At 34.9% G+C, this 459,738-nt stretch overlaps 32 protein-coding genes, 2 long non-coding RNA genes and 1 pseudogene across 59 annotated transcripts; 16 read left to right on the top strand and 19 right to left on the bottom strand.

The window, feature by feature from the left end:
* Positions 1-1,619: 1,619 nt before the first annotated feature.
* On the bottom strand, positions 1,620-27,787 carry bma (SCY1-like protein bma). 9 transcript variants are annotated; one of them, XM_088050817.1, is made up of 16 exons: positions 27,608-27,787; positions 21,774-22,121; positions 18,952-19,072; positions 17,185-17,280; positions 14,881-15,026; positions 14,449-14,579; positions 13,613-13,727; positions 13,156-13,301; positions 12,183-12,336; positions 11,434-11,683; positions 10,242-10,592; positions 9,942-10,192; positions 6,998-7,060; positions 6,747-6,764; positions 6,221-6,361; positions 1,620-1,768 (listed from the first exon to the last, which is right to left on the bottom strand). In XM_088050817.1, exons 1-16 carry the CDS (start codon positions 27,785-27,787, stop codon positions 1,625-1,627), a joined length of 2,655 nt encoding a protein of 884 aa, XP_087906943.1. In that variant the 3' UTR covers positions 1,620-1,624. The 9 variants fall into 9 exon arrangements, with proteins under 9 accessions (XP_087906943.1, XP_087906944.1, XP_087906947.1 ...); XM_088050820.1 differs by having other exon boundaries at positions 1,692-1,768; positions 6,123-6,361; XM_088050824.1 differs by lacking the exon at positions 1,620-1,768 and adding an exon at positions 4,314-4,434.
* A 24-nt stretch (positions 27,788-27,811) lies between these two features.
* On the bottom strand, positions 27,812-39,782 carry LOC148179415 (uncharacterized). The gene is made up of 3 exons (XM_088029536.1): positions 39,633-39,782; positions 39,334-39,582; positions 27,812-27,901 (listed from the first exon to the last, which is right to left on the bottom strand). The coding sequence occupies exons 1-3, from the start codon at positions 39,780-39,782 to the stop codon at positions 27,860-27,862; spliced, it is 441 nt and encodes a 146-aa protein (XP_087885662.1). The 3' UTR covers positions 27,812-27,859.
* A 7,039-nt stretch (positions 39,783-46,821) lies between these two features.
* LOC148179414 (chymotrypsin-1-like) lies at positions 46,822-47,842 on the bottom strand. Its single transcript, XM_088029535.1, has 6 exons — positions 47,720-47,842; positions 47,582-47,673; positions 47,385-47,532; positions 47,226-47,339; positions 47,035-47,178; positions 46,822-46,977 (listed from the first exon to the last, which is right to left on the bottom strand). The coding sequence occupies exons 1-6, from the start codon at positions 47,840-47,842 to the stop codon at positions 46,822-46,824; spliced, it is 777 nt and encodes a 258-aa protein (XP_087885661.1).
* LOC148179413 (chymotrypsin-1-like) lies at positions 47,625-49,372 on the top strand. The gene is made up of 7 exons (XM_088050918.1): positions 47,625-48,380; positions 48,434-48,498; positions 48,547-48,635; positions 48,682-48,829; positions 48,879-48,986; positions 49,032-49,175; positions 49,220-49,372. Exons 1-7 carry the CDS (start codon positions 48,329-48,331, stop codon positions 49,370-49,372), a joined length of 759 nt encoding a protein of 252 aa, XP_087907044.1. The 5' UTR covers positions 47,625-48,328.
* Positions 49,373-49,942: 570 nt separating this feature from the next.
* On the top strand, positions 49,943-50,752 carry LOC148179412 (chymotrypsin-2-like; annotated as a pseudogene).
* A 1,080-nt stretch (positions 50,753-51,832) lies between these two features.
* smid (nuclear valosin-containing protein-like smid) lies at positions 51,833-55,947 on the bottom strand. The gene is made up of 11 exons (XM_088029952.1): positions 55,449-55,947; positions 55,082-55,312; positions 54,525-55,034; positions 54,258-54,477; positions 53,927-54,209; positions 53,321-53,873; positions 53,106-53,273; positions 52,935-53,057; positions 52,681-52,887; positions 52,400-52,627; positions 51,833-52,351 (listed from the first exon to the last, which is right to left on the bottom strand). The coding sequence occupies exons 1-11, from the start codon at positions 55,608-55,610 to the stop codon at positions 52,271-52,273; spliced, it is 2,766 nt and encodes a 921-aa protein (XP_087886078.1). The 5' UTR covers positions 55,611-55,947; the 3' UTR covers positions 51,833-52,270.
* Positions 55,948-57,609: 1,662 nt separating this feature from the next.
* Positions 57,610-67,849, top strand: wnd (Mitogen-activated protein kinase kinase kinase 13 wallenda). Of its 5 annotated transcripts, none has more exons than XM_088029553.1 (10): positions 57,610-57,767; positions 61,505-61,660; positions 64,232-64,464; positions 64,619-64,997; positions 65,047-65,434; positions 65,484-65,897; positions 65,948-66,299; positions 66,344-66,677; positions 67,071-67,103; positions 67,169-67,849. In XM_088029553.1, exons 2-10 carry the CDS (start codon positions 61,509-61,511, stop codon positions 67,449-67,451), a joined length of 2,568 nt encoding a protein of 855 aa, XP_087885679.1. In that variant the 5' UTR covers positions 57,610-57,767; positions 61,505-61,508; the 3' UTR covers positions 67,452-67,849. The 5 variants fall into 5 exon arrangements, with proteins under 5 accessions (XP_087885679.1, XP_087885680.1, XP_087885678.1 ...); XM_088029554.1 differs by lacking the exon at positions 57,610-57,767 and adding an exon at positions 58,271-58,547 and having other exon boundaries at positions 67,074-67,103; XM_088029552.1 differs by lacking the exon at positions 57,610-57,767 and adding an exon at positions 58,271-58,547.
* Positions 67,850-74,598: 6,749 nt separating this feature from the next.
* klu (zinc finger protein klumpfuss) lies at positions 74,599-103,824 on the bottom strand. Its single transcript, XM_088030443.1, has 3 exons — positions 103,536-103,824; positions 91,880-91,913; positions 74,599-77,710 (listed from the first exon to the last, which is right to left on the bottom strand). Exon 3 carries the CDS (start codon positions 77,626-77,628, stop codon positions 76,318-76,320), a length of 1,311 nt encoding a protein of 436 aa, XP_087886569.1. The 5' UTR covers positions 77,629-77,710; positions 91,880-91,913; positions 103,536-103,824; the 3' UTR covers positions 74,599-76,317.
* A 70,358-nt stretch (positions 103,825-174,182) lies between these two features.
* On the top strand, positions 174,183-176,364 carry Syx17 (syntaxin 17). The gene is made up of 4 exons (XM_088029402.1): positions 174,183-174,551; positions 175,088-175,283; positions 175,332-175,638; positions 175,685-176,364. Exons 1-4 carry the CDS (start codon positions 174,420-174,422, stop codon positions 175,923-175,925), a joined length of 876 nt encoding a protein of 291 aa, XP_087885528.1. The 5' UTR covers positions 174,183-174,419; the 3' UTR covers positions 175,926-176,364.
* A 430-nt stretch (positions 176,365-176,794) lies between these two features.
* On the top strand, positions 176,795-180,811 carry LOC148179407 (uncharacterized). The gene is made up of 5 exons (XM_088029401.1): positions 176,795-176,941; positions 176,991-179,052; positions 179,103-179,296; positions 179,350-179,487; positions 179,537-180,811. Exons 1-5 carry the CDS (start codon positions 176,939-176,941, stop codon positions 180,428-180,430), a joined length of 3,291 nt encoding a protein of 1,096 aa, XP_087885527.1. The 5' UTR covers positions 176,795-176,938; the 3' UTR covers positions 180,431-180,811.
* Positions 180,812-181,100: 289 nt separating this feature from the next.
* On the top strand, positions 181,101-223,217 carry alpha-Catr (alpha-catenin related). Of its 5 annotated transcripts, XM_088029807.1 has the most exons (14): positions 181,130-181,221; positions 195,214-195,329; positions 213,820-214,003; positions 217,367-217,527; positions 217,576-217,785; positions 217,900-218,131; positions 218,567-218,736; positions 220,603-220,851; positions 220,901-221,179; positions 221,227-221,379; positions 221,426-221,602; positions 221,650-221,856; positions 222,600-222,647; positions 223,001-223,217. In XM_088029807.1, the coding sequence occupies exons 2-14, from the start codon at positions 195,282-195,284 to the stop codon at positions 223,133-223,135; spliced, it is 2,253 nt and encodes a 750-aa protein (XP_087885933.1). In that variant the 5' UTR covers positions 181,130-181,221; positions 195,214-195,281; the 3' UTR covers positions 223,136-223,217. The 5 variants fall into 5 exon arrangements, with proteins under 5 accessions (XP_087885932.1, XP_087885937.1, XP_087885936.1 ...); XM_088029806.1 differs by lacking the exon at positions 195,214-195,329 and having other exon boundaries at positions 181,101-181,221; XM_088029811.1 differs by lacking the exons at positions 195,214-195,329; positions 222,600-222,647 and adding an exon at positions 221,916-221,981 and having other exon boundaries at positions 181,101-181,221.
* A 1,005-nt stretch (positions 223,218-224,222) lies between these two features.
* LOC148179405 (G2/mitotic-specific cyclin-B-like) lies at positions 224,223-225,694 on the bottom strand. Its single transcript, XM_088030777.1, has 6 exons — positions 225,300-225,694; positions 225,204-225,250; positions 225,036-225,155; positions 224,825-224,986; positions 224,616-224,777; positions 224,223-224,562 (listed from the first exon to the last, which is right to left on the bottom strand). The coding sequence occupies exons 1-6, from the start codon at positions 225,676-225,678 to the stop codon at positions 224,251-224,253; spliced, it is 1,182 nt and encodes a 393-aa protein (XP_087886903.1). The 5' UTR covers positions 225,679-225,694; the 3' UTR covers positions 224,223-224,250.
* Positions 225,695-225,949: 255 nt separating this feature from the next.
* On the bottom strand, positions 225,950-230,219 carry metro (membrane palmitoylated protein 7-like protein metro). 5 transcript variants are annotated; one of them, XM_088030276.1, is made up of 11 exons: positions 230,103-230,219; positions 229,801-229,850; positions 229,393-229,673; positions 229,095-229,226; positions 228,640-228,669; positions 228,366-228,533; positions 228,121-228,317; positions 227,959-228,077; positions 227,539-227,823; positions 227,122-227,465; positions 225,950-227,075 (listed from the first exon to the last, which is right to left on the bottom strand). In XM_088030276.1, exons 2-11 carry the CDS (start codon positions 229,847-229,849, stop codon positions 226,899-226,901), a joined length of 1,782 nt encoding a protein of 593 aa, XP_087886402.1. In that variant the 5' UTR covers position 229,850; positions 230,103-230,219; the 3' UTR covers positions 225,950-226,898. The 5 variants fall into 5 exon arrangements, with proteins under 5 accessions (XP_087886402.1, XP_087886407.1, XP_087886403.1 ...); XM_088030281.1 differs by having other exon boundaries at positions 227,539-227,715; XM_088030277.1 differs by lacking the exon at positions 230,103-230,219 and adding an exon at positions 229,912-229,930.
* A 585-nt stretch (positions 230,220-230,804) lies between these two features.
* Positions 230,805-358,921, bottom strand: LOC148179401 (protein bric-a-brac 1-like). 3 transcript variants are annotated; one of them, XM_088050291.1, is made up of 6 exons: positions 358,832-358,921; positions 339,068-339,844; positions 243,701-243,758; positions 235,224-235,490; positions 234,582-234,739; positions 230,805-234,033 (listed from the first exon to the last, which is right to left on the bottom strand). In XM_088050291.1, exons 2-6 carry the CDS (start codon positions 339,830-339,832, stop codon positions 233,413-233,415), a joined length of 1,869 nt encoding a protein of 622 aa, XP_087906417.1. In that variant the 5' UTR covers positions 339,833-339,844; positions 358,832-358,921; the 3' UTR covers positions 230,805-233,412. The 3 variants fall into 3 exon arrangements, with proteins under 3 accessions (XP_087906417.1, XP_087906419.1, XP_087906418.1); XM_088050293.1 differs by having other exon boundaries at positions 234,582-234,730; XM_088050292.1 differs by having other exon boundaries at positions 235,224-235,487.
* On the top strand, positions 286,151-288,663 carry LOC148179403 (uncharacterized). Its single transcript, XM_088030731.1, has 3 exons — positions 286,151-286,312; positions 286,367-286,458; positions 286,508-288,663. The coding sequence occupies exon 3, from the start codon at positions 286,551-286,553 to the stop codon at positions 288,591-288,593; it is 2,043 nt and encodes a 680-aa protein (XP_087886857.1). The 5' UTR covers positions 286,151-286,312; positions 286,367-286,458; positions 286,508-286,550; the 3' UTR covers positions 288,594-288,663.
* Positions 288,907-290,234, top strand: LOC148179402 (uncharacterized). Its single transcript, XM_088030732.1, has 4 exons — positions 288,907-289,090; positions 289,140-289,521; positions 289,645-289,801; positions 289,850-290,234. Coding segments are annotated over exons 1-4 (669 nt in total). The 5' UTR covers positions 288,907-289,088; the 3' UTR covers positions 289,978-290,234.
* Positions 358,922-358,931: 10 nt separating the features above from the next.
* On the bottom strand, positions 358,932-393,041 carry LOC148179400 (uncharacterized). The gene is made up of 4 exons (XR_015771758.1): positions 392,719-393,041; positions 388,536-388,578; positions 376,275-376,311; positions 358,932-358,942 (listed from the first exon to the last, which is right to left on the bottom strand). It is a non-coding gene; the product is annotated as an uncharacterized LOC148179400 (long non-coding RNA).
* A 336-nt stretch (positions 393,042-393,377) lies between these two features.
* Positions 393,378-394,309, bottom strand: sqh (Myosin regulatory light chain sqh). The gene is made up of 3 exons (XM_088029631.1): positions 394,165-394,309; positions 393,864-394,056; positions 393,378-393,817 (listed from the first exon to the last, which is right to left on the bottom strand). The coding sequence occupies exons 2-3, from the start codon at positions 394,051-394,053 to the stop codon at positions 393,483-393,485; spliced, it is 525 nt and encodes a 174-aa protein (XP_087885757.1). The 5' UTR covers positions 394,054-394,056; positions 394,165-394,309; the 3' UTR covers positions 393,378-393,482.
* Positions 394,310-394,733: 424 nt separating this feature from the next.
* fw (CUB and Sushi multiple domains furrowed) lies at positions 394,734-409,086 on the bottom strand. The gene is made up of 16 exons (XM_088030066.1): positions 408,818-409,086; positions 402,452-402,628; positions 401,689-401,994; positions 400,352-400,474; positions 399,528-399,818; positions 398,537-398,686; positions 397,528-397,704; positions 397,147-397,445; positions 396,865-397,099; positions 396,644-396,817; positions 396,418-396,597; positions 396,129-396,368; positions 395,725-396,078; positions 395,498-395,674; positions 395,343-395,451; positions 394,734-395,285 (listed from the first exon to the last, which is right to left on the bottom strand). Exons 1-16 carry the CDS (start codon positions 408,906-408,908, stop codon positions 395,009-395,011), a joined length of 3,360 nt encoding a protein of 1,119 aa, XP_087886192.1. The 5' UTR covers positions 408,909-409,086; the 3' UTR covers positions 394,734-395,008.
* A 1,322-nt stretch (positions 409,087-410,408) lies between these two features.
* Positions 410,409-414,395, top strand: LOC148179396 (uncharacterized). The gene is made up of 7 exons (XM_088030626.1): positions 410,409-410,566; positions 410,617-410,694; positions 410,748-410,886; positions 410,938-411,841; positions 413,538-413,745; positions 413,804-414,002; positions 414,060-414,395. Exons 2-7 carry the CDS (start codon positions 410,687-410,689, stop codon positions 414,219-414,221), a joined length of 1,620 nt encoding a protein of 539 aa, XP_087886752.1. The 5' UTR covers positions 410,409-410,566; positions 410,617-410,686; the 3' UTR covers positions 414,222-414,395.
* On the bottom strand, positions 412,036-412,835 carry LOC148179397 (uncharacterized). The gene is made up of 3 exons (XM_088030628.1): positions 412,507-412,835; positions 412,360-412,459; positions 412,036-412,313 (listed from the first exon to the last, which is right to left on the bottom strand). The coding sequence occupies exons 1-3, from the start codon at positions 412,830-412,832 to the stop codon at positions 412,137-412,139; spliced, it is 603 nt and encodes a 200-aa protein (XP_087886754.1). The 5' UTR covers positions 412,833-412,835; the 3' UTR covers positions 412,036-412,136.
* An 18-nt stretch (positions 414,396-414,413) lies between the features above and the next one.
* LOC148179395 (protein twisted gastrulation-like) lies at positions 414,414-415,404 on the bottom strand. Its single transcript, XM_088030627.1, has 4 exons — positions 415,088-415,404; positions 414,858-415,040; positions 414,639-414,807; positions 414,414-414,589 (listed from the first exon to the last, which is right to left on the bottom strand). Exons 1-4 carry the CDS (start codon positions 415,347-415,349, stop codon positions 414,541-414,543), a joined length of 663 nt encoding a protein of 220 aa, XP_087886753.1. The 5' UTR covers positions 415,350-415,404; the 3' UTR covers positions 414,414-414,540.
* A 1,267-nt stretch (positions 415,405-416,671) lies between these two features.
* On the bottom strand, positions 416,672-418,545 carry LOC148179394 (protein twisted gastrulation-like). 2 transcript variants are annotated; one of them, XM_088029289.1, is made up of 5 exons: positions 418,393-418,538; positions 417,704-417,931; positions 417,277-417,483; positions 417,021-417,228; positions 416,672-416,968 (listed from the first exon to the last, which is right to left on the bottom strand). In XM_088029289.1, exons 2-5 carry the CDS (start codon positions 417,909-417,911, stop codon positions 416,872-416,874), a joined length of 720 nt encoding a protein of 239 aa, XP_087885415.1. In that variant the 5' UTR covers positions 417,912-417,931; positions 418,393-418,538; the 3' UTR covers positions 416,672-416,871. The 2 variants fall into 2 exon arrangements, with proteins under 2 accessions (XP_087885415.1, XP_087885414.1); XM_088029288.1 differs by having other exon boundaries at positions 417,021-417,483; positions 418,393-418,545.
* Positions 418,546-419,056: 511 nt separating this feature from the next.
* On the bottom strand, positions 419,057-421,853 carry Spg7 (SPG7 matrix AAA peptidase subunit, paraplegin). The gene is made up of 7 exons (XM_088030554.1): positions 421,609-421,853; positions 421,266-421,559; positions 421,081-421,218; positions 420,806-421,033; positions 420,442-420,758; positions 420,168-420,387; positions 419,057-420,126 (listed from the first exon to the last, which is right to left on the bottom strand). Exons 1-7 carry the CDS (start codon positions 421,768-421,770, stop codon positions 419,146-419,148), a joined length of 2,340 nt encoding a protein of 779 aa, XP_087886680.1. The 5' UTR covers positions 421,771-421,853; the 3' UTR covers positions 419,057-419,145.
* Positions 421,854-422,382: 529 nt separating this feature from the next.
* On the top strand, positions 422,383-422,817 carry LOC148179392 (uncharacterized). The gene is made up of 2 exons (XR_015769680.1): positions 422,383-422,480; positions 422,532-422,817. It is a non-coding gene; the product is annotated as an uncharacterized LOC148179392 (long non-coding RNA).
* Positions 422,818-422,974: 157 nt separating this feature from the next.
* Positions 422,975-424,073, top strand: LOC148179391 (pyrimidodiazepine synthase-like). The gene is made up of 3 exons (XM_088029250.1): positions 422,975-423,065; positions 423,122-423,292; positions 423,441-424,073. The coding sequence occupies exons 1-3, from the start codon at positions 423,041-423,043 to the stop codon at positions 423,968-423,970; spliced, it is 726 nt and encodes a 241-aa protein (XP_087885376.1). The 5' UTR covers positions 422,975-423,040; the 3' UTR covers positions 423,971-424,073.
* A 146-nt stretch (positions 424,074-424,219) lies between these two features.
* On the top strand, positions 424,220-425,660 carry LOC148179390 (pyrimidodiazepine synthase-like). Its single transcript, XM_088029249.1, has 3 exons — positions 424,220-424,422; positions 424,476-424,646; positions 424,986-425,660. The coding sequence occupies exons 1-3, from the start codon at positions 424,398-424,400 to the stop codon at positions 425,513-425,515; spliced, it is 726 nt and encodes a 241-aa protein (XP_087885375.1). The 5' UTR covers positions 424,220-424,397; the 3' UTR covers positions 425,516-425,660.
* Positions 425,661-425,727: 67 nt separating this feature from the next.
* Arpc1 (Actin-related protein 2/3 complex, subunit 1A) lies at positions 425,728-427,215 on the bottom strand. Its single transcript, XM_088029248.1, has 3 exons — positions 427,031-427,215; positions 426,908-426,980; positions 425,728-426,855 (listed from the first exon to the last, which is right to left on the bottom strand). The coding sequence occupies exons 2-3, from the start codon at positions 426,978-426,980 to the stop codon at positions 425,801-425,803; spliced, it is 1,128 nt and encodes a 375-aa protein (XP_087885374.1). The 5' UTR covers positions 427,031-427,215; the 3' UTR covers positions 425,728-425,800.
* A 131-nt stretch (positions 427,216-427,346) lies between these two features.
* LOC148179388 (putative ATP-dependent RNA helicase TDRD12) lies at positions 427,347-431,836 on the top strand. Its single transcript, XM_088050763.1, has 11 exons — positions 427,347-427,814; positions 427,859-428,243; positions 428,290-428,659; positions 428,770-428,958; positions 429,009-429,163; positions 429,211-429,336; positions 429,382-429,865; positions 429,912-430,377; positions 430,426-431,051; positions 431,101-431,147; positions 431,193-431,836. The coding sequence occupies exons 1-11, from the start codon at positions 427,459-427,461 to the stop codon at positions 431,775-431,777; spliced, it is 3,789 nt and encodes a 1,262-aa protein (XP_087906889.1). The 5' UTR covers positions 427,347-427,458; the 3' UTR covers positions 431,778-431,836.
* A 51-nt stretch (positions 431,837-431,887) lies between these two features.
* LOC148179387 (uncharacterized) lies at positions 431,888-432,956 on the top strand. Its single transcript, XM_088050765.1, has 3 exons — positions 431,888-432,392; positions 432,438-432,634; positions 432,688-432,956. Exons 1-3 carry the CDS (start codon positions 432,205-432,207, stop codon positions 432,867-432,869), a joined length of 567 nt encoding a protein of 188 aa, XP_087906891.1. The 5' UTR covers positions 431,888-432,204; the 3' UTR covers positions 432,870-432,956.
* LOC148179386 (uncharacterized) lies at positions 432,940-436,106 on the bottom strand. The gene is made up of 5 exons (XM_088050764.1): positions 435,296-436,106; positions 433,837-434,128; positions 433,590-433,785; positions 433,387-433,535; positions 432,940-433,335 (listed from the first exon to the last, which is right to left on the bottom strand). Exons 1-5 carry the CDS (start codon positions 435,950-435,952, stop codon positions 433,187-433,189), a joined length of 1,443 nt encoding a protein of 480 aa, XP_087906890.1. The 5' UTR covers positions 435,953-436,106; the 3' UTR covers positions 432,940-433,186.
* Positions 436,107-438,141: 2,035 nt separating this feature from the next.
* Positions 438,142-439,302, top strand: LOC148179385 (motile sperm domain-containing protein 1-like). 2 transcript variants are annotated; one of them, XM_088030716.1, is made up of 4 exons: positions 438,142-438,383; positions 438,429-438,592; positions 438,639-438,769; positions 438,819-439,302. In XM_088030716.1, the coding sequence occupies exons 1-4, from the start codon at positions 438,251-438,253 to the stop codon at positions 439,009-439,011; spliced, it is 621 nt and encodes a 206-aa protein (XP_087886842.1). In that variant the 5' UTR covers positions 438,142-438,250; the 3' UTR covers positions 439,012-439,302. The 2 variants fall into 2 exon arrangements, with proteins under 2 accessions (XP_087886842.1, XP_087886841.1); XM_088030715.1 differs by having other exon boundaries at positions 438,813-439,302.
* Positions 439,234-440,153, bottom strand: Polr3H (RNA polymerase III subunit H). The gene is made up of 4 exons (XM_088030717.1): positions 439,941-440,153; positions 439,713-439,896; positions 439,412-439,665; positions 439,234-439,365 (listed from the first exon to the last, which is right to left on the bottom strand). The coding sequence occupies exons 1-4, from the start codon at positions 440,049-440,051 to the stop codon at positions 439,315-439,317; spliced, it is 600 nt and encodes a 199-aa protein (XP_087886843.1). The 5' UTR covers positions 440,052-440,153; the 3' UTR covers positions 439,234-439,314.
* A 761-nt stretch (positions 440,154-440,914) lies between these two features.
* Positions 440,915-445,947, top strand: LOC148179383 (glutathione S-transferase-like). Its single transcript, XM_088029213.1, has 5 exons — positions 440,915-441,005; positions 444,288-444,433; positions 445,122-445,289; positions 445,341-445,483; positions 445,678-445,947. The coding sequence occupies exons 2-5, from the start codon at positions 444,298-444,300 to the stop codon at positions 445,843-445,845; spliced, it is 615 nt and encodes a 204-aa protein (XP_087885339.1). The 5' UTR covers positions 440,915-441,005; positions 444,288-444,297; the 3' UTR covers positions 445,846-445,947.
* An 854-nt stretch (positions 445,948-446,801) lies between these two features.
* Positions 446,802-456,376, bottom strand: LOC148179382 (organic cation transporter protein). Of its 2 annotated transcripts, XM_088030683.1 has the most exons (9): positions 455,847-456,374; positions 451,027-451,210; positions 449,741-449,999; positions 448,964-449,156; positions 448,236-448,341; positions 447,857-448,184; positions 447,420-447,595; positions 447,198-447,370; positions 446,804-447,152 (listed from the first exon to the last, which is right to left on the bottom strand). In XM_088030683.1, exons 1-9 carry the CDS (start codon positions 456,200-456,202, stop codon positions 446,993-446,995), a joined length of 1,935 nt encoding a protein of 644 aa, XP_087886809.1. In that variant the 5' UTR covers positions 456,203-456,374; the 3' UTR covers positions 446,804-446,992. The 2 variants fall into 2 exon arrangements, with proteins under 2 accessions (XP_087886806.1, XP_087886809.1); XM_088030680.1 differs by having other exon boundaries at positions 446,802-447,370; positions 455,847-456,376.
* Positions 456,377-459,738: the final 3,362 nt, after the last annotated feature.

Genomic DNA, 459,738 nt, shown 5'->3' with positions numbered 1-459,738 from the left:
AATTGTATGCGGTTGTAAGTATTTAATTAAAATTAAGTAAAATGGGCACTAATAAGCTTGATATTGACCAAAATTTCATTTGTTTTTAATTTATTGAAAAATTGACGTACGAGAAAAATTAGCACAGTTTTGGATTATGCAAGAAATAAGCACCAAAAAGTTTGCTTCACAAATAAGCTAGAATCGACGGAAATATATTTGAATCGGGTTTTATATTTTTTTTAAATTGCATTTTACAATTCGGGATATGTAAGACCAAATTATTATTAGCAACAAAAATGCGAGAAAATCAAAGGCAAAAACAGCATCGTTTTATAAAGTTAGTTTTTGACATAGAAAGATTTTGAGCATAGTTTTGGATTCACGGAGAAAATCTGCGTAAAATGATACTTTGTATTTGCTCTAGGAATAAAATAGCTATTGACACATTTCTCGTCACTTCAAGGAATTTCAGTGATATCTTTTTAGCAAGTTCAACAGTCAAATTAAGGCCTCTGCATCTAACCTGATGGAGCAGATTAAAAGAGCAATTGTTCCAACCCTAGCAATCTCCAGAATTAAATATCGATTTTCCGCAACAAGTAGTCAGTAAAGTCGACAAAGCAAGTCCGCCACGAAATAGTTGAAATAAAACACCGTTTGAAACATATCACATTTTAATAATCTTTCATTCCGATTTCTTTAACATTTCAGAAACGTTACATTATTGAAATATTTAATATGACATGGCAAACAATGTTTCACAAAGAAAATGAAATTTTAATCACAATTTGCTCTTTGTGAGTCATTGGTAACCTTCACAATCCATCAATATTTTTGTACTCTCTTTTTGATTGTTATTTCTCACCTACAAAGTCAACACACATTAGATCTATATCCGAACTATTTACACCGAAAGTAATAAGAAAATGTTCAATATACAAATATGTAATATTTATTAAGTTGATATGAACAGTCGAGAATTGGCATTTCTTATACATTTAGTGTATTGACATTTTATAGCTTAAGAAGGATCTTATAATTGTGCAGTTATACAGATTGTCGAATGATAAACATGAAATATTGATTGGTAAATTCGAAAACGCTATACACTTGACTATTTACATAAAATAAACAAGTTTTGAATATGATTGCGGAGGAACTCGGCCGGTTTTCCCACATAGAGCGTGGTCAAAAAAGCCAAATTCTCCAAGTGACAACATTGAGCAAATGGCACAACCATCGGAGGGATACAACAAGCTAATCCGATAGGGAATCACAGCAGGATTTAAACAATGACAAACAACACGATATAAAGAAAATATGATTTTCATAATGCTACTATCATCGTATTTAGATGGAGAAATATTTTTACGCTATATTTATTATCTATAGGTGTTCCCATTTGTAAAAAAATAAAATTTACTTTATGTACAATTCCATGAAATGACGATGACCTGCTTAAAGTATGGAATGAGAAACAGTCTACCTATTCTATCGGGCACTTACAGTAGCAACATTGCTCCTGGAATGATTGAGGGACGACCTCAGGTGAAGTCATTGGAAAAAATCACATTCATTAAAAATTTCTACTCAGCGATTTTCTCCTGGGACTTTTCCTTTTCGGTCGCAAAAACAAAAATACCTATCGAGCATAAAAAAATTGCTGCACGCCTCTTGGCTCATGTTTTCTCATACTGTATGGCATGACATGGGCGCTTCTGCTGTTGTAAATGCTGTAAATATTTGCAACGGGATCAATGGGCAATTTACCAGTCGAATATTGAACCTGATTTAAAAACAGAGTTTTTGTGTTAGTTCAAACAATCAATTTTCCAAATTATTTCAGGATAGAGACATTTATTAATAGATGAAACAACAATACACAGACCAAATCACATAGAGTTAAAAATGGCTGGACGGGTTAATGGATAGATATCATTTTTCAGAACGATTTATTTATTTAGTTTGGTACGATTGATTGGTAAATTGAATAGTATGTTGGGGCCAACTTTATTCAATTTATTTTCATCTGGTAAATTTGAGATGAGTTTTGCATGCATCGAGGAAATTACTTGAGAAAATTAAATAACGCCCGCGGGGAATTCGCGGAAAATATCGCGAAAATACAGGCGAAATTCATTCACCTAGTCTTCTAAATTCTGCAAAATGCGAAGCGCAGTCTTTAATTCTTAAAGAAATTTGACATTTTAAATACACCCTGTTTGGTTTCTCAACAAGTCTAGAGGATGATAGGGCCGAATGGTGTCCCATAACCGCGTCCTCGACCCATACAAAGTCTGAATCGCATGTTGTATAAATGACAGTGATCAACAGAATTTAGACCGTTTTTCTATGTTTTGTTTCATAAATATTTTAGATTCGTTTTTCAATTGAAATTCTTCATTGACAAGGTAACAATTTGTGAAAATGTTAGTTTGCCCTAGTTTCCTATTTAGACAAAACAAATGTTGGTAAATTAAAATTCAAACTTGCAGTTCCACTGAATGTTTGGATTTAGTTCTAAACAGTTTGTTTTCTAATCCTGCAATATTTATGCTCCCATTGTCCTGTGGCTATTCACTAGAACTAAAGGAGCAACTTTTTTATAGTTTTAAACAGATTACCATACTAAAACAGTCTCTGATTGTTACATCCGATATGTTTTCCAGTCTCCGTGTGAAAAGTCTTTTAAATTTAACCCGATGACATCTTTTTTTAAAATCATTGAAACGTACAATAGTAATAATGCAGCTGTTCCGTTCTAAAGCCTGTCAATTTTCCCACTGAAAATACATCGTTATACGTGTACGTATTTATGTGCTCTTGGAAAATCATTGAATAGAAAAATGGGAAAGATATGTGAAGTTAAAAATAAACTTTTCCGTATTGATTTCTAGAGATTGCAGGCGAGTTATTTTGAAAAGCGACCAAAGGTTGTATATTTTTGTTTTTAAAAGAGTTTAATAAATTGGAGGGTTTGATTTCAAACTAGGGATGGCTGCCACAAACTGCATTATTTATGTACCTATTTGGTTCCGAGATTGATCCACTTGACCTAACGCTCGTGAAATTAGTAGCAAATTAACAAGTAGCTGCAATATAACCGAAACCATCTATTTCGAAAGTGATTTTCCAGCTGAGTTGCTTGAATAATAAATTGCCTAAGATCCAACGAAGAAAGATACATCCGTTAAGATTTAATCCAGATGATAGAATTAATTCGGATATGAATTGCAGCGTAGGAAGCAATTAATCATTGCGTGAATTGAAATTGTAATTATAATGAAGTTTCACTTGTTGGGTAATTAAATATTAATTCGTGGAACGAACACGTTTTTTCTAAAATATTTCTCGATCTAATTTTGCATTGGTGTCACGAGCACTCGCTTACACGAGCTTTTAAAATCACACAAACGTCAATACGATTACATGCACAAACACACAGAGATTTACGAAATATGCATATGAAAAATATGAAATTGTATATATTTTCTAGACGATTGTCGAGGGTAATTTTTACAAGGCTAAAAGGGCACAGAGTCGCAGGCATGCGGAAGGTCGCTTTCCAATGGAACACTGTGCACAGTTACACGCCATCGCCAGATTAATTCAGTCAAATGAACGCAATTTTTATCTTTGGATTACTGAAAGCAAACGTGGATCTTTTGTCGGACAAGAAAACGAATTTTCTTATCCAGCAGTGCTTAAAGGTGGAACGCCAAAGTCGTTTGTCTATATGTATGTCTAGTTTAAGCTTTACAACTTTGGAAAGTTTAAAGGATTTGCCAAGGATGACAGTAGTATGCATTTATCTCATCAACTTTCGTTGTCTGCGCAAAACACTGAATTCCTTTTAAAATAACACGGAAAACGAATTTTTGACTTTGACGTTCCACGTAGAAGCCGCGAATACCAATAGCACGGCTTGGTCCACTCGGTCTTCAAGAGTGCGGTTCCATTTCTTCCATTCGGTTGTTTATTGCTAATCACGAGAGTACAGTACCCTCAATCGTAATGATGAGGAATGACAGCGATTTACAATAGCAAGGAAGAATGATAAGATCGTTCTCTGAAAACACTTATTAAATTCGTTAATTCCCTATCTAAAATATGCAAGTACTGTATAGCACCCTAACTAGTACTGCATCTAGTCTTGGAACACAGTCAGTGTCTTCAGTTCATTTGACTGTATCGACACCTTTATCATTATACATTTCATTGAGATAAATATTGCAGTGAAATTGTTATCGGACGATGGAGAGAGTTAAGAAACACTTCAATGGACACACACAACAATTAAACATGTCTGGAATTTTGTGCGGTCGCCTGTGATTGTCGCTCGGATTGCCACTTCCGATCTTCATTGAAACATCCACAAAAAATATAAAAAATAAAATCGAGCTCGAATCATCAGCGTGGGGATTCTTATTGGCGGCCGGCAAATAGCTGGTACTGGAACATCAGAAAACAATTATGCGGGGGTTATTGCCAAAAGGGCGTTAGATAACTACTCTATCGTAGATACTATCTTAAGATAATTCAAGAATACGAGACACTCCCCCCCTAGGTTCTCGGAGGATCGTTCCGCCACCAAAAACTCAAAGATCAAAAGAAAACTCGCATTCATTCAAAAACATCTCACGCTTTTAATCTTTCGCACTCTGACAACGGAACGATCCGCATTTTTTCGGTAAATGTCTCCACGACGTCCTAAAAGTCCCTTAAACCAAAATACACATATTAATAATTTACAGATCGTGATTGCGTACATTCCTTCGTTGTTTGATTTGAACAGATTGCCTCTGAGTTTGCTATAATCCATAATTCTACATTACTACCTAAATACATGAATTGTGTTAGAGCTACCAGCAGTCTATTACTGAAATTGGATGTACGTAATCACAATTTGTATTAACCTTATCTGAATTATATTTATCAAAACTAAATAATGTGGGTTCGATTTACAACCATCTGCTTCGTTTTTGATCTTGAATGTGACATTAAGAAACGACTTTCATTTACGAGGTTGTTTGGAATTTTCATTTGCGTCTTGTGTCAACAGGTAGCTTATATTGATTGTAGAATAAATTTTCCGAGAATTTGTGTGGAAGTACATAAGTCGAGTTTGCAAGTTTGTTCCTATAATTTGAAATGTAAGACGTCTACATAACGTATTGTAGAAACCTGAGACACATTTCAAATAAAGTAAAATTTTAATTTATAACTTTGTAAGGTTTTGAACGAGCAAACTCGAGCTGCAATTTACAAAGTTGCGCCCGGAAGAAGTACAAAAATATTAGTAAAAATTGACGATGTCAATTTAAGTTAACTCCGACTATTTTTGTTGTTTTAAAATTATAAAAAGAAACGCTTGCGGTAATTTTTCTTTGATACAAATTAGGTTGAATCAGAAAGTTAAACCTTGCTTTATTAAGAAAGCACTTCAGACCAAACTTTCTCTAACAAAGGAACCTTCCTTCCGGATAGTTTTTCAATGGACGTTTGAATCTAATTAAGTTTGTTTATTCTGAAAGTTTTTTTTAAGACTTTTCTTTCAGTATATTGCGGCCTTCAAGTCTCAACTCACATTTTCCTCGATTTTCTTGGAATTATTTCTACATTCAGTGCGGTATTATGAGAGTATGTTGATGAATACTCGTCTGTTCCTGTAATTTTATTTCCGCAGTGAATAATAGAGGTTGAGATAAATTGTGCGAGTTGAATGGAAATAATAGAACCCAAATTATTTGGTTCGGATTTAAATTTGAAGCTTACATTTACTACGAATATTTACATGTTAAGCCCTTATTAGTTATCATCATGGTCCGGTCGGAATGACTTAAATGGGACAACAAATAATTACCTGGTACTTTCCTAGCGGCTTAATCTAAAACAGTCTTAAGTGCTCGTTAGATCATTCCAAGTTAGGCCTTTTAAACATAGACCTTTTCGCCTGGAATGACCTCCTTAGGTGATATACAGGCGGAGGTGGGTTTCGTATCTTGACATTAGCCCCTATCCAGAAGAGAAAAATAGTTTCAATAGCCCCCGCTAGGTGAATGAAATGCACGACAAAGACATATGACTTGTGTGGGAGAAGCAGGAGTGTGAGTGTTAATACGACGGTCATACGTACGTACATTCAGCTAAATGTAATGTTCAGGGAGGGACATTTCCTAACCGAGCTACTAGAGAACGTTCGGCCGTTGATCGGTTGGTGTGAAGAGGTGAGTCTTACCATGCCAGAGCCCAGCTGCTGTAGCAGCCCTGAGCCCTGAGAGCCGCCCAACACTGCTGATGGGCGTCGGGAACGGATGCTCTGCATGCTACTACTGAGCAGGAACGGGACGCTGCTGCTAGTGTTGGGCATCGAGCCTCCCTGTAAGTCAGTTGAAGATCAGCGGGGTGTTACCACCACATGGTCATACCGAAGACTTTTCCAGAACTGTATTGACAGAAATGGACAATGAAAGCACAGAAAGAGAGGTGTAGGCCCCGTTGTAGCAACGCAACGAAAACTAGGACGTCAAAACATGTTCAAACGACGGTTTCTTCGGTATGCCATGTCTTCTGACCTTACCGCTACTGCTGCTACTCTACATTTACGTGACTACTCTACATTGGTGACTGGTGATTACATTGAACGTTGCCAACTGTAAGCTCTCAAGTCTTTAACCGATTTTAATTCATAAGCTTGCAGTCGACAGTGTTATCAAATGGTGGTGGTCGTTGTACGTTTGATGATAACATATACAAATACTCACTATCATGCTCCGTGCAAGCTGAATAGAGACAGAGCGCAATCAACACATTGCACATGATCCAAGCGGTCGGACGGCACAAATGAGAATGAATACATGATTAAACAAAGTGATAATAATGAGTGAGCGTGTAGTGTCGCGCATCATACCATGGGGAGGTTCTTATAGACAAAGTCTGAAGAACCGCACCACGAGTGCACGAACTCATATCGTCGGAACATAACACACCACACGACATACACCGGAGCACTTACATAGGTGGATGGCACCGAAAGGCTCGAGCCCTCACGGGACACAGAGCTGTACCCTATAGCGCCCTGTGCGAACAAGCGCTTCAGCATTTTTGGATTTAGAAGAAACTTCAAGCGAAAGTACTCTTTACGTTGGGGGCGAAGGCGAAACGGAGATATTCGGTTGACCATTTTTTATGTTTTTAGTTTTAAAATTATATTTACTCCAAAGTTTTTTAATTTCCTACAATGTTGCACAATTCTTCTGCTTCTTGTCAATTATCAATAGGCCCATTTTGAGCAAAATCAACAAAGTTCGACATTAATAGAACATGTATAGCTCCGAAGCTTTGTGTATTCCTTGATTTACATATTCACAATTGGGAGAACCTATAAATTTTATTAATAACACAGAGTCAAATTTTTGACATACATGCGAACTGATAATTTACTTTGTTTTTGCTGCGTCTTAATCTTCATGTAGGTGAAAGATAAGGCATTATAATTTTATTTAATTATACGTCCCAACAAAATTTAAGCTTTTTTTCCCATTCAAAGCACAAACAAGAAAGTTTTAGTTAGTTTTTATGCTCCACTGACTACAAAGTCACGTCAAAACGCTTTATCTTTGCAACATTAAACTTCTATGCATTTAATTGAGAGTGAAAATGTCACTAATACCTACTTATTCAAGAAAAATTTAAAGTAACTACTACAAATCTAAAAATAAATAAAAGTATTTGAGCTTTGGATCCGACAGTCTGAGTGCTTTTATACTGCGCTGACGTCAAAGCTTTTTCCACTATTGAAGCGTAAATAAACTTTTGACCATAAGCAATATGCAAGTAAAAGTTGAACAGGTTCATAGGGACGAGCAAGAAGTTCGTTTCCATTCAGTCCAAGTAATTCTTATTTTTCTTCTATATTTTAACGAGCTAAAAATGGTGGATGCGCCAGGCCAAAGTGCTATTTTTGGACTGTCGTTTGAACAGGAGGTTTGTTTATAAAAGGTATAGAAAAAGGTTAAATTTACTGTGAGGTGGTCAATTACAAATTAAAAAGTATCAACTGCCGAGTTTTTTTTTAATTAACGAACCGTTAAAAATTGTAATGTGTTGTTTTCATTTATGAATATGAAAGTAAATTGCGCTTTTTTTTTAAAACATTCATACAAAATTTCAGGTTTTACAGAAACAAAAAAATTAGTTCTTCAATACGGGTATAATTGACCAGTCATAATTACTTAACAAGTGATATAAATAAACTATAGTATATTATCTATTTTGATGAAACCCACTAGACCATTATTTTCCACTTTATTTTAATTTGTGGCGTTGTCATAAAATCGATATCGTTTTAAAACATTGTCGCAACGTAATAACTTGAATGGCGCTGCTGACAAATACTTCTTTCAAGATTACAACAGCTGAATTGTCATATTAAATATTGAACTAGGCAAGAAGTCACTGCAACTTTCAATATTTTTTTTAAACAAGTCTAGAACAAATAGTAGCGGCTTGGCCTAAGGCGGCAAGTACGTATGCCTATTTTGCTTTGTTGCTTTACTGGTGCTGTTTATTTAGGTTTGTTTATCCAGTTTCCCTGTTTAAGAACCGAATAACCGAATGTTTTTTGATTTTTTTGTGAGAACATCTGTTTTGTTTTTTTAAACACCAGTTTGTTTTTTAACAAAAATATTTCCAACCTCCTTTGCAAAGAGTACTTTCTGATTACAGTGTTGTAGATGATTATAAATTTTACCAAAATGTGTATAATGTCGCTAGTTGTGCGATCTACAAGTGCGGGAGTTGGACCAATGTTTATAATGCAAGTGTAAATGTGTACCGACGCTAAAATTTGTAAACATATCAACACTGCAGACAAACAAAATTTATGTAATTTAATTATTTTTCTGGATAAATGGGTTATGAACAACGCTTTCGTTATTTCGAACTGTAATAGTTATTTATTCTACTGAACTGGCGTTATTAAGGGTTGTGTTATGTTATTGGAAATAATATCAATGTTGAAATTTAATTTAATTTAAGTACCACAAAAAGCTGGCACAGTGTCTACATCAATATTATTTTTAGTGACGTTATACATGCGCTTATTTTTACGAAGCGTCTACGAAAGCTTAATACAGGCGGCAATAATAACTAAAATGTGATTTTATACATGAAAAATCGTATTACCGACCGTCGATTTGTTCAATAGCTTATACCCTCTTCAAATCCATGTTAAACGCGCAGAAAAAGAGTTAATAGTTGCTGTTGGAGCGCTATGCAATTTCTTTCTGCTTTATTAAAAGTCGATCCGCGTCTTTGATAACAGTAAAACGCATTCTATGCTCCAGTAGTTTTCGTTTATTGCGTTCTTCGAATTTACGTTGGTTTGAAAATTGACAAATTGCGCCTCGCATCTCCACGTAATAAAACTTATTTTTCCAATTGTTAAAAGTAAAAACTACGAAACCGCCTGTATTAAACTTGAATTCTGCAATAAATAACTATTACTGAAGCTAAATTTTCGATTCTAGGCTGCACTGCGCTGTAACGTAAACGTTCGAAATTCTATTGCATTTAATTCGTGATTGGTGTCGAAAGTTTGGAGTTCACTGAAGAGCTTTCATCTAATTTTCAGCTCATTCTGAATTTTCGTCTGATCTCTCGATTTAACGATGATATAATAAAGTTAGAACTTAAATCTCTAAAACCACCCAGAACTAGATGAGAGGAAAATGTTTCATTACATAAGTTGGAATTATTTTTAATTCAATTGAGAAAGTGGTGCTGTGTTGCTATAAACACAAACAGACTTAATTAACGATTTTGCTACGGAAACTTTATTAGTGCGCGCCAAGACGATATACCGCAAAACCGTCGAAAAATCGAAGAGATTCTCATTAACGTTTACGTTACATTTTACCTGCGAATGGTCAAGAGTGATATTTAAGGGGTAATCCTACCGTTGGTGGCGAAAGATTAACGGTAGATCCTCTCCTTTCTTGAGGCCCGATGCTGGAATGTCTTCTGATGGGAAGCCCTCCACCTGGCGTTCCTCCAGGTGAAGAAGCACAAGACGGGGCAATGCGTATCTTCGGAGTCATTAGAGTGTTATCCGACAGTCTTCTATTCGGAAAGGCATTGGCAACTCTTAGGAAGTTGCTATCAGGAGATGAGGGTGATCCTCCAAACCACCAACCCCCTAAAATTCCACCTAAAAACGAACACAATGAGCTACTGTCTTTTACTGCAATGTTATCAACCTGTGGAGTTTTTTCTCGCCATGTCTTCCGCACTAGAAGTCTTTCTTTGTTCTATCCTTAAATTGGGAATGTTGAAAGGCGGTACGTGCATATTATCGGAACTATACTGGTGTCTTAATGGCCTGTGGCGTTCTGGACTCGGTAGAGAAAGATTATCCAATTTGAGTTTATTACGTTGGTTCCGGTCAATCTGATCCAACATTTCTTGTAAAACTTCCAGGAGGATCGTAAACTGCTCTAAGTTTAAGGAGGGATTTACCGTTTGTGGTAACAAAGAAGGCATTACTTTGGTTGCCATTAAATTTACGGATAATCCGTATCTCTTGTCGCTGAGCATTAACCGGTAGATGTCTGGAAGAAATTTATAAAGCTTTATTTTGGATAAGGTGCTGCGCCAATATTTATGGGCTTAAAAAGTACCAATGCTTTATTTTGTTAAATTGCGACACGTCGAAAGATCGTTTCACACTGCTTTGTCGGGTATATATTTTTCCAAAGTTTGGGGTCAAAATTCATTAAATGGATTGTTGGACATTTTTAATTAAAGTGTTTTGAATCAATAAACTGGTTGAAGCAACAAATTAATTCACAATTTATACCGCAAATATTCGATACAAATAAACGTGTTTATTTTAAGTTTCGAAAATGTTCAGAAACTCGTTATCAATAGTCCTGATGAGTTCATTCAAAATTAATCTGAATATTATTATAAAATAATGGGCTATGTAGAGATAGCTTTATTGACAACAACGCATAAAAATACATCCAATTTGAATAACTTTATAAAAATTATGTAGGTTTAATTTTTAAATAAAATCAATAATTGGAAACCAGATAACAACAATAATATTATTAGTTGAACGCTCAAATAAACTGTGCAGAGGACGCAATTTTGAGCTATTTATGGTTAAGTTGCTTACGTCAGTGTCAGCGTTAAATCCTTGATACACCCACACGAAAATCTCGTATTTTTTCTAGAGAACAAGCTCAACACAATCGTTCATTCTTCCGGGCCATCTTCGAAAATTCTTACGTCGCTGCTACAATAAATTGAATTTTCCGACCGAAAGCAATAGGGAGGAAATACATCTCCGAAAAGTCCCCAGAGAAGCGTTGCCGCCGACAAATCTCAGGAAATTATGTGCATTGCGAAGAATTAACTAGACAAGAAAAATCATTGTTTGTCACTTACTTACGACCCTTAACGTTATTTGCGGATCCGATAACCGTATGTCGTATAAAAGAGGCAACACTTCGTCGATTATCTGACTTTTGTCCAGACGATCCAAAGTTCTTTCCACACAGGATAACACGTTTGACACGATTTTCAAATCGGATTGGTTCTTTTCATAGATGATTTTGGTTTTTGGCAGTATCATTCGTCTGATTGCTGTTTCGTCTAAGTATTCGGATACGTTTGTCACTGCCACAAGGGCGGCACTCTGGAATGAAAACAAAGAGTTATTTTTTCGGTGTGGAGGGGAATGAACCGGTGAAAGTCAAAAGTCATTGGAGAGAAATCGACCTCTAGGGTTACAGGTTGCTGCAGATTTTGATTTTTGTCTAAGAAAAAGAAGTATTTGCATCAAATAATTAAAAATTAATTGAAATGAAGTCACGTTGCCGATACTAGTAGCGTGAGAGACTTAATTAGAGTAGTAATGAAAATTTAGTTGAATTAATTGTATCCACTTGGCACAGCAATTGAAACACATGTATTGCAGGTTATTCAATGTTTGAATCGTGCTCAATTTATGATTCTAGTTTGTTTCAACTTCCCACTTTTGTGGTATCTTTTATATTTCATAAACGCGAGCTGCGTCCACAAAGTGCTGAAATCACATTACACCCACGTTATAAACACAGCAACCTATAACTCCTCCAACCTCCTCGTCTCCAAATAACGATAAAAGCGTATAAACATAACCGCTCTTTCCTTACCTGAACTTGTATCGTAGTGCTTTCGAAGGCATTGTACAACATTGGCAGCACTTCAGTGCGAATATCGTCTCGCGGGGTTTTCTCTAAGATTATGTGCAAATTTTCAAGAAGCGTGACGGTAGCTTGAACTGTTTTAGGAGCCGAGAACACGCTCCTGAAAGAAATGTTATTTTTAGACAAATTTATAATGATCTGTTCAAAGCTATCTTTTTAAAAAGCCATCGTGTTACGCACATGCCGGTTTTCGATTTAGAGCTTGAAAGCGACTGGAAATGAAATTAATCTTGCAAGGATTAAAGAGGAATCCAATTTTAGTCTACCTATGTCAGCAACTTGATAACGGTTATGATCAATAATTAAAGTGTCATTTTTTATTGATGTCTAGAAAGTTTTATGAACGAGACTAAAATACTCCGCGCGGACGCAAGGATGAGAGAGAGGGTGTTTGGGTTCACAGGCAGAATTTCAGTTAGTCCGGATGAATTATAGAGTGGCTGATATGGAGTTCTGGCCTGTCTTAAAGATAAATTGGAATATATGCTAGAGACACAGAATTTATAAAACAAGTCCAGCGAATCAAAGCTAAAATAGGTGGATGCGCCGGATCTCACCTCCTAATTCTCTGTCATAAAACAAAACCGCTCTTTAAATTTATTATAATTCGTTTCACATACACCGTCCATATCTTAAAAATGAGTTAATGAGAATTTATGTTTCTTTAAACCATCATAATAATTCCAGCAACATTCTCTTACGCCAGTAAGTCCGGATTTGAGAGAAAACGACTTCAGCATCTGAGTCTTTACGACTTTTTTATTTGTTTAAGACAATTCTTTTCTTTGCTCAAACTTTTACGGCGTAAAGAGAAAGCGACGTCTTGTGGACACATTTCTGTTTTAGACTAAAAGAAATCCGGATTAAGTTTTAAAGTAAAATAATTACTCGTTACATTTAAAGTAGTGCAAAGTTTTACCTAAAGGACGGAAGAATAATGGACTCGTATTCTTCAATGGTTGACTCTTGAATCAAATATAATACCGGTTGTAGTACTGCAGCTAAGACTTCCTGCGATCGCATTTCCTGCTGGAGTGAAGGCCACACGTGTTGATACCAAAGTTTCTATAAACAATTAAAGTGAATTTATTTAATTCTTTGTTTAACTGTACTTTTTCTCCCATAAATCCTTGAGAGATCTTCTCGCAAGGATTCAGTGTAACACGGAGGGTTTACGGTTGAACCGCTTCATCTGTTGAGACGTTTTTTACTCGAGACCGTACAAAGGAGCGTTTAATGTACGGAAATCTTGCGAAAATTCTTTGTATTTCAATTGACTCTGGTGCGAAAACAATGCAAAGCGGCTCTGCGGAACTTTATTAATCGTTCCCGGATTTGCAAATTAGAAGTTCGGAAAATTGGTGAAGTTTTCTTACCTTGGGCACAAAAGGCAAAGCTTCTTTTAAAGTATTCCTATAAAAATGCGCCTTTTGAGTGGGGTCCTTCATATTTATAACATCCAAAAATTGTAGCGCGTGCACTGCAGGATCACTGAAAGACAAAAGCTTGTTTTGTAAAACAAAGTTAATTGGAGTAAATGAAATGGAAAAATCATTATCGGGGCAATGGGAAAGAATCAACGAAACGCCAACGGCAAGGAAGCCAACTGCTGTGGTGGAAAAAGGTTAAAAATTGGTAACTGATTGGAATTCTGGATGTTGTTTACATAAAAAAGATCACAAGTAGAGTAATTAAGTGTGTCACCGAGTCTTCGTCGTATTATTTTAAACTATTGGATAAAAGTTTCCTGTTCATTTGCTGCAGCACTTTACAACTTCAATTTAGCCTCTGTCAATTTATTTTCTAAATTAGACGGGAATTAGACCGGTGCAGGCATTTCGTAGATAATTCTAAAACAATGTCTAACTTGCAGCTTCAAAAATGACACAAATTTAACTTTTCTCTAGGTAAGCAAAGAAAAATATTTTCAGAGCGTGCAAAAATGCTTTCTTCCAATTTGAAATTATTTCCATTAATTAGTGGACTTTCGTTCAAACGGTTTGCATTTCCTGGAATAGCATGTTCTAGAAAAGTTACTCTATTTTCTACGAAGCTTCAACAGTTTTCCGGACACCCCTTCAATTAATAAAAGTGTGCCCGACTTGTTGCCGCAATTGAAATTGGGTTTAAAATAATCATATCCTTTGTGATAAAATTTTTATGGCAAGAGGCGTTTCGGATTTTACACGAAATAATCCGTGTGAAAGCTCACCTGAAATATTTAATTAAGGTGAGAAGCTGCGCTGTGGGTCGTTGTCTGGTGTCCTTGCTCAACAACCTGACCGTAGCTTCTTGAAGTGGCAATGGGATTCTAGGCATAATATTGTGTACTTGATCTTCCAACTTGAACAAAATTAAACATCGATGAACGGAATAATGCATACAGGCTCGTGTAGGGTTTTTGCACGTCGTAGAAAAACTGTTAGCAAATCAAAGGTAATATGTATTATGGTGTCTTGGGGGAACTTTATTTCGATTACCGTCGGGAGGTTGTAATAAAGCCGTAAAAGCTTTTTGCCTAAGGGATGAAAGTCTAAATACGAGGTTGCGAAAGTCACCCTTGCTGATTAAATTTATTTTATTATTGCACGAGGAGAGGGTCAGCGATTAAGTTGGTCATATCGAAAGGATAGAAAATACTTACCAATTCTAACTGCTTTAGATACGCCGAACTAGAATTGCCAGCCTGAATAAGAGGTCTGCCGTGATTAAATATTGCACATATTACCATTCCTAAAGAGAACATGTCGCTGAGAATGCTGCAAACTGACTGACTTTGAGTTTCGGGAGCTGAAAAATAATAAAATAAAAATTGGTTAATTTATTGTCCCTGTTTTACCGATTTGAGATTATGGATAATAGAAATTTTATCTACAAGTGAGAAAGATATTCCATTTCGCGAGTCGTTAAATCCGGGTCGCAAATAAAATATTCACTTCTGACAAAAGTTGTGATAAAAAAAATTCTAAATTAAGTTTTCATTACTGATGGAACCGAGCCGCTCCAGTGCAAAATTTGGTTAGAAAAGCAACAGCACTAGCCGCGTTATTACTTCTGCAATATTGCCTCGAAATATTAAAATTCGCCTACAGGAAAAACAAGCAAGTTATTGTCGAAGAAACAGACCCCAAGAGAACTAATTACGGAAACGCTTTGTAGACTTTTAACTAAAGAAAGAACTGTCGCTAAAATATTGGAACACAGACGAATTTAACAATAGATCAGCTTCAAAGGATATTGAGCGCTTTGATGTAAAACAAACAAAGAATCTAATGAGTTTTTGACGCTAGTCAGTGAAAGTAGAGGCGTTTAACGAAGTGCATGTAATTTAATCGTTTTATTTTAGCATTTCAAAGAACGGAAAGTTCTTCCTAAAACACTCGCAGGAACAGGGACGTGTGTAAATTTCCAAATGCTGCCACAACTGGAGCTTATTTTTTTACTAAAAGCGGAGTGGACTTGGTTTAGTAAATCATTGCATTGATGACACACATTAGTGGTATGAGCAATGTCGTAATTACAGAATTGTAAATGTAGCGGAAACTAATTTGTGCAGACTAAGACTAGACTTCAAATATTTAGATGTAAATTAAGGCTTGACTATCAGGGCCGGCGTTCATTAACGCTGAATAAAATATCAGAGATTGTTCAGAATGTATCTAATATCGGTAATCAACAACGCAGCATGTTCTGTCTTATTCCAGGCCAAATTCCGTTACTGGACTCGGAAAGTATGTGGTCATGAAGTTGTGCAAGAATTCAGCTTTTGGTAGATCGAGTCTAATTATCTAGGATCTACGAACTTGTAGCTTCTGGATTCTTGCTACGATGCACTGACGGTTTATTTGCAACAAAATCGATCCAAAATTAGATAATGTACAGCCGTTCTCATTGTTTCTGATGCATTTTGATTCTACTGTTAAGCTCAGCCCCACCAAACCTAAAATGACTTGTCAACATCAGTTACACCCACAATTTGCTGGTAAGTTAATTATAGTCACGGCACAGGACATGCCTTCCAACTATGTTTAATTAGTTTGCGTACATCCGGAGCTAACACACGCTCTGACGCAATATTGTCCCATTCGCAAAGATACAATGAAATCACGTTTTATTTCATCGGGTTACTTTCTATCTCAAAGCAAAACGTCACACTTGTATTTCCCTTTCAGGAAAGTGATAAGAAAAGTCCTGTCGGATGTTCCCGTCGTTCTGCCTTTTGTTATTGTTGCAGGAATAATATTCGTTGTTACAGGAATCATTCCAAGACTGAGAGATGGTTTATTAAAAATCTTGTTTTAAAATGTAAGCCAGTGCCAGTTTTGACATTTTTGATATGAACGTCAGGAATTTAAATGTACAGCTTACTGCTCGATATTTGTAAAAGGCTTTTGCGAATGAATAAAACTCGGGACTCTGGAAATAGTACGGTTCGACTGATTTACGCAACAATTCTACTCTTAGTTTGGTAAAAGTAAAGCGCAGTCTTTTGAAAATTGAGTCAAGAGATCTGAGTTCATGCAAATACTTGTGCGAGAGTTGAATCGTAAACGTTAAAGAGACGAGAAAATAGTGGATATGAGTTTTTGTTAACTCCAAACATGTGCTTTCACTTTGTTGAAAATTTCAGAAATTTGCCGCGGGAAAATCGTTTATTGTATAATTTTGTTAAATGAATTTAGCCACTTGTCGAATTTTGTACAATCTTATTTATTCTTACAAGAAAATCGTATTATAATGAATTCTAATTTAATATTCTGTATTGAGATTCCTCAAACAGAAAGAAGCGACGTCTGGATTATTAAGCGAGATTTGAGCACTAAATTAGTCGCTTGGTAGAGATGAGTTTCGTAATCATTTTTAGGTATTTATATTTACAAGTATGGAATAGAATGTGCATTAAATGATGGATTCTTAAAAAAAATTGGTCCAGGAGGTCCCAACTTACCAGTGTAGTCTAGATTAGGTTGTGCCATCTTCGAAAGTCTCGAAGTCCACGGCTGGCAGGGCACCGGTTCGACTCCATCCACGTCATTTACTCTTTCTAAAACCACACAAAAATGTCATCATTACAAATCAAATAAATATTTCAGTGTCTGATTCCAATTTTTAGATGAAATTTAGTACTGAAAATGGAATGCGGGACGTCTCGTCGCTTCCTACACATTATTATCCTCTTGATACCCTGAAATAAATCTCGGCATGGGCGTTTCGGGGTCGAGGCTGTCATCATTTTTGTGACCGGAAAGCATAATTATCCAGAGAAAATGTCAATCTCATTAAAGATAAAAGAACATTTTTAATATCGAGTAAATGGAAACCGTTCAGTGCGCCTTCTGCGCGTGTTGCGCATTGCAAAATCAATAGCAACTGCCCGGAAGATTCTCATTTACCTCTGCAGACAAATTACTGACGATGCCATATTGAACTTTTGTTTTATGCCGGTGGCGGCTGCATATATGCTTCATTGCCCGCCAATTACGAACTCGGGCGAAATTCGGACCAAAGCGTTTCGGACCATTTTATCGATTGGTCTAATGAAATTTTATTTTATAGAGGAAGAACACGTGAGGACACCGGAAAGTCGTTAAGGTAGCGACTAAAAAAACGAAGAGACGGATCAGCAAATTTCGCCGTGATTAGGGCTTCGATAACAAATTATAGTTTAGGATCATCCACGAACATTCTCTTGCGGATAAAAATTGCATCCCTAATAGACTAACGTCTTGTTGGCGATAAACTTCAACTGAAGAGTGGTCGTTTGTGTTTCAAAATGCGACAAACTGACACTAAACTTGTAAAGTAGGAAATAGAAATCTTATTGCATCTGTAAAATGCGGAATTATTAGCGCTGAATATCTGAGAGTTGCTAAATTTACTGTAGACCGTATTACAACACGAATGAATGCAATAAATCAAAGTTATTTTGCAAAAGTTAAACGAAATATGGTCCTTGAAGAAGATAAAGTATCTTTTTGAAACGCTGCACTGTTCCAATTCTCCTTATTTTGTATTCAAACTTCACACTCGTGAAAAATAGTTTTTGGTGGATGCACCGGGATAATTTTCAAATTTAGCCACTTTTAATAAAATTTCAGTGTCTTGTTTAGCAACAAAGCAACAGCTTTACACTTAAAAATAAAAAACTGTTAATGAAAACTCCAATCTTTAAGATCCCAATAAACTCTTTTATTTGCCCTAATTACCTTCTTTTTCACAACCATAAAAAATTCACGACTCTCTTCTGTTTAATTTTTCCGTTTACACCTTAATTTTGTATCTTTGGAGTGCATTTCATTCGTAATAATTCAAATTAAGTATACGAATAACTGAGTGTAAAAAGCAAAAACGGAAGGAGAAAAATTGTTTTTAACGCGAGTTTGTCTCGCTAAACGACTTTGATTTTGTAACGAGTACAAGCTCGAATTCTCCGTCCATTATTGTGTTTCATCAATTTCACAGAAGTCGTTAAAGTAAATCCGTTAATTTAACAAATCGAAAGTTACTAAAACAATTTAATTGAGTTTAAACATAATTACGCGTCACGTTTCGAGTTCTTTAGATGTTTTCAGGTGAAGCAGTGGCAAGTTGTTGAGTTTGGAATTTCAAACTAGGGAGAGATTTATCGTAATTGAGGAAACTTAAAATTTAACTAATTTTTGCCGGGGTGGTTTAATTAAACGTACTTTTTGGTATGGAATTGTCACTAGCTTACCTGTAAATTCAAGCCCTGCTAGTTTCCACGTGCCTTTTTTAGTAACTAAAATGCTGGCTGGACACACATTACGATGTAACACGTGGCCAGAATAATGTAGAAATGATAAAGCTTCCGTTATCTGAAACAAACAGTTAATTAATTTCTGAATATAGAACGGGGCAATCCGTTAATCAGATCAAGTCGATCATATAAACAATGGTGTATTAATGACAATACGGTTTCTATAATCTTATTACAGCAGGAATGTAATTCAAATTTTCCTTAGCTAGAAACAAACAATTTTATAAAAAAGTATGAAGTAAAACTGTTTTATCGACACCTGTGCCATTACTGCGAGATCAAAGAAAACGAGGAGAATGCGTTTCATATTGCTACTACATGCTTCCCTTGAATCTTAAGTGTTTTTATCATAGACTATATAAAAAAACCTAAAGATGGAATATATTTTTATGAATAGTTTTCGTCGAGAAAGAAAAGCGATTTGTTTTTGAGAAAGTGAATTTGAAGAGAAAGAACAGATTTGAACAAATGCTAGAGGTCAAATTCATCGATCGTGGCTGCGATTATCCCTTTTTTTCGCTTTTTATTATGCTTTTTTGCAATGTTCATAAAAATCACTTTAAAATTAAAAAGAAAAAGATAAGTTGCTATTAAATTAGTTATTGGTTTTTAAAAAGTTATTAGGAAGAAAGTACAATAAAATTTGATTTGATCCATCATAGTAAAGACTATCAAGCATTCATTATTTAATTAATTACCGTCCGAGAACTACATAGCTTAATTAAGTTGTTCTACAATGTAATACATGCTTCACATTAATCAACTTGTTGAATTTGACCGATGACTTTAGCTACGTAAGTTTACACGTCTGCAAACTATCTGGAAAATAAACAAAATGTAGAAACTTTTTGTCAAAGACGTTTCATAATTTTTCAAAATGAACAGTGATTTTCATATTATTTACATCTCACTTTAATAAAGAATGTATAACGTTGCTTTAATTTATGCGATTTAATTAAAAATTCATTAGATTCTGCATAATATGAATCACTTAATTAGTATGAGCGGAAAGGACAATGATATTTCATTATTACTGCCGTGCAAATAAATATTCCGGATGCTAATTTCGTTGTAAATTAATAAATAGATAAACATCCAGGCATTGTTTATTTTGTAATTTGCTCTGCTTTTGTTTTGCCTAATCAATAAAAATAAGAAAAATTGTTATTATTGTTGCAGATTACATCACACTTTTATTTATTACATACTAATAATAATTAAAACAGAATCTGTAAACTTTTCCATTTCCTTCAAATAAAAATAATTTGAATTTTGAAATATTGGAAATATTCTCCTGTTTATCGATTTTTTTGTTCTTGGCTGTTTGAGATTGAGATTAATTAAAAAATCAGATTTTTTAAGAATATTAAACCCTTCAGATGCCTGGGATTTTTGAGCTCTTTTGAGTAGGCAATATCAAATTTTTCTGATTTTTTGAATTTTTTTTAGATACTTTTAATCCTCGATTTTTTAAGTTGATTAGATGTTTATTCAGTTTTTAATTGTTTCAGTTGAATTTTCAGAAGTTACTGCATTTGACTAATTTTACAGTTATGACAAGAATTATGTGGATCATTAAAATTAAAATCTCATTAAAATTAAATTAATTGGCCCACAAATTAAAAAATCTCAAGCACTTCTAATTCACATTTGTCCAGGATTTTTATCTCATATTAGCCCGAACAATTAACTCCACTTGGACATCGCTTACTTTTGTGAAGACCGTAAATAGGGAGAGAAAATAATTAATGAGTCGTGGGATAAAACCCGCACTAAATAGTCCAAATTCGTTTTAGCCTCCACAAAATTGAATTACCTTCAACGAGAAGACACGATAAAAGTTAAAGTTTCTATTACAAAAAGATTACAAATGATAGCTTTACGCGTGCTAAAAAACTTTGTTGTAAATAAATACAGATAAAGCATCCTGCAAAATATTTTTCTATGAATTTTTAAAAAGACAGGCGACATAAATGTGAACCGCACACCTCGAGGAATTTTAAACTTGCAACGTTGTTTTACTTTTTTATGGAATTCCTTACTTTTCGTTGTACGACATGCAGGGCTATAAATATTTGTTGTTTCCCAACGTCACAATTGATTTTCTTCTAGCTTCTAATTAAAAACAATGCACGAGAAATTGCAGAAATAATTCTAGTCTGTAAAGATGTAATACAGTTGGCTGGGTTTCATTACTTTTTGACATTCTTCTTCTCATTTATCTTCATTTCCTTTGATGTTTATCGCTTATTAGCATTTCACACGAACTTTGACAATATTAGGAAGTTTGTGAAATGAAATGCATTAACATCGTAATGCTTTGAATTTGAAAGGTTACGTCTAAGTCGATTTTGTGTTGAATGGAAGTTTACGTTTCTTTGACATTTTTAGAATGGTGAGGGTGATAAAATTACTACTTTCATTTAAAGAGGACAAACAGGATCTAGAATTCACTGAACACCAATGCTAATATTGTTTCTTTTTGTTTCCTGTGCAATCAAGAAAGGCGACCTGACCAAATATTTGGGTAACGGAATAGGTTTAGGGACTGAGTACATCATTAAGCACTTGTTGCATTGCTTTATTGATTCGACGCCCCTTAAAAAATTCAGGAATGCTATATTACGACGCACCACAGAAGGCGATCCTAACATAATAAATTCTTTATTGCGTTTTGAGCAAGAGAAAATAAACAACGACGTTGGAAACAGAGGATATAGAAAATAAATAGGGGAGAGCCGGCCAAGACCAAAACTCACCTGTAATATTCCGTATTTATATTCTATATCTAAAAAGTTGTATTCTCTGGCATGTGTCGGTCTCACAGCGGGTTGTTGGGAAGCTCCCGTGGCCGTAATTCCCCCATGATTGCCACTTCCTTCCTGATGTGCCAGTATATTGGCTAAACTTGCAAACACAGGCTCCGATGCAAAAGCAAGAGTTTCGGCACATTCTTCAATCGGATGAAGAACGTGAAGAATTTTTGGATGTCGAAACCTCTCCAGCTGTCTCACCGAACTTCGCAGAATCTCAGTGACTGTTTCTTTACGTTTAGGTTTGTGGAGCTTTTCAGCACAACGCTTCTCGAAGAGAAAAACCGAACACTCCTGAAATGAAAAATTATGATAATATTTATCAGTTTTTTCATTTAATAAAATTAATTAAAAGCGCGAATGTAAACATTCATTTAATGCAACACCGTTAATGAAAATTTACAAACGCATTAAGGAGCGGAAGGCTGATGACTACGTCATTTTAATTAGTGGAAATTTTTAATCATGAATGTTAATCTGAAAGCAGGAATTTTGTTTTATCGACACTCGAATTTGCAACTGAAAATAAAACGTGAGTTGATGTGATTTGTACGAAATGATAAAGCTGTTTGTTTATACAAACTTTCATGAAAACAAGTTGAAAAGTCGGATAGTTCTACGACAATAACAACCCTGAAAAATAGTCGGTGGTTATCAATGCGTAAGTGAATTCTTCTCAGATGGCCACTCTGGAAAACAATTTTCCCAGGGGAATTTATTACAAAAATGTTTTTACAGTAAATTTCATTTTGATCGATTTAAAGTTTTATCTTTTTAGTGGCGAAAATAAATTTGGACATTTAATGGGGGTTTCAGAATAAAATAAATACCTTTTTTTATTGGTACTTCAATATTTGGTTTGTGGTGTTTATTTGAAAAACAATCCACAAACAAAAATAGTGTTTTGATTTCGAGAAACAATTATATGATTCTCCTCGAAAATAAACAAAGGCACCATTTACATAACTAAATATTTTATGCTTACATAAAGCGGTAGGTATACAAAAATATGTTTTCACTAAAAAAAAATTACATTTTAGATTTTACATAGTTTTTGTCTTTTTTACCTACATACTAACATTATATTTAATTTTTGTAAGGTTTTTTATTCCCTTCTTCTTTGCTTATAGAAGAAAGTAAGCCTGTTTAGCGTTATTTTGACTTTAAATTAGAAAGAATAATTATAGTCACATTTAATCAAGTTACGTTTAGTATTTTTGTCGTAATGCGTTTAATTGGCTACTATGTATATCTCACCAATATAATTTTTATGATTCTTTCGTAAAAATTTCCTGAATTAATTTTTTTAGTCTATGCATGCGAAAAATCTGTAGAATCTGTTATGTTAAAATTGGTGGAGGCGCCGGTTTAAAATTTTTTCGCTCGTTGTCAACAACCATTTCAAACCGCTCTTTTTTATATGAACCTGTTTGTTAATTCCGTCGAGCCAATAAAACAATTTCCACAAACCCATTAGATATCCACATAAAATTTATTTTAATGCCCAGCTTAATCGTACTGATTTGGATGTTCACGTGTATTTAACCACCATCCTCACATGTAAACATGCTACTCGATTGTACTCCTGAATAAACACACAACTAAATAAATATTTAATCTGAACGCGGTACTGAATGGTCAGAATATTAAAAAGTTTTATTACACTTCTTCACATTTCGTGTGGGTTGGATGCAAGCACGGTTTTGCGTCAGAGTTGGTCCTAATCCTGCCCACTAAAGCTTCCAGATGAAATAACTTTATAAAACCATTACTAATGATAATCCTTGCAACCCAGTTTCAACATTTGTTTTGATGAATCAATATTTGCCGTGTAGGAAACTGAATTAGAATGCAAACTTCCTAGAACCACAGTGGAATAAAAATAGTGTTAACTTCTTCACGCTGTAATTTTATCGAAATTGCGCGCAACAGTGTGCTCTTTAATTTATTTACAAGATTATTTGCTCTGTTTATTTCTTGACTGTGAATATGTTCTGACAAGCTTTAGAAGGAAGCGAATTAAATCAAATTTTCAACACATGTTATGTCATGTACTTAACATAATGTAGCATTTCCATTAAATGTATTGTCGTAGCTGTATAATAGTCAAGTTTCTGAAATTATTACACAGGTTGCTGTCACCTAGAGCTATTGCATATACCTCTACACAACTCCACAAATTTATTTGTTCATTTCCTGAAACAATATTATTCTAACTAAATTTTCTTTGGTAATCATCTCGTCTAGGTCTCTTATAAATACGTCTAGTTTTCTTGTTCTATTAATGTCGTGTTTGCCGCCATCAGTTTTGTTTTTGATGTGAGACGTGGTTAATATCTTATGTCGCATCGATTTCTTGTCTCGCGATGGCAATTTATTTATTTTTATTGCTCTCGTTTAATTCTAGTTGATACTGAGAAGTGGGAGGATCGAAGTGTTTCTGAAGAAGGAACGCCAATAATTCTTTAATAGCAGTACTTGACACGGAGCTTGCAATTTTACAATTCAATCAGATTATTATTGCACGCGAAAATATTATTTATTTTGTTACAAAGTGGAGCAGTCCTCCCACACGATGCTTACATTTTGTGAAGACTAACATTACACTTTCATGTATGTGAGAAAACTTATGAAAATGCATCCCAGTTATAAAAATAGAAAATTTTTACATTCTGACTTTTGTTAAGGAAGTGTAGCAAAATTAAAGAAATAATGATCTCTATTTTTCCAGACCAAGTCAACTCCAAACTTTCAAGCGGTGGCTAAATTTAAACTGTACAAGCTAATTTAATATTTCTAACTAATACGTAGGCACATTAGTGCAACTTCTTCGCATAAATAGATTATGATTAAATGTGACGTTCTTAACGAGACTATTTAGCTCTTAAATGCAAAACCGTGTTGATTTTAGCACGACTAGATTGATAAAAATGTTGCAAAAAGTATTTAATTTGACGAGGGTACTGTGTGTACTCGAATAACAGATTATGTAAAGTTTGAGTTCAAAATGTATTCAACGCCCTGTCGAAAAAGAAAAATAAAGCCATGACCATGACGACAGGAAAAGAACAGGAAAATTGGACAACACCTCATTAAAAATATTTGTGATGCAACAAAATTCATATTGAATTTATAACATATCGTTAATGGGAATCTATTTTAAATTTTAATGAATTCGTTATCGTGTCCTTTTTGCCGACAAATCAGTAATTAATTTTCTTTACATAACCTTTCAAAAGAATGTTGTAATTTTGATTGATGACATGTAAATACGACGTCGCGACGCTGCGCCTCCACCAAAGGTGACACGGCTGCAGATAAAGCCTCCATTTTGTCGGAACAAACATTTTGGTGTTATGATGGATGTAAAGGTTAAAGTTTTGGGTCGAATACCAAATCCATCAGATGTTAAGTATTTACACGGCAGATGCAACGAATTGCATGTGCATTCGGTCACAGTAGCAGTTTACAGGTTTATAAAGTGGGTCTAGTAAATGCATTTTAAGCGCAGTTATTAACGGGACTGTTTTAAATACATCCCTGAAGTGAGGGTAGCAAAAAATGCATTACTTTAACATGTAGGCGGATTTCTCATTTCTCTTATTAAACTTAAAAGCGAGATATTTTTTCATTTATTAGTCTCCTCGGTAGTTTTTTGTAGATGAGATAACTAACTAGCCGGTCTAATTGGTTGTTAGACTAAATAATTGCCAATAAATGGTTCAGTTCATTTATGCTTGAATAATCGCAGAATAACAAGTCTGTTTGTTCAGAGAATTAAAAATAGTTCAAAATAGACGATCACCACTGCGTTGTAAAAAAATAGTTCAATATTTATGTTTTTATGTAATGTCGTACAAACATATTACAAAAATGTTTCAAAAAGATAATAAATCAATAGGAAAATGATAAGTAATCAGCGGTATAAAAGTTATGATATTCTGCTCGAGAAGACCGTCATTATATTTTTTATTCATGTAGGTAATCAATCTAAAAATTGTCCTAAATAAAAAAAGAAATTTTTTTTCGATTAATGAAATTGAAATGAAAATTGCGTTAAATTGAGTCTGAAATCTAATATGAATATGGCACGAATTTAGATAACTGTACAGCGATATGATTATTATTAGGAAAACTAATGGGAAAAAGTTTATAGAAGCTAAGTGTTATAAAGGATTTAAAATCAGAAAGTAGAAAAAAAATTACAGACGCAATGTAAGATAAAGTTACAAAATATGCAAACGATTTTGTGTTTCCTTTGCACGCTTTAAGGTTTAAAATTTTGCTTTCTTTGAACACCTCAAATTACTTTTTCTGATAAATTGTAGCTGTTAACAAAGAAAGAATTAAATGATTAGGAAGAGCTCTGAAAAATTATTTGTCACTTCTTTTTAAGAGTATACACTCAAAAGTCCGTGCTCAAGCTATCACTTTTAAACACGAACACGACAAACATAAATAAGAGCTGACACTTTTATCCACAATAGCCACGAAGTGACAAACCGCCTTTAAACCGAACAATTGTACTTCTTTTTAACATGAAATAAGTCAACTTCTATCCGATTAACCATTGGAAGTTCAGTAACAAAGAAAACGTTTTAAATTTAAAAACAAAACAATACGACCAATCTCCTTATACAAGTGAGGTGTATTTTAGCAAGTGAAAAGCTTGGCAAGATTGAAAAAGCGTGAACTCAACTTGTAAATGGAACTTTACATCGAAAGCAGAATCAAATAAAAACTTAGAAGGTCTTTGATTGATGACGTTTGATTCCAAGCCAATACGGCTGCGTTTCATTCACTTATCTTTCAATTATTATCCCTTTTAATGTAAATAGCGTCTTCAGAGAAAATTGAACTTGACCTGAAATTGACATATGCTCCCACTTGTGCTAACGACTTTAGCAAGTTGACGTATCCGACGTTGGTTCTGAAATCGACAGTAGGAACTCTCCTAATCTAGGACATTCCGTTGTTGAGACGGAATCTATACCTACCTACCGAGAGTAAATTTGGAATTTCGCTTACAATTCAATTATATAGGGGCCTTTGTTGCGACCAAGTTGAATGAAGCCATTGTCAACTTCGGAATCAATAACTGTTCAATTTTTATAATTTTTTGACGCGGCAGAGAAGTCGTTATTACTGTAAAAGTACGCAAAGCTGAGAGCCGACAATGAAAATTCCACTTTCTCGGGAAAACTATTACATACTAAAAATTTGCGATATCCTATTAGATTTCGCAAAACTCCTTGTTAGAGTTACAAGTTTGTAATCAGAATGTAGCGAGCATCAACTTTAACAAAACAACTCTGTTGAGACTTAGCATTGTAGTTTAACTTCTCCACGTTTAGATACCTGCGAGGAAACATTTTAACAACACCGTAATATAATTAAAACGCAAACAAACATGTGGAGCAATCATAATTAGATTACCTCCTTGTTCATAAAGGAAAATATTGGTTGCTCAAACTTAAGATGTAAAAACCTTTCTTTGAGTAAATTTGTTGCTTCAGCAGCAGGACCACTTTTTTGTTTGATTTTCTGGGAGTCAACAGTTGTAACAAGATTACCCTTGCGATTGTATCGCATCTGAGGATAATTTAACATCGATATTCCTCCCGCATCTAAAAATTGGCCTATCATCATTTTCACTCTCTTGGCTTCTCTTAGATGGAATATTTTCCCAATAAAAGTTTTAACGAAGACCGACTAGAATCTACATTAAATAAAAATGATGACAGATTGGATTGCTCCCTGGGGAATTGGTTTTTACTCACCTTCCCGTCGCTTTTCCTGTACGCGTCATGGATCCTCCATATCAACTCCGGTCCTGCACTCGCCGTCTGCTTTCCAATCTCGAAAAATTGTCCGATGGGGTTGGTTTCCAGCGGACTTTGAGCCCCTCCACCGCTCTTAAATTTTGAAAACATCGTACTGGTAGGCATTGACAACTTCATAGGTACGACCTTTACACAACTAACATTTCTAGAAACGCGAACACGAAGGATAAATTTTACGAAAGCGCGTTTTCAACTTGGGCAATAAATAAAATTTGCATGTTCAGGCGTTTCCTGAAACAAAAATTCTTAAAGTTAGTACAAGGTGGGTAAAATTAGAAATTTATCATAGATTTATGGGCTATTTTATAGACCCAGATCTACAGATATGGGTTTCATTTTATGAATTTATGAAGCTCGCGCTGGTGTTCCGAGTTATGTGTTTTCGTTGGAACAAATTGCAGTTATTATCTCAGAATAGAAATAATGGTTATAAATAGCATAACATGGATGTACTTTGTAATTTCTGATATAAGCAAGAACTAATTTCGACAGGACTAAAATGAGTTTCTTTGAGAGACGTAAATGCAAGATTTGAAAATAATTAAATTAGTAATGCGAGTAAGCAATTTCAATGAGGCATTTATGTCTAAAGTGACATAAGAACTTCCCCAAGTATTTACAACAGCTTTCAGACGTAATTTCAGGCATATTTGAAATGTAAATTGCAGCTATTTAGTATGCGTTTCACTTTCATCATCGTTATTTTCTCCGAAGTTTATATCAAAGTGGTGTGGGGGCTTGTCTTCAAAAAGAAAATTATTTTTCTTTTAATATTGGAGTAAATAGAGAAACAACACTTAATATAATCACAACATAAAGGCAGACCGACACCCAGAGAGAATGTCTCATAAAGAATTCATCCCCTGTGACCTTTGAAGTCACAAGTCTTCGGTTAAAATGTGAACTGAAGTCAGACTTCGAGTGGTTAATCACATGTTTAGCTTTGGTGAAAATATTTTTACATTTATTCCACACAAAGTGGCAATTTAGTTTGGTGGATGTTGAAAGGCATAATCAGCCTATAAAAACATGACACTGCAGTGAAAACTTAAATCCGCTTGTGTCTGGTAGGCAAAAAAACGAAATAAATATGTACCACTATATCCGACTGTCCCTATAAATTCCACTCCCATTTCCCAACAATCATGGCGTTCACGAGCATTCTCTTTAATTTCCGGTTTCTCATTATTAAAATCCAATTTTAAAGAATTTACAATTTCACCAACTTAATCGAAAATAGAAAAAAGATGCCGCGTTCAAAATACGAGAGAGAATAGCTCATGAAATATTAAACCAAATCGCTTGAATCCGACAACCAAATTATAGCAACTGCTGTCACTCAACGCGGCATATGAATACCATCAAATTTTAGGAGTTTCATGCATAATAATGCAAAAGTAACAAACATTAGAACTGGCGCGTGATTAACGAGAAACCCTCTGGTTGCACTTTTTGTCTTAATTTTATTTAAATTAACTACAAACTAGCGGAGTTTTTCTTCAACGCTCACAAAATTAAGATTTATTTTTGTTGGTTAAAAGCGTCTGGGGTAAAACTCAGACGGCAATTAAAGCACTTCTATTCTTCCAAGTCTGGAATGTTAAAAGCGGAGTAGTCTAAAAATTCATCTTTAACGTGTTGCTTGCGAATATCGACGCTTCATTCAACAGGCTACCCAAGATTGCTTTTATTCAAGCAAACTTGAATAATGTCGTAATATTCTGAGCTTGATATCGTTTCAACTAACTGCATTTATTTGTGTCTGGACCAAATATGGGCGAAACTGTGATGTTAATTTTAGTTGAAATTTATATGTAGGTAGTTGGAACTAATTTTACACTATACATCGTGCTTTGTGTTAGCGCTTGGGGATTTTTGTAATACATTTTCATTAAATTTTTTAGAATGTAATACCATATTGTGCGCTAACTGGTTATCATGTTACATGGCCTACGCAAGCATATTAAACAATAATTAGCTTTTAATTTAAACCTACGGTACTACATATTGGTACTACCAATAATACCTGTAATTTTAAATCTTACATTTAGACTCTCTGTTTCTGTAAACTAAACTTAATTTTATTTACATTAAGTTTATTTTACAGTAATTTATTGATGAGAATATAATTTTAGATAACAGTAAAGTAAGCAATCACTATAATAATTACTTCTAATATATAATTAATCTTATTCAAATTTGCTCCACTAATTGCAAGAACTAAAGTAAAAAACTTAACAAACCACCCAGGCAGAATTTCTTAATAATTAGAGCGAAAATCTACGAAATATTATCAAATTTATGCATCCTTGAGTTTCAAAATACACGACCAAGTTATTATTTGATTTTTGCAGACCTGTTTTCTTTAGGTGCGTCACGCTTTTTCACATTTTTACTGAAAATCCATTTGCAGTCTTTACGTTTGGATTAATATCTAAAGCTGGTTAATTGTTTTTTCACTACTAGCTTTAGAACGTCATTATGTCTGTTTCCGAACTGTGAAATTAAATTTCTATCCTACAAGTAGATAAATACAACTGTATTTTGAGTAGCCTCTATTAAGCTAAATACACCGTTCCGTAAAATTAAAAAAAAAATAAATTTTTGAAACCACTTTTTTTTTGTTTTTTAAAATTATAAGAAAAATTAAATTTTTGGATTCTCCTAAAAATTAAAAAAAAATCTGCGAAAATTAAAATCTTAAACTCAAATGATAACTGCGTACTCGTACTTGAATTATTAAATAACTTTGACTTTGACTTTGACTTAAAAATTATAAATAAAGAAAAAAGTAAAGCACAAGCGGTATTACTTACCTACAGGATTCTATTAAATGGTATTTTATTGTTTTGCTGAATACAAAGAAATTAAAAATGATAAATTTCCACAATTGCCCTGCCCCGCAACGAAAAAATATTGATTACCAATAAAATTGATTACGTTTTGAAAACCGTGTTTATTTTGAAATTAAATTTTATGATATATTGTTCCATTGTAATTCTCTGCCGATCAAATTCCCAGCTACGCCCAGAGGCACAAATACATTAAAAATTTAGACGAGACATCCATGTCTTTCTGTCACACACTCTGCTCTTGTTTGTTTTATAAAACAAAAGTAAATTCTATCACGTAAACAAATGTTAGAATTAAGAAGATTCGACATCGTTGTCTTTCAAGAAGGTGAAAACTTTTACCTTGATTAATGGAAGGAGAACATTGCGGTTGAATCGACACCACTGAGCAAGATTAATGAAAAGACTCAAAGACGGCAACATCATCAAATTAAAATTTGATCTCAATTTTTTTAGGAGTTTTGGTGCAAGGGTGGGTTTTGGGCGAGCTTGGGAAACTTTTAGAGGCAGACTCCTCTAATTGCATGCCCTTAAGGGTATTAAAGGAACCTTTGCTCGGTCATCGGTTTTCAAACTGTTATGGAAACGAGAAAGTTGAACTGCAACAGTCAGTAGCGTTGTATGTTATCGTGGTAAAAGATACAACAAAACTGGAGGGTTATTTCGTGGATTATCTAATCGGTGAAGTAGACAATGAGAGAGAAAACAATTTATGTCATTTGTGTGGAGTGAGTTGATAGAATGGTTAATAAAAATTGTAACGTGGGAAAACGAGTAGAATATTTACAGTTTTCTCTCAAAGTGGCGACCAAATTAACTTCAGATAAGATTTCAGAAAATTAAAGGTCAAATATAATTATCCCGGCGCATCCACCATTTTAGGAGTTAAATATTGGGTTCCATGGATAATCCTGACCTTTAGAAAAGTCGGTTGATAAAATTAAACTAATTTGGCGAAAGGCAACTAATGACCTAGAATTAACACCAACTACACAATACCTTTCCAATAAGTCTGTTTTTTGGTCTCTAATTCCAAATTAAAAAAGTAGCCTTTTCCCAAGATTCGCGCATTTAAAAAGAGATTTACCAGTCTGTCGAACCTGCACAAACATCGTTTTCTGAATCATTAAGCTCATCCTTTTCATTGATCTCAAAAGGAGGTTAAAAACTCTTTAAAGACAGGCTTGTTGCACAAACATTTGGGCCGCTTTGTATTGCAGTGGGTCTGCAAGCTCGGCGAAACCCAAGATTGTACTTGTTTGCAATTAATTTAATGGTCTCAATGTTGTAAGGACGTAAGTGAATTGTAAGGACGAAAATGAACGATTTCAAGGAAATTGTGGAAATCCTTTCGAATGTGTGGGTAATTATTATTACTACTAATTCTTTATGATAGTAGCTCAAGGTTTACAACTTTCATGAGGAATTATACTGAATCGATAAGTTCTTCAGAGGCGTACATAAATTCGCGCCGGTTGCTTTTAAACCTTCCAGAACCTTGTTTGCAAGCGCAAAAATCAGGTAATATGCGAGTTTTAGCTAATTATTGATCGTTGATTAAAATGAAACCCCTTGATGAACGTGCTTCTCACAAAATATCACCGTAAAAGCTTTTAAATCGCAATCAGTAACATCATTAATGTACAATTTACAAGATCAGTTGGAACATTTAATGACAATATGCACAACTGGATACGTCTCCAAATTAGTTTGATTTGTGTCTGGATGTGAAATGAAACTCTGCTAATTCTTTTGTAGACATAAAGTTTTTGTTAAAAACAGCAGAAATTACTTTCTCGTACAATTTGGAAGATTTACGAAGCTGTTGTTAGTAAACAAAACGGAATGAATTGGATAAAAAATGTTCAGAGTCAGCGTGTGGGTGGTGGAGGTGGCTAAATTCGAGTATATTTTGATTAAAAGTAACTCAGTACGAGTTGAATTTATTTGGTAAATCAAATGCCAACGGCGTACGCATTTGACAGTTGGTAAACCTTTGCAACGTTTCACACATTAAGGAGTTGTATCATAATAGCAGTTAATACAATAAGCTATTATAACTGTCTGACTGGCACTTTTAGGGTTAAACCACATTGTCTCAATTTATTGTTAACTTTGCTGCAGTTAACAAGACAATAACGTGTGCAAGTAACCTGTTACTCTTACGTTTGGGTACATTTGTTTGCACTATTGTTATGCAAGCTCACAATCAGTATGCAACTAGATATTCCTCAAGCAGATAATTTTCTTAGTTTCCAAACAGCCGCCTCCGTGTTGTCTCTTGCCTCAAGCTGTCGTGTTATACCATCGTAATAGCTCCAAACACATCTGCACACGACAAAATAAACACTACAGTACTAAATTATGTATAAAAGCTATTTGGGCTATAATTGAATAAAGACAAATTTTATCTACAAAAAAATAATTTAAATTCTGTTTTTCAACGATAAAACTTTATTAATTTACGTGTATCACACAATTTTTTTTCTAATTTCGTAAAATTTAAAAAGATAGAGATTTTTGAAAAATTTTTTGGTTGTTTGACTTTAAAAAAGCAGCTAATTTTTTAGGATTTTACTTTGTTTTTTTAAGGTGCAAATACTCTGATCCATAAGTAACATTTTATATTCTACTCGCTGCATTGTGTATTTTATTCCCACAACAGTTGATACACACACGGGTATTTGTGGAGACATTATAAATTGAACAAGTGACAATGAAATGGATAAAAAAATTTATCAAAGGTGAAAAATTGTGACAATGCAGAGAAGTGTGAAAGCATACATGACTAGTGTAGAGAGAATTACCTCTACGCTTTGTTGTTTCTGCTTACTGAACTGCAAATGAAATGCTTGGCGGAGGTGAGGGTTGGAAACGGAACATCGATAGGAAAACTGTCACACTCCATATTATGAGAATATCAAAGTTAGAACGACCGGCGTATTTTTACATTTAGCTTATTATTTTTACCATATATTTCATTAGGAAATTGATATTGAAATGTGACTGGAGACAAAAATAATAACCATTACACAAATTACACAACTGTAAATACCTAAAGTTGGGAAAGTAAACTCTTTGAAATATGATAACCTTTTTTTCGACAAGTTAAATGTTCTTTAAAAGCGTATAATCGGGTCGTTTTACGCAAAAGTTCGAGAGTTTGGCTTTATAAAAATGTTAATCGGTCTCAAAGAGTGCATTATGTTGGTGTTCTACACTTAAGGTATTCACGCGTTTTTGTAACATTTTCGTAAATTATAAAATATTAAATACTTCTTCTGTATTATAAATAATTGTAAAATTCTAAATCAACGCAGATATAATCAATTCAAGTAAGTATTATTATTGTCATTTTTATAGTCTTAAAATAAACCACCGATAGAAGTACACAACATTTCACCTTTTTTTTTAATATTTTATGAAAATTGGACAATTTAACGGTAAAACAGTAAAGTAAATTGACAAATAAATTGATGAATTTTTCATGTTTGCATACCATTTCATTTTTATTCGTTCAAATACATATTTGCCGTGGAGTGGGTCAAATTATAGACTGTCCACTTTTGTTCTAAGCGATAACAGATTTAAATACTCTTAATTTGTATTGATTTCATTTTTAAGCACCTTTGCCAAGGCCCAGCAAAATTTGACAATAATCTTTCATAAACGCAATTTCAAGTGATGTGAAGGAATTTTAATAATTGGCCATAAAAACAACAAGTCAATGATCGATCCAAATAGGTATATAATGACTGTTTTTATAGTCGCAACACTCATTATCACAGCCGGTAAACGATAAAAGCACAAAAAAAAGTTTGCTACCCTTAAATCTTAGCAAGAATTTCCGACAGAACAGTCACTTCAAACCTGCCGTGTCAAGACGGACAGGCTGCCACCAGATTTCAAATCGCAAATCTCGGGTTCGATCATTTTCTGTAGATTATTGCAGCTCATCCTTTTTTCAAACATTTATTTCGCACGCTTGTCCCGCCTAAAAGTCGACACAATATAAACACTCCATAATTTATTTTACTCGTTTGTCGCTTTAAAAATTAACCAAATTTGCGGCTCATGTTTAATTCATGTTCTCCGGTTTCGGATTGATCCTTACCGTGGTATAGCATTCCATCAACCCCAAATCCTTGTTACTATCATCGCCTAATGCGTATATTTTCCACCAACAACCATCTAGCTATGTACACTCAGTAAGGCTTTGCCACTCTAGTGCTAAAAATAACCTGACCGATCCGTCTACGCCTTGAGTTCAAGTTGGCCTTCGACCTCGTCAAACCGTCCAGGATAAAGGAATACAAGATCCAAAATAAAATATGTGCACACAAATACTGCTGAATGTTTTATTTGAGTGGTAAATGCTTTTTTATCATTCCAATACATCGAAGAATATTTGACCATCCCCTTTTATCTGTTCATCTCCAATTTTCACCCATTTGCATTATTGCTTCCCATTTATATGCTTTTTGCAATTCTGTATTGATCCGCTTCGGCTCAATCAGGTCGATTTTTGAAGGGATACGAATTACAATGTTTGGAATAATTTCGTTTGGTTTTGTCTTTTAAGAGGGTGAAACGTGGTTACCTTTCTTCATTGTTTAGAGAAATGTTTTTATTGTGCTTACATTATTTATGACGTCTAGACAGACGAAATGGAATTTAAATAGAAAATTTAGTTTAGAAATGGTTCTGCGAAATGAAGTCAAATCCCTCTAGTAGTTACAGTTTGAGTGAAACGCAAAGACCCTTGCTTTAGTCAAGAAAATTACTTATATTCAAGATTAAATTGATTAAGAAGTGAAACGCGTATTATAAAATATTTATATCTTAAGTATTTAGAGTTTCTGTATGATTGTTCTTTCTTTACGAAACAAAACTTTGAAGCTGTAATAAAGTGTAAATTGGCTCAGCTAGTTTTGTTTGCTTTTCTTCGACTTACCTTCGCATATTATATGGGCATTTTCTTGAAGACTGAAGCAATTTGGTGTTTTTTGTTTTATTATTTTGAAGTGCATCACGTTTTACGCCTGTAAAATTAAAATTAAAACAACAACAGGTGTATAATTTTTAATTATATAAACCAATATTGACAAGATACGTTATTTTATTAAAAACCACACAAGCCATAAAAAGATTACTTTATAAATAATGTGGTGCATTTTTTATAATTATCTTTTGATATAAATTACACTTCACGTGATTTTAGCAGACGTATTACCTCTTACATGTCGGTATAACAATTTGAAAACAATTTAATTCCGCGTAGTATTTGCTTGAACATGTTTATTTTTAATTACCCTGTAATCAGATACCATTCTACCGTCTATCTACATAAAATATGTATTTTGATGAGAAAATTAAACTGAGATCGTCGTTCACAATGACTACAAGAGAGCCATTTTCATTGCTCCATGTTCTAGTTTTTAGCAAACTCATCAAAATTGTTTCATTGTATTTTACTACATTAATATGTTATTTTGTTAAATCCCCTGAGTAATTTGAGTTAAAAACTTTACCACCACGTTTACACTTAATGGTTAGAGTTATTCCAGGTTTCATTATTTGCTTATTTCACATTATGAGCTTACTTAAAGACCAGAGTTCGCTCGGTTCACTTTACATTGTTTCATATTTTAACCGACAGAAACACATATATTGACTAATCTGCACAATACATTTTTACGAGATTATTTCTTTTGCAATAGAAGCTTTTATCAGTAAAAGCTCACAATAAAGACGCATGCTCATAAAGGACTACGAAAATTCTATCGACAGTGACAAATTTCAAGCTTAAAGCAAAAGCTCGCTAAGTACAAAAAAGCATCAACGGCTGAAATACTTCCTACGTGAAAGTTCTGTGTAATTTATACGAAGAAATTGGAATTTTATAAAGAGCATCTCTTCCCCAAAGAACTGCAGTTAAGCAACGAACTGTAAGCTAAAAGCTCAATCGGTTTTATTGTATGTATGCTCATATCTATAAAATGAAAAGTTATTGCCGCTCTATCGATACAGAGAAATTGTGTAATTGTCACGCAAATAGATTTTATTTTACGTACTTCCACTCAATAAAAAACGAATTTTTTACCAAAAACGCTTGATTAGCAGTCTAAAACAACTTTATTAATGCGTTAATATGCGTCAAACACGATACTTAAAATTTTAATAAACCGTGAACCAAATTTTATGATCCCGTGCAATTAAAATTTTCATTAAGTTTCCAGTGCCTTATTGATTATTAAGCGAAAGCAAAGTTACATTTCTGCTAACTCAGCTTCTTTGATTGAGTATTCTAATAAATCTCTTGTAATTGGGTGGTCAGAAGTGCGAAACCGTTGTCTGATATGATTTATATTATCTTGACTCGACATCGAATTTATAAAGTAATGAACTGGGCCAACTTTCTTCTAAGCAAAGTGAAGTCTTCTTTTGTGGTTGAAAGTTATGATACGAAAAAGTTTCAAAGATAAAATCAAACGTGAACTATCGAAAAGTAGATCTAATTTGTGGCCGAAATGATTTTTTTAATGACCATTACGTTTTTATATATTGTGCAAATATCGGAGGGAATATTTTATGTTGATTCTACTTTATGTTCAGCGAGCTTTCGTTTTAAGCTCTAAATTTATTCGTGTCAATACAGTGTGCCTGCAGTCCATTTACTCGTACGAGGTTTGCGAGCTTTTACCGAAAAGGCAAATATACGAAAAGAAAAAGATTTATGAACTTTGAAAAGGAGATAACGACGTGACGGATTTAATACCCAATTCCTGGAATGGAGTTATTGCATTTTATACATTTCTTCCTGATTTCAATAAATTAAATTACCTACTTTCTGGGACTAAACTGTAATGCTAAAGAAAAATTTATAGGACCACCTATTGTTATACAATTCTATACAGAGAGACCGTAATTCAGGAAAATTGGACTCCGTATAAATTACACCATTAATGTTAGCCCTGCTTTAAATAGTTATAACCTTAATTAACTAACTATATTATTTGCAAATAGAGGGTCACCTATCAATTTTAATGCTATAATTATATTAAAGAGTAGCAATTAATCTGAGGATCAATACCACAAGGGCTATAAATTTCTCTACTGGTGTAACTGTGGTTACTGTAGAACACAAAAGCTTTTCTCAGAAGTTTGTTTCATGGCGTGGACCGTTTTGTTTTAATCAATGAACATAGTGAGAACCTTGTGACTGTTTTCATTGATTCTCCAAGATAATTTACACATAATAATAGTTTCTACCTCTTCAGAGGATTCGCATGATTCCACAAACGTCTTATCTAATATTAGACAATGCGTTTGTTCACCCACGCAAAAACGTAAAAGCTTTACATAAAAGCTTTACTCTTTGTTTTGTTCGTAATTTAAATAGATTTATTTATACATGTGGTATTCGGTGATTCGACGAAAAAACAGAAAACATGTTTGCTTTAAGGGTTGAGTGTTAAAATGTGACCAATTAATGCCCCCAGTCCATTTTCAGCAGTGTTTCAGACAGATAAAATGAAAGGAATGTAAAAAATGAGCGAAAATGCGACTATAAAACATAACGAAATTGCGAGAAAAATTCTCAGAGGAAGCACCAGTTCTGTTCAACCAAAAATAGATTTGCTGTAAAATAGGATTTTTGCAGAAACATACTCTATTGTGGAATGTCCTACAAAAATCAATTCCAATTTTGCTCTAATAAATGTCAATCAGTTTTCCAGACGTTCTTGAATCTACTTTCTTTTGAACCTTTCATATTCGAGCGATATTTTAATCAGTGTCATTGAATGAAAGTCTACTACAAAAGAAATAAAACGAAACTACCCACGTCTCAACAGATTATCATTTTTTATATCAATCTTCCTCGGATATTTCCTCTCGTTCGATTGATTCGGCATTCTTCGTATAAACCGCTTCATGCAAAGTTTTCATTCGAGTTTTGTTGCTTTTGTAGAATATTGATAAACAGACATGCTGCGATCAATAAGAGCACTGCTATGTTTATTCTTTATCAGTTTTACATTATATTTAATTATGCCATTCTTCTTCAAAGTATGCGTCGAGAGACTCAAATAGCTAAAATGTTTTCGAAAGTTATTTACAAAATTATTTTATTATAAATTAAATTAGCTAAACCACATAAAACCTTGAAACTTAATAGATCAGGCGCTTTAACGATTGATCGAAGATTTTATTTGTTATAAACCAGAACTGAAGTCAAATAAAAATTATACAAAACATTTTGTGGACGCGCCGTTTGACCCAATTATACAAAAATGTGTTAATTGGAATAGTTCTAAAATAATACACCAGACAAAAGTAAATATAGTTTGCCCGGCGCCTCCACCAAAATTGAAATCAATTTATATTTAAATTAAACCACCAAATATTAATGTACTTATACTTATTATGTTGCAAAATTATTTTTTTCTACAAATAAATTGTCTGCTGAAATAGGATGAAATAAATTTTGTAGTTCATAAAATCTATTGAATGTCTCTGTGAAAAGTCTTCTCTTCAGTTCAACATTTTTTTTATTAAGTATTCTGTTCATTTTCGGGTTATTTAATATGTTTATTGTAATTTAGACCACTTTGACTATATCAACTTTTTAATGTACACAAAAAGTTTCACGTTTTTTGCGCTGAAAAGTTTTATAATACTTAAAATACTCAACCATCTGAGTAATAATTATCAAAAGCTTGCGGTTTAAGAGCCGCTGAGATAGTTAGGCAAACTTTAATAAATTTGTTTTTTAGTTTTGTTTTGTTAAGAACGTTTCATGCCACTTACCACCGTAAAATTTGAAACTTTCAGCGCTTTTTCCAGCAGTGATTTACCACTCGTCAAAGTTTCCTTCGGCGTAAATTCGAGTCGGTATGTGCGAATTGGATAGTGTGAACGTGGTGAATTAGAAGATGTATCGGCGCGCACATGCACTATACAGCACCTGTTGCGAGCGTCTCGACGGCTGCGACGCTTCGCGAACTGGATGAGCTGCGCGGTTATTCTGTTGGCCCGGACGGCTGGCTCCCGGTTGCTCTACCTGCCAAGCCAACGCGCCTGCTCTCCCTCTGTTCCGACGTTTTCACCTGCCTGGGACGAACAACTCCATCCCCTTCGTCGTGAACTAGGTTAGTGGAAGAAGCTATTCGATATAAATCTAGATATAGATGGAAGGAAATAAGAGACGATGCTTTGATATAAAGGTCCGAGCGGAGGGTGCCGGTGGCCTTTGACATAGAGAGATTTCGCGGTTTTTAGAGGAATTTTCAGGTTGCGATAGGAATGTGGGTCAGGGCTGAGCTACCAAAGAATGCAACAGTTGCGTCGGTGTTTAGTAAGAGTGATTCGTGTAGGCAGAGTAATGAGGAGTTTGATTACAGCGAGGGTTCGCTATTTCACGACGTAATTATTAAAGCGCGTTGGAGGAACGCGAAAAAAGGAAATTTAACACTTTTTAGGAAATTAGGCGAATATTCAAGAGCTCCATTCTCTGTGTTTCTCCAGACTTTTAGCTTTTCTTTCGAAGCACAAAATCAACTAACTAAAATAAAGCACATCGTGTTTTCCTATTTCATATGCACGTTTTTGCTATAAAAAACATGCAAAAACACCAAACTTCGCTTTAACTGTGGGGAATAGTATCAATAATAAATTTGAAATTTGAATTCGTGAGATGTAACGCTATCTAAAATTCAAATATTCTCGGGCATAATCAATATTTAATTGAATGCAAAACAATAGGTAAGTAAATAGTTTTATTTACAAGTGCCTCCCAAATTAAAGCAGAAGTAAACTTCAGACGTAAGCCTGTTTTATGACAACTACAGATATTATTCAAAGAAAATTTATTAGATCAATTCTTGGTGTTGACAAATTATTAAAATTACAATTTTTTCTCAAACACCAAATTTTTACAAAAAATGCTAACGCGCGTTTCGATAGCAATGCAATCATCAGAGCGATGATTAAACAGTTGAATATAGCATTTTTTGTAAAAATTTGATGTTTGGGAAAAAATTATAATTTTAATAACAGATATTATTGTATGCAAAAACATAAAATGTAGACAAAATGTGAAGTATTTTGCAGATAAATCAATGAAGCAAAAATATTAATAGATTGACAAATACTATGGCAATAGACAAAGAAATTAAACAGAAAACAAAAAAATTAACTGACTTTAAGAAAAGAATACCTAAAATGCGGAAATGCTGAAGAAAAATCTAACAAGCTAAAACACACAGAAACAAAAAATTAAGGAGAGCACTCTAAATATAAACCAAAACGAAAAACTCCAGTAAAACAAATTTATTTCTATGTTACGATTACCTTAAAACTTCTAAAAGTTAAAATTTGCTGTATGATTTGTCTTCTATGAAATTGTCCAGGTTATTTTTTGTGAAACTGCGCACTTAGAACCTTTGTTTAGACGGGTTTTTTTTCAGACATATATGAGCTTTGGTAAATTAAGCAACAAAGGAATACCTAATGAAATATATTTTTTTTAATTAAAGGCTTGATGTAACAACCAGCTCAACAAGCACATATTGGAATCTGTAAACAAAGAGAAATAATGTAAAACTGCAAAATTCTCAGTTCCTATTTTTTAACAGAGTTAAAAATTGTTTTGTTTTTTGATCCTGATTAAAATTAACACGAACGTAAAAACGTAATTGTGAAATCAATTGCACAGACGCCTCCAGAGCCATGCGTGCATATTTGTGAAGGTGATTTCAACTATGTCTAAGAAATGTAGATTTTGGTCATCATGTTAACCTAGAATGCAAGATGCGCTCTTATTCTGCGGTAACCACATGTGCAATAAATAACTGGTTTTCTTGTCCTAGAAATAAAAATAAAAATAAAACGCCATCGGAGACATAAAATATAAAATGAATCACTTTTCTATATCAGGTACAAATTCTCTTCCGATTGTATTCAAAATTGGTTCACCCTCATTTCATTGCAGGCACTTTTTCAAACCTCATTAAATGTATCGGCGCCCACACAGCAAACATCATTTTCAGCAGAATCTGTTTATTGGTTTCCGGCAGTTGGCAGTAGTGGAGAATTTAGCCACAAATATAGCCAGAAATATAGGTCAGGGTTAAATTATTGTACAATACAATAAATGCAATAAAACTCAATAAACGCAAATCTGAAACTATTTTCCAGGTAATGACTTTTCCGAGGAAAGCCACTCTTGTAAAGCTGCTCTGGAAAGAAATCGTAACAATAAGATCTACTTTCCAAGACAGAGACAAATTAAAATGAGATTTTAAATTTAAATATTTTTTAATGGCTTGTCAGAGTTGATATATGTATAAGGAAACTGCAATTACTTCCTATTTTTATCTTGATGGGAAGAACAGAAAACCTTCTCGTTTAAAGCTATATTTTTTTGTATCGATAAAATATTCATAAAATGGGAATAAATAAAAAATTGCTTGATTCGTGGGAGCTATAAACTCAGAAAATGCATGAATTCGAAATGTTCGAAGAACGAAATAACTCGTTTTTATTACATTGCAAAAAGACGTGTTAAGATAACCTCGACTTTTCGATCACGGAGGCTTTTCAATTAAAATGGAGAAATTCAAGACGAGATACTTTAAATTTGCCAAGATTGAAGGCGTAAAATATCACGAAAAAACTAAATTTTGTCGTTTCAGGGCTGTTGTTTTATTTTTTATGAATATACCCCGTAAAAAGCGACACCAGTCAAAATTCGACAATTAGTTCTAGAGATGAATGGGCGAAAAAAAAACCTATGCTATGTAGGTAGGTGCTTTGAGCAAATAACGCGTAGGAGCGTTGCTTCACTGGTTTATTTGTCTTAATTAACAGAACTTTAAGCCTCGTATTAAGAGAAAATCCAGTATTTTCGAGAATACAGCCAATTCCAAAAACTTGTTTGTTTTAAGGATCAGCGCCTACGACTTGAACTGTTCCAGTTTGGGAAAGATAGGATTAGTCTTGTTTACGTAACAAGATTATTAACAACCCCACATTGTCAATTAATAAAATTAGTTATTCCCAGTTGCAATTACAAGTTTTGGAACGCAGTAACAATGCACAACAGTTTGAAATTATTATCTAATCTAAACGTATTTTCTTTAGAGCGGTTAGAAATTTATCGACAAACGAAGATTGAAAGTTTTCCAGTAACGCGTCCTTTATTGCATTTTCACACCATTGGAGAAACTTCTAATCCTGGCTTAATTAAAATTTCATTTAGACAAAAATTAAGAGTTTTACCGCTCGAAGACGACGTCGTGGTGAGATACCGATACAGTATCCTTCTTTTTTTCAACAGATTAAAAAAGGGAGGCGTTCTCCAATCTTGTTGTTTTAATCCGATTTGTGTCTATGGTTACGATGACGGTGGCCACATCGAAATGTCGAATTCTTGAGACTTTTTTCTGGTTTATTGTAAAACTGAGCTTTCGGGTTCGATGTATTCACGGCTACTTGTTTACAATGATTATAATTTCTCATAACCAAATCTAAATTTATAACATTCATATACCCACGTGGTTTTCCGTGTTTGGAAATTGGAAATAATAGAGCTGTGAATTAATGGCGGCTAAAATCGCAGAGCACAGCTCAAAACGGGTGTTCTGATTTTTTATTCGAACCTGAAACTTGCATTGATAACGGTCCTGACAGAATTTTCAGGGCAATTTAAATCTTATTGGGGCCATCTTTAATATATTCTTCTGGTACATTTGAGTTTATTGAATTCAGAACGAGTTTTATTCAAAATCTATAATTACATGTTCAAAATGACTGTAGATTGAAACTCGGTAAAAAACGTGTATTTCCTATTCTTACATGACCTTTAGAGCCGCGGAATTAGCTTTTATTTTCCGTCCAATTTTTACTGCATGATTGTTACGACTCGACAAGATTTATCTTTTTGTCGCAGTCAACAGGTGCATAATCCTGCCAAATGCCAAGGTAAATTTCCTGCAAATACCGTATTTGACCGCCCGCTTGTCATTAAGTTTAATCGGTTCCGATTTTTCAACGCAGTCTTTTTAGTTCAAGTCGTAATAACAGAATGAGTTCTTTTTCCCTTGTTCCGTCTTCACAAAGAATAACGACTGAAATCTTAATGGAGTTCTGTAACATCATTCTCTATGTTTGTTCTTATTATTACGTCGTTGAATTTAAATTTGAAATAGGAGTGGTGTGAGTTCTATAAATGCTCCACCTGCCACCTGGATTTCAACAAGTTATCGAATCAACCACGATCAAAATTCCAAATGAAATAGAACGAGGGGTAACAGAGGGAGTGTGTAGGCTGCCTAATAATGCGTAAATGGAAATATAGACATCCCTGTTTCAGGGCTGAAAGTAGGTTACCGCTGTCAGGGGCGCTTGCCCTAACCACTTCCAGTTTCCCCTCTCCGAGAGACATTTCCGGGCAACCTAATTCTTGTTTCAGCGGTATTTAATTGGTTATTGAATATAGGGCATGATGGGCTCGTTAGACGAGATGGATTTTTATTACGAATTTGTGCTTTGTTAGCTTTTCACGGCTTATTCCAAAGAATAATCACATTTTCATATTTCAGTTTATCTTTTTCCATTTTGTTGCATATTAGTGCTTTTTATGGCAGACTTCGTCCACGATCGTAATATAGACATTAAACAGCTAAGTGGGAACAATTTACAGTTAATTACACACTTTTATTAAACTCAAATAAGAACTAAGCACCACAATGTAAATAAACGTTTGTGTTGATAGAATGTTCGATTCTTCTAATTTTCTAAAGTTATCGTATAAAACTCACATAAATAACAAAAGGTAAATCACATTATCTAAGCTAAATTTATCTTCCGGACCCTTACCCTTCAGTTGTTTACTTTAGTTTTAATTTAATTTACCTACAATCGATTCATTTTGCGCCTTTTCTAAATATATCCACGTGTGTTGAATTACATTTTACACGTGCTCACTTTAATTTGTTAGTACCAACAAATGTTATTGACATAGATTTGATAAAAGTTAGATACATTTTCATTATCACAGTATAATTTACGTCACAGTACTCGAACTGCGTATTTGTTATCATTTGTTCCTAGGAATTTTAATTTGTCTGAATTTATTTTTTATGCTTTGTTTTTCTTCTAAACATTTTCTGCGTTGAGCTTAAAGCTTTTTAAGAAATTTTATTAAATAAATTAACGTTAAATATGCAATTTTGGAATAGTCAAGAGCATTCTTTGCAATTTATAAAATTGTTCATTCCGGATTCTCATTACCTGCAAGTTGCTTCGTACCTAAAACTAGAAAAAGCTATTCGATGGTTCTTTAGAAAATTGTTAGGAAAATTACCGTTGACTGTTAAACTCAAGAGACAAGAAGTTCCATAGGAATACTTACTTCATTTCTGTAGAAACCGTAACATAAGTCAGTGCCCTATGCACTTTATTCTCGTTGGGATAGGCTCCAGTTTCTAGAGGAACTCAAAATAGAGAAGATACCCATTGCAACTTTTACCATAAGTTTAAAAATGATTCTAAATCCGTTTTTACGCACTTTTTGGATAATTTATCTATACCTAACACATATTTATTATTCGAGACAATAGACAATTTTATAGTACATAATATACTGATTCTTAAGATACCTGAACTAATTAAGTTCTTAATGAAGCGTCGAATACTTTTATTTTTATAAACCAGTCTCTAGAAATTGGTTTTATCATGTTTTGCAGCATTCCATTCCACTAACACTATTTTATTTCTTTAGATTTTCGCTGTAAAAATGTGTAATTTTTTTTAGATTTAATCATAGGTATAAAAAAATCATTAAGATCATCAGTCTTTTTTCACTTTTTTATTGCATATATTTTCCTAGTTGCTCTTAATTTTTATACTTTTTTTAATATTCGTAAATTTGACAACTTATGCAGACTATTTAATTTACTTTTTAGTTTTATTAGATTTTCCAATTTCTTTAGAATATGGTAACTAAAATTTAATTTTTAAAATGGTAATGCTTTTTATTCTATAAATTAAGGCTCTTTGACACGATCACATTTTTTCTCAAATTATTACGAATAAAAAGATCTGTCACAAAATTATTGCAGAAAAATGTTTCCTGTTTGCTAATCTGCAAAATCTGCGGTTTGGAGGTTTATTCTTTTCATTTGGCGCATTGTTACTGCGCAGAATTGTGAAATTATTTGTAAATTTTTAGAACATCTTTTCAAATTTTTGTGCAAATCTTTTCTTAAATTTTGCTGTTTGCCACGAGAATATTTGTTTGAAAATAAATTCTCAAATTTTTATTCGTAAAAATTTTTATTCGTAAAAATTTGAGAAAAAATGTGATCGTGTCAAACCGCCTTTTAGACAGATTTTGTAGATTTTTTAAAAACCATAAATCTAATGGATTTAATAAATCTAATAAACCGTTGAAGCTCTCTTTACAATATTACAAAATTTTAATACACCTTGTAAAAATGCTTTGAAGTTCGATTATAACTTGCAGATATCTAATGTTTAAACAGAAAGTTTCCACAGTGCAAAGCTGCTTCATAATAATAATAATTAATATTATAACTTCAAATTACACAACTTCCAACACGTTTCGTTCCTAAACTCTACAATGATGTTACATGCATAGTTTTGTTCTACTTTGTTTTTTTATTTTAACGGAATAATAAAATAGTTTAATTTATATGCAACTGAAAGTTTTTATCACCTTTCTGATTTAATTTTCCTAAATCCACATATCAAGTAATAAAAAATGAGATATGTAATTGCAAAATAAATATCCACCGAACTTGATTTACAATGTGAATTGAATACATAAAAGTGGACGCTTTTTTGGGCCGAAAACAACGTTTAATATTTGATATACGAAAAAAAATAAAACAATTTTAGATTTTGCGTGAAATAAGCACCAATAATCTAAGTTTGCTTTACAAAAATTGTATTTAAAAAAAAAATGTTTGAATTTAGTATATCGTCGGCTTAAGTCGTTAAGTTGCTAAGTCCATTGTCAATTTTTTTAACGGAGCTCGAGAAATCTTTATTTTTCGCATATTTACCTTCAAATCTAAGATTTGAAAACTTGAGGACTGAAAATAAAATGCTTCTTAATTCTGAAATAATAACACACGCAAGGATCAAACGCAAAACTTTTTTGTTAGCCTTAGCAACTCAACAACTGAAGCAGACGATATGTACGTAATATCGAAATCTTAACTCATAACAAATAAACTTTTATTAAAAAAAAACTAAATATGTATAATAAAATTAATTTGATCCCGCAATTTGGTTTTCAATCCATTTTACGTGCCTCGCAACTTTAGTGAAAACTCCAGGATGCCCTTGGAGAGTACACGGCTTAACAGACCTCGATACAATCCCTATTTGCACCGCATTAACCAACAACGGACCTCCTGAGTCTCCCTGTTACATTACAATTCATAAATTCTTTATCGATTTGTACATACAATAGAAACTCACATTACACTGTCCTTTACCACCTTCTGGAACGCCAGCACAAACATTGAACTCCCGGTTTGTTAGAGTCTGTGTCCGTTCACATTCTTCGTCTGAGTACACAAAAATATCGACTTTCTGTAGGTGAGACATGAGTTGTCCTCCAGACTAAACACAAATAACAATGAAAAAGAAATACAGAATACTCCACGGACTTTATTAAGACCCCATCCTATTAGTACAGCTGGAGAATTTTCCGGGGTTGCGTTAAAGGCGGGAGGTAGTCGCACCGGTTGGATTAAAGATGTGAAAGGAACAGCGGTTTGAAGCTAAAGTAAGATTAATAATGGATAAAATATTAACCACAAACTAACCTTTAAGACGGCGATGTCGTTGTAGAAGATTCCTAAACCGGTGAAATTTTCATGTATTATTACTTTGGAGACATTCATAATGTTTGGAGCATCAGAACCAGATACCATTGTTGTTACTCCGAACTGAACGCTCAAACATGAAGCATCACTAAAATGGAAGCTTTTACAATTAAATAAAGCCAGTGAATTAAACGTACAATTCTACAACACAATGAGCTGCAGTTAAGACAAATTGTTCGTTCAAAAAGGATCCTCCACAGTTGTGATTGTTGTTATATCGCAGCGACACCTAAGAAACATTACGATTATACGTTTGTACTCGTAAACTTGCTTACAATGTAGGGAAATTCGCCAATTTCGGCATCTGTGCCATTAACAATTCGATCGTCAATTGGTGAAGCTTCTGGAAAAAAATCCTCAACGTTCAGTGAGTCGCAGTAGTTTCTTACCCAAAGCATGGAAGGCAATAAAGAAAAGAGTTACACCTTTTATAAACATTTTGAAACCGTTTTGGTTGACTAGCGATATTTTTAAAAAATCTGGCTTATATACCAATTCGACTCAAACACGAGGAAATAAACAGGATCTGAAAAACAGTCTGCAGATAAAAATGTTTTGATTTTTTGCAAATAAAATTGTTAATTTTAAGATAAGATCTGACTTTCAATTTTCAATGTTTATGTGATTTATTTAATGTTTAAAAAATGTCAAATCACGCATTTTTACCTTATCTTTGAAAAAATTATTTTTTATCTCTATATTGTACGATTTGTTGCGCATTACAACTGGAATTTCTATGAATGACTAGACTACGGAGATTATCTATTTTGAATGACAGAACAATATTAAAGAAAATAAACAAACGTTCCTGCCAGACATTTCGTCATTGTTTAAATGGTATATAAACAATCTGTAACTAATTCTGATTATCAAAATCAACAAAAATGTGTTCGAAGTTGTTCGGAATTTTATTACTTTTCTTCGGTACAGCCACCGGTAAACCTAATTTAAACCTATATAATTACATTTTTACTCTTTTTTTTCTGTAGGTTCCCCTCCAAACGGGCGCATTATCAATGGTTACGACTCCAGGCCTGGGGAGATCCCGCAAATCGTTGGTATTTACACTTTAAATTTTTCTTTAATTTTTTTATATTTGCAGGTTTCTTTAAGGGTAGCCAACATTCACAACTGCGGTGCCACTATTTTAACCGAACGCCATCTTCTAACGGCAGCTCATTGCGTTCAATAGTTAGTATTATGCAAATTTAAAAATACAACTTAATTTTTTCCGCAGCAATGTTTCTTACTACACTATCCAGTATGGCGTAACACACATATCTTCCGGAGAAAATGCGCCAAATCTAATCAAAGTTTCCAGAGTTATTCCCCACGAAAATTATACTCCTGGGAATGGATATGTAAATGATATCGCTGTTGTCGAGGTAAGTATTAAGAAAATGCATTTATTGTGAATAAAAATAAAATTTATAGCTCCAAGATCCTCTAACTTTCGGGCCGTTTACTCGACCTATAAAGCTACCCAAGAATACTGAGACTCCTGAATATTCTCTGGCAAAATTGTCAGGATGGGGCTCATCTGTAAGATTTTTTTTTTCAATTTTCTTAATCGCAACTTTTTTTTAGAATGACGATTTTATTACTCCGGATCTTCAAAGCGTTTACATTTACGTGTACAGTGATGGTGAATGTGAAAGGATTCACAATGTCACCAACAGGACTTGTCATATTTGCGCAGGAGTTCCAGAAGGTGGTAAAGGACAATGCACTGTAAGTGGATGCTTTCTTGGAAAAATTTACTATTTTTTCTTTAGGGTGATTCTGGAGGTCCTCTGTTCGTGGAAGGTTTTCAAGTTGGGGTCGTATCCTGGTCTAAAAAACCTTGTACGCTGACAGGGTATCCCGGAGTTTTTACAAAAGTGTCTAATTATATTGAGTGGATACTGGATAAAATAACTTCCGACTGACTTACACAAATTATTATTTATTATTTATTTTATTTAATTTTTAATAAACAATTTTTGAACTCTACTTATTTTTTTTTTCAAATTTTATTTTACATCTCTAACAAACAAAACATTGAAAAAATTCGAACACAATTCACACAATTGAATATAGAATAGTAGGTATGCAAGGAAAACGAAACCAAAGAAAAGTGGAAATCTGAAAAATGAAAAAAAAAGTTTAGGTACCTGTTCTCTTGATCTAGGGCAAAGATAAGAGAGAAGCAAAAAGTAAAATTTGTGCTTATTCACCTATAAAATCACGAGTGTTTGCTTATCCTATCAAACCTCGCAAAAATACCGCCACTCAACAGCAAACAATATTTATTTTGAGCGTCAATAAGTCAAAATAATAGTTTCAAATAATTACTTCACAAATTAAGAGCAATACTTTGATGACTCCATAAACCGACAACAGCCAATAAAACGCAATAATTTCCTCTATCTTAGCTTTATTGAGCCGCAATCTTCAGCAATAACTGTGAAAATCGGTTCTAACCGTTTTATTAGCACCTACTTACGCTACACTTACTAATGAAAATGCCTCCACATTATTACCTTTCGTGGTAAATAAACTAATTAAACTGTTGAAAGCGTCAAATTTCACAAAATTGTAGGTATCTCAATACAACAACAATAAACCGTTTTTAATGAAAAACTCAGCACAACGTAATGTAATTTTGCGATGTGTTTAAACGTTTTTTCAGTTTGATTGGATTAATGGTCCATTTAGCCCACTACTTGGAAAATCCCCGAGAGAAAATTCCGGTAAAATCGATCATTTACAATGAAAATTACAGCCAACTGGAACACGTGTATGACGTTGCTGTGTTGGAGGTGTGTGGGTTTGTTCCTAAGAGTTATTTTCCAAGCTCTGCCTTTTAGCTGGGGACCGAAGTAAATGAACGATTTTACAAACCTGTGAAGTTAGTTTCGAACAATTTCACTTGCAACACGAATTGTGGTGGCATCTTAATTGGATGGGGATTAAAACTAATTTTTAAGGTCAAAAGACTTCATCTAAATCAGGTAAAACGAAACCAAACGAGCTAATAAAAACTGTAATTCACAGCGACTCTTCTTACGAGAGGATTTTAGTATGTGCCTGAAACTGGAAAAGGTTTTTGTCAGGTACTTAGTCTCAATCTCAAAATAAAAAAGTACGATTTCATTTCAGGGTCAATCCGGAAGCCACTTCTAATTGAAGGATTTCAAGCGGGAATTATTTCATTCCGGATTAGTTCCGATTGCGGAATTTCAAGCAGAGGACAGCCTAAAGTTCTAACTAGAATTTCAGAGTACGTAGATTGGATTTGAGAAAATGCTAAATACTCTAATAGCTAAAGCGACGAATTTGCTCGATCTTATTTTCCATTTTTTTTTAGTATAATTTCATCAATAATAATTGTCGCATGTTGGTAATTACAGAACATCTAACTCGTAAATAATAAAAGCGTAATAATAAATTTACGCTTGATACTTATTAATTACGATTGTAAGCTGATAAGCGATAACGTGATATCTTGTATAAAAATCACGCAAAGTGTCAAGGGCAATTAAATTGATCCATAAAAAATTGTATCAATTTTACTAAGATCAATAACAATGGTAGGTAATTACATAATTTTCAATAGCAACTCCTCCAGCACAGTCGATAGTTCCGCATTTGCCCCAGAACTGTTTGACCCGTCAAGCGAATTCAATTATTACTTTATTAACCCACATGGTACGCAGAACCTGTGAAGTGCATTGAGAATAATGTGGTAGTCGCGTCTCTCTAAAAGCACTGTTTCAAACTGAAACGAAACATGGCTGTAAGTGAATAATATAATTATCTATGTTTGTAACAATCTCTGCCTTGTTGTTACTACACAAAATAACATCGGTAAATTCGAAATTTATATCAAACTGTTTCTAAATAAAAAACTCGCCAGCTGGTTAAACTTGTTGAAAGTTGCGGTCAGTTGACAAGAACACTCGTGTTGTGGTTATATTCGATAAAAAGTAGATTTTATGTTATCGAAACAACTTCGAAGTAAAACCAAACTCTAATATTGTACTCGTAAAACTACTGAGGAATTAATAGAAGTTGCATATGTATTATATTTGAGATTCAAAAACTTCAACTTTATTTCATGTATTTTTCATCTTGTTAAGAACACTGGAACCGTAGTTTTCAGCGAGTCGGTTTTACCCGAGAAAATTGGTGACATGTCAGAAAAGTAAGCATCAAGGGGATATAAGTTAGTTTCTGTTCGGGACGAAAAAAAACATTTTCTATATGAGTGAACTATGTGACACCCATCTATGACTTCCATAATCAGACTTATACAAGAAGAGACAACCGATACAAAAAAATGAAACAAAAAGAGAAAGATTCAGGAAACTTATGAAAGGAACGGATTATTACAAAAACTTCAGAAGTAAGAATTACGTTTTACTCAATCTTAAATAACTGCAATCTTTTCCTTATAAATTTTTACATCTATTTGCATAAAATCCTAGTGACACCCTTAGACTACAACATACCAAAAAAACACAATCGTAAGTTTACATCAACATATAAAAATATCATTTGTGTGCAAGATGAAATCTTATCACATCAAAAATATATTGGTACATTCTAAAATTTCACTAAAAATATGCACTAGAATAAAAAGTGAAGAAGCAACCTTAAATAAATTTCCTTTATATTTCCAGTTACAATAGAACAGTTTGCTTAAAACGATAAATAGGTGCCCGGTTGGTCGCTTCCCGTAAAAGACAACTTCGTTCAGGGAATTACGCTGAGGGGGATTTTAAAACTTTATACTTAGTACTAAAGTTAAAAATTCAGTACGTGTAGATGACAAAATACTGCAATTATGAATATTCCATTTCCTCTACATCGCTCTCGGGTACGGCGGCGTACATCTTCCGTAACTTTTCGTAATGTTTTTGATCCTGAAACAAGTCATTAGTGACAAATCAATAACACAGATAATAGACAACCTTCTCAGGCACGGATGGTCGAATTTTCGAAATAGCTCTCTGAAAGTGTTCAGTGTTAACCATGAGAGGCTTCTGAGTGTCCCCAGACAACATAAACTCCTTCAAAGCCACTATCCCGGCTTCTTTAACAAGGGCTGCCAAATCTGCTCCTGTGTATCCCTGACATTGATCAGAAGTTCCGATGGCTTCCAGTTCGACATCGGCAGCCAAGCGCGGTCTTGTACCATTCTAAAAAAATACCACAAAAATAACAATGAAAAATCGTCTAGTAAAATAGTTACTTTAGTAATGGCCCTCAGGATCTCCACCCGATCACTGGCAGTTGGTAATCCCACGAACAAAATCTTATCAAAGCGACCAGGCCGTAATACAGCAGGGTCAATAATATCCGGTCTATTACTAGCAGCCAGAAGGTACACCCCTTGTCTTTCTTGCACGCCGTCCATTTCTGTCAACATTTGATTTACCACACGCATCGTAGCTCCACCCTAAAAAACACCACTTGTGGACAGATTCAAAAGAAGCAAGCACTTACCTCGCGAGAATCCGATCTTTTCGGACAAATCGCGTCCAATTCATCGAAGAAAATTACACAAGGAGAGGAATTTCGAGCTCTCTCAAAACACACCCGAACTGCCCTTTCGCTCTCGCCTACGTACTGAAAGATTTGTTAACATAAGTGGAACGTTAAACTCGACAGTTTTACCATGTTAAGAAGCTCGGGTCCTTTCACTGAAATGAAATTAATACCAGCCTCGTTGGCCAGGGCTTTGGCTATGAGAGTTTTTCCACAACCTGGTGGACCACATAAGAGAATACCGGTTGGTGTATTTAGACCTAATTCTTTGAAATGCTCGATGTGTCTTATAGGTGCCTGAAACAAACTGTTAGCTTGGAGTTTCGTTTCTAAAAAAGAAATACCAAAATCGCCATTTGCAGCTCCTCCCTGACTGAACTCAGCGACCCAACATCATCCCAGCTAACATCAGGAACGGTAGCAAAACCTTCTCTTTTAGCTGAAGGCTGAACACATTTTAAAGCTTCTTTGAAGTCTTCCATTGTAATACACAACGAAGACAACTCGTCACTGGTTAAAGTCGACTTGTCGTGCAACCACTCCAATAAATCTTTCAAAGTACTGTTTTGGTGTTTCACCACGTCTACAGGCATTGGTTCCTCGATGGGTTCAGGCTCGGTTTTTGGTAAATGACCATTGACTGCACCTTCTGAAGTAGTGGTAGCCTCCGCGGGATGTTTAACTTCTTCGTCAATCACCACAATTGGAGGCTCTTTCTGGGGAACTATCGTGACTTCGTCTTTAGAAAGGTCATCGTCGACAATGATCTCCGGATCGCTCTTATTGGAGTCATTTGACTGCTCTTTGGCGGCTTCCTGCTTTTGGTTCTCTTCAAGAACTTTCTGGGCGGTGTGGATTTGGGCCAATTTATGTTGTTCTTTAAGTTTATGCAACATTCTGTGAGAGTAAAAACATGAACAACCCCATCTATTTCAGAATAATTTACAAACCTGTTAACGGCAGACATTGCCGCTTCTCTCGTTAACGACATCAAATCCGCCCCCACATAACCAGGGGTGAACTTGGCTAAAGTTTCGTAATCAAACTCTTCGCTAAGTTTTAGTTTTGATGTCATTACTTTCAAAATTTGAATTCTGGCCTGGACGTCGGGGATTCCAAGGCAAATTTCCCGATCAAATCGGCCCGCTCTTCTTAGAGCTGGATCGATAGCGTCCGGCCGATTAGTAGCACCAATAACAAGAACCCTGTCCCCACATTCATTCTGACTTAAATCTGCATAAAAAAAATTAGATCATTAAAATTTGTAAAACTTAAACGTACCATCAAGGCAACTGAGCAATTGAGCAACAATCCGTCTCTCCATTTCCTTTTGCACGTTTTGTCGATTTGGCGTAATGGCATCAATTTCATCAATAAACAATATACAAGGTGTTGAGAAAACCGCTCGTTCAAACAACTCCCTTATTCGCTCTTCACTTTCACCGGAAACTCCAGCAACGAGTTCTGGAGCCGCCACTTTCAACAGAGGAACGCCGATCTCCTACAATCAGATCGTTATAATTGTTTAAAATAAAGAAATTAACTAACCCCAGCGATGGCGTTCGCAAGTAATGTTTTTCCACACCCTGGAGGACCATGTAAAAGAAATCCCCTTGGAGGTGAAATTCCAATTTGCCTATAAACTTCTGGATGCCGCACATGCATCAACAATTTGCAAACATCTTCCAAAATCTTATCCATTCCTCCAATATCTTTAAAAGACACTGATGGCTCCTGTAAAGTTGCTAAAGACTTCTTCTTTTTAGGAGTGCTTTGAAAGGGGGTGAGCCCTGCCGCGTCACTTTTTCGTTTCCTGCTCATATATTGGTAATTCTTCGCATCTGTCGATTTTTTAGGAGGTACACTATTTTGATAGTTTGTCACTGGCTGAGATTCTTTATTTTGTGATGTGGATGCACCATTTGATTTCTCATTATTATAAGGTTGTACTGTGGTCTCAGAATCATCACTGCTTATATCGATCAGCTCGTTTTCGTCAATTTGTTTAGGCATTTGAGGACGATACAAATTCGCCAACTGATTGTTTAAGGAGTTATTCTAAAAATTACAGTGACTGAAGGTTTAGAGTAAGATTAAGAATTTACGAAAGTAGTGGCTTCTTCAGGAGCACTGTCCACACTGTCGTCTTCATCTTCACTAGAAGAGTTGTCTTGGTCTTCAAGCCCATAGCTCTGTAAAACAATTGAATAGGCTTTTTTGACAGAGGCTCTGAAAGCGTTGCGTTTCAGTCTCGTGTACTCCCGATACGTCCGCTGAAGATCATCTGCCATCACATTTATGTCCACGAAAGTTTTATCGACGTTGGACTCCAAATACTACAAAAAATATCGGGTTTTTTAACAATTTGACACTTCCATAACCCCAAAATTTGGCATGTGTCAATGGTGACATTTTTAAGACATTCAGGGCCGTATTTGTGGAACTTGCATGGGATTAAAGATGGGTTTTTACCTTTTGTACCCTTGGTACTATCGTTGGGTCAGACATGTATGGTAATCTGTCCATCTTCGTGTGTTCACTCGAATTAGCAACTGTTGTATTACGATTATTCCTGTAGTTTACCTCATTCAAGGGGATTATTTCCACTCCACTTTTATTGTTTATTTTTCCCATTATATACAGAAATTATTCATTCCATAACTAGATTATGGAACACACAAGAGCCATAGATACTCTTTTGATTACTAGAAATAATGCTGTATGTATCTCAAACACAAGAAATAAGTTATTGATGTAAAATTAACGCGTACTAGACGGACTACTTTGTGCTTTTATCATCACTTTATTATTGTCGGAAGAAATAGGGCGATATTTATTAATATTTCAAGAATTCTATAAAAGCACGCGCCACACCACGCTACGCACCATAAATTTGTACCACAGCAATTCCTGTAAACAGTAAAATAATCATTGCTTTGGTCTTGTTATTTTTTTAGTTGAAGCGGTGAGCGCAAGTGGCGCTGAAGGATGGCGGGAAATAGAAGTTTGACATACTTTAAATATGGCGGGAAAATTGATATAAAGTGGAGAATTTCATCAATTTTTGGTGGAATAAATGTTGTTTCAATTTATTTAACTAGTACTTCCACCGCAAGTTGTCTTATGTTTTATTAACAAAATTCTTATCAGTTAAAAGAATCATGAATTGCATCTACAAATCAAATTAAAGAGAATTCCACAATTGGCTTCTAGAAGAATTAGTGACAATTTATGACACTTCAGGAAAAAATGTCCCGAACTGTTTTGCAGCGGTCTTTTTCAAAGCTTTTATGACTTCTTACCCATTCTTCACGTATAATTCACCATAAAGACTGTAAACAGATTAGTCCAAAAGTCCAGAAGCTAATTTTTTTTAGTTGTCAGCGCAAGCTGTTTCTATTTATCCCAACTTTTCTGGTCGTAGCATGTCCATATCTATTATTATGATTTTACAATAAACAAATTTTTTTTTGTTATAACAATTATGTAATTTAATGAACTACAATGACCGTCAATTAGGTATTGTAAATCTGCTTATAAATACAAATCCATTAATTGCACACGGTGATATCTAAATCTTTCTTTACGTCACCGACTTGGTAAACTACTGTTATCACTTATTATTTCTTAGATAATTGTGTTAAATTGAATTTTTAATTTAGTACCGCCTTCTGCATTTTCCATTTCTCTGCCTGGAAAGCACGAGTTTTCATCTCTCACGACCGTCTACACCGCTTCTAATTAAATTCAACTTCAACTTATATTGCATTGTTTCATCTAAAGAGTCCAGCAACTCAAACGGCAGCGATAAATAACTTTTATGAACATTTCACGTAAAAATAAAACATTGCCTGTTCGATTTATTTTTGATGTTTTATTTGAAAACCTGCAAAGCACACAAGTGCGGGGATGAGTCATTCTATTTCACCTAGTGTAGGCTTTGGACCTTTTCTTTTGTTGTAAATTCGACCTGTATGCAAACTATTGAAAGCTTGCCCAGTTTGTTTAGAAACCCGAAAAGATTTATTACAAACCTGACTAGTTTATCATCAATGGTCGGCGATAATTTCACGACAGAGACGGTGCAATAGCTTCATCTTACCACCCACCTACACGAAGATAAAAAGGTTGTTAACGGTGTAGTTTACTTGTGTTTGTTAGGGTTTTCATTTCATAAACAAGATATTTTACGGAACACCAAGTGGACGCTTTTTAATTAAAGTCCTTGGAGAAAAAAAAATGAGCTTTTTGTTTAATTTTGATGTCTTAAAGAATTATGGATGGATATGGATTCTTTGTGTAGGATAAAAAGTGGTTGTCTAGAACTCAGATTAACTTTCCAAATGGTTCCTAGAAACATTTTCCGAACCCCGTCAAGAATCGTAAATAATATTGATTTCCCCGCCTCTATTGCCAAGTCTCAGCAACTATTTCATGTTTAATCATTATATCTGATGAATGGATTATACAACAGTAAACATTAACTCGCTAACTCCTTCTTTTCTTTAGCTTTTTTATTGGCGTTTCCGTGGCAATCTTGCCCCTCTTCGAATTCCAAGAAGTTTGCAAACTCCAATTTGTTACGTCAGAAAAGTTGCGTCAGAGAAGGGTGGCAACGAACGCCCCTGGAAAAATCAATTGTCTCCGAACTCTCCGGACATTTTATTTCGCCGATCATAAATGGCGCGTAAATCCTTTACTATAACAATTTGTCCGAGTTCTAATTGCTTTTCAAGTGTTAGATAATGTTCACATAATCATATATCCTGGGAGCAGCAATTCCATATTTGGGTAAGTGGTGCAATTTCTCCCTCCGCCTGCGTATTTTCTTCCGGGGATGTTTTTCCAAGAAATCCCCTATCGATTTTCCTTTATTTTTGTAGCGTGGCGCATCAAACATGACCGAAATAATGGGGTTTCTTGCGTCTTTGTCGGTTTCTAATTCGTTTCCTATACACCTGTGTGTTTCTACCTGCTCCTCGTGAACCTTGCCTGGCCCCTGCCCGAAGAAACACCGTCCAATTCCAGTAGAAAGCAGACAATAATATACCATTAGGCGCCAAACCAAAACCCCATGGTCGAAACTCTACCTGGGTTATCTGGTATGACGTGGATAAACTCGTTACCGAACCAGCCAAGCATCCTTCTATCTTTCTCGCACCTGAGGTGGCTATTATCCTGTTTCGCTCAATTTCCCCTTCACTCTATATAAGTGGAGGGGATTTTTATCAAGAGAATCAAACACCGTCAAGATAACGGGATTTTGTAGTATTCTATATTTTCGCAATGGTGCTACATGCAGAATCTAAGGGCTGTTTTAAAACAGACGTGTTTTAACACCCTTCGCGAATTTCTTTTGTGTTGTGTGGGTGGCCATATTGACGATTTGTACCTGCTCGCTTTACGAATATACTGGTCGAACATGCTTTCATTCGTGGTCCGATGGTCAGTGGCAGTGTAGTTCTATGGTTTGTGTGGTGTCGTGAACCTTTTTCGCAAATAAACAAACGATTTTTGTGGGGTTTTCGTGATAATATGTGATTTTTTTTACCTGTTTAATACTCCCACTAGGTGAGTGTTTGCGCGTGTTGTTATTGATTGTCAAAATTGTTGTCACATTGTTTTTTCCGCTTCTTTGATCTGCTCCAGAGGCGATGAAAGAGTTGCTTCGGTAGTTAGCGTTATTTTACATTTAAGAGAGATTTACGACATGCGGTCGACCTTTTTCTTTTATCGCTAAATAAACCGCATTTTCAGAGTACTGTGTCAATGTCAGACCATCATTTCATTATCTTGGTTGATTTTATCCCGATAATTTGGGAATATTGGCCGCTTTGTTGGATAAAGCTTAACCTAGATTGCTGTTGCGAAATTTATTTCTAAACTAGTTGCAATTATTTTTTTATTCCTAACGCGTTATTTTAATGACTGATAAGATTTCAATTCTCATTATTGATTGTTAATGCCAAGAATATAGGAGTTGATCATTTCCTCTAAGGTCTACATTTTGATGTAATAAACAAGAAATGATTATTAAGTATCGCAAAAATTTGTGTCCACAATTATTAATTTGTCGGAATGTCAACATTATGACTGACAAAATTAAAAACGACCAATTATGTGGATGATTTAATAAATTGCTCATCCTGTGAAAAGCCAAGAATTTATGGCGATAAGAAAAAAATTATCGAACGTGTATCTCTGAACTATCTATGTATAAATCAATTTCCTAAAAGTGGTGTGATATTGTAGTCATTTTCCTATAACGTACAGGTTTAAATCTAAAAGTATTCTCAAAATCAAGAATAATGATTTAACTCTTCTCCTTTGGCCTGTTAAACGAACACAATTATTTTTTGTGGTTTTACTGTATCATATTTCTGGTCATTGTTTAGGCTTCCTGTATTACTCGACGAATGGGAAGTAGAAAAAAGTGTAACAATAAATCATAAGAGGTCAGGCTTCCAATTTGTTAGACGTGGGAAAGTCCTCTATTTAAAAATGAAACTTTTTGCTTTTTTGGAGGAAATAATCTCAAAATCTCTTCTGCCAATTTTGCCGGAAACCTTTGAACTTTAAGAGTATTGATTTGGTGCTGTGGGCGTCATTATGTTTAAATATTCCATCTAAATTTCAATAACAAAGAAGGATAATTATTAATGTAAAAGTTCTTTACATGCACAATCCAATTTAGAAGTTACTTGTTTTGTTCGCTACAATTTAGGTTTTTTGAAAAAGATCTGCAATCATTTTCTAAACGTAATTAATTCTACACAATATTCAAAATTTAAAAGGTGTAAGAACGATAAAAACAACAGAAGCCTCGCCATTTTGTTTTACGCGAGCTCCTATAAAAAAGAATTCATAAACCAAACAACGTGTTTACACTAGCCTGACGGAAATGCCAATTATTATTATTAAAGATAAATAGAATCGGTACATGCTATGATTCGATAAATCATCTTGTACTTTCTATTTTCAAATATAAATAAAAATCTGAAAAATTTCAACGATTTTATTCTATTTGTTTAAAAACGCACATAAAGCAGAAAGTTGATAAACCTATTTATTTAGCCTTGTATCCTGTACCAATATTGGTCACTTTCTATTACTACACAATAATTATACGATTAATGTTAATACATACATAAATCTTTCAACAATTCTTTAATATCTCGACGTGTGCGAATGTCTGAAATTACTCGTTTCTAGCAAATGAGTTTTTAGAGCTACATAACAGAACGAACGCAATATTCCCTCCATTTGCATGAAATATTTTCAAGTTCAGTTAACACAAACCAAGGACTATGCATATTATGTAGGGATTATAGAAATGTTTTCCTCTTTATATGATTTTTGATAATGGAATAAAAATAGCAGCTCGAAACAAAAATGTTTCACAACAGGGCTACAGTAAAACCTGATATGATAACTTATCTGCGTAAACTTAACTAAACATTTTTTAAACACCTTAATATCAGTGGCTGCAATAATAAACATTAAATAAATATCTGTGTGAATTAAGATAGTCTTTTGAAACATCGAAACTACATCAAGTCAACTATATTTCGATATTTTAAGATTAATTAATTAATTAATAATGCGACAGTGAGGTTTGCAAATAAAAGTTTTACTTAATCTAGTCATATCTTAATTAAAGTGATCAAATGTTTCCTGAAAAATAAAGATATATTTTTTTTAATTATTGTAATCTCCAGTGTGACGACATTCAACGTCAAAGCCTAGCTAGAGAGGATTAAGCCTGTAAATTCTAATTCCGATATGGTTTTAAGAGATGTTTCGCCCACCGTGTAAACGTCCTATTGATAAAAATTGTGTGCTTACTTACAGTAGTGTTTCTTACTAGACGTGCCATTCGGACACCCCTAGACTATATCATCCCCCAACTTCCTATTCACCGTCTACACAATCATCGATCGAATCATAAAATTCGTAAATGAATGCAGCTTGCCCTTTACATTAACATACTGCACCCTTCGCCGTCCACCCTCTGACACTAGACACATGCGACGATATTTTTAATACGTAAATTGCCTTCTCTTCCCGTTCTTATCGAAACTAAAATTAGAAGCTGAATTATTCTGTTTACAAAATGGCGGGAAGCGGGAACATGCTTTATTGAAAATAGTCAAAAAAACGTTTTGTTTGTTGTTTATTAAATTCACATGCAATCGAGTAGATAACATTAAATTTATTGCTCTAGTTGCTTGCAAATAATAAATGTTTTTTTGACTGTCTAAGTGAAATATGCCGCGCTATATTTAGAAAAAACTGTAATTTTTCTGGTGAGCATGTTTTTTCGTCTTTTCGACAATTTTTTTCTCTGAACACACAGAAAAACTAAACACTAATTTTATTTTTAATTTTTAAAATCACCAGCAGTCTAGGCGATATTTTTCACGGTCACCTTTTAACATGTTTTAGATAAACGCAACAATTATTTTTATCATCATTTATTCATTCAGGTATTCAAAACATTTCCATAAAATAAACAAGTCATTTTCCAGATAAATGATGCATACCCCTGTTGGCACCCTGGAGAAGGACGCCGTCCCTCCCCCTTATTCGGCAACCATACACGACCAACCCTCTGTCATCGATGTCGATGTAATGTCACGTGTGATATCCTTAAGGAGCAAAGATGAGTGCCACAACATCACCAGGTAACTTCCATTTTCCGTTTTGAAAATAGCGCTTTGTGTTGGCTACCAAGTCCAAAGTCTTCGTCATGTCGGACTTGCGCTAAAATCAAATTCTTATCTATTTTAACGAGCGATACAACTAGTTAACAAATCGATTGCGTCGTGAAAATGCGCTAAAATGAATTATCCAGTGTCGCAATTGAAAAACAAAGTTTTTGAGCTTCTTGCAAATAGTGCTCTTCCGATTAAATGGGGAGATGTGACGCTTCAGCAATGGTAAATATCTTTCTTTGTTTGCTAAGAGAAAACTGGGAGCATGGTACTTGAGTAGGTTGTTTGGGAGGTGTAATTAGCGTGATAATGTTATCTTTTATCTAAATATCGTACGAATAAATTCGTTTTGTTTGGAGAGCTCAATGTCCGCCGAAACTTTTTTTTGTCGTGTACAGATTTTACCTGTCAGAGAATTTTTAATTTCACTAGGTATTACAATTCTTTGTCGGTTTGCGAAAAATATGTAGCCTATATTTCAGTCAATTGAAAATATAAAACAAACATTTTTCTACCTCATAAAATGTTAATTAAATAAAAAGACAGATTAAATAACAAAGAAAGGATAAATAACTGCAGAATACATTTTTTTTAGGAATTTTGGAAATAGTTTATTCTAAATTTTTGGCATAACCTTCACAACCTCTTTGTGTCTTGACGTTATGGTTCCGTAAACAATGTGAAAAATGTCGCCGACTAAAAACGTGTCACCTGATTGTAATGCTGCACTGGTATGCAAAGCTTACATAAGATGACGAAGAATCTCTCTCAAATTTGTACACCTTGAAATTAGTTCGCGACATTCTAAATTCTAGTCTCCCTCAATTTGGGGACTCCCACCTTTCCACGTGTGACTAAAATTCGATAAAGATCACGATAAACCACCCCTTGACTTAAAGTAGCTGAAACTGGTTTTAATTTCCATTACGGCGGTTAACAAAACCTCTAATTACTTTCTATCATTATGTATGTATTTGTAATAAATTTTACCTTCCTTTTTCGGTGTTATCGTGAAGACTTCATTTTATTATAATAAAGCGACCTTCCCTTCAACTGAAGGTTTTAGACAGTTCCGTGCTTTCTTCCAATATAAAAATGTAAAACCAAAGAAATGTTAATTGTTAAATCGTGATTGTAATATAATAAATATCGATGTGCAAGGTTGATACAATCAATTATATATTTCATAGTTTCAAGAAACTCAAAGCAGGTGTTTTACCATCATCTTTCACGCAACGTGCTGGATATTACAGGTTTAATGCCCTCAGATGTTATACCTATGAGTGTGTTGTGTACATAGGAAGGGGAAGTTCAGGTTGTTGCATTATCCCTTTATCGTTCGTGTCGATCCAAATGCAAGAAAGGTTTTATTACACTTGAAGTCGCTTAATTGGTAATATTATAACAAGCCGACTACATTTAGACGAAATATTGACACAATTTTATCTCACAGTGATAAAAAAAATTAGTGAAGCGAAACACAACAAGTACCTACATTATTTGCAGAAAATTTCGAGCGCTCAATTGCACAATATTTATGAACAAACAAATGTTTAAGAAGGATTTGTATAAAGAAAATCTGAAGCGTCATTTATTTTTATCTTTGCACATTTTAAAAGTAATTGCTTTTACATAATACATAATATTATAATTTAAAACATGTTGTAGTTCCGCTAGAAATACAGAAAGTAAATTTACGAGAATACAAAAATTAAATTATCAAAATGCGTTCAAAAGTCTTAATATAGCTATTTTTATACCTAAAAGTACCTAAAATACAGTTTTTTTGGACTAATGATTGGTTTAGGAATAGCTGATGAGTGCGCAACAACTTACTAAATTTTTAAATAAAGCTCCCAAAAACACTCAAATCTCTAAATCCATTATTGATTTATTTATCGAAAATAGTGTGTTGCTGATTTTAGCTACCATGTCATCGTCATTGCAACTTTTTGGGATTGAGTTAGAGAAAGACCCGTTTTCGGGACTTAAATCGAGTCCGGGAAATAGCTATATTTGAGAGCGTATAAATATTTTATATTTTTAATCAATTTTTGATATTTTCTCTATTTCATAAAATGTATTGTCATAATGATCATGTGGCTTAAATTGGATTTGTTTATAACTACCTACCTATTTTCTCTTGCTTTTTATTTATTATGTACTCCTACTATTCAACATTTCCTTGTTAATAATAACAAATATCATGTCATGTTTATGATTATTGATTACTCTAGTGTAATACAAGCAATTAATGACATGACTTTGATATGTTACATTACGGGAAAATTCCCTACCACTTAGCAAAGACACTTCGAACATTTATCAGACAGTCTACATTTCGATCTTCACTCCACCGCTTGTCTTTTCTTTCCTCAAGCCGTAAAACATCTTCCTGTGCGTAATGAATTTAAATGAAGATGTGATTCATTCTTCACAGTAAAAAAAATGTAAGACTACACGTGCACTTTACGAAAATCTGATCTTACTGTATTAATAATGTTCTTGCAAATTTAACATCTAAACGATGATTTTTTTCAGTGTTGTTCGACTCCAAAACGAATTAAACAACTTCAGCCTTCACAAAAGCGTAAGCGAACCAACGATGGTCGCGAGTACCATGCCACCTGCAGTTCAAGACAGCTCACCAGATACTCCTCAACCAGCGTATGATCTCAATAAAGGATGGATCACTGGCATTTTTGGTTGTCTGAGACCAGTGTTATCAATAATTGGAAAAGGCGCCGTAAATGAGATAAAAAGTAGCCATCAAGGTAATTCAACATTACATAACACCTATTTATACCTGTTCAAATGGTGTAAATATCTCATATTATGCTTTTTCTTGGTACTTCACGATAACTTGTTCTGGACTTTAATCAGCGCCTTTGTTATGTTTTGTTATCACTTTGATTATTTGTGTTATAGATGACTGGGAAATTCCCTTCGAACAAATAACAGACTTATCGTACCTGGGATGTGGTGGCCAAGGGATGGTGTTTTCAGGGATGTTAAACAACCAACAAGTTGCTGTGAAAAAAGTCTTTGACATTAAAGAAACCGACAGTCGGAATCTCCGAAAACTCAATCATCCGAATGTTGTGAAATTCAAGGGTGTCTGTACTCAACCTCCTTGTTTCTGCATTGTCATGGAATTTTGTCCATATGGTCCTCTTTCCAACCTACTCAAAAATCAAAAAAAAGTTGTGACAACAAACAGGGTGGTAAAGTGGGCGAAAGAGATTACCGCGGGAATGCATTATTTGCACGCGCAAAAAATTATACACAGAGATTTAAAGAGTCCTAAGTAAGTTGCTTCTGGGCGTTTTGACCCATCTAATTTTGTGTTCTTTCAGTGTTTTAATTGGGGAAAATGAAATCATTAAGATTAGTGATTTTGGTACGTCGAGGACGTGGAATGGTGTCAGTGAGAAGATGAGTTTTGCTGGGACTGTTGCGTGGATGGCGCCGGAAGCTATTAAAGAAGTAGAATGTTCGGAAAAAGTTGACATTTGGTCTTTCGGGGTGGTTCTCTGGGAGTTGCTAACATGTGAAGTGCCGTACGACGGAATGGAACAAAGTGCCATCATGTACATGGTCGGATGTGGCAAACTGCGACCTCCAATCCCCAAGACTTGCCCAGATGGTTTTCGGTTAATCATGGAGATGTGCTGGAAGCTCAACCCGAAGGAGCGACCATCGTTCAAGCTCATCTTGAATCACCTCCAAATTGCATCCGTAGAGGTCTGTTTAACTTCTTCAACAGAACGAATTGTTACAATATTATTTTTAGATTCTCGGCAAGTACGAGGACTCCCAGTTCTTCGAAACTCAAGAGAGTTGGAAGGAAGAAATCAAATCCCAGATTACGCAGTTCAAAGCGCAGCTACAAAAACACCGAATGGAATTTCAACTGAAAGAAGAGCAGCTAATAAAAAAACGAGAAACCGAGATTAAGCACATACGTGATATTAGAGAGCTGTACGATCGAAAACTGGAAAAAGTTAATCAACTGTATTTAGAACTCTCCTCTGTTCTACAGCAAGTGGATCAATACAACCGACAAGGAAACCGGAAAAGGGAAATCCAGAATAAGCGACGCCTCATCTACCCATTTGTACGAAAAATGGAGCGGCGTCGCAGTAATCACAGCACAACACCAACAAGTCCGGAGTGTAGTTTAACGAGCCCGGACAGCCCCCAAACGGTACTTTTGGCGTCAGGAACGTAGAACGTAAAAGTAATGATTGGTTTCAGACTCCGGTGAAAGCGCCACTTTTTGCCAAACTCAACGTGGCTACTAACAACGCGGAATCTGCCACGCAAAGTAATCCAAAGTTCCGAAAAAGGCACTACCGAACAAACTCGGGTTCTCCTCGAAACTCCGCGTCTAAATCGTCCTCATGTAGAAGTTCCTGTGTTGTTGACGCCGAAACTCAAACCGACTCAATGGATCTCAGCGAAACTGAACTTAGCCCCACGTATGACTTGCCATCGCGGAAATTGCCACAAAGGGTCATTCTTCGGGAAGTTAAGCACGAGTCTGACGACGAGGGGTATAACGGAAATTCGATTCAGCTACGATACGTCAACGAGTGCGATGATACAGGTAATAACCGGTCAATTGTAAAAATGTCTAATAGTGTTTTACAGAAATTCAAGTGTTCAATCGAGTGCATTCCGCCGGTCTGATAACTGACCTTTACGATCAAGAGGACACTCTAAACCGGAACGACAATACGAGGAGAGAATCTAGCGATGAAGATCATTTGGAAACTATCGGCAGAAAAGTCTCAGCTTTAAAAAATGGCAACATATTCCCGGATATACAAATCGCGACTGAAAATGGGAACGTCACGACTGACCTCAGCGACGTCCTGCGAAAACGGGATTCTTGCAATGGTCAAGACAGCACAGAAGACGCTTGTAACGACAGTTTTACCGATGAAGAAGGGGAAGTCTACAATAATTCTTTGAGGCGAAGAAGGTAACTAAAATAGTTCTTGCTCGTATTTATAAGCAACTATGGGATAATTTTATTACTGTCTTGAAAAATAATCACATCTGGCAAATGACAAGGAGTTGGCTTCACGTTAATGTCAACAGTTGCGTGCTTGTACCGACATAAGCAAAATATTTTGTGTAAATCGTCGTTTTATTATGCGGAGGCAAACTGTTATACTTTAATAAAGTTGCAGACGTCTTGCAGCATAGTTGGCAATTTGATCAAAGAGACTGGGGGTTGTTCTATCGTAAATTACGCTTTCATTGTTGTTTTGAATCTCGAACTAACTTTAGAAACAAAACTCCGAAACTGACAGTAATATAACTATTGTGTCGATAAATCAAGATCACATTTTAACCAAGCTTTAATGTTTAGCAGTAAGCTCGGAAAAGAGATCTCCAAGTTGAGGTACGATGATAACATTCTGTCTATTAACTCCTGGGGATGCAATATAATTTTTTTATTTATTCCAGTTTGGCGAGGCGCCCCATCTACCCCGGTCGCCGTTCAAGCCGTAACAAATCCAGCTTGAATTTCCACCAAAAGCAAATGTCAGACGAAGGTGACACCTCAGAATACTCACCGTCCAGTAAAAGCTCCACGCTTGAATCGAACCCGGATCGAACGAAAGGGACAGCCCAATCCCTCAAACGTCCCAATGAAAAAATACACTCTTCTGATAGTGAATCAGATCAAAACGTAACGATCATTACACAAGTATCCTACAGTTTAAACAAGTCAGAGAGCGTAGTCTGAAAAGTACATTGTGATTTCTGTATTTATCTTTTTTACATTGTTTAGGTATCCTCTGTGTTTTTTTATCTGTATGTTCTGGAACTGTGCAATTTTATTTACTACTTGTGTTGTGTTTAGACATTTTGTTGATCACTCAACAAATTCTGCCGCTAGTTTTATTAGAGGGTGAATCGTCAGAATGGACTTACATCCATAATGGAGTTATGGAATGAATAGTTCGAGACTACTAACGCACCATTACTAACTTTCTTCTTGGTTCTTTGGTGTGGTTGCCCACTAAATTTCACATTTCCACAACAGTATTGACTGAACTGTAGCGATTATAAAATTGAACAGTACTTAACGGAGTTGGGTCGTCTCCTCTTGCAGCACTTTAACTTTTTGCACTCTTTACTAGAAATACATTCCAAAATACTCATTATAGTGACAACTTTTTTTTTATTTATATTTATTTGCTCAGATGAGTGCTCGTTGACGAACGAGTTGTACAATTAAAATGTAGACTTTAGCATATTTTAAGTAATTCTAATAAATAATGAAATTATTAGATACCAATTTTATTTTAAAACATTCCATGTCGTCCGTCGTTATATTGTGTAATAGTTTTAAGGTTTCTTTGTGAAGACAATGCAATCGAGCTTTCTAAGAAGCATGAAAAAATAAGAATATTTTCTGTATTTGTATTCTTAGTATTAAGAGACTCAGGTGCGGTGACACTATCTATATATTTCTTTCATATGAAATGTTCACGTTTAAACCACTAGAAATGATCTAGATTAAAGTCGTCTACTAAAGCCTTTGAAAATAGAGTTAAAGCAGATAGTAAAATATTGTACTAAATTTAATTAAGTACTATAAGGGCAATAACAATCGAGTTTCATGCTTACGAAACATTTTAAGCGCTACCTGTTATTATACTGAAAAAAAAATGAAAATAGTCACACTTTTAAGTTGGCTATTTTCTTACGCAAAGTACAATATTTAGTCTGTTTGTGGTTTTGAACAGAACTGGTCTTGATACTACTGAATTTTTTGTATAGCGAACTCTATTTTGTAGAGATGTTTTAGTATAAAAGCAGAGATATTTATCGAGAATTAATAGCTAAACTTGTGTAATTTCTTGTTTTTGTTGAAGTTGTTGATGTAACATTTTTACAGTACATCGAGATTATTCCCGCCAAAGCCTTGTTAAAAGTAGTTAAAAAACAAAATATTTAGAGTATTCACGATTTTAAGAGCTCTGGCTATTCTCTACTTACACGAGTTATTAATTTGACTTTTTTTGTCATGTTGTGATAAAAACATTCCTATTGACTTTTTATTTTAGTTGAAAACGTTCACAGATCAAAAGTTATTGTGATATGCTTGATTTAGTTTTTAGTTTTTTCATTGTGCAAAAATTTACATTTTCGCCAGGCAAGGGATGACTTTGTCTTAATTTTTATAAATTGTTTAATTTTAAGTGTATATTGTTGATTGAAGTAAATAAAAGTGTCGACAATTTCTCCAGTTTGTGTTTTTATTTCAGCGTACAGAATGTCACTCCGAGATGAAAATTTAGGATCTTCGGTCCAAGTAACAAGAAAATATTTGTTACATTTACATATAACAAGATGTTGTTTCACTTTTACAGCTTTAACAATAAAAGCACTTCTTTCATTAATCAAACTGTCAGTAAACTAATTACACTACACTATTGTCTGTCAACTCAGTGTGGAAATATAGTCATCATGTCATTAGTTCAAGCTTACTGGTATGGAACAAACTGTCAACATGCTTACCACTAGAAAAGCAATAATACAAAAATTTCTGACGTTTTAATAACCATACTGATAATTCTCCCACTTAAACGATCCAAGCGCAATATCTTACGAATTCAGCCTACTGACAAGACACTTGTATGTCATTACCTAATAGGTTTTCTGATGAATGACTTCTTTGGTCTAGCTTACCTTGCCTTATATGCTAATCTCTATTATGCCTTTGCATGTTTACTAGTTATAACTATCTTTAATGATAATTTATTTCTTGATTATGTGAAAGTCGCGCCCACGTTAATTATTAACTTATTTTTGGAAAATGATCCACACACATCTCCAAACCCGTTTAATTTTAATATCAACAAGTATTTATTTCGTGCAATTTGATATAAAAAACTTTTGCACAAAAGGAAATGATTGGCAATTAACACCCATCAATCATGTTAGACGCTGAAATTCTGTAGCCCGAAGCTTTTCTAAGCTTCCACACGCTGTAATCGTGAAATAATCGCTACTTGAGTTCTGCTCTATCAAACGGTATCTTATTAAAAAAAATCCGACGATTTTAGTTTTCTTCCTTTAATTGCTCGCTGAACAATATGTGTAAAAATATTTTAAGACAGTCGGAGAAAGTCAAGAGTGAAGGCGGGTGTAGTGTAGGCGCAAGACGTGACAGTTGTCGCGCGCCCCCTGAATACCAACGCCGCTCCTGCAATTGTGTGCCCCCGGCCTCGGTCTGATTTTGGTGCCGTACCCTACAACCATATGCGTTGGGAAAATTTGCATAAAATTTTGCCAACTTCCGAGAAACTATTGCAGACTTCAAAAACGAAAAAATCGCGTCCGAACTTGTGGCGCGACCTTTCCACGATTATTAATACTTTACGTTTCTTCAGTTATGTGTGTTAAAAAAATGATAAAAATAAAACTGGAAAATTTATGTGGGGACATTACCGCAGTTCGAGTGGGGCATGGTAGGTAAATAAATTACCAGTATGATGGTACAATGCAGTAAGGGTCAAAGTTCGCCAACAGTATACTAACCTGACACCACGTTTATGGAACCGGCCTTTTGTAATTTAATCCGACTACTGGACCTTTCAACAACTTCATGCACAAAAAGTTTCAAAAATCGGGAGTCATTTTTCAAAGATGAAGTTAAGTAGTCAGTGTACCATTCATCTTCATTAATAAAAAAATAAGAGAAAAAAGTTGCATGAGCCCTTTTCCAACTATCTTACGCAACTGACGAAAATAAAAGGTGATGAAACTTCATTTACGAGTATGAATAATCCAAGTGCAATAATAAATCCGTTCGAAAGTTTGCAGCTATAATTTTAACTAAATAACTTGAAGCAAGTGGACCCAGTCCACGTGCAATAAATTCAACATTTCAGAGACTCAGCTGCAATTATAGTTTTTAGATGCAGGTAATTAGAACTGATGTGGGTAGACTAAACAATCCAAACTGTTCATCTGGACACTTTCTTGGCGAGTGAGAATTTTGAATGCACCTGGTTAACCTTTTCGCTGGAAATAGTTGTTAATTAAGTGGAGCTTTGATCTTGAATGCAGCGACAAAGAGATGAGTAAGAAAATTTATGTAGTTTCGTAATTGGAAAAACAATGATCATTAATTTATTCCGTCTATTTAGAAACAATCATAAAATTTAATTTCTTGAGCAAAGTGCATTAATAACACTCGGATTTTGTAAGCCTCGTGCTCACTGTAATTATAACACAAACAAAATAAAAGTCCCTTTAATTTCATTATAACGTTATGAAGACGAACTGTAGTTTTGGGAGAATTTATTTCAGTAACCGAAATAAATTTTAATTGTCATTTCTATACTTAATTGTTCATTACTACTACTTATAATTAAGCAAAGCCGATATTATATTTTATTGCGGATGTTTTAAAAAGTGATTAAATACCTGTATCATAAACCTGAAGTATCTTCTAAAGTGGTTTTTGTAAAAAAACACATGGTAAAAAATTGAGTTTTATTATTTTTAATATTTTTGGAATGTTTGTCTAAAACCATTGGACTCCGATTCCGCGATCTCAGTATGCACGAATTTTCAGATTACTGTACTTTGAAAATTTTAAATTCTTTGATCTTTTAATTTTTTTAAATTTCTTAATCCAAATCATTCCGATTTTCAATGCATCATATCTTTTAGATACAACATTCAAATCTGTCTTATTTCTCTTCTTTACATTCGTAACATACTGCGTCTTTTCGTCCTCTACGATATTTAGAGTAATATCTACGTATTCTCCAATGTTTCGAGTTTTTGGCTGATAACTGATAACAAACACTGATAAAATTTGCAATAAAAACGGATTATCGATGTACATTTTATTCATTGCAGACTGATAATCTGTAATTCTGATAGTTTTGCCACAAATAGATTTTCCAAATTAAGCTGTTTTTTATTAATTTCAATCTAAAAAAATGCTAATATTTCACTAGTGTCATTTGTATGTAACTTCACGTTCAAGTTTTTACTACGAATTGGTATCATTGCTCAAACCAGTGCTCATTTTACTGCTGTATACATGGTTGCCTGCACTACCAGGCTATTCTCTGCTTTCAGCGCCTGAAATGTGACCTGAAAACTTGTAAAGAAAATGAAAATTATTAAGAAAGTCAACTAAAAGACCAAATAAATTTGTGTTGATAGTGGAACTCAGAAATTTAATTACAAAATTTAATCAAATTAATGGAAAAATTAGAATTATAGGTAATTAATTATTATTTTTGCTACAAAGTTGTGTTTTTTTAGTGCTCGATAAAAACTGAGTAGTGTTATTTATATGTTCAAGGATAAGATTGATTACCATAAGTGTGACTTTTAAAATCATAATCCAAAAGTTCAATTTCGAACTGCGGAAATGCAAATTCAGTAAGTACATAATTTTATACAACAAAATAAATTTTAAGTTTAGTTCAGTAACTGCAATACAAATGGATAATTTTCTACAAAAAAATCTCATTAATTTAGAAAAATGATTTCTATCTTTCACGCTATACAAGGCAAAAATGCCATTACGTTTACACAATTGGTCATTACAATTGGATCGACCAATTCGCAGAACTGAAGATCTAATCTTAGAAAAAATGCATTGAATGCCTATTTTATCTAATTGGCTCGAGCTATAGCACACTTACAAGAACTTCGTCCGTATATAGACCACGGTGACAATAATTCTCCTCTTCTGTGATAAATGACGTACAAAAAATGCTATAACGAACTGCACGATTGAAATTTAGAGCACATGCACAAAAAAGAATTTTAATAAAATTAATGGTTAAAGTGTAACACTTTGTAGTCATAGTAGCGATAATTATTTTATTAGAGTGGACGTTCTTCGCACGAGTCATCACTCTCTCAGCAGGCGATAATTATTCCTTGCTATTTTGTGCGTAATTTGATTAATTTAACCAATTAGAAAGACTGTAGAAGTATGTAGAAGAATAAAATGTTCTGAAATAATTAGAAGGCTCTAGTTGAAAGCGAGTAAAGACTCATGCTGGTTAGCAATTAATTAAAGCTTCCGTATGTCTGTACAGATATTTCAGTTTTCCTCCAGAATGCAAGAACAAGAATATTCGCCCCGCTAAGTGCATCGACAGGTGGTGAGATAATATCCTCTTCAGAAATCCAAGCCGCAAAAGACTTATCAGATTAGTTACTTGATTCCAGACCACGCCGCCTTCAAAGTCCATTGTTCGAAAGCTACCTACCCAAAACCGGAATTTTGTGTAAGATATAACGAATAAATATCCAGTCATTATCTAATTTTTCTGTAATCTTGGAGCTTTCAAAAATAAGAAGCCGCAAAGGCAAGTGAGAAAAAATTTCAGGAATCCACTCTATGTTTCATTTTAAATTTCATTTTCCGGCTCGTTATTACCTTTCTGAAAAATAAAAGAGATAAGATCACTCCATAAAATTAATTCCTCAGACCCTGTAATAGTTAAGACACACAAGAACATTCTTGAATGTAACTAGACACTGGTTAATTGAATATTTTATTGTCGTTGGTGTTGTACGAGAGAAAGCTCGTATGAAAATTATCTTTGTTGGTTGATGACATAACACATCTCTTGATAACGAAGGTTACGACTTTAAAAACAACGGAATTCGCGGAAATAACACCGACCATGATTAACGAGACGATAATAGAAGGGAAATCGTGGCTAGTTCTTTCGGAAATGGTATGGTCAATGAAGTGAATTCGATTGTATTTAAATTAGTTTCCATTAAACGTATTTATGCACTTATTACAACACTTGAAGAAATTTTAATTCGTTGCATGCATTCTTAGGACACCTGGTAGTGGGGAATTCTAAACGACGCCTTGCAACTTTTAGATTCACAATGGAAAAATCATCGCAGAGATTATATTGTAAATGACACTAAGAGATTAATGTGCAATTATGAGCTCCATACGACAAGAATAAACTTAAATTCATTACATTATAACTTGTGTTAACTTGTTTTATGGGTTTCGTTAAAGAGAATGTAGACATTTAGTTTATGAAATGGCCATTAATAGATCGATAAAATTGCAACAAATGTCGGATGTGTCTTTGCTACAATGTTTTTGAAATGGCCTGGAGGGCGGCGGTTAGCCCACTTTGAAAACAGAAGGGATCAAAGTGCATTTATAAACGGAATATGTATATCTCTTCCCTTATGTTGATAGTCAGTTAAATTCGCCCAGAAGTCTTCTTACTTTGGTTACATCATTCAGAAAGTACTTATCTTTAAGCTTTGTTTTAATTTTTGTTTTGTGAGGATGGTAAGTAATATCCAAATAGTCCAACCCACAGTGTAACTTTAATAAAATTTTTACTCTATTAATTGTCTGCATGCTCTGAAAAGTAATTAGAAATCTAAAAAGGAACGCCTTTCGGCCATTACAGTAATTGAAACGGAAACTAAAAATGACCAACATCGGTAGCACTCCAACTGGTAATTAAAGGTTCAAAATTTAGTAGGTAGTCAGTGGTAGTACCAGCGGATATTCTAAATCACTCTGCCCATTAATTATCTGATGATAGTTAACGATAACCTTGAACGTAATCAATTTCACTCCTTCGTAAAATTCGTAGAGGCAGTTAAAAAATTAGTGTATATTCATATTCTCTTTGACTTTGTGGTTTATTCCAGCGGTTAGGCTTGGTCTTTGTCTTTTTTAAAAGAACTAAATAGTTGGTGGTAATTACGAACGGTCAATGATTTTTAATGAACGCTAATTCGTAGACCCCAATTAAAATTGCGCTGCACCTGCAGAAAGTTTTTATTGCTAGTATATTTCGTCATTTATTGTCAGACATCCGTAGCGATAAAGAAAAATGCGATTGTTTCAGAAGGAAGTTTATTTCTTCTTTGACTAATAACAGAAGTCGATTTCAAAAACTGAGATTCACAGAATCTTTAAAAACTTAAATAGGTACATAAAAAAATAACAAATTAAATAATTAAGTAGCCATGTCTTTGTACATGCAATAACATAAAATGACAACACTTTTCTGAAAAGAGAAAAATAAATATACATAAATAAAAGACAGTTTAAAACCGATAGTTTTAAGATTAACAATGTGAATACTTATCTAAACTTACAAGTAAAAATAATTAAACATACGTTTATCGTTTAACATTAACATTACAAAACAAGTGTGGCACAATGATTGTAAAAATTTATACACAGAAAATAGAAAACAGGTAACAATTTAAATTTTTGTGGCACGAAAACTTAATCGCCAAAAATCGTTTTACATTTTTTCTAGACAATGCCCAATGAAAATGATGTTATCGATAATGAAGCTCACTTTAAGACAACATTTTTTCATCATTTAAAATTCGATATCAAAAATATATAACTAATCAAGTTATTACTCTCATTAAAATTAAAGCAGTAATAACGAAATGTACAAATATCACAGTATTCGTATTCTCGTCAAAATCTAAAGTTACGTATCTCCTAAGTAATAAAATTATATTAAAGCATTTTTGTTCAAAACAATAACAATCATTCCATCATTTCGTCTTTAGGCAAGGAAAATTCAACATCTCAACCACTAAAAAGAGAGAACAAACTCACTTATTCTAATCAAGTACAAAGAAACTTTATTACGAAAATTTTTAAGTGCAAGCTTCTAAAAATTCGAAAAGCACTCTCGTTTACAGTTTACAGCCTTCTTTTGAAGTCAGTTCGCCATGTCATTTATTCTAAAAATAGATCATGTCAGAAAGGTGGCTTCAAGCCTATATTATCTAAAAATGATCTCGATTTAAACCTTTGCATTCGGCCATCGAGAAATCTTAATAGCCACCGTCGTCAGGTGTAGCTAGTACAGACCTGCATCGTGTCGTCTCAAAATTTCTGACGGTCAAATTACATACTTACAGATATATCTTAATTAAAAGTCAGCTCACCCGATTGGGAAATGGGCACTAAGTGTGGATGGACAGATTTCGCGGTTGCCGAAGTGTGATATGTCTTAAAGTTTCCAAAAATACACACTATATAGAAAAAGAGAGAATACAACAGTACCGATCAAACTCGTACTAACTAAAATTTTAGACCGTTGCGACTGTTTCGTTTAGATTCAGTATTTTAGTATGAGCTCTTGCTAGCCCTGTTGTTTCCAATTTGTAATTTGCAACTAATACAAGAAGAATCTCATGGGGAGATTCTCACAATACTAATAAGATACACATTAATAAAGGTTAAAACGAAGTGTAAAAAAACAAGTGATATTCTGGCTCCGAGTATTGCCACTGGCCATATTTATTTGGCACAAAATAATCGCTGTTTTGTAAATGAAACTGGCTTGGCAATTGACGCACATTGGAATGAAATGAGATCTTGGACTATCAAGTAGTGACATCAACACATCCGAAGAGTACCGTAAGGCTGACCCATCGACTAGACATTTTGTACGTGTTACTACGAAAAAGTTACTGAACTGATCTGAATGTGCAATTTGCCATCAAAGTCCTTACGGTGGTTGCGGCACTACCGACAACTTATCACTTAATTTCGAAAACAACACTGTGCACTGATGTAAAAGGACGTACTCCAAAAATTAGTGATTTTCAGTCTTGACGGGAAGAGGTTCCGGTTCGTAGCGTGCGTGAGTCCTCATGTGTCTTGTAATCATGTCCCTTCTGCAGGCAGCGTATGGACACTGCGGACACTTGTACGGCTTTTCGCCCGTGTGCGTCCTTTGGTGCGTGGACAAATGATCGGATCTCGAAAATACTTGCCCACAAACGCGGCACGTGTACGGTTTCACCCCAGTGTGGAGGCGCATGTGTCTCGTGAGCATATCGCTGCGAGCAAAGGATCTCTTGCAGACGTCGCACAAGTACGCTTTCGCTGCCGTTTCACCGCTATTTTGGCGACTCTTGTGTCGAGATGCCATGTGCTTTGCGAGACGATCGTGGAGACTGAACATCTGACCACAAACGGGGCAAACGTAAGCCACGTCGGAGCCAGGGGGCATCTCTTCCACCACGGGAGACACCTCCAGATTATATCTGGAAGCGACAGATTCTTTCGTCGTGGGCGAAGCCACATCACCTTTGACCACAGGAACGGAGACGGCGCCGCGAGACGGTATAAACCCAGGCGAATAAAGAGGAAGCGGAGGAGGAAGAGATTCCTTTGTTTTTATAGAAAGATCCAAAGGGGAGTCTTGAGGTGAGTTTGGTTTTGAAGGCGGAAGAGTTAGAGGATGAGGCCAGGAGGCCTTCGCCCTATCGAACCACAAAGGGAGGTCCGAATCGGAGTGGCTGCGTCTTCTAAAAATGTCTGGGAGATACTTGGAGTGAAAGTACCGTTCAAAGTTGCACGGCGAGGCCGGCGACATGGGTGCGGGAAAATATCTGTCGTAAGGGTGCAGAGGCGGTGTGTGGTGACCGACTGTGATACACTGGTAGCAGGGACACGAAGTTCTTTGGAACGGAAGTGGAGGACTACAACTGGCGTCGTCTTCTTTCAGTCGTAAAGGACTAAAACTAATCCTAGGCGACTCTGTCGAACTATGTGGCGACTTATTAGAGCTCGCCGGACTGAAAACGTCCTCGTCTTCGCTCGCGCCGGTCTTGAACCGATTGGTGTCCGACGTATCAAACTTGAAGACGTCTGGCGTAAACTGGCGCTGCTTCGCGTCGCGCTCTTCTTCCTTGATGTTGTTATTGTAAAGGTTAGTCGCGGCGACATCGTCCGCACTGGGAATGTCGATCTGTCCTCCCGTAAGCTTGTCCAGGACTTGGCTCAGCCTCTTCCGCTTTCTCTGCTTGGCAATGGGACGATGGTTGTGATTGACCACCAGAGGATGGTTGTTGTTGACTTTGTCGTTGGAAGACTCGATAGCGGTCTCAGCCATCGTCATTAGCGCGAGGCGGCAGAGGGCCGCGGATCCTTCGATGTGCGTCCGAGAGCCTGGTGCATGCTCCGGGTTCCTCCCGAATTACCTGCAACAAAGAAGAAGCTGGTTTATTACGTTTCGAGCCACTCCTCGTCGGTCGCCGCAGGCCGAAGCCGCAAAAAGTGGTAGTGATAGCGGCACGAACGTGTAGTAGTTACGCGATACCTGCGAGCGGCAAGTACCTGTTATTGTCCGCCGACACCTGATAGCTGACCTCGTTATGAAATATGAATGGAGACATGCCGAGACGCGGACACGCACGCACTATCTCTTGGACTGTGCCTTCTGCTGCTAACTTCGTTCTTTCGTGGTGCAATGCGACGGGGGTGGCAATGCAGCGCGCTCAGACCAACTGCAGTGCATTGCGGGGTTGCTTGGCTCACCACCGCAAGCGACTTTTACAATTGTTGCGGATATCGCGCGATTATTTAGTGCCGACGGCGTGCTACATGCAGCCGACGTGACTAGACTATTTACTATTTATGATGAGCGCAAGAATTTGATTTATGTGTCATTCGCACAATTAACATCACATCTTTATACGCGCTGCACGAATGCCTAAACAATTTTCTTTACAGCTCTCCCGAAAATTCCCTTTTAACCGAAACTAGATTGGATATTATTCCAGCTAAATCTGTTCCAGATCAATTTAATTTGTGACTAGAATACATTCAATTTTCTGTACAAATTAAGCAAGATGGTCCATTGTTACAGCGAGAAAAATTCGGGGTGGTCTGCATTAATCGGTTGCTTCATCTTATACTTGACTTGATAATGATAATAATCTGAAAGCAACACTGATGAGAAGTCTGATGATCCTGATGAACGATGATCGATGCTGTAAATAATATAACACAGGGTTTACCTATACTGAAACGGATACGTGCAACTTTTATTCTTATTTCAGTCCTTTTCGCCTCATTTTATTTGCACAGAGATGACGCTTCGTGTCATACAAACAAGACACGTGTTAAAAATGCTATCAACTAAAAACGTAAAAGAACTTAATTATATCAAGAGGAAAATGTTTATTAAGCTCAATAAATTCGCTGTCCACCTTTTGAATATTCCAAACAAATTTTCCTCGTCCGTCTTGTCGTAGTTAATAAATGCGTCTGTAGATCGCGACGACAAGAGTGATCAATTCTTTTCAAAGCACGGCCACGCTATCGGCATAATTCCCAATAATATTATCATGTACACGATTTTAGCCCATAGAAGTACCATCCGATCCTTTAAAAAACACCCACCTTCAACGCTAGAATATTTTACAAGCTGCTTCGCCTTATACGTATGACAAACTGGACACTGTGTATGTATTTAAAAGGACGCGCCGTATTGAATACAAATCCAATCCGGATATCTTTCCATCTTGCGAAAAGAGTAAAAGTTGTGGGTGAATGGACATGGGACTAAAAGCTTCGTCATGACGAAGATTCAGCGCTTAAATGAAATTTGTAGGGTTAAAATGCCCGGCAGTACTAATATAGTAAGTAGAAGCTATTATCAGGAACCGTTGTCATCTAATGCTAAAATTGGACAATGCTAAGCGAGTGTTTATATTCTGTTCCGTTGAACAAATACTAATAGTCTTATTGTTAGCACCCAAAAGCACCTTTGTTTCCCCATGGCTAATATTTAGCCGCCTCCTACGTCGCGTTGGTTTGTTGTAAAACAGCAAAAATCGCCTCTCTAACGGTGTTGCTTGTCACATGTGTACTCTAGCAAGATAAAGCTTCCTTATTTCTTCTCAAGCGCCCATAACTCGCACCGCCTCTATTGTGTGCAAAGAGTGTGAAGAAGGCGCAGCCGCCGACATTATATTAATTTGTATGTAAAGTACAAATTTGTACAGTATGATTCAGATAAGAATTATCCTCGAGCGCAGATTAATTGAATCGTGTCCGTGTTGTGACTTATTTTCCGTTACCTTCACAAGTACACCTAACGTTGAACGGTGTTAATTAGCTGAGTCGGTATCGCAGTAGGTGTAGGAATTCAACCATTATCATGCTATATTGTACAGCACATGGCAAATAGCCGTAATTATCATGCGATATAACTTTACGCACAAATCATGAATGTGTTTAACATAAATCATTTTATCGTCTGTCTCTGAGCATAATGACGATTGCCAGCTTGATAATATGCTGGAAGAAGGACGTGGGCGGGATTGCGTGACAAAAGTCATTTCTAAAACAGTACAGAAGTTACGTTAATAACATTGCTAGTTCGCTTTATTGTTAACTTAACAAGAGACAGGTGTCAACTACTGTGCCAGAATATTATGATTTATTAACTCATTTACGGGAGAAGAGCTAAATCGACCAGCTCTGTTTCAGTGACCCCATCATTTTAAATTTGGCGCTCAAAGTGGTGCGTATCAATCTCAAACGTGCCGCTTATCCATGTGCACTTCGAGCCACAACTTTTTTCCAATTATCCGAATTGCGTTATTGTGTACGCGAAGAATACCGCCATATTTAATGAGTTTACCTTTTGAATAACCTAATAATAACAACAATAACCATAATCTAATACTATACCGGTAATTATTACGTTGAATACCATGATTCATGGACAAGAGCGCTCAATTAAAATTATCGGCGCGCGATACTAAAAACTGTTTAGATTGAAACAATCAATTATGACACCAACTTTCATTAATAACAAAAACGGAAATTGCATCAATTATTAATAATAATCAATCGTGGTGTATTTTAATTATGATTTTTCTCTGCTAAAGCGGCGGTAGTACACACTCTACTTATTTTATGTATTATCAGATGCTTAATGTTTTGTTATTACTACTTTATTGAAAAGATTGTTAAATCCACTTAACTGTAGCAACAGATGGAACTACTAGAACGTGAAGGTAAAGGTCAGTAGAGTGCCAATTTTTCACTATAAAAACTAGTCAAATTAAGCAAAAATGCTTTGTAACCCAATTATCCAGTGGAATTTATAAAATTTGAAAACTTCAAAAGCGAGCCACTTTGCACAAAAATATCATAATCAAAGGAAAATTGCACATCCAACTCGATTTAATCATTGTGTTTTCCTATTTCTGCCCCATTAATCCTCGTAACCGCTAATTTTACCAACCTTTTAATTCGAAGCTCAAAATTTCCAAACTCGTAGGATCAAGGTTGAAAAACTTAATTATGTTCTAAGTTGTTACACAATTCAATATGTTCTAAACATCTTATTAAATTGTTAAGTCCAAAAATACTACAGCAGCGCTTCTACACGCAACAAAGCATTTAACACGAGTAATTACGAGCATTTCGGTGGAAGCTCGTACCGTAAAATCTAAAGTAAGCCCAAGTCTACATCTTGTTGCCATTAACTTTCGCTTAAAAATTTAATGAAGAATAAGTGGAAATTGTAAATGCGCTTTTAATGCAATTAAGTCTCTATGTTGGCGACTATACCATTAAAAACTCTCATTAAAATCCCTGTTTTAGTCGCTGCCAACATTACTGTCAGCGCTAAAGTATTTCCTCATTTTTTAACACCAGATCTTTGGCAAATTGCAAATGTGACTGTACTGGAGAAGACGACGAAAAAAAATGGATGTGGTAGGCGCAGTTGTTTTTCTGAAATTGTAGTCGAACACGACACAAACTGGTAGCTTCTGTTGCAGGTGCTTGGACTACCAATAGCGATGTTTACTATAATTACACTTTAATAGGAGGCGGTGTACTGTAATGTATACTTGCACGATGCGTTCATCTTTTCAACTCGAAACAACAAATAAACAAAAATTCATCTTCAACAACACGCGAACATGTTACTTTTTCATTTTTTAGAGACGTTAAACGAAAAAAATGACAACGCTCCGGAAAAGTGCTGAAAAGTGATTAGCAAAATTTTTCACATTCCAAATTGAAAACGCGGACACCCGTGAAATAACCTCCACCTAAATTCCTCTGCTAAATAAAACCGTAATTGCGCCAATCAACTTTTCTGCTCGCTAATAATGAGCGGGCGTTTTTTCCCGCCGCAGCAGGTGTCCTGTTAATTCCTTCTTTTTACTGAAACTCCCATTTCTGCTTTACAACGTGTCACATTATCTTGGAAATGTAGGAGGAAGATGAACGGCACGATCTCGCGGTAAAGTCACAATCGACTAGTTCTCAGTACGATTATCATTAAGTCTACTTAAATAATGCTATTAGTCCATCCAACATTGCAGGTTTAAGTACAATGCGATCACGCAACACTCGTGTACACATATTGCCATAAGGACGTCCTAAAAACGTGTTACAAAAATCATAGTTATTACTTTTTTCGTGCAGACGAATGATTGCTATTGGAAATTGGTGAAGGCAGTTTTTTCAGTGGAAAGTACAGCCGAAAATGAGGTTAAGGAAGGAGAAAAATTGGAATAATGGATTTTGTCAGCGAGTAATTACCAGTCTTGCACAATCATTTAACAATAATTATTCTGAACTTTGGACATAGTATGGCATTGTTGTGACATGGATCTCTTTTGTAATTTGCAGAAGAAAACTCCTTGGTATTGTAAATGATTTTTAATTTAATTTTTTACAAGCTATTCGCCTTTCGTAAATAACAATAATTAGATACTCATCTAACATTTAGATATGCATCTTACTCATTTTTCTAAATTAAATGGAAAGGCAACAACCATATCGTCCCTACAACACGAGAACAACAATCAAGCATAGATAACTGATTAGGTTTTAAAACAATACAAGCAATTAAAAAATTGTTTAGACACATTAATTTTCGTGAGCCACAAACAATTATCTCCTCGCGACTGTGTTACCTAAATTGGCTTAATTTTTGGCACCGGCAAAAAATCCCCTGCAATTTCCGTTTGCTTCCCACACGAGATGTCATATTTTCTCAGGATCTGGGGCTTCTAATTTTGTTTTGATCAGGAAAGCAGTTTCCTCTCTAATTAACAAGTGTCCGGCTAACTGTTAACATGACTCATGTAAACGCAAGTTTAACATGCAATATCGTTTGAGATACATGTAAACCATAAAAGGCAAATTTTCGCACCAACAGTGACAATTTATGTTAACAAGATCCTCGATGCAATAAAACTATTTTTACTTTCGTTTTCAAGTGGAAATCCTTCAAAGTCTGTCGACTGGAAGCGATATTTAGGCCCCCGGTGGCGACCTACGCCAACAAACAAATTAATTTCTTTTGTGAGTTCAGACTTTCACTTTAATTATTTGGTATTTTGTGTTGATTGACGCGGCAGGACACCATTAAGTTAAATTTTCCGATACGATTATAGGATTTAGTTCAATGAACGAGTTGTGTTCGCACTTGAATTTTGCATGCTTTGTACGCTAACCATATTGCGATTTCGATAAATTCCAACTATTGTGGAGGTTCGTTGCCTTTGGTAAAAACTCTAATTACGGTAGCAAAAAGAGCAGTTTTGGAAATCCCGATTTTGTGACGTCAATGGAGACTTTCGCCGGATGAAAAGAGGTGACAGAGTAATACTCGTAAGTTTAAACGGTAGTCAAAGCGGAGATCTTCAAAAAGGGATGCAATTATCGGTCTGAGACAAATAATTTATTTAGTGGATATTTTGTCTACTGACACAGAACCTCCATAAATTTTAGATTGTTAACGAGCAGGTAGGCTGATAGTAGCTTAAAGGGACTACCGTCTGAAGTAAATGAGCGAAGAAGCGTGCAATAGAAAAGGAAGTCATTATCGTCGGACCTTCAGGTGCCCCAAATCATTTTCAATAAGTACTGTTCTTACTTACGAAGTGGGCGCCGCGCAGCGAAAGTCTAACCACGATTTAAGAGGGCTATAAATATTCCCCGACAGAAGTACCTGTTATAAAACTTCATAGACTACCGGTGCGAAGTCATCATCATCTTGACCTCTCGAAAAAGATGAAATCGAAAGTAGAAAAAAATTCTTTTGCACTTGCATAGACGTAGTGCGACAGTGTAGACTTAAAGATTAATCAATTGTCCGCATTCCTAACGAATTAGATGTGCATGAGAGCTCGGAAAATAAATGGTTGATAGAGAATGACTATCATAACCATAAAGAAATTTAATTCTAGACGCTGCTCTAACAGATGTGAGTTTGATTAGGTTGTGTCACCGACGGCTATTTTAAATAAAAATGTTATGTGGCAGATTTTTTACGTAACTTCAGATGACATCTCGGTATTCTGAAAAAGCTCGATGGCTATCTTATGACTTTATTTGCATGGTGAACTGGTAAAGAATAGAAGAAATGGAGCTTTCTGAAAGCGGCTCACGTGCCTTGAAAAATTTTAGAAAAATCGCGAGGAATGTTTGCAAGGAAAAGTGTTTCAGCTGTAAAAAACTAAACCAGTGCCTTTGTGGAAAAGTTGGTTTCCTAATTTGCTGAATCGTTATAATTCAGCTTGCCGCTAAAGCCCGTTACGCAAGTGTCGTTCAAATGTCGGGAACCCGTTCCGCCACCTAAGGAGCTCAGCACGTTCAGAAATTCCGCGAAATCGTGCAATAAACCTCCTCAACTGACCACAATATCATAAAGATGTCAGCAACGTCTTCATCTTTGTCAGATCTGGATGAGGTCCGCAGCCGCCGCGTTATTTTTCACCGTCGCATATAATTCGAGATAACGGGCCGATAAGTTCGTTCTCTTTTCTTTCGTAATTACACACACACACTCCTCTTTGTCTCGGACGCATTAATATTCGTCATAATTTTGGCGTAAGCACAAGTAAACATTGATAGCGAACTTAGCATCAGGTGCATTTCTTGGCCAGGTGTTGAGATAGGAGCGGCCAATTAGAACTCGACTTGATGGATCGTAGGTGTAGCTCTGGAATTTCTAGCTTGTTACCTAAAAATCGCTTCCATCGAAAGAATGCCCGATTCGGAAAGATAACAGAACAAATAGCGCGCTACCTCGGTCCGATAACTAATTATAATTAAGGTCGGCCTTCATGACGCGGTTGTGGCGCAACGCTGATTTGTGGGAGTTAATGGGTTCGAGGAATGATTTAACAGCGACAATTCTATGGATTCATAGCAACGCAGGAGGATACGCGTTTCGAAACTCTCCATGGGTAATCTTCATGTGGGGGTGAGACTAGACCTGATTTGCATTTCGGTTCACGAAGAAAGAGGCTTCGTGTTTGGTTTGTGAGTCACGACGCAACGCCCAGGAAAAAATTTGGCTGGACTTGAAGGCACCCACGTACATTTTAGACTCAATTAGGGATTTAATGACCTGTTCACGCTGAAATATCCACAATTTAACAAACTACTTCGCAGGTGAAAAATTAACAACACCGCTAAACTCACTTTAAAGCTTTCAAAGTTTAAATAAATTACAGTGAAACCAAAGCGCTTGTCACACCACCCAGCTTGACGATATGAAAACTCGAGAACTTTCTCGGAATATTAGCTCGACTGAATTGAAACTGACATTTTCATTCGTTTCAGTTTGAGCCTCGTTGTATAAACACGTTACATTATGAAGCATAAAGAGAAGCTACTAACACTCCTTTTTATTTTTACAGTTATTATAATTTATTATCGTTTCTTTCGTGAAGCTTGATGCGAACACACCTTCCTACCGACTGCGAAATGATGCTTCGACCGCTCAATGATCAAAATTTATCTTTATCGGGCGAAAAGATCATGTCATTGTTTTTTTAAATGTAAAGCACACTTTCTTTCCCACAAAAAAGTTAGTGAAAGTCAGTCGAAGCAAAGTTTTTTTTTTATTTCGGTTGCTTCCGATTTTTTACTTTTAGCGAAGATATCTGCGGGTAGGCACATTCCTTCACCCTCATCTACGCCAACGCTACTTCAACTTTTAATTTGACTTAAACAGGAAATGAACCAGAGGGTCGGCGATTTTTATCTCAAACAAAAATTAAAATTTAAGTAATGATACACAATTGAGGTTTAAAAAGTTAAATGTTTTTTAAATTAGTCGTAACTAAAATTTTTATAAAATGGCCATAAATACTTGGCCACTTGGAAAAAAGTACGGACTGATATATTCACACGCAGCAATTATTTTTAAACACACAGGTCCTCCTGTTCATTAAATTTCTACACGTATTTTCTAATCCCGTTATTAAATTTATTTAATTTTTACACAGGCGCGAAATCAATCTCCTTCCAACTACCAATTAAATATCATTATAAGAATGTTGGTACAATGAGAAATTGTAAGAGCATGTTCAAAAAATAACAAAATTGTGGGCTGCTAATTTGCATTACACGACCTGTTAATTTAATTTTCATTCTGTTTTTTGTAGACACTGTTATTATCGGTTATTATTAATATGTTTAATTCCCAAATGGGTGCGAAATTAACAAAATCGTTTCGTCTACCTATTAGCTGGTATCGTTAATAAAAAGCAGCTATAATAAAGTGAAGTTTAATTTAGATTTAAGATCAGTAATTGAGGTGTCGGCAGCCATCGGAAACACTTAAAAGGTTACGTTTTAATTAAATGTAAATTAGAGTGTATAATAGTATTTTAACACTGGCGATTTCCGATCGTTCATTACTTTCCGGTGCGAAAATATCGACTGTAATTGTGTTCGTAATTCAGTGTCATTATGAATCGTTAAATGGAAAGTATTAAAAATACTCGAGAACAAAACTCATAGAGGAAAATGTGGCAAGAATTGTTAATCAGACACTTTTAGTTACCTACGACAGTCTTCCCTAAGGTGCGTCCAGATCTTACTTTACAAGACATGTTTAAATTGTGAGCTTGTAGAGAATAGTGTTTGCTCCGCTTTTTCTTTGTTTGGTTTGTAGGCATGTGCCCGTGCGATTGTTCTGTTTAACACATACGACAATACGAAAGAAAATACATAACAAATTTCGTGTGTTGTTTTGGGAATAGTCGTCTTGTTAAACGTTTCAATTTTACTACGGCCACCTGTACAGAAATCCCGATTTACGGCCGCTCTAATAGCGCAAAAGTCGATGATTTACAATTCGCCTTGGTGTAAATGTTGTGCGGAATTGGTGCAAACGGTCGTTGCGACTTTCATAAATTTCAGCAAGAAACTTAAAAATGATCCGGTTAAAACGGCTCTTTCAAGACATCAATAAACGAGTAGCATTTATCTTTACATAATAGCAGCCTCCAACAGTTTGAATAACAGCAGGATAACGTACAGAGAACGAGCTTTTTGCAAGCGACTAAAGAATTTTGATGAGGTAATACCGATTCTTACTTCTAGTAGAATATTTAATAGTTAACTTATACATACGTACGCTCTCTGAAATGTAGAATGCATTCTTATAGAGACTTGTATAAGTTTAAGTAGCTTGGGATTCTTATCTTTTATCACGAGACTGAATTTACGACTATTATTAAATTCTAGTAATAATTGCTTCTTTTGGAGACGCAGACACTTTTCAGCGCTATGTGTAAAGAATTTAAGCGACTAATTGCGAATCATTAAAATTTGACGTGCAAGGTGTTGTAATAAATCCACCCGAGTTTGAAAAATAAAGTTCATAATGCGGGATCTATAAAAAGGTTTATTGGTCTTTCTGGACTAATGAAATTAATACCAGCATGGTCAGCAGGGTAATTGTCGGTGCAACAACAAAGTGACAGTTCCTATTTTCGGAGCCGATAATTTATAACTTTTTCCTTGATGATGGTGTTAAAAGTATGATAATTAGTGTATCGAGTACAGTTGCGCTTAATTTATGATCGGATTTTTTCATTAATACTGTAAACTATCAGTTAGATCACGCCGATTGTGAAAACCCGTTTCGAATGAGATTCTTTTGCATATTTCTCTGATATGCTGTTCAGAAAAGTCTCCGAAAGAAAATAACCGATGGAATGCAAATCCCGTTACTCTATACATTTTCCAAATTAAAACCCATTAACAGCGAGCGCAAGAAACATAACGAATCCACATGAAAAATGTCGAAATTATCCATTATTTTAAGTGTTAACAATAATTTCACACTTGATCGCTTCCAGTTACCAACTTTCAAATTTCAAATCACCCGAGGAAGAGCTGTGTGCTCCGAGGCAAACGCGTCTGCGGTTTTACGTTATTGTTAAAGCAAGGAATAGAAATTTTCGAGTGGCAAGTGGTGGAGCCTCAGGTGCAACCTGTTACGTCGACTTTTATTGGGTCAAATTTTGTAAAGATGCACGAACGTAGCTTCGAGCAGAGAAATTGAATGATGCGTGTCGCGCCGACAATTGACCTTTTGGTTTTCGCGTAAAAAGAAAAAATTACTGTCCACTCCCACGAAATTGGACGCGGTAGCCGCAGGGCGCCCAAATTAGCGGGTTTGCGGCCGAAGCTTTTATCTGGATAATGGTATTGATTCGTAAAAGGAACTCGTATAATCAAAAAACCTCAATTGTTATAATGTGATACCATTAGTGTCGACCTTAATTCTAACACCGGAACGCTCGGGTGACCAAAATTCTGATCTTGAGGACGCGCGGTGGATGCCCATAGACATCTTGAGTTATTAGAATGACAGTTTGAAGCAGCTTGTCCACTCTCCGAGCCACGGATGCCGTATGCGGACACTTCTTCGCGATTCCGTGAACACTTTCCACCTGACCAGAATGTCGTCATCTCATCTTCACAGAAAAAAACTGCATTATTGGCAAAACCTTTTCTTTGCAATCAGGTTCCAATTAATTCCCCGTTAAGTGTACCAACAATTATTTCGCGTGAGCATAAGGTACTCGAGGCCAAGATCTAACGTTTTGGAACTGTAAACTCCATCATTCATTCAAACCTAGCAATTATTTTGGTCATTACAATTCGCGAATTCGTTCTAACAGAGGGGCAATAATTTGGTGAATCATCTTTGACTTATTACGCCAGATATAATGGGAGGAAGTTAATCTAAACGTCAATTTCGATAATTGATCAGACTCCTTTTCGATCGTTAATTTCGAGCATTTTATTGCGATTTAAACACGGTGTAATATATCCGATTCTTGGAAACGTGATATCTGCGTACGGTATAATAGATTAGATTTAAAGAATTATATATCGTTTTGTTGATAACAATCTTAATTTTATGGAAGTACGCACGAAAAAATCTTCGAGCGCTTCTACAGTTCCCAGACTGAACCTGTGAGAGATTTATAACATGTTTATTTATAACGGCGTAATAGAAATGTCTGCTTCCAATGAAAATGGGAATTGTAATTACCTATCTGGGTTTAAAATAACACAATTAACTGTTACGTTCACGATTTGTGTAAATCGAAATGTGGACTGGAGTACATTTAAATAGCCGCACCCTGCATAATGAAGTGTTTGATTGGGACAATGAGTACTAATGAGTAATATGTAGTAGCTGTGTGGTACTCCGCCTTCGTTAAGAAACCGATAAGAAACAATTATTTAACACACTGGGGATCATTTACTAGTTGTGAGTAATAATTATCTAATTACGGACATACTTCTTCCGAGGTATGTCTCAACTTCCAAAGCTTCATTAGTCACTTAGGAATCGAGAAGATAATCACTCCCTCATTTCCAAACTTAACCAAGTCGGATCTTGCAGTTTGATGTATGAAAAATCGAAATACCAATATTAATCATCAAGAAACATCATATTCAAGACAGTTCGCTGAAACGAGAAAGTGCGTGGGTTGATGCACTAGAACAGCTCATTCATTATATAATGCCCCGAACAAAACGAATAAAGAATTCTCAGATGTTTGGTGATGATTAATCGATCTTCGGCTACTTCACTGAGCAAATTTGCTTTATCTGGTTGGAAGAATTTGCTTTGTAATTTGTTAAATCTCCTCTAAACGTGGGTATATGATCGAAAAATTTTGCAAACTAAAGTGGGTTGAAAAAGAAAGTATTATTTAAGACAGTCGAAAGATAATTATTTATAATATCTGGCAAATTGATATTCCAGAATGGTAAATTTAAGGCGTTCTGAATCGGATCCTGATGAAATCAGAACAAATTATTGAAGCATTTAATGTGCAGATTAATGGTCTTACAAAGATGTTGATCAGATCTAAATGGTCCATGTGGAGAAGACATAAAAACAATATAAACTGGAAATTTGTTCGTTAAAACACATTTATATGATCTTTAACCCCATTTTACGGTATTTCTCATTATTTTGCCACCTGTTGACACACTATAACGTCAGAAACCTGATTATTGGTCAAGATAACAACCATAAAGTTAAAATGGCAATCATATGGTCACCAAACAGTAAAATACGTCGAAGACAACAAACGCGTAAAAATTCCGTCCGAATTTTATCGGCCGAGATAAAGCTCCATGTCCACTGCCTGTAGATGTACTTATCGATATCAAAAATGTGAAGAAGCTGTTTCCGGTGGACGCCAATTTGTTGTTATTTTTTTATGACGTGAAGTGAAGTTCAGTTATCTGTTATCTGTCCGGAATGCAAATACGCAGACTAAAAGGAAACGCTTTCAATTAATGAATAATTAATCCGATGACAAATAACGTCGAGCTTCTTGAATTATCTAGTCCTGGCTATGGAATGTCGGAGTGAAGCAGCGGGGGCGCCTTTAATGAGGTGAAGTCGTCCTAGACGTCATTGTTGCAACGTTTTTACGTTGTGTGGGAGACATTCACTCCTCTATACAGTGTCCACCAGATAAGTTATGCATTGAGTGAGCGATAAATTTGTCTTCTAGTCGGCGGTTACAACTCGATGTGAGGATAGCTCCTTGTTCGAAAAGAGCCGCTGTACCAAGAAACAACCTGTTGCTGCATTATAAAGAAAACGAGAAGAAATAGTTCGGCCTCCTCCGACAACCTGTGTCTATGAGGGGCATTCCGCGTCAAAGTGACCAGGGATTGAAAGACAGACGGCAGTTTTAACGCAGTCTGCTTGCAGCAGAAAAGTGAACGTCTACTGCAACAATTAACCCGAGACCGGCACATTTTTCATGATCACTTAACCCAGATTTATTCAATTCTGCTTCTCCACGGGGTCGTTTTCGGATGGAATGACCATTATCGAAGATGGACCTGCGAGATCTTTGACTTATGACGCGCTAGCCTCGTTGAATATGACCGTTTTTGCTGCATAAAATAACATTCAGGACACAAGAATTACCACTTCTTGCAACCATTCCAGTTTTAGAACCAGTAAATTTTTATTGTTTTCAGACGAAGGAGACGGAGACGAATATAGTGGCAAGTGGCAGCCTTACTACCTTATCTTATATTATTATCGACCCATTTTATAAATAAAACATATAAGGCTTATTAACTGTAATGAACTAGATTACCTACTCAAAAACGAAAATACCGCCGACACTCGTTATTGCGACCGTCATCAAGTTATTAAATTGATGGACGATCGCAGAAAAAATGTGGAGACGTCTTTTCAAAAATGACTTAATTAAAAGTGAATTAATTTCGATATTTTAATGTCATTTCGAAAATATTAGAACCAATCTTTAGACTGGTTTGTATTTTTCTCACGCCACTCCACTTTTCCGAGTACAAATCGCTTTCCTACGACTTTGAAGAAACTAGAATCTCTTCACAGAAACAATCTGAACTTGATTTATTACTCCAATCTACAAAACACGAGTTAGGTAAACGACGCATCTTTTTCCCTCCGTAATCAATTACAACGTTCTCGACTACCACGTGATAAATAATTCTAATGAATTTCTAATAGAGAAGCCCCCGTGGGCACTCTGGTAGCTTAGATAAATACCAGTTTTGCTCGTTCTTCATCGTCGGTAAGAAGGAAGCGCTAATACACTCGTTGCTAGTGTTAAAGAACCCCGAAGACATGTTCAAATGGAAGCCCTACATGAGCAAAGAATTGAGAAAAAAAAATTCAAGCACCAGTGCGCACGTTGTGGTTGCAAAACCACAAACATTTACTCTTGATTGCAGGTTGAACTCACGTAGAGTTAATAGATTTTAGGGTGTAGATTCAGAACAGGATGGAAAGCGAAGTAATTGAGAGAATTCCTCAAGTTCTAGAGGTGATTAAGCTTAGATAACTTTCAATAGACTTCTTAGAAAAGTCAGAAGAAATTGTTTTCGAAGAACTCAAACAAAGCGAGAAAATCAACTTATTTCGGGTTCAACCGCTCGGGATTAAAATTAATAATAATTATTCGGATTTAGTAGAGTGTAAAAAGAATGGTCTATTTTAATTGCCTTAAACGACTTATTTTTACCATGGAAGGAGAGATCTGTTAACTCACCTGATGACGAGTTTTGACGCTAATTAGACAGCACCTGTAAAAAATAAAATGTTAGTAACAAAATCCGGTTCAATTAAATGACATCGATCACAATTCAAAGGCCATGCTCCATTTCTCTAAAGGCATCGCACGATTTTTACCGCCAAATCTACACATCGCTCCCAAATTGCCAACATAAATCAAACATAATTATCATCAACTTTATCCTCCGGGAGGCCAAAATACGAATATAATCGCTCTTCAGAATAAAACCCTCCGGTCACTTCCGATTCGCGACTTGTCGACGCGCCTTTACGTTAGTTTTAATTTTTGAAGTTATGCAGGTATAATAACCTGTAAGAAACCTTCCGCCTACAGAGGTGTGTTCCTTTCTGTATAATTGTCTGCGGTGATTCAGGAAAATCAAGATAGTCCGACTCCCTGAATTTAATTAATTCTCGAACAGAGGTGGATTATATGCCCTCATCGAGGAAATTTATGAAAGGCCAGGTGCTGTTTGTGAACAAAAGTGTGCTGCTGATTCCATTTTTTGAGACAACCTTCAACGGGCTATTTTGAGCCGAGAAATAACGGAATTATTAATAAAATCAATTTTTATTTAAAGGATGTGGGGGAGGAGGCTAAAAATACGGCGGAACAAAAAGAAACCAGTGCAACGGGTCCACGCCACGGAGTTAAACATTTTCTAAAATACAAAGATATCATGAAATGTGGGAATTCGCCAACGTCTCTGCGTTGTTCCTTTTGGAGCTGCTGCTCCCTAATTATCACTAATTATGTGTCGGAGACTTGTCTCCGGGCCACTCCGGTCGCAAACAGGTGGAAGCGCGGAAAATGATCGCCATTATAATACGGGTGAATGCCGCCGTGTGTGTTGGCTGCATCGATCCGGCTGCCGACCGTGCTCTTGGTCTGGGTTGTTGCCGCTCCGGTGTCAAGGTCTCTGGACTGAGTCCCTGTCGACACCCGGCACGTGTCTTTGCTTTGGCGGTCACGGACACCCTCACCTCGGCCATCGAGGAAAACCCCGCTTTCCGAAACGCCGAGATTCCGGAACAACAAAAAGACACACTAGATGAGTTTACCCAATTTATTAATAACTTCAGAAGTCTTTCACAGGCAGGCAATGAAAAAAGTACAGCAGGAATCCCAAGGATTTCCGCAAGGGGGCGGACTGAAAGTGTGAAAGTTCCAATTCGGTCGTAATGATTGTTATTAGACGCCTACGTGTCGTTTTTGAAAATGAAGAGACCGCGACAAAAAAGTGCTTAGAATAGTGAAAAGCCACGCTCCTGCCTTTCTACTTTATTTATTTTTCTTAGTGTATTGTTTATGTTTTTTCGTGTTGAACGAGAAAGTCAGTGAAAAAACTCAAAGAGATCGGCTGGGATGAAGTCAAATGTTGCAGGTGAAACAACATTACGACCGTCGTAAAAACTATTGACTGCAATAATTGGTGGTTCTTTGCGGTTTTGCAGGACTTGTCAACACCATAAATCAGTCGCATCAGATTTCAGAAGTCTTCAAAGCCTACGATTGCAGCATCATTTCTTGATTTTTAGCAAATTTGAATTTGTGGCAAAAAATATAGCAAAAGGTTAAAAATTCGACCTACGTTACCATTAATGAATTTATTTGTGGGCGTATCTTGATGAAGTGAAATTTCTCGAAAATGTTGAATCTGGACATGAGAAATATGATACTTGAAATGCAAATAGAAGCGCGCCTCCTTTCCAGTGGAATTCGCCTCCAATAAATAAAGACATAACAAAGCAAATTTATCGAAGGAACTGAAGAATTCAAAGACTTTGGACCTCAAATATTTGTACCCCTTTCTCGTAATGTTTCAATCCGGCTGGACTAATTTTCTTCTGCAATCCTTCTGTAGAAATAGATGTCAGTGGAATTCAATAACAGTCAGTCATTTGTGGATAAAAATCAGAATCCATTAATTTGCATAAAGTCGTCGTTAAAAACTCTCAGCCTCCATAGCACAATAATTTCCCCGTTTACATTTTTCTCCATTAAACGCCTCCAATTCAAAGTTATCACCACTTGAATCGACAGTTACCTTTTAATTTTCCACGAAAGTTGAAATGAGTGGAAGAAAGAGTGTCTTCCTTGAACTACACAAATATTTTTATGAGCACGATGAGGCTCTTTGAAACGACCACATTAAAAATAACAAACGTTCCTCAGCGGCCAAGAATGGCGAAGGAGCACGGAACAAAGAAAAGTATGTAATAGATTTGTCTTAAACACTAAAATTAGCGTCGGAATGACGTATCCAACTTGAAGCTGAGAACATTGTATGGGCAACGTAACCGGTCGAATCCTTCGCGCCTGGTTTCGTGCAACATTGGGGCGGCTATTCTCGGATTCGCATTGACGACGAAACTTCGTTACTAAGATTAATTAACGACAATAGTTACAGTGACGTACGAAGTCATTATTGTAGCCTAGAATCCTAGATCCTTCTTTTAAAGTACGTCATCACAGACGAACACCGCCCAGGTTTAAAATAAGCGTCACGCTTGGAGGACTGAAAAATATTGTTCGCCGCGATGTTATTCGAATCAAAAAAACAATTTTATTAAGATTAGCGGCCTCGACACAAAATTGTCCCACAAGCCTAGCTCAAATTACAAAGCTCATCTGACGGTGCTAATTAGACTTTTAATGCGGCTTTCTTAACGACAAGCTAAATTAAAAGTGAAGTAAATGAAATTAACATAGAAGTGGTTTCTTTCTAGCGCCCAACCCATCAAAGCTTGACTTTCATAATGAGCTTCGAAGAGAGTCTTTTCAAAACTAACAATTCACGCTATTATGCTATAAATTTGATGAATAATTAATTCGTAACGACGAAGTCGTGTTAATTACGAAAGCGATTCCTCGGGGCGAATGCTACCTCAGATGCTTGAGTGAACTCCCTTCATGTCGTCTCCAGAATGACGTGCGGAGGTGGTAAGCTCATAATTCACGAAGATCAAATCGGGCCATTCTCAAGATGCCAGGTGAAATTTATGACGTACTATCGTAACAACAGATTGCTGCCAACGTGGAATATGAAGGAAAATGCACATGTTAATTTGAAAGAGATGATTAATTAGACCTGACCTAAGCGCAGAAGGACAATGGTGGAAGAGTGCCATGGAGTCGATGACTAATTGCAAAATAGAAACGTAAAGGTAACGCTGTCGTTTCAGGACTTCAACGCGGATTTATGAGAAGCGCGTTTTAGATGAGAATTTATTACTCGGAATCGCCCTTTGTAAAGAAAGAATTTTGTTATAGGAGAGCGTTGAAACGTTTTCGCGTTCATTTTCTCATTAGCGCGGTGTATTTACAAACCACATTTTCCGAGTGAAATTCGATATTCGTTGGCGTGTGCTCCTCATTATGTAGATAATATGACAATAATTGCTGGTAACAACACCTGACTAAGACATATTACACCAAAGGAAAGCTTGCAATAATTTATAGATTCGTGTTACCAAACGCAAACGTATATCGTGGCCTCTTTAATTTAACATCATCGTGGGTATAACACAAATTTCATAAAAATAACAGATGATGATCGGAGCCAGTTTCCAGCTGAAGTGTTTGTATATCAAACTAAAAACACATTTTTAAAATGAGATATTTAAATATTTATCAATCTCGGAATACTTCCGCGCTCGCCATTTACATAACAAAAAATCACAACAAGCCACACGCATTTTTTGGAACATTATTTCTGTCGTTTGATGTATGAAAACATTTTCTTCGCTGGACAGGTATGCAAAACGATCGCCAACCATCAAAAAATGATGATGAATGGCTAAATTAAAGTCAAGAGAGTAGCAGCAGTGATGGGCGTTCCAGTTATTTCGTACAGAAATGCAACTACACATTAGGGCGGTCCAAAATTGACGTACCTAGGTACGCTTTTGCGCCAAAAAAAAGTGATTAAGGATTTTTTACACTTATAGGACAGTAGCTCGAAGTAATTATAAAGCGACCTGATTGATGTAATTTTAGTTAGCTTTCCACCATTAATCTTGATATTTTGACACGTGTCTTGCGGCAAAAAATGGTTTTTATCATTATTTTTAAGAGTGCAACGAATCGATTTGTCGAAAAAAGTGTTTTTGGAGCTATTAAGACGTGCCTATTTTAGGCCGATGCATCAGATAAACCCACGCAGAAATTCGCGTTGGCACTTGGAAGAGAGGAAAAAGATAAAGATGTTAATCTACATAATAGTGGTAATTTATATAAACCAGGTGAGTCAAAACAGAGCTGTCACGTCTAGACACACTTGAAATTTTTCAGATTTTGCACTACGCCTACAAATTACATCTGTCTCGAATGTGGTGCGCGCAACAGCAGAGTTATTGTTTGATGTATGTGACAGATGAACATGGACTAAAACAGTGACGCAAATGTTTTACATAACATGTCACAACTACACCTGGCTATTTGGTGGAATCGCGCCGCATTCTCAATAGATTAAATTTAGTACAGACGTACACGAATAGAAACACTTTGACCGACTGCCACGTGAAAAATAACGCATCAGCTGTGCGCAAGTTGCAGGATTTGCGAAAGCACCGACTGAAAAATTTGCGAAATTACGCATATTTATGATGTGTTGTGACGGAGGAGATTAGCGGGAGACGCACGTGAGACCAAAGCTCCGAGCCAAACTTCCAGAAACAGGGACGGATTCGGGACTCTTACCTAACACAAATTTCCCATAATAAATACAAGACTGGTGCAAATTAGCCACACAAAGGGGTCAAAACTGGGCCAAAGTAAACCGTATCTAATAAAAAAGAGTGATATTTGCGACCAGTAGGAAAAAAAGTTTCTACTTCTTTTACACATTGTGGAAGCAACGAGTAAACGAACTCTCTCGGGTTGACGTCGATGCTTTTCTCTGTATGATTTATTCTTTTAAAAACGATCCTATTACATCTCTGTGAAACGAGTAAATAGAGCCAATGAACAAATACTAAATCAACCGTGGCAAATGGATTCCGGATTCCGCGCCAAAATATACGAAACACTATTATTTGGTATTTTTCAGTGACATCATGTTTGATCAACTTTTATTTATCGTACTTGTGCCAAATAAAGTTGATTAGTAGCAAGCACACCCCTTAATCAATATTAAAGTAAAAAACTAAATTGTATTGTAACGTGGGATGGTTGAACGTATTTCCCTGAAATCAGGAACTTTCATCAAACGCGAAAACATCGTCGGTACATGTTTCGATCTGAGCTGCCTGACCTGGGAGGTTCCTTACGGTTTTCTTAGATAAATGGTTTATTAAGACCACATGTCACTCTCTATGAGACATCGAATGATCTTACAACATCCAATTTTCTTGTAGTTCGTCGTCGAACACAAAAAATCCGAAGAGATTTGTTGCAATCTGCTGAAAGCGTACCTATATATGTATGAGTAAAGAGAGTGCGAACATTGTTCTTCAGTTTCAGTTGAAACCTTTCATAACAGCTGAAGTTTCCTATGTTGAGTGCCAAAATTGTAACATTTTGCCAGCTCGTCTTTCATTGACTTGTCAAAATGAGAAAAAAATCTACGAAGACGAGCAAAAAATATAAACAAGCTGGTACACTTATGTGTCGTTAGCTTTTCGCTGCGTGTCGGTAATTAGTCTCTGTTTATCCATGCGGGTCAAAGTCATCCACATTGACGCAATCCTGAATTACGTGTCCATTTTAGGTGATCCTTTGCTAAGGCCGTTTCATACACCGAATTTCGCCTTAATCGTGTTCGTCTTTGACTGTTAACTCACGTTGCACAATCGTACCACCACTATAAAAGTAAAACAAACCGAATGCATTTACCCAAGTATTTGTCTTAGGTACTACACGGTCAACATGTTCAAACAGCGCGCAACCTTCGGAGGACGAACCGCTAGCACCTAAGCAAACATAACACATAAACATTTATGGTAAGAGCTAGTAACGTTTAGCATGCTAATGACTCGAAGGAGTGAAGTGTGTAAACCGCAGTGTGGGAGGTCATATTTTTATTTCGACACGTTTATAGCTTGTCCTGTTACACCCACTTTTTATATTTTTAATCGATTTAATTTATCGAAGTTTTTTCCTTCGTCGCATATTAATTAAATATTTAGCGCACCGAGCAAATTTCATTAATTAAACTATCAAAGAAAATCACTATCTGAAACGTTACGTAAGTTGTTTTCGATTCACCACGTCTATATTTAAAGGGAAAATGCTGTATTTTCGTCTTGTATTCTATTTAAATCAAGCTATGACACATTTTGTTTTTCATTTCTTTATGTGCAATTTATCTGACGGGGAATTTAAACGGTGATTGGGCTAAAGCTCGTTTCACATAAATTTTCACGCGCAACCAAAAGACCCTGCGACTACTCTTTTTGTGCCATAAAACATTGTTTACGGTCGTTGGAGGTTTCATCGCTTTTCGATTGATTTGATCAGCAAACGAACGGATATTTACGAGCTTTAGTAGCCAACTCTGAGCTTTTTTCTCCAGTTTTTTCATTGCCGTTTGAGAAATCCAACAAATAAAAACTCGAGAATAACCAGTACCTGACTTGTCATTAATTATTGTTGTGTTGAAAGCTTGGAATTTGCAGTTTATTCAAAAGTCTAACGGAAAATTATTTTATTCGTCGCAATAAAAAGGTAATTGAGTGTAAATACCTAACCAGTTTATCACGATTCCACGAAATAAGGGTTAAATAAATTCAAGAAAAAATTAAGACAACCATCCCTAAAACTGTGTTTACCGAACAAAAGACAGATTCCCTTCGATAAAACATCCAATATCCTGCAGTCTACTGAACCATAAACGAATGATGCATCTCTTCCAAGAAGACTTCCTCAAGACTTTGCTGCTCTCCGGAAAATTAGACTTGAAGAAGTTGTAATAGCGTCAAAGCAGCATCGTCATTTCCCCCTTCCAAGAATAAATTTTGATATTTTTATAATCTTCAAAGTAATCGACGCTGTCACGTTTAATAATTGTTGTCATCTATCAAATATGACGTACACAAATAAGAAATTACATTGTGCCTACACTGTTACAGTCAAGATCACAAACTTTCATCCACACCTGACATAAGCAAATTTTACATGTCCTAATATGAAATAAACACATTTGCCGCATTTGCGAGCGTAAACATAATCAGATTTAAAATGTCAAATGCTTTGTCCGTTCGAGCAAAGTAAGAATAAATGAAAAATATTCGGTCTGAGTGCGTAGATATTTTCGGTAATTATTGCCGTGAGCGATTTTGTTAATTAAAGTTAAATGCAAATTTCTAGTCGGACTCCATCCTAAAATTTAATGATCTTAATTATGTTTATATTGTTGGTGTTATTATTTATGGGCGGCAGTGTGTTAATAATGCAAATTAGAGAATTAGATAAATTCTGATTCAGACAGGAGCTACTCCAACATTAGTTTGGGCTGATCCCAAACACATGTACAACCGAAATGTCGCACTAAAAGCGCGCTCATCGTAAATATAAGTCTCCAACAATCCTATTCTTGGCGGAATTTCGAGTGACCTTTTGTTCGGCCGCTCGCAAGATCTGCAGGTGAAATTTTTCCACCGTCTACACCCAGCGAAATACCGAACAGGATAATACGATAAAACGTCGCTTCGACCTAAATTTGCATGCTACTGCACTTTCACTTTTCAAAATCGCTAAAAACGAGAGGATTTTCAAAAGTATGCCAGTGAGCGAACAGAGGGCAGGAATTATCCATTAAATCATGACTGGACCTACCTACAATCCTACTCGAGCAGGATTTCGCATTGCTTTATTTCTGTATTTATTAGTGGTACTAATTAACTGGAAAGTGTAGTACCCGTGTAGGTAGCTGGAGTCGATTTAACACGAAATATTGATTTATTATGATGATCTTAAGATCCGATACGAGTTTCTATCTGGGAAATAATTTGAATCCCGGCTTTGTAGTAGGCTGAAGAATTTATATTTATGACTTCATTTGATAGTTCGTTCAATATCACTTCTCCAGGCAATGAGCAATCAACACGTTTTTATTACCTCCTGAGAAGACATAAACTTTTTCCATTTTTCTAGATTTTCCTGTTAAGCACTCTTTTAATGAAACTTTAAACCTTGATAATAATTAATAAAATGTGTCAAACAACTCGGCATGGGAACGAATGAAAATGTCAATTTGCTTTTGCCGACTCGTTCATCACGTTTTACAAAGCATATAGGAAGAGTTGTTCATACAATTTAGCAAACGATTCTGTCTTCACAGAAAACATTCGTTGCAAAAAATTAAACGCTGTTTGTTTAAATCCTCATTTTACGAAAAAAGTTTATTGTATACAATCTGGCAAGGTTTTCTAATCTGACAAATATTTTTTCGCACAACGCAATCTTTAAAATTGGTAATTAATTAGTCAGACCTTGTATAGCAACTAGCAATGAAATATTTCCTTTGGTATTATCTCTTATGTTTTTTGATTCAAGATCTGATCAGTACTGGAAATGAAAATATTGTTTTAAGATAACGCAACGATTCAATTTAATTTTAAAATAATTTGTGACTTTTGACTTGAGGCGGTGTCACAATCATACAGAATTCACGTTTTTCAGTTTTGCAAATGCATGATTATTTTCCGAAACCAAAAACTCAGGGATTATTTTGAGTTATTTCTATTTTTGGTTCTCTAGTCTAAACATCGATAATACAGTGTGATAACAATAAGGATTTGCGAATTAAAATTTAAACAACAGAGCTATAAAAAGTCCGTATTTTCAGGTTCTAGCGGAAATTAAAAATAAATTCTAATACTAACATGCAACAATGCATTTCCCCTTGAAGCCAGATATTGATTTTTCTTTAATTGTGTAGCTGAAGAGGAATTCGAGTGTTTGCTTACAAATAAATGGATGAAACAAGCATGACATGTAAAAATTACATTTACATTGGAAATTACAGTGACTAGTGACGTTAGATTTAATCTTAGATTATACAAAGGACGTTAGTCTAAACAGGGATGAAAAAAAAGAAAACAGACTTCTAACGGTCTAGACCAGTTAAGAAATATCCATATCCTAATGAATTATGGTAATTAAGTTTTTGCATCAATTTACTTTTCCCAATATTTAAATTAAATTCTATTACAGCTGACACCTTTCGAGACGAGGGTTCAGATCGTGAATAATTTTTACAAAAATCATTATCGATCCGACTTGTCACATGGTTAATTTTCTAGGAGCCATTAGTGGTCAAAAGTACACAAAAACATATCCACTTTATTCAAATAACACACCTTCCTAGGCTAATACTACCGTAAATAGACTTTTCCCAGTCAGGCGTTATCTTCATGAAGCGTGCCACTCAAACTTTAACTTGATTAATATTTATCACGACTTAATTGCCTAATATTTATATTAATATTAATGCTATTTTATTTTTGCATATCAAGTATGTCGTCGACTTTGACTGGCTCAGTTTTTCCACTTGACGAATTCTCACCGGATTGCTTTTCAGGTGGAATTCGAGAACGTTTAGTTAGTTCCATTTTAGAAAAGTATTCCGTTCGTTGGAATTTACAACATTCTAACCATTAGCAAATAATGCTAATCTTCGACTCGAATTCCTTTACCGGTGGGCAATCCTAGCCCTTTGAAAATACCAAAGAAAGTAGGATCATACACATCGGATTTCTATTATTGATACAAATTCACATTAAAATTTACGCTTTAATTCGCAACCCTCGATTGACACGACCCTTGATCCGATGGGATCGATCGCGATTAATAATTTAAATTGAATTGAGCGGAATTTTCTTCCCCAACGAAGACTCTAATTATAAATGGTGTTAAATTTTAAAGATAATGAAATATAGATGACGCGGGATCAAATATTATTCGTGTGGATTTTAGCAAAACGATTCTAGATACATTTATTAGAAAAATGACGAAACATAAAAATCAATTAATAGAAACGTTATGCATGATCATTACGACATAAAATAAATAATCATAGATCATATGTATCACAAGCCAATCTACCATAAATCACAATTATTATAGTATTACAGAAATAATTAATTTTTACATGTCATGCTAGACGTACTGGATACCTGCAGAAGTAATTACGCAAACTTGAAAATAATACAGGATAAATCATATAAATAATTACATTAATTTGTGGCAATTAATACGATTAGTTGTTGCAATACTTTACACGATTACGTAATTAGCTAACCTTAAAAATGGCCTTTTTATGGGTAACGAACTTGAATTTTTTTTAATCTGGCTATTATTATATTATTATTTACATTACAATTACATCGTTACATCATTGTTTTTTACTAATCCGCTTACTGTAACATTAACCACTACTCAGCTTGTAAATTCAATCCTTAATCCTATCGTGTGTCAGAAAAAACTTGTTCATGCATGATTGGCAATAAAAGACGCGTTTCTAATTAATTAGAAAAATTTTACATAACGTTGCAATTTTTATTGGTTTTGTTTTACATAAAAAAGTGAATTTTAAGCCACCACGCTTGAGGTCAAATTAAGATCAAATTTCCACGATTTTGATTTTTTGCAGCAGAAGTCATCTACGTATTTGGTTGAATGCAAAAATATTGAACGAGTTTAAGCAAGTCATGAGTCCAATTCTTCTATTATGGTACAAGACTGTGTCAATGATCTTTTAGAATAGGTGCTGATAGCATCTAGAGCTACCGGTTCTTTTGATTGTTTGTATCTGGAAGTCGTTAAATACTAATAACCTTTTTGTGTCTATATGACACAGTTATCATTAAGTACTAATCACTTTCTGGTAGAGTAATTAAAGAAACTAGACACAGGTGGTCCCAAACTCATTATCGGACAATGAGAGCGAGAAGATGATTTATTGTTTACGATTTGGATTAACTGAGGAAATTTCGAGCATTTGGGACATTATGATGGTTTTTTTGGAGAACGAAATAGGCGTAAAGTGACACCTCTTTCCTGTTCCGGGGGTTCGAGATAAAAGAGTGCTCCCGGTATAAAGAATAAAAAGTAAATCTGAGCTGAAGAATATTATTATTGAAAACAGTTATATCTTTAGATGTTTAAAAATTATTAGCGTTATCATTTGTAGGAGGTAACACTGTCATTAAAAAATTATAAATAATAATAATTTTATGTAGTTATCTAATGATAATTTCGTAATTGTCTTGTACTCGGTGAAAAAAATTATGTAAATGGCTTTTCCCACCCTCACTCCAGAATTAATTTTTTCCGTCTTTGTAATAAATTACGTGAAGAAAAGCAACAACTGTTTAAGCAAAACATAGATAAAATTATTTATATTGACATAAAATTCTATTGTCCACACCTCGGAACCTAATTTTTATCTTACTGGTTTGCAGTCTGTGCTAACATTATAACTTATGTTAAAATGGCGTCATAGATATGTCAACAATTTGTCGAGTTCAATGTTTTTGTCATTGACTCGTTGATTGAAACAGCGGCGAAACGAAAAGGATCCTTGTTGAATAAAAAAATAAATTCCAAGTGGGTGTCTTTATTAGAACATTACGTATACAAAGTGTCTTCCGCAATAAATAAAAAACATTGAAAAGGGTAAAGTACTCACCGGAAAATATGTAAAACCACAAAAAAAGTCAAACGAGTACTCAACAAACAAAAACCCAACGAAATAAAACTAAACAAAACGGATAAATTTTTCACGCACAAATTGTCACATCACTAGTGTTATCACTGAGAATTTCACGATAATTTACGACTTGCTTCAAGTCGAAGAGAAGTAAACGTCCTCACTTCTTCTAATGTCGAGTACCGACTGATGTTCTGACCGACCAAAGCACCCGCTGGTGGAGTGGTGGGTAAACGGCGTTGATTCGTTGTCGCAGATCTGCCTCCGACGGTGTCTTTATTCCCCACCACCCACTTCGGAAGAAAGAAGAGAGGCAATTGCACTCGGTTATCCTGGCGATGAATAAATTCGCTAGTGGTAGAGGCTATGTTCCACCTTTGATTCTGTAACCATCAATAATCCACGGTAGCCGGTGAAAAATGGATGCTCGGAATTTTTAATACGGTTAATCTGTGGTAAATATAGTCATTAATTTCGAGATTCTATCGAGGAAGACCTGTTAGACAATCAATAGAAAGAAGAATGTGCCGCTATTAGGATGCTTAATAAATCGGACGTCGTGGGAAGACTCCGGGGAAATTTCAGACCGGAATTAGAGCGATTTGTCGCCGGGATTGGAAATGATGCGAATTTTTATTGAGAAACGAACAAAAACTGGAAATGAATTTATCGAAGTGTAACTAGAAGAAAATTAAACAAAGCATCTTCAATTTTTATGATTTTCCATTTCGAGCGTGCATGGACTCAATTAGTTGAAAGTGCGAAACAGCAAAAATGTTGTCAATTATTATGTAAGAATTACAGATATAAAAAATTCAGTAAAAATTATTATTAATTGAGCTATTAATTGCTTCAAAGTTTCCGAAATTATTAAAAAGAGGGCAGTAGTAGAGGGTTTGCTCACATGGCGTGCTGAAGGGATTGGTATTTATCATCCTGCACCATAATTTTTAATAAAAGGAAAGTATATTTTATTTTTTTTACAATGTAAGATTTATTTCAAAATTTACAAAATCTTATTTCTTTATGAGCCTAATCTTGTTATGGTATCGTAAGTGTGGATATTTCTATACGATTTTATTCATTGTGAGTCGTAGCTAACCTGCCTTTTCAAAAAGGGACGAAATATTCTTATTTCTTTAAAAAATATATTGTTAACATTTAATAAATATATTCATCAGTTTGTAATTTGTGAAAACAACAAGTTCATCAATTTAATTTAACAATGAAGATAAATTTGTAATTCCCTGTAACTGCTTTCAACCGGCGCTAGACTTAAATTTTGCATAAAACGTATGAACATTTAGTACCTACAACTGAATAATTATATGAAAAAATATTGTTAATTTTAGAATTTTACTTAACTCTTGAAAATTTCTTTAAAACTTCTTAAAACGCAAAAAACTATCTTAGTTAAAAAATTCGAGTGTGGAAGTTCTTTCTTCGGAATGTTTCTGTTATTAGTCAGCAGCAAATACAAAAGATGCCGTGTATTATGCTAACATTAATGGCAAATTCGCATTGTTACTTTGTTCAATAATTCATTCTATTGTATTTGATGTTTCTGAACTTTTTTATTGCAGTAGCCACTTTTCAGAAAACATGTGTTTGTTTTGAAGAAATATTTACTTATTTATTAGTGGCGGCGGGCTTCAAGTCTCCAACTATGATCCAAATGTTGCCGATTTTCAGCTGAAATCCATTGTGCAGAACGTGAGATTTTGCATGTTTTGTTGGGTTGATTTATTTATACGACGTTGTAAAAATTATATTGTCTCTAAATAAATGCATTGTACTCACTTTTCTGCTTTCCTCATTGAATCACCGCTTGGCATTTGTACTGAACATTGTATTTTCCACATTTTGGTTGTAAATAGCAACTCAGTAACTTTAACTTTGTATTAATTTATAGGAGTATTATTTAATTTAATAACGGAAGTACATATAAATAAATATTTGCGAAATTAAATTTTGGTAACTAAGACCGCCACAATGTTTGCATGGTCTATAAATATATGAAAATTGTTTGACGTCAAACTTTATCTGAAACTATGTCAATGTAACATGTGTAATGTAATTTGCGTCTGTCCAGATTTTGCAACGTTACAGAAACGCACAAAAGAGCAATAACGTATCGCCAAACCTACAATTTTTAACACACTTTATGAATCTTATCTAGAGAACATTTCTCCTATGTTAAGTCAACAAGGTCAGCCAATCAGTGCTCCAATATAAGTTAATTTGCGCAAAGTTTTATGATTGGTCGACCTTGATATACAGAATGGTAGTTTTGTTTGTTCTCTACTGTATTTGGCACGATATGTTTTGTTGAATAAACACCAAGATGGCTGTTTGTTTTTAAACCAGACACAAATAAAATTAAAATATATAGAGAGGACGAAAAAAATTGAAACCGATCGCAGGTATGATGGAGAAACCCTCCAGCGAGGGTGATTCAGCGCTTTTACATAATTGAGGGTCTTGAAAGAAATTACAAAATTTTATTATTGGTAAGACCAAAACGCAATTTTATAGTTGTGTACAGAAACCTCTGTCTAAAAAGTAGACGGTTTGACGTGACTATAATTATCACTCTCGTTTCATTAACTTATTATAGGTGGAGGAGGTAATAGCTTTGAGGCTAAGGGCAAAGCTTCTTTTTTAATTGGCCAATAATTTTTTTCGGTGGGTAATTTTGTTATTAGTGGTAAAAGAAATTTTTCTTTTGATATTTCGCTGAAGGGAACCCTAATTAGACCTTCTTGGTGCTGCAAATCTTCCTCTATTAATTTCTTTATAATGTAAATTTCTCTCCAAAGCCTTAAGTGATTCATTAAAATTTCAACCGTTCGCCTATCTCTTAATTATAAATCTGTTAATGAAAAAGTACACGTTAAAAAGAAAACCGATTAATGTTGATTTAATTTATGATAATAAAAAGTCATGATTTGTTTTGTATTTATAATGGCAAATAAACGTGGTGAACTCAATTAATAATTGCAGCGTAAGCGGTAGAGTCATTATCAATTCCTTTGTTATAGCGATCTTGAAATACTGCTGCGTTGCGGCCGCGATTTAAAAGAATATTAACGTGGATTGATTTGTTCAAATGATATCTCAATAAACAAACGGTGAGAGATTTTCCATTAGATCCAAGATAAAGTTTGTAGACACCCACTACCTATTTACATGTGGAAATGATGGATGACTCCTCACTACCACCTTAAAATTAGTTTACATTAAATTTTGGTAAGAAAAAAATTCTCATTATTTTAAATTGAGCACGATTTTCAGACTATGTGAAAGAATTCCGAGCGATCATTTATTGTCAACCATTTGTCAGACTAAATCTACCGTAAATACGTTCAAGTCTTTTGAAACCTGCTTGATCTAATTTGATCGAAATAAATTTAACTAAATAGTAAAATGCGTGTGTTCTGGAAGAACGGTTGCGGGCTCGAGGCACTCATATCAGACAGAGTTTTTTATCCAAGCATCGATATGTCTACACTGTTTATTACGGTAGAACTATACTAGCAGCATTATAATAAGTATAATAATATGATTTATGTATAGCCTCAGCTGAAATCGCAAATTACAAAAGTGATAAATGGAGAAATAGGAAGAAGGAAGCGATCAGCAATTAACAGTTAACTGTTCAAACTAGTGAATTAGTTTGCAAAAGAATTAAATTAGACCAGTATATTCTCCGAGTTAGAAAAACTAACTTTTCGATTCGCATAATCCGCTTAATATGCCGTAGGTGTCCTCAAACAATTTAAATTAGACGAATTAGGCGTGTCTTAATTAAAAGATTAAACATTTTCTTCCAGTCCTTTTGTCGGCTGGGAGATAATTACACTGGCTAAAAACCGAATTATTCTTTCTGCGAACGTAACTGTAATTCCACATTCGATCTTCGCCATGAAGAACCCCGAATAGCAATCTAGTACAAACAGAGAACATATGTTGTTTCGGCCCATAAATTATTTTTTATTCGGTTGGCGCGCGTGCCTACAATCTTTAGAAAATCTACAATGGCTTCAGATAACCTCAGTGTCCTGGAAAAGATCAACGCAAGATGTTGAGCAGAATGAAAGAAACGCAGTCGACCAGATTAAAGGTGAGGAGTTTTTCGGAACAACACGATTCAAAATTCAAGTGGCGATGCAGAAACAAGGACTGTCTTATTTGGTAGGAAATTAGAGGCGGCTGTTGCAAGTTTTTCCGATGACCAGCGGTCAATCGAGTATTTAACACCCTTGTTTGCAAGCCAGCCCCAAATTCGGACAAATGTTTATACTGTGGGAGCTTTTGTCGGAGAATCTTGTGTAATTTGGGCCGTCAGGATAAGTTATTACGCTTAGGACTGAATGTATGATGATGATAATCCTCAGCGAGCTTCTAAACAATTCAATCTTGTTATGAATTTTTTGTAATCTTCCCGTGCTAGGATTTTTCTTGCGGTTTCGCTGGTAACGCGTGAGCTGCGCGATGAGTATCTTCACTTCCAATTACCATGTTAATTGCAACTAAATTGCTTTATTTACGACTAGCTCTGATAATGTCAATACCCAATCGATTACCCGAGTTAATTTCTGTGTCAAAGTATAACATCGTTAATTATTGCTCACTTCTAAAATTCAAATTCAGTTCATGAATAAATCCGAGTCAACGTTTGAAACGGCCCGCTCGCCCCCGATTGTAACGTTTTCCATCGAAAAGAGCTTAAAAGGTGCACAATAACATAATATAATACATAATAAGATAGTCTTGAGGGTACGTCTCCCTCATATCCTATATCCACGTGCCCTATTCTTATGCGGGACCTTTCAATCTTCTCCAGACGTTGTTTGTTCAAGCTCTGTTTTTTAACGGACGATTTTGCCGCGATTTTTACCACAACGGCTTTCGCAGAAGAAAGCTCGCGCAGCTTTTTCTTCGATGTAGGTGTACGCTCTGAATAATTGATGCAATTAAGCGGAATATATTTTAAAAGAGATACAATCGATTTGAATTTTAAATTAGCTTTATATTGTTCCGTTTTATTAATTGTAGGCTTTTTCAGGAGCGAAATTTATATACAGGATGCAGCAACTGCAAGCTCTCGCCTTCGTAAATAGTGTGGGACATGAAGTGTCTATAATAAACTCTTCGCCAATTTACATACTTCGTGGTTATTCATTTCTCATTTAAAGATGTGCCGGGAAAGAAAAAGACGGGGTTAGAGCGATTAATATTTATGGACAGTTTATGCTGATGTAATTTGTAATCTCATACTTTACAATGACTTTAGTGTAGATGCGTTGAGTCACTTCTGAAAGGATAATATATTTCCAAGTCCGCTGATTTGTGCAAAATAATAATAAAAAAGTTTTTCATAAATTCGCTTATTAATGAGTTATTTGCCTAATTTCCGTATTATTTTAAGACAGTAGCGATGGTTTATCTTGTTCCCTATCTAATCGGCAGGCTGAGATCTCAGTTCCGAAACATTTCATGCATAATTACGTTATCAAAAAATTTGGTTCTTCCTTTTTTGATGTACGCTCCGGGCGAGAATTTCAACAACTGTCAATATGTCCAATTACCATATAAATTGCCTTCATTATTAATATTAATAATCCTTAAAATATCTTCACTTGTGCAATCAAACGATCCCCCACATACTCCAATGGAGGTGAAAAAATCTAGAGGTGATCTCAGAACCAGTCCTCCTCAAAAGCGTTCTCCATGAAATAAGGGGTCTGCTCCGGCGCCCGTACTGTTTAACAAAAACTTATGCAAATATTATGTAAATAAGTGGTCATAACTGCACAGATCGACGCCGGCGGCTAGTAGTTGCTTCCAAGGTGACAATTAAAATCCGCCTCACTATGCTCGTAAAGAAGCAACTGTTGGAAAAAGAAGCACGGCGAAGCGCGCACGCGATCTTGGAATTGAAGCACGCGATCCAACGTCAAATAGTAGCTATCGAAAGGAGAAGGTTTAGGTTAAATTAATCGACAAAGTGGTGGTTCGACAGCCTGTTGGAATTATGGATGTTAAAGAGCGGGTTTCTTTCGAAGGATTTGATGCTGAGATAGAAAGCCTCAAGAAATTTTCAATTATAGCACAAATTTTTTTTATCGAGGTAAATTCGGAATTTCAGTTTCTTGGAACAAGCTTGAATTATTCTGATTTTTGTGAATAACGCCTCTAATAAAAGCTGAAATTGTTATTGCTTGTTTGCGCTTTGTTACGATTTTTAGGAAAAGCGTGTTGATTAATTTAAATTAGTATGGTAAATCAATAAAGAGTGGGTTAGGAATGTTGATGAGGCATTTATTTCACTCGTTAATATTTATGAAAATATTAATTATTATACAATATTCATTAGAGTTAACTGGGGAAAAGTTCTCCATAATCGCAGCCTCCGCATGTGTGACCGAATATCTCGTTTATTTCCCAATGTTCGTGCAATGGTCAAATTAAGCGGAAACGGTGTTTATTCAACTTTACATGAAATTTTGGATTCGCAATCTTCTGTCGAACGTAATGGTAGCTTGACATAATAATTTTATTAATTGCCGGCGTAAAATGAATTATTTCCAGTCGTGAGCAGGTGATCCTTATTATAAATTACATATCAAATTATAAGAAAACACATGTTTAAAGTATGTGTGTTTAATACAATAATAAAAGGAAGTTCATCGCTTATGTCGACATCTACAATGACACCTGCGCGCGGTAATATATTTGTGATCGTTCTAGTTTTCATTAAATTCGAATTTTTACCGATGGTAATTGGATGGGAGGATCGCTCCAACCACTAGAGCTTCATTAAGCTGTCAACTAAGCTTTGATTTGAGCGGAAATGAGTCCGATTCTTTATCAGTGGCTTTGGTTAAGCGTCTTAAATCAAAACCTTTGCTATAATGTCGATTCAAACATAATTAACCATCGATGCTTGTCTTAATAGCTTTTCATGTACGTGGCTAGAATAATCGTTTTTGTAAACACTGAAAAAAATTATTTATACCGAGCGGTCTCTGATATATGGGCTTTCAAGCTACCACGAAAATTCGATAAATCAAACTTAAGTTTTATGATAAATGAGGGACGTAATAGAACCCATTTCTTTCTAATAGCAACAAGTGTTGTGTAAATATCGTTCTGTAACGATATGACCATTTGTGTGCCTGAAAATTATTAATACTTATCAATATTATAGTAATTACAACAATTATGAGATGTGAAAGCCACCGAGTGAATGTAATAACCGGAACGAAGCATTTTACAAATGCATTTCAAAGGTTGAAAGTAGATATGTTTCGGTTAATTGTAACCAATTTTTGACGTAGCAAGCAATTTAGTTGATATCAAATTCGCAATGCTTTCTACAACACGTGGTGCAATTTTCAATTTCAATAGCAAAAAATCTTAATTGCGCCAATTTAATAATTAGATTAGATATTTTGGAATTTCACTTTTCAGGGACACCAATTAGACTTAATTTCGTACTATTAAAAAATGTTTAGCAGAGAAGGTCCCACGCAAAATTTGTTTGTGATCATTTGATATGAGCTAACATTAAAAATGACCATGATCTGCATTTATTAAAAGTAGGTATCTAATTTGTGTTATTACCTAATTATAAATGCTTCTCTTCCGATTTTATTTCAATTTGTTCTTGGTAAGAGCTTTCATTTTGGAAAAATAAGTATCCATTATTAGATTAAAATTAATTATCGTTTTCTTTTGATTCGACACGGTATTAATGAGTTTACTCTCACAAATTTGAACTGGAGACTTGAAGCACCGTTAACAGGTAATAACAATGAAATAAAACAATGCTCAAGAATGTCTCATAAAATGAACGTTTGTGTTTATTACACGAATATGCATACTACAATAAAGCCGACTCTGCGCTTAGAAAACGCCCCACTTTTTCTCCATCCAGACTTTCAAGTATAAGTTCATCAATTTTCGATGGTTAAAAAGGTGGAGTAATTAAAATGGTTCACCATAATTAAATACAAGGGATCTAGATGGAAAATTGTTGTCAAGTCACGCTGATTGCTGGCGCCATGCATTTTTTCCATCATACTTGCGAGATTCTAAAATAATAAACACATCATGATGTACAAAATTTAAACAGCTTTCTCATCTGAGCTTTGCATGGTAACACCGAAACTTTCGCATGGTATACCATTAAATTATGGCTGCACCAAAGTGAGTACTTTTCCTTAAAATTTAACGTTTTAATGATAATTTTGATTCGATAAGAAGTGGCGTGTGGCCTTGCGAGTGATAAGACGCTTTGTTTATGTCAATGTGTGTCTTGTCGTTTATAAATGAATAATTAATTATTGTTAAAGACGTAAAGAGAGCTGATAAGAGCGACGTCTAAATATTCGGTGGCATGTTCGAGCTGTTATCGTATGATAATGTTAGATGTGAAATTAACACATCCGAAATTCTTGCAATATTTTCTGAATTTAAGCATAATTGGATGTTATTTCAAATCAGATAACTTAGAATTTCAAATTAAGCGAAAGAATTCGATTTGAAATTATGCATGAATGTGAAAATCGTAATGCTTGTGGCGAATATCAAACGCCCGAAATGAAAGAATTTTGTTGGGAGTGAAGAAATTTTTATCTTGATATCCTCCTAACTTGTTCTTAAGTTTTGGGGCATTTTGTTTGTAGAAATCCGAAGAACTTCAGTAAGAGAAAGAAGTTTCTGGTTTTTGAGTGTTATATTCAAAAATTGATCTAAATTTTCCAAAATAACAAAAATGACACTAATAAGATAATTGTCTTCACGGGAGACTGAACTTGTTTTTTCTAATTGACATGGCATGAAATTTGTCAAGCCAACTGTCTACACAGTTGTTCTTTATTTCACTTTTAATGATTATCTAATTACGTCTTTCTCGCTGTTACATTCTTCTGTATTGTTTCTTCATGTTTTAGCAATATTTTTGTCGTCCAAGTGTCAATTGTAATGTTATAATTTTAATTAATAATGTTCTTGCATCATCAGACAGAGTCAATTTACTTACTGGTTTTGTAATTGTAAATGTACCTTAAACTGTGATAGTTATGACTTTTCTCAGATCTCTTTTGATCGTGTCTACATTAATATCGCAATAAGATACTAAAAAAATAGCCTTCTATAAGTAGAATTTCCGTTTGTAATTAGCATTCTTCTACACCCGTACCACCTCCCAACCTATCCGCAGGAGGCAAATTAAAACATAAATCCGCCTTATGATTACACCAATTAAATCCTTCAATTATGCACTTTCCACCCTATTATTGTCGTATCTCGGAGGCTAACCTTGGCCCGGCTCCACGTGAAATTTATTCAGCGATCATCCGATAGAATTTCGTTCTGTCAGTGTAGGTAGAAGACCTTTCTAAGGTAGCCTGATGAATGGTGCGGGTGTTGACGCGAACCCTCCCAACAGCGCGGCTAAATTCTCTCCAAGGTCTCGATATCCTCCTCCGCTTTAATCGACCCCTGCTGTTAACACGGTCCGCACATCAATCCTTCACCCCATGAGACCGACTCCGTAAACCGAACACCTATTTACATGTTGTTTAGAATGCGAGTACCATCATCATCTACGTGCTCTTTCTTTTAACACTAGTTCTGAAAACCGTAATAATTGTGGGATCCAAACAATGTTGAAACGTTAAAACATGACTTTTTGTGTGGAGATTCATTAATTTATGTCTTGGGTGTTGATGGTACCGAGATAGGAAAGTTGAAATTACTGCCTGTACTCTTTTAAGTGAACGAGGTCGGCTTTCTGGCGTGGTAGGTATTACAAATTTTTAGAGACGGAGGTAAAAGACCAGGTTTTTGTTTAATTGGAGAAGACAATTACTAGTTAATGTTAATGGTAATGGTAATTGAGGTGAGATAATTATCTCTAATAATAAGGTAGACGCATTTACGTGTATTATGTAGATTTTTTCATTTTTACACTACAAGTTGCAAATTATGTTTTGCTTGTGTTGAATTGTCTGTTATGCGCCAACATTTTTTCACAAAACTTGTTTCCTTGCAATTTAGTCACGCATTTGTTGTTGTGCCAGTTTGTACAAAATACAAATTGTGAGAAAAAACAGCTATTAGAGACATTACTAGATGTTGAAAAGTTTAAAGAGTTATGCTATATTATGTCGCTAATCCGAACCTCTATATTTCGAACTTCAAGATCTCTATAAATAGAAAAACCTATCAAAATTTGCTCATTTTAAGATCTGGAAAGTCTTGTTATCTATCAAACACCATAAAAACAAATAAAATTAGTTAAAGACTAAAAAAAGTTCTGAACAGAAAAACCACATAACGTACAACCACGCACAAATATTTCAGTAAGAAATATAAAAATTAGATAATATTTTGAGCGAAAATTTGATCGAAGAACATTTTTGTTATGCATGGAGCAGGAGTCCAACAGTCTGGAAACTGAACTGAACGATCTAAATTATGTAGATTTTTTTTTCAATTTTTTGGAGATTTGCCAATAAACCCCTATTTGCTCTATTTGATTACGTGTTTAAAAAAAATGATTTAAAATAAACCTCAACTGCTAATACGAATACGAAACTTTCAGTTTCAATTTATGACTTTATAAGCTCCATCTAAAAAAGTTTACTAGTTTTTAAATACAAATAACTAAATTATTGTTTTTTTTATAGAATTTAAGCATCGTCAGACGTACGCATTTGAGAGCAGAAATGATGTAAATAAACTATAAATTTCAAATATATGAATAAATATTTGCATTCACACTAAATTGATATCTTTGGCGGACTGATAAAAATAATACATAAATAGCTTTATAAACAAACAAACGTTATGGTGTCTATTGTTAGAAACGATAAACAGAATGCAGAAAAATGCAAAAATCTTACCAATTAGATGCTAATGTTTTCATAGATGTACAGACGATTTAAAAGATGTAAACAGGTACAGCATATCTTTTTGTCTTCTGAGGGTAATAAAAGAATCTAAAAATAACACTTATCAAGCTGATATTACCCAAACAATTTCGTAAAAAATATTCTTGTTTCTTCTGTTGCTATGATAAGTTATATGACAAAACTAGCATTTCACAAATGAGTGTATAAAAAAAGTTTGATAAAATTTCATGTCTATTAAATTTAGCTCCATTTGAAGTGATTAAAAGCACGTAATTAATTTTATCTAACGAAGCCAAGCCGAATTCTTGAAAAATTCTGTCGACTGAGAATGCCGAAGACAGAACGAGAAAGACGTGTGGAACAAAGTAGTGAATGTTACACCTGTTGCATGACTGCGGGGGTCGACTAGTTAAGGATGAAAGCGTTCGACCTTAACGTTAGGTCAATAGAATCACGAATCTCTTCTTCTGAATTTCAATGAATAAGAAAGCAGCAATAGTCGATATAATGTGATGCCATCAATGTAATATCATGTTATTAGAACGTTTATTATTACGCCTACCTGTTGCTTTGTATGTGGGTTCTCGTGTACTTAGTTTGTTCTATCCTCGTAAAGAACTGTTTACTCATTCCTTAGAGAAAGTGACACGTGGTTGTTTTTGTTTGATTTTAAAAATTTCATTCAAGATGTGTGTGCACGAGTAATTTTCACGGTGATATTGTTACGGTGGTCCGACAAGCGGTTGTGCAAACTGTGGATTTAGTAAAAATTTCTCTTACAATGCACGACAATTATCGAGTGGTGCAGCGGGCATGTGTTTACGGAACTCGTTGGTAATTTCTTCATCGTCACTAATTTATAATTTACTGGTCCGAATTCTCGTAATTTATTGCATAATTACCGATATAATCAGCCGTTTTGCACATCCTCAATAAAACCAAATTCTTCAGTTCGATTTTCCAATGGAATTTCTTTATTAGCCGTCCTAAATGACAAAGACCTAAATCTTCTTCGTTATGTTTTTATAATTTTTTTCTGACACTCCAACAATAAATTCATCGTAACGGAACTCCGCAAATCCACCGAGAAACAAAACGGAATAACAGTATACCCAGTACGCAAAATTTTCTGACATGGGAGACCACACAGAAATTTTCTTAAACTTAAAGTTAGCACGTAGTTTGAAGCTTCAAGTTTATAAAAATCGTTGTTGCAATTATCTTTGTGTCATCAGTGTCGTTACTTTTATCAACTTTGTGGTATTTATAATATGCGAAAAGATACCAAACTGCATGAACTCAACTCAAAGTTGCTTTCACGTTTTTTGTGGATTAAATCTTATCTTTGCACACTTTACAGTTTTACCAGCGCTTGTCACAGTTGATCTAACTAAATCCTCCCAACTCCACCTAGATTTACCCACCTGTCCGCCCCATTTTCCAATCCATGACTGGTTGATTGCTAATACGAGTTGCTCTCAATTATTAAAACTTGTTACTTGTCGTATTAAAGCTTAAAAACGAAATCTGAAAATTTCCCCTTTCAAACGAATCATTTCATGACGTCTTTGGACTACGCTGGTAAAGCAAAAAATTAATTACTAGCTAACAAACAAAACTTTATTTTAATGGTTGCATGTTGGACGAAGAAGGTGATAATGATCGTGAATTGTCTAAAAAAGCTCATTTACAAAGGTTTTTGTTTTAAAACGGGTAAAAGACCCTCGATTTGGGGAAGTACACCCGCTGAGTGATTCACGATGGATACCCAGTAATTAAATTGGAAAGGGTGTCGTTGATAAATTTGCTCTGATATGACTTTTTGTTGAGGAGATCAATCTTTACTCACACAAATACGAGCACACTTAAAAACAATAACGAAATTGGTAATTATAATAAATTAGTTATGAAAGTAAATTACAAGTTATATCCTTTTAAAGCATCTCATAATAACTTATTAGCGCTTATCGAATAGTTTATTTTATTTATTGGCCAAAGAAATTAGTTATTACAGAGCAAAAAAAAGTAATGAGCCAATTTGATCTTTTTGTCCCATTTCCAAGTAAAGAGTAGATTTTATAAAATATTCTTGACGCACATAAAAATATAAAAAAAATGCTATATTATTTCTAAACTTAAAATGATCTAATTGAAAATTTTCCAAAATCTAGACAAAATATGAAATAATCTCCAAAGTCCTTAAAGAATTTTTGATAAGCAAATATAATAAATTGTTATAAGATCAACATAAATAATTTCAAGAATTTTAGAAATAGTCAACAAACTCAACAAACCTTAAATTCGAAAAGTGAAGAAGAAACTATTTAGAGAGCTGAAAAAAGAGAGACGAAAAGGTTAAAGAACATTAAATATTTAAAATTTAGGAAATCTAGCATAGAATTGACAACATGGACATTTTAAAAACGCAAAATCGAAAGATTTTCAAATATTTTGATCGCCAAATTTATTTAATATTTTTGCATATTCTGCACAAAACCGCAAAATAACTAACAACATAGCATGTCATTTCCAGAATAAAATGATTAACTCGGAGATATAACGCGAGGAAAATTATGTTATTACAATATTATTTTAACTAACGTAATTCACATAATATGTAAATTTCTTATTATCTGTATACACGGAATTTACGAAGTGTTTACTATCATGTTATCTAGAATAAAAATAAATCAACTTTTTTATTTAACAACGTCCATATACTGTCTAAGCACGGCAGTAGCGTTTAAAAGTAGATCTATTAAAAAGTTATTTTGTTTATTAATTAGCACTTTCATAATTTCCGTCTCCGAGCCATGCAGACCACCAACAAACTATTGCATTGTCTCCTACACTTCCAGTCGACTTCTAATTAATTAAAATTAATTAAAAACGCACTTGTTTACGTTTGAAAGTAGAGCTCGATTAGTTAATATGAATGACAGAAGTGTTTTCTAATCATTCTCTTCAGTATTGTACTTTAGCAATCTAATAAGAGTACAGTTACCGGTAATCGATTTGAGATAACAATCTAAAATGTATGAAATTGTTACCTGATAGATATCTGATTAATAACCCATAAAACATAATGATTTCTCATGCATAACAAGACTAAGACAAACATTTTTTAAATCAGAGCAGTAATAATAAATTACTTTACACTCGCAATTTTATGACCCTGTCTTCACTTGACCTCAAAGATCACCTAATTATCTAAATTAGTATTTATCTTACCTTCTCCACAGAATTAATTGACACTTACACAAATACAGTCTGATTCATTAATTACAAGTATTGAAAATGATAACGCGTAAGCAGTGATCCGTTAACACAATGTTTTCAACGCTTTGGAGTGCAAGTTAAATTGTGCGAATGTGCTGCACCCTCCACCCTCAACCCCAACAGAACAAGCCCACCGAGGGCGTATCTGCACCAAGCGTGCCACACCCCCAAGAGGTTTAAACCTGTTGAATTAATTTAATGCGTGCTTGTAATTAATTCTAAAACAAATTGAACGACAAAGTAATGATTGACCGGTGGTCAGGTTCAAACTATCGGGATTTTGTATTAAGGAAAAAAAGATAAATTTGATTTATTGGACTTCAAGAGATAGAACCTTAGCTGGGGAAGTGAATGTTCTGATAAGATTGTTTCTTATATTAATTAAAATGAAATACAATAAAAATAGTGGTATTAAATGTCTGACATTCTAAAATAAAGTCGTCGTACGGAGCCTGACGTAACCTCCGACTGACATTTTAATTAACCCAGATATAGGCTTAAGACAACAATATATTTATTAATTTAGAGATTGATATCGACTTTTGTTGTTTAAATAAAAACATTGTCATTATCCACTAATCAACACTCAATTTTTTTTTAATTTACCAATGTTTTAAAAGTGTTTCTTCAACAATTGCCAATAGTAGCGAGTTTCTAATGGTAACTTGTGATTTCCTCTTCGTGTTTATCAAATTCGATAAGCAACCATCTTAAAAAAAGTTTCCAGGGCACAAATCAGTTAAATTTTCTTCATACCCAACAGATAAATGTGACAGAAACGTAAATAGTAAAATTTTTGTCTTCGTTTTTTCTCACAGTTGCATTTTAAAAAACCAGTTAATAATTATTTGGCAATAGCAGCCATAAACTAAAGTAATTAAATAGCAGTTATAACAATAGTCATTATACGCCGGCAACTTAATCTTTGATCCTCCGTGTGGGCAGTCATTATTGACGTACCGTCATCTTTTGGAAACTCCCGTAAGCAAATGAAAATTAGTCAAAAATTACCATACTCTCAAAAACAATCTGCAAGAACGGTCATTTCTGCTGCAGGTGAGCAGCTTGAGGCACTCTTCGTTCTGCGCCAATGGACAGAAACAAATCGCACTTTATCCTCGCGTGAATTTTAATTTTGGAGCGCAGAAGGAAATGATTGGAAAGTCCAAATGATTTAAGAGAGTGACCGATATTTGACAATCTCAGGTTACCGATCTCGTCGAATCTGAAGCAACTACCTACCTGCTGTGCGACCAATTTTTACCCATGCCCATCTATGCCCAGGGCGACGAATTCCTTGGCTCCAACTTACATCACTAATTACAAACTATGCAGAACATTTTATAATTGAAAAGCGGGTGGTTTGGGTCGTTAATTTACGTTGTTTAAATGTCAATCACTTGATGATTACAGGAATTTGTTTCGGCCATAGGTCTAAAAGCTTTTCATTTTTATGCATTTCAGATAGGATCAATGACTGATTCGTGGCACCGTGACTAACGGACCCGAATGAATAATTTAAAGGAAAATGGATAAAACTTGTGGGAAGAATGAGATGGAAATTTATTAACAAGGATTCATTACAAAGCGCCAATTTAATTTCATTTTCTTTTAAACTCTGATGTAGTCTCACACCTCTTCTGAAGTGCGCACGTTTTGCAATGTAATTATCTAATTATTACGCAGATCAATTATAATTTACCTTGTGTTTTCGTATAAATAAATAGCATGAACACATAATTGATCATTTTACAACGTTGCGCATTAACTGCAACAAATTACAGTGTTACCGTTTATTTTTACAGACGGTTGTTTATTTACTAAAACACGCATGTTTGTTGTAAATAAGTATTTGTAGAATATACACGCTCATAATTTACATCTTTCGAAAATATTTGTTGGCTGTACGTAAATGTCACAACAGACAAAAATGGTGAATGAATGAAATCTTCTTTTCGTATTGTTCCAGTCATTGTCGCCCAATACATCAATAAATTAAGTGATTATGTCAAAACGAAAACATATTTCTTTATTTTTATTGTAGTACTCAAACTAATAAAGACAAGTTTATCCTATTTTGAGAATCTTGAATGTATACTAAAACAATATAAATAGATACGAAAAGGTCTAGGTTACTAATAAGCGTCATTTTATTAACGCTATAATAAGCTATAAATAATCATGTACAAAGATAACAAATAAACACCCACTAATTTAAGGTCAATAACGACAAACCACACGCTCTTGGCAAATCTTTCGATATCAATTTGTTTACAGACACAATTTTTTAAAACAAAACCCACATGATTGAGATTACGTACAAGATAATTATATTTACGCAAACACGTTTCTTGCAAAAAGCAGAGTCTAACATAAATCAATATTAAATAAACACCCACTTCGTACATTGCAAAACAAGTAAATAGACGTTTAATATGCAAAAATGTAGCGTCTAAATAATGTGAGTAGGCTTTCCAGAACGCTGGGAAATATACATTTAGATTAAGAATTTATACAAATTGTGGGATACATTTTGTAACAATTACTATGATCTCGCTATTTACGAACACTATTTATTTCATCTGTTTAGCTTAATGTTATAAAATCAGGGATTTGGAGCTCGGCGTTATTAGCACGTAATGAAATGGTCTAGAGCTGTTTAAACTTGCACCGGAAGGATTTAATTACAAGATCTCAAAAATTGTGGGTTTTATTTGCAATAGCTGCTTGACACCAAAATTAATTGAGGATTAAAAAGGATAAAGCCAAATTGCTTGTAATTAGCCCGAGTGGTTTAACCAAAAAGAAGTTAAGAAAAAAGTCCTCTATATTTTACATACAGGTTACCAAGGTAGAAGAATCCAAAAAGTCTTAATTTTAAGGTATGCAATAATGAATGCTAAATCTTTATCAAACTGAAAAATCTAAGGGATTCAAAAGATTAAAAAAAACATACCTACTTTCAAAATATAGCTGCTTTTTGAAAAAACGCCTATTCAAAATTAATACCTACAAAGCATTCAAAATAGTGTTCTCGAGCTAATGAAATAGTCTTTAAGAGGCAATTAAATATCAATATCTCTGTTAATTAACCTAAATTATAAACTGTAGAAAATTTATTCGTTTTAAGTAGTCTGTTAAATAGGTTAAATGTAGACATACGAATTCTAGGAAACCAAAACGTCAATTTCAATGTTAAAAAATCTTGTGACTTTCAGCAATAAAAACAAATTTTATACTACCAGTATTACATTTCAAGATTCATTTCAGGTCACACTACAATTAAACTATTTAACTATAATTGATCTAGATTAGAAACTGGATTGAGTTGTAATAAAACATGCGTCTCACAGATTCAATACGAAATATTTTTATTACATTGGTTACATTCTACAGTGCGTTTTTTTAAACGTGTCATAAGCATTACTAGAATCAACTCCATGGCAACTTTTGTTAGGATAAAGCTTCGAGCTTGAATTTTTTTCACAAAATAACTAGTCCTCAAATTCTGACCGAAATTTGTACTGAATAAGTAAAGTGAAATGATCTCCTGATTTCGAAATATATATGTATTTTTAAAAAATATTTTTGTTAAAGTCGTATTGTACAAAAATTTATTTTCTGCAGTTTTTCTTGAAAACTCATGGAATTGCTTGACTCTATATAAAAGAGAGAAACAAGACGGGATAAAAAATTCAACATAAAAATCTCAATGACCACTGTTAAAAAAAACGCACTGTAATTATTATTATTATTACACAACACTGAAGATGACTCCAATATCATCAAAAGATATTTTATTGCCGTGATACGTTAATATTAAACCAATCTGGCATTGTTTTATCAAAATAATTGGGTTAACTGATATATTTTTTGCAGGTTTTGACGTACACTTTATAAAAAGTGACCTTAGAATAATCTTACTAAATGGACATCTAAAATTATGTTTAAGTATGGTCAGTTATCAACAGCAAAATATTATTGTCAAAGTAAGACGTATATTTACTATCTATGCTTACAAAATCGCCAATATTTCTATTTCAAGAAACACAAATCATCGAACATTCTAGAAACAGTTTAATAAAATTTAGCCCAGATTTTATAAGATGTGTTAGCTGCATCTGTCTTTTAGAGTTAGCACACTTAATTTTACAGTTCAAATAGTTTCGACTTGAGAAAAAGTAAAAAAAGTGGAAAACCCTAGCTGTGTTTCATGAACTGTTAAATAAAAATATCGATTTAGCACCAAAGCCTGACTTCCTTTTCATCTTTTTTACTACTCAGTGAAGCGAGGCGAGATTTATTTAAATTTGCACTGTGGTAGCATACGACAATCTATAAATTTCCCGTAATTATTCCTTTTGTGAGTAAATACTTAATGTTAGTCCAGGTCGTACTGAACATTGGGTACTTACATCTCATTTCCTTTACATGTTATGCAAATGGCGGTTTCTCAAATCGCATAATTTGATCTATTTTAAATGTATAACGAGACACTTAACAAATGTCGGCATTTCGGTGACAATGCATTTTCCAAAAGCGTCGCAATTCAAATGAAGAACCTTGTCGATGTAATTTAATCTCGGATTTCTTCCCCAATTGAAATCTAAGCATGAAATTAATTTTCAACAAAGCCAAGTTCAAATGTCACTTTCGTGACGTCAATGATCTGTATTATTGATGCCAAATTGTTTAATAAAAGTCGCGACCAAGTCATTTCTATAAATACATAATAATATGGTGTTTGATTTCGATGAACCTTTTTATGGACGTGGGACCAGAATCTCCCAGTGGGAGGAATCTCCTTATATACTAGTCCATTAATTATTATCATCATACGATTTTGTTATGAATAAACTAATTACTGTCTTATCGTCTCTTCTAAAGTCTCTTCTAAACATCGTTTACGTACACAATGATAAATTCTCTAACAACAACCATTTAGGTAATATTTATGGTGGAAATTGCTCAAGAAAACATAATTAATTTATTATCACCTCTAAATATGCAAATTTTTTTCGGTAAAGTTTTACATCAAAACGTACCGACGTACTATATAAAACTTGAAGTTCTTCCCACGCTCCTCCGTCTTTACGACGTTACGTAACAGGTGTGACTGGATTCACAAAGGTAATGACATTTTCCCCAGGAACTGATTTCATGACTTCCCCTTATAGCGGGTACTGAGAACGTGGGGGACCCGGAACTACCGCCAGGTGTTTAGATGGGACCCTTTGGACTTTAATGGTGAGACTGGATCTTCCGAAGAATTTTAGATTGCGTCATTCGACTTGCATTATCTGATATGAGAGGTACTCATTTAAGTGTATTGTGGCGGAAAGGCATCTGCTGGTAAAGAGGTTTCCACTCTCCTTCCGATATTTATGTGAAAAGTAACGACCCTGAAGTTTTCATAAAGACATAACTAAATCGGTAAATAAAAATTGAGGACGGTTTTATTTTTGGTCAAGTCTATTTGTCAATTGAGGTACTTACATATTTCAATTGGATAATTTAAAGGACAGCAATAATAAATTATTAGAAGTATTTGAACAGCGGCCAACTGAATGTCACCATATACATAGCGGCTATAATTTGGCCCTGGTTTGTAAAATATTATTTTGTTATAGAAAATTTTTATTTGCTTAAATAGTAACACTTAATTATTGTAATTCCACAAACAAATTCCTTCCTTCTTTTCGGTGCCTACGACTTCAAGCGCAACATTCTTCGTCGAGATTTATAGCCTTATTTTAAATTATTCCTAAGATTTCGTCGACAATAATTCACAATCGAAGAAAACATAATAGCATTTTAGTCAGGCACCTGTCTGTCCAATATCAAGTTTCATAGTACCAACTTTTCATCCACCTACCTCCATTATCAAATTATTCTTTATGGTGTAGTTCGCTTCCTATTAATACGTTGTTCGTAGAGATACATCCAACGATACCACAAATACATTAAAAAATAAAATATCTCTTGACTGTCGCCGTAAACTTGTAAAACAGATTATAATCTGACAAATGATTTTGAAATTTATGAGAAATTATTTCTCTAATCATTCCTATCAACAGTGGGGCAACGTAGGTGTTTGCAGGGTTGATCGAAGAAAATTATTCTTGCTCGAGTGCTACCCACAGAAAGTGGCAATTATGTCGAAATTGCAGGCATTTTAAGAGCCAAAATTTCGATAAACACCATAAGTGGCAAATGGTCTGTTGAAACCCTGGTCGAGAATTATTTCAATCTTGACCTTATTGTTATTTCTAAAAATTTCGAGATAATAGTTGGGTTTCACTAATTCGGGACCAATTTTTGCCATTCAAAGCAAAAATTGTTAATAACGTGTTAGGTGATCTTATCAATTTGGCGATTTACCACACGATAGATGATTTAGAAGGTTTTAAATAATTCAGGCAGAGATAAGTCATCTCTGAAAGAAACTGACTCATCAGCTGATTTACAACGACACTGTTAATAAAATACGTCGATGTTTATGGCTATTTTTCAAAAATAATAAATATGACGTGGTGGGTGGACACGCGTCAAAATTATGGTGTTTTCGTACATTTTACTATTTAAAAAGTTTTGATTTATCCGAAAATTTAGACCACAAATATCTGCCTGGGAAACTTCTCCAAATTTATGCTAATTTTAATGCGAAATAACTTAATTTAAATATTAAGCTCCGTTAGTGAAAGTTACATAATAAAATTAAAAAAGACATAAGTTGTCTTTATTATGAACAATAACTATAATTTAAAAAAAATGTTTATGTATAGCACAAAAATTTAAATTTGTGGTAATAATTTCTCAGCCATCTGCTTTTTATTAATTTATTAATTCGTAAATTGACCCCACTGATGGAGTGTGAAGAACCAGGAAGACGAAATCATTATAAAAGCGTCAACTTGAAAATTCATGTAAAATTTTGCATTTTTGGATGACCCCAAAGATTTAGACCGCATTCAGATTTACATACAAGAATGTTGCATGAGCAGTATTATATGCAGGCATTTTGCTTATGACTTAAACATGAAAGCAACCTTAATACATTATAATTTATTTTTGCATCCAGTTAAAATTGCATGCCATAATTTAAGTGTGCATGTGCGATTATTCACTACTCAAAATTCTGAATTCGGCACCGGCGCCGTTCAAGTGTCAAAAAACTCACACAAAGAACAAAACAGTTACTTCCGATGCGTTATGTAAGAACATCGATAAATTATGCGTTTGTTGGTTTTTGTAGATGTAATTAGTAAAGTAGTACATTTTAATCATTAGGATAGTGGGAAGTTGTATGGTGATAATATTATAATAAACTTGTGATCTAACGTATATTGGCTGCAGGTAATTGATATTCTTGTGCAGCATGAAGAAGGAATAATTATCCACTTTAGCGTTAATTAATGGTCTGGCGAATACTTTGCAATTAAATGATTAAAATTGTCGTAGAGATTGTTATACTAACAGATAATAAGTCGTTTTTTCAGTGAGTTGGAAAAAGCTATGTCACGACACTGAAAAAACTCGTTCACTTTTTCAGTTTAATTAAAATTAATTCTGTAAGTTCATCGTAATTGAATGCAGCCTTGTTCTAATTAGCAATTTGGCTTTAAAGTGACCGAAAGCGCTGATCTTCTCTGTACTCCATCACTTCAGAAAATCAACTGGTTCTGCTTATTTAATTGCCTGAAGGCGGCATCAAAAGCCGTTGTCGTTATTTGAGGTAAACTTTATTACACTCGAGATCTTTTACCTTTGTTTTTATAATTAATTCCATGCTTTGCCTCGATAATTGAAATGATATAAAGCTCTCGTGTTTATGACTTTTTTTCTAAATCATCAGCTCCACATGTTCATTAGCCCAACAAAAGAGTACTAAAGTCCAAACGAAATTATGTAAATTGAATGGAAACATTGTTGAAGATTTTACAACTACAGGCTAATTAATAGCCTGTAATTATCTCAACTAATTTTTGCCCGGGCTTGATAATAATCCGCGACTTAATAGATCATCCTCAAATAACCACTACTGGATTTCGGAAATGCTGTTGCTTCATTAGCCCAACTTCTGGTTCACTTTCCTAAATTAAAATGTAAATTAAACGACAACATTAAATGATATTCGTTCTTTTACTCAGTTAAGTGCTTTTATGACTCTGTTAGTGGATGTAACGACTCATTCGACAGTTTTTTGCAGGAATGAAAATGGACCATTTTCCGGTTAGCGCGACTCATTTGTTTTCAACGAATTGTTGACGATTTTAAATACGCAAAAAGGTTAAGACTGTAATGAAATTTTAATTGGACCTAGGTAGCATTTGAACAGTTCTTTGTAGTTTAATTAAACAGTGGAGAAATCCTTGCTCCAATTGCTCTTACGTTCTGTGATCACTGTGATTAGAGTTTACTCTTTTTTGGCACGTTTTATGCGATAGTGACCAGTTGGTATTTCTCGTTTGTTGAGTGGGTTTTCCTGTCAATTATGTTTTTATGAAAAATAAATAAAATAACATGATTTTAAAGCAAATTTAATTTGCTTTTTGTTACCCTAAAGCGACCGTTTTCTAGGCTTTTTCTTTTAAAAATCATGAGAATCTTGCGTGTTAAGATTGCATAATTTGATTTATCGGGTCTTTTAAAATGTCGCGGAAGTAAATAGCTGCTGCGACTTTGAAAATTACCTCTTGCTGTTTATTATCGTAAATAAGCCCTGATAAGTGTAATCTACCTTAACCGTTTCGTGGTCATAAACCTTCTGAAGCATAATAGTGGACGCGAGCCTTAATTAACACATCCACATTTGACACATGATATAACTTGTCTATTGAATGTAAAATCTGTCGACGTAATATTTTACGTCGGGGTGAACACGTGTATTTCGCAATTTAATCGTTCAATCTGACACCTAACGTCTTTGGTTTGCTTGAGTCTGGTTACATAGACTTATCACTTCCCGTAAGACGGACGTTCATAGATCTCGTATGGAAATTGCAGTGTGGGAAGGCAACACCCCTCGCTCATAGACTGTGTCTTCAGATGCCATCGCCAACATTGAGATGTATATGTTGACTGCCAATACATACACATTTTCCACAAGTTATGTTGGTTGAAGAACTTTCGCTAGATAAGTTCACTGAAAAGAGCGTCGATTAACTTTTATTCTGATTACGTAACCTCTAGTATTAATTATTTGATCATTTAAAAGACTCAATTTAAATTAATGGTGCTCACAAGTCAGCTCTACGTTTAGGTAATCCGTGTATCTTAAATATGCCACGAGTGTATCTCCTGTCTTCTCTCTGTCAGTAATGGCAAATTAATAATTCATTAATATCTAATACATTAATTTCAAGTCAAAGTACATCTCAGACACGCAACGATTAATTCTAATTACGTTTAGAATTCAATCGACTTTGAAATTCAGTTTAGAGGGAGCTAGTTGATCCGAATATAAAATAAGCACCTGCTATATATTAGTCAGATGATAATTGAATGGACAGGCAATAAGATAAGATCATAAATATTATAATAAATTTACGAAACCTTTTTTTAGTTAGTGTAGTATACTAAGCTATTTATTATTTTGTTGTGCAAAAGTCAAATTCAGAGTGAAACCAGTTCTACTTTTACCCCTTAGGTCAACTGTGCTAATTATCGACTGGTTAAACATTTTGATGTGTACATTTAGCTACCAGGTATGGGTACTAATTAAACGGATTATATCTAATAATATTCTAACAGTTTTTCCAATTATGGTGATGTGCAAATGAACCTTAGTAGTTTGGAGTCTGTGGTAGGTTTCTGACGGCAATAAATTTAGTAATGGAAACGACTTTGATCTTTTTTTTTAACACTGGCTGTCTAGCACTTATTGGAACTAAATATACAAAGATTGACAGGTTCTTATTTTAAAGTTTTACCAAAACAGTTTATGATTCGAATATAAATTTTTTATTAACTGGTAAAGACCAAGGAAGTACTTCCATATCAGCTAACAAGCGGCAAAACCATATCAGAGTTGGATACTCTTCAGCTCCGATTTATAGCGTCCATTTCCGCGATCATTTAATTAAAAATGTTCTTTTAGGGAGAAGTGCCTTATGAGCCGCTACCCACTTAAATTTAATTGTTTGCAAGAAGCTCTTCTCACTATGGAAAAGAAAAAATCAAGACCGACACCTGCAAGATGCTTGTGCTTCATTATTGGTTTTCGGAATTCTGTAACTTATTTCTAATTATAGAAGCTTCTACGACACCTGCTGATTTTATAGTGGGTAAAGATTAGCATTTGGGAATTAGTTGCGTCAGTGACGGTTTCATATCCACGTCATAGGATGAGATCAATTAAAAATAATTACCACAAACAATATATGGAAATAATGTTAACGTGTCAATTTCCTGAGACGAAATCATTATTAAAATCTATGTAGGAGTGCTTTATTTATGTCTTAACTGTCACAAACCGTGAAGCGTAAACCACTATCTTTTACAATTATTAAGAATTATTAATATTGCTCAGCGATTTAAATCTACAGTTCTTTAGTGGCTTCCCACCTGTCGATCGGAAAACGGCTGCGGAAAAACATGTGGCTTTGCTCGTGTCCGATGTGATTTAATTAGCTATTTATTAAAATGACGTAGCTTTACATAATCCTATTTTAAAATATTATTGCCTCCTTTTATTATCTGAACTTATTACCTGTTCTTGCGTATCGAATGGGTATCTTTATTGTCTCGGGTGTTTTCTTACAATTAAAATGCTAAGTGGCAGCATTTTATATTTTTTAAAAGCCACTTCTAGAACACACCAACATACATATTTCAATAAGGTTTGACCACGCCATTTGTAAGCATTAAATGGCAACTATTAACTGACAGCTGCCAATTATTTGTACATAATTTCTGGTTATAAGTCGTGGCTTATTATGGGTGTTATTATGAATTAATTTTTTATTTAAAAATGGGAAATTGTCATTGTCTTTTTGAATTATTATACTTCCACTTTGGGAGCAGGCAGTATTTTTTTGCATTATAACTTTCCCGTCGATAAAAGCTCCTTCATCCCCCTGTAGGAACACATCTTGCAACTTGCTTTGTATGTATACATACAGGCGGCTTGGGAGTCCTTTGTTTTTCTCCCCTGCTGCAAGTTCTTCCTTCCTTCCTTCCTGAGCGTAACTTCTCAGCTGCTACAAGCAGTCATTCTTATTTTAATCCGCGTTCTCGTTATGGACAGGTGGCCTCGGTTGTGATTTCTTCGTATTTTATCCAAGCTTTTAGAAAATGTACTCATTAATCAGAATTAACGGGAGTATAAATCGACAGCTAATTGATGATTAAAGGCTAATTCAGGCTTATTTGAATACATTGATCGTTTGATGCAGTTGCCGGCGATTTTGTCCTATCAAATTTTCTCCCCGCAGCTTTAATTGAGAACGTATAATAGACAAAGGCAGCTTTCGCATAATTGAAGTGGATTAAGTCGGTCTGTAGTCAAAAGTTGGGGTGGTTGAGACACCACCACCCCAACGATCTCACGCTGTGCACATGGGAATTCAGCTTGCATATCTGTACGTAAATACGCGCAATCTATAAATAGGGGGGGTCACTTGTTCTTACAATTATGCAAGGGGACTACAAGAAGGGGGCCCTAAAACCGTGGGAAATTGCAGGAACTCTGACCCCTTGTAGTATTGTCCTATAAGATAAAGTAAGGAACACTAACCCACCAGGTCGTCTTTTTGATGGGCGTCATCAGGAGCTTTCGATGCGCCGCGGGACGCCTCCAAAGGTGTAATATTATAATACGACTGTTTGGCTTTATTTTGCTTTCTCTTTTGATTATAGATGTTATTGTTCCCAAATATACGACTCGAGTGGAAGTTATTTTCGAAAAGCTATAGGGGGACTAAAATAATACTCTTCGAAAGTAATGAATTTGCATTGTAAGCAACACTAAATTATGTGGTGGTTCTTTCTTCGCATGCAAAATTGTTTAATGGCCGTATTTGTAAAAATGACGTCTATATGAAACGCACAGTTGTTCAACGGAAAACCCACATTGCCATTTCAACTACTTTTAAAACTTTAATTTTACAAGAAGTTTTTATTTTTGAGGTCACTCCTAAAATTCTCAAATCTTTTTCAAATGCCAAACAAATTATACTACTGAGTACATATAGATACTTATACTAAATGTACACATTTATAGATGTGTGATTTTTACGCTCTCAGTGAATGTTTATTCCTGCTAAATTGCTAAATCGAGATTACTAAACACCATAAAGTTTTAACGAGTTATCATGCGTTCTTTTGGTTAATTATAATTTAATCTCTGATGAGTTTACGTAGATCTGGTTTTGGGGGCATTTTGCAGAGCTCAAATCTTTCTAAATACAATAATAAAAAAACGTTGTTGGAGGGTAATTGTGACAATAATCTTGATAAGAACCAAAGGAAACGCTTATTAATTAACTATTAAATTTAAGGAGATAGCTATCTCATCGTAAATTATATGTCTGGAAGGAAAAAGTCGAAAAAAATATAGAAGGCAAATAAAGTGAGTAAATTTTCTTATCGCAACCATTTAGACGCCCACGACAGAATCTTGAAAGGTTTATTTTTCAGAATCGACATAGTTTTTTCAATGCTGATGGAAATAAAGTAATACTCTTGGTCAATTAGAGTGTGGTACTCATTTTATTACATTTACTGTTATTTTATCGCTGCATAATTTGCATTCTAAGTGTATCACACTAATCGAATCCAGTCATACTTACGCATTGACTTAAGAATCATTTTATCGAGCTTTAAACAATAAAACAGTATGGTAATTGTAAAAGCATGGCGGTTATGGTGTAAACTGTCGAGCTGAAAGTGAAATGTTTCATCAACTTGTTGAAATAAACTGCAGCAGTGAATCATTATAATGATTGGTGCACTTGTGGTCTATAACACTCTAATTAGTGCATCGTGCACGTGCTCTCTTGTTTAATAATATGAGGTTTAGAAAATTTCATCAGGTGTAAGGGGTAAAACCTTGAACTGGTGTGGATATGGGAAATAATTCTATCTATAAAACATTGAGAGTTATTGGTGTTAATTATTATAATCGTTAGAATTAGCCACGATTAAAGTTCGATTAATTATAAATGCAAAAGCACGTTGCATTCACAATGCAAACGCGTCCATGACAAATAAGTAGTACCTCCAACAATGGATCAGTATCAGACATCCAAAGGCAATATTTCAACAATGCCACATTAGTCGGATGTCAACATAATTGCGCAAACCGTCCTTTCAATAAATTAATCGGTAAATTAATGCCAACAGCATTATCAGTTCCACTCGATTCAAGATCCGGAGCAGCGAGAAAAATGGAAATGAATAAGAAATCGTTTCGGAGCGCTTTCTATTCGAAACAATTCAGTTGTCCCGGTAGTACTTGTAAAAATAATTTTGAAAATAATATTAATTCATTAATTTATATACAACGTCTGGTAGCCGCGTTAGGCGTCAAAATTTTATTAATGGGGTGCCTCAGGGAATAAGAACGGGACCACGCCTCGCAAAGCTGGAATTTCTATCTATCAAGCAGACCAGATGCATTATCTCAACGCACTGGTGTAGGAGGCAACGGTACAAATACCTAAATAATAGCCGCGTTCAATACAACGGACTGACCATAAAATATGACATGTCAATAAAATACCAACTGAATTATTCATTATTATTAAAATATAGGGCTTATCAATAACCACTTATGCACAGTTAAGTAAGCATTGTAACTCGGTGAAAAATTATGGGGATTAATGCACGCTATTATAACTCACACCACAACATGGACTTGCTTTAAATCAAGATTAGAACAATGTACCATTCTAATACGTTTTCTTGTACAACTACTTACAAAATTTATGTACGTAATAAATAATTGGATACGGAGCTTTTTTTCTTCGTCTCTTATTCGGTTTCTTTTGGATATTCATTTATTTTTTACTGATATGCGGCATTGTGAAACAAGACGGTTACGAAAACTCATGAATCAAAAGTACGGGGACTGGTTCGAGTTTGACAGAACAGATATCATTTCATCAACTGAACAAGAATTATTTCACTCCTAACATAAATAGATTGCTACTGCAAGGAAGTGGGCTATTTTTCAAACCCACGACCAAATTGCATACACCAGTAGCCGTATTCTTTCTGAAGATCGATATTTTGTAAATTATGTATTGAAAGCTTCCATAGAAAATGAATTTATGTTATTCTTGCACTTATACAAATTTTCCTCCAGAAGAAATATCAAAGAATTTATTATAATTCATTAAATATGACAAATTTTTAGAATCTAGAATCTAAATACAGACACATATAACTGAATTCTTTAATTTTCAGATAAAACGTTCGAACTTAATTTTAATAGTAAATCTGAAAAGAGTTTGGAATTGCACAAGTGCCTTAATATTTTCAATACAAAAATCATCTCAAATATATGTATATGTATTATTAAACAATACTATTAAAATTAAGCTCGATTAAGCTCATTTCTAGATTAAAATTCAGATTTGAAAGCTTCAAGAAGGTATATGTTATTAACTCGCAGCTATTTCCCAGAACAATAGAAATTCCAGATCAAGCTATTGTTAAAAGACAAACAGCGTTTACGTCACACTTTATTGACAATATTCTGCTTTTTTTTCTTTGCAATTTAATTTTTATTGAATTCCAGACAAAGCTAGGAAATTTTAACGAAGTCTCAAAGCTCTAAAAATTTAAATATGTAAGTAGAGAAGTTAAGAATTGGAAAGAATCCTACAAAATTCTTCAAATTCCTGTAAAATTTTGTAGCCTTTGCTTTAGAGTCAGAAAGGCATCTAAAGAACTCAAAACTTTATTTTGACATAAATTATAGAATCCAAGAAAATTTAAAAAAATTAAATTCCAGAGATTTCTAGACAATCTTGAAAAACTAAGTATAGGTATGTAGAGAATCATAAAAAACCTAAAAAAACAAAAAACCTGAAGAATATAAAAAAACTTGTGAAGAATTTTTATTCTTTACATTTTTGGACAGTAGACAAAATTTTAATTCCGGAAATTTTGGAAAAGTTTTTTTAAACAAAAGGAAATGTGCAAAAAACTATTATTCTTACATTTTTGTTTTCACCAAGTGATTTCTAAAACGTTTCAATGTTGAATTCAATCTCTTTAATAGATGCTGACGTTTTTAGATTTATATTTTCTACAGTTCGGAAAAATGTAAAAACTTTTTTTCACTACTAGCTTATATCGCTTATATGAAATTAAATTTCTCTTCCACAAGTAAACAAAAAAGCGTATTTTGAGTTGCCTATATTACACGAAATATTTTATGAACATAAAAACAAACGTCATGTATCCGTCAAATGAAAAGTGTTTTATTGGTCTTTGGTTAAAAGTTTTTTAGTCAACAATTGCAAATGACGATATTTATACCTTGAGGTTTCTTTACCACACTTCAAAGTTTTATTCAAAATACACCAGCTGCATCATAAAATCTGCATTAAATAGAGAAACATTGAGGTTAAAACATCTATACATCTATAAAACTTACATATGATAAAGTGTACATTTGTAAACGTAAATGTGCCATGTAGTAGTAAATAAAGTAAATAAATTAACCACGAAAAAGAAAACTTTTCGGGTCTTCGCTTTTTAATTTTTTTCGATCCTTCGGATCTCGGAAAATAATCGCGCTCAAGCCAGAAAATTGTCTTCTCTCCCTTGGTATATAATAATTATTGTTAAACTCAAACATTCCCAGAATATAAAATAGACCGTTCAATAAGAATGTCTTGCTAGAGTCTTTCTAGAGGTGAATTTAGTAGCAGTGGTTAGATTTGTGGTTAGTTATCTACTTACCACATCCATAATCCTGATTGCTACCAAGCAGTTCCCAGACGTGGGACCATAGACTAGTTAGTTGGTGAGGCAAGTGGGAAATAATACGTTCATTTTATACACACTTATAATCTATAGTTTATGCTTCATAATCCAATCCAATAAATAGCCAATCACAATATTGAATATTACATATAACCCTGAGAGAACATAAACACAGCTATGGAATGGTGGAACAGTAACAAGTTGAGTGCACGCTGTTCCAATTAAATAAAATCTACGATCATCGTATTTCTTTGGTCTGTAAGCGGCTCAATGCCAACACTCGTGGAATTACATTTGCAGGCAGTCCGCGTACAAGCTCATTACGAACGCATTGCTCCGGCACCAAGTAAAAATGGATTTATCAAACATAAAATAAGAGTCGGAGCTGTAATGCGCGCTACATACCTATGCAAAGTTGCTAAGTAAATAAATTGAATCGTTCCGATTTTTACAAAGACAGCCTACATAAAATGGGCATGTACAGGATACTAGAACACTATTTTGGTTCTTGTTTTAATAAGCTAGGTGTGGATTTAATGAATATAGGAGACGGAAATTTCTCATTTGAGACTTGTTCGCTACAGAACATGTACTAATGGAGAAAAATTTGGGACTTTTTTTCGAAATTGCCACTCCTGTTTCTTGGTCAACGGCCACGACAGGTTTACGTTCTACGTTGAAAATCTATTTAGAAATTCTCGTTCGGGTTTGCGAGGGAGACAAATGCACATATGCGACTGTTCTGTAATCGTAAAAGCTTAGGAATGTTCCCACGTCGTTCTGTAATTATTATAATTTTATGAATAAATGGACGGAATACCGTGGAAAAACTAAATATGTTACAAAAAAGTTAGACGACTTCTTGCACATCGCACACAAATTTCTTACTGCGACATTCTTCATTTTAACTTTTTATCATTTATACTCACATAGAACCAGAACAGAAGAGTTTCCAAAGACGGTGTTTGTATTTCTTCTTTTTCTGAAAAAGGGGTCATCGTGTCTCTAGTAGGTCTCGAAATCTTCTGGGATTTCCCACCGCAAGTGACGAGCTAACTAGAGCACAACTTTGTGAATTGAATGGGATTTTCAGGATTTGAAATTCCTGAAAGAAACTCTTCTCTGTTTGTAGTATCTGATCAAATTTAGTCTTAAGTGTTGGATTAAACCAGAATTAATTGCCAATTTGTCGGAAAAATATCTGAACAATTCCTCGAAATGAAATAAAAAGAAATAGCAAGCAGCGTTGTGGAACTGACTTCAAAGCCGTTACTTTGTTTTGTCTTTGTAACAGTCTCCTATAAACCAACAGAAAATAAATATAAAATGATAAATTAATAGCAGTAAATAATTCCAACAATTATCCAGTTCGGAACGCGGATTTAATTAGACAGGTATAGTAAGTATAATGTGCGGAACTTTTCGCTTTGTATGAAATTAAACAGGGACAATGGAGTATAACGGATGCACTAACGAAGGTAATATGCCATGAATTTCAATCACACGGAAAATATGCACAAGAATAGTGACGCTGAAAGAGAAGAAATGCACCGACGGAGATCGTGACAGCACTGAATTCTTGGCATTTGTTGCTTATCGATCTACTAAGAGCACAGTTTACAGAGATTGTTGAAAATTGAAACAAACAATGTACGGGTATAATGAATTTCATGACCACCTCCATGCAAGCAACTATATTTAGTAGATTTCATCGCAACATTCCGCCTTCTCCTGAACTCTTACTTGTTTCAATTAGTTACTCGCCTATTTACAACTAAATCAATTTAATAATAGCTTGCTTAAGGAAATCCGACATTGTTCCCAGTGCAACAATTTCAAAACCGACCTTTCGGCGACCTCTGAGACTTTGTTTTTGGACTTTTATAACGACCACCTGCACTAGCAGTAAATTTCGATTTTTTCGCTCACACCTCCTCACAATTATTAATGTTTTAATTAAATCGACGACTTTTATTTTATCGCTTCGATGGTCAGTTGCAGTTTATTTAACATGGCATTATAATAAAGGCCGCTATTGCATTTTCTTCCTCCGCGTTTTAGGATCCACGCCCTAATTTTAACAGAGACGTTAGCCGCAGTGACACTAATTGTCAGTTTTCTCTGTAATTTGTATCGAAACGAAGTAAAATGCTTGTTAAGACGAAATTTTATGTTCATGTAAATTCGGTGTACATTTTTACTATTCGAAATTTGGTAACAATGTGTTAAAATGTGTCCAGTTGATCGTTTTCTTTTTTTACGATTCTCATAAAATCATTGGTAGAGTTTTATAGCCGAAAGAACGAGCGAAATTACTTTATTGTTATAATATATTACTGTAAACTGTAGGTAACTCTTTGTTACCGATTTATTTTTAATATTTGGGATTTTTTATATTCAGATTTATTGTTCTTTATTATCATCAAAACTGGAATTTATTGTCTATAAATTTATCAATGAATGTCTTGGTCTAGAAAGTTACATTCCAAAATTTTATGTTGTTCTTGTAGCTTCTTCAAAGTGGATCATAAAATTTTCAAATTGCGTAACTTAGGTAAACATCTTATAAAACCAATTGAATATTAACACAGAAATCAGAAGGTTGGGTGATTGTGATCTTATCAAATCTTATATAATACAGAAATTTGTAAATTGAAGCAAAGTTTTGGTTTTTGCGTGAAATCACTAGTTTTAACTTTTGAATTTGATCTACAAATAAGCTACATATCGATCAAGACAGATTTACATATTTTTTGTATCTACAATTATTATTAAAAAAAATTGAAATTTTGAGTTTGGAGTATTTTCGGAACGAAAGCACGAGAAAAACGATGGTAAAAACCGTGTGTTTCGGTCTGTCGTAGTTTTGGAGATATGGAGCAAAAACATTTCTCAACTTAAAATTTACTTTTGAGAACTTTGCTTCTAATTCAGTTATTTGTTGACGTAAGAAGAAAATTAGAACAGTTTTCGATTTATCGTGAAATTCTGTGTAAAATGAGTACCAATAACCCAAGTTTGCTTCTCAAATAAGTTGAAATATGCAAATTTCGTAAATGCATTACGATAAAAGTAGGTTTCATCGGTGCCTCTAGCCAAGCATTGTTCCTCGTAAATAAGATGGTACGACTCATACTTAATCACTTATCGTAAATACAAAGGCCAAATTTGCCTACCTTGAGACCGGGTGTTCGTCTAACCTGATTCAATAAACGCTTTAACTCACCCCTAAAAATATGCAAAATAAGAAGTTCCGGTCTTGCCGGTTCTCCTTAATTTTTCTTCGAGGACAAACGCTTTTGATTATTACAGGGTGGGAACGATAATGCAATAGCAGATAAGTGCCAGTGTTTGGTATTTTGTATGGTCGAGCAGAGGTAGTCATCAATATTCTTCACCTGAGGGTATAATTTTAGTGGCACAAGTTCTACAGACTAGTCTAATAAAATTCAACCCACAAGCTTGAATATAATTAAGGGTAAAAACTGTAATTACTTCAAGTGTAGGTGTGCCACTTTGAGTCTTCAGGTTGGTGGCTAGTTTCTGGTAGATCACTTATCTTCCGTCTACTGTGTAAAATTAATTTCGTTTGAAAGCGACTTCCAACGTTATGATTGATGATAATGAAAAATTAAGTAATAAAATTAGTCATACGTATCTGGATGAATTATAAAGATTTTTAATAAAAAGGATCTTCGCCCGGCGAAGATGACATTATGCTTAGAATTGCTTGGTAGCCTCCGAAGTGATTTATAGCGGCGACTTTCAACGCTGTTGGATACAAACAAGGTCGTTAGGTTTATTAGTGTTTGTTGGTTTTTTAACTACAGCATTTTGCTGCTTGTATTTTACGTATGTGTAAGCAATAGCATCCAATTTTGAGATGAGAGATAAAACTGTTCTTTATTCAAATCAAACATCTTTCCATATTTTAGTCGAGAAACATAGAGAAGATAAAAGATACATTGACAAACTTACATGTACCAAAAATGACGTGCGACCACCGTCCGACAATATTTTCAAAGAAACGTTACATAATTACAAAGCTTTTATACATGTGAAACGTATTTTAAATACGGTCATAAATCTGATAGATAGCAACTATAAAAAGAGGACTGGAGCTTTTACCATTAAGAAAAAGAACGGATTATAAAACAGCTGTGGGAGGATCGCAGTTATTGTACATGTGTATTTATGAATTTATATTTTTAATAAGCTCATTAGAGAACTACATTATCTGAAAATTTTATCCTTATTCCTTTTCACTGGTATTCAATGACAGACGATTATCTTTCATGAAAGCAAAAATATTTTACTGAGTTCTATCGCCAATAAAATACGCAGTAAACTATAAACCTTTTAGCATCAATTAACATTTCCAGTGCTATTAATTTATTACCCTGAAATTACGATTACATTTGTAGTGGGTGTCGTTTTTATAAGATATTACCAAGGCGAGAAATATTCCTACACCGATAGAAAATCAATATCTTGTTTATTTTACGACAATACAACTTTATTATATCCATCTTTTATGTAAATGTAAATTTCTAATTGTCGTGTTCTTCCGTAAACGAATGTATAATTTATCATTCTTCGACGTCGCTGCAATTTGAAACTAATAGAAGTCTCTCCGAATTCCTTTTTTTGGTGATTTTTAATTAAGTCATAAAGAAAATGTGATTAAGTTACGTTTGTATGGAAGTTCCAAATGAAACCGTTCACTTTATGTCTCTTGCCAAATCTTTCATGTTTTATGCATGTTTTATTCATTTCTTCCTACATATTTCACACCCGCTAGTTTTACGACATCTCAGATTAAAGCCTGGAAGAACGCGATAAAAAAGTAACATCGTTAAATATTCCAATCCTACGAACATGTCATCACTTACTACTTTCTTATTAATTAAAAAAAAAACAAAGCGTCGTCGTTAGTTTGATGAAAAATTACGGTTTTGAAGCGTCTTGTCACTTCGTGCTAGCGATAAATTTAAATTTACATTAAGTGCTTCTGGATCTCAATACAGCGATAAATTTAGATTGCGCAATAGAGGTGGAGTGATAATATTCAAAGAGATTTTTGAATCTTCAATTCCTGTGGTGGGAATCTTTGAACAGATGTTCTGTGGTAGGCCAAGAGTCCCAGTCAGTTCCGCATATTAAAAGTTGGCATATTTTCTATTTCCCCATATATTTCTTTCCAGGAAAACAGTACTGGAATGTATAAAATGTGAAAGAAAGAATGTATTTCATGTCGTAGTACAAACGAACAAGTCTAATGAGCAATCACTCATTCATAATGAATGTGACGCAATGCACCTTTAAAACGGATATTGGAAATGAATGATAAAATATTACGTTAGTGTACCTAAATGCGTTGTATAAATCATGAAATAATCTGATTAAAGATAGACACCATTAAATCTTAACATTATAGAGTTATAAAGAGCAAATTAATTAACGAAAAAGCTGCCACGCCTCGTAGCTACTGCATTTTAACTATATTTTGTTATGTAACTATGACATATGTTAAGTCCTTAGAAGGTTTTGAAGAGTGTAAGATATTTTCCGCCTATGCACGACCTTCTTCAGCCTTTGCGTGTCTGGATTTCTAGTTATATTTCTAATCATTCGTATTTATTACAATGTTATTCATTAACTGCATTCTCTAAATGCCCATTGCCCCAACCCGGTTGAAATCGGTACCAATCTGTGGTATCGGTCCCAACAACCACAACCGCATTTGCATAACAAACAATGAACTGGAATTTACTCTGAGACAGTGCCAGATAAAAATAACAAATAAATACAGGTGTGGTATTATAACGTCCTTGCATGGTCGCCACGCTCTTACGTAAACACAAACGCGTTTTTTAAGAAATTCAATTGAGAGCTAATTGAGCAACGGACATTGTAAACCTTCAGATTGGAGTGTGGTCTATAACTTAACCAAACAGTAATGTTGGGGAGACGATAATTGCTCTAAATGGTTATTGATTCGTTGATTAAACACGCTTTTAATGTATGGAGAGATAGGATTTGACAAGTGCTGGGTTGTAAGTGTTAAGAGCTGGAGGATAATAATAAAACAGTTACTTTACTATTACCAATAAAAAAATCTGCGTGGTTGGATCGCGGTTTTTAATTGACTTTAGCGTTGATATGGGGCGACGCGATGACAGGTTTATTGTGCTTTTAATCAGACATTAGATGTTGACTGGATAGTTCCAGAACAATTTAATGATTCCAATAGGAAAGATTGAATGTTAATATCCAAAAATACCTCATCTATTCGCTAAACGATAGTCTTCTGAGAAAATCCTTAGATGCATAGATTTAGAGAAGATTATCCTGTCATCTCAAATAGATCACCTTTTCTATTAGCTCTAGCAATTCAACAGAACAAAGTTTTCCTAACAAAAGACTTCATAATGGAGAAGAAGCGGCTACAAATTATTTAGTTGAAAGCACGAATTCCTATGCGGGAGAAAAGACTGCGGTAATGATAACTCAGTGAAAAGAGCAACAGAAACGGATAAAAGCTGCTAATATAAAAAACGATACAATAAAAGTAGATCCAGAAATATTCGGAAATTATGCCACCGGTGCGAATATCGCAAACTCGAATAACTAAAAAAAATTACTAGTTTTTTATCAATTGTAAAAAAACAGTTTTAAAGTATAATTTGAAGATCTGAAAATAATACACGACCTTTAGAAATTAATTAAAAACTGCAAACATATGAAAATTTCCGAAAAAAAAAACCTGTAAATTTAGAGAAATTTAAACGAACTGGCAGAAATTTTGAAAATCAGACAAATTTGAAAAAACCTGTAACAAGATTTTTGAAAATATTCGAGAATTCTTAACAATCGACAGAAGCTTTTTCTGTATAATTTTGAGCTGAATTTGGTCCTTTTGGATCTCATGCTAGTTGTTTTTTCTTTCAAGTGTCAGTTTTTTGCAGGTTTGTATTATAACCTACGTGTAATACTCTATTAATCTAGTTTTAGCTCTTTCATCTCGCCATTCATCACTAGGATTAAGCGGATTAAGACTACAAAAATCTTTATAAAGTCACTTCACTTCATTACTCTAAAGAGAAATTAATGTCTACTCTTTCTACTCCAATAAATTCCTTGTTGAAATCATTAGGTACTTAATTAATTTGTACGTCAACAGTTTTTCGTATTTCAAAATTTGTGCGAAAGTTTTGCCTTTTTAAATGTCCTCGGTGTATTTTGGGTTGCGTATTTATTGCTGTAAAAACTGGAGTTTTTCAGAAACGGTATCAAATTAATGGATATTTTGAAAACCGTGGACATACTAATTTAAGTTTCCTTCCAAGAATTTTTGTAATTTATAACTCAGATTAGTATTCTTCAAGCAGCATCAACAGCAGTTGCTAATTATACGGTTAGTTGAAGCGAAATAAGGAAGTTCCTGACAAATCTGAAAACGTGAACTTTACACAATCGAATCCTATCTAAAAGGACAAAACTACACCTTCTCAACTGGCTAAAGACGATTATCAAGAATACCTTTGTAGCATTTCATTAAAAGCTCTGGCATAAAGCCACTTGTCTTTGACTTTTTTGTTAGTTTAAGAAATGTAATTAATCAAGCGTTGCCAACAGTTCATTGCGACAAAAACGGCTATGTTGACAGTGCACGTATCCACACTATTAAATTTCCATGCTTCACCCAACAGACTGAATTCGTCAAAAACATTTTTTATTTTCCAGCCGGAACGTATGTATAAAGCGTATAACCTTACGAGCATCGTACTTAGAATTGTGCAAAAATGGCAGTACTCTCAATACAAATATGGTATCCATCAGATGGACTTTTTCACTTGATAACGTCTTCGTAAATAGCCTCAGTTACCAGGAAAAGTAAAGAAGTAATGACTTCAATCAGCGATTACAGGGATCGTCTTCTTCGATTTATTATCCCACTATTTTACCGATCTAGCTCACTTAACCTGAGAAACACCATCTACGGTTATGATAATCTTGACATTGTTATGTAATTACGCCCATATCCTTTTTTTTCTCCCATAATAACAACTTTCTTATTGATGATTGTCAAACCACAAAAACTTTAATCGCCGCATTTTTGAAGGTGAGACCGATGTTGGGATTGCACGACAACTTAAATTAAAAGCCATTTACTTAATAATAATATTTATTTTTAAACTCGGCGTGGAAAAAAACATTTTAAATTTTTCTCTTCGTGTTGAAAACGATTTTAGTCTCAAACACGCAAAAGCAGATTAGAGCGGGGTACTTTTTCTCAAGAGCATGACAAATTTTTTGCGGTGATAAAACCGCTAATCAATTTCCAGCTGGATCGTTATTATGATATACGATGAGAATCGGTGTAATTAATGACAATTTACGACGCACCTGACTTTCAATTTGTTGTGGAGCTTCAATTGACAAGAGTCATTAAAGCTGGTTCGTTTTGTCATTTTTGGGCGCCAAACTAAAAATTCGATCGCACTCCTATAGACGTCAATTAGTTTTTTATTGATTGGACGGAATATAAAATTAGTTGTTAGGTTTGGAGTGATTTGTTAACAGATAAACTTTTAAGTCGATAGCGACCGTAGGCGGATAACTGTTGAGCCTCGGGCGGTTTCGACAGGCGTTAAAAATGTCTTAAAAATCTGTCCAATTTAGCGGCGTAATTTCCATAATTATATATAATTTTCTTTAGAAAAACAACCATTTGTGTTTGTTCTTCCAGTGACATTGGCGTCTAATTGGACAAAGAATTTTTTGCCACATCAACTTTGGTATCAAATTACTGAAGAACGAGTCTTCTTTTCGACCAACTATTTCTATTTGCACTGTCAGCAATAAATAGCAAACCATTTTGCTGCGTCATGTGGGCGGATAATTAATACCAACATCACAAAAAATATAATTATACAAGTCGTCTCATCGTCTATTTGCTATGCCACGCCGAATGATCTATTTGGAAGTGTGCCATCCAGAGAAGAATAAAAGAAAATAGCTATTTTGCGTTCGAACACAAAAGAAATGAAGTTGACACATGTGATTTGTGTTTCATCGTGATATTATCACTTCCGACAGGACTGGCTTTGTCTACTCCAACATGTGTTGAGTTGTAAGACATCTTAATTTAGCATCTACAGCAATTATGGTTTACATAGAAGCCGTAATAGTTTGGTAGTATTTTTTCTTTAATTGACACCTTTAGATCGAGTTTCACAAAACGAGTTGTTAATGGGAAAATTTAATTTATCACCGGGGAAAAACTTATAGGTCGAGACCAAACTTGCTGACATTTGCTAGTCTCCTTGCCAAAAAAATCTAAGCCACAACACACTTTCTTGGATCTGTTTTCCATTGCGCTTCAAATGATAGTATCATCCAATTGCGTACCTTCACATAATTATTTTTAATGATTTATTAAGTGTTGGGAAATCGGTTTCGACACCGACACAATTGATGCATTCGTTTGATAATTTTTTCATTACTATTTCTGATTGTTTTACAACATCGCCAACAATAAATTACTAGAGATCGTTTGTTATAGTTTTAATTGGGCGACTGCCAGATGTTATTTTACATACAAGCATATTTAAAACATATTTTATTGAGAATAAACATTATTTTTATTAAACCACCTGGAATTTTTAAATATTCTTGTATCAATTACTGTGGTAACGTTTTTGCCTATTGTATGCGTGGTTTTATGCTATTTATGCTAAGTAATTGCTTGTTCTAGTGCATGTAAATTCCCTATACAAAAAATTTTAATTTCTGTGACACATTCTGGGTATAATAAGATAATTAGACAGCACAGTACAACGATTTATAGCTTTGCATGTTCCACATTAACAACAAGAAAAGTGATAAGCTTTTCATTACGTAACATTTCCCTAAAACAAGTTATTAAGCTTTATTAAAATTCATAAAATGTTGTCGTGCTTATTTTTGCCTTGTCATTAAGGTTATTAATTCGTCATTGTTTTGTGATCATGTATGAACAGGTAAAGATAATGTTAGATTAAAAGGTACTTGTCCCGGCTTACCAGGCAAGTTTCTTTTTACACAAATAGGTATGGCCTCTTCTGGATTCTTTTGTATTACTAAATGAATTTATCGAGGACGATAATTTTAAAAAACTTATATGGGAACACCCACAGCATTTTTAGGCGTTATTAGCTTCACAGCTTATTTGAGCCGACACTTCCTCCAACACGCATCTTTCAATTTACATTATTTTCAAATCTTGCGATCTCCCTAACGTCCTCTTTGCCCAAACTCGACCATTATTGACTCTGGAAAGTGGGTGTAGAACATGAGGACGTTAATAAAACCTCCCAATTTTTTTCTGTATGGAATTAATAATCTCATCAATTTAATTTTTCCGTCGTGTTTTCGAAGGCCGGTAGCTCGAAGAAACAAGTAGCAATTATTAGTTTGGATGATTTATGCCACAGTGAATCGAGTCTAAGAGTGTTTTCAGTGTAAAATTTTAATCGCTATCTAAGATACGGTGCCTATTGTTGTAAACCACGAAGTCGTGTGTAAGAAGAGATCGCCGCCCAGACTTTACAGATAATCTGCCACAGCACGACTTAATAAAATAGCTGTTATGTCTGACACTTATGATAACAGTCCCGTCACTATTTATTATGTCCTTACGGTCAATTGACCATAATCATCTGTATTGTGGTGTGCGTTTGTGCGGCTGGTATTGAATTCAATGCAAATTAATTGAATGTTGCCATTACTCGAGTTAATTAGATGCTTGGCGATACGAAATTCATTGTCGTTTGTTAACCTGGACAAATTGAGAGCGCCTTCAAGAGAGAACGAGTTTTCAGAATCGCGGAAAGCATAATTTTTCGCTTGGCTCCCGAGCTTGAAAATGAGAATGAAAATTGCAGCTTGCTCAAAGCAACACGATATCGATGAATGAAACTTTCGAAATGAATGAAAACAAAACCGTAACCAAAGAGAATAAACAGCGGCCTATATGAGTGCTCGAAGGGTTACTTTCATTCGTCGAAGAATTACTCAACCGGATGACTGTAAATGCTTCTGAGCTAGTGGCACAGAGGTTGAACCATCACGATCTTCCTCGGGTAATAGGCGGGCGTCATGCAACCAACTTCTGCTTAATGGGATCATTTATAAAACTAACATACCTAGTTTCTTATCGTCAAATAATAACGCAAAGACGACATGTCCACGTCAAGAACTAGACCACAAAAAATCTCGCAGATAAAGAATGCGCTCGAACTAGACCACCGCCTGAAATTACAGGGGATGCAGGACTTGAGGCTAGTACCGGCGCCGAATGTTTTTAACTGCACGCCCCCGCGGTTAAGAATCGAGACTGTTAAAAAACGCTTATTGTTGGCGAAAATCGGGGCCCACGCAAGCTTGCCACGAATTTGGAGAAGGTTCAGTTTGTATAAAATTTTCATAATTGAATTAAGAGAGAAGTGGCGGGTGTTAGTGGAGGCGTCGCCGGTGCACTTATTTGTTAGTTAACATTTATTTATGCAAATGATGAAGTATTTATTTGTTGCAATATCAATTATTTATTTAAATTTATGTCTACTGTGCTGTGTTGTGTAAAGTCTGTTGCTGTATGGTAAGCGTTTACGTGTAATAGCATGCACGCATTTTTAATGTCACGCTTTACGTTTTTTTTATCAAAATTACAGCATGTTTTAAGTTCAAAATGTAAAACTGACTGGCAAAAAAGCGATTATCATAATATTTTCGCTTGATTAGACTCATAAATCGTTATTAATTATAATTATCGTTCAGTGCAGAATATTTAATAGCCAAACTCGGTGTATTCCGCTACTGAAATTTAGCGGTCTTATTATTGTTAATTTCCATCTACACTAAACTCGCCTCATTTACGTCTTTTTTATTTAGTTACCTCCTTGTCCAAATTAGTAAACAGTTATAATGCTTGTAGTAGAGCGACTTTAGTCTTGATTTATGTGAGAAAGTGTCAAAATAGTATTTTTAATACCTCACGTATTTAACAGTCTTCAGTTGACCAAGCAAATATTTCTTATTAATACTGTCGCATCTTCATAATCTCGTTGTGGTCATCTCCATCAAATTCCCTCATAATTTATTTGCAAGGAAAATATTTATGCTGCCGATGGGAATAAGTTATGTTAATGACTTGTCGTTCTTTGATATACGAGGAAATTTTTATTCCATATCGAAATTAAATTCTATGTCGGTGCTATGATAAAATAATTTCGTTATTAATGATGAGACCAACACGAATCTGACATCTTCGCTGTTTGGTCATAATTATAGCGTCGATTTTAATTTATGGATTTTTAATAGAAATCATTTATTACGTCCAATTTTCAGACAACCTGTTATTTGTTCTTATCCCAGTAAATTTTTGCGGTTTGATACACCCCGACAGCCCCACCTACTAAATTGGCGATTATTACCTAAACTAAGGGTGGTTTAAGAGTTTTTCTTCAAATTGCCGAGCCTGCAGGTGTTTATTCGATAAGTTTGCAGTACAAAACTTCAAAAGAGCTTCAAGGCTTTCGTGATAATTATGTGTAGCTCAATTTTAGTATTTTATGTGTGCTATGTTGACCACTTTAAAATAAAATAAGAGCGGGAAGTGTACCATTATGGTATTATACTTTTAGACAATTTCGTTACCCCGTATTTTTGGTAATTTATACGCGTTACCTAAGGCCAGTGCGATACCGACAACAGTAAAGTTAGCACGCAGAGGCTGATTATGCCGAAATGCGGAATGCCTGAAAAGTGTGATGAACCTTTTTAATGAACCGCTTTGCAACTTGCTTAATTTGGAAAATTGTAAATTGTAAGCTTTCATTTAAAGAAATATCCAAAAAAAAATCACTTCTTCTCAAGAATAACTTTACATTGCAATTCTCATAAACGAAATATGGATGGAATCCCCTTAAATTTAACCATTTATTCTTTGTTTGGTAAAGTTACAAGCCATTTCAATCGATTCTGTTTTCTCTTGGTACGGTTTCCTGCACATCATCGATCAATCTTTAGCTCTTTCTTTTCTATGTCTATCTATTAGCGTGTTTATTATAAAAAAATTCTGCTGTAGCTTTAAATTTCACCACAGTCTTTCAAAAAATCCCCCACCGCCACTGCATGTTAAAAGATCATATCAGCATCAGCCTCCAACTTATCCGCACATAATATCAGAATGCTCGCTGCTTGCCTGTTCACTGTCGATTACAAATTAACGAGCATTCCTAGGAAAACATCTTGATTACAATAAAGTATGTGAGTAGGTTGATCGCAATTTCTTATTCATAATATTCGATATTTGTGTTTATTGCCGGTCAGCCCCTACTGTAGATGGAAAGACTGCAAAAAGAGACCTCGCCGATGAAGCTGTTGGATTGTCAGGAGGATAAAACGGAAAATAGACAAGTCTTCGACTTTGTGGAGTGGAAGCTGCGATGTGACGTGCAATTAAGTATTCCGGGCGGTCATCGCGTTAAGACTTCGATGGATTGGTCATTCTCTTAGCGAAGTGGAAAATTTACATAAAATCAAAGCTGATAGTGGAAGAGCCGCAAAGACAATTATTGAAATTAAGATTGTTATATTTCGAGGATTTGATGTTCTTGGATTGTTTATGCTTCAATAACAATCGGATTCCAAAGCAGATAGCATCAGCATCACACAAAACTTGCGTAAAATTTTACATGTTTATTTATTTGACAGTGCAGTTCGGTTATTGCAATATAAATTAAATTTTAGTGTTTCTTTCAAAATGAAATTCGTACCACGAAGCACGAAAAATCTGATCTGTCGATAACATTAAAATATCACAGTGGTTTAAAAGTCATTAAGTATAAAATAAAAATAAGCAGCAAAGCTTTATTGCTTTACAGCATCATTAAAAATAATGGTAAAAAAGCTCATTAAAGTCTAATAATAATTATAAAACCATAGAAGGTGGATCGAGCCGAACAAAAATCTCTAGAGTATCATGTCGATGGTGAACTTTCACAATTTAATTACATCATTGCTTTAAGTTGATTATTAGCGTCATTAATGAACAACGAAATTTTCTATCAATTAAAATAAAAGTGCGTTAGTTGAGAAAAAATTATTGTTTATGGTACATCGTAGGAGACGTTAATGCACGGGTCAGGCAAGTTGTTATCTTGACTTCTACGCTCTGAGGCAGGATTCCGGCATAAGATTTAACTTTTCATTGGTATCATCGATTATGCAAGCTGTTAGTATAAAATGAGTACACAGGATGGAAATTTCTGACCGAAGGTGATGCCTTCAGGCACATTTATCGTAACATGAGAAGCAGGCAGAGTAACGAGTTGACACTGTTCTTTTCCGAAGTAACAAGCGTGAAATGTACGGGGAAAGAAATAATACAATTAAAAAAATTACTCATGAAATAGACTTTTAATGACGGTGTACTTACGTACAGATACGTATCATGTACTTAGGATAATAAATTTAAAAGCATGTTTATGACTGATCAATTTCTTGCTAATTTAGAGTCGCTTAGCATTTTCTTTGGGCGAGAATGTTTTATAGCTGGCATTACACTCGCATTTTAATATCGTAATGACAGTTTTAATGCAATGATCTTTTTAAAATTGCCAAGAAAAAAGTACAAAAGTACCATATCATTTTCCTGAAAAAGAAAAGTTGGAGGAGGAGTAATTGAAAAGTAGCGCCGGATATTGCCACTTGGGATTGATTTGATTGATTTTTGACATTCAACCTTAAATCGCTAAGAAGAAAGAGACTTAAGATGACAGGAAGAACTATCAGTACATTTCAAATTCCAAGTCCTTTCTTCGATTGTATGGTATCTCCTTACATGTGGAATATCCAGACAGCTTTGTTGCTGGTTCAAGAGAAAAGATGAGCATAGATTTTGCTTCAAGGACCATGTTCACTTTCCGCTCAGTCCGTCTCTGTAACCGTACTTATCATTATCAGAATCTGTTTTACGTGCAATAAAAATCCTTCCATCCGCCACTGGCATGCATTCATAAAATCGAGTAGCCTGCGATAATATAATCGTTAAAGATTCTTGACCTTGCGTAGGAGGAGCGTGAGAAGAAGCGGCGGCATAGTAAACCGAAGGAAGAGTGAACAAGTGCGCGAATTTAAGGCCGACGTGAACATCGAAGTCGCTGACCCGTGGTGGGCGGTGGCGGACGGGGGTGGCCTCGGGCCTTGGGTTATTGCCGCGATTACCAACACCGGTGGAGATGCTGCCGGACCCATCAACCATAAATATGCCGTCGGCCACTGTATAATGAATGATTTCAGCTGAACTTCGGATGCAACCGAAGCTGCGTGCTGCGCGCTACGTGGATAAACACACTAACAATTACCGAAGATGGCGAGATGGACGCTATCATCTTCTTTTGTCTTTTTCTTCTTCTTTTTGCTTGCGACGAAGATCACTCTCGATTACGACTTGTTTGGAGGAGGAATTGGCTGAGTGCTGCCATCTGTGATGGCTTTACCAGCAGCGGACGCGCCCATGATCCAGATAGTCCAAATTTTTTTGTGCAACCATTAATTTACCAAAAAGACGAAAATGATTTCGTCTCATAGCGTAATTACCTCAGCCCACACAGTGTTCACCTTACTGTCTTCTCGTTACGATATGCTCATTAAAGCTCGACACCTTTATTTAGTGAAAGCCAAAAGTAAAGTTCCAACACTTGGGTCTCCAATCTCTGCTAATTGAAATTATCAGTTTCAAAAGATCAAATTACAGAGACAAATTGGGCGGCTGATAAGTTTGCCCAAGATAGAATAGTGTCTATTAAACTTTCCGTTTTAGGAAAAAGATATAAATTCTATAGATAGGCTTTGACTTAAAGTAAACACAAGACAAACAACTTTCTATATTTAATTGAGTGTATATCACAAAAGCCCACCATTATAAATTAGCTTTTTGTTTTTGAAACAGTTTTAATAATATTCGAAAAGGTACAACGAGTAATAAAAATTTCTATGAGCGATACTTCCCGCGGAACATTTTCAAAGTGCCCAGTGACAAGTCCATAAAACATAATGACTTTTAACTTAGCATAAACGTCAAAAAAAATTTATAGGTATTTTTCCACATTCATAAAACTGTATACACAGAAACAGGTGTCATTAAACACTTATTTATTCACCCCAAAAACTGCATATCTTTTACCTTTTGTAAGAATTTTTCTAATTCCGTTTTAATGCCATCAAATCTCTCAACTTTAAAACGTTAAAAGTCTGAAGCTAAATTTGCTCTAGTTATTTCGAACAAAATTCCATTAGACTCCAATTACTCCCATAAAAACGGTGTGCATCTTTGTGCAGTGTGTCTTTTCAAAGAACGTAGACATCAACAGCTGCCAAATATTTCGTTAACATCGTTGTGAATAAATCCCATTCTACTTAGTTATGCACGAAATGCTTAAATTGTATTAAATATAGGTAACTGCATTGTTTCGTGACTGAGGAATCATCCATTTAGAGTGCCCGAAGTAATGAGTTGGCGGATGTATAATAGTGCTGAATGTTTTAACGACTGCTTCCACAAGACTAATAAATTTAAAAACGGACTAACAAAAATTCAAAAAAGAAAATAGCACAGTTCTATAATAGATTTTCTCCTCCTCAAAAAACGCGCCACATCACAACACATTAATATATTACAGTCATAATTCCGCCGAAGCAACTACTCCTCGGGCGACAATCCCACTAGAAGCGTTACATACCTTACGTTAATTATCCACTCCAGTTTTTTTCTATCTCTCGAAAGCATGCAAATTAAAAGCGTAAAAGTTGTTTCTACTAGCTCTAACAAAATGTTATTTTGCTTCATTCATAAAGATATCTTATCTATGCACTTTAGTGAAAACATCACTGATGAATGGAGAGATAACACGAAACAGCCGACCGTGATCCTTGCGGAGGCGATGATGCAAGAAACTATCTCATTATATTTTCATTTTTATATTACAACCCTTCCTGCCACTAGGTATGTCGATGTCGATTCGAAGCAGTGGAGCGGAGCATTTAACTGTAAATTTCAGGAATAGCGGGAGGCTTTGTTGTCGCAAGCTGCAAACGCAGGATGTTGAAAAGGGCGAGGTATTTATGGAAAGATCCATCGATTTCCCGGATATTTTTTCTTGTTTTTAGACTTGTTTTTGCCTATTATTTGTCCCCGGAAACTCTTTAGTTTTTAAAAATTCCTTTTAGGTTGATGTTTTAGAGAATTACAGAAAATTTCTTTACAAAAAATATTAATACTGCACAAAAATGTGACAAAGAAACGAGTGTCTTAATTGCAAAGGAAGTGTAAAACATTTTGGTTCAAAAAACTGTGTTGCACATGTTGCAAAATAGACGATACTTACAGAAAAAGTACTAGCAGGAACTAATAATTATAGTCAGAATTTTATAACTTTGGTTTAACTCCGCCTACCTTTTATGCCAATAGAATTTTGGATGAAAGTCTGATTCAATCTGCAACATTTTGATAGTTTGTTGATATTTGTCTGAACTCAGGGTGGATCTGTCTACACATTAGAAGATGAAACACCATAAAAATCGACGAAAGTTTCACAATTAATTGAATTTCTGCGCAAATCTTCTTGACAAGTGTGACACGAAAGACGTCAAATTTTTAATTATGTTGCGTAAAGTAGGCTAGCCATTCCTTGATTCGACAAATTCAAATCTTCATTTGTTCATGTGGGCGGGGTTAAACCAAAGTTATAAAATTCTTACTATAGTTTAAAGGGTCGATTTCAAGTGTGACTTGCTTTACTGCAAATCCCATTTGCAACATAGCAACGCCAATCACATTGCTTATACCTTGGCAACGGTTGCAAATTTGCGTTAACGCAGTGACTTGAAATTGACTCGTAAGTGGCACTGATGATAACGATTTTAGTGATTTTGAAATGTAATTAATTAATACACGTCCACAATTACGATTAGTTCCAAGCCAAGTAAGCCACTTAAAAAAATGTTTTTCTATTCATACTAGCGTAAGTTGGCATTTTTGCACAGACTACTTGCCTTGTAAGTGTGTAAGAATTAGGGAGAAGAAATCGCACGGGTAAAACGCACGGCCCGTTTTGAGGAATTTTTTGAGTTGGCAACATAGCAATGACAATATGGCATCTTTCGCCACCTCTGATGTATAATAACATAAGTTTACTCTAAAAAATAAGCCAGATTTCGATATCAAAAATTTGACATAGTTTTAGTCATAAATTTTTGCAAAACTTTTTCTTATGTAAAAAAACGCGAAAAAAAGGATGGCGCAAACCGCATCTCAATATCTCAAATGGTTTCTGAGATATTTAACTTTAAAAATTACGAAAAATGAGGAAAAATGAAAATCAATTTTCCGAAATTTGATCGGCCATGCCTCAGTTATTTGTTGATGGATCTGAATTTAAATCCCAGATTTGGAATCTGGAGAAAATTCTGCGTACACTGATGTATAATAACTTAAGTTAACTCTAAAAAATTAGCGAGATATCGATATCAGAAATTTGCCATAGTTTTAGTCGTGAATTTTTGCGAAAAATTACAAATTTTGACTGTAGAAAAATCAAAGAACTTTTTCTTATGTAAAAAAACGCGAGAAAAACGATGGCTCAAACCGCATCTCAATATCTGAAATAGTTTCCGAGATATCGAGCACGAATGTTTTTGAACCTTCAAAAATTTGGCCCTCTGGCGACAACCCAAAAAATTCAAACGACCATAACTCAGTTACTTGTTAACGAAAATTGAAAATTCTCATGTTTTGGGATTCAACGTGACATTCTGCGTAAAATAAGCCCAGATTTGTTAAGTTTGCTTACTAAATAAACGAGGCATTGGCCAAAAACTGTTTTGAAAACGTCATTTTAGGGTGATTTTTAATCAATGTTTCCAAAATGAAAACGACGTTTAATTGCTTTGAATTATACATCAGTCGAAAGAGAAGCTCGAAATCTATCTACTGGCTAAATTTGAAATCGATCGGACAATTAGTTTACAAGCTATGGCCAAAAATAAAAAAAATGACAAATTTTTATCGTTTGAGTCAGAATTTTTTTCGCGAAAAATTGACTATTAAATTTTGGGCTTTTGAAAACATTTTCTGACGTAAAATGAGCCGAGAAAAAGAATGGCGTAAACCGCATTTCAATACCTCAAATAGTTTCCGAGATATTTAACTTTAAAAATTAGAAAAAATGAGGAAAAATAAAAATTTACTTTTCGAAACTTTGATCGGCCATACCTCAGTTATTTGCTGTCGGATTTGGATTTAAATTTGGCAGCCTTAAGAAATCAAATTAACTATTTTTAATTTTTGTCTAACGATAAATAAAAAGCTGATGAAAATGTCCACTTAAAACAACAAACCATGGATTACTGCTAAGCAATCAAGAGCATATTTTTTAATTTAGTGGCAAATTAGAAATTTTGACCAAATATTCGATAAATTTTATATCGAAAACGAAAAAACTTTCACCTACAATATTTTTTATCAATAATTGTCATCACCAATTACCGTGTTTTGTTTGGAAGTGTATTGCAAAAACACCCTGTATACGGTTACTATTATCGCCATTGTGAAGGACTTTGTTTTGGAAGTAGTTATCAATGGGAAATTAATTCATTCGCCAATATGCTTTAAATTCGGTGCAATTTTACCCCAACAAGAGGAAACGAATACCAACTGCTGTAACTTTCTGTACGCGTAATTCTCCTTGCAATTTCACGTTTTTTGTGAAACTGGTAGTCATTATTTTACACCTTGTATATCGCCGACAAATAAGCTGAAAGAAACACCTTGCAAGCAGGAAATATTTCCTGATAAAATTCAATCATATTAAAGCATGTCTAGCAGGAGGCTGAGCATGAGTGATTATTATAAAATAAAAGAAAAATTAAGACTTACACGCAGCTATTAACCAAATAATTAAGATTCTGCAAGAGATTATTATTCATATTTAAAAAGCAAGAACTAATAATAATTCATAGCAAAAAACTCACATCTGCCAGTCAACTGAAAATAAATGTTTTTCGTTTTAGCACGAGCAATTAGTGCATGGCTCCAATGACGACGGAAAATAAGAATTCGACTGCACTTTGCAATAAAGTCATCATAAATTCGTGTATCTGCCTGGAACCAAATCATTTGGATCTAAAGTCAATAACACACACATAATCCACGTATGACAAGATAATTTCCTCATAAAATAGGAAAATATGTATTTCCCATTAATAACAAACATAAAAATGATAGTTACGCTTCATGAACCGTCCATAAATAATGAGCAAATCGCTATAATATTAAAAAAATCTACGCTGTCAAGTATAATTTAGTTCGAGAGGTTTAATCCCGGTTAGCTGTGTGAGACAATATCATTAATATCTGCGATAGTCAGATGTTACGCACGGGTTGGCAAGTCAACTTTCTACCTTTTCTTATCGGCGGCGAAGTGTCATTGGATGATAGCATCGGCCAAGTGTTAAATGAAGTATACACACAAAGATGTGTATACATGTGTCGCGCTTTTTAGAATCTGTAAAAATAGGTACGAAGAAAAATTTATGGCCACAATGCAATGAGAAGTTTTCCGCATGTACATAATATAATCGTACGTTTTATGAGAGAAATAAAAGAAAATATTTCTGGGCGAAAAAATATCTTCTATAGTAATAAATTCTGTTCTATAGATTATTAACGGACATTGTCAGCGGAGTACGACTGAGAAAGACGTATCAATGTAATCGCGAAGTGGAATATAAAGTTGTCTCTATTATAATCTCTTGCAATACAAATCGATGACAACTCGGTTCCGCTTGTAATATTAAACAAGCACTAAATCGCTTACAAGCTGGAAACTATTTTTGTAAGCTGGTTGATCGCAGACATTTTGCATAAATTCAAAAATACATACATTTTACCGAAAATTCAGCGATTTAGTATAATACCTTTCCTCGACTTCGTTGTTATAAATCAACTCTGAACTTCTTCGTTCTGAAGAATAAATCCCCGCCTTATGACCGAATATTTCAATTCATGCCTCGAAGAAACCTCCCATGTTTCCACGTGTGGTAATCTTTTTGGTTGATTGTTAAAAATTATGAAAAATTAAACACGTTTTAAAAAATCGAAATCATTAATTTAATATGTTGTGTGGCCATAATTTGTTTCTGTAACAACTTGTCATCTGCTCTGCATGCTTTCCATAAAGTTATTAACAAGTTGAGCGCGGTGGGTGTTAGACCAAAATATAAATATAGTAGGAACGTTGAAAAATATCGCTTCTTCAGGAAAAACCGCAATCAATCATACGGTAAAAAATGTTTAAAAAAATCCACGAAATTTCAGCTTCTTATCTGTTAATACAGGTGGTCATTATTAATTACGCAGACCACGTAGAAGCCATTATGGTGAATTGTAGAAGAATTTGAATACCGTTTTTGAGCTTGGAATACGAAATTATGACTTAGTTGATCAATCGCCAACGTAATTAACACTAAAAGGAAGAATTAATATCTGACGGGATAATCCCGTCTTTATTAAAAATTATGTGAGTACATGGAACGCCTGTTTGCGAATTATTTTATGCGATACTACTTAGAGCCGATAAAATCTGTGATTAGTACCGTGGAAATTCGATATTCAAGCCTCATCTGACTTTTGCAATTCTTATTCCTTCCACGTTTCTCTTCTCAGGTCACTGACAGATTGTTTGTGCTCTGTTGGTATGTGGCTGCAATAGTTTTTCTGGTTATCTCTTCTTCTTGTTCCTTACTGGACATCTAATGTGAATTCTATGGGTGCTAACACATTTTGACCATATTCAGTAATCGTAAAAGTACCAACGAAGACAATTAATTCTCATTCCACATTAATCTACAAAAACTCACTCAATGAAAATATGTTTTAACATTCTGTTTGGGTAGAGGCGTTCGAAAAATTTCAGGATTCAGAAGCATCCTAATTATTTTATGAGACAACGAAAAAACTCTTTGGTATTTACTATACCATTTCAAATCATGGTTGTTTATAATGTTATAAATTTTAAATTTCTACATTTATTATTGAAAAACTGGTCGATGGAAAAACGCACGATAAATCATTGCTTTCCGACGATGTCAAATTAAATCAAGGAGGAAGTGAAGCTGATGTCAGCTTCGGGTTTTTGTGCGCGATTTACAGTTTAACATGCTTTTCAACCGTAGATATGTGCATAGATATTTCAAAAGTTTAAATTAACGAAGTTTTGGCTCAAAATTAAGTCCTTTGCCATAATTTTCCTGATTTTTATCGGTCAAAATATTTATGTTTCTGCAGGAGTGGGTACTATCCACTGCCCATTTAAGGCGGTAAGATAAAAATTAATTAAACCATATCTTGTATAAAAGCGACTACTTATTCTCGATTTTAATAATAGGTGTATACATAAATCAAACCTATTATGATCAGTTTGAAACGGAATTAGTGGGCGCTCTGACTGGTGTATTGATTATAATTTTACGTGAGTGTCAAGTTTCAAAATAGTTAATTATAATATTTGGTTGGTTGAAATTAAATGTGATCATTAATAAGTAGCAAAAATTTTTATGGCTATTAGTTATACAGTACAAAGTAGCCGTAAAACGAGTTAAGATTTCCGTTGGCGATGAAATTATACCATATTGATTGCTTTCCCGCTCTACTAACTAATAATATGTCGTATGTTCGAATACAGTGGCGTAACAATTTTTTTCATTCTATTAAATATACGAGTTGACAAATTAAGATAAATTATTACAGATTGAAAGCTGAACTATGTGGCTGCTACTATTTAAAATATTCATACCAATTACTTGTCCATGCATGTACTGAGATTGAAGAAGATAATGCAAACGTTGCGGCTACTTTTATTATTTATTATCACCGCAATATCAAATGTTCTACATAAATTTAATGTTTCTTCAGTCAAGTGTAATAATTTAAATAGTAGTTTCTATTGCTTATCAAATTTGAAAATCTCTCTAGGGTTACGAGTTATATCATAGAGCTACTAGCTGCGTTACCAATTTATAATTCTTTTCAAAAGATAAACGGTAAAATTGAAAACAGCACATTTTTTTTTATTTGTGGACGTACGCTAAAAATTCGCACAGTTTTGGATTCTGCGTGAAGTTCTGTGTAAAAGAATATATGTGTCACATCTGAGGATACACCGCATCTTTCTATTTGTCATATTTCCGGTGATATAAGATTCAAAAATTTTAAAAACAATGAAAAATTCTAGAAAAACGGTTTCGGAAATTGCATGTTTCTATCTTCTTTGCGAAAAAGATTTACACAGTAAATTTAAAAAATTGAATTAACCCAAAATCTGGAAAATTTCACCCCTGCAGAATACTTACACCTACCATTAAAAAAAACTACAAAAATTCCACTTGGTTATCGAGATATTTTGTGGTAATTTTACATTACAGTTCGCATAAGGAAAATACGGCTGGGACTTATAGTTCCTAATCTAATTTTTTAAGCAATCACGTTTTAAGCATTATTATCTCTTCACAGCTAGTCATGTCTTTGCAAAAGTCCGTTACTTATAATTTATTGTGAGTAAGCAACAGCAGTTGAATTTATTTACTGAGTTTAATAGAGAATAAACATCTGGCTGGATCCAACTGGCACTTTAATGAGCTTATAAGTGCCAGTATCGGCTATGTATCCGTGTACTTATTAATTTTCATTTTGGCGGATAATTTACCGGTGATTTTTACTTATAAATGTCTGATCTCTGCTTTCAGGTTGATACTAGATAAATCAAAATAATAAGTGCGTTCTTTATAGAAAAAATGACATTGTTTAGTAGATCTAGAATAAATGGTGGCATGTTATAGAGCATCTGCAGAATAGTGATGTGATGTATGAACAAGTGGTTCGCTAAAGCTATTTTACAACGTACTGAGTAAACTTGTTAGAACTTCTAGAGAGGTAGTAAGAAATGGACTGAGATACATAAAACAAAGAGTATAGAATTTGTTTTTTAGATTTTTTAAAGGCCATCGCACATTTCTAACTTTACATTATCAATTTCAGAATATGCCACCATATTTGACATCTTTGTGTTTGGGAGCTTTCAGAAATGTTTGAGTTTGAATTATGTTATAATTTTTTACTTACTAAAAACGTGGAGATTCTGATTGTGTTGAAAATATAAGAAAATTGTTGTAAATAAGTTTATCTGGATAAATAAAACTTTAAAAACGTTAAAAAGTGAAAACTTGAGGAATAGAAAATCCATATAAAAATATTGGTAATTAGATAAGCTAAAAATTTAGGAAAACAAGTTTGCTTAGCTAGAGAGTAAATTATTGAGAAAGCTGTTAAAAAGAAAAAAAAAACATCACTAACTTTAACTGATATTTTTAAACAACCATCTGCAATCGTAATAAAACAAAATAAACCAAAAAAATGCCAACGGAAGCAAGGCAAAAAATCTCGCCAAAAACCTATTAGAAATACAATAATAGGTTTTTAATAGAAAGGTAGAATTTCGAAGAGCAGCTGGAAAAATACCTAATTTTTCGTTTCTTTTGCAAAGTTTGAGTTTAAACAAAAATCTTACTAGACATAAATGACGAGTAAAAACCTCCGACATTCTCTTTCTAGAATAACTGTATCCTTAATTAAACGAAATATCATGTCTTTTAATTGCAACCGACTTATTTACTATTTGTTTATGTCTTTATTTTTTCCTGCATAAACTGAATGAGTTACAACCTAGGAATCTAGCGTAATAAAGCAGTAAATGAATAATCTACACACAAGTTTTTCACGGATACTTTTTTATCTCATACAAGAAATTGTAATTTATTCCATCAATATTTATCTGCATCTGCATATGTTCATTCCTTTTTTAAAGGTATGAACAAATGTAGAATGTTAGCTTAGTTTTCTCTTTATACGCGACAAATTGTGTGTTCACACATTATACAGTGACAAATATGTTTTATAAGTTAATGTGTGCAGCATCAAATAACGGTTGTAACTGTTCAGTTGCAAATAATCAATTTTAACAGAACCATAAAGTGTTCTTGTAATGGCATGTGCAAAACATTCTTCTGACAAAGGTTAGTAGGTGCTGAAGTGTACAAAAAACCACGACATGTCAAGTTCAACGTCGGCAAGGAATATTATGACGTTATTTTTTACAGAAACAACAGGAATAATAAAATAGCGGGTGTGAAAAATGTAGGCAGACACGGCTAAAATATGTTAAAAAAAGATGCTTTTGGTAATCTGAATATGCAATAAAATACAATGAAAATGGAAACCATTACCATAACAAAAACAAACCGATTGTTGTCCTGGAGATACATCTTCTATTTTATCACTTAATTTGAAAGCTTATAAGCAGTCAACATTGTCTGGATTGGATACTTTTCCGAATAAATTATCTTCAGTTTGCAAAGTTGCATTAACATTTTGAGTCGCGTTATCTTTTATGAGCTGTGTCATTTCGAGATTTATCACAAACTGAAAGGAATTTTAGGTTTTCTCAAATTCTTGGGCTTACTTGTGTGGATGTAGACATTAAGGTTGCCGTTTTATGTAAATTTAAACACTAGCATTATAGTCAGAACAAGAAGAAGAAAGTTGGCGCCTCGTAATATATAAATTATCTATTATCAAGTGATTACAGCTCTCCACAATAGAATAAATAATAATTTCAAGACGTCTTGAAGCTATTAGGGTGCGGCTTCCATGGGGGTTGAAATAAAGACACCACTTTGGATTATATTTCTGATGCTAACAATTTTTCTCTTTGCTAATTGGTACGTCAGATGCATGCATAATATATCATCGTAGCACAATTCCCGTATCAATTTTTTAATGTTTAACAACTTGTCTATGAATGAATCTCACCTACACATTGGATAACGAGTTTGTGATTTTTTTGTACGTGGAGGGCGTCCATGCCCACGGCAGGTATTGTCTTAATGGAACAATGACACTAATATGAATTTATAAACAGAGAAACAACCTTTAGATAATTATATGCTAATGTGAATTTACTTGCACTATCGTAGCTGCCCACATTGCTTATTGTGATAATGTCATCATAAGTTTCTCTGCTTATAAACAAAATTCAATTTTGATCGATGATACTTCTGCTAAAAATGTCAATGCAAAACACAACTTTTTATTGTTATTTACGAGCGATCAAATTTAGAAGACGAAATAAGGCGTTTGGCCCACGGAGACCCCCCTCGCTGAATTTTTATCGCTCTAAAGGTGGCAAGCTCAAATTAATCCTCAAGAAAAATGGTCTAAATAAACCGGTAGAAAAATGCTACAAAATTGATACGTCCTTGCCAATATTCTGACAAACAAGTAGAGGTTCGTGTTCTTTGCACGCATCGAAGTCGAACTCGTGTCTGCTCCAGCACGAGCTAGATATTATCGTTCGGTTCAGTGGCGATTTCTAAATGCAACGCCACATTAATATTAATATACATGTTATTTTACTCTGGCAAACTTTTTCTTGATCACATTAGAAGAGAGAGAATTACTGCACTAGGATTTAATTGCACTATTAATCTCCATTAATTAAGGATAATTACTATATGAAAATGAAACATGTATAAACGTTTTAACTCATCAGTTATTACACCGATAGCGATCAGAGTTATGGTAAGAAAATCACTGTTTGTTTAAACTTTACGAAAAATCTGCGGAAGGAATAAGATCTCCCGAGCGTACGATACTGGAAATTTAAACTTGCTTAGTTTTCTGTGTATTTTGCGTGATTTTCTTTATAGAAAAATAAGAATTTTGACGTGTTGGTACAAGTGAAGGCCATTAAGGCCATATGGACAATGTTCAGCTTTGCATATGCAAATTTTGAAACGTGTTGTTGAAAGTGTAATTGCTTCCAGACATGCTTTCCATTTTTCAAACATTCTAAGATATCATCAGTTGCATCTACAGTAGCAAATTAAAGTTAGAATTCATAAAGTAATTAATGGAGATAGGTGCTTATCCATGGACAATAACGTCTGACTTTATTATCATGTCCATAAAACTAACGGAAAATCTATTATTCTGTGAAATGCTGAGTTTTTACTCAAATAAAAATTGACCCACTCACAAACCCAATTGCAATGCTCATTTTAGTAAAAACCGTAATGGGGTTATTACCTTTACGGCACTATTAAAATAGTATCAAATATTGGACATTAGATCATTTATAGTAATACAAAAGTGAATTTAAGAGTGTTATTACATATTACTTAAGACATTCCATATTTTATGCCTAGTTTACGATCGGGTACTAATAGATATATACCTACCTAATAATAAGTGTATCTGCATGTAGGTACGATTTTCAGCTATTCATAAACTGAAGAAAAATAATTGGTTATTTAATAAAAATGTAGATTAATTAGTAATAATTCAATAATTCAAAAGAACAATTTACGGAACACCATAATGTAAAACTGATTCTTTCTTTTTTTTTTATTCTACAGGGTCCGGCAACACTGGTGTTCACCCCCAAAATCGTCTTTAATTTTAAAGATAAAATTTGAAAATTTGCTCATAAATCACAGAGCTCTAGAAGCTCACGCAAAAAATTATTTTTTATCACGCTTTGTTTGACGTCGCGACGCTTAAGAAGTATAATTTTAGCGATTTTTGAGTTTTTGCGGAAATACTCACGAATTCAAATTTTTTTCAACATGTCTGTGAAACAAATATTTGAGTTTTTATTTTAAATTTACTGCAAATTGTTTTCGATTTCCTCGCACAAATTAAAATTCTAGTCAAATTTGAAACTTCAAAATTGAATTTTTGACATTAGAAACGTCACCTGCATATTTAGTTTCCACTCTCGCCAACTGAATGTTAGAATGTTTTGTTTTCGCCAACCTTAGTAACTTTTATGTTTTAAATTAAATTCAATTCTTTTTTCTAACACTAATATGTTATACTGTTTCTATGGTGCATAAGAACTCACCCTTTGTATTGCTTAAAATACGCTTTTTTATAGTACCTCGTCAATGGCAACGTATCTTATAGAGTTATAAAATACGATTCAAAAATTCACTTTATTTATTTTGCTTACATTTTTCATAAAAGTTAAAAGTACAGTAATTGAAATTTTGACCGACGTTGTTAGAACTACCACATTTCTCCCGTAACATCGTTAATGTGTTTTCAGCTTCTTCTGCAAATATTTCATTCGCAGTTGCTCTTGTAATAGCCGTTTCATTCTTAAACTCTCTTCCAGCATATTCTTCTACTTCGACTACTTCATTCCCAATGACGCTCGTAGTATTAGATGTTCCATTCCCAAAAACTTGTCTAGCTATCTTTAATCTTTCTCCCAGCGACTCTTCAATATAAGATTCTGCTACTTTTGCAGATTCCCATCCTCCATGTCTCTTCAAGGACGTAATATCTCCCCCTACATTGTAAATTTTATTATATGTTCTGAATAATAAACTGACTACTCACCAGTATTAACAAAAAGAGTCGCCGAAGTGCGGCGAAAACAATGCCCAGTGTAACTCGATGGATTTTCTAGTTTAAGATATGTTGCGATTTTCTTAGGAATTGCCCCAAAGGTGTTGATTCCCACACATTGGCAGCTGCACTTTCCCTTATTGTAGTGTAAGAAAAATCTTGCAGGTGATTTTCTTGGGCGCAAAACAATATAACGTCTATACAGGGTCCGGCAACACTTGTGTCCACCCCCAAAATCGTCTTTAATTTTAAAGAGAAAATTTTGAAATTTTGCATACGCTCATAGTTGACAAAACTCTAGAAGCGTACGCAAAAATTTGTTTTTTATCACTGATAGTTTTGACGTCGCGACGCCTAAAAATGTAATTTTTAGTTAATTGTGAGGGTTTGTGATATCAATCCCTAATTTAACTTTTTTTCAATATAAATGTGTTAAAAATATTTCAGTTGTTATTTTAGATTCAATGCAAATTGTCTTCAAATTTTGAAAAAAAAAGCTGTTTTATCAAGTTAGTTTCCAATTTCATTACGTCAAAGTTGGGAACTGCGTTTACACCCATCTGTCAGCATCTTGTGTCACAAATGACATCTATCTTTTGGCTCACTTTAGATTGTAACAAAAAAGTCTTAGTTGGTGAAATTGTCGCTTTGTCGATGTTAATTACCGATTTCTGGTGTCCATAAAGTGCAAAATGCCCGAGTTAATCAAAATTGACCTTCATAAGAGTGAATGAAGTGACTTGTGAAATTTTGGTGTAAACGTAGTTTGCCGATGCGCTGCCAAAATTTTGAAAACTAACTTGATAAAACAACGTTTTTTTCGCAAATTTTAAACACAATTTGCATTTGATTTAAAATAAAAATTCAGATATTTGTATCACAGTTATGTTGAAAAAAAATTGAATTCGCGAATATTTCCGCAAAAACTCAAAAATCGCTAAAAATTATACCTCTTGGGCGTCGCGACGCCAACCAAATCGTGATAAAAAACAAATTTTTGCGTCAGCTTCTAGAGCTTTGTCAACTATGAGCGTATGCAAATTTTCAAAATTGTAACTTTAATATTAAAGACGATTTTAGGGGTGGACACAAGTGTTGCCGGACCCTGTATAATTCGATAGGATTAACCCCAAAACCTTCACTAACAATGGTAAATCGTCATTCTTTATGGGTTTTAGAATCCGGAATAATGACATTTATTGTGTCACCACAATCATGTACGTCACTGCCAATTCGGCTTTTCTACAGGCTCCAGCTCCAGGCTCCTAAATTTCATAAAATTTATGTCTAAGTATAATTTATTCCTTACTTTGACAAATAAATATTCCCTTTCATCCGCTTGTTGTAAAAATGTTCTAATTTCCTCTTGTGTCAAGACCTTGGACTTTTTACTGCGATAACCAACATTTAAATTTTTTAAGAAAGGAATAACAGCATCAAACTTGTCAATTTGTATGTTGTCTTTGGCTTTTAATGTGTTAGTTTTTCAAAAATGTTCCATTTCTATTTACGCACTTACCCTCATATCCAGGAATGTCAAAATGACATCTTCCGTTACTTCCGTGATGCCATTCTTATTTTTCCAGTCATGAAATGAATGATACACTTTCTTGTAGGCGGGTTTTGATTTTGCAGGTAACAAATTGCCCCGTAATTCCTTACCTTTTTCCTTAATTTTTTGAGGAACACTCTCGCACATTTTAACCGATGCAAATTGTTTTTTTCACAATTTGTTTACTGTTATTATAGGAAACCTACCACCGCACCCTTTACCCACCACACTTTGACACATTTTGCTACAACTAAGAATTTTTTAATCAAAGAAGATTTTTCATAAAACAAGCATTAGAAAAAATCTTGAAGACAACTCGTGTTTTATAGTTAAAAAATCTCGTTCTATAAAACACTAGTTGTCTTATCAGATCCATTTCAAAATTTTAAGTGTTTAAAAATTTTAAAACAATATGAAAACAAACAAAAATGGAAACTGGAGATTTGAGAAACAATTTGTTTTCTACGACATTAGGTAGAGTTTTTTTTCCAACTTCTCCTTAAGAAAAAAGCAGAGATGAACGATTTATCAGAAATAATATTAAAATTATGAAGTCACGTATCATTAATTAATATTATAAGAATATTCTACCAATATTCTTATAATATTAAGAAGAATAGAATAATATAATTAATTCTCCGTAAATTTTCCCAGGCAGTAATCTCAATTGTTGGTAATTTTTAAATATACCTAATCCTAGCATATCTAACAAATTTAATTGAAATAAATATTAAAATACGGCTATCGTTGACGTTTTTCACATTATAATTAGACACATTTAAAACGAAATGAACTAATCTTTGTTCTGAAAGCTCGTGCTTGTTGTTTATAGCAACAAAGTCCTTTGACTCAGTCAGTATCTTTACACTATAATAAAAAATCCGTTTGGAATTTACTAATAGCCACGATGCTGTACAAAAAAGACTCCCAAGAAACTCGTATCAAGCGTATAATAAATATTTTGTAAACTGCTTCTATTTTACCTTTGGGGCATTGAATTGTGGCAACAACATTTCTTCGTACCTGTAATCAATTAAGCCATAAAGTAATAAAAGTTCATAAATAGCACCTATAACCTCGCAATGTATTATTACATTTTCAGGCAATTAAAACGGCACTAGAGCGGTATGAAGTTTAAAAAAGTCCACGCCGCCTTGATTTGCACAGTGATGAAGTAAGTGCTCTGCATAAGCTAAGACATTGCATAAATTATCATTAACAAGTGAGAGATGCGGCGCGGTCTTGCTTTATTTCTGAAACTCATGTTATATTATTTAAAAAATGAATTCAACAATCCATGCTTTCATGATTTATGCGACGGCTTGCGTATTTTTAAGCTGCATCGCTTATAAATTATCGCTACTATCATTGAAATCGTAGTTAATATAAAAGTTAAATGTTAAAACTGATTTATGCCGCCGCTATTGAATATTTATTGTGTGCGAGCTCATTCTTTCTGAATATTTTTTCGATAATTGACTCATTATTTTGAAAACTATTAATTATTTAATATGATGCATGAAAGTTAATTTATTTTACGCCGGATCTTGCGTGATGCAATGTCGCATAAATAAAACTTGGGCAGCGTAAGTAGCGGACCGACACTTAATTGTTTTTCCAATAAATCAAATTTTCGAAAACTAAAAGCGGACTTGCACGCGTACAATCACAAACAAGATATGGAACAGAGATATTCCCAGTATTAACATGATTCCAGGAAGCCTATGTTGCTATTACCTACAGATACAGATAACCGCCGATTATTGTCAACTTGTAAATCAACCAACTGCTGTCATAAATCACGAAAAATCCAACAACCAAATTGATTGGCAAAAAGTTTATTAACACGATATCTATCACAATTTTTAACCTCAGAATTGTTATCTCCTTCGATAAATAAACATGTGGAAACACCTGTTGATTTTCTAACTCGTGAGAAATTTAAATGCGAGACGATATCGCCACCAGTAGGCAAACAAATAGGGTTTCTTCAAAAGCTTCTTTGTGCTTTTTACGATTATGTTGTATACAAAAAATCACACAATTGCAGTGGGGGCCAACTCAAAGAAAGCCGGAAAATAGAAAAAAAATCGGTCAATATTAACTTTCAATTTTATTATTAACAAAAATTTATGTTACTATAAATTCGATTTTGTAAGATCATAAATAACCATTTAATAAAATATTCATTCTATGTGTTGCTTCTTACCATGCAGTAATGGGTATTCCATCATCTGCTGATGAGTCTGAGCTCCAACCCGCAGCAGAGCCCATGCAGCGCCATCAATAAAAATATTTAGCCCTAATTAGCCATCATGGAAGAGGAAGTGCCATCATTACGCTAGATACTCCTTACCAAAATTTGCGTTTCTGTCTTAATTTTCTCATGAGTAGGCCTACGCTACTGAAGTGACAAGACACTTTTTCCATGGTTGATAGTAAAATTTGCAAAAACTGGAAAGACGTCCCAGTAAACCCATTAAGAGCACAACTGTTGCAACAAATTATGATAATAGACGATAGATCACGTTTAAACATGTTTTAATGGAATTAAATACAAATGCAGCGGTCTCTTTGTATTTCTAAACACAGTTTTCTGTGACAGATAAATTATGTCATTCAGGGCAGTAATTTGACGGTGACCGTTTAACAAAGAGCACGCTGCTTTCTAAACTTTGGATCCGGATTGCATTCAATATGTAAATACAATAAAAAAAGTTATACAGGATCATGTTGAACATCAATAAGGAAATATACAGAGTGAGTCATTCTCACAATAAGAAAAGTTGTTTCAGTTCCAAGAGTATTGACACCTCCCCGACCACTTTTTCTGCCTCCCTCATCAATTTAAATCAGCACGCTAAAAATTCATCCAATTTAATTTGAATTTCACTTCTGCGTAAGACGTGAAGGTGAGTTATGCTTTGCAGTGTAAGCAATTTAAATGAATGCAATAAAAGGAGAGCAGGAAAGAGCATGACATATAACTTTGTATAATTTAAAGCGTGGCCTTATTTTTTATGCTCCTGATCCTTATATTAATGTCCACCTCATGCTATATACAAATATTATAGTAGGTATGTAAATGTTAATGGGAAGCCCACGGGCATACTTGTGCATGTCGAGCCTTAGCAAATTGTTGCTAAATTATGTGGGGTCAGAAGGGCCCAGGGATGGCGCTGACAGCACTACATGTGGCAATATGTACAACTTCTCAGCCAAAATTTTATTTATTTACTGCCTCAGTGTGAAGAACTTTGGAAATAAATGGAGGTGCCGAAGGCATATTATTACAAATATGCAATTTTTATTTGTACTTACTGGAAGCGGCCAAAACCTTATTTAGCTCGTTTTACTACTACTAGCTTTAGCTAGTTTCTTAGAATTGTTAAACAAAAAACAAACTCAAAATTTTTATTACTTAAATTCTTTCTAACTCAGAGCTTTCAAGCTCATACTGGATTTAAAAGAGATAAGTTAGATACCTGTAATGGACAAATGTATATTTATTTTAATAGATGGCTCCACAAACAACTGACAAATTTTTTAGTAATCGTAAAATATGGTAATAATAACATAAAGTTATAATAAAATATGTACTTGCCAAACTGGAATAAAAATACCAAAAACAAAATTATTGCTGATCCTTCTACAACTTGTTGGCATTTTGACAAATGTGACAGTTCTTGTTTGACATTCCGCAAGAATCGCAGAAGTTTAAAAAAAACAGCATTGGTTAATTCGCTCTGCTGAACGATCAATCACAGAGCAGCATTTTGAAATTGGTGGCCACAAAAAATTCTCTTCAGAAAAAATCAATTTTATGTATTTTCATTGCAAGTAGGAGTCCACAATAGCTATATGACAAAATTACACAATTGTGCTTTAACCATTTCGATCCAGATGAATGACTTTCGTCATTTCGTGTTCCGAATAAAATTGCTGGAAGAAAATGTGGTTTATTTTGTGGTTGTAGTAATATGGTAGAACTTTTGCAGTTTAAACGATAAACATAAAAAATTTTTAGATGATTTTTATTATCGCCAAAACCTTCTTCTTCTGAAATTCCTTCGTTATTTGCAAAAACTTTTTATCAAATTCTCCCCCGAAATCACATTTCTGTATACAAAACACAAAAACCAACTCACGTGTTTACATTCCCACGGATCGATCCCACGCATCTCAAGAATTTTTATCAAAGTAGCTACATATTATCATCAATAACTTATTTACATATTAATGTTTAAACGCCCTCGCCCCAGCTACCGCTGTTCATGTAAGACATGTATTTACTTAAGGATTTATATTTATTCAAAATAGATGAGTAGAGAAAGAATGGACGTCGGAAATCTCAAAATACACTCAACACTATCAGCTTATTTGAATCAAATTGACTGTCGTTCCAGCAACGTCTAAACAATCCATCGTTTTCGCTTCCGGAGCTTGAAAACTGATTAAAGCTCTGTCCGTTTGTATTATTTTTATTTCTGTTTAATTTCAACATTTGCACTAAAGTAATTACAGTTTACTGGTGTAAAATTACTTGCTTAATTGATTTCGCCATGTTGTTTTGAAGGCAGTAATTTAAACTTTTACATGGTGTAAACTCTGTAAATCTAGTTTCTACCACATATCATTAACGGAATTAAATTACTTAGTAAATTGATTGTTTGTCACATGTAAATACCCATCCAGGTCCATTACTGATGGGATTGAAGGAAATTTCATAAGGGATCGATATTGTTTTATCAATTGCATGATATTAGAGAATTACATGGAGTTTACGTTACCTCCCACAGTAATAAGTGAATTTAATACAACAAATGTCTCATACATTCTTAAGTGACAAGAAACTAACATATATGGACATTCATGCAACATTTATACGATCATTAAAAATCTTCTATTGAACTTATTCACGGAGGTCTTTGTAAGAGAACTGCAAAAAATCAATCTTGGCATTCATAATCCAAGATGTCATGTTCTTTCAAAAGTTTTATTATAACTTACACTTTTTTGCGGTCTTTTACTGAGTCTTGAAACAGTAGGACTGCTTATAAATAATTACAAATTATTAGAAATTCAATCCTAATCTTTTAAATAGAGAGTATCATTTAATGAGTCTGTAGAACTTGGGTGTTCCGATTGAAATGCGAGTAAAGCGGCATCGTTGATCGTAGAATTTTTCGAAATATAAACAGTATTCCTATAAATTAAATACTATCTATTTCGATTCCTGCTTTAGCAGTCGGTATTCCAGTTGGCATTAAGAATGATGGGATTGATAGTGTTTATTTCCTTAACCACTTCATATTTTTGTTAAAGAAAACTCTCATGGATTCAACATTGAAAATATGAAAGTGTTAATGAAATTCCTTTTTAGCACAGTTAATAATAGTTGATATTAGGTATTCTTGCCTCTGGAAATGTGTAGATTTAATCGACTTGATATAATTGGTGAGTATTCTGATAATCAATTATAATAACAGATGATTACTGATTAGAATCGCTCTATACTCAGACATAATTAATTCCATTGAATGAAACCAAATCTAAAAATTTTATATGCTGTATTATACGTACACATACAATTAGTGATAAATGTGCACGGCAGGAAATTAAGAAATGGATTATTAAAATGAAAAACAAAAGTTAAAGTGGCTATTATGAAAATTATCTGGATGAAGCACCGTTATATAAAACTATACATTTTAAATTGCAAATGTAAAGCCTACTGGTAGTATAATAAGAATAATAAGTTATGTAGGGGTAGATTAAATTTTAAATATTTAATTTTATTTTGCAATTAAACTGGATCCTTAGCCTAATGATAAGTGAATATTTCACATAAAAATGTCTTGATCTATGTTAATAAATACTTTTATAAAATTATTGTTATTTTGTAGGTGTTTTCTATGTCAAATTATTAATAGTAAAATTGGATTTTAGTAGCTAGAAACAAAATAAATAAGTATAACGCTTTTAAATTGCATAAAAAAAATATTTCTGTTATGAAAGAGAAAATTCAACTCAGCAAGAGAAATGTGCTACAATTTATCAAAAAATAAGGTCCCATGTAGCACGGGGACGTACAATGGATGTACATTTTTAAATCGTGCCTGGATATATAAACATCCAGTGGATGTCCCTTTTCTGACCAAAATTGGTCTTTAAAGTCCATAATCCATCCAGTTTGCGCCAAATTGGATGTCCATTGGATATACACTATTGGACTGTCCTCTTCTGTACTTTTTCTGGATGCCATCTGGACTTCAATTGGATGTAAAAAGACGTCGACGGATGTGTTTTGGATATAGGAATAACATCCAATAAAAGGCCAATGGACGTCCATATTAAGACTGACTTTTTTTGGACGTTTGTTGGACATCGACTGTACATTCAATTTGGACATCGAATGGATGTCCATAGGCAATGACGGATGTTTTTTGGACAATAAATGTACATCCGCTGGTCGTCCAATATTGGATTAACTTTGTCTGTACGTTTTTAGACGCCAGTTGGACCCCAAATTAAGGGGAATGGACATTGCAGGATATTTTCTGGACGTCCACTGGATGTCCATTATTTGAATAACCTTTTCTGGATCTTATCTGGATGCCAGTTTGTGCTCCATTGAACGTTTTTTGGACACAGAATTTACGTACATTGGATGTCCAGTGATTATATTTTATTGTACCAACGTTTTCGGGATGTTCAATGGATGCTAGTCGGATGTAATTAAAAAGAAAAATTAATTGCATAAAAATATAATGGATTTATTACATTCATTAAAATATAAAAAAGTATAGTAAAATAATAATTATATAAAAAGTAATGTAAAACTCATTTCTTTCGGTTATTCACTCTTTCGGTGCAGCGCCTAAGCCATTTCCCTACACATGACTCGATTTCTTTTTCTGTTGATTGCCCAAATTTGCCTGATGTTTTAGTGGATTCTGAAAAATGTTTGTTAGAAAAAATTGTACATGATAAATATTACATTGGTGTTATCAAAATTTCAGTTCAAAAGTCAGTTGTTTTGAATGCTACATATTATAAAAGACCAAAGATATTTGGATTATGCGCTTATAATTAGAAACATTCATCATACCTATAATTAATTGTAAGATTTTTGAATTGCCTAATGACAATTTGTGTCTACGGCCCTTCATATTGTAGTTACTTCCTAACTGGTCGGACTGGTTGTTTTATTAAAATCTTCAGTTGCTTTTCTATAAACAGATCGACTAAATTTAGGCATTTTAAACCAATTTTATAAAAGACTTTTGAGATTTACCTTTTTGTTGTATGTAGAAACTTTTTGCGACAAGAATTTTTAAAAATTATACTCGAAATTATACAACCACACTTATTGAAAACACAAGGTACACCGACCAAGGACAGAAATCAAGTGGTCAGAGGATTTGAGAACGAAGGGCAAAAATGGTGGTAAAACCATAAAAAAGTGGGAGGCTATGAAAAATTGTAAAGTTGAAAATTATACTTACCTAAAATGCTTACTAATTATACACTATATTACACAACACACGATCATTAAAAACACTTTATCTCAAATTGATCATATATCGTATGAATGATTTTCTAAAATTAGATATATAATAAGTAATTTTATTATTCTATTTTTAATAAAATTCAAACTTTTTTTATAAAAAGAAATAAAAAAAAATTGTATCTATTAAAACTTCCGGTAAAATACTTATAATCTACAAGTAATAAAAGTATACTACGATATATTATAACAGATATAACTTAAGGAAAAAATAAACAAAATTTCCATGTAATTTAATTGTCTTAATTATGAATAAAGTCGCTAAACAAGCACACATATTTGTATTCATCAAGTCAAAAGTATTGGTTAATCTTTAACTAATTTAGTGTTTGTTTCTTCTTAGTATTCGTCAATAATAGTGTCTAACACTTGTTCAACATCTGGCACTTGTCGAAGGGCCTTCTCGACCAGATTGGTGCAATAAATTCCTGTCTAAAGTGGCCACCCTTTAGTGCAGTCGAATTTTTAACAATGGTTCCCGATCCAAAAAATTTTTAGGGTTTACGAGCTTACGTCTCTTTTATACTATTTCAAACTTTCTCTTATTGATATTCATTGGAAATTATTTTATATTAACTGTTCTACAAAGAATATGTTGATAAATATAAGTATATATTATACATATGTCTTCATTGTTTTTAGTTGTAATTATTTAGTAGTAACTATTACTTAAAAAGTCTATGCGCTAGATTAAAAACTTAATTTGTTAAACTGAGATAACATCACTACCTGCTTTCCTTTCAAGCGGTGCCGGCAAATCAACAAAACGGAGAAAAAAAAGTTTTGAGACGTCACATGTTTCCAGGGGGTTCCGCCAAAATTTGCAACATTTATTGGTTGCAAAAAGAAATACTCGGCTTAAGAAGTGCGACGATGAAGGTTTATTATTCTAATTGTTTTATTATTAAGTTGAGATGAAGACAGATTTGACCATTTCTTTTATTCAAATAATTGACAACCTTTCTTTAGTAAATAAATGTTCCTAATTTAAAAAAAAAGTGACTGACAAAATATTACTATACGTATAAAGTTCTAAATTGTTAATTTGAGGTAAGATCTCGTACGAACGACACACTAGAGGGACAGATATTTATGAATTCGTACATATTCTAGACAGCTATGTTAAATGTGTGTTTATTGTTAATTCAAAATAATAGATTCATGCATTTATTGAATGGATTATCCAATATAAATCGTCAACCAAACAGCACCATGCTCTATCTCAATTTGAAAAATATGTTTCATTATTACTTCCTATTCTCGGATTGATATCTCACACCATCCTAATTGATAGATTTTGTCATTCGGACTACTAAAAACACCAAACCTTATGCTACAATTTGATAAGAGGCAAATATTGAGAAAATTATTTACTTTACTAAAAAAAGTTTTTTTTGGAGCCGCGTGCAAAAAGTGCATCCAACGAACATCCGTAGGGGTGTATTCAAAGTATATCCAAAATTTTTCATCCAATGGATATCCATTACATGATCATTCAAAAATAGTCCAGAAATGTAGATTCATTGAATATATGTACATAAGTGTACATCCATACATAATTTCAAATTTTACGTTCAATGGACATCCATTATCTGTCTATCCAACTATAGTCCAAAAATATACATTCATTCGACGTCCGAATGTGTACATCCCAAATTAATTAAAAAATGTACATCCAATAAATATCCAATATGTGTCTATCCAGCAATAGTCCAAAAATCCATTGGACATCAAAAAGTGTACATCCCAAATAAATCCAAAAATGTACATCCAATGAATATCCGTTATGTGTCCATCCAACAATAGTCCAAAAATGGATATCCATTGGACGTCAAAAAGTGTACATCCCTAATTAATCCCAAAAGGTACATCCAATAAATATCCAATATGTGTCTATCCAAGAATAGTCCAAAAATGAATATCCATTGGACGTCAAGAAGTGTACATCCCAAATGAATCCCAAAATGTACATCCAATGAGTATCCATTATGTGTCCATCCAAGAATAGTCCAAAACTGGATATCCATTGGACGTCGAAAAATGTACATCCCTAATTAATCCCAAAATATAAATCCAGTGGATATCCATTATGTGTCCATCAAAAAACAGTCCTAAAATGTACATCCATTGTACAGCCAACAAATGTCCATAAACACACCATCCATAGACGGATAAATATGGATCATTTTGGACATGAACTGTACGTCCGATGGGCGTCCGGTGCTACATGGGGTCTGTTATTTAAAAATAAATAAAATAAATCTGTGTATATCAAAATCATAGTAAAAATTACTTAGATTATGTTTCTTTGCAAGTATACATAACAAATATGTAGTTAGTTATTGTATATGTATGTGAATATAAAGACAAATGCACCAAAAAATAAATTTTATAAAAATTAATTTTGATTTTTCTACAAATACTGCAATCGCGGCTTCGTTCAGAACATCTTGTAAGGTTTTTTTTCTGTATTCATCATTTCAAACTAATCTTCAGATTCTAAATCGGCAAATGGAAGATTTTTAGTGTCACATGACAAACCATCCATAGCAAATTTTCTTTTTTTTCTTTGTCCGTGTTGCTGTAAACATTTTATTTATATTTTTGATTAAATTATTGTTTAAATAAGCAAATTTAATTTCTAAAATTTGAATTTTATTAGTAGCAATTAGAAAAAACAAGTTATTTCACATTTATTTTTAAATTTTAATTATGACCGACGCCACTGCATTATTTCCAGTTAACGTCTCGCCATCTGTAGTCAACACCATAATGCAAGTGAATTAGATTCCTCCATTACCGACTTTACACAATGCTTGTCAACAACTGACAACAACAATAACCTATGTAACCTATGTTCGTTCCCTTTTGTCATTTATAAAAAAACAATCTGTCAAAATCCTCTGTGTTGTTGTTGTTAACTTCCCATTGTTTACAAGATAAAAAGTGTGTGCTGTGCGGAGACAACTAATTGGTGTTAGTGATCCATGAAGAGGTTAATTGTTAATGCGTATTAAAATAAATAAAAATGTCTGTTATTAATACGAACATTACAAAACAACCGTTGAAATTAATCGAAGTGCCTTTAAATAAATTTAGCGAAGAAGTCATTCCTCACCATCAGAATATTTATGAGCAGCATAAAACGTTTGTTCTAAAGGTATTTTAATTGTATTTGCTAGGAAGTGCTAGTTTTTATGGATACTGACATATAAACTATTGTTCTTCTGCAAAGGTTTTTTTTGTTTTACTCCTCAAAACACAAAGAATTTCCATTTATGTTGTTCTGGGCGTATATAATTTCATTTACTGTAAAATATCACCAATATCTTCTGTTATACCAGACACTCTTGGGCATGTAATTAAATAATAGTAATTTTGTTTATTGATGGGCGGCAATAGGGTTTTATTAATTATAATAATAATAATCGTAAAATACAATACTTGAATTATCTATTGTTTTCTTCTTTTAACATTTTTTACATAAATTATGTCACACTGAGTAAAACATAAATTATGCATAAAATGTAGAACAAAGCCCTCTGTTATCTAAAATAGATAAAAACGTGTGAGCTGCATTGTTACGAATCAAGGTTGTGTTTTCTTAACAACTCCAATCAAATATTGATGCTTTCTTATTAGGAACACCATCGCCACGAATTTATGAAAATTAGTTTTAATTAATTTTTTTTTCAGCTGCTTTCACAGAGCAATGCCGCATCTGTTCGCCAGGAAGTCAAAAACAAAAAGCGTGTTGTCAAACAACTAAAAGATTTAATGTATGAACTTGACACTCTAAGAGCACAAGTGGAAGATGCAGACCTAGATAAATTCGACACTAAAACCTTATCATTTAGAAAAATCATAATCAACTTAATTTCGGGCTATACTGGTTCGTAATGTCATGTTTCTCTTCCCTGGTTCTACCTATTTTTTCCAGACTTAGAGAAACGCAGCTTGGCTCTCGATGCAAGTCTACGTGAAACGGAAGAATCTCACCCTTTTGAAGGGGCGTCTCAGATACAAATTCAAGGAAGTTTGGACGAAGTAAAGTTAAAACAACGACAAGAGTTGTTACATGACGTGGAAAACGTACAAAGAGAAGCAGAAGATTTAAATGTAATTTTCAATCAGTTGAATCAGATGGTCGACCATCAACGAGAAAATGTAGATAAAATTGAAGAAGTCAATGACGATACGAAAGAAAACGTGCAGTCTGGGCTTAAACAATTAATAAAAGCGCATAAGTATGTTTGTTAAGTTCTTAGATTTTTAAGTAATTTTTTGTTGTAGGCTGAAGACGGCGGCGTATCCAGTAACGGGGGCGGTTTTAGGAACTATGCTTGGGGGACCTATTGGTTTAGTCGCTGGGGTTAAAATTGGAAGTATAGCTGCACTAGGATGTGCCATTGCCGGTTATACTGGGGGCGCTTTTTTCAAAAAGAATCATGCGATTGAAGAAGGGCCTCAGGAACCACAGGAGGTGCCAGGAAATGAGTCGGTTGATGGGACTCATGAAAAAAAGGACATTTGACAGTGTGTTTTTTGCTAAGCAATATTTTGTAAATGGGAAATTAGATAAAGATAAGTATTAAATTGTGTTTCTGAGGACTGTTGGAAACATTCTGAGTTCACGCAGAATTCAATTTTTGGATTTAAATTAATTTATTTATTCGAGTGATTGATAAATTTTATGACTACAAGCTTAGTGGCAAATGTTATTAGAATCACTGCTTTTGTAATTTTAGATAAAGATTATGATAAACTCAAACCACATTGTGTTTACGTTACATCACACAGTAGGAAGAAATCGACCGCTTAACATTCGAGATTTTGTTTTATTGTTCAATTCCTAATAAACACTTTTGTTCTGCAAACTTAATGTGATAAGCTCGTTATTTTATTTATTGCTGTAACACATGTAAATGATCCAATTTTGTCAAATTTTATAGAATATATTGATTTTAATGCAATTTAACATGAGAATTCTGTATCTAAGAGCGAAAACCATCACTTTTCTTTCTTACTTACAGAATTAATTCATTTTACCAGTATGTTCCCTCCTGAATTTGTCGCAGAGTTATAAAATTATAGGAATTATAAGGATGGAATCACGAGGAGTACAGATAAAAACAAAAATAATTGTATTTTGGATCTTTATTAGGTACTTGAATTTTATAAAAAATTTGCCGATTGCGCACGTTTGATTGGCTGAAAAATGGTTACAAGTCACTTTAATACGATATTAAATATTTAATCTAAATCAAAGATTTAAGTTAGTCTACTATAATGACCTGGAAGAAAGAGAAAGAAGATATGAAAATGGGTTGTGGAACAAAGAGAGGTAAAAAGTATTGGACCCGACCAGTTACTTTTGTCTCAACAGTTGGCAACGTAAAAATTATAATATTGGTAATCGGAACCACGTGTGTTATCTGTCAAAATTGTCAAACCCAAAACAACTTTTCTCTTTTTAGTTTAAACGAATTTAGTGAAATAGTTTGGTTTTCGAGGATATTCCGACAATGGTAGTGAGAAAATAAGATCATGGTTCATCCCTCTGCCTAAATTTTTCCTCAATTATGACTTGTTTTTGTAGAATGAGTTGGATCTCGAAGATCTTGAATCACGTCTTTACAGTCAAGTTTATCACGGTGTTAATGAGGAACCTGAACAAGCCATTCCTCCAACAAACTCAGGGACAACCAATCTCTCAAAACCGACGAATGATATGAGAAGATCCGGTGCAAGATATTTCGGCCCGTGGAGCCCCGGAGCCAAGTTTCAAAAGCAAAATAGCGGAAAATCACCTCGCCGAGACGCGAATAAATCTGACAGTTTGTATGGTAAGAATTCCAGTAAACCAAGGAAACCAGAAATTGCGATAAATCAAGTGGTTGTGGTGAGTTCGAAAAGACCAGTGCCATATGGCAATTCAAAGCAAAGGAGTCGTGCAAAGTGGAAAGAAAGAATTAGAGAGAGAATAAATGAGAAGCGGCAGCTAAAAATGCAGAATATTGGTAACAGTATTGGAGAGGGGGGTTCTAAACACGCAAATACTAGTAGGAGTGTAGGACAGGGAAATGTTCAGGCAATAGTAGATGTTATCACTTTATCAGACAGTGAAGATGATAGTTGTGTCTTGTTGGAGAATAACTGGCCTGTAGTTTCTGTTGGGGACTCAGATGATGACGCTAAAAACAACAAACAAGCAACTGAAAATAATGATATTAAAACAGAGGCAGTGGTCAACTTAAATGACAGTCAAAATGATGATGTCATTTTTGTTGAACCTATGGTGGAAACCATTGAAATCATCAACATCGACGAGGAAAGTGAAAATCATGGGAAAAGTTCTACTGAAACTGCTTCATCAACTTCTTCAGACATCAGCATGGGTACTACTGCTGAGAAAAAAGCAGTAGACTTCCATAAAGAGCGTAAAGAGCTTTTAAGTACCCCAGATTCTGCCTCCAATGACTTTATTAGCACATCAGGAGTTGAACTTCATCAGCGAAATTTCAATTTCAGTTTGCACGGCTCTGATTTTAACACTGGCGATTTTGTAAAACCTGCTCCAAAACACAATGAAACTTGCGAAACTGAAAGTAGTTCAAGCACAACTGATGCCAATGGAGTGAACTTGATGAAGACCGTCGTTTTTAATGAAGTCGATTTCCCAAAGGATGATATTTTTGCGGAAAATAATTTGGAGAGTTTTGGTAACTTTATCACTCCTCTGAGAAATAACGCTGCAGTTGTGGCTACACAATCTTCTCCTGTGCGTATAACTGAGACGCAAAACAAAAATGTTTATTCCAGTGACAGTAGTTCAGAAAGTGACTTCGACGAGTCGGAGAAAATGAAAGACGTTCATCAAAAAAATAAACAATTACCTGAGCTCTCACCTATGCAGTCAAATTTGGATCAAGGAAACAAAGATATAACTCCACAAGCGCAGAAGAAAGGCAAAAAATTAAACAGCATGGGCAGCAAATATGACCTGTTAGACTCAAGATCTGAGACACCAACAAAAGATCCAAAGCAAAAGTCAAACAAAAAGAAAAAAAAGAAAAAGAAGAAGAGCGAAAGCAACGAGGAGAGTTCCAGTAACGGTTCTAGAGAATCTCCCATTCCACCAACTGAAAATGAAGGTGATGATGACATCAAGCGAAAAAAGAAGCGAAGATCTAGTTTCTTGGAAGGCGGCGCGAATCAGAAAAAGAAGATTGTTGCAGATGGAGAAATGACTGCAGAAGCAACGACTACTGACGCTGATCAAGAGGAATTTCAAAACAAAGAAAGTGACTCTATTGTTCCTTCAACCTCTGATCTAGTTTCTTCTGATGAAATAAAAAAGGAAACTGAGAAAAAAGAAGTTGAAGTTGAAATTGGTTCTAACAAAACTGATAGTAGGACGACCAGCTCTTTGAAAGAAGAACCTCAAGATTCTAATTTAACTGGACTTGTCGTAATTGACCAAACTGACGACAACGAAATGGTAATATCGTCCGATTCAGATTCTGTTCTTTCGCCTTTACTAGAACACTCGGACATTCAACTGAATTGCGAAGATCTTCTGAAAGATAAAAAGCTGTCGACCTCTGATCCTTTTTTAAGTTGCGATTTTAGTGTCACGGCGCTTCAGCGCAAGATGTCTGGTATTATTTGTAGTTTTTACCACGAGTTTTTTTTTAATTATGACTTTTAGATGATCCACGACTTTGGGAAATACGAAATGTTGATAGGTACCCTAGTGAGAGAAGTCGTGGTCGCAGATGTAACAAGTGCAAGCAGTTTGGTCATAGCGGCATTAGGTGTCAAGCTAGAATAGAGCCGAAGTGTACCTTGTGCGGAGATAAGGGACATTATGAACCGAGGTGTCCCAACAAAGTTTGTACACAGGTAATGAAGCATAAAAGTTTGTTTGGTCTAGAAAATAACGAATTCAATTTCAGTGTGGACACCGCAGTCTGTATTCGACAAATTATTGTACCGCCTGCTTCAAATACCGGAGTTACCGATGCACCCTTTGCTCCATGAAAGGTCACCAATCCGACGTCTGTCCAGATCTTTGGCGGCGATACTACCTTACGGTGCGTACAAAAACCCAAACAATATTAATAAACTCTAATTTTTCTTTAGACCGAAGAGGGCCCTATAGTTAAAAACAACACCCCTCCCGTAAAGGATGCACGCAAAATGTGGTGTTCTGGCTGTGCTCAAAACGGCCACTTGGAACACGAATGTCAGTTCTTCAGATCCGTTTATCCATCAGCTGATCCGTTCATAAAGAGTTTTGAAGAGGAACCTACACGATCTGTAGCGAAAGTTCCATTTTATGAGCCACCAGAGCCGATTCCATCTCACCATAGAGCAAATCAGTTTCAAGAGTATGATCAAAGACATGTAGGTAACAACTATGGCCACATGAATCCTCATTTAATGAATCCTTACATGGATGGGATATTTGTCGCTGGTCAAGAAAATTTTTTTCACCCTATGGACCAAGGCCTGGTCCGCTACCCCCTAAATATATACCCAGGCAATCAAAATCATTTCGATTTTAACAGTGATTTGCCAGAGTTTATTACTTTAGAATCGGAAATTGAGCCACAGGAAACGTCGAGTTTGAAACAACCTTTATCTAAATTTTCAAAACGAAGAAATTCAATGTTTTTTAATTCGTCGGCTCTGCATCTACAACATTTTATTAAAGAAGAGCTGCAGAGGTTGTCAAAATTATCTTTGTTTTCGAATAAAACAGTGAAGGAATTGAAGAAAAATCAGGCGCCGAGAAGAGGCGATCATAATGGGAGAGCCCAGTATTTTGAGATGCTCAATATGGTACTGTTCGGAGTTTTCAATTTAGGTGACGGCAAGAAGCATTTAGAGAGACTAAAACGGTTTAAACGAGATAAATTAAAGTCCAGGTTAGATCAAACTGCAAGAAGTATGTTATTTAAATCTTATATTTATATTTTTGGAAATAGTAAACATAATGGTGTACAGTACCAAGAGTTATTAAGAAAAATTTAATAATGAGGATTCATGTTTTACGATGATTTACTACTAGAAAGGCCCTTAAGGACACAACATTTTTTAAGGCTTTTACTTAATTTTTAAAGATAGCTTTATTTTTTAATTTTAATAAAGAAATTGAACCTATACAATACTTACTTAAATATTTTGAACAACTAATTAATCCATTTAACAAAATATTTAAGTAAGTATTGTGTACGTTTAATTCCTTTATTAAAATTTTGCTCAATAGGTTGATTTCTAGAATTATCTTTAAAAAGAGAGTAAAAGCTTTAAAAAGTGTTGTTTGCTCTTCAGCACTTACTAGTAGTTGGTTTATACCAAAAATTTATATTCTGTTCAGGTATGCATAATTTGTAAATAAATTTATAGTTTGTTCGTGAGATTTTTATTTTTCTCCTTCAATACTGATTAGTGGCTTAAGCATGGAGTTCACGTATTGGTCAATATCAGCAAGTGGTCACGTGATAATACGAATGGACCAATGAAAAACGTTTAGGTATGTAACTCAGTTTTGCAGATTCTAGGTATAGTTTGGAGAACCTGTTCGACAGGTGGCAGCACTGTCTTTGTTTTCAAATTATCCAATCAGCTGATCGTCGATGACATTTATTTCCCAAATGCCTGTTCTTGTTCTTGAAAAAAGACAGATTTATGGACCATCTTCATGTATACAACAAAGACAAACAGTAGTGTAGAAAATGGCAGGAGTAGGTACAACAAATTTTGATTGTTTAGAAATTAAGACACGTAGTGTAGAACAAACCCTTCTCCCTCTTATTAAACAGGTAATTTGGCATTAATTCTTTCATTTCCATGTAACATTCAGTTATTTTTTTATATAGATTTATTCTGCACGTTTAATTTTACGAATTGGGTGTGCACTTTGACAGCTATCAATTATTATGCTATATAGAAATGATTTTTAGGAGGTAGCTAATTCGGTTTGTCTTTAGTGCATTGTGTGGGGCTTTTGTAGCTGTAATTTTGCTTCGAATAGTGTAGTTTTTAAACGTGGAGTTTGAGGTTATGTTTTTTGTTTATTTGAAACATGTGATTGTTTATACGCAAGCGTGTTTAATTTATTATTTAGGGGAAACTCCGTCGTCTACGCGCTTTCCAATTCTTAACAGTTGCTCAAATTAGATTATAATCGAAGTTTGTATTGTTGAAACCCAACTCATTTTGTTTTACTCGTAAAACACAAAAAAAAATATTGGAGTATGTGATAATCTTACTTTGCTTGTCTTTGATTGAGACTATAAATGTCAAAAATTCAAATTTGTAAAGTGGCTGTCATTTATAAACTTTTATTGTTAATAATGGCTATTATCATTGCGGACATTTTAAACTGAACGTGGAAAACCTTGTAAGAATCTTTAGTCCGCTCTAAATAAATATCCATATTCTTGCTGACAGGGCTGTTCCTTTTGTGAAGTTCTAATCTATTCTAAGCAGAACATTTGCAATCAATGCCCAACCTTATAGGCTTCAAAGATCGTAAAGGAACTTTATGTTCGCCTTTTATTGTGTGGAAATTGTGCCTTTAACCACATTTTGCAGCGATCGTTATATTGAGATTGAGAAGTTGATAAATTGGAATTGAAATTGCTGCAGACTTTCTGTTCTTTTATGAAAAACTCCCACATGAATGTAAGTTATACCTCTTATCTGGAAGATGTTTAGTTTTCAATTTATTTGTAATGCCTCCTAGTCACGGTTTTTGCAACATATAATATAACAGTGAAAAAAAATTAAAATAAGGTGTAGGTCTACTGTAACCGTAAAATGACATGCGACCATTGATTGAGACGCATTGACATTTTCATCACAGAAATCTTTGAAGTTCATATATTTTTATCGTCCGAGTTTTTCGAGATTCAGTTTTCTGAAATTACCGATGTGTTGCAACAAATAATGTCTGAGAAAAAAAAACAGATAAACAGCAAGTCGACTTCAATTTCTAGCACTTCACCATAAATATAAAAAACAGGCCACAGGAACACCCCGCTAATCCGTCACGAATATCAAACAACCATTCCCAGACGATAGACGGCAATCAACTAAAGAATTTATTGATAGTTATGTAAATTCTCAAAGCAAAAAACTTATCTGAACAAAGAACTTTTTTTGCACAAAAACGAGCAAAATAAAGTACGAATTTCCTTATCTCTACCAGTTTATTATTTATTAATTAAAATTGAATTAAAATTCACATACAATTCTAACAAATAGTGGACCCGAAAATTGAAAGTGCTTAAATTCGTTTATGATGAGAATGACCGAATATGTTACTAATGTTTTTTATTCGGTTCATCTACACATAACTATACAACTATAGCGAAAGGGGTATGAAGGGGACCATGAAATGTAATTACAGCGGTTACATATTTGTATTGATCAGAAATTCGGTCATATTTATCATTTATTGAAAATTAGGTTTTTCTTCTTTTTTTCCAACAAAATTAGACTTTTCCTCTTATTGGCGCCACTGATTTAATTTTTTTGGTCGAAAGGCTACTTGGATTTTTGTAAAATTCAAAATTGGATTGAACGAATCTAATTGGACAATTTAAAAAGCTTTTTAAGTAAAAATAAAAGTAATTGCGAATTTCATGATAGTTTACCTTTCTTTATTAGCTATTAGTCTTTAGCCGTAATGTTACATCTAAAACTCAAATTTGGTTTATTTGCACCCAACTCCTCCGTCTTTACATCACACTTTCAGCCTTCAGAAATAGCACAACCAACTCCAATAAAAATACTTTATGTTCGATTTTATAGAACGGAAATGTCTTCATGCATTCTTATAAGCTTCCAAGGTATAGCACATAGTATTATTATTCTATAGAAGTTCGAAATGAAATTTTTTGCTAAAGTGCATCTCGACAATCTCATTTCAGAAGTGACAATAGCGGACATTTAAAAACGGTGACATCAGTAGGTAACTCGGTTATTGTTGAAGTTAGTCAACAAAGTTTCTGGGTTTTCTTGATTTTCAGTTTCAATGAATACTAAATAGCCAAGGTAGATGTAGTATTTAGCATACTTGAATAAAACATTAATAACATTAATTTTCCGACACAATCAAGTAGAATGTCTGCTTACTGGTTATTTAATTAAAACCAAAAATTTTCCCCGAGTTCTTGTCGCCTTATCCACTTACCCGTTTAATGGTCCAATGAAACGGAGCTAAGAGCGACTATAAAAGCATAATTCAAGTGATAGTAGATCGTAAAATGGTTTGATCGGGATTTCTTGTTTACATGATCTCAATGTTAGTAGTTTGAGATTATTCGATTTCACCTCATGGGAATTAGGTTGGACGTTCGAACACGTGGCATAGGATTTGATTGGATCATGTTATACTCAGTTTGTTGGCGAAATAAATTGACTGCTGACAGATTCAGGAAATCGAGGTGATAAATCGCGCAAATTCATCTCAGACCTGACGGGTTATTGATTCTCAATTTTGAATGAAAAGCAAATTTGTTCATATTGTAATTACATGACTGTTGAAATTAATAAAGATTTTGCTCGACGTCGATTATCGCGGGATTTCTTCCACATTTCTAATTTATTGATTCTGGCTAGGCGGAAATACTCCCGTCAAAGTTACTAGTTTTACCAGGAAATACATCGTGAAATTGATGTAGGATTTAATTTGCTGTTCAAACTTTCATGATTTTGTTGGACATATAATTTTAGGATTTTATGAAAGTTTCACCTTTATAAAGCTGGGGCATAGTTGTGGTTGAAAACTATTCCTTTGTGGTTCTTAATTGGAAAACTTTGATTACTTCTAAATGGTCGAGTATGAAAGATTAATTCTTAATTCAAGGTGCATCAAGCCATAGAAAGTCTTAAATTTTCTCTAATCCGCGCAAATGTAGGTCTTCGTCGTTTATGTAAAGCAACGTCATAAGTCAAGTTCTACCATGCCAAATACGTAGTTTACTTCTCCTGGAATAACCTATATTCTAAGTTACTTTTTATGTGTCTGTCCTGAATGTTGCCGCCGTCGCTGTCGTCGAACCGCGCTTTGTTCATCTAATTTATGGATCGCCGTTTAAATGTGGGAAAAAATTGGGTTAAGGGCATCATAAATCCCAAAAATCGTTGAGATATTCAACGATATATTTCAGTCATACTGCTCCAGTCTTAATTAAATTTCCCTGCCTTTCTCGCTCGATAATATTTCTTGTATTTTATTTGGTGGTAATGATGGTGCCATTTATCACAACTAAGATCCGCTTGTAACTTTTTTCGTGGAAATAATAAATTGTGGATGCTTTTGTACTTTGAAGTTGACCTCTTAATCACTATCGAACCGCGGTGAATATTTCAATAAAGTTTAGATGAGACGTAGAATATCTCACTGTTTTCACGTCTGCTAGCTTTATGATTATCAATGTGCACTGAGCCGCCACTGTGTAAATTGCACCATCTGGATGAAGGTGATACATGCTGATCTGTACTTTTGGGATTATGGTTGAGCTTCACTTCAATACCAGCGTCTTGTAGGTCGATATGCTCCACCGGTTTCAACAAGAAAACGGGCTAATTTATTGAGTTTATGAAGAAAATAAAGAACAAAATTCATATGAATAAAAGTAAGGAGCTGTTTTACTCCAACCAGAGAAAGATGAGAATTTAGTAGAGCCATGAGAAGTGACAGGCGGAATGAGAGTAGAAGCATTTGCCAAAAATTATTCATACGACCCAATTCTTTAATCATTCTGCTTCTCGTGAAGTGAAGTTTTTGGGCGCGCGGGTAATCTTATTTACTTGCTTTCAATTTCACCTCGGTCTCGTTACAGTATCAGCTCTAAATTTAATTTACTAGTTTTTGTCAATTTGTTGTGACAAATTTTGCAATTAAGTTTGCCGTAAACTATGAAACCGAAGTTCTGTTGTATTAGCGCAGTATGACTATCCCGGCGCATCCACCAAAGTGGTTTCATACTTTACCTCGAAGATTATATTACATGCCATTACACTGCGCGATTTCGATTGGTTGAAACCTCAGATAACTGCTGCGGGCTCTTCATGTGCTAGTGAGCATCTCTTCTTTATATCTATTATTCGTATTTCTCGTCTAACGACAAAAACCGTCACAACAAAACCGTCACAGTAAAGGTCATAATTTCTTTATTTCTCCCTACTTGTTCTCAGATATTTTGTTCTGTACATTTCGTGGCGGCACTATTGTGCGTCAAAACAAAGAGGCGGCAGCGTCGCCTCTGAATGTAAAGAAAATAAAAGATAATCCCGGTAGTGATTTTCTCGCATTTCATAATAAATCAAGTGAAAATAACGGAGGATTGTAGAAATTCATAACCACCTGTTCTATAGTGGGAATAAGAACTGACCAACTTCCTCGAATTCATCACAATGGAAACGGAAGAGGAAATCAAGAAGAACAGAACAAAAGACTGAAAGACTCGCAATTACTAGTTGTCTATACTAAATTTATAGCGATACGTCATTCCGGTTGGTGCTTTTAGTGCGATTTTTCTTGTCCTTATGAACAAAATTGTAGGAACAGGCTCAGGTTTTCCGCGCTTTACGTTACGTACTTCCCTAGCATCGTTTCTTTTTATTTCCCGGACCGGATGTTCCGTAATTATTTTAAATGTTTTGGAGACTGAGTGGTTTGTGTTGTTTCGGAATTTGGAACCGGAGATTTTTCTGTGGTATATTTAATTAAATGTATAAAATTTAATTCAAAGCTTCGATGTGGAGGCGTGCCAGATATTTTCTGAATGCAGTCAGTGTGGAAGCGATTTCGTGCTGGAATGATCAATACACATATCTGAATAAAATTTAAAATCCCTTTCTTTTGAAGACTTTCCGCATGATAAGATGGTTTCGGATTTTCGAGTAAGGATATAATAGAAGATTCCTCGATGAACGAACTGAAAAACTCGAATTCCTTTCAAATTATTCATGGGAGTTCGACAAAAATGCCACTTCTAGGATAATTTGTGACTTGTAGGGAGCGCTCTTGTAATGAAATAGAGGCATTTATGCAAATGGGGCTGCGGAAAATAAGTCAGTGGAGATGAAAATATAACATAATTTGATCTGTCTTCAAGTTTTCAAGAATTTGACGCTTTCTAGAAATTTAGTTGGTTCGGAGAAATTAACAATGTAGTTGGAGTTTCGGGAAAAACTTAATGATTGATTCGTTTAATTTTTATTGTTCTCGCGCAAATTATTTCAAAGAACTTCATTTTACAGTCGTGCCCGCCATAATTAGTAGTCATGTGATTTATTGTGGGTTTACATAGCACTAATGAATTACACCGAATCGTAATCTTATTACCCTTCCCAAAATTTCATTAATCTGCTCGTTACTCAGAAACACGTTAATTATTATACAAGATCTGACCGTTACAAATGGTTCAAATGCCCAAAGGTGTAAATCGTTTGCGGTTGTCGTTAATTAGTGTTTCCGTAATTGCGTTCATTCATTATTTTCCGATTTGTTCGTTTTTACGACAGATTTACATTTGAAAACGTCCCACATGCTTCGAGGCATTTTCATTAATATCAAATGCGAAAATTTTCTACATGTCACACCTGCTGTGGGTCGAGGGTGAGATGAAGGGGAGATCAATCTTCGGAATCGTCGTCTTTTTATCGCGAGTATATTTCATTTTATCGATAAACATATTTCGAAATGGAAAAAAACCGAAAATATAACGTTCAATTTTCTTGAAACACCAAACGGCGCGATATCTGTAGGGGTGTCTTGAGGGTGGTTATTCTAATTTTGAAAATCAAGCTAAACTAATGAGTTGCCTGCGCCTGTGTGTCCATATTTTCTGTTTAAATCTCCGCACTGGAGTTTTCGATTTTTGTTCAGAAATGTGGAGAATTTTCGGCTTTAGAGTCCCTTCCCAATCTCGCACTTTCAATAAACAAAAACTGGTTAGGGTTGTTTGCTCTTCTACTTTGCACCTCGAGGAATTCTATTAAAGGGATCATTTTCCTTCTAGAAAGACAGAAAATAATAAAATCTCTTCGGCGCAAAAAGCGGGAAAGCTTTCAGCTCGGTTTGCTGTTTCTTTCGAGTTTAATCGACTATTCCCAAGCTGACTATAATTCCCTTCTATTATAATATCAAAGCGTCCGTTGTAAATTGAGTGGCTTACCGTAATTGGAGATTATTCGAAACATTTTCATTAGCTTTTCTGTTGGAATTTTAGATTGCTACATGCATTTTGCAACGGAACGGTTTCAGTTAGTCCGGAATTGTAGGTACATTTACCGCTTGTCAGGTTTGTGGAATATGTGGGACAAGTTTTGAATAACAATGGCTGAATTTGTAAGAACAACAAACGTTGGTACGCAGTCAACTTATTCCAGCGGGGAACTTAGCATTGAAACGCGATCTGCGAATTTACTTTGATCTCGAATTTATGCTGTTCTTTGCCATTGTACCATGGAATTCCGTCTAGAAATATATAAAATTTAGTACTGTTTCATGTATCACACGTTTTCATTTAGCGCGCGTACTGGCCGAAAACGACGATTTTTTTCCCCTTAACATTAAAGCACAATATGTTCCCCCAGAAATGGCGCTATAAATCTCTTCAGCCCTAATGAAATGGAAATAATTCGCGTTATCTTCGTCACTCATGTGACGGTGTTTCATTGTTGGCTTTGGTCGCAAATGACAGAATCCTAAGTACTCACGTCATGTCACAATGGCGGAACTGCGGTTATTTATTAGGGTTGTCTCAATCTGCCATAAATTTTATTCTAGACAGTTAGACGCTTGTTTGTATTTCCATCTGAATATTTCCGGGTTTTGAGTCGATATGGCAGTAGATCAACGAATGAATGGATATAATTTCGTAAGAATTTGAACAGTCTGAAATATGTCCGTATCACGAAAGGATTTGCAAATGCAGCTGGGCAAAATAAGTGAAATTCTATGGAAATGACGTCAAGCATCGAGTTGTACCGAAATTGCGGAGAGTTTCAATATCGGTGTGTTTGGAAAACTTTCTTATCGTGCTTCATTTTTATTGTCATCGAACAACCAAACACTGGAAAGTAGAACAATGAGTTTGGTCATTTTTGCCTCAGAACTTGGTGGAAGTGAAAAGTATTGCCAAGGAAAGTTCCGGGATACAATACCACAACACGCAATGCTTGTTTTTCTAATTAACTTTCTGATCAATTAATTTAAAAGCTTTAGATAAGTTTTAATTGAACTCACGATACTACTTCAAAATCGAGATCGAGATTACATCGAGATTTTGTTACAAAAATTGAAACTACTCACCAAGTTTTTAGCTTTAGAAGTTTTTCGTAGTTCTTTAATTAAGCTTAAAAATTGATGGTTTGAATTGGACCTGGCCTCGATCTTAGTTTATCCTTCTATTAAAGTTAAATCGTGAAGTTTTAAAAGATATTAAAGTTGAAGTTTTTAAATTGGATATTAAACAGGTACCAGCCTATCAATGTACGAAAGTTTTGCTGTAAACGCGTTGTCAACAAAGATTTTTCTACCCATATCGTGCTCAGAGAACTCAACTTTAAAGCGTTATGACAGAACAAAAAGTGATTGTGGTTCTAGTAACAGAGATTGCTTGTCGATAAAATTAGATAGACATCGCCGTCGCGGCGTGGAACTCGAGTTGAAAATATTAAAACAAAACAATTCATTTACAATTAATTTTTCTTATTTTGGGGCTGGTACATCTAAATAAGCACGGTTTATTCTAAACGTGCAAAAAATGGAATTTTGTTGGGTGAGATAGTGCCGCTTTGTTTTTAGAGACATTTTAGCTTTAAAGAGATAAAATCAGGAATTTTAAATAGTCACGAAGTAATAAAACTTTTTTGTTCTGAATCCGTGTGAAGTAGCAACTGCTCGACCGCAGTGGCTGCGGCGAACTCCATTTGCTCTAAATCGTTTACAGAAGTTTTTTGATTTCTATAAGCTAAATTATTAATTTCTTTCACGTTTCCATCACTTTATACACTGAATCCTTACTATTGGAGTAGTTTCAAGTGAAGTGGGCCACCCTAAATATTTTTTTTATGCTTTATACATTCCCTGCAAATAATTTACCTTTGTTCTCACAAATTCACAAAATCGAGTGATATACATATTTGTCATTTGGTCGTCATTTTGAAATATGAAGTCTTAAGAAATATTAATAGAGAAGTTTTTACATATTAGGTATATCTAAAAATTTCAAGAATTTGTTTTTCTAGTCATTGCACACGAAATAAGTCAACACTTAGTATACTGAAACTAGAGTAGTCTTCCCTAAATTATTTTCAGGGAGTTTTTGAAGTACCAAAAAAAGTGGTTTGCTTCACCTGGATTTACTAATAGATTTCCTGAATGTGCGGGAAAATAATTATAATTTGACAATAGTTTCATTCTGATAAATTTTACTACTTTATTGTGCCGTTTCCCGTTTAATATTGATTAGCACTAGTTGCGTGATTTATGACGAATATTAAACTTGGTAGCATGTACACATTTTAGTCGTGGTTGATTCTGATAAACTCGTTAAAGCTACGTTGCAGCAAGAACATGCAGAGGAAGGCATCGATTATCGTGAAAAAGTCTACTTCAACGTCGCATTGGTTAATTCTGGGCAGTAATCTGATTATTTTTTCCCTATTTTTTCGAATATAAGGTGACGAATTTTTTATTGCTATAATTGCGTGACAATTTGCTATAAACTTGTCTGGTGCAATTTGAGATTATTTTTGTAAGATATAGTTTCATCGCTTTAATGAGATTATGCGTGTTATTGATGGTCTGCATGCAATCATAAGCACAGTTTTTCCAGGCGCATCCACCATTTTAGGCTACTGAAAAATTGATACATTGAGGGGAGAATAAGCAATTTGAGATTATGATCCTTATCGATCTTGTTCGGTAAAAAGATTCGGGAAGTTCGGGAGCGATTATCTCTGCATTTTTCAAAACAAGGAAACATCAGCGGGAGACCCTACTTTATGAGCGCGTGGAACTGTTTGGGGAATTACACTTGGAGAAAGTTCGGAAAACATTCTTCCATTTATAAGTATTCAGGGACATGGGAAATTTTTTGCTGTATTTTAGGATTCATACCTGAGATATCTTTATTATAGCTTTTATGGGGATTTTCCACGTTATCGTCGCCTTTCAATTAGAAACCGCCTCGAAAGTAATAAATTTTTCCGTCGTGAACATCCGCGTTATCACGACCTTCTTCCAGAAATAACCTCCTAAATTATTTAGACACTACGTTATCCAGCAGAGAATCTTTGTAATTTTTTACTGGTTCATGATACAGAACACTTGTACAAGTTTCCGCAAACTCTCCCGAGATAATTGAGTGGTTTTTCGTGTTCATTGGCGATCCAAATCAGACTTGTGCCGACCTTCCGATAACAAACGTTCCTCGAATTCGCGTGCTTTAATATCGGACGTCGTTTCGGCTGTAATTAGAAGTTTAAGTCAGTTCGAGGTTCTTCCTTCATTTGTAATATGGCGGGTGTTCGTTATTGAAATTTCAATCACGAAATGGTTTTCCGAGCTGAATTTATGCCTCTCGACAAGAATTATAGGCGTTGATGATGGTAGAAAGCCATGTCAGCTCATAGTTTTCCAACTGTATATTCCACTCGACCTCACATAAATCGACGATAAAATTGGGTCTTTTTGTCTTCAGATGGGGTTCTAATTAAATTGGAATAGTTGGGCTGGGCGCGAGTGGTCGATTGTTTGCTCCATTAATAAAGAGACTCGTTTTTCACACGAATCCAAGAAGCTGCCGTTGCTAAGCTTCATGAGATGTCTGGAATCTGGTACCAATTAGAAAAAACTGAATGGTGACTGTGAGCGGAATACCGGAAATGTAAAGTTTAATAAACTCGGAAATTTTATTACCCCGTCGCTTTGATATTAGTTTGAGATTTTAATATTTTCCCGAACCGATCTCAAAAGCGTCTCTTTTGGTGAAAATGTTAATTTGGAATTAATTGTGTTGAACCACTTTCCCAGTTTTTGCTTACTTCTCGCTTTATTTTGTGTTTCCTCGGGGAAGCAGCTACATGTTCCAACACCCTTCAAACACTCCTTGTCCTCCCATTGTTGTTTTTTTGCGAAATTTATGCTCCCCGGGTGCAATTGTTCTTTTCATTAGCCACTATACTGTTAAAATCCCTGTAATAAATAATGCTCCGTACATGAAAACCGCGAATTAGTCTTCCAAATTTAACCTCCCGCGTCATAAATCAAAAGTACATTGTTAATTCCGAGGTAAATGCAGTTAATAAAAACTGAACCTTGGACAAACTCGATACAATCTTACTTGAAGAGGGTTGTGTTTTTTGGTGTCTGAAAACATTATTTTCCATTTCTCAACGTGTCAGTAGTGCTTTACTGGTTTTGGCACTTCTCCAGGGGTCTTTACCTAAAATGCATCACAGTTTTGTCAAATATCATATTTTATCGGAAGTGATGATAAATGTAGAGTTTCTGGAGGAGACGCGAGACAGTTTTAACTTGAATTCGATCGATCTATTTTTCATTTTAAGTGCAATTCCTCGTTTATTTAAGTGTTTTTGTAAGTTGAGCTATTATTTTGATGTCGCGAATGATGTTATTGCTCTATCGATTAGATTAATCTGTGTAATTTTATGTACCGAAATTTCCGGAGCTTCGAAATTTTGCCCTTAGGCCACCACCTGAAATTTCAATCGCGTCGAATTCAGTTATTTGTAGACATCCGGAAATGTTCAGTACAGTGAAATTCTGCGTTAAATGAGTATCATTACCTTAAGTTTGCTCCATTAAATAAGAAATAAATCGACGAAAATACATTTAAGCCCGATTTTTTTTCGAAAAAATAAATTTTTGATTCCGGGATATGTAAGATCGTATTCTTGGCATATCTATTTATCATAGTTTTTTTTTACTTTTTGCTCTTTGGCTACCACCCGAAATTCCAATGTAACTGATCGATCTATTTTTCATTTTAAGTGCAGTTCCTCGTTTATTTAAGTGTTTTTGTAAGTTGAGCTATTATTCTGATGTTGCGAATGACGTTATTGCTCTATCGATTAACCTGTGTAATTTTATGCACGTCAGCAGTTACTAGATGATAACTAGAAATTAGTTCCAGTTGATGAAGTAATTTCCAGGTAATTTTTATAGCGCCATTCAATACTGGAATGAGCTGAATTAACGTTCCTCTGTGTGAGTGCCTTTTGTTCTTTTGAATCTCAATTTCAGTAAATGTATCATTACCGGAAGAAAAATTAATCTCCAGCTGTCACACGGTATGAATATAAACTTGATGGGTCCAAGAAAACGTTCCATAAATCTTGGCTTCAGTCTCTGTGTACAAGACAGTTGCGATTATTTTTCTTGCAAAGTTAATTTGTGATTTTAAAGATAGGCGAATTTCACTCGAAAGTCATTTACTTGTCTGAAAACATTTTTTCTTTGGTGGATAATACGGCTATCCGAAACTTCCGAACTTTGCCCCAGGTTCCACGTAATTATTTCGGTGACAGAGTTTGCAAACTTAAATTATCATTAGAGAATCCGTGGTGAATATTTTATCAAAAGGGACAGATGTTTGCTTCTGGAAAAGTGAATAAAACTGCCACTATAAAATATTGAAAACATTTATAAACAGACCGCTTGGATCGCAAAAATTAACGATTACTTTTGAAAGGAAAAGGCCGAATCGTGGAGATTTATTGAGGTTCTTTATGTTATGTCATGTCTCAGCAGAACTGAGTTTTTTGGTGTCTAACTTACCTCGTTTTTGCTTGAGTGTTTTCGAAGTGAAATAACTCCACTAATTAGAAATGTAGTTTCTTGCAGGCAAAGTCCATTTTTTAAACTCCGAGGATCATAAATCACAGCCATGTAAACATAGTTTAAAAATACAGTACAAAAGGAATCGAGGATATTGATTTAGAAAAGTAGGTCCTATACAATCTACAGAGAATGAAACTTGGTCAACGAGCAAAGAAAACATAAAAAAAGATAATTCAATTTAAGTTCCGCTCAAAGTTAAGTTTGTATTTATTTTGTAAATGTAAGGTAAATGGCAGCCAATCTTGATCGTTTTGACTGGAAATTAAATGTTTCTTTGCATTTTGTAATACAAGTTGAACGAATTTTCTGTGTTGTTTCTTCACAAATATTTTATGCGCGTTTGGTAGGACATAGTCATGCCAACTTTATTGCTCTCTTGGGGCTGCAAAATTTATGTTTCAGAGCGAGAGAAAAAATAAATTACGTTGGAAGGGTAAAAATTAAGCGATTGTTGTTTAGGTCTGATTTAACTAGGCCAACAAAATTGGTAGCGAAGATAGCGATCATGGTGCCGGAAATTCTGGAGTGTCCCAAATAACTCATTGTTCCCTCCTGAAAATTTCGATACGGTCCACAAAACTTTCTCGCAGCTGAATATACATTATCCTCTTGTTGGCGTTTGATAAAATCCCGTAATAACATCTCATTCAATTTATGCGGCAACATTAACGAGATTTAGTGTCCATAACGAAACAAAACGTTTTTTAATAGGTTAGAATGGCAAAATAAACTGGGACTTTACGAGACAGGTGATGAATTATCGTGACAAAGAAAGAAAGTCATCTGTTGCATATTTGGTGATTTTAGGTTGGTAACTTGTAAAAGCTTTGTGGGCAATTTAATTAGCCACCCACGTTGAATCATTCATGGTTGCGTCACGTGTATAACTTATATATAGAGAATATCGAGGGCGCGTCGAACGCCCACAAGTGGTAATTAGAGGAGCCTTGTGTTAGGTAAGTGCTGGTCCTGCTCCGGAGGGATGATGAGCTTGCGCGAGTTCTTGGCGCGAACTCTCCGTGATCAATAGGACTCCGGAGTCCCGGACTCGAGTGCCACTGCAGTTAGTCTTCCCGGAGCCGCCGTGAGCAGCGGTTACTACTCCAACGTTCTTCCAACAACAATCATTCAGTATTCAAAAAGACACCAAATAATCAAAAGTCACTAAACTGATAAAAGACGATTCTGTTAAAACATCATCGCGGAACAGTTGACGTGCTTTCATCAAAATCTAACCAAATTACACTAGTGCTAACAATTTTCCGATTTACATGCAACGGTGACAGTGCGAACTTGACCACATTGAGCTGATTGTGTTTAAAATACCAATTAAAACTAAAAACCCTCACCGTGCGTTAAACACTGCTTGTCTGAGTCACACTAGAAAAAAACGAATTTGCATATAGATAAGCTCATTTTCGCACCACACAAAACTGGAAAAACCATCTGTTGATCTGGAGGAAACTTCGTAATTGGAAATGTGCAGCGAAAGTAGAAAGATGTACAAGTCGAAATGAAATCGACACGACTTTCAGGAGAAAATTCCGTTAGGTTACAATCAGGCGACAAATGTTTTCTCTTGGACGCTTCTGGGACGACCGAATATTCGAAACAAATTTGACTTGTGTGAGATCGTACACACGGACACAAACACTTAATACAATACGTACCTAAAATTTGTGATATTTTTTAAGTTCTAGTTGTAGTTTTCTATTTCGACCCCTAGTTCATAAAAGTAGACATATCAAGACTAGTGCTTCTCTGGTAGAATAGTTTCAAATCTTTACGAATTACTTCTACAATATTTCTACTTCGTAATACAAATGAATGATAATAATTAGTTATAGCTAGTTTGGATGTTTTTGCTAATCTAAGTGTCTTCTTAGCACGGTGTTGTTAATTCTTGCTGTTGTTTATTAATAAGTGATCGCTCCACCGTTGCCAAGGAAGCAATTGTGATTTGGGACATAGTGATATTTTCGAACAGTGACAATGAGTTTATCGCGCTCCTGCTTGTCTAACCGGACAATGAATGGAAAGGTAATTATAGTAGATTTAGAGCACGTGACAAACTATATTCTTGTTTTATATTCCATAAATTTTTATTACGTGTTGCTCTATTTTAGCGGTACTAGCAACAACGTGACGTTAATGCAACTACCGTGTACTTCATTTATTTTGTTCATCTAATTATTGTTTTAAAACATGTTTCTACACGAAACTACTTTTATGTTTACAAATTACTGACGTTTATGGGAGAAATGAGAGCAGTGCTGTTTCAGTGCTAATAATTTTGACTTTCTCATTGTGGTAAAATGGAACGACTTAATACAAAATGATTTATGGAACCAAAGATGAGGATGAGAATTAAACAGGCTTTTTTGGCTAGACCTATCTAAACATCGCTCACCATAATATATCTTAGTTTCAAATGGAAGATTATGTGAGGAAAAATGGTGGATGCGCCGGTTTCAAAATGACTATAATTCCACTAATTAACTCTAGGGTGCTATTAATTACACTAGTAAAATCGCTTTACGATGTCACATTTCAGAAAAATTTAAATTAAAATGGGATTGCCACGTACAGGTCATAAAATTGTAGAAGAGTAGGATATTAAAATAGAACTTTTATAGATATAGGTTTGGTGCATGTGCCCCGAAATGAGAAATTTTCAAGTATTGATTAATCTATAAAACTATTTTTTTAGAAAGAAGAGAAAATAAAATTCAGTTGCTTAATAATTACTAAATACAAATTATTTCACAAATAATAATTAATTTTTTTTATTTTGTTACAATCCATGCATTCAATGGTGTCATTTTTACTAAAATAGTTATTACAAAGATATAAATGTAACCGTATTTTTGTTTAGTAGTTTTTTTTAATTAATTCTTCAAATTGTTAACACAATTGCCACTTTGTCAAGGTTAAAAGAAAACAGATCTGTCAGTAAAATCATCAAAACAAATCAAATTTTACATCAATCAAAACTATTTAAAATGTCTAATTAAAGTCAAAAATAGTACATATTTATATTCTAAAACAAGTTGCAGAATGGTATATATTCTAGCACTAGTTCGAGTGTCTGGAATTGGTCTCTGGGATTACGGTTTTTATTTAGAATTTTTCTTCAAAAGTCGAGCTTGGCACATAATCTTCATTTTAAACGTTTTTTTTTGTGGCTTTTCTTTTTTTTGGTGCCAAAATGAAAGTCTCTAAAATCGTTTAAGGATGAAGCGTGTTCTCGATTCATCGATTTACAATGAAGGAACTTTAGAAATCAGCGGGATTTGAAAGGGCTAAGTTGGATACCTGTAATGAATAAATGTCAAATTTGATTAATAGATGGCTCCACAAACAGTTGTCAAGTTTTTTACTAATCGCAAAATACAATGATGAAAAATATAAAGCTATAATAAAATATCTGCTAGTTTGCACTGAAAAATACCAAACCAATGACATTATTCTAATGCGGTAATATAGAAAAAATATTCCTTTTCTAATTCAGACATGCAATATGCACTTTATATCATTCTATATATCATATATCATTCTAGTTACCTGTCTATTGAATTGTCTAATAATGCAACCTGAATTAATTGAACAAAATCTACATAATTATTTATATTGGGAAAATGCGCCGGCGCTGGTTCAAACAATAATTTTGATTCCGAAATAATTGAATGTATAAATATTTTATTCAAATTGGGACGCTGGATTATAATTCTGAAAATCAATTTGATTTCAATTGCTATCCTGTGGGAGCTTTCGCAGTATTTTATTGCAAAAATATTTTAATCTAGAACATGAAATTAGTTTTTTGAAAATTGATAATTTTTCTACTTTCTTAACAGCATCGTGCGACGTTATACAAAAAATTTAAGTTCATGCTGTTAGTCTAATGGGTTTTATAGAAACTTGCCTGTTTGGCGTGTTCTCATAATTATCTATAAAATTCAATTTGCTCCGGGGCCTTATTTCCTATTGGCATCCCGCTCCTTTGACTAAAATTACCGCTACCAAAACGCAGCACATGAACAACTAATTAATGTCTTCTTTTAATTGAAAAACTGCCAACATGTAAAGCAGACAGACAGCAGCCATTTTTAAAAGTTCAGCGAAAACTTACGTATCATTGAACTTTATTATTCAAAAAGTTGTCTCCATAAAACTGAATTTTTATGATAATCACAGGCGGAAGCAAGGCATAAACGTTAGATAAAACTAGTTTCAAATTCTGTCAACTGACGCGCTTTGTGTGGCTTTGGGGTCATGTTGGAGATACTTGTCAACCATAAAAATCTGGAAGACGTAATTTCCAGTTCCATAACGCCACTCTGGATAACATGACTGCAACGTATTTTAGCCACCAGGCAGTCGAGAAGTGCAATTGAAAACACTGTTCTATTTCTGACACTTGTAAGCGTATCATTTTATTACTCCACAAGTAAAAAATGATGCAGCTGAGATCAGTGATAAATGGTGGAGGCGCCGGCATAATAATGTTACGAGAAGATTCTGGAAGCTTCGAGCGCCAGCGCTGGAACGTTCCGTGTGCTACTAGAGTCGCCGTTTCTAGAAGGTCGCTGAGTCATAGGCGGAACTCCCGAATATTCTCGCAGCGCTCCAGCATTAGGCTAGTGGTAGGGGAATATCTGTATATAGGGGAGTAGTGATAGGATTGTAGATAGTCTAGTATTTGGAAATCCTGAAAAGTGTTGTAATTGTGAAGTACGAGAGTGTTCATAGTGCACAATAAAATTGTTATTGTTACAAGCGAGACTTTTGATTTTTCGGCCAACGTGACAACTGGTGTCAGAAAGTGGGATCCCGTCCAGCATTGTGATCGAGAAAATTCTGGAATTTTCGATCGGAAAATTCGTGACATTACCGGACTGTGACATTGTTACTTGATTGTGGACAATTTTTATGCCTGTTCAAACCAGACAGCAAGCCGCAGAAATGGAGGCGCTGCAAGAATTGATGGCTTCGATGATGGCGAAAATGGACACACAACAAAAATTGATTACGAATTTAGAAGAAAAAAGACAAAGAGAAAAACTGGAAGAAGAAGAACGAAGACAAAATGAAAAACATGAAACAGAAGAAAGAAGACAAAGAGAGAAACTAGAAGAGGAAGAAAGAAGACAAAGAGAGAAACTAGAAGAGGAAGAAAGAAGACAAAGAGAAAAACTAGAAGAGGAAGAAAGAAGACAAAGAGAGAATGCAGAAATCTTGAACCAGCTTAAAGATATGGAACAAAACATGAACGTAACTATTATGGTTAAAGTCGACGAAATTCAAAAAGAGGTAACAGAGCGGTTAGGAGGCGTTGAGGGAGAACTACAAGGCGTCAAAGAGGAAGTGAAAGATTTGGAGCGATTCAAACAGCAGGTGGAAGACGAGTTACTGCGCTTAAGGCGTCAAGTTCCAAATAGGACCGGCCTGACCACAACGAAAGAAATGAAACCCCCGACTTACGATGGGTCGACTTCACTGGATAATTACAAGCTGCAATTCGAAGTGGCGGCCAAACAAAATGGATGGTCGGAAGAAGAAAAATCCTCATTTCTGATAGTTTCCTTGAGAGGGGCGGCTCTGGACTTGCTAGAGACAATTCCAGGTCGAGACAAAGAGCGGTACGACCAGCTGATGGCAGCGTTAGAGGCCAGATTTGGAAACCAACACCTGCAGCAAGTATACGTCTCAGAGCTCAAGACGCGGCGGCAGAGAACTGGAGAGTCTCTGCAGGAATTTGAGGCAAGCGTCAAGCGCCTTGTTTTGCTCGCCTACCCTTCGGCTCCGGCGAATTTTGTGGAACAACTAGCTGTGGATACGTTCCTGCAAGGGATTCGAGATCCAGAAATACAAAGAACGGTCCGACTGGGCAGCTATCACTCCGCAAAAGAAGCTCTGGTGCGCGCTCTAGAGGTGGAAGCCGTTTTCAAGAGCTCTGTGAACGTCCCCGATTACCGACGAATTCGAGGTGTGGGTATTGACGAAGAAGAGGCAACACCTACCGCTTTCGTCACGAAAGCCGAGCTAAACGACATCCTCAAGGAAAACAGGGAGCTACGGATGGCACTGAAGCAGCGAACTAGCCAGACCTGCTATCGTTGCGGAAAACCAGGCCATTTTAAACGTGACTGTAGGGTTGTTCTTAGGAACGACCAGAACGGTCCCCAGTCACGTCCTCAGCAGTCGGAAAACTAAAGCCCAGCAGTGTCAAGGGGCACACACTGGCTGGGGAGAGCACAAGCCCCAAAGTTATTTCCGTTATGCGTTTGAAGAGGAATTTTGAGAGTTTGATAATTGAAGGAAGTGTGAATGGGAGAAAAGTGAAGATGACGGTCGACACCGGAGCCATGGTTTCCCTTGTGAGAAAGGACATGTTGGACAACAGGACATCTCTGGAAACAACGAGTGCTATTTTAAAAACAGTCACGGGAGATGTCGCCACAGTAAGTGCCGAGGCAGAGGTCACGGTCCAGTTGGGAGGTATGAAGTTTCGGCATCGGGTGCTGGTGGCAGGAATTGAGGATGAGATGATCCTGGGAATGGATGTTATTGGACGACATGGGATTTCCTTTAATCACAACGAGAAGATCCTCAAGATTGGAACCGAAAGCTTTGTGTTATCGACCCCAGAAGTAAAAGAAGATGGAGTGAAAGCGTTCGCCTGTGAAAATACTTGTGTGGATGGGAACAGCGAGAAAGTGATAAGTGTGCGTTTAGGAAGTAACTTTGGGAGCTGCGTTGGAATGATTGAACCAACTAGAGACATGACAAAACCAATTCTTGTTGGAAAGACACTAGTAAAAGTGACGAAAGAAATACCTGTGCGGGTGGCGAATATCAACCCTACTCCAGTCACGATCAAGAAGGGCGAACTAGTTGCTGTGTGTGTTCCGATCTCCAGAATAAGTGACGCACAGCCATCAAAGAAAAACGTGAAGACCGTGAAAAAGTTAAAGCTGGAGGTAGACACGAGTGACCTTTCTGAAGAAGAGGCTCTTAAAGCGCAGGCTTTCATCAAGAAGAATAAGGACGTGTTCGCCGTTGAAAATGAACCATTAGGAAGAACGAACATCGTTCAACACAGAATCAATACGGGCGACCATCAACCCATCAGACAGGCACCGAGAAGGTTACCGTGGGCGAAGCAAGAGCAGGCCGAACAGTTGGTAAAATCCATGCAAGAAGAAGGGATTATTGAAGAATCCAACAGTCCTTGGTCTTCGCCGGTTGTGCTCGTAACCAAGAAAGACGGTAGTACAAGATTCTGTGTGGATTACCGAAAACTCAACGATGTTACCAAGAAAGACAGTTTTCCATTACCCCGGATTGACGACACTCTCACAACTCTGTCAGGGTCGACGTGGTTCTCAACCTTAGACCTGAAGAGTGGATATTGGCAAGTGGGACTTCATCCCGAAGACAAGGAAAAGACAGCGTTCTCCACGGGAAGTGGCCTGTACCACTTTACGGTTATGCCTTTTGGGCTTTGCAACGCACCCGCTACATTCGAAAGACTAATGGAATGTGTGTTGCGAGGATTGACGTGGACAACTTGTCTGGTTTATTTAGACGACGTTATGGTCATGGGTAAAAACTTCGATGAACACCTGAAGAACCTTCAAGAAGTGGTAGACCGGTTTAGGGGTGCCAATTTAAAACTTAATCCGAAAAAGTGCCATCTATTTCGGAAGAAAGTGGAGTTTCTGGGGCATACGGTGTCATCTGAAGGAATCAAGACCTGCGAAGATAAGATTCAGGCGATTAAGGAATGGCCCAGACCCAAGGACAAGCACGATGTGAGAAGTTTTATTGGACTTTGCACGTATTATCGGCGGTTTGTAGAAGGTTTCGCCAACATTGCTGCACCTCTGCACAAACTAACGGAAGCAAAGGCATCATTCAACTGGACATCAGACTGCGAAAGCAGTTTCAAGCGGCTGAAGTTAGCTTTGTGCACTAGCCCGATTTTGAGCTACCCCAGGACTCATGGAAAGTTCGTCTTGGACACAGATGCCAGTAACATCGGCATTGGAGCGGTGTTATCGCAGGTGCAGGATGGAGAAGAGAGAGTGATCGAGTATTACAGCAAAGTGTTGAGCAAGCAAGAGAGAAATTACTGCGCTACAAGAAAGGAATTGCTGGCCGTTGTAAAATCCGTAGAGCATTTCCACAAATACTTGTTTGGCCACGAGTTCTTGATAAGGACTGATCATGCTGCCCTCACGTGGTTACTACAGATGAAAGACGCCGAAGGACAAGTGGCTAGGTGGATTGAGCGGCTGCAGCAATACCACTTCAAAATCAAACATCGACCAGGAAAGCAACACAATAACGCTGACGCTCTCTCTAGAAGACCTTGCAAGGATTGCAAGCAGTGCGCGAAGATTGAAGGGCCATTGCCGATAAACAGGATGGTTATCGGTTGTGATGATGACTGGACTACGGAGAATCTTCGGAAGGATCAACAGGCGGACCAGGAAATTGGGCCACTGCTGGAGTGGAAGGAAGCGGATAATGGAAGGCCGCGTTGGGAAGATGTCTCGGAAAAGAGTCCAGGGTTGAAGGCGATGTGGGCGCAGTGGGACTCACTGCGAGTAGAAAATGGGGTACTGAAAAGGGCTTGGGAAAGCGCAGACGGGAAGAAAGTAACCTCCCAGTTACTAGTGCCCAAGAATAGAGTTCCCCAAGTACTCAAGGAGGTCCATGACGGAACATCAGGCGCTCACTTCGGAGTGAACAAAACCTTAAGTAAGATTAGGCAGCGGTATTACTGGGTTGGCTGCCGGGAAGATGTCGAACGATGGTGTAGGAGATGTTCAGTTTGTGGGGCGAGCAAGGGACCTCGAACGCGAACTAAAGGAAGCATGAAACAATACAACGTGGGAGCCCCGTTCGAGAGAATCGCTCTAGATGTGGCCGGGCCATTTCCGAAGACTGACGACGGCAACAAGTACATCTTGGTTGTGCAGGATTATTTCAGTAAATGGCCGGAAGCGTATGCCCTTCCCAACCAAGAAGCCACAACAGTAGCTCGCGTCCTAGTGGATAATTTCTTCAGCAGGTTTGGAGTTCCACTCGAAATGCATTCCGATCAAGGAAGGAATTTTGAGTCTGGCGTTTTTCAAGAGATGTGTAAGCTGCTGGGAATTAGGAAGACTCGAACCACACCCTTGCACCCGCAATCCGACGGCATGGTCGAGAGATTCAACCAGACGATGGAGGAACACCTGTCCAAGGTAGTGGAAGAGCACCAGAGGGATTGGGATCGTCGACTGCCCTTGTTTATGATGGCCTACAGAGCTGCCATTCATGAAACCACGGGAGAAACACCAGCGAGGATTATCTTTGGAAGAGAGCTGCGTCTCCCTTGTGATCTTCTGCTTGGTTCGCCTGGGGCGGAACGAAAGGAAGTACCGCAATTCGTCGACAACCTGAGAGAGACCCTACTGGATACACACCACCTTGTGAGGCAGAGGATCAAAATGGCTAGTGACAGAATGCGGTCCAGATATAATGTGACGGCTAATCATGAAGGATTCAACGAGGGAGACTTGGTGTGGTTATTCAACCCTCGACGAAAGAAGGGCCTATCTCCGAAGTTGACACCTACATGGGAGGGACCGTATAAGGTGATCAAGAGGATCAACGACGTGGTGTATCGGATCCAACGCAGCGCCCGTTCAAAGATGAAAGTGGTTCATCTCAATAGACTTTGTAAATATCACGGAGAATCAGGTGTTTGGTCTGATCGGGACGATCAGAACTAAGAGGGGGGCAGTGTTACGAGAAGATTCTGGAAGCTTCGAGCGCCAGCGCTGGAACGTTCCGTGTGCTACTAGAGTCGCCGTTTCTAGAAGGTCGCTGAGTCATAGGCGGAACTCCCGAATATTCTCGCAGCGCTCCAGCATTAGGCTAGTGGTAGGGGAATATCTGTATATAGGGGAGTAGTGATAGGATTGTAGATAGTCTAGTATTTGGAAATCCTGAAAAGTGTTGTAATTGTGAAGTACGAGAGTGTTCATAGTGCACAATAAAATTGTTATTGTTACAAGCGAGACTTTTGATTTTTCGGCCAACGTGACAATAATTTTGCACGATAAGGTAAATTAGTGCCTAAAAAGTTCACTTCGTTAGTGGCCATTGTGGGTAACTTTTATAATTACTTTAAAGTCCTGAACAAGTGGACACTTTAATGCAGTTAGCGTTTGTTTAGCTTTTCGAGTTTGCTGTATGCACTACTAACAGTGACTAATTTTATTTACATTGCTAGAAAGAAGCTTAGCGTTGGGAAAATCGTGATTTATAAACGGTTTGTGGGCTATAATCCATTTTCAACTCAAATTAAAATCATTCTGTTATCGATTGATTCTATTTTTTGTAAAACATAAGAATTAATAATTTAGAACCCGAAGAATAACGAGTTTTCACATTAAAGGAAGTTCGAGATGCTTCCCAGATAATTTAATTGTACTACCTGATTTAAATTCCCCTTTAAAGGAAAAAACATTTGAATGGTTGATATCAAAGGGTGTTTTACTGTTTGACATTTCACCGTGACGAGCTCTACGACTTTTTCCCCGTTGTTCTTTGGTTGCCTCGTCGTTATCTATCAAGCAACGAAAAATCACAAAATCTTATTTGCAATTCAAGTTAGAACGGACACAAAAACCAACGTACCGGAATATGTTGTGCTTCTAAGTGAAAGTTGTAAACATCTTGCTGACACTGCCGGTCCAATTTATTCGGCTTTTTTCTCGAGCTGTGGTGAATTTCCGGCCACTCTTAAATTTCTCTTCATTTGAAACATTTTGGAAGAAAAGAATGAATACGTAAGAAGTTTCAGGTTTCACAAAGAGCTGGCCAGGGCGCCTTAGCTTTATGTCCGGAAAGTGAAATTCGATTTTAATTTCTACTCGTAAATGACTGCCAATCGGGGCAAGTCGGAGTGACGTGATGCAAATGAATCTCGCTCCTTATTGGTGGCTTTTCGGATAATCGATCAGCGTAAAGCCTCTAATTTGTTAATAAATAGATACGTAAAAAATTTAATTTATTTTATAGACATAGTCGCACCGTGCTAAAAGGAGATCCATTATAGCCATGAAATTAAATTTTCAACGCGATAAATAGTTTGGTAATTTGTTAAAATGCAAAACGATAAGTCAGTAATTTATTGCAAGAGCGTCCGTTCTCGATGCATCCATCACATTGGAAGTTTTTCGTTGTACAGGACGTGCTGACATGGAGTACAAGGATAAATTTTGAAATGGATGAATTATAGATAGCTGAACTATTTTTGAAATTCTGCAGGGGATTAGTTAGATTATTTTGGTTGAAACATTTCGGGGAAATGGCAATATGAAAACGTGATAAATTGATAGATTTAGTTGAATATTTGACGTGACAGGTTTTTTGATAATTCTGACTACGTACCTGCTGCAGACGGTACGATAATCGATTCTGAGTTGTGACGACGGTTATTTAAATACTCATATTAATTTATTATCAATCAAACTGAGTCTGCGATTTTTACATTTCGACTCTGCAAATATCCCTCTTTAAACCGATGGGTTTGGAAAGGACTGGACCTAATAATTTATGGGGGATGCCGGCGAGTCTGTCAAGAAGGTAGTGCTCTCCCAATCCACACTTCTTAACCCGAATTTAGGAAACCGGATGTCTTAAGAGCGATGAGGATGGAACTACAAACTAACAAGAACCGTACAACTTATATTGTCGAAATTCGTTAGTCGTACTCAGAATCACGTTCAGGGATTCTAAGGATTAGATTCAATATTTTGAAAGGCAACATTGGGGGCGTTTCGTGTCTGAGACGGGTGTTAATGACAGTAAATCGAATTTAAGTTGAAAAGGACGCCTCTGTTACATTGGCAAGGTTGGCGGATGCATTTCAAGCTAATGTTCTTCGTAGTATTGTTTCGGTATTCATTCATGCGTGTTTTGTTAACTTGAAGAACCCTTGTTGAAAGGATAAACTGCTAATATCAGCAACAAGTATGGGAGATGTTTTTTGGCTGGAAACTGTTTAAATGGAAACTGATTCTTTTGCTCTGTGATTGTTTTTTTCTTGAACTCTGAAAAGTCTATTTATAGCGCACAACTTCTTTTAGAATACGAAATTAGACTAGATAAACAAATCGAAATTACGTTGAAAGTCTCGTTTTATATTAATCTAATTATAAATTGAAGCTATTGAATACAAACAAGAGAATGCTTTGTCAAGTTTAAATATCGTTGTGTAGGTTTTACTATTATGTTCAGATGAATTAACACACATTCTAATGACGTCAATTTAGGTAGTTATGAATGAAGTAGTGAGGCTATTGAGAAAGATTAATACCTTAGCGAATGATTAACGAGGTAAACCATAATCAATGCATTTTTTAGTGTCGCTAGAAGCTCTGGAACTAGATTTTATTTTCATTAAACGGATCAATAACTTCAGTTTACGTTAAATTTCCAATCTCTCTTGTTTGAATTTGGAAGTTGAGCGCAAAGAAAATATTGAATTAGTTAATAACACGACGAAATCTACGCCGAATTGATTGAATAATAATTCAGATTCACTTATTTTGATTAAAATCTTATTAAACTTCATTATTGTTAGTGCCTTGCTAATAAAATTAAATTTCCGGAACATTTTAATCCATAATTGCGTCGGCGAGGTTCACTGGTAATTCCAGTAAGCGGGGTCCAACTATCACTTTTTTGTGCAATCCTTTCAGTTAATTTATTGAAAGCAAATCCGCCGGTGTGCATTTCCAGTTGCACACAATCTTTTTAAAGTATTAAACTAATGCTATTTACGAGCATATGCACGTTTCCAATTAAGGAAGTGCAGAGCATACGAAGGTACAGAAAGCCAAGTTCAATTAGATTAGAATTAGATCGCTCGTGTTAAAAGCAACGATCTTATGTTCTGGTTAAATCCAAAGTAAATTATTTGAGGAAAAGGAATGTTGGTGTACGCGAGCTTAAAATTGTCTCGTTCCTTTTACTTCGTGCTAAAGGGCCTTCGGCGTTGGCGGCTGTGGCAGTTCTTGTGTCTTCTCAAAAAGAAAATTACCGAGAAGATCGTTCAAGTTCTTTCATTGTAGAATCACCTCACTAATTCTTTGTCGTGTGCGAGTTCTCAATCTTGTTAACGTGCGATAAAAGAAATAACATGCAAGCGGTAAACTTGTTAAAAAATGATACGAGCTTGATGTGGTGCTGGTTTGCCGGGAATTACACGTTTTTGTCACGAAGAAATAATTTTCAAGTCGTGGCTTTTATAAGTTAGCTTTGTAGTCTCCTTTGAGGTCAAAAGTTAATAAAATGAAACATACTCCAAAGTTAACTGCAGGAGAAGTGTGCACGGAATTTTAAGTGGTACTAACAGAGTTGGAATAAGTTAAGTCGTATTGCATCGTTCGAAGAAAATTGCTAGTACCCCCAAATTACTTTTTATCTTTCTCGGAATTAAATGAACTATTATTGAAATAGCGGTACTTTAGCTTAATGTTATTAGCTTTCAAAAGAGAGCTTATTTCATAATGTTTTTTTTTCTACTCACACTAGCGTAAGTAGGCATTTTTGCACAGACTACTTGCCTTGTAAGTGTGTTATTACTTATTAAGCACGCCGTGCATAAGGACTAGGGAGAACAAATCGCACGGGTAAAACGCACGGCCCGTTTAGGGGAATTTTTTGAGTTGGCAACATAGCAATGACAAATTGGCATCTTTTGCCATCTCTGATGTACATATAATAACTTATGTTTACTCCAAAAAATAACCGAGATATCGATATCAGAAGTAGTTTGGCATAGTTTTTTAGTCATGAATTTTCGCGAAAAATTGCAACTTTCGACTGTAGAAAAATCAAAGAACTGTTTCTTATGTAAAAAATCGCGAGAAAACCGCATTTCAATATCTGAAATAGTTTTCGAGATATCGAGCAGGAATTGTTTCGAACTTTGAAGGTTCGAAACAATTCCTGCTCGATATCTCGAAAACTATTCAAACTATTCAAAAAATTCAAACGACCATACCTCAGTTATTTGATAACGAAAATTGAAAATTCTTATGTTTTTGGATTCAGCATGATATTCTGCGTGAAATGAGCTCAAATTTGTTGAGTTTGCTTAATAAATAAACGAGGTATTGGCCAAAAACTGTTTTGGAGAAGTCATTTTGGGGTGATTTTCAATTAATATTTTCAAAATGAACACGACGTTTAATAGCTTTGAATTATACATCAGTCGAAAGAGGAGCTCGAAATCTATCTAGTGGCCAAATTTGAGATTGATCGGACAAATAGTTTACAAGCTATGGCCAAAAATAAAAAAAATGAAAAATTTTCATCGTTTGGGTCGGAATTTTTTTTCGGGAAAAATCGACTATTGAATTTTGGTCTTTTGAGAACATTTTCTAACGTAAAATGAGCCGAGAAAAAGAATGGCGTAAACCGCATCTCAATATCTCAAATAGTTTCCGAGATATTTAACTTTAAAAATTACGAAAAATAAAAATCAACTTTCCGAAACTTTGATCGGCCATACCTTAGTTATTTGTTGTCGAATCTGAATTTAAATCCCAGATTTGGAATCTGCGGAAAATTCTGCGTACACTGATGTATAATAACTTAAGTTTACTCGAAAAAATAAGCGAGTTGTCGATATTTCATTTGAGCGTGAAGCGTAAAACAGTTATGAGTGGATAATTTCTGTTACGTAAAACTATTTCCAAATAAGCCATCTATTTGACTGTAGCCAATTTTTCAATAATAACAATCGCATTTTCCGATAATTTCCCTTCCAGTTCATCAAATTACACGCTTCCGGTCCATTTTTTCCAGAAAAAGTCGAATGTCGGCGTCCGCGCCGAATAAATCACGTATTGGTTTTTATCCCGTGTTTGACCCCGTTTGCATGAACGTAAAATATGGATGTAAATATGTACTGAATAAGGTATAAATTCGAAAACGGGGGCGTGTTTGCTCATTTGTCGGAACATGTTGGCGCAGTGTTCTCGAGCTCGCCGGGCTACTAATCAGTTTTCATTAAATCGCCAATTACAGACACTAAATGAAGAAATTAGAGCCGCTACGGTCTGGTGAAGAAGGGAATCTTTAAATGGAAAAGGGTTCATTTCTCAGTAATTTAGGATTCGGGTATGTGCGGGCGCATTGTTTAAAAGTTAAACCACAACAGATAAATATTTAGGCTGGGAGCGAGATGCTTAGCAAACGCCATTTTCCGTAATGCGTTTAATTTTTACTGGCCCTTTGGGTTGATGAAGATAATTATTTCGTCTAGCATGTCGGTCTATTGCGGAAAGTTAGTGCAGAGAGTTTGTTCTGCTATTTTAAATTAATGCTGCGCGTGGAGCTGGGTTTGCATGACTTTTAGTTAACTTAATCTCCTGGTTAATTTGCTTTGAGAATACAACGGCGTGCAGATTCGCAAATTTCAAAACTTAAAATCTAGCTTTGTCGATTACAGGATAAGAAAGTCTTCAGACATGTATAACGCCGAGATTACATCAATTTTGCAGTCCAACAAATTTGAATTTCTTGCAATAATTGAATCGACTTATCGGTGCTTTGTAAAAGTTTATGCATAATGCATTCTAGCTCCCCAAATCTCTCCATCTGCAGCGGAAACATGGGATTTATGCTTCTTTGATATGAATTTTGAGATATTCTTTTATAATGGATGTCATTATGTAAAACCGGACGAAGAGAAGAAAATTTTTCAAGGATCTCCTGGGGTTAACTAACGTTGCATACAAGAAGCCCTTCCATTCATTGCGTAAATCTGGTGCACTCAAGTTTGAGACAGAAAGGATTTTCTTGCCAGCCGACAAATGGCAAAGTTTCTCTATAGCTAGCCTGCCATCGCTTATCAGTGGTTTTGTTTTGGGAAAATGACAGTAAATTTGAAACAATCAACAATTTTAGTACTTGGCGTTAAAATGGTGGAGGCGCCGGGCCAATCGGAAAATTTTTGCAAACGGCCCTGAAGTTCAACGATTGACCATTCCGCAAAAACGACCAAATGGATTTGTCTCAAATCGAGCGTTTAAACGACATTTCAAACTTATCACGCCCGCCCATCCTGCTAAGTGCAGTTTTTGATGGTTCTAACGACGTCACCGGCAATAACGTTACTCGGAATCACTTCGGCCATCAACTCGGGACGAAAATGATCAAAAAAACAACGTTATCTTCAGAGGTACAATACACTCGTTTCCTGCGTCGTCGTTTGTAATTTTAGGTTGATTGGTGGAGCCCACAAAAATGACAATTACTGTCTGGAGCAGATCCGTTACGCTCATAGATTATGGTTCTTAAGAGAAGATTTCATATCTTTTAGCTAAATTTATATGCTTGGGGAAATACATTTCGAGTTAGTAATCAAGCAGAATTAGGATGAAAAAGTATAAACGACGCGACGGCGACGATGAGAGCGAGTTATTGAAGCGTTAAAGAGAAATTTATGGTTTTTGAAAATTGATTGTGTACTCTAACTTCAAACACTGAAATTTCAGTAGATAACACGAGCTCAATTTTACACTAAACTTGGTCGGGATCAAATTTTTACATAAATGTGTTTTGAGGCCACAGAGGGCGCCCAGTAGTCTGGCACGAAACCTCAGAATCACGTAGAGCCAAAAGAAACAAAGAAAAATTAATAGGACAAGGATCTGCCAAATTGGATTGCCGTGGATGTTTTTCAAAGCTAGAACGCACATTTCTTATAACACGTAATTTATTTCACTTTTCTATTCTAGAGCGGCTCCTTAATTATGAAAAACAGCAACCACTTTCATTTCTGCAGTGGAATTGAACGTAGCACACCCAGTCGAGATAGGGGTGCGGTAGCGAACTTATTAATCGTAAATTCTCCACCTCTTCAATTCGTGCCTACAGGAATTGAACGTTGCCGTCAGCTCAAAATTGTATGTTTGATTTATTCGGCAGGTTCCTGTGGGAATATGAATGCGGTCTCCAGATTGGAAATTTACTGTGATGTAAAGATGAAACTTCTTGTCCAACAAACCGCGCATTTGAAACACTCATCGTGTTGATCTATTACGCGGATATCTACTCAAGCTTGTAATTTTGAGATAAAGATGAAAATCCTTTTCGTTGAAATGGAAAGCGAGAAGGCAAGGATTCGATGGATTTTTAATCGGGTCACGGGCAAAACGAGAAGAGCACTACGACGTCCTTTGTATATCTCTTCTGTTTTCACGGAACGCACTTGAGTGTTTTCCAAGCACAGAGTTGTGTGTAAAACATTATCTATTGATTTCGGGGTGTCGCCTTTTTGAATGAATATTGAATAAACTAAATCAATCATGAAGCTCTCGATCGATCACATTCTGTTATAGAATAATATTTTCTTTGTTCTTTTGGATTGATTTGTGAGGATATTCCCTGAGGATATGATCTGTCAATATCCCATTGGAGCAAAAGATCGCCCGCTGATTTCAAATAAAGATGTTGTTTACCGCCCCGTAGCACATAAAGTAGAAACATTGCACGTAATTTCGTCTGACCCAGTTTCGTTTAATCTTACTTCCACTTTTATTAGACTTATTCCGAAATGTGTATTCTGTTCGAATTCGTGACCGTGAAAGTAGGGATGGTAAAGGAATAAACTCTTAACTATACAGGCAATTGGGAGATATAAAACCTATCAGTTATGTTTGTGTTTTCTTTTTATGATTTTTTCTTCACTCTAATCATTAATCAATATTCGTCAGTTTTGTCTCGCGTAAGCTTTTTCTGCGTATTATGTGGGGGTTATTCAAGACCTAAAAAATCCATTTTCATCCCTTCACAATCCTCGGAGTCTCATTACCGCGGTAAACCCAAGTAAAAAAGTTTCAGCCTTCCCATTCACTTCGAGGCTTTGAATTGTCTTGGGGCTGGGAATAAAACATCTTTGACGGTTTGATTGTAAACAAATTTATGACATACTTTTAATTAATGATGGATTAAATTAAATTTTGAAACTCTTCCACCAAATTGCTTTTCACTCTATCTCGAATGAAGTAAATAGAAACGTCGAGAACAGAGTTCTCTACTTTAAAGTGTTTGTGAAGTTTACTTCTTCATCAATAAAAGAATGAACAGTTGCAGGATGTGGGCAGTCTTGAATTTTCTTCAGCAGAACGTTTACTGTAAATCAATCAGAGTTGTCACATTGGAGAATTTTTGTTTTTTCGGGTTGGTGCCTCAAAACGAGAGAACTTTAAATTGTTTTCCGGTGGCGCGAGGGAGACTTTTGAACTTACTTCAACGTTCATTACGTCTTATTCGGATTTTCTAATGGTATTGTCTGTGGAAGAAGTTTACGAATCATGTTTTATATTAAGCAGAAACTAAATAAATCACATTGTTTTATAAGAGGATTTTTGTTTCTCAAATTTTGCTTGAATAAGTTTGATATTCTCTTTTCAGAGTTTTGTTTATTTATGTTATGATTAATCAATGATTTTGTTGTCTAACATTGTTCCGCATTAAACCATGGTGTGATGCCTGATGTATCTATGTGGTATTTAGTGGTAACCATTTGACGAGCATCGTTATGTATAGTTCAGCCAAGTTGGTCTGAGCCACCATAAAAGCATAAAAATTTGCGGGCTACCGCAACGGGACAGCTTCAAAAGATTCTCAAGTGCACGTAATGAGGGTTTATTTGCTCAAGTTTGCACCCTGCGATAAGAACAGCATCCCTAAACAGGCCAGATGTCTTGTCATAAGTGACAAAATACCGCAAACTGTCCGGGTGCGGTTGCCGTCTAATTTTTATGATTTTATGGTGGCTCAGGCCAACTTGGCTGAACTATACTGTCAACTGCAAACGTTATTCGACAATAAACCATTTATTGACCAACAAATCATCACACCACAATTAGCAGGCACTGTTTGTCACCATTTTGCTTAATTTTGGTGAATTTTTAATTATAAATGTTCAAACAAAAAATTAAGCAGTTTGGAAATGGAAATGATATGAGGCATGAATTTATTGATTACAGTGTAGGTATAATTTTGCAGATTTTTTTGGAATGTTTTGTAAACGTCTGTCAGAGGGAAAATTGATTTTATTAATAAAGAGAGGTAAATGGGATATACAACGAAAATAAATTACTTACACACGGGTCATCAGACATTGAACTTTTATTTAATTTCGTTTTCCTGCTTCATTTTGTCCGGTATTTGTGGGTGGAAGTAATTTGGTTACGTAACGTTTCATTCTCGGTTTTTCAAAATTTATTATTTACAAGTGTATATTTTCTGGTAAAGTTTTATTTTAGAATAAACTCAAAATCCGAAAACTTCTACTTCCATTAAATAAAAAAAATTAAAATTGGCACTTTTACGGATAAAAAACAATGGAATGAAATTAATTTATTTTATTTAGTGTACTAAATTACTTAATTTTAGAACGAGAAGTAGGAGTTTCGTCCAGAGATATAATACTCTATATCCAAACAATCTAAGCTAATTTCTACGGGGAATAATTCTGAATATCTAAAACTTTACTCAGCACATCCAGACCTCAATTTCGTTGTTTGTGCGTTTTTTGTAATCAACATCCAATGAATTCATTCTTTTTTGGCATGACTTTTAATTAGCTTAGAAATGTATCCAATTAACAACAGTTTTGGACGTCCAGCCAATAAATGAAAAGTTACGGTCGAGCTGGTTGTTTGGGTGCGTTTTTTTGTTATAAAAACTACTTTGATAAGAACAATGTGGGCCAATCAATGCATTCTTTGTTGGGTTCTAATTCGAATTCAATCACATTCTCCATTTTGTTGTGAAGAATGGGCGGATCTTCAAATGAAAATGGTTAAAACGTCTCGTTTGCCTTAGAAGTTTGTAATTGGGCACTATTAACTAACCTTCATTACTGTAAATTTTAGTTTCCAAAATTTGTGTTTTTTGCTCTAGAATTTTATAGTTAATTGGATACGGATCTTTTTAATTTTATTTGCAGATATTTAAAAATTGCATAGTGGAAACTTAATTGTAAACTTGCAGAATTAAAAGTTCTATCGTCGGCTTAAAAAGTCATCGTTGCGTTGCGTTTTATCCAAAAATGGACATTCAGTACCTAAATAGAAGAGAATGAAAATTTACTAAATTACAGGATTTTACAATTACAGTGCTGGATCAATGGTGTTCGTTCTATAATTAGAATATATTGAAACTCGTACGCGTTTTTCAAGACAAACTTTATGAAAACTATCACCAACTTCATTACCTATTGTCCTAAATTATTTTCTCAAGCAGCTTAAAGCAACGTGATTTGAATGTCAAACGCCAGTGTTAGCAACTAGTCTTAAGACAACTTTAATAATGTTGATTTAGGCGTCGCGCCATGTTGACTTATTCCGGTGTTTGTGCCCTTAAGATAACACTTGATCATAAAATTAGCATCAAGGTATCAAACTTTGCAAAATGTCCAACTAATTGTGCCGTTTTTCAGATTTCATCCCTTGTAGAACAACATGGTACCGTCGGAGCCTTACGTCCCTCAGCAGTGGCCCGCGTGGGCCAAGCCGTTAACATGGCTGTCGAACGTTTCGTCACCGTCGGTGAAGCGATCGCCGACGATTATCATGAAGTTCGACAAGGCATGTACGAAGCTTGCAAGGAGGCGCGCCAAGCTGGTAAATCTAATTTTTCTTTTTACATTTGCACGTGTCTGTTGACCTGAATCATTCCTTGCCGGTCAACGAGCGACAACGATATTATTTTCCGACTCCCACAGGTTTTCATTCCCGCAGAGTATCGTCCATAAATGAACTGAATCGGGTAATCTAACGACAGAGTTATAACTTATTGGTGGTGGAAATTGCTGATTATTTCAATTTGTTTTTTATTGCGGTAGTGAATTTAAGTGCATTAAAGTTTGATGGGTTTTTGTTTATGCTAGACCGTGATTTCATTTGCTGTTAACGTGGGCAGATATGGGGAAACTACTTTTTAATGGAGGCTAGCAGATTTCAAATATAACAGGCAAATTCTATAGAACAGGACGTGGGATGGAAAGCGAACAAAAGTTAATTGAATGAAACTCACACGAGTTTGTATTTTATTCGTTATACTTAGTTACACTGATAGTGGGATTGTTTGGATAGTGAAGCACTGGCAGTATGCACTCCAAATATTAACAAATTGTAGAAATGAGAAAATGTCACGATTTTCTTTAAACGGTTTATACACGACAGTTTTAAAGAATATTAATTCAAATTGACAGTTTAACAATCTGCATGGAGTTAAAAGGAACGAGCAATTCATATTTTGTCATTGAAATGTCGCGTGACACGACATTTTTCGATTTATTTTATAATTGAGTATACCACTAATGTAATTCGAATTTGCATAGTAATGAACTGATGTCTTATACTTGCCGTGACATTATTGGCTTTGTTACGGTGTCAGCACTAAAAAGGGGAAAATATGTGACAAAATTGACGATTTTTTCTTGCTTTAAACACTCGGATCGAACTTTCCGGTCAAAATTGTTCTCCAGGCAGACCCTGAAGTTTTTCTTAATATGTTATACCTACTTATCCACTAAAATTTTCAGCTTTTTTTTTAGTTTTTTTTCACATTTTTCATTAGAACTTTAGTTTTTCATATATTTTTTTATTAGACTTTTACATTTTATCTTTAAAGATTATTTTAAATTCCACAGTTTTCCCGATCTTCCAAATTGTTCAGGTGGAAATCCTGTAGATCTTTTGAAGAATCCTTTAGATTTATTGATCCTTTAGATATTTAAGAATTAATCTTTCAAATTTCTCTCAAATAATTAATCTTTAAATTCTGCTGGTTTTTCTGATTATAAATCCGCCCTTTGTAAGTAATTATTACCTGCTTACAATTATCTGATTGCCATCGTTAAATTTAATATCTTCTGCAAATTTAATTTCTTGCTGTTTGTTCTGTGTGAGTAAAGAAACAGCTCAGTTTTACTACAAATCGTATTTTAAGTCTGTTCCGCATTAGTGTAAGCAGGTCAACAGTGCTGCAATATAAAGGAGTAACTTCGTGGAGGAAAATGACTATACCATCAACTGAAATAACACTCGCTGTCATCAAATATTACTTACATCGTGTTATTTAGCGCGACATTAGCTTTGTTATTACAAGCAGCACTAAGTTTTTTGAGATTTATGTCTCTGGCGAATTTTTAAACAAAGCGTAACTAGACTTTTAATTATATAAAAATTTCTGAGACGACAAATAAAACGGAAGAAAAACACAAAAACTGTCACCGTTTAAAGTGCCGTCTAGACTCGCTCATGACAGATTATTTCAAGAATCCTCTCTTATCATTATCGTTGAAAACCCTAATTTTTCATGAAATTTTAATCGAGGCCGTGAAACGTCATCTTTATTGAACAAGTTCTGTGCGCTCGTGCAGAGAAAGATGGTATAAAATGTTTGATAAGTTTTTTCCTGAATAAGAAAATTGCTTACTTTGCACCCCTTTTCAAAAGGATAAATGTTTACCTATTGCAAATTTGTTCGGGAGTCACGTTTACCCACCAAAGCTACACCATTGGGGGAGTTTTTGGGTTGAAGTAGGGGGTTTAAATGGATTTTTAGGGGGTGAAATGATGAGTTTTAATTTCCAATGAAGAATTTAAATCGTATTTTATTACAAGGAAGTAAAATATGTGGTCCGTTGTTCAGTAGAGAGAACTTACTGTAATAAGAATTGATTTTAGTAATATGCTGTAATAACTAAGTGGCGTGACTGTATAAAATGTGTTGTCAGCATTTAATAAAAGACCGACCTTTGAAGAAATGATCCGAGTCTATTTAATCGGTTAGTATTTATTACCTTTTCATTTGGATTGATAGCACTATCTTTGGCGTACTGTCATCGATTGTGCTCCCTATTTTACAAATTAATCGGCATTTGAATCTGAAACACGAATATGGAGGCATAACGAGTGAACACACGAACAGTACGAATACTAATCCTGAATAATCGCATTAAAACTTGTCATTTTCATTCGTTGTAGAATTTTTCACCGACATGTTTATGTTCCCATATAATACTTTGGAGCGTCCTTTTTATTTTCTCGATTCTTCTTGTTGACTCGCGATTTATTCGACGTTAAAGCTGCCATTTTTCGTCTTGCATAAAACACTCTCTTTGTAGGAATTAATCCGAAATGAAGTGGGCGTTTTAATTGTAATTTATTCTTTCCTTAACGTAGCATCTTACAACTAAGCTCGCGGAAACGGTTTCGGTCATGAAGGAGGATTAAGTTAAATTTCAGCAATTTCTCCGCGGTCCGCTGAATGCTTCCTCGTCTTTCTCTATTCCACGTCTGTTTTTGTGTGTTCGATTTGCTTGGAGTCTTTTTGTCCTGAGGGTGCCTTTTGAAGTATTTACGTCAGGGTGTCTTCTCAGTGATAAATAACAGTGCAAACTTGTAAATTTCCGGCAACGGGTTTTATAACTTCCACGGCCATTTTGGCAAACAAACGGCCGAGCGGGCGGAATGGAAATTCTGTTTGTTTTCAATTTCTTCAGCGGCATGTTCCATTAAGTTATTGATACTTTCCGAATGTGGAGGTCTTACTTACAATTTATTTCCTTAGCTAAGTGACAAGATCTTCAAACAAATTGGATGGAATGGTTGTTTTTTCTGTCGACTGTTAGCTAAATTGAATGCAAGCAAAATAAATTTTCTTTTCTAAAGCTGTTATTCGATTTCAGAGCTGAATTTGTCTTCTGGGATTTGTTTGTGACTTTTCTGTTACAATTCTAGCGATTTCAATCTTTCAGAAAGAAGGAAGGTCTCGTAGTTTACAAAGACGTCTATAACTTTTCAATTGTGGAGCGCCGACCCAATGTTTTTCAACTTTTTCTGCCGATAACAGCTGGGCGGGAATGCCAAAATCGTGGAAAGTTTTTCTAATTTGAAAGCAAATTAACTTTTTATTTGACATTATAACTTCCATAAAGTTAAAGAATCTGTATATGAGCAGCTTCTTTCATATTGCAGGTGGGGTAATTGAACAAATCTGCGAGGAAACCGACGAAGAGGTCTTGCCAGACCGAGCGACGTTAGTTCGAGCGGCTAGATGTCTACTGGGAGCCATCACTCGTGTTCTTCTTTTAGCTGACATTGTGGTAGTAAAGCAGCTGCTTCTTGCAAAAGATAAGGTTATAAAAATCTTATTTATTTTCCATTACCTAACCGTCATGTCGCAGGTTTCTCATAGCTTGGATCGATTAGAATCAGTCAACAATTTTACCGAGTTCGTAAAAGCGTTCAGTCAATTCGGTGCAGAAATGGTCGAATTAGCCCATTTAACGGGTGACAGGCAGAATGACTTGAAGGATGAGCGCAGGAGGGCACAGATGGCCGCAGCCAGGCAGGTTCTGGAGAGATCGACGATGATGTTGCTCACTTCTAGTAAGGTGAGTGAGATGTCGATTTATTTGAGGATTTCAGGCGGTTTGATTGATTATTCCCGATAACAGAAGTGAAATATGTATCCTTAGCATCGTCCACTGAGTTTATTATGTTTCCAGACGTGTCTGCGCCATCCAGACTGTAGCTCTTCGAGGGAGAATCGTGACACCGTTTTTTGCCAAATGCGAAGAGCAATGGATTTGATACATTTCGTCGTTAAGGATGGGGTTCTGAACTCAAGTGACTCGACTCGGACCACTCATGGAGAGGAATTGGAGAACGACAGAGGGAGTGCTTATGCCTGCATGAAGCATCTGCAACATCTACTGGAGTTAAATAAAGTTACAATGGGTAATAATAGTCTGGGAGAGCAGATTATTGCGCGCTTTGTGCTCTCAAAGATGTCATTTGTGAAATTCTCATAGCAGCTGGAAACACTTTTTTGTGATATATTTTGTAATTTTCCTCAAATTGCAACACATTTCTGGAGCAAACTAGCTGACAATGAAATCGTGCGCGATTAAACGTTTTGTTTGCAACACACGTTGTCGTAATAAACCTCGTCAGAGTCACTGAAATTTGGTAATGTTTTTGTGCGAAAATGAAATAAATACACATTTTCGACGTGACGTGTGCTTTTATTAGCAATGTCGGGTAAAAAAATTAGCAGCCACAAACTTGTTTTAAAATTAGCGTTGCGCCAGACTCCGAGAAACCTTTTAAAAAAATTCTGTAGTTTTAATGCTTTTTTCCCAACGTGCTGCTATATAAATTACCACTTTTCAGATCATTCCTGTCAAGAAACTCTTCCAGCTGCTCTAGAAGCTGTCTTAGAAAGAACTCAGGATTTCACTGATAGTGCCTATACTAGCCATGAACATAGAGAAGCCATTCTAGAAAGTAGTGAAAGATTAAAGGCCGAAGTCGATCATCTCCTAGGGCTTTACGCTAACATTGTAAGTTGATATAATCTCTCTCTTATTTCCCACGTACATCAATGCAGTACCTCTCAATGAATATTTGACTGAGCCCCAGTATCACACTTAAAATATTCCACGCCACGTGCGCCTAAATATTAAAAGCAGCTCTGAAACTTTATACGCCGCGCAGAAAACAGCAAACGACGTCTTTTTTATAATTGAAATTCGAAACGGTGGGATACCTTATTTTAAATTACACAAAAAGACGTGTACCTTGTACGTGTTTTTAATGTAAATTGCGCCGTTGTCTCCTATTTCTGACACCGAAATTCTTGTTTTATGTCGGGAGCGTCCGCAGGTTCAATAAATAACATTGTCCTGCAGATATTTAAAACGAGTTTTTTGTCTTCATCGATCAACTGATCTGGTGCTTTCAGACAAACTTTGAGGAGCAACTCTCTAAGTTAATTTTTGGCGGAATTAGAACATGTCAATCTTCAGTGTCAACCATTCAGTGTTTGTCGCTGCAGTAAACTTCAAACTTTGTTCATAATTAAACGAAATTGCTCTCTCTTTTGAATATTTGATTTGCAGTCAAAACTTGAGTTAAATAACGTGTGAAAACGTTGAAAATAGAGAAATTTAGCTTCCGCAAAAATCCATTATGGGAGTCGTAAAACGCAACTGCGTTGGAGAATGCCAGATCGTAAATTACAGTAGGTGGGAATAGGCGTTCGGAGAATTTATTATTTTGCATAATAACAGATTACTAAATAATTACCAAGGATATGATTTTATCCTTGGAATTATAGTGGAATTAAAATAAAGTACACCCGGCGCCTCCACCATTTGTCGCGAGTCGCGGAGATTTTTTCCTCATTAGCGCGTCATTAGCGACATTTTTATGCACGAAATGGAAATTTGTTAATTAAATCGAGACGACCATTTCACGTAGAAATTGTTGCGCTGGAAAGCTCTCACGAGCGCGGTTTAACGGCGTTTCGGTTTAGTGGAGAATTTGGTTCGCTAGAAACTTTGGGTCTTTCATGAATAATAAAACGAAAGTGTGACAATAAAGGAATAACTCTGATAAAATTGTGACACTTGCTTGGATTGTTTGTGCGGGAATATTAATTATGAATTAACTTAAAGGGCTTAAATTGGGGATTTTCATGCGGGACGACAATTTCAAAGTTCAGTCGGGTGATCGTACGTCACCATTTTCCGCTTCGAATTTCTGGATCATGAAAATAAAGCCGTCGTTTCGACACCCCCAGAGCAATGTATTGGGACAATTTCCGTCGCAACACAATTTATAAACTTAACATTTTTATGGGATCTTAGGATGATGCTTGTAAATGCGACAATTTTCTTTCTGTTGATACTGAAATTGAGCTCGCTACGCTCGCGGTTTCATATAAGTGGTATTTATTGAGCAGTTTAAGATTTATTGGGCGAATTTTTGCAATAAATGTTGATCTCCCACTGGAATAATCCCAACTACTGCGCCAAAACCATTATGGGCGTTGCGGAGGTTTTGTCTCTAGTTCGTTTTTGACATATCGGGTTCTGTGGATCGCCAGAGCAAAGTCAATATTATATCCATTCACAAAAAATGACGTGGAACGCTCTACTTTTTCTTTTTATAAAAGCCTGAAATTACATTGTCTGGAAATTTAGTAGGATTTCGCTACATAAATGATGCACCTTTTGTTGCAATGGCGATTTGCATATCCGGTTGCTTCGCGTGGTTTAACAACGTTACACATCCACACCACTATTTTAACAGAAAATGACGGTTTATCTCAACTTCTATTGGATTGTTTGTAGTTGTCGTAATTCGATACTCCTGGATTTCCGTAATTTCTAAAGCAGATACTAATTCAATTTCCTATCTTTTAGATTGATTTTGAGGGTGCTATTAACTGTCCAGAAGTAGAAAGCTCCGTGTCAGCTTGTATAAATTCAGCTCGCGACTTGTCCCGTCACTTGTCCAACGCAGGGATCCAACAAGCGCAGGAACTTAGCACTGCTACTAAACAGGGACTGGAATTAGTGAGTAGTATTCGTCAACAGGCTTTAATGTCTGACGTCGATAGACTTCACCACACCTCTAATGCCTTTCAAGATTCAATTGACCACATTTTGGAGGTGAGACTTTTTGTACTTTACTGTGACAGTAATAATTTTGCTCCTGCAGGTCTGCAAATTGCTGCGCCACGTTGCAGTGTCAGAAACTCTGCAAGTCTCCGCAAAATTTACAGAAATCAATCTGCGAGTTTACGGGCCACAGGTGATCACCGCTGCCAAGACGCTAGCGGCCTATCCAGGTAGTAAAATTGCTCAAGAAAATTTAGAAGTTTTTGCGGATATGTACCAATGGCTCGTGTCTGACGTTACGACAATCGTTAAAGATGTATTGGAAGCTAGCCAAGCCAAACCGGAAAAACAGGTGTACATGTCTCTTCCACGACCAGGTGTAAGTAAATTAGAGCTTTGACCTTCTGGAATTACAGTATTTTGTAGAAACACGGTACCACATCAAAACCCCTAAAAGCTGTCCGCCTCGATACGGAGGAACAGGAGAAAATCGCAAAGTCGGGCTTGGAGATGAAGCTGATAACGAGCGAAATGGACGCGGAGACTGATAAATGGCAGGAAAGCAACACCCAAGTTGAGGTAGGTTTTTAATACCCTTGCAATGACTTAACAGTTTCGTTTTAAGGAGAACAACGATATTGTGAAAAGGGCTAAAAACATGTCAGCCATGGCGTTTTCGATGTATCAATTCACAAAAGGAGAAGGTGTCTTAAAAACGACGCAAGATCTCTTTACGCAAGCTGAGTACTTCGCTGAAGAGGCCAACAGACTCTATAAAGTTATTAGACAATTTAGTTATCAGGTACCTTCACTTTTCGCAGTTTTCAAGTGTGATGAATACTCTTTTAGGTCCCCGGTGGTGCTAATAAAAAAGAACTTCTCGAAAATTTAGATAAAGTGCCAACATTTGTTCAGCGGCTGCAGTTCACTGTTAAAGATCACACTGTTGGTAAAGCGGCCACTTTTACAAAAGTTGACAATGTTATTCAAGAAACTAAGAATCTTATGAATGTTATCTCCAAGGTGGTGACAACATGCTTCGAATGTGCCACGAAGGTAATATTAAAATTGTTGTTCTTAACTTTAGAGTGCACATCTTCTAAATTTTTTGTCAGTTTTATATAGTAATGCCGCAAAGAATAAGAGTTCCGTACGCAACACTGGAGGGTAGGCAATTACCGGTGGAACTTAAGACGCGAAGTTTTCCTAGGCTGGGCAACTTTAAGAACGCGACGTTGCCTAGATAACGGTGATTTTATTTCGAATTTGCCTAACTGATTAACCAAACTAATCGACTAAACGTTAATTAGATGTGGTAGCTAATTATCTATCGTCTACAAACCAATAATGCCTTCTTTAATGATTGGAAAAATATATATGTATGCAAGCAGTTTTCAAAAAAATGCAAAAGAATACTTTAATCTTTGCAACAAATTTTTATATTCTATAAGTCGAACTTCTAGATTTCCAGTAACTGCAAACTACTTTACCTTTCACATTAATCATTTTTAGAATTTTTAGATTCTCCAGACGTTTCAGATCCATCGAATTTTATGAAGTTTTAGATTCGTTCACATCATTCATTCCTTCTTAGATTAGTCAGATTTATAAGTTTTTTAAGTTCTTCAAAATTCGACTATTTTTTTCAAATTCTTAGAATTTAAGAATTCTTTCAATTTTAACGAATAAATTGATTTTTTTGAGAACATTCATTAGATTATTCGTATTACTGCCGCATTTAATCACATTCACTCATTTATTGTGTCATTTCTATTCTAATACATTTTTTCTATTTGCAGTATTATATAAGTACCGATGATAGGGATCGATTTTCAAATTTTGATCAGGCAGGAGTGTTGACTTTGTAGTTTTTATGTAATTAGTTCAGCTAATAGGCTTGTTTATCCAATAGTTTTTATGCCAAAAAAACGCGAAAAAAGATACAATGTGATATTTTCAAGTCTAGAAGTTATGAAATAGATGAACAGCACCAATAAACGTACAATTTCAAATGTTACATTGTATAGACCGAAACATTTTATAAAAAATTTAGTCGCTTCTATTTTGCGTTCCAAAAATTAGCAGCCCTTTAAATGATGACTTTCCTTTTAAGAAGTGGTAACTCAATTAACCGTAGGCTAAGTAGCCTCCGGTCATCCAAAGTCCCGTTTTATTCTAACACATTCTTTGTCTTTTTTAGTATAAACTGGAGTTTAGAGGATCAGGCAGTGGAACCGGCCGCGGCGCTGGCGGCGACGGCGGTTCTTCCAGTGGGAGTGGTACTGGCGGAGATAACAAAGGTGGTGGTGCTACAGGTCAAGACCAAAGCTTATGACAGATGGGGATGTCCCGGCGCAATAAGGGAGACTCGAGACGCACTCGAGTCTCCTTTTTATTGTTCTAGGACATCAACCGTCTCTTGTTACATTGTTACAAAGCAGAGGCTTCGCTAGTTTGTTCATTATGTCAGAATTTTGAAATGCTCATTGTAAACCATTACCAAAGATTTGTAGCCATTTTCATTTTTATATTTGTTTTGAGTTGAATCTAACAGAAACTGTATAGAATTGTTATATTTGTTATCGACGCATGTGCGTTCAAATATATTGATAATAAAAGAAATGACAAGGAGAGAAACGACTGAGAGGAGTCCGAAATAATTGGCATATTTTTCCTGACTGGCGTGCTGGTTATTTTGGTGGTGAATCGGGGTAAGGAAACAAACAGGGATGGACTCATTAAAACAATCATAAGACGTTGATAATGTAAGTTAAGCCCTACACCAATCATTTCTTATAACTCCAATATACTCATGTAATTGATAGCATTTTTGATGATTTTTTTACGTAGGTTTAAAATATGAATGTGATCTCTTTAAATTTTATTTTTGTAATTGTTGAGTTTGTCGACGTTTTAAAGCTAATATGTGTTTTAAACTAAAAAAATAGAACGAGATGTTTTACTGTGTTTCGATTCTAATTGTCAGCTGATGTGTGACTGTAAACTCAGACTATTTATGAAATACTAAGAATAGGATATACTTAAATTGTTGTGCCTGTAACGTATTCATAAAGAACTCTTCTCGTTACAGTTTAGTTGACATATGTATTCGAACCGTATTTTATATGAAAAGGCCATTTTTATTTTTTTTTAACATAATTATTCCTTTTAAACCAAAGCGATTTATTAGGTTATGATCTAGTTTGTATAGAAGAGAGACCTATAATATTTTCATGACCAGTAGAATTTAGATTTTGTACCTTTTAAATCGTATACTTAACTGTTAACAGTACAGATATTATTGAGCTTGGTGTGCTAACGGAAATTGTTGGTGTTTTGAAAAGTGTTTATTGGAAGGTTGAATAATATCTCTTAAATAAAGCATATAATGTAAATAACTCAGTCTTTCCATTTTCCTCAGTTTATTTTTTATCAGTAAATTACTTTAAATCAATATGATACAAAATTCATGGCGACACGACACTTTTCTTCAGACGAATATTTTTCAAGGATTTCACTACACGTAGTTTTACATTTTAAGACATATTCTGCGCATTCTCCTAGATGATCCGACTTTGCTATAAACTCATCTTTGTTGATTAAATCCTCATTAACAAATTTCAGAAACGATGAATCCCCTAAATTGTATTTGAGCAGAACTTGATGCAGAGCCACCGCGGATAGAGTGGAAGAAGTTAGCGAAGAAAAATCTAAGAGTAGCGTAAAAATTTCCAACAAAAAAGTGGCACTCAATCGAATTTTCTACAATTGAAAATTACTCCCTCAATTTTTTATACATATAATGTTCATCTTACCGAGTTTTTTTCCAATTTTTGTTGCTTAAGATAATAAAATAAAAACGTCAAAGTTTCTGGAAAATGCAGTTCAAAATTCAGTGATTGCAGAATTTGTTTTTCTTCTCTAGCAATATCAGTGACAGTGAAATGGGTACCGGATATTACGGCAAGGTTGACTGGCTAAAATAAACTCGTAATAACTCTTCCTGGAAATTTTTGGTACTCACTTTTATGTTAAACGCGTGATTATCATAGTATTTATTTGCGATCCACATCGAGGTAAGACCCATCAAAGTGTAGCTGCTGGGAGGAATTTTAGAGACTACCAGCACATGATCAAAAATACGAATCGCCTTAAAGAAAGTCTCTTCAGCTAGTGAGAAAGAATGCTAAAAGGATTTAGATAGAATCTAAAATATGCATAAACATGATTTTTACGTGGACATTATTTAACCAGTTGACGACGATTCTTCTGTATTTCTCGTCGACTCGTTCCAGTACAATACCCTGTGGATAGACAAACTTGTGTTCCATGGCCAGCATGTATTCATAATTATCCTGGAAGCATTTAATTGAGCCTGCATTAGATATTAGATACCAACTTACCTCGAAATATTCCTCGTTGTAAAAATGATTGTGGAAGACATCTTCGTCTAAAAAATGAAATTGCACTAAACGAGAGTTTTTTCCTTTCCGACTCACCGCGAACTCTTCTTAAATCCTGAGTTTCTGACTTTCTCTGCTTATTTAATTTTTCAGATTTCTCACGTTTTTCCGGTTTTACATAACGATCAGCACCAATTTCAAATACTGTTTGTTCGGATCTGACTTTTCCATTTTCATCCTCACGTTCGACAATTTTCTGTCTTTTCACTGTATAGTTTACTTTTGTTTCGGTTGCAACGTTTTCCACTTTTTCTGTTGTTGTTTTGATTTTTTTCACAATCACTGTAGACGTTACGGTTTTAGATGAAATCGTAACTTGGTTTTCCAGTGGAATATGACCCAGCGGTTTTCGTTTTGAAGGCCCATTATGTTTATTTTTCCCCTCAAAGGCAGAGGTATAATTTTCTTTGTTCATTGTGGACGAGCTGAAGCAGACTGCAAGTATTCAGATTTTTTGTGGATTCGTTCAGTTTTTGTAGGAGAAAAACAGAATGCTTTGTGGTCAACAAAGAGGCAATGTTGCAAAAATGGAATCATCGAATTTAAAGTTTAATTAACGACGTTTTTGGAATTTACCTGCCGGTGGACATGAAATACAAGTAAAAAAAATTTTCATTCCCGAATCGTAAGTCTATATTGCTTAGAAAATATTGGCTAGAATTTAGTGGGGATAATAAAAAAACAAGTTGTGGAAACTGTGTTTAATTAAGATACTCAATTACCATGTCAATTGATACAATAAAAAATTGAGTTTCACCTAAAAGAAGGAAGAAAATAATGAGCTTAAATATTGTTTAAATGTAAATAAATTGGCACAAAAAAATCTTAATCTTAAGGGTCCCGACATTGATAAAGTATGAGGAATTACAAGGCTCTTAGACTTAATCTCACGACACTATTTTAAATATAAATGACAAAAAGATGAAAATGCGATAACGAACGATTACAAGCGCTGGTACAAAATAAAATGAAGGTATAGTTAGGAGGCACCATTATTTAAAATCCAACTGAGAATCTAACACTCATAAAGAAAATATGGGTATAAAAACGGTCAAAGAAAAAAAGAAGATAAAAACATCGATTTAGAATTCAATTTATGTACGAAATGGCAGTGTTCACATCTAAAATATCGGTAATATTCAAAACAGGATAACGATCAATAATTTTCTAATTATTATCCCTAATTGCTTAAGTATATTAAAGTCAACAATTAGCTTCATTAGCTAAATTTAGTTAGGCGGTTTCATTTATAACTAGAAAAATTTACGCTAAATATCAAAAAGTTGCAGATGCATTTTCAAGTGCTTTACACCAATTTTAAGATTGTCGACAGTGTGTAACACTATCTAATGAGGACGATCCTGCTAAAAATTACGCAGACGTCTTTGAATACTGTAGAGAATACTTAGCGTTTTCATGTAATACCACTCGACAAACCAAACGTGGATGTACGAACTCATAGTGCTACACAAAATCGATAAAAGATCTAATCCTCTGATTTCAATTACGACGTAAATAAAAATAAATCTATTTAACTTACAAATATTAGGTAACAACAGCTTTGGTACTAAAATAAGTTTTTAAATTTAGATACATCAACAGCAACATAACAATGGCTATTCTTATTAAAGCAATTCACTGAACCCAAGAAGCTGGCACCCATAAAGGTTCAGATTCTACCCGATTAGCAGCTGTCAGAACTTGGCTAAAAGCTAATGCTAAATCGTCATTTACAATCACTTCGTCGAAGAAGTGTTCGTAAAGAAACTCGATGCGATTTGCTGATTTTATTATGTCGTTGAATTCTTCTTCCTGGAACAGCGGGAGTTAACTGAGTACTACCAAAAGTCGCACTTACGGTAAAGCCTCTGGAATTATTTACATCGAAAGTGGATCTTGCATGAACGGCGTTTCTAGTTTCCATCAATCTGTCTAAAGGCGGCGGTTTTATGTAGATTATGTATGGTTTAAGTTGGGGAGTTCTTAACATTTTTAGAGCTTGGTAGTGAGGGTTTAGAATACACACGTGTCCGGAGTTCACTATGGCTTTTACACTGTCGGATGACGTTCCATAGAGGTTACCTTTATACTCCCCAAATTCTATGAACTTGCTAGCTTCTATATCTTCTTCCATTTTCTCTCGGGCGACGAAGAAATACTCTTTTCCGTTCACTTCCCCGGGCTTCATTTGACGGCTAGTGACTGGAATTTTACACAAAATTAGTCGTAAAAATGACCTCGATATCAGTAGCTATTATCAGCTACCAACACTAACATGGTGTTGGTGTTCTGTACTTGTCTGGATCAGTGTCAATCAGTCGCCTCTTCAGCTCATTCCTTCCAACTCCTGGCGCTCCAATGAGTACAATCGGTCGATAAATGCCGGGTCTGGGATACAACTTGGCCACTTCCTCGTACGTAGCGATCTGCTCCCGATCGAAATCGTCGTTCTCTGCAGTGTCATACATAATCTTTTTAGTTTTAGGTTTGGATGCACAACGGGGGGATTTCGGGGACTGACTGCAGGTTAACACAGGTAAAGCTGAAACAGAGCAAAGCCCTACGGCCACCAAATGGAATGTTAGTAGGGTATCATCCAAGATGCGTCTAAAATCATAAACTCATACAAAAGTGAATGAAATCGTGAAAGTGACGGCAAGCAAAAGCAGACATCTAAAGGGCTCTGAGTATTTACCATCGTCACCGTCCTTGGCTGCTTGCGTCCTCTCGTGGATAATGCGACGTTCCTGAAGGGCGCGGCTTGGAATGAGACCGGCTCGCATGTTGCGATCGCCTTCACGACGGGCTTGCCACCTAACAAAGACATAAGAAGAAGTCTCGAAATTGTACCACTCACCAATAGGCATCATCTTGCGAAACAATATGCAAAACGTCCCCTTTCACAAAATCAAGGCCTGCTTCCTTGCATGGAATATACGGATCCGTCGTAGCGTTGTAATTGAAATGAGCCCTCACCCTCACTTTACTTTCTCTAGCGCTGAGTTTACTGTCCGCGGGGACTAATTTAAAAGTAATTGTTCCCTCAGAATTTTGCTACAAATTACGATTAAAATCCACTCGCAATCTCAAACTCAAACATACTAAAATGCTAAGAACATCGTTTGGTGTCTTTCCTTCGACGTTAATGTAATTCACTTCAACCACTTCGTCCCCCACATGGATCAGACCTGAGCGATCTGCAGCACCCCCATGCATCACCCTCGCGATGACTATTTTTCCAGTTTCTTCGTCTGTTTTAATTGTTGCTCCCTGAATTAGTAAGAGTCAGTACATGTAGGATTTAAACACAGTTTTGGAAATATGTAGGTATAAGGAGGCTCTAAAGATAAAATTGTTTGTTTTCTTAAATACTTACGACTATTGGTTCAGCACTTTGTGCCCCAGTCTTTGCAAGGAAACAAAAAAAATATGAAAGTGTACATGTCATTTACTTTCAGCAGTGCTAGGTGAAAATGAGTGAAAAGACGTGTGGATGCAAACATTTTTTGGGTAGCCCATTTCACTTGAATTACGGTTTAAGATTTATTGTACGCAACTTTAACTTGTTCTTTAGATAACAAAAAATAAAAAAAAAACACTAATTTCAATGGTAACATGCGCAAAAGAAAAAATTGAATCAAAGTCACCAGTGTAAGAATTCTAGACCACCCAAAAAATACAGAATTACCACTAATGTGGGTATCGGTTTTTGGACCATATTTCAAGTTTCTTTTATATTCTTGATCAATTTTCTGGTTGCTACATAAACGGGTCATTTTGTGTTCAGGAGAATGGGAATATTAATGTTTTTCAGAGAAATGCTGTACTCACCAAGGGCTCATTGCTCTTCACCAACTGTACGATTTTAACAGTTTCTTCCTCTTCATCTGCTTCTTGCGGTATTTCCGGAAGATGGGGATAATAATCCTTCTGAGCTATGGAGTCATGCGAATATAATAATCCCTGTAACAACGCCAGAGCTCAGCAATAGATCTCAAAATGGGCCGCATTATTCTCAACTATTGATTAAGGTTACTTTGTCTATTTATTATTGAAATTTCAATCTCAATTGTTCGAATTGTGATACGTTAGGCGACCAACTTTACATCAATGTTTAACAATAGTATACCTGAACATGCGGTTTTTGCAGCAAATAGAATAACTCTTTGCAATCTTCAGATCCTTGTATTCTCGAAGCCAAAACTTCCAAGACGTCCACCATGACGTGCATCGACGTCGACAACATCGGGAAAAACTTATCGCTAGCGCCATTGCTGATTATCTTATTATGAACATTAACTAAGGCATGAAGTTCCTTGGATTGTAACAGTTCACTTAAAAAACCCAACTCTTCCTCAGTTGAAGGTAATTCTTGGGCTTGTTGGAGAGACGACAATAAACGCGACAAGGCTGAAGAATAAAAAACTATTTGGTCAAGTATAATGAAAAGAAGAAGAAAAAAGACAACTAAAACAAACTAACCAAGAACTTAGGTGCAAAGTAAAAAAACTAAAAATCCAAGGCACTCCCAGCTCACCTGGATCCCACTTTTCTTTAGCTCCATTAGCCATTAGCTCCGTCGTCATTCTACAATTATTGAAAAGTAATTAAAATGATGTGCAACTGAAAACTACGTGACAAGGAATACTTCGCAAGTCGTCGACTTTGGGCTTTTATACATGACTATATTAAACCGTGAAAGTGTTACACGAGTATAATATTTTGCAATTTCAGCACTAGTTCTATTTTTACACGAACAGCAGAAATTGGGAGATAGTTCAAGAAGCATGCGTACATGACCACACTGTGGTCAATATGATTCTAAAGGGACCAAAATACCTTCTAGCTTCCTAATAATTATTGAATTTATCACCAACATTCCATTCCTGATCAATCAAAACCCTAATCTGCAAAATCTGCGATTTTAAACATGGCGTCTGACAGAACAGAAATGTCAACGAGGCAGAATGGCCAACGTTGGGGAAAAGGTGAGGTGATAAAAACCCCAACATGTTTTCAAACTAACCCAGTTTTCAGTTTTTAGTGTTTAGTTTAGTCTTTAATAATGTATTAATTATAGTGTTTTACTAAATTGTGGAGGGAAGACGTTTCTTAAAAATGTTGTGAACTGTACATATGTATAATGAAAAGCTTATTTTTGGGTGGGTACACAATTTTTTTGAAACATATTTATTAATTGTGAATTTTACAGTCATACGTGAATAATGGTGGAGCGTGAGTCCTCTGTTGCATTCTTCGTGAAATTCCGAGTAAGTAGAGACTTTTCATAGCTTAAGAAGTAAAATTAAGCGATTTTTGAACTTCGCATTGAACGAAAATTTTCACGATGAAATATGGTTACATCTATATAGCTAAGAGCTCGCATCAAGATCTATGAGTATTCAAAATTTTAACACAAACGAAAGCGTAGTTTAGAAGATATAAGGGCTTTCTTGAAAACAGCTTTTTTGTTATTTGTGTGTCTAGGCTGTAAACTTGGTCACTTAGGATTTAGGGTGTTTTTTTTTATAAAAGATTGGATCATGTTTGAAATTTTACAATTTATTCTTATTTACCATACAGACATAAAATAAGAGTAATAATAATGTGCATAAATCAATGTAAATAATGAAAAGAAGACTGAAAAACGCAAGTCTTATAAAAATATAAATGAACCGACTGCACATTTAGGTAATGACTTATGATGCATACAATTGGGCCATTGCATGTAAGTTCTTCAGACTGTCTCTACGAGTAGCACAACTTGAATGATAATAATTATTGCATACTGACTAAAGAGGCTATTTATAACTTTAGGTATGCTATGTTATATTTGCACTAACATCGAACTATATTATTTTTTTAATAGTATACATTAAAATAAAGCTTTTACCTGAATTTTGAGTGGTTATACATATCTAAAAAATGCCAATCTCACATCACTTTTGCTTATATATATATAATAATAAAGTTAGGTATATAAATGTAATTTACAGAGATATGAAAAAAACATGCCATTCAGGGTGATACCATACTGAAACACATCAAAATGCATAATTTTGTCAAATTTTTATATCCCGGATGACATAAGTGGTCATAGTTTGGAAGGCACTTACTACTTCATTTTTGAACACATTAAGCCTAGTCAAGAACGCAAAAACTACTACGAACTGAGGAATCGGGAGAGAGACTTTTGCGTGTTTTTCCAAAAATAATGAAAGTTTAAAGGCCACTTTTTGAAAAATATCACTTCACGAGACGCATAAAGTTAAACAAGCGTGGTAGACCCATAAATGGCAGGAAGGCATTTATAATTTCATTTAAATCGTAATAATTTCTTTCTACATTTACAAGTTTTATATAAATTTTGTACATTATTTCATATCCTACATTCTAAACAAATCACAAAAATAATTTTTTGTTGGCTCCGTGACTTCCTAAGACTATCTGAAAGTATAAATGTTTGTTAATTACTCAACATGTGTGCTATCTGGTGGTAAAATGAGTCGCAAATAATCTGTGTTGCAGCACTGAAGTTTTTTGTTCGAGTTGCACTACACTTTGTACATACACAACACCTACATTCACTATTGTTGCTACATTGTAACATATAATACATTTGGCATTGCTACAAGTCAGTAAATTATAGCTTCTTACCAAGTGGAAATGCGCAGACAGATCGACGGCCGTTGTAAGTTGTCGAATTCATTTTGATTAACTGTGAACACGAGGATCTGTCCGTTCATGGAAATACAGAAGCTAAAGGCATAATCAACAAAGCATTACTTTTCTCCATCTTTAATATCTATACATTTGTTTTAATTACAATATGTACTAAATAAATAAAATAATTTAATGAGGAGACCAACTGAATACAAAATACTGATAATAACTGACCATAAACGCCTAGTTCTCGAACTAAAACTATCTAAAACAGGAATTTTCAATATTGCACTGAAAAAATACAGTGGCTGATACGAGCTATTATACACGTACAATCCATTACATTGTCATTTTGTACATGTCGATTAAATCTATGAAGTGACTTTGGTGTATTCTCATAGTTTTTTTTATTTAAAATAATTCTCACATCTTGTTACTTCCATATGCAAATATGAAAAAATAAATATCTAATGCATCTGCACACTTAACTACTAAAAATATACAAAAAACGTCATTAAATTACTAAAATAAATAAATAATCTTTTTACAAAATACAACTATTTTAAGTAGATATTAAATTAAATCCTTAAAAAAAATGTTTATTTCTTTTTATGTTTAACAAACGAGACAAAGTCTAGGTGTTTTTAATAGGTAAATCAATACTTGTTTTCGTGGAATCGTGACATGTTTATTTTTACATTCCGCCAGCAAAAGAAAATACGTAAATAATAGTTCAGAAATGTAGATTACGCTGGCCTAATTGTGTGCTTCACGATAGCGACACTGACTGTCGTAAAAGAGAAAAACAGTTACATTTATAGAAACGTGATATAATTAATAAAATTATGGGCAATTACGCGTTTAATGAGTATACTGAAATTTATTAAACAAGGCATAAATAAAAAATAAACATTTTAATAAGGTCAATTGGGAAAATAATTTTAATGTAAATTTGTATATGTGTACAGGTGCCTGGATAGAAGATCTCTTTAGAATATCATTATTGCATAGCATTCGACTGCATCAGTGTCATTGTCATAGAAAATGATTCGAGATTGTGGTTGGGTTGTCCCGCTTCAAAATATAGTCATAAACTGAAAGTTTAAAACAAATTTGGTGCGGGTTGCGTTGTCAAACATTGGAGATATGAATTTCGTCCGAACAGATTGTCGTAAAGCGAATGTGGGAATGTTGATATAGCTTCCCTTGTAATAATGTGATTTACCTACGAGAAAATATCCACTCTAATTTTGAATTTAGAACAATAGTATACATATACACAACAGTCTTTTATGGAACTGGCCGAAACTTTGGCTTCTAGATAAATTTTATAAAATTGTCCAAAACATGCTACACACTAAAACTTTAAAAATAATTAACAGTTAATCCATAATAAAAAATAAAGCACAGCAGAACTAGACAGTCCTGGCAGCGCGCTAACTGTCTAATAATAATTTATCACATTACATTGTAACAGTGTCTCGTTTCATTCGCCACGACACTCTGCCATCGGCTCCATCTTAATCGTAGCCATAGAGTCTTTAGGACGTGGAGTGGAAGCATGCATCGGTTTAACCAATTCGTCAATATCTTCTTGGAAGAGATTTTCCGGTCTAGGTGACGTGAACGTCCTCGTCGGCTTGTACGTCATTCCCGAGATGCCGACGTCCATGTTATTGCCGATGTTCATGTTGATCGCCGGCTCCATAGAACTGGACACGGTCAGTCCCAACGGCGACGAAATGGGACTCTCCAACGCCGATTCCGCTGGACTTATCCGTAAATCTTGTATGCTGCCGGCGGGACTACTCATGCTGCGCATCGAACTCACGTGGGTCATGCTTATGGGTGCGGCGGCGCCGTTGCTGGACATGGACACGTTGCCGCAATGACCGGCTAATGCGAGGGAGTTTACCAGACTCGCCACTGGATTTGTGTCATGTGCGGAGCTTTGGTGTTGCGCCGCCGCCACCATACTGCACATTTGTTGGCGGAGACCTTGGGCGACGGCCGCGACGGCGGCTGCTGCCGCCGCACCAGGAGACACGTTGGGGTCCGAACCGTTACTACAAGAATTGTTAGGGTAGCTGTGTATGCTGACGCCATCCTGGAAACAAACCAACGACGAAATTTATTAGGGGACTTGCAAGACGAGGGCAACTTTTAAGATAATCAAACAAATTCCTTTAATTAAAATTGTGTTTAACAGAACAGGAGGGTGCTTCGGGGAATCTTCGTTTGTACTTTTATCATGCTAATTTTTAAATTTTATCAGACCAAGAGGTGTCTTAATAACAACCCAATTAGTCACAGCCACTCACGCTTAGACACGACTATTTATCCTACTCTACGGGGGGAGTCAAACAGGAAGCGTCACATTTTGCTAAATAAAGTAAATGAAAAATAAATACAGAAAGAACCGATAAGTAAAGCAAAGAAAGAATGCCCTATAAAGTTAAAACCAATATGTAAAATGAATTGGAAAAACGAACAAGTCTACAAAAGTGAAGAAAATAGTTACGAATGCAGGAAAATGTAACATGGCGCAATAGGACATGAGGTAAAAATGTCTGTAGGAAAATAAATGGAGAAATAAACGACCAAGGACACAACGGGACCTGTTCCAACGACAAATTTGGCATTAAAAATACATACATGTATTCGTGGATATCCAATATGAGGTTCTTCTTTGATTTGATGCGAATCTCTGAACACTACAGCTCGAATAACACCTCGTATGTGCTCATCTGGCCAAACTCCTAAGAGAATCCTTTGAGGTCGACCTCTACCCTTTGGCCGTAAATCTGAAAAAACTTCAACTTATAAATTCAACGATAACTAAATCAATTTATTGAAGCACTTAGAAATAAAGCATAAAATTTTTGATTTTCAGCGCTCCATTGCTATTTTGGGGGGGTTGCATATTTAATAAAACCAAACGTCATAACAATTTCATTTAATCCTGTAAAGTGCAATACAAATAAGTTTTTCGTTTTGCTAACAATAGCTTCAAATTAAATCCGAAATTGGTTCGAACCTAAAAAAGCGTTTTTTATTATAACCGATTCGTTTATTAATTAATATCGGAATGTCGTCAAACGGGGGATAAAAATAAATCAGGGTGTCCATTCTAATAAATTTTTAAATCAACTCTTCCAGGAATAAATCACAGAGTTAAAATTCGTACAACTTTATCATTATAGATTGATTTAATCGCTCAATCGACTTGACAAAATTAGGCTGATCCAAACTTGAATTTACGACTTATCGAAAAAGCGAAATAAAACTGATCTTTACCTGATCCTCCGTCGGCCGAAGGTCCCAACATATTGTGTACTCGATTGGCGTAAAGAACGAACGTAGGATAAGGAATATCGTATTTCCTGGCGGCTTGTGACAACGACAATCCTTCTTTGAGTACCGAGAATATTGCTTCGGCCATAGTTTCGGGTCGCCAAGATTTCAGAGGCCCTCTTTCACGGAAGCGCAAATTGTGAACAAGACTTTGATTCGTATTCCAACATTTTTGCCACATAGATTGCAACTGGTACTGGTAGCTGTCTGCTGGAAGAAAAAGAAAACGATATCGATATTAGTATACGGATAATTCAAGAGACATAAAATAACAAGTAGCTCAAGATTGGACGCTCCTCGGGTCAAATTATATTCATATTAAGGTGTGGAACGTCCAATTTGATGTAAATTCAAAAGTAAATAAAATATAGAAAAAATATTACCAATTTGAAGGGTGCCTGTAACATAAAATTCATTACATGTAGAAGAAAGGGAATAGTTAAATTGCCGGGCTGTCTGTGTCTTACCATTTACCATTAAAATCCGTTTTAAATTTCGCGCCCCGGAATAATTACCAAAATTATCGTAACCTCACTTCTAAGTCTAATTTGACGTTAATTTAACCGCATCGGGGATGATTTTAGTGATTAGGGCGCGAAATTTAAAGTATAGTGTCTGTGTGTGGTCGATATATAAATTAATAACTATGATAAAAATACAAAAGTAATTAAAAACCACATTTAACATACATCCTTGTATGTTGAACTTAGTTTCAATAAACAAGACGATAATTTCACGGTGAAATAAGAGTCTTCATACGGTATCCCTATTAAATTTATTATTAAGCGAGTTAATTGACGACGGACTAGACGTAGAAAATGAATAGAATTTCTGCGTTAAGACATGATTATGACTTATATGGACAAAACATTAGTCAGAACGTGCAAGTCAGTCATTTCATTGTTTTATTATCTTAATTGGATTTTTTATTAAAATTTATCATTTAATTGTAGTAATTGGTAGAGATTAAATAAATTACTTCAATTGCAGTTAATAATTCTTTATTATTGGGAATATAATTCGCAAAAGCAATTGCGTAACATCTTCGTTTTTGGACGAAAAGAAAATGATTCTGTCAAGTAAAAATTATTGCCTAAAGTTAACTAAAACTAATATCATTATCAGATAATTAACAAATAAAAATTAAAAGAAGCTGCCATAACTGAAATGACTCATAACTATGTTGATAATGATTGATGTCAGGCTTAAATACGTGAGAAAATAAGTTATTAATAAAAATAAAATATAACTAAACTAATAATGAAACACAATATCGCATGTTGAATACAATAATATAACACGCATGGTATAATAGCCATGTAATTAGTTGCATAAATATAGCTCACTTGAACGCAAACATCGTATCATTAATAACAAAGTAACGTTAATAAAGGATGCAATATACACAAATAACCTAACAAGTAAAATAATGATAATAATATAGGAATGGAAGGAAGCACATACGAAGCTATAGGGAATGTAGTAGTAGAATTATATAAATTTTAATTTCCTACAATTAACAACTTTACAACCTCCATAAAATATAAAAGTCCATAAACAAACTTGAATTCTAAAGAACAGTAGGAAAAATTCAAAAAACCGTCAACTACCTACAATTGCTTATACGGGATTGCTTTAGATTTCCGTACAATATTGCTATCGAAAAGTCCAACATATTTTAATATCCATTGGCAGCTCAAAATGTGCGTTTTATCACCGTCGTTCACTCAAAGAGTATTATTCATTGACCCGTTATTCTCATAGTAAAGAGAGACAATGTTGTGCTTTTTACAAAACGCCCACCACCACCGGAATCCGGAAAGTCCGGTGAACATGAATTCCGGGTCTCTGGTGCGTCTCAATTTCTCTACGAAACTCAAAACAGACTGTAAAGATTTTTTCGTGCGTCTGTTATACGGCGAAACTGAAACGTCGCAACAAAATTCTAAAACCGCCGCTTCTTCAGATGGTGTTAAACCGGCCTCTTCTAAAACGGCCATCCGCTTCGATTTTCCAAGAATATTATCGTATAAAGTTCCTTTTGGTATACCGTATCTTGCTGAAGCTTGCGTGAATCGCATTTTTTGCTTCACTACGGCTTCGATCGCTTCTTTAAGTTGTTCTTGAGTCCATGTTGGAGTTTTTAGTTTTAGTAACGTTGGATAATCTGAGCAAAAACAAACAAAACGTGCTGGGTTAGAATCATGCAAAACCAAAAGAAAAATAAGGCGCATGTTCATCATTGCTAAATTAGCGAAACACCAAAAACGGGTAATATTCAAGGCTGCCGTGTAATAAAAAGCCGTTTTTAGAAAAGTTCAGCTGAATTTCATTTATATTACGGCATAAAACATAAGTAAATCATGTTTCTGAGCTTGTCATTTACTGCTGTCAAGAAATACATAAAGCATAAGATTTAATACTTGCTATAAAAATGGAACTTGCCACAACACAAGTATTTGTTCAAATTAATATTACTGGTTGAATGTTGTTTTGTTGGTCAAGAACAAAAACGAGACAGCCTTGCATTTTTTACTTGGTGGTAGCACCGTTTTAGCATTTGACATATTTCGCTGAAATTCAGTGGTACCAACACATCAACTCTAAATCACGAGAGAAGGTACCTAGGCCCTCAGTCAAAATCTTTTAGATCAACAAATTCAGACATACTTTTCTCAAATGTCCTTTTCCAGTTCACAACGTCCAGGCATTAATGTATATTTTTCTTAATTCTTAGTTATCGACGTAGGTGCCTTTCTCGTGATTTGAAATTTAAATTTAACTATTTTTTAGTATGGTAGTATGATTAGGTTTTTGAGGAGGCGTTAATAGTATTTTTGCATTGTTATCTTCCTCATTTAACAGTTTAACAGATATAGCTACAGCTACGAGAATTCAGATAAAAATATATTCATTCGGAGTGACCCTCTTCATATTTCATTCATTCAACTTCAGATTGTAGGTTGGTATCTCTGCTTTTCTCGTAGGCATTTGATGATTTGATGCCAACATGTAGAAAATGCAGAGGCCCCTATCTACAATCATCGCAGATAAAGCAGTGGACTCAAGTAATGAAATGTTTTCAAAACTAGAATGAGCTCTCAAAAGTTAAAAGCGCCCCAATATTTCATGGTACAAATCCATAATTTCTGGAGCACCCACGTCTCAGCCAAAATACTTTTAAAAATACGAAGAGGGTCATATATCGAAAATATTACGACGTTATTTATTAGAGAAACTCAGAAACTTTCCGAAAACAGCACAATAAAAACTATTAACAACAGCAGCAAAACACACATAAAGCAAACGAGAAAACTTATCTAATAACTAATTCTTCAATTTTTCAACTTTTAACTGTACGTCGTCTCCTCTTAAGTAGTGTTTCATTTTAAGCGCAGAAAACACAGACTCGACGTTATATCACATCTTCTCTTTAAACGAAAAAGCTCTGCTGCTAACAATTCCCAAAGCACGCGTTTTACGCCACCAAGTCATTACAGGAATTGTAAACTTTTCACGATACTACGGCCACTTTGCAGGATTTTCAAAGCTGAAATTTGACTAAAGTGAGGTGTTTGGAATACCTCGCAGGAATGTACAGAGAAATGCACCAACCTCCTCTATGCCAGACGCAATAAAATAAAATGTTTGTACGTGATTTATTCGCTAATATGCATAATGCCAGGTAATAATTCATTTTGCACACTGAATTAATACCAGACTTGATTTATAAACCCCAGAGATGATTATTTTCATGAAGTTATATCGAACAGAATCAAAATAAACACGACATTTACCGACAATCAGGTTTTTTCGCGCCAAAATCTACATTTCCCAAATTAAGTTGTGAATATTTGGAAACGTCCATCCCCTCGGTTTTATTTGATTTTTTGCCTCTGCTATAAAGACGAGACAATCCATGCAAGCGGATTAACGAGTGACAAGTTAATGGCCGCATCACATTGCCAGTAACAAGAGATCCGACGTGTATATGCAGTTTATATTTAAGTGTTTCACGGTCTACAAAATTGTAACATATGTAACAAATAAATTGTAGCGTGACACGTATCGGTTATAAGGCCCCACACACAGCAATTCCAGCATCTTTTATTGTAACTGCTATAAAATGTGCTTTATATTTTACACCTACACTAGAACTAATGGCAATACTATAACATAATACAATACAGTTGTGTGCTTAATCAAAAACTGCAGATGCATAATAAATACGGAGAATGGGGACACAATAACGGAGATTTATACAAACTTATGCCGCTTGAACACGCTGCATGGAAAAACGTACTTTATTTCTTTGTTGCTGTTGCATTCAGCTGGTTTATGATTGGGTGTGTAATTTACTTCTGAAAGAAAATTAAATAAGAAATGCGTTTTTCTTGAGGTGTTTGCGGAGACGAAAAAATTTTTCTTCACTTGAATAGTCGAACAAACGGCGTCTAAGAAACTTTATATTTTTTGTATGTTGGTTGCTTTGTGATCTGTCGATCTAACATTACAGAGTTACCAACACACTTACAAATTCCCAGATCTTCGTCCAACGTAGAGAACCGGACTGTTATTTCTAAACTAAAATTGACATCTGACTTTTAATAGTCGCCAATCTGTTCGGAAAGTCCGCAAAATCGCATGGACCAATGAAAATTTATTTCCAGAAAATTTCTATATGAATTTCATTCTTTTCAGCCCCAATTTTTGTTTGTAAATGACGGCCCACTTCTCCAGTTTTTTTTTCAGATTGGTAGTATTGTTTTCCTATCGCAGAAGCGTCAAATTAAATGTCAAAATTGCTATTTGACGTTTTAACTTTTGCGTGTTAGTAATTAAGACTGTGCGATCCAAAGCCTGAGCCAATTACAAATTATCTTGATTGCTCGATATTTCTATGGCTGACTCGATTACAAATATTTTTAATCAATCAATGTAACAAATCTAACACGAAATCATCGAAATGCTACATTTCAATACAATGAAATCATTGCTAACCTCAAACTGTCAATAATGCAGAGTTACCAACAGACTCTTAAATTTCGAAACGTAGTAAGTCTGTGTTTTTTTGGAAAAACTTGCTTTTATCGTTCCATTACATAACTGTCTTTTACCTTATACGAAAATGTAAAACAACGAGCGTTTGTTTCAGTACGACCGGTATTCGCTCGTGCACAAATTTGCATATCAAAACATAATAATGAAAGAAAAATGCAAGCTTCAAACCTTGTAATTTCGCGAAAAAAGTAATATCCTCTCAAGTATTTGCGATAAGCTTCTTTCAACCGAAATTAGTTACGTTTACAAGAGATGTTCGCATTCGTGACCTATTTAACTGTGGGAAAATCTCGTCGTTGGAATATTCTAAAGTTTTCTCGCTTCTTAAAAATTCCCTTCCGGAACAATGTTTTATACATTCGTGAATTCGGAAGAGAGATTGTTATCTTTTTAGTTATCAGATTTTCAATACAGTACGAATTAATTAGATATAACGCAATGCAAATTTCTTTTGTAGTCGTCAATGAAACAATGTAATTACAAGAGTTATACCGAAGGAAAAATGTGCCACTTTAAAAACGCTCCATACATGTAACATTATCAGATTAAGTACTTTTTCAGGCTAATAAACACAAAACAAAGCGTGAAATTTCCCTTGTAAAGCAATGCTACATGTACATACATATTCCAACTCAGTCAATAATTTTATAAATTATACATAAAACGCCACAATGAAATTAAACATTTGCACATTAATAGCAACTGTTTCATTAATACAATATTAACTGCAGTAAATAAATTTAATTAAATACATAATTTAATTTCAAAGCCAATGCTATCGACTACTGCTGGAATATTGAGATAGCTGACGGACCTGATGTTAATCTTTAATGATTCCATTACGGCTTGACCTGTAGTGTTGCTAATTTATTTAACTACTTTGTTATTTGAATCTCATTGTTATAAAATAATGAAATTTTTAATTGTTAATTGATTGGCGGGAAGTCGATATAGGAGAATCGACATGATTTTCTCATCCGAGCCTCTATGGAGTTATTCTTTTATTACAGCGATTTATAATTAGCCGTATCGTAATTGAATTGGGATATTTTTTTCATAGTGTTTCTTCCTGCTGGGATGAAATGAGATTCGAATTCGGACGTTCAACCCGAATGGAATGGATTGGAATTGTCATGTTTACAGTTCACATTTTTTTATTTAATTTTATTCTTGTTCTTTTTCGCTGGCCTAACTTTTCGATTCATTGTATACAATTTCTATGAATTAATTTTAATAGGTGTTCAATTTTAGACTGCGGTTTTAGCTGTGGCGATATTAAAGTTTAATATGAATAATGAGCCAATTTTATGAAATAAATATGTGTATTGTGCATGCAAATATTTAATGGTAGACATTTAAAGATAAATGTTTTATTATGTTGCACATGGACTTCAAATTTTGTAAACTAGTTGCATATTCTTCGCGATATAATTCAAACAATATGAAAAGTAGAAACTATTCAAAACATGGAAAACTTTTTATTTTTAAAAAAATTTTAATTGAAAATTTACTTCAAATATTCAGATTAAAAGTTCTTTTCTGTTCATTAATTTTAAAATAACTTAAGTTAGCTGCACAATAAGCTAGATATCAACCGAAATAGATTTCTTTACTTTCAGCTGGAATATTCGAAATCGTCGGCATCGGCATGCATATGCAAGACCGAACTCTTTAAACAAAATGCGAGAAAAACGATGGCGAAAACAGCATCTCTTCATTTGTCGTAGTTTCCCAAATATGGAGGACTGATATTTGCGGACTTTCAAAACTTTAGTCTTCTGGCGACAATCTAATATTTTAATTTGCCATTTGTTGATGTACGGGATTTTGAGCACAGAACGAAAACGACGTTTAATGTCCTTTAGTTATGGGTATATCAATCGAAAGAGCAGTCCAAAGTCTATAATCTGGCCCAATTTCAGATCGGTAGGAGTAGTTTCCGAGAGGCGGTCAAAAAACAAAAAATTCAATTCTTTCCATAGTTGAAGTCTTTTTTTTTCGAAAAAATTTACCTTATCGAATTAGCGAATTAGCTTAGCGAATTCGAAGCAACAAAAGCACCACAAAGATTGCATTTTTTGTAGTTCCGGAGATATTGAGCATGAAAATTTTGAAAATAAAACCCAACTATCCAAAACTTTAATCGGCCATCACACAGTTATTTCTGGATGTTGAGCACGGATCTGGAATCTGTGTGAAATTCTTTCTACATTCGAGATTTTAGATTGTAGTTGTGATTTTTTTTTCGAATACCGGGAAATGTAAGAACCAATTCTTAAAAAACAAAATGCGGGGAAAACTATGGCGAAAACCACAGAAAATGTGAACACGGTTTTGGATTTTGCGTGAAGTTTTGCGAAAAATGAGCACCAAATAACTCAAGATTATTTCTCAGTTTTAACCATTATTTAAAGGATCTGATTTGATTAATTTGATAATGGATAAGTCAAGTACCTGAGAAATAATTAATATAATCTGAAAGACGACAGAAACAGAAAACGCGAAGAACTCGAAGAATTAAGTAATTGAAAAATTCGAAATAATTGATGGATCTGAAGAATCAAGATGATATAAAGAATAGTATGTAAAATTTTCAATTTTTAAAAAAAAACGAAATGCACAGCCAAAGAAAGTGCAAATAGATTGCAGAATAAAAAAAATGAATCCAAGTACAGGCTCTAAAAAATTAATTATTCTTTACAGGTTTGACAATAATAAGTTCTGCATTAGATTCCGCAACTGTCAAACCGACAGTCAATATTGAGCTACTAACACACTTCTAAATTTCAAAGCCTGCTTAGACGGGTAATATTCTTTGAAAACGCGAATGAAAGATCAGTTGAATATGACCCATTTACTTCCGCAATTGACCTCTCATGTCCCACTTGAAATTACCACATATCGACCGAAAATATTTGGATCAATACGTATGATTACCGTTTATAAATTTAATTTTATGTTAAAGCAATGTAAATGTCTAATATTTTGCATTCGATGAAATATAAACATAGAGGAGGATGGTTTTCCTTTATAAAGTGGGGTGTAGTTAAACTAAAAACAAGAGTTTCCTTTAATACCGGCAGTAAATAAAACACAAGTTGTATCAAATGTCACATCGATATTAATTTAAGCATGTAATATTTACGCGGAGTAAATTTATAAGGAGAAAATATTGGATCCCATGTGGAATTGACAATCAAAGCCGATACAAAAAAATCTAAATAATAAACGTGGAAAATCAAAGCATGTTGACAGAGACAGAGGACTGTTGAATTATAAAGGTAGACATAAATGTTACGTTTCATACAAAACAGTTTCCGAGGGCAATATTATTAAATCGAGAAATGTTTGACACTTACCGGCTATAGAAGACGTGGAGGCACCGAGCCAAGCATGGGAAGACTCCAGTAACTTGGCCTGAAACAAGAAACAAACATTAACATAAAGAGAAAAGTCTTTTTTAAATTAAAAGATCTGCAGCTGAACTCGGCGCCACCAATGATTTTCCCAGATAAGTGTAATAGTAATTTAAAATAACAGCGATCCAGTGCTTGATATAAAATTTATGAAGAAAAGTCATTGAATTAAAAATTTCATAGTGGTATTAAAAATTTAGATGGTTGCTGTAAAAGCTTCAAAGCAACCCCTTTTTTGTTCCTGCGCCCCAACGTCACGTAGAATGACGTCACATGCCCTTCTTACTACATTAACAATTTAGGCCCATTAATACTTAATTATATTTGTTCTCCTGAATAATTAACGGGTTCACTAACAATGTTTTTATTATGTATGCTTGTACGTACGTGTATTTATAAGTAATTCATCACCAAGTGGATATTTGTGTACATATCTATCGAGTTAATGTGGTTTAAATGTTTCAGGCTAGTAATTATGATTGTTGGTAACATTATTACAGTTTCAAAATATTTCACTGTTGGCGTCTTATTTTGAAATGCACATTATAATTTAACGGCTTTGGTTGTTGTTAATTTGTCTTGTTGCATCGCAAAACGCAGTACTTGTCTGATGCTAAATCCGATCCTTTGAGGATACACATGGCAGTCAATAAACTGATATTAATATTACTTTTTCCCATCAGAAAGTTTTTATTAAATTAGAGCATTGTGAAATATGGATATTTTAATTCGAGACATTTTGGCAGGTTGATGAAGCCATTAAGGTTTTGGAATTCGAAATTCCCATTTTCGTCTTTAATTGAAACGGTTTATAAGTGAATTTTTTCTTGATTGGGGACCGGAGCTCGCTTCGCTAGCTGAAGATAGATGGCAAAATTAACTCCATCCACCTTGTGCCAGCTCGCGGCCTCTTTGCAAAATTGGACATCAGCATATCCCATCGAAAACGCATCCGGTGCTATTAGTTCTTCAAATCGAACATAGCAATTTATAGCTGTCTATGTCGTGATGAACAGGTGGTAATTTTGCCGACAGAAATGGTTTACATTTTCTGTAATAATTATTGTAATAATCTGTTGGAGACGTAAGTATAGGTGAAGCAATATAGTAGACAAGACCAATATTACGTTTGCTTCAATTTTGCTTCTGTTCCGTTTTATGCGTCGGTGGCCAAAGCTTGACGCCTTGAGCCAAAAAGCGACGGTTAACACAGTAGCCGGTAATTTGTTGCTTTGAAATGGATAGTAAAGTATGTAGTGATACTGCATCTGCCGGTCACTGGCGATACCAATTTTTTTCTTTCATTAATTGAAATCGGAAACGAAGAACCGCAAGTTAAAAAATACATTTTCCTCTGTGACATGTGTCGTTTTTAGAATGCATATCGAAATAATAGCAGTTCGTGAGCAATGCATCATAGTGCATTGTGAAACTGTCTTGTTAAAAAAATATGACGGTAATTACTATTGGTACGAAGCAAAAAAAATGTGGAGCACTTGTTGAATGTTGCATGACTCCTCGATGGTAACTTGGGTGGCTTTGATAAGTTATGACCTTTACGACGTTTTCTCTGTCTATATTACAGCCTCCGGTGAGCAGTTACTACTCTCATAATTCCCTTATCTTTCCTCTAAAGACTTACATCATTAGCTCTGACTTGACGCGTTTCCACGCTTTTTCAAAACTTAATGGACTACAGGAGCGTCTTCGAATTTTCGATCTTAAATCGCAGACTTTCTTTTTTGCTATGTCCGAACGTCTTATTAAAAATACTTTATTGTCGTCCTGTCCGATGCAGTCAAATTTAAACTTGTCTCGATAAATACACAAGCAAAATACGATAAATTACTTGAACGTCTCTTTCATCCGGTTGGCTTCAACCGCAAGCTTTTATTTGCTTTCTCCGAGGTTTATAGAAAAACGAAGTTACCTGCATGTTCCCGTTTCTTGCTAGACCGAAAATAGAGATGACAGTCGCGGAGAAAAACTCGGTACACATGAAATGCAACGATAATTAAAATATCTGCTCCATCAAAATCCAGCTACAGTGTTAAACTTCCACCTTGAATTTGGTCAAAGCAACCCTTTATACCCCATTTTGCACATCCAGCTTTGGCAATTCCCGTCAAAATTATCATCTCGCTCGTGCATGGCCTCGGGGGAGAAACGAAAGTTCCTGCTCACATTGTAGTTGAAAATTTTTCCGAGTCAAGTTCAAGAGCGAACGGGATGTGAACCCGCAGAATAAACACAAACGATTCTGGGCAATGACGTGAATTTAATAAAATCGTCCGAAGAGTCGAAGACATGACAGCCAACTTTATTAATAAAACAAGAAAAGTCGTCAACTATTAATCATTAATGACATCATAAAAGCAGTAGCGCGCGAACACGTTCCGAGATAGGTTCCTCAATTTAGAATGAAACACGTGTCTATGTAATGAGACCGTTTAGAACCAGTAGATGACAAGTGACAAGTTGTCTACGATAAGCGGATGAGGTGATGTCAGAAAAGCTCATATATATGGACACGCTATATATTGTTCTTGCGAGAAACAACCGCAACTTCAAGCTTGCGTGTGTCGTAAAGCTATTAAAATGCCGCAAACACCTTGTCACAATAATTAGTTGCGTTGTTGTAGTACTAATGCATTTTTAGATAAATCGTTACATTTATCTGATCACACGTTATACTTATTTTCTCTTAATCGGTCTGCTTTTTTTGCTAAATTTCATTTCTCGTGTCATTTTTGTGGTTTTAAGTAAGCATTCGCGTGTTAACAACTTGGATTTATGTTGTTCGATTATGCTAATGAGACGTCTCACCAGAAAAATGTATCGTAAAACCACGAATGATGGACCTGTATAAAATAATTAATTATAAAATTGAAATATAATTGGGCGTGATTGGTTCCCTCTCCGCACGGTGACATACGTCCGTTACGATGCGACGTTTGTGTCACATCTCTGGTTTGTCCTTTTTAGAATATCTGAATATTTGTAATGGAAATTCGTGTTTTGGTGATTCGTTGGAAAATTGCTATTTGTTTGACGATTCGTTGGGCAGACTTGCCAAATTATTCAAGAGTAGGACGGACAATACGGAATTTTATACCCGAGGTGTTGGTAGTCCTGTTACAGTGTCACCAACACTTAAGAAAAATAAAACCAGCGTATTTATCATCGGAACGACGACGTTTACACGTCAAAACCGCTTGATAAGTGTGTTAGATCGTAGAAAATTCTTCTGCTCCCTTTTAAACACCGCACCTTAGTACGATTACGGCCGAACCCTAAGAATATGGAAATTACCAGTGTAATTGTTTTCGAATAATGACGGCTCAGTGTTCATTAATTTATAGCGGTGGTAAAATGTTTGACTTTATTACTAATACATAGACACAACGACGTGAATGTGTGCGTAAATACCGCCACCACCTTCGATACCATTTAAACTTGGCCCGACCTGTAAATAAATAACAAATGGACGAATTTGAATTGGAGGGCGATAACAGAAAAACAAATTGCTGGTGGTAATTTATTCAAAAGATATAAGGAAAATTTCGACGTAAAAAGTGGCCGAGTTTAATAAAATTTTATGATGATTAAATAGCAAGTGTTTTCATTATAACGAGAAATAAACATAAAATAATTGTCGAGTTGAAATTCCGGCATGACGTAATAATTCAAATAAGAAAGAATGTATAAGATTAAAATGTAACTGGTATGAGTCACGCTGAAATACAATATGAACGGTATAAAAAAAATTGTCAAGACAGTGCTACCAACACGATTTGAGTCTCGGGGGCCTCAAATAATTATTTCATAAGTTGATTTGAAATTCTCGTTAGAATCGAAATTCAATGGCGCCCCATCAATATTTCTTGTGGTAACTAAACTCCATTTGTGTGTTAATAGTGTCATTCTCATTAATCATATCACTAAAATATTCATCACTTAGCGAGTGAACACAACGGTAGATGGCGGCACAAGCTGTACCATTTTCTATACGCATAACATTCAAAGCCTTAATTACAAATGTCCTGTATTATTTAAATTACAATTACGAACTTCCTGTTATAATTAACTTATTACATTACAAAGACTGAAGCTTTAATGTCGGCAATAATTTCATTAAAAGTTGAAATGGAACACACGTGCATTCAATTATAATAAAACATTTATAAATCTATTTCGTTTTGTACTATTTCCAGACTTTGCATTCGCTATAAATATTCCTCAAGCCAACTTTGTAAAGTGTGATTCATATAGACTCATAATTTCACAAATATATCACTGGTTGACTTGCATTTAAAATTAAATTTTGTTTCTTATTTTCGCGATTTCATTCGTTGCGAAGGCGATAAATAACGCAACGTGATTTTAATAAATAAGCGTATAAAACTTTTGATGTTATAATAAAAAGTCTTTAAATAATCAAAGATAAAACATAATAAAATTTATTGGAACTATTATGTTTTAAAATGTTCGATAAATATTTACATACTCACACAAACGGTATTTATTTAAATTGTTTGTTTATTAAGAGAAATAAAACTTTTATTTTTAGTTGTTTATGTGTTTCACGCGAGTTCCGCTGTCTTCAAGATAAAAGATCACTTTGGACCCAGCTATTTTTGAATTCACAATAGAAAAGTTGTTTTTCGTGCCAACACCTTCCATCATTAAAGCCATAAAAAGTCAATATTGACGAAATATATGCAGATCGACTTGATGTAGCCACATTTTAAAAGCTTCCGTTTCGTGCTTCAAGACTATTAAAGGAAATTTCGGTTCTTCTTCTTTATCCGTGAAATTATCGTTTCATGTTGGTACCTCTGTTTAAAATGTCAAACGTCAAAAATGCGCAAAGCCTGCTCGACCCCATGGCGATAAATCCCCGACCAAATCCGTCTCGTACTTAGTCAAACCATTCGCATTCGGCAAAAATGTTAAATGAAATTCATGCAACATATTATAAAATTAATAAAGCGATATTTATGGTGGCAATTTTTGGGTCGCCGGTGTAAAGCCGGCGTATTTCACGGCGTTTATTCTAGATTAAAACAGTTTATTTTAGATATTTATAATGGGAACGTGGCTCACAATGCAGATCACTTGTCGGCAACAAAAATAATAAAAATACAGAATGTGACGTTGGTGCGAATTTATTGTTTTAATAATGGTAAATAAAGCAGATCGGCTGCGATAACGGGCACAGGCCGATTATTCTACATACACTCTCCCGTTATTGTTGCAGCGAAAATTGGATTTTTATGCTGCGTTCATAAATTACTCTTGCTCGTGTGATACTAGGTATGTATAAATTGGAAATGACACGACACTGTTGAAAATAATACGACGACTACAACAAATTAATGTGTCGGATGATATCTGAATTTTTCATAAAAATTACGGATATTTTGGCACCTAATACATTTTCACAGGCGCCTGACTACGGATTTTGACGGACTCCCGGCGAGCAATCACCGATTTGTTTTCATCAAGCATATCGACATGTAGAAATTTAGAAGTGTGTTGGCAACTCTGACAAAAATCCATCCTCTTTTAATTCTATGGAAGCTTTGCTCTTTCCTACCAATTTGTTCTCTGTTTCAACGTTCATAAAATTTGTAAGTTCATCGCAATTAAATAATTGATGAGTCGTTCTCAACAACTGCTCGTACTACTTTATTAAATTATTACAAATGTATTTTTAAACCGACACAGTTTATTTATTACAAAGGCAATCACGCGGAAACTCGGAGCACTTCAACATAAACTTTCTTTCGAAAATTAAATCGATTAACTCGTTATTGAATTCCGGAGAAGCCGCCGTAATAATAAATTTATTTCTAAATAGGAGTATACATTATGTATACCACGACGAGTAAATATCCACTTACATCATTTCCATCCTACTTATATTTTGATTACATGCATGCACCTAAGAATAAAAATTACTGAATAAATTATTAGCCGCTGAACAACTTTAAAACGGTTTACATTTTTATGGGACTCATCAATTTTAAAATAACTGCCTTTTATGAAGGTTGTGGAAAATAGAAAAACTCCGCCCAAACGTGGAAAAGTTTAATATATATTATGGGAAAAGTTTTAACGTTGTGTACTTCTCCCTTGCCCTACCATCTAGGTATTGCGTCGCGGTTTTAATATGAGCGTTGAATTTTCGACCTCCGAGTGTTTGACGCTTCTGGGGATCCGAAGAGGTAGTTGCAGAACCCGGAAATAAATTACGAGGTAAATTTAATACTGTCATTTCGGTCGAAATTGAAATTTTACATGTAACAAATGCGGCAATTTAACTTAAATCTTCTCATGTCATTGCGGAATTTGATGATATTCCACTAACGATATAGATGAGATGCTGTGCCGCCATTAATTTGTGAATGTCATCCTGTGCACTACAATGTTGTAGCTAAAACAAGCCGTTCTGGCGTTGGAATGCTACGTCAACTTAATAAATGAAAGAGAAAGAGATCAGCGACTGTGGTCTGAGAGAGAAGAAGCATCATGTGGAGGAACTCCGTAGATGGAAGGCAGTGACAGATGAGCGGGGATGTTTAATAATCTGGCTGTACCAGAGCTTAATTCTATTACATTAGAGTTGACTGCAGTGGCTACACCTCCGTTGGTCGGTCGATATCCTACATAATTAACAATGTGATATCGACCTGCAGATCCCCAGTGGCAGACGTCGGGACGCTGTTACGAATAGGTGACCAGATTCATCTGGAAAGAAGAAGGAGCAACAATCTCCGACTGTTTCTCCAGTGTAAATATTAAAACAAGTAATTTAACGAGAACCCAACACAATTTCTTTTATGCTTTTAACTAATTTCCAAGTAAAATAAACGCTGTTTATTGGGTTTATTTTTAAGAACCTTTAACAACACTCGAAGATCAAGCGTTGCGAACAAGATGTGTGGAACAAATATTTGTGAGGGCTGATGGGTGAATATGTTATGTGATGGGGCACACATCCGGCATTTGCTCACATATTGCATTAATGTGCGGAGACGCTTCGTGGTTTAATGTCGCTGACGACGGATTTTACTTATCGCAAGGAATTATTAAGACAAACAGAGAAAGCTGCACAACGAATGGCCAAGATACCATCTAGTTACCTCAATGTGGGAGGCTTCACCACCACATTGGGAGACAAACAGTTTGCAGAATTCACAAAAATCTTGCTTTCCAGGATGTCACAACACAATCTTTCAAAATTATCTTTCAGACTGCTCATTGGGTGGGTGATTGCCTAACCCGAATACAGTCGAACTTCGACAATTTGCTAACCAAAAACTTTCTTGTTATTTATGCCAATTAACTGTATCCATCTCAGTGAGCTCCATTTTCTTCAAGGCACAATTACACGTTGAAATTGTGTCGTTTGATAAGTGACCCGCAAGAATATTGGAATTCATAAATAATTATTATTAGTTCAAACTTCGATTCTATTCTAATTATAAGCACGAAATTCAATTAATTCGAATGAAAACTTTCAATAATATTGAAACGTGGGGAACTGTCTGGTGAAATAGCTTGTTGAACTGGTGGAGATCGAAATTTAATCTATTTAATAAGAGCGCAGTGTTTAATTTTGAAAGAATGTTTTGATATTCGCGGTTACCATAGTCCGAGCTTCACCTGTCATCACAATACATATTAACAAAATTACATACGTATATAATTTTTTAACGGTAACAGCCTATCGGTCGTAATTACAAAATAGCCGGTTTAATAACGCACGAAACGTAAATAAAGAATAATTAACCATTTTGCAGATAATTAAAATCATATATTTTGTTAACTGTGCAAGAAAACACGCAGTGAAAATGAAAACCGCCCCGAAGAGTTGAGAGAGTGTTGTGTTTAAACTAAGTTTGTTGTTTCAAGTTTTATAAGTTTATCGATCGCTTAAATTGAGTATATACAGACTATAAACATTGCAAATATGTTTTAACGGTGTATCTATAATTAAAATTTAATTCTTAATTTCCTAATTGAATAGCGTCATTGGCGGTTAGTTGGCAGTATAATTAACGGATTAAAGAAGGCTTTGAGTAATTCCGCGCGGATCATTTCCACGGGCGCTGAAAGAAGCGCGCACTGCCAAGTTGGCGCTGCAATCACGTGACTCAAACAAGAATTAGTTCCCGTCGACTGACATGCAACGAGAAGTGCCGAAACTTCTTGATCTCAATTTTGTTCGCTCGATTTCAAAACTCTACAGGACACGAGGTTGCGCTTTCTGTTCTTATAGTACGTTTACATGACTTTACAGCGACCGGGCCGAGTGGGACCGATCGAAGAGGAGCCATACAAACGAATTAACGTAACGTTGGCACGGCACACTTTGTTTTTTTTTTCAGGATTGTGCAGAGATCAAAGGATCGAACGTGCAAGGCGACGTTGCAAACGTTGAGTAAACCGTGTAAACGGAGTCACTGGAGAGCGTTTATGGTTACGGCCGATGGCGGAGTGCTAATGTTTAGTAAATTATTCAGAGTGCAGAGCACACGCTACAGACTGAAATGCATTAAAGAGCACTCCGATCCCTAACTGATTGATAGATTAATTAACTTACAACGCCATCGACGCACGGGTTTCTCATTATATAAAAAATTCAATTCGATACGACCGAATTTAATAAATCCGGATGCCACAGACCAAGGAGGAGGTTTGGCTTTTTAGCAACGCTTTGATGTGGCAGGACGAAAATCGAGGAGGTATTTGATGCTGAGAGAGGGGTAGAAAAGAGGGACCTTTGGCCCATTTTTGCACAAGTCGCATCTTTAACGTGTCGAGATGTTCAATCTGCATCTCCATCTGCATCTGGCAAAGTTTTCCATTAGTCGGCTTCCGCTGAACCGTGCATGTAGGGCCGTACAATGCACGTCTTTGAACTCGGCAATACATGAGACAAGTTACTTAAGGCTTACCAATCAAGGAATCTAAATATATTCCTCAACATATCATTATTGTCAATTTAGACATAAATGACCGTTCGTCTGAGTCGGATAGTTGATAAATGTGTATGATTGTAAATAGAAGTCGAGCTGCATGCAGAGAAAGGTACGTGCCACCGTTCTCAACAACCACTTGGTGGGTGGCTTGACTCACGACTCAAATATGGCTTTGTAATAAAATATAAACAAACAAAACGAGTCGCGCTTTGTTTCCAACTTTTCAAATTTTGAATTACCAACGCAAAAATATATGGCATATTTTGACGGGCACTTTTGGTACGAACGAACATTTTCCTTCGCCGTTCTAAAGTCTGTTATGCTCTAAGTATTATTATATTCTATAATAATAATAACAATAATCGTAAACGCCGCGACGAATAACAATAATCATAACAATAACCATTCGTAAGACATGTATACGACTCTTGGGAGTTTCATTAGTTCAATCACGTGCCGTTGGCGCTGGTGTCAAGTTGCCGTCGAGAATATATTTAGCCGAATGTTAATGTAAATGAACTTACTGGGTCGTATTATTATATTGCCCGCGTTTATTAAGAAAACTTTTAATTATTCAAACAGTTGTACGTAGTTCAGATAAGGGCTCTCTTCTGAAGAATATTAATTATCGCCGAGCTACTGTGGTGTTTTCCGTTAATTTCTCCGACTTGATTTCGATTGTGCCGAGGTAAACTTTGAACGAAAAAAAGCGTCTGCAAAGCTCTGCTTCGATCGGAGGGGCGGGCGCTCCTATTTTCACTACAACTGTCTCTTATTCCAGATGGATAAATGCAAGTCATAATCTCCTCATTTCGATCTGAGATCCTTAAAAATTCAAATGTTGAAATACAGTTCGTTTACATCCATCACTCGAATGTATTTTACACTGATCGTTGCTATGACGTGTCGGTATTTCATTCTGATTTGGATAGATTGCTTGGAATTTTATGAATTTATTGTTGTAATATATTCTTAATTAATTCCACACTACATACCTGTACACATATAATATTATTAATACACAACCACTAAATCATTTTAAATAATGTTCGGTATTAATAACGGAGTATAAGCTACCGTTTAATGGGTTTCTGTGCTTATATTATTCCCAAAAATAATATTTCACTGTAATTACACCACGCATATATATTTATGCGCAAAATAAACTTGTTTATGAAATCTGCTCGGCGCCAAGAAGGGTCAAAATACCAATACATTTCCTTCAGAGAAACTCGGCAAATATAAATATCGAAGCCGCATTTACTTCTTGTTGCTGGTTCATATTTTAATTAATATTACCACCCACATGTCGCTCTATTCTGCTCGCTGCAACTCTTTGACTGTCACTATTGTCTACACTTGTGATTTTCACCAGAGGATTAAACAGCAGTTGGCCTCGTTCTAACTATACAATTGCTTCAACATTACCATTCCAAAGGCTAGGAGATACGTGTAAAGTCATACAAAACTTCCAATCGAAGTTTTCAGATGTTTTAAATTTAGCAGAAAATAGAGCACTTCTTTGAGCTTTCCAGAGGAAACGACCTCTGCAGAAATAATTTTGAAAATAAAAAATATAAAGATATAGAAATTGGTGTGCATTCCATCTGAAGAATGTAAAGAGTCCAGACGTGAAACTTGAAAGAATCTATGTTATACTTAAGATAAATATTAGATAAAAGAAGGTCCAAAATAAATAAAATGCAAGATGGTATGAATTCGCGAAATTCAAGAGAACCTAAATCCTAGAAGTCTAAAAAAGATCTAAAAAGCAAGAAGTTATTATTAACTAACTGGAAAATGCAAGCAATTAAAGAATTCAAATCCAAAAGGATTCAACTTAAAAAGTACTAAATGTGTGAAACTTAATAATGGCACTGGTATCGACAAAGAAATCGAAAAAAGGCTTTATACACCTAAAGGGCAGAAATATGAATGGATAATCTACATACTGAAAGAATAAAGTGTAGAAAATAATTATAAAGAACATGAAGAACAATCGGAAAAAATCGAAAAAAGATGGTACAAGGATTTAGAACAGATGAATTCTCAAAAAGCCAGCAGATGTAGAAAACTGAATCACTGAAAAATTAAAAAAAAAAAACTGAATATCACATGGAAATGTGCAATATTTCAATAGTATTAGACTTATAGAAAGAATATGTAGGAGATTAAGAAGAAAAAAAAGTTTAAAACATAAAATTCCAAAGGATCTAGACTAGAGACCAGGAAATCACATACATATACAGGTGATCCCGAACAAAGTGTAAAGATTTCAACTCCAATATCAGACAACACAGATTGACATAATGGCCAAATTTCGCGTTCTGAAACGTCACCGTTTCCAAGAGAAAAATTATTAAAGTTTTTTGCAGTCACTTAATTACTGACGTTCCAATACCAAAGTCAAGTTGTTGTTCGAATTTGGGTTATTTTGAGTTTTTTTTTTTATTCTTTGCCAGTGGTCTCTTGAAAAGTGTCGTGATGAACCTAAGGTTATAAAAAGTGTTTTGTTCACGGGTGAAACTTAATTTCCGCGTGATGAATGACATTATCCAATGGAGGGCATTTGGTCATTTTTCGTAATAACTTCAGGTAACTTTTACATTATTTTGTTTCTAATTAAAATTTCAGTTTGGTCCTCAAAGCGAGTCGCCTTACGAACCAATCGAGATAAAGATTGGCCCTTTTGAGGACCCCATTTATTTTAAACAAATAAATTTTTCGCAATATCTAATTTTTGAAATGTGTCCTGTCTAAAATCAGTAATTAAGTGAAAGTTAAGCAAATCCGGTTAGAGCGAGCGTAAACGTTTTTTGTTTTCTGTTTTTTGTACTGTCCTTGGGAAACAGTGATTAAATTCAGTCCCATAGGCGTCGAATAGGTAATCCGGAGGAGTTTTGCCCCATTCAAATTTGGATTTTTTTTTGCATAATCATCATCTACAGCGGTGTCTGATATTGGGGTTAAAATCTTTGCACTTTATTCGGGTTCACCCTGTATATATGACGCACCCAAAAGAAATTGTTAGAGGAAAAAAATTACAAGAAGACCAAAAGTTTACAATATGTCCCCGGATTGAGTTCACAAGAGAGAAAAAAAGTTTATTTTCCATTTTACAAAAAAATGACAAAGGAATAACATTTTTTGCTTATTTCAAAACAGATAAATCTTCAGTTAAAATTTCAAAATTATTAGTTTGTACTCTTAAAATTAATTTTTTCATTATTTTTTTTATTAAACTTTGTAATCGTATTTAAATAATAGCAGGCTGTGGATTCACAATATCAAATAGTGTGTTAAAGATTAAAGAAAAATTTACCCAATAATGCGTAAGTATTAAAAAATTGGAAAAAAATGCAATTGCATCCTTAACAATAATTGAGAAAAATCGAAAGAGTGTTAAAGAATTACGAGTTAGAATTGAACTATGTGCTTAAACAGGTAATGGGTCAATCAAATAGTGGAAATTGGTTTGAGTTAAGGAACAAATTTCATTCCTTTGACATTTTTTGCAAAATTAAAAATAAAAAAGTTCTTCGTTATTTTTTGTTTTTTTCGATTTTAAGAACACAGCTTTATAATATTAAAGTTTTAATGAAAGATTTATTTATTTTAAATTAAGCAAAAAATATTATTCCTTTGTCATTTTTTTGTAAAATGAAAAATAACGTTTTTTTTCCTCTTGTGAACTCAATCCGGGGACATACTGTATAATCAAGAAAAATATAATAGGTATAATCTAAAAATTTGAGGGTGTGCCGAAAGCTTACAAGCAAGAAAAAAAATAGAGGACCGAATGGTGCGTAGACCAAGGAGCTCTGGGAGTTTCATTACCGAATGTGGTGCTAAAAATTCAAAAAATTTCGAAGAAAACCAATAATATTTTCGAATTTTTGCGAAGATGTTTGGAATATTTGTAACATTCCTGTTCTAGACGACCGCATGTCGATTTTGTAGGTGAAAATTGCATCGCTCCATAGGCACGTATCGCGACCAGGCTTTGTAATTAAACGGCTAATTAATGGTTTTCCGAATTTGCCATTTAAAATGTTTGCAGCGTTTTACCGTGTGGTGGTGTTGCGCCCGCCGCCACCGCCGCCGCTCAGTGTGTGTTTTTCGAGTGCTTTGTGACGCCCATGGTGCGAGAGCCAACTGTGTTGTTGTGTACGCTCTGACACCTGTTATTTTCAATTTTCCGTGTTATTTTGCGCCTCTGATTGCGGGAATGTAAAATTACATGAATGGTTTGATTAATTGTTTTTGTTTATCGCCGTAATTACTCCTCTTTGTAATATTTCGAATTATTTTCGACAATCATTTCAACTATCGATACGTTAAAAACGGCTACCTGATGCTGTGGTAATTGTTTAAAATATCGGATCGACGGTCACAAATCGTCCTGTTCTCGAGGACGTCCGTCAAAAACTCTTGTCTGTTTCAAATCGCGTGCACCGGAATTGAACACCGGAAACGGCATGAAAGAGTCGAGAGAGCTCGTCAAATCAAATAGGCCACGATTTCTACGTAAAAGAGGGAAAACAAAAAAGACTTGTTGTTATCTTGATGCGAAATTAGCAGAACAATGACCAATCGAATGAAGAAAACAGGAAGAGACTACCAACTCTTCTTTTCTTATCTCGGTTGAGATCGTGATATCGTTAAAATATATTTAACTGTACTCAATACCGTATCGTTAGCATAAATTAAATCGCTGAATAATAATAGGTACTCCAAGAGTGGCACACCGGAAGCTATAAAACAATTTAATAACATATTTAAGTGGCAATGCTGAAATCTGAAACAATAGATGTGTTTTGTTTTCAGGCAGATGTCCGCACTGTTTAATATTACTGAATACTCGTGTGTATTACATTCAATGGATTTATTTACTACGTATTGTTCCCCGGAATAATAAATGTGGATAATATTCGAAAGGATGTTGGAATTAATTCAAACGAACGAATTTCATGTCTTCCATTTTACTTTTCTGTCGGTAATTGTAATTATAATCCGCTGTCAGGAAAACAACTTTGGACATCACGTCTGAAAAGCAGCCTCAAGGCCAGAACCAGCGCTCATCCCCGATTACTTAATAATAATTATTATTAAAATGCAAAGGCTTCGTTAATTTCGCGTCACGTTTTATTCTGCAACGGCGTCACTTACTATGTAACTACAACAAAATGAACGATTATTATGAAAAAAACTCGGCGGGAAGTTCGTGATGTCGTCGTCCATAAACGAAAGCACAATGATTGCGGTTGCATGTGGAAAAGCTCGTGTGAATGTAACACTTTCACTGAATGCGACCTCGGGGATCAGCTTAAGCTGTGACAAGGGGGTGCGTCGTCGTGCCAGCAGGATCATAGGACTACAGGTGTTCCGGTAAAAACTCCAGGTGTTGAAAAGGTAGGCGGACCTGTCGCAAAATTAAGATTGATTGCGACTGGGGAATGTTCAAGAAATATGAATCACGTTAAATAAGGGGAGAAAAGACGGGGGTTTAACAAAACACGGTTTCTTTCCACGGGTTTACCGGATGGTTTGTTACAATTAGATGCCGTCAAGATGTTCCCGGAATCGGCGATTCCAACTTTGAAATATTTTTGGTGAGAGAAAATATTCATCGGGTTCCTGGCAGTCCAAGGCGTAAAATTTCAGTATTAAATTTAATAAAGGAGTTAATTTAAAACACCTACAAGAAATGAACTATGAAATAATAAAATAGGATGTGAGTAGGTACAGTCGTAGTCCAAGGTTTTTTCAATCGTCAAAGTGGGTCGTTTTCGCATGGCAAAACCCTTTGCAAGTCGTATTGCATGTGAATAATATTCCAATTATCGTGCAATAAAATATGTAGTCATGATATAATTTGAAAAGTTTTCTAGGAAAATTGATATTAAATATATTATTACGGTGACTTTGGGAAGTTATTGATGATTCACATGTTATATTCATGGAATTTTATTATAAAGGTACTCTCAATACATATTTAATGAAGAGAACTCATGGGCACTGTTAACTTATTACACTAAAATAAAAGCTAATAAATAATGAAAACGGGAGTTGGAACAAGTAGTAATACGTTAAAATACTGTCTAATAATTTATTTAACATACATCTACTCTTCCATATCAGCGTAAATAAATAACAAACCGTGCATATTTACATTTAATTGAATATATATTGTTTAATTAAATTATTATGGGTAGTACGCCGTAGCGAATACAATATAATAATTATATAAATACACACATCATGTCGCCATAACTAATTAACGTCAATATTATATGATTAATGTGTGCTGACCGGGTTTACTCAGACCGGAGAGGTTAAACGAGACCGTTTCCTCGTCGTCTCGTCTCGCTTTAATTACAATGCCCGGATCATATCGTTCCAATGCGAAATACAGTGAGATAGAATATACATTATAGCATGTCTCGTCTTCCGAAATAATGTGATTATTACACATCGTCCATGGATCCAACAGGAATACAGGGATGTCGATAACAGGACAATGTCAACATTTCCGGTGTCAGAGCTATGCTTCCGGGTCCGGCCGACAGACTCCGGGATATCCGCATTGGCATTGTTACCAACGCCACCAATCAAGGTAATTGTTCGTTTTTCTGAAATATACCTATGCCGATCAAGGACACGAAAGCTAGGAAGATTCTCCAATTATGGAAGTATTGGATATTTTTTTTTACTTATTTGGTGTTTTAATAAAGCTATTACCCAACATACCATTTCCACGTGCAATCGGTATGCTAAATGTAAATAAAAAATCTGTAATTTTGGAGACAATGTAAATGTAAATTTGAGGATCTCCGACTTTAAATTGGGCTAAATTATATTCCATATTAGGATTAACAAAAAATTTCCAATCATTTCCAATTGAAACAAAATCTCAAATTTTTTTAAACGTATCATCGTATCAACTGCTAATATACTCTTCTCCCCTCTGAAAATCTGGAAGTGATTTTTTAAATTACTTTTCATTTTTCCCCCTCGATGTGTCTTATATTGTTCCTGAAATATTCAGCATATTTGATATTTAAAATTCTCGTGCATTGTTTTAAAGTCGAGTGTAATATTTTGGTAAATATAAATGTGTCTCAACTAGATATTTTAAACTCAGTAGGTAAGTTTTTTTGTTCAACCGTACATTTCCCTCAAAATAAAAGCAAAACATTCTGAGGCCGCCACCGCGGCGTATGAATATGCAGCCGAAAAGAGACCAGAAACAAAATAATTTATGTTTATTAAAGCAGGCTCTTAAACAAACCAGCAAATTATTAAAGTATGAATAAACAAGTGATCCGCGTAAATTCATACGGAATGCAGGTTTAAAGTGTATTTTACTTTTAAAACAGTAAATAATTCATATTTCACCTTTAAACCAAAATTAGCAGTGTCTACTTTGGACGGGAGTGTTAAAATTAAAATGGTCGCTTCCAGCACTTCAAACGAATGAAAATATGTTCATTTTATAAAGCTTATTTACTAAACGAGTTTTATATGCAGAAACTTAAGTTTACTTTTGTATATTAAATGTATAAAACGTGTTATGTATATTCCGTTTTGCACCTCGAATAATGAGTTTCGTCGGTTTGAAACGGCACAGATATAGATATAGTCTGGCCGTAATGTTTCGTTTCCCGATCGAATGAGAGTGTTTGCTTTTATCTAGAGGTCCCATCAGAAAAAAATCATTTCCTTCGATAATTACTTTTATTCTTCGGTTGTACAGATCGTATCAATTGTATCTATATAATTAAATTTAATTATGGCCGGTAATAGGATGTGAGGAAATCGAGTTACTGTAAAAAAGAACACTACAACACAACGAGAATATATAATTAAATAATACTTACGTATCTAATTTATTATGTTCCATATAATTTGTATCAGTAATTAACTATAATAAATGCGAGGATTTGATCGCTTTAAACACGCCTTTCATATTTCATCTTTGTGAAAACAGAGTGGGCGGTTTCACCCTGGGTTTTTAAATAATCTAGACCAACATTTTTACATTACACTAAGTGCTACCACATTCTACTCAATGAGTTAATTACCACCTTACGACTCTCACTATGCAACGAGAGATTTATTGCTCCATAACGGCGTTAACGTGACTTTTTTTATTCAATGATTATAGACTTTCTCGGGGAGGCCTTATTTGTGAACACTGGGTATAAATGTTACAATTATCCAACCATAACTGGTGCCTATACGTCGATTTCCCTCCAGAGAATTTACCGATTTACAAAGGAGCGATTTTAGAAATTAGCAGGATTTGAAAGGGATAAGTTAGATACCTGTAATGAATATATGCCAATTTTGATTAATAGGTGGCTCCACAAGCAACTGACAAGCACTGTTGCTGAACGACCAATCACAGAGACACAAAGTTCTCTGCACGGAAAATGTTACAACACAAATTTATTGAATTATAACAATTTTCTTTGCGTCTTACGGCTATTTTCAACATCCGCAGTGGTCAAATGACTCAACTACATTTTTTCCTTGCATTCTGGAGCAGTTACATAAACGCATACCTGAAAATGGTAATCTCTTTTTAAGTGCCATGTTTTTTGTGTCGTTGGTATTAGTCAATTTTTGGTAAATTTACATGGAAAGACGTCATCTTTTTAAAGTTAACACCTTATGATATGTCAAATCTACAGTTGGTGAGACTGTCCGGCGCGAGATTTGATTTCGAATCGCCCTTCACGCTTAGAGCGGATCGATTTTTTCGCCCCTTCTTGAAGCAATTTTATAATTCAGTTGTAGGTTATTTGTCTAGTTTCCTTCCAATAAATCTGAATAATCCAGGACCAGCAGTAAATATTTAATTCAGCGTCTGCATTACAAAGTGATTACACGAATCAATTACGGCCGTTTTTCCTCGATTTATCAAATCGTCTAAAGAAAATAGTAGAGTTAATAGTCCACTCGGTAAAATGTTATTCATTGCAAATTGTATAAATTTGTAAGTAATTAAAATACATTAGCTTTAATTGAAGCGACGCTTGTTCTAAGTGTTGTAGAGACAAATTAAAATTAGCAGCGAGTACTAATATAATATAATAAAGTACAAAAAAGTTAATTGAATTCGGAGAAGTGGACGTATGTTCCTACATGTTTTATGTCGCGGTCGTTGCCTTATTGGTTATTAAAAGGGTAATTAAAAATATAAGCACAGGTGTACTGGGAAATATTGCAATCGTAAAATTGATTTTAGCCGGTTGTTACCGATAAACAAATTCCGAAGATATGATCTGCAACGCCATTGAGGGTCAGATTTATGACTGATTTAATCTTTAATGTATAAGGCCTTAAAATTTAATAGTTATTCATTATTTATTCAGACTAAATGACACCAACAGCGCTGCCATTCCTAGAAACGTACCGGGAACGGCTTAATACGTCAACGTCTTTGTAAACCACTTTTTCTGTCTTGTATGACTTGTCTATGGGCATATTATAATCATCTTAGCTCTCCAAAATTAAATTTCTGCCCGTGCCAATGAGCATGATGAAATGTATTGATCAATGTTTCACTTCATAACCAATATGAGCTTAACCCTTTAGTACCAATGCGTACCAACTTAACAAGATTAAATCTCAAACGCTAATAACACATGCTGATATCGTGCCATTATTTAATGAGTTTGACTAATTAAAAAAAATAATCACGGATTACGTCATCGTCAGCGCGGTCGATAAGACTTTTCTCCTGCATTTTCAACTTTTACACTGAAAAATCGGGGGTTTATTATCACAAGACCATTATTAAATTGAAGGATTCCATGAATATTTATTATGTGGGTTGTCAATACATTTCATCGTCGTAAATCATCATTTATTTACTATCAATTTCCAAGAATTTTGATACAGGATCATGATTAAATATTTTATTGCAAGATAATTGAACATTACGTCTACATGCAATGCGATTCGCTCGAGTACCTGCCACCATGCAAATCAAACTTACTTAAAGAATGTCTTTAGGACTGCAATTTTCAAAAGTGTTGGCAGCTCTGCGTGTCTGTTTTTCGGTAAAGTGAAAATGTGATTGTAATTTTATTTTCTTTACATTTTTACTCGTCAGTATCAACAAAAAAAAACAGTCAAAGGGTGTCTGTTAATTTTTAGCTCAATCGCCGCATTTAGGCTCATCTTACGAGGAATTCGTGATTAGAAACCTGAAACCTTTTAACGGCCGAACTTTAATATCGTAATGTTCAGAAACTTTGTAATTAGAATTCATATCAGCGGTTTGGAGGAACTGGAAAGTTATTTTGAAAAAGGTAAGAAAATTAATTTTTAGAGCGAGTTTTTTCAATGTGGATTTCAGAAAATCCTCGCTTATCCAGTTGGAGAAATGAATTAACTGTGCTCTATTACGATTGAAAATAATCCATTGTTGTCTGAAGCTGTAAATAGGAAAAAGTCTAAACTGAAAGATGTATATCCACATTCCGCGATCGAGCTGCCGCCGCCACCGCCGCCGTATTTGTATGACTTTTTGCCGGCGGTAAACGCTAAGTGGATAAATAAATATTTCAACCCTGGTTTGCTTCGTTTTCAAGCAAATGGAAATGCTTGTTTTCACACCTACAGATATATTGTACGCTGTTCTCCCTCTAAATTGAAAAGTTGTTTTTTTAGTAAAAAGAAAATTCATGTATATTTTAAAAATGCAGCGGATGGAAACACGATTTAGTTGGCGTGTGTTTGCTAGATTCAGTGATTTTTCTGATGATATAACAACACAAAGTGGTTTTTCAACATCGATGTACACCTTAGTCGTCCATAATTTGGTTAAAATTTATTTCGTTTTCCATTAAAATTTAACGACATTATTTTATCGACAGTAAAATGCACGTTATAAACAATATACAATGTAAACAAAATGATCTCATAAATTGCAAAATACGAGGAGCAATTTTAGATATCTTCCTTCCGTCCATCTCGGAGCTTGTTTATTACTTTAAACAGCATAAATATTTATAGAATTCGTCGGTATTGACGTTATTTATTTTTATTTATTATCAAATTTGCTTCATGCACTATGCATCGGGCCTTATCACGAATTCATGTATTCAATTATTTAAATTGACGGCCAGGACGCTCGCTAACTCGACGTGTATACGCCAGAATAGAACCAAGGAGAAAGAAAAGATGGTAATTGACGTTGAAATGTATGTTTTTGAATAAAAATACCTACAATTTTGGCTACTTTATATTTTGTTTTCTTTAATAATATGTTAATGGAGGACGTATGCATATTTATTATTCCACTTTTGGTGTACTTTATCACCATCACGAATTCCACAATTTTCAACAACCTTCTATCAAGATAAGGAAATCTAACTGTCACTGTATTCAACTGTGGCAACGTCATGAAAAATGTATGAATCTCTTTTTTTGTTCTGGTCAAGAAATGACACATTTCCTACCGATAAAAACTGAAAGTTAGTGATAGCAAGCCAATTTAAAATTAGTAATGCATTGATTACTAATTGATTGTGAACAAAATAAATCGCTAATTGTAATTGATAAAGTGTCGGAACGTATTTACTAAACTGGAAATACCTCAGCAGCAAGGGAGCATGAGAAGAAACAAAGGCAGTCGACGAAACTTACGTGAAAGAAAAACGTGCATTAGAAACATTGAGAGCTTAAATAACGAAATCTGGCGTACATTGAGTCACCATCGCCCAAAAACAATGTAAAAGTGCTTGAAATTACGGAATTTTGTTGTAATCAAACCGCTTTTACAATTGTCAATTCATGATGGAAAATGTCGGCCCACAGATAAAACGCTCATTCCAAATTCTTTACCAACTTATAAATTAATTGATTCCGATAAACTTATCAGAATATTAAAATTTTGCAATTAAAACTCCGCAGTAAAAATAAATTACGAATACCCATTACGAGCTGAGCATATGAAAATAAAAAACGTATAATTTTAACGGAATCTAATGAGACGTAGGTTTTAAATTAAAATTTAATTTCTATTTATTGATGGCTTTATGAGAAAATACTCTATTAAATTCAACTTATTTGTCTTTCAATAATAATAGCATCAACCTACACATTATTGGTTTACTATTAACCTTATTTTTAATTAAAACTAATAGGAAATAATGTGACCATCCTCTGTTGAATTAAAAAAGCGCCCAAGCTCCACCTAAATGCAAAATAAATTAGTCCGCAAAAGTAACCCTTCCAGCTAAGCGACCGAGATGATATCGCCGCATCGGATCCCTTAATAACTCATCCGGGATCTTAGGGCTTCTGCCGACTACAAGCAAGAAGATACTTCTCCACTTCTCCACATACACACTCCGTCGAAGCCAAGAGCAGCTGCTATCGATCCAGAAACCCGGCCTAGCAAAAGCCCGCTTGGCTACCAAATTATATAGTCTGGAAAATTGATGTCCGCCGATTTCATTTTCAGTCGATTTCACACCCGCATTGAAATGTGTCGGGAATATAATTCCGGGTCGAATAATTGAGTGAAATTCAAATTAAGCCGTGTTCGTCGGACCACACGTGCTGGATTCTCCCTTGTCTACAATGTATAAAAATGTAAGAGGAGGATCTGAGGTGCTAGACGCCGCCGAAGCGAAGGGAGGATGGAGGACGCGGAGTTGGCAGGAAGCCCAAGTTTCCAACGATTTTATGCTTAGTTTGGCTTAATCATCATTATGATGACCATCGTCGGTTTTGCTCAAGTGTGTAAATGCGATGTGGCGGCGGCGGGAAAAGCGCACCGCCGGGATCAAAAATTATTTATTTACTTTTTGTAATCTTAGCGCCATTCTAGAGATTCCGTTCGAGATCTTGTTAAACTCTTTGGATTTTGCAATGTTTTCTTTGACTTCTTGAGATTGCCACCATGAATCTCGGTGTGTTTTTACTAAAAACTTGAAATGACCCTAACAAACGGTCGTTTCTGGCAGAGTCTGGAACGGTAGAAGGTAATAATCGCAAAGCTAATTGATGATATTTTAAAGTTAGACAGCAAACGAGGTCCTAAATCATCCTCGGAGTAAATGTTAAGGTGGCAACATCGGTAAAGTTTGTAAGTGATGTATGCGCATTGTAAATTACTCCGCCATTAAGACCTAAGAGTAAGTAGGTAGTAGAGCTGGAACAATAAGATGCAGCGCTTCGGAATTAGCGGGCGATATGCATTATCTTAGGAATATTCGGAATGTTTTGAAATATTCTCCAACCAGGTTCGAAACTAAAAGTTTGAATTGAAGCCGGATGTAAAATTTAATATAATGCAATATTTAATATATTATATAGAGAAATGTTGGAGCTCTCCGGAGAAATTAATTTCTCCGTAATCCAAGACGGGCAGTAATTAAGTAGGGTGGAGCGCAGTGGCGCTTCCTCTTGGAATCCCAACGATCTATCATTGCGTTTACACCAAACTCCTAAGATCCTCAGTAATTAGAACCAATCGCATTCTTCACTTCTTCATTTATGAAAGAATTTTAATTATTCGAAATGGGCATTCTGCCACCTAAGCAAGGCGACGCGAAGGATAAAAACGAGACGGTTTAATTACATAAGTTAATCCTTGTAAAAGTAGGATTTGGGAATATAATTCGGGACGACGGATTAAGTCCCGGATTGAATTTATGTAATATTCTGGCAAACGACATCAATAGTTATCTGTATGCTGTAAGACACGTTTGAAACGAGTCGTTAAACTCGCAGTTAGAGCCTCGTTAACGTTTTAATTGTTTTGTTGAGTTATCTAAAGTCTGCGCAGATGCTGCACTTTCAGATACTAAGTAAATTTATTTCCAGACCTAGTTAAAGAGGCGCTTTTCTTGCCAGTATTAAAATTAAAGCAATACATATTATATATTGCCGCTCGAAAGTTTCCGTTAATATTTTCAGATATTCTCAAGTTTCACCATAATATGCAAATTTCTCAAATGCTAGTACATCTCGAAACTTTCCAAGATACGTTTTTACATGAAATATGTGCCCTCGTCTGCGTATATATTCTAATTTAAAATATAGAATACAAATTTATACGAAGCGCACCGAACGGAGTTCAATTCCCTGTGGAGACGTTCAATTTGATAAATGTGAAATAAATATTAACCAGAATTTACCTCTCTTACCGACTAACTTTATTCATCCACTTTAATACTTTAATATTCGATAAAAGAATTATTTACTCGTTGATTATTAATTTCTGTTTGCCTTGCTACCAGATTTAATCTTGCATAATTGATTCCCGATTAGCAAATTAAACGCGGAAAAAACCACGTCGAAGGAAAACGCAATTCTATTTACACAGCGAGGAATACTCAAAAGAAAAATTTATATTTAGTCGTTTGAAGTATGTTTTCTTCAATTAAACATTAAAACAACTCCGACTGTTGCCTCGATTTGAAAAAATAAATTCATTTCCGCTGTCGAACATTTTTCAGGATTTCAAAGATGCGTCGTCCCCGACATGTTTGCAGTATCGCGTTTTCGAGTGCATAAATCGTCATCCATCTCGTATAAATATACAAAATACATGTGCATACATATGTAAACGTGGCACTATAGTCAATGGTGATAAAAATAGAGCACATGTCGTTGTGAAAAACTAAAAAATACCGCTTCATTATCAAAGTGTCGAACCGTATTGAACATGTATGATTCATGTTTCCAAACGACAACTTCAATGTAAAAATATGCACTTCTCTTGTCATAAACAGGACATATATTGCACTATACATTATTAATATGCCATGAAAAATGAATCAAAGAGATCCATGCACATGCATTTCTTTGCAGACACTTCTGTTTGTCTTTCGGGGCACTTTTTTAAATGCAACCTGAGACGGAATACAGAGAACTAATTAAAAAAGTAATCTTAAAAATAATAAATAAGGCCTCCGACTGCCATTGTCTTGTGCAAACAATTATTCTCTACTCTTTGATTCCGCTTATTAAAAGCTGTTATTTCTTTCTATTTCATTCCGCTAAATATTTCGCGACAACGCGCGACACTTTTTCCATTTTCTACAGAAGGTGGACATTTCAGAACTGTCAATTAGATCCTCTTGGACGATTTTTTTTCGCTGAAAAGCTGCAACAAATGACGTTCTATCAGCTCTGATTTTCCACAACGAAAAAACAACAAAAAGCAGCTCGGGCTTGCACAGTACAGGCGTTTTTTTTCTAGGAAACTGTGACGTGAAATTTTCCACACAATAAGCCCGAAGTGAAAAAATACGAAAACAATGGAAAAGTTGAATACGATTTTCAATATAAATTTTAAAAAGTAAATTGAATCGAATTGAATAGAAACGTTGAAACTCGCAATTTTTGTGAATATCAAAATAAGCATTATTCGAAAAAATATTACTTCCAGCATCCGTTCACGACAGAAATAAAGCTCAATACAATTGTGCTTTGATGATGGTAAAACTCTGCACAAAACAAAAGCTCGCTTTAAAAATGTATTATTTTTTATTGACACATCGACGTGTTTAAAATACGAGTAACGTTTTTCGTTGCGAAATGTTTTTTCCAGAGCGTCAGAAGTTCGTTGGTTATAAATTCTTCTCTAGAATCTGTCCGACATCAAAGCATAAGAGTTGGAGGTCCTGGGGCGCCGCATCGTTTGTGACGCTAGCGCCGCGACGCGAGGCAGGTCAGTAACAAAGCGACGTCGTGCCGCGTGCCGATGTCTTTATGCTTTACGAGACTTGCACCTTTTCTCATCGGATCGATTTTACGTCGCGTAAAGAAAGAAAGGAAACGCACCGAAATGTTTCTTGAATGTTTTCATTTTACCTCGACGATGAAGAAACGTGAGAACGAGGAAAATCGGCATTCTGCTCTTCTGATTCTCTAACCCCGTCAGCATTCTGCGGTCGACAACACAATTAACAGCTTCCCCAACCCCAACCAACCGAAACCTTCTACAACCTCCACCACGCTAATTAAAACATCTACAAACGAGATTTTTAGGGTCGGCGACATTGCCACCATAGCCGCGAATCTGAGAATTAAAGCAGACATTTAACCACAATGTGGATTTTATTTTATTGCCTTCAACTTTGCCAACATCTTTTATTCCGAAATCGTGCACGCAAATTTTAACTCTCATGACAACGACTTTTTAAACGTGCCGAGATAAATTCGTTGAAATGCTCATATTTACACTTACGGGCGCCTCCACCATTTATTTACAATTTGAAGTAAAATCATTTTAGCGCTTAAACCGCCTTTTTTAAAAGTGTGTTGGTAATTCAAGTATTAATTAACAATGACAAAATATCAGAGCTGCCAACACATGAAAAATGCAAGGGCACGTCTTTGATATTCTCCGAAACTGGAGAAGCTCCGAGTAACCGCCGCCTTCGAAAATTAGAAAGTTACCTTTATTGTGTTCGCTAAATCTTTCATAGGAATATTTTATTGCCCCCGTTATACCCAATAAAAGTTTCGGAGTCGGTCTATCAGTCAACAAAAAAATACATTGTTGGTAGTTTTTACATTTTATAATGTTTCCTGCTGCAATATACAGCCCGAACGGGGCTCATAAAGTCGGATATGGTCTGCAATTCTGATCACCGCCCGTGTAATGGAAACATCCAATAGGCACCGTATAAAAACTTTTCATATAACATAATAAAACTGTGCACTACAACGTTTGTTTATAAATGTGTTCATATTGTAGACTTATACTGCGACATTATGTATACTGGAAACGCATTTAAAACGCCCGCCTTTACTTAATTTCATTCCGCCCGTATTTGAAACAGGTACTTTAGTGCACCATAAAAGTCTCAATAACTAAATTTCAGACGCCCGTATTTATGCGACATTATATTCCGTTCATCAAAGTAAATGTATTTATTATGTTTACATATAAATTTGATCCGCAGCGAAGCAAAGAAGGCACAAAGCTCTTGTCTTTTTTTAAAACTACCAGACCCTGATTTTTTATCGTTCTGTCAAAATAAGATGGCCTATTATAGTTTAAACTTTACGAGTTAATTTGTAGCAATTCGAGCCAAAATATAACACAAAGAAAACAAATGTAATTGGAAATTCCAATTACTTTTGTTTACATTGTGGCACTTTCTTGATAGACAAGTCATAATAGAAAATTTTTGCCATGAAAATAATTGCGACTTACAAATTTAAATTTGTTTTGTGTGAATTTTCGCCGTGGGCAACGATAAATCAAAAAATTGATTGTATCATGATCAAATTTGGAAAGTTGTATGTTTAGGTAACCGCATATTTGTCGTTAAAATTTATTTAATGCGTCGTTTAAGATATATTCCACTTTAATTTCTTGTTTGCAGTCCTGAATTGCCCATAAACGTTGCTTAGTACATTTATAGTAAATTTGTAAATTTTATCTTCAACCGCACACGTTATTTTATTGCTCATATTAGGGACTTAAAAGCGTCAACTGTATATATGCTATATTTCAGCTTTATAATTTGTATTATAATGTGTATAATGTAAATTGTTAATAATCTGGAAACTCTCGAAATTTATTACGTTATTAAATTAAACATATAATGGATATTTCAGCCGCTTCTTCGCGTATAAATTTACAAAATTGAACATGGTGTTGGTCTGCGCAATATACCAGAGTTTCCCTTAATTTATTTATTAATGAGCTCAGGTGAAAGTATCAATGATTTTCTTCATCATAAACCAAACCATTTATATCTTTTATCATTTGGAAGTGCAACTTCTCGACGTGTCTGCGGCTTATAATTTGTAGTCTTCGGAATTAATTAAATGTACGTTTCGAAACGGTGCAACTTTTACGGTCTCCTCGCTATAAAACAGCCATGAATCCGTTTGAATGATTAAAAACTACGTCACTTTTCGGCAACAATTCAATAAATTTGTTCGATTTCAATCAGTCGTAATAGTCCAATAAAACCGGCAATTATAATAAATAATCATATTACAAACCAGAAGCCGTCAAAACGACAAACCACACAACACTACCGTATTAAAATGACATTTTGAACTAAAATAGCGGCGGAAATCAAACAGCGGTCAACACTTTGCGATAGTATTTCATAATTAACGCACAATGATTGCATTATATCGATTGATCGAGCGATTGTGGGTCCGATGATCGCATTACAGTGAGTGCCGGACGGGACCATAATCTCTCCCGGTAAAACAACGATGATTGATGCTGCTACTAAACGAACGAGCTCTATTTGCTACTACTCACACAAGCACTTAGCATCGCAAGGATTATCGTCAAAAAATTGTCGGGGAAAAGGCGGTTTTCAATGCAGTTTTTGGGTGAGGAAAACTCCCGCTTTGATTTTCTAAGTAATTTTTAGAGTCAATTTTAAAATTCTTACATGCCCCAATGGCAAATTTACCATTTCTTAGATCCAATAAGAAAACGAAAATTCAGAATGTCTAAAAATCTCTTAAATATTTTTTCCAGCCTTAAGAATTTTTCTGATTCAGATTCTCCCAGATACTTTAAATTTTTCGAACATTTTAAGATTCTTCGCATTGTTCCTCATGTTTCGATTCTCAAAATCTTTCGAATCCATGAATTTCTTAGATTTTTGAATCCCTTATACATTTTTCAGCTCAGATACGTCCGACTTTTCCAGTTACCTGGATTTTTTTTAGTTTTTTTGTCTTTTCGAAGAGATCCGTAAGAGCCCCACGCTAAATGACTATTGACCCATTGTTTGTAATTCTCGTACACGGATAAGTTCTCAGACTGAAAATTCTCAAATACTGTCAACCTTCACCGTTTAATTTACATTTGTATGCTGAAATCCTGATATATATTTTGTTTAATTTGACGTATTTCTTGCATTTTCAGTTTTTAAATTCTCGAATTTCTAGAAAATCCATAAAAATGCGAAACTACCCTATTTTTCTTATTGTTTACAATTTGAATTTACTGTTGTTCAGTGTTTTTCCTCCGTTCTTTATTTTTAGTAGCAAACCCCAAATCCATTACAAAGTAAGAAATTTCTGCTCCAGACTTTGTATCAGTTGGAAGTGGAGAAATGCGAGAAAAATAGCCAAACGCTGAGCAACTGCACTTTTGCCCGTCGAATTTATTTTCTTATTATTTGTGTTTAAGTTATTGTTTTCGGATAATTTATCGTAGAAATCGGTAATTCCGTACTTTTTGAAGGGTGACTCCTCCAAGTTCGACGAAGAAACTCCACTCCGAAGTGATTTTAGAAAATTTATGGCACCTTTGTTTTGATGAAGTTTGAACTTTTCTGGATACAGTGTCTCCATTTTGATGGGAGTGGATTTATCTTTTTTTAAGTGGGAGATTGTTCCCCTGTCATGTTTTTTAACTAGATCGAGTTTGAAATTATTTTGATTTTTTATCGCTACTGTCGTATAAAAACTCGGGACCCGTGGACCGGAAGGTCGATATGAACCTTAAATTAGATCCATGTAGTCGTAACGACTCGAAATCGGAATCGCAATGTTATCGGGCAAATCCCAGCGCGCGAACGGTTATTGCAGATTAACATCCTGTGCATTGTATTAATGCTGGAAATTATAAACCGTACACATGATAGATAGAGAAAATTTGATTTTAAAACTGTCCTATCTATATTGGATGTTGCTTAATATACGATGCAATCTAGCGTTGTTATTACATGGTGAGCACGGGCCCTACCTGTACTCCAGCACACACACATACATATGCATGGAAACATTGATTGCCAATTTACAGCTCTAATATATTAGTCCCTGATTGAGTTTTGCTGTAAAATAGGAATAATGCTGACGTACAGGCAGTGCACATTATTACGGAGCTTAAACTTTGATTAATTCGCCGGCCGAATTACGACGACGACGCCGCCGACGCCATATCGCCACCACTGCATCCACTTCGTCTTCATTTTACACGTCTACGCAAGACCATTTTGCATTGTAGCGATTTATTTTTTCCTCTTCTTCATTCTCGCGTTTTTCCTAATTCCAGACACGCTCTCAGTTTCAGCTGGAAGCGCGCTATTGATGTTTCTCTGCTTCTAGTTCTTCTACTCGAGATGAGATTTAAACGTGGCATTTCTTTACCTAATTTAAACATTCACTACTAAAACGGATTTTTGCCCATATAAAAATGTCTCTAAACTTTCCTTATATTGTTGACTCGACGCAAACTTTTATAGTTAAACTTGGAGACTTGGCTTTAATAAAAAAAAGTAACGAAATTCATCCTTGTTCCCTGAATAAAAAGAAAATTGTATTCTTTGCCGTTTAATTTTGAGACGGACGCCCAGATAGTCAAGTAGATTTAGAATTTTTGAAATTTGCCGATTAGGTTGCTCTCCCCGTTGAAAGCCCACAAGCGCCTCCGTTGTCCCGGGCGGGTCGCCGGTGGTTTCTAGGCTCGCACTTGAAGCAGGCGGTGGCGGCGGCGGCGGTGGTGTGGCGGAGAGTTATATGGCGGCACATTAATTATAACTTGCGTAAATGTAATATTACATTCCGGCAGTGCCATCCAAATGTTAAATTACATTGGAAGTTGCCTCAGTGGCTCACGTTATCAAGAGTCGTGCCCCAGCGGTAACAGCTCGAATTATATTATAATGAAAATTAACTTTTAATTGACAGTGCAGATAATTTCAGATTCGCAATCCGGGAATAATGCTGGGGCATTTGTAAAGTGTTGCAAATAACCGCATGATAGTTTTCATTGGCGTTAACAAAAACAGGATTAAAAACAGATCAATTATTATTATAGCGGCCCGTCAAACAATGGGGACCGCACGGATGATTCGCGTATTTGCACTTTCCGTGATTTTGCTCTTTTGTTGGGGTGATATCGGTGAAGAGGCAGGTATCTGCGATTAGTGGACAACGTCCACTGCTTTATTATTTAGTGCAGGTTGGAGATTGGATTAATATTTATTTAGTTATATTGCGATGTAATGTTACTCGTGTCACAAGATGTGTACTGCAAATGGAAGCTAATTATTTAACGAGGGGAGGATGGGATCAACAGTTTTCTCACCAAGTACCTATACCCCTGTTTTTCTTATTTCTCATTCTCTTTATTAAATAACTCCTTGTGCATCTGTTTGAACTTTTTTTTTCTTTTTCTACTGGCTAAACATTTTTGATTGAATGGTTAATTTTGAAAAGTCATTTCCCTGATCGTTGATCAAATGAGTTTTAATTAAATAAAGTATTTTCAACGTGATGCAACACGTATCGAAAGGTGCGGCCGTAGAAAAGAGTGATTAATACATTTTATTACAGTCAATAAAATGATGACTTTTAAACGTAATGATCTCGAATGCAAATTAATAAATTGCGCCGCCACATTTCCCGGTAAATGATCTATTTTCTATTTTTGTTTGACACTCGCGAGGTAATAAAACAATTTTGTGTGTGCGTGATTGTTGTAAAAGTTTGCGGGATGAATTAATCCAAATTACGGCGAAAAACAGTATTTGTCATATTTAATGATTTAATAGCAAATAAAATTATGTTCATTCAGTTTTGTTTATCATTTTAATATACATATGTACAATTGCAGTGCAATGCAAATAGCAAAATTGTATTTATTTTTCTCACTGGAAAATCGGAATCGAATAATTACGACAGCGTTTTCACATTTGAATGAATCTCATTACTATGATTATTTTCAAGTGTTCGTGGTACTTGATCTTGGCGCCGCCCCTCGCCATTCGAAAAAGCCCACAAAGTTCATTGATGTAAGAAATTTGAAATTAATTCAAAGCGAGAGTAAAGTAGATAGGGCTTCCTTCCAATAAGAAAATAAAATATAAAATCGAATAATAAAAACGAACCCCTCCTCCCATTCCTTGATAAAATAAAATTTAAAAGAGAAACGACAAAAGAACATTTCCATCCATTTTGGTTATATAAATGTAAAGTCTCGCAAGAAATTCAAATGTGTAAATTAGATTATTTCAGTTCTTTTATCGGAAAGCTGTAACAATATAAAAAGTACAAAAGCTTCTCTGGAAAGAGTTGTAGAGACTGGCTGCAGGGCGTTGGCCGGGGTCGAGAAGAAATATTTACCTTAGAACTTAGCATCGTCGTCTCTACCTAACTTACAAATTCAATAACAATACTTTAGAGACACGAGGCGAAGGAAAAAATCTCACAGTTCCACACGTTATTACCAGAATATTTACAACCCACAAAAGTCAGGTGCACTTTGGTCATTAAACCTACAGACTTCACTCACGTCCACTCTATGCACCGACTCGCTTATTAAATTCATTTCATTAACTTACAATACAACAATGGCTACTTTAAATGTTTATTGTAGAATTTACTGCCTCCATTGTGGGGTCGTTATTATCCGTTAAACGCACGTATTTTACACTATGTTAAATTATCTCTTTGACACCACATATTCCATACTACTTGCTAATTTACCTCTGCTATAAAAAACAACGTCTTCACCACAGATTGAAATGTAAGCGAGCCAATTTCGACTTTCACGCAGGTGTTTTGGCAATGTGTGCGTCAACATCAGGTATTTTTATTTTGACTGTTCGCGTGTCTTCAATTAATGGTTTTTCTTATTGCTTGCAAATTAGGAGCCGAATTCTGTCAGCAGAAGGACCAGCTGCAGTGTGAACAGCGCTTTTACGTCCTTTTTTAGGCCAGTCAAAACATTTTTTACTGCTTTCATCAATTCAAATAGCACAATGTATCGAATTTGAATCAGATCATTCTTATTATATATTTTTTAATCGACATTTTATTCTTCCATTCTGTGTCGCATGGACTGGAAACAAAGATTTATTGTTTGACAATTTTGTTGTTAAGAAATGTTGCAGGAATACGCAAAATCGAGCTGTCGCATATTTGCATGACAATTATTTGTTTAGAAAGTTGAAATATTACCATACCGTGAGTATTTACATATCATTACTAGAGCAATGGGCGTAAGAAAGAAGTCGTAGACGAAAAATACGGATTATAATTTTTTTGTCTGGATTTCTTATAATTGAATAAAAAAAGTTCGTGACCACGAATTTCAAGCTTGTCCTTTGAAGTTATCAATCCCAATAATCTCTTCAGTTTTCCATTAATTTCGTTAGTCGAGCATATTCGTATCATCCAAGTGTGAATCAATTCTAACCGTAGGGATCAGAGATTCCGGTGGCCCGTGCGTGAAACAGGCTCCACTCATGCGTTCTCATGTTATCCACAACACGATTTTATCTATTTACTTGTTCATGTTAATGTTCACACTAGTTTAGGTAATTTGGTTCGTTTATCGCCACCGGCGGTTTATTTTTGATGTGATTTGTTGTGTGCCAGGTCCTTTCGTGATACTAGTTGTTGCCTGTTGTCGCCTGCCTTTTTTTTAATTGCAAAACACATTTTTATGCGTTCCTGCCCGCCTAAGTAATTTGCTCTTGCCTACAAATTAACCTTATACAAAGTCGTTACTTTGTTTTACGTTAACTGTATTTTTAAGCTGATTTGCATCCAGTTTTCATGTTCATTAGCGAACGACTCTTTTCCTTTCATTCGAGGTTGAAAAACGTCCGGAAAGGGTTGGCGTGGCGGCGGTGGAGGGAGTCACTTTCATCAAAGTACACCGGGGACAGCCGAAGATCGAAATTAATCAAAAAGTGTGGATGCTGCGAAGATTTTGCACTAGGACTAGTGGTGCATAAAATTCTAGTTGTTCCAATGCGGATTTTCAAATGAACAAAATGCGTTCCTTCATTGAACGCGCATTTATAATTCAAGCTTGATAACCGGCCGCCATTATCGCAAATCCGCAATACATCAATGATATTTTTTTGTATTCGCGAGTGTACAAGAGATCATAAATTCACAACTTACATTTCTGCGTACGACAGTAAAGCCCCGTTTAATAATGAAGTCAGCGGGTTTACATTCATACAAGTTTTATAACTACGTAGATAGATGTATATATTATACATGGTCGATGTAAACAAGCTGGTACTGTGAGCGGGTCACCGCAGTGAAGAGCCCTCGGCATGAACGCACTTGAAAGTCATAAGCAAAATACCCCTCAAGAAGCAACCACGAGGGCACAGCCATTGCCAACACAACGAAGATGCATAAAACATTCGCCGCAATATTACGAAACGTTGCAAAATATAGAACGTGATTGACCAAGGCGTAATTAGATTAATCATAAATCCATAAATATAAATCACTGCTGTAATTACTGTCCATATTAAGCAACGTCTTTCAACTAGGACGTCCAAAACGAGCCGGACAGTGAATATCGTAATTTGGTTCTCCGACTGCCGGAAAGGTTTCCAAAAAAATGTGAAACGCTAGATCGTAATTAACACTTTCAACCGTCAATTTACGTAAAATCCGAGTAGTCAGCGTATCAATTTGAAGCTATAAAATAAAATTTTGAAAATGTGCTCAACCTCCAGAGTCAACAACACTGCAACGTCTGACGATTAAAAACAGCAATTACTGTATCTCAAGCCTTTAATAATACTTCGTGTAACCGTTTCTCTGAAATCAAAACATAAAAATAGTCAGACTTATAACGAGGTAGAATGATGAAAAGGTATATTTTCAGCATTCATTTGACAGAAGCCGCAATCTGCACTGGTTTCAAGTAAATAATAAACCTTATTATAAATGTTTTATGGGACTATCAAGAGAACCTCGTATTGTATTATACATATCGAATCTCATCTTGTCAAATGCATAGAAACTAGCGCATTCATAAGTTGACATCGCGTATTTATAGTGCGTTTTATGAACGATGTATGTGATTTATTTATTCCAATGAGATTGATTTTCTTTCAAGAATGTTGCTCCACCAGTCTAACATGTACACTTTACGACCTTAATACGAATGCATTTTTGCACTTGCTTGCAATGCAATTGTTTTCTACCAAAGTGCCCTTAATACGAAATATAACCAATCCCGGACCACCTACGTCGCAGCGTTTCGTTCAATTAATTTTACATGAAACTAAAATTAAGCATTGTACTAAAAAAATCAAATGGATTCAAACGGGTCATTTGCTCGACTCATATATTCTCATACTGTTTAATACCATGTCGTCTAATGGACTTTACCTTTTTATACGTGTTGGTAGCTATGACGATTATGAGGATCAAACAGCCAAAACTGCCAAAAGCAAGTGACGAATTTGTGGAAATTATTTTTAGTGTTAACGACACCACAAAGTATGTATTATTTGACGGTCATATTCTCTGGCTTTTTACGATTATGTTCCATGTGTTAATCATCAGAGCTTTTGTGGTCTTCGTAAAACACTTAAATTGGACCAAGACTTATTTGGTTCCGATGCTTTTATGGCAAATACTTAAAGCTTTGGGAAATTATAAGCAGTAAAACTAAAATAATTTTAATTTTCTCGACTGGAATGTTGAAAGACCACGAAAAGATTGGATCTAAAAATAGTAAATGAACTTCAGTGTAAAAAATGAGAGAATTAAATGAGAATCCGAATAGAGAAGTTGGTTTTTGAAAAACCAAAAAGAAAATACCGGAAGAAAAGGGGTACAAAAAATCAGTTAATTAAAATCAAAATTTTTAACATCTCAAATCTGTAAATTTATTCGTAAAAAATTACCATATAAGAACCTGAAAAGCTGGAAAACCAATTCTTAAAGTCATCCATTTACAGCTTAAGAACTAGAGATTTGAAATTTTGAGATTTCAAAACACTGAAAATTCAAACTAGCTATTTCTGAAAGTTTTCGATTTTGTTAACAATTTTTAAAAATATGGAGTTTTAGAGATTGATTTATTACAATTCCAGGTCTTATTAATTGCTTTTATGTTGAAAAATCATAACGAAAATTCTTTGAAGGCATCTTAAGGCAATAGCATTTTTATGGTGGAAATTTTTGGTCGGAAAACTTAAAAATCGTCCTTTCTGAGAATCCCCCGCGGTTTTTCCCTAAAGTCTCTGTAATGGTTCGGCACTCTTTTAAGTGTAAGCAGCCATTCCAGCACCATAAGACGAAAATTACGCTCTAATTCCAAACACTCATTAAAGTCTTTAAGCAAACATCGTGGAACGTTGGGTGGAATCCAACGCGTATTTTTAATAACGAAAATTTCCCAATCCTTGCCGTGATTTTCCGGTGTCCATCTTACTCTCAGTAAGATCCTTGTAAATGAAACGTGATTAAATAATAGTTCGTGCGTTGCTTGTTTCATTCCTGAACGGTTTAAGGGTAGCTCTTTAAAGCAGATGTGATGGTACGACAGGCAGCTTCTTCGCGTTCAGGAAACGCTCTTTACAAGCTCGACTTGACGACCGTAGCCACGCCGTTGCTAGAGTTTTACTTTCAATACTCGTCGCTTTTCCCGGATTACGAAGCTTAAATCGGCGGAAGTGCTATTTGCGTCTTCAGATGTTATTACAACCTCACTCGTCGTGCTCTTGCTGTATACAAGAAGAGTGTATCTGGGTTACGTCCCCTTTCAATGATATCCTTCTTTATTGCGGGGAAAAAGGACTGACGACTTCTACTTCGACGGATTTTGGACTCACTTACCTACTTTCTGTGAGGAGGAAAAGCTTTACGTCGGGTGCAAGAATAATGAACTTGGGGAGGGTAATTAAACAATGTGAGGAGGGAGAACTGCAACGCGCCCTGATGTCTATTTCCTTGCAGTTTGAATGTGAAATGTCTGCATATGAAAGAGTAAATTGGATCGTGTCCTCGTAGAGTAATACCGGTTAAAATTTGAGGAGTCCATGAAGAAAACATACGTAATCGAAAAAAGTGGATTGTTATCAGAACGTTGAAACGAAACCTGTGTGGGGGTCGCGCCAAGCATTATCGAGTGAATAATGTAGAACGTCTTCGATGTCATTGTGTAGTAAAACAAAGCGGAGGGTTGTGAGAGTGCGAGCAAACATAATTTTATACTTTCATCGAAAATAAAACAATAACATTAAATAAACAATAACGAGCTCGCAAGCAGCCGTCGTCTGCGAACGACGAGCTTTCATAGAAAACGTTTTTAGTTTATTTGATATTAGCAAAATTGGAGCAATAAAAAGTTCCGAAAATACCAAGCGGGCGGCGAGTGAAGCTATTAGATGCAATATAAAATGAAAAGATTATAAACTTGTATCTTTAATAGCCAAACTTTATGTGCGGATGTTGAACGATGAATATCGCCTTTCTTATAAAATAAAAATATAGGAAGATAAAACGTTCAAGTCTTTAGCTTTAATATCTTATATTTATTATCCTCCATCCAACGAAATAATTTAATATTCCTCGCAATAAATTTTGGATTAGGGTTTACGGTGCAATAAAAATGATAATTTATAACAAAATATACAAAATTCCATTTCGAAGCATTTCTTTTTTCCAAAATAAATACAATCATTTATTATTTTAATGCACCGTCTTATCTCGTCATTTATCAAATGTATATAATATATTTTCATACCCCCTGCCCAGAACCACACCCTTCGTTATTAATGCGATACCGATCTTTAATAAAAATTATGAAACGTTTCATCCATATTTAATTTGAAACTAATTAGAGAGATGATGCCAATACCATTTACCTTTGTATGGGCATTACCATAATATTTCGTTATCACGAGATCACGATAACGTAATCAACTTTGCAAGAATAAAACCCAACACATTTACTTACCCAAAACGCGATTCCAAGAATCCACAAATTAAAAATTTATATCAACCCTACAGGTCATTGTTACAAGATTGATTTACTTTCCACAAGCTTGCTCAAATAAAAGGATTCGCCCTTTTTTCCGTCAGAACTAGAACGCAATCAATACTTCATAAGAAATTTAATTAAATTGCAGTTTATATTTTATTTTTATGGCAGTGCGGCAATTACATCTAATGAGAAAAAAATCCGGATCGATTGCTGGTATTCTTTAAGATCGCCAACAAGTGTCTCCGGGTCCGGAATTCAAGCGAACAAATCCGGGGGGATGAAAAGTTCGACCCGGAGCGCAAGGTTACGAGGGCGAAAAACCAACAGTGACGGCGCGAATTTCCCGTTCAGGTTAACAGGACCGGATTGAGACCTCCCTGTGGATAAATCGCCTGAAATATGAGCGCGTCAGAGACTTAATTGGGACATGCAGAAAATCTGCGTAAGCTTACACGTTGGCAGGGCTACCAACACACTTCTGAATTTCATCGCCGCTTAGTATGATAATTTCTTCTTACCGAAATGGGATTTTCAATAAGGGCACTCGACTGGACTTACCTAAAAGAAAAACAGACATTAGAAACTTATCAAATATTGTGAAAAGGCCGAGTCTTAATTAGCGCCTGTACATTTTTGTCCCCGTTCGACCGTCTCGCAATAATTGCGTCCAAATTAACAAATTTGTGTACTTCTGAATAATTGAATCACAAATTTATATTTCGAATATGTAATTTTATCGCATGACCAGTCATGACTAAGTTAATTAATTTTCCAGAAACAGCAATTTGTCAGATGAATTAATAATAAATAAGTCATTTTACAAATGTGCAGTGAACGAACGAAGTCGTGGTTTTTTATTTCAAGTCGTCCATAATTACGGAGAAAAACCGAACTGAAATCCGGAAAATATAAAAGTAATTATTCAAACCCGAGCGAGCGGAGTAGAATGCAATAAATTAATATCAACGCATTTCAATTTAGTTTAATTCGTTCGAAATGAAGAAAAAGTATTTACGTGGATAGGTCGACATATTATATTATATTCGGGATGGGGTAAAAGCCGAGCTTCGGGCTTTTGATTTAATTTAATCTGCGGAGAAATATTAGTTTTCTCAGAAAGGTTTTCTCCGTTTGAAGTAATAGCTCGGTAGGTAGATAGAAGCGTGCAATATTTACGGCTCGAACTAAACCATTAGACTTAATATATTTATATTGTTATTTATAGTGGTTTCTTGGAAATTACGGGGAGGAACTGGAGAGAATATGGCGTTTGCGTGCTTTAACCGGACGTTCAAACAACCGCTGAAAACCTTTGGTAATCGGCCAAAGGTAATATATTTAAATGCACACGTACAATGCAAAGTAAGGGTGGCTTCAGACTTTCACGTAATCCTTTTCCATAACAAGAAGAAAATTGTGGTAAGCGTGAAGCCGTCTTAAGAAAATTAGTGGATGATTTCCAGAGAAAAACGACGCCGTCCGTCGCGGCGACCGATGTTCCAGCCAATATATCACGATATACTTAAGCTTTAAAGTCTTCTTTTACATAATTTATAAATAAACATTCATAATGCATATTGTATTCTAGACGGAGAATAATGCCATGCAAATTATAACGGCGGAGAATGAAAATTTAAATTTTAATGTTTTTCCATCTCTTACTTTGTAATAAAGCATAAAATAAGGGAGAGACTCAATGCTATTATGATAATTTGTAAAATAAAATGAGTTTTTTTCTCTCTTCAAATAAATTTCAATTTAGTGGACATGCGATAAAATAAGACTTAATTGATATTCACCGAATGAAAGAAACAAAACACATCGCTATTTCCACCCCTACTTTTGGTTTTTTCCACCCCTTTCATATCGGCTATACCACCGAATTTAAATTCACAATAAATACAACGCAAGAGTTATTTCGTTAACGAGATTTTTAAATTTACGCATGGGCCTGGTTTGATTAATGAGAGACGGAATAATGAAACTCTTCGATCAGGATTTGTGATAACACTTGCACGTCATGAATTGTACGCCAAACAAAAATACAGCTGATAGATCGCGGACCCTAATACCATAATACGTTATTAGGACCAACACCCGTACGTCTGTACTTGATGAAAAACTTAATTTACTAAGTAAACAGTGTTGGCAACACTGACGAATATTTTATAGTCCAAAAATTTCACCGCCATCGAAAGGGATCCATTACAAAATTAGAATAGAAAAAGAATGAAATTTTGTTCCGTAAACAAATTGTCCTAAAGACGTAGAAAACGTTAGCGAGGACAGTCATCGGCGGTAATGAATTTCCTCGTTAAAATTAATCTTTTTTAATAAGTGTTCAAACAGCGTAAATTATTATGTGTGATACGTGAATCCGCGAGTTTCAGAACTGTTTACTGCAGCAAAGTAAGGAGTGGGAAATGCAGAATTTCTAATAAAGTAAATTGATTACGTTTTTGTTCTTTTATCCGCATTACAAAGAAGTTCGCTAAAATTATTTTTAATTAACTTAATTAGAGTTGATTTATAGTCTACGATAAAAATATTAAATTAAATTAAAGACAGCCATAAAAAATGTGCCGGAGCCGTTCATCATTTAAATTGGATTATGGGCGTTAATTATAAAAATTGAAGTTTTTGTTTTCGATTCGCTCGGATATCGATATCGTCTGTGTATCACTTGGTCTGGCTGAAATAAAAAGTGTAATTAATTTTTGAGATGGATATGAAAATATTGGGGTGATGCGATTTTTCCGATTGAAAAATAAATCTAAAAAAATACATTCGCGATTTGTGATATCGGTTTTCACGTAAGGGAGTTTGGAGTGGTCGGATGGAGAGTGGGCGGCAAACCGAGAGAGGGTCGGGGGTGGCAAGCTCGATCGAGAGGGGCGCGGATTGCGCGACACATTAGCCAGCCGCCCCCGGATCAGTTGTCTCCCTGCGTAGCATGCAAATCAAACCTGTCATCTCTGGAGCCGGTTTTACGCCAAAAATTTCAAAGCAAAGCCAACGTAGAAAAATAATTAGGTGGTAAGAGTGTGTTGGGGGCAGAAAGAGGTTAGCGAACGCCGATAGTGGATGTATACTGCGCTCCCGTTGTTCTCGAGGATGGGGTTGAAGGGTTATAATGGAGGTCGGCCCGCACCCCCTGCTTAATCAATATCCCTGCCGTTGGCGCGTCCCCCAAGCACAGTGCTTTGGTGCTCTGCCCCTGGTACTTGTATAGACCCCGCCGCCACCCTGATTGCTAATTTAATAATATGCACACCGCCAACTCTTGTTTAATATGCGGAATCTGATTTGTCTAAGTTGTGTTTTCGTACGGAGAACTTGCGAGGTGCGAAGCGCTTCTTGGCCATATCTAATCAGGACCTCCGCGTTGTTCTCTAGGGGAACGTGCTGCGGAGAATCTCTAAATCTGTCTTTGCTAAATGGAGAAACTACTGGTCAAAAATTTTCGTGTTGATATTCAAATCGAACCAAAAAGTCAACAAAAAAGCAAAAGTTAATGAAGAAGGGGTATGATGTAGAAAAGGGAACATCAGGGAATAAAGAAGAGAGAAAAGGTGTATTTCTTGGCGCTCAAAAGGACTTTAAAATGCAAACATCGTGGAGAATTAATAAATTAGACGCACGGTCAATACGGGCCAGTAATTAAACATGTCTCTTGGAAGACAATACAATTACCTATTGGTTATCGCTCATTACTTATGCAGAAGTGAAAAAAACAACTACTTTTCATTTAAATTAATCCAAGCATACTCAGACAACGTGCACATTTTAACGACCATTTCGAAACGAATCAAACATGCAAATAATAGATCTTTGGTAGAAATTCATGTTTTATTTATGAAAGCAATATTTACTTAACTTGATTATTTTCACAAAAGACGAGGTAAATAAAAAAAATATAACGACACGAAAACACGAACGACGTTCGAAAGATTTCTCCTCCATCTCCACTCCAATAATAAATTAGAACGAAAGGGTGGTTCACGCGGTACAATAATCACTAATTATTAGTTAAATTGCGTGATGTTTGTAATTATTCCCCAAGCCAAAAATCGCAAGGCTTCGTCCGATTACATTTGTCGGACCGTCGTCATGTGGCCATTTCATTTAAACCATTCGTTAAAAGATACATTGCATTATACGAATGACACGATAATGAGTAGAGTGGCACTTTTTTTGATGGTCGTCGAACCAAAATAATAGACCACCAGTTTATTAGTCGACCGCCTCAGTATAAAATAGCAACTTTTCGACATTCATGATGCGCAATGTTTATTTACCTGCCCCCAAATATTCGATAATTATAATCATTACATTCATCATTCCGGAATCGGCTTACTCGGTTGTCGGCAATATCTAGGGGTTTACCCGAATATGAAAAACGGTTAGTTGTTAATATTAACGTCAAACACTTGTCCACGGTCGCCATCGATATAGAATAATCCGGGGCGATGGTTTTCGTCCTTTTGTATGAGCGTTTACCGAGGCGATCAGGACAAAGCGGCAGCCGCTGTCGACAACTGCTCCCGGCTTTCACGGTGTATTTTAGTGCTTAACTCTGTGTACTCTATGTATTTGTACCTACTCTTCTCTCCACCGACATCACCCGCCGATGTAACCCAAGATTTTCTTTCGATTTATTAAAATCGGCCCAAATTGCCAGCATCTGACTCATTTACAACTGGCAGGATTAGGATTAAGAGTCGACAGAAGAAATTTAGAAGGAACCCAAGCAACATTGACCTGTATAATAAACGCATTTTATACGCAAAAATGGTTTAAATTTGGTAGTGGTATAAAAAATTCCGGTTTATGATAAATTCCTTTTAGAAGTTCCATATAAAAAAAATTTAAAAGACGTATATGTAATATGCATTTTGTTTTATCAACGTTTATTATATTTCAGTTATTAGCAGATAATCAACGTTGTTTACAATATCAATAAAACGTTGATAAAAAATAGTTTTTAAATACCCAGTATATTATAAACCATTAAACATATGCAATATGTCAACGAGTATTCTACGATTTTTTTTTATGTGGAAAACCTTTTTTTTTGCAACAATTTGTAACTGCAACAATTTTATACGTACGTGTAATAGATGTTGAATATAAATTGTTATTAAACGTAGAGCTTTTACGTTAAAAGCCTGTATTTTTAATTACTATTTTTAATATATTCGTTTATTAAACATTGAAAAGACAATTATGTAAACCCTTCTCAAATGTGTTTAGTAAATAAACAAAACTTCTTATTTGATACATGTAGCTATGAGTCAGGTAACTTAAGTTTAAATTTAAAACACATTTTTTTATTTTAAGCAGCCGGTATTGTAATCTTAAGAAAATAATTTATTTGTATTATTAATATTATTATGCACAAAGATCGTCATAATTATGTGGACCTGGCCTATCATAAACTTTCCCTCCAAGCTATCGTCTGATAGCTTGGAGGGAAAGTTTATGCATTATTTTGCTTAAAATGATAGGCGGTTTTTTTGTTTCGCTATTATGGTATTTCAAAATAAATTTAAAATCGTATCGCAGCATACCAAATTTTTTTTGTCAGTGTCAGTATAATTAATGCTCGTAATTTTATTATTTATTAAAATAGTCTTGCAACAATGCAAGATTTTTACAACCTTCCTTACCCCATGCTTTCCCGCCATTATGCATGATGGACTATTCCACATGTGCTGTATCGGCTAGTGGTGGTGCAGAATCATCGCATGTGTAACACGTGTTCGGCTATTATTAATTAAAATTGTTGCTAAAATAACGGAACAAAGAAATCAACCTCTGTGAAAGCGAAATAGGTACTCCGCAAAGGTAAGTTTCTCACTTGTTATTACTTTATCTTTTTTTAAATCAATTTTATATTAGGTAGAAGTGTGTTGCACGTGTTTGCTGCCATTGCATTAGTATAAATTCGCAAAACGAAGCAAAGCGAGAAACGGCCTTATTTCGAAACAGAGGTAAGTTTCCCAAATTTTGTTGATTGACCTTTTATCAAATGAATTTTAGAGCACTTCCTAAACAACTACTTGTAAGACGCAGTTATTTAAATATGGCAAATTTGAACAAAAATATTAGTAAAAGACACTTGAGAAGAAAGATTGCAGCAAATGCAAAATTGGCCATTGAAAGTCTGACGTTACAAAGCAATTGCAATTTAACAAATGATCATGCCAAAAAATGTTTTGCAACTACAACCAATATTAATTTAAATGATACACCCTCGGAAAGTGTTCAAAATTTAAATTTACTTGAAAAACATTTAGTAAAAACAAATCACTTTTATAATAAACAAACGTTAACTGAAACTAAGGAACGTAACACTGAAATAAAAGCTACTAATAATTTGTATGAAAAAACCTTTATGCAGGGTTTAAAAACTTGGGCAATTAACAATAATGTTACTCATAAGTGCCTTAATGAGTTAGTTGTTCTAATAGCAGAATGTTACCCTTTTTTGCCTCAAGACGCCAGAACAATCTTAGGGACTCCAAGCTCTACTAGTACAATCAAATTAAATAATGGTGAAATGTTATATCTTGGCTTAGTTAATGGACTTAAAGAAAAATTAAAGCGTGGTTACAAGAATGACAATAGTACTGATAATGATACTGATGATCACTTGGTTATCAATTTGGAAATTAATGTTGATGGTATTCCTGTGTATAACAGTAGTAACTTAGAATTTTGGCCAATTCTTGTCCGTAGTCAAAATTTAAAAGATCAAACGCCTTTTGTTGTGGCAGTATTTTGTGGGAATGGGAAACCTGACACTTTAGAAATATTTTTAGACGATTTTATTACAGAATGTGAACTGGTCTTGAAGAACGGTTTTAATGTTTTTAATAAGCACTATGTCGTCGCAATTAAATTTTTCAGTTGCGATGCTCCCGCTCGAGCTTTTTTAAAACAAATAAAGGGCCATACAAGTATTTTTGGATGCGAGAGATGTCGTATCAAAACCATTTACGCTGATAAAAAAAGATATTATCCCGTTGATGAAGAATTTGAGTTAAGAAAAGACAGTGATTTTGAAGTTGAAACAGAAAATGACACTCATATTAAAAAAAAATCACCACTCACGCGATTAAATATAGGACTTGTCTCAATGTTTGTTTTAGATCCTATGCATCTCATTTTTCTTGGTGTCATGAAAAGGTTATTATTGAGTTGGACTGAAGGAAAACGAAATGTAAAATTTTCAAAATCTACTATTAAAAATATCGACAGTTGTATAAAGAGAAACAGAAAATTCATACCAAATGATTTTAAAAGAAAAATGAGATGTTTGAATTTTTTGAAGAGATGGAAAGCAACAGAGTTTAGATTTTTTTTGTTATACTTTGGGCCTGTACTTTTACGCTTTTCCGTTGCTAATAACGTATACAGGCATTTTTTGTTACTTCATGTGGCTATTTTTATTTTAAGTAGTAAAAAATTGAAAACTAAGTATGTGGCTGAGGCAAAATTATTTCTCATAAAGTTTGTCAAATTGTGTCCTAATATTTATGGAAAATATTTTAATTCATACAATGTTCATTCCTTAATTCACGTTTGTGATGATGTGCAGTTATATGGAGATTTGAATATTTATAGTTGTTTTGCATTTGAAAATTGTCTGGGACACTTGAAACGTTTAATTAGGGGTAAAAATCGTCCTTTACAGCAACTGAACAACAGGTTACATGAAATAAATAATTCAGTAGCAAGTAATAGTTGTAATGACAATATAGTATGTTTAAAACCTGTTCATATTTTTGACAAATCAACAAATTACTTTCAATGCTCAAAGCTACAAGTTGATGATAAATTTTTAATTTCTACATCTATTCCTGATAATATCGTGGCTGTGGAAAACAAATTATATGTTATTAAATCTATAATCTGTGTTGACAGTGTTTATAAATGTATTGGAAAAAAATTTAGATATCAAGAAAATTTTTTTGTTTTTCCATTAGATTCTTCAAAATTAGGTATATATTATGCTTGGAGTGAGGGGGACCAAATTTTTTTTAATGTTTCTAATATTACAACTAAATATCTAGCATTCCCTTATAAAAACGGTTTTTACTGTTCCCCTATTCTTCATATTTAATTTTGGTTTACGTTCATTGTGTTTTCAAAATTTATAAAAATATAAAAATTTTGCTCAGTAACGTTAACTTCCATGCCTTCCAGAAGGAAGATGTATGCTGTGATTGAATTTCAAGGCAAAGAATGCTCAGTGGTGCCTTTCGAGTGGTTGACCGAAGAACAAAAGCAATGTTGGTGGCCAACTAATACAGGAAAGAAAGTTATTGAAGATTTTATACGAAATAAAAAAACACCCATGTCTCATTGGAAAAAATATGAAATTAAAAATGTTTGCTTCATGACCGGTAGGTACTGCTTTGTATAATAATTGATAACATTTGTTTTTATAGCCGACTATGCAGAAGCGGATAATTTTTTAAACACAATCATCGAGCAAAGTACCAGCTCGGATTGTACTTCCAATGAACCCTTGGTGCGGAAACTAACAGAACTAACAAAACAGACTAACAAAAGAAAGACACAAATTGACAATGAGGGGTGTAAGTCCAAAAGACAAATGTTAGTTTGATGAAAGTGTAATGTACAAACACTTATTGTACTTTTTTAGGACACAAGAATCTGAGGAAGAATTTTCTTCCGAAGAGGAAAGCTCGGTAACATCCAAACCAGACGAAAATTCTTGTATTTCCTTTGATACTACCGTGACTTACGTGTCAACACCACGCACACCAATCTCGTCTTTTCACACACCCACTCTAGAATCTCTAGAAACAAATTTTCAGGAAATACTTTTACGACGTTTAGAAAAAATTATTGCTGTTCAAGATCAACACTCTATAGTTCTGGACAATATATTACGTACCCTACAAATGCAAAACAATCATCTCATTGAAAGACCACCTGATTTTCCTAAATTGCCTGTTGCTAACAAATCAGAATACCGAGCAGTGGAGGAATTTTTAAGAAATGAAGACAAATTTGCTTACATGGTAATTCGTTTTGCTTCTCTCTGTTTGAAATGTGTTATGCCTTATCTATTTATTTTTCATAGATTAATAAATTAATGCTTTTAATATATTTTTGTCAAATTAATTAACGAAGTTTGTTTTTAGAAAAAACGTCTGTCTACCATTGGGGGGTCGAATGTGAGGAACACTACTATGAATATGTTAAAGTTTCTCTTGACCAACCAAGTTGGGATGAAATTTAATTGGTCTGGAAAGGATAAAAGACCGTTCAAAAACACAAAAATGTGTACTGTAATAATGGGTAAGTTAATAAGAAACTTCCACAAGTATTTAATAAAAATCACTTTAGAGGCAATTAAGCTAGCATATCTGGATAGCCCTGATGCAAATGAGAAAATTATTAAATCATCTATCCAAGATTGGCTAAAACTATCGAAGGCCAGGTATACGTATACGTTACAGAAAAAAGAAAAATAAAGTTTTATATTAAAGTCAAAATTTCACCAAAAATAGCAAAATATGTGATCGCTAATTGGCGGACTTTTATATAAAAATTTACTCTTGTTAATTTTCATGTCATATGTTATTGTTTCATATAAAATGTTTTTATTTTGTTAGAATGTTTTAGAGAATTACGTTGTATTTGCATTTAAGAACAATAATTTTGTTTTGTTTTTTATATTATGTTTTGATATTATATAGCAGAAAATAAACTACTATTTACTTGTTTAAAATTCGTGCAACAAAAGCATTTTATTTACCTAAAATTAACATCCCTATTAAATGTATATAAAACATCAAAATGAAACGAAATATTAACATCAGATTTATACCAAGAATTAACGTATATAATCTTCTTATTGAAAATGAAGATGAGCTATGTTTTCTAATCGAATAGTGATGTAGTTAAATCAACGTCTAAAATATACGAAAAATAATGGTATGTAGGGCGGACATTTTCCGGTATATTTATACACACAAATATACCGTATTGATACGTATGGTTAATTGTGTTTTTAAACGTTTTTTATACAAGTTCATGTTGCTTGGGAAGATATTACTAAGGCTTTCGAACCAAGCTGCAGAACTGCCAACCGCGCCAGACGAAAAGGCAGACGCTCGCTATTAAATTACACGTGAAATTAGATTGCGTTTATAAACATTTTTGAAGCTCACCTTTGACTGCTCTTTATGAGAATTGACAATCTGTATCGATTTCAGTTACAGTCTACACTAGAATACCAGAATTTTGACCCTATAAAACGATTCTCCCTGGAATTTTCATACCCATTTATAGACACATAAAATTTGAATTGGATCAAAAAATTAAAAGTTTGCCTCGGAGAAAAGCGGTAAGTGGTAGTCTTCGTCCATAACTGATGCTTCTGAAGAATTTTAATGTTGTTAGAATCATCTTTTTTTGGCTCCTGGTGGCAAAATAGATACCATATAATCATGAAATATCTGCGCTCAAAGCGGCTCTACACTGACACGCAATTGTTGACAGTACTAAATCGTCCAAATTGACAGACAACAGTGCTACCAATATTACTGAAAATTGCAAAGCCTCCTAAACAATGACGTATTTTGCAACTCGAAAAGGACAATAGCACGAATGACCCATCCGCGGTGGTTTTAATTCAAGAAACATAATTTCATAGCAACATTATACTAATTGTATAGAGATCTGTACACGGATGCTTCTGATTGCATGCTATGGGGGTCCCATTAAAATATCTATGGTAAAGTCTAATTGATATAAAATTCAACAGTATAAAGATTATAGACGTAGTTCGTAGCAATTATTGGGCCGCAACGTTGTTATTAAAGAACATCATTCATTCTGGTTTATTTTATTATATTCGTTTCCAGACATCGAATACGTTATTTTAGCGTTGCAGATGCAACCGCTTGTCTGAATTTTCTCGATTGAGAAGATGCGTGTTTAAATTCGATAAAATTAATAACTCACGTTTCGTTAATATTATGTAAATTATTTTCGCGAGGTGTGTCGCGTGATAAAATTGACGCGTCTATTTAAAGAGCACTGACATTGAAAATTCGTAAATAGGGTAATGTTGGAAATGTGTAAACCTGATCATCGTCTCTGTGGAATTAAACGTGACACAACAACAACGTTAAATGTAGTGTAACACATGCCACAGTTAGCGTAGTAGATAAAATTTATTAATTATTCACAACTTTATTCAGAAAAAAAATAAGATTTAATTTCATTAAGTGTATTACACGATACGTTATTAATTAAGCATAATTAACGTAGACTAGAAAAGCGTAATGGATGGTAAATAGCTACGAGCAGGTGTGTTATAATTTTTATATTAATGTGCAATTACATTTCGTGAATATTATTAATTAGTGTGTCACAGCTTATTAATATTTGTACAAATTAATTACTCGTGTAATTGTCAATAACGTGATTTCATTGATTATTGTTGGCCATAATTTCAATATTGAATTCTGCGTGTTCCTGTTTTTTTTTTGGTCAGGGTCTAATTGTCGTAACATTTGTATTTGGCGTTTTACATAATAATAAATATAATATTAATTTCACCTTTTCGTGCGGCTCATACACAATCGACTCTGTTCATTTGCTTTGTGATGCGGTTTCCATGTAATCTCAATTAAGTAAATTCGTTCCATTTCCATTTACTTTTAATATTCGTGGAATATAACCAGATTTAAAGTTTGTTCTGTACGAAATATGCAGCTGTTAAAATTAGTTCGTTCGCAGTGCAAATAAGTACCGTCAAACAACAAAGTATGTGCATAAATATCTAATTGTTCGAAGTAGGTACATGTTGTTTAGGTTCGGAATAGAACTTGCCCTTTACATATATAAGATAAATAGCCGGCTCCGTTATTATTGCATGGTATAGGTGCACATTGTTTATATAACAAACGTTAAACTTTGCAAACTTGGGCGTTGTATTGATTGGATAAACTTGGAGAAGCGCGCAAATCGAGGAAACCTACAAACTTATGAACTAATTAAACTATCCTACACTTGCTATCCTATGACAATAGAGATATGTAAATGTAGTTTTGGGCTAGACTTGCTTGAATTCTTGTCTGTTCAATTCAGACGAGGATCGAAATTAATTCGTCGGATTGGACCGACGCGACTACTCTCCGGACAAACGCCCCGTTCGTTGTGTTTGTAATTACTCGGCGTTAGTTTAGATTTGGCGCAATGTGGGGCCTCGCGTGCCTGTTTGTACAACTTGTAATCAATAGTAATGTAGCATGCTCGCAGACTTGACTAATAACTATTAATATGTCTTACTGCCATCACGATATATCAAACACACCCTCGACCCCTCTGTTACCTCATCACCCCGATTCACCAGCTCCGTGTAATGCGAGCTTCAGACACTGACAAGGCACGTCTGCAATTAGAACTGTCACGATTAAAGTTTGAGCTTTATTTTAAGCTAATTAACATCACAGTTTGTGAAAAATACAGACTGGCTTGCTTTCTGGAGGTCTTTAAATTGTTGTTATGTAACGCACGTTTTCACGGAGTTACGCTTACAAGAACGTTACAGATGTTCTCGTTGTTCTAATTCGATTTGCGACACCCAAGGAGAAATGCAAGAAAACTGTGTTTAGTATTTGTTATTTGTTTCACTACTACAAAAAATTTTGTGTTGTTTGTTATTTGAGACGCTGCAACTCTGAAAAACTTAAAAAATTAGTAAAATTTTCAGAAAAATCGGAAGTCATTCCGTCTGAATTATAGCTCCATTTTCCAATCAATGAACTTAGAACATGTATTCATTAAAAAAAATCCTATTTATGGTCCTTCCAAATTAGATTTGGAAAAATGGCACTGAGTTCCAACTTCAAAGAAGTGTGATTTTCAGTAAGTTCCGGGGACCCCGGAACCAAGAAAAATAGGTGGTGCAGTAAACGACTATTTTCGCCAATTTTTGGGGGTTCTTTTGACTTAACCCAGGACCAAGAGCACGATGCTTTTAAATTATTTCCTGACCAACTGAAATTGCTTTTGTTTTGACTGATAGTTCGTAAGAATGATTCATCCAGTATAATTGTGCAATTATTGCACAAAAAAAAATCGATTATGTCGACGTCAATTTAGCCTTATTGAAAGAATGATCCCATCGAGATAAAAGTTCTCCAAGAGCATCATTTATGGAAGAAGGCTACCTCTTTTTACCTCCGCGGCGGTGTACCATTGGTAAAACGCCGACATTGAATTCTTGATGCGTTAGCGGAACATTAAACACAAACCAACATTTTTCAGAAATGAAATGCTGTCATAACTCTTTATTGTGTGTGTGTTGTTACGTGTATTTAATTGTACGGAAAATTTGAATTAAATATTATACCGTAATTAAAATACAAAGCATTCATCAAATATGCAAATTGCATTGAAATTTTCAACGCTTAAAGTTTTTTAATATTCATAATGTCGTGTGTCACATTCCGTCCACTGTTTAAATTTAAATATTGTTCCACGCATGTTAGTAGTATTTACCTATTGTAATATTTATGCGATCACCAAGTTTCGGTGTTTCGTTATTATAAATGATCGCAAATCGTTAACCTATTTATGATTTATTAGATACTAAATTTGTTTTTATTGTTTTTCATCGGCAATTTAACACATCAAACACCGCATTGGTGTTGCAGCAATTAAAAGCGACTTTATTAAATTTAAAATCAAACAACACAGGCGCATGTTTGTTTAATAGAATTCAAATGATACGTTTAAAAATGAGACGCTGTTTTAGAGACATAATGACCGTTGTCCGAGTCAGTAGAAAAGGGGATAATTTGAAACTTTTCTCTGTAATTTGTGCATATTTAAAGTATAATAAGTAAACAACCTCCTACATTGGTGTGCATGATAATATAATGATACAGTGTCCCAGTGTGTGAATATTTTCCACGATTTCATTTTATACGTTTTATATTATTTAAGTGTACCCGTTTTATTACTTTAATAATACGGAAAGTTGATTCTAGGATTGTTTAAGTGGACGAAGTCGAAACAAGAACAAAACTAGAGGGGAATCAGACCACAATTACATGGTAATGAAATTGTGTATAAAATACTACATACGAACTACATAAATAAATTATCAAGTGCAGTTTATGATACCGAATGGATTTTGTCTTCAAGTTGTGGCTCCGATGAAATATTCAATCGGTAATTGAACGTGGTGTCAAGAGGGAGGTCCTGTATTTTTTACACGCCGGTAGTCGTGTTGACAGTCATAGCGCTACCAACTTGTTCAAACTTGTACTCACCTGTAAAAAAAAACATAAATTAGCGACACGTTAGATATTAAAACAAACGGAATGCAACAAAGCCCGAATCTTGTGGGTCTATAAAGAGATAAAGAGAGAAAGTTTATTACGCAGTTTTACGAGTATGTTTTAGTGGTTCCATGATATTATTACTCGTAAGAATGGAAATCCTTTAACCGTGTCTATTTATCTCATTGTTGCATTTCGGAATATAACATTACACGCCTACATTTATCATTAAAATTACTCTCGGTAACATTATGCAGCAATTCCTGTACAATTTATGGTCTCCTTTCTTGCATACATGCATTTGTGCTCATCATTATAACAGCTCTTGACCGCAACACATCATTACAATAGAAAAAAACGAGCGAAGAAATTGTCTTCCAGATCTCATCACTCTATTAATAACATCAACTCAACTCGGAGGAAATTGTCGGATAATAAATTTCGCCAACGTTTTCTAATGCAGAAATAAAAAAGAGATTTTTACGGGAATTGTTTTGAGCGAGAAAAAGGATAAAGTAATCTTCGTTGTAATGACCAAGTTGTGTTTTTAATGAAACCCGTAGGACATGTGTATTTTGTAACCCATCTTACTTCATGTATGTTAATGAACATCCATCCATTCGAAATGTCATCCTCCACTTCATTTAGCTTATTCATTTACATTGAGTCACAGCGAGTATTACAATTGTTTAATATTTAAATTTTCATGCTTGGTTATATATTAAATCGCCGCCAACGGCTACGACCCGTATTTTGAATAATGAAAGGAAACAAAAAATCGCTTGATGTAGGAATGACGTGATGGGAGCAAAGAATTGCGAGGAATTCTTACAGATTTTGAGAAGAAATTTTTGATTTTCTATAGATATCGAAAATTATGATAGTCCTGACGAATTACAAGTTGCCAGGACCTAGAAAAATCTCTACATAATCGTACATGGTATTCTCCCGATTTGACACAAATTTATCATTCTGAGCCTGCGAACCTAAAAATGTAAGAATCTCGATAATTTATACTACAATTTTAAAACGTAGGAATCTAGGACACTAAAACAAAATTGGCTTTAATTCATTATCAATGAACCTGAAACTGAAAAAAAGTGCAAGAAAACCTGAAAAATTTAGCAGCCCTAAACGTTGAGTGAGCCAAATCCGCGAATATCAAAACTGAGAGCCTGAAATCCGAACGCTCTGAAACGGCTAGATCCTCAAAAACTGAAAATTTGAAACCTTAATAAGATTAGGAAAATTTAAAAATCGTAGATGCTGAGAATACCAAAAACTGAATTCTCAGAGAACTGCAAAATCCAAAGATTCAGAAAGCAAAAAGTTAATTTGCAACTCCGTGAGGTCTTCAAACCAGAACCTTCTAAATGTAGAAGTTTTAACCAAATCTGGGATTGAAAAATTCACTTCCTCTCTTTATTAATATAAAACAAAAATAGTAAAATAAAATTGTAAGATCAAAAACTTTCATTTTACGAAGAATTTCACGACGAGGAAGCTGCAGCTCCATTTATCTGTCAATTTGAAAGTGCGATTAAGTATTAGCGTCACTTCTGACAAGTTCGCCATGCCAGGCTTCCCAACACATAAATAAATATGACGGATCACATATTGATGCTTTTTGGTCAATTTTAATTTAATGACAGTCTTGATGTTGGAAACTAGGAAATAGGTTGTTGTATCAACTTTGTCATGGCAGCAAATCGACGCATGCAAATCAATTTTTTGTGTAAAATGTGTTAATTAAACGTAAAAGTAAGTTAGATGTAACATGTCGATGAAACTAAAACCCAGCCAACAACTCCACGTGTATTTTCCACTAATGAGAATAGTATATGAGTGACACCAAAACATCGTCATTAACTGTCCTTTTTCGTCGAGTTTTCAGAGAGAATGGAGTTAATTAGTAACTCTACATTGGAACCGATGGAAAAATGTCAATTTCCGGTTTGTTAACTTTTGATTTTTAAATTTAGCAAAAATGTGACGAGCCAGCGTCCGAATAATAAAACAGAGGCAGCAGCAATCGGTTACGATGATGCAGTCAGTCTCGAGTGCATTCGAGAATTAACGTTTCTTCATTGTTATATGCATATGAAGGGTGCGGATGAAACGCTGGCTCTCAATGTGGGAATACTAATCAAATCCGATTTGTTTGAACGGGCAAAATTTAAAAAGGTTTTTATAATGAAGTGCTTTCTACACGTCCTGTTGGATTTTTGTTCCGCTCTTAGTTGTTTTATGGAATATGGCGTGCAAGTCTCTCGTACTGTTAATCCAATCATCTGTTCAAATTTTGTTATTGTAAACGTTCATTTCATAAAAGCCATTTAGTTGTTTTGTTCCTTTTAAGAGAATAATTTTTCCACGACAATCTTGTTCACAATCAACTTGGGATAATTTTATTTCCACGCTTTTGCTGTTGATTACAATCGCGAAATATTTGTAGTTTTAATAATATGTCATTGAATCAACGTGTATTTAGTTGTCTACCAACAATAACGAAAATCAACCGAATAAACCGTTCGTTTAAAACAAAGGTGTCGACCGAAATTTTTCCTGTAATTATGCAGAGCGTACATAAATTATCGCAACATGTATTCTAACATTAACCTGCAATTAAAAATGTAGACACCGGTGAAAAGAGTATGGAACTGCTGAATTATTATTATGATAATTAAGGTGCCTTGTCTCCGGAAATGCTTTTCATTAGTTTGGACAAATACATAATGCAGTAATAACAACCGAGACGAAATTCTCATGAATTTAGCCGATGCAATTTATTTTATAACTGTACTTCTTAAATGGTCGATAAAAATTCAAGATTATGGTTGAGTTGAATGAAGATTTTAACATCCGTAATGTTTAGTCGTTAGAATGTTAGACAAAGTTGAAACACAATTGTATATTATTTTAAGCGTTTATGTCGCGCCCTGCAGGAATAATAATGTTTATCATGACGGTACAGCTCTGCGGAGGAATCGGAATTCTAATAAGATCTAATTGCAATCATGACATATTCAACACACTTGCATTCACCATATATGAACTATTGTCGTATTAAATTTAGCCGTCGTGATAAGTGAATTATGTTGAGGAAAAGTACATTCGATCAAGCTTTTTTTGAATGTGCCTCGCCTCGCCTCGGGCCCGAAAACTTGCATGTTTCCGAAGGTATTCTTTCAGAGCACCTTTGCTTTTGTTTCCCCCATTCGTCACGCAATAAATTTTTACGATAAGTGATAAGTTCTTTCTCGTACGAACGCGTGAAGATAAATCAAAGAAGAGAAGCGGATAACATATGATAAACCGATATAGATCATAACGTATATTATGCGAGAAAACAACATGAAATTGTCGGGCTATAAATATTGAAGCACTTAAGACGTCATAGATTGTGAAAGGAGGAGGCGCGGTCTCACCGAGATTGCCGATACGTAACAAAATCTGACACCGTAAGTCACTAATTACCCGTGATATATCACAATATAAACAGCGGCTGCGGTCAGGCCAACGCTCAAAGTGTTAAAACACTAAAATATATTAGTTCCTGAGTCGACTTCATTTACATGGCGCTCGCGTAGACGCCCATATTTATAATAGTTATCTAGCAACACATAGGTAAGAATTATTCATGAATTTGCATATAGTTGCCGTATATCATACAGAGCTTTTGTGTCTTTCAGCGCGGTCTAAGCGATTTTTTAATCTTTGTAATTAAAATGAGTTTCCTTCGTTCGCGAGAGAAATGTATGTTGATGGGTTCCTCTTCTCTTTCTTCTTTGTAACTCTAAAAATCCTCAATCGATTCCGAGCTAGTTGCTAGATGTGTTCCGTTATTATTCATACCGACGTCGCGGAAACTCGTGTCAAAAGTAACCGAGAGCGATATTAGTCTACATAAAAGATTAATTTCTTACGTGTTAACGTTTGTATAAATACATTTCTAATCATCGAGATATGTAAAGTGCGAATCTGACCGATACACACAAACGTGAGAGCAAAATTAACAAATCTGATCTAGTACCCATAAGGAAAATTTACAAGTTTTTGAAAATCCCATCTCATCGAATAAAAATGTCTGTTGATAGAGTCGTTATAATTTATCGACTTTGACACTTGCCAACAATGACAGATTTGCATATCAATAGATGTTTGACCTCAAACTGACAATGCCCCATTTCGAGATGACAAGTCCATGATTTACATTTGAAAACTTGCTCAGACGCCATTGAAGAAAAATTCATACACTATCTTTCGGACCAAATTGAGAAGTTGATTAAAAAAGCTTACAGCGAAGCTCCGCAGATGAAAACAAAAAAGAACTTTTGACATTATTTTTGACTTTTGTCAGAATGATACAATCATTTTAATATTGAAGAAAATTGAATTTGTAATGTGTTGAACTTCCAAAAATGGACATTTATAGTTTCAAAATTTTTACCGTTTGACGACTACCCGAAATTTCAATCGCTTCTAATTCGGTTATTCGTTACGTATACGAGAAAAATTAGGACAGTTTTAAGTTATGCGTGAAATTCTACGTAAAATGAGTACCGATTACTTAATTACTTAAGGTTGCCCGACAAATAAGCTAGATATCGACCGAAAAATATTTGAGTCTGAAAAGGGACAGGTAAAAGAGGAGAAATAAAAATTGATGACAGACTGGAATCCAATGAAAAATCAAATCCTGTGACGAACCTACAAGAAAAAGTTTGTTTCTTTGACATTTTGATGCGCTCCTATGACAACATAGCATGTCAAACTCGATAGACACCACACAGAAAAAATGCAACACTAACAAGACGCCTCTTCTTTTCGATCATAAAATGCGTTTGTAAAACTGTCACGGTATAAAAAAAAGTGTCATTGTTTTAGTCGTCTCCGACGAAAGGCTACGATGGATGTGTTTCGTTCGCAATTTTAAAAAATGAATACATTCGCTTGCCGATTTTAACCATACCATTATTCGGAATAAACGTGTGGAATTTATGTCGTTGCTGTGTTACATTGTAATAATAGCGTCGCTTTTTATGACCAGAAGGATATAAAAGTTGTTTAATTAAATTTCGTTTAACGTTGCATAGCCTATATTTTATAGTTTTATGCGAAAGTCGAGATATCCCCGCATGACGCTGGAATTAAATACTAGTCTGAATCCGAGCCATAAACAAAAGCGTTAATTTAATATTAATCGCCATTTGCAACGTTTCGAAATTGCCATTTTTCCAGTACTTTGTATGATAAAATCAGCAAAATTCTTCGATGTTGCAATTGTTGGTTAATATAATCATCATCTATAAATTAGTGAGTCGGTGTTGCTCTAAATTCGAAAATGATACAAGCGATAGAAACATCGCTCCCAGCTCATAGTAGATTATAATGAAATAACACAACATTAATAAACAATCCATTAATAAATACATTAAACGCCACTGAAAATTACTTCTCGACGCCAGCTCAAATAAACAGATACAAACCATGTTTAAAATAACCGCAATATTCAAAGATTATTTACTTACCAATCCTTCGGCGATCCGAGAAATGTGTTAAAATTTGTGTAAATCTAATTTCCTAGAAGATTTATGATAAACGTCGGCCGTATGTTGGCGGGCGTTATTTTTTTCATAAAGTAATCAAATGTCGTCACTTCAAAGGAAACTCGCAACTGTCATTGTCTTAATTCGAACGAACCGGCAGGACCATGAATCATTTTTAATATATTTATTACAGCACGATATACGTATCTAATGTTATAAAATATATTGCATATTATCAACGTAGCCTTCGCAGTTAATTTACGCTTTAATTACAGACGAGCTAATGTCATTTATATAATATAACGATGGCGTCACAAAGCTTTTTGTAGTCATCCCAGGAAAATAATTAATAATTATCCTGCCCATCGTTATTATTCTTGATGATAATTTTTATTTTCATCAAATTACAATGCAGATGCGAATAAAACTTCCTACTTCGGAAGAAGCGCGAATTAAATTAATTCGATTTTCGCAACGTGTCATCGATGGGGTCCGTTTTCTTGGTCGCCTTTGTCGTCGATGTTAATTGGAGGCTTGTCCGATAACAAATGGTCCTAGACCGGTCATGTATCTCGCCTTGTCACTACAGTAATTGTAGTTATTGGTTGCAACTATGCCCATTTGCAATGAAATATGTGCCGCGCTGTTGGCTTGTCATAACAATAATTTAGCTAAATCAATTTAGTTTTTCTTCGTTAAGTTTACGCCATTAAACATAATGATGGAAATTAAAGGATGGGTCATCGGCTGGGTCGGTTTCGAACTAAATCAGCCAATTGTAATTAGTACAATGAACGTTATTGATGTGTCATAGGAATTTAGTAACGACTGATGATTATTGGGGGAAATTCGGGGGCAGCAATGCAGAACGACAGATACACACAACAAAGAAACAATCGGCAAATTAATTAGTTACATTTGTTTGTTGAATTAGCTTAAATTGGTAAAGTGTTGTGGAGGAAAGAGAGAGCGAGTCGGGGGTTGGATTTAGTTCCAGGAAAATCTGAGTAGTGGGTCACTTTGTTCGAGAATTGAATACAATCACCGACTTTTGTTGGAACAGTATTGGATAATCATAATCACGTGTCGTCTGTTTTATTCAAAGTTAATTTCCTTGTTGGAAAAAAGAACGTGGAAATTAATGCAACCGCTCCGGATTCTTTTTTGGATTATTTAATAAAATGAGTGGGTACTTAAAATTTAATTTAAATGGAGATTGGGTAATATTTTATATGGCTGAGAGAGAGAAACTGTGTATAAAACATTTCGATAACAGTTTGCAGACTGACTCCATTTAGACTAGACTGAGATACAATTGAAAAGTTTCATAAATACGGTGTGCTATAAACTAAACAGACCCATTCAATATATTTATTTCAATATCGAGAAATAGATAAATGGCGGCATATATTACATTTACATTTCTAGTGAATATATTTATACAATGCAAAAAGTTATTTCCAATTTAAAATACAAGTTCGATATAAATCTTTGTGTGCACGGTATAGAAAACTTGTAACGAACGGACCCCTATTCATAAAAGTCGAGGTTGTATGTTCAATCTGCACTTATAATACGTTATTGCATTCTTATTATTGACTCGCATTATCACATGAGAAAGTCATTTACAAATCAAAGAAATTCTCGACACAGCATATTGCAATATCACCGTACATCCATACACATATAATCACATAATAATTAATAACGCGTTTCCTGTTGGTATTTCCAACAATGAAAAATATTTTTATTCTTCACAACTTTGCACAATAATATTGTAATTACGGCCCGAAAAACATGCTATTCGGAATTACACGCATCATTTAGTCACTTCGACTTAATCAAGCAAACGGCATTATCCTTGAAATGTGAGTTTAAACTTGTTTATTATCCGAGACTTTGCCCAGCGGCTGAGAATTTCAAATGAAAGAAATACCGCATAAAATGTATATCGTTTTATATTTTATTATTATTTCAAGTTGCAGCTATGTAAGAACGTTGAAAAATTTATTTTATGCAAATTGCCGTTTTGTTCTTCATAAATTATTTAAAACGTCTGTTGTAAAGTGTTCTCACAGAGATACGGATCTTTCAAGTCTTTGTTTTACAATAAAAATACGAGTAATGAACAAATTGCGAGGTTGCAACATTTTATTCGTTTCCGGGACTACAAAGTGCCCACAGAATGGATGACATTTCAAGGAATTTGTTACTTAAAGAGAAAAACTTTCCGAAAAGCTGACAGCCAGCATTTGTCAATTTAGGAATTGTCACCACAAAAGTGCCCAAAGCTTTACATTTTAGAGTTACAAAAATCAAACTGAGAGAATACTAACAATAGAAAAAACAGATATTTTGACATTTTAGCCCATCAAAACTAAAAAATACTGAAACTGAAAACTAAAATCAAAAAAAGAACTAAAAGAATTCGAAGGAGCTAAAAAATCTAAAGAATCCATGCAATCAGAAAAAGAAGAATTACTTAAAAAAATAGAGAATTAATTTTTTGGAGATGTTAAGGATTAAGGAATATATGAAATTAAAAGGAATCAAAAGGTGCTAAACGATTCTGACAACCTAAGAAAATCCAAAGAATACGTCTAAAGAATCCACTGATGTCATGTCAAGAATAACTTTAAAATGTAAAACAGACAGACAGAGCTGCCAACACATTTCTCGATTTTAAGGTACTTTACTTGTCGTCTAAACTTGAAGTAAATAAATACCAACTGAATCTTGGAAGTGTAATTTCTTGTCGTAGATATTTTGATTTTTCGTGTTGTAGCCCTGCTATCACGTGATTGTTTGTAACGTTGCGGTAATGTGTGTTTGGCACATGAAAACAGGGGGTGCCGGTGTCAAAAGCAAAACAACGGGTGAAATTTTATATTTAATCATTTCCGAAGCACGGAAGCAGTGCAGAGTACAATTATCAGCAATTAGCTGATTGGAATTCACATATATAAATATGGCAGCGTGCCCTAATACGATTAAGAAGATGAAATATCGTCCGCGACGTAAGTTTAAACTAAGTTAGAGTGTGAGGAAGCTTATTTCTGCCAACGCCTACATGTCTGTATCGATTGCTTTCGGTTTATATTAAATTAGATCAATTTGTCAAATCCTTTCGGACGTTTCCAAGAGTTTTCGTCCACATCATCGAGTCGTCAAACCACGAAGGCTATGTTGATGAATTTTATATAATGGCACCTCTCTTACTTGAATTATGGCAAATTGGGGAAACGGAGTTGTTGGGCCCTCGCACCGACATTACAACAAGTTATTACAGATATTAACACTGTGAGGTTGTTTATTCTTGGTTACATCTTGTAATCTTTCCCTCCCGTACTCTGCCCTTTTCCTAGCATTAATAACGTCTGATTTGTGTGTATTATCCCGAGAATTTCTCTGTAATTGCTTTATTAAATCCGACTAAGTACGACGTTCTCAGCGGGATGAACATCGTATTACCACCACATAGAGCACGAAAGAGTCCAGGCGCCAGACAAGAAGAATCCAGGCCACGATGCAAATTAAACAAGACTTTCACTACTAAATCTCGACTTCTTGTATTGTTACGTCGATTTATCGTAACTGTGTAACAATGTGTTAAATGCTTCTCCCTGCTTCGCGCAAGAAATACTAGTCCCTTATGATCATATTACCCGAACGTCCCCTACCTGACCTGATTAAGTAAGAAAGTCGCAGAAAAGCTATCTTCTTGGTATTAGCGTAAAATTAATTCACCATAAACTGACGTGGGATCAAACGCATCAATAAATAAGAAAACTTATAATAAGATAACGCCCACATCTCCTTTATTGATGTTGCATATACCTAGTCGGTTATAATTAGAATAACAGCAGTACATAAATCGCGAATGTCTGCTCCTTAAAGTAGTCACAATAATCCAGATCAAATCGAAGCTTTTTCTCTTGTAAATCTGGTCTGTGCTTGACTGTAGATTGAAGCACTCGAGCAAAACGATTGTCTCGAAAGTCCACATCCGGCGCAAATCTTGTGATTCCGGAGGCGAACTGCGCCATTTGCCGTGAAACAACCGCATTAAGGCAATTTGACAATAAATTAATCGAATTACGTACATTAAACACAGGGCACGCGGAGGGATGAGCAAAAAAGCCGCCGTTATGCACAACAGGATATGGATGCATTTCCGTTCTCAAAGGGGTTAGTAATTATGGCCGCTAATGTGATTACTTCGTTTCTGAACATAGTCCATTAGGCTCTTGTGCTGTGCAATAATTCCATATCGCTCATGTCAGATTTACGCTCTGGCTTGTATAACGACGCCAAAACTCTTGCGACACGAATTCCGGAATATTCGTTGTGACGAGCTTTGGCTCCCGGAGAAGGTTTTTACACGAACATCAGCAGAAGACGAGATAAATTAGGGGCGCGATTTCGCTTCTTCAAATTAAGTACTTTTATCATTCATTCATTCATTTGTCGGGATCATTCAGATCTTTCAAATTTTCTGCCCCAATCCGTGGATTTTCTCAGATTTTTGGATTCCTTCATGTTTCTTCTTGAGATTGTTTGCATCTTCGCAGTTCTTTTGCTTTCACAGTTTTTAAGATTTAATTCTTAAGATTCTTCATTTAAATATAGTGACGAAACAATAAAAGCACAATTAGGTGACAGTGTTTTCGCACTTTCAATTTGAAGGCAATGCAAATGTATAGAAAGAAAGTTCTTGACGATTGCGCAGATAATTTCAAATCTCTGTTCGAACGATTAAAGAAAAGCCAACGTGTAATAGACACAAAAGTGCACTTTTACGGACATGCAAGAGTTGTTAGCGAAGGTTTTTGAACTACAATGTCGTGTGAAGCTGCTAATTAACTATCATTACTCTAATAGTTACTACCTAACTGATTTGTTAATAATTATGCTAGTTTCAGATTGGATCTCCTGTATTTTCCAAGAAGCTTGCCTCAATAGAATATCACTTGAAAGGGAAGGACTCCATTAAGAATTTAGTAAAAGAACTTACTGACAGCTTCATAATTTTGATCGACTACTTTTTAGCGCCACTTTTTATCACGTCATGTGTTCTCCACATCAACTTCATAAATTTTGCTAATGACTGATGGCTTCTCGTACATGCAAACTAATGACGATGGATGGTTCGATCAAAGACTTACGTGCCAGTGACAGGACAGGGTGATGTGACTTATAACATAGTTTTAATAACATGTATCAAGCCTTATTGCAACATGCTCCGACATACAATTAACGCATCACGCGATCTATGTAATTTCTCCATTATGACAATGGACTTCACTTCATCATGTATGACATTGGCTTCATTGGTCGTATCCTTTGTGTACCTAAACACACTAATTATTTTACATACGATCGATTGGAGGAAGCGCATCTCACAGTTTTTGGCCCATATTTAACGATTTTCAAAGTGGTATTTTACATGTGAAGTTATTATTCACCAGTTAATGGAACACGCACATATTACTCCAACATAGGTTTTATTGGAAACTCCTCAGCTCTTGTAATTAAATTATTTAATGTTTATCTACTTAACAATTCAGTGTAATTATTGGTAGAAAAACTACGTTTCCATTTAGTTTATTCTAAAAATTATTCATACCGGTTGAGACCGAACGAAAATAGACGAACGTTCTATTAATTCTAAGCGAAATTCTAGTTCTAGAAATCGAAGATGGAATTAATTAATTCCACACTTTCTATCGGGATCCGGTGACGGGAAGGGTAATCAGAATGGCGCGACCGGAATGTCTATCGGTTACGTCGGTGCGGTTGTGGTCGACAGAGGATTTTCATCGACCACCATCCCTTTCCGAGCGGGATAACTGCAAGCTCGGAATGGTTATAGAGAGACGTTCCGTAGATTTCCGAGAACTTTGCAATGAATGAATGCATTTTTAAATGTCCGACAAGAAAACGTTTTTTGTTGCATATGGGACTTCTCGATCGTCCCCAACGATCCGTCGCGCAAAGGGAAACCGTTTTTCCCCAAATTGATTTATTCACTCCTGCGACCGCGGGCCCAATCTTAAGATTCCGACGGCGGTAGTGCGGCGGCGGCGCGCGAAGCTCAATGAACCCGCTCCGTGTTCTCCGTCGACCGCCTCCTTGACATTCACGACCACGCTGCCTTTACTCCCCCTCCGTCCCGATCTAACGTACCGATCAGCTGTTCTTCGGCGAAAATATTGTGAGAGGACGACCTTGCAACGTCGTCGCCGACGTCGTCACAGACTCCACCAACCCGAACACGTACGATGTTCCGTAACCGAATTGCTTTACTCCTCTTCTGTTTCCTCCTCCTATTACGACTTTTATTGCGTGTTCATTCATGGCTTTGAGGACGAGCCGGGCATTAGTCATCGTTCGCTGTGTTTACGATAGGAAACTAGGAAAGGCTGTTGTCCTTACGCTCCGGAATCTGGAAACGGCCATTCCGGGTCTAGGATACTTGACACAGTTTTGCGACGCAGCGGATTTTTACTAATGACTAACAAATGCGTTACTTTTTACTTTTATTGATTATTCGTGGAACTGTAAGCCTGCATGATCATTAAAAATTAATCATTTTGCATAAAAGTTCAACGCATGGGTTGAATAAAATGGGAAACGCAATTTCCAATATATTGAAGGATTTTTAGGGCTTACTATTACTGGTTTTCGGTAAAAGTATCTCTCGAGGGAACGCGAATATTTTTTGTTCCACGATAAAAAGTGATATTTCTGAATTCGCTTTGTTTTTATTTTTCTGCTCTTTCGTGCGTTTTCATCTTTGATTGCTGGAAAAAACATTTCGTTTTTCGGCTCTTTAAGCGAGCACAGCGAGTGAATTTTCGACAGTCAAACTTAGAAGAAGAATAAACAAAAAAACAAAGAAAAAAGAAAGTAAAAAAAATGTGAAGAATAAATGTTTGTGTTTGCTATTGATATTTAGATATCGCCGTGCCCAAACGGTGGCGTTTGAATTGATTTCCCTGCTCATTGGAGGTCCGTGGACTCAAGTGTAAACCGGCCTCTGGTGTTAATCTCGCATCGCTTCTCGCGCTCCGCCGTCTCCGACCCCCGTAATGGTTTTACTATTACCGCATGACCGGATTAAAGGCGAGCGTGGACAATCCAAGGATAAGCAAATCTGATCAAGAACTGCAAGAAAATATCAACAGCTACAGGACTGGCCATCGACGTCATTGCCATTAAACTATGTAATTACGTGTATAGTTTAATTATTCATTGGAGCAAACTAACTATTGTATCCATCGATTGCCTTGCACCAGGGTGGTCCCACTGCACATGCATTCTCCACCGTACAATACCTCTGAGCATGTATTGTGTGCAATGCCATGGATTATACATGGCCGCCAGTTTGTAGATCATTAATTTATGCATTGCGCTCCAGATGGCAGCACTGCGACGAGTTCTCCCCCGAATTCTCCTGCTGGCGCTATGTTCGCCAACCTGAAGCGTTCGAGGTTGTAAAGGTCTACTGTAAATCTAAACTCGCAACAGTCTGCGGAGACCCTTCCTTCGGGGAGCAATAAGTAATGTTAAGGGTTACTGTGATACGCCCCTTTTTTGCATTATAATTCTTTGAAAAAATGCAAGACCAAACAAGTCCGGCAATTACCGCCCCCAAGAAAGCGCAGATTTCGCACGTACATACATAGATTCAATTAGTATAATACATAACAGCACAGAAGCATTAGTTACGTTGCTCCGTTAATTAGTTGATTAATTAAATGATTAATCAATTGATTGGTCTGCCGGGTAGCAGTAATTAGTTTTAATTGAAATCCCGAGTCATTAACATCGGGGCCGGCCCTGATAAGCTATTTTGGCATCACGAGATCGGTATTCATGACGGTCAAGTTGCCCTTCGACTTCAATACATCTAATTAAATTTATATAATTCTAGTTCGTTTCGAATTTATCATCAGTCATGTTTGATTTCAATTATACAGTAAGTTCGTTATGATGGTACAGATACGAACTGTGAGTGAGATACATGTTTCCTGCGTTCATTGATGTCATTAAAGTTTTTTCTTTTTTTGTTCCATATGCTCGAATTCCATCAGAAAAAGTAATTAATTTTTGGAGTTAAACAAAACCATTACAACTCAACCATTCTTTTCATAAATTATTCGTTGAATGGGCGGAATAATGTACAATTTATTATTGGAACAACAGAAAATAATCAATTTTTCATTTATTACCGTTTAATCTTAAATATACTTGGCCAGATATAAATTATTACCAAAGGACTATTATTTATTATAGAGGTGATATTTATTATTCACGGCGGTCATAAACGTACCGGATAATACATATTTAAAATTAATTTTCCTATTAACTGGAGCTCTTTTACTCTTTTGACCTAAAAAGTCTAACAAAGAAAGTCGATTTTACAACAGTATTAGTTAATGTGCCCTTGTTAAGAAAAATTATTCTACAAACACATTTTTGAAAACTAAAATTTAAAAGTAAAAGGAATCCATTCTGTGAGTTTGAAAATATCCATAAATTTCCCATTTCAGAAAAAATATGCATAGGATGTAATCTTCTCCGGACAGAATCCTTCATGCAAACGATTGTTGGCTGTTTAGCGTTTAAAGTCATGAAATCATGAATATATAAAATATCGAATCATGCATAGAAGTTTCGTTCTTTATGAAGAGGAGGTTCTGACCTCTAACCCCACCCTTTCCAACAACCGCTGATTATCCATATGCATGTAATGTCCAGGAATACTCAGAACTCTAACAAACCCGATTCCAATATATTATTTCTTGGTAAAATATAGGTAATCATGTCCGCCTTCGACGCCGATGGTTTGGTGGCAGGAATTGACCCCGTGGCTTCTCCGGTCAGCGTCCATCCTGGCTTAATCCTATGCGGCGTATTTGCGGATTCCAATGTAATGCATATGTGCTGGTCGTACAATTATTACGGGCAATGCAATGTCATATTAGAGAGAACGCCTATGTGTGTGTGTCGATGGCAACTATCCGGAGCTCTTGGGTGCAGCGCCCCAGGCCAAGTCGTGCTCTTAGTAGACGTGGTGGCGCCCGCACGACTTGCATGGTTGTCCGTTCTGGTCATACCTATTTGCATAACACATTCAATACCTATTGATCACGAGCATTTACTCTCTCATGATGCCGTGAATTATGGTCGGCCACTATCTATTTGTTTAGCTGATTAGTTAGTAACATTATTAGATCACTGCGATACCTGCTAATCAATTAATTATTTATGTATGATCCGCCGCCATTGCTGTGGGCAGGACTCGGTTCGTTAATTTCAAGATATTGCAATTGCGCTATGATTAGTTGGACCAACTCCAATTGTGAAAACTTACCGTCTATTCTCTTCCTTTGTCTAATCCATTGGACATCGACGAAAGAAGAGTATCATCGACTTGCCTTGTGATCATGGAAATGCTGGGTCATTACAGGGATGGGATTATTGTGCCAATAAAAACGAACGCCACTCTGTAATTTCTCAATTACGGGGTGGCCGCGAAAGACGGAATATACAAATGAATGTTCATGGGAAAAATGGATTTGAATGCTTAAACTTTACCAATCTGTTACGCCTTCTAAAAGAAAAAATATTTTATGACTCCATCAACTCGTTTCAGCTCACGATTCAACAATATGCTCAGAGCCTGGAGATATCGGAATTACAAGTTTCATAGGCAAAATAGGCTGATTTAACAACAGGCTCAAGGAAAATGCCTACTGAAAAACCGAAATTTGTAAAGACGCTATTAGACCCAAAGCATAGTTCAATTTTAAAGCTAAGAGTAAATGAACTAGAATTCCAATAATATGTCGCAAATTTAAACACAAAATCTACTAAATTTCTGGTCTATTCAAGCCTGGAAGAAACTTTTAATTTTATGGCAAATTAGTACAACAAGAATCCTACGTAAATAGTGTACAACAGAGTCTATAACTTTCTGATAAATTCTTGAAGTTTTTTCGTGGACTATTTAGAGTCCTTTGAATAAAATACGTAGGACTTTTCAATTCTGCCATCGGTTAACAACTCTGAATTTTGAAGTCTTAGATTATGTACCTCAAAATATTTTTAGACAGATTTTCGATATCCTCTCAAATCTTCAATCCATAATCTCCAGCGATTTCTTAAGATGTTGAACTCCTCCATCTCTTTCTTTATTAGATTTTTCGAATTTTTGCACTTTTTCATTATTTAAATCCTTCAGATCCTCTAGGTCCACAAATTCTTACATCTTCTTCAAATTCTTGTGATCTTCCTGAGCCCTACAGATATCTCGGATTCTTCTTCCTTTCTGATTTTTCAAATCTCTCAGATTCTTTAGATCTGCTGATCCTGACAAAACGTTCTTTAAATCTTTCTACTCCTTACATAATTTCTGAGCCCGTGAATTCATGGTTTTATGATTTGTTATTAAAAATGAGGTCATCTTTGTTCGTGCAATAAAAACTACTCTAATAAAAAATAGTACTCCTACTTTATTTAAGTCGATGTGATCGTACTTACATTATTAATTTGTAAGTGGGCAGACACTTTGGATTTTTTGATAGTTTGGACCCACCTTGAACTCTTTTGTTTTCTTAGATGAAACAGATAGAGCCTCAATAGGTGGTCGTTGAAAAATATAATGGTTTTATTTATTTTGTCGCGTATAATAACAATCTCCAATTACTATAGTTATCAGCTCTGTCAAATTTCCTTTGTTGAACATTGTCAACAAGTTCATTGTAAACATGATTATTATTATTATAATAAAATGTTGGTTATTTTCATTACATATCGTTTACGAAATATTAGCACTTGAGCATTGTACAGCAGAGTGTCTAATTATGGTATTTTTTCGTGAATTGCGTCGCTAACCAGTGGTGTCCATGGCAGGCAGTGTATGTGTGTAAAGATAAAAGTTTTGCATCGAAACGACATTTAAAAATCTGCTTCTTTTTGTTGTAAAATCCAATTTTATTTTTGTTATTTTCATATTTTCTGTTTGAAATTGCTTTGCCTGAAACTTATTACGCTGGTGCTATTAAACTGAAATATTTACATCGATTCATTTCCAGACAGAAAAAAAAAGAGGAGGGAAAGAGAAAAACTCGGCAGATCAATCAGGAAACGCAATACATTCGAAAAAAGCAGTGCGTGTAAATAATTTGTGTTTTTTCATAAATATTTCACGATTTATTGCGATTTTTTAGCAGCACTGTACGCGTCACAAACGGTCCAAAAAGTATCCTCCACTCCCGCACGACGCACACAGATTGAATTAACCTCGGTTCCATCTCTCACGCACAGAGCACTCGCTAAAAAATCCCGGCTTTTATAGTGAAATATTGATGGGGACGTTAAAATATTCAGTTGGCTGACCTAACTTTTCATAGCGTCTGACGTTCGACTGATACGTCATTCGATTGACAGAAAAATCATGCAGCGTCCTCTTCTACGAAGAAGCAGGGAGCGCGGTCTTTCGTTTTTTACCGCTGCTCCTGCCGGTTTAGCATAATTAGCAGGACTTTACGGCTTATCTTATTTGTTAATCTCTCTACTTTTTGATCTTTGATAGAGCGAAAGTTCCTAACACGACTGTGAAATATCAGTGCTGCCAACATGCGAGGGAAAAAGACAGCCTCCTACCGTCCTACCAGATAATCCACGTATTTCTCTCATATTTTTATAAGGTCGCAACGCTGTTCTCGAAGAGACAAAATTACGGAAATGGCAAATATGACAAATGAACTCCTACTCTTAATATTTTCAATTGCGGCATGTATTATTCATGTGTCTTACTCATCTAGACACATTTGCACATTACATACATTACGTAACTCCGGCGACATCGTTTATATTATTTAAACCATAAAACACAACATTAAGTAGAAATTTTATCGTCGCCGGTCTCATGGACGTGCATAATACTAATAATAATAATACTAACAATTATCATTACAAGTTTGAATTACATATAATAAAAATAAAAATAAATGATATCCATAACCATAACGAGACGAAGCCTTGGCAAGTGAAGGTTCGGGGAAACGCTACAACTCGTTATTTATTCGAGAAAGTTTTTCACGACAAAATGGAACAAAACACTGCAGTATCAGTCAGAAATCAGAAATTGTGTGTCTGTGTGCAGCAGTGCTTCCCCGGTAATAATATTATACTATCAACGTTCCCTGGCTAATATGCGATGCAGTACATTTATTACATTAATACGTCGTGCCAGTATTGCCCCACATATATGCAGGGGTTTGGTGGTTACAGATAACTCAACAGGGTGGAAAGTACGCTGACTCCCTCGCCGTTCGATGATGATATGGAAATCTTTATTTCATCATGACGAACTGGGGCGGTGAAAATGCTAGTTATTTTATTTTAATCGCGTTTCTGACTGCAAGATTTTTGATCTTCTAGTCGCTTTTTCCAGTTGTAACTGGAACGATTTAATCAAATTTAAATCTGGTTCTTAATCAAATTTTGATTATTCGTGGCTTTAATATGTTTCATATTAAAATTTAATTACAACGGTATAAATCATGTTTTATTTGATTAATCTCAGTTGACTTCCCAATGATTTCGGATTTTTACTTTCAGAAACATTTCAGGATAAAAAAGTAATACAAATTATTTTCTGAAAAAATTTAACATACCTATGGTATAGTAGAGAACGGTGAAACGGTGAAAAAATTTAAAAAAAGAAAAGTGGTTTCAATGTGATCATAATTCATGAATTCTATTTTTTGCAAAAAGTTCTTACATGAACTTTGAAAATGTCTGAATCTAATTCTTAAATTGTAGTCTCTCTAGTTTTGAACTTCAGAACTTTTCTTAGGATTTCAAATGGTTGTCAAACCATCATAATAAGAATTCTTCATCATTCCTTCCTGTTATTCAGACATCGTTAAAATTATGCCTTTGTTCTTCCCTGTTAAATGCTTAATGTTGGTCTTGTGTAGTTAATAACTAAAAGTAGGTAAAAGCATCTAAGGAATAAGGAATAAGAAAGAATCAAGCAAGGATCAGTGGAAATGTATAGATTCTCACCGAACATTCGAGAATCTGCAGGACTTTTCGGTTTCGACAGACGGCAATCTGAAGAAGTCCGAGAAGCATAATTTGAAGAACTTCAAGAATCTGATGAGGTATTCAAAGTATTTGATTTCAGAATCATTGAAATTGCAAAGCGACATTCATTCAAAGACTTTTAACCGCTAAAGAAATGGCATGTGTTCTGGGTTGTGAACTCGGACTTCTTTGAAATATGTACATATTTATGAATGTATATTATGTTATTTGGAAGTTTGCTGGTTTGTTGACACCACAGCTCAATACTTATTCTGAAAAAATTAAGTGTAGAATAGTTTGAAGTTTGTGAAAAAGAAAAACGGCGATGCCACCTTTTTCAGTATTTCAGTTGTTGACTGAACAATAAATGCGTATTAATTAATATAACAGTTATGCTAATTAAGCCCTTGGGTGGTACAGTCTGTTGTGTTTGATTATTTACCTCCCCATGTCTAGGTGTAAATATTGTTCCTTTAGCTTTCCCACTTCCAGGTCAAGTGTTCCATTATGATATTCGCTAAGCCGAATGCAGTTTGTTAAACCGTCGCTGATATCGTTAAAAAAAGCGCTTGTGTAAAATTTTCGGAAAATAAAACGCAAGTTTTTTTTCCATGATGGCGCGTATAATGTATACGTCGCCCCGAATGATGCATTGTAGTTGCCGAATATGTGCAGAATTTACGATTGCAATTAGTAGGTAGGTGCATCTAAAATGTTGATTTTAAAAAAGCTGGTGCGCTGTGAAATAAAAGTGCAGCGTTTTTAAAAATTACAAGAGGGGAAAAATACGAATGATATTTTGCATATTTGATGGGTTCGTTTTGTTTCATTAAATTTAAAAATCACATCGAATTTTTGTCTGCAACTGAAACAATGGCAGTCCGCCGAGAATATAAATATATGATGGTTGGTTCTCGTTCGGACACATTTTTTAAATGAAATATCGGCGATATAGATGTGCCTGCCTACATTTCTCGATATGAAACGCAAAAATAATTAAACATTTTTCAGGCATGCGGAAAAAGTTTGACAGACAAATAAAAATGGCCATTTGAAATATGAGTATAGGAAAATGTGTACTGTTATGTTTTTTCGTTCTCTGTACCCAATGGACGCGGCGACTTTTTAGTTATTTTTGTATGGAATTTCGATGCGTCTGATTGGCGAAACGACTTTACAATGTGCTTATTTTTATATTTTTTGTCCCGTTTTAATGCATAATCGATATATAACATATTGTACAGAAATTCGCTTTGCCAACGCTATATGAAGTCGTTTGCATCGAAACGATTTCGAATAAATACCCGTCTCTCCCGTCGCCTCCGCCCCATTTTTATCATCACTTTTTCCTCGTCTGGCACGTCTCCTTACTTAACAATAATTGTTGCTATTTTGCGTCGGACTTAATTGAAAAATCCCGCAACGAATTGATAAATTCGCGCTGATGGAGGCGGCAATGGTGTGAGGATTGCCCTCGCTTCAGTTTTTCTCTTTTTTGAATTAGTGCAAACTGTGTATAGAAATGAAATTTAATAATAAATTAAACTCGTATGTCATGTTCTGCATGAAATTTTATTCGAGAGAGCCAAAGAAAAAAAACAGACAAGTCGTAATAAATACAAGCAAAAATGTATAGTTCAGCCAACTTGGTCTGAGCTACCATAAAAGCATAAAAATTTGCGGGCTACCGCAACGGGACAGCTTCAAAAAATTCTCAAGTGCACATAATGAGGGTTTATTTGCTCAAGTTTGCACCCTGCGATAAGAACAGCATCCCTAAACAGGCCAGATGTTTCGTCATAAATGACAAAATACCGCAAACTGTCCGGTTGTGGCTGCCGTCTAATTTTTATGATTTTATGGTGGCTCAGACCAACTTGGCTGAACTATAAACGTCACCTCACAATAATTTTTCATTATACACTGATTCAGAATGATAAATAAATGTATTACATGTATGAAAGTATGAGTGGATCAATAGATGGATGTATGCAAAATATAAAAACAACCCTCGTCAGGGGAGAGGTGAGGGGGCGACCACCCTTAACGTTCTCTCTCCGACACTCGGCCGCCCCCTCGCGCCCGCCGCCAGTGACAAACAACTGTCGTTTCACCCTCTCGTCATTCGAACCTTTAGGCGCAAACTTTGATTGTTACCAACGTCGGTCTTCGTTTCTTGCAACGGTTTACGTCTACCTGGCGCTGGTAATTATTTCACGTATTAATACATGCATCGACAGCAAGTTTTCATATTTTCTCAAACTTGCAGACTTGCGACTTCCATACACTGTTGCATGACTCAAACTTCGCGGAAACTTATATGGAGCTAATAAAAGGACAACGAGTTTAGTGCAAAGATATTGTGGATTTACCATTTTGCCGAAACTTTCTCATTAATCAAGGCACTTACAGAAATATAACGTTTATTGAGGTATTGTATAAATTTAAATTTCAGTGCGCTCTGGACCGACAAAGTGATGTCTGAGCTTATGGTAATAAACTGCAACTGTTTTAACAAACGCGACAAGAAAAGTGAACAATCATCACGTTGACGAGGTTACCTATTGTTTAAATAAAATATCAGTTTGCTTTCGAAACACCAAGTCATGTCCGGGCTAATAATCAGAGGTTAAAATACAATAAGAAATTTATTTCTAAGAATCGCCGTACGTTCTTTTCTCCACTGCTTTCCTCTAGAACTTGGACAGCTCCTACCAACACGTCAGAATAATGTAAAGCCGTTGTAGCAACTTTAAAAACGTTAAAGAGGTGTCAATAAATAAAGAAACATTCATTGATTGTTTACGAATGTTTCAGTCCATGTTTGCTTACGTCCCTTTCACCGGCAAATAAAAAATCATTTCCAGTCAGAATAAAATAAGTAAGAATTACTTTATTGTCGGTTATAAAATATAAATTCCCAGGTAGAATTCTCACAACTTCAGATAAAACGTCTATCCTCTATAGTTTACCCAAGAAATAAAACAAATAATGACGTTGTAATAAAATGCAATTTGGAAGAAAGCTTTATGCAGCCGGTTATTAAAATGAAATTATAAGAATAATTAAATAAAACATGGCAATATTATTAATGGATTTTAGATTATACGTATGTAGGAAAGTGACTAGTTTATTTTATATTTCCAAGTCGGAAACCAGTACACGGCACTTTGGAAAATTTTCATAATTTCGGAGCGTTTCTCATCGTATAATAGTTATTAGTTTCGTCGCAACGAGTCTGGATGCTTCATCTCTAGTTATTAAACACTAATCTGCAATAACCGGGACATGTAGGATCGGGGGCGCATAAAGAGTCTGTTGACATCGTACGTTTTCGATAATTGCGAATTTTTAATTTCGTTCCATTTACGTAGCAGCAAACAATATTCACATTGTAGAAAAGATGATCAATATGGATTTAAAAAATACTCAGTACTAAAAATCACGCAATGCCTTAGTTCTAGAACTGGGACTCACCTGAAAAAAAAAAAAAAAAGTTGAAATCTGGCGTCTGGGAAAAATAAAACGCGCGAGTTTCTTGATTTCCTTTTATGTAGTCTTTTGGGGGTTTATCGACAAATCGAAATTGAATGGTCGGGCATTTGGAACCGATATGAACAAGCAATCAAAAGCGCGCGATAACGCTTATTAGCGAACCGTTTTGAATATTTTCGTGGTTAGCAGGTTTATGGTCGGGAAATATCAGCACAATCAGTGTTAGTGATAAAACAACCATCAGCTATCAGTAAACTGATCACCGAGCTGCGAAATCATTCGGTTTTACGGGCACAATTCGCATGTGCACTTTATCGTAAATACACATTTAAACGCAAAACGTATGCCACTTTCGACGTCCCTATTATGCCGATAGTTCGCTGGATGTACTGAGAGAAATAGATGGGTTGGTTAAAATGATATTGGAAGCATGAGCGTATTTCCAGGGAATCCTTCTTGAACTGAAATGATATTTCTTTTTGTAGATTCATAGCTGTGTTGTTTGGGAAAAAGTCGTAATATGTAATAGTATGGAGAAGAATTCGTTTTTAAAGAAGGTTGATCACATTGAAACCACTTTTAAGATATTTTATTAATACAAATTTATTTTCAGTTTGTTATAAATATAATAATCTGATAAGCGGGTGGCGACAAATTTAAAGAGTTAGTTTAAAACAACTACTTAATTATAATCTTTTAAAAATAAACAAAAATTTTAGCGTAGTCTAACATAAAAGTATTAACTGCAGTATAAGCAATGATCACATTGAAACCACTTGAGGAGTCATTAGCTGCTATTTCTGATGATTGTTGGAATTTGACAAACTAAGTAAAATGAATGAAAGCTCAATGAAAAATTACTACGGATGGCAAGCTTTAATTTTGATAAATTTAAAGGAAAAAGAACTGAAAATTTCTCAGTGCTTATAACTTTCTCTGTAGCAAAAGCAAATAATTTCCAAAACGAGTTTAAGAAAAAAAAAATTGACGACATATTTTGATTCATCTAGAAACGACTTGGAAAGGTAGATAATCTGGCGTTGATGATGACATCCTCTTCACACATTAATCAAACGTATATCAATTTTCATCAGTTGATGAAAATTACGTGTTTTCTAAAAAAAGTCACCCGTCGGCAACAATTAAGTGTATGCAGAAATTATCATCCATTGAAGGCAGAGAATGGTCGAGCTGTAATTTATGACGAAAAAAGTGGAAGCCAGACAGAACTCCATTAGCTCTATTTGTTTCTGTTATAACGATTATTACGCCAATTTCCTGTCATATAAAGAAATAAAAATAATAATAAATATAATGTTTATTAACCGTATTTGTTGTTATTTTACTGTTACTGTTATTATACACGTTTGATACATGCATCATGTCTTTCTCGTATTATTATTACAAGTTATTTCAATGAAATATTATTAAAGCTGGCTATTATTGGAAATAATCTTCATTGTCCTGCTCTTTGTATGGATAGGATGCCAGCTAAGGTTTAATGAGCAAATTACAGAGTAATATTACGCACTTAAATACATGCTAAAATAACGTACTTAAGACCGTTTCATCGTATACGACAAACACAAAATACTTTACGCGGCAGAGTGCTACAGTTATATTAATTTCAATTTCATTCAGCAAGATTTAATTCATAATTTTATTGCTTTCAGCGTTTGACAAATTCACATTTATGCACACCATCGCGTTCGTGTGGAAAAATATTTAAATATTAATGTAATGAAAAGCGAAATCACCATTACGATCAGTAAAATTGAATAAACAGAAGCCCAATGTACAATATTTAATAACCTCTAAATTCAGTGAAAACTATTAAATGACGATCAGCCGTGGGAAAGCGATTTATTAATAAGACAATTGAAGTGTCGGTATGATAGATGTCATTGTTGACATTTTTAAATTGTCAAACGGAGCTACCAACAAAAATGAGGTTACTGTTTTCATAATGAAATTGTTGCAACAACTTATTATTTAAATGAGATGCATGAGAACATGGCAGGGTGCCATTAAATGCCGATTATTACACCCTTGAAGAAAAAGTGTAAAACGAGCAGATTACGAACCAATCATCGTCCACGTTTTGAAGATGTAAATCCGTCATTAGAAACGGGATGAGTACAATTACATCATTAAATAAACAGTTATTATTACAAAGTGATTGCATATGCTCTGATCAAAAATTCCTCGATTTAGAAAAGAACGATTGAGAGCCGGCGTCATTTAAAAAGGCAATCACGTCCTGGGAACCTAATTGTAAAAGCATATTTGTGGACGTTCATCAAATAAATGGCGTATATAAATATACACATTATTTCGTCAAGACCGGACAAATATAATAACCGATATATCAAAGTTTTCAGTCCGGTGAGCCCGGAGCAATCTTAGATCAATGATTAATAGATCTATAACTCTTGACCAGGTGAGCAGTCGGGTCCGCTAATAGTCTTCATAATATATTTTGTTGGAATTAATTGTCGAGCAACATTCATCTTGAACGCGTACGTTAATGTCAAAACAAGTTAGGGCCAAGTCCCTGGCAATTACGTCATAAATTGAAGTAGTTTTTATTATTTCCATTTGGTCGGCTGTTATTTCTGAAGGTATTTATTATTGTAGCTAAAACAAAAATAATATAATTGGGATTATTACTTTTCTGATTTATTGTTTTATTCTGATGCATTTATTCTGAAACAGAGAGAGAAAGAAGAAAAAAACATAATTGTACGTGTACGGACGCGGCATAATGTGGTTGTTACACTCTGATTGCATTTTCAATTTTAATCTTTTCTCAAGACTCAGAGAAACCTATATGAATGTTCCGATAAACACGAAGAGTAATCTGTTTAATATTTTTTTTAGAGTTTGATTTCAACCGTTATTTACATACTATGTGTAATCATGCAACCTACTTCGTTGGTGGTAATAATGAAAATAACAAATATCCCCAAAACAATGATTTGCAATTCAAGTTTTCTAATGTGATGAAAGGTGAGGCCACCATAACAGTTTCTAGAATGTAATAATCTAATTTTGCTACATTATTGCCGCCAGCTAATTACACTGATGGCGGATGGAGTCATTTACTCTCTTAAGAATTAAAAATTGAATATACATTACATTACTATATCGATATTAGGTTGCGTGGTGTGTTTCCGGAACAATGCAACGCAACCAAAAAAAAAAAAAAAATAGAAGCAAATTACCAATTAACTGCGAAACTAGGCCATTCGAGATTAATTGAATTTTAATAATACCCATAGCCATAGAATTGCGGATTCTTTTGAAGCTTTTTGATCCGCTCAATTTTTTGGATCTTTTGAGTTTTGGCTATGCTCAACCCCGTTGAATTTTCTGGACTCACTCCTTCAGTTTAGGTTTCTAGAAAGCTCTTTCAATTCAATGGAGTCTTCAGGTCTCATTCGTTAAGATTTTTAAAGATTTAAATGAAGAAAGCCACAAAACCGACAGCAAAATTAATTTCCGATCATACTGAACGTTTCCAATTATCCGTAACTTTTGGCGCCGAGTTTGTTCCCAAGCACCGCGAGTTGAACCATTTCAGCGTTTTAGAGGTTCGCCGTAATAATTGTGAGTAATATTTTTATTATAGAAAAACAAAGAAGTCGCGTCATTGTAATACTTGGCGAATGAAGTCATAATTCTCTCAACTAAATAACAATTCACCCAAAAGAAAGTATATTTGCTACAAAGATTATACAGGGTGAGTCTGTGATACTGTCATTTATTCTATTGTTTGTTTGATTATGAAGGCTCTGGGAAAACGAAGTTACAAGTAGTCATCATCGTAACGGTGGGATCAACGATCTTTTCATGGAATTAAAATCCGTCGTCCTAAATCCAGATCAGAACTCTCATATTATTTTTCTTAATCTGCTCGGATTTACATTTTATTATAATTTACCGATCCATTTCGAGAGCATGGAGCATTAAAAAATTATGTTTATGTTCTCCCGATTTTAATTTATAATGTAAGCTGACATTAGACGAAAAATTTTGATAAATATTTATATATTTTTTTGATGCGAGTGTATAAATTGGTCTTTAATTTTCGGAACGAACTGTAATGTTACAAAATTAGGTAGCAAGTCTTTTAGAATTTTAAGTGTAGATCTGTTTTGTATGATCACTTTTGTAATTGGAAAACAGTGACTTGTAGATCCAACCCGTTCACATTTGTAACAATGGTTTTTCTTAGCATTTAAAAATTGATTCAATTAAGCGATAGAAGAAAAGGTACAGTGAAAGTGGGACGCTTTTCAAGTCCCACCCACGACCGGAATTGTGAAAAATTGCATCATATTAGGTATGTAAATAAAATGAATTTTATATTTGAAAAATGTAAACTGATATTTTTTTACTAAATCAACACGTAAATGCCGTGCGCACTGGCAGATATTAATTATTGAAGAATGCATTTTTACGTTATTATTAAAGTTTGTATTTATTTTTCCCCATCCGTTGATACGGTTTTTGAAAAAAAGCATCCGAATGAAATTGCGTTTTCTGATACAAATTTCAGTCGTGAATACGAAACAAATTCAATAAAATACAACATATTTCTGAACGTAATACACTTGTTTTTTGTTCAATCTAAAATACAATTCTTGTTCGTTTATAAAAACAAAACTTGGACCGACGATAATTTATTTTACTTTTTTATGTTTATTTTATTTGAAAAGCCTTTGTTTGATGAGAGCTCTCGTAAAAATTGGGTTTTATTATCACAAACAACATTTGCGTTCGGAGTTCAATTATATATATTTTTATTTTAAACCATGTGTGTATTTTTTCTCGCAGCACTAATATTTATTCAGCCTTTATTTATTCAGTATCTCGATGAAGTTGCTCAGAGAAATATTGTATTTTTATGTAATATTTTTTGTTCTTATTCTTGTAGCGCACGTTTGTGCGTTTTGGTTTTCTCACGCAACAGCTGTTTTGATTAGATTTTTATTTGGTTGGCAGTTGTGCGTTCGACAATAAACCAATTTGTAATTTTAATGAGGGAGAATTAATACCTACGAGGGCTCGGAGATGCAGAGCAACATTTGTCAATATCAACCTTAAATTGAACATATTCTCTTCGCATTTTATTTACATTTATTTTTATAGTAATAAAAGGTTCCCCATCAGCGAATAATAATGAGATTTTTCAATCGATACACACTAGCGATGATTTATTCACTTCGCACAATCGGTTTAATGCATCTACGTCACTTGAAATGAATTTATAGTTTGCGATCTCTTGATGAGTTATAGTTGTGCTTCGTTTCTTGTTGCAATATCTTCGGACCGAAGAGAACACATTTCTATATAAATATATGTGGATAATGTTTATATTATTCAAAATAAATAACCCGCTCCGAGATAAAACCTGTTCCGGAGAAAAATATCCACAACCCCGGCTTAGGAAAATATTGCCATCTCAAGTATGTTGGTACTATTGTTGCCATTTAAATTTATGACACATAATTTAATATTAATACGTAACGTCCTGCATTTAATTCCAAAATATTAATGCGATACCCTTTTACGTACCGTCTCGTTCCTCTCTCTCTCTTCGCTGTGTTGTAATCACGCTAAATTATGGTAGAATGTCTCCTAATTTAGTTCGTTATAATGTTTTAAACGAGAACAATGTATAATAATTGTGGTTGTAGTTTATAGTTACTTACATGCCTTGAAAATGTATTATTATACAACAATCATCCACAAATGGTCTCGAAATAAAAGTTATAATATTTAATGATAACGACCATGAACCCGTTTTCTTGTCGGGATATTAAAATAATAAAAATAATTACTGAGGCAACGTCTCGACCAGCGGCGCGCCTAAAAATACTTTTATCCACTGGATATTTCTTATTATATTTTGTGCATTCGACGATGTAATTTCCTCGAGACGAATCTAATCAAAAGAATTTACGTCGTTATACAAATAAATATAACCAGATAAATTTTTAATTGAAAACATAAACCCCGGTATCAATGGCATTGAAATAGTAAATTAAACACTGGAAAATGGAATCGTTCTGCATACGATGTGACCCGGTATTATTTTCGATACTATTTCGTCAATATCCATTCATCATAATCAACGAACAGGATGGTTTGGATGACAAGTTGCTCAAAACTGCGCTTTATTAGACTGGTTTTCGTGTGGAAAGGAACATTCTTGATTATTTAAAAACACTTGCAATAAAACTGTTATTTCTTTAATTGTGAAGGGAGATTTGTTTCACAATTCGGGACTATCACAGACAGAGCTGTCAACACAAATTTCAATTTGTTCAACGAGAATCAAAATATCCGCCGTTGAACAGTGTTACCACAAACTTTTTTAAACAAAATAAGAATTCGAATTTTGCAATTTTTTCCGAATGGCTTAATTGATATTTTTTTCGTGTTAACTAAAATGAACAAAAATTCAAAAGTATTGACAAAAAATCTGAACTTTAATCGCAACCAAAAATCTACAGTATTTTGTCTTGTTGGCTGTTCTGAGTTGACTTATTTATGTCTGCAAAAACAGACACGATTGAAACAGAATACCAAAAATTCAGTGTTTTTTGTCCCCTAAAGCATTTCGTTAAAAAATAAAGCTTTCTCAAGCTGGTCAATGAGATCCTTTAGAAAAAAAAAAAACATGAATCAAAAGTTGCTAAACAAATGATAGTATTTGTCAAACTGAAGTCTTCCTGTTCCTAAACGAAAGACGTTGAGACAAAAATTATTGCACATTCTCGTTCCATAAAGGCCCCATACTTCCCAGGTCACGGACTGCCGTTTATTTACGAAACACCTGTATGTACGAATCTAAAGAAATACAAAGAAAAAACAAGGATCCAAAAGGATCTGATAGATAGCCCAACAAAGCTAAACAAAATGTTATTTTAGACTAAAAATTGTAGATTTTCGATATTGAAAAAGTAATTTATTGCGAACGAGATTTTTGTTTTCGCCATGAAAGAGAAACTGCACATTATTATAATTTTTTCCCTGGAGTGTATCTGGGTGTCTGTTCTTCGTTTGTCTTGTCCGCATGTATAAATATATGTTATTACAGACGCGATGCGAGTTTCTTATTTATGGACAGTGTTGACACTTCTCATTTGTTGTCGGCCCACACAGTCCGTCTGTCTTTATGTTTAATTTGTACGCATTCTTAATAAAATAAAGGGTTCACAGAACTCGAAAAATTGATTGTTCACATATTGATAAAGCACGTTGCCTTGTTCGAGTTTGTTTTTTTCATTGGAAAAAATGAGTGTGTGAACGTGGCCGGTTCGACTCGACAAATCAGGATTAATAATTACCGAACACAAGAAAGCTCTTTTAGTTTCAATTTTATAATCTTATGCTGGGTGGATGGCGGCGGTGGCGGCGGTAGTCTAAATACCCTGCATTCATTAATAATAATGGGAGCATTCAATTAATAAATAAATTAGGAGAAAACGAAAACACACGAACTTTATTCCGAGTCTATAAATACCATGTGAACGAAAAAAAAGAGTTACCAAACATGGAAAAAAATGCAGAGCCTACTAGAAACTTTTTCAATTCGCTGTCAATTATCCAAGTTAATTTATTAAACAATCGCACTAGGTATTTGTGTGCAACGGCGGTAAAGCGAATTTATGTCTTTTGCTTATTCGCGCAACTGAATTATAAATGACATTAATATAAATGAATTCTATATTTCAGCATTAACCGACGATAAATTAGCGGTGGCAGGGAGTATGATTATTTTACGAAATGCAGATATATCATGTTATATGTATAAATAAGGCTGCGCAGCTAAATAATGCAGTCGCAGCCAGTCCTGGGTACAATGGATTTCAATATAAATAATTTATATGCACTCTCGAAAAAATATACTTCCTTTTCATATTTTATAGCATCGAATAAAAAATAATAGAATATTATATTAGTTAATGCCCCCGCGCCGCCTCAAGCTCGAACATCACACAGCTTTTATATTTATTCGGAATTACTTATTCATATTAAATTAGTTTTTCTTGGCGTTGAATTTTAAATGAGTCACGCAGATATATGGCTGTTCTAAAATAACTCATTCTCAGAACTGAATTTATATCATAAAGTATTATTATACTACACCGCCGGTGAAGAATTTAGATTTATTTGACATCCTCTGACATCGTATTAATATCTAATTGAACCGCAGATGATTAATGTAACATTGATATATTTTTATAAAAATTTATTATTCCGAGCTTGACAGAACCATTATTAAATTATCGTACATAATAACAGACCACTGGAAAGAAAATGCAATGGAAATATTAACTTGAACGACGACAGTTCAACCAAATACTTGGTCATTTCAATTGCCTCTCACGTTAATATTTTATTATAAAAAATTCCCCGTAACGCGCTCTTTAATATCGTAAAGTCATGCAGGTGTTGCATACTGCAATACTCATTTTATTTTAATACACACACTCTGTTAGATACGAGGCGATAATATTTACACAAAACTATAAAATTACAAAAGGAAGCAGAAAACCATCGTCGGAGAAAAATTATAATCCACGACTAAGTTGAAATAAAAACAAACAATCGAAATATTTACGATTTAAAATTGCAGGTGAAAAGGATAAACATACGTTTTATGTCCATACAATTTATGCCACAAGGTGCTTTTCCAACACAAATATGCAATATTTATGATATTTATTTTATTTTAATGTCGGTTTCTTACTGGTCATAAGGAAACAAATCGTCTAGTTACGACCTTAAAAGCAACATTAAAACCAACTTTAATAACGTAATTAATATTATTTTTAATACAAAAATGCTTCGAGGTTTATTATATTTTTTGTCGTTACGATTACGGATCGATGAAGATGGAATATTTAGAACTTGCGTTGCAATTAACTTACGTGGTGGAGGATCAATGAGACGAGCCTAAAAATATTCAGATTTTTTTCAATTCGATCACATCTTACACGTCATACTTCGGTTTGGTATTTTTCCCATAAATCGCTTAAATATAAACAACAAAGAGCGTGCATCTCTTAGTCGACGATAAATGAAATAATAATTTCAGTGCTTTTACAGTCAAAGAAAAATAGGAGCGACTCATTTAAATCTTCAGATTTGCTTGAATCGAACAACAAAATCAATTCCTCTGGAAACCCAGAAATCGTGTCGACAAAACTGTTATTATTAAGTGAAATCTAATCGATTTATGCGACCCCTGGTTAAAATAAATTCATATCGAAGGGAAAATGAGCCAATTTTAGTTCAAGGGAGTGAACAGAAATATCTTAAATTATTAAGCAGACAAAGGTTCGTGAACTGAATTCTTCGATAAAAAATACGCTAAACGGTCGTTGTGGAAGACATTTTTGGAAAAAAATCAATGTAGGTATGTTGGACACAATGTCCCGTAACGAGTCTATTTAAAAGTCTCATTATTTGATATGAATCTATCTGTATTATTACTTAATCGATTACAGATACACAAGGTGATAGCAAAAATAAAATATACATGCACCGTAATATCTACTAAACAAAATTGCCGTAATTGCCTACATTTAATAGTAATATTTAATTCAATATGCAATTAGTGGTCCCAAGAAAATGATATAATAAATCATATGAAAAGCCAGTTCTTTTAAAAGGAAGACATTAGTTATTTTATAAAATGCAGTAAAATCCTCGACGATAATGGCTTTTCTTTAATAATAACAATAAAAGGTAATTAAGACTGAGGATATTTAAATATAAATTAGTGCATTTAAATATTTAAATAAAACGATAATTTAAATCATTATTTATTCAGCGACGGCAATTTCACGACGGCAATAAAAGAATTATTTATTTTATCACGTTTATTATTTATACTGGAATTATGTATTTCTTTTTATACACTATAAAAATATAAAACATTAATATAGAATTCATATCACAAAAGGTTGATGGTCGTGCTTTGTGAGGGAAACAAATGATGGCAACGCTACGGAAGGGTAGGGATAAAAGTAATAAAATGTTAATCATAAGTTATAAACAGAGGGATTCAAATCCGGCATTCTTTTATATTTCATTTGCGGTTAGCGACGCAATAACGCAAAATATAAATTTTATCATAATCGGCGTTTTTACTCGTCAAACTTAATTAACATTAGATTGTAATAGAGTAATTTAGGCCAGCTCTAGTTCAGATGTGTTGGAACGCCTCTTACCTCGAAGGTGTCGATGAGCTCCATGCTTATATAACCATTACAGAGTGATTAATGACACAAAAAATTATATAAATAATTAATGAACCATGTCTGCTAATTACCCATAAATATCAACTTGTAAAACATTTTAATCGATGTAAATGACCCGATCTCAACCCCATTGAAAACTCGTGGTGCTGCAGATTCGAAATATGTAATTAAATAGAATTTCATGGTGGCCAATTTTATCTATAAATCTATTGACTGATTAAGTTTAACAACATTTGAAACTAGCGCAGACTTCAGCTATGATAGGCGAGGTCGTATTATTTTATACAACAGGATGGGACTTGTTATATTTTATTTATATTAATCTACTGTAGGCGAATTATTACCTCAATTACACGGAACAAATCTAGATGAGTGGAAGAGTGTATTTTTATTTTCAACGCAATTTTCGCTACTTGTTATTATAACTGTACATGCTCGCATTATAAATTTCATAATTAATCACACCACAGCATAATTGCGTCTTCCATGGAAACAAGAAGTAAATAACGACTTAATCGATCGCAGCAATAAACATAGATTCAATTATAATTTATTGAAAAAAAAAAACAGGAAACGGTCGTGGAACAATGGCAATTGCTTTTCATTATATTAATGGTACTGATGAAATAAAATTAAACGAAATACAAAGTTTAATTCGTCTATTGTTAAGATATTGAGGCTTAGTAAAGGGTAACCGTCTTTAAATATTCAACTCGAATGATTAAAATTCCCCAACAATAAAACAAAAGCAAAGGCCGTTCCTGATCTATTATTAACCACTGAGGTTACTAATTAATCAAGATATGCCACTAATCGAATATTTCCAATAAACGTCCCAACTTCATTCATTATTCAATATATTGTTTAGAAGGAGTAGAGATGTGACTTGAAAGCAATAAATATTTTAAACGACATCAAACCGCACTGGCCTAGTTAGTCGGTCTTTTCACGACAAGTTTTGAGGAGCCATCTCAGGTCAGTGTCGTCCGTCTACTCACTGTCTGCTTTTAGTCAATGTTTCCTGTCCTTCGATATTTCCAATTATTTATTATTTTGTTTACTGGTGTGTATTAAAACCGTTCAATCATTGTTTTCATCACGTCAACATCATCAACCTGTTGAAAATAGTTCGAATGTGACGCGTGGTCTGGATATCGTCTGGATGAAACAGCACAATTTTAGAAACAGGCTCAGCTGTAATTGCAGGAACAATCACGACATGATTAGGTTTAATTGTACTCGAAGGTCATCGCTATTTCCCAAAGAAAACTTGGGAAAATTCATGGGGATCGCTGGCGGAATTTGAAGGACATTGGAGCGGGCGGCTACTGGAGGAAAATTTTATGTTGGCAACTCTGACAATTTGGAACTGTCTGAGATTTACCAACTCATTTTGAAGATATTTAAAGAAAAAGACGTACCGTCGTCATATACAGGGTAAGTCAAATAAGATACGATATTTAACACTATGTGGTCTTATTTGTTGCCTTCTGTCATCATGATGAGATCACCTCGTTATTATATAGAACTATGCAATGTGTAATAGTATAAACAACACGCGTCAACAAATTAAAATAAAACATATTCACATTCCAACAACTTCATTAACAAATTTGTTATATCTTATACTTTGTGTTCAAGGCATTTTTTTTTTTATAATTATCCCTGCTCTTTGCGCTATAAATCAAAAAATCTTCTGGGTAGATGGGCTCATTTTACTTTTTTAAATATTCATGAACGGAAATTTTTCAAGGCAAAACAACTTGTGATAGTATCCATTTCATTGTACTTATTCATCTAAAAATATAAACTAAAAATTTAAAAAACAACAAAATAGTGCACAGAATTTAAAAATATTTTAAAAATTATATATTAACAATAAGGAAAAAAGTATGAGAACAGAGGGTCCCTTTAATTAAATATAATTTTTTTTTAAATGTCAAAAACGGACAGAACTAGTACAATTTTTTAAAATTTTTGTTTATAGAAATTGGGAAAAAAATTGAAAATTTGCTAAGCCAAGGCAATTGAATTTTTTGGGTCATTTTTATATAGCTTTTTTCAGGCGAAAATGACATTCAATATCTTAGAGAAGGAATTAAAAAAAAGCAAACATTCAATTTTTTTCATGAATGAATTTTCAAATTCGGCATATCTAAGACCCAATTCTTGGGAATAAAAGAGAAAAAAACGTAGATTCAAAAATATGAAGCAAACAACAGAAACTAAAATTTACTTTTCGCAATTTCAATCGCTTCTAATTCAGTTATTTGTACCGCAAAAACTAACACAATTTTCTGCGTGAAATTCTGCGGAAAATAAGTACCAATAACTTAGATTTGCTCTACAAATAGCGATGCCGAAAATTATTAAGGATTATTGCAATAATGGGGGTGGTAGTGGCACCCTAAATTCTGAGTACAATAACTACAATGAAGCTTGAAAACCTAAAGATCTGACCACACAAGAATTTAAATCTTTAATTGTACATTGTTTGACAATGTTTAGTGTGTGGGAAGTTAGTGTTGTGAACACCAAGAACCGATCCAAGAAATTTCACTAAAAATTTGCCAATTCAAATTACATGGTAAACTAATAAACTAAGCAATTGTAACCGTAATAATGTCCGAAGCTAAAAACATGAAACTTGCGAATTTGAAAAATCAAAAGCACGAAAAGCTTAATTGGTTCAGCCTTCAGGTAATTCTCGTTGATTGACGAGATAGCAGACTTACAAAATTTTTATTAAACGACGCTTTAACAGGGCTAAAATATTAACACGTATTAACGACTATTTCCATGATACATGGCAAAGATACAATCTAACACACTTTCGATGGTATCTCCGCGTTGGTAACGTTAACTAAACAATTCTTGGAAAAAAGCGACGCGACATGTAAAACTCTAAACAGTATTACTATTTAATTGTTAATTAACAAGACAATTTATATACCACCTACGAGATGACACTATTAAAACTTCAAACAATTACATTATTTTGGTTCCAGTTAATGAAGAAAATGGACCTCAATTTAAAAACACAATTTCGTTCTTAATTGAAAAAAAATTAAGAAGTAAATAAATTAATAAATGCTTGGAGCGACGGGCGACGTAATGAATGAATTGATTTTTATTATAATTGCCGACCTACGAAAATCGGCAAGCGTAATAGCATCCTACTTTTACACCCAAAGTTTTGTTACAAAGTAGAAATATTTATACTTCTTTCGCTTCACCTGGTGAAAATCGTAAAAATATTTTCAGGTAATCTAAAATCTAGAGAGAGAATGTGGTTTAAAAACGACAACTTGAAACTTTGGTTGGTTCGTACGAGTAAATAATGGCTTTAATGGCCGTAATTATGAGCAGGTAATAATTTCGTTGAAATAAAAAAAGTTTTTTTATGAAAGCTAGTTAATGCGATAATAAGCCTAAACTCAATTTGTGCTGTTACAAATTTAAATAAATAAAACAATGCGTTATTATGCAAACGGCGAACAATGCAGATTTATTATTTTAGTTTAAAGTTATAGTGGGGTATAACGAGCGTAGTTTTATCGGCATTACCATGTGTTAATATCAGAATTTCGCCATCAGGGCGGCATAAGAAACACTCATAAAATCTAGTAAAAGTTAAAAGACGACAGTTATTGTGGTATAGAGCGTGTAAAGCAGGAGCAGCGGGGGCAGCGTAGAGAGACACGACATAACAAAACAGGGATCGTAAAACCGCTAATCAAACCCACCCTCGAGCTGCAACGTTGTATCCTAAACACTCCACTCTACACCTGCTTTAATGCCCCGACAGAGACAGACAGAGGGTGAAACATTACGATTGAAAAGAGAACTGGTTTTGAATTATTGTGTGGCGGGGGCGGGGAGATTCTGGTGTTTATTGCTGGGGTGCCACATCAGGCACTCACTCGGTAAAGGGGTCCAAATGTTTTGTCAAAACGAAAAGGTTATTTGAGGAATGTGAGACGTTATCATTTAACGACCTTAAAGCATAATTTGTTACAGTCAACACTTGCGATGATTAAGTCATTTGTTCAAAACGTCCACCCAACACGAATTTCGTACACGACGACTTTAAGCAAATTAAAAACAAATTAGTGTACGTCGGTCTTAATGCAAAAGTTGAACAGGTTTGGAAGAAATAATAAAAGAAATCATAGACAATCACTCCATCACGCAAAGTCAAAAATTTGATAATCGTTTGTGGTAAGCTGATGCCGTTCTCGGGCAAAAATGATATTTTATAATGAATCCACCTATTGATTTTTTTTTCACTACTTACTTAAGAACATGTCATTTTGAAGTCTGCTTCCGAACTGTGAAATTTAATTTCTCTCCTACAAATAGATAAAGAAAGACGTTTGTGAAATTTAATTTCTCTCCTACAAATAGGTAAAAAAAAGGTGTTTTTTGGTTGCCTATATTAAGAAAAATATTTAGTGGGGATGAAAACAAATGTCATGTATAAGTCAAAAATAAAGGTGTTTTATTGGCCATAGGTTAGAAATTTTTATTCAACAATTGCAAATTTCGAGATTTCGATATTTCGTCGTCTAAGCGGAAACATCCGCGAACTCAGTTATAAAAATATTTTGTTACTAGTTTTTCTCAGAAAAATTTTTCGCTGGAAACTTACTGGTGGAAATTATTTTTTGTATTTTTCAATAGATCTGTCTATAAGATATGATACCAATTAGTCATTTAAAAAAAAATTCCTTACACTGCCAAAAAAAACAGTTTTTTTGCGCTCCCGTATGACTTTGTAAAAATTGAGATTGCAGTATTTGCCACTTATTAGACGAAGATTTATTCCTTAATGCTTCTCTGCCTCGCCTCAACTTTTTTTTCAAAATATATCAATATCAAATTAATTACTCCTAAGATAAAGTGCTAAATGTAACTTTGCAGATTAGATTTCTATTAGTTTGATAATGAAACTTTTTCACTATAATAAAATGCCAACAACTGAACTTTGAAAAAGCACTACTTCATACTGTAGAGCATCAGTCAACATTTTAAATTCTGTGAATCTCAGGTGGACTGTTGCTAGTAAATTTACCAAATAACAAAAATCTTGAAGTTTTGAAATGGTAAAAGATCGAATTCTTTTAAAACTTCAAATTTCTATTTCCTTATTTTGAAAATCCCAAAAATATTTCTTTGGATCATAAATTTACAGATCAGTAATCCGTTTTATTTGAATTTCTGACAGAATTTCAAACTGTATAACTACATACCTACTTGTCAAATCGAATTGGTTCTGTGTTCTTTGGTTATCAAATCTTGAAGACTTCATTCTGAGGCTTTTGGTTTCTCCAACTTAGGTTCAAATTAAAAATTAGAATTTGAAGCAATGAGCATATTTTCAAATATGGCCACTGGTGATTAGAAAGACATTTGCAATACCCGACACTTGGTAAATTATTCTAAACAAGGAATATATTCAGCTGAATTCATGCATATGTAATTATAACAAATAACTTCCACTTACACCGAAAGCAATTAAGACGAAAAACAACAATTCAATATTCATAGTCACTTTTTATGTTTCTATAATTTAGTTACTTGTTAATTCAAGAGTATGTATAAAGTCAACAGCTTCAACTTAACTGTATTTGTAACCCTGCATAAACTGACAAGCAGAACTGCCAATATATTTTGGAATTTCGCAATCCCTCCCAGAAGACCGTCTAAACTCTCGTGCATTTTTGCGGTAATTTCAGATCATTTACCGCTCTTGTATCATATCATAGCATCTAAACTTAGATTGCGTTAAGGTTAATTTCATAACATCAATATCCATATCCAATTAAAAACAATAGCGCTTTAGATTTCTGCGTGTTTCTAAAAAATTAATGTTTAATTAAATGTGTCGAAATATTAATAAATAAAATTAAATATATTATCGTAACACACCAACATATCATGGTAAGCAGTTTATGAACCATAAGATTTCCGCATTATTATAATTGGGTCAATTCGATTTCGATTTCGCTATCTAAATTAAATACACTCGGGAAAGAATTCTTTTGCGACCTACCCCACGACGCGACTTGTGTCCCCATTCTTTGGTTCTTGACGAGATACGTGTTGCATCTCCATCAGATGATGTTTTTAAGGCTTGGGGTCACGCATCAACCGTTGATTTAAAGCGGCACGCGAGTTGGTGTCAGATTACTTTCGCTGACGTCCGCAGTGGCGCCACACGCTATTATCATATTCCGATTGTTTCAACGAGATTTTATATAATATGGATTACCCAGAGAGATTTAACCGGTTCAACGTTGTTGATACGTTTTGCGGTAATAGTCTGTGTTTGATATTTTAGCACTGTCACTCAGAGCTACCACCACACTTACAAATTCCAAAGCCCACCCACGCCACTGGTAAGTGACAGGAGTTGTCACTATAACCATTAGTTTGTTGAAGCGCAGTTGAACGTTGCACACAATTTACTTTATGTGTGTATTAAACAGTTTTAATGTATTTTGTAACTAAGTTTATATTGCAAAGCGAGGGTGCTAGGAATATTAATGTGTCATTTTTTTGCTGAAACGAGATAATGTTGTATTGTCGAGCTGAAACAATGTAGCAATATTACTGATATACATTGTGACATCTACATGCCTGACAAGTTATTTTATATATAACGAATATATGCAGATAAAAGGAGACTAAATAATGAAAATATTTTTTATCTCGGCTTGTCTGCCTCTGTCAGGGGACGATGTCTACATGCAAAAAGTTCAATTTTCATTTGACGAACAATTTTTCAAACAGACTGTGAATTGATATTCTGAACATCCTGCCCTTGCAGATAATCATTTCCATTACTCTATCTTGAATGTCGAGCCGCACAAAGGACGCATGTGAATCTGGATGCATAATCACTGAAAAATACCGAATTCAGAGAGGTATTCAAATTTAGCGCCTCGACATCGGAAGAAGGCGCCAAATTTAAAAAATGAAATTAACTACGCTATATTATGAAAAACACGGCGATGCCAACAACGCACAATAAAAAACCACATAATAAAGCGTCCTTGAATTTTGTTCTGTTATTAAATTATTCCATAATAAAATACAACAATGCGTTGGTAAAACAATTCTTGAAATTAATATAAGTTGTATACGATAAACAATCTAAGGATAATAATTTCACAACGTGAATAACATACTGCGTCACCAATGCAATAACATATACTTATTTAAACATAAATGTAATAAAATAGCTCGGCAACGAAAGCAAGTTTATTAGAAATTTAAATACATATATTTTAAAAACGGAAAGTATATAATTAATTAAAACTGACGTAGATAATGACTAGTTAACATATTTAAATGGAAAAATAACTTCCACATACTTAAAATATTATTGATGTGACGAATGATTTTCGCTGTAATCTTACTCATAGGAGAAAAAATGTACTGATCTACCTCAAAATTCTATTTTCTGAAACCACCTTGGAACGTTTTCAACAAATTAGTGTGACTGCGAGGACGGGCCACATCTGTGGAAGTCGTTTTCTTGAAGTTGACAGTTCAGATCACCCCCATCTAAGCAGGTTTACCAACCGACATCGATCCGCGTTTATTGTTCGTATAAAGCGATCCATAAATGTGTAATTACTCTTGGAGTATAATTTAAAATAAAATCCTCTGCTAAAAAAATATCGGTTAAATTTAACCAACGAAACACGCCGTAATTTTCTAGAGAGACGACAAATATTTCATTTTCAGCGTCGACAAAATAAAATGAATTTATTCCCAACTTTAATACAATAATTTACAGCAAGGCATGATTAAATATGTACTCTAGGCGAGAAAACCATTTGGAATGTAAATATTTTTACACAACGTTATAACTTCGCTTTCACCAATAAACCTTACTACGAAGATGTAATATACAAATAACAAACTTTCCTTTATTATCTTAAATAAATAACATTATTTGACACTTGTCAACATGACAGATTTTTTAGTAATTGGAAATTCGTGTGAAGCACTCCGGTTAACGGTATTTTGAATTTATTCTCGAAAAGAGTGAAGAAAAAGTAAACACGAAAGATACAGAACTAGAACACCTGTACAATCAATAGATGTTATCTTGAGGAATTTCAAAACACCCATGTATAAATTATTATATCAATATTAATATCTAGCGCTAAAGCTCTCAAATATTTTACATTTAACAAAGACAAACAACAATATCATGTTTAAAGAAATCTCTTGCTGTCACACTTTTATTTTAGCACAGATAAAATAGATAATAAAACAACAAAAAGACGTACAATTGTATTTCTTTTGTAATTTACCGTTGTCGGCGAGGTGCTCAAAAGGAGGTAAACACAACGTGACATATTCAAACTTTACATTCTTTATTTAAAATAAGATTAAAACATTTTAATACTACTTATTACATCTATTTGCATTTTATATTGCCCTGCCTGTGTTCTTATAAATTACGATATTTTTGCATAATGTTTTACATTTTCGTTTTATTTTCACGCAGCAAACACTATAAAGTAGTTGTAAAACACGCCTCAACACTAGAACAAAACAAATACGAATTTCTATGGAACTATTTGCGTTTTACATGATGACGAAAATGCGTGGGACGGTCAAAAATACAAACAAAATTAAAATTACTAATATGGATAAGTTTATTCCATGTTTCAGCGAATTCGAAGCGCGTGGAATTCTCGGGTTTTAGGTTTCCAAATCCTCCTTTCCACGATTTCACCACAGGGGTAATTCTTGCATCAAAATTGACAAGCACCTTCCAAAAATGATCACATTGACACCACCACTTTTTTCAATTTATAATTTATTAAAAATGTTTGTAGGTAATGTTACAAAAAATGATTTCAATCTTCTGTCTTGAATTACAATAAATTTGAAAAATAGCCTTAAAAACTCAATTAAAAATGTTTTTTTTTGTCGCCCAAATATGTTTTGAAAGGCATTAAATCGATAACTTGAGGGCATAGAAGAAAGATAATTGAAAGTATACCTACATTCCAAATATGTAAAGCAACTAAAAAAATAGGATGAGAGCACAACTTTTGAACTGATCGTGAGTGGAAGATAAATCACAATTTTAAATGTACAAAGAGCTAAAAATGAAGGCAGAAATGAAACATCGTGGGTTAAAATAGATCGAGATATTTTGGATCTCAGGACAAATAAATTGAAATAAAGGTGATACGAACTGAATGGATTTAAAAATATTTCCAGAAGTTACTCTCCCCAAATCCTTTTTCTTTTTTCACGCCTGGAAAGTGTCAAATCATGCACTTACTATGTTCCTAAAATTTCCTGCGGCCGCGACCCCATGACTCGTAATTTGCCGTGTAAAAAACACTCGTCAAATTCACAAACCGCTTGAGTTAAAAATACCAAACCAGCAGCCCACAATTAATAACACTCATTGAGAATGCAAAAAACCTTCAAAATATGAAAAAAGACGAACATCTAAAAATATCATCGTCCAACATCTCGGATAAAAATACAAGCTTGTATAAAGCCGTCGAAAGGGAAACTCCTCTGTGGCTTTAGTCGAGAGCATTTCTTGCTGTGATATCCCCCGCTGAACTGCCAGATGTCATCATGTCGGTCGACTCGAGTCTCTTTTGATACGGGCTTAGGTCAGATGCAATCGATAAAATTTAAGTGCAATTCAGTTCAGCTTCCATTGACGTGAATACGGAGATTTTTTTCTACGAGCGCACTGTATTTAATGTGGAAGTTTTGTGACGAAATCTGGTCTTAGCACGACGAAAAAAAAATATAATGAGGCGGTATCCCACTCCGATTATGCCGCGCCCAAGACGTGAACTTACAACACTTTTAGAGACGAGATTACATGATAATAAGTTAATCCAGACAAGTCCAATTTTCATCGAATTTGAAATGTGGACAATGTAAACTAGTCGTCTTCGTGTTTAATTGGTGAGACCTCAGTTGGGTTGGTAATGGTAGGGGTGGTACTGTTACAGTGCCATGACGTATAATTTAAACGGAAATATGCCCTTGTTGGCAGTCAGTTGTTCGCGTTTATTATGGTCTTCTTATCGGGTGATTTTTTCATACACATTTTTGTTTGTACATTGATGATTTATTTCCGTTAAAACCACCCTAATTCAACCATTCATTATTTCGGAAATAACAGTGGGTGACATTAACCCTATTTTAGCACTAGTTTTTTTCAAGTTTGCATATTACAGACAGCTGGGCAATAATGATAATCGGTCGGTTTGACCCGCAATTGCAAGAAACTAACCGAGTTATTTAACCCAAAGATCTTTTGACTCATCATCATTACTGAATAATTTATGAGTTCGTGGGTCGCTTCCTGGACTTCCACTCCAAATTTCACGATTATTTTGAAAATGAAAGGCACTAATATGCGAAGAATCAATGCCCACAAATGGCAATAGATCAGGTTTAACAATACTTGAAATTGCCGGTACTCACGCCCTTGCTATTTCTCAACCCTTCGACCCAGCTGTCATGCAGCTACCCCCGATTCATATATTTCGTATTTCGTGTTATTCATACAACCTCATTTTAAACAAGCACTTGTGAATTATGAACTAGAGTAGATCCTTTTTAAATAGATTTTCGATAAGCAATAGTGGCGACATTTTCAACTTTTTATCACTCAAAAATTTTAGGATGCTATTAACACAACAGGTAGAAAACCCTTTGTTACGTGTAATGTGGCCAATTATAGGGAAACGGGTTAAAATCTTAACGAGGGTCCGCGAAACGTCCGCCTTCTGTTTTCACGGTTTTATATCTCTAGTACTGTAACAAAATTATGACTTCAAATTGGCGACAATGAAAATAATGTCTTGTTAAATGTTCCTTTAAGTATTTTGATCTTGTTCTACACGAATAGACATATTTATTTTATTTTTTCCTCGCTTTCTCGCATTTTCAGAATTAATTCAAATCTCGCGGCTTACACTTTTAGGGAATTGAAGTAAAATCGCGAAAACCATCACTGAAATATAAAAAAATCTTCACAATGCTGGTACTAACTTGTAATTTAAATTTTTGATGCAATTAGTTTTGTAATTTCTTTAGTCAAGAGCTATGAAAAATGTTAAATAGAATTCATCTTCGATGAGCGAACCAAGATATTTTTCCAAGAGTTTATTATCTACAATACATTTAATGTAAAAGATATACTTAATAATAATGGCCGATTTCTCTTTTGATGAATGTACAGAATAAGTCTTTAGTACAATAAATATAGAAAAAAATTCCAGATTAAACGAAAATAAAAAAATTAAAATCGCCACACGTGTGGTAGAAGAAATGTTCTACAAATGTTTAAACATTCTGTAGAATACTTTTAGAATAGGAAAATCTTAATAAACCAAATAACCTAAGAAATTATGAAATTACACACTACACACCTACAATTAGAAAGTTTCTAATTTATTGCATAAAATATAAAATTGTTAATAGCTGCTTATTGATTATTGCTAAAGACTACAAAATTGTAGATAGTTTATGATTTTATCTCTCGTTTTTTAGTTCTATTTTTGTGTCAATGTGCGTTTTTCTGTGATTAAAAAATGCATTTAACCGACGCAGTTTGTAAAAAGAATCGGACAACAATAGAAAACCCATGAGGAAAAGACGCTTTTAAACATTTGACGGACACATTCAAGTTCAACAAAAATTGTAAAATTCTATCTAATCCGAATTCTTCTTCAATTCAAAGCACGTGACGAAAATGTAAATAAACGCTGGTGCGCAGATTCAGCCCATTCCCTCGCCTGTTTTTGTTATCAAAAAAGAACTTACCCGTTCCTCCTCGCGGATCATCTCGGCGATTCCTGGTTTGATTTCCATATCCTCGGAGGTTGCGTGCGATACCTGGGGTTGTTGCTGAAGCGGCAACGTTAACGGCAACGGTTCGCTCGAAACGGAAGTAGGTAGCGGCGTCGCGGACGTCGCCGGTGACATCTCCACGGAAGGTGGAGGGTCAGGAATTTCCGTGCTCGCACTTTCGGACGGGCTACTAAGACTGCTTCGTTCTCCCGAAGGTCGTCTTCTCTTTTTGACCCTTGGCGGACCGTCGCCTTCGGGTCTGTTTTCCCATTCGGAAGCGGTGTTGTTGGGGGTGGACGACGGTTTGAGGAGAGTACGTGCGCTGGTCGTGGTGATTTCTCCGGCTGGAGCCACGATGTCCTGTTCGCCGTTGACGTCGGCTAAGCCGCGGATTTTCAAGCTTTCGGCGACTTTGAGAAGAGGACCGATTTGTTCTTGCGAGACGTTAATTTCGCCTTTGTACATGAATTCGACGGCGGCTTTGAGTTCCGGCCATTTTATGTCTCGCATTATGACAATCGGATGTTGGCAGGGGTTCTCGAAGAAGAGGGATTGGAAATAGGGGCTGCAGGCTGATAAGACCATCTTATGGGCTTTGACGGAATGCCCATCGCAAGCGAGGGTGACGTCCACGAAGGATTCACTCTGAAGAAGCTGGTCGAAGACGTTGGTGAGATTGGACTGGTAGTTGTTCCAACGCAGACAAAACTGCTGGGGTGAGCCCGAAGTATGCTGCATGGCTATTGCGACCTGCAACAAGTCCGACACAGAGTTCACAACACGCACATCTTTGGCGGCGCAAGGGTTCAAGAGTCACTGGCGAGCACGTGTGCACGTGGTTTTTGACGCTGACGAACACGTTCGACGTTCAGACAAATGTTACGAACACGACGACTGCAAGAGCGATACTGACACGATGACGATGGGTTCGGCAGAACCAGGAGGGTCGAGGCCGCCTCCCGCGCACGCCTTACCCCCTCCAGCGGTCGAGACCGCCCTTACCCCACCCATCCACCCACAAGACCGCGTGGCCACCGCGCGGCAATCACCGCCACGGCAGCCTAATTACGCCCGATACATCGACACCTGAACCCTGGGCGCCACCTAAGCCGTCCTCACTTCTAATTCGTGGGATTATCTTTACTACCAGGTGGGAAAAAATTTAAATAACGATACTAGACTGAGATTTCTTTTACTACCCGTCTTCTACACTTGAGGAACGGAATAAAAAATTTATTAAACCCTTTCTTTATTGGGGCTTGCCATCTACAACTTTCTTAACAGCGTCGTCTCTGAAATGGCTCAGATTGACAGATGTCAACAAAGAGTTCAAAGTTAACCTCAATCTGTCAAACCATCAACAGGGGCACCAACTAAAAAAATTTCAAGCCTCCCAGGAATGACTATTGGGTAGCAAAAAGTCTATGTCATACCTTTGTTAATTCTTGTATTGATGACAATAATATAGTCAAATTTAATTCAAAAAATCTAAATTTAAAATGACACTAAATCTCACTTTAAAATTCGCATTGGACGGTAATTGACATAAAGAAGAGCTTTAATGATAGAACGTCCAAGCGTCCTTCCGGCAGGACTTTCTGTCCTGCCGGAAGGACGTGCGTTGGACATCCAAGGTTTTTAAATGGAAGTAGTGCTTCCAGCAGGACGTAACTTATACCAGCAGATTCCTTGAAAAATTCTGAGAAAATTGATACTTGTCTCGACTTGTTATCTTTAATGTGCACAAAGATATTGAAATGTACATTTTTCAGTCAGTTCGTTGCGAGTAGTCAGTGGCGCACACGAGTTTTGTTTTATAAAAATGGCTCATAATAATTGTGTATTGAGATTTAATGTATCCGATAGAGTTAAAACAAAAGCAACGAACTTTGACAAACCCGGAAAAAACAAATGGAGTGCGTTAGTTTTCGGTGAAAAGTATGGGAATGCCATGTGCCATGGGACTATTTTAAAAATTGACGGTACCATTGCCAATGTTTTGTGGGATCTGGATAATAAAGAAATGGCTATCAATGTAGAACAATTGGAAAAGTTGGGTATGTTTTTTTAATTTTAATTTGAACGGTAGATGACATTTCGTTTTATTAATATTAGATAGGACCGAGAAGCTAAAATCTACGACTGCTAGCCTGCCTAAAAAGAGAAAAATAGAGTCCATGGATAATGCAGGCCCATCAACTTCGTCACGTATACAGTATACATTCAGTTCTTCTTCATCATCATCAGACGAAAGTAACGATAACGACGATGATATAGAAGAAAATATGATAGGAGATGAGGCAGCAGATGATGCAGCAGCGGAAATCGTAATAGGACAAGAAGAAGAAGAAGACGAAGTACTTGTTCATGAAACAACATGGAGATTTAACGTAAAAGTAAGAATCAACAATTTTGGAGAAACACAATACAAACCCAGACTACGAGCTCCAAATGTTCATAACATGAACGAACTTGATATGTGGTTATTATTTTTCCCGGCGGAAAATATTCACAATATTTTGGAAGCTTGTAATGCCAATATTGATGAAGGCACAAAAAAAATCAGCAAGAAAGACTTCTACAATGTCATCGGCTTTCTCTATGCTATGAGCACAAATATTTTACACAGTAGAAGAGAGTATTGGTGTACAAAAAATGAAAATACAGTTTTTCCTGCACCATCTTTTGGAAAAAGATTTGGGATGGGGTATCACCGATTCGAATTTATTTTACAAAATTTAGCATTCTCTGTGGAAGACACCAATGCAGCAAATGACAGATGGAAATGTGTTCAAGTGTTAATTGACATGCTTCATCAAAAATGGAACGATGTGATTTCGCCAGGCTATAAAATCTGCGTTGATGAGTCTATGTTTGCTTGGTATGGCCGCGGAAACCATGACTCTGATGGAATGCCATCTGTAATTAAAATTAAGAGAAAACCCAAAGGTGTAGGCTGCGAGGTGAAAACTTTATCTGACGTCCAAAGTAATATCATGTTACGCTTAGAAATTAATGAGGGCAAAAATATCATGAGTACAAAAAAATGGCAACGTGAATTGGGGGCTGGAACAGCCACGCTATTGCGATTGACAGAGCCCTGGCATGGGTCAGGCAGAATTATCATTGCAGATTCTTGGTTTGCTTCAGTAAAAGCTACCCAACAGTTGTATGAACAAGGGTTATATTTTATAGGCATTGTAAAAACTGCCACCAAACAATTCCCCATGAATGAATTAAAAAGACGATGTCCCGAAGAACGAGGTGGAATAGTAGCTGCTCAGACAACTATAGGAGCTACTAATAGAGATTTGAATATTATTAGCTGCGCTTGGCGCGATAAAAAAATACATACTTTCGTGGGATCATGCGGAACGACGTTACAGGGAGTCCCTGCGAAAAAAAATCGAGTAAATGACCAAGGGAATAAATACACTTACGAAGTCAAGAGAAATAAAATGGTAGAAGAATATTTTGATGGAGCCCCATCTATTGATACTCACAATCATTTGCGCCAATCGGGATTAGCCTTAGAGGAAGTCTGGCATACACAGAACTGGAGACACAGAATGTTCGGTTCTATATTTGGAATAATAGAAACAAATGCTTATCTTGCTTTTAAATATTTCAATGAACGCAATAAAATAACTCATGCAAACTTTACAAAAAATTTAGCATATCAATTGCTAACACATGATTGGAATGCAGATGAACCTGCGACTCAAAACAACCGCCCTCAGAATCAGCAGCAACAGCAAAGCCAAGGACAGCAACAACAACAGCAACCACATGTTTTGGAAGCATTAAGCGCCAACTCAGAGAAACAAAGAATTCAAAGAAAATGTGTAGTGTGTTCACGAATTAAAAAAATCCAAAGAAAATCAAGTTATTTTTGCAAGCGATGTAACTATGTTTTGTGTGCCCCAACCACAGGTCGAGATTGCTTTAGTTACCATATTGTCAACACTATACCAAATAAATAGTGAAACCCTTCCTATATAGGCATATTCACTTTATTTGTTGATTTTTCTTAATAAATGTTTTGTGTTGGCATGTATCTCATTTTTTCTCTGATAATTATTTTATGTTTATTATGAATACCTCATATAAAACCGGGGTTCTACGCCTTTGGAAAATATGCGAGTACTGCCGGAAGCCTAATGCGTCCTGCCAGCAGGACCACGCGGTTTGAAAATAAACGTCCTTCCAGCAGGACAAAGCTGTGATGTCCAACGGTCCTTCCGGAAGAGGCTTCCAGCAGGACAAGTGACTGGACGTTCTATCATTAACCACGTCAGTCATAATTAAAATTGAAAAAAATGCCTCATCTTCAAAAACACCGATCTTCAGCGGCAGCACCATAAGTAAGTGAAAAACATGTTGGTCTGGCATATTTATATTTTGCAAAATTTAAATTATGAAACTGATTAAGAAAGTCGTAAAAATATACTTTGCGTAGGTATTTGATTATTTTAATTTAACGCTAGATCGGACGTTTTTGATACCACACGTGGGAAATTATGCTCTTTGATATGAACTGGTGTAATTGTTCAGGGTAATAAAAGTATGTCTGTCAATTTTCACACCTTGGGAGGTTTAAACTTCTCACTCCATTTAACAGGCAGACCTTTTTACATTCAAGTAAATGCAATTTTCTAGGGTTCATTAATGTTGCTGATCGACAGAAAAAAATTACTAGTGCTACTGAAATTTTATTATAGATTGAGCGACTAACTAGTACGCCTGTTGTCTCGTAAATTTGTCTTCCAAATTTGACATTTTAGGACTGCTTCCTGATGAATACTGACAGTGTAATTTTAATTAATGCTTAACCAAAAACGTCAAAAGGAGAACAAACAGAACTACCATCACATTTCAAAGTGTCAAGTCTGCAAATAATAATTATCTACACCAGACCAAAAATGAGGCGTAATCAAGCTTTCGGTTAAAGATGCGTACAACATTTTATCTACAAAATTCTAAAAAAATATTTGTCCAGTGTTTGACAATGTTTGACACCAAAATTAAAATGAACGCAATTCGGTTTGATTTAATAAAGTCCAAACGTTTTCATTATTGTTTTACAGCCAAGTCAAATTTTTAACAACGGTAAGAAGAGTCAATTTGAATAGCGTTCCGTGTCAAGAAACTGAATATTGTTAAACTTCATGTGATCATCTCTGTGAAGGTTTTGACAATCACTTTACATTAACATTTTTACTTTTAGCTTTAGCATTTCAATTTCAGTTGACAGTTGAGTACAAATTATGTGAGGTTTAGAAGAGATTTTTCTAGATCGCCTTAAATCACGCTAAATAACAGAAAGTCCTATTTTCTGCTAAGAAAATGAAAATATTATCCCTTATACGGAGTTTTCAAAACAAGACAATCGTGAACTATTTTCTCCAATAAGGAATTTCCTCAGGATCGTGTAGTATCCAGCAATAAACGTTATGACGATTTATTATACCATTGTTTGAGTCTTCATTAAAAGAATAGGATGAAGTCATAATTATTAAGAGCTTAGTTGACCATAACCGGACCAAATTTCACCATGTAAGGTAAGCGGTCCACTGAGAAATCTTTTTCAGTTTAAAATCAGAGAATTAAAATGTAGGTCGTGCAAACAATGAAAATTTTTTCATTCTGACTCAAAATTTCAGATTAGTATCTCAACAAATTCGTCATAAAATCTCCATAATTAAATAGCGAACACATTTAACAAATTTGTATTCAAACCGGAATAGAGCAATTATTTTACATTTTAAACACTTTTTTATTTAAATGAGGCGAAGTTGGAGGTAGGGAAACACTATACTTTAGTCGTCAACAGTTTTTAAGCGTTGATAATCAAGTTTGGCCTTTGTTGTGTCATCTACATCTTCGGATTGATTGCTTCTGGACGCCTGTATAATTAATTAGTAAGATTAAGGTTGAGAGAAGCTCCGATTTATACGGTTGTAATAATAATTTTCTCATTCTTTACAACGCGAAAGCGATTAAATTTTCAACTCAAGTACCCGGTTGACAAAAATATCATTTATAGACTATTAAAGAAGATTTTTATCTCACATTTTAATTACAAAATATCTTACAACGTAATTTATATGTTAAATAATCGATAAGTTATTAAAATGCGTGCCCACGATCCTGTTTTTCTTTCAGCAAACACACTAAACATAATTTTAATTATAATAATATTTCTCATCGGAAATTTAATGAAGGAGCTATAAAAAATAACCAGTTTTAAGGCAACCGTTAATGAGACACTTTTCAATTAAATTTTGATACATTGGAAGGCGGTAATTAATAAGACTTCTTTGTTGTAGTACATATTTTAAACATGTCGTTTAACAATTACTTCATTCAGACAGATTTTAATTTTCTGTAATTTGTTATTTCAGCCTCGCCTTTAAACGAAAACATGGTAGGTTGAGGTTGAAGACCGGAAACCGGTTTATTTGTTTTATTAAAGATAACAGATTCACTAAAACAAAATCTATAATTTAAGAAGAGGAGATGCGTTCGATGATTCGTTCTACGCATCGTTCGAGCAAGCGGAGCAGTTCTGATGCAGAACGAGTGAATCTAGAGCCGAGAAACTGAGAAGAAAAAAGAAAATGCCTGGTGAAAATGCTCGTTAAAGGTCCACTTTAAGCACCCGAACGAATTCGTGCCCAGCCACTGTAAGAGAACACCTTCAGCACCGATTTAAGTTGGACACGTGTTCAAATAACTATAACGTATTTAGATTGATTACCGTATAACCTCGTAAAATATTGGAAATAAATGTATGAAAATAACTTAACACTGATCGTTATAAAGATTTCATATTTATAATGGTTTAATTGGGCGAGATCTGGACGTATGAGCACGTTTCCAATGTTATATTTGGAATATTCGACTCATGCATATTCCAAAATTCCACCACGTCGTCTTAAATTATATCGATTTGATTAAGTAATTATTTGAATTACCGATTCAATAAAGCAAACAAATAAAATATGTAAAAAACGTTTAAACAACCCCGCTTTTAGGGGCCTCATTAAAAAACAGCATTTATCAATTATGTACATATTTAGTATTTACGCTGTGACGAAAGGTTACAAAACAAATATTCTTTGAAATGATTACAATAACTGAATTTAAACATACGTAACAATATTTGAATAAAATATACAGAATAACAAAATACGACGCGATTGAGTAATAATTGAATGAGTACACACAGAGTACAAAGCAGTGATTTTAACTGTACTATGTTGGTGTAATGTAAGGCGGAATTTTTCGTCGACTCGGTGACTAACCTTTGTCACTTTGATTTTTAAATAAATAGACTAAAGTGGAACAAATCCACATAGCAAAAATTCCAGTTGAAATTGAAAAAGCTACTTTTTCTAAAAAAAGTGTAAGATAATTTTTAACGACCACGTCCGCCTGTCGATCAACAAAACAAACATTTTAACTCGAACGTGAAATCCGAAAGATCGTTAAACAATATACCGCGTGTTATTATCTCCGTAAAAATAATAGCGTTTAATGAAGGTGACAGTGCTGCTTCTAACAAATTGAGTGACTCGCATTTTTAAAACAAGTCAATTAGCATCTCCGCTGGACGAGGCGTTGTTTTAAACTAAAAGTAAATGGTTTTTTAGTCGTTCCGTCGCGTCGTTAAAACAATTTAGGACTTCGGAAGGCTTTGTTTTAGTTTCTTACGAGGCAAAAAATCTAATTTAACAATCGACGGTTGAGACGGAACGAATTTTATCTAAAGTGAAATAAAGTTAAATTATGAGAGATATTTATATGGAAGAGCAGATGTAGAATTAACCGAATCCCGAGATCTGCACAACTAATATGAAATGGTGTAACGCCATCTACAACTAATCTTCAACTAATTGAATTTGCTAGATTGCTTTGCTCGATAAAATATACATTTACCTAGCACTTGGCTCCATGTAATTCCGGGGTTATCTGAACCTACCCTGTGCTCCCAACTTAGTTATAAGATATGTTTTTACTTTTGCATTTACGTTAATTTATTACTGTACTATTTCTCCTATCCCTAGTCAATAATTAAGCCGAGTGGCGTTGTTCCAAAACCAATAAATTTCAGCGTGCACGAAATTGCAAAAATTGCAGAAACGTAACATTACAACTATTTATGCATAAAAGGAGCATTTCATTTTTAAAATACAAACCGAAACAATTTAAGAAAATTATTGCTATTCTAAATATGGACTATTTTAATTGGTTTATTTTTATTTTTTTTATTTTTCGTTAATAAACGGCAATTCGTAAACGGGTCAGTCTAAGGAATGTATAGAACAACGATGTGCAGCAATTTTTGTCCCAACGTCGTTCGTTAAAGAACTAGAAGACCTTTAATCTGACCAATGAGCGAGCAGTAGCGTTCGGGTTGAAAAATAATGAATAAAGTTACTTGGAACTGACAGTTTTTTTAAAACCAGTGTAATTCGTGGAATTTTTGTCACAAATAATACCAAAGTCGAATCAATAATGCCGTTACCATTTAAAATAGTAAATTACACATTTCAAGATTGCCAACATGCTTTTAATTTATGGTGAAGTGCACGAAAATTGTTTAGCAGCAAGCGGAGACATGAAAATTTCCCAATAGACGAATACCGTCTCGCAGGATATTTAGCAAGCTTCTACCAGAAACTTCACCCTTTTGAGACAGTTTGAGGACACATTGTGAACTTGTAAAGCGTTGTTTTTTACTCCATCTTCCGGTGACACTGATTCAATTCTTCAAATTTTAAATATACATGTGTTTTTCATTTTTTTTTGTGATGCATCTCATTGTCGAAGCAATCTCTGATTTCAATGTTATGAGTAGAAAAAAACATTCATATCCATGTTGCCTGTAAAAATGTATTTTGGGTTGCGTTTTCCATTCTTGCAAGCTCATTATTATTGTACGTGAAAATCCCTGACCCTGTCGATTGACAAAATGACAAAATCGAAAGTAAACTATGCTACCATCGTGTCAAACTAAGGCAAGCTTTCCCAGACAGCGCTTTTCTCGACTGGCTAAGATATTCAGAAAGTTTTCCAAGCGAGCTTCATAAATAAATTTAGAGACTTAATTTTTATCTGTACGATCATAAAACTCGCAAGTGAGATACAGAAATCTGTCTTTCTATCGCGTCATTTTGCTTTATGTCTGCTTAATCCCAGTTACAACACGGATTTCTTCGAATTTTCTTGTGCAGGTGTTCAGCTGTGTAGGAGAGACATGAACGTAATGCATTAACAAATTGCTGTAGTCCTTTCGTTAATAGTTAATGGGAGGAATCAAACTCAGCAATAAGACAACACGGGCAATCCTTCCTCAAGAAGAGGATCATAAATATTTCCTTGTGCATTGTAAATAACCCTAAACGCGCAGACTACAAACTTATGAATTATTTCACTTCATTTATGCAATATTAAAGGTGCAATTTGAATAGAACTCGCTCTTCTATGCCAATCCGTTCGGTAAATAATTCAATTGTTTGAGAATGGCCTGAGAAATGGTGCCTTGGATGTATTGTTCAATATTAACATTTCTGTTTAAAGTACATTCTGAAGACGCTAATTTTATATCTTGAACCTTAGAGTTTATACCCGCATTAATGATTTATTTAATAAACTACCACCGACTCTGTTTCTACCATATTGTTCTTTGGGATTTAATTCGCACATACATTAAATATACGGTAAGAAAGTCGAAGGGTTAATTATTCATGAGACAGTTTCTTTGATGTCGGAAAACAAAATTGGTTCACTTGCAACGTGCATGTGATTACTAAAACGTGGGATACTTTCTGTTTATTTTCCTTTTTTTTTAACCTTCTATCGTGACGTAGGCTCTAATTAAACACCCTCGTCTGCAGTCGGCCGTTGTCATTTATTAATTTTGGATGGCTCGTTTACAACTTACTAATTATAGGGTTTCCACGTATCGAAGTCTTAAATTACTTAATTGTCATTTCGACTGAATACAAATCAATGCATGAAGACATCAAGATTTCAGATTTTCAATAACTGAAAGCGGGATTCCCCCCAAATTGTTTCCAGCGTTGACAGGGTCAGGACGAGCTCTAGTGTGGATAGAGATATCATTAGGTGCATCCTACAATATCGCCCGTTCTCAACAGCGCAAACATTTCCCATTCGCTCGAAATGAAGCTTTGATAGTTAGCGCTAATGACGATTTCGCGGTTTAAGCGATTTTAATAATTTTCCATAAGTTTAAACGCGAAATAATAAATTTAGCTTATGATACTTTTAAGTAGATAATATTCATATCGTGGCGTTCGTAGCCACCGCATTTCACAGTCATAACGCAAGAGTTAATCCTCGAAGAGCGAAGATTTTATGCTGGTAAATTACGTGTGTTAAATGAACAAACAAGAGCTTTAAAGTTGAATTTCATGGCTTCTTCCAAGCAGGCAACTTTCATCGTCAACGGCTCAATAAACGAAATCATCGCGAATTCCTTTTTAAGAGTAACCAGAAACGACCAAAATGTGCAACGCGAGCCAGCGTGTGTCGTGTGAAATAAGTGGAAAGTTATGGTACTTATTTAGAACGTCAAAATGACTATCGTAAAAAAATTGCCGCGAAAACGATTACATGTGAGGGTAAGTCGGGTCAATTTGAAATATCGTCGTGGGTGGTCATTTTCTGTAATTATTAAACACAACTCTGGTGTAAAATTAACGTTAACAAGAGAACGCGATTCGATTATTAAACCACCATAACTTTCATAAAACATGCGTATACATGGACTTATTCAATCTCGTAAAAATTCTACTTTATAACTTTGCACAAGTGTTCAAATCAAACATTTATAAGCGACTTATTCACTTTACCAACTACGTAAATTTCCACCACAGCAATTAAGAAGTGCTACCGACTACGCCATCAAGGACAAAAATTCAAACAAACATTATCAGAATCACAATTGCAAATGGAAGTTTTCTTTCTTACCCCAACACAACCTTACTTAAAAAAGCCATTTATATCAATCTATAGCGTGAGTTTAAAAAACAATTATTGTTGAGTTATATAGCATGGATAATTTCAAACTCGTTCATTTAAATAAACCCATAAAACTTTACGACTTACCACAATGTAGCTATTTTTATACTACTAAAACAATCCTGAATTAATTTTACATAAAATATAAAATAAATTTCACGATAAATCAAATATGTTCAACATTGTTGCAAAACGTATTAAACAAAATTATATCTCGCCACCATCGACTAAAATGACCTGTGTTTAAGATAATGCGAACGGTTATTAAGAAAATTTCTTCTTTCGCGGTCTGCCATAATCTTATCTGATCGATTTTTTTAACAGAGGCGTAGTCAAGCGCTAAATCTTCATTAAATTTGATTGGGGATGGCGTCAAACCAAAATAAATAAAGTAAATAAAGACAAAAGAAGAAGTCTTTTAACCAAATTTGTCATTTCGTTAATTTTTCTTAGGATTTTCCATCTAATTGCTAATGACCCCAATTTACCACAAAAAAAATGATAGGATATCGTAAATTCAAAGAAATTTTGAAGAATTGAATAAAGAAATCCAGAAAAAATAAGTTCAAAATTCTGAACACTAAGTTGAAAAATCACTTTAAGTTTCAGTTTTCTAGCTATCAGATTCAGATTTTTGTAATACGTCTAGTTTTGGTAAATTTTAGTTATCTATTTAAATATCTGACATAAAAATTTTAATTAGGCGTGAAAAAGTTTTAAGGGTGCAAATTCTACAATCTGCATTTTTAAAATTTAAAGTTTCTGGCCAAGAAGTTCAATAAGTTAGTCACTAATAAAAAGCTTAAAACAGTTTAAAGAAACTATTTTTATACAGGGTGATGAAAAAAGGCGCCAAGGTTCTTTTCAGTTAAACTATCTCAGAAATCAAAGCACAATTAATTTAAATCCATTCCTTTTCACAATATCCATTTTTTTTCAAAGGAAAAAGTTGGCAATGTTGCTCTCCGTAACTAAGCAACTAATACTAAGAGCTTTACAATGTTGCAACATTACAATTTTTTCTAAAAAGCCAAGAAATGATACTTTTAAAAGTTCAAGAAACTTGGTTTAAAGCACTTTTTGTCATTTTTTGATATGGAATATCATGTGAAATGAAATTGTTATTATAAAAAGTTTAACCAAATAGAATTAAAAAAAGCACAAATTTCGTTTTGGTGTCCAATTTTGGCCTCACGAAAGAATTAACTGCAACATTATAAATAGCATGGCCGCCCTTTTCCACCACTCTGTATTTTTTGAAGAATCTACATAGAGCAGTAATTATAAAATACAATCTATATTTTTTGTTTAACACTTTAAAAATGTTCGTTACCTGTGCAACCATGCAATACAACAGAAGTGATGATGTTAGTTTGAGATTATTTTTTACACAATAATTATAGAAAAATCTGTATAAAGAATCATGTACAGCACTCTCGCGAAAAGCTTATAGCGAAATTAGTTCGAATGCAGCTCTCCGGCTCCGCTCGTTTCGTTATGAAATCATTTCAGCGCTTTTTCTGTAAAATAACTCTAGAAGTAAACTGAGAAACGAACACAAAAAAAATTGAGAGAGCAATTGAAAGCATTTTTCCCATATTTTTACTTGAAGCAGAAGAAAATACAAAACATCCCAAACTTACAGTCACGTACCTACAGATTTTCCAAGTGTAAGGAAGCGTCAATAATGTCTCAATTAAGCAAAACTTATTGTTATTTTAGTACGTGAGACCTCGTTATTTTCCGGCAAATTTTGGATCACCCCGGTACATAGAGCAAATTGCACATCCTGCAATGTCAACTCTCTAACTGATTGTGATGTGCATGCAAACAAAGACTTGACACCTTGAACCCTATCAGAAGATGACTTCTGCAAACCCATTGTGCAGATCTATCCTCTAATTTCCAATTAAACCATTTCGATTAGCCCGGAGCAAACCCATTTTTCTTATCTTTCATATTACCATCCACATATCACACGTTGTCGTGTAGCAATCGTATCAAATGCGGCAATCTTGTCTTTTTAATTAATTAATCTACGTTGACAATTCATTATTTTATTCAAATGATTTGACGCACGCCTGAAATTGATGGTTGTAGGTATCAGAGCGGCACCGTATGTTTGACGCAGAGAAAAATAATAAATGCTTTAAATTAATTAAACATGTAATGAAAAATATTTGCGATCATCAAACTGTATACACAATAACACGGCGCTTATAAATTCCTGCGTTTGTATAAATCCGGGTTTATTCGGAACGTGTGTAATATTTTATTTATAATTACGATTTCTGCCTTCTTTTTTAACTCACTTTTTGATTGTAATTACGTTGTTTTCGTGCATTCTGTATAACCCCATGTACGACCATCTGCAAGTCTAGGGACGTAATTAAATAGAAAGGGAACTCGACGACGTATTTACTTTTCCGTTGTAATTATTCGATTAAATATTCATTTACAAACAAAATTTATAGAAATAATGAGTCACGTGGAAGGGAAACAACAGTGTAATTTCAGAATTGTCGCTCAAACCCTTTTCTTCATATTTTCTTTTGAAAAGTGTGCATTGGTGCATGCATGCAATACTAGCAGAACAAATGTATGCATCGAGGCGCCGATCTTTTCTCCGTCTTTGCATTTGCTTTTTCTTCACCTGTTGTTTCTTATTGTTACGTTTCTTTATCTGCTAGAGAAAGAGAGAGGGCCTGCCGTGATCGCAGTCGCCAATTACTACATCGAATGTTTTCGTGAACACGCACATCTATAGTTTTTAGGGTTGCCTGAAATAAAATATATAATTTCCTCTCAGCTTTTAATTTGGACGTAGATTTGCATTTATGTTTTCGAATTTAAATATTTGATTTTATCGCCAAGTTTTTTTTAGGTTATGTATACACATCCTGTAGAAGTCGTCGAAATTGCGGCTGTAAAGTTTTATTATTGTATTCTAAAATAATTTAACAAGTACTTGGTTGTAGCATAATGTTTATGTAATTAAGTATTGTATTTCTTTGCTAGTTTTGCTCTTATTTACACTTTCTAAATTTAAACGTGCGGCTTTTGATTGTTTTGAAATCGAACGAAAAAAAATCACGGCTCAACTCCATTATTCTGCAATTATAATTATCAATCAAACTTACTTTGTTGCAAATTAATGCCGTCATTACGAGTCGTTTCTCACGAATTATTGTATTGTTGGTAAAATAATTAACTATTATTCCATGTCAACTTTTTTTTGCTAACGCCATCATGAGCAACATTTTTTCTTCTTTTTTTCCTCCAGAAGTAAAAGTAATAAATTGCGAATAAAAGTTGAAAGTTTTTATATATAATAAAAGTTTGCGAAGTAAATTAGACGGCGGAGTGTTGTTAGTTATTTAGAGACCCCCATCCACCAACGCGCGTAACCCCCTGAGCGGGCCTGCTTTTATAAATATTACAATAATTAAATATACAGTGAAACTTGTTAAAATTGCATGCGGGCTGCTTCCATTACACTCACTGGGGTGGGGAAGGGTGGTTGGCTTCCCGCGTTTTGATATGGGGGTTGAGATCGCGCCAACAGATTTAAGTTCTAAGTTGGCTGCTTCTTCGACGCCTTTAAATTAAGCGTGCTTTACACCGATTTACAGCTTAAGGTGGCTTTAAGCCGTATTTTGATCTATCCATGAACACTTAGGGGTCTTAAGGGCCTTCTTAATGAACTGCTTGAAAATTTGTTACGAGTCACCGGTGTAATAGCAACTGATGTTCAAATTCGAAAGGATTAAGAAGGATCATCTAAAAAATCAAAAATTCTAAATGTTGAAAAACTTCTAGAAACTTTGGGGTATAGTCGCATAATCTCCATTAACCTATAAATACATAATGCGCGAAATTGAAAGAGTCAAATAAAGAATTTAGGAGATCTGAAAAAGCGGAAGGAATCCAAAAATTCCAAGAATTTAAAAAAACTAAAGTATTTCAGAGATTTAAATAGTCGAAGAATGTACAGAATTTAAAGCATTTAAAACATAATTCAGGAATTTTAAAGGTCTAAACATAGGGAATTTAGGCAATCAACCTGAGGAATCGGAAGCATCTAAAGAATCTAATTTTCTACTCAACAAAAAAAAATGCATCACACACTACTCTGTACGATCCACAAAATGTAAGAAATTGAAAAATTTCGAAAATTCGAATTGTACAGAATCAGAAGAAGCTAGTGCCCCCAAAAATTCACTAAAAAAAGAACCAAGCGAATAGAGAAATCCAAAATGTACCTACGAAAATTTACAAAGTAAAATACCTTAAATTTACTCTACAAAATTAGCGAGATATCGCATTAAGAAATTTGGCATAGTTTTAGCCAAGAATTTTTGCAAAAATTTGCAAATTTCGACTGTAGAAAAATCAAAGCACTATTTCTTATGTAAAAAATCGCGAGAAAAACGATGGCGTAAACCGCATCTCAGTTTCTGAAATAGTTTCCGAGATATCGAGCACGAATTGTTTCGAACCTTCAAAAATTTGGCCTTATGGCGACAACCCAAAAATTCAAACGACCATAACTCAGTTATTTGTTGACGAAAATTGAAAATTCTCATGTTTTTGGATTCAGCGTGACATTCTGCGTAAAATGAGATCCAAGTTTTTTGAGTTTGCTTAATAAATAAACGAGGCATTGACCAAAAACTGTTTTGAAAACGTCATTTTAGGGTGATTTTCAATCAATGTTTTCAAAATGAAAAGGACGTTTAATAGCTTTGAATTATACATCAGTCGAAAGAGGAGCTCGAAATCTATCTACTGGCCAAATTTGAGATCGATCGGACAAATAGTTTACAAGCTATGGCCAAAAATAAAAAAAATGAAAAATTTTCATCGTTTGAGTCGGAATTTTTTTTCGCGAAAAATCGACTATCGATTTTTGGGCTTTTGACCACATTTTCTAACGTAAAATGAGCCGAGAAAAAGAATGGCGCAAACCGCATCTCAATATCTCAAATAATTTCCGAAATATTTAACTTTAAAAATTCCGAAAAATGAGGAAAAATGAAAATCAACTTTCCGAAACTTTGATCGGCCATAACTCAGTTATTTGTTGTCGGATCTAAATTTAAATCCCAGATTTGGAATCTGCATAAAATTCTGCGTAGACTGATGTACAATACCTTCAGTTTACTTTACAAAATTAGCGAAATATCGATATCAAAAATTTGGCATAGTTTTAGCCAAGAATTTTTGCAAAAATTTGCAAATTTCGACTGTAGAAAAATCAAAGCACTATTTCTTATGTAAAAAATCGCGAGAAAAACGATGGCGTAAACCGCATCTCAGTATCTGAAATAGTTTCCGAGATATCGAGCACGAATTGTTTCGAACCTTCAAAAATTTGGCCCTATGGCGACAACCCAAAAATTCAAACGACCATAACTCAGTTATTTGTTGACGAAAATTGAAAATTCTCATGTTTTTGGATTCAGCGTGACATTCTGCGTAAAATGAGACCCAAGTTTGTTGAGTTTGCTTAATAAATAAACGAGGCATTGACCAAAAACTGTTTTGAAAACGTCATTTTAGGGTGATTTTCAATCAATGTTTTCAAAATGAAAATGACGTTTAATAGCTTTGAATTATACATCAGTCGAAAGAGGAGCTCGAAATCTATCTACTGGCCAAATTTGAGATCGATCGGACAAATAGTTTACAAGCTATGGTCAAAAATTAAAAAAAATGAAAAATTTTCATCGTTTGAGTCGTAATTTTTTTTCGCGAAAAATCGACTATCGAATTTTGGGCTTTTGAGAACATTTTCTAACGTAAAATGAGCCGAAAAAAAGAATAGCGCAAACCGCATCGCAATATCTTAAATAGTTTCCGAAATATTTAACTTTAAAAATTACGAAAAATGGGGAAAAATGAAAATCAACTTTCCGAAACTTTGATCGGTCATAACTCAGTTATTTGTTATCGGATGTGAATTTTAATTCCAGATTTGAAATCTGTGGAAAATTCTGCGTACACTGATTTATAATAAGTTAAGTTTACTCGGAAAAATAAGCGAGATGTCGATATCAGAAGTTTGGTATAATTTTTGTTATGAATTTTCGCAAAAATTGCGTTTTGTATGTAGGTGATATACCTATTTGTCGAACATTTAAATAACCGCGGAAACCGTTCATAAACGCAACAACACTCTGGCGAAGCTCCAACAGACGTCTCACTTTATGAACACACCCCTGCTCTACACAAGAGATAACATCTCTAAACGTCACTTTTAAGCGCGAAACCCAGAAATTGACAGAGTTGCAGCGTTTTAGAGTTGCAGAATTAAAGAGAAATGTACTCACTCAATGAATTCAAAAGTTCAACAGTTTTACATAGTCCAAGGATTTGACCTGAAGGATTCGCATAACTTTGCATAATTGAAAAATCCTATCGCATGTTTCTTAAAAATTTTACGCTCCTTACACTTCAACCACACATTCCGAAACAATTAAATTAGAAATTGAAAAACCACAACAAATGGCACATTTAATAAAAAGTGATGTGTTTTATGTATTTATTATTATCGATAGTTGAATTTGCCCGCGGGTAGTCATGAAGTTTCATCCTGATTTCATTACTTAAATCCGCCTGAAGTAACCACTTTTCAGATTTTTTTCTCATCCATTAAGCTAATTTATTTTTATTCATTAAGAATGACTGTAATAAATTAAAACGGGAACATTAAACGAAATGAAATATGTTTAAGATAGTTTATGGAATAGATCGAGTAGTTATAATTATTCTTAAAATTTATTTAGGTACGTCTGAAGGTTCCACGGTTTTATGATGGTTATTACTTTTTCGAGAAAAACGCTTCCCGCTGGGTTAGCGTCATTTACATGGCAATCAAGTGATATTAAGACGTAAAATTGACCGGAATAAAGACGTTAAAATTGGTTACAAACTGATAAATTAATACATCTGCTACTGCTTTGACGTATCCAATAAATATGCAAATTTAGTAGAAATTATTTTTTAATGGCTTGCCTTACATTACTTTTATTCATACAAATTAATTTTAATCTCTTGCTTATAATTTCAATCGTGGGATAAGTTATGATAACATGATTTGTAATAGCTGCGAGCGCTGAATAAATTTACTTTTACCAATAATTTTATTTTGAATTTAATCGATGATATAAGTTGTAAATTCGAAGCTAGGTGGTCTCTACAATATTAAACTCAATCTACTAGAGTTCTCAATAATTAATTTCTCAACCCCACTGAGCTTTCAGCTCTAGATTACTCTTTAAGAACGCTGTTGGATATTGTTTAGTCATTACTTATTCAAGTAATTTCAACCTGAAACCAAGACACGTGTTTGCATTTCTGTACATTTTTGTGGTGGCACCTCTGTCTATCTGATATTTTTTTATACACGTCAATTCTACAGGACTACCAACATTTCCCAGAGTTTTAACAGACGGCGAGCGCATTGCCTTCGATATCAAATCATGTTTTAAATAATAGATGAATCTGAGGTTTAAAGTTTACACAAGTAATGGAATGGCCTAGGTATCGATCAAGATGTAATAACACTAATCCCGTTTCAAGCTGCACTCTTCATTTCTTATTTATGCCACGACAAAATAACAATTTTCTTTATTTCGCTTCTTGCTCCACAAACGGCTGTTCATCCGTTATATCGGCTCTGAATATACAAAACATACACCGACAACTCAGCATGCCGCTGCATACGTATGAAAAACACGAGTGCATTGCACTTAAAAATTACATTTTATTTTTAGTTTGTCTGGTATTTATTTATAATTAAAATATTTATGGGTCGTCTCATACTTGGCGCGGCTTTAAAAATATTTTAATCGTTTTATATTACGGGCTTATTCCAAATGAAAGATTTGTGTGGTTGGGGAACGGTAAGAAATCAATGAGGCTCTTTATTGTCCTGCAAGGTGCATGCTACGATGGGACTACATAAATATTGCGCTAGGATTTAAATTTCGCGCGGAAAAAAAATTGAAGCCGGGATAACCCGACTTTTAGCGTGGAAACCAACAAATAAAGTCATAAATATTAGAGAGATATTAAACAGAATGTGAACTACATTGTATAATTTAATAGTTGTAATAATAAAACAGTAAACAGAGTCTCTGGAACAAACAATAAGTTAGAAAATTTCCCGCCCGTCATAAAATTAGAAAACTTGACTATTCCGTCCCACTATGTAAGAACTCAAGTTTATAAATTGAAGTTATACAATTGACTTTTTATATAAAAATCGCGAGGTAATTTCCTTGGATTCTGGACTTGACATAGAAAATCTCATGAAAGAAAACAACTGTAAAATCTGAGAGAAAGAAAAAAAACAGTCAAATAACTTTCCTTAATTAAATTAAAACCAAGATATTTCAACGAGTTCTGCAGAGAATTAATTAAAGAAAAACTTAACGTGTTTCCGAGTAATATATTATAATCGTTAATAACAAAAATTAATTTTATCGATCGCTCCTTCTTTATGCTCCAACTTTCGGTGAGAATTTGCTGAAAAGGAACGACTGTTTGAAAGTTTGGTTCCGTGATTTGCATACGAGCCTAACTAGCTTACTGCCAAATGGAATCAGAACGAGTCTTAAATCAAAAATACGCTAATGGAAGATTTGTTTGCATGTCGGGAAAAAATTATCGCCAACTTACCTAAATTAATTAATCCTGGAGATGTGAGTGCAGAACCCTTTTTCCAGACTCTTTTTCTCCGCCACTGCCGCCACCCGACGTCGACGAGGCAAAAATGGGAGGAGGCGTCAACTGGAAAATACAACAAGTAGTAATGTTAATAATTTAAAACACAAATTCGCGTTCGGGATATTTTATAGTTTTCATTAAATTGTTCCGGTTTCTTTTAGGGGCATATATATTTCCCTGCTGAAAAATCTGATGAAAAAACCCATCGCGTTTTCGCAGATATAACCCGTATTTCTATTAAAATTGCATTTTTACGGTTGCAAAGTTCGTTTCTGGTATTTTATCATCATTTCTGAGCGAAAACAATGTAATATTATTACGCTTTTATTACTTTTTACTGTATTGAAATGAAATATTAATTTTCTCGGCGTCGAGGACGAACAAAGCTGCCATTTTTAATTAAAAAAATATATAAATATAAACGCCACTTTAACACAAATATTTTAACCGGCAACACGTGTACGACACGTGAAAATGACAAATTGTAATTAGAAATATAAAAACTTGGATTTCAAATTTCGCGCCTTTGAATTTCAGAAATGCGAGGCGCGAAATTTAAATAGAGCTTGATGAAGATATTTAAAACAGTTTAGTGTTAAGATTGGAGAGGCCGGCGATAATTTACGCGGCTTCTGAGATTTTCCGGTGAAAATTTACGTTGCATGTTTTCTGGAAAACCTCCAGTAACGTTTTCATGCAATTTAGCTGAAAACTCGGAGAGCAATAAACATTTAAAGTTCATTTCAAAAGGGGCGTGAGTAAAAACCGAAACTCGAACTAGTAAAAATATAAATCTGCAAGAGTCAACACGTCTTTACAACAGTCAACATTGTGGCCAACGATAAAAAAGTAAAGTTCCCTCTCGCTAATGGCGAATGTAGCCCGCGTTCTTTATAACTTATCATAAATTTCATAGTGTAATATTGTAAGAAAACGGGAGCCATTTGTTTTTGCTTCGGGTATCCGCGAGTGATGTATATTTTAATTTCAAAACTAATGGCTTTTTCCTTCAATGTAAATAAAAAAATTAAAGTCGGACCCGACGTCGGGAACGTTGCAATATACGGAATGGTGAAATTTACATCCCCAAAACGGTCGAGAAAGAAATTAACGAAACTGTCAGCGATAAAAATTGATTCTTGTGTTGGTTATAAAATGATTAGCGACGGTCGAATTTAATAAAAACGAATTTTGATATATTAAAAATTTCAACCATACTTGAAGTTTGAAACTTTGCTGGAGTAATAAAAGAAGTTATCATTACTAATATACAATATTTTAATGCAATTAAAAAATTCTTTTCCGAGCTTCAGACGGATAACTTTCAAAAGTTTTCAATATTAAATATACGAACTGATTTTAAATATTCTTATATTATATTTTGATTAAAGTTTCCTTCCTTCGCTTTACTTTTAATCAATGTAGCGTCTCAAAACGGCCGAAAATTTTTGAAATGACATTATGTTAATGTTATGCAGAACGACAATATCGATCACGTATACAAGCAAGTAAATTTCGTTTACCCATTATTACCGTGGTCATAACATAGAGAAAATTCATATGAAACTGATAATGGAATGATATTTTGAATTAATTAGTGTTGTGAAATTATTAGATTTCCTCTTTCCCTCCCCAATGCAAACAACAATTTGCATATGTTCCAAACGCAACTGACCATATTTATGTTAGAATCTACATTGGTGTATCTCGTCATCTGGATATTATGTTGTGTTTCATTAAACTACCTTTGACAACGGCTGCTCTTACAATGCCCCTGCTTTATTGATTTGCACAAGCTTGGACAATACTCATATGCGATTTCAAACAAACTTTTTGATGGATTAGAAGAAAACATCAACTTCTAAAGACATTGATCGCCGCAGAAACGTAAAAAGTTTTACAAGTGCGTCTCGCTTTTACAACACATCAATTTTTCATTGTTTTCTCTTTATTTGTTGTTTTTTCATTGTTTTGTGCTTTGTTAAACATTTTTTTCTTCCTATGACGACAAAGTATTTAGCATCTCCTCAACAAGACTAAAGAGATCCAGAAATTGAAAAGTGTGCTTAACATTTTGACTCTTTTTTTTTCGGGCAGAGCCGGACACACGTTTTTCGAGGTGAAGTCACTAAAGCAACACGTTACCAGAATGATTTACACGCGTTCCGGCTAAAATGCGATAAAACTGCAACTGCAACAAGCGATGGTGCATCATTGCATGTTTAAATCGTTAGAGTACAAGCCCCGCGGGTTGTCAGCGGCCAATTCGCGCTGCTTGTCAATTACCGGCCGCAATGTTGACAGAACGATATATCTTGCGATTGACGGTTTTTGTCACAATAATTCACAGACTCGGGAAGGAAGAAGAGTTTGCCATTCACACTTGTGACACAAGAATTATTAACATTTATATGGTTTCAATTAAGATCGTGATTTATCGAGTTTTCTGCTTTATAATACTCGAAGAGAAGAAGATGCGAGAATGACATTTCAATTATTTGGTAATTTCCCGGTTGAGAGAATGTTACAATACGTTACTTGCAGTCAATAAATTTGATTTTTGATTAGGAGAGTTCAAGACGAGAAATGGTGGACAATCGTCCTGCACTGCCACCATTTTTTTTTAATTTGCGAACCGCGTTTTACAATCATCATTGACTTAGTTTCATAAAATTTTTAAAACATAAGAAACCAATAATAATTTTTTTTCACTACTAACACTAACTAAGAAATTAAATTTCTCTCCTACAAGTAGTAAAGAAGAGCGTATTTTGGGTTGCCTATATTAAGCTAATATTTAGTGGGGATTAAAACAAACGTCATGTATTCGTCAAATATGTTTTATTGGTTTAAGGTTGGACATTTTTATTCAACAATTGCAAACGACCATATTTCTGCCTTGAGGGTTCTTTGGTTCTCCCTGTCAAATAAAAACACTCGGGCCAGACAAGTGTCCTTTCTCCTTTGACATATGTGCAGTTAATAATTAATTAAACTTCACTATTAAATTTAAAATTCTGGGAGCTGTAAGAATCTGCCTCCGCTTGACTACCCCAATGCAAATACAAGATATTTTTGTAGATTTTGTTGTGCTTTATTTATGGATAAAGAAAAATATTTTTTCAATTATTCTACTTGAATATTTCTAAAGAAAGACCGTCCTAAGGCTGGATCTTGTGGTAGAAAATCACAAACAAAATTTGTGAAAGAAAAAGCGATTATCATTTTATAAAACTTTGTCATAAAGAACGAAAAGCTGCGAGTTTCTTATTTAATATTCTAATACAATTTATTTTATGCATAAATTTAAGTAAAAAAACCCTAATGGAATAATAAAAGATTTTCAGGAATTTGCATTAAATATGAGAGAATAACTAAAAACAAATTAAAATTTAAGAATAAAATTTACATACATAGTAGGATCCGCTAAATTAAATCCCAGTAAAGCGTAAGTTCCTTTAATACTTTAATCAATATTAAGTGTCGTAAACAATGATTAAAGTTAATGGTTATTGGTCGGGTGTAGCGGTCGATCGATGCATTATAGTTCAATAAATTGCTGATAAATAGCGAAACTCCCACGTTGTGAGGTGGCATTGGGTACTCGATGATGACGTCGAAGACATTCTGAATGGAGTCCCCCATCCCCGACAAGAATGTGCAATCACGAAGCAAGTTTCTGTCATGTGATGTCATAGATCGTAAAGTGTGCTTAAAAACTTCCGTTTCAACTACCAACTCGAACAGGTGTGCATGTGTTGCTTATCTTTATCGCAGTGGGGACAATCGCTCCATCAAATCCAAGATGACCGCTTTGGTGGAAAAAAGGCATTCGTTTGGAAAACACATACATGTCCCGAGACATAAAATTAGATTTGTCGAGGAAAATCGTTTCCATTTTGTATCAAGTGCCGTCTACTAAAATTGCATATTTCAATCAGGATAATTCCATAATATCTAAACTGTGGACATGCACGAGCATAATTCGTTCCAAACTCAAAGAAAACAGAATAAATTGTCATAAAAGCAAATAAACTCGGAGCGGGCAATGTGTGTGTCTCGTCGTGTCCCCTAACTATATAAAAGGACCATAGCGTTGCATTTGATGTTCAGAATTTATTATTCATTTATGTGAATATAACGTTTTGTAAAAGAGCTGGTAAAAGCGTAATATCGGTATGTCTTTAATTATATGACATGCTTATAATTTTTAAATTAACCGTACTGAAACTAAATTCGCCCCAAGGTAAAACGTTTAGTGTAAAAGGGTTTACTCTGTTCTTTATTATTTCGTTTAGATAAAATCTAATTGAATGTGGCGCGAGCGAAAAAGATTTTATACATGGAATTTAATTATGAAGTATACATGCTCACGATGGTGCGGTAAAGTTAAAAGCTAATAAATTTCGTTCAGAGTATGTTTTACGACATTTACCTAAAACAATAAGTACATTATAATTTCATTACGTATTTATGAGGCTAATACCTTCCAAAAACGTCCCAGCCTCATTAGTAATAAGCAAACTTAACAATGTGCGTATAATTGGCAAAAACTTTACGCTTTTATCCTACAATGTAACCAATTTCAAAATCATAATCATAACCGTTCCGTCTATTAGTTCAACATCTTTATTTAGATTTAACTTTTGGGGATTTTCAACAGCATGGCACCACTACACTGTTCTTCAGAAAAACGGTAAATAAAATACAAGTATGTACCTATACATGAACAGATAAGGATCAAGCAAAATTTCTAATGTAGTCACATGTTTTATACCATGTCATGGCGGCACAATAGTTGCTTTACATTTTACAACATTTAGAGAAATGTATCAGCCCGATCACAATTTACATAGAAAAGGTATTTAAATTGAAAATTAGAATAGTAATAAAGTAATAAAATAGCTTTTAAAGTTATTGTACATCCACAAACGTTAAAGTAACTCTATTTACATATTTATATGACGTGTTTTACTATGATATGTCGTCCACACATGAGTGGTGAAGTGTGAAAATACTAAAATGAATACGCTGGTCGACATTTGTATTTACAAATTTACATGAAACAGTTTTGTGTACGTGTTTTCACAAAACGTTCCAAATGCCTTATTTTACATAAAAATTTATCATCATAGATGACGGAGGAAAGTATCATGCAAATGTCTTCGGTCGTAAGCCTAAGTGATATTTGCATCTTTTTGTTTTATTCATTTTTTCTTGTTTATTATTATTATGATTACAGCTATAAGCACGAAGCCTTTTCAATAGGTAGTTATTATTCTTTTATCAAATACAAATCGCACCACAACGAATAATGACATAGCACTTTTGTGGGTGATTTTGATGTTTATTCAACCTTACTTTTCACCAGTCACGTGATATTTTCTCAATTTAAAATATACCATTCTCGGTAAAATATCTGAAATAATAATGTAGTACTAAGTACAAGGATACGCTAGGATTCATTCCAGATATTAAAGTTTAATCAACATTGCCAGCTTGTTAAATCGAAGAGGAAGAAAATATAAAATTTAATTTCGTTACGACAGTAATTTTCTGTTCACGTGCACTTTTATAAGTCGTATTATTGGATAAAATTATATATAAGTGTACTTATATGTTCAATTAGATCTGTTGTAAAGCACTGTAATATAGGACGATAATAACTTCAGAGAATTTGGAGTGAATGAATGAACAATGTCGGGTTCATTACGTAGTCATGTTGTAAAACGGAAAAAACACAAAATCTTCATTTTGTGTTCAATGTACTTTATGTAGGTGATCGGAAATGTTTGTAATAATTAAAAAATGACACTCTATTGAGCACCAACTTCACGTTCCTATCAATAAATGTTTCTCTTTTATTTTCTCTTTCTTTGACCACGAAAATCGGTTCAAACTTCATATTGATTCTATCTCTCCTCGCACTTGGATTCTCATTACTCTTTGCATACTCCACCACTTCCTTCGGATCTTCTCGATTTCTGCTTTATGCATTTTTGGACAGAAGATTCTCCCTCCTTACACTTAACAAATTTTTTCTAGAAAGAATATTTTCAATTCTTTTTTGCTTACATCCTTCATATCCTTTTTAGATGTTTTGGCAGATTTGAAGCTTCGTTGTCCACTTTGAGAAAATTTCTAAAGTTTGCAGATTTTTTAGCTTTCGAATTTTGACTTTTTTATGTTTACACTCTTCAAATCCTTTCGTTCTTCAAATCTTTAAAAAAATTCTTTAACTTAGTATCTCTGTTCTCAACAGGTGGCCCGGAAATTCTCCCTCAAAATCGAAGTTTTTTTTTTCGCACAATGTTTTGGCAGATTTTGAATTTTTAAACATTATAAGTTTGCCAATTTCAATGCATCCAGTTGCCAGATCACCTGCAAACATTTTTCCTTCTATCGCATGCAACTTGGATACTGTGAAACAAAAAACATTCCCGATTTTGATGAACTCCAATTTCTCATTAAAAAGAGATGCGAGCATTCAGGAACAGCCTGTATTTTCGAGAACTGCTTCAAATCTATTATTCTTCTAATTTTAGATGTTTTCTTTGCAATTCTTCATTTTCATTTCATTCAGATTCTTAAGAGTCTTGTCTTTTTTCTATTTTTAATTCAGTTATTTATTACTTCTCGTAGGTGGTACATAATTATTGACTAGACATAATAACCATGGAAAGAAATAACTGATAATAATTTTTGACAAAAATACAAGGAAAGCTCTACATGAAATTTTAATTTTAAGAACGTATACAACGAGAGATGATATAAATTCGTATTTAGCAAGGAACGTCAAAACATTTGTCGCCCTTCATTAACAAGCTTTCGGATTTAAATAGTATCTTGACAATGGCCATAGAATCGTCCCTGTCCAACAAGATCCCCATTTAATAAATCTAATTCTGACATGCACACAACGCATATATTATTTATCAATGCTGGAGCCGGACAATTGGAGTTGACAAACACCGATATGGCCATTATTTGAATATAACATCATGATCCACCTATCGGCTGCATTATTAATTAATACAAAATACACAACATACATGTTTGTGCCGCATAATTGCAACTAAATTTGTGGCACTTTCATAAATTAACTGATATTGATATTGGCTAATATTTTGTTTAAATTTGCAAACATAAATTCACTTTATTGGTGTGTTCAAAATTCTTTGCGAATGACTTATAGCTTGATTTTTCAAAAGACGTGCAATTAGCAGCGAGATTTTATTGCACCTAGACATAAAAATCTATAAAATATTACGGAATAACGACCGAGCCTAACAAAAAATTACGGACTTTAATATTAAATAATTAATTTTAATACAGTGCGCAGGGGTTATAAATTTGTAAGCGCCGTAAATATTTAATGTTGCAAGGCATTGCTGAGACTCCGGCCCAGGAATTTCACGATCCCTTCATAAGTAATAACACTTCGCATGCAATAATCATTTAGTTGCGAAGCAATTTGCACGCTCTACGTAAACAGCTTTATAACAACAAACACATGCTATATGCAAGCTTCATGCTTATTGCTTATAACTGCCAAAACTTTAATAATATTGCGTCGAAAAAATTTTCACGGAATTTCCGTTTTGTTATCACTATTTTCGTTAAAACTCGATTTTAGAGTTGGTACAAGTTTCAATTCAGTTGCGAATAATTGAAATGTTCGTGTATAATGCATGTGGACATTTTAAACGGCGATTGTTCCGTGTTGACGTCACTTTGTATTCGTTGACTTAGGTTGAGAGTTCGTGTGTCGTCATCATTAATGTTTAAGTATCTCACAAAAACATATACTCCACAAAGTATAGTTCTGTTTTTCTTTGATGTTGGATTTGCCTGAATATCAAAAAACATTATTTCTTTTATTTATAAAAGATACACCATGAACTCCCATTTTACTGCAATTCTTAAGAAACAGTTTCCTGCAATTTTAATAGACTTATAAATGCATCATGCAGAAATTGAATTGACTTTGTTTTACAGGGAAGAAACTACGAATCACAATCGTGGCATGTGGAAACCAAATGTGCGCAATTTTAATATGAAAATCATTAATAAAATGTTTCTGTAAAAAATGTACCAAACTTTTCTTTCTGCTCTTCTTCAGTTAGTTTTTTTTCAACTACTCAAAAAACTCAAAAATTAGAAAAAAAAAGTGAAGTGAAGGGCAGCAATATCAAAGAACAAGAAAACAAATTTAGACTTCATGAAGAAGGTAAGCTATAAAAAATATTTAAATAATAAGAAAGAAAAACCAAAACCATCAGTTTAATTGGATAGTAAACACACTATCAAAAATCAACACAATAAAGGTACCTACCTAAAATGCTACCAATCAAGGAAACAAAAAATTCAACAAAATCAACTCATAGTGGTCGAAGTTTGCCATACAAGCGTAAAGCTCAAGAACGAAGAATTCAATACAAAACAAATTGAATAACTTTGCACAATTTTTCATTCACTTGTTGCATATTTTGCAATTACAATATTTTGTAAAGTGTTATGCATTTTTATAACAACAACAACAAACAGAACGAACAACAATCGGTAGAAGACATAAATAAGACGAGTAAATTCGGAAAAGCAGAAGAAGGAAAAGACCGAACGAAGCAGAACTGACAAACCTAATTGATTGCTACTTAGAAAATACATAACTTTGTTCACAGACTTTTTCTTTACAACTTAAGACTAAACTAATGCATGTAAAAATTGAAAAACATTTTTTTTGTCTGCCGGCTTTGAAATTCAGACTCAATTTTACAGTCGTTGCCACCTAGTTATCAGTGAAAATTTCGTTACGCTAAATTCATAAATGTGTTTAATTAGACACATATTTGTAATGCGTAGTTGTTATTTATGTTAATTTATAACATTATTTAGGTATTATTTTGTATTAAATTATAAAGTTGAACAGTGTAGCCATTGTTTGACCACTATGACATTGTGTTTTACCGGGAAATGGAATTCATTTAATTATGATATTAACCTTACAGAATTATTGCATTTCATTCTTTTAATTTGTTGTTATTATCCGACCGCCCGGTAATCAAGGTGATTGTACTTCATTTTGTGGAGTCTGATTTTTTTAAAACTTCCGGTAAAGAATAAAACTACAGGTTGTACCTAATAAAAATAGTACGACTATTTTAACTGGAATATAAACGTGTTAGATTAACCTCTTTATAAGTGGACGTTCAATGAAGTTGTAAAACAAATTGTACTTTTTTAATTTCAAATTATTTCAAGTATTTGTGTACGATGCATGGTTAAAATATTCGCACGCATTTAGATTACACCCTGTATGTCAGAACACCACATTTTACAAACTGCGTTGAGTTAATTGCTTGAGTTACTTCTTTTTGTGTTTCAGTTTACCGTCGCAATTATTGTTTTGTAAAGATATTTCGGCCGTGATTTATGTAAATCTTAATAGCATTTCGTAACGTACAATGTTGAACCTGAAATTGCTGGATCCGATCGGTGAAATTATACACAAATTATTATGTACATGCAGGATAATAATTAGCATATTTTATACTTATTGCATCTTATAATATGCAAGCTACACATGGGTTTTTCTACATAAAAAGCCGTTCAAGTACCTACCTATAATGTTACATTGAACTACTATGTGTTTGAAATTTTATGGCTCATAATTAACGTCTTTGAGGGGATAAAATGTATAAAAGTTTGTCTGCTGCAATAATAACCAACATTTACATAGAGTAGACGTTAAAACTTATTACCTACATTTTATGCAAGTTCTTTTTTACTTTGGCTTGCATACATTTTCGTAATTTACGGTTTTCGGTATTAAATACACAAATTTGTCAGATTTATGAGTTACTATTTCGTTATTAATTTAGCTGAGCTTCATGCTTCTTTCAGGTGTTTATCACGTTTTCGATCCTTTTTTTTCGTCAAATATTCCTCTAGAAAAGTCGATTTTGTCCATCAACCCCAACCAATCAGACGTTACAAGTAAAAAGACCTTTAAAGTCAAAGAAATCACTTTAAATTCGTTTGAAGTAAAAACGAAAATGGAAAGTGTTTTAATGTCCACTTAGAAGTCCGTCATTAACAATATGGAAATGAAATTTTTTAATTACTACTCCGACGAAAGAAATAACTCTTCCCCGTCGTAATAGGACGTCGGCCACTTTTTCCAAACGTAAAAACCTTGTTTATAAATACTTGTATGCAGTTTTTAAGCATCACATATCAGTGAGTTGATCAATATTATCCATAAATCAAAGTCCCGCCTATTCCAAGAGCGCACGACATTCTATCATATTTCAAAAACATCAAGCCATTATTCTAATTACTGTGGAATGAATATAGATGATTTTAATAATATAACAACTCAGCGGGAACTCTTCACTGGTGTAATTACAAAATTTGAATCACAGAAACCAGATTTTCCTAAGCTGTCTATAGGATATGTCATGTCAAAACCAAATATGGTATTACTTGTAGGCAAAAAAATCTAATCTAAATCAGATTAGTAATGCGAGGACAAAGCAGTGTGTGTTGCTAATTAATAATTTTGACACCACTTTAATCATGGCGATTTTCTGGGTTGTTTTTTATCCGTCTATAATTTTCTTAGCCTGCGTAATGGCCCCCACACACTCTTACACATAATTTATTGAGAGTGCTCTTACATGCAACAAATACTGTCAACCCTTAATGTGTTTGTTTTATAATAAACTCATCAATAATATTAACGATGGCGGCGAGTAATTAAAACATTCATGAAAATACATGTTGTTTATGTATACCAGGACATCATGAATATTTGCTAAACCTCATTAATTGCCACTTAGCTGTTTTGTTCGTTTCGAAATAATTACACTCAGTATTCTTTGCCGTTTTCAAAACAACTCTAATATATTAAGGAGGAAAAACTTCCTCGGTCATGTTTTACGGATTCCGAGTGCAGACTTGGTTTCAAAAATATCAAATTCAATTTATTTACCTAACTTTTATTGCACATTGAAGCTGCCATTTCATTTTGGTGCACGAAATAATTTACCAACTTGTTAATTATGAATTTAATTGCCACACATAAAATCGCTGCACTACCATAAACCAAATAAGATAGTATAGTAGTTTCTAATTATAATTACGGACCAAATTTGAATTTTGTGATTTGCAATTAGTAAACAAAGGAAACTGGAGAAAAACGCTGATTAGCAGGTGACTTATTTTGAACATGTTATACCTCTGTTATCTATATCAGTACAATGAGAATCAATTAATGCTCAAACTGTCAAACTAACAAGCAGAGATGCCAACATAATTATAAATATCTCAGTATGAATCGAGTAAATCGGTCAACAACATAAAATCTCTCACACTCCTCGCTCCAAGTCCTGGGGTTTCAATTTTTGTTATTATTGCGTTGGTAAGGTTTAATTACTGTAAACTCGCCGTAGCAGTGCATGCTTTAAATTATTATTAATTACGCCAACGTCCGTCGAATGCAAACTGAAAATCGTCATGATCCCAGCAGATAGATATTAATTTTGCGTTTTTAGATCGGCTCGAATATTTTTAATTGGGGTTACAATATCATTATCATTGGATAATACTGTGATTTAATTTCGTTTCCGACATGGCATTATTTTGTAAACAATTTTGTGAGAATTGTGTAACTAACTGTTATTTCCTAGTCATTGTCCTCCTCATCATTATTACTATGATTCACCAGTAGCTACTTGTCAAATGTCATTCAAATATCTAATATAATTAATATGTTTATTGTAATGCTGTTCTATCATTACTATATAATTTGACGTATATCCATTTGATGCCCGTCGTGCAAAATTACCATTCATTTAAATTTTTCTATTTTATTAACGTCGGACAATATATTTGTTTTAGTAGTTGAATGTGAAACGAAGAAACTGCGATGAAAAGTGGTCGTGAACTGGCATTATAATAGACGATCTATCATATTATAATACGACTTCCTGTTTTCAATGAATAAGCATTTACTTATTGAAAATGGTAAACTTGAATCAACGTCACCCAAGTATAAAAAATCCATGATGCATTTTAATGTGGAATTAATTTTAATACTGTTACCTAAATATTTATATAAACAAGTAGTCATTCAATTTTTGTCGTATTAAATACACTATTGTATGTAAAATTCCTTCTTTGTTGGGGAAGTTGGATTTGGGCTGTGCGACCTTTTCAACGCTCCGTTCCTTTTCTTGTTAACCACGCGAATAATAACGATAAATTATAGTTTATGATCGCACATCTATTTAGATTTTAAATACATATCAAGATTTTTTTTATTAATATTTACGTTTTATGTACCTACGTAATGTTTTTATAACGCGAAACGAAGTTTATTCTTTCATATTTTTGTTTAATTAGGCAACAGTCATAAAAATTTTATTCGCCATAAAGATGTATATTTATCAATTCCAGATATTTATTTGATAACTTTTGAATCAATATACAATCTTATTATAGAGCAATTATTATTGTCACTTTTACGTACATCTGGCAGAGTTGCCGTAAAACGATCTGTAAATCTCCAGTCTCCAGGAAGTCACTGTTAAACCGGTTGCGCTTCTTCAAATTACTTTCAATTTTCTTCAAGAGAATTATGTTTGAAAGATAAGAGTTACATTGAAAACCACTAATTTTGGCCGGCGTAGCTTGACTGACCGTCGCATAAAAATTATAACTCATCGGGCCAAAATGGCCAAAAGAAGTAGAAACAGCAACCCGACTTGCATTTCTACAAGGTTTCTATTTTTCACAGATTTGAAGAACTTGTTGATAGGATTTGGCTCTTCTAAAAAGTATGCAGATATACCATAAATAAGAATAAGGTTTTTCATTTCTTCTAACTTTTGCAAAATTATACAACCATGCAATATAAGAAAATACTAAATTTTGGATATCTGAGAGCGGATTAAAAACAACAAAAGCGCGAGAAAAACGCGCGAAGGCCGCATCTTCTCTCGTTGTTTCGGAGATATGGAGCATTAAAAATTTCGGAACTGAATATTCACAAAGTATCTGAAACATTTATTACTTCTAACTCAGTTCTTTGGTGGATCATAAATTAAATAGCAACATTTTGGATTCTGCTTGAAATTCTGTGAAAAATGAGTATGTTTGCTCCTGTAATAAGCTAACACCTGAAATACACAGCGTGCACATAGTGTTCTACAGACCCCCATTTTTTTAGAAAACTGAAAAACAAATTTTATATTTAATTCAATAAAAAAATTAACAATCCCCTTTAAGCTTTCACTTGTTTAATCTTTTTTGCAATGCCACCTACACTTTCTATTATTGTCTCCTATTCCATGATACCCTTTTTAGTGAAAGGCCCTCGCCTCCAGAGTCTGTTGCAGCTGGCATCCTCTTCGGCCGTAAATTCGCAAATATTCAGGTGCAATCTCCAATCAAATCTTTTACAACAATTACCAAAAAAGAAGCATATTTCAAATGAAACAAAAAATCGCCGACCGCTATAATTCTGAGTTATCTGCAAATGTGGGTAGGGCAGCGCAGATACCACAAGATATATCAATCCATGTGACATTTATAATAATCCAAAAATATATATACGTATGCGTTATCCGGAATACGGTTGACAGTGGGCAACTCGTCACCAGGCCCTCCCTTTGTTGTTTGCAAAAAATACATTCATTATTCATCAAAAGTGGGGGAAGAGTGTAATCAAAACAAATCGCGCTTGCTACAGACCCACTGCCCTAGCGCGAACGGTAATATAACTGCCCTTGCCGGAGGCTCCGGAACGAGCACACGTTTGACTCCGCCGGACTCAAAAAGCGCCAGCACATCCCGGAGGGAGAAAAGAGGTTTTGACAATTCCAATCGAAAATAATTTCAAATCGTATTGGCACAAAGTCGCCCAATCCACATCAACGTTTTAGGTTGGCAACAACTTAAAATCTTTCATCTCATTTACAAATCATTTACGTTGTGTCCCCGTCTCGTCAAACACGTTCGTAATTAATATACATTTTGCATCAAGAAAATCAATGACAAAATTAAAATCCCCAAATTCGGTGTTCAGTTGTGGGGTTTGAGTGATGAGCTCTCGCTCCCCCTCATTCTATACCGACAAACGTATTCGGGAGCGAGTTCTGCTAACGCCAGCTTATGTAATATTGACTCTTTTTTGTTTGAATTATTTATGCATTTTTACAGTTTTGTAAATGAAATTGAATTTTTTATAACCGTACAAAATAAATTTCTCTGAAAAACAAGTCAACGTAAATAAATTTTAAAAATATACGAGCGTTGCTCAACGCTTTTCGTAATTTATTTCGATATTATTGTGGTTTTCGCGGGTTATTTACAGATGGACCATTTTAAACCGAGAATTCACTGAAAGTTTTATCTAGCGCATTAAAAGTCAAACAACGGATAAATTTGAAAACTTTTCTTAATAAAAGACACATTACCACCATTTTAGTTTATAAAACATTGTGATATATCATAAAAGATTTTAAAATGATCCTCGGTAAAGTGGCAGAACATTTTTCTAAAATACGAGTATAAGAAACTACAAAGCTTCAGAGTTGTTTATTACCAGTGAAGCGAGAATTTTCCTACAACACAGTTGCAACATTTTATCATAAGTAGAAAAACAGTTGTTTTAATATTTTTTCTAATTCTTTGTTTCAACATAAAGTAAGTTAATTTTGTTTTAAACACACCGAAATCTAATATAACTTTTTTTCTCACCCAGATGCTTCAGACTTGTTAAATATTTCATATTCAGTTAATTTTTTTAAAGCCTTTAGGTTCTCAGGCCTTGATTGATTCTCAAGGATCTGTAGGTTCTTTGAATTCGAAACGCATTTAGATTTAATAAATTCATATTCTTGAGATAATCGTACTCCTTAGATTCTTCAGGTCTTTCTGTTCCTGTAGGTCCTGCCCAGAAGATTTGTTAAATCCTTCGAATCAAGCAGCTCCTTCAATGTCCTAAGTTGTTGAAATTTTTTGTGTACAAATCCTGTGATCCCTATAATTTCATTGATCTTATCTTTTAGATTTTGATTTTTCGGACCCTTAATACATTGTTTGATCCTTTCAGTTTCATCCAATTTAAAGAATCTTGATTTCAGAAGAACAAGGGGATTTCTAGATTTTCAGATCTTTGCACCTTTTCAATTCTTTAGGATGTAGGTATGTATGTGTAAATATTTCTGTTCTCCTTTAAATATGTACTCCAAAATTTTCAGACTCTTTTTTTTATCCTAAAAATCTTCAGACTCTTTAAATTCCCACAACAGTCTTCTTAATTTATATTTTTCAAATTCATTCAAATTCCTCGAATTTCTTCTTAAAGTTTTAACTTTCATTCTCAAGTTTTTAGATCTATTCCTGTAAATTGTAATCTTTATGTTTCCAATTCTCGACCAACTTTCATTCAAATAAAATCGTAAAAAGTAGAGGACCTGAAAATCTAAGCTGCTAAGACAAGAGAAATGTTCAAATTGTCTTAAAAATCACAGACTTTCGACTTTCTTAATTATTCTTAGATGCATAATTTTTTGAAGCGGGCGTTCATTTGCGATACAATTTGAGATCCGTTCACAGAGATAACAACTTACTTCAAATTTCAACACGCGCCTGATTCATTTTCTAAGTCGCCTTGACTGTGCCGTTTATCAACATGCTTACCACAAGAGCCACAGAAGCAAAAATAAATAATTTTCTAAAAAACAGTCAATTAGCCTCATTAGTCAATACAGCGCTGAACAACCGTGAATAAGCGATCTAATGAAAATGTTTAAAATGTTAATGAAGAGAGTGTATTACAGCCGATTGAAAAGATACATCCCACAACAACGGCGCGAACTAGAAAAAAATCCCTCAGCGAATGTAGAGCACCAGATTTAGCGATAGGAACCGTATTACAAATTAAGAACTTGAGAAAGTTTGAGTTAGTAGTGGTGTAAAACAGAGCCGGCCAAAATTCTGACAGTTGTACAAACAATTCTGTTTTAGTTAGTTAAAATGACAGAAAAATGGCGACAAAAGAACGAAATCGGAATGAATATGCAAAAATTCCTCTACCTACGTACAATTCCAGTCGCAGATTTTCCCAGTTTTTTTCAATACAGCGAAAACTTTCAATATTGCTGTTTTACATTTTGTTTGATAACAAGGCACACATACACACACACACATACGGATACCGCCGCGTATAAAATTGTTCCGCCATTTCGATATTCGTGATGACCAAACAGAACAAAGTAATTGAATAACAGGAACGGGTTCGCAAAAATTCCATGTATTAATAATTTGCATTTTTTTTCTGAATTTAAAAATAAAATCAACGAAATCGCCATCCATTACAATAATTAGAGCGAATTTTGTCCACATGTGATCGGGGTTGACTGAATTACTAATGGGTCAGAGCAGAGGGTAAATTTTTGCGAGCGTAAAAAAACTCATACTCTTTTTTTAAATTTTATGCAGATGTATATGTATATGATACATACATTATATGTGGATGATATACGCGGATGGGGGAGAGGCTTTATGTTCAAAAGGGAAAATTATGGAACAGCTTTTTTTTAATTACAAAAAAAATACACTCCCTCGCATTAACATCTTTATTTCTAATACAACTTACGCAGGTCCCACGATAATGCCGTGATTCAATCAAAACTTTTATCTGGAGCTAAAACGGAGCCAAAGTGATAATTCTTATCATTTATACGATCGTGCATTACCTTGTAATTTTCGTGTTAGCGCATCGACGGAACCGAGTCTCCGCATTGATCTACACGATGGGGTGATCGCAACGACACCCCCCATTCAATCAAGCCCCAGGGAGGACGATTGACAATTTGTATCCATTATATTTATGTATTTTTACTAAGCCAACAGCAGGAGTGGATATTGCAGACCAATTTTTTTTGTTATATTTGGGAATAACGGCTAGCTCCGGGGCTTGATCGAGAGCCTATCCATTCGATATTTGATAACCAAATGTGATATATTTGATTTTTGCTTTGCTGCTTTGCGACCAACGAGTTCTCTCGAAGTATCATGATGAATTGGAATTTTTAAAACGGAATAAAGAGAATGCCAGATTCGAAAATGTAATCAATATCTATACTCTCCCCCATGCCACCCCCAGCTACCACAAACACACACATACATCCACACACGTTAATTTATAAGTTTCAAGATATCGGGGAAAGCAATTTTTGCGATTCGCTTTTTGACACGAAAACTCATAAATATACCAATTTAATTGCTCGATTCTTTAATTGCGGCACTCGTTATTTATATCCGCTAATATATTAATGCTGATGCAAATGCGTCTTAATATTATACTATTTTCAGGAATACTTACCAAACGTTGATAGTGATAAGAACGAGATAGTCTCAAACTGAAACACAGAAAATAATTATTAGAGCGTGTACTACACAGGTAAATTATTGTCAGGGGTGTATAATGGAAAGTAGGGCAGCATGAGCCAATTCTATGTTATATATTCAAAATTAATTACATCTTATTGATCCCTTTGAATTGTTTTATAGATAAGAAGAACTTTTCTTATTATCCGCCGGACGACAATTATTTACACTAAAACTACTGGTTTAATTATAAAAAAAGAAATGTTTTAACTCTCCAACTTCACTTTGTTAGAAAACTCAACAACTACAGAAAAAAGCATCTACATAGACAACGCTCAAATATTTATCCCGTATCGACTTAAAATATGCATCCGCTCTTCGATATGCGGACTAAAATAATTTTACCTCATTCCGAAAACCCAAAGAGTTTAATTCTAGCTTGGACAAATTAAAAAAAATAAAAATAAACTGTACCATAGTAATCACATAAATTGTGTTAAATCAAACTTTAAAAATTGTGTTAAAGTGGATATTGAAATATGATGGAAACAATCTTCGAACCACCGAAGATATAAATCTAAAATTTTCTTTATTTTGTAACATGTGTTTAGCAATAGTTGTAGAGTGTATCCATAAGTTGTTTCGAATGAAAAAGTGCAAAACCGATGAAGCATTTAAAATTCAACGTCGCTGTAGCTTTTATTTTAAGACGTAAAGGGTAAGAGTCGCGCCGAAACGAACCAACGTTTTCCGTATTGGCGAATATTAAAACGTTTTAATATTTAAATATCGCATCGTACATCACATGATGCCATCTTCTCAATGGTTAAGAAGTAAAGTAAGATGAGTCTGAAGCACTTAAGACGTTCCAAGTATGTTTTTAATCAAAAACAAAGAGAAAGACATATTTAATTTCCCATCTACAATCGGAATATATAATAAAAGTGAGTCGTTGAAGAGAAAGATTAACAATTGCATGTCTGAATAAAAGAGTAAGGCAAATAAGACAAGTGGATAATTTCTTTGGCAAATGCTGCAACTGTTGAATAAAGCAAGGAAGGGCTAAAACGAACGTGGATATGGCTATATCACGGAATGCTAGTTTATATTTAAATTTTTATTCTAAGTAACCTATAGTTAGGAGAAGAGAGAGATGATTCGCCAGTAGCTGCCTAGTTAGTTATGCATTTATGTATATATTTGCGGAGAGAGAGTTGGAATACACGACCGGCGGCCATCTTGAATTGATTTCAAATCGATATGTCATTATATTAATTCCGATAAATAACGAATGAATGCTTACCAACCTCTGCCATTATTTCCGATCGTGATTTCGCGTTCTACTTATTTGTGAATTTTAAAAAATGACAGTTTTTATTCCTCTCTGGTCTCACTCCGTTCACCCCCCAACTCGTGGCTTTTACAGCAACTCGTACATATTTATGATTTTCAGAGTGCCCGTGAAACGAGCCTCGATGGACATACTTACTCATTATTTTTTATTGATGGTAATTCGACGTTCTCCAATATATTGAGAAAAATGCAATTTTGAATACTTTATCAGTTCATTTCACCTGTGAAAAAACCTTTTCGAATAACGTCAACCATAAATTATTATTTGTTCCCGTGGGGTCTACTCATTTTATTCATATTTTTCATAGTTTGATCCAGCGACGACCAATGCCCTCACATCTTCACAATTCTAATACATGTCAATGTAATTATATTTTAAAAGAAAGAACTAAGTTTTTAGTTCAAGACTAAAGCTTTAATCTAGATTATATGTACATCAAATCCAAATGCAGAAAAATATTTTTAATTTGGGATTAAATGTAATCCGTGACTAAAATTGACTTCTGAACTAAAGCAAGAACTGAACGAAATTTGGATTGTAGACACGACTTAATCCTGAATTAAACGATATCGTCTGGGACTAAATACACGGTGTTTTGTAGCATCAAAGAAATTTGCCGCTCATTACAAATGTGGATTTCGATTTTTCAACTGACATTTGCAGTAAACTCAAACATGAAACAAAGTAAGTTTTGAGTTCTAGTTGTGGTTTAAAACCTGAAAATCAAAAACTTGGACACAAAACCATAACTGAAACGTGATTGACGTAAGTAACATTATAAATAATTTTCAAGATTCAAGACATTCACTATGCAAACAAAGTGGCAAAATAGGGCACGACAGAAATTCTAGAGTCACCCTTGATGCTAGAAACATTTATAAACACCTTGTATAATCCCACAGGTTTGATGAATAGGACAAACTAAATTGACATTCTAAGTCAAATCTTTTAGCTTACGTGGTTCTGCGTTTTCAGGAATCTGACTACAATGAGTTTATGAGCAAGGTCGTCCCAAATCACGAAGATGTGGGCTCATATTTCTTTTTTTTAAATTAGCACAAAATTTTGTGTGGAAACCATTGACTAAAAGAATAGCATTCCAATTTCAATCTTGAAATTCAATAGCATTTGGGAGTTGTTTAAAAATGGAAAATTTGATAAATTCCCCCGTTCATTACTTTGTTAGGAGTATTTTTTTAACCGATTTCGTTCGTTCTAACGGAGTTTGAACAAGAAAAAAATCCATAGATCATTTTTTGATTAAAGTTTGATGTCATTCTTGATAAGTCGAATTTTCTAAGAAATCACATGAGGTCCAGACACGTCTAGCCCATGCAATAATGTACACTACAAGCTGTTTTGACTCTGTTTTGATTACGTTTCCTAATGCTTCCTAAACGTGTGTTAAAAACATTACATATTAGCGTAAAATATCAGCTAGTTAAATATGTCCAAGCGGATGAGCGGAAAAAAAGACGTAGCAACATAATACGGTGTAGTACCGCTAAACACAGTGCAATTATATAAAACTTTAAAGATGTCCATATATCATACATATTATAACATTTTTTAATAAATACTTCTAAATATAGGCCAAAATTAAATTACAATAACTCGAAGTCTCAATAAATCGAAGTTTTTTTCTGGCAACTGCTACTTCGAGTTATCGAGTTCTCGAGTTTGACTGTATTCTTATAGGACATACTACAATTCGTCACTAATTGCAATTAGAGAGCGGTCTAAAGAAATTTATTTTTGATTTCTTCTAATTAAGACTTTGACATGCTTATTAAGTGTCGGAAAATCCAAAATTATAGATCTACATTTACACTTAGTTTGAAAAAAAATGTCCAAGTGCCACATCTCTTGTGTCTATCCATCCACGACTAAGAAATTTGCTTAGCATCTTAACTCTGGAGTGTAATCCATTTTATAATGCACCAGAAGTAGATAAATCGTATGTTTCTCCATAATGTATTCTTTCGCCCAGCAAAAAACATTGGGTAAGTTTTCATTTTTTATGTCCCCTCATAATTATAGCCCATCGTCCGCCACTGGTTTATTCGATATCGATGTATTTCGACACGATGTCAATAAGGACCGGTCGTGGATACTATTTATAATAATTATTGGCGGTAGTTGTAAATGATGCTGGTATTAATAAGAAAAAGGCACGATCGTAATAAATCTAAACATACAACCATCACCCACGGTAATTTTGTAATAACTTATTTAAATGGACGTACGAAGGTTCAGGTACTTAAATTATAGACCTTCAATAATATATCGACATCAGATACTTTGGAAACGTTTAGCCACATTCCACTGTTGTTATAATAACGGACGAGTATTGTTTACGATTAAAAGAAATAATTTTGCGAAAAATTTAGATTGACGTTTGTCTTTCTAATATCTTCATCGGTTCAATTAATGGAGTAACTGTTCGAGAATTAGTGAGGGACGATAGCGGGTTTAAATAATTAAAACTTGTTAATAGTTCAGCACAATAATTGGGTATTTCTGATAATTATATTCCTAATGAATTTTTGAAAGCCGAAAATCTTAGTAATTACATTATCCCCTAACTATAATTAAAGTTTCCAATTTAATCATATTTAATCAAGAATTTATCATCGCGGCATATTCAAATCTTGTTAATAAAACATTAACATTGTTATTTTATAACACGGTATTGTTTCACGTCATTAATTATCCAAGTGAAAAGTAAAAAATCGAGGGCTCGCGACGTTTAATTTGATTTGATTCATAGTTTGAATATTGCTCAAATATGATTTGTTCTAGAGGACGGTTCTCCCCCATCTAAAATTAAATGTCTGTCTTGAATTTCACAGTAACTTAATATTTAGTTTACGTCTTAATACTTCTCGACGCATTGCCAAAATTTAATCGAATATAACATTCTCAAAGTTATAATTGAGTTCATTAGCGCCGACATAAACTTTAACTAAAACTAGTATTACTTGTGAAGTTTATATCAATATTCTAATGTGTTCTCATCACCAACCTGTCTTCTCTCCACGCCCAACTAAAATATGACCACAATGCAATTTAGCAAAGGGTCTCTTTTACTCTCCTTCGATAAATAATATAATAAATATAATTATAGAAGCTAGCCGGGTCTGCTACAAATTATATTATATTTCATGTTCGCCAAATTTAATTTCGAGTTACCGAACGATATTTCTGAACATCAATACTAAATTATATTAATCTATAACTTTTACTTCCAGATGGCTGGAAGTCACTACAAAATTGGGTTAGCTCCGACATTACCCAGTACTAAATATGTTTATTCAAGATGCACTGAAATTAAAAGACGGACTTCTTAAAATGCGGTAAATGCAACAACAAAACAACTCCCGAAAAACCGCTATAATTTATTTGCAACAGCCTAGTGGTGATTAATTGAAATTTCGTTTTGAAAATAGATTCACACTTGTGATAATAGTTTAAAATTGCTCTATAATAACTGTATATCACTGCGGGTGTTAATGGGAAAATAATAAAAGTTAAAATGCAAATGATTTGTGTGCGTCCCCTTTTGCGTCGCAGTTTATTCGCAAATCAGCACGAGAGCTCTCCGTGGGTTTCCACAGGGTCGGGGCTTATTCAACTGGAAACCAAACTAATTGTGAATTTCTTCATCTGTTTATTATTTTATTATAATAACCGGAGAATAAGAGTCCTCGAGTGTTGCAGCTGCTTTAAAAATAATACAAACTTTGAGCGTGCTAACTATGATTGTCTGATCTGAAAATCATTTTTTCTTATTTTTACAACGTTCCGAATTCTTTTTTTCTTTCAGTAGCTGATTGAAATTGCTCTGGAATTTTAATATTTGCAACTACGTCGAATCGCATGCTCTGAATTAATGACGGTTTCTCGAGTTGTATCTAACATGATGATTTGTTTTTTAAGAAGGCGGCAAGGTGGTAGTATGAAGTTGATCAGAAATAAACGTATAATTTCTATTCAACGTAACCACGTTACAAAACACTGTAATAAATTGGGTATTCGAAAATTCATTTAAATAATGACTGTGGATAAACAAAGAACCAAAATAGAAAACAACAATATAATAAACGTTTGCAAGGTTCAGTGTTGATGCATAATTAGACGACGCTGTGAACAGTAGCATTCAGCCCGAAGCCCAAGAAGGTTTTCGCGAAAAAGTGTATAATAATTGCTTTAATACATCGCAGAATGCAGTAATCATACAGTGATATTTTATGTAGATATCAATCCACAGTCGGACTATCAGAACGCCGTAATCTTTATTTGACTCAAATTACATACAAAATGCCTTCAGCCATCACGGTAATTTTAACTGACCGCCATTGCAGTTTCTTTGGGAGGAAAAGAGAATTACTTAATTGGAAGATACGTCTGATTTTACCAATCCCGTATTCAGTTCAAACAGCGAAACGTGATGCTAGTTTACCAACTGTTTACCAACAATAGAACGAGATAAATTTTTATTTTTTTAATTAAACTGCCAAGTGACCATTAACGTATCATCAGAGTGAAAGATCTACAATTTACTACATAAAATACACGAGAGCTATTTTTCACTGTCGTGTTCTCAACCATTTAATATAATATGCAAATCCAGTCTTGATAAAACGTAAAATTAAAGAGTTGTGAACTCAGTTCCTGATCGTGGATAAATTTCAATTGCAGAACACGATTTAAGTAGATCGGTTTCCCATGATGGCCATTCTTGTGATTAGAAATGTCAAAGGATTGCACGATTTGTAAATACAACATGGAATTAATTCTCAACGGTATTGCATGATTTGTTAATTCAATTAGGGAAAATATGTATTTAAGGCCGTTTAACAATCACCTTATAATGTTATATAAATTTATACCTACCTACCATAGAAAAGATCTCTTTTATACTCTTACTGCCATTGCATAAGCTGCTACCATTGCTTTTGATTTAAACAGAAGCTGGAATGATATATTTTTTTTAAATTAATCATTAATTTTTTAGATTTGTTCCAAAATTGCCGCAGAAAAATTCCAAACACCGTAGTGACAATTTTGGAACATCTTGATTTTATTTTCTGTACCAAATGCTTGAATCTTCAGACCCATGGATTTCTTCAGATGATCTGGATCCCTTCACAAGTTTCTTCTTTAGATTAATATTTTGCAAGTTGACGGTTCTCTAGATTCTTTACTTTAATTCCTCTGAATTCTCCAATCTTTAGAATTTTTCAATATTTTTTTAAACCTTCAAATTATACTTTTTAGACCCACAACTTGTAGTAGTAGAATTTCTTTGGATGTTTTAAACGACTTAGATAATTTTTATCTTTTTAATCCTGCATATTCCTTATATCCCTGAAACGCTTAATAAGATTCTGCTACAATCCTTGCCATCTTTTCCACTCTTCATAGTAAACTCAGTTGACATACACCTAGCAAACATTTTATGGCTTAAGTCAAACCACCCTTAGAAATAAAACTGGGTGTTGTAAACTGCAGCCGTCAAATTTTTAGGTAGAGGGTTGACCGATGGTTGAACAGGCCCGGACTCATTTCGTGATCATTTAAAGAGATTTTTATGGTCCCCAACCGCTAGGATTAGTACTGCCCGGTCCTCTCATAATGTGGCTATAAAATTTACTAGGTGTATGTCATCTGAGTTTACAGTAGATTCTTTTTCATTTCTAGAATCTTCATAAATCCTGGAATTCTCGATGGATAATATTTCATAAATCTTTCTTTACTTTAGCATTAATTTTCTTGCATTGCCATTGTCTAGATTCTGGTCAGTTAAAAATAAAATCATAAATTAAAACTAAGCCACGCAGCAGTAGAAATCAGTAATTTTAAGACATTTAAGAGTAGTTTTACAAAATTTTCAGACAAACTTGAAATATGAAGTTTTTATCTTATTTTTTTTTATATACATACTCCAAGGGACTCTATTTTAACTTGGAGAATGGTATCAAAGACTACCTTTAATTAGCAAATAAATAAATTTTAAAACTTCACGAAGTATTTTCAAAGATGCAAATAATAAATTCTTAGCTTTCACTATATGACCATACAAATACAAATTTTTATAGTTGTGATACAAGGGAGTCACGAATAAGAAAAAACAATTAAGATGTTCTCAGTTAATCTTTAAATTATTGAATGTATAGATTATAAGATTCTTAGAATTAACTGTTACAGAACAGTCTCAACACTATCATGCTCAGGTGACAGTAAGTCACCCAACTTTTCTAGCAGTACTTAATAAAATAAAATTATTTATAAAAGAGGGCACCATATTCTATTACAAACGTGGCAGATGGCAAAGTCAAACTCGATGCCATTGTTTCTGCACGATATGGTGCGAGATTTAAAAAAAAGATAATAATAATGTGTACGTAAAAATGCGTTGACACCAATAATAAATGAATAAATAATTTGGTCGTTGTGTTGTCCCTGAGCTCCACTCCAGCACATGCATCCACAACGTCCCTAATAACAGAGTGCTTCGCCGCAATCTCCACGGGGTTGCCGTCCACAATTATAGATATTACAATATATTGTCTGTCTGCTCAAATTACCTCCAATCACAGACATTACCGGCCGCTCCACTAATTGTTGATAACATTCCGGCCGTGATGAATTATCTTACTTCTTAATCCGGTTTGATTAGGGGTTTGGCCCTCTCTATAGCAAACCATGACGCGATTTGTTGTTGTTTGGCCGTCGTTCATTATATTTATTTTTTTACGTTTTCACGTAGAAAATGGGTGTGCTAGTGCCAAAACTATATAATTTAACTTATTCATTGTCTGGTATAAATGACGGGTTGTTTTTATAAGAGCGCGATTTTTTCCAAGTTTTATGAATCATTCTCTATACGGCCGAAAGGTAGTTGGAATTTTTGAAATGTGCGACAACCTGTTTGAGGTATTTGTAAATGAATATAAAACACAATAATAACGGTATGGGTGGTCTGTAGCACAAATAACCCCGCCTTTATTTGTATTGTATCCACCCAATGTCCATTCATCCCAACCAATTAATATATCAAATATTTAAACTTTTCAAATTTACATTACTAATGTTGCATAATTATTCGATATTTACCCGTTTCCTCGAACAATATTTTTAATTAAAAAAAGGGAAAAGTAATAAAACTTTCAGGGATAGGAATTCACCAGTACGTCGCAATAACGTCAAATTAAAAAATAATTAAATAATTAAAGTTCGCAGAGAACTTTTATACTATATAATTAAAATCGAGTTCAGTAGACAGCCAGGCCTCTAGATTTATATGTAATAATTATGAGATATGAATTCAGTTCCAAGTTTTAATTAATCGTTATTAGACAGAAATGTAGAAAGCCGCTAAAAATTATTCTCAGACGATTCCGATTTTTTTTTACACACAAATTTTTATTTCGTGCGCCATTTCGCAAATGAAACAATAACTTACCGTTTCTGAACGTCTGTTAAATTTCAATTGAATACATTATTTCTCTTCACGAAATTGATGTATATTTTTCATAAATGTAACTCGCTATTGTTTTATTACCTCGAGTATTGAAGGTTGTGCACGATCCATGCTTATTGTCTTATGAATAATTTACAAATAGACGGACAATTGCGAACGATTTTGTACCGTTTTAAAGAAACAATTCGAAAAAGAGAACATGTTATATTTGTTTTTTTGTGTGTCTCGAATAAGCATGCTTTATTATACCGTTATTGTTTTTTACCTCGTTTATAGAATGAGTAATCTAGAAGCATGTAAATGCAGATATAGAGAGTAATACCACTTAATAATAAATTAAATAAATAGCCACGTCGTGTTGAATAAATTACAAGGATTTAAAGTTGCATGAAAATTAAACCTGTTTGACAAAAGTTACTGCTAATTGTTACCGGACATCTAATTTCATACTTTTTACAAGTTAAAATGTGTTGGCAGCTCTGAAGTTTGAGATTTCATTTACTGTCAAAGAAGCCTCCTTATAGACTCCACCAAGTTCCAAAATTACATCGCGGGTGTTTCTGGAAATAGCTCCGATCAAGAGCGAGTTATTAATCCACGTAGCACCCTCAAACCCCATAAAAATTTCATGGGATAGGGTAAAAAACTGATCCCTGTCCAAGCAAAGGTCGAGAGATAGTAAACATCAATGACAATCGTGCCTGACAAAAACCGCCGCCGCTTAAAATAAAGGAAGCCACCTGTAACGTTCGTCGTCACCACCTAGCAATCAATTGCACCCTCGTCTTCCACGCAATCGGGAAGCAACAGCCTGAGGGCCCGATTCGGTCCACAGATGTTTTAGGGGAGAAGAAGTTGTGTCGGGTTCGTGGGCCAATGCGGGTAGCAAAAAGACCCCACGCACAGACTTTTAACCACAGTGGGTGGGCTTTTCATTTGATCAGAGCGTTTAGATTGATATTCGTCGATTGATGATTGACGGTTCGTGGCCTCGTGTCACGTCGCCGCCGCCACCGCCACCGCCGCTGGCGACCCTTCAGACGCCCGTCGCACCTTCCATGCTGACTCCGACGCCGCGTTACTTTCACTCTCGCACCCCTCAATTTAGAGACGTTTTCATGCCGAGGGGCGTCACAGATATAGGAGATAGAGACGACCGCCGCGACGCCCGAAAATATTTAAAACGTAATGCGCGCAGGAAATGGGTGTCAAAATTCTATTTGGACTAATTTGAGGAGCGAAATATAAATTATTGCTTTTTAAATCGGATTTCAACAACGAAAAAACTTAATGCTTGGTAATGACGTTTTCGGACGGGGCGGACGTGAGACCGGTAATTTGCTAAACTGCTGCTAATTAACAGAGAAAATTCACATATAAATCCTCAAAGATCAGAGGAATCTCACCACCAGTTGGATTCAGCGTGACAATAACATGAACTTTGTCAGGTGGTTGAAACGGAATTTTTTACCTTTTATGAACATTTCACAATTTGCGAGAATTAAAATTTCGCGACTGACGATTTGAACAAATCTTTCAAAGGCTTCGAACGGTTGAAACAAAAAGAAATGCTCCAATTAATCGTGCACGTTTCGTTCATCAGTTATCCCAGATACTCCTGTACCAAAATCCAAAAGGTATAATGCGAATTCCGATATGATAATAGTAAACAATATTTTACACCGGCCGCTGCATGTATGCACTTGTCAGGTATATTAAATTAATTATTCAATAAAATGTGGAATACGCAGCGGGTTCTCCATGTTCAGGAATTGATTCATTGTTAACTCCGTTATTGGCATTAAGTCCATGACAGATGTGAATCAGACGTTCGATTTGAACACTTACCACCTATTAATTACCACCTCCCAGGACATTATTCCACCCTCCCTTACGATAAAAAACCCGTCGATACAAAACCGCACGACCTTTCATTTTTAACTCTAACCGAATCAAAATCGAAAAACTGAACCTTTAATGACCTTAAAAGGTTCAATAAAGCTTTTGCTTCCAACGTATTTAGCGCGACACATTAAAAAATAAGCGAGTCTATTTAAGGGCGATTAGTAGAGGCATTGAGCGTCGGAGCGCGACACAGAATCTCAATTCGACATCTGCACAGGTGGCAGCACAGGAGAGAAAAAAGAAGTGGTCAAAGAGTAAAAAGCGGGACCTCTCGCCAAGCATGTTCATCCAGTAAACCGTGCAGTCTGCAGACCTAATCATACGCATGGTCGCCATTTATATATTTAGAAATTAAATTGACCTTATTTAGACACGGAAAGACCAACTGGCCCGATACGTAATGACTTTGCGAGCCATGTTCAGACCCTTTGTGACGAAAGAATATCACGGATTGTTCTAATATGGCCACCTCTGAGTCCAAAGAAGCATGTACCTTTCATTTAGATCATAGAATCAATAGATCCACGCCTCCTCACTCATCTCATACTGACCATATTAAAAGAGCGAGCGCTCACTTCGCTCGCTTCCATGCCATTTCTTCAATTACATTTGTCTTGAAAAGTTTCAGTTTCAGTTGATGAATACTAATGGGCTGAATTCACGTCGATACTATCTCGATGCAACTTCGCTTTGAATTGAACAAAAATTATTCACTTAGCCGTAATACACCGATCTACAATGATTGGGATATGGAACTAATTTGGCAGCTATAGTACCACCAACGTTACCACCACCGAAGCATTATTCGATTTTCTATAATGGAAAAGTATAGGTATAAAAGGCAGATAAAATTCTTTAAATGTGAAAAACCATTAGCTCTTTACACACTAAAAATCATAAACATACAGAAACACTATTAAACGCTATAGTTAATGGGAAAAATGAGAGAACTTAGTTACATTCAATTCCGGACATAAAAATATACTGCACTCATCTAAAATATATTAACCAAATCGAAGACGACATCAAGTGAGTTACGTTCTATTAAAAACGGCACCTTCAGACGTCTCGTTGGTAAAAAAAAAATCACGTCACACGGTTATATTAATGCTTAAAAAAGACACCTGCAACGAAGAATTCAATAATTGATTTTTAATGCATTTTATGGAGAAGTGTACTTCTCTTCATTCTGGCAAATAAAAGACATCATCAGGTCATATTACGGCACAATCTGACGCTATTGGGTTGCTAATGTCTTGGCATCAAATAATACAGACCCTTTCTTATTGATTACTTTCATAACCGATACTGATACACAAATAACGGTGGGGCGGCAGAACAGATAAAATAGATATAAAAGTATTATGTTCATCATAAACAAGTTAATAGCGAATAAGATGTTTAATATTGGTGATATTACACGGTACTACAATGTTGCTGAAAATCGTATTTACGTTTTCCAGCATATCACGTTCATTAATAAACTGCAGTGTGGAAAAGATGGTACATACCAAATCGGTGTTGAATCTACTCAGACTTCTCAATGGAATCCACCTGGAAACAAAAGTGTAAGTTATAGCATACTCAACAACGAATAAAAGAGTAGTTTTGGAGGCTCCAACGACTAACTTCACCCACTTCGGTACACTTGCTTAGCATATCATCTCATATTTTGTTATTATGCATGTATTAACACGCGGCGTTTAGTGGGCGTTGCATATTTTCTCAAGTTGGTAGCAACTGTCATCGTTGTGTATCAATATTTAACCTCAATTGATGTCACCGACAGAGCTACCAAATAATTTCAAATTATAATGCATTCACGATCTTTTTAGACCAGAGTAGGCCATGTTTTTTTTTCTTTTTGTTGGCTACAATGACTGACAGAGGTAGTTTTTTTACTGTCACATCTGACATGTGTCTTTCATGCATGCTAGTTTGCCACTTTTCTGATACCGGAAAAATCTTGTGTTTCCTTTTAATCGTGGAAGTAACAGTTAAAAGGCATTATCTTCAAAATATTGGAATAAAATGCCTAAGGTGATTTCGTTTTCGAACAAATTTTGCCTTTAAAAAGTGCTACTTGCAGTTTCGAAAAGATCGGCCTGATTTCAGACTGGAACAAATGATCTGTGTTACAAATATATTCTTTAAAAGGTACAAACTCCCGTAGATGTTTTTCAAAATATTTTTAGGTGCGGCGACCAACCGTTTCCAAAGTTGTGGACACCAAAGATGAAAACTTTTGGCTGATAAGCGGCAACAATTAGAATTTTATGCCGAGAGAACAACACTTTTCAAAATTATTAAGTCTATGAGTTCCAAACACAGAGAAGTGAACAATCACAAGACTTTATGTAAACAAAAACAATTCAAATTCTAAATTGCTGCACTTTTTAGTTAACGAAATTTGCCAAAGTTTGCTTTTTCTGTGAGATTCCATAACATAAAACCCTGGGTCAAATGCTAATTCGATCAAATTAACTTTTTTAAGGTTTTATGACTAAACTTGGCAGAAGTGCTTCTTGAGAATGGTAAACTTTTTGCCAATGGAATGTACCAGCAGTAATATCTTCCATTATGATTAATATTGCATTTGTTGAAAAATAATTTCAAAATTTTAGATAAAAATTCGATAAAATTCTCAAGTTCTGAATGTTCGGTCCAAACTGGCAACAGAGGAAAGGTTTCAGACACAATTCATAACCAAAAAAAGGTGACAACTCAAATCGACAGAACGAATGTCAATCATTTTCAGGAAACTTTAGCTTGCAAAGGTTGACTACCAACCAAGTTACTAGATTTCCATGGCTTGCCGCGGTCTAAAAAGATCGTGAATGCATTATACAAAGTTTGTTTAGTGACAATGTCGTATTTTTAAAAAAGTGCAACACATCAACAATGACATCATTAGATCAATTATTGTTTAGATAACCTAAATTATCAGAAAGGTTGTGTGCCTGCGATAATTTTAGCTTTATCCAAGGCGCCAAATTTAAACTTTGAACTATTTTAAACAAGTCGTAATTGGAAACTAATTACTAATTAGTAATTACCCTATTTCTCTTTTGAAATTCCAATATTTTGTCACCTCACACTCCTGACGGCAACCATAAACAAAAATTAAAAGAGCCCTGTAAAGTAACCAACGTGAACGCTTCATATTTGCTTTGTTGATTAAAAACTAAAAAAAAATCAATCAACCACTTCCAATAAGTGAATGCAGAGTTAAAACCGAAACCAAAAAAAAATCGTACATCTGAAAAATTGCATCAACTTTTTTACATCGAATCAGTCCTCGCCCGAATAAAAATACGCCTAGACTTAATTGACTCATGCTGAATAAAACATTGAACATACAAAATAAAAAAAGAAGAGAACAGGAAAAAATGTCACCAACTATGCTGTACAATACACAACATAACCGAAAGGCAATTTAATTGAGCCATATAACATTTATATGAAACAAATTCTCGGGAGAATTTCGATTGTAAAAATGCGGACCAGTAATTTCGCTGGGTACATATGAGACTAACATAAAACACAGTTGTAAATTATTGATCTCAACTCCCCTTTATTTATTTTAGCCACCCTAATTTATATTCCTACGAACGGAACTCATCGGACGCGATAGCCTTTATTGTTACGACCGATGACGACGTAAAAATATTGAAGATGTAATTAGTTTACAATTCTAATTGCGTAATTTATTTTATTTTAACATGAAAAGAAATGAAACAAAGAGGGCATGTCAATTCATGATAAAATGTCGCAGAAAGTAATTTTCGTATTATACATATTGTAGAACACGCAAACCCAACAAAATATTTCTCGGAATACATTATTTGCGGGTCAAACTTAAAAAGAAGTCTTATCACTTCAATATCTTGTTGTAATTAGCGGTAAAGAATTTACATACATATGTATGTATAATTTACTTAGTTTGGTGCTGCTAACGCATTATAGCAAAGGTGTTTTCACCGTATTCGGACATTCATCAAAAAATTAATTTCAATTTGCAGGGAATACAAATATTCTAATTGATTACTGAATGATCGTAATCTTGTAAGACAACCAAATTTGCGACAAAGAGGGATTACAATCATTTTTCATATTGGCATATAGCATATAGCTTCCAGACCATAGCGACACTCAAGCCGTTGGCTTAAGTCTTTAAGTTTTTAAGTTCATTTTGAATTTTTTTAACAGAGGTCAACAAATCTTTATTTTTCGCATATTTGTCGTCAAATCTGGGATTTTAAATACTTGGGGACTGAAAATGCAATGCTTCTTAATTCTGAAATAATACATAAAAGGATCAAACGTAAATCGTTTTTGTTTGTCTTTTTACAAAATGGAAAACGCATTTTATCCGAAAATGGACTTAGCAACTTAAATAAACTTAAGAGTCAAAAAGGGGTCTCACATTAGCTGTTTTATTTCAAATTGTTATGATCATTTAGTCTTCTTTTAGTAATAATAATCTCAGACATTACACCGCGCAGTGTCAAGTGGGCGCTACTTTTTTCATCTTTCAATTAATTGAATACAATAAACAGCAACCCAAACATTATTATTAAAAAAACCACAAACCGTCAGTTTAATTTCTTTGTTTAAATTAAAACTACTAACAGCAGCATTGCAAAGAATAACGACAAACATTTTATTTCCGATAAAGAAATACGAAATGCCACTTGTTAACATGTATCAGAATTTTTTGATTTTATCAACTTTAAAGCTTTCTACCCATTGCCAAATGCAATGTTACGTTAACTTACCTCAGTAATTGTTTGAATCATATCGGAATACTTACATATTACCCTGTCTTTTTTAATAATGTAAAAGAAATATAAATACAAAAAACAAAATAAATGCAAGAAAATCAAAAATACAAAACGCAGCGCCATCTGTTCAAGTGTAGCCCAAGCTTTCTCGTAAATGATGCAAAATTCTCACATACTGTAGAAAACATTCCATGATTTTTAATTGCAATTTTTAAATATTCTAATTTTAAATGTAATTAGGAGGCAAACTTTGAATTATAATTGTTTATAACAATCCAATTACAAATTATTCTAAAGTGATACATTGCGTTAAGATTAAATTTATTCAGAATGAACTGCTTCTGTAAGGAGATTTAATAAGTTAGTAAGTAGTATTAGACTGAACTTAACATGAAAGATAAGCAATAGATACATGAAGAAAACACTATTTGATTTAGGCGTTAATTTCAATATTTCCGTTTTGAGAACAAAATTTACGAAAAGAGCATTAAATTTATTTTAGAATTTTTCCAATAAGTGAATGAGTAAATAATGTCTATTGTTTATATTCACAATTAAATAAAAAAACATGAAAAATCAATCATCCCAAAAACTTATTTGAACATGTTTAAACCCCTCCCACTTTTATGAATTATTGTCAATCTCTAAAGAGTTCGTTCTGAGATTAGGGCAAACTAGGGAAGAAAAAACAAACCAACATAACCTAACTTTCATCTCCTAAACACTCCAATGTTGGTTAAAAACGGCAAACATCTCCCTCATTTCACGCCAAAATGAACCTAAACCGCATAAACTCCCTCAAATTAAATGTAAAACTTGGACTTTGTCATGTCAAGACGGGCGTCTTGGGCGTCTCATGACCCCAAACAAAATGTCAAACAAAAATTCAAAAACAAAATAAAAATCTCACCTCAACTAAAGAAAATAAAGAAGCACGTTCACGCACACAACATAAACAACATGAAAAAACTCAAAAAACTAAACAAAAACTGAGATTTTTCCTTTCATTGTAGCAACGTTTTCTTGGTAGGTGTGCTGTGAAAACAGGTGGATGTGGTGGAGGGACGCGTCGTGGCGCGGCCAACGTCGTAAATAGCGGCGCTGTCGTCGCGGCGCCCGCCACTTGTTGATTCAGTTCAAATAGACGCCACATTTCTATGGGAATTTCGCGATTTTAGGACTCAGAAATGGTTACCGGCTTTTAACAAAGCGCTAATTTTTTCATAAAAGTGTTGTGTATACAAGAAGCACGTGGCATTTGACAGATCTAACATGTGTTTATTAAAAGATGTAAACAAACGATCAACATTGTGGGGTTAAGTAGAGACGCAAACCGCACTGCAGGATGTGATGCGCGGATAGATGAGATTACTCTTCTGAAGGATAGATGTCAGAAGATTAATTAACTTGAATAAAATGTTTAAAATTTTGTTGCAAAACGTACTTACATACGTAGATGAAGAGCTAGAACTTGCACTAGATGTACTAGAAGCACATGTGTCTTCTCCAATTTTCATCTTGTCAGGACTTAAAAGGAAAGGATTTTGAGACGGGATACCAAAAACGACAGGCAAAGTAAAATTTTATACAATAGTCCGTTAAATAGTTGGTAGAAAATACTATTCTCATGAATTAATAAAAATTAAAGTAAATAACAGTGTTTAAACCACATTACTATTGCTCATCCTTGTCCTTAGCTCCATGTTTAAGAATGCGCGTGAATTCGACGTAATCAAACAACCCTCCTTTAATAGGGGCTTCTCTGTACATCTCGTCAACTTCATCATCAGTAAACCTATCGCCCATAGAAGTCAACAACTCCCTTAGCCTCTCCTCATTGATTACCCCATTGTTATCCTCATCAAAGCACCCAAAGGCGTTTTTTATTACATCTTCAGGGTCAGTGCCTTGTAGCCGTTCACCAAAAAGGGTGAGAAACATGGTGAAGTTGATGGGGCCAGGGGCTTCATTCATCATACCATCCAAGTAGTCATCAGTGGGGTTTTTACCTATAACCACATATTAATACACTTTTGTAAAAATAATAGCACTGACCTAATGAGGCGAGCATATCATGTAAATCTTCCTTATCAACAAATCCGTCATGGTTCTGGTCAATCATGTTAAAAGCCTCCTTGAACTCGGCAATTTGGGCTTGATCAAACATCGCGAAAACATTGGAAGTGGCTCTTTGGGCACGTTTTTTCGTGGTTCCACGACGGTTTACGGTTTTTCGTGACGACATTTTCTGGAAAGAGAAATGCTTCCGTTATCAAAGTAAACAAGATAGGTTCCGAAAATCTGTGGAAGGCTCACCAAAATCGATTTCTTACACAAATAACGAGCAAATACTCACGAGAAAGCAACTGACTGAAAGCAGACGTTGATGACAATTTAAAAATTTGGTAACTGACAGTTGTTCACAGCCAACTGTTTAGAAATTTGTTGATGAATCAGTCGAAATTCCGTCTCCCCACTTCACCACACCTAATTTTTCAACCAATGGCGTGAAAAGTGACAAGGCGGGAAGTTTAAATTGAGGATAAGGATGGTTGGAATTTTTGTTCCTAAGATAATTTGGGTGGGTTTTTGTCAATATGTGACCTGTTTTGGTGCGTTTTATCGCTTCAAGGTTAATGGGAATAGAATTGGGTAGATGCAGTGGGTATGTGGGATTTTTTTTAGTTCATATGGTGAGATTGGTGGAGAGGAGATGGAAAATGGGTCGTTTTCTTCTTTGCTGCCAAATATGGTGTTGAATTTGATTGTGCAGCGTGTTAGCAAATAAAGCGCAAAAAAGATATGTTTAATGTTTGGTGGTCTCGTAACAAGTAAATATCTGGAACTTTTTATTTACATTTCAATAATCTCTTTATTGACCTTTTTTAAAAACTTCTTTGGAACCGTATAAATGAAAGAAACAGATTAAAACATTAATTATTTATTTATATATTACAATAACACTCTACTAATGAGTATTTACATCACTTTGCACAACTCAAACCCAACATTCATCCCATTCACACTAAACATCCACGGATCACTTTCATAAAAGGACCATAATTTACAAGATAAATAATTTTCAATTTAAACAATATTTTACAATAAATAATTTACATATCAAATACTATTTAAATCGAAAATAAATTCTTGGTCTCTGTATTTTGGTAGTGCATATTGGTTCAGTTCTTTGTTCTATTTCATCTCACAGAAACACCATTAATGGTAACATTATTCCCATTCGGCCTCCCAACAGGTTCTGGCTCATAAGTACCACTATCACGACTTGTCTCTTCATAAGGAGCGTCGTACATGTTCTCATCGTGAATATTTTCATAGATGTTGGGAGGAAGATGCGTGTGTGAATACCCGTTTCGGTCACTCAAAGTGGCGTAGCTCATGACAGCCGCATTTCGGTCTTCTTTACGCTCTGCACTTTCGACGTTTTCGGTGTTTTTCACTGGGATAGGTTTGCGCCTGAAAAAAAACATTTAGGTGTTAGAGTATAGTATAGTATATCAGTACACTACTTACAATTTCAAGTAGATGAGTCCTAAAAGAATGAGAAGGAAGACAACGACTCCGGCACCGATTCCAATACTGGTACCCAAATTTGAAGTCTCTTGTGGTTCTCCGTTTGATACTGCAAAGACTTGATTAGAATCAAAGCGTGTGACTGCAGTACGTACCTTCACATCTCGGTTCCTCGCCTGACCAGTCTCCATTTTCCATGCATTTTCGCAGGTACGGACCTATGCGTTCGTAATTGGGGACACAGTGGTACTCTACTCCTTTATTGTACGTCGTACCATTCATTACAATAACTCTTCCGTTTTCGATATCACCGGGGTACTTACAGTCGACAGCTAAAAACAACATTTTAGGTTGATATTCGGAAAAAAACAATTAGTCATACGAATGCAAGAAGGAGCTTGTCCACTCCACACTCCTTTCTTTAAACAGACTCTTGTGGAATTGCCGAGCATACTGTGTCCTCTAGGGCAAGCATATACGGCAATTCCTCCGACACTGTGGGTGCTGATTTTGAACGACATGTCAGCCAAACTGTCAGGATCCTTGCATTGTATTTCACGACAAGCAGGTTTGTTAGAGCTCCAGGTACCATTTTCAAGACACAGCCGTCTGGAGACGCCATCCAATTCAAAGTTCTTTTCACAAGAGTACAACGCAAGGGCGCTGTAGTATGTTGCGTTTGTTGCAAGAGTTACTTTACCATTGGCGATGTTCTCAGGGTTACCACAGTCTACGTCTGCAAGCGCAAGTTTCTTCAGTGTTCACTGGTTATCTCATGATACTTACAGACACACTGAGGAACATCACCGCTCCATTGTCCCGTGTCTTCGCATGTGCTCAAAGGCTCTCCTATAACTTTGTAGCCTCGTTCACACCGATACTTTACTAGAGCTCCTATTTTGTAAGTCGTAGACGCGACATTAGACGTTTCTTGTGTTCTGATTAGAGTCCGTCCATACATTCGGTCGTTTCCGGTCACTGAGAGGATGCTGTGTTCTGCCAGTACAGGTTCCGGACATCTTATCTCTAAAAAAATGAGTTAATACTAAGAACTTGACTTAGTTAACAGTTGTACCTTCGCATTTCGGAGGCGCATCACTCCACTGCCTGTTCTCCAAGCAGCGCCGCATTGGAACTCCATTCAATCTGTAGTTTTTGGTACAACTGTAGGAGATTTGACTGTCTAAGACAGTACTATCGTTTTTGTACGTTACAGTTCCATACAGTAGCGGTGGAACTTTACCACAGTCGACAACTAAAATTTTTATTGTAATCACGAAGAATTATGTTGCTCAACTTACATTCGCAAGATGGAGTGGTACCGGACCACTCGCCATCTTTTGAGCAGACGTGAACTGGATCGCCTCTGAGAATGTGTCCAACTTCACAGTGGTACTCAATGGAGGAATGGACATTGAAATCGTACCCGACGACGTAGCTTCCAGGTGGTACATCTGGTTCTTCACAGGTGATCACTGGAATAGCTGTGAGAACAGTACTACTACCAAAAAAAACAACTTACACTCGCACGAAGGAGCATCCGCTGACCACTTCCCTTCCTTTGTACATTTCTGTCTTTTCTGTCCATCGAGCCAATAGTCATCACCGCAACTATACTCGACAACACTTTCGACAGTCGTGGTACCATTAACTAAATCGTACCGTCCGTTGTCAATGTTAGGCGGCGCTCCACAATCCACGAATTTGCAAGATGGGGCCTTTCCGGACCATGAACCGCCAAGTTCACAGGATAGTACCTTTAAATTGAGTCAGTAATTCAAGTTGGTACTCTTCAGCGACTTACTCCTTGTCCAAATAGAATGAAACCTGGTTGACACGAATATATGGATGTATCTCCAGCTCTGTGTCCAGATGTCTTCACTATACCACCGTTGATGGCCGGAGGATCCGGGCACCAATCGAAAAGACACTGAGGAGTTGAATTCGTCCAAGTACCATTTTCACCGCAGGTGCGGACTTCGTGACCAATAAGGGTGTAATTTTCGTGACAGCTGTAGAGAGCGCGGGCTCCGAAAGTTGTTCTTTTGTCTTGAAGGGTTACTGTTCCGTGGTCGAGGCCAGGGAGTGTGTCACAGTTGACGTCTAAAAATACCAAAAGTATTAAATTACAACGTAGAATAACAAAACCTACAAGGTAGAATCAAATCTCACGATATTTTCTTACATTTACACGACGGCGCCTTTCCGGACCAGAACCCTTCTTTCCCACAGGACCTTTTTTCTTCTCCCACCAACATAAATCCTTCAGGACATTGGTATTGGATGTTAGAACCTACATTGTAGTTTGTTCCTTTGATGGTAGTATTGATTTGTTTGTCGGGACTACCGCACGACGACGGTGCTGGAAAAAAAGGCAAATCGTGAAATTTTCGAAACGTGCTCGGGCGTGGCCAAGCCTTTGGCTTCTTTTTTACCAGTAAAGTTCACACGTTCTTTACTTTCACTGTATAAATTGTGGTCGGATTAACAAAATCCAATGCAGAATGGAATCAATTTAATCCTGATTAATATGTATGCCAAACTCTGAATTGATTGGGTTATTGACACATGTAATTAGTTTTATTTACTGTTACAAGCTTGTAGACACGCGTGACTATTTAATTTCATAGCAGTTAATGCCTGGCAGAAAATGAGCTGTGGACCATAACGATAATAAAAAATATCGTTTTTGTCCAAACGTTCTTGACACGTATTTTTGTAGTTCTTAAGTCTTTGTCGGTTCCTGTCACTAATTTACCTTTTTTGCCAAAAAGTGTATCCGGGAATTTTGGTTCGTAATTAAGCCTATGAACTTCAGACAGGTTATTGTTCATTAAACAAAAAATTGCCACGCTTCAAGAACTTTTGAATATTCAGATGATGAAGTAACACCGACATCCTTCATAATGTTGTAAAACAATAGATTTTTTTAGTGGTAGCTAGTGTGTGTCATTTAATCATTAATTTAAATTACCCTGTAACTGTAAATCATCAAATGCACGTGAGTTATTCCTACAATGGTCCTAAATAATTGGTTGATAGTTGAATGTGAAAAATCACTTTAAACTAAAATGACATTGTATTTCAGCCTTCGAGTCTGGCTATTGTTTAGAGATTCTTATTCAAGAAGCCAAATGTATGTAAATTGATATTAATTACACAATTATCTAAAAAGTGTTAGGGTTTTTACTTACAGTGTTGGCATATCCATGGTAAATAATCAAGATTGCAACCTACATCATTCCATAACCATCCTCGTCCACCGTCCAAAACCACGCAATTTTGTTCACCGTTATAATTGTTTGGTTGGTCTTTTCCCCACGCTGGGCGCTGGACCAAGTCACCTAAAATAAAAAAGAAACGTGGTGGATAAGATCTTGCAGACATTTTAATTAGAGTAAGATAAACAACAACAATAAATTACGATGTACTCGTGAGCCCACAATTTCAACTTTGTCGGAAAGTTTACTACAGAAAATTTACAAATCCGTCTCTGGATTTAATTGCCAGCCGCCATAGTATCAATATTATCGACTAAAAACCTATAGCAGGACTACCACCATAATTCGAAATTCAAAGCCCGCTAAGCCCGCTGTGAAGCTTTTCCTTTTTTTCAATCTTTCGATTGTAGAAAATGCTATTTCAAAAGTGAAAGCTTCAATCCAAAGACGTCTGGAGATAAAAACTGATAATATGAAAGGATAACAAACTATAAAGTATCGGCAAAAACATTTAATTTGCGGTAAGAGCATCAAGAATTCCCTTCAAGAAAGCGTTGAAATCAAAAAAGAGTCTTGCTATCATTTCTTAGAAAAACTAATTAGTTTTGTTCCATAAAATAGTCTTCGATTGACTATTTCCTACTACATATTTTGTAGCACACTAAAAAGTGCAAAAGTGAAACACCTGCCGATGGGTCAAGTAATTCACTTTCTCGTCGACAACTAAATAAACTAACATTGGTGAAGACACGAAGAAAAATTTAATTATGAGAGAGTTTTCGATCATTTTATTGTAAGATTTCTAACGAGCGAAATCCGCTTTTTCATCATTTACAATATTTTTCATCCCATATAACATTCTTTAAACTGCAACCTTGAAAATCAATGCAATCATGTCATTTTTAAATTCCTTTATTCTCACGACTATAATTATTCTAACGGATCTTTAATGCAAATAACTCACCATTAACCCATTTCCAAACTCTCGAGGTGATTCCTGGTTCTTTTTGCGCCCCAATCCAAACCAACTGAGTCTTCAACATCGGTTTCCTTCGTTCCAACTCAGCGTAGAGGAAAGAAGTCGCTCCTGCGGTCATCCCATGGACCAAATCCCCGTTGTGGCTCTTACAGTAGTTTCTAGCTTCTACAAAAGACCCGCCTCTGGAAACTCCAAACTCGTAGCAAGTTCTTGCAAAAGCAGCCAGTTGAACATCTTCAGGGGCGCCGCGAGGAGCGCATCGATCCACCGAAAATTCTGCAAGCCGGAAAAGTGATAAATTCCTCGGATTGTTCATCCAAGAAGCGGAACGACAGCTTCGAAATTAATTTAAGACAATACTGGGAACTGCTTTAGTAGTTATTGTTGGCTGCTGCAGTAATTAGCCACAAAGGATTTTGATGAGGTGTCTTCGGATCTAATTGGAATGCGTCGAATGTAACGAAAAATGAAAGGGAAAGCTTGGATGAAAGCGAAGTGCAATCAGAATTCAAATTTGGAAGCATGACCGTGGAGACTATGTCAACACGTTTTTAAGACATGGGAAGGAAAAAATGTTCCTAAATGGGTTACAAGACAGTTTTTCCCGGCCTTCGTTTGACCAGTTCCCGCTGCGACGACGTAATATCCTGCCATTACAACGTCTGAGTAAAATTTATCTAATTACCTCACTTCGATTAAATTAAATGTTTTGCACCTTTTCAAGTTATACAATGTGAAATAAATAAAAGATAACATCAGTGTTTAATGAAATCTCTTAAAACCTCCAGCAGCATTGAAAGACAGTTTACCATCAGTGGTGAAGATTTCCACTTCGCAGAGAGATAACGATCCTTCAACTCCCACCAACTGAAGGAAAACGTATTGTCCTGTCAGGACACGGGCACAAGTGAACGTCTTCGTGACTCCTTCATCTGAAAATGTTAACGTTATTGTTCTGAATTTGATGAATAAATATGATGTGGAAGCGGAACAAATTTCGCATTCAGTGGGCAGGCATTTTGCTTTCATAATATTTGTCAAGCGATAAACGGAGGACTTTCGTTTTTATGGCGGAAAATTATTCAATTTTCATAGTTCACGTTCAAGTCAGATCATCTGGAACTCCATAAAAAACAACGCACTATTATTATTAGTGATTATACTTTCATTTTTTGTATAGTACTGTTACTTCTAAGAGCAAAGAAAAAGAGTTTTGTCTATTGTAGTGCATTTTATTACTATTGGGCATTCAAGCGAAAATGTTACAATAGAACGTGATATTTCTAAAATGAAACTGAATTGCAAAATTTTAGAGATATTTTTGTACCGTTTTATCATGGCGATTTGTGAAGATCGTCATAACGAACGTTTGCAACAAAAATAAAATACTTTCATAAGCAGATTTTTAAACTGAATTTTATTTTCCAGTTGCTGGGAAAGAAGTTGAAAGTGTACACAACAGTAAATTTTATTTTAATTTAGTTAATTATCCTTTTTACTTAACTTTACTTTCATGTACCCAACTTTCATAATTGCCATAACAGGATCATAAATTTAAAGGTTAAAAAACTTTACTTTTAATTACTTTGACAAATTGCTTTTTTATGCTGTGTGAATTTTAATTAATAATTAAATACTCGCATTGGTACTAATTTATTGTAGCATCTGGTTGAGTACATTTTTGAACTGTAGACAAAAAATTTTGGTTGGAGCTAGGCTTGAAGCGTCTCTTTGTGTGTTTTTTCCTAATATATGGTATTTCAAATAACTAATTATTGCAGGTTCTTTTATCGATGCTCAGGTAAACTGACCTTTGCTATTCCGTCTGAACTTTCTCTTTCGTTAAACCACCTTCTCCATTATTTTAACATTTAACTCTACTAAACCAAATTCTTTGCAGAAAAATGCTCGTTATTTCACAAGTTACTGTGTGAAACTCAATACCATTGTAAAAACAACTTACAAGCTCCAGCTACAACTTACCACAATTAAATTCCGATTTTCACACGAAAAACGTATGATGGAAAATTAAACATCTATAATAATTTCAAAACATGCCATGCTAATTAGATTTCTAGCAATAACTAGGTTACTCGATGAAGAAATTTCCCATATAATATCAGAAAATGTGGAATCTGATACGAACCTATTGTTCCAGGAAACCACGCACATAAAGGATTTCTTTGCAAATCCGTGCTACTGTTACCGACGCGGATTTCCAAGTCTTGTAAGGGTTGATGTCCACAACAGCCACGTGTGGTGACTCTCACAACTTTGACAGCGTATGGTTGCAAAAGGTCTACTTGCCACCAAGGACTTGCTTCTTTTTGCGTTTCGGAGCATCTTTTTCCGTCGTGATCGGTGCTTTTTTCGCCATCGTTGGCGTTGAGAGCGCTGCCGCCACGAACGGTGGTGGATTGGTTGGCCGGCTTCCTATACGCTATGTTTGTACCTGGAAAAAAGCAATTTTTTATCGAAGGAAGTGATCTTTAGAAAATAATTTTAATTGGGAGTGGTGATGTCCTTCGAGTGATAACGAGCAGGATTCAGCCACCAATTAAATTTATATCCTTAATTGATTGGTATAAGATAAATTAGCGCTGGTTCAAGTTCAAATAAAAGACTTATTTTAGAACCACTCTGTATTTATCCCAATTCTTGCAAAACCAGTAAAATCCATTAAGTTTGTTACAACATAAAAAGTCAATTTCGTCCACTTCGTGACCTGCTCTTCTTTAAAATCACGATAGTACCCATTGTTTTGCTGCGTCTCTGTTTATTCAAATCTATTCTTTCTACTTCCTGCTTCTTCGGTTAAACAACAGAAGTTTTTTTCTTTGAAAATTGGATTTTATAACCGGAGGCAATCAAGGATATTGAGTAAGTCGGAAACATAAATAAAAACGTACCACAAAAAGGTAATTCGCCAATCCATTTTCCTGAAGGCGAACACGAAATTTCGGTGTTTCCAAACGTTTCATATCCTTCGTCGCATTGAAATGTGGCTACGGTGCCGGGGGACAAACTTGGGGAGCTGAGAGAAACGCGGGCGTTCAGTGGGATGGCAGGATGGCCACATTTTATATCTGAAATACAAACAAACAGAATTGTAGTAAACTGTTAATAGAAGACAATTCTAATTTTCTAATAAGAAGAATATTTTCAGGCATCTGCTGCATAAGCACGTGCAACGTCCAAACATTGTAATGACATAGCGTTAAACACGTCGATTTTCGTGACAGTTTTAGAAATTCACAGCCTTTCTGCCGTTACTGTTACATCTAACTAACTGTATTACACTCATTTAAATTCAGCAAAAATGTGTTCAAGATATTTACAAGCTGCTCCATTTATTAGCGTCTAATGGAGAAATTCTGTTTATTGGATGTAATGACACGTTATAACCCAATAACGAGGAAACAAAGGGAATATACCGGACGTTGAACTAATAACGACTTGGACAGATTATAATATGAGGTAAGAATCTGTTGGCAATCGGGTTAGAAAGTTTGAAGAATGCGATTTTCAGTCGGTGTTACATGGTGAGAAATCATTATTTCGATATCAGAAAATTTTCAATACAATACGCAATTGTGACTACAACTTGATAGGGAGAAAGCCTGATTTTATAAAAAAGTTTTAATTGCACATGGAAATCGGAGTAATGAGCGAACTTGAGTTGCAATTAGCAAACAATGATAATAATCTTCCAAAAGGTCTTTGTTTACTGATCATTTCTCCGATTCTAACTGAATTAATTTTCATATTTTCTCAACACATTTTTTGCCCTGTTGTTGTCCTTCATCTGAATAACAATTCACACCCATTTCGGTGTATCATGTTATGATCTCTTGGGTTTAAATCGGGCAGATGACGAGGCTTGTGGGTGTTTGCAGGTCACCAAACGGAATATGTTACTAAACTCTAAGTACACACATTCGTTGCCAAATTAGTGTCACTGCTTATGTAGATCACGTTTACGTTAGACTACATTGCACAAATGACGTGCTTGTTTTGTAAAGAAAATGCGGTGAAGATAGTAACGGTCAATGAAAGATGACATTGTAATTATATCTCGTCGCTTTTAAAAGATTTTTTATCGTAGGAAGTTGCGTCTAGTGAATCATGAATTTTTTTCAACACGGTAGACAGAGTTACCAACGTATTTAAATTCCAATTATCTCATCTTGTGCAGAATTTCCCGTTCTTAAGCAACAATTGAAATCTTTTAGCAATGCTAAATAATTCAAACCTTGAATTTTAGTGCCAATTACTCTAGGAAAAGCTTTGCACTCCATATCGGTAATTACTCCCGTTATCAATTAAGTAATTATAGAAATTTTGTCGTCTTTCTAACATAGTTAGCACATTTTCAAGAGCAAGGTGACGCAGGTGCGTCGACTCCATTAAATTATTTGCCATAGCGGTAAACATTTTAAATAAATTAAGTGGCTCAAACAACCTACATCCTGTGCCGATTAGTTTCATTAGTTCAACATTTTTGGAATTTGAAAATAGACACATCTAGCTTCTGTTTTCTTTTTGAACGCACAAGAGAAAAGTGAAGAAAGTCACAATCAATCATCGAAGAAAAAGCAGACGAGAGATTGTCATTGATTTATTCTAATTTCTCTGTTATTGAAACTCTTGGAATGTTCGTCACGCCGATTTTTGCTTCCTCTGTTACTATTTTCTTGGCGTATTCTTGTGTGACATTCAATTTTAGTGAGTGAATGGTGACCGCGGTTTAAATTTACAAGGTGATCTGCTTACAATAGAGCAAATAAAGAGACAGTTTTACACTGCAATTCGAGGGTCACGCTTTGCTGCAAACTGCTTTCTACACCTACAAAACAAGTGTTTACTTGGACAGAGGTTTTTATTCAGGCAAATTTGAATAGAAAAATGGTTGTGAAGGGTTAGAAACCACAGCTATGGCGAATCGAAGTTGGAAAATCTATTGAACTTCTTAAAGATACAGGAAATTCCAATTGTCTAAATATGGTCCGGTATAAAAATTTTAAATTACGTAATCACGAAAGAGTTTTTATTACCCACAATTAAAAAATAAAATTCTTACCAACATTTCGACATTTTAATAATGAGAAATCAGCAGTACAAAAGCTCACACAATTTTTCTTAAAATATGTCGCATTATTATAACTAATTATAAATCTAATTAAAAATCGACAAGTATCATTTAACTCGTTAATTAGAAGAGGAAAAGATATAAACAATTTTTAACACTTTAATCTGACACATCTAATTATAAATTTTCTCAGCTCAGTCATCAATTTTAAGTGTTGCCATATCTTGTGTTTACATCACAAGAGGACATAAAAATTAATGTTTAAATTTCGCGGCTTACATTTTATGGCAATAAAAGTAACATTACTAAACTTATTAGTAATAGAACATTTTACTAATTTTACAAAAGACTTAGTTTAAAATGTCACGTGCTAGTGATGAAGTCGGTAATTTCAATATTGGTGGAGGAGCTAAGACCGCCAAATTTGGAATTTCAATTTATCTAAGTAATAACAAGAGTAAGAAGCTAATTTATTTTTGTAAATAACAGAAAGAAAATTATAAAAAAACTTATTATGTCTTTCAGTTTTTCTTCCATTTACCGCTTTACAGATTACATAACTTGTTCTTCATATAATTAAGCAGAGCAAAAAAAATCACCGCCACCACGTTGATTTTCTTTCAACATTATTCAACCGAAAACGTAATCAATCTCCGAATCGTCCACAGCAAAATTGATTTCACACGTATTACAAACACGAAGAAAACGTCCATCAAATTCAAATTAAACAAATTGATTACCAAAGTGGTTTTTTCCTTCGTTTCCTAGGAAGAAGCTCTAATATTTTCCCAATGTTCCACTAGCTTTCGAGTACAATAAATCAAGCATTAAATTTTATACCATGGATTTATTCAAATTCCTTTCTCTACTTTCTCTATAGGTTGATAGAGATGAATACTAACACAATTTTGTATGTTTTTTTATATAAAGTTGATTAAATGTCCAATTATTACCTTGAGAAATTAAATGTTTTAACTACGTGTCCATATAATTATCATTGTTGGGCGTTTCTAGAAGTAACATTTACCTATTTTGACGTGGAAGGTGCATTTTCTTTTTTTATTAATTTCAAGAACTCGAATCAAGGTCTTGGCATTTATTCGATATGTATATATTGGAGTCGGTAATAATATTATAGCAACTTTCTAGCAACCGAAGTGAATTTATTATTATTAGAAACAATACTATTAACTTTAATTAGTAACGTTATGTAAACGCCACTTGATGACAAAAATTGATAACAATAACAACTCACTGTTACATAACAGCAGCCAATCAAGAAATTGTATTCCACATCCGATATATTACCGCAATTTTTTCCAATAAGTTTCGCAAGTTATTTAGATTATATAAACATTTGTTGTGGTAAATTGCGATTATAAAAATTAATTGTCTGCATGTATAGTTAGTGTGTCAACAACATGGTACCTTTTAAAGGAGTGCCTCATTATAATTGTCCGGTGTCTTCAAATGATGCACGACTGCCCATATTTAACAAGTTTGACTATATAAAAACAAATAAAATAAAAAATGGACTGTAAAAATTACGACGTTTCACTATATTTCTATTAGATAGTTAATAAACGAATCAAGCAAGCAATCATGTGTGGATGCTATAAAAATTTTATTAAATCTACCATAATCTGTAATAGATTAGTGTGTCTAATTGGTAAAAAGTGCTTCAAAAGTAGTGATTGTACTTTCAAACTTTCAAAATTCGTAAATGGGAAACGATGGTGGGTGTGCCAATGTAGTTCCGTTCAAAAAAGTCTAACAACTATAATAGATAGCTAAATCTTACAATTGGTTACTTTTTATTGCGCTGTATTGTAATTCAAAACTTTGCTTCCTCATTTTTTGCACTTTTTTCTCCAAATTAAGTAGACATTTTTACAACATGTGTGCTTCGGGTGGCAATCGAAGATTTTTTTACTTCATCAATCGTTTCAGACCTAACAAAACAAATGCGTAATGAGTTGTCTTTATCGATTTTTGACAAATACACTTCTTATTCTTACTCATTACGCATTTGTTTTATTAAATATATATTTATAAAAGATACATAAACATATTTGTTACAAATTAAGATCTGATGTTTGCACTAGATTATTATATTTGCATGTGGGGCAATTTTTTAGCAACAAAACATGTACTGTAGTCATTTATTATAAGATTTTTTTTTCAATTCTTCATACACAGAATGATTCTCATTAGAAGTAAATAATATTAATACGTATATTTTACGTTTATTGAAAACTTGATTTTTAATTAAATATTTGGGTAATTCTATGCTAAAAGGTAAATTTGGTGCCACCGCCAAAAAATGCAAAAATATTTAAGAAACGATATTTGCAGTTAAAGGAAATTAGTTTATGTTCCATTAAATATTTTCAAATTCATTTTTGTCTCTCACATTTAATTTTGTCATTTTTTCTCTCCCCTGGCACACTTTTTTATTCTAACATAGAATAGAACCCATTTATGTTTTATGAACATGAAGCATGAAACTGCTTTTTAATTTTCATCATAAATCTTTACTTAAAACTTGTCAATTAGAGAACCCCACCAGGAACAAAGCTACATCTTACACATTTCAATCGAATTTTCCCGGCGATTTCACACATGATACGCCACTGCCTCTCACTCTGTAAAATTCAACTATCACTCATTTTGAATTGGTAAATTGTAACTGTTGCGAACTTTTAATATTTTTTATGGGAGCATTTCACTATGATTGTTGGAGAAAACCAACAAAATGGTTTTAACATTGTGAAAAGTGAATTCACCTTAGAACAATATTGAACTAAACAAAATCAAAATCAAAAGCTGTTAACGTTGATAAATGTCTTCTATAATTTTTTGACACTTTATTTAATTACAACAGGTCTTGAACGTTAGGAAATGCAATTTATGTAATTCAGTTAATTTGTTTGCAAAACGACCAAAAATATTTCCAAAGTGGTTACATAAATTACCATCATTGGATGCATAAAATTACCAGGAAAACCATTATAATTATTACAACTATATTAATATGTAGGTATTACACACGCAAATGTCAGGAACTAAACGATTGACGGGAAATGGGATATAACTAACATAGACAAAATAGACATTGCTTAAGTTATGTAGTAAAAGAAAAAATAAAATTTGTAGGTACATACTTAGTAGTCTTTTTTTTATTTTATTTAAATTCTTCAAGTTTTAGGTTTAGTTTTTAGATAACTTACTCCTTTTTTTTTTTTTTACTATGTCAACGTTGTTGTTGTTTTAAAATTCAAAGCGTTTTTGCATGCATTTCCAGATTAAAAAATAAGTGATTTGTCAGTGCTACGAACTTATTGTACCTACTAATGCAATGACTATTTGCCCAATGACATACACTTCAAATCTCTCATCAAGAAAAGTTAATTGAGAATTTAACACCGCGTCTTTCACAGTTAAATAACTGACTCTTTTGTGCAACATTAAATTTTGTAATAAAATGAGGAAACATTTTGGGTAAGCTTGAAGTTTTTATTTCTATTTATTTGTGTTTTGTGTTAAATACACAAAAATGTGTCGGTGTAACACTCATGCTTCCTTTAACAAATTGATATCATCACAACTGTTCACCTTGAAATCAACAGTCCGAAACTAAAACACTTTTTCTTTAGATTAGAAAAGGTCAGTTTCCCAATTAAATACAAGACCGTACATACAAATATACATCAGATATACTCATATATTATCATCATACAAATAATATCTGTCACTCTGTTCTTTGTTAATTTTTTTTGTTTGAAACTCGATGTTCCATTTCCTAGTATCTGCTTATTCCTATTAATCTTTACAATAATGAGGAAACTTTCACTAAACTTATAAGGTTGTAATGTGAATGCACAAGAATGTTGGTTTATTATAATAGATTAAAATGGATGTAGATTACGAGAAATCACAACATATGGATAAATGTAGATATTTTTCTTGCTACTTCCTACATTGAGGTTGATAAAGATTAAATGCAACAAGAAAATTATAGTAACTAACAATCAACGTCCTCAGTTGCATTCGGCTTGAAGAGAGTCGGAGACTTTAATGCAAGCGCACGACACTATCTATGCCCTTAAAGAATTTTCTCGTTCTACATAACTAACTGCTCTTCTTAATTAAGGAAATGGCAAATACCATTTTATTTCAACTTTACCTTGAGAATATCCAAACCCAAATAATCCAATTATAATCACATTTATTACACTAAAACGAACTCTTCGTAGCTGACATTTTATCGCCCACATTTCTAAATCCGTAAGCACACATTTATGTACACAACAAACGCACTTTTTATAGAGTCTTCTTTTCGACGATCATAATAATCTAACACTGCAGAAAAGAACACGCGCTCCCGCCACCACGACGAATACTGGAATGAAAGTTCACCAGCAAAGAGCACGCTGCCGTATTTTGTGCTTTTGTACCATTTCAATTCTTAAAGGTGAACTAGACAGGTGATGTGGGGACCCATGCAAAGTGACGTCACTACAAAATAAGGATCAACTGTTGATGATACCAAACGAAGAACGTTTAACGGTTTCTTCGTATGTCTGGGCTTTAAGGTACTAACAGTTGTTGGAGACCTGCGGCCATGGGTCAATGTAAAGAAAAATGCTAAAGTGGTGGGACACTAGTGAAAAATACTGGGAATTTGCATGATTTGTTTCGGATATGTTATCGTACGACCTGATTTACAAAAGAAGAATTGAAACACTCGCATTCTCATTATTTTTTACAAAATTCACTGTTTTCTTTGCTATCGTGTGTTTAAATAACGGTTAGATGTAGCGTATAATGCGTGTCCCAGTTTAAACTTCTCAATCATGTTCGGTTTAGAATAAGTATTGTGCTTAGATGCAGTACTGAAAATTGGAAAATAGCTTCAGCCCGCATAAATATTAACTTGTTAATATTTGGAATGCATGAAAATACACGAATATTTTTTTTAAGATTCAAGGATGTCTCGACAACTATTCTGCGAAAAAAAATTCATTCAATTTTCATAGTAGAAATTGTGAAATAAAAGAAAAAACAAAAAATGATTACTATTGGATAAATTGCAATAAAAAATCAACAAACCGCTTCCAGTGCATTCATAACAAACTATCAACAGTGAAATTACTCTGTGTGCTAAAATTAATTAAATATAGAAAAACGAAATGTTATTTTTGAACTATTAGAGCGTGAAGATGCAAATAAAGCAGAGCCTTAAAATACTCACGCCGGCACTGGACGTCATTGTCATTCTCATTATTTATAAAATTTAAAAAAGTAAATAAGTACATATGTACAACTTTTGTAAAACTTAGTGGCGGCCAACACAAAATTTATTTCTTGTAGATAACAATAATAAATTTACTCTAACAAAAGTACTTTTCGTTTTTTATTGCATATCTAATTTATTTTGTTGCAAATACTTTTTTCTCGAAGTTTAACTGCGAAGGCGTCTTCTGCATTTTTCTCAACACAGATCTTTTTTCCTCTTAAAAAAGTTTGACTCTCTTTCTTCGAATTTCCTGGTCCAGTGAATTACGCCCACAATTATAAACACGTAAACATGTTTGGTTCTTAAGAGTATAATAAGAAAAAAATTGTTTTAACATTTTTTCTCGTTTTCAAAATTCATAAGGTCATTAGATCGAAATTTAAGAAATTAGGCTTTTTTATCTAGTGACCCTAAAAATCTATTTGACAACGCGACATCTCGTACGATAAATTGGTAGCTGTCACGAGATCCTGCAGTTTCCTGTATTTCTGACACTTTCAAATCTGAAGTTTGATGTCATAACCTTTCCAATAAAATGTTTATTAAATTTTTAATATTTTTAATTAAAACAAAGAGTTGATAACACATGAGAAAATTACCTTTAGCTAGATTTTTACGTTTTCAACTAACGTGCGGGTAAGAGACTGATTTTAATAAAACCAGAACTAACAGGTCGCCTCTTCCAGTGTTATTTAACAATTAAATACTGTAAACACTTGACGACGTGAATGAGTTAACCAACTAATTATAATTAAAATGGAAAGGTAAGTTTAGTAATTTTACTCAATGATTCTACTGTAGTTATTCGGTATTTTAGAGACCAAGCAAGTGGGGGCCCTGACCCATCAGAAGTAGAGAGAAAGACTGAAGAAGTGAATCTACAACAGCCACCGAGCCCTAACGCTCTAAAGGTCGCTGCCGCTGAATGTTTAAACAGTTGGGTGAATTATTTACAGGTAGTCAATTATTTTTTTTATTTTAGAATGTTTATTTCTTTTTTTTGTTAGATACTGAACAGCATGTGTTCTGCGGGTCTACGTTTATCGCAATCACTATCAACTCTTGCTCAAATGCAGAATATCCACTTAGCAACTCTGTGCCAAAATAGCTGGGAAGAACTGACCAAAGCTACAATATTTGCCAGCAATTCTGTTAAAACTCACATTGCTGCAGCAATGCAAGACATGAGCATTGGTGACACGTTTACTGAAAGCGACGCCCAAAGACAACAAGATCACAACCAACAAATCATCACAGAAAACCTCCTCACTTTTATTAATCTCCAGTACCAATTTTCCATTGCTGGCTGTGAATGTTTTGGTTCTATGGCAATGTGTCCTTCATGCCAAGCGACTCCTGGAGGCATCCACGATCCTGATTGTAGCATGGCCGCATTACAACAATGCTTTGCCAGGCTCTCTGTCCACGACTCCCGCTCTCAAACCTCAAGCCCTCATTTCTCAACTTTGGATAGTCCTAAAGGTGCTGAGCTTCAAAAAAGTGAGCTCTCGCGCCAACAAAGTCCTTCTCGAGGCCCGTCGCCTTATCAGGAAGTTCACAGAGGTCCTAGTCCCATTCATGCTTTTTCTGGTCCTGGTCCGATAGAGACTATACGGGGGCCATTTCCAAACCCTGGACAGCTTTTTACAATGAAGTCGGCGTTCCCAGGGCGGTCTTCCAGGTCTCCTCTTCATTTTCCGTTGTTTCCGATAAGTGCACAAAGACGATGGTCTGAAGCTGCTGCTGCTGAGGTTGTTGGGGAAAGTGGAGATGGTACCATGAGAAGGTGGTCGATGCCGTGGGATTGCGGGAGGGTTGAAGGCGGCCCTTGGCAACAAAGGTACTTGCCGTCAAAGTTGGTGGTACCTCCGACAAGTACGTCACAGGATCGGAGCAGGAGCACGACGCCAGGTATTAAAAAAAACACATTTTCGAAGACGTATCTAATATTTTATTTTAACTTAAACACGCATTACTTTAGTTTATACAGCACTGTAACACCAGAGTAAAGCACCTTCAAAAGCTATAAAGAATTAATTTAGATAAATATTGTATTGTATTGTTGTAGAAAATACTTGGCCCAAACCAGCATAATTGATCGTTCCGATTCCATATAGCTTGATTGAAAACGGTTCCACACAATTACTGATAAAAATAAGATATATTTTTTTACATTCTTTGTTCCAGAGATGCCAAGAGCACTGAACTAATGTTTCAAATGTTCCACTAGTCTAAAAAACTCTTTCAATGCCAAGTTACAAACTATCAAAATTACCATAGTTTGCAATTCCTGCGACCACTTAATAATTAGAACTGTTGTATAAAATTGTACTCCCACTACATTTAAAATCACATACATATTATCGGTTAGTTGGTCCGCATTCTGCAACAAATCCTTTAAAAAAGTTCAAATAAAAGTATTATCAAACTTGTAAGCAATTGGTAACGACAGTTATGCAGTTTAAAAAATACATTAACCCACATAGTTGCATCCAGTGTCTAAGATCGTAAAAAATATCTTTCCAAAACCTACATCATAGTAAGAAAATAAAATTCTCACATACCACGATACCTACTTCAAAAATGTAGCGTGTTGTTTAATGGAACAAACTAGTTGTCTTCTTACTATCACCACATTAGTTTCGTTTGAAAGATGAGAAATTTTTTGGTGTAAAATAATAAACTGAATTTTCATTAATACAGTAATGAAATGCATAAAGCACACAGACAGCATGTAACAAAGCCCGCTGTATAGAATACTAATTAACAAAACGTACTTGCAAATACAGCCAATAAAATAGTTTTCTAGTGTGGGAATAATCAACATTGTGTTTCTTTTATAACTGTCGTTTGAAAGAAAAATTACAATTACACTGAAACCCAACATAAAAACCACCAACATATGAAGTATATACACTAAAAAGCATGTAAAGTTTAAATTTGTAACATTTTCTATAATAAAGGTGATTAATTTGTTCATATAGTGCTTGACATTGGTTTCGTTTAGTACAAGAGCTGATATGAAATAGATACTCTAAAATTAAATGGTTATAATGGTATAATGGTAAACGGTAATAAAAAACATCAACTTACATTGAGCGATATACAAAATGTAGGCATGTAACTAATTAAACTTTTTTCATAATTGTACAAAAAATCAAATATTTCAAAAAACAGTATTCCAACATGAAATGTTAATATTGATAAGGAGATCTTTCTCGTTTTTTTGTGATAGATCATATCTTTCCCGAAGCGTAGAGCGAAAACCATAATTTTTACACTTTCTCTTAAAACGAAGCATTTAAACTTGTTCAAAAGGGTTCGTAATTTAATGAAAACCATAACTGACTGGATCTTTTGACCCAAATGATAATAACGTCAGAAATATTAAATTATTATAGTCTAAATAGGCAAAGTTTGGATTTCATAGATCTCATTATGTCATTCCAAGAAAATTGTTAGTGTCTCAAATATCATAATGACCATGGCAACTAAGTGTGTCTATTACAAAACTTTTTTTGAAATTACAAAGTTTTTATCCAATTATGATGTGCTCCTTATTCGTTATATGATTTACTTTTAATAACAAATTAATTTATCATTACAGAGGCAATTACACAACCTGGAACGATTACTAGCGGCGAGGGTTTAGCTGAGGCAATTCAGCTTTTATCATGTCGACCGACTCGACAATCCATACCTCAAACATCACTGCCAGGTCATCCTTTACCGGGAGGACCTTTCATACCGCCATGGGCGGAAACTCATGAAGAACGAATGCATAGGAGAATGTATCCAGGACCGGCTTCCCAAAGGTTAGCTAGAAGAGGCTTTAGCATAAAACGTAAAAATGTACATTCAATTTTTTTGCAGAGGCAACTGGCAATCCATCGACGTTCCACACGCCAGTGGAATGTCCGTAACAGAACATTACGATATTTTCCCACCAGGGCTTCCATTAACTTCGAGAAAAAGCAGTTCCTCGACTGATTCTTCTTCTTGTCTTTCTATACACAGCCGATCTACAACGAGTTCGTCGGAACGTGGATCTGATAGTGCTGCCAGTGGTGGGGTAAGATTAATGATGAGATAATTAGACAAGTTTTGGAAAATATTTTTTCGCGGACAGGACGCCATACGACTTCACACGAATTTATACTCAATGTGGAGTGGCAGCGAACATCTTCCTTTTATACGACTGCCGGAATCTCAAGAACCACAAGACGACAGTGATACGGATGATCCTCCGACCGAAAAAAGTGGGAAAAGCCCATTTCCCAAACCCACGTAAATCCTGATAATTTGTAACTTTGAACGGGTCTCAAGGTTTGTGATTTTTAATATGTATTTAAGATGATAACCACACAAATTAGCTTTTTTGACGTGGACCATGAATGGACTGAGTTTTTAATCTTGGATGTTTTTGGTGGCTATACTGGACATTCTAATATTTTAATATTTGATGTTTTTCTAGTCATGTCGATGTCTTTTATACATGTAAGGTTTGTCTGGTACAAACATAATTTATTCGATGTTGAAACCTATATTAAAACCTTTTATACTTAAAATAAAATATACAATTATTTCTAAAGCAATAGTTTGGAGACTCTTTATTGCTCAATCGGACTTTCTTTGAGGTCATGGGGACATTTACGACATCTAGAATGAAGATAGTTATTCCAGAAAAAAACAACGCCACTTTACTTACTTGCTTCTGTTTATTCCGTAACTTACACATTGCTCTCCAACACATTCACAGCACCCATTATGGAACCATCGGTACCCACTTGCACCCATATTTTGACACGTTGCTTTACAGTCACTATGAGAACTACAAGTTGAGATAAATGCAACTGTGCAGTTCTTCGTTCCAATAACTGTAAATTGAACTTCAAAACTAATCCAAATTAGTAGTAGTTAAACTTACGCTTATCTTCTATCCTTTCATTTATATGTTCAACAATTTGAATTTGATAAGTAAAGCTCTCCCATCTCTTTTCCCGTTCTGGATATTCCATGAGGGCGGTAAACAGTTCAGGATAAGCATGTAATTTTTTAGTGTGAGATAAAATCTTCGGGGCAAAGTTCTTAAGAGGGTATGTGCACATATCTGGTAAAAACATAGATATTCCTGATCACAAAATAATTCGAACTTACCAACACAGGAACAGCAGTCCTCAGCGCGAAGACGAAGGCATTTCAAACACCCACTTCTGCAAATATCGTCGCCACTCTCACACTTACACTCTCCAGTCAAAAGACATAAAGTTACGACACTACGACACGTTGCCTCATTACAAGCTTGAATTTTTTGTAAAACTAGAAACTGTCCTAGAATTGTTACGAGCCACCTAACACTGATCATCTTGAATGTAAAATTGGGCTTGACTACAGAATGGAAGTAAATGTTCGAAATCATGAGAATTTAATATTTTAGATTACGACATATTTTCAAGATAAATTTATGTTGTGGCGAGCATGGAAACCGATAGTAAAAATATCATTGTGGCGCCACGACTGATTTTTTTTGGTATGGAGAATTTGGCAAGATGGCAAAAATGAAGATAATTGACATAATTAAGCGTCTACGATCAATTACGATGATGTGGTGTTTAGAAAACATGTCAATTTCAAAATTCTTTCATTATAGATTATGATCTCATTCAGTAAAGTTTTAGTTCCGCCTCAGCCAATTCAAATTCAAGTAGGAGTATGTATTTGACTATTGCTTGAGTAGCATTTTTTGATTTGCTCATTTTATTAATTTTATTGCGTAAGAAATAAAAAAAAATGACAAATGAACGATTAAAACACTTACATCTATAAAATTACAAAACTGTCTGGAATTCTCGAAAAAGTCTTTTTAAGGCTTTTCACAACGGACAGAGACGCGAATTTCCTTGCCTTAGATTACACTAATAAAATGGGAGACATTTAATATGTTCAAAATACGATAAAATAATCATATGCTTTAACCGTATTCATTCACAGTGTTTTGTCCGTAATTATAATCCTTCTCGTTTATGGCGGTTAGTTCTTGAAATTCTTGTAATGAACATTCGTGACAACAGGTAACAAAAATATCACCGAAGATTCTGCGGTTTCACCAGCTCTCATTTATACTACAATTGTTCTATAAATTTGCAGCACCCATGGTTTAACAACTGGTTTTGCATTTGATGCAGTTGGTAGATTTTGACATGAAAACAACTGTACAGTTGACGGTGATTATACTTTAAAATAGAAGAAATTATAAAACTACATAGTAAACTACGAAATATGAAAGCACTTTTTTTTGCTGAACATAAAATGGGACTACAGAATAAAAGTAAATATCCGAAATCGTCAAACCTTCAGATTACGACATATTTTCAAGATAAATTTATGTTGTGACGAGAAAGGAAAGTGATAGTAAAAATATCATTGTGGCGCCACGACTGATTTTTTTAGGTATGGAGAATTCGGTAGGATGGCAAAAATTAAGATAATTGACATAATTAAGTGTCTACACGATTAATTATTACGATGATGTAGTGTTTAGAAAACATGTCAATTTCAAAATTCTTTCATTATAGATTATGATCTCATTCAGTAAAGTTGTAGTTCCGCTTGTGTACACTTTTTCATTTGCGTATACATATTATGTTTAGTTTTATTGCATAAGAAGTGACGCAAGAAAAAACGATACAATAAAATCCAAAAAACGTAAATGCTTACTACGTAGACAAAATCTCAAATGTATGTGATTAAAACGTGTTTATTCTCACCTACATATTATAAAAATATACAATAAAATTACAAAATTGTCCTTAACAAAATTCTCAAATAAACTTAAGTCTTTATTTTAAAGCTTCTCACAACGGACACACTTATTTCTTGCCTTAGATTATACTAATAATATCAGAGACATTTAATATGTACAAAATACGATGAAATATGCTTTAATCATATTCATTCTCAGTGTTCTGTCCGTAATCATAATCCTCCTCGTCAATGGATGCTGGTTCTTGACCTTCCTGCGTTGAACATTCGCGACATCTGGTAACAAAAACATCAGCGCCTTACACCCCCACAAATTCTACCACCTTACCTGCTCTCATTTATACCATAATTAATACAGCGCTGCCCTATACATTCGCAGCACCCATCATGGAACCAACGATAACTTGTGGCACCCATGGTTTGACAACTGGTTTTGCATTTGATCCAGTTGGTACATTTTGACATGAAAGCAACTGTACAGTTGACGGTGATTGTACTTGATGGTTTGATTGGAGCCACTTCTTGCTCAGCGCTCTCTGTAGAAAATATGAGTAGAGGAAAGAAAAAGATCATTTGGGACTTACGCATGTGAATTTTGAGTTCAGTTTTAGTGCCGTATTGACTTATGTCGATGTCGATTGGGAAGGTGATACTGTTCCAACGGTTTTCAGGGTCGGGGTATTGCGTAAGGACGTCAAAAAGTCCAGGGACGGGCTCTTTGAATTCTTCTACGTGCGATTTCTTGCCGAGCAGGAGGCTTTCATTCGTTTCTTGCGACTGCGGGCACATGTCTAAGAAGAAAAGGTGAAACTGTTAAAAAAAAAAAGACCTGGGAATACCGTGATCCAAAGCGTTACAAAAAAATGTTCGATCATACGCAATAAAACGACCACGATCTTCAACCATAACATAATTAAAATAGATAACGTTTTTTCTCATTGCTTTTTATCGTACAAATATCGTTATGAAATTCATTATACTACATGAAGCGGAAATTTCAATTAAACTCACCAACGCACGAACAGCATTCTTCGTATAAGTAGCTTAGACAATTAAAACAATCCTTGCAACAAGTACAATTCTTAAAATCGCATTTGCAGGATTGTGTCAGCAGACATTTACTGACTATACTCCCACAAACGGCTTCATTGCAACTTTGAGCTTGATGGATAATAAAAAACCCTCCTAGGACTGCCAACAAAACGGCGATTTTCCACATCTTCAGTCAAAACGACCGACCTACAAATGAAGAACTTGAGAAACAGTAAATCAATTTCAATCACAAATTTAATATTTTGCACTACAAGACTGATAAATAAAATAATTAAATGACTAGATTAGTAATTTATCGATAAAAGACGAGTGTTTGATTTAATAAGCTGAATGAAAATAATTGAGATAATTTCTTGCCTTTTTTTAAGTAAACATTAAAAATTAAAGATGCGTTACAATAATGACGTCGTATCTACTTGAAACTTGAACACCTCGGAATGTAGTAATTACTATACAAAATGACGCGAAATTACAGGCAAGAATTTTTTTACATGGAAATTAGAATCTAGGAACGCTTCCATTTCTTCAGTAATTGAAACGGCGTAATTATTTATTTAGCCTAAGGCTAATTCCACTTAATTTAAAACAAGGGCAACGCCACAAAGATGCAGTGTTAATTGTTCGAAACCTTCAGCTTATCTACTTACAATTTTATAGTACTGATTGTTTCTTAAGATTGTCTTACAGTACCCAGAATGAAAATATCTGGAACTCTTCACCTCGTGTTTCTCCTGAGAAACTTGTTTTACTACTGAGACAAAGCCCCACCGTTTCTGGTCGCGGCAAGTTTAAAGGTAAAATCCATGGGAGGTTTTACCTGTCTCCGTAAAGTGGAGACATTGGCTTAAAGTGGCATTAAAATGGATAATGACATGTTGATGGGGGTGAGCATTATACCCAGAAGGGCAGTTTTTTTTTATTCTAAGAAGATCGAAATTTTACCAATGGCGTCTATTTTCTGCACGTTGTAAATCTCGAATTCCATTTTGGTGCTGATAAAGCCATTTTGGACCGGAAATGTATAATTTTAGAGCAGGTAAAGCAGGTACTGAATGGTGGGGTAAATGAAATTTGTGGAATGTGGGTGTCTCAGACCCAAAGGCGACCACCTATGAAGCTGCTTAATGCGTCAGAAGCGTTCAATATTGAGTTCTAAACTAAATTTAGACCGAAAGTTTACAGCAAAAAAAGAAGGAAAAGAGTGAAAAACGCAAAAAATTTATAGACGAAAAAACTGGAATAAACAGGAAAGCACAAAATTGGTGATGCAATTGAAAAGGAATTTAAAGGTGGAGTAAAAAACAGCGCAAATAAAAGATGAACATAATTTTATTAAACTCAACTAAAGTCGCAAACGTAAATTACAATTTGATCAAACTCCATATCTATCAAATACTACTTTAAACTTTCGGTGTGGAAGTATTGTTCTCCGACTTCATCTCCGCTGTAGGTTTTGTATCCCCAGCATCCTTCCTCAATGACTCCTCGAATTCCGCCGGTTCAATCAAGTGTTTAGCACCGAAAGGTGGAGGTCCGATTAATCCCTCCACATCCTCGTAATTCAAAGTTTCTTTTTTCAGCAAAGTCTCCGCGAGCAGTTCTAGTTTGTCTTTGTGTTGCATCAAAACTTCTTCAGTTTTTTTATAGGCTCTAGTGATCAAACGCCGTGCCTCCATGTCGATTAAGTTCGCTAATTTTTTGCTGTATGGTCTGCGGCCTTTCTCTTCCGAGTCTTGTTCTGGGAAGGAAATCAATCCGACGTGTTCACCCATTCCGAATTCTCGTATTTGGGCGTATGCCATTTTAGTGACTTTCTCTAGATCGTTTTGAGCTCCCGTGGTGATCCTGTTGAAGATCAAGGATTCTGCGACGCGCCCGCCTAGCGTCATGCACATCCTCTCGAAGAGTTCTTCCTTGGTGTATAGTTTTTGGTCTCTGGGGATGTACTGTGCGAAGCCAAGAGCTAGGTTAGTTCTCGGTACAATAGTGACTTTGAGAAGCGCATCTGTGTGTTCCAACATCCACCCGACCAAAGCATGTCCCGATTCATGGTACGCCACCACCCGCTTTTCCTGTGGAGACAACGCATGGTTTCGTTTTTCCGTACCACCAACTGATCTTTCAACAGCGTATTCCAGATTATCCCTCGTCACGTGTTTCTGTTTATTTCTGGCTGCGTGTAACGCCGCCTCGTTACACACATTAGCGATATCAGCCCCACTGAAACCGGGGGTCAAATGCGCCAGTCTTTTGGAGTAAAATTCTGGTGGTTTTTCCAATGCTATACTCTTCAGATGGAGCTCAAAGATTTGTTTTCGTTCCACCAGGTCTGGTAAGTCGATGAGGATGTGACGGTCGAAGCGGCCTGGACGCAAAAGAGCCTTTTTTGGGTCACGCTGAATTCAATTTTGCATTTACTTACTCTGTCCAAGATGTCGGCTCTGTTGGTGGATGCTAACATTACCACGCTTTCTTTGCTAGCCATCCCGTCCATTTCCACGAGGAGTTGGTTGAGGGTTTGTTCGCTTTCCCCGCTAGCGCCAGTTTGACCAAGTTGGCCGCTTCGTTTGCGCCCCACGGCGTCGATTTCATCGATGTAGATTATACAAGGGGCGCGTTTACGGGCTTCTTTGAACAAGTCTCTAAACAGTGAAAGAGATGAGTTTGATAAAAACGACTCGCAGTGTTTTTGTCACCTCACTCTCGCCGCCCCTAGACCGCCAATCATCTCAATAAATTCGGAGCCATTCATGGATAAGAACGGAACGTTGGCTTCAGTGGCCACCGCCTTCGCCAACAACGTCTTTCCACAACCTGGAGGACCTAACAGTAGCGCCCCCTTTGGAACCTTCGCGCCCAAACTCTTATAGTGTTCAGGTCGCTTTAAATAGTCGACAAATTCCATAACTTCCAGTTTCGCTTCCCTCAAACCTGCGACGTCGGAGAAATGTACTCCTTTGCCTGGTCCAGTTAAAGGATCCACAAGAGTGAATTTCGCGCGTCCCAACTGGGTCTAAAAAAAATTTTCATTGTTTTGTCACATTAAGTTAATTGAAGTACAAAAGTGTCCATGCTGATGGGAGGTCTGATACTTTTACTTCTCGCCAGTAAAGAGATCAGAATAGCCACAATGAGAAGTGAGACCAAGAGTTTCCCAGCTGTGTCAGTTCCTCGCTCAAATGTAATAGGAACGCCGTCTTGGATCCCCAAGCGGCGCTCCGCCTCCCGAAGTTTGTCCTCAAATTTGTTAATGTCAACGACGTTCATGTGATACGTCCGATTATCCACCTAAAATAGGGAGCCCATAACAACAGAAAAACAGGACACCGAGTTACTTTTTTTCCTTTGACGACAGCCCCCTCGTGTAAAATGATTGTAACAATTTCGATGTCGGGGCGGATGATGATCTCTTCAACTTCACCTTTAGACAACATTTGGTACAAGAACTCATTCCAAGACACATATCTCACGACCTATTAAGAATTCATTAAAATAAAACTTATAGGGTTGTATACAGTACTTCTGGTTGACTACTGCTTGGAAACATCAACGAAATTATTGCTATAACCATATAAGCTGTCAGCATCCACAAAAACGCTTTGGCCAATAATGACGAAATCTTGTCTTTATCGTCGTCATCGTCTTTATTTGGTTTATTTTTATCGTCTGGCTTCTGTGACTGCTGAAAGGTCCGCAGTGACGAATGAAAGCCTCGTGTACTGATATAATACGGCAAATCATTGATATTTTGAAGACCGGATCGGTGGATCAAAGAACACACTGCTACATACTCCTGATTAATTTTTCGAAATAACTAAAAGAGACTGAGTGTAGAAACACTTCACAAAACAGTTTTAGCTTACTTTTGGGTTTTTTGATTGACTAAGAATCGACGAGTTTGTTTTTAAACTCTTTTGAACCGGAACATCTTTCGGGCAGTTAAACAAAATTGAAGACCGCAGAAAGGAGGGTGTTGTTTGGAAAGTTTTTAATAGGGGGTTACAGCTTCGGAGGAATCGGTACATTTTTGTGTTTGTTCATTTTTGACTTTGAAATTTAGGTTATGTTCCTTGTCAGTTGTCAAGATTTGAATTGTGGGTAAAACAGGAACAGTTTTTTATAACTTGTTAATTTCGCTACCATTCGATAGAAAGTGCGTAAAAAATTGGAGGGAAAATTTAAAATAAAAAGCCAGAAATAACCGAAACAGAAAATTTGGCTTCGTTTATTTGAATTCTTATTAGAAAATTATATTGTGTAGAAAAAAAACTACAGTTTACAATCTTTAACATTAATTGATTACATTTTATTGTTATCTATCGATGCAGCAAATTAAAAGTACTGAGTCAGACATCGGCAGATGCTCAAAAATATTAATAAAAGTCGAATGACTTGCCAAAACTTAAATAAACAATTTACTACTCAATGATATTTAATCAACTCAAATTGCAAAAATATTTCTACAGAGTGTTGTTTTTTTTTGAGCACCTGAACTCTAAGTCTCCTCTGTAGTTATTTAATAAAAGAAAACTTAATTATAATAGCCTGCGATTTATAGATAATATGGAAACAAAATATAATACAAATAATGTAATAATTTGCCCCAACAAAAAGCGATTTAATTAATTCTAGTGAAGTGGAATTGATCGATTTACAGATAACTAAGACCTATATAAACCCTTCACGAGACTTATGGTAGCATCCACTTTTCAGAAACCAGAAAAGTAACCTCAAGGTACGTAGTAACTCAAGTTAAAAACGTCTCCTCTAAAATATTATTTTTTAGACATCATCATGAAAGCTGTTTTTTTGATCTTCTTCCTCGCCATCACCGCTGCCTACGGCTTCTACTTGCGCCCCAATCAAGCTGGGCAAGCTGGAGCTTACGAAAGCAACGAGGCCCTTTTCAAAGCTCTGAGTGACTACTTCTACAATTTGAGCGCTGCTGCTGTCAACGGTGGTGCTGCTGCTACTAGGGGATAATTTTTTTTTTTTATTTAATTGCCTACTGGAAGCTGATAATATGTTTGCACCCTTAATTATGATCAATAAAATAAGTTAAAAAATAAAAACTGTTTGATTTTTCTACAGTTCGGTCGTTTCAAAAAAGAATGCAGTGAACTGTTCGCAAATACTAAAAAATTTTCGGAATTTGAAAATGGTGTTCTTTTTTTGAGATGAGGAAGCACAGGCGTGCGCAAAAACTGGTCGATAACATAACACTTTCCACAATCTCTATTTCACTACTTGTTGGATTATTAGATTGTTAAGTGTCCCAAACTGCTATTTCTAAAAATGCCGGAACCACATTTAGCTGTTGGTATGTGATACTTATATTTATAATTTCGTACAAAAATTTAACCCAGGATTTGTTAGGATCACAACAACCTTCAAAAACAGAAGAAAAATTACGTCTTTATTCTATGGAATTTTGCCCGTATGCAGAAAGGGCTCGGCTTGTTTTAAGGGCAAAAAATATACCGTACGAAACAGTAAATATCAATTTGATTAACAAGCCAGAATGGTATTTCAACATTCACCCAAAAGGTACGTATCAATTTATCTTAAAATCAGTTTGTTTTGATACAGTCAATTAAATTTTCTTATCAGTCCTAATTTCTGCTTTGTCACTATCGGCAAATATGATTGATGTTTTATTATTAAAAAACTGTACATATTATTTATATTTTTTCAGGTTTAGTTCCTGTGCTTCATATTGGCTCAAAATTTATTTTTGAAAGCCTCGACATTGTCGACTACTTAGATGAAACATACCCCGAAAACCCCTTATACCCTGCCGATCCTGCTGCCAAGAAACGAGACCAAGACCTTATCCAAAAGATAGACCCAATTACCGTTACTTTCTACAAATGCATGTCTAAACAAGACAATAAAACCTTAGATCAATGGGTAGAAGAGTTCTCTCTCCAGCTTGACGTTTTCGAAACGGAACTGGCTCGCCGAAAAACGACTTTCTTTGGGGGCGACAAACCTGGAATGGTGGATTACATGCTATGGCCTTGGTGTGAACGAGCTGGAATACTTGCAATTGAGTGGGGGCAAAAATTACCATTTGGAGACGACAAGTTTTCAAATTTAAAAAAATGGAGTAAAGCAATGAGACAGGATCCTGTTTGTGCCGAATTTTATTATTCATCTGAAACATTTTGGAAAGTTGTACAAATCAAAAGGGGAATTTTGCCACCTGATTTTGATAATCTGTAAACTTCTCATAGTCAAAACCTAGTGCTAAATATGCTAAATATTTAGTCAGAACAGGGGACATATCTATTTGAGTGCTGCCGCTACTAAACCTTTAATATGTTCAATAAACTAATAAGTTAAATAATAAACAGTTTTATTTTTCGTAGTTCATTCGTATTACAAAATGTTCAAAAAAGAAGTTTCGACATTTGAAAATGATCCCCACTTTTTAAGATGCTCTTGCGTTGAAAACATAGATGGCACTTTACATGTGCGCATTTTAAAATTCCTCAATGGTTTTCTCGCTCCGATACCGGTCGATAGATGGAACAGAAGAGGAAAATAACTGGAATGCGGAGATTGCATCGCTAAAATACAACTTTCCACATATCCTCCATTTATTTCTTTGATAACTGTTGTTGAGTGTTCCAAATTGCTCTTCCTCAAAATGCCGGAACCACATTTGACTGTTGGTATGTGATAATATTTATAATTTTGTACAATTTTTTAACCAGAAATTTGTAAGGTTCACAACAACCTCCAAAAACAGAAGGAAAATTACGTCTTTATTCTATGGAATATTGCCCTTATGCACAAAGGGCTCGGCTTGTTTTAAGGGCCAAAAATATTCCATTTGAAACAGTTAACATTAATTTGATTAACAAGCCAGAATGGTACTTCAACATTCATCCAGAGGGTAAGCATTGTTATATTAAAATTCAATTGTTTTTATCCAGTTCATTGAATTTTCTTATCATAATTCCAAATGTGTTATCAACATCAACGATGATTGTGAAAGAGGTTTGTGCAGATGATATGATAGTGATGCAAACGGTCTATAAAAATTCAAATACACAAAAAAACACCAATAGAAAATAGTACAAAATAGATTTTTGAATAATTTTATTTGTTTAAAAAGGTGGCTGAAACTTGTTGCACCTACAAGGACGATAAATAAGTAATTTAAACGAAGAGTAGCTTTGAAATTTGTAAGTCTAGTGGTAGCCCTGTTTGTCAAAGTATTTGTATTTTCCAGGCTTCGTTCCTGTCCTTGACACCGGTTCAAAATTAGTCCTTGAAAGTCTTGTCATTGCCGACTACTTAGATGAAACATACCCCGAAAACCCCTTATATCCCACCGACCCCGCCGCCAAGAAACGGGATCAAGAGCTTATCCAAAAGATAGGCCCAATTACCGCTACTTTCTACAAATGCGTGTCTAAACAAGACAATAAAACGTTGGAGCAATGGGTAGAAGACTTTACTTCCCTCCTTGACGTTTTTGAAACGGAACTGGCTTGCAGAGGAACGACATTCTTTGGGGGCGACAAACCTGGAATGGTGGATTATATGCTATGGCCTTGGGGTGAACGAGCTGGAACGATAGCAATAGCGTGGGGGGAAAAGTTACCATTTAGAGACGATCAGTTTCCAATCTTGAAAAAATGGAGAAAAGTAATGAGAGAGGATCCTGTCTGTACTGAGCTCTATCACGGGCCTGAGAAGTTCTGGAAAACTGCGCAAATTAAGATGCGGGTTTTGCCGCCTGATTATGATAATGTGTAATAGTTTCTCATAGTCAAAATCTGATAAAGTGATAAATATGCTGAATGTTTATTTAGGTGTGGGAACATATCTCGTTTAACTGTTTATTATTGCATTATTGTTTATATTCTGATTTCTTTAATAAAATTTCCTCTTCTTTTTTGTACGTCCGCTATTATAGAAAGCCCAGATTACTCCAGTCAGCCCCAAGATAATAAAAAAAAAAGGCCTAATCTCAAGCCAACTTGTATTAGTTACGGTAATTAAATTTTACAAAATACACTGTCCATAACAAATAAATAAAATTCAGGCGATCTTCAGTCCCTGGATCGCCTTCTCCAGCGAGCTCAGATCCCAGAGAACCAGTTGTCCGTCCAAGCCCGACGTACTTATCTTCGAAGCTGCACCTTTGGTGCCCTTATAAATGCACACGCAAGTAATCGCATTCTGATGAATTGAATCAAGATTCGTATCTGAAATCTCACTCCTGGCTTGCTTATCCAAGGAATGGAACATTCGCATTGCAGTCAACCCTCCAAGCTCTTTTTTCTGGGAGTTATCCAACTTTCCAGCATAAACTAATTGGCCGTTGTCGGTGACGCTGTACAATACTGGAATGCAGCTGTGTCCAGTTGCAATGATTGACTTTGCAGTAATCCAAGTACAACTCAAAAACGGAAGAAATTCAGTACGAAGTTTAAACACGGCGCCCCCTCTTGTCGCATCCGCGATGTTAATAGTAGAGTCGTGTGAAACCCAACAGATTTTATTCCCATCTGGTGAGAAATTCACGCTTTGCACCCAACCACCCCCAGCAGTGGAGTTCGCGAACTCGGCTAATAGATGCCCCAATGGCATTTTTGACCCCCAAGGGGTCGGTTCGGGAGTCTTTTCTATATCTTTGATGTAAGCCGAGAAAATCCTCACTTTAAAATCAGTGGATCCAGCAACCAGTAAGACGTTGTTGGGGTGCCAATCCAAAGTGGTGACTGTAGAACGGATTGGTTTCTTTATATGTTTAGAAACCCACCAGTCATTCTCAGACTCAAAGTAACAAACAGAGATCAAACGCGCCCCTGAACCCACTGCGAATTTGTTTTCATCAGGAGACCATTTTACGCAAGTAGCGGCGCGGTTTATACGTAAAAGAACAAGAGTGGGTTTCCATTTCTTGTCTTTATCAAGAGTCCAAACATACGCGTTTCTGTCAGCGGCGCAGGTTACAATGCGATTAGTATTGGGGGCCCAGTCAATGCCCATAACGCGCAGATCATGTTGGTTCAAGACATCGAGAAGCTTCCAGTCAGAACCAGCTCGTTGGTAGACGTGGACTTCAGCGTTATTAGGAGACAACGCAATCTCTGTAAAGCAAACGCTAGTTTTACGAATTAAACGGTAAAAGTCTCGGTATACGTGTTCTGTCCTTATTCCAGGCATGACATGTTATAGGGCTCACGACGTTTCCAAAACGGTGTTGTTCAGTCATCTAAAAATTTTGATTAACAAAGTGAGGTTATGAGGACTTCAAAGTCTTACCTTGATTCTCGGAAATTCGCGGACTCTGGTCAGTCTACGCGAATTTGGATAAATTCTTCAGCTAAATCTCACAAAAGATAACTGATTCATAAAACCGGGTGTGGTATTTATTTTGGTTTTAAAACCATTCAGTGCGCAGAAAATAGGTTCCAACAGTGGTGACGTCAGCCAGGCGCGAAATTTTGAAATACGCTCTCGCTTGGAAAAATTGCCTTAAAATTGGACCTTATGTATAATGTGTTTTAGGGTGAAAATATTAATATTTTTTGCAACACAGATATGTCAAAGTTGTCAAATTTAGTAGCGCCCTCTTATGTAAAATACACAAGAACGCAACCATGTGTTTACCTTGAAAAATTTAAATTTCAAATTTCCGTATCCATTTCTTTTAGATTTACTAAACAACAGTGTCTAGAACTGGCCGCAACATGTCTGATTCCAACAAGAGTCCATTTGACTCGGATGAAGAAACAGATCAAAATAAAAAAGTAACCTACAAAGACCATGATGAGGTAGCAAAAAAGGTTCCAGAGGCACAACAAATGGTAATAAAACCACATTGCGAATGTTCCAAATGTGATTACTGGGTAAAATCAGCCGACTGGTGCCCCCCGGATGAACAAAAATTTGAATGCAACGCTAAGAAACCCTCCAGAGAAAGAAAAAAGCAGCCACTCTTGAAACCAAAAGAACATCTCCAGAAAAAATACAAAATACTTTGGTACAACCCTAAGCACTTGACCAAAATTGAGAAACAAACAGTTTCTAAGATATTAGTTCATGGGTAAACATAAATGTAAACTGATTTTGGCTAATCTTTATTTTAAGGGAAACAATTCCAGAACCAGTGAAAATGGTCACAGAAACTTATTTCACTAGAGACATGCAGTTATCTTTACAGGCTCTTAATTACAAGTACAGTTTACCAATGCAATCTTTCATATGGCCTGCAATTTTCAGACAAATGAACATTTTAATGGTTGGGGGGGCCAAGACAGGGAAAACTTTAGCATACTTGCCTGCAATTTGCACCTTCTGTATTAGTGATGAAGAAAAATATAAAGAACTAAAAAAATACAAAGGTCCTCTAGCTGTCATCATCTGTTCTAACAGCAGCCAATGTGAAGAAGTCTACAGTTTGATTGAAAAAATTAATGAAAAGTTGCAACACAAACCTAAAGTGTTTATTGCAACTTACCCAATTTCCCATATTGTACGGGATTTTCTTAGTCGTAATTCTTTTTAATAATGATTTTCAGCCTCCCACTGATATTCTGATAACAATAATGGATTCTTTAATTCACTGCTTAAAAACCAAAGAGCTGAACTTTAAGAGATTGTGTCATTTGGTGCTGGAAGACGCCAGCTCTCTACTAAAAAATCATAACACCAGTTTGTATGAAGTTCTTGAAGTTGTTGATGAAATGTTAGAACACAGACTATCTACTGCTAAAGTCCAGTTAATTGTTGCCTCTCAGAAGTGGACATCTGACTTAAAAACGATGCTAAATTCAATGTACATTCCTCCTTTGGTTTGTGTGGGAAATCCATTAGAAGCAGCACTTTATGGGAATATTAATTTAGAAACAAAGTTCCTGCCAAAGAGCGAAAAGATGAACTACTTAGAAGGTGAATATTTAAATCTTGCGCTTCACTCTGACAATTCGCCTTTAATTAAATGTCACTCCAAAAACGAAGGCGCGAAATTTAAAATACTACATGGCCATGTCTTGTTGCAGGAGTGTTGCGAAATCAATACAAACTGTATAAAACGCTGATCATCTGTGACCCATCCGAAATCACCGAACTAAACAAGTTTCTGCTTCAAAAAAATATAAAAACCATTGCCTTAACTGGGGATTTGACCAAAGAAGAAATTGATGAGTACGAAATTGAATGGAATTTTATGCAAGGTGGTGACAATAAAGGTAAAATCTCGCCCCATCATCTCCACGCAAACTAATTGTAACCATTTCAGTTCTTTTATGTTCCGACTTTATTTTTGATACTCTTCTCTTCATTAATGATGCAATGTATCTCATCAATTATTCGTTTCCTGCTACTTGGACGGGTTTCATGAGAAGATTTAGTGCTCTTTCATCACATTACAAGAGTCCTTTGGAGTCATTTGAAGTAAAAAAATCGGTTGTTAAAACTTCTTATTTGCCTCATTATTTCAGAATGAGGTCCGCTGTAAAAACCTAATTTTGATCGACGAGACATGCACGAAAGAAACACCGAAGATCCTGAAGTTGCTGAGTCGGTTGGTTAAGACTTTGCCGCCGGATTTTCAAAAGCATGCAGATGTAAGAAATTCCGGCTTTCCGCCACTTTTTCATTCACATTTTTAGGAGTTTCGCCAAAAAACTGAACATGGCAAAGTGGATGCTGGAGTCGAACTTTGCTACAACGTCAAACTCTTCGGCAAATGTTCAATTTCAATGTGCGAGAAACGTCATATCGTTACCGAAAAAGATGTCTCTGACGATCTTCCTAAATGTGGCAGAGTTGTCTTTAGGATACTTAATTTGAAGAATGTCACAGAATGCAGCGTTCAGTTAATCGACCACATAAATCTCCAAGGAGATGTGAGCAAGTTGGGAGAAGATGATTTGAAAAAGCCACTCATTTACGAAGATGAGACTAAAATACGCGCAAAGGACGTCGCAGTTGGTAAATGTTACGCCCACTGCGAATACACGCAACAAGGAGAAGAATATACTTTTTGTCACGTCTTGAAAGTGGATAAACAGTTTGTGGAGGTAAAACTGATAAATGGCTTCACCATGCAGACGTTAAAATCCAAACTGTTTGAGATACCTCGCCGGATGAAAAGTGAGACTTATCAACATTGTCTCAATAATCCAATTATTTCTTCCAGTCGTGGATGTCTACTTTTGTAACTTAGTTCCACCCTTCAAGGATGAAATGTTCTCTGGACGATCGTTCTACACTACGAGCACGTCTTTGGAGAATCTCAATTACAAAAAAATGGTTCTAACAGGAACAATTTTCTTACAGCTGGACAACACGTTGTGGCTGGACAATGTCGTTCAAATGTTTAATGTGGAAGGCAATGAAGTCACAAAGTTTAATCTCACTAAACATTTGATTAAACTTGAAGTGGTTGAGCCTTGTAAAAGTCAAATTCAATCCTTACATAAACTTTGTGCCAGTTGCGAGGTCTCCCTACCGAGTTACGTTGTTACCGTCGCTAAAAGAACTGTTATAACTAAAGAAGTCGAACCTCAGACTGCGTTCTTGAACGACAATATCCATGAAGTTATTTTAAGTTCGGCCGTGGACCCGAACGAATTCTACGTCAGATTGGCCAAGTTTCAGCCATTGTAAGTTAAAACGCAGCGTCCACTTGGAGACTCTTCGATTTTTTTCAGGCTTGAGTCGTTGGAGAAGGACATCCAAGCCTCCATCCGCAACGAAATTTCCCCCAAAAATATCAACATAGAAATCGGAAAATATTTCTTAGCTCTCGACCCCACCAGCCAAAGCTACTCTCGCGTGAAAATTATCAATGCTAACGCCGGCAAAGCTTTGTGCTTTTACGTCGATTACGGGGATGAAGCTCTCGTCGATATCAGTTCTTTGAAAATTCTACCAACAAAGTTTTTGACGAGGTTGCCATTCCAAGCCATCCAATGTAGACTGTATGGGCTTTGTCCGGCGTTCGATGAATGGGACGATGAAGCCACCGATGTCTTGTACAAGTATATGTTTGAACCGGAATCGGATGTTTTCAGAGAGTTGTTCGTGCAAGTCGAAACTGCTGACGACGGCGATTTGATGAGAGCGAAGAAAAAGTATTCAGTTTTGTTGAAAGACGGTTATGGCGAGAAAAATGTGCTCATCAACCAGCTGATGGTGGATTGTGGATTTGCCACGACTATTTTCACGCATTTTGATGATTTTGAGATTCCGAGACGGGAAATCGTAGAGTCAGATTCGGAGGAGGAAGAAGAAGTCGCGGAGGAAGAAGAAGAATTTGACGTACACGAATTCACAGGTAAATGAAAGTTTCTTCAAAAAAGTCGCACTTTACACTTGATTTTTAGAAGAGGATTTTGATTTTGAAATAAACGATCCGAGAGAGTTCATGAAGGTACTTTTAACAACACTGTCGATTTTTACTACAGTTTATTTACAGACTCTAGGAATGGAAAATCTCGCACAGTTACAATCTCCTCGAGCGCCTTTACCAGCAATTGAAGCCAATACAACACCTCCTGAAGCTCCTCAGCGCATTGAAATTCCAACTAAAGAGCCAAATACTTTCACACCTGACGTCTTTTGGTCTCAAACAGACAAAACCGTCAAAATGAAAATCAAACTCATTGGAGTTGAAAAGTACAAAACCAACCTTATGCAGAACCGAATTTTCACATTCAGTGCAAAACTCGATGATAAGAATTACACACTTAAATTCCGATTATATAAGCGAGTGGAAATGGAAAAACACTGCGCTTATGGACAAGAAGTTCAAATTGTTTTTAAGAAACTTGAGGATGGGGAATGGTTACAGTTGACAATGATGACCAAGAGGTTGAATTACGTTCATTATGAGATTTTGGATAGTCAGTTGGAGGATCCCAAGAGAAAGTTCCTTCAGTTGGATATTTCAGATGATGAGAGTGATGGGGGAGACAATCCGAACGAACCAATGTACCATGAGATTTCGGATATGGATAGTGATTTTGATCAAGACGCAGTACCGTCGAGTGATGACGATTAATTGTTATGTACCATTAAAATTTAGAAGTTATTTTTGCATATTTTTAATAAAGATATTATAATGAAGAGTTTTAGTCGTAGCACTTAAGAACAGACAAGCCCGCGCGCTCCAGCGTGGTACTTGTGGTATTAGTGACGTCACACTCTTCAGGCTCCGAGGGCAATAAACCATGACCACATTCCCAAAATGTATCCCGATTTATTCGATTCAAAACGAGTCTCTTAATTCTATCCGACTTTACAACTACATAAACCATTTCTTTTCCGGTCTTACCACGCTGTGGGTGTTGTTTATCTGAACCTCTCGCAAGATAAACAAAATTCTAAATTTATTCGTTCATCATTATTCGGTAAACCCGCACGACTAATTTCAATTTAAAATCGTCTCGTCGCGTCTGAGGTTTGAGTCAATTTTAATTTTTTCTGAGATGCCTCGAGTGCAGTGGAAGTCGCGACAAATCTACATAGCGTTAAGTTTATTGTTCTTATTTTATTTAACTGTTAGAGTAAAAAATTATGAACATAAAGCGACGGTGTTTTTGGCGAAAACTCATCCGGGTGAAGTGTGGGAGTTTGTGGCGGATTTTAGCAACATGAAGTTTTTAAATCCAACAATGTAAGTTTAAAAATGTTTTGAAAATCAAACCAAAATTTTTTTTAGAGTGGACTTCACTATTCTCAACGAGAGCGGAAACTACGATCACTGGAAATATTCCACCGAATATTCTGAATATTTGTCGCATTGGCCGCATTTAAAAAACGTAGCGACCGCTCATTTCAATGTGCGAGGTGATGAGAAAAAAGGGGTTTATATAATTCATTCGGTGCATAAGACGTGTTTGTTTGGTTTTTTCTGTCGTATGAAATGCAAACAAAAAATTGATTGTTTTAAGTAAATAAGTGTTTTGCAGTTGATTCGGAAAGCGAATTTAAATTTGAACACGGAAACGCATCAAAAGGTTCCGTTTGCGAAGAAAATGTGGTTTATCAGTGCCCGGCACTGTTATCTTCATATTGTCGGAGAGAAGTTGTGTTCCAAAGAAGTGCCATCATGGGGAATTTGAAGATCCATTTTTTGAAACAGAGACACTAAAATTTGAACTTATTGTAAATGAAGATACATCAATAAAAAACGCGAAAAGAACGAAAGCGACAAGAGGGTCCTGGTAATTTTATAAAATACTTTTTAATTTATTTGCGAAACATAATCTCATTATTTACACCACATTAACTAATTAATACTATTGAAATATACAATGAATTATCAAACATACGAGACAAGTGACGAACGAACAATATCCAAGAAACTAGAACATAAAAGGAAATTTGCCGTAAAGTTATTGTTTAGGGTTTCGGTGTTATTGCACAATCTAGTATCAAATATAACAAGTGGACAGGTGGTGACTTTGCTTATTCTATAACGAGGCAACGTGGAAGATGTTCTCTCAAATAATCAAAAAGTTCTTTTGATGCCCCTGGACAATTTGTTAATTCTAATTCTCTCATATGCCTTAATTGAATCAGACTTGATAAACCGCTACAAGTTAACAACGGACAACCTGCAAAGAGAGGGATAATCGAGCGTTTAATAATATTGAAAGGGACAGTACCTGCTAATGACAGTATTTGTAGGTTCCTCATACCGCATAAATGCTGGAGCCCAAAGTCCCTAATTTGTGAACACCAGCGTAGATAGAGTGCAGACAGAGATAACATGGTAGAAATGTAGCCTATTCCGATGTCGGTTATATGAACGCATCTGCAATAACACCACCTCGTTTCCTCCAAACTAAAAAAAAGTTGTAAATCTCACCGGTCCAAAGTAAGCTCTTCTAATTGGTTGAGATCGCACGCGATGTACTCCAAGGCAGCGTCGGTGATACGTGGACACCACGACAGATCCAAAGACCTCAATTTCTGTAGATTTTCCGCTATGAGTTCGACCCCATCGTCGGTGATTTTGCTGCATCCAGATAAGCTGAGTATCGTTAGATTCGGTAAAGAATGAACTGAGGGGATCAAACAAATCAATACTTTGTTATGTTTCGAGGAAACTTTACCTATATTTACAACTCCGTGATTCGTAATTTCCCAACAAGAGTGCAGTCTTAGTATATTAAGTGAATTGCTTTGTTTTGGCGAGAAATAACCCAAAGCTGCGTCTGTAACGTGATAGGCCTGGAGGGAAAACTCATATAATGCAGGGAGCAATTGAGCTACGGCACCGACAGCCTCGTCTGCGACATTTATACAGTCGCTCAAAGTCAAAGATACTATTCTAGGGTTCAAACAAGCCCACAGACCGGCTTCGGTTATTTCGTTACAGCCTGCTAGGTCCAGTTCGTATAACGCCTGAAACAAAAAAGAAATGTCACTACACTTATCCTTATGAAGATTCGTAAAAGAAACCTTGAAGAATAATTCATTTCTAATTTTAATAAATGACTGGAATGGTCGTCACGCACGCTTCTTGTCGATAGTTTTTTTATTCTTCATCTTCAAACTTCAGAGGTGAAGAAAGGGAATTTGATGCTTCCTTTTTGTTTGGCTATTATGAGTGTGAATGTGTGAACACTGGGTGATTAATTTACTTCAGTAAACTCATAGATAAAAATCATAATAGCCATTTTATGTACGAATTTCCAACGTTATGATATTTACAAAACATGACTAAACACGACTAATAAATCATAGAACAAAGCAATTTATCAATAGAATTCGAGTAGTCATGGCGCTGCAATTATTATAATATGAGTGGTTAGATTTTTATCGAAATTATTAATGAAATTCTAGGGTCCAAGTCTTGTTGACGCTAATTACCAAATATGTGTAGAATTGCTTGAGCTTGAAGAACAGCCGAATTTCAAGAAGCGTATGATACCTCTGGGAGGTTTTCTGTATTGTGGTACTATTGTTATTTCAATTTACATTTTAGAGCTGCAATGCTGCAATAATATCGAGAAAAAATCAAAATAAAACAAATTATTTTTTAATCTCCAATTTTTTACTCTAAAATAATGAATAAGAAAAACTGCTCCAAGACGTTATAAAAAAAATAATTTCACTGTGAAGGGTTTTTGATATACAAAGAGAGATTTTGATATCAAAAAATTGCAAGCTAATAGACGCCGTTTTTTGCAACTTATACCGCATAGCAGAGAATTTAAAATCTGAGACAGACTTTGATTTTTCTTCTTTATCCGTTTTATCCTCGGGCAATAAATTAACGACTCTTGTATTATTGCCAAAAATCATACTAAACACATGCGCATTCGTACCACTTTTAAGTTTGAAGAAACTGCAAAAACAGCAAATTATTAGAGCAAGATTTTATCAAACTTTTTATTTGTTTTCATCTCCTAAGTAGTAATCATTACATCGTTAGTATCAAATCCCCTCTATTTATGATTGAACGGTAGATATTCCAATTTGGTATATTAGCTTCTAATCGATCGATTCTTTGAAAAGCACCAGATTGAACTCGCTTGCCAAGAGAAGAATAATTATTACTATAGTTACCTGGAGATGATCCAATAAAGATTCTAGTCCTCTATCGGTAATACTGGAACATCTTAAGCTGAGCGTGTGTATGTGTTTCGAAGCCAAAGGAAAGGAATTAACAAGATCTAGAGCATCTTCATCGGAAGCCCCCATCAAACATAAATTATGAAACCCTCTTCTCATTAACGACGAATACAATCTCGTGCGATCGTTCCCTTGCGCCGTCCTCATCTCCCGACACTGCAGCACCGGCATAAGTCCCGTCCAAAATCTTGGATTTCTATACAGCACATCCCTCCACCTAGAGCACACCTGCGCCAGCACACACCTCTCTCCAGCGCTGAAGTACAAGAAAAACCTCGTAAGGAACTTATCGTCGGTCATCAGCTGATCCCACGTTAGATAACTCGGAGGTGGCCGCGGTTTCCGTGTCGTTGTCGGTGCGACTCCCGGTTTAGTCGCGCGACTTGAAGCTAGAAGACGAGAGGGTTTCTCTGGTGCCGCAACTGCTGCCCCACCGCCACCGCCGCCACCGCAGAACACGTTGGTAACGCGTTCCATGACGCTGCCTTTGGCTGAGTGGTGTTTGCTGCCTCGGAGGCCCAGGCCGTTGATACGCTTGGAGAGCTCCGCCGAGGCGCGCTCCACCACCCCCTGCGCCGAAATGGACGACATGTTTCTAGACGACAGTCACGAGGTCATCATTGCGACTTGCGATGTCGCGTTGGCCGAGCTGGGGCACTGCGGGCACTCTACTGCCGCTGCCGCCACCTCTGACAAGTCGATATGGAGCTCACCCTCGCACGATCAATACTCGCACCCTCGGTGCTGTGGCGGCGCGACGCGGAGCGACCTAAAGTAACACCTGACCGGAGCGGAGTGGATTGACGAACCACTGTTTGAGGTTTTACGATCCTAAATATCTTCATTAATAGGTTATTAGATTACCAAGAAAACGTGCATTTTCGCTACTTTTTAACTTCCGAATCTCACAAATTGGAAAGACATTATAAAGTAATCGCGTTATAATTAAAATCGATTGAATCCACATAAAGTTCCATCTCTTTGAAACAATGTACTGCAGAAATCGATATTACGTAAAGCCCTTGGTACATTCACAAAATGGCAAATTTATTTTTACGGGCTTCGGAGAAGCGTGAAAACCTCATTACCAATGACCTTTACATTCATATTTTATGTCTTTGATCAAAAAGTTATTAGAGTTCTGGCAACAAAAAGCTAAAGGTCTCTGCAGACGTCCCAATCTGGGTAGACGATTTATTAGGGATGATTTCTAAGGCGACTAAGAGGGGAAAATTGGGAGCCACTCTACCCACGTTTCGTTTCCAGGAGCTTTAAGAGGGGAATAGATTCCCCCCTAGTAACCATTTATTTAAATTTAACGTAAATCATGGCCATTGATGTTTTTTGATTAGATTACCATGATATTAAAGGAACGGCAGATTAAAAACAGCAATAAGGATGTGAAGGTTTAATTAGGAGGAGAAGTTTAAAGAGACAAAGAAACAAATGGTGGCGCGGTCGTTCACTGGTTCTGTGCTTTTGAAATGAAATTTCTCGTACGTGTAAAATGGATAGAAGTAAAAAATACTTCTTTAATCTTTTTTTCTTTCTCACCAAGAGTAGGTGCAGTTGCGGTCATTGAACAGTTTACACTTTGATTTTCCTATTGTAATATAACAAAATCGCAGTAGCGCACCGATTATTAATTATATATCAAAAAGGTGTCAAAATTTGATGCCGATTGCAACTGTGGTCAAAATCAAATTCTTATACGTAAATTTTACTTAAATAATGGCCAAAAACTTGACTGCTAGTTGCTAAATCTGAAGAAGGTTGGTCTTCCAATCGCCGCTGATTTAAATGTGAGTCACTTATGATTTTGGATGCGCCTCTGCTAAATATATAAATAATTCATTAATTAAGTGTAAACTATGTAATGATTGCAACTGTACTTATAGCTTGTTCTTGTATCATCAGAAACATTACCAGCCTAGTCTCACATTTTTATTTATTGCCTAGGTCGCTAAATCTGTCGTTATGTCATAACAGCCATGGTAGCCAATCTTAAGTATCCATAGAACATCATTTTCTTAATTTCTCTTACATAACAATTATGATAGGCAATAATATAGTAAATATGAGGTGGCCTTAATGTCTTTGGTTTCGCCTCAGAATAAAAATATCGCGCCCAGCCGCTACTATACTTCTGATTGACCTTTTTACATAATATACATTGTGTGTGATTTTCAACTTGTGCGTTCAGTTATTCGTTCTGTTATAAATGAACGGTTGAATAAAAAGCAGAACTGATTAAACAAAAATAAAAAAAATAAGATGGACGAAAAATGTAGACATGAAAATAATATTAAATACATAATATAAAGAAAATTGTTGGATCAAATCTTGGTGTTGACAAAAATTAAACAGTTTAATCATCGCTCTGATGATGGTAGCATTGCTATCAAAACGCGCGTCAGCATTTTTTGGCAAAATTTGGTGTTTGGGAATAAATTGTATTTTTGATAATAATAATATAAAATGCTGAAAAATTGAGAAGGACTAGAAATAATAATGAAAAGATAGAAGATGAAATAATTAAATTAAAACATACATAATATAAATAGTCAGTTTATTTATTATTACATATCTACATTTGAAGCAATGGAAATTGTTGTGTATTTTATTATTTTTCAAAGTCAGTTAGGACAAAAATATGACTTCATATTCCAGATTCGAGGATACAGCAGTTAAATGACAAAAAAAACTCATAAGGAGGTTTCATAATAAAAAAAATTCAAATTTTGTCAAATTTTAAATACCAAGATTGGTACGCTTCCGCCACAAAAAATCCCCAAAATTCAATCATCTGTCAGCTGTCAAACGAGTGTCAAACGCAAAAAGAAACCTAGAAAAAAACAGTAACGTAGTGTTTAGAGGCCTTTGTGTAGAATGACCCTCAAAGATCGATCAATTCCCGTTTTTATCTACCCAAATGAACTGACTTTTTACATAGGAACTCAAAATACGCATAAACAATTACTGACATTGTACAATCCGTACGATTTTCCCGTTAAATACCAAGGTAAAAATCGACAGAGCCTTAGCATAAGTTAACACGATTTTACAGTGTTTGCTAACACAAAAGACAAATACGATGTCGTGGATCCTAAAGGTACAATCGCCCCTCATTCCTACATTGACTTGCTGGTGCGACACAACCTTCCCCTTCAAGCAAATTGCCATTCTAGAGATAAGTTTATGATTACAATGCATGATGCCACAACAAATCAGGTTAGTGATTTTAATAAAGATTGATTGAATCTAAATCGTTGTGTAGTTATTAGGTAAAAGATGTGTTGTTGCTACTCTTCTTCCTGGTGAACGTGACAGTGGTAGTGTTGGAGATGATAGCTTTCATTCATACACAGCTTGTGAATCTAGTCATAGAGAAAGAGTTAGAGGCAATGAGTAAGTTGAGATTTTGGTTAATTCAAACTACTTTAATTTAAAGTTTCAGGCTTGAACCTTCTGTGAGAAACTACTTTATTTTATTGTCTCTATTTTTAATAGTAGTGTTGATGTTGCCTACATGTTGTGATTTACCAGTGACCACTAACATACCAACATACTTGCATATAGGTGTACCTGTTAAAATTATTGTTGCTTTTGTCTTAGGACTTATCACAATGGCTCTGTTAAGGCCATGTTGACATATCTCTGCTTGTAGGATAAAAATGTACAGATCTGTTATGGATATCGTTAGTTTTATATTGTGGAGACCTGAATTCTAGTATTTTTTGTATTCTAGTATGTAAGTAGGTTTTATGGGTTTAACTATCGTTATTTTGCTCATTTGTGATGTTTCAGTGATTGTACTTTTAGCTACTTTGTTACCAATGTGGGTTGGATGACGCAAGACTGGTTTTCTTGTGTTAGATATTAGAGAAATTATATTTTAATACAATTGAAGAATTTATAATAAAAGGAAAAGTTGGATTTGATTATCTTAAAAACTAACTATCCCACCATGACAGCAACCCCAAACCTGGCTCGTTTATACTCCCCTAAAATAAAATTTTATTAAATCTGCATGCAAGTGTTTTACCCCACCGTTAAACTATATGGCACTTTGTTCTCAGACTTTTCTTGTGTTTCTTGGAGAGTTCCAGTTGGACAAGTTTCATTAAACATCTCTGCTGTGACTCTAAACCTGATTGTTTCTCCAGCGTCCATAAAAAGATCATGTTTGTTGCCATTTCCTACATCATACTCCCAGACCCAAGCCTGTTCAGTCTCATTGAATGTGGAAGGATGTTGTAAAGCATTTGGAGGTATCAAAATATCATCAAAAAACCCCAAAGAAACTGTAAAAGTTGAGTAAGTGTAAATATATTTTCCATTGAACGTCTACCATGAACGCCTTCTTGACTGCAACTCCGAATTTTTCCAGTCAAGACCTCTTCAATAAAGGGGCGAAACACGATATATCTGAAGCTAACGCGCGTATGTGAGGCCCCATCACCGGGGAAAATGTAAGACTCTTGAAGACTCGTTATGTCGTACAAGGCTATACATAAGCCCACGTTCAACACAACCTGTGGACCAATTTTTATTTGAAATTCAATTTTTCTAGACTTACTTTGTTAGCTAATTTTTTATTGAGTTCACCAGCGATGGCATCGTTTAATTTTAGGTTAAACAGTTCCGGTGGAATGCGGGTTACATTTTTCATTTCAGCAATAATAAACATTTTGGAAACAACAGCATATTTTTGAAAAAGTGAGGTTAGGATGTTGATGATGTGATGACAGCTGATCTGGGGTTCGGTAGATCACTCCAACTAGAAAATATTTTGAGTGACGTCACTTGCGCGTAGTGATAATTCGGAAATCAGCCGTCCTTAAACTGTTGATTATAAATTTAATTTTAATTTACAGGGAAATTTTTTTATTTTGCCCCTAGGGTCAGGAATATTTTTTTAATCTCAATTCAACAATAAGATAAGAAAAATTGACATCAAACTTAATTTTATTCAAACTGTACGTTTTACTTTAATAAAGAATTAAAATGATTAGTAAAATACTGTCTGTGGAAAAATAATTGACTTTGAATTTAGTTGTAGAGCAAATTTTAATTTTCTTTTTTAAATGTATGTGGGGCGCAAAATTTGAAATAAAAATTGTGAGTCGTTTTTTCCACTGCAGTAATATTTAAATCAAATTAAATTCGATGAATGCTTTTCAAAAGAGGAGGAGAAATATTTCATCTCAGGAGCGCAGAAAAAAAAGAACGACGAAAGCTCAATCGAACATACCTGACACGGGCCAAGGTGCTTCTTACACCCATGATATGTTCTTCACACGCTCTAAATAAATAAAGCCGTCCCGGTCAAGTCGATCGATAAAATAATTCCATCTCTCCAGAGAGAAGATTACACAAAAACGCGAAAATAATTTCTTATAAATGAGCGATCCCAACGAGCTTTTTAATTATTGCTTTTCTTTTTATTTCTTTACACGTCTATGACGTGAGGTCGAATCTGCGCGGTGAAAGCTCTAGTTTTAGCGGTTTAAGCGTTTCAGCCTCAGTCCAAAATTTTCATCCCTTCTGTGTACACGTTTCGGGAAAGTTGTGTTTGGGGGTGCAGGGAACGACTGAGAAAAAGCTTCAAGGTACAACGTTGATAAAGTGTGAACTTAATAAGGTGAGGAATGCACAAATTGAAAGCTCGAGGCATGAATGGATCAATATTGGTTATTATTCAAAGCAGTATCCAAATACTATGGGTTTGAATCCGGTCACGGATTACTTTTTAATAAATAATTACTTATGGGTATTTATTTCCGTTTTTAAGGGAAAATTACTCTTGACACCGAAAAGTTTGCTTTTCATGTTGGAACAAAAGTCGGGATGAAAGCTTTTGTTTACATTTTTTCATTTACAGTGAAAGGAGCGAGGTCTAAATGGAAAAATCCGGGAAAAATGACAAGATCCTGATCTTAGAGAAGGTTAAAATCAGTTTTCAAGATTTCAATCTAAAAACATAACGAATTAAAACTAAAAATTTTGACTCATCGATTTTTAGGGTGGTTAAATCAAAATGACTAAAATTTCATTCCAACATTGTCACGCTGTGACATTAAAGACAGTGCGAGTTGTCATAGGCATAACTCGTAATTTAATTTTTTTACCCCAAGAATGTAAAGCCTGATATTTGAATTTTTTACCGCCGAAAAAATTTAATCTGAATAATCGAGAAATTAGAAATAAAATTAAAATCACTTTGGAACGATTATTTTTATCAGATTATCACTTTATTAGATGTAAGTTTCGTAATTTAATTATCTTTGACTTTGTAAAATTTTAAAAAGTCAACAGGTGGTCGATGTAAACAAACAATTGTTTAAACTTTTTTTCGCTGCAGGCGCATAGTTGAAGGTATAAAAACGTGTGACGTCAATAAAAAACAAACCTGTTTACTCCAATAACCCGTAGTAAATTTATTATGAAAAAATACCATATGTGGAAAACGATCAAAGCAGGCTCTGGAATTTCAATTGTGTTGGTACCTCTGCTCGTGATCTCATCAATTGGTATGTAGTGATGTCATTGTTGACAGAAGTCCCAAAATGGATAACTAACAATGCTACCAACATGTCGATTCAATTGAAAGCCTACTAAACTCATCATTCACCGCTGACGACCGTAATGAAATTTCATCACTGGCTGTGAGTTGGAATGCCGCCAATAGTTTTTTATGCATGCAATGTCCATTCTGACCCACATAATCCATTACTGTCGGAACACACGAAAATGCAAGCAAGAATCGGTGGAGATAAAATCAGCAAATGATATTTTTGCTGACCTTATCGGAGGAAAGTGAGCACGACCGGATGTTGCAAGGCAAATAAGGTGTTGGAAAGGTCACGACATGAATTGGGGATGGTGCTAGAAATAGGGAATGCTTCCATGGGCTGCTCAGCGCGAAAGTATTGGCAAACTGCTCGATAATACCAAGGTCTGCATGCATTTGAACACCTGAATCCCGAATCGTTAGCGGAGCGGAGTGTTTATAAAAAGAGGCCTTGATTATTCTGACAAGTTGGTAGCACTGTCAGAACTGTCAGAAACAATGATATCGACCGCGAATTGTATTCAGCGCCACCATACAAGTTAAACTTAAATTTCTGCTCCATTGAAGATGACCTGACCCTTTTCAATCTTTCCTTTGGTAACTTTTACTGAAGCATGACGTCGTGACTTTACCCCATCATCAACGCAACACTCTGGATTTGCTAAACGAGTTCCAGAAGACGTCAATAGTCGTTTGTAAAACTCACGAATAAATGCTAGAGGTTGTTTTCGTACACTTATTGACAAAAAGGAGTCCTCTAAAGATTGTATTTGTTAGACGTGCAATTCTGTCGTGTTTACATACAATGTAAGGCGAAAAGTTGACTCATTACTTATTGACCGACTCATTAAATTTTAAACAGCGATTTCAGCGATTTAGCAACTTTGTTAATTCGCCTCTTTCGAACAAATAGGTACTCATCAAGAAACAAACTAACTTTTTATACCTAACAGTATGAACAATGCTGCCAACATATTTTTAAAAGTGAGAAACGTCACACCGGTGTATGTATCTGAGCTATATATCATTCGTTTTTGAATTACAAGATGGAATATATGCATTCTTTTCATTTGTTTGTTGGGGAATAATAAAACGATTTGTGTACTAAATTACTTTGTTACAGAACAAAGGAAGAAAATGTAAAAGCAGAGAACTTTGATGATATAATAATATGAATGAAGTAATTCTGTTTTGAAATTAGATTGTTATGTGACTACAATAAGACATCGGAAGAACATTGTTTTTCCTATAACAAGTTCCGCAGCCTCATCATACTAATGTAATAAATTCGAGCAGATATTACTATACGGAACTTGACTAATTTAAATTGATGTGATGAGAATATTATTCGGTAATAACCATTTAAAGTTTTCAACGTATATTTAATATAAAGTTATGTCGCTTTAAAAATTAAATTATAAGTTGTAGGACTTTCAAATTTAGATGAGTAAAAAAACACTTCAAGATTAAAAACAATTGACACGCGTCAAATTACAAAAGACAAGAGAGCTACCAACTTAATAAAAATGCATGGCCTCCTAGCCACCAGTTGTCATTGTAAATAACGTAAAAATCTAACATTTCTATCGTGTCGTATTTCATCTCGATATTTCTGTAGTGAAAATTTGATAAGGTTTGATTTCTGTGGAGCCATCAATATTACATAACAAATTCGATACAACTGCATATAAATGATAAATCTAAGGATAGTTAATTTGACACGTTTTTCTCATGTGTAATCGTAAAGTTCATCTCGCACGACCTACCAGGCAATGTTAAAATCAATGATTTACCCACATGTTCTTGCTAAAAATAGATCAAGGAAAGGATTTATCTTTCGGTCTTAATCTATCTAATTCGCCTATTCTGAATTAGCACAAGATTTTGTTTACATGTTAGCTTATTTATAGAAGAAAATGTTTTCCTCCTTCCAGCTAGTGGTATGCTGTTGACCAAAACTTTTTAAGTTTCGTGTGATCGAATCGATCAAATTTGACTATAATGTATTCGACAATTTTTGTTTAGAAGTTTTTTAACTGTTATTTTCTCAGACACGACACAAAAAAATGTGAACAAAAATATACACGAGAGTTTCAAATTAATAACTGCATAGTTGGTACTTCTGCCCTCTTTGACAGTGTACAATTATGCACATGAAAAATGCAACTATGTTGACTTGTTGCAAAAATTCAAACAGAGGTACCAACATAAAAAAGCACAACCGTGACACTTTTATATTTTGTCTGGTTAGTTGCCTAATAAGTCAGGCGCAAACGAGCTTTGACGTATTTCTCTTTACTTTTATTTTTAGAAAACTTATCCCACTTTTTCACTCACGATTGATTTTTTCAGGTTTAGCGGCATGTCGCCACACTATAAGCTGATTTATTTCAACGCCAGAGGCCGCGCCGAACATATCCGTTTTATATTCGCTTATGCTGGTGTCGAATATGAAGATGAAAGAATCCCGAGGGAAAAATGGCCCGAGGTCAAAAAAAGTGAGTTAATTGAATTCTGTACCTACGAAAAACAAAGCACAAAAAGTCGATTTTTATGTAGTCGGCTATTATAGCTGATTGCTTTGAAAGTGATATCAAGCTTTTGTTTGAAATGTAACTATGTAGTGGAGATATATTGACAGAAATATTAATAAATAGACAACAATTCGAACGACGAATTTCGACGCGTCGAGCTAGTTAAAGTCGGATATAGTGTTAACTTAATTTTAGTTAAATTTAGTTGTTTATAGCGTGATGGATGTTGGAACAAAATTGGATGGTGCGAATTCATAATGAAATTATGATTTGAACCAGAAACTTCCATTTAAATAAAGAGATAGAAATTTAGTCGTGCAGCTCATCGAAAATTACAATTCTCAAAAGTTGAAAAATCACACTCGAACAATCACAAATATTTGAAGCGGAAGACTTTGCACGTAAAAATAACAGAAAAGAAAAATCTTCTTTCAAAATTGGTGGATGCGCCGGGCCAGAATTTTATATTTCAGAATAAATAAGTGTTGACCCGTAAAATCAAAGGCGTCTTTGTAAATTTGTATCTTGTAAATTAAGAGACGTTTTGTCGCTTTTCTCCCAATTTCTTTATTTATGGTTCTAAAGCTAAATACTGCTTTTAGGAGAGTCTGAAATTAATAATTGTCTTGAAGCAGCAATTTATCTGTTACAGAAGTGCCTTTTGGTATGCTTCCTGTACTTGAAATAGATGGAAAAGCTGTAGCTCAAAGCAACGCAGTGGCCAGATATCTAGCACGACAGTATGGTTTAGCTGGACGAAATGAATGGGAGGCTTTACAGTGTGATGTTTTAGTCGACACTCTAGGCGATCTTAAGCAAGGTAAATCGAAATTTTAATACCTTTCCGGAACGTTATCATTGATGTTTTTAGTGCTGGCTCAATTTAGAATGGAACAAGACCCCATCAAAAAAGAAGAAAAAAAAGTACGCCTAATGAGAGAGACGATTCCTTTTTATTTATCAAAATTTGAGAAGCTTTTGACCGAAAATAATGGGTTTTCAGTGGGATCCGAGGTGGGTTGGTTTATTTGCTCTACTCTTGCATAAATATTAATTTACATATCAATTAACAAGACCCGGAAATTTTAATAGGCGGGAGCGCAATGATGGAGAAATCGAGATAGTTTTGTAAACTACCTCAAATAATCGTATCTGTAAAAGTAATCACAACCTATACTTATTACAGCATTCCTATAAATTCTTTTCAGATAACCTGGTGCGATTTCGTCTTTGCGGTTTCTCTCGAAAACTTCGAACACATCTTTGGAAAAGCCGCTTTGGATCAGTACCCGGCTTTGAAAGCTCTAAAAATGAAAGTCTACGAACTTCCCAGTATAAGTGCATGGGTTGCGAAAAGACCAGCAACAGACTCGTAAATTGTTGCATAATTAGGGGCAGAAAACCAAGACGGAAAATTTTCGTTTGGAGTTTTCTGTCACTGCCATTTTGTACATACCTACTTACCTATATATTAATTTCGAACGTAGATTTTATAATGGGCGACGCTCTATTCGGCCTTTTATTATTTTACTTGAGAATTTCTTCGACATATCATTTCTACCTTCGGTTCACAATAGATGTAAGATTCTATGTGTTCAAAAAATCAAAAGGAAATAAAAATTATTCGTGTGTATAATGTAAACAAGGTATACTGCTATAAAATACAATAACAACAATGTATATAGAAGAGGACTTAGAGTATTATTTTTTAGGAATATTTAGAGAGGCACGCTAACTGTAATATTTTTATATGTATTATATTTACAGCCAGCAAACTACGATAGAATTACGTTCCAATTCTCTTTCTTACTTTTTTTCATCGAGTATTTTTTGTTAATGTTTCGTCGATGTATTCTGTAAGCAATGACTTGTAAAAACGCTTTTTTACTGTCGTAGTGTAGACTTAGAACGTTAAATTGTTGTTTTAGATGTTGTTAATTCATTGTAAGTTAATTTTTTAAGACGTCTTTTGTTGTTTACAGTTGTAGTTGGTTGTTTAATAAAAGTCAATAGACTCTAGAGCTTTATTATTAAATATATTTCCATGCAATGTTTACTTTGCAAAGTAAGTCAAGAAATTCTTTTTCCGGATGATTCCGGAACCCTGATATTTGATATCCTTGGAGATGCGGTTTAAGTAAACAGAAGCATAAACTTTCGGATTTATTTTAAGATGCGACAATTTTTAATAAAATTAAGTTTAAAATACACTTTTATTTTTGTTGGTATCCTTATCTTGAAAAACTCGTTTTTTAAGTAAAATGTTTTATTGTAGGAACTTCAAGACAATACATTGGTTATGTAACACTACAAAATTATTAACATTTCTTGAGGTACTTTATAACAATAAAAGGCACACTTTTATTATCACTACAAAAGTTAATAATAATTTATACAAAATTATATTAAAAACGACTATCTACAGCGAGTATCATACAAATGCTTAAAAATAAGTTACCACAGACAAACAGATGGACAACCATCTACAATTACGTATTTATCACGACGAAGTAAAACTTCTCTTTACACCATTTGGTTTTCAGGTATTGAGACTGATTTTCTGGAACGAATAGACGCTTTATTAATCATACTAGATCGAATTTCCCCTCTAATCGACGCTCTCATGGAAGACCTGCGCATGAAAGACCTTTTGAAGTCGTCACTGCTATCACATTCAGGTTCTCTGCAAAATAATGTTAGATTCAATAACTCTATGAATGAATGGTACTTTTTGATGCAGGGGAAATCCCAGATTTTTTGTCCTAAACCAAAGTTTTCTCCATCTTGTAACGTCTGTGGTAGTTCTTGGTCTAGTGTTTCTGGTAAAAAGAGAGCTAAAATACCTCCAATAACGCCCAGAACTCCCAGAATGAAAAGTGGAAGGTCGACGGAGATGTTGGCCTAAATTAAAACAATAAAGTTTTGTATTTAAGTTTGTGAGAAAACTTACTAAATAAACTACGAAAGGAGCGAGAATACTGGCGACGTAGCCCATTATGTGGATGAGAGCTACTCCTTGAGCTCTTACCACGGTGGGTAAGAGTTCAGCGGCGTATTGGAGACCAATATTGTAGGAAATATTGACGGCAAAACGCCCCATTATTGCTAGAGCAGCAGATGGCACTCCTGTAAAACAGCAATATAACGTGTTAAGTTTCTTTTCATGTCGAATGATCGGTATTAAAAACAAATAAACGTCAGGACGAAAGTTGGGAATATTTATGTCTCCAGGAGGACACAAACAAGAACATAAGAAAGGAGAAAATTACACACAGGTGAATAATTCTTCTAAATACGCAATGATGCTAAAAGAATGAGAGACTAAATCTTAGAATGTCACCCACGATCCCGCTTCGTTTCCTGACTTCAGACTTGATTTAAATTTACCATATGGCACAGTTGTGGCAAGAAGACTGAAAATCCCACTTAGAACCATGGATCCGCACGCCAACCATCTTCTTCCCCACACATCCAAGACCATGGTCAAAAACGTATCTGCGGGAAATTCAGTGGCACTGGCAATAGTAAACGTCAAGAAAATGTCTAGACCCAGGGACCCAACGTTTCTCACGTGTCCATCAAAGACCAAAGAAATGGCCATCCACATTACTATCAACAGAATTGTGATTTTTCTCAAGCGCGGGGTCTTGAATAAATCCAACACTGTATACGCCTTATCCATTTCTTCTTCTTTTTGGACTTTTAAGCAACTTGTCTGAAAGATCTGGTGTAAGAACTGTGATTGATAAATTTAAAGTGAACTCACTTTAAATTTCGTGTAGGTTTCTTCGGCGACGTTGGTTTTATTGATTCTCTGAAATTTTCTTAATATCCCAATGGCCTTGTCGAATTTTCCTTGAGAAACAAGCCATCTAAAAACGGATTTTTTAAAGGAAAATGTGAGTTTAATCGGAGCGACAGAAAGTTTAAATTAGATAAAGTACAAATTACGAATTCCGTTATTTTCGTACTTGAGAAAAATGAGAGTTCAATCGTTACCAACGTTATTTAATTAAATTTAATCCAACCATAAGCCGTAAAGAGAATATAAACCAAATTTTGTTGCTGTTTTTTTTAAGCATAGAACTAATAACAAAATCCAAGAGGTATTTGGGTCACGGCCAATTACAGCAGTCCTCAACATTTTATTGCACACTTCATTACAATTACCCAACCTAAGCAATCTCCTCGTTCTCGTGATTATTTTACGTGTCATCTAAAGAAAGAAACGATCTATTGGAACTCACGTTGAAGTGATGGCGATTACCTCACAAATGTGCAATTTCACAATGCACGCGCAGTCTATAAATATACACAGTGGCGTCTTTTAAATTGAACACCCGATATAGTACTAATTAAGTTAATGTGGGCGTATTAGCATCGTTAAATGGTTTATAGCAGGTTTACCCCTGTAGTAAATAAACCCTAAACGGTTTGACGAAACTGGAGGATAAACACTTTTATTTCCGTTAATTATTTTGTATTTTGACGTACCTTGCCGATTCCGGGACCATCCAGGGTGTTATCACAGCCAAAAGCAGTGGCGCCGAAGTGACATAGCACAACAATTTCCAATCGGCTAAATAATAAGCAATCCAAGGCAAAATGGACGCTGCAAACGTGAAGAAAATTGCAATGGACATGTTGGCTACAAAAGTTCTCCATTTTGGTCCCACGTATTCCAAGACTGCAAGATAAATAGCCGTTTAATATAATTGCTGTAATTAAGACGAAATACCAGAAACACATTTATAATCATTATCATTGATTATTTCTTCAATCAGTGCACATTCTTAGGATTATGAAGGATTTTTCTTAGTCCAGACGTCATGAAGATTTATAGTAGTGGATATGAGAAATCACATCTTTTGTACTTCAATTAAAACTGACCTTTAAATTGAACAGTAGGGTTGGTGCAATTAATTTAATCCTAAGGCGTTTTGCACATGTAGAATGGATAATTAAGTGTCACTGATAACGGTTTTAATTTCCTTACTCGACTCGAAATCGGAGTAATTAATTAGAACCTAGAGCATATAAGGACACTTGTAACATGACCAAATTTGTCCGTGAATTTTAAACACTCGGTATTGCCATAATAATCGCTTTAAATCTCGACCGTTAACCAAATAATTAACCATGAATGATTCTGATTACAATGGCCAATTTTACGCTGAATGACTCGAACATTGTATTTCTTTTTTTCCAAGTATAATCTAATTAGATATTTTTTCTTCACTATTGTAACTAATTAAAACTCATTCAACCTACCTAAAATGTACATCATTGTGAAGCAATTGTCAAAAGCCATTCCAACGAGGAATCTACATAAGCAAAAAGTCCAGAAAGCGCTACAGAAAGCGGTTGCAATTCCTCCGACGAATCCCACGAGGTTTGTTCCTACAAGAGCTGGTATCCTGCCGAATCTGTCGGCGATCCATCCAAAGATGAGACCGCCGAGGATGGCTCCGCAGAAGAAGATTGACTGGGCGGTGTGGGGTAGAGCTGAGTTTTCGCAGACCCAGTTTTGCTACGAAAATGGTCAATTATTTGGAGCATCATGTGTATTAATAGATAAGAAAGACGATTATTCTACTGATTAGAGAGTACACCATTATTGGCACGATTAGTCGGATACAAACACAAAAGAAATGAATATGTGTGCGTTCAATTAAATCAATTAACACCATATGGAGTATCACTGTTGCGTCAGACATTTTGTCAGAATTATTTAGAGCGCGGGTTCATATACACCATACAGTATGTTCGAATAAAACACGGGAAAAATATATTGTTCTGTCTACATTTCATACAAGGAAGGCATCAAATCATCGAATAAATAATTAATATCTAATACCTTTCAAACCGCACATAAATCTGCCTGCAGACTTGTTGAATGACAGTAGTTTCATCGTACAATGAATGGAAATCAAAATCGGATTAGTTCTGCTGCACACGACGAAAACAGCAGGTCACAAATTACAACTAATGAAAAAATGTCTGCAGCGAATTTGTCTCCAATCTGTACAAAGTGAATCAAACGTGATGCCATCTAAATGTGATTATTTTTAATTCTTCGTTTTTGTACTCATTTTTTTAAAATAAAATCAAAAGCAAAGCCACTTTTGTTATTTGTAACTTAATACTGCGAAAATTGCGCACACATTTCTTGTTGATTGTCATTACTTGAGAAGAAAAGGAAGTAATATTGCACATCCTAAACAATTTTGGGAGTAAATTGTTATTAAAGATCACCGGCGGAACGCAGCTTCAAGCTCCAATATTGGCTTGGAAACTGCAGACGCTTAAGACTGGTTTAATCTAAATCTAATACAGATAAAATTAAAGAGAGGTTTTAAAACGGTTATAAAATACAGGGTGTTACGTTACGGTCGTAGACTAATCGGAAATCTGTAATTATTTGTACTTTTTCCGCGTTATTTACAAAGGTTTTAAACTCCTCCAATTAAATCATTCATCTTCACCTCTTTCGCTATGGCAATAACGTGACCAAACACCCTGTATACAGACTGTATCAAACCTAAAACAATACTTACTTCTGTCGCAATTGATGAATATGGGACTTCTGTATAATTATACTCCCATCCGTTTTTGCAGGAAATGATCGGCCACGCCGGATTTACCGGCACTTTATTTTTTAAGATTTCTGTAAAATTTACGTCGTACATTTGGCATCGTTCGAGAGTGCCATCAGCTTTTCGAGGAATTGCCAAAGCTATCCTGCAAAAATTAAATTGTAAAATAAAAATGGTGTCTATACGTCATTTTTCCTGCAGAGAATTTACCGATTTACAAAAGAGCAATTTTAGAAATCAGCAGGATTTGATAAGATAAGTTAGATACCTGCAATGAATACATTTCAGTTTTGATTAATAGATGGCTTCACAAGCAACTGTGATGTTTTTAGTTATTGCAAAATATAATAAGACAAAACATAAAATTTATTGTTGATGCTCCTACAATTTTGTGATAATTTGACAAATGTGACAGTTCTTGTTTGACGTTCCGCAGGAATTGCAGAAGTTTAAAAAAATCACTCGCCCTATTGCAGAGCCATATTTTAAATTTGAGGAATACAATAAATTTTCTGTAGGAAAATTAAGATTTAGAACTGACAGTACAGTGGTACCAACACATTCCAAAGCCTGCTTAGTCGATCGTATAACCGCAGACAAGATCTCATACTTTTATTACGGTGTTAAAACTGTTGATTGGTAACATTTATTATGATTTATGAGATTTGCGGATTTAACCTTAACTGCTATCAAACTGTAGCTTTATTAGTTTTAGTTGAGTACCTTTTGCGAATTAAAAGCTACTACAGAATTTAAATTCAAGGAAAACGGCATCATTATTAAATTACCCAACAATGCAACGGCTACAAAGAAAAAAAAAGATCCTGGGTGCATTATTTTAATTGAAGAGATTTTATCTCGATGTATTAACATAAGTATTATTATTTATTAGTTGTTACTCTTACAACTCTATGAGAAGAGACGGAAAATAATAATAAATAAATAAGTGAAACTGCACGAACCAAAATGAAAAGAAAACAGATAAAAATATCTATTTCATCACCAATTACTCTAATTAAGCTTTGTTTGTTCAAACGAAGAATTTTTGCAACTGACATTGCAGGTGTCAATTTTTCGTAACTAACATTGTGTAATTTCAATTAACTGACCTTAGAATCTAATCTTTTTCAGACAATACCATGAACTTGCATTATGACCATGGACAACAAATAATTACAGCAAAGTACACTTGAAAACAAATCGTTTTTGTTTGTAACCAGTTATTAACACTTCCTGTCGTGTTTCTCATTCAAGATTTAATTTTATTGACAAATACATGATTAACAAAGTCAAAAACTGTTCAAAACATTCAGGGTCGATGCTGATATTTAACTCTCCAAAAATTAGTTATTGGAGGATGCAAACTATTATTATGTAAAACATAAAACAAACACGCAACAAACATGTTGTGTAAAAATGAGGAAGTATTTTGTTCCTCGTACTGTGCAAAATTTTGAAGATAAATACTAGACAAGATTTTTTAAGAAGTTGGTTTACTTTATCAGCCTAGAAAGGAGAACAGTTTCTACACCTCATGAAAGTGACGGCTCACGTGGAAAATTAATAAAATGTTAGTGTCGTTCTGATGATTGCAGTAAACGAAATGCATGCTTGGATAATAGAGGTAATAGTAACTGGTGGGATATGACGTGGTAATGTCAATGCCGACGAGTGTTATGAGATCGGTTATTGACTCAGCCCAGAAATGGACTTCAATAAAATAATTTTTTAATAAAATTTGTAGTAAAAGGTGTTTGAAGGTTGAAACGACTGTACTCTGAATTTACTGGAAAATTTGCAGTATTTGTTATGTATTAAGGTGTCTCAAAATTATAATTAGTTGTTCTATGAATGTCACGTTTTTTTTAATATGAACTTACAAGAAGAGAAATAATTCAGGAACCAAACAGATATTTCTATTTGATGCCAATTTTGAAACATTCGGTATATTTATGCAAAAGTGGCAAAATTATGTTTTCTTTTTTTCACACGTGCTTTTGGTTTATTATTTGATGATGTCATGCCAAAGTTTGCTTATCATGTGGTATCAATTATTATTAACCAGATTTATAAAGACTTATTTACCTCAAGATTAATTTTTATATAAAATTAATGTTATAATTATTTTTCCCATTTATATTAATTAAACACAAATTTATGTGTGATTATCACAGAAGCTATTGATTTTACATCGGCAATATAAATTATGAACACATCCTTCACATAGATATTAGAAAAATGTAACAAAAGATGTATGAAATTCTATTCTTGGAACTGCTAGAACTACTAACCAGAACGATTAACATTAGATCTAAGGTACGTATTATATTAGCCTTGTGATTGTCTTGACATGTTGGCAACTTTTTCATCTATTGATTTTGAAATTTCAAACTACTATTTGTGCAGTGGCGTAACACAGAAGTAAAAACAACTTTTTTATGTCTAGTGTATTATTTTTTTTGGTTTACTGTTTTTTCATTTTCAAGCAAATCAGTCACGATTTAGGGCGACCTTTTTTATTGTCATATACTTTTAGGCCACCATTCATTTATAACTTGTTTTGCGTACTTCCTAAGCCACCGGAACCAGGCTTTTTACGGGTATAAATAAGGCCTAGGCCGTAAAATTTGATGCTGACATTATTATTAGATCGTGCCAGCGTCAAATTTAGATAGAGATAAGATAATAACCAAATTAGTGTGGAAACGCATTTTATAAAGGCAACGTAATTTCCGCCATTTTAATAATTCACCAAACATGCAAGATTGGTAATTTCTATCACATAAAAATAATCAGAATGTTAAAAAATGTGGCTTTGTCTGAGGGTTTGACTTAAATAAGTATTTCTATTCCTGGCCTTCCCCCCATTTATTGTTATTATTGTTACCCTTAACACACATTCACGAATAACAAAAAGAAATCTAGGCTAACTTTTTAATTCATATTTGACAAACGTGCTTTTTTCATTTTATGCCACCGAGAGAATTGCGTAAGAGTGGTTATTTGTTTAGACAGTATTAATTCAAGTACCAAGGTTAATTTGTATCTCTATAAGAGACAATTTGATTTGAAAGCGTGCAATCAAAGATCAATTATTTTTCTCTCCATCGTTCGTTAATTTTACCCCTCCGTTAATTTACTCAAATATTTAAATTAGCGAAACGAAAACATATGTGCAAATTTGTCTTTAAATTAACTCGGAAAACAAACAAAAAGTAATTAGGGAAGCAAACAGTCTTGAGTAACTTAATTAGGTGATGATTTATAGCGAGCGAATAAATTACGAGGTAATTTAAATAAAATAAGTGTCACGATGAATTTTTGAGAAAAAAAATAGCCTTGTTCGGATTAAAGTACCCCGTCTCAGTAGAGTAACCAATTTAAGTAAATGTTTTCCATGCGTCTTTTTACTGTATTAACCACCAAATTTATTCTTAAATTAAAATTTTGCAACATGCATTTTTTTTCTTTGTGGCAGCAGAGGCGCATACTTTTTTACATATTGAAATGACCTTTCTTGTACTAATAACTTTCTACTTGGCTGAACCACATCCTGTGCGTTACTGTAACTTAAAAATCATTGATTAAGAGGATGTTTATACTCATTAATAATTTATTCTTACCTCGATTTTAAATGTAATTAGAGCATATCGATGACTTATTGAAAAGACAAGCAAATATTTCTATTAATAACTTGTGTAGGTGCAATTATAAGGTTTTTAACTACAAAAAATTTAAGTAAACGACCTGCGTCACGCTATTTGTTCGTTGTTTTGATTTACGACCTCAAGTCTAAGTAATGTCGTTGAAGTAAGCAGTTGTTAATAAAATATTCACGAAAAGAAAGATAAGCCGGATTTTACTCTGCCGTAAATGGAGCACGATAATAATCCATGAGATCGAAGAAAACGAAAAGTTGTTAGCACTTTTGTCTATCGAGTTTGTCATTTTACAGCTGACAGCAGCATTCAGCTAAATAATTTTGCTTGAATTGTTAAGATTCCTAGAGTTGATTTCATATTTTTTTATCTTTGATTATTTATTCGTCATCTGAACGAAATGTTATGAAGGAAATATTAATTTTACTTCTGCACAGTATTTTGTAAACACGAAGCTAATTTATCAGTAAACGAAAGAATAATGAATCGTCTCTATTAAATTCTTCTTAATTACTTAACAAGTATAAAGATGTAAAGACGTTATTAAAAATTTTAATTAATAGTAAAGATCTATGTGTTTAACAATCTGAAGTTAGGTTTTAACAAGCACCAACTGTTACCAACATGACAAAAAAATTCAGAGATGATACTCCTGGTGGTCTTTAGAGCCTCCATAGTATCAAGAATATTAGATATAGTTCTGAAAAATATCCAAAAGAAATAAATTGGAATCGAAAATTTATAATAAAATAAGCAATAAAACTTGATTCTCCTGTTTCTTAGATAACCTATAAATTTAGCCATACTGACTTAAATACTTAAAAATAGAATTAAATTAAAGAAAATATATGAGAGAAGCACGGCGTCAAGTAGGCGTATCGTTTTTCTACATGTTGGCAGCCTTGTGGAGTTTGTCATTTGATCAAAGCTACGAATAGATTTCAAATTTTAAGGCTCACTTAAGCGCGGACTTTCAAAAGAAGCAACTCTATTTACTTGCTTGTTGTGATTGTAATTATAAAATTTAAATTATCGATGCTAACAATAAGAAAAACTAATTTCAGTTTAATTGATATAGTCATATCAAATACCAACTCACTCTGGCATTAATTTTGTTCCTACCTTTCATCGACTGTCATATTTTCAAGTTCCGGCACCCAACACCAGTGCTGTTCCGGAATGATAGTAATAAAAATTTGCGTAAAATAAACCCACGCCACAAAAAAAGCAAAAGGGATCATCATCAAAAACAGGATCTTCTGATAAATTCCAAATTCTCCAATGTGCGGTAGTAAATCGTCAAATTCAAAGGCTTTCCACTCTTCTTCTTTCTCCTCCACTTTCTTTTCTTGTTTTTCTTTCTCATTTTCTCCAACAAACCCACTATTGGTATATCCACTTTGGCATTGCATTTCCAGTTGCCCTTTACATTCTGGCTCGTTGGAGCCAGATTCTGGCATTTTCTCTTGAGGAGGCATTGTCACTATTTATCACTGATACACTGCACGTCCGATTAGGCTAACCCCTCGACGAGGTAAATCCTAACCGCCGATGATTTCGACTAAACTGAAGTCAAAGACTTGAATGTTTTTATACGAAGTGTTAAGGACGTCGATTTGAGTATCCGCGGATTTCCCTCCACTGCGGTTGAATTGTGTGCGGACTTTCTCGATGAATAGTTCGGCAGTGTGTGAAAACACTACTGCTTCAGCGGCGTTGATGATAAAAGAGGCAGATGTTTCAATTTGTTTTTCAACGGTTAATTGTTTTCGTAGTTTTTATTGTGTGAAATCAAGTATTTTGGGAAACGATATTTTCAGCTAATGGATGATGTAATTTGTTTGAATTACGAGTTACAAATAAGCGAAGCCTTGGCAATAAAAGTTACTTGAAATAACTACTTTATGTGTAATATGCAATTATAGAAACTTCATGGAGACAATTGGAAAAACCGTCATTTCCTTTATTTTAGTTTTTGGCAAATATTGCTTTCTCCCACACAATTTTAAAGATTTTTCTAATTGTTCTTGTTATTCTATGCTTTATTCATATTTATCCTTTAGTTTCAGCAAGTACATCTTCAGTCACTTCGGTTCGCACTTTCCATTAACTTATCTTTCTATTTGCATAAGTTTTCTTTTTTTTATAGTTATATTTATAGTTCCATTTTTCAAATAAAATAGTTGTGTATCAAAACAAATAAAAATTTTAGATAAAAATATCTAAAAAAGAAAGAGAGCAAGTTATTTTTTCAGGATTTTACATATTTTTTTTGTTAAAATTACATTATAAATTCATGTGTTTGTTAAAATAATTTCAAAAAATTTGAAAGAAATTAAAAAAATGTGAATGGCCATTGGTCTAAGCTGTATGTTTTCCGCGCCCAGCGACATATGCACATCCTGATGGCTAGAGCTTGGCTTCAGCAGGCGCACGTACGTGTACGTACCTTCTGAAATGGTAAAATTGACTTTTATCTTGATCCGTAAACACCAAGTAGTCGTGAGAAGTAATATACATAGTAACGTCGATCAAACAGTTGTCTTCGCATTTTGACAGTTACCGACAATCTCAAAATTTCATCAAAAAAAAAGCGGCAAATTTAAATAATCTAGACTGGATACCTGAAAATGTATTAAGTTTCTTCAAAAAATTATGTATTGATATTTAAGAGTTATTGGTTTCACGTTTATTGACAACTTTCCAAAATCTGTTTAGGCAGTCTTGGAAGACCAACGCAACATGAAGCAACTGTGAATTTCTTTGAAATGTTTTTATTGATAGCTGTTGCGGTTGACGCTGTTGGTAAACAATCAAAGTAAAGTACATGCGTTTCAAACAAATCTTTGGATATTAATTTGGCAGATTTTTAAATTTAACTGTAATCATTGTACAGGTCAGGCAACACTTGTGTCCACCCCCAAAATCGTCTTTAATTTTAAAGATAAAATTTTGAAAATTTGCATACTCCCACAGTTGACAAAGCTCTAGAAGCTGACGCAAAAATTTGTTTTTTATCACTGATAGTTTTGGCGTCGCGACGCCTTAAAAATGTAATTTTTAGGTAATTGGAAGGGTTTTTGATATCAACCCCCAATTTATTTTTTTTTCAAAATAAATATGTTAAAAATATCTCAGATGTTATTTTTGATTAAATGCAAATTGTTTTCAAAATTTGAGAAAAAAATGCTGTTTTATCAAGTTAGTTTCCAATTTCATTACGTCAAAAATGACATCTATTCTTTGGCTCGCTTTAGATTGTAACAAAAGTCTTACTTGGTGAAATTGTCGCTTTGTCGATGTTAATTAACGATTTCTAGTGTCCATAAGTGCAACATGCCCGTGTTAATCAAAATTAACCTTTATAAAAGTGAATGAAGTGACTTGTGAAATTTTGGTGTAAACGTAGTTTGCCGCTGCACTGTCATAATTTTGAAAACTAACTTGATAAACAACGTTTTTTTCGCAAATTTTAGACACAATTTGCATTAGATTTAAAATAAAAACTCAGATATTTGGAAAAAAATTGAATTCGCGAATATTTCCACAAAAACTCAAAATTCGCTAAAAATTATACTTCTTATGCGTCGCGACGCCAACCAAACCGTGATAAAAAACAAATTTTTGCGTCAGCTTCTAGAGCTTTGTCAACTATAAGCGTATACAAATTTCCAAAATTTTATCTTTAAAATTAAAGACGATTTTGAGGGTGGGCACAAGTGTTGCCGGACTCTGTATAGCTTTTCTAGATCGTTTTTTCATTATCCTTGATGCTCTTTTTTCGCAGAGTTTTTAGAGTTATCAATTTCCCAATACTTCTATATTCCATGTTTCTTTTTAAGATTGTTTTGTTTATGCAGCATTTAAGTTCTTCGAATTTTGGAGATTTTTGGAGATTGCTTACTTTTGTTGTTTTAACCTTCTTTATAAGTAAATACATTGATAAACGTTTAAACTACTTCGTTTTTATTAATTTTTCTAGATTTTCCAAAATCTAAAAATTGTATTAGTCTTGGATTCCGAGATCTTTCAACTTGATGTTACCAAATTTAACACCAGACTTTCCACTTGACACTGCTGTTGGTTGTAGAGGTATTTTAGAGGTAAATTGCGATGTTGGCGGATTTATCATTTTTGAAAAAGGTTACCAATTTGTGTTTCTAAAACTGAATGTAAAATGGTAGACACATAGTAGAATCCAAATGTGATCAAAAAAGAAGGAATAAAAAGTAATATAAAAAAATGGAAATTGTAGGAATTACTTCGGAAACTCAAACTTCAGTTTATATCTATTTTTATACATTGTTTCAAAGCGAATAGGTAAGTAAATAAAAATTTATTATTTCAGTTTATACAGCACTGTCACAGAAGAGTAGATCATCCTGAAAATCTAAGAAAAATTAATGTATATAAATCAATTAGCAATTTTCGATTACTTGAGTCAAACTAGCATAACCAATCGGTCCAATTCCGTACAACTCAATGTAAATCGGTTTCAAACAATTATTTAAACATATGATAAAAATTTTCTTATTTTCTTTGTTCCAAAGGTACCAAGGACATTGAAGCAAACTATCAAATGTTACACTTGTCTAAAAATTAGTTTTAGCCTTTTTTTAAAAACAATGGCACTAGTCAACTATTTTGGAAAAAAATTGTATTTATTGGAGCAGTGAAAAGCTATTGAACAATTCCATTTAACGATTTCCGCTTTTTTAATTTAAAAATTTCACTTCTCCAATACCAAAATCTTGCCGACTAGTGTGATCAGCCTACCATAATCTGAATTTCATGAGACCACAAAATAACCAGTGCAGTTACATACAGTTCAGCTGCAATTAAATTTGTGACTGAATAAATGTTGTTTCTTACTTGATCGAAATTCTGGAAAAGTTTTGGTATAGAGAATATTAGTGAATTTGATACCGGACCTGTAAATACGTGGTAATGAGAGTTATATTGGATAAAAAATAAAGCATTCCACAAATCTGTATCGAATTTTTGAAATCGTACA

The sequence above is a fragment of the Gnatocerus cornutus genome, chromosome 2 (assembly GCF_029298725.1).
Source record: "Gnatocerus cornutus isolate USDA-ARS CGAHR chromosome 2, icGnaCorn1.1, whole genome shotgun sequence".
Lineage (NCBI taxonomy): Eukaryota > Metazoa > Arthropoda > Insecta > Coleoptera > Tenebrionidae > Gnatocerus > Gnatocerus cornutus.
Note: the sequence above shows the minus strand (reverse complement) of the source record. Positions and strands in the feature narration are given on the sequence as shown.

Excerpts from the sequence above, each read along its gene's own strand:
- bma (XM_088050817.1), bottom strand. The coding sequence starts at position 27,787 with ATGAAGTTGTCAATGCCTACCAGTACGATGTTTTCAAAATTTAAGAGC. Across the intron at positions 17,281-18,951 it reads AGCAGGGCTTGAATTTACAG|AAAGAGTAAATGACGTGGAT; the intron begins GTAAGCTAGTGA and ends GTGTGGTTTTAG. Across the intron at positions 13,302-13,612 it reads CTTTGCCTTTTGTGCCCAAG|AAACTTTGGTATCAACACGT; the intron begins GTAAGAAAACTT and ends AATTGTTTATAG.
- LOC148179415 (XM_088029536.1), bottom strand. The coding sequence starts at position 39,782 with ATGTCAAAGGCCACCGGCACCCTCCGCTCGGACCTTTATATCAAAGCA. Across the intron at positions 39,583-39,632 it reads GAGTTGTTCGTCCCAGGCAG|AGCAACCGGGAGCCAGCCGT; the intron begins GTGAAAACGTCG and ends CTTGGCAGGTAG. Across the intron at positions 27,902-39,333 it reads AAGTTTCAAATTTTACGGTG|GAAACGCCTGAACATGCAAA; the intron begins GTAAGTGGCATG and ends TTTTTGTTTCAG.
- LOC148179414 (XM_088029535.1), bottom strand. The coding sequence starts at position 47,842 with ATGCTTTGGGTAAGAAACTACTGCGACTCACTGAACGTTGAGGATTTT. Across the intron at positions 47,533-47,581 it reads GCTCATTGTGTTGTAGAATT|TGATGCTTCATGTTTGAGCG; the intron begins GTACGTTTAATT and ends CTTCCATTTTAG. Across the intron at positions 46,978-47,034 it reads GTGGTAAAGGACAGTGTAAT|GGAGACTCAGGAGGTCCGTT; the intron begins GTGAGTTTCTAT and ends GTAATGTAACAG.
- LOC148179413 (XM_088050918.1), top strand. The coding sequence starts at position 48,329 with ATGTGTTCGAAGTTGTTCGGAATTTTATTACTTTTCTTCGGTACAGCC. Across the intron at positions 48,381-48,433 it reads TTTCTTCGGTACAGCCACCG|GTTCCCCTCCAAACGGGCGC; the intron begins GTAAACCTAATT and ends TTTTTTCTGTAG. Across the intron at positions 48,830-48,878 it reads ATGATATCGCTGTTGTCGAG|CTCCAAGATCCTCTAACTTT; the intron begins GTAAGTATTAAG and ends TAAAATTTATAG.
- smid (XM_088029952.1), bottom strand. The coding sequence starts at position 55,610 with ATGGGAAAAATAAACAATAAAAGTGGAGTGGAAATAATCCCCTTGAAT. Across the intron at positions 52,888-52,934 it reads AAAGATCGGATTCTCGCGAG|GGTGGAGCTACGATGCGTGT; the intron begins GTAAGTGCTTGC and ends GGTGTTTTTTAG. Across the intron at positions 52,352-52,399 it reads GACCATCCGTGCCTGAGAAG|GATCAAAAACATTACGAAAA; the intron begins GTTGTCTATTAT and ends GACTTGTTTCAG.
- wnd (XM_088029553.1), top strand. The coding sequence starts at position 61,509 with ATGATGCATACCCCTGTTGGCACCCTGGAGAAGGACGCCGTCCCTCCC. Across the intron at positions 61,661-64,231 it reads GAGTGCCACAACATCACCAG|TGTTGTTCGACTCCAAAACG; the intron begins GTAACTTCCATT and ends GATTTTTTTCAG. Across the intron at positions 67,104-67,168 it reads AAAGAGATCTCCAAGTTGAG|TTTGGCGAGGCGCCCCATCT; the intron begins GTACGATGATAA and ends TATTTATTCCAG.
- klu (XM_088030443.1), bottom strand. The coding sequence starts at position 77,628 with ATGACGATGGCTGAGACCGCTATCGAGTCTTCCAACGACAAAGTCAAC.
- Syx17 (XM_088029402.1), top strand. The coding sequence starts at position 174,420 with ATGTCTGTTATTAATACGAACATTACAAAACAACCGTTGAAATTAATC. Across the intron at positions 174,552-175,087 it reads ATAAAACGTTTGTTCTAAAG|CTGCTTTCACAGAGCAATGC; the intron begins GTATTTTAATTG and ends TTTTTTTTTCAG. Across the intron at positions 175,284-175,331 it reads CTTAATTTCGGGCTATACTG|ACTTAGAGAAACGCAGCTTG; the intron begins GTTCGTAATGTC and ends TATTTTTTCCAG.
- LOC148179407 (XM_088029401.1), top strand. Across the intron at positions 179,053-179,102 it reads GCTTCAGCGCAAGATGTCTG|ATGATCCACGACTTTGGGAA; the intron begins GTATTATTTGTA and ends TATGACTTTTAG. Across the intron at positions 179,297-179,349 it reads CCAACAAAGTTTGTACACAG|TGTGGACACCGCAGTCTGTA; the intron begins GTAATGAAGCAT and ends ATTCAATTTCAG.
- alpha-Catr (XM_088029811.1), top strand. The coding sequence starts at position 181,135 with ATGGCAGGAGTAGGTACAACAAATTTTGATTGTTTAGAAATTAAGACA. Across the intron at positions 218,737-220,602 it reads TAGGGCTTTACGCTAACATT|ATTGATTTTGAGGGTGCTAT; the intron begins GTAAGTTGATAT and ends CCTATCTTTTAG. Across the intron at positions 221,380-221,425 it reads AAAGCAACACCCAAGTTGAG|GAGAACAACGATATTGTGAA; the intron begins GTAGGTTTTTAA and ends TTTCGTTTTAAG.
- LOC148179405 (XM_088030777.1), bottom strand. The coding sequence starts at position 225,678 with ATGAACAAAGAAAATTATACCTCTGCCTTTGAGGGGAAAAATAAACAT. Across the intron at positions 224,778-224,824 it reads ATCACGCGTTTAACATAAAA|CCAGTCAACCTTGCCGTAAT; the intron begins GTGAGTACCAAA and ends AGTTTATTTTAG. Across the intron at positions 224,563-224,615 it reads AAAAATTGGAAAAAAACTCG|AAAATTCGATTGAGTGCCAC; the intron begins GTAAGATGAACA and ends TTTCAATTGTAG.
- metro (XM_088030276.1), bottom strand. The coding sequence starts at position 229,849 with ATGACGACGGAGCTAATGGCTAATGGAGCTAAAGAAAAGTGGGATCCA. Across the intron at positions 229,227-229,392 it reads TGCAAAAACCGCATGTTCAG|GGATTATTATATTCGCATGA; the intron begins GTATACTATTGT and ends GCGTTGTTACAG. Across the intron at positions 227,466-227,538 it reads GTACAGAACACCAACACCAT|TCACTAGCCGTCAAATGAAG; the intron begins GTTAGTGTTGGT and ends GTAAAATTCCAG.
- LOC148179403 (XM_088030731.1), top strand. The coding sequence starts at position 286,551 with ATGGCAAATTTGAACAAAAATATTAGTAAAAGACACTTGAGAAGAAAG.
- LOC148179402 (XM_088030732.1), top strand. Across the intron at positions 289,522-289,644 it reads AAGACAAATTTGCTTACATG|AAAAAACGTCTGTCTACCAT; the intron begins GTAATTCGTTTT and ends GTTTGTTTTTAG. Across the intron at positions 289,802-289,849 it reads AATGTGTACTGTAATAATGG|AGGCAATTAAGCTAGCATAT; the intron begins GTAAGTTAATAA and ends AAATCACTTTAG.
- LOC148179401 (XM_088050291.1), bottom strand. The coding sequence starts at position 339,832 with ATGCAGCATACTTCGGGCTCACCCCAGCAGTTTTGTCTGCGTTGGAAC. Across the intron at positions 243,759-339,067 it reads TGATCCGCGAGGAGGAACGG|GCCAAGTTACTGGAGTCTTC; the intron begins GTAAGTTCTTTT and ends TTCTTGTTTCAG. Across the intron at positions 234,034-234,581 it reads TTGGATATCCACGAATACAT|GATGGCGTCAGCATACACAG; the intron begins GTATGTATTTTT and ends GTTTGTTTCCAG.
- sqh (XM_088029631.1), bottom strand. The coding sequence starts at position 394,053 with ATGTCGTCACGAAAAACCGTAAACCGTCGTGGAACCACGAAAAAACGT. Across the intron at positions 393,818-393,863 it reads TGATATGCTCGCCTCATTAG|GTAAAAACCCCACTGATGAC; the intron begins GTCAGTGCTATT and ends ATGTGGTTATAG.
- fw (XM_088030066.1), bottom strand. The coding sequence starts at position 408,908 with ATGTGGGCGATAAAATGTCAGCTACGAAGAGTTCGTTTTAGTGTAATA. Across the intron at positions 396,079-396,128 it reads TGATGTTCCTCAGTGTGTCT|ACGTAGACTGTGGTAACCCT; the intron begins GTAAGTATCATG and ends TTGCGCTTGCAG. Across the intron at positions 395,286-395,342 it reads GGACTCATCTACTTGAAATT|GCGCAAACCTATCCCAGTGA; the intron begins GTAAGTAGTGTA and ends GTTTTTTTTCAG.
- LOC148179396 (XM_088030626.1), top strand. Across the intron at positions 410,887-410,937 it reads GTTGGGTGAATTATTTACAG|ATACTGAACAGCATGTGTTC; the intron begins GTAGTCAATTAT and ends TTTTTTTGTTAG. Across the intron at positions 411,842-413,537 it reads GAGCAGGAGCACGACGCCAG|AGGCAATTACACAACCTGGA; the intron begins GTATTAAAAAAA and ends TTATCATTACAG.
- LOC148179397 (XM_088030628.1), bottom strand. The coding sequence starts at position 412,832 with ATGTTGGTGGTTTTTATGTTGGGTTTCAGTGTAATTGTAATTTTTCTT. Across the intron at positions 412,460-412,506 it reads CAACACGCTACATTTTTGAA|GTTTTGGAAAGATATTTTTT; the intron begins GTAGGTATCGTG and ends ACTATGATGTAG. Across the intron at positions 412,314-412,359 it reads TCGTTACCAATTGCTTACAA|AATGCGGACCAACTAACCGA; the intron begins GTTTGATAATAC and ends GATTTGTTGCAG.
- LOC148179395 (XM_088030627.1), bottom strand. The coding sequence starts at position 415,349 with ATGATTTCGAACATTTACTTCCATTCTGTAGTCAAGCCCAATTTTACA. Across the intron at positions 415,041-415,087 it reads GGACTGCTGTTCCTGTGTTG|ATATGTGCACATACCCTCTT; the intron begins GTAAGTTCGAAT and ends TGTTTTTACCAG. Across the intron at positions 414,808-414,857 it reads TGAAAGGATAGAAGATAAGC|TTATTGGAACGAAGAACTGC; the intron begins GTAAGTTTAACT and ends TTCAATTTACAG.
- LOC148179394 (XM_088029288.1), bottom strand. The coding sequence starts at position 417,911 with ATGTGGAAAATCGCCGTTTTGTTGGCAGTCCTAGGAGGGTTTTTTATT. Across the intron at positions 417,484-417,703 it reads AGAATGCTGTTCGTGCGTTG|ACATGTGCCCGCAGTCGCAA; the intron begins GTGAGTTTAATT and ends TTTTCTTCTTAG. Across the intron at positions 416,969-417,020 it reads TATGGTATAAATGAGAGCAG|ATGTCGCGAATGTTCAACGC; the intron begins GTAAGGTGGTAG and ends TTTTGTTACCAG.
- Spg7 (XM_088030554.1), bottom strand. The coding sequence starts at position 421,770 with ATGTACCGATTCCTCCGAAGCTGTAACCCCCTATTAAAAACTTTCCAA. Across the intron at positions 421,219-421,265 it reads CAAGCAGTAGTCAACCAGAA|GTCGTGAGATATGTGTCTTG; the intron begins GTACTGTATACA and ends AATTCTTAATAG. Across the intron at positions 420,759-420,805 it reads CCATCAGCATGGACACTTTT|ACCCAGTTGGGACGCGCGAA; the intron begins GTACTTCAATTA and ends AATTTTTTTTAG.
- LOC148179391 (XM_088029250.1), top strand. The coding sequence starts at position 423,041 with ATGCCGGAACCACATTTAGCTGTTG. Across the intron at positions 423,066-423,121 it reads GGAACCACATTTAGCTGTTG|GATCACAACAACCTTCAAAA; the intron begins GTATGTGATACT and ends AGGATTTGTTAG. Across the intron at positions 423,293-423,440 it reads TTTCAACATTCACCCAAAAG|GTTTAGTTCCTGTGCTTCAT; the intron begins GTACGTATCAAT and ends ATATTTTTTCAG.
- LOC148179390 (XM_088029249.1), top strand. The coding sequence starts at position 424,398 with ATGCCGGAACCACATTTGACTGTTG. Across the intron at positions 424,423-424,475 it reads GGAACCACATTTGACTGTTG|GTTCACAACAACCTCCAAAA; the intron begins GTATGTGATAAT and ends GAAATTTGTAAG. Across the intron at positions 424,647-424,985 it reads CTTCAACATTCATCCAGAGG|GCTTCGTTCCTGTCCTTGAC; the intron begins GTAAGCATTGTT and ends TGTATTTTCCAG.
- Arpc1 (XM_088029248.1), bottom strand. The coding sequence starts at position 426,980 with ATGACTGAACAACACCGTTTTGGAAACGTCGTGAGCCCTATAACATGT. Across the intron at positions 426,856-426,907 it reads CTGGAATAAGGACAGAACAC|AGATTGCGTTGTCTCCTAAT; the intron begins GTATACCGAGAC and ends TTTGCTTTACAG.
- LOC148179388 (XM_088050763.1), top strand. The coding sequence starts at position 427,459 with ATGTCTGATTCCAACAAGAGTCCATTTGACTCGGATGAAGAAACAGAT. Across the intron at positions 427,815-427,858 it reads TCTAAGATATTAGTTCATGG|GGAAACAATTCCAGAACCAG; the intron begins GTAAACATAAAT and ends CTTTATTTTAAG. Across the intron at positions 429,337-429,381 it reads ATTTTCAAAAGCATGCAGAT|GAGTTTCGCCAAAAAACTGA; the intron begins GTAAGAAATTCC and ends TCACATTTTTAG.
- LOC148179387 (XM_088050765.1), top strand. The coding sequence starts at position 432,205 with ATGCCTCGAGTGCAGTGGAAGTCGCGACAAATCTACATAGCGTTAAGT. Across the intron at positions 432,393-432,437 it reads AAGTTTTTAAATCCAACAAT|AGTGGACTTCACTATTCTCA; the intron begins GTAAGTTTAAAA and ends AATTTTTTTTAG. Across the intron at positions 432,635-432,687 it reads TTTGTTTGGTTTTTTCTGTC|TTGATTCGGAAAGCGAATTT; the intron begins GTATGAAATGCA and ends AGTGTTTTGCAG.
- LOC148179386 (XM_088050764.1), bottom strand. The coding sequence starts at position 435,952 with ATGTCGTCCATTTCGGCGCAGGGGGTGGTGGAGCGCGCCTCGGCGGAG. Across the intron at positions 434,129-435,295 it reads CTTTATTGGATCATCTCCAG|GCGTTATACGAACTGGACCT; the intron begins GTAACTATAGTA and ends TTTTTGTTTCAG. Across the intron at positions 433,536-433,589 it reads GAAGAGCTTACTTTGGACCG|ATGCGTTCATATAACCGACA; the intron begins GTGAGATTTACA and ends GTGTTATTGCAG.
- LOC148179385 (XM_088030715.1), top strand. The coding sequence starts at position 438,251 with ATGACCCTCAAAGATCGATCAATTCCCGTTTTTATCTACCCAAATGAA. Across the intron at positions 438,384-438,428 it reads TTTTCCCGTTAAATACCAAG|TGTTTGCTAACACAAAAGAC; the intron begins GTAAAAATCGAC and ends ACGATTTTACAG. Across the intron at positions 438,593-438,638 it reads ATGATGCCACAACAAATCAG|TTATTAGGTAAAAGATGTGT; the intron begins GTTAGTGATTTT and ends ATCGTTGTGTAG.
- Polr3H (XM_088030717.1), bottom strand. The coding sequence starts at position 440,051 with ATGTTTATTATTGCTGAAATGAAAAATGTAACCCGCATTCCACCGGAA. Across the intron at positions 439,897-439,940 it reads ATAAAAAATTAGCTAACAAA|GTTGTGTTGAACGTGGGCTT; the intron begins GTAAGTCTAGAA and ends ATTGGTCCACAG. Across the intron at positions 439,366-439,411 it reads AAGTGCCATATAGTTTAACG|GGGAGTATAAACGAGCCAGG; the intron begins GTGGGGTAAAAC and ends ATTTTATTTTAG.
- LOC148179383 (XM_088029213.1), top strand. The coding sequence starts at position 444,298 with ATGTCGCCACACTATAAGCTGATTTATTTCAACGCCAGAGGCCGCGCC. Across the intron at positions 444,434-445,121 it reads ATGGCCCGAGGTCAAAAAAA|AAGTGCCTTTTGGTATGCTT; the intron begins GTGAGTTAATTG and ends TATCTGTTACAG. Across the intron at positions 445,290-445,340 it reads TCTAGGCGATCTTAAGCAAG|TGCTGGCTCAATTTAGAATG; the intron begins GTAAATCGAAAT and ends TGATGTTTTTAG.
- LOC148179382 (XM_088030680.1), bottom strand. The coding sequence starts at position 456,202 with ATGCCTCCTCAAGAGAAAATGCCAGAATCTGGCTCCAACGAGCCAGAA. Across the intron at positions 450,000-451,026 it reads ATTCATCAATTGCGACAGAA|CAAAACTGGGTCTGCGAAAA; the intron begins GTAAGTATTGTT and ends CCATTTTCGTAG. Across the intron at positions 447,596-447,856 it reads TGCCACAACTGTGCCATATG|GAGTGCCATCTGCTGCTCTA; the intron begins GTAAATTTAAAT and ends GCTGTTTTACAG.